We start from the raw sequence: 494,747 nt of genomic DNA, 5'->3' as shown, positions 1-494,747 counted from the left end.
AGAATGCAAGCAGGAGAGGAGCAGAGAGACAGAGAGAGAGAATCCCAAGCAGGCTCCACTCAGTCAGCACAGAGCCCACACGGCTCCATCACAGGAACCATGAGATCATGACCTGCACTGAAGTCAAGAGTTGGATGTTTATCTGACTGAGCCATCCAAGTGCCCCTATTTTCTCTTTTTAATAAAAAACTCATTTTGACAACCAATTGGTCATTTTTTGTGACAACATATTAGTACACCAAAATGCAATATCAATGTTGTTAAAATACTGCTTGTGAATATATCTTAATTGAAATGCAAAACAAAAATAAATAAATAAATACTGCAATTTGGACAAAGATAGAATCTACTCAATCACCCAGTATATTCACAAGCAAGATAAACATGGTTTGGTACATATTCTTTGTATTTAAGATCCCTGCACCAGCAATCTGTGATGATTAAATCTTCCCAACTCTTCTCAATTCAAACTAAAGCAAAAATTTTGCATTAATCATTGTGATGTCAATTGACTCAGTGTGTTCCAATGTAAATGTAAACTCAACAGAAATTGGGCATCCAGATGATCTAGAACTTTTTATGTCAATTACTTCATATCATCAGATAGAAATCTAAACATTCTCCCTTATACTTATGGAGAGCCAAAAATAAATTCTCAAAGATTTAGGTATCTATAGATGAGAAATATTGTACAGAGAAGGGCAATACACAAATATCTGAGGTAGAATACATGGATGCCAAAATATGACAGTATAGTAAATAATCAAATCCTGAAACAGCTCCAGAAAAAACTAAGAATTCACATACTACCAAACATGTATCTCTGAAACAGGAGCAAAAGCTTCCTTCTTCCTGTCTCTCTTGATAATGGTCTACTACAGAATGGGGATTAAGTTATAGGAAGGAGGCTGAAGAAAACAAAGATAGGGACATTTACAAAATCCTTTGTAAAGTCACTGAATCCCTCCAGGGACATCACAGAGTCTAATGGCATACTGTTCATGGGCCATCATGATATCTAGAAGTTTGTTCCCTTTTCTAGAGGATGAACTGGTCTCTTTTTCCTAGAGGTCACTCTGTGACTCTAAAGGACCACAGTTACAACACTGTGATGATAAGAATATAAATTATCTTCATAAATGTTCCAGACCAGAAATCAGAGCTTAACTGCAAATCCTGTCTTCAACTTACCCTGTTAAGAGGCTGCTTAGCAAACAAAATCAGGGCCACAAGAATAGCCCTTTACCATTTTGTGATGAACTCTCTTTCCTTCTCTTAACAAATTGCTAAGTTTTTAAATGTTAAAATGAGCAACCCTAGTATGTGATTTGCTAACCAGGTGATGCAGGCACCAAAAAAAAGAGAATGCTATATACATACTGGGGGAAAAAGAAGAATGAAAAAACTATGAAACGAAGCTTAAATGTTACACCTTAATGCTATTAAACTTTTAATTTCTGTATACAACATTTAATCAACATTGTCACATTTTATCCAATATAATGAAATGTTTTTAAGTAAATGTAATCCCCAACATGTCATCAAACTATATTTCAAAAATGTTTGCAAATCAATTACTTGGAACTTGCAGCCAGATAGCCTCACAGCTGCTTTGAACTTGGATACACTTTCTCATACAAAAAAGACTATAAATCATGTAGTTACAATGATATTATTAGAATTACCATTCAGCTACATATGAATAAAATAGGTTTTTGTGGGTTAGCCTGTACACCTAACCACCATTTATTACAAGAAGGTGGCAAGGAATAAACACTGATTATATGAATTCAAACACTCACAGCTGAACTGAACTCATTTTTAACACTTTCAAAGAGGTTATCGGTGGCTACAATGAGCTACCCTGGAACTTAAATTAATGTTGCCAGCTGAGAATGAAATCTTTGGAAAGAAATCACAAACAACAAAATTAGTTCTCAGTAGGAGTAACCAGTGCAAAAGATATACACCTGAGTCTATTTGGGAACCTCTAAGTCCAAGCAAAATAACTGGTTTGCAAAACCAGGAAAATACATCTAAATACAAAAGAAAGCTCTATGTTAGTCATACGTATTATGTAACCTGCCTGCAAAAAGAGGATATGGCAACAGGGGGGTCTGTGTGACATCTAAAAAATGGAGTGGGGGATCATAGATCAAGAACCTTCAAGTTTTTATACAACATTTTCATGGGCAAAGAAATACTGAGTCTGAAAGGCACAAGTATCTGGTCACTAAAATAACTGACTTCAAATATTTATTTATTTCACAAATATCTCTGAGTGTGGACAATGTTCCCAATGATCTTTAGGCAACAGAGATAGTCTAGCGATTAAAACAGACAAAAGCTATATTCTAGGTGGACAGAAAGAAAATAAACAAAAAAAATTTGATAAAATATTTGGCTATGTTGTATGATAACCAATCACACTGAAAAAAAATAGTAAAAATGGGAAGAATAATGAAGAGGGAAAAGGGTATAATTTTCAATAGTTTGATCAGGGAAGACATAACAAGAAGGTGACTGCTCAAGGTGAGCAAAGCAATGCAAATAGTTGATGCAAAAAACAAAAACAAAAAACAAAGAGAACAGAAATGCTAAGGCCCTGAGGTGGAAACAGGCCTGGTGCATTTGAGACACAGCATTCTGTGTTTGGAACGCATTGCAGGATGAGAAAAGATAAGCAAGTGAGGCTAGTCTATGTAGGGCCTTGCAGGCTATTCTAAGGAAATTGTTTTTACCTTAGGTGAGATGGGAAATCATTACAGAGGATTAATATGATCTGACTTACATTTTAACAGCATTACTTTAGGTACTATGTCAATATTAAACTGGGGGCAGTGGTGTGTGCAGGCTGCAACAGACAAAGCATAGAAAACAGGTAGGAAGCTACAATATTCCAGGCACAAAATAATGGTGCCACACATCCTTTGGTGACAAGCATGGTGGCAATGAAAATGGTGACAAGATGTTGGACTATTCTGATGGCAGAACTGACAGAAGTTCCTGAAAGACTGAGTGGTACGTAAGAAAAGATGACATACCCAGAATGACCCCAAGATGTGTGGCATGACCCACTGGCAAGGCAGGGGGTGCATTTAACTGAGGTGGGGCAACTTGGGAGGAGTATATCTGTGGTACTGACAGTGTTATCGAGACTCTTCTGTGGCTGAGGTGAACCCCTTAAGAAATCTCCATCTCCCTGTACATTGATTCTATGCTCACCAGGTCAGCTGTCAATAAATACTGCAATCTACCCAATGGTTTTAGGGAAAGAGTACCCAGGATAACAAATAGGAGCATTTGAGTCATGGGAAGGTTTCTCTTCTGTCACCTTAAAGAGGTTGTTCCATTTACTGCTGGCTTAAGAAGACTAATTATACCACCTTTGTTTCTCTATAATGTAATGTAAAGTCTTGTTTTCTCTGGCTGCTTTTAAGTAATTATCCTCATCACTAGTTTTTGGTAATTTAATTATTATATAAGTGATTGTTCTTGGGTCTATCCTTGTATATATCTTTTAACTAAGCTGAATTCATTATTAAAATCATAACAACAAAAATTCCAAACCCAGATGGCTTCTCTGAGGAATTCTGTCAAATATTTAAGTAAAATACTGTACCAATGCTACCTAAACTTCTTTAGACATTTGAAGATGAAGGAACTCTTCCCAATGTATTTTATGAGGTCAACATAACCCTCATACCTTAGCCAGACAAAGTAAAGATAAGAAAACTACAAATCAATATCCTTCATGAATATAGATACCAAAAACTCAAGAAATTTTTGGAAATAGAATCCAGCACTGTATAAAAAGGGGTACTACACCAAAACCAAGAAGATTTATCTCAAGAAGAAGAATAAGTTGGTTTCACATTCAAAAATCAATGTAATTTACCACATTAATATAATAAAATACACATTATGTTTTTAATAGATGCCAAAAAAGATTTCCTAATTTAAAAAGTTCTAAAACTCTCATAAAACTAGCAATAGAAGACATGTCTATCAAAAACTCCTTCTAACATCATACTTAATGATGAAAGAATGAATGTTTTTCTCCTAGTATTGGGTAAAAAGGATAAGGATTCCAATCTCACCAGTTATATTCAACACTATAGTAGTAATCCTAGCCATTGAAGGCAAGAAAAGGAAATGAAGGCAAACAGACAAGAAAGAAAGAATAATTTAGAAAAGCAGCTTCTAGAGCAAATAAGTTACTTTAATAAGGTTTCAAGACTTAATGCCAATATGAAAAATTCAAGTTTATTTATACACACTAGCAACAAATAGTTCCTGGAAAATAAATTTTTCAGTACTACTTAAAATGACATCTAAAACCATGAATTATGTATAAATAAACTTAACAATTTATGTGTAGATGTGTACTATGAAAACTACAAAGCATTGTGGACAGAAATTAAAGACCTAACTATACGGAGAAATATACCATTTTAATGGATCCTAAGATCAAAATTGTTCAGATATAAGTTCTTCCCAAATTTATCTACAGAATCAACACAATCCCAATTAAAATCTCAGCAAACTCCTTTGTAGACTCTGACAATATAATTCTAAAACGTATACGGGAATACAAAAAAAAAAACAAAACGCTAGAATAGCAAAAACAATTTTGAAAAAAAATACAAGTAGAGAACTTACACTGTTGGACTGCAAATTTTAACATAAAGCTACTGTACTCAAGACACAAAGAGGGGCACCTGAGTGGCTCAGTTAGTTAAGCATCCTATTCTTGATCTCAGTTAAGGTCATGATCTCACCAACTGTGAGATTGAGCCTACATAGGACGCTGCACTGAGAGCATGGAGGCTGCTTGGGATTCTCTCTCTCCCTCTCTCTCTGTCCCTCCCTCATGCTCATTCTCTCTCTCTCTCTCAAAATAAATAAACAAACTTTAAAAAAAGACACAAGGATAAAACACGTATTAATGGAACAGATCAGACAAGCTAGAAACAGACCAGGCATATGTGATCTATTGATTTTTGACAAAGTGCTCAAGGTAATTCAATGGAAGAAAGAAAGTCCTTTCAACTAATGGTGCCAGAACAACTGAGTGTTCATACAGATTCAGATTCATATCCATATAAGCCTCAATCCTTATCTTACCCTATACAGAAAAATTAATGTGAAATGGATCATATACTTAAATGTAAAAACTATCTAAAACTTATAGAATAAAACAGAGGAAAAAATATTTGCTACCTAGGGAAAGATTTAGTAGATTGGACAGAAAATTACTAACTGCAAAGAAAAACTGTTAATTTAGACTTCATCAAATTTTAAAAGTTCCGCTCTTTGAAACATACCATTAACAAAATGCCAAACAAGACACATACTGGGATAAAATGTTCATAACATATATATCTGACAATGGATAATCCAGAATATATTTATTTACATACATCTATGTATATGTCGTGTGTGTATGTGTGTGCATATATATACAAGGATACCTACACACACTCTTTTAACTTGGTTATAAAAAGACTATCTGGGGCGCCTGGGTGGCTCAGTCGGTTGAGCGGCCGACTTCGGCTCAGGTCATGATCTCGCGGTCCGTGAGTTCGAGCCCCGCGTCGGGCTCTGTGCTGACAGCTCAGAGCCTGGAGCCTGTTTCAGATTCTGTGTCTCCCTCTCTCTGACCCTCCCCCGTTCATGCTCTGTCTCTCTCTGTCTCAAAAATAAATAAACGTTAAAAATAAATAAATAAAAAAAAAAAGACAATCTAATTTTTTTAATGAACAAAATATTTCAACAGACACTTATCAACAAAAGATATTCAAATGGCCAAAAAGAAAAAAAAAAGACTATCACATCATTCACCATCAGAGAAATGTTAATTAAAACCAAAAATATATACCATATCAAATTCACTACAATAGCTAAAAGTGAAAAGACCAAGTGTTAGTGATAGTGTGGAACATCTGAAAAACTCATACATTGCTGACTGCGGGAATGTAAATGGTACAACCACTCTGGAAAAGTTAGCAGTTTCTTATACAGTTAAACATACAGTAGTAACATGTGATTCAATAATTCCACATATATGTATTTACCAAGTGTACCGGTTATCAGCTTATTGACTCTCAGTTCCATATCTACATTTCATTGCGTGCTATATTATAATGGAACTAAATCCTATAAATATTTCTCTTTTGCCAGATGGTACAATGGTAAGCTTCAGAAAGAAAAAAAGGCTTTCTCTTTCTGGTTCTGGTGTCCATCTCCCATCAGGCTCTTCGGGGCACACAGTTTTTTCTTGCAGTACCCAGTGGTCAAAGCATATGGCACCTTCCCGTGGGCAGCTTCAGTTAGATTCCATCTGGTGGCTTTGTAATAGAATGTCCCTGTCAGGGCACCTCACTTGAATAGCTTCTCTCCCAGACTCACAGAGTAATGTCCCCACCAGTGCCACCTGCTAAGCACCTTCCCTTAAACAGCTTTCCCTGGAACCCAGGAAGAAGTATCACTGATAAGTCAACTCCACTTGACTAGCTTCTCTCAGCACTCCCTATGGAGAGCCACTGTGTGCCTCTTCTCCTCTGGGTAAATAATTTCTTCCCTCGGTACCCTGGACAGTAATTTCCCAGTGAGTACGGCCAGCTAGGCACCAGCCCTTGGACAGCTTCCCTGCCCCACTCCAGGTATCTTTGCAGTGAGTTCCAGAGTATAGCACCCCATCTGTGGACACTTCTCTCCCTCTCCAGCACTTGTGAAGGCAGATATTCAGTGAGTCCTGTTGGTTAGGCACCTCATGGAAATTCTCCACTATCCACTGAGGCATGGCCATACCCTTTCAACTGAGTCCTGAACCTCAGCTCAGGAAAGGGAATGGCCTCCTCCTTGGGTATTCTATCTCAGTTCTTGGGGCAGTGGCTCGTCCATATTCTGCCAATCTTGTATTCTTTAGAATTCTCTCTACCTCTTAATAGCCAGTTCCCCATTACCCTATTAATCCTCTAACAATAATCTCCTATTAATAATTACCTTCTATTTAATTGTATTATTAAACTTTTCAGCTAAACTTACTCTGTTCAAATTATTGTGTGGTTTCTCTCTCTTGACTGAGCCCTGACTAATATGCCAAGAGAAATAAAACCTTACATCCCTAAATATTCAGAATAATTTCACTCATAATACCTAAAAGATGGAACCAACTCAAATATTTATCAACAGGTAAGTGGTTGAATGATTTGCAGTATGTCAGTAAAATAAAATCTTGTCAACAACAAAAATGAACAAACTACTGATAGGTGAAACAACATAAATGAATCTCGTAAACATTTTGTTGAACAACAGAAGCCACCTACACAAGAGGATATACTATGATTCCATTTATATGAAGCTTTGAAAGAAAATTTAATCTCTAGTGAGAGAAAGCATATCAGTGGTTGCCTGAGGCTGACAGTAAGGCATGAGAAGTGACTACAACTTTGTACAAGGGACTCTTAGGGAGAATGGAAAGCTCTACATGGTAATTGTGGCTGACGGCTGACAGTTGTACACATTTTTCAAAATTCACCACTCTGTACATTTCAAATGAGTCCATTTTCTTGTTTAAAAGCTAGATCTCAGTTGATTTAAAACTTAATGAATTCATAAAATTGATTAATACATTAGTCCTGGTTCATTAAATTCGGTGAAGTTGTTCCCCTGAACTTACTCAACTCTTATTATATTGACAAAACTGTGTTTCCAGGTATTCAAAGCCAATGACTTGACACTGAATGATGATGTCATACCGAAGAGGTTCCACCTTTTAAACTTTCCTTTGATACTACCTCTTTCTGAGTTCTCAATATGCTACAACCACATGAAGATGGGAATGACTATAAAGAAGGGACAGTGAATGTAATTATGTCACACACCAGCTATTGAGAAGTACAGAAAAGCATGGCAACTGACTACATCCCCACACTTTCGAGATGCCCATTCTGCTATAGTCAGACAGCGATCAAGAGACATCCAGGAAGGAGGGAGGCTAAGAGAAGAACCCATGGTTGACAAAATACGTTTTTTTTTTAACAAAATCATAAGTTTCTTCCTCTCCTAGTTAAAAACATTCAATAGCATCATAACCCTTCCTAAATTAAAATAATCTGAAGCTCTTCAACCTAGCATTCAAGGCCATCCACAAATGTGCCAACTTTTTCTCCTTTCTGCAACTTGGTCATTATCTCCCTATGTTACAACCAAACTAGACTATTTCTTTGTGTCAAACATGTCCTACAATTTTTCACCATCATGTTCAGTTTAGCCCTACAAAATCCCAGTCTTTCCCTATATCCATGTGTTGAAATATGGAATATTTCATATTGCAATGTGAAACCAGTTACTCCACAAGATATCTTTTTCCTTATTCTTTCATTTTGCCCACCCTTCCCCAAACCCAAAGAGCTTAACCTCAAAAGAATAAAATGGAAATGGTATCTCCGAGGCAGCCCATGCCTTGCCCCTTTAATAAAGTCAGGGATATGCCTCTAGCCCATTCTGTAGGGGGAGGAAGCTTTGATTCACATATGACAATGAAGTTTTAAACTAGACTAAACTAAGTTTTAATAACTGAAAATGGCAAGAAAGCTATAGAATCTATCCAAGGTGTTGCTAAAGGATACTAACAGGGGATTCACACAGCAGGGTTAAAATTTTGGACTTGAAAAAACAAAAGCATTTCATATTTATGCTGCAATGAATGTATATCCCTCAACAAACCATTCTGGCAAGCTGTCTTTATAATGTGGAAATAAAGTGTGTCATGTTAGTTCACTTCTGAAAACTGCCAAAGCTGTTTTGATGGATGTTATGTTGGATGCTGGTATATTATCCAGAGGAGAAATTGTCTGAAATAGCAATTAAAAGCAATTTGTCATGACATAGAAACCCAGACCACACACATGCTAGGTAGAGAGTCCTCCCCCTTAGACAGCTGGGGGTGAGTGACGCCACTGTGGTTACAACTCAACAGCTGGGGACTGTCCAGTATTATGGTTATCACTTCATGTGTCAAACTACACCCCACCGAAGTGATACAAACTTCAATAAAATTACTCCTACACAGAACTGCTTTACAAATCACTTTCACCTAAGAATTCCTTAATAATTTTTTAATGAAAACAACTGGACCATTCATCTGCTTATGATTTCTGGAAAGCTGCCCAACAGGTCACAACATCTCACTCATGAGCCAAAAAGCAAAATAAAATTCCTGTGTTTTCCCCCTGCTACTTTTTATCTCCCTCTTGTAGTCGCATCTCTTTCAACTACTCATTAAAGAAAGCAGCCTGGGGGGCACCTAGATGGCTCAATCAGTTAAGCATCTGACTTTGCCTCAGGTCATGATCTCCTGGTTTGTGAGTTTGAGCCCTGCCTCCAGCTCTGCTGACAGTTCAGAGCCTGGAGCCTGCTTCCGATTCTCTGTCTCCCACTCTCTCTGCCCCACCCCTGCTCATGCTTTGTCTCTCTCTCTCTCTCTCTCTCTCTCTCTCACTCAAACGTAAACATTAAAAAAAATTTTTTTTTATTTAAGTAGTCTTGGGACAACACTCTTGTAGTAAAAGAGATTACAAGAAACCCAATTTACTTTTTCTTTTGTTTTGTTTCAAATTTTTTTGAATTTCAAATCCAACACAAAATAAGCTCATCAATCATTTTAGACTGCCAAGTTAATAGTAATGAGTAAACTAGTTTAACTGGAAAGCTTCCACTTGCCTAAGAGGATGCAATGGTCTTAAAGATTCCAGCTCTGAGAACATTTCTTCTACGTTTAGACTTCTCATCAAGGCAATGCCATACATACACTCCCGTGTGTGCTACCTTTATTTCCCTTCAAAAAAAAAAAAGTATTTATATTTGGATCACTTGGCTAAATTGTAGACTACCTGAAAGCAGAGAAAATATTTTCTTTCTCAATTTTGTTATTCCCAACAGCACGCCTACAGCACCAACACAATCATTAGTATCCAATAAACGGTCTCATACTATTGACTGCTTTTGCTGTCTTGCCCACAGGGCTAAGTCCACATGTATAAAGCAATTTACGAATGCCAGATGTCAGGTACTGCAGATGAACTAAGTATTATGATTATATAGTGAAGCCATGTGGATAAGAAATGTTTGAGATAAAAGCAATCAGAAGGCACTTTTTTTCCCCTCAAGATCAAACAGAAGGTAAAAAGCAGGAAAAAATAACCTCAACTACCTGAAACTTAAAAAGAGAATCTAACTAACCATACTTAGTTATACTCCTTATACTCCTATAAGCCTTGTATGGCAACTTGGTTACCAGAATTGTCTATAATTGTCTTATTCCCACTTATGTCACATTCTAGAAACAAGCAAGTCATATTCAATTTCACCAAGCAAGCATATGTAGAGATATGCTATTTTTAGAATAATTATATTTAACTGAAAGAAAATTTTAAGTTATATCTTCAAAAAATATGTATCTTTATCCTTTAAAAAATTGGAAGAATAATGTGTTTGGGTACAAAAGTTCTTATTTGCAAATATAAGGGAAAAAGCAGACTTTGAAAAAATATACCCTGTCTTTCAATATCTATGGATTTAAAAATAATCCAATAAAATGATTAAATGCATGGATTTTCTTATAAACTTTTACTCTTATTTTTCAGGTGAAGAAACTCAGGTTTAGACATACTACCAAACATGCCCCAAGTCAGAGTGTTAGGAAGTGGAAAAGCTGAGAGCCCAAAACATATCTCATGCTTAGCAGTTAACATGGGTGCCTCTCTTGGTCACAAATGGCTTTAGTTGTGGGAAATTTTTACAGGCCCTCTTAATAGCTATACCTTGGGAAGGTAAGGCAAAATTTCCTGTATAGGGATTAGAGTATCTAGCCTCCAAAGAGTAAAAACAAATGATAGAGGAGAAATCAGCAAATGAATCTTGAAATCTTCCCTTGAAAATCCCAAGGGACTTTCTTGAGACCTTCCTAAGGGGTCTGAGTATGTTTCTAGTGTGTAGGAAGCTGGGATTTCTCGTTCTTGCTGGTGACTCTACCTGGCGTCTAAGTCTCATATTGCCTCTTCTCTTCATAATCAATCAGTGTATCTCAGGGACTTCAGAATAAATTCACAGCTCCATAGCATGACAGATAAGGTCCTTTAACAAATGGCCCGATCTAAATCTCCAGTCTCATCTTTCCCTTCTCCCTTAACCACATGCATACTAGAGACCTAATAATTTCCCCAACAATCACGCACTTTCAAATATCCATGCCTATACACATATAATGCTCTCTGTCTGCAACCCTTACTCCATTTCCTTATCTGTCTGGCATAAGTTGCCAAGAAAATTTTGACTGTGAGCTCTTTGAGGGCACATATTTATTCTTCTCTGCTTCTATTCTCAGCATTTTTCACAATGCTTGGCATGGAGTATTCATTTATTCAGCAGATATTTACCGAGCACATACCAAGTGCTAGGCACCACACTAAGCTTAGAATAACATGTCACATAAACTTGACTCCTGACTTTAAGGAATTTACAATCCAGTAAAACTCAATATTTGCTAGATTAAATCATATTCTTTATTATAGTTTGCTTAAAGAGTCCCACTTATAAGCCTCCATGCATGGTGGTCCCTATGCCTGGAATGTCCAACCCCTTCCTTCACATTTACCCAAATTCAATTTGTCCTTCAAAGTCCAGCCCATATTCCATGCTCCAAGCTTTACAAGGCTGGTCCCATCCACACTGACCTCAATAAGAATTAAACTCACTACCATCTTTCCTTCCTCAAACAATTTATCCTTCTAAGTTTCTTATCTCTGCCAACGGCAACAGCCTCCTCCCAATGACCCAGGAGCAAAAACGCTGACTCATTTCTGCCTTCACTCATTCCCACATCTCATCAGCTGTCAAAGTCTGACCCTTCTGCATTTGCAATGCCACAGAAATTTGTTCCCTCCTTTTTGTTCCCAATGCATTTACCTCTGTCTAGCCTCTCATTAATTCTTGCCAGTTTATTGCTATAGCAGGTGCCTTTCTTTGGCCTTCTCCACACTTCAATTCATTCCAGGTTAAGCTTCAGAGAGTATAGTTCCATATATTTTCCCCCTATTCACAAATCCATAATACTTCCCTCACTCCTTCAAGGATAAGGTTCAGACTCTTCCCTTGACCCTGGTTTACATTTCCAACCTTTGTTCTTCCTGCTCCTTTATATATACCCTGTGCTCTGGTAAACTCAAAGATGTGCTATGCTGCAAATATGCCCTTAGCCAACATCTTTACTTCTGCCACTGCCTCTCTGCTCACCTCCTCTATATTAATTCCACGACAATCGGATTTCTACAAAGCCTTTTTTCTACTGTTCCCCATACTCCCCTCCTTTTACATAACAGAAAACTATCCTTCAGAAGCTGCATGGCACTTCATAACAAATTATGATGCAATATGTTTCATCCTATGTTTTAGCTATTTGTACAGTTATTGTACCACTCAATTAGACTTGAAATCACTGAGAGTGACCTTATGAGTCAGCTTAGCATGACTGTTCTGTTTTCCCATGCACCATTTTCATATCTGAATGAAAAAAACTGGATCACAACACTATAATTATTTGTTTCCGTATCTATTTCCTACACTACAATAATCCTTAAGATTGAATGACCATACATTATTTATTAGTGTGTTTTTTTGCTGGCACATGGTCAGTGCTCAATAAATGTGTCTTGCATAAATGAATTAACACAACACGTTGAGAATGTGTCCTTAACATATCAGTTAGAATTAGTAATCTATTTTACTTATAGCCAGGGTCATCTTAAATATAACTTCCCTCTAATTTTCCATGGTGTAAGATTCATCTCCATGACTACACTGAAATGAAAGATTAGGTTGATTTAGTTTTCCTAATTAGATAATGGGTTCTTTGGAGAAAGATATTGCTATACCCTTCATTATTCCCCTTTGTTACAACAGTTCACAATATATAATGGTTCTCTATAAATGTTCATTAGCTGCTTGATGGATTAATGATTTGGTAAGGGTACGAACATAAGAGGGTTTCCCTTATGTAGCAATGAGCTGAAATGTTTATTTCCTAACTTCAATCTACTGAATAAAAATTTTTACATGATACGCTAGACACTATTGTTAAAAGTAAAGCAAACTCTAGAGATAATTTAGACCAGAAATTAAACTCAGTGGGTGAGGGAATATAGATTCCTGAGAATCTATTGAAGTTTGGATCCTCTGCAAGTAAATGTATATTCTCAACATCTACACATCATTTTGCATACCATAGAAAGTCATTCCAGGCTTCCCTTAAGGTCATCTGTGACTTCAAGTTAAAAATCTTTCTTTGGCATTCCTGTTAAAAGATGAAAAATCTCAGGTTCAAAGATGGTAGGCTACATGCCCAACGTCACACAGTTACCCTACCTGCAGACTCCTATTCTCTCCACTATACTAAGTGTTAAAATAAATACAAAATGTCTAGCACCATAAACTCTAAGTGCAATGTTAGTATTTAAATACTGTTAAATAATTTACATCCTAGCAAATCCAAGAGACCCTACACCTGTGTTTTCTTCCAGTGACAAAATTTTGCGAAGCCCAAACATATGTCAACTTAATGATTCCAAGATTTTTAGTTTTTCACTCTTGCCACAAATATTCAGTTCAGATATTGACTACTTTTTATGTGTTGAGCTCTGTGCTAGGTGCTAAAAGTACACAGATAAATAATACGCATACAAGGAACAAAGCTAGCCACTTCAACTGTCCTTGGAAACAAGAAGTTTGTCTAATTCATCCAGTGCCCAGCACTGGAACTGATAACTAATAAGTACTCCTAAGGTATTTGTTTAAAACAATATAGGAGGTAATGCATGCCTTTAAAATGTTCATGTTCTCTGGAAATTATTTTTTACTATTTCTATTTTCCCAGACTGAATCATCAATCTGTTGCTTTGTTTAGTTTTTTTTTAACATTGTTAATGCTTACAATATCAAAATATTCTGAACACAAAACAACTGAACTTTTAAGAGGTTATAATAAAAGTGTAACTATTCATTAAAAAATCAGGGCAATGTTTTAATGTCCTAAGAAAATCTGTCTTTTTAAATCGAATTAATTGGTATTTTTTGCATCAAGCTTAAAAAGTATAACTATGTGTTTTCTTTCTAAACAACCAGTGCTTGTCCTTGTCCTTATATTCTTTTAAATCAATTATTTTAAAGTGTGCTACATTGAATATAGATTCTTGGTCTAATCTACATTTATTTTGAGGAATTTACATTTACTTACTTATACTATAAATTTTCCATCATTCTAATAGTTTTAAATACATATAAATACATATTTATATGTATTTAAATATATACTTACCTGCAAACATATAAATATATTTATATATATTAAATATATATTTTATATATTAAATATATATTTATATATATTAAGTATATATTTATATATATTAAAGATATATTTATATATATAAATATATATTTAAACCAAAACCTGACCATATTTGCTGGGAATAATATAACTAATAATTCTTTTTTATTGAAAATAGGGTTGTTTTTCAGATAATTCATTGTTAGTATATAGAAACTCTACTGTTAGGGGTGCCTGGGAGGCTCAGTCAGTTGAGCATCAGACTTCGGCCAGGGTCATGATTTCACAGTTTGTGAGTTTGAGCCCCTATGGGGCTCTGTGCTGACAGCTCAGAACCTGAAGCCTGCTTTGGATTCTGTGTCTCCCTCCCTCTCTGCTCCTCCCCCACTCACACACTCTCTCTCTCTCTCAAAAATAAACATTTAAAAAAAATTATTAGAAACTCTACTGCTAATTTTGTATCCTGAAACTTCACTGAATTTGTCAGTTAGATCTAACAATTTTCTGGTAGAATATTTAGGACTTTCTATGTATGAAGTCACATCATCTGCAAACAGAGACAATGTTACTTCTTTCTTTTTCAATTCTGACATTTTTTATTTCTTTTTCTTTCCTGATTGTTAGACTTTATTCACAGAGTTTTAAGGATGGATGGATTTCATAGTTTAGCTTTCTATTAACTTCAATAATCATCTCTTTTTTCATTTATTATAATATACACATACATTACCTTCATTTTGCTTAACTGGTTTATTTTTTAGATATAAATCACAGGAAAAAATGTATCCAACAAAAGAACTCGGACCTAATCTTGGAGAAATTGAAGGCTAAAAGTATAGAGATTTTAGTGTAGGGACTTTAATTTCAGCTGTTATTTCCAAATCCTAGAGAATAGAGCACAATTCCATATTCTACATATGCAGACTACACAAGCTTCCAGTTACAACTAGTGTTCAGAAATGAATCACTGCCCCTCATACAACCTTTTTAAGTTCTTCATCCAACACAATGAAATTATACAAAGCATCTGTTAGCTTCAAGGTCTTTTTTGGGTTCCACAAAAACCAGTGCTTGTCCTTGTAATTTTTAAGCAACAGAAAACCAAAAGCTTATCAATCAGTACGGATGATTAACATTAGAGAAGCTTTTCCAAACATGCAAGAAAAATGGGAATTTTTTCCTGCCTTTCTTATTCAAGGAAAAACAAGGAAAAGAAATACAATCAGAGTAAACTCTTTGCTAGATCAATCACTAGCACACTCTGTTCCTGCAAACAAAGAAATGGAAAAGAAAATAATTTGCAATAATCTAGAGGAAGAAGAAAAGAATCTGTGGGACCAAAATGTAAAATGTACGAGCAAAATTATTTCTAAGTGGGACACCTTATTAAATCTTGGAAGTGTATGTTTCTGCTACAGTTTTTATTTCTATATGATCTCGAATGTGATCCTCCACAGCCAGGAGAAGTCAGTAACATCTCTTGTCATTATGCACACTTTTTATGATCTAGAACACAAAATGCAAAAATGTCAGTGAAATACCTTGCCTCTTTTGAAATAACAATGTCAATTCGTAGGCACTTTAAATACAAATTACGTACAGAGGCTTTACTGGCTAGAGATGCATTTCTATTTTGAACAGAAAAATCAAGAGGAAAAATACTCAACTAACTATGCATATCTCATGTAGCAATGAAAAAAAAGGTATTTTATTTTTATGATGATATTTTATTTCCAAAGGGGAGAAAAGACAGCACAAAAACAAACTACATTAGATGCTTCAAACAAAATCATATCTCAGCAAGGTTGCCCATCAGCTTTCCCTTACGGTCTGGGCCCAAGGCTACTGCAACAGCTGGCACATCAGAGAGAGCATCTTTATCCCTATGAACCACATTTGAGAAACACTTGTTCAGAAGCTGCCTATTTGGATGTGATAAGCACTTTGTCCTTTATGTGAATGAATCTTTTATGCAGTCTACAAAGAAAAACGCTAATTGTTTTATTCTTTATGTATTTATATCTAGGATACCTATCATCGGGGCAGCTTAATGACAAAGATCTGGTGCTGGCTGATATATTCATCTTACAAAAGTATACAACGAACATTTTCAGCAATTGACCTCTAATATTATGATCAAATTATACTAAGAAAATATGGTGGGAAAATAAGAGGAAGTATTTTCCCTGAGTTCTGGAATCCTCTTGTAGTATCAGCAGGTTTTTTTTGTTTGTTTGTTTTTGTTTTTTTTTTTTTTACTGCTTTGGGCCCCACAAAGATTGTAAACAAAGCAAACGGTCTTTCTTATAAAAAGAGAGAACAGAGAAAGGATGGTCAAGCATGCTCCTTTACTTCCAGCAAGGCCCACAATCTTTCTCTCTACCACAGACAACCCTTTAGGCATCATGGTCTAAAATATACAGTAAGAGAAAAATAATCTTTTGGATAACCATGGAGATGGAAATGGAGAAAGAGAGCAATAGAGATAGAATATAAAAGAGATGAAAACAAAAATTTGAAGAGAACAGTGGAAGTATTTAGATTATCCAGTGTAAGCATAGAATGGAGAGCAATAAGAAGCTTTAGTGATCATCTGGCCCAACCACTTCCCTTACACCTAAGGAAAATGAGACCCAAGAAGGTTAACTGTCTAGTGGAAGGATTATTGGCTACTAAACAACAGAACTTAGCCCCTGTTAGTGACCCACCCATCAAGTGTTACATATCTTACATGGGGAAAATGTTCAGCAATATCAAAGGAATATAAGAATGAGGCAAATAACCTGACAGATTTGAGCTGAGTCTAAGACATCAGGACGTGATGGGGATGGTGGGGAGCTGGAGAGCATATGACCCACCTAAAGAGGTTAGGACTACTTAACTCAAGAAGATTTCTGCCTTATGGCAATACAGGTCTGCTGTTATTGGATATACTGAAATTTTCAAAAGAAGTCAGAAATCCAGATTTTTAGTGGAAATCCCTTGATATTGTTGGAAACTACTTCAAGTTCTGTAACTCCCACACCAACCTAATATATCTGCAGCCCAGGCACTGCCTACAATTGCTAGCTCATGAACCCTGGTCAATAGCAGTCCAAATATGACTTCAAGATAACCAATAGATTTCGGTCTGGGGAACTTCTCACTGACACCTCTTTAAGATGGCGGGTGTGATTTGCCTTCATTTTCTCTTGCTCAGCCTTCCCTGAGGGCCACCTAACTGGGCAGCCTTCTCTGGACTGACAGACAATTCACTTCACAGTCTTATCTTCTTTGGGTTTGCTGAAATTGAGTTTTGGGGATTAATGTTCTTCTGAGTTACGATCTTATATCTTATCTCTTTGCCCCATAACTCAGCACTCTTGCTTGCAAAAGCACTTGCATCAAACATATCAAGGGAAGAAAACATGTCAGATTTTCTTCAGGAGCTTGTGAATGGCGCAGGGATTGCTTTGGGAAGCTCTCTTTGGAGAACAGGGAGAAATAATTCCTGTTTGCAAACTGAATGCTATTAAATGCTTTCTCCTATGTACTGCCCATATAAAATAGCCAACGCAGGTACAGCAAAAAAAAAAAAACAAAAACAAAAACAAAAACAAAAAAACAGAAAGCAATTTCACTCATGGTTCCCAGTTTCTCTCATCTTGCTTAATTCCTGCTGGCCCTGACATTAGTCAGTCATTAATTAATTCAATAAATAAATATTTATTGAGCACTGACTGACAACAGTGAACATAACAATGTGTGTATCCTGATGGAGCTTAAATTCTAGAGACAGAGAGAGAGATACAGGTGCACACAGTGGCATGCTGGTAAATGTAATAAGCAGCTCTCCAGAGAAAAGAGTCTGACTTGTAATGTTTAATGATTTCTGTGGTATAAATACTCCCACCAAGGATAATTTCAAGCTTCCAACATGACATCACTGAATAGAAAGCTAGGAAAGATGTTCATTAGCACATCATTGCATGTTTCCACCATACAGATATGATAGACGTAAATAACCTAAAGAGCATAGATAGCAGAAAAATGTAGCAAAGTAATCAGGAAGAGACGAATTTGTAATATTATTTCCTTGTCTTTTAATATTTTTAATATTATTTCATTGTAAGTTTATATAATTTAACTTTTAATAATGTCTATTTAACAAGTGTCTCCAAAACTTCCGGAAAATTTAACATTTGGATCTCTTCACCTAGTAGAAGCTGATTCCAGCACACTACTGGGTATAGATAGATTGATAGGGAGACACATTTTTAATATAATGCCAACAAGTGATGAACTAAAGAAAAATAAGGTAGAGAAAGAGATAAAGAATAATAGAAGAGGTTATCCACTGGAAAAAGCCTAAGAATCAAAAACCCGGAGGCTAGAAATGGCCAGCCAATGACAGAACGCCTTCTACCACACACCTGTCTCGTATAATAATCAATCAGTGCTTTAACACTTCCTATGAAGGGAGTGCTCTACTTTGGTATCCCATTCCATCTTTAGATATGTCTGACTGAGAGAAAATACTTCCTTTAATCAAGTTAAAATCTATCTTCCTGTAGTTGTAGTTTTTAAGTTGAGCTTTGTCAAAAGTTAGGAGTTCTACAAATGGGCCCCAAGGATCTCAAAAGCCTCACAGTCTAGTGAGAAGAGGGATGGGACACTGGCTAAAGGGGGCCATTCCAGCTTCTGCTTCTAACAAAGTGGCTGCATAATTTATCTCTTCATACAATGGGACTCACTGTATGTTTGTATCTGAGAAAATATTTTTTATAGTTAAAACCTGGTTGAAACCCGCTTCTATATGTACAGATACTTATTACTTACATATTACTTATTATATATACTTATATATTATATACTTCCACCAATGTATACATTTTCACAATAACGTATATCTTGGTATCAGTTAACAGCAGGCTAGATCATGTAGTAGAAACAAGTGATCCCCAAAGTCTAAGTCATTTGATATGACAAAAGTTTCTCACTTATGCAAATGTACTCCAAGTCTAGCTGACACTGCACATTTTTGCTTGCTTTCATTCATCATAGAAAATCACAAGGCTATATGTAGATTCAAGGAAGAATCAGAAAGGAACATACTTCCTGTGCTAGAAAGGAGTGGAATTGAAAATATTATTGAGTAGCACTAATGTCTACCCTAATCTTCTACTCATCTGGCTATGTACTATTTATACCCACTTAGTAACTTCAACCAGGAATATATACAACTAGATCTTTAAAAGCACCACATACAATGAGAAAGAATGAAATCTGGCCTTTTGTAGCAATGTGGATGGAACTGGAGAGTGTTATGCTAAGTGAAATAAGTCATACAGAGAAAGACAGATACCATATGTTTTCACTCTTATGTGGATCCTGAGAAACTTAACAGAAGACCATGGGGGAGGGGAAGAAAAAAAAAAGAGGTTAGAGAGGGAGGGAGCCAAAACATAAGAGACTCTTAAATACTGAGAACAAACTGAGGGTTGATGGGGGGTTTGGGAGAGGGGAAAGTGGGTGATGGGCATTGAGGAGGGCACCTGTTGGGATGAGCACTGGGTGTTGTATGGAAACCAATTTGACAATAAATTTCATATTTAAAAATAAATAAATAAATAAATAAATAAAGGGAAAAAATAAATAAAAGCACCACATAAAATTCTGATATTTATCACTACCTTCACTCTTTATTCCCTATTGAAAACCACTAATTGAAGACGAAGAAGAGGAAGAAGAAGAAGAAGAAGAAGAAGAAGAAGAAGAAGAAGAAGAAGAAGAAATACCTTTTCACCATTTCTAATTTTGACTTTTAACATTTCCAAAGAGGCTGTCAGTGACTACAGTGAGTGGAAGTTAATGTTGCCATCGAAGAATGAAACTTTCAGAAAGGAAACCACAAATGGCAAAATTAGTTCTCAGTGGAAATAGCCCACTCCAAAATATGTATACCTGAGTCTATTTGTGAACTTCCAACTCCAAGCAAAATAACTAGTGTGCAAAGCCAGGAAAATATGTCTGAATACAAAAGAAAGGAAAAAGCAGTAATGTGCACTTCTTCAGCTTTATTCTTGTTGTAAGGGTGAGAATGATGCTCTTTCTAGGTCTCTGCATTTCCAACCTGAAACCAAAAGTCACCTTCACACTTACTACACAGAGAAAATGCTAGAATGCTAGAATATTTTCATCTTCTTTCTCTCTCTCCCTCTTGATATTTATGTTAAGTACTCTCAGCTGTTTACCTCTATTTTAGGGGTAGCAGAAGCTTCTTAGCCTTATGTTCCAGAATAACGCTATAGAAAAAGGGTTGGTAAACTATAGTCCATGGACAGAATCCAACCTACAACTTGTTTTTGTATGACCCATGAGCTAAGAATGGCTTTTACACTTTATTTAAAGGGGTTATAAAAACAAAGAAAAATATGCAACAGTGACCACGTGTGGCCTGCAAAACCTAAATTATTTACTATCTTGACCTGAATTTTCAGAAACAGTCTGCCTATGCCTGCTCTAGAATTAAAAGCCCCATATTTTCTGGATATCTATGGTTGAAGTTCAATGATCCCATTAAACTTCATCAGGAAGTTAGAAAACATGAACAAAAAAATAACAACTCATACTACCAAGGTTATTTTTCAAGGAAGTATCACAAAAATTTACAGGTAAACCTAACTCATATAAGGAAATTTTTCCAAAGTAAGAATTCTCATGAATTTCTAGGATTTGTAGACTTGGAAGAAAAGTTGTCCTGAAAGTGAAGAATTTGTTAAAACTCCCTAAAGGGGCAAAATTAGCAATTCCTCTGTAACTCAGGCATTCATCCACATAGATGAGAACAGAATATTTTATGGCAGCCCAGATGTAAAATATGATGAAATTTTCATATGAGTCATATTTCCATGAAGATAATAATATCATCACCATAAAAGTATTCACAATCAGAGCCAGAAAGATGTAATGTATAAAAAGAATGAGTAAGAAGTTGTTATCTCAGGGAAAGAAAAGTAAGGGAGAGTCTCTTGAAGCTCATTTCAGGACAGACACCAGAAAAGTCACCAACAGGTTGTTGAAATTATAGACAGAAAGATGGATGGATGGATGGATAGATGATGGATGGATGGATGATAGATAGATAGATAGATGCTTTCAAGAAGATCATACAGAGAATTACACAGGGATGACTCTTTCAATGTGTGATTCTATCAGTTAGGATACATTCAGCTTCAAATTATAGAAAATCCAATCAATAAATGCAACAAATTATTTACTTATGTCTATGTGTGGAGGTGGTGTTTCCAGAGTTCATTTTATTGCTCAACAGGATCATGGACCAGCAGCCTCCTTCCATCCTTATGCTCCTCTACTTCAGTGTGTTGGCTTTTTTTCCTTGTAGCCACAGATGACTACTACAGTTTCATAGATATATAATATCACCTCAGCAATATTCTGAGAGAGAGAGAGAGAGAGAGAGAGAAAGAAAGAAAGGGAAGGGACAATGCCAATAACCTGTCTTCATATGCACATCCTTTTCATTGGTAAACAAATTATCTTTCTCAGAAGGTCCTCAACAGTCTTTCTCTTAAGTCTCTTTGGCCAGAACAGAGTCACATGCAGGTATCTGGCTTTTCAACTTCTAACATAAGCAGACAGGAGATAAAAGGAGAAGGGGGTAAGAAATCTTTTGCAGTCACCAGCCAATCACATCTGCTACAGGTTTAAATAATATTGGGGGATTCCATTAAAGAAAACAGCCACATTCTTCCATTGTCGCTATGAAAGATAGGCTGGGTTTAATGGACCCGTGGTAACAAAGTACCTATCCTGATGATATGAGGTATAACTAAGGAATCTTATTCAACTGGGCTTCCAAAAACTGATCCTTCTTATTGCTTGCATACCAGCCCAACCCAGAGACCTGAGGAAACAGCAACAAAGTCAACATTCAAGATCAATAGAAGGACAATCTACCAAGAAGCATTTACTGTAAAGTAAGACTATAAAAATGACAAACGACAAGAATGGGTTTACACAAGAGGATCTATTGGTGTGTGAAATAAATATATATGCAATATTCTTGTTTTATATATACATAGAGATGGAGATGGAGATGGAGATGGAGATGGAGATGGAGATGGAGATGGAGATGGAGATGGAGATGGAGATGGAGATGGAGATGGAGAGAGAGATATTTCAGTGATGATATCATCTCTAAAAATATTTTTGGAACATTCAGGTGGAAATGACTTTAGGGACAATTTATAAATCACCTAAGACATTTAGTCTTATTCTTTATATTTCTACATCATTACTCTTTCAATCATTTTTGCATACAGAGCCCTGTCAGTATCTTTTGTAAGTAACACTGACCATTTATTTAAAAAGTTTAATCACCAGATTTAATTCCTAGTAAACTTTAACTGCTCTCTTAAGGTAAACTCTCATTAAAGTATTCACTGTTTCCCATCACTAAGAATTTTTTTCAAAGTATCTTTGGTCTTAGAGCTACAGTTTATTGTGTAATCTTAAATACGTCTGCTTAAACAATATCAACAATTAAGCCCATGGTCTTCTTTTATCTCCACATGAAGCACGTGAAAGATACTCTCATTAGTAAAAAGCACACACATAACTCAGAAGACAGTTCACGGCCATGAGGAGTTGACTGGCTTAACAGAAAGAGAAATTAAGACTAAATTCTGAGACTTGGATTCTATCTTCACACCATGGTTTCATTTATTCACAAAATATCACTGTCTTCTCATATATAAAAGACACTGAGATGGAAATGGAAAAGTGAAGGATTGTACCTTCATGGTTCACTGCCTGGTAAAGACAACTATAACACCAGGTAGAAAGTGGTAAGTAGGGGTGCCGGAGTGGCTCAGTCAGTTAAGCGTCCAACTTCAGCTGAGGTCATGATCTCACAGTTCATGAGTTTGAGCCCCACATCAGGCTCTGTGCAGACAGCTCAGAGCCTGGAGCATACTTCAGATTCTGTGTCTCCCTCTCTCTCTGCCCTTCCCTGCTCACTCTCTCTCTCTCTCTCTCAAAAATAAATAAATACTTTAAAAAAAAATTTTTAAGTGGTAAGTAGAAGGGTGCCTGGGTGGCTCAATTAGTTGAGCATCTCTTGATTTCAGGTCAGGTCATGATTTCACGGTTGTGGGATCAAGCCCCACATGGGGCTCTGCACTGAGGATGGAGCCTGCTTAAGATTCTTTCCCTCCCTCTCTCTCTCTCTGCCCTTCCCCCTACTTACTCACCCTCTCTCTCTCTCTCTTTCAAATAAAATAAAATAAAATAAAATAAAATAACATAACATAACATAAAATAAAATAAAATAAAAGTGGTAAGTAGAATAATGGAAATATAAACAATTACCAAAGGTTACAACAGTAGAGTGCATGGGTCATCGGGCATGGAAGGAAGAAACTGTGGTATTCATATTGAGATTAACAAGATACTAGGATGCACAGAAGTAAAAGGTATGTGATAAAACTAGAAGGACTCAACATTAGAGATGTAGGAAGATATTAATCAAAATGGTGTCAAGAGTTCAGACTTTATTTATAGGAATGAGAAGTCAGCCACATTTTTCCCAAGGGAGTTAGATTCTCAGTCAGAACTGGGTTCCAGGAGAAGAACCTGGTCAGATAAACGGACAGTGGAGAGACTGGAGGCTCAGAGACCAGTGAAAAGAGTACTGCAAACAGACGAGCTGTGCCAAAGTGATGGGAGCCTGAACAAGTACAGACACAGTAGGAACAATGAGGAAGAGTTAGCAGGGTGAGACATAAAGGCAGTTACTCTTACCCCTGGCTTCTTTCAGAATTACCTGTGGAATTTTAAAAATTCCAGCAAAAGAGAGGAATAAATTATGCAGAAGAGAAAGCAAAAATGGTAAATATACATAAGAAAAGATGCTTGCCCTCATTAGTTGTCAGGAAAATGCAAATTAAAATCATTGTGAGATGCCACTTTACATCCTTCAGTATGAAAACAAAACACAAAAACAAAAACTTGGACATTAATAAGTGAAGATAGAGACAAAGAACCACACAAATTCTCAAGCACAACTGGGAGTGAATGGATACAACCACCATGGGGAAAAAAACATGGCATTATTTTGAAAAGCTGGAAATGTAAATGTGAAGATAGAATCCAGCAATTCCATTCCTAGGTATATGCCCTAAAGATGTTTAATGTGGACAAGCCACAGCAGTAGGCTAGTAGGTACCAGCATGGATGAATCTCAAATCCATAAAGGAGAATAAAAAAGGCAAGTCACAGAATACATGCAGTATGACAATATTTTCATAAAGTTTAAACAAAATCTGACCATTTACTGTTTAGGATGACACATATCTGTAAGAAAACTATAATGAAATCTAAGAGAAAGAGAAATATAATATTCATAATAGAAAGGAAGAAGAAGGAAACATTACTGACAATGTTTTTTTTTAACTGGTTGTTAACTAAAAGTCATTTTATTATATCTATGCCTTGTTTTTTATATCTTATATTGTATTTATTCTTCAAAATCTATGAAACTTACACAGTACAAAATATGGGTACTGATAGCCTAACATATCCAGGAATAGGTTTCAGGAGTGGTATTTTTCAAAGGTTCACAGGCGACTCTCATGCATGCCAGGAATGAAAACCATTGTGTTAGGATGGAAAAACTAGCAGAAGATCCACAATTTTACGTTATGAGATAGGATTATAAAATGACATTCAATTTTGAGCTTCTGTTCCCAAAAAGAGGAACAGGTACCATTAACCAATATAGAGACTTTCAGAACCAAAATAGAGACTGGATTAGGGAGAAGAACTATGGACAAGATAAATTTAAGGTTCAAGAAAGACCAAGACCTCTTGTTGAGGGTAACTGGATAAAGCAGTTAATCATTCAGTTAATTTTCATTGCATGGAGAACTTTTATCTGTTTGAAGACCAGGACTGGGGAAAGTAGATTTGTTTAGAAGGTAGCTTCTAGCCCCATGAACTATTATATAGAATTTTTGCTACCTTCCAGGAAAATCTGGCAAAAGAACTTGCTAAATTGCTTTAAAATTAAATAATTTGTTAATAAATTATAACAGGATCAGACCCTCCCAAACCTCCGACCTTTCTACCAAGGGGTATCCTTGTGCTTCTCTGCATTGGAAGGGACAGCTCTTGCTATGGCAATTACTCTCCTGCTTCCTTAAGAATAAAAGAGCTGCTGTTCATTTTTTTAACGTTTATTTATTTTTGAGAGAGAGAAAGAGAGAGAGATAGACAGAGTGTGAGCCTGGGAAGGGCAGAGAGAGAGAGGGAGACCCAGAATCCGAAGCAGGCTCCAGGCTCTGAGCTGTCAGCACAGAGCCTGGCTCGAACCCATAAGCTGTGAGATCATGACCCGAGTCAAAGCCGGAAGCTTAACTGACTGAGCCACCCAGGTGCCCCCAAAGAGCTGCTGTTCATAAATGACACACCACTTTACACTTTCCAGGGACAGAATAAGCTGTGTTCCCTGTGCCTGAGCAAGCTGTGGTCGCGTTGGAGTCATCATTAGAGACAGAGTGCTCTGTCTCCAGTTCTACACTCATCTGTCCTCAAAAGATTCACACAAGCAGTAGGATTTGCAAAGTATGGCCAGAGTATTGGAAATTCTCTATTCAGCTTCCAAGTAGCCAAATGGTGTATGGGGCTGTGGGGAAAGAAATTTCCCCTACTGGGGGACCTCCATGCATCACTGTTCACCCTGACTTATCTTACAGGGAAATCAGGAAATTTCCAAAAGTAAATCAGTACTGATCAAATTGACTTTCTAACCACCCTTATCTTGTTCTTTCCTAAGAGCTAAAAGTGGATGAGTGAGTAATTATCACTGTATAACTATTTCAACTAGTGCATCATTGGAGCTACCATTGATTGCCAATATTCCACATGTATTATTATAATAAATGTGTTACATTTATTATAATAAAATGTCAAGGTAAATATTTTTATCCCCAGTTTGCAGAGGAAGAAAGTAGAAATCAAAGAGATTAATTAATTTTCCCATGGCTTCACTGTTATCAAAGAGCAGAGATTGAATTCAAATCTAAATCCAAGGGGTTAAAAAAATTTTTAAGCAACCTAGTTTTACCTTACTTAAAACCTGTGCTCTTCCTCTGCGTTAAGATCTCCTCTTGAGGGACCTCTCAATGCCCACACTGAATGTCTTGTACTAATACACATTTCTGACCACACACAATCTAATCTCATAAGTGAGAAAGCAATGACTCCATGAATCTTTATGATTTCATATTTTACTGCAACCACAAAATGAGTTTACTAAAATTTCAAAAAGTGCCTAACTTAAAATTCCAACACTTTTTTGTGTAGTGGATTATTGAGATTGGTTTTAGTTAGTCAAGGAGATCAACATGGTTATTCAGGATTAGAATCTATTCTTCATTCTTAAAGATGTGTGTATCTGATAAATGGAGAACCAGACCACCTGATCGTCCTGAGGAAAAACTCTCTGTACCTCTAATACAGGATCTTGACATACTCCCACCCGTTGTCTCAATCTCAGAATGCCCTGAAAGATAAATATTGTCACTGTTCTGCCTTTTAAAGTCTAACCAAATCTGAAAATATTCACTTATTTGCTCCTTTGGCTCCACTGAAGTATCTGACATTAAAAACCTTTCTAACCAAATCTTAGTCTTTTTTCCAGTCAGTTCCTTGCTATGTTTGATGCTACCCTTACTCTTTTCCTTCTGAATTTTTTTTTTAAGAGAGAGAGAGTACAAGCAGGGGAGAGGAGCAGAGGGAGGGAGAGAGAGAATCTTAAGCAGGCTCCCCACTCAGTGCAGAGCCCAACATGGGGTGCATTCCCACAACCCTGGGATCATGACCTGAGCCAAAATTGAGAGTCAGACGTTTAAATGACTGAGCCACCCTGTGAATTTTTTTTCTTAACTTGATTTCTCAGAAACTATTCATTTCTGGCCTTGTTCTACTTCTGGGGTCATTCTTTCTCTAACTTCTTTAATTGTGACTGCAAATATACTACTTACAGAATAGTGAAAAACAAAGCAAATGCAAGACAAAGTGAGCAGAGAGATATTAGAGAAAGGGATATTAGTAAGCACCTGGGACTGAGTATTAAAAACGGCAGAGTCATTCAGAATGGGCTCTCAAGTTACACTAATCAGATCACAGGTCTGGCATACCTACTGGCTTTCTGACATTCAATCATTCAGTCACCACATACTGAACTCTACAATGTACCAGCCACAGCAACAGGTGCTGAATAGACAGTGGTAAACAAAAGATTTTTTGGCAGATTATGTTCTCATTTGCCAAATATTTCATTTTTTCTATGTGAGGAGCCATCCTTAGAGGGGGTTTAGGTATACCCATCCTGTTGTACTTAGAGGAGTGGTCACGTGATTTGCTTTGGCCAATGAAACATAGATAGAAGTTCAAAACCCATCACTTGTGGTTCCCTGCCCCTGTTCCTCCTGGTGTGACAAATGGCAGTGTTCCAGATAAAGGCTGTTCTGTCAGCAAATAACAACACAATAAATATCCATCTCTAAGCTTCAATTTCTTTACCTGTATAATAACATCCACCTCATACGAGTGCTACAGAGAACTTAAAAAGACAATGTATATAAAGTTCCTAGCTTTATCCACGTAAATATTAAAACATCTGTTATATAACAAGGTCTTAGCTAGCTGAGGAAAACATTGTTCTGGCCTTTGAGTATTTCCCAATATTTACAGGTAAGACACTCAAATAGCCAAAAACCATTACAGTTCTTTACTGTGGTGCTGGGAACACAGAAAAAAAACTGATTGCTCTGCCAGGTTAAACTGAGCTCATTAAAGGAAAAACAGACATTTTCTCCAAAGAAAGGGACAGTAGCAAGAATCAAAGAGGGAAGAGGAAAAAGCATAAAAAAAAACAAAGCAAAAGCATGAAAAAATGATCATAGTACCCCAGGAAAATTATAAGTAATTTAAGAAAGGTAAAGAACAGGATACAAACAAGGAAAGAAGCAAGACACCAGGAAGGCATTTAGACAGAGTCCTGAAGGGGAACCCCCGAGTGTGCCAGGCCTGGAGCTTGGTTCTATGACACAGGAAGCTACTGAAGAATTTTAAACAGGGAAATAATTACAGCCAGATCTGCATTCTAGAAACATCTCCCAGAGGCAGTGTTGAGGGTGGAAGAGGCTAGAGCACAGAATAGTTAGAAGGCTGCTGAGGCATTCTAAAAGGGATATGATGGGAGCAAAATCCATGGCAGTGACAGTTAAGCAATGAATTCAGCTTTAATTTTCGGTAAATAAAGAAGAGGCTCTATATTTTTACTTAACAAGAGAAATCTTACAAGCTTACCTGGAGAAATATCTTCCTAAAGTATTAATCTTTAAAAACAATAGTGGATCCGGGGCGCCTGGGTGGCTCAGTCGGTTAAGTGTCTGATTTCAGCTCAGGTCATGATCTCATGGTTTGTGGGCCCAAGCCCCACATCCAGCTCTGTGATGACAGCTCAGAGCCTGGAGCCTGCTTCGGATTCTGTCTCCCTCTCTCTACCCCTCCCCAACTCATGCTGTCTCACTCTATCAAAAATAAATAAGTGTTAAAAGAAAATTTTTTTAAAAAACAACAGTGGATCCTTATAAACTGTAAATTAAGTAACACAAGGAATATCATTTTCAATTATGATTTTGCAAAACTCACATTTTGGAGCTCCTAGGTGGCTCAACTAGTTAAGTGTCTAACTCTTGGTTTCAGCTCAGGCCATGATCTCATAGTTCATGAGCTCAAGCTCTGCATCAGGCTCTGTGCTGACAGTAGGGAGCCTGCTTGGGATCTCTCTCTCTCTCTCTCTCTCTCTCTCTCTCTCTCGCTCTCACTCTCTCTCTCTCTGTCTGTCCCTCCTGCTCTCTCCCTCTCTCTCAAAAAAAAATCTTTGCAAAAGCCATATTTTTATAATATATATTATGTGAGATTATAAATTATACTTGTTGAAAATACAAGCAAGACTAAATATGTCACTCTCATACATCACCAACCCCACAACCAAATGATAATTTTTAGTGTATATTAATTTTTAGTGTATATTCTTTTAGCTCTTTTTGCTTGTTCATATATGTATAAAATACAAACACATTTCTATTCTTTAAGCAAAAGTTTATATAGAATCTGGCCACCATGTCAGTAAGAGTTGCAATAATGAAGGGGGGGGGCCTCGGGTTTAACATATCACAATTGGAAAACAATAAAACCAATTCATATGTACACTCCAGTGAGTTAGTAAATCTCAATAAACCAAACACCCACTGATACACACACATAAACTTTCAATTATTAGAACAGTCTCACTTTGATATTTAAGGCTCAGTCCTTTCATCTTAAAATTGCAACCTCAATCTGAACTCAAATCTCTTCTATTCCCCTACCACTAGTGAAAGCTAGATTCATGTTGACTCTTGAAAACTGTGATAATAAGGTGAGGCTTTCTGACACAACAATCCCCTCCTCTAGACGCTAATTCCTCTGAAGGAGGGGAGAGAACAGAGATAAACCTCTCCTAATTTAACTGGGAGATATTGGAATCCTTCTCATGATTGTTCTCCTAGTTATTGTTTCTCTGATTACTAATGACACAGGGCCATAGATGCCTTCCATGTGGCAGGAATCTCAACAACACCCATTTCATTGGGCTTCTCTTCCCAAACACTGCACTCCCCAAAAGACAACCATCTCTGCAGGATACGTAGTAACTTTGGTTCTCAGCTTTGGACCTTAGCTGCACGTCCAGAAAACAAGAATGATCTCACTTGATATCCTGTTTTATGAATATGTTTGTGAATATGCTTGTATTTGTTTTGCTACAACAGTATTTTGCCAATTATAATTTATAAAGGTCTTATATAAAACATCTCATAAAAAAAGGCTGCTTACAAAACCAGGATCATACACCCAGTATTATATCTCACTTTTATCTAATTAACACTATATCATATGCATTTTTCTAATTCACTAAATACTCTTCAGAAAATACTTTTTATGGCTTTACTCATAAGTAGTACAATATTCTCATATTAGACAGTTATGTTGCCTCTCATTTATGCCCCTTATAAATATTGTTGTGATTAACATTTTTGCTTATTAATCATTGAGAAAATCTTTATTACTGCTTTAGTTTTTATCCTAACCATGAAATCAAGTATAAACCTTTCTGGTTATTGACACAACTTGATGATTTTGGAAAACTGTACCAATTTATTTTTTTGCCCACTATTTAAAACATCCTTTCACTATAAATTTTTTAATACTACCTATCTTTCCTTCTGAAACCTTTTCGGAATTATCAATTAGTAACAGAAAACAACAGTACCTTCTTGTTTTAAATTGCATTGGTTTGATTACTATGGACAATTGATGCATTTCCAAGTGTTTGTTAACTATCAAGGTTTTGGATAATTAATTACACCCTCATCCTCCCCATCTACACACACTCACACACTACACACACGGTCTTTGTGTCTCTCTTTCATACACACACACACACATTATATTAAAAACCACTAAAAATTGAAGCAGGAGGCACACTCACAAAAAAAAAAAACTTTCTTAATGTTCAGGCTGATCAGATAAGAACACTTAATTTTCAGTAACAATTAGATGTCCCAAGATTCTTCTAAAATTAAAACATAAGCAGCACAGGTGCATCCATAGAAAAGAGAAAACAGAAAAAGAGCTGAGCCATGCGTGTGTGATATTTTTCCCCCAAATTCTTAAAATTAGGTAAGTCAATGCTCCCTCAGAGTGAGAAATGGGGAAATTAGCCAAGGTGATTCTCTAGCTGAAGTCCTCCTAGGTGGAAACATGAGGCAGGAGAACAGAAAGTCTGTTTCTTACATAAGCCATGTATAGAAATTATTTTACTGATTGCCTTTATGTTCTTGACTCATTTCAGGGGATTAGTATCTTTACTAATGCTAATGCATTTTATTGACTGACTTACAATGCATTTTATTTAATAAGGACATGTCTTTGTCATATACACATCATATGTTTTTCTCACTTCAATGTAATTTTTAGCTTATAATTTTAGTAAACAGAAACTCTTAATTAAATATTTGGTATCTCAATGAACCAAAACTTATTTTCACATAAATTTAGATTTATGGAAAATCTGCAAAGATTATACGGAGTTCCCATATACACTCCACTCATTTTCCCACTAATATCCTTTTACTGTTCCAGGATCCAATCCAGGATGCCATATTGCATTTAATCTCAGTTTGACTTTTAATTTTGGTTGCACTTATTTTTTATTTAATTTATGGAGCCAAGAATATTCAATTTCTTCTCCCAAACTGACCAATCATTTGAGAAATAATCATTGTGTTCTCCAGTGACTTGAAACACCAACTTGATGTTATAAATTACTTTCAAATCGATAGTTTCTTAAATTAAATTCCTACAAAAGCAGAGATGCAATATTTAATTTTGGCTTTCAAAGCATAAAATGTGTTTGCTCAAGAATGTGTGTTGAATGAAGAATGAATGAATACATATATTCTGGGAAATGTGACAATTTCAACATAGCCATGCACGTTCTGATAACATAGAACAGCCAAACTATTCCAAAACTAGGTATTTACCCATAACAAATGAAAACATATGTCCACACAAAGACTTTCTTAAAAATGTTTGTAGCTGGTGTTATTTGTAATAGCCCCTAGCAGGAACAACCTAAATGCCAACAGATAAATGGATAAACAAATTGTGGTATATCCATACAACAGTAAAAAAGGAAAGGCATTAGGTTGAGTGGGGGAGGGGGGAGACAAAAAAGTGAATACTGTATGATTTCATTTGTATAAAATTCTAAACATATAAACTAAGTTATAGTGAAAGAAAGGAGATGGGTGGTTACCATGGGTTGAGGTAGAGGGAAGAATGACCTGCAAAGCAGCATGAGGAAAATATCTTGATTGTTGTGGTGGTTTCACAAGTGAATACATTTGTCAAAAATCACCAAATATTAGACTTTAAATGAATGTAACTTATTGTACCTAAGTAATACCTCAATGAAGTTGTTTTGAAAATGCAAAAGGTGCACAAAACAATCCATCTGTTACAGGAATACATATTACAATTAATATTTTTTTCAATTGATTGCATCTCTATAAATTTCAGTTTGCACACATTCTCTACATCATATACACACATACATACATATTTACACACACAAATATACATAAGATATGATAGTGTGCTTTAAATAAATTTAGTTGTAGAGATAAGGGATATTTAAAGACTACCCATCTAGCAAACTAGGAAAAAAGAGTGATTTGTCTCTTGAGCTGTTTCTGTCAACCAGCAGCTGTCTCAAGCAAGGTTTTGGCAAGCAATGTGCTTTAGCCAATTCACAACTGAATTTTCTGTTAAGTGCCCAGAGTGCCCTAGTCCTTCTGTTCACCTGGCTCTCTACTCTGGGTATTGCCCAGAGCTCAAAACTTGGCCTTCTGCATTGTTCTGTCTTTATTCTAAACCTTTGCTTAGAGCTCAAATACACCCAGGCTTCTAATATCATTGGGATGCTGAAAAACAACAAATCCATACTCTGATCTCTCATCTGTTTCCCTTTGCCACACCCCTGCCACTTGTTGGACACAGTTTTCCGAAGTCCTTTTCCAACTCATATTCAATATTTCTAATCACATATTTTCCCAAACTAATTCCCTTTCATGGTCTTGTACTGCCAAGTAATGTGTGTATATACATATATATGTGTGTGTATATACATATATATGTGTGTATATATACACACATATATATGTATGCATATGTATACGTATACATATATACATACATATGCACATATATACATATACATACATGTATATACAAATATGTGTACATTATACATACATACACATACATAGACACATGCATATATACATATATACGTGTGTATATATATATATGTATATATATATACGTATATATGTATATATGTATATATATATATATATATATACACACACACACTGTGAAGTTATCTTCAATTCATTTTCCTCTTTTACTTTAAGAATGACCATTCCTGCCAATTTGCCTCTCAAGTCTTAAATTACTGTCTGTGGCAATGATTCCTTGAAACTCCAGAGGACCCTCTCCTTAAAAAAAAAATTCAGTACACGACATTTTTCATACAGTTTTGCATATGACTTTCAGGGAGCACCACAACCCCTGCCAACCAAAAACACATAGATCTCTACACTGTTCACTTCTAAAATCTGGTTTCTCTGATGAGGCTCTTTCTTGAGAGTTCTGGAACCACTTTCCAAGTACTTTCCAGATAGCTATTATTTGATGTTGCACAAATATCTCAAACCCTGGATGTTCAAAACCCAATGTGCCATCTCCCCATCCCCAAAGGCAACTTTTTCTTGTTCCTTTTATTAATGACTGGCAATACCATCCCCCAATTAATCAAAACACTCATCTGAATATTATTAACTTTTTCCCCACACCCCACACATCTATATGGTAATCATGATGGCCCGACATAACTGCTTAAGGGTGTGAACATTATTTCATTTGCCAAGGTGGTAAGTGTATTTCTAACATCTGGCCCACATATATACTCAAGTCATTTCTGTATGAATACAAAACAAGTGATTCATTCCTTTTCACTTTGGTAGCCAATACCCCCAATTATCAGTACCTCGTTGTTGGCTTCCTTCAGGAGCCTTAAAACTCTCTCCTTGTTCCTGGTCCCTTTCCAGTGCTACCACCTCCCACCATGTCTTAAAATGGATTTAACTCTTCCCTCACCAGCCCCCTACAGAAACTTCAGTGGCCCTATCTTCACTCTTAAGAGTTTCTACTCCAGGGGCAGCTTTTCCCGGGTCATTGGGGTCTTTAGAAAGCATTTGGTAGTGACACAGAAAATGAAAAGACTGGAGAATACTGTTAAAGATTTTACACTCTCCCACCCCACCCTCAGTCCTGTTATTTGCTTCTCAACCTGTATGCCGCTGTAAATAATTTTGTAAGGAGGCTGCGTTACTCATCCCCTGAATCCCCCCCATGAGAGCCATGCAGGTCCTGGAACCAAGAATAGCATTATCTATGTATCTCAATGTTCCCTACAAATATTAACATTCCCAAAGTATGCCAAAATATGAAGAAAAAAAACTATTTGAAAGACCCTCAAGAGTCCAAAAACAATGACTTTACATCATGACATTCTCCTGCTGATGAAATTCATTGCCACCAATCGATAGTTGAAGCCTAAATGATTATGGCCTATTACATTTGGAAGGGAAAGTTGACTTAGGGCCAGGGGGAGCAGCAGAAGGTGAGAAATGCTACCTCTGAGCAGTCAAAGGGCACAGAGTGTCGTCACCTGAGGAAGAGGTCCAATGGGGAAACTAAATTAAGTCAGTAACTCAGTTGAAAGAAGACCCCGGGGAACCTAGGAAAGGAAACCTCCAAGCAGAAGCTGAAAGCCAGGAGCAGAACCCAAATATGAGTCAGAGGAAATGTGGCAAAAGGTCAGACCTTAGGGAAGGAAACAGAAGATGCCAAACCAGCAGAAGGCCAAGGGCTGAGATCAGGAATGAGTCAATTCAGCTGTTGTTGAGGCCAAAAGAAGGCTCTCCTTTGGGCTACCAAGAGGGTTAATAATTCTTTACTGAAGTGAAACAAGCTAGACTTAATTCTTCATTGAAACCTAAATAATTAGTACATTATTTTAGTCTGTGTAATAGTCCTGTTTTTTTGATTAGCCTTATATTTTCCCTCTACTATCCCCATTTCTTTTCTGAATTTTTTTATTTTATGTAATTTTTTTATTTAATGTGAACGCAACAGCAGCTTTCAAGTTGTTCCAGGTAGACAAAACATTTTTTCTAACTTGATTGAGATGTAAGTACACGTGATGGTCTCATAATAAAGGGAAAAGTGATACCATTTTATTACCATAAATATGATGATTATTTGTATTACTAACAGCTACCATTTACTAAATTTTTTTAACCTTATGCTATGTCCTCTGGTGGGTGACAGTTATTCCTCACAATATCTACAGGAGGAAATGTTAGTTCCAAACAATGAGGAAACCAAACCTAAAAGAGGTCAAAATTTTTCTCAGGCGCCTAGAACTAATAAATGGCAAGGATAAGATTTAAACCTGTGATACATCTGACTCCAAACTCTGTTATTAATTACCACACTAAGCTAAATTTTATTTAAAAGATCCTTATTTAAATATGACTCACATAAAATGGGTCATTTGTTAAATGAACATCTGTCAAAGCACTATGATATTAAGTACTCTTCTCAGTGCCCCTGAGCGAAAGAAAATTAACCATCTGACATAGCCCAAGCCTTCCAGAACTTTCAAGTTAAGGTTGAGGACACAGTCCATGAACTAAAACTAAAATTAGTCCAAAGATATATGTAAGCCTTGAATTTGAGTCCTGGAGAGGCCATTGCCCAGAAATGTGACTCTGAGTGAGTTACTCTTCCTGTGTGAAATGGAGGTCATAAGGGCATGAGCCTTACACGGGGCTCTGTAACAGACCAGCGTTGTCAACCTTAGGTGATTTCTTCCCCGCCAAAGGATATTTGGCAATGCCTAGAGGCATTTTTAGTTGTCACAACTGGGGAGAGGGAAGAGTGCCACTGGAAGAAGGCAAGGATGCTGCTACACATCCTATAATGCATAGGACAAGGCCCCTTCCCAACAACAAGGAATTGTCTGGCCTAAAATGTCAATAATATTGAGGTTGAGAAACCCTAATGAAATAACAACATGTCATAGGCCCTTGATATTAGCCCTTATTACATTTACATGGAAAGGTGGTACTGAAACCAATGGTTGATGGAGGGAGGTGGGTGGGAGATGAGCTAGATGGGTGATGGGGATTACGGAGGGCACTTGTGATGAGCACTGGGTATTGTATGTAAGTGACGAATCACTGGATTCTGCCTCTGAAACCAGTATTGCACTGAATATCAACTAATTTTAAATTAAATTTTAAATTTAAAAAAAGGTGGTACTGTAGGTACTTAAGTTGCAAAATGATTAATTAAAAATAATTGTAAAAAAGTAAGAATTTGAAAATATAACCCTTAAAGACAAAGACTTTCAAGGCCAGGCAGTAGGTAAGAGCATAGGCTTTTAGTGTCAGATGGGCATGGTTTGAATCCCAGTTTTATGTGATGTCGAACAAATTACTCAGACTATGAACCTCTTGGTTTTCTCATCTTGAAAATAAAAATAAATGTACCTACTTCTCATTTATTTTTGATGAAAATTCAATGAGATAATTTATGCACTTGGAGTACAATAAAACTCTCAATAAGTATTTTTAAAATTCTGGCATATCAAGTCTTATTGCAGGACCCAGAAAAAGTATAGACTTTGGACTGGTGAAAAGAAAAAAAAAATCACCTCTTGTTATACAAACCTAAGGAATTACTTAAATCTGGTTGAGACTTATTGGTTTCATCTTCAAATTAAGTATAATAATGCCTTTATCACAAGTTTATAGTAAGAATTAAATGGGAGAGCATTTTAAAGCATTGAGTAAGGTGCTTGACACATGGGGAGTACTCAATAAATATTAGTTACCGGCCCTCACAAAGAGAAAATACAAGGTTTTTATAAAGGTGCCAGTATATATATTTTACTATAAATAGTAAAAATTGCCTTTGTTACAGCAGAAAATCCAGACTGAGGAGGATGGGAATACTCCGTAATTTATAAACACTCCACCTTGGAGCAGCCCTCTAACTGTATCTGAAAGGGAAGTTATATATGCATCTCTCTCTCACCACCCACCAGCTTTCAACAAGCATCCTTCTTTGGGCCTAGGAATGTCACTATGACTTATCGAGGCTGAAAGAGAGTACAGCTCTTGGCTGCAGTTACTGGAAGAATAAAAATTGAATTCTTCAATGACAAATTTAACTGCATTTTCTGAGCTCCAAAAAGATCCACAGGGGTAACTATTCATAAATGAGCTAAGCGCAAGGCATGATGTATTAGGAGATATTTGCCATTCTGCCTCTAAAAAAATGATCACTAATGGGGTTTATGACCATCCCTGAAAATGTCTGCCGTGCAGTAGTAACACCTGAAATGAAATTACTTATTCAGTTATTGACTACCAAGCCAAGGCAGATTATCTAAAAATATAAGAATGCTATTTCAGAAAACAGTTTAAATATCAATGAAAATAAGAAAATAACTATAAACCATCCAATTCCAAGGTATTAATGTTAAGGCCTTTTTAAAATATCTTGTACTATGTGCTTAAGATTATTTCACAATCAAATGAAGGCAGTGTTTAGGTATCATTTACTCCAATATTTCAAGCATGAAAGACATGTCCATATAGAAATTAAATAAAAATATAACACATACAACTTAGCTAGTCTAAAGGGCTTAATGAGTGCATTTTCCACTTGAAATTACACATTTGCTGCCATTTGGCAAAGTTGATTATCTTATGGCAAGTCTACAGGGTGTCTTTGATGCAGTTTCTGAATTCATTTTCCATTTTTATATGCCAAATATCTACCCACATACCACACAACATGTTCGAAAACAAGTTTACTCTCTATTATAACCCATACACTTTCCAATGGCCTGACCTGTCCGAAATTGAGCTACTTCCTCCTTCCCTTTCCAGGAAAAAGCGAGTAACAACAGAATATTGGAAGCATTCACCTGGTTCTATGTCCTTTTAAACATAAATCAGCCACAACTAAAAAGGTTCTCGCTAATATCAACTACAGGACCCGTTATACACACCAGAAATACAAACTTTTGTATTGCTTGCATACATTTCCAATGTCATTCAATGCTATTCCCTTTCCTAAAATATGACATTGGTCAGGTCTCCCCATACCGGTACTCCAAAAATGTCAAGAGGTCCTCCACTGCCCGTAAGATAAAGGATATCCTCCTTAAACTCGCATTCCAGACACCCTCAAAGTTCACAGCGTGTTCTCAGCCCACTTTGCAAACATGTCCTCCCCTCCTCTACTATGTAGACAATTGTCCAGAATTCAACCATTGCCTCACTTTACCTTATTCTGTTTGCCTTCAAATGTTTGTGTTCTTCCACCTCCTTGATGAACCCTCTCTTTGCCCTCCACGGACTCAAAGCCCCCACTTACACCTGCCCTATTTATTGGCCCAAGGCCACCCAGGACTTGGGATCCCAGATGAGGATCATACAGTCTGGAGGGCTGGATGCGCACAGACACCATGATAAAAGTACCAAAACTGTACTGCCTGGAAGGCATCCAGACACTTATGGAAGGCAACGAAAAGGATCTCTGTGAAGGTCAAAAGAGTTGAAGACAGAGTTATCTAGACCTTCTGAGAATCCAGAGCAGTAACTACTCATTCCCTGCCAGAAACCGTCTACTGACGTCAATCAAAAAACTGCCCCAGCTGCCCTTCTCACACTCACCCTACTTGGGCAGCTTCTTTCTGTCTCACAGGAAACCACACCACATTAAAATGAAAACAAATCAAAACGAATCAATTAAAAAGAAAACAAATCAAAAACAACAAAGAAATCATTTTCCCCTCCTCACATTCACAAAAGACCGACAAAACCCAGAATCAGAGGGATGTGAGGAAATGATCACTGATGCATAGTTGTGGAAGTGTAAATTGGGGTATAACCTTTCTGAAAGGCAATTTGATGGCATAAACCCTTTAAAATGTGTATATTCCCTAACTCAACAAATTACAGACATTTATATTTAGATGTTTATTAAAGCATTGTTTAAATGCAAGAATCAAAATGGAAGCAATTTAATGTTCAACATTGGAGAAAGGATTAAATATAGTACAGTGTTATTTATTATGAATGCAGCCATTCATAAAGATACTAGAAATCTATAGTCTTACTCAATTTTGGCCAAATATATTCAGTTATAGAATAGCACTTACAATATGAATGTGAATCTATACAGAGGGACCGATGGAAAAATATTTCCCACTGCTTTTAGGCATGGTTCCCTGATGCACCTGCAAAAGGGTGCCTGAGCATAAACGTGGTACTTCTTATGTTTTGATCACCATCCAGTTCAGGTGAGTCTTCTGGCACATGTGCTACTGTTAGAGGTAAAAGATCTCCAGGGATTCTTACCATTTCCTGTTGAGAAAATTCCAGTCCTTCCTTACTTTACAATTAGGCAGACAGGAGAAGAGCCAGACTGTATCTCTCTATCTGTACTAAAATAAATTGTATAACAATATGTAAGATGTGAAAACTGGATTTAAAAAGATAAGAAATTTTTACAGGATTGATTCAGATGGTTCCATATCTAAATACCATGCACATTTCCACACTCTTATAGCTCTGAAGTCAGATACATCTTACAACTGATAATATCCTAGCCTTGTTCTCAGTGAGGCAGTCATTGTCGTGACCTGAACATTCATGAAAACTTGCAGAATGAGTACTGGTTTGGTTGGAAGAAAACCCAAGAAACAATAATGGAACACTGTTGTAACATCTAGAAATCATATGCTTGTGAGGAAGCGATAAGAACAATGGAGAATCCAGCAATTTTAACCTTTCTCTAGCAGGAATCACAAAGCAGGCTCACTCTACATGATTGCTAAGCATCTTTTCAGGGTCGGCACTATTGCTGGCACACAAAGTGGATGAATACAGACGGTAATGACTTGGAGTTCAAAAGGGATTCAGAAGAGATGAGTAAGTTTTCTGAATAACTTACCCAATTTATTTTAGTGCATATTCTTTTCTTACTTTTTTTTTAAATGTTTATTGATTTTTGAGAGACAGAGACAGAGCGTGAATGTGGGAGGGGCAAAGAGAGAGGGAGACACAGAATCGGAAGCAGGCTCCAGGCTCTGAGCTGTCAGCACAGAGCTACACACAGGGCTCGAACTCGTGAACTGCAAAAATCATGATCTGAGCTGAATTCAGACACTTAACTGCCTGAGCCACCCAGGCGCCCAGTAGGTATTCTTTTTTATGCATTCACAGAATGCCCCATGTCAGGCTCTGTGCTTACAGCTCAGAGCCAGGAGACTGCTTCGGATTCTGTGTCTCCCTCTCTCTCTCTGCCCCTCCCCAGCTCACTTTCTCTCTGTCTCTCTCAAAAATAAATAAACATGAAAATTTTTTTAAAAATTGATAAAATTAATAATACAAGAATAACTTCTAGAAAGTGCCCAGAAAGAAAAATCCATTGAGTTCCCACACACAATTAATTAGATATAACGTACACCATGGCATATCATCTTGAAATTTTAAAGTTCCCAGGATAGTAAGATGATGCTAAAACCTTCAAATTAGAAAAAAAAAAATCACATTTGAAGGATAAAGATCAGAATAGCAGCAGACTTCTCAATGGCTAAAACTATAGCAAAACAATGAAACATGCCATTAAAATGCTGAAGGCTAATGACTACCAACAAGAATTCTACATCCAGATAAACTATCTACCAGGTGTAATACAAAATAAAAACTTTCTCAGATATAAAACATCTCAAAGTTTTTACCTTCAACACACTCTACCTTAGGAAGATATTGGAGGACGTGCTCCACCCATCAAAACAAAAGACTAAATCAAGAAAGAGCAAGAGCTATAGAAATCAGGAAACAAGGGATCCAACATAGGAAAGAGGTACAAAAAAAAAATCTGCAGAATGATGGCACCACAGATACGATTAACTGCCCACCAAAGCCCACTTCTCTGGACACACAGGAAAAACATGATTTCGGCCTCTCCGGCCACTAGGGTTGGCCACAAGACTGAGTTCTCAACTAAGATATGTAAGTGGGAGGGATGTAAGCCGTGCCCAGCACTCCCTCTGTGCTCTGACTGAATGTAGTGGACCATGATAACTTTGGAACTCATGTACTGAAAACAGTACTGCGTCTAACCAGGGTCTATGAGTGACTTCAGGAAGCAGAGCAGCACCCTAACCCACTCACCCGAAACAGCAGGTCAAAGCTCCCACCAACACCCACCCAGCTCACCCAGAACAGCTCAGTAATGTGACACGAAGGAGACATATACTTCTGTTGTGTTTGAAAGGTTATAGACTTGGGGACCACTTGTTAGCTCAGCCTACAGTGGCCCTAATTTAAATGGGAAAGGAAGATTCCAAAATTACAACAGTGAGCAAATGTATGCACAGCTTGAGGCTGCATGCGGCTAGTAAAAGGATGAGATGTATAGGCTGTCTGATTAAATATATTTAGAAAATATTTACAATTTAGATGCAGTGTTTGAGGGTGAAATAGTGACAGACACTTTAAAAACTCTGAAAAATAAAATAATTGAAACAGCTATGAAACAGGAAGAAAATAAAAACATTCATAAGGAAATATAATCATAGGATGCCAAAGGATTCAGCTGTGAGTGATAGTTACTGTCTCAGCAATTTGAAAATAAACTGAGGAAGCAAAGTAGGTGAGTGTGTGTGTGTGTGTGTGTGTGTGTGTGTGTGTGTGTGCATGCACGCGCGCCTGTCAAAATGCATAGCAGGAAACAATTATGCAAAGAATCAAACTAAAAAGCAAGAAATAGCAGCATAGGCATCTTGTTTTCACAAAATGGAGGCAAACATGAAGAAACAGTGAACTATTTAAAAGTAATGCCTCTAGAAAGTAGGAACCAGAGATGAGGAAGGGCGCAACAGACGACCACTGCTTTTAAATGACATATCAAACTGTAAATTTGCAGTTTGATAAATTTGTCAACATGTGTTGCATTCTTGAATGGACAAAAATATCAAATTTGTTTGCTTTGGGCTAAATTGTAACTTCTCAGAATGGTTAACACTTGTTATCTCACATTTAGTTGGAAGCTCTAATTGGCTGTCTTATATGTTTCTGGTTACTTTAAAAAGACATCATTATAGGAATAGTTTGGTAGACAAAATATTTCAAAACAAAGGAGTCAGAGGGGAGAAAATAAAAATGGCTGTGAAACTATGACTTAGTCTGATCTCCTCACTTTCCAGATAAGGAAACTGTAAGTCTTCCAGGAACCTGCCATCTTCTTCAACAAAAGTAAACCCCAAGCTTTTAAGGTGTGCAGTGAGGAAGAGCCTCCATCTCAAAAATGGCAGCTGGACCTCTAGCAGTACTTGGAAGCCACATCTCCTCAGTCCCCACCATGATCCGCATCATATCTCTAAGGAATTTCCTACTCTCCAGTAATTGTTCTCATTATTACTACAGCACAGGTTTGGGCTAGAGGGAACTCTTCCCACCTACAGTTCTTGCTGAAATTTGACCTTCCTCTTTGTTTTCAGAAGACAGCTAAGACACTAAGACTTTCAAAAGACTTGAAGGGAGAGAAATCTGATAATCAGATTTACAAAGTATGGTATGCTTTCCCTAACTGGTCAACTCAGTTCCATTTTAGCTACTGTCTCAGCATAAACACCAGTGAGCTCACACCTAAGCCTTATTTTCAACAAATCACCCAAGAGAATAAGGTGCAAAAAGAAACAAAGCTTCCCTCTTTGTACCCACTTCCAGACCAGCTTTCATATGCCAGATTCATGGCTGAACACCCATCACCATAGGACTGATGTGAAGGAAAGGCAGGACTCTTTCCACAGAGATGTGACTTTTCCCCATAACCTCAACTGGCCAACTTAAGCACCACAAGTCTAGAATGCCTGAAGAGGAGAAAGAAATAGCTCCAAGGATGTTGTTTTGCACAAAGCAACTGAATAACTCTCCCAGTTATACAGATAAATTAGTGGCAAACCTGAGACATGAACCTTGCCCCCTGGCTCAAAGTTAAGGGTTCTTATCACCATATAATGCGATTCGCTTTTATGGTGACTAGCACATAGAAAGCATGTCAGTGAAGTTAGAAAATAAGGAACAACTTTCTGTCTCATATTATCTTTAAGGGAATAAAAACCTGTGGCCAAAGGGATAACAAAAAACCTTTACTGAAGACATCACAAAATTCTTTTTGGAAGATTTATAAGAGTCAAGCAGAACCTCATTATTTTCAAGATATAGCCATTGGAAGCTCAATTCTAGGTTTTAATCAGAGCTCACATTTTAATCAGAGCTTTCTCATTTCCCTAACACTTAAGAGACCCAAAGGACTTTTTGTATTCATGTAAAATCTATGACTGTATTGCATTACTCAATAAATCGCCTCTCTTTGAAACTCTATACATTCTCTCCTCACATTGAAGTTTACCTTTGATATTTTAATGCAAGAACGTAAGAATGTGTTGCTGTATTTCTCTCCTTTGGAAAAAACTGACATTGAGGATCATACTAAAAATGCCTAGTTATGATACTCACTTTTGGAAATGCTCACCCATCATCTTATTTACACATTAACAATACTATTTATAGAATTTATATAACACCTTCTTTCAGAGCAAAAAAAAAATGCACTTCACATCCATTATTTAATTTATCTTTGTACTATCCCTCTGAAATGTGGTGAGAACAGTTGCCTCACCTTATTTTAATGGAAAACATTTAACAGAAAAGATCCATTATCCTTCTTGATGTGGATAAACAGCTTCTAAGTAGAGTGCCTACACCAACTGGAGAATAAACCTTCAATTACAGGATATTTCTGTCAATATCCGAATAAGAACAACAAAGCAGAATTTCTGGAATTCAGCCAATTTTGTCCTTTTTAAAATAAATATCTGCTCTTGGTATTATTCATTTATGTCATTAAAATTTTTAGGACAAAAAACCCCCAAAATATATAAATGCAAATTTAAACAAAAAATAAACCATAGTATTTCATGAATGACTGCAGTAGTATATAATATTGTCACTAATTTCTTAGAATTTCACACTTATAGATGTCATTATTCATTATAGAAAAAAATTAAAACTTTTTGCCCATGGTTAGCTTAATACCAATGACCATTAGGATATACTTTGAATTTAGGATACCTGGGTGGCTCAGTCAGTTAAGCGTCCAACTTCAGCTCAGGTCATGATCTCCCGGTTTGTGATCTCCACATTGGGCTTTGTGCTGACACCTCAGCCTGGAGCCTACTTCAGATCCTATGTCTCCCTCTTTCTCTGCCCCTCCCCCACTCATGCTTTGTCTTTCTCTCTCTCAAAAATAAATAAACTTTAAAAAAGAAAAGATATACTTTGAGTTTTACATGTCAGTCAGCTATCTTGACACAAAGTGGCAACTGATACAAAACTTTAAATGACTGTACCTCCTAGATATTTGAGGCAAATAATAATTAATAACTGTTTTTAAACTGTTACAATTCAATAGATTTCCAGATTGTACTTATTATGATATTATTATATGATTCTACTTATTATGATACAATACTACAAACAGAACTTTTAAAGCTGAGAAATATTCTTCATGTAATGACAATGTTGGTTGCCTACCCAACATCCATTCTCCCCGTCTTCCTTACTATAATAGAATCCTGATGTTTGGAGAGAGGTACCAAGTTTCTCTTATTTCTTTTCAGCAAGATTTAACGTACATTTATTCTTAACATGTGGAACATATAAAGATTTTTATACTGAGTAAATGATATTCATTAAGCCGGAGGAAAAGGAGGAATTCACATCATTTTTAAAACTACATTATTTTGAAATACAAATGTGGATTTTCATCACCGAAAAACCTTTGAAATTGTGTTTCTTCCTTTTAGTTGTATTTTTCTCCTTTTTTTAATCAGTACTGGTAACAATTTTCTAAATCAATCCATACACAACCATTTCCACACCTTGAGTCATGAAGCAAATTGTGATCTCCCAAAATAGAGCATGACTTTATACATACAGAAACTTGTACATTACCTTCTTTTTTTGTTTATTTTTGTTTTTATTTTTTGTATTTTTTCTTTTTTTATGAAAAAAGCCCACTTCTATTTCTTAGACTTCCCTATAGTTGGCGGGGTGAGGGGGGCGGCATTGACACAGTTCTGGCCAATAAGATATTAGTAGAAGTCTACCAGATGCATCTTCCTGGGAGCTATCACTTTCCTTATAAAAAAGGACTGATAGCTGGTGTATGTCTTGTCTTTTTTCTAGCCCCTTCTTCCTGCCTACGATCCAGATGCTGTTCCTGGATGTTCACTAACTGGCTTTCCACCAAGAAAAGGAAAGCTATACACTATTGATAGTAGAGCCAAAAGCAAAAAGGAGCCGAAACCCTTGATAACCCTCTTGTGCAGTTGTCCCAGTCTTAGACTGTCTCCTTCCAGATATCTTATTTCATGTAAAACAAACAAAAAACAAAAACAAAAAACAAAAAACAAAAAAAAACCATCTACACAAAACAAACAACAACAACAAAAACTCCTTACTTGTACTATTACATGTCAAATTTTCAGTTGCTCTCAAGTGAATGCAATTCTAACTGAAAAAACAACACAAATATATTCTAACTGGATCCTCCTTTTTCTCTCATTATATGGCTTATATGCAAAAATTAATTCTCTGCACTCAAAGCAGGTAAATCCAAACGGACAGTGTGCAAATGCTATGTCAGGCAAAAAAAAAAAAAAAAATCCTCCATTTTCTACTTCCACATACTGCAAATGGCCATTCTTCTTTAATCTTTAAAGTCCTTCTTTTAAGGTATTTTTCAGTCATGTGAAAGTGTGAGGTCAGAAGGAATCTGCTAGAAACAACCTTAGACTAAACAGTAAAGCAGGCAACCCACTCTGCTATACATTTTTGTCTATAAACCAAACGAGGAAAACATTTTTTCAAGACTCATTGGTATTCTTCAGCTGTATCCCCATCTTACCAAAGATTACAGCAAAGTGGGAGGTGTGACTCACAGAAATAGTTTTTCTGATATAAACTTCACCCATTGAATAAAATTTGAAATATTCTCTAAGCATACAAGAGACAGAGTCCTATGCTATTCTTCGTGCTATGAACAATAAAATAAAATTTTACGAATTATCCAAAATTTTCACACCCAAGCTTCCTCGGAATGAGAATATTTGTACAAACTAGCTTAAACGTTGCAGTCCGACGTTAGTAATTACAAAGAGCTATAAACACTAATTTTATCCTTCAAAAAATGCAAAATGCAAAGTCATAATAATTACATATTCAGTTGGGAATGTGTTTGGCTCAGAGTAACAGAAAACCTAATAAATATTAGAAGACACGAAGGTTTTATTTTTTCTCATGGAATAATAAGGCTGGAGGTAGGCAGTGCGGACCTGATAGATCTACTCTAACATATCACCAAGGATCCAAGCTACATCTATTTTTCTGCTTCATCATCCTAAGTGTCTGGTTTTATTCCTCATGTTTGTAAGAGGGTGCTCACCTCAGGGCATCCATGCTCTTCCAAGAAAGAAGGGATAAGGGTCAAGGGCAAGAACCTTCCCCTTGAGCAGCTTTCCCAAGAAGGGAAGCATTCCCCAGAAATCTCCATCTAATCTTTGTAATATGGGCCACTCCTAGCTTCAAGGGAGGCTGACCAGTGGAATGATTTGCCTTCCAACTTGTCTAGCATAGGAAGAGAAAAGAGAAAAGGGGTAAGTGATGCTGAAGGAACAAACCACAGTATCACTGCACCTCTAGACCAACTAAATCTAACGTCATCCACACTGGCATCATCACTACTGCCATTGTTACCATCAGCATTAAAGTGTTTATTCCCCCAAATTGCGCTGCAGTGTACCCATATAGTTAAGTAGCCCTAACCCAACCATGACCTCCCTCATACAAATTTCTGATCATATCAAGGTATTATAATAATTTCAAACTTAAAAATTAGTTCCCTGGAAAGCTTTCTTATGACTAATACTTAATTACACAGGCCAATCAAAAAATTCCCCTAATGTGTCAAATAATAACTACTAAAGTTTCACTAAATCATAATGCTGCAAAGACTCTTAGAGATTATTCGATGGCTTATTTTATACCGTAAGGCTCACACAGGGGATGTCATCTACCCACTAAGTGGCACAGCAGAAACGGAACTTAGGACTTGGGGTTCTCAGTCTTCAATTATTCAATTACTAAAGAGCAACCCTGGAAACAAAATTCCTTTCAAATTTTTAAAATATATAAAAGCACAAAAAAATAAAAACTGTCGTATTATTTCTTTTTGTACAATCTCCCCATTTTTATGCACTGAAATTTTTCACTCTAGTTATACAGCATGACACTTCAAATCATTTCAGAATCTTATTTCTTATCTAGGTAGTTGCACTAGTCACAGAGAAGTATATAGGAGCTTCTTTTAAGTATACACATAAACAGTTTCCTCAAAAATAATTTCAGCTTAACAATTTAACAAATTCTGGCCTTACTCGCTCACTGAATGCAGAGACATTTCTCATTCTATGCTCTTAAATTATTTTGATCCATTCTGTAAGAAAAACATGGATGTAGTTTTCTTCTCACCCCCAAAAAGTCCCCCGTAAATACATCAAATGGCACTATAAGCTTTCTTCTTTCAATCCCTAAGATTTCATGTGGGTGAAATTTAGTATACATGACCACTAGAGCAGACTTAGTAGAGAAAAGGAGAAATATCTCCAAAGGGCAATGTTTGTCCATACAGTAAGAGGGTGACAGCAGACAGGAGCAGAGGACAGATCTCTCCCAGAAACCTTGAGGTAAGTGTATGTACATGTAGCAGGGAGGAGAAGGCAAGTATTGTGGGCTGGGTTGACTGTTTGTATTTCCCACTGTCTGTTTTAACACCTGCTGGTCCTGTTATACCCTTCTCACCTACTGGCTCTCTAGAACCTGCAGGAAAACAAATTCCTCAGCACTGTGCCTAGGACAATTGTTAGGATACACAAGCTTTTAAGGGTGAGTCTGACTATAAAATAAGGCATTATCCCTATGTCATTTTCCCCAGCAAAGACCATCCACAGATATCACATGGTACAAACAAGACAAAAAACATAGTATCTAGTGTCTTCCATAGGAGTTCACAAACCTTCAATATTGCATGCAAATTTTTGAGTTTGTTCATTTTTCTGGATAGTTGGTCCATACGTTCATCACATTTTCAAACATGCCTATTTTTTAAAGAGTATCATCATGCCATCACAACTTATTTGAGAGATCTTTCTCTTTATTAGAAAAGGGAATGAGAAATCATGTTTCAATACATAATTTTAATTTTCTTCTTAAGTCTTCTAAAAAGAAAGTGATTCAAATTTCTTAAAGAAAACAAAATTAGGAAAGGCTAAGAATTCAGAATAAATAAGCCCCGCCATTATGGAATTGAAGGAACATAGGTTCCCTTATGGCTTTTGAAGGTATTGGTTTTCTTAAATATAAAACAATACGGTTGGAATAGGTTATCTCTAAGTTCACTTTCAGTTCTGAAAATGACAGTATTCTATGAGTCAGCACTGTGGCATAAAGCAGGACAGCCAAAGACAGAATCCTGGTATCTTGTCCTTAATCCACTCTAAATATCACCAAGTTGCTTGTGCAAATAATGTCATTTATTTTCTCTACGGTTTAAAGCATCCACCTGATAAAGGATCTTTTTAGTATTTCTCAGAGATGGCAAGAGATAAAAGGTGCTAATTTTTTTTCAAATGCGATAAAGCAACTTGGAGAAAAATGTTCAATACAGAAAATATCACATATATAGATTTTTGTCTTAGATCCCACTAACAGCATTGAGTTAACATTTAATTATCCTATTACAGTAACATTAATTAACCTAATGTGACTTTAATTTAAGAAAATTTAAGGGGAGGCTTAGACTATGTCTCCCTCACAAATACATATTACAGGAAAACACAGTCAAATGAGTATTTTCAACTATATTAGCAGATAACATGGCTGATGAGTCAACCCAGTATTTTTAAAAGGCATATACGCCTGATCCACACAAGATGGCAGGTACCTACCTCTCCTGGTCTCCTCCCCCTTAGCACAACTATAAACACTGAAAAATAACACAAAAGGCAATCAAGAGGCAACTCAAAACAGTGAAAAGAGGAGGCGGGCTGGTTAGTGACCCCCGAGCCACGGAACAGCAGAGCAGTAGGATGCCTTAGGACTCTCGACCCCACAGCAGGTTGCTGGGGCCCGAAGTCTCCCAACCCCAACCTGGCAGTGGATGATATAGGTGGGCTCTTTCCTCCCTTGTATGTAACTGGGTCCAGCCAACAGCACCAGATGGCCTCACAGCACTGGCAGGGGGAATCCCGCGGCAACAAGCTCCAGACACAAGTGTGTTTTTTATCCCTGCAGGCCGAAAAATCCCTTCCTTTACCTAGAGGCACCACCAGCAGGCCTGGCCTGGGAGGTTCCTTCCACCACCCTCTGGTGGTATTAGCAGGATTCAGTAGGAGCCCAGAAGCACCTGACAAATCAAACAGACTAAAACAGCCAACAAAGCCCCTAGAAAGCAAATGGTCATTGAAACCACAGCCCACAAAAGTAATCCAGGACCTGTGTGCTAAATCTAAACAGGGTGACTATTAAAATGTAAAATTTAAATAAGACCCAAGCTTCCTAATATGGTAGCCAAAATGTCCAGGATATAATCATAACTTGAATGAGAAAAGTCAATCAACTGACACTAACACTAAAGTGAATCAGCTGTTATAAGTATCTGGTAAGAATTTTAAACTATCAATTATAAAAATACTCCAAGACGTAAATTCAGATCCTCTGGAAATAAATGAAAAAGAAAACAGAAAATTTCAGCAAAAGTGTTATGAGTTCTTAAAAGAACTGGCAATTATAGAACAAAAATACAATAACCAAAATAAGACATTCACTGGCTCAATAGTAGAGGTGACAGAGGATAGAATCAGTGAACTTGAGAACAGCTCAATAGAATTTATCCAATCTGAAGAACAGAGAGAAAGGAAAAAGAGAAGCGAAAGGGGAAAGGGGAAGAGGAGGGAGGGGGGAGGGGGAGAAGAGGGAAGAGGGGGAGGAGAGGGAGGAAAGGGAGAAGGAGGAGAAGGTGGAGAAGGAGGAGAAGAAGGAAGAGGAGGAGGAGGAGAAAGATAGATGAACAGGGTCTCAGAGCCCTGTGGGACAATAAGAAAAGCTACAGCATTCCTAGAGGACGAGAAGGAAATGAGAAAGACATTGGGACTGAAAGAATATTGGGGGTGGGGGGTGCTAGAAAACTTCCCAAATTTGGTGAAAGACAAAAGCAGATCAATTTAAGAGGCTGATCAAATCCTGAACAGAACAAACCCAAAGAAATCCATGCCAAGACACATCACAACTAAACTTCTAAAAACTAAGCATAAAGAAAAAATCATAAAACCAGCCAGAGAAAAATAGCTTATTGCCTTTAGTGGGGCATCAATCCAAATGACAATGATTTTCTTATCAGAAACCAGAGAGGCCTAAAGGTGGGGAACATTTTTCAAGGGCTGAAAGAAAAGAACTGTCAACCACAAATTCTTCCCTAGTATGAGTTGCCTAAATTATTCCATATTCAATGATTGAAACAAAACATATAACACTACCTTATATTCAAAACAACAGCATTTAAAAAGAAGAGTGAGTAAAGAGACCTAAGTATATATATAGGAACAGCCAATGCCACCAGTGGGAAAACTATACAGAGATACATTCAAAAACATTATAAATAAATTAGATTCCTATAAAAAGTTCAAGTAACTCACAGGAAGGCAAGAAAAGAGAAATAAAGGAATAAGAAGCAGAAGAAACAAATAGAAAACATAATAAAATGGCATACAAACTCTAACACAATGCTGAAAACTGGATCACTCATACATTGCTGGTAGGAAGGTAAAACAGTACATCCACTCTGGAAAATAGTTTGGCAATTTCTTATCAAAATGAACATGCAATTATCATAAGGCTCAACATTCACACCCTTGGGCATTTATCCCAGAGAAATGAAAACTTACATTCACACAGAACCCATACACAAACATTCATAGCGGCTTTAGTCATAATAGCCCCAAACTGCAAACAGTGCAAATGTCCTTCCATGGATGAACAGATAAACAGCTGTGGTATATCCATACCATAGAATATTGCTCAGCAATAAAAAGAAATGAATTATTCATAACACAACAACTCAGATGAATCTCTGGGGAATTGTAGTAAATGAGAAAAGAAACAATCTTTAAGGCCATATTATCTATGATTCCATTTATGTACATTTTTGAAATGATAAAATTATAGAGATGGAGAACAGATTGGTGGTTGATAGGGGTTAGAAATGGGGCCAGGGAGTGAGAGGGAGGCAGGTGTAATTTTTTTTTTTTAAGTTTTTTTTAAGTTTATTTATTTATTTTGTGAGGGAATACAAGCAAGGTCGAGGCAGAGAGAGAGGGGAAAGAGAGAATCCCAAGCAGGCTCTGCACTGTCAGCACAAAGCCCAGGGCAGAGCTCAAACTCACGAACCCTGGGATCATGACCTGAGCCAAAATCAAAAGATCGACACTTAACCAACTGAGCCACCCAGGTGCCCTACAGGCATAGTTCTAAAAAGGGCAGCATAAAGGATTTGGTGGTGATGAGAATGTTCTGTGTCTTGACTGTGGTGGTGGATTCATGAACCTCCACACGTGATAAAACTGCAGAGAACTAAACACACACACACACACACACACACACACACACACACACACACACACAAGTATAACACTGGTGAAATCTGAGTAAGATCTGTAGATTCCATGAATGCCAATTTCTTGGTTGTGTTATATCATAGTTTTTCAAAATGCTACTACTGGGAAAAACCTAGTGAAGGACACACAGGATCTCCCTATATTATTTCCTACAACTACATGTAAATCTGTAACTACCTCCAAATTTAAAATTAAATTTTAAAAACAGGGTGGAAGTTGCAGAGAAGCAGGTTTTTCATGTAGTCTCAAAGTAAGAAAAACAAAACAGGAGAAATCTAGTAGATATCTCCTTTCAAGTAATCTTAGTAATGGGACAAACAGGTGATGCAACAGGAAGAACACAGCACCCAAGTAGGAATATTCTTAACAAAAACCTTTAACCTGAATCTAATCAAGTGAGTAAACTGGTAGGCAAATCCAGGCTGTGGGACAGTCTGTAAGACATCTTTTTTGGACAGGGGGGGAATCTGGCTGGCTCAGTCAGCTAAGCATCCTACTCTTAATGTTGGCTCAAGTCATGATGTCAACATTCATGGATTAAGTCCTGTATTAGGCTCTGCACTGACAGTGCGGAGCCTACTTGGGATTCTCTCTCCCTCTCCCTATGCCCCTCCCCCTGTCTCTTTCAAACTGAATAAATAAGCATTAAAAAAAGACATCTTCCTTGGGCTCAACACAAATGTTAATGTTGGAAGGAAGGAAGGAAGGAAGGAAGGAAGGAAGGAAGGAAGGAAGGAAGGAAGGGACTAGTATAATTAAGTTTTTTAAAATAGTGTCAATAGATCGTGGGAAAAAAAGAAATGAGTTGAAGAGTCAATTCTCAAAGTGGATACAGTCACAAACAGATGTCTTATTCCACTAGCATGGCTGGTTGTGTTAATGGAGACCAAATTCCTTTCTGCTACAAACATAGATACTTAGATTTTTTAAAAGACAAGGATAACTTAAATAGGTTAAATAGTTAGACTTGAAGAGACAAAAAAAAAAGGTATTCTTTAGATATCAGAACAGAAACAAATAGCAGAATAGTAAGGTGGCACTACAGCAATCCAAACTGATACAGAACTTAGACACAGGCATTAATGCCAAGAGGCTAGAGATTTCATATGTGTCTAAGGACAGGTAACTTGGTTTGGGGCCCATGAGAGGAAAGTAACTGGAGCGAGACCTTTGCATAAAGAACTCTAAAGACATTGAGTACTTAGTTTGAGGACTAGAAGCCTGGCCTGGGAAGTACGAAGAAAATCTGTCTCTTTCTGGGACTCTGGATAGAAGGGAAAAAAGTATTTTTGGATTAAATCCCTAAACCCACACATACACAGTTTGAATTTACATTACCTGCATGGTATAGGAATCTCAAGCCAGGAAATTAACATAAAAGCTGATGCTATGGATGTTAACTAGACTTAACATGATAATCATTTTGCAATACATACAAATATCGAATCATTATGTTGTACACCTGAAAATATAATGTTATATGTCAATTATACTTCAATAATTTTTTTTTTAAAGTTAACCCTAGGGATGCCTGAGTGGCTCAGTCAGTTAAGCATCCAACTTTGATTTTCGTTCAGGTCATGATCTCACGGTTTATGAGTTGGAGCCCCTCATCAGCCTCTCTGCTGTCAGTGTAGAGTCCACTTAGGATCCTCTGTCCCCCTCTCTCTCTGCCCCTCCTCCATTCACACACAGGCGCACTCCCCCTCTCTCTCAAAAATAAACACTAAAAAATTTTTAATAAAAAAGTTTAAAAAATTAAAACCTGACCCTAGACCAGGAAAACCCCGGGGCTATTCTCTAGAAACAAACACAATATCACTCTACATGAAAACATTCAAAAACTGGGAAAAATAAAACTACTATGGAAACAACCAAAAGTAAAAACCTGCCTGAAAATGAACTCATAATCCCAATAACAAACCATAAAAGGAAAAGATCTATTTATAGTCGATATATAGCTTTGGAAGAACCAGCAGAAGAATTTCAAGTAAGAGAACAATTTGAGACTAAAAAATAGTACAGCTATGACTATTAAACAGATAAAATAAGGACAAAATGCATAATAAAATGATAGAAACCCTAGGGAAAAAAAATCAGGTGGATATGAAAAAGCATCAGTTAGCACTTCTAGAAAAGAAACAATAAATCATAGCTCAATGGAGTTACAACTTAAAAGATAAGGCACTAGTGAAGAATTGGTTGGCTGGAAAACAGTCCTGAATGATTCCCCAAATGCCTCTTAAAAATAGTTCCTAAGTGGAAAAAAAAATACCAAGGTAATAGACATGAGGAATAAACCAAGAAGGTCCAAGATATGTGTAATAAGAATTCCAGAGGAAAGAATAGAGAGAATAGAGGCAAGATACATGATGAGATATGCCACAAATTTATAATAATCTGAGAAATATAAGAATTGTCTGATTAAATAATAAGAAAACCCAAGGAGAAAAAGTAAAACAAACCCACACCTGGGCACATCATGATGAAACTGCAGAACACCAAAGACAAAAAGGAATCTTAAAAGCAACCAAGAAACAATCTCTCATCATTAACAACAGAGGCTGGAAGACGGTATCTTCAAAGTGGTAAGAAAAAGAATTGTCAACTTAGAATTCTGCTCCCAGATAATCTATTATTCAAGTGTTAGGATAAAATACAGTTTCAAACAAACAAAATACATGAAGAGATATTTATCACTTGCACACTTGCCAAAGAACTACTTCCGTAAGAGGACTTTGAATCCAGAAAGAAGGGATGCAAGAAACAACAGTAAGCACAGAAAATGTGGGTAAATTCAAATAAACATGGACTATGAAAACAATCCCACAAAAGAAGAACTAATTACATAAAATGACACAGTGCATGTGAAAAAAATGTGGTGGAAATATGTGCTACAAAATATTATGAAATACAGGGCATGATCAGAATTATAACATTGTAAGGCCCTTATATTAGTCATGAAAAGAGTAGATATTTTAATTAATTTCATCTGCTAACACAAAATCTGAATGTTAAAAACAAAACATACCTACTAAAGGAATAGAAATGAGATATATAATGTTGAAATCAATAGATGGAAAAGAGAATAAAGAAACTGCAAATCCAATAAAAGGAAAGAATGATAAAACAAGGAGGAACAGAAGGGTGACAGGGTCAGAGAAATGTCCTATAATGAGAAGTGGCAGTACCTTTTAAAAGAGAAAAGATTAAAATTGGCAAAATGAATGTGCACACAGACGTTATTACAGGTTGGCTTCCCCAAGGAAGCCCACTCGGCGATACAGTTGAGCATGAAATCTTATTAAGGACTGCCCTGCTATCCACAACTGAGAATGGGGAAGGAAGCAGAAATGGGAAATGTCAACCTGCAAGGCAAGTCCCGTAGGGAGTTCCAGAGCTGGAATGTTCAGAGTTATCTGGACTAGGGCTGAGATGGCCAGGCCTTCTCCCACATGGACCAGCCACTGGGTGTGAGCTGCCCTGGAAAGGGGAGTGAGACGGGACAAAGACACTTTCTACACCACAGGCTATCTCCTTCAAGGGCCCTTGAAGGCCATCTGCTGACAGGAGTCTCAGAAGCTGGGGCAACAAGCTCTTCACTGAAGGAAGATTTGACACATCACAGTATCTGCCATATTACCATAAGGTGACTGCAACAACCAGTGCTCAAAGGAACCCATTTGTCACGTAATCAACATCTTCACACCTTCTACAAACTCTGTTCCTCAGATTTTTATGTCATAATAATAATGAAAGATAAGTCCAAATTACTAACCCCTAAATCTGTCTAACTCAAGACTGCATCCTGTACCTCTTGCTCCCTAACCAAAGTGAGCCACATAAGATATTAAGAGCAACACGGGACTCTTTATTCCTTCATAATTTTAAATCTTCAGCTTATCAACCAAAATGAAAATATCATTTCTGTGTCTAATATTTTTATGAAACATGCATCCTTACTTGTGCCTACCACTATGATTAAATACCTATCCCTAGACAGTCAAAGGACTCCAAGATCAGAAAACCATATATGATTGATTTCTTCAAACCAAAACCAACTCTATTCAAAAGAAATTAGCAGGCCCAGGTGGGTACCCTCTAGAGAAATTTAAGATAATTCATCTTTGTCAAATACGTCAAATCAGATATTAAAGCAGATCAGCTGAGAAAAAAAACTAAAAGAAGACAAAATGCAAAATTGCTTAGTTCACAATTGCAATAAGGAATATAGAGAGATGATACATATATAGATAGCCTCAATGTGTCAATCGTGCCATCTCAACAATTCCAATCTTTAACAATTTTACTTATTTTTTTTTTGTAATTGACATTCTGTTGTTTAAAAAGAAAAAGAACAGGAACAGCCAGCAAGTACATTATTAGCCAAGTCCTACAATATTGATTTGAAGACTTGATCAGACCACTGTGACGCCAAAGGCACATGTTGACATTAAGGGGGTTTCTCAGTTGGGATATCAGAGGATAGATGAGGTACCCTCAGAGGGAAGTGTGGCTGAATTTTCTTTTACCTGAAGTGAAATCATTTGCCCTATCTACCTTCTTGTCAATTCATGGCCAGATATATTCCAGACCTCTCCCTATACCTCAGGTCTAGGTAAAAACACTTTGAAGTCCCCCAATTGTTTTTGTTTTTATAAAAATTACTGGCATAACTACCCGCTTTTAGTGAAAGGAAAGAGGGCTAAGTGGATGATCTAAAAAAAAAAAAAAATCAGTACTTTTTCTTTTAATTTAATGTGCCTTTTACTCTTGCAGTGTAGCCCAGGGTTTTCAAGTAGCTGGAAATCTCTGAATTTAAAAGATGGATGTGATTCAAAGAACAGTTATAGCTCATACAGCTCTAAGACACAGAATGCATAGATTTACCATTTCTGTTTAATAGCACCAAATACATGTGATGTAAACATAATGTAAATGTAATGTAATTTTAGGTGAAAGTCTCAAAGTATTTCTTAAAAATTACCCCAGACGTGTGTATATCATATATGTATATTATACTATATAGAATACATTATATGTTATTTAGATACAAATATTTTCATCTTGAAAATGAACCACAATGTAATTGAGAGCTATTCCTCTGTGCTCTCTTCTTTATACTTGCTTCAAAGCTGTTGGTTACAGTGGGTTTGTATTTTGTTTGAAGTATGGCACATGGAAGCGGGGGTGGTCTGTGAAAAGGGGAAGGAAGGAAGCAAAAGAGGAACATGGAAGAGGAGGGATGGCAGGAAGGAAGGGGAGGAGAGCCCTACACACACACACACACACACACACACACACACACACACACACTTGTAGCTCAGAAAGGGCCAGGCCCTGAACACATCCCAGCACCCCTCCCCAGACAAGAGATAGGGCTTCCCAAAAGTTGCTGACAGAGCCTTCGTTATGCTGTGCCTTAGGCGCGCCCCACCTGGCTCCCCAGACACCAGGACGCACAGGACCATCCTGGGGCCGCAACCCAGCAAACTCTTGGGTACTTCGGTCTCCCTCCCGCGCCCGCCGCCCGCAATCACTGGGCATCGCGCGCCAATCCACCCACTCCTGGGCAAATCCTTCTGCCTTTCTCCTTCCTCCCTTAGCCGCCTCTCCTGCCTAAGGGTTTGCCAAGAGGTTCAAAGGCGGAGGCAGAGGCAGAGAAGAAGGGAGCGAAGAAGAAGGGCCGGTTGGCGGATTTCCTACTAGGGGCACCAACGACGCCGTCAAGGCGACCACCCTGGTGCGGCCCCATACTCCCTCGCCCCCCATCAACCCACAGCACCCCACACTCTCCATTTCGGCTCCTCTGTGTGAGGAAGTAAGAGAAGGAGGAAAATAAACCCGCAGCCTCCTGGGCAGCCCTTACCTCAGGCTGCCCTCTCGGAAGCCGCCCTCCTGCTGGCTGAGGCGCCGCTGGTGCACCGCCGCGGCTCCGCCCGGCTCAGCTCTTGCGTGCAGTGCGCTCCCCGGGGCACGAGAGGCGGCGGGAGACGCTCGCGCGCAGCTCGCGTGCAACCCGGCCGGCGGTGTGGAGCCCGCAGCTGCCGTGGCGAGTCCGGAAGCCCTGGAAAGGGGTGCACCAGCCGAGGACGGCTGCGGAACGCGCGCGCGGAGCCGCCGGGCATGAAGACCCCGGCCGGGGCGGTGCAGACTGCCGCGACGCGCCCCAGCTCCGGTCTCCTCCGCTGGCCCCCCCAAACCCCCTCTCTGTACCCCCACTACCCCCCACCGGGAGACAGCTCGCCGGTGGCACTTGTTCTGCCGCGCTGCGCTCTTCCGCCCGGTGCGGGGAATAACAATGTGATCTTACCGCACGGACTAGATGCTATGTAGTAGGTTGTAACTGCTGCGGCCACCACCTGTCAATTCCAAGGTGCAAGGCACACTGTCCCCAGAGGACTGGCCTCTCCCTGATTCCCTACCCGCTTCTTTTCCTCCTCCACCTACCTCGCCGACCTCCCGCAGTACTCTGCCGCACGATACTAAGGGAGTTTTGCAAAATAACCCTCACTCCCAGCCAGGAGCTCACGGCATCTCTCTTTCCACCAGAGCTGAAGGATTACGCACAGCCCTGCGTGCCTAACCAAAGCCGGATGCCGAAAATCCTGGTTTGAACCCCACACTAGCCACCCCCCCCCCCGCCCCCATTCATAATCCCAGCGGCCGTCTGCCACTACACACCCTCCCCCTGCCGCCCGCGCTCGCTGCGATTCGCCGTCCCTGGAACGTGTCAGTCATTCGCTCTTCATCTGCCATGAATACAGTACTAGAAGCTCCGCAGCCACGGGTTGCACAAAAGGGGATGGGGAGAAGAGCACTCAGCTGGAGGGGCCGGGGGAAGCCAGGGACGAATTACGCGGAAGGAGCCGGTGTGAAGGTGAGAACCCGCTGCTCTCCTGTTGCACAAAGGAGCTCCAGAGTGGATAAGCACAGTGCCACTGAACCAGTGGGTCAGCTTACCTCCAAGGAGGTGCTCTGCAAAGACCCCTGGGAGTGGGTCCCACAACTTGAGCATTTGTAATGGCCAATCAGCAGACCCCCACTTGGAAGCCTGACTTCCCCAGCTTGAAAGAGTGCAGATGGGTGGAGGCCTGCGAGTTGGGTTGGGGCAGGGAGGGGGGGGGGTGCTGGCGGGGGGACAGGGGGTAGGGAGAGCCAGGTGTGAGAAAACATAGATTTGCTTTTCTCCAGTTGTCCAGCTCTTTCAGTCGGAGAAAGAGAGAAGAAAGCTGGTGAGGGAAAGAGAAGGCAGACAGGGATATGGTAACTTTGCACATTGAACTATTATAACTAGCCAGAAACCAGAAGAGACTTTAATGGATAAAATTGGCCTATTTCACAATTTATTCCAAAGAACATTGTGGCACACCCATTTTGCACTAAGCACAATACACTGTGCCAGATGCTGGAGTACAGACATGATCAGGGCCTCAGTCCCTGCACCCAGGGTGCTCACCGCCTAGTGGGAGAAGCTACTAGGAAAGCCCAAAACGGACAATACAAGTACTACACATGGAAGCACACACCAATTACACCAGTGGAAGGAATTTTCTCTAGTTGGAGGGGAAATGGGTCAGGGAATTTGATCCCTTCTGAACTGTATAATAAAAGGCAAATAGGAGTTTGCCAAAGAAGTAACAGTAACCTTCTGTTATTCATACATTAACCCAACCAGCTTCACATACCTACACAAGGAAAGTCATACCTGCGAGCTTGTCAATATAGGAACTTAATGGACTCCTGCCCTGCACTGTTATCCCTGGGTGGTTTTTGGAGGAAACATTTTCAAATACTAGCCCTTGGAGTGTAGAACACCCAGTGCTCACAGCTGAAATGCTGCCTTCTTGGACCTGTTGGTTTATGTTCTATACCATCCACTCATCTGTTAGCTTGAAATTAAGCCCAAAGCCAAAATTAATAATAGTGAGGCAATGAGCATCTGGAGGGAAGCCAATAAATCTTGCAATGCAGTCATGGTTCTTGTCACAGTCTTTGTCTCTAAAACGATGACAATATAATCTCTTTTTCCTGAACTACAGTGAGGATTAATTAGTCAGACTTATTAAATAGAAAGAGACCATTGCCCGAATAGAGTGTGGGATGGGAAACTAAATTGTGATTCAATCTGGGAAAAAAAGAACCAGTTTGAGTGACATGCTCCCCCTGCGAATATTAGAACTTTGAAAGGTATTAATGATTACTAAAGCACCCAATGTTGTTACCTCATCTTCAGAAAAACATGTCCAAAGGGTCCTCATTGCAAATAAGAATTAAATGGACTCCCGTATGAAGATGATGTCATCAATTTAAACATCCTTCCCACTTCTCCCTAGAAATCATGTATAAACTAACAAAGAGAATGGAAAAATTGTTAAATGCCATTTTCAGCAGCCCTATACAGATTTTACTCACAAACTCCAAAGTCCTTGTAGAGGGTGCTAAAAGTAGCTACATTTGAGCAGAAGTCATATGGAAAAGGCCTAGGGAGAGTAAAGGGAACCAAAAGTAAGGACATCAGAAAGTACCAGCAAAAACACGTTTCCTGAAAGTAAGGGGCTCACCATAAAATACAAAAACAGCCACATCTCTTAAACAAGAAAGCAAGAGCAGAACAGGTAAGGCAGAAGAGGCACAAAGAGATGGGGAGAAGAAGCACAAAGGCACCTCCCTGCTAGAGATTCCAGGGAACCCACCAGCATCAAGTCTCAGGGGCAGCAAAACTATAATCCTTGAGGATGACGTAATCACTATGAGATACAGAAGACCTATTCCTTGCCTGTAAGGACTGGGGAGCACAGAGCTGTTGGCAGACAGTCTCCTGAACCAAATTTACTTCAGAGACTTAGAATGGGTGAGTCTACAGAAAAGCCATAATTACTGGAAGCAGACTGCTTTTGAGTAAGCAATAAAAGTGAATCTGTAATCTATTGTTGCATGACAAATCACCCAAAACAATGGTTTAAGAGTTACCAATTCTTTGCCTACAATTGAGTTAAGTGACAAATGGGGATGGGTTGAACTGGATTGGCTTATTTCTGCTTTATTTCCGTCTCACTCAACAAGTCTCACTCACATATTTGGGCCTCAGATGGGATAGACTGGGCACCTGGGGCATCTTTCCAGGGGGCTAGTTCAGGCTTTTTCATGTGGAGTTGGAATAGTTCTCAGCAGTAAGAGAGAGGGCACATTCCAATATTCACACTCCTTTTAAGTTTCTTCCTGTGTCATGTTTGCTAATGTCCCATTGGCTAAAGTAAGTCATCTAGCTAAGTCTAGAGTCAATGTAAGGGGGATTGAAAGTGCGGATCTACGCCGGCCGACTCCATCTTGTTCTGTGTTCTCCACCTTGAGTGACTATGTCTCCGACAGGGCCCCTTTCTGGGAAATTCCAGAAACCTCAGACCATGCCTCCTCCCCTTGAGTAACCTCCCGCTTACCCATTCAAACTTCCCGATCAAAACACACCCCGCGACCTGCCTAAGGGGACCCCGACCCTTCCCCAGCCAATCAGCCGAGGGCACAACCCTTCCCCAGCCAATCGGCTGAGGCCACAGCCATTACTCACCAACTGCCCCTAGACCCCTATAAAACCTTTGTGCTTTTGAAACTCGCTGGCTTTCTCCGGCATCTCACTGCTGCCTCGGTGCAGGTAGGGGATTGAGCTCGAGCTAGCTCAAATAAAGGCTCTTTGCTTTTGCATCGGACTCAGCTCCCTGGTGGTCTTTGGGGATCGCAAATTCTGGGCATAACAGGATTTCATAAGGGCATGTGTGTGGGGAGGTGTCAGACCGTCATTCATATGACAATCTGCCACAGAAAGTAAGCTTTTTGATTGAGAGAACAGGAAAACTACCTTGAGCCCACCATGTCAGGGGCTTTCTACAAAGACTGGCCAGAAAAATATAATTGATTCAGGAGTGAGTAATGATAAAGAAACTGACACAAAGAGAATACAAAGATCCTATAAGAAAGATCCTGAAAAGGAGCATCAAAATTACCAAAAAATGTGGGAAAAAAGTTGCCACAGAGCCATTGAAAATTGTGACTTTTCAATGTATTTTTCATGTATTTTGCAATGAATAAACAAAACTCCATTAAAAATAGATACTTGCATAGTATTTGCTATTGCCAGGCACTATTCTAACTTCATTGCAGATTTGAATTGAATAGATTCTCAAAACAACTCCATGAATGACTCATCATTATTATTCCCATTATCTATATATGAAAAGAACTAAAGTACATAAAAGTTAAATAATTTAAGTGCCTTGGGTGGTTCAGTTGGTTAAGCATCTTACTCTTGATTTCAGCTCAGGTCATGATCTCATGGTTACTGAGATCAAGCCCCATGTGGGGCTCTGAGCTGCTTGGGATTCCCTCTCTTCCTCTCTCTCTACCCTTCCCCTGCTTGCATGTACATGCTTTCTCTCTCCAAATAAATAAATAAACTTTATTTTTTTAATTTTTTAGTGTTTATTTTTGAGAGAGAAAGAGAGACAGAGCATGAGCAGGGAAGGGGCAGAGAGAGAGGGAAACACGGAATCTGAAGGAGGCTCCAGGCTCCACCAAGCTGTCAGCACAGAGCCTGATGTGGGGCTCAAACTCACAAACTGAGATCATGACCTGAGCCGAGTCAGTTGCTTAACCGACTGAGCCACCCAGGTGCCCCTCCAAATAAACAAATAAACTTTAAAAAAAATCACACAGCTACTCAGAGAGGAGCCAGGATTTAAACCCATTCAGTGTTTCTCCAGTGTCTGTCTCTTATTCATGAAGCTATACTGAATCCCTAAATGAAATATATTTACCATTAGGTTAATGAGGCAATGTATTCTATTAGGCAATGTGACAAAGCACAAATGAAGAAACTCAAGAGAGGGATGGGGATGAAGTGAGCCGATATACATCAGGTATGAAAAAGAGAAACGAATCAAACCATGACAGAAACGAAGACAATATTGGAAGAAACACAGAGGGGAATAAGCACTGTGGATGAGTAAGAGACAGCAAAGACCCATATAAGAATAATGGCCAAAATAAAATGAAAACAAAGAGAAATATACTTTTAAGCATTGTGTGAAAATGATAATGATAGATGAAATACAACGCACAGCCAGCATACCTATAGTTGGAGTCTCTGAAGAAGAAAACCTTAACAATGGGACAGAGCAAATACTTGCAAACAAAATTAAGAAAGAACTTCTCTGAAATTAAAACAAAAGTCTTGAATCTCCATACTGAAAGTAAACGCCATGTACCACAGAAAGCTGATTCATAATGTTCAAGCAAAAACATATGCAAACAAATTATTGAAATTTGAATATAAAGAAAATCTTTGATGCCAAAAAGCAAAAAGATCAAGATTTGTGTAAATAAAAATAAGTTCAACTTCACTTCAGTCTTCTCCAAAGCAAAGTCAATGGAAAAAAAACACGACATTCTCAAGGAAATAAAATATGATCTAAATATTTTATATCAACCAAGTCATCCGTCAAGTATAAAGACCATTTAAAGACACTTAAAACTTTAAAAATCAAAGACTATTCTTTCTTTCTGAGGAATCTACTAGAATAAATGTGGGGAAACTTTCTCATGATGAACAATGAATATACTTATGTTCTAAAATTAGACCATTAAAATATGCGTGAATGCTATAGACTTTGAAAATGTAGGGATGATGCAAAACACAAGTATTCAGAAGAGAAAGGAAAAAGTCGGTGGTGATTAGAGCAAGTTCACTGACTGACTCATCTGTAACTGCTGAGGTTGAAAATGTAATTTAAAGCTGACATAGTAGTACACTAAATGTGTATAACAATGCAAAGATAAACACTAGGAAATTTAATTTTTTAAACGAAATATAATAGTGCAGAGTCAAAAGAATAAGATACATGCCATGTTATCATTGCTTGTAACTAATAATGTCTAAAATAATAGAAAATTATGAATATAATATGAAGACTTAATTATAAAGGTAGCCACTAGAAAGTGAATATATACCTTAATGCACACCTTTGTAAAAAGAGGAAGCATAAACACATGCATACACACACACACACACACACGTATCTAAGAATTGACATAAATATTTCCAAATCAATACATACTTCAAGTTATTTTTTAAAAGGATCTTCAAATTGGGGCACCTGGTGACTCCGCTGGTTAAGCAACCAACTTTTAATTTTGGTTCATGATCTTAGGGTTCAGAGATTGAGTCCTGGATTTGGCTCTGCACTGACAGGGTAGAGCCTGCTTGGGATTCTCTCCCCTCTCTCTCTGCCCTCCCCCTGCTCACGCACGAATGTGTGCGCACACTATCACTCAAAATAAGTAAATAAACATTTAAAAAATAAATAAAAGGATCTTCAAATTGCATTAAAAGCAAACCTGATACTGTAGACAGATATGTCAAAAAGAAAGATTCAGAATGGTTCATAACAAAAAGAAAATCAAAGTTTTACCTGAAATAATGCCCCATCCTCCCACACAAACACATAAAGGAATAATAATAATAAAAAAGCAAAAGTCTGACCTTAATTTTAGGCAAGTTGGATTCAGGACAAATAAGTATTGTATGAAACAAGAGTGTCACTTGATAACACAAAAAGTAAAATTCACAATGAAGATGTGGAAGTTATGAATATCTATGATCTAAATGCCTCATAGCAACAACTTATATAAGCAGACATTGCAGGAGATAGAAAAACATATAGAAAGGAGATCATAATATAGAAGAAGTTTACTTATCTCTCTTGATCTAAATATGGATATATCAGGTGTTGTGCCTCAAAAGTGGAGATTGTATGTCTTTCAAAGGTTAAGAGCATATTCACGAAATATGAAATATCAAGCCATGAAGAAAACTTCAATAAAATCTAAAAATAAGGAATCGTGGACAACATTCTGTAATCACAACATAATAAAACTAGAAATTAATAGACAAATCAGAAAAACAAACATCTCTGAACCTGGAAATAAACATAAAACCTCTCTTAAGTACTCTTATGAACAAAAATTGTAGAATTTCTGGAAAATAATGACAAATGAAAATACTACTTATCAGAATTTTGTAACACAGCATTAGCTGAAATAATTAAATAAGCACCAACTCAAAAAGATAGAAAAACACTATTAAATAGAGGGAAAACAAGGGCATCTGGGTGGCTCAGTCAGTTGAGCATCCACCTTTGGCTCAGGTCATGATCTTGTGGTTCGTGAGCTTGAGCCCCACGTCGGGCTCTGCCCTGATAGTGCAGAGCTTGGAGCCTGCTTCACATTCTGTGTCTCTCTCTGCCCCTCCTCTACTTGTGCTCTCTGTCTCTTTCAAAAATAAATAAATAAACATATTTTTAAAAATTTTAAATAGAGGGAAAACAGAAGAAAAAAACCTGTAGTCTAGAAGAAATAAATAAGCTAAGAAAGGAAAGTGAGGAGAATTAATATATAACTCCAAAAGCAGTTTTTGAAATTATGAAAATAAGATATTTAAAATAATCATTAAATTTATCAAGAAAAAATATATAAATCCAAAAAATAAGAAAGGATAAAGGGTTAAAACATACAAATAGAGAATTTTGAAATAATCCTAAAAACTACTTTAACATACTATAATATGCCTCCATCATACTTTCATTTTTGTTCCCCTTAAGAATAAAATTAAATTTTTCCCTGGTAAGAGAAATTAAATTTTAAGGAATATGATCTGTGGAGAGGGTGGAGATTTGGTATTTGTAATATCAAAGATATACTGCTCCATTGTGAATGCATGTTACACATAGAAAAATACATTTGAAAACCTGGGTAAAACGAATAATTTTAGTGGAAAATATAATTAACCTAAACTGTCCCTAGAGGACATAGAAAATCTAAACAGAACCAATTGTGAAAATTGTCAGTCCCCCATCTTCCTCTAATGAATTACCAAGACAATATGATCTTCACAGGGAAATTGTACCAGATATGTGAAGAGTAGATAACCACCATGAGGTTATCACCACATACCAATGAGAATGGCTAGTATCAAAAAGACAGGAAATAACAAGAATTGGTGAGGATGTGGCAAAAAGGGAGGCCTTGTGCACTGTTAGTAGGAATGTAAATTGATATAACCATGATGAAAAATGGTGTACAAATTCCTCAGAAAATTAAAAATAGAAATCACATAAAACTCAGTAATTCCACTTCTGGATATTTCCCAAAAGAAAACAAAAACACTAATTCAAAAAGATAGATGTATGCCTATATTTATTGCAGCATTATTTACAATAGCCAAGACATGGAAGCAACCTCTAAGTATCCATTGATAGAAGAATGGATAAATAAGAAGTGATATATATATATATATATATATATATATATGTATATATATATACACACATACACACACACATATACATATACGTATATGTATACATATACGTATATGTATATGTGTATGTATACATATATGTATATGTATATATAATGTATATATACATATACGTATATGTATATATAATGTATATATACACACACATATGTATGTATTTATATGTATATACATACATACACACAATAAAATATCACTCAACTATAGAAATAAAATCTTACCATTTATAACAACATAGATGGACCTAGAGGATATTAAGCTAAGTGAAATAAATCAGACAATAAAAAACAAATACCATATGGTTTCATTTATATGTAGAATCTAAAAACAAAAAACAAATGAAAAACAACAACAACAACAACAAAAATAGAAGTGGACTCATAAATACAGAGAACAAACTGGTGGTTGCCAGAAGGAAGGTAGGTTGGGGAATGGACGAAACAGGGAAGGGGATTGAGAGCTACATTAACTTCCACTTCTAAAATAAACAAGTCACAAGAATAAAAAGTATAGCATAAGGGATATAGTCAAGTTAAAAAGGAGATAATCATTATGATATCTAAGTTATAAAAAGCATAAAAAGAATGAATATTTCCCATTAAATTTTATAAAGAAAATGACACAAATTAAAATCTAACAAAGTTTGAATATAAAGGAGACATAAAAGTCCATCTTATAAATTCAGAATCCAAGAATGTAAGAATAATTCAACATTAGTAAAATTATTCAGATAAATAATTATATGGAGCAAAAAACATAGGGTTATTTCTAGAGACATTGAAAAGGTATTTGAAAAATTCAATAGCCATTCTTGATTTTTTTTTTAATTCTCAGTTATCTAGGAATATATGAATACTTCTTTAATAGGACAATACATCTATGTCAGCCTGAAAGCCATGTTTAAAGATCAGACATTAAAGGAATTCCTACTAAAGTAAGGGAAAAGATCATGATGCATTACAATCATTTTTAAACATTATCCTAGTGTTATAAGTCAGTGAAAAAAGAAAGAAATTAAAGATATAAACATTGGAATTTAAATAAAACTTTTAAAAAGTTAGAAATAGATTTTTAAAAAATAACCTTGGGATGCAGGACAAAAAAAAAGATTTATGCATTGGAATTAGGCTGTAAAATTGTCACTATTCGTAGAAAATCTAAGAGTATATCTGGAAATACTATACAAACTTATTTGTTGCAACATTGTCTGAAATAATAAGATTGGAAACAACTCAAATGCTTTTTAACATACATACAGCTATACAATGGGATCCTACTATGCAGATATAAAAAATAAGAGAAAGTGTACTACTATGAAAATTTTCCAAGATGTGTCATTAGGTTAAAAAAAAATAGTAGGTTACGTATAAGTAACAAAAGGTTAAAAGTAGGACTATATATTTAAGTAACAAAGGGATAAAAGTGAGAATATATATTTGTCTTAATTGAATACGCATCTTAAAAATCTCTGAAAGGATACTCAACAAACAAATAAAAGTGATTACCTCTGGGAGTGGGATGGGATCTGAGACATGGGTAACCAGCTTTTCACTTTAATACTATTTGATTTGAAAATCATAATTATTAGCTATTTAAGTATTAAATTAAATTAATTTAAAAGTCATTAGGCATAATGTGAATTATGTGTTTTTATCTGCCATCCTCTCTTTAACATTGGAAAAAAATGTGCCATGCCACAGAACAAGAATAGTACTGCACGTACTTTCTTTTTATGAAAAGGTCAAACTAATTTCCACGTGCACGGTATAATCATGTTAGCAGGCATGATTCATGTGGTTATTTCAGGTACATAATCTTCCTTTTTTTATTAATTAATCATATATTCAAGTGTCAAAAGGAATGGCAACTTCTAAGGAAATGTATTTACCCATAGCCCTGTGTAAATACTCTTTTATATTAGACTTTAGGCCAAGCCTGGCTGACTTTGAAAGCATCAAGTTGAACCTAGCTATTTAATGAACCTGCAGCATCTACAAATTCAACCCTGTTGTTTTCTAACCTCAGTCCTTAGGTGGAAACCGAGAATCATCCACTGATCATGTCAGCCTAAGGAAGACATCAACTCATCTCACAGAAGGTCATCTGGCAAAAATTTAAAGTCAGGGTCCTTGTCAGTACTTGAAGAAAAGGGTCATGTGTGGTCGGGGAAATTGCAGACTTGCCCTGGTTTCACCTCTGTGACCCATTGTTTGGAAGAGTGGGTGTAAACAGACAGTGACCTATTTCGAAGTGAATACACAGCTTGAAGGCAATTCAAATCTTCATGTTTCCCTCTACAACCTACCTCATAAATAAACTTCAGTTCTTGTTAGTATTCTAAGGCACTAATATAGATTATGACCTATAAAGTTTGAAAGTCCACTAATTTCATCTACAAGACCCAGAACAGTAGGTGTGTTACTAAAGTTGACAGTCTTTACTACACTGGGATATATAGTAGTTTCCTGGCAGTAGAAGTTGCCAAGTTTTTATACAGCCTTGAATATGTGGTTATTCGTAATATGTACAATAATATGTACTCCAGAGAAATGTTGGAAGATTGAATGGGAAAATACACATAAAGCACTTGGCATAAATTGGAGTCATTCACTTATTTCCAAACTAGTGAACAGAATCAATTTGCTTTGCCATAATGAAACCAACTCAATCCTCCTATCTTTTACATAGCAATTAAGCCATTATTTAAGAATTTGGAGAATTCTGAATATGATTTTAAACCACCAGTCTGACATTGACTTGAAACTTGCATTTTCTTACCCTTTTCATGAGAATTATAGTAATGAATGTTTACCCAATGATTTGAGGTAGTAACTTCTAGTCTGGACACAAGCACTATTAATTCTACAAATGACAAACAGTGGTGTGACAAATATCAATCTGAATGTGGCATAGTTAGCTCCAGTGAACTCATTTACACATCATTGTGTTAACTCTGCAGGCACGAAAGGACAGAAAACATCCTCATTTCTAATGGTAGTATTGAAAAGTAAGCCATAAAAAAAAAGAAAAGCTTATTTAATGATCAATATTATAAAAGAAGACTTTGCTCCATGTTCACTCATTCAATCAACATTCCTCAAGCATAAAATGACTAGTCTCATGTCCCATGAACAATGCTGAGTACCCAGAATCTAGTGTTGAATAGGATGAGCACCAAGACTGCCAGTGACTATCAAGTGTCACAGTTGGCTTCTGACTAGTTCAAAACAGAATCTACCCAGGGACCTTCAGCTGAGCATCTGGATTTTGCTGACGTTTCTAGAGAAAGCAAGCTATAATCTGGCTGTCGTGGCTTAGAGTTAAGATGCCGATGTTCACGTTCAATTGTGAATTAAGACATGGCAAAAAAGAGTCCATCTTTCCGGTTATTGGGCCCTGGTTTTCTGAAGCTACATGGTGACTTTCTCAGTTTGCTTGAGCTGCCATAACAAAATAGTATAGACTGAGTGACCTCAATAACAGGTGTTTATTTCTCACAGTTCTAGAGACTTGAAAGTCCAAGATCAAGATGCCTGCAGGGTTGGTATGTGGTGAGAGCTCTCTCTTGGGTTGTAGGTGGCTGCTTCTGGGTGTGTCATCACTGGGTCCTGAGTGCGTAGGGAGTGGGGATGGAGAGAGAGAGTGAGGGAAGAAGGCTCTCTAGCCTCTTCTGATCAGAGTATTAATCCCTTCGTGACCCCACCCTCATGACCTCATCTAACCCAATTAGTTCTCAAAGCCCTCATCTCAAATACCATCACACTGGGGTCCTATGGCTTCAATACATGAATTTGGGGTAGAGGGCGTCACAGTTCAGTCCATAGCAGTGACCTAGGACAAGAAGCAGGGGAGTAGCTTCCACCAGGCAGAAAGATTAGGCCCATGATACTCCCCAACATATTAACCCATATGCTCAACACACTAACTGCTGCTTCATGAATTTGTAACTCATCAATATATAGCTGGTATATAAAGCCATAATTCTAGATAAATTCACCTATGCAATGAATTTAGATAGCAAAAAGAAAAGGTTTAAGTTCTATGTCCCAGAGAACACCAATACCTAAAATTCATGGAGATGACCAGCAATAAAGCCTGAAAATTGGTGTCCAGAGAGCTAGAGAGAGAACCAAGAGAGGAAGTGATAGTCCTAAAGCAAGGGAATAAATTGTTCAAAGAAAGTGAGCACTCCCAATCAGGTCAAATGCTGGTTTTGTTCAAATAATATAAGAACTGAAAACTGAACACAGTTTTTGTCAATGTGGAGATCACTAATGCCTTTTAGAATAGTCAGAGCTGGGGAGAGGAACTTGAATAAGATGGATTCAAGAAAGGATAGAAGAGGGCAGAAGAAGCAATACAATGATTTTAGGCAGGTCTTCCGAGGACATTTCTGTACACAGGAACTAAAGAATGAGGCAGTAGCCAGAGAGGCAATTTTATTACAACATTTTTGTGTGCTCTCTGGTAATAATCCACTAGCCTGTAAAAACTGATGAAGCACCAGGGGTACACTTATAGGAGCAATATCATGGAGGAGAAAACCAGGAATGAGACACTTTGTATCAGTGGAGGGAGACTTAGCTGGGAGCAAGGACAATTCATCCATTCAACTGGGAGTGAAGTTATAGTCTATGGATAGAGTTACAAGTAGCTAGGAAGATGTAGTGGTGGCATCATGTGGAAGTATTATAAATACGCCCATTTTCTCAATAAAAACAGGGGATCCAGAGGCACCTGGGTAGCTCAGTTGGTTAAATGTCTGACATCAGCTCATGGCTTGTGAGTTCGAGCCCCACATCAGGCTCTCTTCTCTCAGCACAGAGCCCATCTCAGATCCTCTGTCTCCCTCTTTCTCTGTCCCATCCATCCCCACTCTCAAAAATAAATAAACATTAAAAACAAAATAAATAAATAAATAACTCTAAAAACAAACAAAACAGGGGATTCAGGGTCATCAGCACATGGTGAAAAGAAGGCCTAAGTATTGGAGGTTTGGAGCAAGAGAGAGAAAGAAATAGTTATCTAAAAGACTGGAGAGTGAATTAACTAGGAGTAAAAATATAATGGGTCTGTTTCCACAAGGACTGCCTTGACATTAACGGTCATCTATGTAAAGTGAGAACAGTCAGGATCATTGTGCATTTTTCTTCAGGCACATTTCAGCTGCCCAGATGCAGGCACAAAGAGCTGATGTGGGACTAAATCAAAATTCAGTTTTACCAAGTCAATAGAAAGATTGATAGTGTAAATCAGGGAGTAATTCTAACAATTAACAATGGAATCCAAGCTGGCAAAGAGGGAAGGAATAACATAAAGTGTAAAAGATAGCAAATGGTGTGAAATTTAAAAAAAAAAAAACATGTATTGGAGATGAAACATTTCAGAAAAGGAGAAACTGAATCCTAGAAAGGAAACATAACTTGCCAAAATCAATCTGAAATAGAGATTAGGCAAAATATACAATTGGCTCTTGAACAGCATTGTTTGAACTGTGCAGGTCCCACTTACATGTGGATTTTTTTCAGAAACTATTGCCAACATTTTTGCACATTGAAAGAAAAAACATCCTTTTAGTTTGGTGAACACCTTGAAGATAGGAACTGTGTTTATTGGAGGCTGATTAGCATAGTAGAAAACTATTGAAGAGGAAAAGCTTTAAAGTCAGACAGATTTGGGATGAAAACTGTTTTGCCACTTACTAGCTGTGTGAATTTGGAGATTCAATTTCCTTACCTATAAAAGAATGAAAATACTTCCCACATAGACTATGGTGAGAATAATGGGTAATAGAAGCAAAGTCTCTAGAGTATTAAATAGCACACTTTTAACAATTTTACTATTATTGCTATTCTTGCTAGTTGTATCCTTAAAACAATTAGTCAAGTGCCTTAAAAGACCACAGTAAGGGCCCATTCCACTTAGCAATATGACATATTGCTCTACCAGATATCTGTCCATAACTTCTATTATCATTACCAGTGTGAATGTACAGTTTTCAAAAGATTAGAAAAAAATTTGTATTCTCATACAAATATAAAATAAGCACGTGTCAAATATTTTTATTTAATTCCATTAATAAGGGAACTGGTCAAAACAATCTATAAGTTAATCTCTGTTCCTACCAAGTTGCAAAATAGTCTGGTCAAGATAAGGTCGAGCCCAACACTATACTGAACACACACCAAGACATCTCTTCTAGCAGTTTCCAAATCGGGGGTAATTTTTCTAACAGTCTCTCCCCTTTGGGGATTTTAAATAATCTGCAAATAACATCCATGACCACAAAATAGCTGGGCTCATTAACTTTGGTCTAATCACTTACGTAGGCACAATGAGCACGTCCATAACTGCGTGGCCTCTTCAAGTTTACTCTGCCAACCCAGAGCTGCACAGCACTGAACAGCTGCTAACACAAGATACTTCTGACTGGGATTTTGATAAGGAATCTTGGATTGAATTTTTTCAAGTCTTCTATTATTGGCCCTTCTATCCTGAGACTAGGAAACCAAGACCAAGATAATCTCTCTCTCCAAATTTTCTCTGCCATACCTCTAAATTGGGGACAATACATCTTTGTTGGAGGTCTTCAAAATTTGCTAAGGAGTAGCCTGCCTCAGAGTATCCTTTTTTATCACCTATGGGACTGCAATCCTCTCGTCCAAATACCAACCCGGTTTTCTTAAGAGGCCTAGCTACACACTGGATTCACACATAAGATTCATCCTTGTTCCTTATTAGGGGGATTATCATACCTGATAAAATGAGATTTATCAAGCATGGCACTGCACGCATGGCCTAGGTTGCATAATTGATTTGTTCAACCATATGCTGATAGAAAAGAGCACAGGTTATTATTGAATATATAAATAGTACAAAGTAAGAAGACTTAGTAAAAAATTTGATTCTGAATTCCAAGGGGTTAGTGAGAATCAAATGCTATTTTTAAAAGTTTCATTTCTGGGGCATCTGGGTGGCTCAGTCAGTTGGGCATCCAACTCTTGATTTAGGCTTAGGTCATGATCCCAGGGTCATGGGATTGAGCCCCACATTGGGTTCCATGCTCAGCATGGAGCCTGCTTGAGATTCTCTCTCTCTCTCTCTCTCTCTCTCTCTCCATCTGCTCCTCTCCCCACTTGTGCTCTTTCTCTAAAATTAAAAAAAAAATTAATTAAGAATAAATGTTTCATTTCTGTTTATAAAAGCATAGTCAACCTAATGGGTTAGAAACAGACTTCAAGGAGAGAAAAAGGACTTCCTCATATATATACACTAAAAGAATAGAAAGTTAAAGGTAATATCAACAACAATCAAAATAAACACCAATTTCATTTCCCTCTTCAGACCTATAGTATTAATCTGAATGTTGTATCAGCAGTCAGCTTTGGGAAGTAGATCGACTTCCACACTGGAAAAAGTCCTGAAGATGTTGACTCAGTCTGAGAATTATCAAACTAAAATAAGCTTGGGGGCCCACACCCAAGAGCTTATTTTTTGACACACCAATTATTCAGAGTGCCTAACACAATCCTTTCTGCAAGACTCTCAGTCTGTCTATACATGTTGAAGATACATTCTGTAGCCTGATATTTATATAGTAGAATCTTTAAGCAAGTATCAAAAGAAAGCAAAAACCTATTTGAGAAGGAGACTGAGTAATTGTAGTTATTTTAATCCAATGACCAATAATATCAGAATGGAGGAGAGGAAATTTTTCTATTGATGTGCAGTACATTACTATTTCCTAAGAGGCTATCAATGCTTCCCTTAAAAGTAAGAACATATCATGGATCACAAAAGCAATCAAAAATCTTCAGGGCCTTCCCGTAAAGTATACAATTTGTGAAATATCTCTATGGATATCATGTTTTCTGTACAAACAACCTAAGAAAGACTGGGCATGTTTTCTGATTTGACAGTTCTTCCCAGGCAACTCTTACAAAAGCATTAAACTAATTAAGAAATATGGAGCATATCAAAGAAACAATTATTTTAGCACTCTTATTTTTATAAGACACAATAAGAAACTTTTAAAAATTTCCAGGGGCTTTATGAGAAAACCCAAAACTAATTTCAGGTGTAAAAAATATCCTAAAACTTTTCTCATTTTTTTTCTTAACTTAGAATCCAATGTTGAGAAGGAAAAAGCAACACAACAAAACAGTAGAAAGATGTGGTTGTTTGGTTAAGATTGAATCATGAGTGACCAAAATGAGTAAAGGTGGTCAAAAGGTACAAACTTCCAGTTACAAAACAAATAACTCACTCTGGTTTTGTCATTTACTCTGCCTTTCCATGTTCTAAAACAGGATGAACTTTTATGATAGACAAAAGTACTCTCATTAAGCCCTAAAAAACAAAATCATATGCCCAGTTGTATTTCTCCTAAGATACCCTCGACCACCCAAAATTAAGTAAGATAGCCTCAACCACTTAAAAATTAAGTAACTTTTAATGAAAGTAGCAGCTTCTGTTTTACAGAGCCAACCAAAAGGTAGGAATTGGTAACAGTCTATCATTCACAAGGCTCTTAGGTAACAAGCAAATCCCGTGAATACACATAGTTCAATAATTACAGACACACACATCTGTTTTTTGATCCCTTTCATGTCTTCTTAAAGAAACTAAAATGATCATGTTCATTAACATAACTCAAAGATATATCCACTCTATGGAGTATATAAAAATAAGAAGCAAAAGTTTATCAACTTAAAATTATGCTCAGTAATCAATGTTTTAGCATTCCACCTTAATTATGAATTATCCAACTATTCAAAGATTATTCAAAAATAACTCAGTTTGACATTAATACAAGTATTTAAGTTCCTAAAGATCTCGGACATTGCAAGTAAGCTGACGTACTGTAAAACATGATTATTGCTATAAGAATGTTGGAATTATGATTCAATTCGGCTAAGAAAATGTGCATTATTAACAATAGTAAATAAAATGTAGGACTGATGTTAAGTTATTTGATCAAAACCAATAAATGAAGTTTTAAAAATTTAGTTTGACTAGTCTTTTCATGACAAAACAAACCCAAACCTTTCTTTTATTTTAAGCTGTGCTTACTTCATACTCATAATGATTCATTCAAGGAAAAGACAAAAAGTTATTGCTTTTTAAATGAAAATCACTAAATCAGTCTCATTTGTCTAAATAGTCATTATAATTATGTAAACTAAGATTCCTATCCAAAAGTTATTCTAAGCTAGCAGCTTATGTAAGAAGGATTCTTTTTTTCCTTAAGGGTCTAGCATATTTATAATTGTTTAAGTTTGGTTTCTTTTTATTTGCAAATTTGGCAACTGTTCTATTTTATAAGCACTTATCTCATCAAATGAATCAGGACAAAGTTCCTGTAATTTAGGAGACAATAATCTATTAAAACTTTTCACAGTTAGGAAAGTACTTTCCTGCTCACAGGCATACAGAAACATGGAATTTTTGGCTTATTTTACAACTCAGTCACAGGTCAGATGTAAACATAAAAATATAAAAGTTCACTGTTTAGATCTCATGCAACTATTTTTCTTCCTGGTGGGCACGAAATTCTTACTTGATTTGAGCTCACAAAAAGATGCAAACAAAAAAGACTAACAAACTAGATTCTGGTTTCTCTTCCAACAGACAATAGATCTCCATCAGTCCCTTGCAGCAATCACCAAACAGTCAGATCATAAAGCCAAACACAGAGTTTGAAGTGATACCCGCAGGGAATAATTTACCAGCAATGACAGAACTGAAGCGGGGGTAGAGGGGAATGAGAAATGAAACCAGATGGAAAAAAACTAGAGAGTAAGAAAAGCTCAAGTTGTCTTATTACTTGGAATTCACTGAGGGAGCCAAGGAAAAATGTATCTGGGCTTAGTAGCCCATGAGGTATACCCCTCTGGCAACACAATTTACTTCTTTCTGTCAGGTGAGTTTTATTGGACACTTTGGTAGATGAACTGCCAAATTGTTAAAGTCTAATTCTCAAAAGATTAAAAATCATGACATCATACAAGTACACAACACATATGTCAAAGATTTTATTTAACTCATTAAATAATGAGAAAGATATTAAAGATATTAAAACAGACCCAAGAACGTTTTAGGAGCAAGATATAAATGGGGAGTTTAATCAAAGAATGTCAGGATAAGATAGCTGGCTAACATACAAAAGTGTTTAATGTCTTCCAAGGCAATAAGTTGTAAGCTTTGCTGTATCTGTTTTACCAAACTCAATAACTTAACTTCTGCCCCCACTGAGTTGTTCAGTACCTAGACAATATTAAAAAAACAACAATTTCTACCCTGAAGGAACACCCAGTAAGCTCTTTTGCCTATTTCCAAGTTTTAGGTAATTTATAATCCATTTTCTATTTTGATAGTTTCCCCTTTTCCCTTGCCTAAAATTAATAAGCATACTAATTTTTTCTTGATCTAGACTCAGCCTTTGAGTTTTGTGATTTTTCATCTTGGCTCTCTCTCCAGGAACTGGATTTCCATCCCCCAATCCCAGGCCCATACCTTCATGTGAGGTCAGAGGTTTGGGCCAAGCTGGATGAGATCTTTCAGCCCCATTTTTTTTTTTCCTCTTGGTCTTAGCTCCAACTAGGGGGCAGCAATGGCAGTAAATGGAGACTCTTATTTAAGTAAGGAGCTAAAAGTGGGGCAGCGTCCAATATGCACACTAATAATACATCAAGAAGAAAATCAACTGCATATGAGAGGAAGAACGCAGAGAGGGCAGGACTTTTCAATTATTTACAATTTCAGGACTTAGAAACAGGACACCCCACGAGAAAAGTCAGGGTTATCTAACATGAAGCACAAGGCATTTCTATTCTCATGTATCTGGAACCTATCTCCTCAGCTTTTTCTCTGGCCCACACACCAACTTATGGCCTTTCTTCTGGGAAATATCTAAGCTGTCTCTAATGTACTTATGCTTATTTTTTTTTTTTACCCAGTTAATTTTTAAGTATAGTGATTGACTACGCTCAATTCTCCAGGTGTAGATATTCAGAGCTTAATGATGAACACCCTAGAGTATGTCGGGTAGGCACTTGCCCATCTTTTAGTTATTCTGCAAAGTAATGACATCTTGGAGAAATGAGCTGGAACAACTCTGTAAGATTAAAATCTTATTATAATAAACCATTGGGAGCATGAATGTACGGAGGTAATACATTTTCAAATTCCTTGTAACTATTGTCAGAAACAGTTTAGAAATTATTAACATGGAAAGAATATTAAAAATATAATTTGTTTCTCATATCTTATTGCCCTAGTTTATATTCTGTGTTTTGCTAAGCTTGGGTGATCTGTGACTTTTGTTTGCAGTCAGTAAAATACTTCCCTCTCTTGGCGATTAATGCAGTCAAAAAGGCTTTGGAGAAAATGATCTTACCAGCGTTTCCATGAATTTGTTTCAAGGACCTTTATGAAGAGTTATTTAAGAAATGGTCTTGTAAGGTTAGGGTCAGAGCATGATAGGGAAGAGAAAAAAGAAAAGAGAGGTGTATTTTTTAATATTTCCTAGGTGATTCCAATATTTTTTATATGGTTACCTGCTGAGAACAGCCACTGGTAAGTGTTTGAAAGGATGACTGTGGAACAGATGAATTAGGTGTGGAATTTAAGGAGTAGATCTACAAAAACCAATGTAAAAAAAACCCTGGAAACACAGATAGCCAATGGGACAATTGAAGACAGGTAAACGATGATTGGTGGGTTCAGAAATCAAGACTCCTAGTCTCGTCTCTGCTCTCAGGAGAAGATATTGGTAAGGTTTTTTTCTTCCTTTATGATGTATCAGGTTTTTCAGTGGGAAAAGCATGATCATTTTATGATGCCTTTCAGAATTTATTTGTAAGAATTCCTGTTCTAAAAGGAAGTTGAAGCTTCTGATTCCCTTGTGGTTGGGTTTTACAAAGAAGTACACTGCTTTGGTAACAGATGCATTCACACATTTAAGATCCCCATCTTCAGATAATGAGCCACTGCTAAGATACCTTTTAATTTTTCATCAGCTGTTTATCGAGCATTCTTGGTATTTGAAAGCAATTAATTCCCAATGAATGCCTAGATGATTTATGCGTATGCTACCCAACCTTTTTCAGAGTTTCTAAATAGTAATATAGTAATGTCTCCATTTCTGTTTAAAAAGGGTAAGCTTTCACAGCATGATGGCAAGATGATTTTGAGTATGCGGTACTGAATGTTATTGCATGAAATGAAAAAGAAAAAAGTGGCTGAGTGCAAAATGAATGAGACAGAAAGCTACCCAGAATGTAGCTCATAACATGTGTAGCACACGAGCAGATTGCAGTCTGAGTACAAATAACAAGCAAATCAAAAGGGGAAACACTTCGTTAATCCATAGAGCTTCAGATTTTTTGAGGTTAGAGAGTATATATATATATATATATATATATATATATATATATATATTCCTCTATAATAATAATAAATCCTTTTCTGAAGGACGACTTGAGTGGGTTTCCCACTCTGGGAGGAAAGAAAAACCAGCTGATGCCAAGGTGGTGGTGTTTGGGAGGCAGTGTGATGTCATGGAGAGAGTTCAGGGTAGAAATGTAAAGACATAGGCACTGTTATCACTGGGTGTCTTTGGCCCAAATATGTAATTTCTCTTCAGCTTAGTTTCTTCTTCTCTCTGAGGAATAAAATGGTTTCTTGTGTATTTCACATCATTTTTCAGGGCTCAAGAGAGAAAATCCACATGATAACAAGTAAACTGTAAAGCACCACGTTCTAATTTGCTATATAAATATGAGGGACACAAGGAATTGCAAGAAGAAGGGATCAAAAGATTCTCTGATCAAAACACATCTCTCAAAGAGCCCAATTATAACTTTTCAGTGTTATTTTCTTTCCTGAATTGCTTTGAAACTTTGGAACACAACCTATGAGCTCCTGGGATTATCAGTAGTCCTTTCAGGGCATTGTTAAGTGCTTTTGTCAGTTGCCTGTTTGGGAACCATGCTCCACTAAAGATTAATGTTGTTTCCTTTGTGGCAGTCTCTGCTTTAAGGAGCTGGACCACGTGAGAGTCAAGTGTTTCTCTGGCCAGGCTACACGGACAGATCCAGCCGCTGAAAGAGCAGCAAGGTCATGCTCTGGGTGTGTTAACACTTAAAGCAGTGTTCCCAATTGGACAATGAAACAAGATAGTCATTTTCTTGCCAAGATTTAACTGCTCCTTTTAAAATGGACACAGTGATTCACTCAAGTGACTTATGCGTAGGGTTTACAATCCCACCAGTGTTCAAGTCCCAGCCTCATCAAACTTATTACCATGTTTACCTCTATCTGTAAAATGGGGGTAGCAGTCAGGCCACATTGAAAAGACCTGACTGAAGAAAGAGAGCCGGTAGACTCAATGTAAGTGTTGTATAGATAGGGCAGGCTCAGGAGTAAATCACATCACTTCTACCAAGACTTCTGCCACTGCCTCCTGGACTAAGCCACCATCATTCAAGTTCACTTGAACTATTGTAAATAGCCTCCTACATGATCTCCTGGCTTTCAGCCTACTTCTCTGTCTATATTCTTTTCTTCATACAAGTATCTGAATGAGCAGTAAAATATGTCAGATAATATTGTAGCAGGTAATGTCTTAACTGCCAACTATCCATTTAAGAACCTAGTCATTGAAGGCTGTGTAATCAATTAAAGATTGTTGTTCCAGGTGACTCAAACACTCCAATGGCTTCCTCCTCATTCAGAATTAAATCCAGTTTCTTACCTTACTCCTTACCTTACCCCTCCTGGCCATCTCACTCCTTCAAGGAAAACTACCACCTAATTTCTAGCGTCAGAGATTCAACCCTGTTATTTTTTTTCCCCACTGAGTTTCTGATATTTATAAATCAGGAACCCTGCATTTCTTCATCCTTTGAGAAATCAGATTTGGCAACCCTGGGTGAGCGTTCCAGTGACCTGCTGAAGCAGGAGTAGCCGTCCCTTAGGGAGAACTGCCTCAGGCTCCCCTTGTTTTGTCACCTGCCTGCTCCACCTGCTTGCAACACTTACCTTTTGCCATCTCTTGATTTCAATTTCAACGTCTTGTACTTTTGTCCACCCCAAGCCTTTGCATAACAAGGTGATAGTAGATAAACAAGTAAATAAAGAGGAAATAGAAAGTATAAAAAATAGTATTTAAAAAATAATACATATATGCTTGGATAACAAGTAATTCAATGCATGCGTGTTAACAATGTTAACTGTAACAGACACCATTTGGAAATTAAGAGGAACCTTTTTAAGGATTTCAAACAAATTTGACTTTCAGTATAACTGCACCTAATAAGTATTTAAACACAGCTTATCAGAGCCTCTATTTGTCATAAACTTTTGAGTTTATTGTTGGGACCACATAAATCAATAAAGCCCGGATAACCTGTTAGAGATCCCTTAAACATGGCCACAGTTGCATTTAAGCAACCAGAGCTAAAGAAAAACGTCATTAATTCTTTTAAAACAGAAATAAAATGAAATTATCAACTCAGAGGCCATTGCAGACTCTTGTCTCACTATTTATACAGAAAGGAATTTACTACATTTGAGAATCATATCTGTTTATTATGTCTGAGTCTTAGATATAAACACAAAATAGCCCCGAAGTTTATAAAAGTAACCATAATCTGTATGTAGTAAGATAAACAAGACTTGTTTGTGTATTTCCCCAAAATTCTCATGTATATTAGCTTGTAAGGAGTAAATAAATTGCAATAATCAATGGGTTTCTACCTTAGTTGATTGGAAGATCCAGACCTATTAAAGACCAAGAATTAACAAGTCAGGTGTGAATGCTTGAATTCTAGGTTAATGCGTGGGGTGGGAAGAGTTCCCATTTCCTTTCTTTAAGTTTTTACTGTCCTTTTAGACCAGCCTTTTGTCTACGAAGGGTTCAGTCAAAAGACAAAAGCCACACAGTAATTTAAACAGGGAAATCTTAGCATGAAGAATGATTATGCACATGAGAGTAATTAGAATGGTAGAAGGAGAACTCTAAAGGATATTAAATCTGAGAGAGAATACTCAAGGAAGGACAATCTTGGAAGTGTGGCTGAAGAAAATGATGGATGGTGGAGAAGTTCACTGGGTTGCACAGTTCAGTCTCCAGGAAAGCAGAAACAACCTGTTAAAGACTAACAACCAACTAGGATGGGAGGGAGGCAAGCTGAGGTTGGAAGCGGATATGCAGAGGGAGTGAGATCACAGAGGGAAACACTGTGCATGTGAGACACATAGCACATGATGTCTGCTACTGAAGGCCATGGAAAGCAAACCTCCAGTAACAGTCAATCCAAGGCTGATGGACAGGCACACAGAGAAGAGAAGTGCCAATGTGGATGCTTCTGGAACTGGGAGCTGGAAAGGCCTACATCTTTGGGAGCCTAGTGCAGTTTTATGCATGGTTTGGGCTGCAGCAGCTCCAGGCAGCTGCACAGGACAAAAGTCAAGGATGGTCAGCTTGATGGAGCCCTCAGTATACGTTCCCATGAGGTTGAGGAGAAGATACAGGGAGCAGTGATCTGGGATGTGTGAGGCTCCTGGCCTTGCCACTGCTGCCCATCCAGTGCTGTGAGAACAGAAACAACTTACTTGACCATTCTAAGCCTCTACTTCCTTATTTGTCAATCAGCATAATGGTGTCCACCTCATGAGATTATAGTGAGGATTAAATGATTTATCACATATAACAGGCTTAGTATGATAATTATGATAACACATAATTAGTGATCATTATATATTTTCCCATTTCTACCCTTGATTTACCATCAGTATGATATTGAGAAGTTATTCATTCAGTAAATACCACTGTTTCTAAGTACTGTCTGTGGTGTTGAATCCCTCCCCTAGTGACTTCCTCCTTCAAGCCCCAGGTTATCATCCATAAAAGTGATGTGCTATTAAAATAATAATTCCAACTTCAAAGGGTTGTTCTGACAATTTAAATGAATTAATGGGCAGGAAATATCTTTATTACTGGATTACCGATAAAGCCATAAGCACGTACAAGGAAAATGTGTTTTCTTTAGCTTTAGAATAGGAGATTGGTGAAGGCTTTACTTAAGTCCCATTTTCAGCAAAAGAGGTTAAAAATTGGCAGTGAAGGTGGCTCAGTGGGTTAAGTGTCTGACTTCAGCTCAGGTCATGACCTCACAGTTCGTGGGTTCGACCCCGGCGATGGGCTCTGTGCTGACAGCACAGAGCCTGGAGCCTGTTTTGGTTTCTGCTCTGCCGCTCCCCCATTCATGTGTTATCCTTCTCTCTCTCTCTCTCTCTCTCTCTCTCTCTCTCTCTCTCTCTCTAAGATGAATAAATGTTTTAAAAAAATCTTTAAAAATTGGCAGTGAAAACATTCTAACATGGAATTCTACACTTTTTAAATTTTTCTGAAGTGAACCTGATTCAACTTATATAGAACAATTGCATGTTCTTTTACTATAAAGAACAGTAAGATTCACATCACTTTATCACAGAGAAAATAGATTTATATCATTATCTAGCAGTGGCTTTTACATCAAGTACTCCTGTTACCTGATTGCAAGGGAGTATAGTTACAGATTAACAATTCTCAAAATGAAAATTAATTTAATTTTCATTGTTTGGTCTCTGTTTCCTAAAGTTCTATTGAACAGACTCCCCTACTCATTTAACACATTTGCACATTTTATAAAGGTTTGTCCGAAGGATGTAAGGATGTAGGGTTATGCATATTCCAAAATATTTAAAAGAAAAAAAATGGAATAGAACTCATTATTTTTAAAATTCTGACATATACAAAGAAACAAAAGTAAAAGACTATCGTCCCCTATTGAACTGTTGTATTCATCTCATTTCAGTAGATTAAATTAACATCTACTGAGCGCTTACTATGTATGTGTCAGGCATTATGTGAGACTCTGGATTTGTCTCAGGTCTCATGGAGGCTACAATTCCACCAGAGAAAGACTTTAAACAAATAATTAACTAATTGTCCTTATGTTAACTGTGAGAAAAGAGAAATGCCAGTACTGCAAATATGTATAATAGGGAGATCCTAACCAGTCTTGGGGGTCAAGTAAATACTTAAGGTATTAGCTGAGTCTTGGGGACCAATGAAAGCTGGTTAAACATTTGAAAATTTGTTTGGACTATTTTATCTCTTCATTTTTAAATTGCCCGTATTCTTTATACTTTTAACTGAAATTGCATCTGCTTTTAAACAGATATGTATTCATTTTAGATTTTTTTTTTCCCTCATGGCATGTCTTAGCACATTAGTGAAATTCTGTCTTTGCAATGGTTATTTTTACATAGCATTGTACCCTTTTCCTCATCTCCCCACCTCATATTCTAGTAACAGATCCTACCTCCCTGACCCCAGGGATGGGCAGATACCATGAAAAAGGTAATACTGTATCCAACCACTTGGTCCAAAGTTAGGCACATCCTCAGCACAAGTAGAATCCTTGCAATTAGCTGAAGCTGGTTGGGAAAAGTTTGCTTTCTACTCCAGAAATAAATCTGAAAGGATTCTAGCCCAGAGATCCTTATGGCTGTCATTGTATGCTTGTAGGAATAGGTAGCTTGGGGGAACAAAATTAATATGCAGAGTGAAATAGAGAAAAGATATTAAGATGGAAATAGAGGAAAGAGTGCAAGAGTGAGGGCAAAGAAAAGGAAGAGACAAAGAAGATGGCAATCAAGTCCCTACATGCAGTTACCCCTGAGGCCAGGCCAAAGGTCCAGCCAGCCTGGCCCTGTTTTTAAGTGAGCCAGGGGGGTCCAGACAAATCAATCTTATGAGGATTTGAACACCCATTAGCGACTAGCAGAGTGCCTTGTTGAATATATTAGCAACATTTTCTTATTTTAGAACCTAACACATAGTAGGAACGAAATAGCTATTTGTTGAATGAATGATTCAAGGAACAAAATTGTTAAAACGGTATTCAGAAAACACAGAGTTTAATTGTTGTTGATGTTGTTTTGGTTTGGTTTGGGTTTCGCAACACTGAAAGATCCTAAACCGGTGTCTGGATAGCTTCAGGAAAGCTAGACAAGAACTGGCTCAGAAACTGCAAGTGCATCAAAGCTGTGACTTAATTTGATTTTCAAAGATGAGATATGTTTGAACTTACATTTATTTAATAAGTGTCCTACCATAATGTTTCTTCTGGAAGCCTTCTTCCTGGTGTTTTGTTTTTTTTTTTTCCATTCCAGGTATTGATGTAGTAGTAAATTCCATTAGCCCCTCTTCCTGTTGGGTGAGCCGGCTACTAAGGGGCGCCATGAGAAGAAGAAACAGAAGAAGCCGTCATTCCCCTCATGCCTGGGAATGAATTTTTGCTGCTCTCTGCGATCAGTCATCATTATAAATGAAGAATATCCATATAAATGTAAAAGAGGAGGAAGACAAATAATAGGGTGTCCTCTACTACATGGTTAAAAACTGAGGTATAAGGAGTAAGTGGAGTCAATAGAAATGAGTAGGCAGAAATAAAATTTTGCCACTTTTAAATTAGAAGCAGTCAACTTTCACCTGTATTTCTTATTAATGTTCAGCCCGCCAAATTCTATTAGGACATAAAACACTACAAAACAGATGGGAAAACATACCTTTTTACATTGAAATACAAACTTGCACTTAGCTTTACTTCAATGTTAAAATAATAATAAACCAGAGGAACAAAATGTGAAGTTACTCCCTAAGTCTTACAGTCTATGATGCCACCACAAAACGGGTAGTGCAAAGGCAGTTTCCTTTGAGAAACACTTTCCTATGTATTAGCTTACTTTATCTCCATATATAGTTTGATGGGAAAGTCATAATGCCTTGAATCTAAAAGTTTACTGTGCATTTGGACAAGTCACTCAACTTGAAACATGTTTCTTCTCTAAAATGAGGGGAGTAAGGGGTGCCTGGGTGGCTCAGTCGGTTCAGTGTCCCACTTCGGCTCACGTCATGACCTCACTGTCAGTGGTTTTATACCGGCTCTGTGCTGACAGCTCAGAGCCTGGAGCCTGCTTGGGACTCTGTGTCTCCCTCTCTCTCTACCCCTCCCTGCTCATGCTCTGTCTCTCTCTGTCTCTCAAAAATAATAAAAACGTTAAAATGAGGGGAGTAATGCCTGCACATTGGACATGTTAAGAAAACGAGGAGCAATGGGATTAGGTAACTTGCCTAAAGTAATACCAAATGACTGGCAGATGTAGAAGCTAGGACTCAGTTCTTTTGTCTTTTTAGGATTCCTTGAAGGATATGGTAAAACACTGCTACTGTTATATATGTATATAAACAATTTGGGGGAAATTGTTTATATATTCTGTAGAATTTTTTTTATAAATTTTATTGATGTATTTTGAGAGAGAGAGTGAAAGCAAGTGGGGGAGGGGCAGAGAGACGCAAAGAGAGAATCCCAAGCCGGCTCCACACTGTCAGCCTGAGGAGCCAATGCAGGGCTAAATCTCATGAACGGTGAGATCATGACCCGAGCTGCAATCAAGAGTTGGACACTCAACCGACTGAGCCACCCAGGCACCCCTATTCTGTAGAATTTTTTAAAGAAATAATTATTTAATTTTGTAACAATTTTGTTTGGGCTAATTATAAATAATACAGGCAATTTTTTAATGTTTATTCTTTTATTTTTGAGAGAGAGAGAGGCAGAGAGAGAGGGAGACAGAGAATCCCAAGCAGGCTCTGCACTGTCAGCACAGAGCTCGAAGTGGGGCTTGAACTCAGGAACTACGAGATCATGACCTGAGCTGAAACCAAGAGTCAGACGCTTAACCAACTGAGCCACCCAGGCACCCCAGGCAATGTTTTAAAGTGCATAATAACATATCCAGGCCACATGGACCTACTCATTGGGAAGAACATAATAGCCAACATCTTTGGAGCATATGCATAGGAACAGATTAAAGAGAAGAACTTTTGCTTTGTCTATAAGCATGTCGGCCAAAAGCCCAAAGTTGAAAACAATAGACAATGAGTACACCTATATTCTGTAGAAGGAGGGAAACACTGACAGATACTCCTGAAGGTGTCTAGCTTCAACAATCTTTGAGAGATCTTTTAAAACAGTGTCATTCATTCTAGATTGATTTCCCTCATTTATCAATATTCACATTAAATTCTTTAATTTATTTCAGATTTTTTTTCTATTAACTTTTAAGATCTTTCCTGCCTCTTGGAATTTCTACTTCAAAAATGCCAAGTATAATTATGCTTTATCATCTTTTTTAATCTATAATTATCTCTAAAATTGCTTTATACTCATCATCTTTTTTCTCTTCATTCAGTATGATCATTTCAACCCTTTCCTCCACATCAGTGATTTGAATATGAGTCATGCATATTCTGTTCTTAGTGTTTCCCATTTATTCATTACATGATGATGTTATTTTGGTGGCATATTTTTTCTCCTCTCTGCAATTTCCTATGTTGTCTTATCCTATTGACTTATCAGAACTCTCATTTTACCAAATTTGTACTTGTATTAATCCTTATATAGCAAGAAATGACCACAAGCATTTGCCTTCTGACCCTTGAGTAATATTTTTTACACTGTCCATTTCCCATTTTTCTTTTTCACGTTATGTTTCATTCTTTCACACTTTTATAGGTTGTTTGCATAGTTGCCATGCAATTTTTTCATATATATCCAATGTTAATATTGCCTACTCTGAATATCTGTTTTATTTCCTCTGATATCCTATTGAGAAATTCCCTAAAATGGGGAATGGGTTTGGGAAGATACCAACCTAGGTGTACTGCAGTTTCTGTAAGAGGAACTTAGCTATGTTTTCTCTTATGACATTTTGTTAATTCTCTCCTATTATTTACTTGACTGGAAGGGGTGTATTCTATGCGGTGGGTGTATCTTCAGGCCTTTCATTGTTACCACCATTTAACACAGAGCACCTGTCAGAGTCAGTCCATGCTGATAGTAAACTTTGCCCATTTACCCTCTCCTCAAAGCTCCTTCTATTCCATCTGTTCTACGTACACACACAAAAAAAGGAAAATAAAAGACCAGAATTTGATCGACTCATTTTCTTTCTCTAGAACTGATGTTGTGGAGTTAAGCCCGTATCAGGAACCAACAAAACAAGGTTGGGGCTTCTTTCTTTCCATGACTACATAAAGTTTAAAATTTTGTCTTATAGCATTGCCCCCTTTCCCCTGTTAGACTTCTTACGATTATTTTGTTGTTGTTGTTTTTGCTTGTTTTTGTTTGACTACTTTTCTTCTCATTTAGTTAGGTAACAGAGAGGGAAATTATGTGATCCATTCGCACTCCATCATTTTTACCCAGATGTTATTAGTGAAAACTGAAACTATCCTACACTCATGTTTTTATATTTCATTCATTCAAAATCTATTCGTGCAAAATCTATTTATGCAACATCTACTTTGTGCTGAGCATTGCAGCTATCCTCCCACAAGCCAGAGGAGAGAAAGGGTTCCAGGATGCAAAAATTGCTTGCTCTCTTTCTCCAACCTGTCTAAGCTATTTTAGCCAGTACTTTTTGATTTTATCACTTTGGCAACTCATAAACTTTTCAAGCTCCCTAATTATACCTACCCCCAACCTTGCCTACACTACCAACCATGAGTACTTCTCTCTCGCTCTCTCTCTCCCTCTGAAAGCTCTGACAAAAGTGGGAAGATTTCTGTACCAGAAACCAAGGCTGTTGCTACTCAAACAACTGTATGACCAAAACCATAAATAACAACAAAAGTAACTGGTGTAAGCCTCAGAGATACAGACTGATATCCACATGTGGGTTCTAAGAAAACAGGCCACAAAGAAACCCTACTTTACTAACTTAGCAGGTGTAAGGGAACAGAATTTTCCAAATTTTTCTTTTCCAAAATGCATCTTTTTGGTATGTGGATTATTTTAGGCTGATTATTTTTAAGAAACAGAAGGCTCAGGAAGAACTTTTGACCTTCTCCCTCAACTGCCTAAAAGAACTTAGATAGAGGATCTGCTCTGGAAAGGGAGCTATCACCAAAAATAACTACACTAATATGCACTAGTTGTAATATGCACTAGTCATGGTAGACAAGGAGGAACTGAGCAAGGTCTGTTTTTGAAAATTTCTCCCTATGCCCTGTTGTTTCCTTATGGCCCAGCAAACATTTGTTTACCAAATATTTCCTTTTTTTCATCTCCATGTGAATTGTCTTCCTTCCCTTTGAAGTCCCAGACCCCTACCTCCTTCTTCTTAGTTCTGGATGGCATATAAGCTTCAATTGCCTGACTGCCTGTGGGCCTCATATTCTTTTAGAGCACCTGCACATACATAAATTTTATTTTCTTTTGTTAATCAGTCTCATGCCAATTTAATTCTTAGACCAGCCAAAAGAATCTTGAAGAGTAAAGTTTTTCCTCCCTAAAATAGGTACCTGAAATATATTTATCCCCAGGATCTTCAGCTTTGAGAGCAGCCCCTTCAGCCTTTGCAAACATCCAGGGAGAGAAACCAGGAGTGGCTGAGATCATGGACCTTGTTATCCCGTAAAGGCCTAGTCTACCTTGAGTATTTAGTCGGGGAGGGATAATAAGACCATTAGTTTTTTTTTCTGCTTCGGCAAAGGGGATTGTCAAGACTGAGTGTGATTGGCAATTTCTTCAATTGTTACTGAGCAGATCTGGGGATCTTATCAGAGATACAAATATCTGCACAATAATACCCCACTGTTACTAAAGTGTTCCTTTGCAAAAAGTATAGCCTGTTATAAGTCTGATGCCTAAATCACATGTTACGATGAGCCCCACACCCCACATCAAAAGATTGCTTTATAGGTTAAACTTTAGATTGCTTTATATGTGTGTGTAATAGTTTAAATGTATGTTAAACTTCTTGGTTTGACACTTTTGATGGTGTCTTACGTTTTATGGGATTATAACTAAGCAAGTATGGAAACTGGTGTGTTTATGTATCTAATAATGAGCTACAGCAGAGACTCTCCTAGATGCTATAACTTAGGAATAAGTTAATATTATCTTAAGGAATGTGACATGATTTTTTTATTTTTTAAATGTAAGTCAGCCAACTATAATGCCTTTCTTAGATACATTATTAAAATAACCAAGAGAAGATTGTGTAAAGGATCTAGGGTTTCTCAGACTCCATGATCTGAAATTTAGTTCAAGATTCAAAAACTTAACTACAGGTTGGAAATATAAAACTTTGGGCTGTTGACACACTAAATTACTAAAACTTCTATGTATATGATTATGGTAATTATCTATTGTTGTCCAGTATCTATGCTTTCTTCTCCTGGTAAATAAAAAAATCTTGATTTTCCAAAGGAAAAAAAATCTCTTTCCCTGCTTTCTACCCAAGCTCATGGATGAAACATTTAAATACATCCTAAATACAATCAGCATAACACATCTGTTGGACACATTCAGTGCTTGGTTCTTGAAAGATGAAGAGATATTCCCAACTAAGAACATTTATACCAGCTATCTGATCCTTCTTCTACAAGGTCTAGATCTAGGGCCAGCACAGTCAGGGATGTTATAGGAAATTTCTTTTATAGAAATCCATAGGAGTTTGAAGTAGAGGAAAACTTGAGTGGAAAGTTGAGAAAAAGACCAAGACATTAAACTAATGTGTAGAAACTGAAGAGGTTACAAAACATGAAACCCTACCAGACTATTGCAGTTGAAATATATATGTAAGAATCAAAGAGCCAAAAAAATAATAGGTTAAGCAGGTACCAGAAAGAGGGCTGTTTTTTAGGCTAGCTTTTCGATCCTTTTGCAGCATTATGGTTAGACAAGTCAGGTATATTTAAATGCAAACACCAGGTATCCATTGTTATACAATAATACACTGACCATAAAATATCTGTAGGTCTGAAATGTGCATTCACAGATCGTTGTATATCCGATCATAATGCTGTCAGATACTATGATCTTAAGCTTTTTACACAATATAACAGGAATCACAGGAAATGAAGGTCTGGGAACTTGAAAGTTCCTGGAAAGCATCTGTACAATGATTCCCAGAAAGCATTGCAGAGGAGAACTGCAGCGGTTTATGATTTAGTAACATAGACATTCTGTAAAAAATTTGGGAGAAACTAAAATGCTGTTAATTGTAATATTGAGCCCCTATCCCTAATACGACAGCTTCAAACTCAGCCAGGAGCAGAAGGGAAGAATGGGAAACTTCTTTACCAAAAAAAAGGCAACAGCTTCAGAATCACAGCTCTGCTGAATTCCCTCATTTTTAAATTGTATTTTTAATGGCCAGAGGCACAAGGAACATCAGCTGCTTAAGAGCCACTCCTTCTCTTCAGAACTCAGCTGCCAGGGACTGTAATTCCCAGCAGTACCTGAACAGGTATCCCAGCAACGGTACCTCCCCTTGACTAATTACAGGCCAGTAGGGTTTCTCATCCCTTTATTTCCTTCCTTCTTCTCATCAGTTACCTTATTTCTTTTCTCTCTTTAGACGCTCCTCCAACTGGGCCCCCAATTATCTCTCTAAATCTTGAATTTTCTGCATCTTGATTCCTCTTCAGAGGGCTTTCTCACATCCTCTTATATCAGAGTTCATCTTCTTGTACTTCTAATGTGCCGATTGTTGTACAATGAGTTCCATTCTTATCTGTCTTTTGGAATAATCCACGTTTTCTCTTATTCTTTTAACTTTTTGGGGTTTTTTTTCAGTTTTATTGAGAAATAATGTACATATATCACTGTATAGCTTTTAAAAGTACAACATGGTGGTTTGATTGTGTGTGTGTGAAATTATTACCTCAATAGGTTCAGCTAACATCCATCTTCTCATATAAATACAATTTAAAAAAGGAGAAAGAAAGAAAAAGTAAAGAAAAAAATTCTCTTTGCAATGAGAACACTTAGGATTAACTCTCTTAATAATGTTCCTATATATCATACAACAGTATTAGCTATAGTCCTCATGTTGTACATTACATTCCTAGTGCTTAATTATCTTATAACTGGAATTTGTACCTTTTTTTTTAATTTGAAAGAGAGAGAATGTGACAGGGAGAGGGGAAGAGGGGAATACAGAGAGAGAGAGAGAGAGAGAGAGAGAGATAGTCTTAAGCAGGCTCCATGCTAAGCTTGGAGCCTGACACAGGGCTCAGTCCCATGACCCTGGGATCATGACCCAAACAGAAATCAAGAGTCAGTTGCTCAACCAACAGAGTCACCCAGACACCCCAGGAATTTGTACCTGTTGACCACATTCCTCCAATTTCCCCTCCCCCCACCACCCTCTACCTCTGGTATCCACAAGTCTGATCTCTTTGAGTTTAGTGGTGGACTTGGGGTTGTTTTTAGATTCCATATATAAGTGAGATCTTGTCTTTCTCTGACTTATTTCACTTAGCAAAATGGCTTCAAGTTCCATCCATGTTGTCTTATAGCCGAATAATATTCCATTGCAATGGAATATATATGTACCACAATGTTTTTATCCGTTCATCCATCAGCACTTTGGTTATTTCTATGTCTTGGCTATTGTAAGTAATGCTGCTATGAGCATGGGGGTGCAGATATTTCTCAGGTTAGTTTTTTCATTTCCTTTGGCTATATTCCCAGAAGTGGAATTGCTGGATCATATGGTCGTTCTATTTTTAATTTTTTCAGGATCCTCCACACTGTTTTCAATAGTAACTGTACCAATTTACAATCCAACCAGCAGTGCACAAAGGTCCACTTTTCTCCACAATCACACCAGCATGTGCTAAGGTGATATCTCATTTTGCTTTTTTTATTTCCCTAATGACTAGTGATGTTGAGCATCTTTTCACGTACCTGTTGGTCTTTCATATGTTTTTTCTTTTTTTTTTTTTTTTTTTTAACGTTTATTTATTTTTGGGACAGAGAGAGACAGAGCATGAATGGGGGAGGGGCAGAGAGAGAGGGAGACACAGAATCGGAAGCAGGCTCCAGGCTCTGAGCCATCAGCCCAGAGCCCGACGCGGGGCTCGAACTCGCGGACCGCGAGATCATGACCTGAGCCGAAGTCAGCCGCTTAACCGACTGAGCCACCCAGGCGCCCCTCATATGTTTTTTCTGAAGAAAAGGTCCTTTATTCTTTATTCAGGTCTTTTGCCCATTTTTAAATTAGCTCATTTTTTTGCTATTGAGTTTATGAGTTTTTAATATATTTTGGATATTAACCACTGACCAGATATATGGTTTGCAAATATTTTTTCTGTTCCACAGATTGTCTTTTCACTTTGTTGATGATATCTTTCATTGTGCAAAAGCTTTTTAGTTTGATGTGATCCCACTTATTATTTTATTGCTTGTGCTTTAGATATCATATCCAAAAAATCATTGCCAATTCCATGTCAAGGAGCCTTATTCCTATGTGTCCTTCTAGGATTTTCATAGTTTTAGGTCTTACATTTAAGTCTTTACTCTAATTTTTGTGAATTGTGTAAGATATGGGTCCAGCTTCATTCTTTTACATGTGAATATCCAATTATTCCAGCACCATTTTTTCAAGGGACTGTCTTTTCTCCATTGCGTATTCTTGGTTTCCTTGTCAAATATTAGTTGACTGTGTATGCTTGGGTTTATTTCTGGGCTCTTGATTCTGTTCCATCGGTCTGTCTGTTTTTATGCCTGTACTATACTGTTTTGATGACTACAGGTTTATAGTGTAGAAATTAGGATGTATAATGAGTGCTCCCGTTTCATTTTTCTTTCTCAAGATTTCTTTGGCTATTCTGAGTCTTTTGTGGTTCCATTTAAACTCTAGGAGTGCTTTTTCTACTTCTGTAAAACATGCCATTGGAATCTTGTTAGGAATTGCACTGAATCCATGGCTTTTGGTAGTACTGATATTTCAACAATATTAATTCTTCCAACCCCTGAACACAGGGTACCTTTTTATTTCTTTGAGTCTTCTTCAATTTCCTTCATCAAAGTCAGTCATTTGAAGAGCTATGAGGAAAACATTATAAACAAAGTATAGCAAGTGCAAAGACCACAAGGCAGGAATGTTGGGTTCTTGAAGAAAAATAAAGGAGGTCAATGTGGCTGGAGCACAGTGATCTAATGGGAGAGTGGGAGAGATGGGATCATATGAGGAGGCCAAGTGGAAACTTTTAGGGCAAGGTAAGAAAACAAAAGGACCTTGCTTTCATATTCTTTTCCATCTTCAGATCCTATGTGGTTCTCAGACTGTGGAATACCATGGTATTAAAATGCACATAGAGTCAGAGTGTAGTAGAAGGCCCGCATAAGAATGCCAACTTTTTTTTTTCTTTTTATCAAGTAAGCACTTTAAGAAAAAAGAACTACCACCATTCGCTATCATTATCATCTTATTTATTTAAAAGTGCGCTTTAATACTAATGAAGTAAAAACTAGGAAAAACATCATGTCAATTTCTTATCAGATTTTTTTAATGAGTATGACTTAAAAACCCACTGGATTATCCTTTTTCTTATTTCTTAGACCAGTAAATGACACATGTCCTTGGGCCAGAGTTTTGGAAATACCCTTGTACTTCTGTTTATGTTTCTATTTCATTTTCCTCTATAATTATTTTCCATTTTAAATTCTGAAACGTCTTCATTTTCTTTTAAATCTATTTTTTCAATGTACTCATCAAAGAATAGTCTCCCACTTAAACCCCAAGCTTAAGAAAATAATTCTTAAAGTGAAAGAAATCTAACTCTTAGATTATTGGATGAATGTTTCTATTTTAGACAACCATATCTTTGGGAATGGGCTCTGATTTCTTACACATTATACTTTCCTATAATGTTTTATTAGTCAGCATTCTCCCCAAAAAAACAGAACCAATACAACATTAAGATTTATTATAAGGTGTTTGCATGATTACATGGAGGCAAAGAAGTTCTACAAGCAGCCATCTGCCCTTAAAACTGAGGAAAACCAAAGGTAGGGTTTGAAGGTCTGAGAGTCGGAGAGCCAAAAGAATAGATTCTGGTCTGAGGCCTGAGAACCAGGAGCACCGAGGGCAGGAAAAGATCAATGTGCCAACTCAACAGACAGAGAGAGAATTTAACCTTCCTTTGCTTTTTTCTTCTATTCAGGCCTTCAAAGGATGGGAGGGTGCCTACCCACATTGGGGAGGGCAATCTTCTTTATTCATCCCATGGACTCAAATGCTAATTTCTCCCACCCAGATATGATGTTTAACCAGCTACTTGTGCATCTCAAAGCCCAGTCAAGTTGACTTCTAAAATTAACCATCATGAATGCATATGCAGTGGTATGGTAAACATCCCCTACTTTGCCTTCCATAACCCTACTACTGGCTTTTGTGGAAACAAGCTTTAATCCCTTTGTCAGTTAGCTGTGATGGGATACAATCAGTTATGCCTGACCCCAAAAGGGGTCTTCCATGGGATATAGGATGTACCTTGGAGCTTCTCTCAGGTAGAAGATACATTAAATACCAGAAAACGTTCCTTAAAACTTCTATTTTATAAAATGAAACTGTGCTTGACAAAATGCTTGGATTTTTTTTAATGTTTGTTTATTTTTGAGAGAGAGTGTATGAGAGAGCAGCATAGGGGCAGAGAGAGAGGGAGACAGAGGATACAAAACAGGCTCTGCACTGACAGCAGAGAGCCTGATGCAGAGATCGCACTCACAAACCATGAAAGCAGGACCTGATTTCATTAAGTCAGACACTTAATCAGTTGAGCCACCCAGGAGCCCCAAAATACTTGGATTTTTAACACACTTTAGTCTCACAATTTTCTGATTATCTCCTCTTAAACAATAATTTAAATCCCTAATTAGCAATTGACAAATAATCTCATTATTTTTAATGAGAAAAAATCCGTAAAGTAAAAATATCTTAAGTAATAATATTTTGAAAATAATATATAAGCTTTAATTCCTAATTAACTGGAAGTACTAGTATTCAGTGAAGTGTCATAAACTTCATATTTCTTCATTAATGCTTCAGATGCCAAACTAAAATACTGAATATTCATATGAAAAGAAAAACTCATGGCCATTGAAACTCTTGTGATGTCATTCTTGATTGCAAGTCATTATGTGTACTGGGTCATGCTCTACAAACACTGATTTAAAAACTAAACAGCAAAAGAATTTTTAGCTCAGTGATTCAAAGAAAACATGGTAAGAAAGTAAATCCATGTATTCCACATACTCCTTTACTGAAATACTTGAGAATACTATTTTAAGAAAGTTTTAACAAAAGTAATCTTTGAAAAAAGAATGTAGTCATTTAAAATGGCTCCAGATTTAATATAGCATAGGTAATAATTATTATCTAGTACACCCAGAAGACTGGGTTTATGCCTGATTCTGCCACTTCATTTATGTGACCTTAGACAAGCCACTTAAATTCTCGAATCTTCTTTTTAAAGAAATGATCCTAACCAAACTTCTTCATAGTGTTGTTGTAAGGACCCAATGAGATCATTTATAATACACTTTGTAAACTTAATCAAATGTTGTCTTAATTACTATATGAATTATTCTTATCTCTTTTTTTTTTCATGTTAATTAATTTATTTATTTAGAGAGAGAGCATGAGCAGGGGAGGGGCAGAGAGAGAAGGAGAGGATTCCAAGCAGGCTCCGCACTGTCAGCACAGAGCCCACTGGGAGGGCTTGATCCCATGAACCGTGAATCGTGACCCGAGCTGAAATCAAGAGCTGGACACTCAACTGACTGAGCCACTCAGACGCCTCTATTCTTATTTCTTTTATATATCTATAATACAAATTTTCTTTCTTCCTTTTTGTTCCTTTGAAAGATTTAATGCTGGGCAAAGCCATCCATCCCATTCTCCTAGATTGGTCGTCAAACTGGAATGCACATTTCTCTGAGAGCACAGGAACATTCCAAATGTGCATGGTTATTCATGGCTGCAAAGGCATCAGCTTCCAGCTCCTCTCTTTCTATTCGTGCCCTATCCTGGCATCATAGAGTTCTTATTTCCCACGTCCTTTTTCACAGTAGCCTTTCTCTTATTTAAAAAAAAAAAAATTAAGTCTATGCCCCTCATCCATCCAGAATCTTACCATAATATACTGCATCAGAGTGTAAACACTTGGGGGAACTAAATAAAGGAATATTTGAAAATATTACTTTAGGGAAAGATTTCCTTAATGCTTAAATCAAGGCACCATAGGTTTATAAGATGAGATGACATATGTAAGCTGTCTAGCACTAGATTTGGCTCTTTCAGTGTTAATTCTTTTTTCTTAATTCATGTTTCAAAACCCTCCCCACTTAATCGAAACATTGAATAAATGCTTTAGAGGAGTAGGGATTCAGTGGATGACCACACTTAACCATTTGAAAATAAATACATATTACTTATAATAAAGTTACCATCCATTGAGAGCATATTTTGCCTCAGGCTCACTAGTTTTTGTAAATGATCTTTCATCCTGCACAGTTCTGCAAGGTAGGTATTATAATCGCTGGAATTTTAGAAGATACAAGTTCATGTAAATAACAAAAGCAGGATATGAATGCAGTTCTTTTTGGCCCACGGTACATTCATTCATTTTAATTAGAATTTTTTCTTTCTTACATTTAAAAACTCTTTTAAACATGAACATAATTATTAACTAGTATTCTATGAAAAGAAAGGCTTTTATAATATAATTATAAATTTGGGTTATTAATTGCTACATCTAATGTCAATATTTTATTTTATTTTTTTTATTTAAAAAATTTTTTTAATGTTTACTTATTTTTGAGAGACAGAGATAGAACACAAGCAGAGCAGGAGCAGAGAGGGAGACACAGAATCTGAAGCAGGTTCCAGGCTCTGATCTGTCAGCACAGAGCCTGACACGGGGCTCAAACTCACAAACCGCGAGATCATGACCCAAGCTGAAGTCCGACGCTTAACTGACTGAGCCACTCTGATGCCCCTAATGTCTATATTTTAATAACATTTTTAAACTTATCTTAATAATACATAATGTAGACAACTTGGAAAATCAGAAGCAAAAAAGGAACAATAAGTCCTATCACCCAAAATAACTACTGTCAATATTTTCATACGTGTTCTACCAATACTTTTTTACTCAAGCTTATGAGATTTATAAGTGCATTGCAAAGTTGGTATCATATTGCATATACTATTCTGTAGCACATTTAAAAAACTTATCAAGGGGCGCCTAGGTGGCTCCGTCGGTTAAACGTCCGACTTCGGCTCAGGTCATGATCTCACGGTCTGTGAGTTCGAGCCCCGCGTCAGGCTCTGTGCTGACCTCTCAGGGCCTGGAGCCTGTTTCAGATTCTGTGTCTCCCTCTCTCTCTGCCCCTCCCCTGTTCATGCTCTGTCTCTCTCTGTCTCAAAAATAAATAAACGTTTAAAAAAAATTTTTTTAATAAATAAATAAAAATAAAAAATAAAAAATTTATCAATATACAGCAAACAATTTCTCATGCCACTAATACTCTTCTATATGATTTTTAATATCTTTGTATCATACACAAATATATTTTTCTTAATTATCCTACCTAGTTGGACATTTGTTTTTTCCAGTTTTCCTATCATAAATAATACTATGCTAAACATTCATATGTACATATTTTGTCTATTTCTCTGATTGTTTTCTAAGCATGAATGCTTAGAGACGTGTGCCAGCAAAAGGCAAAGCCTTTGTTAACAAGTTGTGAAAGTGCCCACCAGAAAGATGATTAGCTTTATACTGTCCCTAGCAGTGTATGTGAGTTCTTCTTTCCCTTTACCCTTGCTTCTGGAATGTTTGAGACATGCAAGATTCAGAAAAAATGAAGAAGAAAACATCAGTTTAATTACTGATAAAAAATGAATTTGAAGACAATGCTTTAGATTTGCTGTCAAACTGGCTTGTGATCTCTAAGCCAGTCCAACTTATGGGTTCCATCCCTGGCCTAGGTGTACTTCACACGCTTCCCCCTGGGGTCCACCTGCCCAGTAAACAGATCACATGGAAGATTACAGGCAGGCAGACTATGGCAGGCAGGCCTTCTAAGAATTGGAATTGAGAAAGAATTTTGACAAGCATGTTTAGTTTCTTCTCCAGAGCTCTCAGCTCACTCTACCTCCCAGAAGAAGCAATGGAGGGTAAGAGACGGCTGAGAAGAGAGAGGCCAGAGGTATTAGTCTAGCTGCAATCCCTCCATGTGTAAACAGGAGTCAAAACAAATGGAGGCTCTTCCCAAATGTTTGCCAATACTCTGCACCGAACTGTTTAGCCTTAAAAAATAATTTTCTATTTTGATAGGGAAAATAAGAGTCTCATTTTAATACACAACTTTGATGGCTAGAAGACTGAGTTTGTTTATTCTTTTGTGAATTTCCTCTTCATGAGTTTTGAATATGCCTATATTGGAGAGTCATCTTCTGATGTTGATTTATAATACCTGATATGGTATTATATATATATGTATATGTATATATGTATAAATGGTATTTGCTATATCCATTACCAAAAAATTTAATTTGCCTTTTGCCTCTTATTTTTTTATAGAGGGTTTTATTCCTTTAAATATATATTAATATATTTAATATATATTAATATATATAATAAATATGTGTGTATTATGCATATGTATATAAACATATGTGTGTGTGTGTGTACACACACATACACACCATTTTTTAACTTACAAAGTAAAATCTCAGTAACTTCCCAACTTAGAGATAACAACTGGTAAGATGTTGTTGTATATCCTTCCAGTCTTGATAGATGGATAGATAGATGACTGGGTAGAACCGGTTACATAGAAACAAGCATACACATCTCATTTTATGAAAGTTGGATCACATTTGCCATTTTGTAGCCTACACACGTGCCTTACTATTCTTACAGATTCATCCTTATGCATGTGTCCAGTTTCTTTGGTAGGATGTATTTATAGAATGTTTATCTTTTTGATGTAAAGTAGTGAACTCATGTTTATTATAATTTTGAACAGAGTAAACTGTTAATTACATGCGTAGCCACAATAAGGTAAAGTTGAGAGATATTTTCTACAGATGTTAAATTTATACAAGTATAGGCAGCAATAACTGTGGTGCACTTACTCTGTCTGGTGCATGATAGGTATGCTTTGATATCTATCATGATATTCACATTAATTTCAAGACATGAAAAAATATGAGAAAATATGTATTTTGGAAACAAAGAACTTTGGATATTAAGGCTGTTTATTGTGAATTAAAATGTGGAAAGGCACGTACTTTCTCATTGTTCATTTCAATGCATTCTTATCTATTCTTGCCTTTTTTTCTTTCTAGATCAGTGACTGGCAATCATCTTCTGTACATGGTGAATATTTTAGGATTTACAGGCCTTATCATTTCTGTCACATTACTCAACTCTGCCATTGTAGAATAAAAGGCACTCTAGATCATATGTAAACAAATGGATATGGCTGTGTCCCAATAAAACTTTATTTACAAACACAGTATCAGGCTAAATTTGGCCCATGGTCCCCAGCATAGAGACCCTGTTCTTTTGTTTGTTTGTTTATTTGTTTTAATATAATTTATTGTCAAGTTAGCTAACATACAGTGTATACAGTGTGCTCTTGGCTTCAGGAACAGAGTCCCATGATTCATCGCTTACATACAACAACCAGTGCTCATCCCAACAAGTGCCCTCTTCAATGACCATCACCCAACTTCCCCTCTCCCCCCAACCCCTCCCCCATCAACCTTCAGTTTGTTCCCTTTATTTAAGAGTCTCGTATGGTTTGCCTCCCTCTCTGTTTGAAACTATTTTTTCCCCTTCCCTTCCACCGTAGTCTTCTGTTAAGTTTCTCAAATTCCACATGAGTGAAAACATGATATCTGTCTTTCTCTGACTGACTTATTTCACTTAGCATAATACCCCCCAGTTCCAACCATGTTATTGCAAATGGCAAGATTTCATTCTTTCTCATTGCCAAGTAGTATTCCATTGTATATATATAAACCACATCTTCTTTATTCATTCATCAGTCAATGGACATTTGGACTGTTTCCATAATTTGGCTGTTGTTGATAGCACTGCTATAAACACTGGAGTACATGTGCCCCTGTGGATCAGCACTCCTATATCCTTTGGATAAATTCCTAGTAGTGCTATTACAGGGCCATAGGGTAATCCTATTTTTAATTTTTTGAGGAAACTTCACACTGTTTTCCAGAGTGGCTGCACCAGTTTGCATTCCCACCGGCACTGCCAGAGGGTTATTGTTTTTCTATGTCCTCACCAACATCTGTAGTTTCCTGATTTGTTCATTTTAGCGACTCTGACCAGTGTGAGGTGGTATCTCAATGTGGCTTTGATTTGTATTTCTCTGATGATGAGTGACATTGAGCATATTTTCATGTGTCTGTTGGCCATGTGGATGTCTTCTTTGGAAAAGTGTCTATTCATGTCTTCTGCCCATTTCTTCACTGGATTATTTGCTTTCAGGTATTGAGTTTGGTAAGTTCTTTATAGATTTTGGATACTAACCCTTTATCCAATATGTCATTTGCAAATATCTTCTCCCATTCCATTGGTTGCATTTAGTTTTGTTGATTGTTTCCTTTGCAGTGCAGAAACTTTTTATCTTGATGAGGTCCCAATAGTTCATTTTTGCTTTTATTTCCCTTGCCTTCAGAGACATGTCGAGCAAGAAACTGAAGCAGCTGAGGTCAAAGAGGTTGTTGCTTGTATTTTCCTCTAGGGTTTTGATGCTTTCCTGTCTCACATTTAGGTCTTTCATCCATTTGGGGTTTATTTTAGTGTATGGTGTAAGAAAAGTGGTCCAGTTTCATTCTTCTGCATGTTGGTGTCCAGTTCCCCCAGCACCATTTGCTAAAGAGACTTTTTGCCATTGAATATTCTTTCCCGCTTTGTCGAAGATTAGTTGGCCATACATTTGTGGGTCCAATTCTGGGTTCGCTATTCTATTCCATTGGTCTATGTGTCTGTTTTTGTGCCAATACCATACTGTCTTGATGATTACAGCTTTGTAGTAGAGGCTAAAGTCCAGGATTGTGATGCCTCCAGTTTAGTTTTCTTTTTCAGCATTACTTTGGCTATTTGGGGTCTTTTGCGTTTCCATGAAAATTTTAGGATTGTTTGTTCTAGCTCTGAGAAGAATGCCAGTGCAATTTTGATTAGGATTGCATTGAATGTGTAGATTCCTTCGGGGAATATTGACATTTTAACAATATCTGTTCTCCCAATCCATGAGCATGGAATCACATTTCTTTGTGTCTTCTTCAATTTCCTTCATAAGTTTTCTACAGTTTTCAGCATACAGATCTTTTACCTCTTTGGTTAAGTTTATTCCTAGGTATTGTATGGATCTCGGTGCAATTGTAAATGGGATCCATTTCTTGATGTCTCTTTGTATTGCTGCACTATTGGTGTATAGAAATGCACTGATTTCTGTACATTGATTTTATATCCTGCAACTTTGCTGAATTCATGTATTGGTTCTAGCAGCTTTTTGGTGGAGTCTTTTGGGTTTTCCCATGTCATCAAAAAGTGAAAGTTTTACAAACTGAGGGTTGATGGGGGTGGGAGGGAGGGTAGGGTAGGTGATGGGTATTGAAGAGGGCATCTTTTGGGATGAGCACTGGGTGTTGTATGGAAACCAATTTGACAAATTTCATATAGTAAAAAAAAAGTGAAAGTTTTACTTCTTCTTTGCCACTTTGGATACTTTTTATTTCATTTTGTTGTCTTATAGCCTAGGCTAGGACTTGCAACACTATGTTAAACAACAGCGGTGAGAGTGGATATCCCTGTCATGTTCCTGGTCTAAGGGGAAAGCTCTCAGTTTTTCTCCATTAAGGATGATATTAGCTGTGGGCTTTTCATATATGGCTTTTATGATGTTAGGCTATGTTCTTTCTATTCCAACTTTCTTCAGGGTTTTTATTAAGAAAGGATGCTATATTTTGTCAAATGTTTTTTCTGCATCTATTGACAGGATCATATAGTTCTTGTCCTTTCTTCTGTTAACGTGTTGTATCATGTGGATTGATTTGTGAATATTGAACCAGCCCTGCAACTCAAGAATGAGTCCCACTTGATTATGGTGAATAATTCTTTCAATATATTGTTGAATTCGATTTGCTAGTATCTTATTCAGAATTTTTGCATCCGGAATGTTCATCAGGAATATTGGCCTATAATTCTCCTTTTTAGTGGGGGCAGAACTCTGTTCTAGATGAACATTGGAATCATTTTGTTTTGGGGAAATTTTATTGGAATTCCATCAACTGTTAAATTAATCTAGGGTTGACATTTTTATAATAATGCCACTTCCCATCTTGAAGCAAAATATGTCACTAAATTGATTTAAATTTCTTTTATGTCCCTTAGCAAATTTATATATGTATTTTTTTACCATGCAAATTGTTTCTTGAATACTTCATTATAGTGCACATTTCAGGGATCAGGATCTCCATTCTTTAATCTCAGAATACAGCTACAGTTTATTTATCCATTCACCTACTGAAGGACATCTTGGTTACTTCCAAGTCTTAGCAATTATGAATAAAGTAGCCATAAACATCCTTGTGCAGATTTTTGTGTGACATAAGCTTTTAACCATTTGGGCTTATACTGTCCTTTGGGCTAACCCTTTGGAGCATGAATACTGGATTGTATAGTAAGTAGTGTAGTAAGAAAATGCCAACTGTCATCCAAAGTGGCTGTACCATTTTGTACTCCCACCAGCAATGTATGAGAGTTCCTGTTGCTCCACATCCTCCCCAGCATTTGGTGTTTTCAGTGTTCCAGATTTTGACCAGTCTAATAGATATGTACTGGTGTCTCGTTTAATTTGCATTTTCCTGATGATATATGATATGGAGCATCTTTTCAGATACTTATTTGCCTTCTGTATACCTTCCTTGGTAAGTTGTCTATTAAGGTCTTTGACCCATTTCTTAATCTAGTTGTTTTCTCATTGTTGCGTTTTAGGAGTTTTTTGTGTGCTTGGATAACTATCCTTTATTAGATACTTGTTTCCAACATTTTTTCCCAGTCTGTGGCCTGGGACATTCTCATTCTCTTGACACTGTGGATGGTGTCTTTGGCACAATATATAAAAAGGCCTCACCATATCCAAAGTCATCTAGTTTTTCTCCAATGTTATCTTCTAGGAATTTTATAGTTTTGTGTTTTACATTTAGGTCTGTGATCCATTTTGAGTTAATTTTCATGAAAGATGTAAAGTCTGTGTCTAGATTCATTTTTTTTTGCATGTGGATGTCCTACTGTTCCAGCACCATTTGTTGAAGAGACTATCTTTGCTCCATTGTGTTACTTTTGCTCCTTTCTCAAAGATCAGTTGACTATTGTTTATGAGGATCTATTTCTGAGCTCTCTATTCTTTTCCATTGACCTACTTGTCTCTTCTTTTGCCAATACTGCATTGTTTTGACTACTATAGCTTTACAGTGAGTCTGGAAGAAGTAGAGTACTGTCAGTTTTCCAACTTTGTTCTTCTGCTTTAATATTATGCTGGTTATTCTGGGTTAGTTCAAGTATTTTACACACAGAATTTGGGTATTAATAACTGCTCTCTCTTACTGGCTGAGGGTTCAGATCAACTGGAAAAAGAAAGCAAAGAGAGTGAGAGCATAGAGGGAAGAGGGTGACAGATTTGATAAACATATTCTGAGAAGCCAGTTTGGCCTTAATGCATTAGCTCTCTCCCTTGCCCTCTTAACAGAGACTTGCTAATGATTTTCCATTTATTCCTACAAATACTTTCTCCCTTTCATGGTTTATAGCTAAGCGATAATGTGAGCACATTTCTCTTTTTGGCATGCAGAACATAGTAAGGGCATCCCTTTTTATTACTGGTCTCCATCTTGAACAGCAAAGACCAACACATTTCACTGAGCCTGAGACAATCACATTAGTTACTAACGTTGTGTCATTTTCTCCTTTAGATAAAAGATGGTATCTTTGGAGCTTTTCCATTTCCATAAAGTTTCCTTGGAAACATTTGCCTTGTAGAAGAATACATTTGCATTGCAGATGAAAGAGTTTGGCATAGGGGTCATTCTGGAGGGTTTGGCTGAAATTAAATGAAATGAACCTACCATGTGCCCATGTTAATTACACATAACCAATATTTTCTATTGTAGGAGGGAAAGATACAAAAATAAAAGACCAACTTTCTCTAATTCAATTAAAAGAATGTATGATAGGGGCGCCTGGGTGGCTCAGTCAGTTAAGCGGCCGACTTCGGCTCAGGCCATGATCACGCGGTCCGTGAGTTCGAGCCCCGCATTGGGCTCTGTGCTGACAGCTCAGAGCCTGGAGCCCGTTTCGGATTCTGTGTCTCCCTCTCTCTGACCCTCCCCCATTCATGCTCTGTCTCTCTCTGTCTCAAAAATAAACATTTAAAAAAATTTTTTTAAAATAAATAAATAAAAGAACGTATGATAGAATTCAAAATCTATGGGTAGTAGATGAATTATTGGGGACAGATATTTATTCACAGCCTAGGAAACTTAATTGTACTCTTTCACACAAAATATATACTCTGCTGTGTCCTTTTACCTAACCCTCTTGCCTTAAGTATTTTAGGAATTCTCTGCTGCACACACAGAACCATACAATCAACAGGTGATCAATATTCATTGAAAAGAAGATTCTAGTTTTGTTTTTCCATTAGCAGTAAGCTATATTTCTCTCTTATACCCATCTGTATTCAATATCGGGTGGATATATTTTCTCCTTCTTTTTATATTTCTTGCTTCTGGATTATAGAAAACCTCTTCTAATGGCTGTCTTCTTTTTAAATGTTCATATTTATTATGGAAAAATTAGAAAATACATGTAGAAAAAAGGGATGAATCATTCAAAACTCCACTGCTCAGTGATAACCACTTTTAAAATGGTGGTTCTTGGGGCACTTAGGTGGTTCAGTGGGTTAAGCGTCAGACTTTGGCTTAGGTCATGATCTTGCTGTTCTGGAGTTCGAGCCCCATGTCATGCTCTGTGTTGACAGCTCAGAACCTGGAGCCTGTTTTGGATTCTGTGTCTCCCCCTCTCTCTCTGCTTCTCCCCCCTCGCACTCTATCTCTCTCTCTCAAAAATAAACATTAAAACAAATTTTGTAATGGTGGTTCTTCCTGACCTATATATCTTATACATAAATATATAAAATGTAAAACAAACATGGAATTTGATCCTATATATTTCTCTGTATCTGCTTTTCTTTGAACATTTTCTGTATTAATAAATACAAACTCATATCCTAATTTTAAAGGATTCCATAAAATTCCATATGTATACACGATAATTTAGTAAAAGCTCTATTGTTGAACATTAAGATTGCTTAACATATAAAAATGCTTTTGAAAAAATATTCTTGCATGTTGTTTTTCGATTAGAATAGAGTTCTAGAAAAAAATACTGGATTTAAGAGTATGTAATTTTTAAGGCTGTTAATGCATTTTGTCAGGTTATCCTTCAGAAAGGTTGTAAGGATTAAATTTCCACCTGAATTATGTTAAAGCACTTACTTTACCACACCTCATCAAAACCAAGTATTTACATACTTTTGCTAATTTCCTTTTAAAGGGCGTCTTTTTATTTTTGAGTGGTTGATATGGCTTTAAAAAAGACTAAGGAAAGATCATTATCACTTTGAGAATCCCAAAAGGATTATTGGTTATTCCCCAGTTACTAAGGCATCATGGAGCTCCACCTTAAATCTATACCCTTATTACTATAAATCCATGTTCCTAATTATTCTTAGTTAAATGTACTTCATACAAATCGCCTGTTTTCAGCAAAGCCACTATTAAACCTCAGAATGTTATTCATTTCGAATCTTGTAGCTATCAATCTAAAAAGCTTTTAAGTAAGTCCCTAAGGCTGAATATTGGCATCTTTTCCCAGTGGCTTAATAAAGTACGCAACAGAGAAAATAGGCTTAAATTGAGCTGCCAGTTTAAGACTTGGGACTTCTGCCATTTTCTGACTGAGATTTGACCCAGCTATTTTTTTACTTCTAATTGCTTCTATCTAGGTGATTCTTCAAAATAAAGAGATTGCAGGACATTTTTCTTTAGCTGAATACCCAGCTCCTTGATATGGTGGTGGTGATGATAATAATAATAATAATAATAATAATAATAATAATAATAATTTAAAATGAGATCCTTTTTATCTGTTTTGACTAATGTAGCATATAACAAATATCTAACTGCACATACAGCCTATAACAGGGTTGAGAGAGGGGATATAGAGATGGAATGATTTATAAAGAGATTTCTTTGAAAATAGCTTTGCTGTGATACCCCAATCTATACTCCCAAAATGAGAGGATTTACTTCAGTAACCTTTAGCTTATGGAGGGAGCATGCACTGGCTTCTCTGAAAGCTTTAAATTGCTCTCTAAGGCTGGATCACACTAAGGAATGTTGCCTTGACCCTCATGAGAGAAAGCTAAAGCAGTCTGCAGATAAAGGTTAAAAGTTGCTGCATTGCAATGGGTCAACATTTCCAGATTGTCAGAGCAAGGGAAGTGTACCTACTCCTTGTGGTCTCTATATGAGCCAGACAGGAAAGGTGGCCATATTAAGTTAAGTCCTGGATCCCTGTTAAGTCCTGTCTAGAGGAGTATCTAGGAGAGTGAAGAACTCCTATGAGAAAAATCTGCTGGAGAAATAGCTGGAAAACTAGGGGCTGGGGGTGGCAGAGTAGGTTACCGGGTGACAAGACAAAGGCAAAGCATAGCCTGCATCAAGGTTGCTATACTGAAAGGCCACAGAAGCCCCCACAAAAGTGAGTCCACTTGAAATACCAAGCTCTTGAAACCATCTGGTCAAGGTCAGAAATAGAAGCTAGCTCACTGGGGAGGAAATAAACAGAAAGCAGCTTCCCTGGGAGCTGGTGGCTCATCAACTAAGGGAAGTCCAACCTTTCAATTAATATGTAAGGAAAAATTGATGTTTGGGGCTGGACATTTTAAACTTATGAATCCAGATTGATTTGAAACAAAGAGAATTGTCTATTGTGGCCTGACAGAGACAGTTTTATCCAGGAGAAGAACAATATTTCCTCCCTGAAAAAAATATTTAAGGGAACAACAGCAGACAAGGATAGCTAGCTAACACACACATATATATAGGGCTTTGTACAATGGCAGGCACTATTCCAAACACTTTACCACTATTAACTCTTGTGATCCTCACAATATCCAGGAATCAAGCATTATTTTCATCTTTATTTTACATTTTAGGAGCCTGAAGCACAAAGAGTTTAATTTGACAAAAGTCACACAGCTAGTAAGCAGCAGAGACAGGATTAGATAGTTATCAATCTGATTCCAGAGTCTAAGCTCCAAATTTGGATGTATCCATTAAAAATTATAAAGCATAAATATCTGAAAATCTTCATGGATGGATGTGGTAGGGAAAAAATAACTCTGGGCGCTTTAGGAATAATAACCAATCTATCCACTTCTATAGCACATAGCATAACAAGATATCACCAGTTGCCTGGGGGCTCTTACCTTCTAGTAATAATTTGGGTAGCAAAGATCACCTTCCCAGATGAGGCTGAAGTTTTTTTAAGGGTAGAGAAAATGTTGTGATATTTTTTTCCAAAATGTTACATATGCTGGACTATAATAAACATCTGTGAATGATATTACATGAATTTAAGGGAAAAAGACAATCCTTACTTAAATTATTTTGGATATGTACCAGGAGTGGAATTGCTAGATCACATGGTAGTTCTATTTTTAATTTTTTGAGGAACATCCATACTGTTTTGCACAGCAACTGCACCATTTTACATTCCCACCAACAGTGTACAAAGGTTCTAATTCTCTACATCTTTGCCAACACTCACCTTAAAAAAAAAAAAAAATAGCCATCCTAACAGGTGTGAGATGATACCTCATTGTGGCTTTGATTTGCATTTCTGTGATGATTAGTGATGGTGAATACCCTTTCATATGCTTATTGGCCACCTGTATGTCTTCTTTGATATCTGCACTCCCACATTCATTACAGCATTATTCACAGTAGTCAAGATATGGAGAAAACCTAAATGCCCATCAATGGATGAATGAATAAAGAAAATGTAGGGGCGCCTGGGTGGCTCAGTCGGTTGAGCGTCAGACTTCAGCTCAGGTCACGATCTCAGGGTTCATGAGTTCAAGCCCCGCGTCAGGCTCTGGGCTGATGGCTCAGAGCCTGGAGCCTGCTTCCGATTCTGTGTCTCCCTCTCTCTCTGCCCCTCCCCCATTCATGCTCTGTCTCTCTCTGTCTCAAAAATAAATAAACTTTAAAAAAAATTAAAAAAAAAAAGAAAATGTATATATACAGATATAGATGTATGGATATCATATCCATACATCCAAAGATATTAATAAAGATATATGGATACAGATATAGATATATGTATATATGTATATATATTACTCAGCCTTAAAAAAAAAAAAAGAAATCCTGCCATATGCAATATCCTGTTCAAATGGATAAACCTGGAAGACATTATGCTAAGTGAAATAAGCCAGTCACAGAAAGGCAAATACTGCATGATTCCACTTATACAGGTACTTCTAATAGTCAAACTCATAGAAATAGAGAGTACAATGGTGGTTGTCAAAGGCCAGGAGCATGGAGAAATGGGGATTTGTTGTTCAATAGATATAAAGTTTTAGTTACACAAGGTAAGTAAGTTCTAGATATCCGCTATACAACATAGTGCCTAGAGTTGACAATAATGTATTGTTCATTTAAAATTTTTATTAAGAGGGTAGATCTTAGGGGTGTCTGGGGTGTCTGGGTAGCTCAGTCAGTTTCACGCCCACTCTTGGTTGCAGCTCATGTCCTGGTCTCACAGTTTGTGGATTTGAGCCCCGCATTGGGCTTTGCACTGCTTGGGATTCTCTCTCTCCCTCTCTCTCTCTCTGTCCCTCCCCTGCTCATGCTTTTTCTCCCTCTCTCTCTCAAAATAAATAAATAAACATTTTAAAAAAGGGGGGGTAGATCTTACATGTTAAGCATACCTACCACCAGGAAAAAAGGGGAAGAGGAGTGCAAGAGGAATGTTTTGGAGGAGATGGAATGTTTGTTACCTTGACTGTGGTGATGGTTTCACAGGTATGTGCAATGTCCAAACTATCAAATTGTACACATTAAATATGTACAAGTTTTTTGTATATAAATTATACTTTAAGAAAGCTTTTAAGGGGCATCTGGCTAGCTCAGTCGGTAGAGCATGTGACTCTTGGTCCCAGGGTTGTAAGTTCAAGGCCCGTGTTGGGTAAGGAGATTACTTAAAAATAAAATCTTTAAAAAAAAAGAAAGCTGTTAAAAAATTAAAATTAAAATTAAAATAATAAAAATTAACAAGGGGGCACCCGGGAGCTCAGTCAGTTAAGCATCTGACTTCAGCTCAGGTCACAATCTTGCAGTTGTGAGTTTGAGCCCCGTGTCAGGCTCTGTGCTGACAACACAGAACCTGGAGTCTGCTTTGGATTCTGAGTCTCTCTCCCTCTCCACCCCCTCCCTCACTCATGCTCTATCTCTCAAAAATAAACATTACAATTTTTTTGAATAAATAAAATAATAAAAATTTAAAAAAACAAAAACAAAAATGGCAATCCTTTTTCTGCCACTGATTCAAGCTTGTTTCAAGATAGGTTTCCAATGAAGTATGAACGTAGGCTGGATCTGATGCTACTGAAATGTGCCTTGCTTTTTCCATATTTGCTATTGCTACCTGGGAGTTAATATTGACCAGGGTAATGAGAAGAAGTCAACAATTACTAGTATCTATTATACACCAGATAATTTCATTGTAGGTTATCTTATGGAATTCTCATGAGAAAGATAATTAAGAGGTAATTGCCATTACCTCCATTTGGCATCTTTAATAATAACTCTCATTTGTTAAGCACTTCCCCTATACTAAGCACCATTTTAATTCTTAAATTAATTCAGTGATTCCTGCAATAACTTTATAAATTATTATTTATCCCATTTTACAGATGGGAAACTGGAACAGTAAGAAGTTAAAAAACTTTTCTCCCTAATTTCGCCACCAAGGCATGGCAGAATGAACATTTGAACCCAAGCAGTCTACAGCAAAACCCATTCAAGTGTTCAGCCACTCACTTCCTCATAGTGAAGTGAACTGGGAGTCTGGGTGCAATGGACTGAATGTTTATATCCCTCCCCCCATTCATATGTTGAAATCTTATGTCCAAAGTGATGGTGTTAGGTGGAGGGGCCTCTGGGAGGTGCTTAGGTCATGAAAGTGGAGCCCTCAGAAGTGGGATTCCTGTTGTTATCAAACAGACCCATAGAGCTCCCCAGCCCCTTCTGGCACATGAGGGCACAGCAGAAAGACAAGCCATCGAGGAAGTACGTTCCCACCAGACACCAAATCTGCCAGCACCTTGCTCTTGGACTTCTTAGCCTCCAAAACTGTGAGAAATAAATTTCTGTTCTTTATAAGCCACCCAATTTATGGTATTTTGCTATATCAGCCCTAACAGACTAAGACACAAAGTGTTAAAGTGACATCTAAAAATCCCAATAAAGGACAAAGACTAGATTCAAAATCTAGGCTCTTGGACTTGCATGCTTTCCTGCACACTCTCTTCCTGATCTAAAGGAGTCACCCGACTCTCCCCTCCCCCAAAAGGACATATGGCTTTACCCCTAGGTGTCATATTTGGGACTTTCAAAATCTTGGGTATTATAAGCACTCACTCATCTGGTTATCTTCTCCCTGTGCATGTATGACTCAGAGATACTAGAACTTAATTAAAAAAATCTCTACTGTTCCTAATTTTAACTATAAGAGAGAGCTTATTAGTGTTCTGGCAAAGGATATTCAGGAGCAAAATTTCACTTCTAGTTTTAATCACCATCTGCCTAGCAGACTTTTAGAATGTGAACTTTGACCCCTTCTGCTGATTAGCAGTTGTTTCTGCTGATTGCCATGTTAGATTGGGTTGGTTGTTGGACATATAGTGTTTCCAGTCTCTCTTCATTATATTATTGGCTCGACTTTTCCTTCAAGGCTCAGTTCAAGTCCTGCCTCCTTTGTGAGAAGTCTCAGTGATTTCTCCTTCTCTGAATTTCTATATGGCTTTGTCTATTCCTCTTAGCTGGTGTCTTGTGTATAAGCTACCTTGAATCAGACCTATCATTTCATACTTGAGCCTTGCCTTAACAATATCCTCTTCATATCTCCTGAGGCCATGTACCCTTCCTTACCTGTGGGACTAGTCCAGAGGGAAAAGAATCTAGCACTGGGTGGAGTGGCATCATGGAACTCAACTACATAGCAGGTTCTGAGAGATGGCCAAGACTCTCCCTCACAATGCCCAAAGGGAAGAGTTGATATCCAAAATATTTACTCGGCAGAATAGACTTCCAACCAATCAGAATGGATACCAGCTGCTAAAACTTATCAATGTGTAATGACTGAATATTCTCCTTGCCTAAGTGGATACTAGTTATGGCATAGTACTCAGGAATATGAGCTCCAGAATTAGATGGACTGAATTGAATCATGCTGTTTAATTTTAGGAAAATTTTCTTTGTCTATATATACTCCATCTCCCCATCTTTAAAAAGAATATGATAGTACTTTCTTCATAGGGTTGTTATGAAGATTAAATATGCTAGAATAGGTATCTACAATATTTAGAATTATACCAAGCACATAAAAGCTCAGTAACTATTGATTATTAATGTCAATTTCTCTCAGCTACAGGGTCCAATCTATGCAGTCTATTAGGAGGCACCAAGCAGAGATGAAACTTTCAGTCAGACTGTCTGTCTGTCACTATCCATTGGTTGACCACTGTTGAAGCAAAACCCCCACTGGTCAGTAATAGAGAGGCATACTCTCAGGCACAAGAATAAGACTGGGAGATCTAAGCATGAAAGCATCTTGTTCTGAAGTTTCTTTCAAGTACAACAGATGCTGGGGTTACAGCAACAAGATTTATTCCAGGATCCACCCACTGGTGAGGATATGACATGTGGCAAAGCCATCTAACACAAGCTAAGGGACTGGGTAGGGTGCTGATCTACAGGCTGATGGTCATTGGTGTCAACAGCCAGGCAGAGCTAGAGAAACAAGAACCTTCCTGAATCCTCTACAAAACTGGGGCGCTCACAAGGATAGTGTTAACGATAATAATGTTGTTGAAAAACTCATTTAGTTACTCATCCCATTGAAACATTTTCTGAGACCTTACTCTGACTGAAGTACTCTGCTTTACAATGGGAATTCAACAGCAAACAAGAGAGACATGGTCTAACAGGCCCAGATGAATTCCATGCCATATTCCAAATTTATCAACCTTAAAAATTTGTACTGACAATGCAGAAAGGCAAATAGTCTTTACTTTGGTAGGGAGCTTCTAGCTTCCACAGATTTGTTTGGCTGGTATCCTAGAAATCAGGGTGAGAAACATTTCCATCATAAATTTCACAATCTGACCCCAAAGCTCTCAACCCAAAGCAGTACCTAATATTCTAGCACTTCTAAATTCAAATCATAAGAGCAGCTTGTTTAAAAAAATAAAAATGAGGGGCGCCTGGGTGGCGCAGTCGGTTAAGCGTCCGACTTCAGCCAGGTCACGATCTCGCGGTCCGTGAGTTCGAGCCCCGCGTCAGGCTCTGGGCTGACGGCTCGGAGCCTGGAGCCTGTTTCCAATTCTGTGTCTCCCTCTCTCTCTGCCCCTCCCCCGTTCATGCTCTGTCTCTCTCTGTCCCAAAAAAAAAAAAAAAAAAAAAAATGAAAAAGCTCTTACTCCTTGAGAATGCTAGTGATGTGGGACCGATGTGATGTGCAAAGTTTGAACAGAAATACCCATCTTAGCACATTTCATTTTTTCTCTTAGAAGGATAACTGTGTACTGAATCCATTCTTTCCTCTGGGGTGAATGCTTAGAAAATCAACATGCTATGCCCCTAGAAAGAAAAGCTTGGTCCTTTTCTTTGGCTTTTCTTGTCCTTTTTGGTGAGAAAACATGCTTTTTAATAAGGTGGTCGAGGAAGAAGCATATAATCTGCCTCTCTAGATTCTAGTTTTACAAATGGAGCCAGAGGGCTCGGACACAAAGCAGATGAAGGACCCCAGGGCTCCAAGCCAGTGGTAATTTCAAGAGGCAGCACAGCACCCACCATTTCAATTTCATGAAATTGAATTTGCCCACAGTGATAGAGCCTTTGGAAATAGAGAACCCCAGATCCACACTGCTCAACACACACACACACACACACACACACACACACACACACACACACTTTTGCTCTTAACCCTTTGATCAGTGGGTGAAAGACTCACACCTAATTGAAATTTTTCTTCCTCATCTAGGCTCCTAATGAGCTGATCATCTTTCTCACTCGAAGGAGTAAATGTCATCGTTTTCATAGCATTGGGTAGAAAATGGCTTCCCAGCAGGTGTGTGGTAGCTCAGCTTAAAACACAGCTGGTATTACATTCAAGATGATGAAACTGAGAAAAAGAGTTTCATCTCCAGCCTTAATCAGTGGCTCTCTGCAGCACCCAGGTCAGCAGGCAGTCTGTGTTCTGCACTTGTCTTCTCTCCCACTTGAAGGAAAATGGAAGGTGGTAATGAGAAGAGAAGGAAGGCAGCCTGCAGGTGATCAGTGACCCAGCCATTCTGGGACCATCTTTTCCCTTTATCACCTGCTCAACACACATGTGCTTTGCTTTTTCTAATCCTAACTCTGTGAGCTTCCTTAGAGTTGAACCCTGGCAACAGATGTGCTGAAAGTTTAAAAATCCATTCTAAATGTCACAGTGCCCCAAGCAAAATAGTTGTTCTAGAAACATTAGGTGATGATCATAAGGATGGAGATGGGAACATGAGAAAATCCAAGCTCACAATATCCCAGTTGTATTTACATTTGAATATTAAATATCTATTGAGTGACTATAGGACAGACACAGAAGGTCTTCACAAAAGTGAGTAAAGAACAGTCAGAGTCTCTGCCCCGTGGAGCTTACATTTGAATGGAAGAGACAGAAAATAAATCAAATAAACATAATCTTGCAGCAGTAATCAATGCTAACAAGGGGAAGTTCAAGGTGCCATCAGACGGAATTTTGGAAGAATCTGATCTAGACTAATAGGTCCGGGGGATCATTTCTAAGGACAATTGACCTGAGATCTAAGGGATAAAGAGGAATTATTGGGGGTATAGGATGGAGGGAAGAAGAAAGTGAATTTCCAACAAAGGAAACAGCATGAGCAGATTCCTGTGGAGGGAAGGGGCAGGTGAGAACTAAGGAAGCCAGCACAGCTAGAGTGGCTGGACGGCTGAGGGCCAGGTGGCCATGGTGGGAGGTGAGGCGGAAAGGGCTTTTGTATCCTATGTTAAGGATTTGGACTCCATTCTAGAAGCAACAAAAAAAGATTAAAGATTGTTTTAGGAGGATGAAGGGGAAAATGTTTTGCATTTTGAAGTGTTTCTCTAGTTGCTGCAATGAAAAAGGATTAGAAAGGGCCAAGTTATTGAAAGAGGCCAGGCAAAATAGATGGTGGCTTGAATGAGTGCTGGCAATGAAGATGGAGAAAACCAAATAGTGCTTGATGTATTTAAGAAGTAATTGGTACAGTGTTTTGGTTATTCACAACTCAAATCAGATTATCATTTTTCACTCATTAATTAATTACACAAACATATCTGAAATGCCTTCTATGTGCTAGACTGTGGAAGTACAATGAATAAAGATACAGTTCTAACTAGAAAGCATTGCAAGGGTTGATTTAGCAGAGCAGTCATGAGAGTGGGCATTGGGGTCAGATGGAATAGTTTGAATGCTGACCATGCTTCTAACCAGCTCTGTCACCTTGGGCAACTCAAAGACTTTGAGCCACTTTTTTTTCTGAGCCACTTTTATAAATGGATGTAGATGGCACCTACTTTACAGGATCATCTTGAGGATGAAAAGAGATGATGCATGTCTAACTAATACAATGATTGCATTAGAAAGTTTCTAATAAATGGCAGCTATTTTCCTAGTTCACCAAACAACAGAGATATCAAAGATTCATCAAAGTTGGTTTATTTGCAAATGCAACCCTCATTTATTTTATTTTTTTAATGTTTATTTATTTATTTATTTATTTAATATATGAAATTTACTGTCAAATTGGTTTCCATACAACACCCAGTGCTCATCCCAAAATGCAACCCTCATTTAAAGGAAATGTGATCAGAGGGACTTAAGATGGAGGAGGAGCATGGAGACCCTGAGCTTGTCTCATCCCTGAAATGCAGCTAGATCAGCACCAAACCATTTTGAACACCTAGGAAATTGATCTGAGGATTAAGACAACAATCTGCATAACTGGAGCCACAGAACTCTGCAGGTATGCAGTGCAGAGAAGTAAACTGGGGAAGACAAAAGCCACAGAGGGTATGGAGCTATTTTTGTAAAAATAGGACAGAGAAAGAGAAAGGGGGAGACTGGGGTGCATCAGGAGTGCAAGAAAAGCACTCTCCCGAAAGTAGCTGGAGAGAAAGAGTGAAAACACTGGCAGGGTGTTGAACAAGAAATTTGTCCCCTAAAACCACTGATGGGAAGAAAGAGGATGGTTTCAATACCACCAGGATTCTATAAACAAAGGAATAACAACTCTGAAGTTTTGGAGCCCTGTGCCTGGCAGTGCTCTGGTGAGGAAGCAGAGCAAATCCCCAGGAGCAGGCAGCGGGGTCTGAGGAGTCCATGTGCCACATGGGAAGAAGTGGTTCTCCTGCTTGGAGTGCACTGGGTAGAGGCCAGATGGTCTCCCCATAGGCAAAGGTCCCAGCGGACCCCAGAGAGCAGCCACGTTTGCTGGTATTGGGACAAAGATGCCAGAATGCTATAAAACCTGGTACTGGCTGTGTGTGTCTTGTGGTTTGCCATAATCTCTGAACCTCTGCCACTGCATGATCACATGAACGTTTTCTGGGGCAAGCTGGCACCTTGCCATTGGTGAGTGAGACCCTCCTCCAGAGAGTCAGCATGGGTCCAAGCCACAGGGGTCTCTGAAGGGTGGGGTTTTGAAACACAACCCAACTGAGATAAAACTGTGGAGGGAGGTGCCACCTGGCAGGTGGACAGCTTGGGCATGGACAGGGTAGAGGTGGGAGTGGACGGAGGCCTGAGTCAAAGGAGAGGTGTTTGATCGCAGATCAGTGAGAGTGCAAAGTTCCTGTGCCAGAGACTAGGGAACTGGATGAAGCCACTTCCATCACTCCTGCACACGTGCATGCATGCCACACTGATCCACCACAGTAAGCTAAGTAGTGCTACCTAGTGAAGAATGGAGCCACCGTTACACCCAGCTCTGCCCAACTGTGCCTTCCAAGCACATCTCACTCAACCTGCTTAGTGTATGGACAATAGAAGGCTTCATAGTTTCAGTTCTAGGGGAAACTAGATGTAACTTCATTCAGGTTTCATTCTGTTTGCTGGTTCATTTGTTTGTTTTCCTTGCTTCTGTTTTTGCTTAATAGTTTTTTCTTTTATTTTCTTCCTCATTCTTGGATACAGAAAGAGAAATTTTTACTTTTATTTTTACATATCTTTTCTTTATTTTTTATTTAAAAAAATTTTATTCTATTTTATTTTATTCTACTTTATTATATAATTTTTTTAATTTTTAAATTTTATTCTTACCTTTTTTTTCCTTCTTTCCCTTTTTTCTTTATTCTGTCAAGCTTTTTTAACAAGCAGACCAAAACACACCTAGGATCTAGATTTCTTTGAGTTTTTGTTTTGTTTTTAATTTTTTAATTTTAATTTTATTAATTTTTTTCTTCCTCCAAAATGACAAAACAATGGAATTCACCCCAAAAGAAAGACAGGAAGAAATGACAGCCAGGGGCTTAAGCAATATATCTGAACTAAAGCATATGATGAAAAAAGCATAGAATCCCTTTCTGTGTAGATAAAAGAAATAAATCTAGTCAGGATGAAATTAAAAATGCTATAACTAAGATGCAATCTCAAATGGCTGCTACAACAGCAAGGATGGGTGAAGCAGAACAGTGAATCAGCAATTTAGAAGATAAAATTATGGAGAATGATAAAGCAGAAAAGAGAAGGAAACTAAGGCAAAAGATCACCATACAAGACTTAGAGAACTCAATGACTTATTAAAAAGGAATAACATCCAAATTATAGGAGTCCCAGAAGATGAAGAGAGGAAAAAAAGGGGCAGAAGGTTTATGTGAGCAAATTATAGTGGAAAACTTTCTTAATGTCGGGAAAGACACAGATATCAAAATCCAAGAAACACAGAGGAGTCCCATTAGATTCAACAAAAACTGACCATCACCAAGCAATATCATAGACAAATTCACAAAATAGACAAGGAAAGAATTATGAAAGCAGGAAGGGGGGAAAAAAGTCCTTAACCTATAAGGGGAGACAGATCAGGTTCACAGCAGACCTATCCAGAGAAACTTGGCAGGCCAGAAAGGAGTGGCAAGATATATTCAATGTGCTGAGTCAGAAAAATATGCAGCCAAGAATACTTTATCCAGCAAGGCTGGAGAGATAAAGAGTTTCCTAGACAAAACAACAACAACAACAAACTAACTAAAGGAGTTCGTGACCACTAAACCAGCCCTGCAAGAAATTTTAAGGGGACACTTTGTGTGGAGAAAAGACAAAACAAAACAAAAAAAGACCATAAGTAACAAAGACTAGAAAGGACCAGAGAACATCATGAGAAACACCAACAGACAATACAATGGCACTAAATTCATATCTTTCAGTACTCACTATAAATGTCAATGGACTAAATGCTCCAATCTAAAGACATAGGGTATGAGAATGGATGAGAAAACAAGAGCCATCTATATGCTGCATACAAGAGACTCATTTTAGACCTTGAGATGCCTTGATATTGAAAGTAAGGGGATGGAGAACAATCTATCATACTAATGGTTGTCAAAAGAAAGTTGGAGTAGCCATATTTATATCAGACAAACTAGATTTTAAAATAAAGACTGTAATAAGAGATGAATAAGGGCATTATATCATAATTGAGGGGTCTATCCACCAAGAAGATCTAACAATTGTAAACATTTTTGCTCCCAATGTGGAAGAAACCAAATATATAAATCAAATAATCACAAACATAAAGAAACTCATTGAAAATAATACCATAATAGTAAGTGACTTCAACACCCCACTTACAACAATGGGCAGATCATCTAAGCAGAAAATCAACAAGGAAACAATGGCTTTGAATGAAACACTGGACCGGATGGACTTAACATATATTCAAAACATTTCATCCTAAAGCCGCAGAATACACATTCATCTCAAGTGCACATGGACATTCTCCAGAATAGATAACATACTGGGTCATAAATCAGCCCTTAACAAGTACAAAAAGACTGAGATCATACATTGCATATTTTCAGACCACAAAACTATGGTCTGAAAATAAACCACAATAAAATTTGGAAAGACCATGAATACTTGGAGATTAAAGAACATCCTACTAAAGAATGAATGGGTTAACCAAGAAATTAAAGATGAAATTAAAAAGTACATGAAAGCCAAAGAAAATGAAAACATGACAGCCCAAAACCTCTGGAATGCAACAAAGGAGGTGGTCATAAGAGGGAAGTATATAGCAATCCAGGCCTTCCTATAGAAGTAAGAAAGATCTCAAATACACAACCTAACCTTCAGAATAGCAAAGCCCCAAACCAGCAGAAGATAGGAAATAATAAAGATTGGAGCTGAAATCAATGATTTCAAACAAAAAAAACTGAACAGTAGAACAGATCAATGAAATCAGGGGCTGGTTCCTTGAAAGAATTAGCAAAACTGATAACCCCCCAGCCAGAATAATCAAACAGACAAAGGAAAGGACCCAAATAAATAAAATCAAGAATGAAAGAGGAGAGATCACAACCTACACCACAGAAATACAAACAATATTAAGAGAATACTATGACCAATTATATGCCAACAAATTGGGCAACCTGGAAGAAATGGACACATTCCTAGAAACATATAAACTACCAAAACTGAAATAGGAAGAAATAGAAAATTTCAACAGACCCATAACCAGTAACAAAATTGAATCAGTAATCAAAAATCACCCAACAAACAAGTGTCTAGGACCGGATGGCCTTCCAGGAGAATTCTACCAAACATTTAAAGAAGAGTTAACACTTATTCTTTTGAAGCTGTTCCAAAAAAAATAGAAATGGAAGAAAAACTTCCAAACTCATTTTCTGAAGCCAGCATTACCTTGATTCCAAAACCAGACAAAGACTCCACTAAAAAGGAGAACTACAGACCAATTTCCCTGATGAGCATGGATGCAAAAATTCTCAACAAGATACTAGCGAACCAGAGCCAACAATACATTAAAAGAATTATTCACCACGATCAGGTGGGATTTATTCCTGGGACACAGCGCTGGTTCAATATCTGCAAATCAATCAATGTGATACATCACGTTAATAAAAGAAAGGATAAGAACCACATGATCCTCTCAATAGATGCAGAAAAAGCATTTGACAAAATACAGCATCCTGTCTTTATAAAAACCCTCAAGAAAGTAGGGATAGAAGGATCATACCTCAAGATCATAAAGGCCATATGTGAAAGACCTACCACTAATATCATCCTCAATGGGGAAAAACTGAGAGCTTTCCCCCTAAGGTCAGGAACACAACAAGGATGTCCACTCTTACCACTGTTATTCAACATAGTGTTGAAGTCTTAGCCTCAGCAATCAGACAACACAAAGAAATAAAAGGCATCCAATCAGCAAGGAGAAAGTCAAATTTTCACTCTTCGCAGATGAAATGATACTCTACGTGGAAAACCCAAAAGACTCCACCAAAAAACTGCTAGAACTGATCCATGAATTCAGCAAAGTTGAAAGATATAAAATCAATGCACAGAAATTGATTGCATTTCTATACACCAATAATGAAGCAGCGGAAAGAGAAACAAAGAATCGATCCCATTTACAATTGCACCAAAACCCATAAAATACCTAGGAATAAACCTAACCAAAGAGGTGAAAAATCTATACGCTGAAAACTACAGAAAGCTTATGAAAGAAATTGAAGAAGATACAAACAAAACAAACAAACAAACAAACAAACAAAACGGAAAAGCATTCCATGCTCCTGGATTGGAAGAACAAATATTGTTAAAATGTCTATACTACCGAAAGCAATCTACATATTCAATGCAATCCCCATCAAAAGAACACCAGCATTCTTCACAGAGCTAGAACAAACAATCCTAAAATCTGTATGGAACCACAAAAGACCCCAAATAGCCAAAGCAATCCTGAAAAAGAAAACCAAACCTGGAGGCATCACAATCCTGGACTTCAAGTTGTGTCACAAACCTGTAATCATCAAGACAGTATGGTACTGGCACAAAAACAGATACTCAGATCAATGGAATGGAATAGAGAACCCAGAAATGGACCCAGAAATGTATGGTCAACTAATCTTTGACAAAGCAAGAAAGAATATCCAAGTTTGTCTTTCAGCAAAACTCGACAGTGACATGCAGAAGAATGAACCTGGACCACTTTCTTACACCATACACAAAAATAAACTCAAAATGGATGAAAGACCTAAATGTAAGACAGGAAGCCATTAAAATGCTAGAGGAGAAAAAGGCAACAACCCCTTTGATCTCAGCCACAACAACTTCTTACTTGACATGTCTCTGGAGGCAATGGAAATAAAAGCAAAAATGAACTATGGGGACCTCATCAAGATAAAAAGCTTGTGAATGGCAAAGGAAACAATCAGCAAAACTAAAAGGCATCCAACAGAATAGGAGAAGATATTTGCAAATGACATATCAGATAAAAGGTCAGTATCCAAAATCTATAAAGAACTTACCAAACTTAACACCTGAAAAATAATCCAGTGAAGACATGATAGACACTTTTCCAAGGAAGACATCCACATGGCTAACAAACACATGAAAAAATGCTGAACATCACTCATCATCCGTGAACTCCAAATGAAATACCACCTCACAGCTGTCAGAATGGCTAAAATTAACAACTCAGGTAACAACAGATGTTGGCAAGGATGTGGAGAAAGAGGAACCCTTTTGCACTGCTGGTGGGAATGCAAACTTGTGCAGCCACTCTAGAAAACAGTATGAAGATTCCTCAAAAAATTAAAAATAGAACTACCCTACAACCCAGCAATTATACTACTAGGTATTTACCCAAAGGATACAAAACTGCTGATTCAAAGGAGCACATGCACCCCAATGTTTAGAGCGGCACTATAGACAATAGCCAAAGTATGGAAAGAGCCTTAATGCCCATCAACTGATGAGTGGATAAAGAAAGTGTGGTATATATATATACAATAGAATATTACTCAGCAATCAAAAAGAATGAAATCTTGCCATTTGCAACAATGTGGATGCAACTAGAGTGTCTTATCCTAAGAGAAATAAGTCAGTCAGAGAAAGAAAAATATATGATTTCACTCACATGTTGAATTTAAGATACAAAACAGATGAATATAGGGGAAGAGAAGCAAAAATAATACAAAAACAAGGAGGGGGACAAAACATAAGAGACACTTAAATCCAGAGAATAAACTGAGGGTTGCTGGTGGGGTGCTGGGTGGTGGGTGAGAGCTAAAAGGGCGAGGGACAATAAGGAGGACACTTGTGGGGATGAGCACATAGTGTTATATGTAAGTGATAAATCACTAAATTCTATCCTAAAATTATTATTACACTGTATGTTAACTTATGTGGACTTAAATTTTAAAAAATTAAAAATTAATTAATTAAAATAAATTAAAATGTTAAAAAAATCCAGTTGGGATTTTAATAGGGATCATGTAGAATCTGAAGATTAATTTGGGAAATACTGTGATCTTAACAATATTAAACCTTCTAACCCATGGACATGGGTTGACTTTCTACAAATATAGATCTTTCCTATCTTTCAATAAGGATTTGTAATTTTCAGTGTACAAGTGTTGCATTTCTTTTGTTAAATTTGTAACTATTTTAGGGGCTCATGGGTGGCTCAGTCAGTTAAGCATCCAACTTGGGCTTAGGTCATTATCTCGTAGTTCGTGGGTTCAAGCCCCACATCAGGCTCTGTGCTGACAGCATGGAGCCTGGAGCCTTCTTCGGATTCTGTCTCTCTCTCTCTCTCTCTCTCTCTGCCCCTCCCCTGCTCGTGTTCTGTCTCTGTCTCTCAAAAATAAATAGACATTAAAAAATTATAACTATTTCAATTTTTAGGCTATTGTAAATAGAACTGCTTTACATTCATTTTGAGAACGTCATAGCTGGTGTGTAGAACTCAAAATGATTTTTGTACATTGCATTTATGTCTTATGATCTTTTAGAAGTGTTTTATTAGGTTTTTTAGTGGATTTACCCTGGGATTTTCTTTATACATGATCACACCATCTGCAAATAGACACAGGTTTGCTTCTTGCTTTTTAGTTTATATGCCTTATATTTCTTTGCCTTGCCTAATAAATCTGGTTAAAATGTACAGTCCAAAAGTGGTGAAAATAAAATAAAATACAAAAAAAAATAAAGGCTATATGATGGGATGTCTAGGTGGCTCAGTCAACTGAGTGTCTGACTCTTGATTTCAGCTCAGGTATGATCCTAGGATTGTGAGATCAAGCCCCACGTTGGGCTCTGCATAGGGTATTGAGCCTGTTTATGATTCTCTCTCTCTCCCTCTGCCCCTCCCTCCCACTCTCTCTAAAAGAAAAAATATATATATTAAATCTCAGAACAAATAATACTAATTTTGAAAACAGTTTAAGAATTCTTGGAGCAGCGCAACTGCCTATATTTGCTGTAAGAATATTTATCAGGCAAAGAAGTTCTTTGAAGTCGAAAGTTAAAAAAAAAACTCTTTAGCCAGAAACAAAAGCAAAAATAAACTATTGGGACTACACCAAAATAAAAAAGCTTTGCACAGCAAAGAACACCACCAACAAAACAAGAAAGGCAACCTACTGAATTGGAGAAGATATTTGCAAATGATATATCCAATAAGGGACTCATATCCAAAATACATAAAGAACTTCTAAACTCAACACCAAAATATATAAGAATACGAATAACAGTAATGTGATTTAAAAATGGGCAGAGGCCATTTTTGACATTCTTCCAAAGAAGACATATAGATGGCCAACAGACACATGAGAAAATGCTCAACATCACCCATCATCAGGGAAATGCAAATCAAAACCACAATTAGATACCACCTTACACATGTCAGAATGGCTAGAATCAAACATACAAGAAATAACAAATGTTGGCCAAAATGTGGGAAAAAAAGGAACCCTGTGCACTGTTGATAGGAATGCAAATGGGTGAAACCACTGTGGAAAACAGTACGGAGATTCTCAAAAACTAAAACATAGAATTACCTTACGATCAGTAATTCCATTTTTAGATATCTGCCCAAAGAAAACAAAAACAGTAATTTGGGAAGATATATGCACCCTTATGTTTACTGCAGTATTATTTACAATAGCCAAGATATGGACACAGACCAAGTATCCATTGACAGATGAATAAAGATGTGGTGGGGCACCTGGATGGCTCAGTCAGTTAAGCATCTGACTTTGGCTCAGGTCATGATCTCACAGTTTGTGGGCTCAAGCCCTGTGTCGGGCTCTGTGCTGACAGCTCAGAGCCTGGAGCCTGCTTTGGATTCTGGGTCTCCCTCTCTCTGCCCCTCCCCTGCTCATGCTCTGTCTCTCTCAAAAATAAATAAGCATTAAAATTTTTTTTAAAAAAAGGTGATATACATAGACAACGAATGAGATCTTGTCATTTGCAGCAACGTGGCTGGATCTAGAGGGTATATGCTAAGTGAAATAAGTCAGCCAGAGAAAGATACTCATATCATTTCACTCATATGTGGAAGTTAAGAAGCAAAACAAATGAACAAAGGAAAAAAGAGACAAACCAAAAAAAGAGATTCTTCAATACAGAGAATAATTGGTGGTTGTCAGAGGGGAGGTGGGTCAGGGAATGGGTGAAGTTGATAAAGGGGATTAATAGTACATGTGCCATAATAGCACTGAGTAACGTAGAAAATCACTGCATCATTATTTGAAAATAAAACAAAAACCTCTTCAGCCAATAAAACCCACATAGAAGAAAGTCTTCCAAAGGGAACATTTATTATGTAAATTCCATATTATGTAACTTTCGTTTTCCCTTCCCTTATTTTAATGACTGATTTTGGAGTTAGTATGGTATGAAATGGTATCTCAGAAACAGATTGGAAATATTAACATTGATCCTGTAGGAGATAAGGGCTCTACTCACAGAGGCACACTTGTGACCACCATCCAGACATCCAGAAGTGAATTCAGTCAGTGGCTTTCAAACCGTTCTCAGATCCTAATGTTTTTTCAGAGGTGTGTCAGGGCTGCTGCCAGGCTGGAAGAAGCCAGGAATTCCGTGAATGAATACAACAAGCTCGCTTCCATGCCCAGCTGCATCTGTTTTACATGTTAGCCTTCGGTACAAATTTCACTTGATTAAAAAAAAAAAAAAGCCTGCCGCATTTTAAAAAATATGGAGAACAAACTGAGGGCTACTGGAGGGGTTGTGGGAGGGTGGATGGGCTAAATGGATAAGGGGCATTAAGGAATGTATCTACTCCTGAAATCATTGTTTCACTGTATGCTAACTAATTTGGGTGTAAATTTTTAAAACTAAAAAATAAAATTAAAAAAAAAGTTTGAAACTCACCAAACTAGGATTTCTGCCAAACAGCGGAGAGTAGGCTATCATTTGTATGGCCCCAGAGTCTAGACACAGGTATTTTTCCTCTCTAAATCCATTCTCTATTCTTTCCATTATTATTCCTCTGTTTCTTCCCCTTCTTTTTCCTTTCTCCTTCTTCCCCTCCCCTTCCTTCCATTTCTCCTTTATCACAATAAAACATTTAGTTCAACGCTTGGTAAGTTTCACTGGTGATTTTATATATGCAATAAACATTTACCTCTGAAGGTGTTGGATTTAGTTGCTGGTGTCCTCGAGACGCTCACGGTGCAGGACAGCACAGAGTGCACAGAAGCAAACCAGCAATGCAACCCGTTGTGGTAAGAGACGCGTGCAGGCAGAGGGCAGGTGAGCGGGGACGTTTACAGCCTGAGTTCTAGAGTCAGACTGCTTCTTTCCTAACATTCTTATTCAACCATTTGCAGCTGTGTGATCTTGGCAAGCTGCTTCATCCCTTGGCTTCTACTGAGGTTTAAGACAGAAAGAGAACAGGCCTCAAATGGAATCACTTGTGCTAAGCCCACATCACCAAACTGAGATTTTATATCTACCTTAATTACACTTTCAACCTCTCCCAGGAGGGGCATCTTATACCAATCAATCTTGAATTACCTGGTCTGTACTAGTGAGGTCATCTGTGTGCTCCAAAGCAAGGCTGTGGTGGAAAGCAAATGAGTCAATACACACAAAAATCTTCAAATAGTGCTTATTAGCCTGTGGTAAGCGCTAAACGAGTGTGCATTTGTGTCTTTTTAGTCCAAGATATTTTAAATGCAGAGGGGTCTGAGCAAAGAATTTGGGAATCAGTGATATTTAAGCCGAGTTTTTGTTCATTTGTTTTGTTTTTTATTTTAGAGGGGCAGGGGGCGAGGCAGAGGCAGAGGAAGAGGGAGAGAGAATCCGAAGCAGACTCCATGCTCAGCCCAGAGCCCAACCCCAAGACCCTGAGATCACCACCTGAACTGAAATCAAGAGTCGGAAGCTGACTGAGCCCCCACAGGCACCCCAAGCTGAGTTTTAAATAATAACAAAATGTTCCAAAATGGAACGTGCAAGCCTAGCTAAGAGAGTCTCTTTTAAAGTAGGGCTGGGAAGCCACTAAGGCAGGAGCGGTTTCTGAACTTTTGCCAACTGCAAGCCCTCAGCCTAGACTCAACTCCCTTGTCACCAGGACACCTGAATCACTCCCATTGTTCACTTTTTTTTAAAGGAGGCAAAACACAGATGGTAGCTACACTTGCGGTGAGCATAGCGTAATATATAAGCTTTCAACTCTTCTGTTGTACACCTGAAACTGAAGTAACATTGTGGGTCAACTACAGTTTGTTTTTTAAATGGAGCCAACCCTATTTGACAAGTTTCAATCCCTCATTTGCCTCTTAACCCAGTAAACCCCAGTTAACCTAGTCTCAATCCGTGTTTTGCGTAGAGGACCTAAATGAGAACTGCTCTTTATAACTCTACTCCCTGTTTGACTTCCTCGGAAGACAATTCACATTTCTACCTGAATCTGTGTCTCCCAAACTGCAATTCTAATTGTCCAAATAAATGCTTAATTTTTCAGTAAATTCCTGTTTGCTTAATTTTTCAGTAAATTCCTTCTAGGTCAATATAGTGACCAGAAAATTATCTCAGAAAATTAACTGACTGCCCCGGTCGCTCAGTTAAGCGTCCAGCTTCAGCTCAGGTCATGATCTCGAGGCTCATGGGTTCAAGACCTGCATGCGGCTCTGTGTTGACAGCTCAGAGCCCAAAGCCTCCTTCAGATTCTGTGTCTCCCCCTTTCTCTGCCCTTCCCCCACTCGGTCTCTCTCTCTCTCTCTCTCTGTCAAAAATAAACAAACATTAAAAAAATAAACTCATTATGAATATTTCTCCATGTCATTATTCTTCTACAACACATTTGTAATAGCTACATAACATTCCGTTTCAAATTGTAAATAGCATGTTTTTTAATCCATTTTTAGCACATCTTAATTATTTCCTTTGAATAATTTCCCAGAATTGGAGTTCTCAAGTTAAAGAGTATGGCCATTTTAAGGCTGTTGATATGTATGCACAGTCAAGATACGTCTAGGAAAGATAATGTTATAAATAGGGAACTTGCTGAGTGTCCTTTTTCATTATGATAACGCAGGCACTTGCTGGGGGATATGCATCTATCTGACAGGAAGGAAATCTTATGGCTGAGGCCTAAATGCATACCTACCTGTGGACACAGCAATTCATCCCATGTCCAGAGGAAAAGATAAGACAAAAGCCAGGAGGCAAAGAAAATGACACAAATGTTTTGTGTCATTTCTGCTCATAGAATTTTTTAGAAAAGGATATTCCTTCTGTTTAGCAAATTAACCCCCCCAGCCCATCCCCATTAATAAGTACAATACTGTCTGCCTTATTCCTGTCCATTTTTCACTCCCATTGAGATTGTATGTATGAGAGTGAACTTCCACCTTTGCCATCAGGTAAGTCTCAGAACTAAACTTAGCTTTTTCAATACAGACCACTTTAGCAGCATAGGGTGAATATTCAGTGAAGACCCACTGAAGGTTAAAGGGATGGAGAAGATCTGATATGCGTTAAGAATCCACTATGGGCCAGAGATTTCCTGCATAGATCAGTTAATCTCCCAGTTACTATCTAGATCATTATCATAATTATCACCAATTAAAAATAAGGATTAAGTGACTTAAGTGATCCTGCTGCAAATAACTGGCAGAGCAGAGCTCATCCCACACTCTGCTAGACCCCAAGGCCCATCCCGTTAACCCCGCCTGGAGATGAGGCTGGGGGGGGGGGATACCCCAAATGTGAATTCCACACAAGCTTCTAGCACATACTTCAGGGAAATTCAGTCTTTTTCCATTGTTCCTTGGGATAGACAGTCTGAATTGAATGCATCTTCATGGTATCATTTGACATCTTCCTCTATGCTCTGTAATTCTTGGTTACCTGATGTTAAATCTAGAGCAGAAGTCAGCAAAATGTAGCCTTTGGGCCAGCTGCCTATTTTTGTAAATTATCTTTTTTTTTTTTTTTTTTTGGGAATACAGCCAGTCTCATTTGTCTATGTATTACTATGACTGCTACAACAGCAGAATTGAGTAGTTATGACAAAGATCATATTGCCTCTAAAGCTGAAAATATTTACTCTCTGACTCTTCAAGAAAAAATTATCAACCCCTCATCTTAAGGCTTGAACAAATTCAATGAGTTCTCTGAGTTCCAAACATACTCCTTCATATTGCCCATTATTGCATTGCAGCAATACTACCACCTCACAGTCATCAGGGCCCAATATATCAAACAATAAAGCAATTCCTTTATTTGCTGAATAGGTTATATGCATGAGGAGCCCCAAGTGGCCAGGTGGTAGTTTCCAACTCAGAAAACTATGCGGAGGCATGCCTAGGGAGAGGCAATCCTATTCGCATGGGAACCAGGATCCCTAACATAACAGAACTCAAGGTTATGAGGACAGAAAGCATAGACACCCCACCTAAGTCACTGGAAGTGATGAGGTCAAACGTCCTTCTGTCTATTGCTTCCTGGATCCACCTATCATAGCTATTGAGGACAAAGAACTATATTGGTCATTGATTTGCTTAGCACATCCTGAGTGACAATGCACCACTGGTGAATGGTGCTCTCCCAGGACTAGTGCTTTTGCTAAGCCTTCAAAAGCCCATTCCAGTACTACTGGGACACCTGCTTTCAGTGGTAGGGCAACAGTATGAATCTTGTGGTCATGTGCCCACTGTTGCAATTTCTTTGCAGCAATTTGGTCCCTTCGTCTGAAGCAATATCAAATCAGATATTATATCAGCTGTTGTATCAATAGGTCATAAACCCTAAGATGGTGATGCTGACAGAGATACCACAGGTGACATGGTCAAATCTCTACTTGGAGCAGGTATCAATTCTCATAAGGACAAATTGCTCCCCACTCCATGTTAGAAGGTGTCCAATGTAAACACTTCACAAGGTAGATGCCTGGTAAAGGTCACTGAGGCAACACAGAGCCCCATGGTCAGAAGCACCCACACTCCATTTGATGCTCTGCTGTCTTGGAATTCTTAATAATTTCTGAACATGGGATCCTACATTTCCATTTTGCACTGGGCCTCACAAACTATGTAGCCTCTTCTATGGAGAGAAGAAGTCCATGCCATTGGCTTCAAAAATATCAGCTATTCTTGTAAAAATGACCCAAATGTTCATGGTCCCACTGCATAAGCACTGATATGGTTGAGCATAGACGCTGGCTTGACATCCATGAGATGAGTCATTCCATCCTCCTGCTAATTCCAGACCTCTTCTGATAGGTATTAAAACTGGACAGGAACCAGATATCCTTCCACAGAAAGCCCTCTAGCATTCAAAGTCACCTTTCATCAAAGAGTTTCTAATAGCTTTGAATTCAACGGGGAAGAGGTCAACTTCAGTCCTTTTGTTTCCAGGCCATTCAGTGACACCTATTGACCTCCACCCTAGAGACCAGTCATGTGCCTTCTGAGAGGCAGCCGTGGCCAAGTTTCAAAACTCCTATTATGCCTTCCCTCAAGGCCATGGGCACAAGATTACTTACCATTTACGTTAGTAAAAGAGACTACCCAACCCCCCAAGTGACTCTTCCCAAAGCAATATCTGCTCCTAATGATGCCTTCCATTTACACCTTCAGACATTAAACCTGGAAGCTTTTCAATGGCAACTTTTCTTGCTTTAAAAAAACACAGACAAAAACAAGGAAGTGCCCTCACCTGGAGGCATTCCACTTTACCATCTTTACAAGATTATAAAGGGTATGATAAGCTACTTTAGGCAGTTTGTACTTTATTCTAAAGGTGGAATGGTAGGGGTGGGACGGGGGCTGGGTGGCTCAGTAAGTTGAGTGTCCAACTTTTGATTTTGCCTCAGGTCATGACCTCAGAGTTTCTGGGTTCATGGGTTTTCAGCCCGACGTCTGGCTCTGTGCTGACAACAAGAAGCCTGCTTGGGATGCATTCTCTCCCTCTTTTTCTGCCCCTACCCTGTGCTCTCTCTCTCTCTCTCTCTCTCAATAAATAAATAAACTTAAAAAACATAAAAAATAAAGGTAGGATTGAAACTTGAGAATTTTAATTAGAAGAAAGACTCTACTTAGATTTTTTTATGTGGGGGAAAATTATTCTAACTGCTGTGTGGAAATTGGATTTTAAAATAGCATAATTGGAAGCTAAGATGTCTGTAAGAAGGTTGTTGGAAGTTATGGTAGGTAGGACACACAAGAGTAGAGACCAAGATGATAGAAGTAAGTGAATTGAGGAAAGAGATTTAATCTACAGGACTTATTTGTATATGGGACATGAAAGAGAAGCAGGCACCAGAATAGAAATAGACACCCAGGTTTTTGATTTGGATAACTGGACAAACTCAAATTGGCCACTCACGCTAGGAACACGGGGGAGAGAAGGGCTAGTAGGAGAAACAGATAATGATCAATTTAGTTGGGTTTGGGGGATGCAGGAGGGCTTTCTAGCCATGCTCTAGATTGAAACCAGAACCCCACCATCATAATACAGGCTATCTATCGCTAACTGGAGGGACATCCAACTAGACATTCCAGAGAGCAGTTGAATAAATGGGTCTGGAACCCAAGAGCAATGTCTAGGCTGAAGATAGGAATGTGTAAGTTATCAGAAGATAGATACTAACTGAAGCTGTGGCAGACGGATAAGCCATTCCGGGGAAAATGTGTAGATTGAAGAAATAAAATGGCCACTATCAAGGCCTTAGCAAACATCAGGATAAAGGAAGAAGTCTTCATAAAAGGCTGAGAAAGAGTGGCTACAAAGGTGGGAGGCATCCATGAACGTATAACATTACCAAAGACAAGAGGGTATAATGTTTAAAGGAAGGAGAAGTTGTCAACAGAGTTAAATATTACCAACCAATGAAATAAAGTCCGATCTGCACCAAGGAGTAAGTTTCCTGCCTAAAAGCCTTCGAAGACTTACCTTTCCCAACAGAGAAATATTCATAAGCACGGGTAACAGTCGGTATCTGCTCAGGGACACAGAGGACACATTAAATATTTTAAAGAGAGGGCATTTGATGCTGGGGATTGGTAACATAAGTGTGGGAAGGCTTCAGGAGCAAAAAGGGAACGTGGCCACCTCTAGAGAATAAGAACTGCGGGGAGCAAACCTTACTGCCAGGAAGGAGAAACCCAAAGGAAAAAGATGGTATTTCCAGAACTAAAGAGCTGGGAATTCAGGCTTCTTGAAGGAAGCTCTGGAAAGCTGGCACTCAGATCACTGAGGGAGAAGGGTCCAGCAGAGGTTTGGATTATCAAGGGATTTTCAGGCGCATCTGGTGAAGGATCATGGGGTGGCTGGTTCCCTGATTGCCAGCAGAGTTGCCAGCCAGCTGCTGCCGGCAACCAAGGGGCATTGAAAGTGGAGCCAACTACAGAAACATGGACCCGCATAAGGAAACAGGGAGGAAATCCACTTTCTCCTTCTCCCACCTCTCCAGCCTCTTTCTAGTGCCTCCCAATGGCAAAACCTAACAGAAAAGCAGCTGGCAAAGGAGTCCAGGAAATGCAGTTTGCAAAGTCCCGGGCCCAGCACCACAGATCATGTAGAAGAGGCTAGATTTGTTGCGGACAGATAACAGATATTTAAAAAACAGCCCTCATGGCATACAAGACCCTGTATAATCTGCATCCACAAAACAATGTAGCTCGAGCTGGAAAATGCAGATGTACCATTTGCCAGCTATGCAAACAAGAGCCAGTTACATGCATCTAAGCTTCTATTTGCTCTTCCACAAAATGGAAATACAATAGTTCATCTCTCCTGTGGCACTACATAGATGATCCTGAGAAACCTCATGTTCTACCAAAGTCACACACTAAAGATAAAAGGACTGAAGGGAAATTTAAAATTGGGCAGGTCTCTCCAAAGCTGTGAAGCATGGCAACCAGAGAACGAACAAAAACAAATAATTGGAATCTCAGGAGGTAAGTCAGACGCTCAAGGCAGGTCATTCAGTACACGTGAAGGCTGCTTCCGGGGATGTTTTTAAAACATAAAATTACAGAGCGGAGATACTATCCTATAAGAGCGAAGAAAATGGAGACAAAAGTGGAGCTCTGAGCCAGAGGAACTCAGAATGTAGACCGAGAGGGACCTGTACCTGTCATGAGCCAGGAGCCTGTGCAAGCTGGGCTCTCTGGAGAGGGAGCCCAGGGGCAGGCTCTCAGTTTTAATTTTCTTAAAATAGAATAGTAGGGGACCCAGCCTAAGCGATAGTTGAGCTGAAGGCTTTCTCATCTCCTGCTGAAAATTCTAATTTTACTCCTACTCTTCCAATTCCCTTTTCCCGGCATGGAAATCGTGTTTCAACCAACCCAACTTCATTATACTGAAATCATTTCCCTATTTTTCCAATCATGCGTGGGTTAATTGGTGTTACAGTAACCCATATTATAACAAAACAAACTATACCAACATTCAGGGTTTTGCAAAAAAGTAAATAGGACAGCCTGCAGAAAGTGTTGAGCAGAATACAGAGCCCCCAGGATGATGGTAGCATTGGTGCTGTTGTTCTTATGCCCCCAGCATCTCCTTCAACTGCTTTCTCTCAGGCAAACTAAGCTCCAGCCAGCCTAGACTACTTGTAGTAGCACCTGCCAGTTCTGCACATCTGCGTGGCTACATGTCCACCCATCCCCCACTGGCCATCCGCAGCCCAAGTGGGCTGGCTGACTCCCATTTGCTGATGCTCTCTAGCCTGGACTCCTACAGACCTTTGGGCATGGCTCTCTTGTGCACTTACTACACTGCAGGCTGCCTCTTGAACAAGATCTGGAGTGGCTGGAGAACAGGCACCGTGTCTCACACAGCTCTCTAGCCCCAAGAAAACAAGAGGCAAATTTGGCTGATGGCAAATTTTGGCTAGGTTACCAGGAGGGGAGGAGCAGGTGATAAGCCTGGGATGAGATTGTGGGGGGCCTTACATGCCCACCTCTGGAATTCAGATTTTATTTGGTCAATGCTGGATTACTTGTGAATGCTTTTAGCAGGAAGAGCCGAAACTAGCCCTCAGATTGATGAAAAAGGTATCTCTGAGCCAGATGGATGAGCCAAGGGAAGACTAGGGGGTCAAAACAGCTTAGGAGCCTAGTGCTGTGGGATGAGCAGAGGCAACAGACAGAGCAGGGAAGCCACAGGGGGAAGGAGAGAAGGTAGACCAAGAGATAGAATCTTCAGGACTGGACACTTGTTTAGAGGGGAAGAAGAGTCAAAAGCAACTCCCAGGGGGTGCCTGCGTGGCTCACTTGTTAAGCGTCAGACTCTTGGTTTCAGCTCAGGTCGTGATCTTGTGGTTTCATGCGGTCAAGCCCCATGTCAGACTCTGTGCTAGCAGCAGGGAGCCTGCTTGGGATTCTCTGTCTCCCTCTCTCTTTGTCCCTTCCCCACTTGCTTGCTGTCTTGCTCTCTCTCTCTCTCTCTCTCTCTCTCTCAAAATAAATAAATAAACTTAAAAATAGGGGAACTCCCAGATTTTATGCTTAAGTTTCTAGGATGATGTCCCTGTTTTCAAAAAGGGGAGCAGAGAAGTGTCCACTGGGAGTGGGGAGAAGTTGAGTTTGATTTCACTTAGGTGGTGTTTCAGTTGCTAATGGGGAGAGCCTAGATTTTAGCTCCTCTCAGCTCAAGTTAAACTGTACAGGTTAATAAGTCTTAAATGTTGACATCCAGGGGCACCTGGGTGGCTCAGTCAGTGAAGTGTAGGACTCTTGGTTTCTGCACAGGTCATGATCACATGGTTGGTGAGATCCAGCCTTGAGTGGGGCTCTGTGATGACAGTGTGGAGCCTGCTTGGGATTCTGTTTCTCTCCCTCTCTCTCTGCCCCTCCCCTGCTTGTGCACTCTCTCTCTCAAAATAAATAAACTTTAAAAAATGTTGATATACACAAGCCTCTCCAGTGGTAAAAAAAAAAAAAAAGTCCTTGTCCCCCCCCCCCACTTCCCTCCCTTAATACTTGAACAGACACAGGTTTTCCCCACTATCTGAAAGTAGAGAGTTCCTATGAAAACCTTTCTATGGCATAAAGCAAAGAAGCAATTACCATTAATTTTTATGAAAGCAGTTTTGAGCTCTCCCAGACCCGAAAAAAAAACCTCTCATAGGCTTTTCGGATACATCAGGAAACATCTTGCCAAGAAACGCACAGAATCAATGGAGATAAAGCACAAATGCTCACAGACTCAGTTCAAAGCGATGGCGGCTTGACATGGAGATTCCAAGTGTAGTTCTGAGGGAAGGCGCTGGGTGGCGCCACTCTCCCCGCTGTGCACACTGCCTCCATTCAGGCTGGGTGCCAAATACACCCTGAAGGCTATTTTCATTTTTCACTTTTTTTTTTGTTTTTCATAGAAGCAAAAATCCTCTTTGGATTTCCCTCGGCTTTCAAAAACAGATACTAACACTGATCTTTCTTAAAAGTGAAGTGGCATAACACAGACTTTTGAATAGTGGGCGACACCTGTAATGTCTGTTTCTAGCCACTTACTTGAGATAATTTCTCATGGCAATGGAAAAAGAGGTTGGAGTGAGGGCGGGGCAATTACGACGAGGGAGGAGGACTAGGGACAGAGGTAGTGGCAGGAGATCGTGGGTGAGGCCGGAATGAGAACAGGTAGGGACATAAGGACATTGCCAGATCTCTAGACTCCAGAGCCAGCAGCATGCCAGCCCAGCCAAGCTAGCGATGGCATTAGGGAGGCCAAAGAGCTCTGCCCCTGTCTCCAGACTGCTGATGTGAGTTGCGTTACTGAAACACAGCTGCCCTTTTCTGCCCTCCCATCTCCTGCCTGGGACACCCACGTCCATCCTACCCACAGCAAAAAAGTCCCAGGAATGTAGGTCTCTGCTTAGGGAACTTTTTTTAGTTAAAAAAGATTACACCAGTAATAAATATTCCCTATAGAAAAATATTCTCATCACCCTCAGATAAACATTGTTTGATATTTGGTCTTTTACCAGAAATTTTACATTCTTGGCATATGTGTGAATATATGTATTCCCCAGATTCCGGGTGGAAAGACAATGGGCAGTGTTCTAAAGTCGTTAATGGATAGTGTCCATTAACCATTTCCCTAACTGTTCCTTGAACAATATGGAGTCTAAGTCTGAGAACCCTGCTGACTTCGACGACACACCTAGCTGAGGCCCTGGTATAACCAGGTCAGCTGCTTGTAGATTCTCTAGTGGTACACACACCCCAGATGAGGGGGCTTTCTCTTGAGTAAGTCCATGGGCAGAGTTTTAGCCAGTGGAGTCCTAGTTTTAGCCAGTAAGAAGGCCCCAAATCCTTGGGACGATTTCAGGCTCTCAGTGTGTTCCAAATGGGTGGACTGCAGGGAACAAGCATTTTGCAGGGGACTGGGGTGGCTGGGGGTGGTAAGACGGGGCGGGGGGGGGGGGTAGGTTTGGTGAAGGAGAAGAAGGAAAAAAAGTTAAAAAGTCTCATTTGAAAAATGCCCACGGGCGACAGTCAGGCACAGCTGCGCCCCCCATTGAACCATTCACTTCCTTTATTGTTTTTAAAGTTTATTTATTTGGGGGAGGGAGAGAGAGAGAGAGCGCGCGAGCCCACTGTGAACAAGGGAGGGGCAGAGAGAGAGAGAGAGGAGAGAGAGAATTCCAAGCAATCTCTGCCTGCTGTCAGCACAAAGCCAGATGTGGGGCTCGAATCCACTAACAGTGAGATCATGACCCGAGCTGAAATTAAGAGTGGGGCTCTCAGCCGACTGAGCCACCCAGGCGCCTCGTCCATCTCCCTTATATCAGAGGTTTCAAGGACCCAGGGGAGAGGCCTCCCTGCCTGCATCCTGTTGGTGGGCTGGAACTTGAGACTCAGAGGCAGAGGTCCTTTACTCAGAACTTTTCTGAAATACCTGAAGAAACGGACAAGCCAAGGGTCTAAAACAAACTCCTTCAGAAGAACTGCAGGGGACGCTGTAGTCACCCTGCTGGCCTGAGCTGGCAGAGTGAGCTGAGCAACGACAGTGTGAAGCTACTTTTTGCCTTCCCATAGACGACCAGCAGGGGGCAGCAGAGCACAACGCAAATCGGGACCAGCCCAGGACTGTTTCCTAAACCCTTGGAGATTTGGAATCCAAGGATCCTCGGTCCTCACCCACAGCTATTCCAGTTTTCACACCCCAGTTAGGAGAGCTTTCCTATGAGAAGCACACTATTTGATAAGCTGCTTTCGATATTTATATGCCTTTAGGCCCGATTCCTTTCCTTACTCAGCCACTTACTAGTCCTGACTTGTTGGAAAATTTACTAAGCCCCCATTTCCTCGCCGGGGTTATTAACCATTATGAGGATTAAAATAAGAGGACGGTGTTAAGTCACCAGCACAACACTGGCCATAGGAAAGTCCTCAGTAAATGCCAGTGATCTTGCCCCATCCAAGACAACATAAAGTGAGATGAATAAAGAGGTCATCTATTATAAGGAGGTGTGTCATTTCAAATGTTTAAAAGAGAGAATGACTCTCAAGCCAAAGTTTTTTTTGTTGTTAACTTATTTTTAACTCCCAAAGCAGTGTCAACACTTCTTTGTCCTAAACTTTTCACTCAAAAATTTTGTTCAGTGTCATTAAGTGAAAATTTACCAAAGACCTACTAGGTACCAGGCACTATCATAGATACTGGAGGTACAAATATAAGTAAAACACTTGATTTGTTAATATTTCCTTGAAGATTTTGTGTCTCTATTTATGTTTGTGGTTTTCTTTCCTGTAATAGCTTTGTCTGGTTTTGATATTAGGGCGTTTTAGCCTTTTAAGATGAGTTAGGAAGTATTTTCTCCTCTCTTTATTCTGGAAGAGATGGTGCAGAATTGGTACTATCTCTTCCTTTAAGCTTTGTAGAATTCACCAATGAAAACCTCTGGGCCTAGAGGGGTTTTTTTGTGGGAAGATTTTTAAGAACAAATTCAATTTCTTTAATAGATATAGAACTAGTCAGTTAAGTATTTCTTTCTTACTAAACTTTAGCTATTTGTGTCTTTCAAAGAATTGATCAAGTTTATGAAGTCTCCAAATTTTGATTATGTGCTACTCTGAGCTTTTGAACAGACAGCACAGTGGGCAGAAAATAATACCTAGAAATTGGCTGCCTTTGAAATGCACCTGGCTTAAGATGTGGTAAGGAGAATTGTGATTCTGAGATTTTTTTTTCCTTGATAATACTGTTTATTGTCCACTGACCAAGTCATCACTCAAGAATGATACAAAGCATGGGAGACAGACACAGTTGCTTGTCAACGTTCAACAGCTCTTACGTGTTTGCAGCACAGGAAAGTCACAGACTTCATATTCCAGCAAAAACACGTTGCCCAAAAATTAAAACAAAACAACAACAAAACAAAAACAAGCAAAAACAAACACAATCAAACAAAGCTTTAAATTATGGCAGCAAGTCTGATATTTCTTAGTACTTATCAAGCAAAGATTTGGAAATAACTACAATGTAAACTTCATTTTCAATATTTTGAGTTGCATGCATGAAGACAAGAATGGCTTCTGGCAATTCCATATGTATTTGTTTCGGGAGGGAAATGATGGATTTACTTTGTTTCAGGCACTGTCCTAGGCATCAAGGATATATAATTGAGAGAACAATACCATGCCCTCCTAAAGCTTAAAAGCTTATATGGTAGTGAAATATACAAACAAGAAAGTAAGCAAAATAAACATTAATATAACTTTAGTTAGAGAATAGGTTTTTTTTTAATGAAAAGAAAGAAAATGACCTGAAAAGTCACAACTTTAGAATAGTTTGGTCTTGAACGGTCTCTGAGGTGAGGAAATTAATTCAAGCAGAGCCCTGCCTGAAGTAAGTCAGGGACCCATGCAAACATGGGGAGAACAACATTTATAGTTGACAGGTACTAAGTGAAAACCAGACTGCCATGTTCTGAGAATCTGACTTTACCATGTTCTTATCCAGGTTAATGTATTCGACCTCTTGACAAGGATTTTGGTGTGTACTTCTTTGTATATGGGTTTTCTTTAGCTTCGTTCTCTTTTTAGTGCAGCTCATTTTTATATCTACACATTCCTGCCAAGTTGGAAGAAATGTAGTTTTTTTATTTCTACAAAAACACCAAACTTATGAATCTCTACTTTTTTCAGCTGAGAGGAAACTAAAAAAATCTCTCTATGCTTCCTTATCTATTCTTTTCCTCTTTTCCCACACTTCTCTTTGCAGAAAGCTAACCTGTATGGACTGTATCAACAGGGTTCCATGCCTTCTTTCCCTGGTTGGGTTTGACTAACTGAACCTCTGGGAGGAAAGTGGAGGGAGGGGAGGGGAACAACATAGAGGTAGTTTTTCCTTTGGTTCTCTCCCTGTCTAGAGCTGAAAGGCCTCCAGCTTTCTGTGTCCCTCAACTTCAGTTGAGCTCACTGCTTCTCTCAGAGTGGCTCTTTCTTTTATTATGTTCTCTGGCAGGAGCTCAGTGCACTCATCTTTTGGGGCCCAGGGGTGGTAGCAGTTTGGCTGTTACTTCCTTGACATCCTTCTGAAAAAAGAGAGTCCAAAGTCTTAGAGAAATAGGTAAGCTGGAATGGATCTATTATGTGCAACCTGCTCAACCATCCTTGTCATACCTTCCTCTAAAGACCAGAGGATACTCCTTCACCAGTTAAAAAATGTCTACCTGAGGCGGAGGAGCCAAGATGGAGGAACAGCATGGAAGTTTTTTGTGTGTCTCGCATCCATGAAATACAGTGAGACCAACACTAAACCATCCTGCACACCTTGAAAACTGATTTGAGGATTAACACAACAATCTGCACAACCTGAACCACAGAATTCAGCAGGTTAGCGGCACGGAGAGGAGAACTTGGGGAGTGAGAAGCCACAGCAGGTAGGGAGCTGCTTTTGCTGGTAGAGAGAGGACAGAGACAGCGGGGTGGGGAGGGAGGATACGGGAAAAGCACCCCTCCCCAAAAGCAGCTGGAGAGAAAGTGGAAAAATGGAAACAGCCACAGGGACTAAACTAAAAAAGGAGAAAGAAGAAAGGAGAAAGGAGAGGGTTTAAATTCCATTAAGACTATAAACAGGGGGAGCACAGAGTCTGAAACTCCGCAGCTCAGCTCGATACCTGGTGGTGCTCTGGTGGGAAGGGCGAATCCCCAGGAGCAGAGTGGGGTCCTGGAGGTTCTCGGGACACATGGGGAAAAGTGGTTCCACTGGTGGAAGTACATTTGGTAGAGACTGTTGAAGCCACCTGGTCCCAGCAGACCCCATAAAATGGCCACATTTGCTGGTGCTGGAACAAGGTTGTTAAGGGTGAAGCCTGGTGCCAGATGTGTATTGTGATCTTCCATAATCCCTGAAACACTGTTGCTACAGTATCTCGCGAACTTTTTCTGGGGCGGGCTGGCACCTGGCCACAGTCTTGGGACACCAGCAGCAGCAGGGCCCTGTGAACTTTCCTGGGTGCGGCCAGCATTCAGCCATTGCTCAGTGAGACCCTCCGCAGAGGGGCTGTCATTCAAAATGGAAGGAGAGATAAAAAGTTTCCCAGACAAACAAAAATTAAAGGAGTTTGTGACCACTAAACTAGCCCTGCGAGAAATTTTAAGGGGGACTCTCTGAGGGGAGAAAAGATGAAAATATAAATACATACATACATACATACATACCAAAAGAAACAAAGATTAGAAAGGACCAGAGAACACCACCAGAAATTCCAACTCTACAAGCATCATAATGGCAATAAATTCATATCTTTCAGTATTCATTCTAAACGTCAATGGAATCAATGCTCCGATTAAAAGACACAGGGTAACAGAATGGATAAGAAAACAAGACCCATCTATATGCTGTTTACAAGAAACTCACTTTAGACCTAAAGACACCTTCAGATAGAAAGTAAGGGGATGGAGAACCATCTATCATGCTAATGGTCAACAAAAGTAAGCCAGAGTAGCCATACTTATATCAGTCAATCTAGACTTTAAAATAAAGACTGTATCAGGAGATGCAGAAGGGCATTATATCATAATCAAGGGGTCTATCCACCAAGAAGACCTAACAATTGTAAACATTGATGCACCAAATGTGAAAGCACCCAAATATATAAATAAATTAATCACAAACAAAGAAACTCTTCATTAGTAATACCATAATAGTAGGAGACTTCAACACCCCACTCACAACAATGGACAGATCATCTAATCAAAAAATCAACAAGGAAACATGGCTTTGAATGACACACTGGACCAGATGGACTTAACAGATATATTCAGAACATTTCATCCTAAAGCAGCAGAAAATACATTCTTCTCCATTGCACATGGAACGTTCTCCAGAATAGACCATATACTGGGAGACAAATCAGCCTTCAGCAAGTACAAAAAGATCGAGATCATACTGTGCATATTCTCAGACCACAACACTATGAAACTCGAAATCAACCACAAGAAAAAATTTGGAAAGGTAACAAATACTTAGAGACTGAAGAACATCCTACTAAAGAATGAATGGGCTAACCAAGCAGTTAAAGAGGAAATTAAAAAGTATATGGAAGTCAATGAAAATGATAATACCACAACCCAAAACCTCTAGGACGCAGCAAAGGCAGTCCTAAGAGGAAAGTATATAGCAATCCAGGCCTTTCTAAAGAAGGAAGAAAGATCTCAATTACACAACCTAACCTTACACCTTAAAGAGCTGGAAAAAGAACAGCAAATAAAACCCAAACCAGCAGAAGACAGGAAATAATAAATATTAGAGCAGAAATTAGTGCTATTGAAACCAAAAAAAAAAAAAAAAAAAAAACCAAAAACAGTAGAACAGATCAATGAAACCAGAAGCTGGTTCTTTGAAAGAACTAACAAAATTGATAAGCCACTAGCCAGTTTGATCAAAAAGAAAAAGAAAGGACCCAAATAAATAAAGTCAAGAATGAAAGAGGAGAGATCACAACAAACACAGCAGAAATAAAAATAATAAGAGAATAGTATGAGCAATTATATGCCAATAAAATGGGCAATCTGGAAGAAATTAACAAATTCCTAGAAACATACACTACCAAAACTGAAACAGGAAGAAATAGAAAATTTAAACAGACCCATAACCAGTAAGGAAATCGAATTAGTAATCAAAAATCTCCCAAAAACCAAGAGTCCAGGGCCAGATGGCTTTCCAGGGGAATTCTACCAAACATTTAAGGAAGACTTAACACCTATTCTCTTGAAACTGTTCCAAAAAATAGAAATGGAAGGAAAACTTCCAAACTCTTTCTATGAAGCCAGCATTACCTTGATTCCAAAACCAGACAGAGACCCCACTAAAAAGGAGAACTATAGACCAACTTCCCTGATGAACATGGATGCAACAATCTTCAACAAGATATTAGCCAAACAGATCCAACAATACATTAAAAAAATTATTTACCACGACCAAGTGGGATTTGTTCCTGGGATGCAGGGCTGGTTCAATATCCACAAAACAATTAACATGATTCATCACATCAATAAAAGAAAGGACAAGAACCATATGATCCTCTCAATAGATGCAGAGAAAGCATTTGACAAAATACAGCATGTTTTCTTGATAAAAACACTCAAGAAAGTAGTGATAGAAGGATCATACCTCAAGATCATAAAAGCCACACATGAAACACCCAACGCTAATATCATCCTCAATGGGGAAAAACTGAGAGCTTTCCCCCTAAGGTCAGGAACAAGACAGGGATGTCCACTCTCACCACTGTTATTCAACATAGTATTGGAAGTCTTAGCCTCTGCAATCAGACAACACAAAGAAATAAAAGGAATCCAAATCCACCAGGAGAAGGTCAAACTTTCACTCTTCACAGATGACATGATACTCTGTATGGAAAACTCAAAATATTCCACCAAAAAACTGCTAGAATTGATTCATGAATTCAGCAAAGTTGCAGGATATAAAATCAACGCACAGAAATCAGTTGCATTCCAACAATGAAGCAACAGAAAGAGAAATCAAGGAATCGATCCCATTTACAGTTGCACCAAAAACCATAAGACACCTAGAAATAAATATAACCAAAGAGGTGAAAAATCTATACACTGAAAACTATAGAAAGCTTATGAAAGAAATTGAAGAAGACACAAAAAATGGAAAAAGATTCCATGCTCCTGGATAGGAAGAAAAAATATTGTTAAAATGTCAATACTACCCAAAGCAATCTACGTATTCAGTGCAATCTCTATCAAAATAACACCAGCACTCTTCACAGAGCCAGAACAAATAATCCTAAAATTTTTATGGAACCAGAAAAGACCCTGAATAGCCAAAGCAATCTTGAAAAAGAAAACCTAAGCAGGAGGCATCACGATCCTGGACTTCAAGCTGTACGACAAGGCTGTAATCATCAGGACAGTATGGTACTGGCACAAGAACAGACACTCAGATCAATGGAACAGAATAGAGAACCCAGAAATGGACCCACAAACATGGCCAACTAATCTCTGACAAAGCAGGAAAGAATATCCAATGGAATAAAGACAGTCTCTTCAGCAAGTGGTGCTGGGAAAACTGGACAGCGACATGCAGAACAATGAACCTGGACCATTTTCTTACACCATACACAAAAATAAACTCAAAATGGATGAAAGACCTAAATGTAAGACAGGAAGCCATCAAAATCCTTGAGGAGAAAGCAGGCAAAAACCTCTTTGATCTTGCCCGCAGCAACTTCTTACTCAACATGTCTCCAGAGGCAAGGGAAACAAAAGCAAAAATGAACTATTGGGACCTCATCAAAATAAAAAGCTTCTACACAGTGAAGGAAACAATCAGCAAAACTAAAAGGCAAGCAACAGAATGGGAGAAGATTTTACAAACGACGTATCAGATAAAGGGTTAGTATCCAAAATCTATAAAGAACTTATCGAACACAACACCCAAAAACAAATAATTCAGTGAAGAAACGGGCAAAAGACATGAATAGACACTTCTCCAAAGAAGACAGCCAGATGGCCAACTGACACATGAAAAAATGCTCAACATCACTCATCATCAGGGAAATACAAATCAAACCACAATGAGATACCACCTCACACCTCTCAGAATGGCTAACATTAACAACTCAGGCAACAATAGATGTTGGTGAGGATGCAGAGAAAGAGGATCTCTTTTGCATTGTTGGTGGGAATTCAAGCTGGTGCAGCCACTCTGGAAAACAGTATGGAAGTTCCTCAAAAAACTAAAAATAGAACTACCCTACGACCCAGCAATTGCACTGCCAGGCATTTATGCATGGGATACAGGTGTGCTGTTTTGAAGGGACACATGCACCCCCATGTTTATAGCAGCACTATCAACAATAGCCAAAGTATGGAAAGAGCCCAAATGTCCATGGATGGATGAGTGGATAAAGAAGTTGTGGTATATATATATACAATGGAGTATTACTCAGCAATCAAAAAGAATGAAACCTTGCCATTTGCAACTAGATGGATGGAATTGGAGGTATTATGCTAAGTGAAATTAGAGAAAGACAAAAATCATATGCCTTCACTCATATGAGGACTTAAAGAGCCAAAACAGATGAACATAAGGGAAGGGAAACAAAAAGAATATAAAAGCAGGGAGGGGGACAAAAGAGAAGAGACTCATAAATATGGAGAACAAACTGAGGGTTACTGGAAGGGTTGTGGGAGGGGGGATGGGCTAAATGGGTAAGAGGCGCTAAGGAATCTACTCCTGAAATCATTGTTGCACTATATGCTAACTAATTTGGATGTAAGTTATAAAACAAAAACAAAAACAAAAACAAAAAAAAACACTGTCTTCCTGAAGGGGCCCCTGCATCTGGAAGAGTTCTGTGGTGACTGTTTTCTGAGGCTGAGGCTGGAAATGACCATACAGTATGATGCAATGGAATTGGGTTCCTGATTTACCCACATGCTTACTAATTTATTCGATGAAGGATACTGGCGTGGGAGGGGCCAGATGATGGCACTTAAGAATCAGTGATAAGGTGGCACAAATAAGGAAGGTAGGAAAGACAGGAAGTTAATCAGAGTGTTTAAAAGTAGCCTTAAACTAGCAAAAGAAAGAAGATAGATAGGAAAATAAAGAACAAAAGAATAAAGATTAAAGCATGAGAATCAATATCTTTTTTCATTGAATTTGGGAGGAAAGCTGTCTACATTTTGTGCAGTCATCTACTTGGTTTGAAGGACTTGGGTGGGAGCTGTCACCCTTCTGGGAGACCATCAGTTTCTAGAGGATAAGAACCCTCAGCTTGAGATCTGGTAGGAGTACCCACTGCAGCTCCCAGGTGGTTAATGGTGGCATTTATCTTTGCAATTGTCCTTAGATGGTGGAGGAGTTCCAAGGGCTTCCCCTTGGCCTTTCCAACCATAATGGCCCCCACTCCTTGGGACAGAAAACAAACATGGTGATTCTGACCGTTACAAACAAAGTCTATTTTCACTATATAATCTGGGACTGGGTAAAGAAGCACAAGATAAATCTGAGGCTCAGGCCAAGACTCCACCTCTCAGTGATCTCCATAAACTCTATCCTGTGAAACACAGGGGTGTTTCTGATCTCTGGGAATCAGTGAAAATTCAGACCCAGTATATAGTCATCCCTGGAAGAACTGGGAATTTCCCTGTCCCCATTGCACCATTAATTTGATAAATGGCTACAGTCGTTCTCAGTTGGGAGTCTTTGGTTCTGCAAACTGACTTAGTTCTAGGAACTTGGTAAGAAGCTGTGAATCTCTACAGTGGGTCCTCATGTCTTCTCAGCAAACCCCCAATTTTCTTCCTATATATGTCAAGCAACACCTTACGAGGTTGTCCATCTACTTCATTTTTAGAGGCCCTGGGATCAGTTAGCCACGACTGCAGAACACTGTGGTTAGAACAATCTGGCAATTCTATATTCCCTATCAAGTTAGCAGGTATGATACCACAGAAGAGGAAAGAATATTTTTGGTTAAAGATCTGAGGATGAGCTCATTCTTAGGCTAGAACATGAGAAATGCCTGAGGATTATTAGAGGTCCCACTATTTGGGTTTATTGATTTCTAGGGAGAGGTTATGAATTTGTGATAAGGATTAAGGTTTACATTTTAATGTCTATATCAACAAAATATTTACAAAGTTATCCTTTCACAGAGAAATTTCTCCTTGTGAGTTAGTCAACATCTTTATTATTGTCTGATACAGTCAGTTTACCCACATGCTTACTAATTTATTTGATGAATCTCACTCTGTCCTGCGTTCCATTTCTTTCTTATCAGTATCATACGGTGGTTCCTCCAGTGAAGGTCTATGCATGGTAAACGCTAAGTACATTGTTATTTTCTCTCATGACATTACAGATATTATTCTATTCTGGTTTCCCCCCCATCTTGTCTCTGTCATTCAACACAAACCTATAAAAACACCGTCCTGACCTGATTCAAACCAAGTCATCCAAAGCTAAATTTAAGCTTCCACTAACATCTTGCCATTACTACAGAGCCAAAGGCTACATTTTTCAATGTGTACATTCCTTGGCATATGCCTTCGAAAAGATGTTACTCCTTAAGTACATAACATTTCACGGGTAATGATCCTAATTTGTTAGCTATTTTAAACAGGATTAACATTACATATTTATAAGGGATTTTTACTTTAGAAAACAAATTTTCTCATGTGTAATGCATTAGAGTCATATATTTTTCTGGCTTTAGGTGTATATATTTCTGACGACGTTAAGGGTGACACAGCTGACCCGCATCTCTTATACCCCCAGGTACTCTCTGGCATGAATCTCTTCCTTCTAGGCCTGATATTTCTCCCTAAAACTTTTCTCTCTCTTCTACTGTGCTGTAGTCCCCACAGCCATAGCACCTCTGTTAATCTCCTTATTCTCCAGCACTCTTGGCCAATACATCTGGCTGAGCTATTGACTCCAGCTGTAAATCTCAACTGGGAGCAGTTTGTTTGCCAGGACTTTATGACCAGAGAATGCAGCACAGACAGTGTTGTACCAGGCAGTGCTGGACACATTTTGCTGACTTTGCTGCAAGGAAAAACGAGGGAACTGGAAGCTGTTGATTTGCTACAAGAACTCCAGTGGGTCAGTTGCCCTGGAGAAAATAATTAACATTTTTCACCTTGGGTGCCCTCTACTGCAGATGTATCACATCCCAGTTCAGGAAGAATAACCACCTCCCACGAACCTCTCATCCACTCATCCACTTCACCAAGATTTCATTTCCTTACAGCATTTTTCTACTTGAACGGCCTCATTTATGAAATAGGAATCATCCCTTCCTCAGATGTTTTGACAACACTGGGAAGTTTGAAGGCTGTAATGATGTTGTATGTCAGGGATCTGGGGATGCTGTAGAGCACACGGCACTCAGGAGGACCTTCTACCTTAAGTTCCCTCCCACTCCCATCCCAGGGAAGAGGCAACAGGTAATTGTTTCCATGGTGAGAGACAGTGACAAGAACCACAGGCATCTAAGCATAAAGACCGTACAGTAGTAGTGCTGGAAATTACTGAAACTAATTACACTCTCTTCTTCTCTTGTCTAGACTGGGGAATGCAGAGAAGCGCTTGAATCTACACCTATTCAGAAACAGAGATGCCACAAGAGGCAGCCTGAGTGGGGGTTGGGACAGAAATAATGAAGTTACCATCGTCTGGCACTGCCTCAGGCTCCAACTAACACCCAGCTCCAGCTCCAATCTCGAGTGGAAGTACTTATCCAGATAGGTAGGTGCTTGTGGATCATGGAATATGGACTATGAAGAGGGGCTGGAATATGAAGAGGGGCCGACCTGGAGCCCAGCCTCTCAGTCTAAGGCAATTAAGAGTTATTTTTTTTAAGTAAACCTAAAGTATTCTCATTTGTTCTGTGAAATAACATCAGTTCTGCAGAGGTGAAAAATTTCACACTCAGTGGCAACCAACTCAAAGTGGTGAGTAGGGAAGATTCTAGCACATAAAAATTTCTTGAGTTTGGGAGATTTGTGGTAGGTTTGAAATAGTAAGGTTGATAAAGTGTCTCTCTTGCAGCTTCCTTGTTCCCAGAATATTGGGAAACACACCACAGGAAATCTAGCTGGGTAAGGTTATTTTCTGAAAATAAATACTTATTTCCTTAAAATGGCATAAATATTCTTTGAAATCAAAAGAGCTTCTCTTACTCAGAAATATGAAACATATTAAGGTATAAGACGGGGTCTAAGACTGAATAAAGTACAACCCGAAGGTATCTGTATACTTAAAGCAGAAAGTGGGTAGACTAGATATTCTCAGACAGATATCCCACTGCAAAACAGCTACTATCCGATAAAAAATTAATGAAACCTTCAAGGCCAAAAGTCTTGGACATAGATTGAAAAATTCTTGAAACCAGAAAGACATGAAAACCAAAATTTGGATAATAAATTCAGAAAATAAAAATACAGAACACCCAGGTAAATTTGAGTTTCAAGGGAAAAAAATATATATATTGCAGGGGACATGCTCATACTAAAAAAAAAACTTTCATTATTTATCTTAAAATTGAATATAACTAAGTGGTCTGAATTTTATCTGACAATTTTATCCCAGAGCCAAATGGTTAATGCTTATACGGCACTGGGAAATGAGGCTCTGTCATTGCAAACAATGGGAGCTAATCCTGAGAGCTTCAGGAAAAAACTAGGACCCTCTTTCTGTCCAAGGAAACCAACATAAAAATTTGCCTGTCTTTCTTACATCTCTAGGTAAAGGAAAAAAATATGTAGCTCTAATAAGTCTCTTCATGAGAGATATGGAACTAGAATTCGAATTTGTATTTACAGTGTGGTGGATGAAACTGTAAACTGAGAAACTGAAGTTCTAAAAGATTGGTAGTACCCTGATGCCAGGCAGAAGAATATGCAACCCACTCTAAGGAAAGGATCCTTAACTCAGATCTCTTAAAGATTCCAAAAATGAACTACAGCCAACTGATTCCATAATTAAAAACCCACAATTTAAAAAATATATATACAAGAGTAAACAAGTCACTATGAGTTAGAGCTAGCAGAGATAATCAGTTTAGAAGAACTAGGACTTCATTTTTTTTTTCAACTAGGACTTCAAATGTTGGCATTATCAGTTACAGAATATAAGACAATTACTAATAAGTTACATTAAAAATAGATGTTGAGATTTTAAAAAAATTTTTTAATGTTTATTCATTTTTGAAAGAGAGAGACAGACAGAGAGAGAGAGAGAGAGAGAGAGAATGAACAGGGGAGGGGCAGAGAGAGAGGGAGACACAGAATCTGAAGCAGGCTCCAGGCTCTGAGCTGTCAGCACAGAGCCCAAAGCGGGGCTCAAACCCACGAACTGTGAAATCATGACCTGAGTCAAAGTCAGCCGCTTAACCAACTGAACCACCCAGGCGCCTCAATAAAACTCACTAACTAACTAACATTGACAAAATATAATGAAAATGACTAAAAATTAATAACTCAGGCAACAACAGATGTTGGCAAGGATGTGGAGAAAGAGGAACGTTTTTGCACTGCTGGTGGGAATGCAAACTGGTGCAGCCACTCTGGAAAACAGTATGGAAGTTCCTCAAAAAATTAAAAATAGAACTACCCTAGGACACAGCAATTGTATTAATATGTATTTACCCAAAGGATACAAAAATGCTGATTTGAAGGGGCACATGCACCCCAGTGTTTATAACAGAACTATTAATAGCCAAAGTATGAGAGGAGCCCAAATATCCATCAACTGATGAATGGATAAGGAAGATGTGGTATGTATATACAATGGAATATTACTCAGCAATCAAAAAGAATGAAATATTGCCATTTGCAACAACATGGATGGAACTAGAGTGTATTATGTTAAGCAAAATAAGTCAGAGAAAGACAAATATCATATGATTTCACTCATATGTGGAATTTAAGAACAAAACAGATGAACATAGGGGAAGGGAAGCAAAAATAAGATAAAAACAGAGAGAGAGACAAACCACAAGAGACTCTTGAATACAGAGAACAAACTGAGGGTTGCTGCTGGGGTGTTGGGTTGGGGGGGCGGATGGCCTAAATGGGTGATGGCTGATAGGCATTAAGGAGGGTACCTGCTGGGATGAGCATTGGGTGTAATACATAGGTGATGAATCACTAAATTATATTCCTGAAATCATTATTTCACCCTATGTTAACTAACTTGGATTCCAATTTTTAAAAATGACTAGAAGACTTGAAGAAGAATTCCTCAAATTAAAAAATGTCATTGAAATTTGCAACTCAATAACCATTTGGTAAGGCTAGACTGCTCTAACAAAAACACCCAACAATAACTCAGTGTCTTAAAGGAGACATGCTGATTTTCTTCTCACATAATAGTCTAGGGGAACATTTGAGGGACACATTAAACTCCACTTCATTTGGCCATTCAGGGACACAGTTTCCTGCTTCATTATCCTCTACATCTTTATTTTCATCTACATTTTGGGGAGTGGGTGATCATGGGTTCCAGCTAGTCAGAAGGGAGAAGAGAGAACAGAGGAGGTATGACTAGATCTTACATTTCCATCCTGGAAGTGGTATACATCTTATCCAATCATGTTATATGGACCAGAACTTTGACTTAAGTATGCCCCTTTGCAATCTACCCTCTCACCTCTCCCAACCCACCCACTCCAGGCAAACACTGATCTACTTTCTCTAACATTACTTTGAATTTCCTCGAATTTCAAATACAAAAAATCATTTGGTAAGTACTCTTTTCCTTTTTTGGTCTGGCTTTTTTCATTCAGTAAAATTATGCTGAGATTCACCCATGTTACGGTGTATATTACAGATGAAGTATTTTAACTGTATTTCACAAATTTTGATAGGCAGCTCAATGCTGCTTTAAGAACCAAACCTTTTCCATTTTCCCCTCTGCCCTCCCCAGCATATTGGCTTGGTTTTCTCGTCTCTGTGGTTCTGATACTGTCATCTGCTATTCCAGCCGACTTTCGCTAATGGGGTCTGTGTCCTTGTGTAAGTGACTTTGTAAATAGCCATATGTTCCCCGGAATTTTGATGTCCTCTGGGTCTAGGTTGAAGGTGGATTTACCCAGAGACTATTCATATTTGCTTCCATGATGTACCTTAAAGCCTCAACCAATCTGGGGCTCTTGAAAGTAAATATTCTGTTTCTTTTTCTGGACTACAACAATGGTATAGATTCCAGTCCAAATCCAAAATCCATGTGAATGAAAATCTGAGGATAAAAATCTGAGTGGATACAAACTTGAGAGTATGTAGCTTTTTTTTTCCTTTTTATCTTTTCAATTTGGTCAGAATCAATGGCTGAGATAGGAATATAAGCCCTACCATCCTTCTCTGCAGGGCATGATTTTACTTCTGAGGTCTTCTATTTATGAAAAGTCTCCCCACTCTTTTTCTTCTGACATGTTTCCCTCTCAAAACTAGGCTATAGGTCATGGAGATCAGTTGACTCCAATGTTAGCATACTCCTCTGTACTTTACCTATTATTCCTTCAATGCAACCATACATTAAAATGATTTTTTTAATCTAGTGATTTTTTTTGGATATGCTATAATAGGGTAGATTTCTCATCTACTGTATTGCTGGATAAAGAAAGCTTTTAGGTTACTTTTGAGGAATAGACACATATATGCAAATAATAGCTATTTGCTAATAGATAGTTATTTTCAGATGTTATAGTGGGAGAATTAAAGCAGTATCTTCATGTTCTTTAAAGTGTACCATCATTTCCAGATGTTCTATACCTGAACAAATTTGATAACCACTGGTACATTAAAGAGATAAAAGCAACAGTGACAAATATTGTCGGAGGGCTAGTCCTTTATATGATAACCATATATTTTGTTTGTCAAAACTAGGACACTTATAAGAGTGAAAGGGGTCATTTCACTCTTATATGTGTGTGTGTGTGTGTGTGTGTGTGTGTGTATGTGTGTGTAAAGGAAGACTTGGACAGGTACAGTGGGATGCATAATCACCCTACTTATAACCCCACATCTAAAGCATGAAGTTTAGAGCACCTACACATTACTATTCCACAGTATCAAAGGCAGATTCTTGGAAGAATTTAATACTGCAGGTATGATATGAATTATTTCTATTATTTAGGAAGATACAAATAACAGTTTCCTCCCAAAGTTTTTAAATTGACAGGAAATGTTGGGCATCTAAATACCATTGTAATAATACTTTTCAATACTTTTAACTACAGTTGAAATGCCAACAGGATTATTTTTTTACAAAAGCTTAATGACACAAAAATTGCTCAGGAAAGAATATCAATGAAATATAATGAGCAGGGCTGAGGAATCCAGCCCTCCAGATATTAAAACATATTGAGTAGCTGATGGTAATTAATAAACTTGGTACCAGATGAAAACAGATTGAATAGTCAATGAAAAAGAATAGGAAGCCCAGAAATAAACACAAATATACTTGAGAATTAATAAATGATAAATGTGATGGGGCACCTGGGTGGCTCAGTTGGTTAAGCATCCAACTTCGGCTTAGGTTAATATCTTGCAGTTCATAAGTTTGAGCCCCATGTCGGGCTCTGTGCTGACAGTTCAGAGCCTGGAGCCTGCTTTGCATTCTGTGTCTCCCTGTGTCTCTGCCCCTCCCCCACTCATATCAAATAAACGTTGAAAAAAAATTTAAATAATGAATGATAAATGTGACATTTTATGTGTGCGGGGCGGGGGGAGGGCGGGGGGGAAGACTGTTCTCCCAGAACCAAATTGTGTTGTGACAACTGAGTAGCCCCTTGGGAAAAATAAAAGCTAGATAATCATTCCATTCCTTATACCAGAATTAATTCCAAATAAGTTAAAAACATTCATCCCCAAATAACAGCACAGAATACCAGAAAAAGTAGTTATTAAGCAGTCACAGTTGATCCACAGGACAAGAAACTTCTTTAGGATGAAGGGAAATTATCCCAGATGGAAGCACAGAGATGCAAGAAGGAATAGACTGCACTACAAAGGGCAAATTTGAAAGACTATTTACTGCTATAAGCAACAATACAACAACACTTTAGATGTTTATGAAATACATGGAAATAAGATATATGACAAAAATAGCAAAAATGGCAAGAGAGGGATTAGTTAAATATTACTTAAAACCGTCACATATTACAGAAGCACAAACTGAAACCACGAGAAACCGTTAAACAACCATCAGAATGGCTAACATTCAAAGGCTGACACTATCAGTGTTGAAACAGCAGGACCCTTCTACATTACCGATGGCAGTGTAAGTTAGTTCAACCATTACTTTACAGTATCTATTAAAGATAAATTAGGACCTAGCCTGCATTCAGCAATTTTACTCCTGGGTAAATACTCAAGGGGAAATGTGTAAGAAGTCACCAAAGGCTTGTGTACTTTACAGTGTATAAGCTGTATCTCAATTAAGAAAAACTAAGATCACGTATGTAAAAAATAATTACAAGAAATCAACAAAATGATAATAATTCAATAAGGAATAGGCAAATAATATGAAAGTAGAGAAAACCAAATGGCTTATAATGTGAAAATATGCTCAACTTCATTCAAGATGAAATTAACACATCAAAAAGATACTCAGACAATTTGAGTTGATTTCTTACACTTGCAACCAATAGTCCTGACAAGTAGATTTGCAAAACTATGCCAAGGCAATTATATACACAAATGTTCACTTCAGCATTGCACATAAAAAAAATAGTAAAAAACAAAACAAAACACAAATGTTTGCCAATTGTAAACTGTTTACATAAATCATTGTACTTTGATACAGAGGGACAGTATTAAACCACTACAAATAATGAAGTAGGTATATGTGGGTTTATATGGAAATATCACCAAGATATATTAAGGGAAAGGGGTAATTTTATGACAGCAAGCGAAATACAATTGCAACTCTATAAATTTTTCAAAAGATATGTGACTAATAATAACAGGAAATTTGGGGGAATAGGAACTGAGGGTTGGGAGGGGAGACACACTTATATTTTTTATCTTATAGTTCTCTGTACTGTTTGAAATTTTTCCAGTGTGTATTTTGTTCTATTCACATTTTAAAATCAGAAAGCAGGAAATAGAATGTATCTGAATACTAGCCCTCAAAGTGGTTAAAAATTCAAATTGCTTGAAGTCTAAATGACAAATATTCACAGATCACTAAATCAAGATTTCTTAAGGAAATAAAGACTCAAACCAAAGAGCTCTTTATGTTTAAAATGAGTAATTTGTTATCACAAGTGGCTATGATGCCAGGAAAAATCTGGTGTGGGGTGATGTATTGAGTAGATACCAGAGACAGTAACAATAAAGGGAAATACTTGCATCTAAAATGTTTTCAAACCCCTTTCAAAGCCAAGGCATTATATAAGTATTTTGAAGATATAAAGGCTAACAATGTATAAAAATTTTATATTAACTATTGACATAAACTACAAAGATTACTTCTTTATATTTTCTTTTTTTTTTAATTTTAATTTTTTTTTAACGTTTATTTATTTTTGAGACAGAGAGAGACACAGCATGAACGGGGGAGGGGCAGAGAGAGAGGGAGACACAGAATCGGAAGCAGGCTCCAGGCTCTGAGCCATCAGCCCAGAGCCCGACGCGGGGCTCGAACTCGCGAACCACGAGATCGTGACCTGAGCTGAAGTCGGACGCTTAACCGACTGAGCCACCCAGGCGCCCCTACTTCTTTATATTTTCAAATCTTTACTAAAAGCAATCATACAATAGATGAAGTAATTCTAAAATAACTTAAATACACAATAACTCTATTTGGACTTTCCATTTCTTAAAATTCTGACATCGCTCATGACTTATAATGATAAAAAAATGAAAATATTCACAGTCGTAAATTATCTTCCTTCTTTATGACTTTAGGAACATAAAGGAGAATTAGACTAATTACATTTTATAAAATGATTCTCAACACTTATAACATTTATTAAAGTACCAATGGTGACTAAAAGAAAGTAGTAACTGATACCAAATTTAATGACACGTTTTTAAAGTACAATATCTGCAATCTAGGTATTTCACTACAAAATTAGATATTTTCCAAATTCTTTCTCAGTTCCAGGGAATGACCATTATTTAAAATATCCTGTCAAGGGCCTCACAAAATTGAATTTAATGCCAAACATCTGAAGTGTAGTTAATTTTGAAAAATAGACATCTTCAGCAGCTTTCCAAAATAAATACTGATTGATAAACTTTGTATAAAAATAATTTGTTCAATATAAACACCCATGGAAACCATTTTTGATGCTCATACAAGTAACAAGTAACATGACTCAGTTCTAATGAAGACCTTTGTATTCTAAATTGCCCCCCCCAACATTGTGACTGTGTGCAGGCGTGCTTTACTGTTTTAATTTAGTTGTGCAAGATAAGGCAAAACTACTGACTTCTCTAGTTTTCTTTTGTAAATGCTTCTTCACATTTTCTTTGGTGACTATGTTTGCATTCTTTTCCTCAAACGCAGTTTTTCATAGTAGAGTGGACAATTTTGTGTTTTACATCTGACAGTGTGTTTTCTCAATAATAATTACTTTAGAAGAGTCCTTAACTATCAAGATGACCCTCAAAAGATGAACAGTGGAGCACATTTCTTTTTAAAACTACAGGAAGGAATTTGGAAAGAGGTCTTTTTCCATCCACGTCTAGGAGACATATGGTTGCAGCATGTCTTGATCCATTTAGCACGTTGTCCAACCCCACGTGGTCCCCATGGGCACAGCTCTGATGGCCTAGCCTGTATCCCATGCCAACCAAAGTAGTTTTGGAATCTGGCATCAGTTTGTGAAGGAAGTTTCTCTTCTCTCAGCATTTGTGTAGTCAAAGTGAATATTCCTAAGGGAATGTGACCATATGTTTGATATTTGGAAAGAGGGAGTTGGTTTTATTGGAAAGGGAAGAGAGAAGATAAACGCAGCTCATGCTCGGTGCCATAAAACCTTATTATAGGTCCAGAATCACCCACTGGTTTGCAAATTTCATCCAAGTCCTCTTACTACTTGAGACGAGGCTTAAAAATAAAAGAATACCTGTTCCTATTCCTCTTGTCCATATGTAGCCCATCTCCAAATGGGAACACAGGGCTCCGTGGGAGGCCCCTGCTGTTACTGATAACCACACCTTGATTTTTCTTCTTTGTTTTAGGGGGTTTAACAAAGGAAACATATAATCTCATTAACCCTGACAAGTGATTTGTCTTATGTTGAACCTTGAGGCCATATCCCAAATTATTAACTTCTGAATTTCTTTTCATCAAGTTCAGATTTAGAGAGACTGGTAACTTGTGTTGCAATTCAAGGCCTTAAGAGAAATACTCCAAATTCCAGATTTATCCTAAGTTTAAAAGTGCAAATCCATATTTCAGCTCTTCTCTCCCTTAAAAAATTTTTTTAAGGAATCTTTGGAAAGAAATGGAAAATATCAGACCATCCTGAAGTATAAAATGTTCTAAATTTACCTATATTTTTATTAAAACCCACTACTTAATGACAGATAATTTTCATAAAGACCCAATAATGTATAGTGATATATGCAGTGAAACAAACTTTCAAAAGTGAAAATCAGAGCCCTAACACACTGACAACAGATAGGATCTAAATCTATATATACCAATAGGCCAAACTCTACCATTCAGCCCTCTCCAAGAAAACAACTCCCTTGGCATTTCACTACTTGAGATGTTTTCATTTGTTTTTGGAACTGTGCACCGGGATGTCAATGATCTCGTTAATATATTGTTACTAAATTCCTTTAACTCAGACCTGCAGAACTACACTGGTGCTGGGACTTCTAAATTCACTGCCACATACACATAGCATGGTGAAATCATAGGCTGTTTGGAACATCTATCACTTTCTCTTCCCCATAGTCATATAGTCATGGGTCCCAGGCCACAGGAGACTGTTGGGTCTCAGTGGACATGCTCATTGTTTAATCTCTAACTTTATGCAGAATGGAGCAAAATGTAATTCTCCTATACTGCATCCTCAATTAAACTTCTATATTCTATGAGCAGCATTAAAAATAATGGTCAATTTTGCCAGAACTTCCATACATGCAATAATTTCTTTCTGTTTCTGAATATGTAAACCACTTAAAACATCAGTGAAAAAAAAATGTATTCTCTCAATTTATCTTTGTATAGAACTAAGGCTTTCATACCACACTCATAATTCAGTGAGTTGATGTGAGCCCTCTACCATTCTCTTGTGAGTCACCTATCTGTTGATGAGTATGTGAGATCCTGAGATATCTCAACAATCCTTATGGCATGAAACAACTTTATTGATTTCGAATTGGCAAATGATCATGAAGTGTGAAAAAAAATACCTGTTGTTTGGGCCCTGAGATCTTTGTCACTGTCTAGAACTTCTCATTTCATATGGCCACAACTAGAACAGAGATGGAGTGTAGGATTTTATCTAGGGTAACAGTAAAATCAGCAGGATCCTCTCTCAGGCCAAGTATGAAACTGGTGATGCTTAGCAATCTAATAGGCATATTTCTGAGTACTAAAGTATGTATTTTGATTATACTGATCATCTTGAAATTCTGATTTATTGACACTCAACATCTATCTCTGCAGGTTTCTTGATTAGTTTGTTGCTCAAAATGCTGTCTCGGAGCTTTCTTGCCATACCAAAAACTGAAACAAACAAGAAATATTAAAGTCTTTAAAGGCAAAAACAACATCTGTGTAATTCTCACTTCATTTTCACCCAGCATTATATATCCACTTAACAAATTTTATCTGCTTGTGAGTCATTTTTTTAATGGATGGCAATGTAAGGTATAGGTTTAAAACATAATCACTAGCATTAAAAGATCTCGGTTTAAATCTGGATTCTGGTTCCATTATACACTAACTCTGTGTCCTTGGGAAAATTACTTAATCTTCTAATCTTTAATAAGGGTGTTATAGCAGTACATGTCTCATACAATTATTTTAATAATTGATTGAGATAAAATATGGAAATCTTTAACACAGTGGGTGGTTATAAGAAAGAGAAGTGAGAAAAAAAAAGTGTACAAGCAAGTTGGAATCAGGGAAGACAATAATTCCAGAGTGATATACAGTAGCATTTAGTCATCTAACTGTATCAGAAAGCAACCACTGCAACGTCTTTTATAGGGAAGCGTTAAGACACACATTATGTTTTCAAAATGCTTTTGTTGTCATCAAAATACTGTTTGCATTCTAGTACTGCCATTCTGATAGGTAGTATCATTGCATGGTTATATTCGATATATAAAGATCAGCTTACTTGTCAGTCTTCAGAAGTATATCCCCCAGGCCAGATCTAAATCTGCAACATTTAGCGGACTGCCTACCACAGAGTAAGTGCTCAAGGCAAGTTTGTTAAATTGCAAAATCTTAAAATCACACAGTCAAGTGGCACAAATACATCACATACTTCAAAAATGTACGAGGATGCCTCTTATGTATAGACGTGTGTGTGTGTGTGTTTGTGTGTGTGTGTGAATCAGTTGAAAACAAAGACAACTCAAGATAAAACAACCATACCCTTGAAACAAGTTACATCCCACAGTGTCTTTCAAACTTAGGTATAATCGAGAAGATTAGCTCTTTCTACACAGGTCTAATGTTCGCCAAAGATGGTATTTGTTGGGTTCATTTCTAGCTAGAAACAAGCCATTGGAGATCTTCCTAGTGTAGCTTGTTAATGAAATCATTAGAAGAGTCAGTCTACATTGCCGGGCTCTTGAAGACTTTCTCTCATTTTTTGTCAATATTACTGAGCAATGACAGATACCTTTAATTTGGAAACACTCACTTTCAAGTTTGACTCTGACAGTTTTCCTTCCTCTCCCATATCCACAACCATGGTGGACTGTATTACATACACTTCATATGATTCACTGTAACATACATCTGAGATGTTTCTTGAATGAAATTAGACAGTTAGGTCACACATTGTGTTTTCCATTATCTTCCGAGTCTGAGTAGAACAAGTCTGAAACTGAGGCATGTAAGATACAAAAGTCTTCTGACCATTAGTTCCTAAACTGAAATGATTTTCTACAAGTTGTGAGCAAGTGTCCTGGAGGATTCTGATGTCAGTGAATAAACAATGGGCTGGGAACGGACACAACACTTGTGACTCATCAGTCAAAAACACACCACTCTCTCTTTTTTTGATTGAGGTGACCCCTAAATAATAGACAGACCTCTCACCATTATTTTCTTCAGGGAAATTTCCCTCAGGTTTCAAAAATTCATCCAATCCTTCTGAGAACGGAAGGTGTGGTGAAATTATATTGGGATGCTGATCTGATAATATAAAAAATGTCTGGGTTTCTATCTCCCATGAGCTGTTAGAGAAAGAATCCTTGGACAGAGAATTTTTGCTAGAGAAGCATTTGCTGACTGAACTGTGTATAAGCCCTTGCTCTGCATCAATGTCACTTGATTTAGAGCTGCTGAGTAGGGTAGCATATCTAACAGAGGGCTGTCTCCTGTTTTCATCCTCATAGGTTACCACGCTGCTCTCAAGCTCAGAGAAGTCAGCACTGTTGTGCTGGTCACTGATACAAATAGAACCCTTTTCAAGATCCGGAGTTGCCAAAAGTAGAGAGACCATAGTTGTTGGCACCATGTCATCTTTATTTTTCCATGTTGTGTCAACACTGACATCTTCTGAAATGGCTTCAGGCTCCAAAAGAAGAGGACCAAATATCACTGATTCTGTATGCTTGACAAAAAGATGCTCAAACGTTTCTGGCTAAAAGAAAAGACACATTTTAACGCTCAATTGTATTATTAGTAGTAGTATTTTTCTTCACTACGACATCATTGCAGAAACGAAAGTGTAAAAGGTTTACTACCAAAGGACATAAGTCAAGCACACATTAACTAGTTTTGGACTGAAACGGATATGTCAAAAATCATAAGGGAGAGACATATAAATTAGTGTTTAAAGTGGGATGAGATAGACTTTGGTTTGAGTCCTTCCACTTCTATGACCATGGACAAGTACATTAACTTGTGTTTTGGTTTCTTCATCTGTAAAAATGTGTTCTATCAATATTTACTTCCTGGCATAGCAGTGAGGAATAAATTAGAGAGGGTCTGAAAGTGCTTAGGTCTCAATAAAGATTGGTTGCTGCATATCTTCTGAGAATTCCTCATGTTTTACAGCAAATTAGGTTTCCACAAACTGAAAAATTTAAACCTCAAATGAAAAAATAATTGAAATAAAATCAAATGAACAAACCCTCTAGTCCAAAGATATGGACTACGCCATGACATAAGATATGATGTAAAGGAGAACTATTTGTGACTGTTGAGACTAATCTGCCTTACACGATACTGAAAATCTACTTAAGATCACCAGAAGACAAGAACTAACTCCAATTTGTTGAAAACAATGATGGTAAAAGAGATGATCACAGACTCTTAAGTCACCATTCCTTATAGATAACTTCACATAAAAATACATACGGAACATGTGGAATGAAGACAAAGACACAAAACAAATGCACATCGTATCTTTTATAAGAATGCTGGTTACATCACAACAAAAAATCCTGCCAAGCAGCTACAAATCAAGAATCTGTGTGTAAAAAGCTCAACTCATACAATGTAAACATATTGAAAAATAAGTGCAAAATAAAGAACACTGTGGACACATCACATTGAAAAATTAACGCAACTAAAGGAAGTGCTACTGAAAATGTGTTCAATTTGTGAAACATACATATGATTGACCTTTTGAATTTTACAATTATTTTTATTTTTTTTATTTAAAAAATTTTTTTAATGTTTATTTATTTTTGAGGGAGACAGAGACAGAGTGTGAGCAGGGGAGGGGCAGAGAGAGGGAGACACAGAATCCAAAACAGGCTCCAGGCTCTGAGCTGTCAGCGCATAGCCCGATGTGGGGCTTGAACTCACGAACTGTGAGATCATGACCCGAACTAAAGTCGGACGCCCAACCGACTAAGCCACCCAGGTGCCCCTGAATTTTACAATTTTTAAACTACCAGAATGAATTCAAATTTATTCCCTGAAATAACAGTATCCCCAACTATTCTTCATAATGGCAAATATATTTCATATAAAAACATAATTCATTAGCACAGTTCTAAATTCTTAAATGAAATATATTTGTGATTATAACCATAAAGAATAAATATACCAAATGCTAAATATGATAAAAAATGGAATACATTTATATAGATATTAAAATACTACATAATGACAAACATCATGTTAACACAACCTTCTCTGTTATTTATGAACATAATATATGAAAACTGTTCCTATGCCTTTTTTTCTGACAGAAATTTATCATTAGTTTTATGATTTGCTTCAAATATTTATTTTCTCATATTGTTTTTTCTTAAACTTGCTACTCTGTGTGTCTTGAATTTCTTAAAATTTCAATGAACCTAGAAAATAAGATCACCAAATAAAGGAATTACATGCTATCAACATGAAAACAAAAAATACACACAAATAGCCAATAGCACGCAGACTCATATATGTTCTTCAGATGATGGCTCTGGCATATTTCATGTCCTCTAAAACCTTATAACTGGTAACTAATTATTGGTACCAAATAATTATCTTCAAATGCATCCAGATGGAAGATAATTAATAAGAAATCACATACCCATATATTATTGAGGTATATTTCATCAATGGGTCACCAACATTTATTAAAAGTATGTTCATTACAAAATCTTAATCATTATATGCACCTAATATTTAAAGATTTTAGAACAGTCTGGGAACATATTAAGTATGTATTCAGCTGGTAGGAATTAAAAAATATTCTTTCATAATTTCACACTTTGATTTTACATTCCAATGATACCTATTCAAAGTCAATGAAGGGGAAAAGGACACATTGCTCCTCATTTTTAGTGTCTTTTTTGGTAATCAAATAAAACTCTGAGTGAAATCTAAATGCTAGTGATCTGTCTTTACCTAAATTTGAATATTATTTAGGTTCATCAAACAGAGGCTTTGGTTTATTTTGAATGTGAGCAACATAACACACTTAGTATGCTAGCATCATAGAAACAGCAAGGGTCTTTTTTTCAGGGAGAAATGTCCTACCCTTGCCATGAACTTGTTGGAAAAGCTCCCTTTTTGCATCACTGTGTACTTCTATGCCTGCCAGAAGCTTTGGGTGGTTCAGTGTAAATAAATTTAAGAAGGAATTTCCAAAGAGGCTGAATTGGAGACTGATGTGTTTTCTGATCTGGTCAGTCTGACCTGGATATGTCAGGTCATCCTGATACGAACTGTAACTTCCATTGGCCTGTGACCAGCACAAACCCTAACTTCTGGCTTTCTTTGAACTGAAACAGAAGTTAGCACATAAGCCATTTGCAAGGATACCAACGATAGAAATTCCCAGATTGACCAAAGTTAGATAGACATAAAAGCTATAAGACATTCAAAACAACACCCAAGTGGGTCAGTTTATAAGCTCAGATGTCTAGAGAAGAATATAAAATGGAAAATTTGGGATGTGAAAATATTAGCTAAATAGTTTTACTGTATTTTATAATTAGATTCATTGTGTTTGCAAAGTTATGTGTCAGAAGTTGTAGCTTTCATCTAGTTACAGCACTGTCTACTACATATCTGATAATATCTAATAGACCCATGGGAAGAGCAACAGTCATAGTTTTTAACGTTTTATGACCACCATCCAAATGATAAATCAAAAGCCAGACACCATGAATATTACTTGTTAAACTTCATGTGACCTGAAAAGTAAGCATATATTCAAAATGCAGTGGACTGAGACCTACATCTTGACCCCAAATTTACCCTTCTATTTAAGTTCTAAATCAGCATCATCCACTATATGTTAGTTCTCAATAGTTCAACCAAATATTTTTTTAGATTTGTCTCCCCTTCTTCAAAATGTAAAAATCTTCTAATACTCTACAGAATGTTGGGAAGAATTGGGTTCATCAGTTGTGATCATGATTAAGCTTCAAAGAATATCCATTCTCTGTTTAGATAAAATAAAATAAGAAAGCAAAACAAAAAATCAGAAAGCAAAAGATAAAATATTTCAAAAACATTTTCTCTCAGGCATGGCTTCTGGACTATCAATTCTTCTGTGATACTACAGTAATGTACCTTTTGAGGAAAGAGTAAAATTTTGAACTAAGGTAGCCTTTTCTATTTCCGTAAAGCATGCCTTAATATCACACTCTAAGAACAGTCTTGGTGACCCCAGAAAAGGAAAAACTATACAATAATAACAGAATAAGGAGAAAGAACAAAGAGCTGGAAAGATAAATAGGCGGGGGAGAGTGAGGAGCAGGAGAAGTATTAGAGAGCTTGAAACAAGAAAGAGTAAAAGAGTAGAGGAGTAAAAACAAAAGTTCAAAAATTAAGAGAAAGAAGAACTGAAATAGTGGACCATTATCATGATTTTTCTAATCTAGGAAATCTAATCTAATCTAGGGGGGAAAAAAAAATCTAAGAAACCATCTGGTCCATGAGTCTCCCTTTTTTTTTTATAAACAAATTGACTGGGGCTTAAAGTTACAGAGCTAATTAGAGCAGAGTGAGGACCCCAACTTAGTTCTTTATTTTCTTCCAGTCTAACAAACTTTCTATAAAACAATGGAAAGATGAAAAGAGATGCTAACTGCAAACAGGCAGGAAAACATGTTATTTGTTTTGCTTTTTCTACTTGCTGTGTTAGATTTCAGCCGATTAATTCAGTCTCTCCTCTGGCTACTTATAATTCATGGGCATATAACAAATATGAAGAACAGGAAAGTAAAGAAAACTGAAATCATATTTTAGGGGAGTGAAATAGGTATTTCTAAGCCCAGTAACGTGTACTCCTAAATAGAACTTCCAACTCAAAACCACACCAGCTCTACCCACTTCTGCAAGACCAATTTCAGAGTTGCTCTGCCTCAGATCTGTGAGGCTGGCATTCTGGGAAGCTGCAGGTCTTTGAGCTTCTTCTTTGGAGGCCTAGAGCAGACTGAGGAATCTTGGATAGTCTTTGAATCACAAGGGAAAATCTATTTGGCTTTAGCTTTCTCACTTCTAAAGTAAGTCGTTAACTGGAGTACACTCTTGTGAAGAAGACAACAAAGAAGCGGGGTTAGATCCCCCTCCACCCCAAAAAATTACAGATGATTTAGATTTAGAGGAAGAAAATGATAGATTAGGCAACACTGCTAAAGAGAAAGGTAAATAACCAAATTGGTTGCAGTCTTTTAAACACTATGAAATTTGCATTAGAAGAAAAAGCAAGTCTATTGCGTCATTGTATTTTCCTACAAGAATTCAACTTTTGTTTAAGATTCTGATTTATATATTTATTTTTATTTTATTTTTAATTTATTTTTAAGATTCTGACTTTTAAAGTATGAAAAGAAATGGTGTAGCACAGTATTCTGGTTCAAGATGGCAGGTTGAACACATTTCTCTCTCATCTTTGTAGAACTCTGTCACAATAAAAGTACACAAACAACAAATATATACCCACAGCACAGAAGATAACCTGAGAAGGCAAGAGGGAATAAGATTTTGAATTCACTTCTAGAAGATGGAAAACAACCAGAAGAGTATAGACCAACGAGGATGAGCAAAGAAAGCTACAAACCAAAGTATCTCCAGAGCAGGCTGTGGCTGAAGAGAAAGCCAGTTTGCCTAGTTGAATCCAGTTGAGATGGTGAGTGACGAAATGGCAGGTAAAAGCAGGTAAATGAGTGAGTTGAGTGAAGAAATGAGTGAAGAAATGGCAGGTAAAAGAAGATATGAAGGAATGGGGCTCTTCCAGTTCTCTGTTGTATATGGAAGAGCCTTTATATTAGAACTACCTTTCACACCCAAATTGAGGTTTTGTTTTCAAAAGCAACAAAGGAGCTCTCCTGGGAGTTACTAAGCAGCTGTGGGGTATTAGTGACTGTGAGTACATTTTTTCCTCAGCTAGCCAGAGCCCTATCTACCCACCCAGAGCAACAATCCCTGCCTATACACATTGGGCTCCCAATCAGCTCATCTACAGTTTCATTCTAAAACATTAAAGGAAACCAAATAATTACTAGATATTTAGGGAAAGTCTGAGATTAAAAAAAAGAAAAGCCAATATAAACAAGAAGAAAATAGGATCCTGGCAGAAAGGGAATTCAGGGAAAAAGGAAAAAAGAGAATTTTTCAAACAATGATCCTTAAAATGGTCCTTCTAGTAAGATTTAAGAAAATATCATATATAAAACCAGAACAAAATACTCTGAAAAAAAAAGCTTGCAAATTTACAAATGTAATAGTAAATAAAAGTTCAACAGAAACACTAGAAGAACAGGATATGGCAAGGTCTCAATGTAAAACAAAACACAACAAAAGAACATATTAAAGTGATAAGAAATATAGAAGATCTATGCAAAGGGCTCAACATCTAACAAATACATATTCTAGAAAGAGAAAACAAAAGAAACAGGAAGAGAGGAAATCACAAAGAAATAATATAATTTCTTAGATAAGACAGAAGGCATGGAATTGAAAGTATCTTCAAATGGTGACCAAGTTAAATGAAAAAGAACCTCCCAAGATCCATCACTGAAATTTTAGAACACACAAATGGAGAGAATTTTTAAATGCAAGAAAACTGCAAGTAACCAGTGAGGAGTAAAAATTAGAATGGCATCTGAGTTCTCAGAAGCAATGCTGAGTGCTAAATGATGAGACAGGAATTGCTTCAAAGTTGAATTGGAAAGGTTTGTCCCATCTGGAAATGGCTACTCCACCAAACTAATGATCAATGAAGGCACAATGAAAAGAATTTCAGGCATGAAGAGACTCTGACTTAGCACATAACATTTCTTAGGAGGTTACTTAAGGATGTAGTTAATCAAGAAAGAGGAAGGAAACGAACTTAGGAAGCAGCAATCACTAGAAACCAGTTAAGGAAAAATTCTGGGTGACGGCTCGTAGAAATTATAGAAAACACCTTATCCGGATTGAAGTAGGAGGATATAGGGTTTCCTGGGCAGATACAGTGGGAAAAGGTGTCCAGTGAAGAAGTTTGTATAATAGCAGCACACAGACATTCAAAAACACTTTGAAAGAAGCAATTAGCAGGCACCTGGGTGGCTCAGTCGGTTAAGCATCTGACTTTGGCTCAGGTCATGATCTCACCATTCATGAGTTCAAGCCCCGTGCTGGGCTCTGTGCTGACAGCTCAGAGCCTGCACCCTGCTTCAGATTCTGTGTCTCCCTCTCTGTCCCTCCCCTGCTCACCTTCTGTCTCTCTCTCAAAAATAAACATAACATTTTTATAAAGGCAATTAGAAACACTAGAAAAAGCAACAACAACCCCATAAAAACTAAAAACGAAGCCAACTAAAATTTGGCACAATTCTGACCAACAGGTGAAATATTTCTAATTATCTTTTAAAAAAACATTCTCCTGTGACATTGGAACTACCAAGAAATGTCATCACGTCTATTACTTGTTCTTCAAGGAACAGTGTTTACATACCCATAGCCACCTAAATGCAGTTTACTGACTTTGTGTTTTTTACAATGATTATAGGACAAATCATGCTATCAATCCTGACTTAAAGCGAAGAGTTCTATTTACATAGACTGGGAGGTGGAGAGAGAAGGTAAGAGTGCTAATGTCTTTATTTAACAATAAAGCTCCCTAGAAGGGGAGCTCCTACAAGTGGCCTGTATTGATGGAAGTAAATGGAATTTAAAAAGATTCTTCTGAGGTTGCAGAGTAATTACTGAAAAAAATGGGGAAAAAGCAACAACACAGTATGTCGTAGGAGCATGGGAAAAGGAGAACGAAAGGAAAAGTATGTGTATCAATAAATATTCATTATAGCCAGAAACCAATTGATCATGTCTACATTCCGTAGTGGTGTAAGCATATTATTTTTAGAAATATAAAGATGACTTGCCAGAAAAGTTAAAAGCAAACCAGTTTAAAGTAATAGCATTTGGAAAGCAAGACTAAGGGTAGTTAGGGATGGAGGAGGACACTCTACTTTGCAACAAATGCTCTTCCATACTATTTCACTATTAAACCATGCACATTGATCACATGCTCATGCAAAAACTTATCTTTTTAAATAATGGGACATATACATCCCCAGAGAACAAAGAGATATTAACAACCATGTTTACAGCAGCATTGTTTGCAATGAATAGAAAAAGTTTGCAAACAACTTAAATATCCATAGGGGGAATGGACATATGAATTATGATATATTTATAGGATGGAATACAATCGGCCGGTCCACATAGCTGAACTCCGTTAATGGCATCAACATGGAAAGATCTCAAAAAACAATGCTTAGAACAAAAATAATTTTTGAATGACATGGAAGGCATGATAACATTAATTAATGCCAAAAGTATTATTGTTCATTGGTCATGGATACACATATACAGATACAGTAAAGTACAAAAGCACAAACTAGACAAATACATACTATATTCTTGAAAGTCAGTGCCACTAAAAAGGGAAGGAGGGACCAAAACGAATGAGAGGAATAAGCAGGACAAACTTCATCTTAACTTTTATCAATAAAAAAATATGAGGCAAATATGGATTTCTGATTAATTATAAACCAAAGGCAATGAGAATGATAGCTTAAAAAATGGAAGAGATTACTTTTAGGGAGTATTTTAGAAACCAGGTTGGATATCTAAAGAATTACAAGTATAGATTACTTTCATAAAAACCAATGCTCAAAGTAATCTGAATGTGAAGAACAAATTAAGGAAAATATTTCACGTAAAAAATTATCTCCTTAAAAAATACTGTCATTGTTTTTAAGAACAATGGACTACCACAGTATGTTTGCTTTGCAACACATTGTGGGTTTTTTGTTTGTTGTTTCCTTTTGTTTTAGAATTGGATATATCACCCTTTGCTTATCCATTCAGCATTTGATGGATATTAAAAAATATGGCTTGTTGCCACATTTTGGCCATTATAAACAATGTTGTTATGAACATTCATGTATAAATCTCCATGTAAATACATGATTTCATTTCTATTGGATACATACCTAGCAGTGGAATTATTGGGTCATATGGTAATTCTATGTTGAACTGTTAAGACCATTTTCCAAAAGGGCTGCATCATTTTTTTTAAAGTGTATTTATTTACTTCAAGAGAAAGAGAGCATGAGCAGGGGGAGGGGCAGACAGAGAGAGAAAGAGAGAATCCCAAGCAGGCTCTGTGCTGTTAGCACAGAAAGGGCTGCATCAGTTTACTTTCCCACTGGCAGTGTATGAGTTCTAATTTCTCCATGTTCTCACCAACACTTATCATCTTTTGGATTATAGCCATTCTAGCCAGTGTAAAGTGGTATCTTGTGTTTTTGGCTTGTATTTCCCCAATGTTGAACATATATGCATTAGTGCTTATTTTTCACTTATATGTCTTCTTTGCAAAAATATCTATTCAGGGGTTCCTGCGTGGCTCAGTTAAGCGTCCGACTTCGGCTCAGGTCATGATCTCACAGTTTGTGAGTTCGAGCCCTGCATCAGGCTCTGTGCTGACAGCTCAGAGTCTGGAGCCTACTTTGGATTCTGTGTCTACCTCTCTCTCTACCCCTTGTCTCAAAAATAAACATTTAAAAATATTTTTAAATGTCTATTCAGATTTTTACCCATTTTTAGAATTTTGTTAAAATATATATAAGATTTACCATTTCAATTATTTTTAGGTGTACAATTAATGGCACTAGTTAAATTAAGTAATACATTTGTTAATATGGAACTGATGGCAAGGGTAGCAGTTTGAGTCCAATGGACTGGGGTTTAACGAAGGTTTATACAAGTACAGGATAGATGATCAAGACAAGCCACCGAACCACTCTGAGACTCAGTATGGTCATCATAAAATTTAAGACGGTTAGGCCTATGAGAATTAAATAAAATAAAATATGAAAGTGAAGAGCCAATAGTAAATTTGCCTTACCCTTTTTAGAAATTAGTATGAATTACACTATATTATTTTTCTCTATTAGACTAAAAACTATTATTTTTAGTTATTTAGGAGATAAAGTAGAAAATGAGATTTTTCTTAAGTTATTGAATTTTAGAGGATTAAATGTTTACCATTAGTAAAATCCTTTGAAATTATATTCTTCACTCTTCAAATATCGCCATTATATTCCAAAAATTCCTTTATTCCTGATTATGTTTTCTGTGTACCTATTAATCCCTAGAAATAAATTATGCATCTTAAGGACTAGTTGTGCTCAAATAATATCTTATAAGATTATATAAAGTCAAATATCTGCAGAGGGGGGAAAATCGGTCTTACAAATAAGGATATTCACACCCACTTTAAGTATCCTAAAAATTCTTCACACTTCTTTATTTTATCAGAACATAGGAAATTTTAGTGGTATTTCAGTCTCCTTGTATATAATGTCTGTCAGATGATTTGCTGCAGCTTTGTGCTCATTTTCATCATGTCCATGTGAGACAGGGGAGCACATAGTCTACAAATATTTACTGACCCGACTTCTACCCATCAAGTGGTTCCTTTGCACACACCATTTTCTGGAAAGGAAAAAACATTTGGTGCAGGCTCAAAGTGCATTTGCTGAGATGAGCCTGATCATTTCCCTGCCCTGGTAAACACTTAGAAACCATTTTCATGGTGGTGCATAGGGAAAATTTCAGAGCTTCACATGTTGAAGACAGAATATTTTAGCTTCCCCTAAAGAGACAGTGAGATGGTTATTCTCTGCATTCATATATACTTGTATAGTGAAGCTTTAAAATTTTTGCTTATATAGGTAGTTTTTCTGACCAAAAAAAAAAAAAAGCTCATATTAAAAGAAAGAACCCTTCATATTTAAGAAAATTAAATATTACATTGTAATTAAAAACTACACTGTCTTTTAATCTCCCTATTTTCAGTTTGTGAATGTGCTATGATCCTTTCTACCTCAGGGCTTTATATTTGCAGGTGGCTTTGACTGGGCTCTACCCCTCCACCACAAAATCTATTTAATGACTACGCATCTTCCAGAGCTTAGCTCGATTGTCGCTTTCCTATCTTCACCCTCTCGTCCCCATCCATCACACACACTAAGTTCAGCACAATGGATCCTTTTCTTTAACAACATGTTGTTTATAATTATTAGTATATCATATAGATCACATATATTATTATTATTTTCATTATCATTGATTGATGCTTATCTTCCCCACTAGACCATTCGCTCCAGGAATTTCTGTTTTCTGGTCATTACAACCTGAAGATATTGCATAGTGACTAGCACAGAATAGGTATTCAATAAATAGCCCATGAGTGAATGAGTGAAATTAATGAATTTTAAAATGAATCAACTATTTTGGAGATGGTAAAGAAGACAAGTTCTTTCTATCCTGCTTTCCACCCAGCCACTCCTTTATGATCTTATTTCCCAGATACTAAGGAAAATCTCTTAAAAATTTGTTTTCCAAGATCCAAGCAATATCCTAGACTTACATATAAATACTCACTATGTGCTTACTGAATGAATGAATGAACGACAAATAAATATATATGGCTGAAATATCACTATAGCTACAAAAATGTTACTATATGAATTTACAATGGAAGAGAGAGGAGAGGAATAAATATTTTACAAATTAAAAAAATACCATGACTTCTGTTTAATGAAAGGGGAGTAAGGGCTTACAGCAAGTAAGTGCATAGCTGAGAGAGGTATGGGGCTAGATGGACTCAAAACAAAGTGAAGTTTCTATAAAGAGAATGAACATCTTTAAAACTAGTGCTACCTGGTCTGAAGATAAGACAGTGTCATAGACCAATGGAATAGAATAGAGACTCCAGAATTGGACCCACAAATGTATGGCCAACTAATCTTTGACAAAGCAGGAAAGAGTATCCAATGGGAAAAAGACAGTCTCTTTAACAAATGGTGTTGGGAGAACTGGACAGCAACATGTAGAAGAATGAAACTAGACCACTTTCTTACACCGTTCACAAAAATAAACTCAAAATGGATGAAGGACCTGAATGTGAGACAGGAAACCATCACAACCCTAGAGGAGAAAGCAGGAAAAAACCTCTCTGACCTCAGCTGCAGCAATTTCTTTCTCAACACATCTCCAAAGGCAAGGGAATTAAAAGCAAAAATGAACTACTGGGACCTCATCAAGATAAAAGCTTCTACACTGCAAAGGAAACAATCAACAAAACTAAAAGGCAACCAATGGAATGGGAAAAGATATTTGCAAATGACATATCGGACAAAGGGCTAGTATCCAAAATCTATAAAGAACTCACCAAACTCCACACCCAAAAAACAAATAATCCAGTGAAGAAATGGGCAAAAGACATGAATAGACACTTTTCTAAAGAAAACATCCAGATGGCCAACAGGCACATGAAAAGATGTTCAATGTCACTCCTCATCAAGGAAATACAAATCAAAACCACACTGAGATACCACCTCATGCCAGAGAGACTAAAATGAACAAATCAGGAGACTATAGATGCTGGCAAGGATGTGGAGAAACAGGAACCCTCTTGCACTGCTGGTGGGAATGCAAACTGGTGCAGCTGCTCTGGAAAACAGTGTGGAGGTTTCTCAAAAAATTAAAAATAGATCTACCCTATGACCCAGCAATAGCACTGCTAGAAATTTATCCAAGGGATACAGGAGTGCTGATACACAGGGGCACTTGTACCCCAATATTTATAGCAGCACTTTCAACAATAGCCAAATTATGGGAAGAGCCTAAATGTCCATCAACTGAAAAATGGATAAAGAAGATGTGGTTTATATATACAATGGCATACTACTTGGCAATGAGAAAGAATGAAATCTGGCCATTTGCAGCAACGTGAACAGAACAGAGGGTATTATACTAAGTGAAATAAGTCAGGCAGAGAAAGACAAATACCATATGTTTTCACTCATATGTGGATCCTGGGAAACTTAACAGAAGACCATGGGGGAGGGGAAGGGGAAAAAAAATTACAGAGAGGGAGGGAGGCAAACCATAAGAGACTCTTAAACACTGAGAACAAACTGAGGGTTGATGGCGGGTGGGGGAGAGGGGAAAGTGGGTGATGGGCATTGAGGAGGGCATTTGTTGGGATGAGCACTGAGTGTTGTATGGAAACCAATTTGACAATAAATTATATTTAATATAAAAAAGACTAATTTCTGCTGAAAGATTACAATTTAATTGTTTGCACTGTTATATCTACAATATTACATATTTGTTCATTTGTTCATCGATAAGCTGTAGAGCAGTGTTTTTCTAACCTCAAGTCATAGGCCATTAGTATGTGAAATCAACGTACTGGGTTGCAATCAGTATTTTTAAAACAAAATAGAATTTTGAAAATAGCACTGCATATAATAAAATCACTTTGACATCCTTTTTCAGTTTTGCATATCTACATCTATGCGTGTACTGGGCTGCAAGGTAAGGCGTATTTCTTACTGTGGGTCATGGTCAAATAAAAAAAAAAAAAATTGAAAGCCACCGCTAGAGAGAAAAAGAACTAATGGAGCAGGCTCCACTGTGAGACAAACAGGGAAGCCAAGCCAGGTTCTAAAATAAATCACCTAATCACTATGCACTTCAGGTTTTTTCTTCTATAAAATGGAGATAATGATACTTACCCCACAGTGTAACTGAAAGAATAATAATTTAAAACATCTAAATATGTAAAATAATGATAACTAATAGTTATTGAAACTTAACTATGTTACAAGTACCATCTTCTTCAATCCCCAAAACAATCTTATGATGTAAGTTCTATTAAACTTCATTTTACAGGAAATGAAACTGAGATGCTGCAGATTGAAGCATATACGACTATGTCTCAGTGATTTGCACGTATATAAGCAGACACTCTTATGAATTACCAGCAATGCTTTACTGAATCTTCACTTTCATACTTCACATGCAGCAGGAAGTCAGTCAATATTTGTGAGGGGTAAAATACTCCCCAGGAATTCAGAGCACTTTTCACAAAAATTAAACAGTAAAATACTCTGGGAACTTAGAGGGGGAGAAATTCTGAACTACTTTTGTTAAAGGAAGGTTTGGGGAAGAGGGCCTAGAAGGGCAAGGTCTTCACTGACATGGTGGGGCTGTAGAGGTAAAGGGAACAGTAAAGGCATGACCAAGGCCCAGGGACAGAAGAGATAGGATATGTAAATTGATAACAGATTGTAGACAGAAGTCATTGAGTGCTAGCTTAAAGGGACTGTACTTTATCTTGTAGCTAAAAGGAAACCAGTGAAGACTTTTCAACAGTGACTAATAATAAAGATGCAATCATTGAGACTGCTTAATAACCTCCAAATGACTGATATTTAAAACAGCATGTTGATATTTGGACGTGAAAACTGAATTCTATTTTCTCAATTTTATGGGTGGAAAACCAACCTGGCTTCAAGGGAAACTACAAGAACTAATGAAATATTAAACACTAGAGGTTTCTAAGAAATCCTATCATAGATGTAAGTACAAATTATTTTATTGTAGCTAATTCATAAAGTACTTTAGCTTGAAAAAAAACCAATGTACTTAAATGTAAGCTTTATTACGGTAATTATATTTTTCAGGTTGTGGTGTTTGAGGCCAGAATTATTTTTATACTTTTTAATTGATTTAAATAATTATGGTAATAATTACAGGGATTAAAAATATTGATTCCAGCTTTTACCTAAAGACAATCAATTTATACCAAAAAAGTATACCAAATATCTGTTCTTCATCAGATTTAACTCTTAATATTCTAATATTTATTTTATTATATACTGTGATACAGATATATATTTAATGCCCACATGATAAACTACCTACTGAATTTTGTTTCATGCTGGTTTTAAATCTCTACATCTTGCTATTCTTAAAAATATGTAATTAAATTAAATAGAACTCATATTTAAATGAATACAATAAGACCTAAACTGTATCCTTAAAATATTTTAAACCTTAATAATGTTTGAAGCTATATAAGGCATATAGCATTTAAATGCAATCTTATACATTTTGGGTTAAAAAAATTGAAAAAGGGACCTTCTGAAAATTAAGTCCTTGTGCCCAGGAACAGTTCTTGGGGTTTGGAACATCTTCCCAAAACATCTTTTTCATTCTGCAAAGGATAAATAACAAAACATTCATACTGAAAATGTTCACAGTTAATGAGTGCACAAACTAGAAATTAATCAGCCATATCTCAGTAGGGCTTGATTCATTTCAGATACTATCCCATGAAGATTTCCACAACGTTCTGTCTAGATCAAATCTAATAACCAGTATAATAATAAAAATAACCAACACTATTTGAAAGCTCTATGCCAGGCACTGTGCTGAACACTTGGCATGGATTTTTTTTGGAGAAAATAATACATTAAAAGTGGCCATTGATGAGCACTGGGTGTTGTATGGAAACCAATTTGACAATAAATTTCATATATTGGGGAAAAATAAAAAAATAAAAAAATAAAAGTGGCCATCGATTGAATTTCAGAAACAATTCCACTTGATATGGCCTCATCAGCTCACTTGACTGAAAGATATATTCAGATTCTAAAACCCCCTGTCCCTCTTTTCTGCTATAAGACAAAAGTTTCTGTAGAGATTTGGCATATGTGAAATAATATCATTGGTCCGGACCTCTCAGCACACAGTGATGGGGCACCCACAGAACCACAAGAAATTCAAGGTTATTTGCCAAACAAGGCTATTTGCCAAACTGGGGAGCCATGCAATGCTGATTTTTAAAAATGAACTGACCACTCCAGGTAAATCTTCATCACTAAAAGTCCTCAACCCAAAATCTACAACTCTAAAAGTCATTTTTGCCATATCTGAGAACATACTGCTTAGGATATCCTGTTATAAGCCTGTTATTTCCTGAATGTATTTACATTTTAAAAATGAATTTCTGGGGTGCCTGGGTGGCTCAGTCAGTTAAGTGTCCAAATTCAGCTCAGGTCATGATCTCACAGTTTGTAAGTTTGAGCCCTGTATTGGGCTCTTCACTCTCAATGTAGAACCTGCTTCAGATCTTTGATCCTCTATTTCCCTCTCTCTCTGCCCATCCCCTTATCGTGTTCACTCTCCCTCTCTGTCTCTTAAAAATGAAGATTAAAAAATAATAATAAATAAATAGATAGATAGATGGATAAATAAATAAATAAATAAATAAATAAAAATGAATTTCTTCCATGATGTTTATGTGGTACTAGCAAAACAGAATGTGGTTTCCTGAAAACAGGCCTTTTCTTTTTAGGCTATCTTAATTGTATACTGCATACACATAAACATATCTAGCATACTTTAATGTTTCTGATTTGGGGTTTAAATTAAGGTTTAAATATGCTCAAGGGCTTTTTTCATAAAGATTTTTCACATCAAGTACATTACCTTTGGTGTGATATTAATAATGTTCCAAGCAATAAGATTGAAGAGGAAATAATTATTGGCACAATTACATAGAGACCTGCATCATTCTGGCGTTTTTCAATATCATCTGAAAAAGACATACAATTCACATGATTCGGAAGCTTGAGAAAATAATAACATCTTTCTGTATCAATAATTACAATAGACTTTTTTTCTGATTTTATCATAAATCTGCATTACTTTAAAGATATAAAAATAAGAAAAAGATAAACTATAATTATGGTCACATTAATAAAATGATTATTTTGTTCAGAATTATGTTTACTGTAATTTAGCAAAACATTTTTTCAAAATTATTTCTTTGCCAATTCCATTTGATCACCTTAGGTTATATAAGTCAAAGTACCAATTAAAGTTCTGATGACTCTGTCTCAGCATCTGCTTCTAGAGAAGCCTACTTACAACACCTGCCAATGTCTACCTTGTTCACTACACACACATTGACCTTGCTTTTCTTGAGCTACCAAATATACTTGCTCTTCAGAAACTTTGCACTTGCTAACCTTTGCCTGAAATGTCTTCTTTTGTACTTGTAGGTCTTGACTTAAATGTCATCTGCGCAGAGAAAAAGACCAATTCTGGGCATCCTAACTAAAGCAGCACTTTTTTTTTAATGTTTATTTATTTTTGAGAAAGAGAGAGAGAATGTGTGAGCAGGGGAGGGACAGAGAGACAGGGAGACAGAGGATCCGAATTGGGCTCTGCACTGACAGCAGAGAACCCTACACAGAGCGCACACTCACAAGCCATGAGAACATGACCTCAGCTGAAGCCAGACGCTTACCTTACTGAAACCCCCCCCCCCAACAAGGAGCCCCTAAAGAACCACACTTTAACTCATCTTACTTTTATTTTGCTTCATGGCACTTCTTTTTTTTTTTTTAATTTTTTTTTTTTTTAACGTTTATTTATTTTTGAGACAGAGAGAGACAGAGCATGAATGGGGTAGGGTCAGAGAGAGGGAGACAAAGAATCTGAAACAGGCTCCGGTCTCTGAGCTGTCAGCACAGGGGCCCAATGCGGGGCTCGAACTCACGGACCGCGAGATCGTGACCTGAGCCGAAGTCGGCGCTCAACCGACTGAGCCACCCAGGCGCCCCATGGCACTTACTTCTATCTGCTGTTATATTATACATGATTTGTTTACTGTCATTCCCATTAGAGCACTGGGGTTTAAGCTCCATGAGTACAGAGACTGATGTTTACTGTTCAATCCCCAGTTCTTGTGCCCAACATGTATTTGCCAAATAATGAATGGATTTTTATAATTATTTTAATTCTGAAACCAGGAAAAATATTTCTCTCTTCAACTTCATCATTAGGTTGCTTCGATTTGAAGACAATGTGAACAGTAATAGCAAAATCAAAATGTTAATACTCCAACCACAGTAAGATGAATCAGAAATTTAAGAGGAACAGTGAATTTATTTCTATAACTACCTTTCTAGTTTTATTTTTAGGGAACAAAATGTTTCCTTTAAAAGACTGATTAAAATTTAAAGGCTCATAAGTATATACCCCCAAACATATTACTTGGGGTAGATACATTTATATGAATTGTACAGAAAAGTCCTATTTTTCCAAGTAGTCTTTCTGATGATGAATTTTATTGTACAGCTGCATATCTCCCTTTATTTTGTTTCCATTAACTTTTTATCCAATTTGAGACTGAAAAATTTAATTTCCAATACGAGAATACAATACCATGCTTGGCTGTTCTCCTTCTTACTACCACCAGGGAACCATACACCCCTACTGCAATCACTCCCTGACACATCTATGTAAGACTCTGGACTCTTCCATGACTTCATCAAAAAGAATATAATCAGATGGCAATATAACTGCTAACTGAGTAGGAAACCACACATCTGTGTAAAAAGATGGCAATATAACTGCTAACTGAGCAGAAAACCACACATCTGTGTAAAAAGAAACCAAAAGGAAAAAAATTTACCTGGGGTAAAACTATTAATTATCTTCGGTTTCCCCACTCCTTCCATAAATACTGGGTAAAGACTGAATTGATACTTCTCGATGGGAATAAAATGATCTGAGGAGAAAAATTTATTGAAGGGTCATTCCTACTGAATTAATATTAATGACTAAAACTTATATAAAAAAATTTTAGGTGACTCTCCTATATTTCCACACCTAGAAATTTAGTTATTTATGGATCGAAACTGATGACTAAGCAAGTTCCAAAAATAACCTAAGCATTCCAAATTCTCCTAGTAATGACAATACTTAGTAACTAATTTTTGAAAATATGACCCAGAGACAGAAGATTGCAATTTTCAAAGGCACATTCCAATGATTACCAATTTGTTCAAGCTCATAGGATATGAGCTTCCAGTTTCCCTTTCTAGGACAATATGCCCTACCTCCTCTCCCATATCCCCAAAGCTAGCAACATTCCTCTTTCATATGCATTTAGTTTACTTAGTTTCCCTATTCAAGGCAGCTGTGAGACTAAAGTCTTATGAAATGCAAAGTAGGGGCAGGGACCAGGAGTCCCCTTGCTTATCCAGCCCCCCACCCCGCCCCCCATCAAGGGAACAACCATCTGTATAACAAAGCTCAAAACAAATCTATCAGTGATGTATCATTTTTACAAATGTTGATAATATATAAATATTCCACAAGGGATCAATCTCTTTGAAGCCTAAATTATATATTCCCATAATTTAAATAAAAGCACAGAAAATAATCATCTGGACCACAGTGGTAATGAACTGAATTTAGTTCTCTATCAATCGTTTCTATGTGCCCTGATGCTAGGGTCTTTGGAATGCAACTGAAGTATAAGTCTCTGGAGTGATACTGTATTGTCAGATCATGGTAATCATTAGCTTCCCTACTTCAACCTTACTCAGACTTGGAGATACTATATTATGTGGTTTAATCACCTCCTGGGGCAACTGGTCTACTTTGGGGAGTTTATATTGCCTACATCACCAAGTCCTACATTTTTAGGCCTTCAGCCTGGCATTCCCACTCTCCACTAGTGGTATTATATGTTGGTACACATATTTGGGAAAACAATTTGGTGGTAGATAGTAAAAGCCATTAAAAAATAGTCTAGAAAAAAAAAGGTAAAACTAGAAGCAACATAAATGTTCTTAAAAAAATAAATGGTTTAAGTAGACTTTAGAATAAGATGCTATATGATCATTAAAAATACGGTTAAAAGGATTGGGGAGAAAAGAGAAACATGCTTGTGATATATCAAAGGAACAAATCAGAAAAAAAAGTTGATAGATGATATGATTACAACAGTGTAAAATATTTTAAAAGGATCAAATGAAATAGAATTGAATGTTTATGATAAAGGGATAGAATTATATGTAGTAAGATGGCAGTATCATCTATATTTTTTAAGTTTTCATTAACTGGCTATGTTATTTGAACTAATAATCACTCTCCTACTACTCCATAAGAGAAACTTATTAAAGTACAGCAAACTTACCATGAATATAATACTTCTTAACGGATGAAGGGATTCTAAGCCATTTAGTTTCACTGTCTTCATTAAGAATTTTCCACTCAGTAATAAAATACATCAGAGAGTAATCACTGGGTGATAATTTCCAGGAAAGAAACACACAACTGCTGTTTAAAGGATAAGCACTGAGTGACTGCACGGTATTTACTGAGGGGAAAAGAAGGAAATTTGTTTTTAAATTCAAAATTAATGTAAAAAATCAAATACCCTCAAGGCACATATAACCTATTAGACAAAAGGAGAAGGAAGAGAAGGCTGACATTTATATAAATAAATATAATACAATTATTTTTGTACCACAGAGTCATGTATGCAGAAAGATGTGGGAATATATGCTATTGAAGAGAAACCAAAAATGGGATTTTGGATAGAGTCAAGGAAGTTGCTCGCCACTGGAATACTGCCTAAGCTTATTAATCATCCCCTCTACTTCTCTCCAAACTCTTCTCTCCTGCTGATGGAGTTGTGCTTTCAAAGAACAAATCTGATCATTTAACACCCTCCTCACAGAGTCTCACTTAAAAGCCTCCACTGGAGGGGTGCCTGGGTAGCTCAGTGAGTTGAGCATCTGACTCTTGATCTCAGCTCAGGTCTTGATCTCAGGGTTGTGAGTTCAAGCCCCACAATGGACTCTGTGCTGGGCATGAAGCCTACTTTAAAAAAAAAAGCCTCCACTGCCTCCACTGTATTTCCATATGTGAGGATAATAATTCCTTTATGTCCTCTCCTATGCCACAAGGACTTTCGGTCAGACTCTTACTCTCTCAAGAGCCAATGCTCTTTTGGGGAAGTTTCATTCCTATACTGCTTGCTTAAGAAAGCCTCTCTAATCCTCAATACCAAGTCAGGTTCCTATTTTATTTTCTTTTATAAAATTATATTCCTCTCCTGGGAACATTTATCTCAGTTTGTAAATAAGCATCAACTTGTATGATTATTTGATTATTTGTTAATTAAATAATCAAAAAGTTGATTCGGCTCTGTGGATACTGAGACCATTATAGTTTTTCTCACATTGGAGTTCCCACCACCTAACACAGTGCAGCATTCAATAAATATTTCTAGAACATCTTGATGGAAAATATTTTTAGTGTAAAACATTGTGTAGATGCTATGGAACTTAGAAGAAGCTTACACTATACGTACAAAACTAATCATTAATATAAGGCAAGATATAAAATACCTTAAGAAAGGTAGGAAGCACCCCAATTTAGGATATACCTAATCAAAGCATTAAGCAAAGACTTCATGGAAGAGATTAGTAGAGATACAGGAGATTTGAATTTTCCATTAAAAAGTTACACTTTGAAGGGAGGAAAGATGGCGGCGTAGGAGGACGCTGGGCTCACCGCGCGTCCTGCTGATCACTTAGATTCCACCTACACCTGCCTAAAGAACCCAGAAAACTGCCAGAGGATTAGCAGAACGGAGTCTCCAGAGCCAAGCGCAGACGAGAGGCCCACGGAAGAGGGTAGGAAGGGCGGCGAGGCGGTGCGTGCTCCACGGACTGGCGGGAGGGAGCCGGGGTGGAGGGGCGGCTTGCCGGCCAAGCAGAGCCCCCAAGTCTGGCTGGCAAAAGCGGAGGGGCCTGACGGACTGTGTTCCGACAGCAAGCGCGACTTAGCGTCTGGGAGGTCATAAGCTAACAGCTCTGCTCAGAAAGCGGGAAGGCTGGAGGACAAAGGGAGGGAGAGCTACTGAGCCCCCGGATGGCAGAGCTCAGCTTGGCGGGGAACAAAGGCGCTTGCCAGCGCCATCTCCCTCGCCCATCCCCCAGCCAAAATCCCAAAGGGAACCAGTTCCTGCCAGGGAACTTGCTCGCCCCGCGCAAACACCCAATGCTGTGCTTCTGCGGAGCCAAACCTCCGGCAGCGGATCTGACTCCCTCCTGCTGCCACAGGGCCCCTCCTGAAGTGGATCACCTCAGGAGAAGCGAGCTAAGCCTGCCCCTCCTGCCCCCATGCACCTTGCCTACCCACCCCAGCTAATATGCCAGATGCCCAGCACCACAAGCCTGGCAGTGTGCAAGTAGCCCAGACGGTCCACGCCACCCCACAGTGAATCCCACCCCTAGGAGAGGGGAAGAGAAGGCATACACCAGTCTGACTGTGGCCCCAGCGGTGGGCTGGGGGCAGACATCGGGTCGGACGGCGGCCCCGCCCACCAACTCCAGTTATACACCACAGCACAGGGGAAGTGCCCTGCAGGTCCTCACCACTCCAGGGACTATCCAAGATGACCAAATGGAAGAATTCCCCTCAGAAGAATCTCCAGGAAATAACCACAGCTAATGAACTGATCAAAAAGGATTTAAATAATATAAAAGAAAGAGAATTTAGAATAATAGTCATAAAATTAATCGCTGGGCTTGAAAACAGTATAGAGGACAGCAGAGAATCTCTTGCCACAGAGATCAAGGGACTAAGGAACAGTCACGAGGAGCTGAAAAGCACTTTAAACGAAATGCAAAACAAAATGGAAACGACGACAGCTCGGATTGAAGAGGCAGAGGAGAGAATAGGTGAACTAGAAGATAAAGTTATGGAAAAAGAGGAAGCTGAGAGAAAGAGAGACAAAAAAATCCAGGAGTATGAGGGAAAAATTAGAGAACTAAGTGATACACTAAAAAGAAATAATATACGCATAATTGGTATCCCAGAGGAGGAAGAGAGAGGGAAAGGTGCTGAAGGGGTACTTGAAGAAATAATTGCTGAGAACTTCCCTGAACTGGGGAAGGAAAAAGGCATTGAAATCCAAGAGGCACAGAGAACTCCCTTCAGACGTAACTTGAATCGATCTTCTGCACGACATATCATAGTGAAACTGGCAAAATACAAGGATAAAGAGAAAATTCTGAAAGCAGCAAGGGATAAACGTGCCCTCACATATAAAGGGAGACCTATAAGACTCGTGACTGATCTCTCCTTTGAAACTTGGCAGGCCAGAAAGGCTTGGCACGATATCTTCAGTGTGCTAAACAGAAAAAATATGCAGCCGAGAATCCTTTATCCAGCAAGTCTGTCATTTAGAATAGAAGGAGAGATAAAGGTCTTCCCAAACAAACAAAAACTGAAGGAATTTGTCACCACTAAACCAGCCCTACAAGAGATCCTAAGGGGGATCCTGTGAGACAAAGTACCAGAGACATCACTACAAGCATAAAACATACAGACATCACAATGACTCTAAACCCGTATCTTTCTATAACACTGAATGTAAATGGATTAAATGCGCCAACCAAAAGACATAGGGTATCAGAATGGATAAAAAAACAAGACCCATCTATTTGCTGTCTACAAGAGACTCATTTTAGATCTGAGGACACCTTTAGATTGAGAGTGAGGGGATGGAGAACAATTTATCATGCTACTGGAAGCCAAAAGAAAGCTGGAGTAGCCATACTTATATCAGACAAACTAGACTTTAAATTAAAGACTGTAACAAGAGATGAAGAAGGGCATTATATAATAATTACAGGGTCTATCCATCAGGAAGAGCTAACAATTATAAATGTCTATGCGCCGAATACGGGAGCCCCCAGATATATAAAACAATTACTCATAAACATAAGCAACCTTATTGATAAGAATGTGGTAGTTGCAGGGGACTTTAACACCCCACTTACAGAAATGGATAGATCATCTAGACACACAGTCAATAAAGAAACAAGGGCCCTGAATGATACATTGGATCAGATGGACTTGACAGATATATTTAGAACTCTGCATCCCAAAGCAACAGAATATACTTTCTTCTCGAGTGCACATGGAACATTCTCCAAGATAGATCATATACTGGGTCACAAAACAGCCCTTCATAAGTTTACAAGAATTGAAATTATACCATGCATACTTTCAGACCACAATGCTATGAAGCTTGAAATCAACCACAGGAAAAAGTCTGGAAAACCTCCAAAAGCATGGAGGTTAAAGAACACCCTACTGAAGAATGAGTGGGTCAACCAGGCAATTAGAGAAGAAATTAAAAAATATATGGAAACAAACGAAAATGAAAATACAACAATCCAAACGCTTTGGGACACAGCAAAAGCAGTCCTGAGAGGAAAATACATTGCAATCCAGGCCTATCTCAAGAAACAAGAAAAATCCCAAATACAAAATCTAACAGCACACCTAAAGGAAATAGAAGCAGAACAGCAAAGGCAGCCTAAACCCAGCAGAAGAAGAGAAATAATAAAGATCAGAGCAGAAATAAACAATATAGAATCTAAAAAAACTGTAGAGCAGATCAACGAAACCAAGAGTTGGTTTTTTGAAAAAATAAACAAAATTGACAAACCTCTAGCCAGGCTTCTCAAAAAGAAAAGGGAGATGACCCAAATAGATAAAATCATGAATGAAAATGGGATTATTACAACCAATCCCTCAGAGATACAAACAATTATCAGGGAATACTATGAAAAATTATATGCCAACAAATTGGACAACCTGGAAGAAATGGACAAATTCCTAAACACCCACACTCTTCCAAAACTCAATCAGGAGGAAATAGAAAGCTTGAACAGACCCATAACCAGCGAAGAAATTGAATCGGTTATCAAAAATCTCCCAACAAATAAGAGTCCAGGACCAGATGGCTTCCCAGGGGAGTTCTACCAGACGTTTAAAGCAGAGATAATACCTATCCTTCTCAAGCTATTGCAAGAAATAGAAAGGGAAGGAAAACTTCCAGACTCATTCTATGAAGCCAGTATTACTTTGATTCCTAAACCAGACAGAGACCCAGTAAAAAAAAGAGAACTACAGGCCAATATCTCTGATGAATATGGATGCAAAAATTCTCAATAAGATACTAGCAAATCGAATTCAACAGCATATAAAAAGAATTATTCACCATGATCAAGTGGGATTCATTCCTGGGATGCAGGGCTGGTTCAACATTCGCAAATCGATCAACGTGATACATCACATTAACAAAAAAAAAGAGAAGAACCATATGATCCTGTCAATCGATGCAGAAAAGGCCTTTGACAAAATCCAGCACCCTTTCTTAATAAAAACCCTTGAGAAAGTCGGGATAGAAGGAACATACTTAAACATCATAAAAGCCATTTATGAAAAGCCCACAGCTAACATCATCCTCAACGGGGAAAAACTGAGAGCTTTTTCCCTGAGATCAGGAACACGACAGGGATGCCCACTCTCACCGCTGTTGTTTAACATAGTGCTGGAAGTTCTAGCATCAGCAATCAGACAGCAAAAGGAAATCAAAGGCATCAAAATTGGCAAAGATGAAGTCAAGCTTTCGCTTTTTGCAGATGACATGATATTATACATGGAAAATCCGATAGACTCCACCAAAAGTCTGCTAGAACTGATACATGAATTCAGCAAAGTTGCAGGATACAAAATCAATGTACAGAAATCAGTTGCATTCTTATACACTAACAATGAAGCAACAGAAAGACAAATAAAGAAACTGATCCCATTCACAATTGCACCAAGAAGCATAAAATACCTAGGAATAAATCTAACCAAAGATGTAAAAGATCTGTATGCTGAAAACTATAGAAAGCTTATGCAAGTAATTGAAGAAGATATAAAGAAATGGAAAGACATTCCCTGCTCATGGATTGGAAAAATAAATATTGTCAAAATGTCAATACTACCCAAAGCTATCTACACATTCAATGGAATCCCAATCAAAATTGCACCAGCATTCTTCTCGAAACTAGAACAAGCAATCCTAAAATTCATATGGAACCACAAAAGGCCCCGAATAGCCAAAGTAATTTTGAAGAAGAAGACCAAAGCAGGAGGCATCACAATCCCAGACTTTAGCCTCTACTACAAGGCTGTCATCATCAAGACAGCATGGTATTGGCATAAAAACAGACACATAGACCAATGAAATAGAACAGAAACCCCAGAACTAGACCCACAAACGTATGGCCAACTCATCTTTGACAAAGCAGGAAAGAACATCCAATGGAAAAAAGACAGTCTCTTTAACAAATGGTGCTGGGAGAACTGGACAGCAACATGCAGAAGGTTGAAACTAGACCACTTTCTCACACCATTCACAAAAATAAATTCAAAATGGATAAAGGACCTGAATGTGAGACAGGAAACCATCAAAACCTTAGAGGAGAAAGCAGGAAAAGACCTCTCTGACCTCAGCCGTAGCAATCTCTTACTCGGCACATCCCCAAAGGCAAGGGAATTAAAAGCAAAAGTGAATTACTGGGACCTTATGAAGATAAAAAGCTTCTTCACAGCAAAGGAAACAACCAACAAAACTAAAAGGCAACCAACGGAATGGGAAAAGATATTTGCAAATGACACATCGGACAAAGGGCTAGTATCCAAAATAATAAAGAGCTCACCAAACTCCACACCCAAAAAACAAATAACCCAGTGAAGAAATGGGCAGAAAACATGAATAGACACTTCTCTAAAGAAGACATCCGGATGGCCAACAGGCACATGAAAAGATGTTCAACGTCGCTCCTCATCAGGGAAATACAAATCAAAACCACACTCAGATATCACCTCACGCCAGTCAGAGTGGCCAAAATGAACAAATCAGGAGACTATAGATGCTGGAGAGGATGTGGAGAAACAGGAACCCTCTTGCACTGTTGGTGGGAATGCAAATTGGTGCAGCCTCTCTGGAAAGCAGTGTGGAGGTTCCTCAGAAAATTAAAAATAGACCTACCCTATGACCCAGCAATAGCACTGCTAGGAATTTATCCAAGGGATACAGAAGTACTGATGCATAGGGGCACTTGTACCCCAATGTTTATAGCAGCACTCTCAACAATAGCCAAATTATGGAAAGAGCCTAAATGTCCATCAACTGATGAATGGATAAAGAAATTGTGGTTTATATACACAATGGAGTACTACGTGGCAATGAGAAAAAATGAAATATGGCCTTTTGTAGCAACGTGGATGGAACTGGAGAGTGTGATGCTAAGTGAAATAAGCCATACAGAGAAGGACAGATACCATATGGTTTCACTCTTATGTGGATCCTGAGAAACTTAACAGAAACCCATGGGGGAGGGGAAGAAAAAAAAAAAAAAAGAGGTTAGAGTGGGAGAGAGCCAAAGCATAAGAGACTGTTAAAAACTGAGAACAAACTGAGGGTTGATGGGGGGTGGGAGGGAGGGCAGGGTGGGTGATGGGTATTGAGGAGGGCACCTTTTGGGATGAGCACTGGGTGTTGTATGGAAACCAATTTGACAGTAAATTTCATATATTAAAAAATAAAAAAATAAAAAATAAAAAATAAATAAAAAAGTTACACTTTGAATATGTAATGCAGATTGGAAACTCCTATTAAAGGCAGTTCTCAATTCTCTAATCAAATATATCAAAATTAATTAAAGAAGGTTCATCACTTTTTTTAAAAGTGTATTTATTTGTTTTGAGAGAGAGCATGGAAGAGGAGCAGAGAGAGAGGAAGAGAGAGAGAATCCCAGGCCCCATGCTGTCAGAGTGGAGCCTGATATAGGGCTTGAACTCATGAACTGTGAGCCAAAACAAAGAGTTGGATGCTTAACTGACTGAGCCACCACAGAGCCCCAGTTCATCACTTGTATTAAATGAAGAACAGGGGTGCCTGGGTGGCTCAGTCGGTTAAGCGGCCGACTTTGGCTCAGGTCGTGATCTCGCGGTCCGTGAGTTCGAGCCCCGCGTTGGGCTCTGTGCTGACAGCTCAGAGCCTGGAGCCTGTTTCAGATTCTGTGTCTCCCTCTCTCTGACCCCCCCCCCCCATTCATGCTCTGTCTCTCTCTGTCTCAAAAATAAATAAAAATGTTAAAAAAAATTTTTTAATGAAGAACAGATTAATTTTCCAGTCTGAACAATTACTTGCATCCATATGTCATACTATTACATATGTATGTAATAAATATAATACACACATGTACCTGTACTTACTTTTACACACACACACACACACACACACACACACACACACAGGCAGGGAGAGAGAGATTAATTCACGTACAACTTGCATTGATCCAAAAGGTTTAGGTATTAGATTTACTAGAATATTCTCATTTATCATAATATTATTTCAACATGGTTCTACCACATGAAAACCCAAGGACCATATTATATAACCAGGGTACAACCTGCTTTGCTGTTTTTCAGAAAAGAAGAAATTAAAGACAGGAGACAGACTTACAGATTCAGGGAACTGCAGGCTTCTTGGAAGATCATTTAGAATGGGAGGAGTTTGTAAAAAGTAAATATTGAAAGGGGCACAGGTTTACCACCCTGTACCCTTTCTTACCTTTGCTCATAGGCCATGAGAATGTTAAATTAAAATTCACAAAAGAAGCACCAATTGAATTGACGGCCAGAACTGTAACAGAATGTGCTTGCTCTGTCCACAAGAAAGTGAATTGAGTATGATTTCCCACATCTTCTGACCATGTTCCATTGCGGGAAGTATGATGTTTTACCACATATTTTCTTACACTACACAATGAGTCATTTTTCATCAGAGGCTGTAGTAAACATGAAAATTGATTAGTTTAAGGGCTCCCGTGCTTTTTATATCAACCAAGCTCATGAACTCTTCTTATACGTTTCCCACTGGGAGGCAGGGGCAGACCAGGGCAAGCCCTGTTTAGTTCAAGGCTGAAGTATGGGGAGGTGAGGTAGGAGAGGGCTGGTGTCTGACAGAGACACAATGAAGTCATCGGGATGGGTATACAGCACAGGAAACTTATTTTTTTCCTTAAGACTCAGGGAATAAATCATTTAAGTATAATTAATTATGATACAATTAGGACACTTTTCTACTGAGAAGTTTCACACTAATTTTAGAGAAAAGAAAGACCGGCAGAGAGTCAAGAGTTTCCTCATCTGAAAAACCAACAACGACTAACCATCTGGTTCTGTAAAGCAACAAGAAAGAGCTGAAAAGATATTAATCATCATTTATGTTAACCCCAGTGTCATTTGTTATCTCTTCTTCTCTTAATCGTTGCTAATTCAAGTACTGGAGGCTATCAGAACCATGTATACAGCATCCCAGAATTTCTGCCCGATCATTAAAAAAAAAAATCATACCAGATCACTGATGATTCCATGTAAAATACATATCTAGTCCAATTCTGTTCTTCCATTCTACAGAGCATTAACAATATACCCCACTTCCTCCATTACTGCCACCTGTTTCAAATAAGATTCAGTGCTGCCAATGCTTTACAAGCCCATCAAAAACGACTCTATACAGTCGACTGGAAGTGTCTCTGCATATATTTTTTTTTTGTCATCGAGATTCCTCAAAATCAGAAATAACAGAAAAAAAATAAACACAAACACATACACATGTATGCCTGCGGGGTGTGGAACAATCTGGGTAGGTGGGGAGTAGAATTTTATCAGATATCATCTAGTCCAGCTCTACATTTATACAGATGAGAAAATTGAGGCTGAAGCATCTAAGCAACTTTGCCAAAATAATGCTGACCTAGCTGTAATATACTCAGCTGAGAATAGAATGAAGTTCCCTAACTCCATGCCAGTGCATTGTAGCTCTCTGCAATCACATCTCAAAACTGAAATGAAATACTGGACTGCAGAACCTAAAAAATGACAGGATTATGAACAATGAAGTCTTTCATAAGTATAAAAGTAAAATTTAAGAGTAATATAAAAAGCAGGAATACCTTCCAAAGTAAAGTAACATTTCTCTCTTTTTTAGTGGTGTCTTCATTAATTATTCTCCAAACTTCAGGTCCTCTGGTAGGAACTGCAGAAGGACAAGGAGCCCAAGTTGTACATGTGCTCTCAGAAGGAATAGTTTTTAGTCCTATTGGAAATGCACATCCTCATGCATTTTTAAGACACATTTACAAAATCTCTACAGACCTTTTATATCTGTGACAACTGTGTAGGCTGGACTACTCCAATTGCTCCAATATCCCAGCCCATCCAGCCTCTTACAGCGCACCTGAACAGCATAGACAGCACACAGATCTGGCACCAGGACGCTGGCAGAATTGGATTTTGCATCATGCACCTCATACATCTGTAAAATAAACTCAAGCATTAGAGTAATCATTACCAACACCTATGTAGCTAAAGGGCCCTGAAGTGCATTCTATTTAAAACCTTAATACTATTCCAAAATTAACAGAGGGCTGACTTTGTGTTTTCTGGCTATAGAAATATGTGACTTGGATCTTGAGCTCCTTTAAGTGAAGGATTATCTTAGTCATCTGTGGTCTCCTTCTCAGGCCAAGATTTGGACTGACCTACTTGCAACCTCACTCTCAGCTGTTCTCAACTCTATTACTAATCTCTGTCCACTAATCCTCTACCCACAGAAATTCTCAATAATTTTAACTGAGTGGTTACATAATGATATCTCTGATAGTCTCTTCAATAAGATGGTAAACTGTCACATTCCTTTCTGCTAAAATCATGATGATCTAAAGGCATAATTAGGGTTCCTAATATTCCTGGGTCTTTGCCGGCTGCCATCTGAAAACTGACGTGGCCTGTCACCATATGCACACTTGCCACTATGGGTGTGGTTTTAATTGTTTGGTAAAAGCAGCTTCTTCCAAAATGTGTCCCTTTGAACATAAGTGTACTAAAGAATATTAGATGTTAAAGGAAAAAGAGTTCCTTGGTAAATTGAGTTTGAGAAACACAGAATAAAATAAAGTCACAAATATTACTTTGATGCAGGACCTATCTAAACCTTTAATATGTAACCCAGTGCAGTTCTGTACTAGGAACACACAGTGATACAGGGGTTCCTACATTTATTCATCCATGCAATCTTTTTTCAAGGAATAGTTCAATATTCTGTCAAACTCATTTTGGGAAATGATGGGTTACAGGAAATGTCATAACTTTAAAGGGTTAGACCTAGGGGTGCCTGGGTGGTTCAGTCAGTTAAGTGCCCAACTTCAGCTCAGGTCATGATCACATGGTTCATGAGTTTGAGCCCCACATTGGGCTCTCTGCGGCCAGCGCAGAGCCTGCTTCAGATCCTCTGCCCCTTCTCTCTCTCTCTGCCCTTCCCCCACTCATTCTTTCTCTGTCTCTGTCTCTCTATCTCTATCTCTCTCAAAAATAAACATGAAAACAATTCTTTTAAAAAGAATTTAAACCTATAGAAACATCTACTTTATAGAAATATCTTTTTTAAACCTATAGAAATATCTACTTAACAAAAACAGCTACAGAATACAGGAAGATGTACATTTGTGCCAATAAAATAAATCTTATGCAATAAAATCCTTAAACACTTATAAGAAATAACATTTAGTGAGGCAAGCTGAAGACATTTCTAGGTAAAATGTACCTTCCACTGTACTTCTTTCCCACTTAAGCCGTAGCGAATCTGGAATTTAAGATTATTCTCTGGAAAGACTGGCTTTTCCCAAGATATTTTCAATAATCCAATTTTTACAGTAATTTCCACTTTCACACTGGATGGAGGCAGTGGTTTCACTAGAAAATTTAAAAATAGTACTGTATAACAGTAATTTAAACAGTGAGAATATTTTTAAAACATTATCATGATGTTATAATCTTTTATACTCTATAAAGCAGTATCTCCTCAAAGGAGATTAAAAAAAAAAAAATAGTACAAGTCAATGTGCAAACTCAGCATATTTGGGAACTAAAAGTCCCAACATCCCAGCACAGTAGTATGAACTCTGAAGCTCTGCACTTATAATACCTTAAGACTGTTGATGACCAAAACCTCTAAACCTTTTCATTTCTAATGTTTCTCATGCTTATCCAATTCTTCATATATGAAGAAGACATTCTTGACCAACAGTAAGATGACATACATTTCAACTCCTGAAAAGTTAATTCCTCCTCAGAAAAGGAAGTATGAATATGTGAGAGATGCTAAGACATTCAATCTGTGATCTTACTTGACTGAATCATATGGATATCATATGGATATATTCCATGAATATCTAGTTTGCAGAAAGGATACTTTAAAGTACAAGAGTTTGCATGATCCCTACAACATGCACAGTGAGGAGGAAGGAGAAGCTTTCCACATTTTATGGGTGATAAACTAGTCACAGGGCACTTACATGTCTAGCCCATGTTTACAAAGCTAGTAACACATGGAACTGGCATTTGGATCCTAAAGTTGAATCTCCACCTTGTTTTCTAGTACTAAGTAGGCAGTATAAGCCTAACTTAAACTCCTAATTTTAGTACTGAAAAGAATAACATCAAAGGTTGTTCTGATAACATATAGAACTGAATTCATAGTGTCATATATTACATGTGAAGTTATTAATGTGCGTGTTTGTGGGGTAGAGAGTGGTAGGAGGGTTCCATGCTATTCCAAGATACGTAGTACCAGAGAAGTACTCCTTACAGTAAAATCCCTTTAAGTGGAACAAAACTAAATAGTATGTGTGTATGCATGTGCGTGTGTGTGCACATGCACACACGTGGGGGAGGAAATCAATTAATTGGGACTCTATGGTAATACAAAAAACCCTAAATATTATGATTTTATCATACATTTAACAAAATATAGGTTTTAATTCAGATGTGTACTAATTATTTGAAAATATAACGAATCAAATACTGATTTTTGGCATAATTTCCCAACAAAATAGTATATAGGACCAAAGATATTCTTTTACCTCTATTGCATAATCATAAATAGGTCATTTCTCAAAGATTTTGCAGCAATATTGGAGGGATATATTATACTTTTCAATATATTCTTTCAATATATTCTTAATCCTTTGAAATCAGTGGATCTTTTTTAAGCGTATTTAAAAATGTCATGATGGATATCTTCTTTATCTATTTTTTTCTTGTTCAGTGTAGTCATTTTGTATCTCTCGGTAGCCTACACAGCCTCACAAATTAAACTCTCTGGTTATGACTACTCAGATTACAAAATCCATCACAATACCCAAATTAAATTTCTAAATTAAAAACACCAAATGTTTTCATAAGTACATTGGGAGAAAAACAAAGCAGTGCATTATTTACAATAATATTACTGCTACATTTTATTACGAATGACCAATATAATTTATCAAATTATATGCTGAAAGTATTCCTATTACAAAAACATTCTGCTATAAGTAACTTAAAAAAATAAAAACAGTAAAACTTTCTAAGGTTGATTGTCTTTTCAATTCCACTATAAACACACAAAATTTTGTTTAAAAATAGTGTTATCTGAAAATGGTAAAACACAACAATTACCATGAATCAACCTGAATTCAAATCTGCTAATAAAAATGAAGACACACAACACAGTTTGACATACCCACAGAATCAGGAACAACACACGTTGGTGGAGAGTCAAGTGAACCCAAAGAGTGATTGATTCTAATCCACATTGTATAGCCGGACAATAGAAAGATTGGCTGAAATACGCATTCATAAAAACCATCTCTCTGCAAATGGCAATCTTTAGATTCAGATATGGGATGAATAGATGGAACATCAGAGCAGTAAAGGCTGCTCCTTAAAAGATACGAGAACACTCAGTTAATATACAACATTGATGAAAACGGTAAGATATATGCGAGAACGCCATAGATTTTATTCCACTTAAAATAGATGTTCTTATTGGAAATGCATTTTTGATTTCCCCACTGTATCACAATTTTATGTATTTCCATAAAAATGACAACAAACCTTATTAAATATTTTATTAGATACTAAGTGGAAATGCAAATAAAATAATTGGTATTCCTTCTCTACGGATCCAAGTAGAGGTAGAACCTACGACTCTGAAGTTAAGTTAATATTATATTTAAGTGATTATCATTTTAAAAGTATGGATCACAAGTAGTATTGGAGCATTCCTGAGATGGGAAGGAAGATAAATCCCTTACACTTTAAATATGGATTAAATTCCACCAGAAACTGAAGACATAACTTATGATAGTAAATTATAGCTTAATTGACAATGTCCTAGTATTTTCCAGTTCGGAGCATTACAATGAAAACAATACCAATCTTTGATTTATATCTGAATCATATAGTTAAATATATAATGCATTTTCTCGGAGAAGAAAATTAAGAAAGCAATTTTTATAACTGTGTCCCAGTCAACACTCTACCTCAGAACATATGAAGCATTTTTCCTTTTCTTTGAAACAGCCCTTCTGCCACTATTTGCTCTGAACATGGTATTTAAGTGGTGAAATTAGCATTTTCTATTTCCATAAAAATGGAGTAAGGAGGTTACAAGAAAATGAGAAACCTATATTCTTATGTTTCTCGGTCTATTTTTTGTGACATTTTCCTGCCTATCTCCTCAAAATTACAATCATTGGGGTGTCTGTGTGTGAATGAGTGCTAGTGGGGAGAGGGGAGAGATGAGAACAAGGCATGGGGAGTCATCTGTGGTAAAAAGAACCGTGACCATGTACAGAAACACAGTAATGCTCCATTTGGAATGCAAAGGTTATATCTTTGTCATCATGACAGCAATAGCCATTTACTGAGTATCTACCAGGAGAAATTCTATCACTTAACTATAATTAAATGGAATTTATTATTAATTCTCACAGAAACCTTGTAAGTCCTATTATTCACTCCATTTTACAGACAAGGAAATTGAGGCTTAGAGAGATTTAAAAAACTCGCCACAGTACATGCAGGAGTTTCATACTCTTCTGTAAATATTAGCGATTTAATTGAGGTACAGAGCTTATGTGATGATCATCCACAAACACCTTTTTTAATGTGAAAATGTTATGGAAGGAACGTAAAGACAGATTATAAAAGTAAAATGGCATCCCATGAACATTCTATTGATTTTAAAATGCTACTATCAAGTAAGATGAAGCCAGCTATTATTCCCATGTAAGAAATGTAGAAATTGCCCCATTTTTCTACCACTACATAAGAATAGACTGGTCATGGGGTGCCTGGGTGGCTCAGTCGGTTGAGCGCCCGACTTTGGCTCAGGTCATGATCTCCCGGTACATGAGTTTGAGCCCCATGTCTGGCTCTGTGCTGACAGCTCAGAGCCTGGAGCCTGTTTCAGATTCCTTGTCTCCCTGTCTCTCTGCTCCTCCCCTGCTCACGCTCTGTCTCTCTCTCCCAAAAATATAAAACATTACAAAAAAATTTTTTTTAAAGAATAGACTAGTCACTTTAGGGACAGAATTCAGATCACAGTATTTGAGGAAGGGGATTTGTTTTTCTCGTAGAAAATTTAGATTTTAAGAATAAATGAGTGGGGCGCCTGGGTGGCTCAGTTGGCTAAGCGTCTGACTTCAGCTCAGGTCATGATCTCACAGTTCGTGAGTTCAAGCCCCGTGTCAAGCTCTGTGCTGACAGCTCAGAGCCTGGAGCCTGCTTCGGATTCTGTCTCTCACACTCTCACTCTCTCTCTCTCTCTCTCTCTCTCTCTCTCTCTCTGCCCCTCCCCGGCTCATGCTCTCTCTCTGTCTCAAAAATAAAATTAAAAACATTAGAAAAAAAAAGAATAAATGAGGACAAGGGATACAAACTGGAAGGCCCCAGTATGAACACAAATTGAGACAGCGTGTTTGAGAGCAGTATATATCACTGAAAACTACTAAGAGAGATTATAAAAATAAAAATGTATCTACCTCCTCCTAATCAAGAGTTCTATTACTTCAGATGATACTACAGGAAGATGATGTCTTGGAATCATTTCAAAACAGGGAAGCACAAAAATAAACAAGCATAAATTACTCTTTATCATAACACTTCACTCCTTATTAAGCATTTCTTTCCTAATCTTTCCTACTTCTGAAAGCATTCATATTATCTCTTAGAATCTTTGTGCAACAACCTCTGACTTTTTTCCAATATATTTATCTTTAGCAAATGATACTGGACCTCTATAATCATGGATATTCTCCTCTGGCCAGTTCTCTAAGTCAAACTAAAATGTACAGAAGCCAATTCTTCCTGGATTTCATTCAATAATTAAAAGGCAATTATGGAAAATTAATTGATTATCAGAAAAATAATTTAAGGTAAAAACAAGTTATATTTTTTCTATCAATGTAAATTTTTTCAAAAATCACCTAATCCCTCAACAATTTCCTAAGTATATAGTACCTTCCTCTATTAGGAAGAACGTCTACTAGCCTACTGTTCTGATGATATTTCTATAAAAAGTTTTATCTCATCATATCCACAGAATAATAACACAGCAAAAATAATACATACCTATGATACCTCAACTGCAAAGTACTTCCCACGAGTGATTGGATTGCATTGGTTGACCATCTGCAAGTCATTTGAGTTAAGTACCCATCAGTTTCACATGATATATTGATATTGACATCTATTTAAAACACATTAAAATATTAATACAAAGCAAAATCACCACAAATTTTTTAATGAAAATAAAATTTCCTTACATTATCAATGGGACTCTAATATAGGGTCCATAATAAAAATCTGTCTGTGGAAGGAAATGAAGAGAAGTTCAGTATTCTTACCAATCACATATAATTCAGCATAGCGATGGTGGCATTCATGCTCGTTGCAGCAGTATATTGCATCGTAGGTAAACTTCCCACGAGGTTTGGTTGCCTTCAAACTGCGAAAAGTAACTTTGCTAACATGGTCACCCATGACATGATACTGGCTTTGAGGAATTTTCTCAGCTAAATTCATCCACCAAATAATCTTTTTTGAGGAAACAATCTTGTTTTCATTTTTATAAATGCAGTGAAAAGAAACGTTAGACCCGACACTTGTCAGAATTTTAGGTGGAAAGTATATGACATCTGCAATAAGAGAAGAAAGGGAGGATATCAGATGAAGAACAAAAACATCCTGTATGGAATTTATGCTACATAGAGAAGATTCACAATGCAATCAGGATCACACTGCCAAAAATAAAATGAGTGCACTAAGAGACTGTATAACTTGTACTGCCTGCTTACGTAAAATTCTGTAGTATCCAGGCATTCCCATTTCCAAATGACTTGAACTTCCAAAAATGTCTCAGTATTTTCTTTAAAAAATTTTTTTTAATGTTTTATTTATTTTTGACAGAGAGAGAGAGAGAGAGAGAGAGAGAGACAGAGCATGAGTGGGGGAGAGCCAGAGAGACAGGGAGACACAGAATCTGAAGCAGGTTCCAGGCTCTGAGCTGTCAGCACAGAGCCCAACGTGGGGCTTGAACTTATGGACTGTGAGATCTTGACTTGAGCCAAAGTTGGACACTCAACCAACTGAGCCACCCAGGCGCCCCTGTCTCAGTATTTTCTAAACATAGAAACTTATTACAAAGTGTATTTAGTGAGTAATTGCCACTTGCTAATTGACAGGCAGAAAATCAATTTAAATGAAATATAACCTAATTCCACAATGACATGTTTTCATCAGACTGTGACTTATGAATCAGTGAAACCTAGGCTGAGTTCTTGAATCAAATCACTGTAAAGGCAAAATTCTGAAGAATAAATGGTGGTTGCTATTGTCTCATTTGGATATATGAAAATTTCAATCAGCAGGTAAAGCTGAAAAATAAGCTTTAAATAAGAGAGCTGGTTAGGGAGTTCTCTGGGTGGGCACCTGGGTGGCTAAGTTGGTTATGCATCCAGCTTTGGCTCAGGTCATGATCTCATGGTTTGTGAGTTCGGGCCCCACATCTGACTCTATGCTGACAGCTCAGAGCCTGGAGCCTGCTTCAGATTCTGTGTCTCCGTCTTTCTCTCTCTCTCTCTCTCTCTCTCTCTCTCTGCACCTCCCCTGCTCGCTCGCTCTCTGTCTCTCACTCTCAAAAATAAATAAACATTAAAAAATATATAAATAAAGAAAGAAAGAGAACTAGTTAGGGAATGTAAAATCAACAATGCCCCAATGCACCAAAACAGGTAAACCTTAAATACTGGTCTGTAAAGTTTTAAAGTTATTTAATGCCAGTATGCTGTGGTTAAGGATAAGAGGAACCAATATTTTTCTAAAATATTATTTGTTAATGGCTCTACACTATTCCATACTACTTTTTTGGTCCCCTATTGTTGGAAACAATATATTTTTATTTTTAATAAAATAATCTATTGTTTACATAATGTTTATATATTTTTATTTTTAATAAAAGAATCTATTATTTAATAAAACAATCTATATTTTTAATTAGAAACAATAAAAGTGATTGTTTACATAATAAGAAATCATTTCTGCCACAGTGCATTACAAAAACAGTATATTTCAGTTGTACAATTCACAATAAGACATTTTCTTCTGAGAGAATATGAATATGTTTCTATACACATATCATCTGGATTACCCCCCAAAACAAAAACGAAAACCTTCATTGATTTTTATTATTTTATATCATCTGGATTACCCCACAAAAACAAAAATGAAAAACTTCATTGATTTTTATATTTAAGTTTTTTCTTTTTTGCAATAGCAGGCTAAACTCCATGGCCTTTGTATTTAGAATCCATACAAAACATTTGTATTTTGTACGTTTGCAGTCAAGCATAAACAAGAAAAAAATTAGTAGCATGAAATCACTAGACAGAAGACAGTCCATTAGATTTTTAACCCTAGCCTAGGATGGCACTCAAGCTTCGTTAGTACATTACTTACTGCACGCAAGTACCTAGCACAGATCTGAAAAATCATTAACCTATTTTCAATATGCTCCACATGTCATTACTGAATGGCTTCAAAACTTTAAGAGTAATTTATTTTTTTAAAGAGTACACATTAGATTTCAAAAGCTAAGCTGAATCTTTTATGTTTAAAGATAATGAAAAACTCAAAACCATTTCACTTCAAAATTGAATACCTCAGTAAGGCTTAATCAAGAAATGCAGTTAAAGTCATAGTATTTTGGCATGATTAAATACTAAGATATTAGCTTACAAAAAAGAAAAGCAGGTTATTAAAAACCTGATGATGTGTAAAGTTTACACTGAATATACAGAAATTGATATGAAGTAAATGAATGTTTAATTTTTAAAATAATATAAATATATATTTTATTCTCATGTAAGATACTCCACAACATTTAATTTGTAAAACGAGAAAATAATAATTTTCTTCTGATGACCAGGTACCAATACTTTTGTAAGGTCTAAAATAATGAATTTCATTAAAAGAGGAAAATCTTTTGATAAATATTAGTGAATTACCTACATGAACATAAATCATGAATCAAAACATTTTAGTTAAAGTTATTTTACAATGTGTTTATTATAGCTCCAGAAAACAGATTTTTAAATTTTCAAAGCAGACTTCCTATTTTCCTTTGAGGGGAAAATATTTTCTCTAGCACATTATACGCACTGCCAAGTATGAAATGAAGAAATTATGTTTCTCCTCTTCTTCGGCAGCACAAGAATGTAATTAAGAAAGGTACTACAAGAAGTGAGCACTTCTAAACTTGTTTTAAGTGTGTGGCGTAACTCAACTGCAACATTGTTAGCCTCCCTCAAAGTCCAAGGTCTCGCAATAGCTACAAAGAAAGAACCTAGCCAATTCATTTTCAAAAAATCTGTAAGAATTCCTTGATTAGAAATGGTCAATGCTTCATTAACTGTGTACTTGGTAGGTACAGCTTTAATAAATCAATGACTACAAAATAGTAACTATAAAGGTACTGATAATTAGCATTCTGTTTGCTCTGGCAACAATACATCAGACAACCTCTGTTAAAAAAAGAAAAATCAATAAAATTCAAAGTGTTTGGAAATGATAAAGCAGGTATGCTAATTCACTCATGCTAAATAAGTTAATGCCTCAAACTTACAGAATACATCTGTTTGGTGGATGTCATTGTAGCACCTAGCAGTGAGAAACAGAAGATAATCTAATAATATTAAATACCTAGATTTAAGGGAGAAGGATCCAAATCCTTTACATAAGAATAGGAAGCTCCCGAGTTTGGAGAAACATACTTCACTGCTGCACAGCACTCAAGAACAAGCCTCAAGTGCAGTAAGCACTGTGAGGTGTGGAAAGTGCTGTGAAGGTAAACAGCAAAACTAAAACTTGAACAACCTAATCAACACTGAAACCTCGTTTATCAGGAACCATGAAGGAAATGAGAGGTCCCACTAAAATGCTCGATGTAAGTTTACTGCTTATTAGTTCCCAGTATCAATGTTTAGTGACACCAGAAATCTTGCATAAATATACATCATGCACTTAATCACTGTATTAGTGTGTACAAACATGAGCGCTGGGATTGGCCTGCCAGCTCTAGATTGTGCCAACTTTTACAAGTTACTTAACCTCTCTAAATCTCGACTGCTCTGTTTGTAAAAAGGGAGTATCAGGGAGACAGGTGAATACCCTATCTCATAGGGCATCAAAAGGATAAAATGATAATACATGTAAAGCACTTAGAGCAGTGCTTGAAACACAGGAAGTACCCTGTAACTGTCATTACTATGATTATTATTATTATTATTATTCAGTAGGGAAGTATGAACCTAATGGTACCTTTGATTTATGATTCAGCACCCATCATTACATCATTACAGAAGATGATACTGTAACACAGAAATGTGCTTGGGAGCTACTGAAGTGTGTAGGCTTTTCTCCCCACTCTTGGTGTCCCTAGTCTACTTTCTATTTGGCAAGTTTCTATCTTTCCCTTAATATTTACCTGGTACCACTCACTGGCAACTAAGCCATCCAAGTCTGTTAAACTAGTAAGCTACTTTTACACTTATTGCTAAATCAACAAATTCTGCCCATTGGGGAAGCTGTTTACTCACTGTCTGGCTTTATTTTTAACTTATTTTCACACATTTCTGTTTGGGATGTCTAAAGTCACTAGAGGGATACACCTGTGGTGAATAAGTAAAAGGATAGGTGTTAATTGTAATACTGTTAGAGACTGTACAAGCAAATAAATTGGTAAAGTTTCTTCTCAACAAAACATATCTTTATTACTGTCAGGTACACAAAACACTAAATATATGCAGAGGGAAGGGCATATATATGCCTACGTGTGTGTTTTATAATACATATTAATAAATCTTATTTATATTATGCACAAAAGCATAAGAATATGGTCCAACATATTCAGAAACCAAGCAAATTTAATCCTGCACATAATGACCATGAACTAAGAAAGTAATAGTAGTATGAAAGGATTTTGCACAATGTAAAACAGAACTAAGCCTATGTCCATCCAAAGGTCTAAAAAACCTGACCTGAACAATCTAAAACAAAATCTTACATGAAATATAACACAAATAACTATCACATCATAATCGATCAAAATGTTCATCTTAGGGGCGCCTAGGCGGCTCAGTCAGTTAAGCATCTGACTTAGGCTCAGGTCATGATCTGACGGTTCATGGGTTTGACATGAACTGTGCTGACAGTGGGGAGCCTGGAACCTGCTTCAGACTCTGCGTCTCCCTCCCTCTGCCCCTCCCCTGCTCTCACTCTGTCTCTCTTTCTCTCTCATAAATAAATACATACATACATATATACATACATACATACATACATACATAAAATTTTATTTTAAAAAATATGTTTAAAAAAATAAATAAATATTAAAAAAAATTTCATTTTAGTCCCACTAAAAACATAACATTGCTAAGAGCCATTATTCTAAAAAGGCATAAATGTATGAATATTCGAAATGTTGAGTATTAGCAAGCTTTAAAAATAACAATGATTCTTTTAGAATTTCCCTCTTCTTCAGAAAGGGTACATTTTCAGATCTAATTAAGAAGTAAAATCATAGGGGCGCCTGGGTGGCGCAGTCGGTTAAGCGTCCGACTTCAGCCAGGTCACGATCTCACGGTCCGTGAGTTCGAGCCCCGCGTCAGCTCTGGGCTGATGGCTCGGAGCCTGGAGCCTGTTTCCGATTCTGTGTCTCCCTCTCTCTCTGCCCCTCCCCCGTTCATGCTCTGTCTCTCTCTGTCCCAAAAATAAATAAAAAACGTTGAAAAAAAAATTTAAAAAGAAGTAAAATCATAAAGAAGAAAGCCATTTTTTTCTCAAAGAGAAACGTTTCACCAGAAGGTAGTTAAAGGGGCCACAGGGTCACTCAGAGTAGGTTTCCAGACCACTTCTCTCCTCTTCTACCCACTTCACCCCATCCCACTGTTGTAAAAACTTCCATGGGATAGTCTTTAAAATTTGATTTATAATTCATTCCTTGCTACATAACTCACAGCTGGTCATTAAGTCCTGTTAATCAACAATAAATAATTGAGGGTAGAAAAGTTGACCCTCCTTGGAAATAATCCCAAAGCTGAGTTGTCAGCACCATATTACACATTGCTCAATAATTATTTGAGGAAAAGTGATGAGAAATTCATGTTTTCTAAATCTGTTCCCACAAGGTTCCTGACTTTCCTAGAGAGAACCAATCCTTCCCGTTGCCTAGCACTTGGTCAGCTCTTCTGACAACCTTGCTCATGCAGTTAGTTATGTACCATGTCAACCTCTCACCTTTATTAGATGCCGAGATTTTGAATATCGAGTTGTGGTTTATAAACTATGGTTGCATCTACTATTTACTGAGTGCTTACTAAGGGTCAGGACAAGAAAATATTAAGGGCAGCTTTCCAAATCCGTAGCAGTGACCTCACTTATTTGAGCTATGCTCAGTAATACAATGAACGTCAATAGAAGTAATACATTGTGAAACAGGGGCTTTTTTTGTTTGATTTTGTTTTTTGTGGTTTTTTTTTTTTTTTTGCAACTTTGCTGTGTGAGAATCCTCTAATTCAGTGCAGACATTAGGCGAATTGTGCCATTCTATCATATAAAGACATCTCTATTTTGCAGATGAGGAAAGGGGGCATAGAAAGGTTAAGAAACTTTCCAAATAAGTGGTGGGGCCGGGACTTCTATAAACTTGTCGGACTCCAAAGTCAGTGCTCTTAAACCACTAATGCTACAGACTTTTTGACTAAGCAATGCTTTTTAAATAGTAAGCAATCAATACATGAACTTATTTAGTTAAATGTGTTGACTATCTTCTCAGTGATTTACACAGCACTTGTCTCTATATATCCATAATCAACCTGCATGAGTTTCAGTAGGAATAATTTTGGTCTTTTGATGGATCAGACAACTAGGCAAAGGTCCACAAAGTGTCCTCCTATGGTCACAAGTTAGCATGTGACAGGGTTGCACTATTCTAAGGCTCCCGGGCCTCTTTGTAAAACACCACCCCAACTTCACGAGGTAGTTCTGAATAAATCACAGTTTTTCTGATGTTAAGCTTAACTTTCAAAATATGCAAATTAACAGTGAAAACTCTCAAAAGCAAGTATCTAGAGTGGAAAAAATTATTTTATTATGTTATTATTTATTATGTAAAATATAATAATTAAATAAAGTTTGAATATTTGAAATTTATGTCAAATAAACATATCTGACATAAATAAACATATACCTAAATGTAAATTCAAAAAAACATCAATAGAGGTAAGGTTCTGAATTTGTAAATTTGGAACCTTTCTATCTTTTCTATCTTTCTATCTTTTGAGTAAGAAAGAATAATTCAGCAAGACATGACTATGGATGAATGTAAACTTGGGAACCTTTACACAAGTTTTCATTAACAAATTAACCTCTCAAAATTTAAATAAAACATTAATATTGCATTCGTCCTTGACTGCCACAAAGTTTAAGATGCTTATAACAGGCCAAAGAAAAAATCAGGAAGCATATTCTCCTCTCAGTAGGAGCCACTATTAGCAATCCTACCTTGTGTGGTAAAGATCAGAGGGGCGCTCCAGTCACTCCAGAGTCCTGGGCCATCCAGTCTCCTACCCCTCACTTGAACTTCATATGAAGACCCAGGAAGCACACTGTCTACCAGCAGAGATGTAGCTGAGACAATCTCATCAGCCTATTAAATATTATTTGAAAACATCAGAGCATCAAGTTGATGTGCAACCTTTATCAAAATTGATGACAAGCAGTCTTAGCAAATTTCAAAGAATTAAAATCTTACAGAATAGTTAGCAGGCCCCAGTGGAATTCATTTGCACATTTGTCAATAAAAGTTTAAAGAGCCCATGAGTCCAAGAAGAAAATCACAGTGACAGTTAGGAAATATTTTTACCTGAATGATAATGAATATTGACCTTTCAAAATTTGAGAGACACAGCTGAAGTCAGTGGAGAGCTTTAAGCCACCACTGACATCTCTAATAAACACACATGGTAGGAAACAATGAGCAGGGGTGGACAGAGAATAATAAACATTCCTAGAATAAAGCTTCACAGAGAAGGGCACGAATAATTTAAAAACCTGAACTTGATGATAAGCTACAGTGAATCAAAATATAGTTTATACACTAGAGAGCAGAGATCCAAGAGACTTAATTCTGCATAAGACAACCACTACTAAGAACTGTTTAGCAAATAAAGTCAGTTTTCCAATGATGTACTCCAAAGCTACTGAACTCCCTGGCCTCTTAAACTGGGAAAGGGTGAAAAGCGCTAGGAATGTATTACACAATAGCAGATCACTTATATTTCAAACTCTATTGTCTCCGTTTTATAGATGAGAAAGCTGAAGCCCAGAGAAGCCTTAACACTGCTTTTCCCACACGTGGCACTAAGGATTCCTTTTCTGCTCTTCGTGAAAATAAAGTCTTTAAAAAACTGGCCCAGAGTTAAAAAGACAGTTTTTATATCTAAATTATATAACAATTCATTTCATAAGGGAAAATGCCAAACTCCATGCACAGTCCACGCTCCTTATGACCTCCTTCTTCTCCTCTCCTACTCCTCTCTGATTCATCCACTGCTACTCTTGCTCTCACTCACTCCCCTGGCCTCTAGCTTCTCATCCAGCTTATGGCCTCTGAATTGCTGTTTCCTCTATTTGGAAACTAATTCCCCCATATATCTCCATCACGAACCTCCTTCAAATCCTTGCCCAAATGTCACCTTCTCAATGAGGTCTTCCCCACCTCCACTTAATGCTACAACCTACCATCTCCACCAGCACCCTCAAGCTCCCCTCTCCAGTTTGTTCTACCACCAAGTGCATCCTGATGCCCGTAGAACAGTTCCTAGCACCTATTAGGTACTCAATAAACACTGAAACGATGCAAAAGGGATTTGACACACTTTACACTACAAATGTATGCACTGCATGTAAACAAATATGTTGAGCAATAAAAAAAGTAAGTTTGAATTGTAAAATCAGAAAGGATTATGATCATGAATCCAAGTTTCTGTAACTGGACTTTCTATAGCCCTTTAGCCGTGTGTGCGTGCATGCGTGGAGGGAGAGGGAAGAGACGGAGAAAGATGGTAATCTATACATAAACTCTTTTTGGAAGTGGAGCTTTCTCTGGGACTAAATTCTGGGAAGAATTTGTCATACCCCTCAATATATAACATGGATCCATACATAAGAGATACTGTGCAACATCACACAATTTTTCTAAAAGCATTTTACCAAAGATGCAGACATGCTGTTCATATGGTCATTTCCTAGGCTGATCTTAAATGAAAGCAAGTATAATATTAAATTACAGCTGGTTCTGCTCCAGAAGAGCCATGTACATTTGGCAAGCAAAGGGCATTTGAGATGGGACTTGGAAAGCGCTGTATCTTCAGTTGCTTCTCGATGTTCCATTTTGTTTACTAAAATATACTTACTGGGGCACCTGAGTGGCTGCCTCCATTAAGCATCAGACTCTTGATCTCGACTCCGGGCATCTTGGCTCAGGGCATGATCTCATGTTTTCGTGAGTTCAAGCTCTACATCGGGCTCTGTGCTGACAGCGCAGAGCCTGCTTGGGACTCTTTCTCTCCTTCTCTCTCTCCCCTTCCCACATTAGGGTTGTCTCTCTCAAAATAAATAAATAAACATTAAAATTTTTTTCCAATTTAAACTATACTTACTTTTCTCATATTTGTTGAAGAATTCTCTGAATATTTCACTTGATATTGAAGTTGAAATGGTACCAATGTTGGGCTGGACCAAGAAATTTTTAAATTGCCGGTGTCTGTGATTTCCATATGTAAACCTAATGGTGGATCAGGCTTCACTTAAGGAAAAGAGAATATTTTGAAGTCAAGCAATTTTCATGATAATCATAAAATAAAGTCAAAATAAATTTTTAGCAGATCCTAATCTTTTAACTACTTAAAAGGTAACCTTAAGCAAAGGCTAATTACAGAACCAAAATATTAGGTCTCCTCCTTGTATCTTTCCATAACAATCCACACATCTTCCTTTCCTTCTCCCTAAATGGTAAAAACTGTAAATCAGTAAATGAGGTTGTTTTGATAAACGTGAATTCCTGCTGTAAAAAAGTCTGTTAACTTTATTTAACCTGGCATTCCCCAAACTTCTTTGAAGCTTCTCCCTACCACACTCACCCACTGTTTTAGTGGGTGACAAAGAAAAACAGCATTTTGCAGAGCACTACTTGGAAAATGCATACAGAGTTTTCAGGTAAAACTTCACACAAATATGCATGCAAAATTCAGCAAACCTATTAACTTTGAAATACAGTAATCTAGATGCACCAATTCAAATAACCCACAGCATGCATATTTTACATGCAATAAACATAGCATTAGCAGGCCCTGGCTTGTCACCAGAAATGGGCATAGAGTTTCATAGTCTAACAATGTGTTTAGCTTAGTAAATGATTTGAGTTCGTATGTATACGCATGTGTTTATGTATGAATATGCATTTGTGTATAGATTTTGTGTGTGTGTGTGTGTGTGTGTGTGTGTGTGTGTGTGTGTGTGTGTGTGTAGTTTTAAGCACACATAACCTTGGGACACCTGGGTGGCTCACTCAGTTAAGCATCTGACTTCAGTTCAGGTCATGATCTCACAGTTTATGAGTTCTAGTCCTGCATCAGGCTCTGTGCTAACAGCTCAGAACCCATCTCCCCTGTCTCTGTTCCTTGCTTGTGTGCTCTCTCTCTCCCAAAAACAAATAAACATTAAAAAGAAAAATTAAGAACACATAACCTTTAAATTATTTGTAGAAACAATATAAACATCTTACCATAAAAGACTGGCTAAAGAAATAATGGCTCATCCCTATAAGGGGCTCTATATAGCCATTAAAAATGATAATGGAGAAGAATATTGAACATGTTTAATATTGTTAGTATTGTAAGTTTATTGGGGGTGCCTAGGTGGCTCGGTCAGTTAAGCGTCTGACTCCTGACTTCAGCTCAGGTCATAATCTCACGGTTTGTGAGTTCGAGCCCTGCATCGGGCTCTATACTGACAGTGCAGAGCCTGCTTGTGATTCTTTCTCCCTCTCTCTGTCCCTCCCCTATTTGCTATCTCTCTCTCAAAATAAATAAAAATAAATTTTTAAAAAAGTTTATTAAACAACATCTATACTTAGATTCCTGATTTTTCTTGAAATTAACAAATAAAAGAATATTCATAAATATGTATTAAAATTAGAAAAAATGACAAAATGATGGAAAACAGATAATGAATTTGTCCTTTTTGCACATCTCTTGTGTTTTTAAGATTTTAACTAACAGAACTTACATACATAGAAATAGTCATTACATTGAAACACTGATTTGCATTTCATTTTCAAGAACTAAAATGGCACATTACTGTTTTTTAACACACTGTATTTTCTTTTCATTTTTTTAAATGTTTTTATTTATTTTTGAAGGAGAGAGACAGAGACAGAGCATGAGCAGGGGAGGACCAGAGAGAGAGGGAGACACAGAATCCAAAGCAGGCTCCAGGCTCAGAGCTGTCAGCACAGAGCCTGACACGGGGCTTGAACTCACAAACCATGAGATCATGACCTGAGCCAAAGTCAGACACTCAACCAACTGAGCCACCCAGGCGTCCCTTAACACACTGTATTTTCAAGAATTTAGACATAGTTTTTCTCTTTTCCTTGAATCAAAATTAATAAAGTTTTTACTTTATGTGACATATTACAAATTTTAGTTATTTTAAAGCAGGGACAGATAAACACTAAAGTCTAGAAACAATAGGTGAAACTCACTGAGTTCTCATGACCAAAAAGAAAACAAAACAAAGCCATCAAACGAAGAGAAATCAGAAAGTTATAAACTATTGTACACTTCCTGCCTGTATAGATATATTCCTTAGTATTAGAAATCTAAAAATAAATCTTTCCCTGAACCACCTATGTCCCCAGTCTTAGATATACTGCCACCTACCTGCTTCTTTCACAACAATATCTCTTGGAAGCATTGGCACCACTCATTCCGCCCACTTTGTGTCCCATCTTCCTAACCAACCTACTCTGATCAGGTCTACCCCCGTACCAGTCCACTGAAAGCGCTCTCTCTTATCAAGATCACCACCCTTTTCCAAATCCAGTATCAGCTGTCTGATCCATTTCACTCCACCTCTCAGTGGCATTCCACATATCTGCTCACTGTTCCTGCATGGTTCCAGGCCACCATGTTCTTTTACTCCTTCTTTCCCTCTGACTGCCTCAGTCTTTCCCTGGCTGAACTCTAAGTGGCTGATCTTATTCAATCCCATAAACATCTATACACCAAATACTCCTGTATATATCTCCCTTGAACTCTAGGATCATATGCCCAAATGCCTACGCAGCATCTCTTGGGTATCTATAAGCATCTCAAAATTAATGTGTCACACCTGATCCTCCCCAAATCTCCCCATCCCAGTACATGGTACCACTATTCACTGGCATGCTCTGGTCCTAGCCTGAGTGTTATCCTTGGCTCTTCTCTTTCCTTCGTACCAAATCCACTAGAAATCTCAGATAGCACCATCTCCCAAATAAATTCCAACTATGACCACTTCTTTCTTCTCCATTGCTACATCCCTAAACCAACTAGATCATTCCAATAACCTCCTATCTGAGCCCTCTGATTCCACTCTTGCAACTATCCTTCCTCTTTTCCCCATCAACTTTCTTCTCCACATGCAGAGCAAATTTTAAACATGCACACAGACACACATACCTGACCATATCACTCTCCTAGTTCAAAAGCTTCCAGTGCAATTAGGATAAAATCCAACTCTGTAACTCTGGCCTACGATATGAACCCAATAACTCTCCGACCACATCTCCAGATACTCCCTTACCTCATTCAGTCCAAACATAGAGGCCTTTTCTTTGGTTCCTCCAACTGCCAAGCTCATTCCATCTCAGAGGTTTCATGGGTGCTATTTTTCCTGCATGGAGCACCTTTCGCTCTGGATTTTTACAGTTTTTTCTCTTTCATTTAGCCCAACTGCTATCTCCCAAAACAGGTCTTCTTTGATCTCCATAGCTAAAATAATAGTCACTATACCTGACACTCTCCATCTCTTACTTCTTTTATGGAACTTAAAATTTTGGGACATTATCATATATGCCCAAGCATACGGAAAGATTTTTTTTCTCAAAAATCATTACTGAAAAAAAAAACAAAACTCTTTTTAAGTTTCTTATAAAGTCTATCATAGAACTTCATCTTAACTTTTATTTTTTTTTTAAATATGCAATTCAATTCTGGCTCCAGGTGCTTCTAAAAATCACCTGAGAGAATTAGTTTTAAAAAGAGAACATAACAGTATTTTATAAATATTATGTATATTTTTTCCTGTGGTATAATTTCATGATGGAATTGTTCAGGCGTCATCATAATTATGTTGTAGAGACCAAAAATATATCCCTAGAAGACAAATTATTTGAAAGTCCTAATGTTAAAATATGATGTCAATGCATTCATATGTCATATGTCATATGCAAATCTGCATATGCAGATGTCATGCTCAGTAACTTAGAAAGAAATGAAGGTGAGGCTATGTGAAAAACCGTGTGAGATGCCTGGAAAAGTGGCTCTTGTGATGTCAAAAACAATGATGCAATGATGCATGTAAGAAGTTTGTATACAATGCTTTCAAGAAATACAAGTGGAAAATAGTAACACTGTTACATTACATATTATATATAATATACGTACAAACAAAACTGAGTTAATAAACACATTAAGTGAACACTTGCCTATCTTATTCACATTTGTAATTATATGTTCAAGTGGATCAAAAGAAACTTTGGGAATCTCTGCACTAAAAATCTGGGCCATAACCTATTACTTGAGTTTTTCTTATAATCAGATTTGTACAGCAAATTATTTAGTTGTTTACTTTTTTACTATCCCTGTCTGCTTAATATTCTCTCTGGTCTATGAGGCAGAAACTTTGTCTCATTCACCATTGTTTCCCCAGCTCCTAGGTCAGTGGCTGACACATATGAGCCTCTGAGAAATATTTATTGAAGGAAGAAATCCAGGTAAAAAACAAGCTTCTGATTATCTTTGGAAATTATTATCTGATAAGTGAAAACAGGAATAACCAAACGACACGTATCCATTGCACAGATCCAGGATTTAAGAAAAAATGTTTTTAAGAAAGAATTTAACAACTGCAGAGATATCTATATTGTGCTTAAAACATTCTAGAAGCTACTCTTAATAGTTCCTTATACCACATTTAACCATACTTACAGCTCGAAAGCAAGATAAACTATTGAAAAAAAACATTTTGTGAGCAATTTTTAACCTGCTTGTGTGACTGATGTTTAGATCTATTATCTCTTTTATACACAACTTACCAACATTTATGGGCTGAACTGACATCATAGGTGACTGAAAAATTACTGCACCAGACGTGATTTTGAAATACATAAGAAGAGTGTGGTTGAGTTTGGCTGTGGGCACAGGCACATGGCATTCACAGCTGTCACGAACACTGCAGTTACACTGAACAGTCAGAAAACTGCCCTTCTGGGGGACCGGAAGGGACTCTTCTAACACTTCAGGCCTATGTGAAAAAAGAAGAGATAAATATTAGTGTAGATGTGGCATGTATTGGATTTACTTAAAATGTATGACAAAAACTTCTGCGCATCCAGCTTAAAAGGCATCTAGGGAAAAACAAAGGATGCATTATATCAGAGATACAAACATAAGAGTTAAAGCAGGTTAGCCATTAGAAAGAATATCAGCACAGGCGCACCTAGCTGGCTCCATCAGTAGGACATGTGACTCTGGATCTTGGAATTGTAAGTTCGAGCCCCATGTTGGGTATAGAGATGACTTAAAAATAATAAAAAATCTTAAAAGAAATAATACCAGCAACAAGGTACTGAAGCAATAGTGAAGTACCAAAAAGGAAAGAGAAACTGTGATCCTAAAACTCTATATCCAGAGAAAATATCTTTCAAAATAAACATGAAATAAAGGTTTTTTTCAAGCATACCAAAACTGAAAGAATTTGTCACCCATCAGGTGTGTATTATAAAAGCTGCCAAAGAAAATCCATCAGGCAAAAGAAAATGATAGCAGATGGAAGACAGGTTCCACACAAAGAAATGAAAATAACTTTAAAAGGGTATTTACTTGGGAATGCAAGCTGGTGCAGCCGCTCTGGAAAACAGTATGGAGGTTCCTCAAAAAACTAAAAATAGAACTACCCTATGACCCAGCAATTGCACTACTAGGCATCTATCCATGGGATACAGGTGTGCTGTTTCGAAGGGACACATGCACCCCCATGTTTATAGCAGCACTATCAACAATAGCCAAAGTATGGAAAGAGCCCAAATGTCCATCGATGGATGAGTGGATAAAGAAGATGTGGTATATACATACAATGGAGTATTACTCGGCAATCAAAAAGAATGAAATCTTGCCATTTGCAACTACATGGATCGAACTAGAGGGTATTTTGCTAAGCGAAATTAGTCAGAGAAAGACAAGTATCATATGACTTCACTCATATGAGTACTTTAAGAGACAAAACGGATGAACATAAGGGAAGGGAAACAAAAAGAATATAAAAACAGGGAGGGGGACAAAGCATAAGAGACTCATGAATATGGAGAACAAACTGAGGGTTACTGGAGGGATTGTGGGGGGGGGGGTGAGCTAAATGGGTAAGGGGCACGAAGGTAATCTACTCCTGAAATCATTGTTGCACTATATGCTAACTAATTTGGATGTAAATTTTTAAAAATTAAAATTAAAATTAAAAAAATATAAATAATAAATATGGAGAACTGAGGGTTACTGGAGGGGTTGTCAGAGGGGGGATGGGCTAAATGGGTAAGGGGCACTAAGGAATCTACTCCTTAAATCATTGTTTCACTATATGCTAACTAATTTGGATGTAAATTTAAAAAAATAAAAAAATAAAATTCAAAAAAAAAGTAATGTGGAGAAAGTTAAAATGGGATTTTTTAAAAGCCTATACACATTTATTTTTGTTCTGTACTGAAAATAAAGACAAGGAGAATCCTTTCAAGATCAAGTAATGAAAATTCTCTAGTTTTTAGAGCCTCTACTCCTTTACCATAGTTTTCCAAAAAAAATTTAATACTTATTTTAGGATCAATACTTTGTCCAAACTAATATAAGGAGGATTCTGGGGGATGAAGTTTAGAATTAGCAAAAATAAGAAGGGTTTATATTTTTCCAAGAAAATAGAAAAAAAAATCACTGGAAAACAGATTCTTGAATTTTTTCAGTTATTCTAAAATGTCTTGTCTGTGGAAACTATCCAGTTTTCAAAACAACATTATCCTCAGATCTTTGTAACTACAGCGTATTTATTAAATCATGATTTTTTGAAAAAGGGTATTTACTGACTGCTTAAAGCAAAAATAATAACCATGTAGTGTAAGGTTTATAACAGACAGAAGTAAAACATATGACATTGGCTCCAAGCTTGGGAGTGCGGGACATAATGTAAGTATGCAGTTGTAATGTTCTCATGCTACACATGAAGTGGTATAATATTCCTCGGAGGTACATAAGTTAGACCGTGATGAGTTAAAAACCTGTATTACAAATCCTAAAGCAACCACTAAAATAACAAAACAAGAAGTTATAGCTTTGGAATCACAATGGTCAAGTCAATAGAGTATTAGTATAGAGAAAAATAGATGAATGGAACAGAATAGAGACGAAGACCTATATGGACAACCAGCTTTCTAGAGAGGTACAAAAGCAGGTCTGTGGAGAAGGGTGGTGAGCAATGGGACATCTATACGCAAAACAAAACAGATTTCAATCTCTACTCACACCAGATTCAAAAATTAATTCAAAATGGGTCATCAATTCAAATATAAAATCTAAAGCTATAAAACGTCTAGAAGAGAACACGGGAAAAAAAATTTGTGACCTTGGGTAAGGTAACATGTCCTTAGATGCAACACCAAAAGCATGATCCATAAAAGAACAAATTCAGATTGGACTCTTCTCAAGGTTGAAAACTCCTCTGAAAGAGAGACACTATGAAACAACAAAAAGACAAGCCACAGACTGAGAGAATACATTTCCCAATCATCTATCTAATAAAGCACTTGTCTCCAAAAGATATAAAGATCTCTCAAAACTCAATAATAATAATAGGGGCTCCTGGGTGACTCAGTTGGTTAAGCGTCAAACTCTTGGTGTCTGTTCAGGTTATGATCTCATGGTTCGTGGGTTCAAGCACCATGATGGGATCCACCTGCTGGGGATTCTCTCTCTCTCTCTCTCTCTCTCTCTCCTTCTTTCTCTGCCCCTCCCCTGCTCTCACTCTCTGTGCGTCTCTCTGAAAATAAACTTTTTTTAAAAGGTTAAAAAAAACCTTGCAAATGGGGAGAGAGTATTAATATTTAGACATGATCACTGCCTTCAGAAATCTTGCAGCCCTTTTGGAGGGAAAAACTGTAAGTGATAAATATGCAAATTCAGTGCAGGAAAGCAATGCTTTAGAAACTCTGCTAACTAGCACATACCTGAAAATTCAGATATAAACACAACATGAAAGAAATGGGCCCGAATCGTTCGTACATATACCCCTAGTATTAAATGTTGTGAATTATGATAGATTTTCATGTTTCCTGAGATAGACTTTAGTATTACTTTAGACCTAAAAGAAATCAATCAAGAAACAACATTTCCAGGCCTTTTAAGGTGCAAATCAGTCTATTGGGTGCTGTGTAAGGGATAATCTTATTGTGGGAAGCACACTAAATTAAACTGAGACCTAAAATTAAGTCCTGTTTGCTTATGAGCCATAGTCAGAGAGTTCCTTTTGTGAGCTTTGGTTTTCACAATCAGTAAAACAGAGAAAAATGCCTGCACTACTCACCTTTACAAGGCTATTGTAAGTATTAAAGAGGATAACATAAAAGGATTTTTGAAAACTTTAAAGTGCTATATACCCATAAGATACCATTTTGGGTTTTTTTTAATATGAAATTTATTGTCAAATTGGTTTCCATACAACACCCAGTGCTCATCCCAACAGGTGCCCTCCTCAATGCCCATCACCCACTTTCCCCTCCCTCCCACCCCCCATCAACCCTCAGTTTATTCTCAGTTTTTAAGAGACTCTTATTGTTTCCCTCCTTCCCTCTCTGTCCCCCATGGTCTTCTGTCAAGTTTCTCAGGATCTACATAAGAGTAAAAACATATGGTATCTGTCTTTCTCTGTATGACTAATTTCACTTAGCATAACACTCTCCAGTTCCATCTACATTGCTACATAAGGCCATAATTCATTCTTTCTCATTGCCAAGTAGTATTCCATTTTATATATATAAACCACATCTTCTTTCTCCATTCATCCATTGATGGACATTTAGGCCCTTTCCATTATTTGGCTATTGTTGCAGGTGCTACTATAAACATTGGGTTGCAAGTGCCCCTATGCATCAGCACTCCTGTATCCCTTGGGTCAATTCCTAGCAGTGCTATTGCTGGGTCATAGGGTAGATCTATTTTTAATTTTTTGAGAAACCTCTACACTGTTTTCTAGAGTGGCTGTACCAGTTTGCATTCCCACAAGCAGTGCAAGAGGGTTCCCGTTTCTCCACATCCTCGCCAGCATCTATAGTCTCCTGAATTGTTCATTTTAGCCACTCTGACTGGCATGAGGAGATATCTGAGTGTGGTTTTGATTTGTATTTCCCTGATGAGGAGTGACATTGAGCATCTTTTCATGTGCCTGTTGGCCATCTGGATGTCTTCTTTAGAGAAGTGTCTATTCATGTCTTCTGCCCATTTCTTCACTGGATTATTTGTTTTTTGGGTGTGGAGTTTGGTGAGTTCTTTATAGATTTTGGATACTAGCCCTTTGTTCAATATGTCATTTGCAAATATCTTTTCCCATTCCATTGGCTGCCTTTTAGTTTTGTTGATCGTTTCCTTCGCAGTGCAGAAGCTTTTTAATTCATGAGGTCCCAAAAGTCCATTTTTGCTTTTAATTCCCTTGCCTTTGGAGATGTGTCAAGTAAGAAACTGCTATGGCTGAGGTCAGAGAAATTTTTTCCTGCTTTCTCTTCTAGGGTTTTGATGGTTTCCTGCCTCACATTCAGGTCCTTTATCCATTTTGAATTTATTTTTGTGAATGGTGTAAGAGAGTGGTCTAGTTTCATTCTTCTGCATGTTGCTATCCCGTTCTCCCAGCACCATTGGTTACAGAGACTGTCTTTTTCCATTGGATATTCTTTCCTGCTTTGTCAAAGATTAGTTGGCCATGCTTTTGTGAGTCCAATTCTGGAGTCTTTATTCTATTCCATCGGTCTATGTGTCTGTTTTTGTGCCAAAACCATGCTGTCTTGATGACTACAGCTTTGTAGTAGAGGCTCAAGTCTGGGATTGTGATGCCTCCCACTTTGGTTTTCTTCTTCAATATTACTTTGGCTATTCGGGGTCTTCTGTGGTTCCATACAAATTTTAGGATTGCTTGTTCTAGCTTCAAGAAGAATGTTGGTGCAATTTTGATTGGGATTGCATTGAATGTGTAGATAGCTTTGGGTAGTATTGACATTTTAACAATATTTATTCTTCCAATTCATGAGCATGGAATGTTTTTCCATTTCTTCGTATCTTCTCCAATTTCTTCATAAGCTTTCTATAGTTTTCAGCATACAGATCTTTTACATCTTTGGTTAGGTTTATTCCTAGGTATTTTATGCTTCTTGGTGCAATTGTGAATGGGATCAGTTTCTTTATATTCTTTCTGTTGTTTCATTATTAGTGTATAAGAATGCAACTGATTTCTATACATTGATTTTGTATCCTGCAACTTTGCTGAATTCCTGTATCAGTTCTAGCTGATTTTTGGTGGAGTCTATTGGGTTTTCCATGTAGAGTATCATGTCATCTGCAAAAGTGAAAGCTTGACTTCATCTTTGCCAATTTGGATGCCTTTGATTTCCTTTTGTTGTCTGATTGCTGATGCTAAAACTTCCAACACTATGTTAAACAACAGCTGTAAGAGTGGACATCCCTGTTGTGTTCCTGATCTCAGGGGGAAAGCTTTCAGTTTTTCCCCATTGAGGATGATGTTAGCTGTGGGCTTTTCATAAATGGCTTTTATGATCTTTAAGTATGTTCCTTCTATCCTGACTTTCTCGAGGGTTTTTATTAAGAAAGGATGCTGAATTTTGTCAAATGCTTTTTCTGCATCGATTGACAGGATCACATGGTTCTTATCTTTTCTTTTTTTAATGCGATGTATCACATTGATTGATTTGCAAATATTGAACCAGCGCTGCATCCCAGGAATGAATCCCACTTGATCATGGTGAATAATTCTTTTTATATGTTGTTAAATTTGATTTGCTAGTATCTTGTCTAGAATTTTTGCATCCATATTCATCAGGGACATTGGCTTGTAGTTCTCTTTTTTTGCTGGGTCTCTGGTTTAGGAATCAAAGTAATGCTGGCTTCATAGAATGAGTCTGGAAGTTTTCCTTCCCGTTCTATTTTTTGGAACAGCTTGAGACAGATAGGTATTCTATGTCTCATAGAATTCCCCAGGGAAGTCATCTGGTCCTGGACTCTTATTTGTTGGGAGATTTTTGATAACTGATTCAACTTCTTCACTGGTTATGGGTCTGTTCAAATTTTCTATTTCTTCCTGTTTGAGTTTTGGAAGTGTGTGGGTGCTTAGGAATTTGTCCATTTCTTCCAGGTTGTCCAGTTTATTGGCGTATAATTTTTCATAGTATTTCCTGATAATTGCTTGTACTTCTGAGGGATTAGTTATAATAATTCCATTTTCATTCATGATTTTATCTATTTGGGTCCTCTCCCCTTTCTTTTTGAGAAGCCTGACTACAGGTTTATCAATTTTGTTTATTTTTTCAAAAAACCAACTCTTGGTTTCATTGACCTGCTCTACTGGTTTTTTTTAGATTCTATATTGTTTATTTCTGCTCTGATCTTGATTATTTCTCTTCTTCTGCTGGGTTTGGGGTGTCTTTGCTGCTCTGCTTCTATTTCCTTTAGGTGTGCTATTAGATTTTGTATTTGGGATTTTTCTTGTTTCTTGAGATAGGCCTGGATTGCAATGTATTTTCCTCTCAGGACTGCCTTCACTGCATCCCAAAGCATTTGGATTGCTGTATTTTCATTTTTGTTTGTTTCCATATATTTTTTAATTTCTTCTCTAATTGCCTGGTTGACCCATTCATTCTTCAGTAGGGTGTTCTTTAACCTCCATGCTTTTGGAGGTTTTCCAGACTTTTTCCTGTGGTTGATTTCAAGCTTCATAGCATTCTGGTCTGAAAGTATGCATGGTATGATTTCAATTCTTGTATACTTATGAAGGGCTGTTTTGTGACCCAGAATGTGATCTATCTTGGAGAATGTTCCATGTGCACTCGAGAAGAAAGTATATTCTGTTGCTTTGGGATGCAGAGTTCTAAATATATCTGTCAAGTCCATCTGTTCCAATGTATCATTCAGAGCCTTTGTTTCTTTATTGACCATGTGTCTATATGATCTATCCATTTCTGTAAGTGGGGTGTTAAAATCCCCTGCAATTACCACATTCTTATCAATAACGTTGCTTATGTTTGTAATTGTTTTAAATATCTGGGGGCTCCTGTATTCAGTGCATAGACATTTATAATTGTTAGCTCTTCCTGATGGATAGACCCTGTAATTATTATATAATGTCCTTCTTCATCTCTTGTTACAGCCTTTAATTTAAAGTCTAGTTTGTCTGATATAAGTATGGCTACTCCAGCTCTCTTTTGACTTCCAGTGGCATGATAAATAGTTCTCCATCCCCTCACTCTCAATCTAAAGGTGTCCTCAGGTCTAAAATGAGTCTCTTGTAGACAGCAAATAGATGGGTCTTATTTTTTTCTCCATTCTGATACCCTATGTCTTTTGGTTGGCGCATTTAGTCCATTTACATTCAGTGTTATTATAGAAAGATATTAGAGTCATTGTGATGTCTGTAGGTTTCATGCTTGCAGCAATGTCTCTGGTACTTTGTCTCACAGGATCTCCTTCAGGATCTCTTGTAGGGCTGGTTTAGTGGTGATGAATTCCTTCAGTTTTTGTTTGTTTGGGAAGACCTTTATCTCTCCTTCTATTCCAAATGACAGATTTGCTGGGTAAAGGATTCTTGGCTGCATATTTTTTCTGTTCATCACATTGAAGATTTCCTGCCATTCCTTTTTGGCCTGCCAAGTTTCAGTAGAGAGATCCGTCACGAGTCTTATCGGTCTCCCTTTATGTGTTAGAGCACGTTTATCCCTAGCTGCTTTCAGAATTTTCTCTTTATCCTTGTATTTTGCCAGTTTCGTTATGATATGTCATGCAGAAGATCGATTCAAGTTACATCTGAAGGGAGTTCTCTGTGCCTCTTGGATTTCAGTGCCTTTTTCCTTCCCCAGATCAGGGAAGTTGTCAGCTATTATTTCTTCAAGTACACCTTCAACACCTTTCCCTCTCTCTTCCTCCTCTGGAATACCAATTATGCATAGATTATTTCTCTTTAGTGCATCACTTAGTTCTCTGTTTTTCCCCTCATACTCCTGGATTTTTTTATCTCTCTTTTTCTCAGCTTCCTCTTTTTCTCAGCTTCCTCTTTTTCCATAATTTTATCTTCTAGTTCACCTGTTCTCTCCTCTGCCTCTTCAATCCGAGCTGTGGTTGTCTCCATTTTATTTTGCAGCTCATTTATAGCATTTTTTAGCTCCTCCTGGCTGTTCCTTAGTCCCTTGATCTCTGTAGCAATAGATTCTCTGCTGTCCTCTATACTGTTTTCAAGCCCAGGGGTTAATTTTATGACTATTATTCTAAATTCACTTTCTGTTATATTGTTTAAATCCTTTTTGATCCGTTTGTTAGCTGTTGTTATTTTCTGGAGATTCTTTTGAGGGGAATTCTTCCATTTTGTCATTTTGGATAGTCCCTGGAGTGGTGTGAAACTGCGGGGCACTTCCCCTGTGCTGTCTTGAATAACTTGTGTTAGTGGGCGGGGCCACAGTCAGACCTGATGTCTGCCCCCAGCCCACTGCTGGGGCCACAGTCAGGCTGGTGTGTGCCTTCTCTTCCCCTCTCCTAGGGGTGGGATTCACTGTGGGGTGCCGTGGCCTGTCTGGGCTACTTGCACACTGCTAGGCTTGTGGTGCTGGGGATCTGGCGTATTAGCTGGGGTGGATCGGCAAGGTGCACAGCGGCAGGAGGGGCAGGCTCAGCTCACTTTTTCTTCGGTGATCCACTTCAGGAGGGGCTCTGCGGCACCGGGAGTGAGTCAGACCCTCCGCCAGAGGGATGGATCCGCAGAAGCACAGTGTTGGGTGTTTGTGTGGTGCAAGCAAGTTCCCTGGCAGGAACTGGTTCCCTTTGGGATTTTGGCTGGGGGATGGGCGAGGGAGATGGCGCTGGCGAGCGCCTTTGTTCCCTGCCAAGCTGAGCTCTGTTGTCCGGGGCTCAACAACTCTCCCTCCCTTTGTCCTCTAGCCCTCCCGATCTCCGAGCAGAGCTGTTAGCTTATAACCTTCCAGATGTTAAATCCCGCTTGCTGTCTGAACACACTCCATCCGCCCCCTCCGCTTTTGCAAGCCAGACTCAGGGGCTCTGCTTTGCCGGCGGGCTGCCCCTCTGCCCTGGCTCCCTCCCACCAGTCCGTGGAGCGCACACCGCCTCTCCACCCTTCCTACCCTCTTCCGTGGGCCTCTCGTCTACGCTTGGCTCCAGAGAATCTGTTCTGCTAGCCTTCTGGTGGTTTTCTGGGTTATTTAGGCAGGTATGGGTGGAATCTAAGTGATCAGCAGGACACGGTGAGCCCAGCATCCTCCTACACCACCATCTTCCTCCGGCACTTGCTCGCAACAAATTCATTATTTTTTTAAAAAAGCATTTCCATTCAGAAATTTCCCAAACTACCACAACAGATAACCCCATCATGAAACTCTAAAAATCAATCTAAAACTAATTCTCAAAGTGTTCTATACAGGGGTGAGAAAACTACAGCCCACAGGCCAAATAAACTTGTTTTCTGTACAGCTTGTGAACTAAGAATGGTTTCTTACATTTTCAGAAGGTAAAAAAAAAAACAAACAAACAAACAAACAAAGAGGAAGAGTGTCCTGTGATACAAGGAAATTGCATAAAATTCAAATTTCAATGTCCATTAACATTCTCAAGTTTATTCATTTATATATTTACATATGGCTACAAGGTTGTGATAGGGACAGTATGGACCACAAAGTCTAAAATATTTGCTATCTGGGGGTGCTTGGGTGGCTCAGTTGGTTAAGTGTCCAACTTCGGCTCAGGTCATGATCTCACAGTTCGTGAGTTCCAGCCCCATGTTGGGCTCTGTGCTGACAGCTCAGAGCCTGGAGTCTGTTTCAGATTCTGTGTCTCCCTCTCTCCCTGTCCTTCCCCCATTCATGCTCTGTCTGTCTCTGTCTCTGTCTCTCTCTCTCAAAAATAAATAAATATTAAAAAAAATTTTTTTTTAAATATTTGCTATCTGGCCCTTAAAGAAAACATTTTTCAATCCCAGCTATTGGCCAAAAACATTTTGTACTCCTTACTGCTGGGTACTTGAAAGGCAAAGGACACAAAAATAAAGAATCCACATTAAATATATCATCAAATTTCATTATATAGCACATTTACAATTGACATAAAAACAGCTTGAGGATCACGATCTAATTCAACTTCTCAAAGAAAAAGTAAGTAAGAAACTGAGTAAGTAAGAAACTGAGGCTTGGAGACCATACAGACCTGAAACTCATTTGAAGCCTATGCTTACATGCTCACTGCTCACTTCATTATGCCCAACATATCTTATTATCACAGGAGACATTTCACTGCTACTGTTGCCATTTTATTTAGGGGATTCATAGAGACATCGGTAGCCACAACTAAAAACTTATTATAATCTGAATCATCTCAATATTTCTATAGATCAGAACTTTAAAGAATTAGAGAATTATTTCAAATTACTTTTTCCATGAGGAAAACATTAGATAGTTCTCATATGTGTGAGAGCATAAGCTTTTCAAAGTTTGTGTGAAACCTGGAATACATGAGCCTTGTTATTGTCAAAGCCTTTGTTATTTGTCAAAGTCAGCATAAGAACTTCTTTTACCTTCCAAAAGAAGTTTGAAGTTATTTGTGAACACCAAACAACACTCTAAATTTTGATCATTTTAATGTATAAGGATTAAAATGATGATCAAATTTTTAAAGTAAGAAAGAGATACTTTGGCTTAAAATAACCAAAACTTAATAATTTCTGAAATCCTTGAAAACTTTTTATGCAGCAAAATATCTTATATCTTGCCAATACACACATAAATTCAGTGCCACTATTTATTTAATCTCTGTATGTGAGTAAACTTTACTTAGAAGTGAAAATAGTAAAAAAAAAAATTTTTTTCTCAAATTTTACATTTGGCTACTTTGCAAATTTCATCACTTGGGCAATTTTTCTACTCAGAAGTTAGATATACAAATATTTATTACTGAAATTTCATTCTGGTAGTCGCAGTGGTTTACAGAGAACACATTCTGTCCTCTGACCTTCTGGCAAATTATTCATTCCCAGAATTACTTTTCCATGAATATATTAAAACTTCTCTAAGCAATGATCTCCACTAAGTTACTACAGAAATAGCATCAAATGGTGCCATACAAGTTCCTGACTGTGACATAAACTGAGAGCAAACTACACTAGACAAACCAATACATAGGAATTGTTTAAAACAGTATTACTTTTCTATATCATTTGAACAGGTCACTTTAAATCTATACAAATTTTACCAAATCTATACAAATGTTACCCAAAAACTCTACTTTGCCAATCCCCAAAATTTCAAAGACCAGGTTAGTGTTCCAGACTGGTCTCGTCATCATAATCACCTGGACACTTGTTAACACTAGATTCCTAGACCCTCCATGAAGAAGTCAGTAGGTCTGGTGCTAAAGAATCTGTTTTCAAGAAGTCATAGATCAGTGGTTCTCAAAGTTTAGTCCCAAACCAGTAGCATCAGTATCACCTGGAACTTGATAGAAATGCAAATAACTGGTTCCACTTTATATCTTGTGAATCAGCTCCAAGTGAGAAGTAATGGCCTAGATAAATCTCATCAAGGAGACAAGTTTAAGAAGCATTTTGTAAAACATGAAGTATTCTTCAAATGTAAGATAGTGCCAAACAAATGGAAAATCAACAAGGATAAAAGAGACGAAGAAAAAAGAAAAAGAAAAAGAAGACTGAAAACAAAAACAAATGAACCTTAATGTATATCAAATTAACAATACAACCATGTGGGTAGAGGGGGAGGGATATCCTAATTAACTTTGGAACACAGTATTTTGACCTTGTAACCCTTTGCCTTAGCACAGGCAAAATGAGTGTAAACAAATACTAGCAACTCTAGTTAGCATGCTTGTTTTTCACAGTGGTATAGGTTACCAATTCCAAAACTACTTTACATGTATTCCACGACTGAGCAAATGGGTTATATACTGTGGGAAATGGAAGCCAGGTTTCTTACTGGTGGAAGAAAGAGAAGAAAGAAGGGCAAGGAAGGGAGAGGGAAGGGAAGACAAGGAGTGAAGAAAGGAAAAAAGGAAAAAGGAAGACTAGAATGTATCCTATGGTTTGGGGCTAAAATGGGAGATATTAGGGGCACCTGGATGGCTCAGTCAGTTAAGCGTCCAACTCTTAGTTTTGGCTCAGGTCATGATCTCAAGGTTCATGAGTTCAAGCCCCACATCTGGCTCTACGCTGAAGGTGAAAAGTCTGCTTGAGATTCTCTCTCTCCCTCTCTCTCTCCCCCTCCCCTGCTGATACACTCCCACTCTCTAAATAAATAAATAAACAAACTTTAAAAAGTAATAAAATGGGAAATGTTAGTATGAATACCTACTCTTAATATATGTATATACAGATACAGAAATATAGATTTGTGTATATTATATATAAACCTTGCATATATTGTGTACATACATACATGTATCCAGTACATACATACACGTATCTGAGAAGGCCCAGATGTTTCAACAATGCCACTCAAGTAACAAGGAGCATCTAGCTCCCAGATACTGCTTTGTAAATACCATTCTCCAATAAAAAGGAAGCAGGGCTCCTTGGAGAAATGGCTGACTCCAGTGTTACGGCAAGGAAAGTATAAAATCAACCTGAAACATCCTGTAGCACTAAAGAGTAAGGAAGTCCTCAAAAAAAAAAAAAAAAAAAAAAAGGTGGGACACATCAAAATGACACAGGGGCCAGCTTCAATAAGTTCCCAGTGGTCAAATATGGGGCAATTTGACCAATAATATAAAAAATGAAAATAACTGATTATAGCTTATAAAATAAAATGAGAATCCATGAGGGGTGCTGGGATGGTTCAATAGACTGAGCATCTAACTCTTGATTTTCATTCAGGTCATGATCTCATAGTTCATGAGTTCAAGTCCTATGTTGGGCTCTGCACTGACAGGGCAGAACCTGCTTGGGATTCTCTCTCTCCCTCTCTCTCTGCCCCACCCCACTCATGCTTCTCTCTCTCTCTCTCAGAATACATAATAAACTTTTTTAAAAATGTGGGAGTGGCTTTAGAACCAGGTGATGGACAGGGGTTAGAAAAATTTGGAGATGTGTGATAAAGAAAGCCTAAATTGTCTTGAATAGACTGTGAGTGGAAATGTGGAGTTTGATGACAGTGAGGGCACAAGAGGAAGTGAGTAACACAGACTGGAAACTGGAGGAAAGAGAATGTAATGTAAAGGCAGACAGCTAAGTCACACATCCACAGTTACATGGGAAGCACAGTCTACCTACTGAACTGGGTGATCTGCTGCAGGAAATTTCCAAGCAGGTGTTGAAGGTGCCTCTTGGTTTCCTCTTGCCACAAGAGGAGAGGTACACATTGAGTAAAGGGTGGTTAAACAAAAGAAACCAAGACTTGAGAGCTATGAGATGCCTGGTCTTTCCAGAGGGTAAAGATGTTAACACTAGGAAATAGCTTCTAAGCAAAGACCAGGGCTTAGAGATCTGTGGGCTTTTGTCTAATGGGGTGAACCCCAGTGAGAGCCACAGAAGGCTGTATGGTCTTGTGAGAGAACACAGCAGCAGACACACTGCTAGCTTAGACTGAAAGGATACAAAATGAAATGAAGCCATTGGACGTCCAAACTTGTGCTGACAGGAAGCATATGAGAAAACTCCCTGGCTACAGAGATATGCAGCCTTTCATGAAAAAGAACCTCAGAGGACAGAGCCAAGAAACATGGAGAATTAATTATTCCTGAGGTTGAGGTAATAGAGGGAATAAGCCTAAGGTGAGGAGGAGAGGGGATGGTCAAAGAGTGGGATCCTTGAAACTGAACTTATAGACAGAGCATGCTTACCAGTAATGACAAGGTCTACAGTAGGTCCATGAGAATGGGTGAACCAGGTCAGGTGAAAAAACAAGAATAGTGAAAGAAAAGCCTTTAAGAAATTGATGATCATCCATATAGAAGTAGAAATCACCAAGAATGGTGACAGGGTAACAGTAAAGAGACAAGGTAAACTAGGTATTAGCAGTTACAGAAGTCTAAACACCTTGGATGACCCTTACTTATTCTTCCACTTCAATTTCTCACCATCCCCCAGCTTTACAACCCAACCACACTTAACTTTTCTTGTCCACAATGTCCAAATGTGACTGTGGGACTTTGCAAATGCTCTTCATTCTACCTGGTTCATTCTCTGCCCCCTTGTAACCCAGGCAGATAACTTCTAGTACCTGTATATGTTTTCACAAGTCCCTATGTTTATTACATCACAGCACATTGAAATTATTATGTTCTCTGTCTTTACTGTTAGCTCCAGAAGGGTGAGGGCTGTGTCTGAGTTGTTCAACATGGTTCCTCACACTGAACTCAGTGGCTGGTGCACACAGTAGGATTTTTCTCCCAGGTCAAAGGTAAAGCGTCTAAAGAAGTAGCCTATTTCTATGGTATCTCTCCTTTGGATTCTTTGACAAACATTAATATCTGAGCTCAAACAATGCTTTCCCTTAAGGGACATATTTATAGGGCTTTAAATCCCTTATAAATGTTAGGTTTTGGTTCCTTTTAAAAACCATTCTTATTTACACATGGAAGCATTTGAAAGATTTCTCTCATGAACTCTAATGTCTGCAGAAGGGCATTTTGATTAAAAACTCTTCTTACAGTAACCACCTTTATGGGTTTTCTCTTCCATGGAAGTCTTATTCATTAAACTGACCATCTCTTCCTCATGATTTGAGGAGTCTTATTTAAATTATTTAGAGATACAGTGCCCAGAGATGCAGACAACACAGAATTTAAGGCAGAAACAGCATTGACAATTGGTAAAACGGATATATTAACCCAATCATACAAAGGAGAAAACAATTAATATGGCAAAAAGGAGTAAGAAAAAAACCCACAATGTTCCTCCAACTGCATGCAATTATGACAAGTTTTCCTGTACTGATATTTTTAGAAAATTGAGTTCAAAATAAAAGCAGGTCAAAAGAATCTGCTAAATTCATCATGTAAGTTGAAAAATCTAGTTAATTTATCATAATTTTCTCATTTTCTGAGTCTGACCCAGAAAAACCATCATGTAATGAATAGACCAATGGTTACCTGGCTGACTGAAGTGAAGTGAAAATTCTCAACTGTAGCTAAGTTACTATGCAATTTTGTAATGTTCTATATTCATGTATATTTTTTTCTAAAAATGCAGACCTCAAGACTTAACTATAGTCTATACATAATAGTAAGATTTTGATAATAACAAAATGTAAATACTTGCACATGGTCACAGAGCTCTTAAACCAAGCTGCCCTAGCTTGCTGACAATATCTGAAATTCTCTTGAATGGGCACCCAGTGAGTTTTTGATCACCATCCAAAATATTTAGGTCATCGTAGGAATGTGCTACATTGCAAAGTAATTCTTTTCTGTGAACTAAAACCTATTTTGCTCAATAAAGCAGGAAATTTTCTGTTCCAAACTTCAAATATATCTTTATCTACCACAGTGCTTCCTTTCTTTCCTCAGTACTCAAGGTTGAGGTGAGCTTCCTTCATTTTAAGACCAACCTTTCACCTGTGCTCTTTTCCTGGAACTTGTTTATTTAAATATTCACACTCTGTTATAGATCTTCAATAGTCCCCCTTCTACTATATCTTCAAACTTTCCCTCCCTGCTGGGTCATTATCTAGAAGCAAGCTCACTCTCCCCTGTCCTTTAAATGCCCACCCTTGGCTGTGCATTACCCATTATTCCTCTGTCCTTCCCACTTTACGACCTCCACTACTTTGGGGGACTCTAGAGGTTTGTAGCTCAGTCATTTTTATTTTGCACATTTTTCTAGGTTTCCTGTCTGCCCAGAATTTTGTGCCGCTGAAACACTGGCAGCTAGGGCACCTTTTCACCAATCAGATAGTCCCCTTCAGGATCCTCGCCTTAATGTGAATTGCACAAAGAAGCAAAGGCTGGCAGGGCCTTCTACAGTCATCTAGAATTAGAATTCAGCTGCATAAGTTATCCCCACCTAAGGCTTCCACAACAATCTTGTGTTCCCATGGCTTCATGTGCCTCCCAAACAGACAACAGTAACCACTAAAACTGAAGCCCTATACCTATCTGCCCCAACCACCAGCCTGTGATGCCTCAAAGGCAGAAATCATTACTATCTTTTTTTCTCAGCATCTTTAAGTTTCTTTCTTTTCAAATTATTTTTATTGGGGTAAAATATACATAACATAAAATTTATCATTTTGAGTGTACAGTTCAGTGACAGCAGTACATTTACACTGTTGGGTAATATAAATCCAATTCCAGAACTTTTCTCATCTTCCTCAACTGAAACTCTATACTTATTTAAAGGGGAACTCCCATTGCCCCTACCCCTAGTCCCTGGTAACTACTATTCTATTTGACTCATGTTTATATGGACAGTTTCTAGCATGTCGCCCCTCAGTGGTATGATCCCAATAACTGCAGAACTGAAGGAAATGAGTCTCTTTCTCCTTGAGCATCCCACAAAAGGACAAATTAGAAAAAAAATTTAAAGAGCTAAAATTTACAAAGGAATGATATGTATTATCACTGGAATTATTAGAACACTTGAATGATGTGTTAGCTAGAATTCTAAGTGTATGGCTATCTCAAACCACCATCTTGGCTCTCTAGCTAGCACAAATAAATATTGAGCACTTCTATTTTTAAGCGAATAAAATGATCAAATACGAAGAAAAAATCTACCTGAAAAAGAAACGTGTAACAAGTTTTTCCCCTCCACTCAAATATCTAAGACCCCTGAATTGAGTTCATACTTCTTTCAGAATATATTCCCATAGATACAAAAGGAAATGTAGGGATAGGAGAGTTTTAATAATCCACATCTGTGTATGGAAGCTCTTGCATTTAAAAGAAATTATGTCATAGAAATTTCCAAATTAATTTATTTGGTACTTACAGAACATATAAAAGATGGACCTTAAGGTCATAAGCCTTGAAAGGATTCTTAAATAGTGACTCCATATAGCAGATGAATAATTCCAAGTCCTCTTTCGTCCAGCACTGTATGTTCCAGTTTGCACCTGAATTAAAAATAAACTACATTAAATCTGAAAAACATTCTGAACAACTCAGTGAAAGAGAAGAACTAAATTAAATTTACCAGTGTTCTGATACAACTTCCACTGCCTATTCTGAGAGAAAAAGAACCGGCTCTAACCAGTGGTATGTATCTGCCCAAGTGGTCTAATCCCTTAGGCCTTCAGTTTCCTTTCTGGTAAAGTAAGAGACTTAAATTCAATTACTCAAACTCTTTTTATTTTTTTAATCTTGAACTACTTAAGTAGGACAAAAGACCTCAAAAGTCATCTAGTTCAGTTCATGCTTGCTTTCTAAGAGAAAAGAAAATATTCAATATCAAGATACAAGCACATGTGGAGCAGTATTTATGTGTCTGCTTTAGCAATAAAAGCAAAGTGATTCACATGTGAACAGTGATTCATGTCTTAAATTCTTGTTATTGTAAATTACAGGCCCCAGGTATAACTGATGCAGGCATACTTTCAATGTGCACTGAAAAACTCACCTGGCAATAAATTATTGGCGGGTTGTAATTTAAAAAGCAAGAATAGCAACAATCATAAATAATGGCTCACTTAAGACAACACTAACGTATTCCCCAAACTTGAAGGATTTCTAGCTGGTAGGGATTTTACAACAGTGTTGAACCATTATGAAGTAAACAGCATGTGTGGCAGAATAATCAGCTGAAATCCTCAGTAACCACCACTTAACCTACCGATTTCAGTTACAAAAATTTAAAGTGAGAAGTGACTAGTTATGCAAGCTTTATTTATGTGTAAAACTGAAATCTACGGCATCATAGGGACACCTGGGTGGCTCAATCTGTTTGGCTCAGGTCATAATCTCACGGCTTGTGGGCTAGAGGCCCTTGTTGACAGTGAGAAGCCTACTTGGGATTCTCTCTCCCTCCCTCTCTCTCTCTACCCCTCCCTCCCTTGCTTCAACACACACCTGCACGTGCTCCCTCTCTCTCTCTCAAAAATAAATAAAACTTAAAAAAAAATCTATAACATCATAATCATTTCTCTTCAAAAGTGAAGTACTAACATTGTTTGGATCATTTCAAAGCTCATCACAAAGACCCTGCCTTAATAAGTTCATTCTTGGTATATCCATTGAATTGCTGGAATGGCTAGTTAAGTTCCCCTACAAATTAAAAAAAAATGCTTCAATTAAAATTAAGTGAATGTTATGTGGTGCCTGGCTGGTTCAGCCAATTAAGCATCTGACGTTGGCTCAGGTCATGATCTCAAGGCTTGTGGGTTTGAGCCCTGCATTGGGCTCTGTGCTGACAGCTCAGAGTCTGGAGCCTGCTTCGGATTCTGTGTCTCCCCCTCTCTTCCCCTCCCCCACTCGCATTCTGTCTCTCTCTCCCTCAAAAATAAATGAACATTAAAAAAATGTTTGATATTAATAAAAAATTAAGTGAATTTTATTAATCAATGGTTATGGACTCCATTGGAGACACTGGGAGTGATTACTACTAACTTGTTTTAAAACTCTGATTTTATTGCATATTTATACTTTGTTCTTAAGCTGATTTCAATAAACCAGAGTGTTTCTTCCATCTAATCAGTGATGCTCAACCAGTGGCAATTTGGCCCTCAGGGGCATCTGGCAATGTTTGGAGACATGTTTTGATTGTCACAACTGGGGAAGGAGCTACTTGTATCTAGGTAGAAGCCAGGGATGTTGCTAAACATCCTACAATGCACAGAACAGCCTCCCCATACCCAAGAATTGTCAGGCCCAAAATGTTAATAAGGTTGAGGTTGAGAAATTCTGATTAACCCTTAACAGAAGTGCTATATTTATGCTTGCCTTTACTTTCATACTGTAGGTCTCTTTGTATTACTGAGTCAATGGATGCTGTTCTGTTAGCTTTTCCAGAAGGCTTGGAAATAATTTTGTTGTTTAGATTTTCAGATGTAGAATTATTAATTATGCTAACTACATTCAGTGTGCATTATACTTGAACAACAAAACCCCCTTGATTTAAAACATGGACTGGCTGCAGAGAGATTCTTTGCTTGAACAACTATTATTCATAAATGCTTTAAAATTTAACTACTTCTGATGTGCCTGGCTAGCTAAGTCTGTAGCGCATGCAACACTTAATCTCGGGGTTGTGAGTTCAAGCCCCATGTTGGGTGTAGAGATTACTTTAAAAACTTTTTTTAATCTTAAAAATTTTTTTAACTAATTCAACAGTTGAATGTTTTGAATATTTAATATATTTAACAAAATAAGGGGTGATTTTTCTATTTTAAAGCAAATTTAGTGGTGCCTGGGTGGCTTGGTCAGTTGAGCATCCAACTCTTGGTTTTGGCTTAGGTCATGATCCCAGGGTCATGGGATTGCACCCACATTGGACCCTGGGCTGAGTATGGAGCCTGCTTAAGATTCTCTCTCCCTCTTTCTCTCTCTACCCCTTTCCTCTACACATGCTCTCTCTCTAAAATAAAAAATAATAATAATAAAATAAGGCAAACTTAGAAGATTACAAAAACCTGACTTACAGGGTATAGGTAAGAGTTCCCTCATTACATTTTTCTTTTATTTTTATAACATATCAAATAATTTGGGGCTTATTAGTTTGGTCACATAACGAATCATAATTTTATTACTAATATAAAATGATGATATGTGTTAAGAATCCCATCTATAAGACATCTATTTTATACAAGTTTCAGAAAACGAAAACATTTTGTTTAAAACAGTTAAAATAACATCTAATGTTCACAACATTAAAATACTTACCTATTTGTTGGAAAACTAAAGAATTCACTGTTGCAACAAATGCCTTCCCTTCCACGTCATCTGCATGTACATAACAGTTTTTATCTTCCTCGCTCCAAAGGCAACAGTGAAAAGTTGTTTTGGAAGATAAATTAGAAAAGTAGGTACTACTTGAATTAAATTTAGCTTCAACAACTGCCTCATAATGTTCATTCACATTTGAAGTGTTCTTTGAGATTCCAGTAGGCAAGAAAAAGTCATAGGTTGTGTTTGGTGGCATGCATGACAACTTAAATCTCCAGGGAGTAACTGGATATGCCAAGTTAAATGCAGTTATCAAATAAATAAATTCTGTCAGGGTATTAAAAAAGACACATAGAAAAATAATTAATAACTTTGACCAAGACATAAATAGGAAGTATCTAAGATTAAACCATGTAGTGCTCAGTAGTATTTAACTGTCTTAGTGCCCAATCCGTGCCTAATGCCAGCTCTGGGTTTCCATTACACAATGTATTATACATTAGTTCATAGAGATAACTTCACTCTTAGCACCTCTTTTTGGAAATTCATGCTTCATTTTCCTCATGAATCTAGCATTATATATTTATATTTTAATGAAAAAACTATAGCTCAATATTTCAATTACCTTTTCTAAAAAAATATTCTAATGAACTTCCAGTATAAGAGAGAAATATCTGAATATGCAATTATATAAACAAGTATTAAAGTTCTGGTTTAATTTTTTTTTTTAATGTGTATTCATCCATTTGTGAGAGAGACAGAGAACATGAATGGGGGAGGGACAGAGAGAGGGAGACACAGAATCTGAAGCAAGCTCCAGGCTCTGAGCTGTCAGCACAGAGCCCGACGCGGGGCTTGAACTCACAAATCACAAGATCATGACCTGAGTTGAAATCAGATGTTTAATGGACTGAACCACCTAGGCACCCCTGTTTTAATATTTCTTAAAGAGAATAATACCAAAATGTTAGCACTATGAGTGCTTTTCAAAGAGTTTGCTTTCAACATCAGGACAGCTGGATGATCTCTTCTGCCCATGATCCTCAAATACATGACATCGTTGAAGGCATGTCCTTAATGCACTCTCCAAGAATCAATGTACAAAGAAAGGAAAATTCCATTGCTGATTAAAGACAATTCTCACCTTTTTAGACATAAAAAAAATAAGAATAATCATATAATCCCATACTCAAAAACTCTCAAAAGTGGTACTTATTTTTTAGGAATTGTCTGAAAATATAATAATTAATTCTCAATAATACTTTCTTTTACAAGCTACTCAAATAATCCAACAGCTGTGTTGCCTCATATACAAACTAATGCAGAATGAGAATTCTGAGAATTTAGCATGGATTTGCATGGGATGAGAATTTTGAAGAATTAGGGTAAATGTAAAAATGTAAGAAAATAGCAATTTTTAAAAAACGAATTCACAAAAATGATGTTTTAAACTATAAAAGTAAAACATGTAAAAATATTTAAGCAATATGTAGGTAACAACTGTTAAAGTTTGGTTTCTAAACTTTTCCATAAAAATAAATTAACATAAAAATGAATCAGATGCAGGGGCACCTGGGTGGCTCCTCAGTTAAGGATCCAACTCTTGATTTCAGCTCAGGTCACAATCTCATGAGATCCAGTCCCACTGCTCAAGATTCTCATATTCTCTCTCTCTCTCTCTCTCTCTCTCTCTCTGCTCCTCCTCCACACTCGTACACTCATTCTCTCTCTCTCTCTCTCTCTCTCAAAATAAAAAAATTTAAAATGTATCAGATGCAAAAAATAAGATAAAATAAGAATATATCAGATGCCTAAATTAAGCCAAATATGACTAACATGACTAATATTATTTTGCCCACACTGACAACAATTAGGTATCATACATTATCAAAAGTGACCCCTCATTACAATTGTGTTCCTTTGGACTTCAATCTTTCTAATATATGTTTCTGAAATCAGAACATGTCAATAAAAAATAAAATAGGTTATTTCTTTGGTTTTACAAAACCATGACTATTTGTTGGTATTAATTAAAAGCATTATTTTTTAGCTGCATATGGAAGATTCAGTTGGCTGAACTGAAATGAGCCTAAAATCCTCAAAGAAGTCTTTGAAATTTAAAATGTAATAATGAATGTCATAGACATAATGACTACTGAATCAGCTTAATTAAAAGATGATTCTATTTTTGCATGTTTGTTTTGCAAATAATATTTCTTTCCCTCCAGATGAACCCTAAACAACAGAAACCAGAATTTATTTCTGGAGGCATATGTTATCATGGTAACAACATCCCAAGAACTCTTCTGATTCACAAGACTTCATCAAACAACAAACCTTTTGGAAAGCCAATGTGAAACACGTTGAGTGGAGCCTAATAAAAGCTAGAGAATATAAGAGAGAATGAGTATGTTGCTACTTTTAGATAGTCCCTTGTGGCATAGTTGTTTTGTTTTGTTTTGTTTTGTTTTGGTTTGGTTTGGTTTGGTTTGAAATCTGTCCACAGTGGGGTTATCCTGGTTATTTGCTATAAATATACAGATGGCAACAATGAGAAAGAACAGTATGCACAACAAGGAAAACTAGTGGAGAAGCTCATAAGAGCGCCTTCAGTTTGGATTAGCCAAGGAGATGCTCAGAACTCACTGACACATAGCTGGACAGCTTGAGGAGCTCCCAATATGGTTGCCAGATAAAATGTTTTTTTTAAAAAATAGCCTGACTTTAAATTTTAAAATGGAACATAACCTAAATTAGATGATTTGAGGTTTTTTTTTAAGTCAGAATATCTCTAGAGTGCAGTCAGAAACAAGTGAGAATAGTATGCTCAAAATTCATTGGCAATATGAGTGACTAATTTCAAACAGAAGCATACTATTAGTTAAAATCAAGACATTTAAAAAAATCTATAAGCTTTCTCTTGAGGATATTCCTGCAATGGATAGGAGGGAGACTAGTATACATTTAAACTCCGAAAGCATTCTTCTGGTGGTATTCAGGATGGAAATTTTAAAGATATACACCATCCCTTGGTAATATCCCTTTATAACATTATACTTGTCATTGTCTACTGGAGTTCTAATGTGAAATAACATTTAAAATGGCATGTCCCTTCCATTTGAGAATAAATCCATTATTTTGTCATAGTCATATATTTTAAATATTATCACCAAGTTAAACAGCTCCTTGATAGAGAACTAAAGTTTTGACTATCACCTGATATATATACATTTATAATTTAATAATACATTTACTAAATTAAAATTAAAACATTTAAGTGTCACTGTATCTTGTTTCTACACATGCATAAGGGTGTTAGTATGCATACATAAACTTCTGTACCATAAAAAAAACAAAGTTAAAAAGCAAACAATGGGCAGGAAGAAAAATTTGCATAATATTAAATAGTTACAGGCTTGTGATGATTAAGGTTATGTGTCAACTTGTCTAGGTTCATGGGGTGCTCAGTCATTTGGTCAAACATTATTCTGGGTGTATCTGTGAGGATGTCTGGGTGAACTTAACAACTGAATCAGTAAAATGAGTAAAGCAGATTGCCCTCCGTAAGGTAGACAGGCCTCATGATCGATTGGAGACCTGAATAGAGCAAAAAGGCTGAGTTAAAGGGAACTCCTACTGCCTGACTGACATCAGTCTTTGCCTTCCTTTGGACCCAAACTGAAACATCAGCTCTTCTTGCATCTGAAGCCTTCCAGTGTCCAGACTGGAACTTGTATCATCAGTTCTCCTGGGTTTCCAGCCAGTCACGGGACTTCTCAACCTCCACAATCTTGTGAGTCAATCCTTATAATAAATCTCTTTCTCTATATATATAAATCCTACCGGTTCTGTTTCTCTGGAAAACCCTGACTAATACAGTACTAAATATCAATTACATTTTAGAAAATCCTAAAAATCACTAAGACAGAATCCAACCACAAAATGGCCAAAGTGTATGATTTAGAAAATCACATAAGAAATATAAATGGTCCATAAACAGTGCTCAACCTCACAAACAGCCAAATAAATAAAACTGAAACGGGATACTATGTTTTGCTGATCTGACAGAGCAAAAAGACAAAAGAATGACAGTATACATCTTTGACAGAAATGCAATGGGTTGGCGTTCATATATCTGTGGTGGTACCACAAATGCTACAAAGCTTTGTGGAGAAGATTTCACAGTATTCATCAAATTTTAAAATGTGCACACTATGTAATAGAGAATTCCTCCTTAACAACTAATCAGCAGGAATATTCTTCCAAATATACAAAGATATAGATACAGATATATGGATTTCAATGCAGCATTATTTGCTACAGTAAAAGAAATGTCTATCAATGGGGAATTGGTGAAATAAATTAATAATTTAAAGTATATTCATACAGATCATTGTTGTGCAACCATTAAATGAATAAGCATATCAGTAAATACTCGGTAAAAAAAATGTTATCATAATAAATTGAAAACTATTAAGTAGAAAAAAACAAAAAACAATATGTATAGACCAATTCTATTTTTGTAACCATAGATATGGATTGTGTGTGTTTGTATGTGTTATGGTTCTGGAAAGCTACACATCAGGTTATTCCCAGGAGATTGGGAAGTGTTTTTATTTTCACACATATGCTTTTGTTTGGTTTGTATTTTTAATCATAAGCATGAGAATTCCAAACTGTGGACAGGAAATTCTGCTGGCCAATAAAAAAACCAACATCTCCAACAGCAAAATCTCTTATATACGGACACTTAAAAAGCAGATAACTTACCCCAATGTAAGAAAGCCACACAGAATTTTTGACAAATCATCTTACTTCAGAGAGTAGACCTGAAAAACAGTACATCGAAAACAAATACATACACACATATATGCACAAAAACACCTGACATCTATATAAGCTGTCTGGGAAAATATAAAAGGAAAAGGATTATGAATGAGTCTTTAAATTTAATCCTCTATAATACTCTGCATCAATATCAGAAAAGTGTCTCGCATTAAAGTATAGCTACACATTAAAGGTTTACTCCTGTGTACCTGCTATCTTACACAGTTAAAATATAAGCTACATATTCATATACAGCATAATCAAACATTTTTCAATGTTCCTTTATGTCATGACAAACGAGGACAGGCATCAAAGGATAAGACTATATTTTTAACTGAACAAAAGTGTTCATAATGTTAATTAAATATGTACTAACATTAATAGCACAGTCTTTTTTTTATAGCTCAGTTCTTAAATTTCTTATTTTCTAAAGCCTTTATCTTTACTATGATGCTACAAAGTCAAACAGTTATAGCATAGGTAATCACTGTACATTTGTTTCCAAAAAAAGAGGAGGAAATTTTCCAGTATGTTTTTGGAAACTCCCACCATTTATTTGCAGATAAAGTAATATTCACATTGGAGAGTTATTAGAGTAATTCAAGGAAAGGTTGACGGCTTAATATATCCAAATGATAGGGTGACTTCAAGAGATAAGCTTTCCCATGAAGTCTCCTCATTTTTAAATACATCATGAATGAGATTATTCTTACCAGTATATCATGAATGGTAGCATAATTTTAATATATTGGGATTCAATTTGTAATGAAACCATAAAGGCTTTTGTTGTTCCAGGGGTTTTTGTTATCTCAAACTGGGGATTCAGTTCACTACACAAAAGTTAATCTGAGTTAAAAAGTTCTGAATTAGGTGTCAGGAGTCTTGAATGTCAATCTCGTCTTTGACCAGCTGTAGGACTTGGCACTTCAACACTCTAGACCTCAGGTTCCTCATCTACAAATCCACCTGATGGATGAGCTCAACAATCCCTTTCAGAGATGCTCATGATTCTGAGAGATTTTATTTTAAAATAGAAATTACAGCTTTACACAAAGATATTTTCAAATAGCAAGTAAGAAAGATGTCTCATAAGTCATTACTGACAATTGGTACCATGTGATGAGTAAACAGAAAAACGTACTTGTTTAGTTCACAACTTAATAACTCTCAGGAGGAAAATGAATGAGTATAAACATTTTGTAGTCTGGTCAATTTGTTTTTCAGCCTCTTGCTTTTTCATCAGAAGTTTGGTTCTTTATATACTGACATCACAGTGTGTCTTCAGGATTTCTAAAAATCAGTTTAGTGTTTGGAATCCTCATTATCTAATCATATGAATTTTTTTTTTTTTTGCTACCTGTTTCTGGTACAACATTTTCTCATAAAATAAACCCAAGAGCAAGTTTCATAATCAGGATGTGTCATAGATACAACATATCATTTAACTAAGTGTTTTGAATGAACTGACTGGTGACAAGTAACTCAGTCCAACAACAGATTTGACTCACTTTTAACTCAACTGATCTGGTGAGTCAAGTGACCAAACAGACCAGGGTTTTTTTGCTTATATAAGACAAGCATTATTTTCTTTAATGTTCCATGCAAAACACAAACTATTCTGATGGTTTGAATTCTGGTAGTCAGGTTTCACTCTTACATAACAGAGAAATAATCACAGATATGAAAAAGGCATAGATGAAACCTTGAAGAGAGTGTGAAAGGTGGTACCTTACACAGACCCAATGAGACCAATATTTAAATGACCGACACTGTACCAGAAATGAATAATAAGGAGATTTGCAAAAGTACAAATAATACAGAAAAAAGGAACAGAAGTTTTTAAACTGTGAGAAAAAAAATCAAGTAAAGGGAAAACTAATGGTAAGGTGGCCAAAATAAGTATAATACACAAAATGCCATTAATTTGAATTCGGTTTTTAAAGATGAGCTATTGGGGCACTTGGGTGGCTCAGCTGGTTAAGTTTCGGACTTCAGCTCAGGTCATGATCTCACTGCTCATGGGTTCAAGCCCCACATCAGGCCCTGTGCTGACAGCTCACAGCCTGGAGCCTGCTTGATTCTGTCTCTGTCTGTCTGTCTGTCTGTCTCTCTCTCTCTCTCTCTGCCCCTCCCCTGCTTGTGCTCTCTCAAAAATTAAAAAAAAGTTAAAAAAAATTTTAAAGATAAGCTATTGATTTCCCTTATGCTTTCTTATGGTCAAATTGGTCAATTACAAATTCAGAGTACTCAAAATAAAACGTAACCAACAGCTTAGGGGAAATGTTCAAATAATCCTAACAGTAAGAACAGAAAGAAATTTTGCCTGAGTAACTTCAAAACAGGTAACATCCTCATGAACACTCTCACAGTACCAGAGTTTCATGTGAACCTCAAAATCCAATAATTTCTCAGCCCCTCCATTGCCAATACCGTATTCTAGGTCACCATTATCTCTTCCCTGGACAGTCGGAAGGGCCTCCTAACTGGTCTCCCTGCTGTTGCCCTCACTCTCCAGTTCAGTCTATTCTCAATGCTGTAGCCAGAGTGGTCTTGTTAACACGTAGGTCAGATCATGCCTGTCTTACCCCAAACACGGTTGTACTCTCCTTTTCACTCTACGTAAAAGTCCGAGTCCTGCACAGAACTACAAGGTCCTGGATCTCTACTGCCTCTCTGACCTCATCAACCACTGCTCTTCTCTTTGTTCAAGTCACCTTCTCAGAGGAGCCTTTCCTGACTAGCCCATCTACAGTTTCAACCCAGCATGTCATATCTGCTGAATTCTCTTATTATTACTTCGCACTGTCTAATGTGAATATGACTTGTTTTTCTTGTTTATTGTTTAACTCTCCCCACTAGAATATAAACTCCACTAGACCAAGGGATTTTTTTTTTACTATTTCCTTTCATCATTATATCCTTCTCACATAGAAGCCTGCCTCTCACATAGTAGGGGCTCTCTATACACTCACTGAATGAGTGAGTGAATGAATGCATGATACGACTCTTTCTTGATATATTCTTAAAAATAGGCTGGCAGCATCATACCAAGAAAATAACAGCAATCTTTAAAAGAGGTGTTCTGTGGACAGCAAAGATGTGATACACACACACACACACACACACACACACAAATATTATACAACCATAAAAAAGGATGAGACCCTGCATTTGTTACAACATGGATGCTAAGTGTAGTAAGTTAAACTGGGAGAGACAAATACCATATGATTTTACTCATGTGGAATCTAAAAAACAAAACAAATGAATACACAAACCAAAAGTAGAATAATACCTCTAAATACAGAGAACTGATGTTTGCCAGGGAGGAGCTGTGGGTATGGGCAAAATGGGTGAAGGAGAGTGGGAGATATAGGCTTCCAGTTATGGAATGAATATGTCACAGGAATAAAAGTCATAGCATAAGGAATATAGTCAAGGATATCGTAATAATGTTATATGGTGACAGATGGTAGTTACACTTGTGGTGAACATAGCATAATGGATAAACTTATTGAATCACTATGTTGTACATCTAAAACTAATGTAATTTTATGTGTCAACTATACTCAAATTAAAAAAAAATTAAAGAGGCATTCTAATAAAAACCCATCTTTGAGAACCAGATTTAATTCCAGAGAAAATTTCAGAATGGTGATTCTTAACCATTTTTAAATATGCATCTTGTTGAGAAGTTGGTGAGAGCAAGGTACCAACTGCCAGGAAGAGACACATATATACAAAATTACACCTATAATACCAGAGGGTTAACAAATTCTCTGAAATTTATTCAAAGCTCCCATATTAAGTCCTGATGTAGCTAAATGAACAGAGTTCACGCTCCTCCGTCAATCCTCCATAAGTATAGTTCCTATGAATCGAGCCATTGATAGACACCGAATTGTGAGGAGTTTGAGATAATATTGCCTAACATTCCCCCTGGAATGTAGTCATTCTATGTTGACAGTTAAAACACTTAAGTGTTTTATTTGAAATCTCCATAAAGTATACAAAGATTCATCCGCAGTCTGACCTAAATGATCCCTCCATAATACCTGGATGTGCAGTCAGTAATTCAAATTTCACCCTTTTCTATAATTTTTTTAATGTTTATTTTTGAGAGAGAGAGAAATAGAGACAGAGTGCGAGTGGGGGAGGGGCAGAGAGAGAGAAGAAAACACAGAATCTGAAGCAGGCTCCAGGCTCTGAGCTGTCAGCAAAAAGCCTGATGCAGAGCTACAACTCACGAACCACAAGATCATGACCCGAGCCAAAGTTGTACACTTAACTGACTCATAATACAACAGAGTAAGCATATTATATCACTAACTCTTCAGCTATTACTATCATGGAAAATTCTTTGTGTATTTTTATGTATAAAATTCTACTTAAATATAAAGCAGAATAGACTCAATTAATGTTTGAATGAGTGGGAAGAAAAAGAAATTATTTACAACTTGCTCTAATGATCTCACAAAGTCTCTAGTTTGTAGAAAAGTTTATGAGTAAGAAAAGCAATTCTGACAATTCTGTTGTCTTGATGAGTAAACTCAATGAGTTCCATCTGCCACTAATTCTTGCTTTTACTTTCTGCTAGAGAGGCACCCATCTTTCACTTAAAAAACAACATTTAAGTATTTTGTTTAAATAAACAACGAAAAACACTATTTCTTCAAGTGTCAAAATAAATATAGCTTGGTCTAGCTCTACTAACCTTGTTATCTTAGTTCTGTTTACTTTTATTTCTTCACTTAGGACAGAAATTGGTCATGTTATTCCTTCCCATTACGTAGTTGTCAAAGACTTAAATTTTTCTTTAATTTTTATTTATTTATTTGTTCTTATTTTAGAGGGAGAAAGAGAGTATGTGCATGGGGGTAGAGGAACAGAGGGGAAGAGAGAGATAGAATCCCAAACAGGCTCCACACTCAGGATGGAGCTCGATGTGGGGCCCGATCCCACGACCCTGGGATCATGACCTGAGCCAAAACCAAGAGTGAGTCACTGAACCAACTGAGCCACCAGGTGCCCCTGCTCAACTTTTAAAATCAAGCTTAGAAGATCAAAACATAATATAGGAGTGCCTGGGTGGCTCAGTCAGTTAAGCATCCCACTCTTAATTTCAGCTCAGGTCATGACCCCAGGGTCATGGAATTGAGCCCCATGTTGGACTCCTGAGTGTGGAGCCTGCTTGGGATTTTCTCTCTCCTCCTCTGCCCCTCTATCCCCAGCATGCACACGCATGCTCTCTCTCTCTCTGTACCTCTAAAATTAAAAAATTAAAAAAAAAACTTTCATCATCTTGGCATAAGCATTTGTCACTTTGAAAACTTAATTTCAAGTGTTTTAATTTCTAATGACTCTAACTGTGTGATCTTGTTGCAAATTAATTCCTTGAAAATGAAGAGGGATGAGCTATGATTCACAGACTTAAGTGCCATAAAGTCAACAAAGTTCAGTCAGAATAGGCATCTTACCTACAAAGTAATTTAAAAATCTCTATATAAATTAACTCATTTAAATATTAACTAAATATTTGGTAAAATATGTTACCACACAGGGTACTAGAAATATAAAAATAAATAAGAAATCATCATATACTTTAATAAGTAACATTGTTTTATGACCTTTTTACATGTCAAAATTTTATAATACCAATATGAATAAAGTACCATGGGACTTCAGATTCAAGACGATAAACTGAATAAACTGATTTTCTTATTCCTGAGATGCCTTTAGAAATACAGAAAGTAAATCATTATCAACCCACTAGAACAGAGAAAATGAGAGGGGACCAGCAGCAAAAAAGAGATTTAAACACATTTCTGGAAGACAAAGAAAAAGTAGAATGACGGAAGTGACTACCTAGGATTTTGGGGAAAGAGCTGTCATCAATGAAGAAACAAATTTATTTAGAAAACTCTGGAGGTGTTCTGAATTGTAAAGGGCAGGGTGACGTGGGGCTGAAAGAAGAGAAGGCTTTGGTTTGTAGATGTAATATCTGACTTCTTTATCCCCTTATAAACAATTCACAGCAGCCAAATCTAACTCCCCATAATTGTCAGAGGAGTGGTTTATAAACAAGCAGGGTAGTTTAAATAGAATAAAAAATTATTAAAGATTATTGGGTACCTCACTGAGCCTCAGTGAGATCCAGTAAACCTAATAAAGCCCTCAGCCAAGAACTACACCCAAAATCCCACGTAAATTGCTCTAGAAAAGACAGCTCTGCCACCACGCCAAGGCATTGCACGTTATGACTGAAATCTCGATGCCTACTACCTCTGAGTTCCTCTGAGGCCATCTGCTCCTCCATATCCCACACTTCTGATCTAAGATCTGGCATGAACACCTCTTATTGATAAAGAATAGTTCACAGTCTGTGTGTAGACAGCCCGGAAATTTGGGAAAATATGGATTTATAAAGTGAGGAATTCCCCAAACATAGACAAAAAACTCAAAGATGACAAATAGCCAAAGGACAAAAACTTGTTCCGTATACTTCTCTATGTTAAAGAGCTAAAACGTGTAAGTTATTTGAGGAGAACTTGGGCTTTTAGTACAGACTTCACACCAACAGGGTAAAAAACTTACATGTTGTGACATTTAGGGGGACAGGCCTTCAGCACAAAAGGTAGCTCCCCAAGTGCCTAAAAGAAAGCCTAACAGTTGACAAACACTGCCCATATGCACAGAATTCACATTCCTCCTACTTCTCTCCTTAACAGCCATGCTGAATGGAGACAGGAAGACATCAGCATCATGGAAAAATTGTGTAAAAAGAAGGAAAGAAAAAAGAAAACCTACCACAGGGACCTAGATAAATCAGAACAGAAAAAATAGCTTTAACAAATGTTCATGAGTGTCTTCAAGGACATTTCAGAAGACCTTGCATCCACAATTTCAAAGATTGTTCTGACAAAGGAATCATCAGAGGAAGAAAGAGCTTAGCTGTGAAAACATTTTTCAATAGAAATCTTAGAAAACACATTTGCATAATTAATTCTTCCCCCAACAGAAATAAAGAGAACAAAATGTTTTAAAAAAAGAAAAGTTCAAATGATCCATATCCAGTCAGCAGTATTTCTAGAAAAAGAGAATAAAGAGAAAATGATCAATGAAATAACATGAAAAACTTTTCCAGAGATGACAAGAGACACAAGTCTTCAAACTGAAGGCGGGGGGGTCCACCAAGTCCACCAAGTCCAAAGAGAAGGAATAGAAAAATACCCATTGCTAAATATATCACTAAGAAATTGCAAGAGCAAAGAAGATAAGATAGGAAACGTTTCCAGAAAAGAAAAAACCTCTAAAGGTATGAGAAACAGAATGGAAGCAAATGTTTCATACCAAAACAATGAACAGTAGAAGATAATCCAGTAACACCTGATGTAAAATGATTTACAGTGGAAAATGCTATTATTAGCCCGTCAAGCAAGTATCAGAGCACAGCAAATATATTTTCAATAACACAATGACTTAGAAAATTTATATCCTATAAATCTCTTTCTCAGAAATAATTTTATAACATAGTCCAGCAAAATGAGAAGTAACCAAGAAAAAGGGATTCAGGGACTAAAGATTCAGGAAATCATGAGTACAGACTTGACAATGACCAGTACAGATAGCAGATGACTCTCGAAAGTAAACAGCCAGAAGGAAGGCGGGAATTGAGACAACTCAATACATCATATGATTCTGAAGCGGCAAAATTTGATTTAAAAAACAAAACAAAACAAAACAGAGACTCCTGGGTGGCTCTGTCAGTTAAGAATCCAGCTCTTGATTTTGGCTCGGGTCATGATCTGACAGTTCGGGAGTTCAAGCTCCACATCAGGCTCCACGCTACCGGTGTGGAGCCTGCTTGGGGTTTGTTCTTTCTCTCTCTCTCTCCCCCTGCCCCTCCCCTGCTCTCTCTCAAAAAATAAATAGACTTTAAAAAAAAAAACAAACAGAAACACAGAATAGCACAAGGGGAAAAAAGGAAGTCCTATTTCAAAATTGTAGCCACTAGGCCAAATAAGAATATGAGTTCATGGACTTCAAAAAGAAGAACGAAATGGATTCCAAAAAAAATAAAGAGAATGAATAAAAAACTGAAAAATTAAGGATATAATAAACTAGGCCCACCTACCTTGTCCCAATAAGAAAAAAGTTTATTGGAAAAGGCTTACAAAAAGTCCTGATCTAAATATGAACCAAAATAAAATATGGCATAATTTTCCTTTTTAAAGTAAGCTCTACACCCAATGTGGGGCTTGAACTCACGAATATGAGGTCAAGAGTTGCATGCTCTACCTACTGAGCCAGCTAGGTGTCTCCAAATGGCATAATTTTGACTAAGCGCTGGAATTAAAGAGTCCATTTGAAAGAAGGAAGAATGGCTTCAACCTTGATTCTAGGAATATTCGCCTTTGGGTAGCTAAGCAGTCATATTAAAATGAAATGAATCCTGGAACGCTTCTTGATTCTGTAGTGAGTGATATTTACGAGGTCATAATAACATTAATGCTATTTATCAATTTTTCAACTGTTTGGCTCAGCCAATACACAAAAACAAAAGATTTAATTAATTACAATACTAAACATGAAATATAACAATATCCGCACTATACAGTTCCAAAACTTGGGTGGCATATTTATATAAGGAGAGATAGTGGGAAGGCTTATGAAATATGAAATATCCCAACCTCATACTGTAGGAAGTCAACAGAAAATGTCTGTAGTGAATAGAACAGAAATGGTGGAGGGAATTACAAATGTAACCAATTAAAACACTCAGAAAATTAATATAATTATATGTAGGAATGAAGAAAGAAAGAAGGCAAAATTAGTAGGCTAAATTCTCTTCTGTGATGGTGTCTGTTTAAAGTTGATAAATGAAAAGAAATGAAGTCCCTAAAAGAATATTATTTAGCCCAGCATAGGTAGTCAGAGGTCTAAGAACCAAAACCAGAAATGGATCAAGTTCGTTGTTCCCAAGGTCAGCGCTGGCACAGTGAGGGTAGAGGGGCAGGGGGACTAGAACTTTTTTTTTTATTGCAGTAGTTTTTTGTCACCATGTGCATGGATTATTTTCATGTATAATTATTATTTAGTCCTTTTAATTAAATAGAGGGCTATGAGATTTCAGAGAAAATAGCTACTAACAAAGTCCTAGGGGCCAACAAAAGGTTCACAGAAGTAAATTTTAGTTGAACTCCAACAAATACAAAAGAAGACAGGAGTGTTGTATTTCTTCTTATTTTAAGGTTCACAATATTTTAAAACCTCCGACATCAAAATCTTTGTTAAAATCAATGTCATCTCACAACTACCGATAGCCTAGTAGCAGCTGTGATCTAGTTGTCATTGATTGCCTACAGACAAACTGGGGCGCTTTCCTCCTGACAGACTTGACAATTTTAACCCATCAATATTTCGATCAACAAACTATTTAAAGGCCGTTTGAGGAAGGAATAGGAGCCCTGAGCATTGTCTGAAAACCTTATGTTAACATCTTATGGCAAGATCATATAAAGAGCCAGCATAAAATCTGCAAAATGGACCACACTGGTAGAAAATCTAAGAAACAACAGTGAAGCATTGTTTTATAAAGTGCTATATCATAAATACACTTGATAACCCAGAATATGCTACCGTTTAGAAAAATATTGACATCGGGGCGCCTGGGTGGCGCAGTCGGTTAAGCGTCCGACTTCAGCCAGGTCACGATCTCGCGGTCCGTGAGTTCGAGCCCCGCGTCAGGCTCTGGGCTGATGGCTCGGAGCCTGGAGCCTGTTTCCGATTCTGTGTCTCCACTCTCTCTGACCCTCCCCCGTTCATGCTCTGTCTCTCTCTGTCCCAAAAATAAATAAAAAACGTTGAAAAAATTTAAAAAAAAAAAAAAAAAAAGAAAAATATTGACATCAACACCACTGAGTTGAAAAGCAATTTAAAAAACCCCACCAGATTCTGAATATGAAAAAGAATTCCTTAACCAATTTCTTTGATCTGTACTTTTCTTATGAGTGATATGATTTAAACAAAAATCTTTATTTAAATAATTCTAAAAGAGCTCTTCCAGTAGATATAAGACAAAAAGTCTAAAGAAAGAGAAAGCATTGTCAAATATATAGGCAGAGTCTTTTCTTTCTTGGACATACAAAAATGGTAGTATATCTTAAAAATCCATGATGTCTAGATTTACAGAATTACAACTATCTAGACAGAGTGGTAATTAGGAGAAATCAGACAGATTCCTTCTTGTGTGGAGAAATCATAACCAGTGCCACAGAAGAGGGTCAAGTTGACTGCCCCCTTGAAGAACAGGAAGGCATATGAAACATATTTTAAGTATTAGAAGAAAGATACCCACAGGACCTATGGTCCGTAAAAACAAATAAGCCAAAGAATATCAATCACAGACAATAGGAACTCCTATGTGAGAACTGATTTGCATGTTGAGAATCAAAAGACCAAGAAACTGCCTGCCCAGATGACTGTTTCACACAGAAAGAACATTTTTTACATCCTGCTTGTTCCATGCAAAAACCTTCTCTCCCCCCAAATCAAATCTGTGACTAGCAGTGCTGTTATTAGACACTCAGCTCACTAGAGATACAGCCAGCTACCTCCTGTATATGTCTAACATGATAGGTATATGTCATAATTCCAAAAGATAGCATCTTAATAATATAGCAATTACAATTACTGGTTGTGTATTATGTATACGTCAGTATGTTTTCTCTCTCTGCTTAGACAGTGTGTGTGTGTGTGTGTGTGTGTGTATCTATGTGTGCTTATAATTTATTTCCTCTCTCATCTCCTGACCACTGACCAGACTGGTTCAGAAATTTTGTTGGTGCATACAAAAATCTAATTGTTCAATGATCTCATGTTCATAGTTTCTCAATTTTCATAGGTTTAGACACCCAAATAACAGCTGCTAGTTAAAGTAAAATGAGAAAATATAATTCTGAGAAAAACTAAGTTGTCCTATGCCTTCACAAAACAAATATTTGGTAGCAGCTGTTCTTAAACATGAGTTCACATTTTTAAAGCCTATTATAATACCAATATAGAAGCTCCTGAAGCTCTATTTATCTTAAATCTTTAGCCACTATCTAGTAAAAACAGATAAAAATGTTTATGTTCCCATAAACCTTAAAGAAATTATTGGCCCAGGAGTAAAGCCTCTCTCTCTCTACCCCCTACTCCTTCTCTTTCTCTTTCTCATTCACTATTATACCCATATGAATACACATTTATAAGTCTATATTGTTTCTGGATTTCTTCCCATTAATTGGCAAAGACTTTAAGATGAGTAACACGATGCCCCTTAAGAGAGTCTCTAGTTAGGTCATCTTCTTTTGCTAGTCCATAGTACTCCAGTGTGATTCAAATACATGACTCTCATCTTCAGGATCATCCACTCGCCCACCAGGCAGGGGCTTCCCAAGCTCTGTGCTCTCCTGGGCAAGTCTCCATGCTGTGCTAGCCAGGGCCACAGCTCACACCCAGCGGAGCAGATCACTGAGAGACTGCACTAACTGAAAGCAGACTATATTGACTTTGGGGAAGACTTTACTTGGTACCCATAAGCCTACTAAGTTAATAGAAGAATGTGTGACTTGCTGACTTTCATTCAATGAGAATCAATATCCACAAAAATTTCTTATAGTCTACCTTGAACATATTAAGTGTTCACAGTTCTGAAAAAGATTTTAAACTTCCAAGCCCATGAAACTTAAATTTGACAGTAATTTTCACTACATATCCAATATTGCTATGTCTAATGAGCTTGGCATGTTGGCAATGTAGATTCAAGGGTCACACTGCTGGCGGAATACAAAAGGATGAAAGCTGCTCTGGCATACAGTTTGGCAGATCTTTAAGTGTCAAACATAGTGTTGCCATATGACTCAGCAATTCCACTCATAGGTATATACCCAAAAGAGATAAAAACATATATTCACATAACAATGAGCACACATATGTTAATAGCAGCATTATTCATAATAGCCAAAAAGTGGAAACTACCCAAATGTCCACCAACTGATGAATAAACAAAAAGTAGTATACCAATATAATGGAATATTATCTGGCCACAAAAAAGGAATGAAGTCCTGACCCCTGCTACAGAACAGATGAACACCGGAAACATGCTCAGTGAAAGAATTTGGTCACTAAAGGCCCCATGATTTTATTTACGTGAAATATCCAGAATAGACAAATCAGTAAACACGGAAAGCAAATCAGTGATTTTGCGGGATGGGAGGAGGGGGGTTGGAGAGTGAGTGCTAATGGGTACAGAGTTTCTGCAGAGAGTGATAAAAATGTTCCGAAATTAGACAGTGGTGATGGTTGCATAAATCTGTTAATGTATTAAAAACCAGTGAATAGTATCCATAAAAAGATGAACATTATGAATGTGAATGTGAGTCCAATGGAGCTATTATTTTGAAAATCTGTTTAAAGGTCAAGTTTATGTCTATATGGCATCAATAAGCAGACAATGAATTTTTTAAAGATATGGTTTAAAGTAATTTTTTAAATATGCGGTTCCTGTAATAAAGAAGATGTTCAAGAACTCCTAAGGAAAACATCAGACAAAATTTACATTTCTTATATCAGAGAAGACCTATTATACTAGGAGACAGTCATGGATTCTAGGACCAAATATTTAAGAGACATCAATTTTGGAGCACCTGGGTGGCTCAGTTGGTTAAGCCATCCAACTCTTGATTTCAGCTCAGGTCATGATCTCATGGTTCTTTAGAGAAAGGCCTGGGTTGGGCTCCACACTGTCGGCAAGGAGCCTGCTGGGATTCTCTCTCTCTCTGCCCCTCCCCCCCCAAAAGAAATAAACTTAAAAAAACAGCTTTTGCTTTAAAGGGGAATGAAGAAATGGCTTAATCTCACAAAGACATAATGCAAGAGAATCCATGAAAGAATGCCTCTTAAGTGAATACAACATTTTTTTTAAGGTAAAACTAAATTTGTGATCAGGAAGGAACAAGCAAGAAGTTTCTAGATGTTGGCATGTTCTCTCACTCATGATAAGGTATTTGCCTTATCATCTGTTGGAATGATGTGCTATATTATTTGTCAACCAGCACATTTTTATGTACCCCTTCTCTCTATATATGTCATATATATATATATTCAAATGGTTAAAAAATTAAAGATGAATAAGATCACGTGTGTGAAAAGACAACAGATAATATCACCACTGCGTCACAAAAGGTTTAATAAAAAGTATGTGAGAGGAAATATTACAAATTATAACCAGGCCAAATTTGAACTGAACCTCCAAAAGGTTACATGTACTAGGTCTGTCCAATAGGTAAACATTTGTGCCTTTCTGTTTTAATTAAAAGCGGAATTTGTAAATCACATAAAATCTTAAGAATTAGAGGAGACCATAAGCCCTTTTCTTCATTTTCAACTCCACAGGATATGGTTTTGGTTTTTTTTTTTTCTTTTTCATATGTGTGTTTGGTTCTCAGTATGAAAAATGCAATACAGTACCTGCCAAGACAATTCTTCTTTATTTTTTTTCTGGATATTTTAGAGTTTTATTTCCAAGGCCCCCAGAGAGATTGCTTTTCACAAACAAAAACCATTTGATTATATAATAGTGATCTAAGTGTAAAGACATGACTGGTTTTTTTCTTGGTAAATTCATCACAAAAGATGAACAGTGCTTCGGCCAACCATGGGGACGCTCCCAAGCCGTGAATGAATTGGCTGTAGACCTTAAGCAGTCAGATCCATCTACTGTTTTCCAATAAGCGCCTAGAAGGCAGGGTATTTGAGTTCAACTACTCTCTATTCATTCAACAACCAATTCACGTAACTCTTTGAGCATCTCTCTTAAAGGAGATGATCATCTACTTCACCAGAGAATATGAGGGAAGACAAATGCCAGATTGACTGACGATACTTCCAGCCCACAGGGGAAAAAGCAATGAAAATAAGTGGCTGTGTTCATAGAAGAACAGTGTACTTCAAATCCATTCCACTCTCCCAAACTACATGCGCAGCACAGGCTGGGTGGGAACACATTATTTTATTTTACATCAAAGCCGCCAAAAAGAGGCTGAAACACTTTAAATCTATTCTTCTTTTTTAATTTTTTGTTTTTACATTTATTCATTTTTGAGAGACAGGGTGAGACAGAGCACAAGGAGGGCACGGGCAGAGAGAGAAGGAGACACAGAATCTGAAGCAGGCTCCAGGCTCCCAGCTATCAGCATAGAGCCTGACGCGGGGCTCGAACTCACAAACCGTGAGATCATGACCTGAGCCCAAGGCGGATGCACAACCAACTGAGCCACCCAGGCACCCCCACTTTTAAATCTAACTACTGATGACTGCATCTCCAATAATTTGATGTTACAAGTAACAACAAAAGCCCCTCTTTCTCACAGCCTCTGTGCGCTTAAACAGACCAACGGCTGTCTGTCGTTTTTATCAAAAGTAAATAAAAGGCTCACTGACACTGTAGCACACACTTCTCTGACAACTGTATGTGTGCGTGTGTGTGTGTGTCAATTCCTAATTTCTGGTTTATCTATTTAGTTAACCTTTGCTATTTTCTGGGCTTCATTCCAAGACAACTAAAGTGCATTACTAAAATTGGCATCTCTGCTATTGAGTTTAATTTCAGAGAGGTTCTGAAATGGTCTGAAACCATTTTTTTAATATTCTGCACACAACTTTATGCTAAAAAGTAACAAGTGTTGGTCAAGACGAGTAATTGATAGGAAAGGTGCAATTTTGTTTTCCTCCAAAACAATTTTTACTTCCTCCAAATATACTGAAAAGAGAGTAAGTGCAGTGCTAAGGCCACATGTTTCGGTTGCAGTGTCATAAATATTGCCTTCAAGTTGAACATAATTCCTTAGAGTGAGAGATGATCTAAATATTTACATATAAACTATACATTTCTGAACTCTTTTATAAGCCTTTTTCTCTTTTTTTTCAAGTTTATTTTGAGAGAGACAGTGAGCGCTCTCTGAGAGAGGGAGAATCCCAGGCAGGCTGGCAGGCAGATCAGTGGGCAGAGCCTGAGGTGGGGCTTGAAACTCATGAAACCGTGACCTCATGACCTGAGCTGAAATTAAGTCAGGCGCTTAACCAGTTGAGCCACCCAGGCACCCCAAGCGTTTTTCTCTTGATTTGGGGTGGGAAAACCCTAAAAGCACAAGTCATAAATGCATATAAACAAATGCTCATGAAATTATGAATCTACTAACGTTTGTGACATGTTAAAGAGTCACAGAATTATACATTTTTAAGTTGGAAAATACCTGAAGTATTTTAAAAGGCCCCTAGAATATTAACTCAACCCTCTAATTTGACAGATGAGGAAAATGAGGCCCAGAGAGGTGAAGCTAACCACAGCTGTCACGGATAATAAATGGCAAATCTTGTCAAAATCCTGATATTCTGACTCTGAAAGAGTATTTGTTTCAATATACCTTAATACGTACAGAAATACGTGTTAACAGAGGGCATTCCAGGCAGCCCCTCAACAGAAGGAACTCTCAGGCTTAACAGAGCCAGCCTGTTTGCAAACACAAGTTCTAGAAATAGCACCAGCAACAACCGATTTCTCAGACGGCCTCACCGTACCTGGGGTTCCCAAGGATTCCTCAGTTAGGTCTATTTTTCTCACCTCTACGAATCCCTATAAATAAGTGCTTTGGTCGGGATTGGGTTTATTTTGTTTCGTTTTTTACATTTGCTTGGGGAGAGCGGGAGAGGGGGAAAAAGAGAAGCTGGCATTTAAACCACCCCTGAAGCACAAGTTTGTTCTTTGGGCAGCCAAACCAACAAACCCTTCCCCGAGCCCCAGGGCTTACTGGTTTATGTCGCAGTCCTTTCAGTTTCCAAAGTAGGAAGGAGACCTGGAAAAGAAGTTGGCTGGGTGGCGCAGCCTTTCGGTGGCGCCTGGCAGGTGCGCGCCCACGTGCGGCCGGCTGCCGACAGCCGCGCGTCCCTGTCTTCCGCCCGCCCCGGGAGCCTCCCGCTCCCCGGCCGGGGGGGGGGGGGGGGACCCAGAGCCCCTGCCGCCCCTCCCACCGCCCCCGGGCGCAGGCCCCTCCTGGCGCCACCGGGCTGTCCCCTGACTCCCGGCCCCCAAGTGGCCCGCGGGCTCCCCGCCGGCCACGCGGGCCCCAGCGTCCCGCTCCTCCAGTGTCCGAGAGCGGGAAAGGTGGCAGTAAGGGGTGGAGGAGAGAGAAGCGGGTCCCACCTCGTTCCCGGGGTCCAACTCACACAGAAGGCAGAGATGGCGGCGGCGGGGCTTCGGCCCCTGCGTCGCTCGCGCTCTGCGGGCCGCGCGGGCTCTGCGGCGGGGCAGCTCCGAACTCCTCGCCCAAGGTGCCGGACAACTCTCCGGAGGGCGCAGGGCAGCGGAGTGTGGGGAGGAGGGGCCGAGGGGGAGCGCGTGGGGTGGGGAGAAGGGAGGAAAGAGCCCGCGGCCGCCCGCGCGCGCCCCGCGCCCTGGTCCCCAGCTCCGGGTCGGGGGCAGCGGACCCCAGCGCCGAGGGCGGCCGTGCAGGTGACCGGAGCTGCGAAGAGGAACGTTGCTGCGCGTGGCCGTGGCCCTGGGGCTGGAGCAGCGACGAGCTTGAGAAGGAGGACCCCCTGCCTGAGGGAGGCGGAGAGGCGAGGCGATCCCAGCAGGAAGGCGGCGCCGCTGCTACATTCAGCAGTTAGCTGCAGCGCGCCCACCCCAGCCCCAGCTGGGGCTTCTCAGACTCCCGGCTGGGCGTAGGGGTTCCAGCGGGGTTCCTCCCACTCCCAGACTTGCGGGCCTCTGCTGCATCAGGGGCGCAAAATGCTACAGCAAAGATTGCGATAACTGAGAGGGGTGGGAGAGGAAAGCAAATTGGCAAAGGGCAGAGGTAGTGAGTTTCCTGTCACCAAGTCACCAAGGATGTTCCCGCCAAGCATGTTGGTCATGCTTGTCAGGAAGGCTGAAGAGGGCACTTACGCGTCTGTGCGAGGCTGGACTAAATGACCACTTTACTTCTCTTGCAGTCCTGAAATTTAATGGCGTTCGATGTAGCAAGAAAAAAAAACCAAGCAAACAAAATTCGTCCTTGAACAGAATACAGCCCCTAAGTAATAGACATTTCATAAGTCTCCACTCAAAACGTTCACTCCCTAATCTGTCTATTTATTAATACACTTTTACTGAAGGCCTACTATGGGTCAGACAACATGGTACGTGCAATTACGATGTTCATTCAACTTGGACTAATGACAGGCTAGCAAGTGTTCATAACATTACCAGTTATGAGGGGTGATATGAAGGAACCCAACGGGGAGAGAAAGAAAGAATAAAGGGAAGTGGACATACTCTGGATTGGGTGGATGGTTAATTTTCAAAGGTCTCTAGAAATGGACTTGCCTAATACCCTCATAGGAAGATGCATCAGAGACACATCAAGAAAGTAGCCCAGAGATGGGTAGGGCCAGAAGCAACATGTCTTGGCTCCTGGCCCAGCCACTTTATCAACTTGTGAGCTTTGTTAAATGAAACTTGACCCATAGGAATATCCTCTCAGAATCAGTGACACTTTTATGAGGAGCATTTAGATCTCTAGACCACTTGTTGAAGCCACTTCATTCTGAAATTTCCTATTTGTGGGGTGCATGGGTGGCTCAGTCGGTTGGCTCAGGTCATGATCTCACTGTTGGTGAGTTGGACCCCCACACTGGGCTCTGTGCTGACAGCTCAGAGCCTGGAGCCTGCTTCGGATTCTCTGTCTCCCTGTCTCTGCACCTCTCCTGCTCACGTGCTCCCTCTCTCTCTCAAAAGTAAACACTAAAAAAATTTTTTAAAAGAAAAGAAATTTCCTATTTGTGCCCTGAATGGACTTTCTGGGGCACTGTGGTTAGAAGCATTAACCTTTGGGTTTTATCAAACCACAAAAAAGAGACAAATGTCTCCATTAGATAGAGACAATAATTGGAGTAGAGATACTGACTTCCCCAAATTATTGTGAAATGAAACAACACAACAGAATCCTTAATTAGATAATCCCTTATGAACTAGCATATTCATTTCCTAGGACTGCCTTAACGAACGACCAGACTTAATGCTTAAAACAAAGGAAATTTATTCTCTCACTCTTCTGAAGGCCAGAACTCCAAAATCAGGTCCGCACTCCTTCCCAAAAGTCTAGGAGGGAAACTTCCCTTGCCTAGTCCAGCTTCTGGTGGCTCCAGGAATTCATTGGCTTATGGCTGCATCACTCCAATCTCTGCCTCCATCTTTGTATGGCCTTCTCCTCCATGTCTTCTTCTCTTCTGTCTCCTACAAGGACACTTGTCATCAGATTTAGGGACCATTCACATAATCCAGGATGATCTCAGCTCAAGATCCTTATTTAATTACAACTGCAAAGACCCTTTTTCTAAATAAGGTCACATTCACAGGCTCTGAGATTTAGAATGTGGACATACTTTGGGGGGGGAAGCCACCATTCAACACACTAAAGCTAGTAAACTAAGAGGGACCAAATGCATTGTCTGCTGTGGTATCAGGGTGTCATTTCAACACATTATACAAAATCATATTGATACTAAGTATAATCTATCCCTTCATTGCAAGCTACTGAAAATAAGTATCATCAAACCTGAGCATGGAATAACTACCATCAGGAAAAGAAGTACAGAGGCCCAAGCCCGAAATTCATGTTTGAGTCACAGGTGATACTTAAAGGCCAACCGTGGCTCTCAGCAGCTACCATTGTTAAATTACTACAGAAATACACCCCACATCTGTAGGTATGGATTTATGATAATGTGATCCAATACTGAATGTCTGCTAGGCCGCAGGCTCTCCATCAGGGGCTCCTATGGAGCTTATATTCTAGGTTAGGGGGCAACTTTGAGTCTCATTCCCTCTGGCACAAAGCCTGCTGCATATCTGAAGCCTGATAAAGAGCTGTTGAATGAGTAGATGGGTATAAATAAATCACTACCAATCTTTTAGGCAATTATTACCACACTGAAAAACATGTCTATAATAAGATAGGATTTACTAGAGAAAACAGATTAACACTCTGACTCATTCAGCATTTTCTTGAGTGAAGGAAAAGTCCTTAAAGGAAAAATTTTGATTTGAAAAAGAAAATAATGAGATATCTATTTTCTATTTTTTAATCAATAATATGCCTATTTACACAGAAACAGATCCTGCTGGGAACAGTCAATCATGACTGAAGTAGTAGTTACTTAAAATGAATAAAAATATTTTGTCTAAGTATTTGGTTGATAGTTTCAAAAACAAACATTATTCAACTAGTAATTTCATAATATTAATGCATCACTTCTTAAAACTCTTGCAATGATTTCAGTGACTCCACTGTCTCCTGGTTCACCTCTTCCCTTTTTGACTTCCCTTCTCACTTTTCCCCTCTTATAATTTTAGACAATCAACCAGCATATTAATAGGTACCAAATTGAGTCTTATTCTTGGGCTTCCTTGGGTCATAGGCCCATCCCTGCACCAGTCACAGTGGCTAATGAGTTGGAATATGATGGCCATCCAAGTATGAGCCACCTGTGCACTCCTGGAAAACAGGGATTGGGAGGAGAGTTGATCTCACTCACCCTAACCAAATAACTTAGAATGGGGAAAAGTGGTATCCCAAAATAAAACTAGGGTGCCCTTACTGAAGAGGAAGCAGGCAAAAAAGCACAGATACTCAATACAATAGACATTCAAAAAGGTTTGCTGTTAACTGAATGTAGTTTTAATTAAAACAGTACTTCACCCTTTCTACGGTGTGCTAAATGTTTCTATAAAGTTTTTAAAACTGAAGTGACAATCATAACTATTGATTATATGTGTAATTACCACACAAATCTTTAACACTTACATTTATAAAAGACTGTGAAAAATATTTTTGTATGCATCCAGGGCCATATAGCAAGCACATAGACTCTGGAATCTAATTGCCTGAGTTGGTTTTATTTTTTACGCACATTAATTATGAGAATTTGAATAAGTTCTCTACCCTCTTTCTGTCTCAGTTTCCTTTTTTGTAAAATGGAGTTGATCATAATTACCCCCTCTGAAATCTCATGAGATGCAATGAGACAATAACTATGCCTTTATAACGGGACTTGTTACCTAGTACTCTATTATGTTTATTTATTGTTAACCACATTTATCTTTCACAGCATCGCTGGAAACTATTTTGGGTAGTCATACTCTGAGCATTTATTTTTCTCTTAACAAATAATCAGTACCTATTATGTTATCAGGTACAATTACCAAGATAAACAGCATGGGTCCTTTATACCCTCAAGGAGTCAAGGGAGGATTCCCATAGTTCAGCCAGGTTGGTGTAGGGCACTCCATTCAGTGGAACATAGAATGGAAAGAAAGGCACAGAGAAGAAAAGGCATAGCACCTTACACATCACAAGGTACTGCAACCACACCCAGTAGTGTAGCCCTGGGTGTGTTCAGAAAAGTGTACCTGGAAAAGTACACAGAAGTCTAATAGGAAGAACTTTGAAGGCCATGTGGATTTTGAAGTTCATTTGGAATTTAACCTCTATGTATGATGAAATATTGAAAACTTTTAGACTCCAAAATTATTTTCAAATTTGTAGAAGGAAAGCACATCCTGGGTATGTGAAGTGTGACAGAAAAAGGCAAATGTCAGGGGTAATAGTTAAGAAACTAGGCAATTGCAGCAGACCAGTGTTTCTCAAATTTTAACGTGCACCTGAATCAGATGAGGGCTATTTAAAACATATATTCCGATTCAGTAGTGCTGGGGTGGGGCCCTAGAGTCTGCATGTTTAATAAGCTCCCAGGTGATGTCAGTGCTGCTGGTCTCCAGCAAGGCGAGAGACTATTAAAACACTGCCAATGCTGTTTCCAACAAAAGGAAATTTATATCTAATGTACATTGAACTTTTAAGTCCTCATGGAGAAATAATTTGCAGCTCATAAAGCTGTCACCACTAATTGAAGAACTATTGTGTGCCACAAGCCAATAAAATAGAAATATTTTATCTTGATTCTTAAGATATCTCTGAGAAGAAATCCCTTTAAAGCCTGAACGTCCAAGTGAAAATTACTTTGTTGTGTGTATGAGGAGGCAGTTGTGGTGAGTGAAAGAAGTATAATATAGGATACTGTGATGGTATTTTTTTTTAATTTTTTAAAAATGTTTATTTATTTTTAAGAGAGAGAGAAAGAGAGCACAGGCAGGGGAGGGAGAGACAGACAGACAGACAGACAGACAGACATGGAGACCCAGAATCCGAAGCAGGCTCCAGGTTCTGAGCTGTCAGCACAGAGCCAGATGTGGGGCTCAAACTCACAGACAAGGAGATCATGACCTGAGCCGAAGTCAGATGCTTAACCAACTGAGCCACCCAGGTGCCCCTGTGATAGTCTTTTTGATGTTGTTAACTTGACTCAGCTACAGTGTCCAGTTATACAATCAAACACTAAGTGTTGCTATGAAGATATTTTGTAGATGTGATTAAAGTCCATAATCAACTGACTTTAAGCAAGAGAGATTATCCTAAATAATCATGGAGGGCCTGATTTAGTCCATTGGAAGGCTGAAAAAGCAGAGCTGAGGATTCCCTGAAGAAGATATTCCACCTGTGGACAGAAGCCTCAGACCATGACTAGTCCAGCTTGCCTTTCCTGACAGTCTGCTTTCTGGATTTTGGACCTGCCTAGCTAGTCCCTACAACCACATATGCCCTGCAATAAATATCTTACTATGTATCTCCTACTGGTTCTGCTTCTCTAGTTGAACTCCAAAAGATTTTAGTGACTAAAAACAGAGTGCTGCTATAACAAAAACTCAAAAAATGTGGTAATGGTGTTAGAATTGGTCAGTGGGCAGAAACTGGAAGAATTTTGAGAAACATGATGGAAAAAGCCTACCCTGTCTTAGACTATTAGCAGAAAGACAGTTGTTAACAACTCTGATAGTGAGGACTTAAAGGAAGCAGGGAGCGTGTTATTGGAAATTTGAGGAAAGGAGATCCTTGTTATGTAGTGGCAGAAAGCTTAGCAGGATTGTGTCCTGCAGTTTTGTAGAAAGCATAACTTGGATACAATTTAATTGGACATATAGCAGAGGGGATATCCAAGTAAAATGTTGAAGATGTGTCCCGGCTTCTTCCTGCTACCTACAGTAAAATTTAAGAAGAAAAAATAAATTGAAAAAAGAATTCTTAAACAAAAAGGAACCAGGATTTGATGATTGAGAAATTCTTGGCTCATCCAGTCTCTGAAAGGTACAAACATTGAGAGATTTGTGGCCAGGAAGGCCAAAAATATGGCTGGTCAACCTTTTGCTAATACTTCAGAAAGACTAAAAAAATCAGAGTATTCAGTCACACAATGGCTCTTTGAAGAGACTAAGTATGTGACTCATAAATTCCCTCATATCCCCCAAATAGAAATGGTATTATCTAGGGAAGATCTATGGATAAGCCTCTTCTTTTCTGGAGTGAATTCCTTGTAACATACATAGGACACCTATAAGGTTCTTGAGAATTTTATACAGTGGAAATTCTGCCAGCTTGCATGTAAAGAGATAGAAAAAGCTGCTGGACCCCCAAATTCTAGGTACAGAAAACAGGCTGATAAAACTACACAGCTTGTACTACAAAACAGACAAAAATCCTGGGGCCCATCGTAGACCTAATGAACACAAGTCTCTGGGGTAGGGAAAGAGAGCTCTGTGCTTTAACGGGCATGCCAAACGAAATCAGAGATAATTAGCTTTTGGAGAAAGGCAAGAATGATAGTTTACTTCCAACACTGAACAGACAACGATGAAGACGTGATAGATTTTTCTATATAGACCCTGTAAGCCAACTAAAATCAGCAAGTGGAAAGCACAGGTAGCCAGATTTAAACCAAATCAAAGGAATCACTTTCAGCTATCATAGCCATTAGAAGCAGAATGGGCTACCAGTGAGACAATGAGCTCTTCGTCAGTAGGTATTTTTAAATAGAGACTAAAGGATTGTCCATCAGAAATACTGCAGGACGACACTGGGTAGGAAAGACCTTAGATCAGAATGACGGTAATTAGGGCTGCACATATCAAAGAATCTGAGGCTTGGAGCTGCAACTTCAGAGTATTTACATGAAGAGGTTTTGGGCTGTAAAAAAACAAGTTATGTAGTAAAAATGTTACCTACTATCCAGGGAGTTGATTCACCATTCACAGAGCATGAACAATCCCTCCAAAAATGAGGATTGCTTTACCTATTGCATCTGCTATTTTTTAAAAATTTTAAAGTTTATTTCTTTATTTTGAGAGAGAGAGAGAAAGGAATTACATGGAGGGGAGGGGCAGAAAGAGAGAGAGTGAGAGAGAGAGAGAGAGAAGAGAGAGAATCCCAAGCAGGCTCCATGCTGTCAGCACAGAGCCTGACATGGGGCTTGATCGCACAAACCATGAGATCATGACCTGAGCCTAAATCAAGAGTCAGACACTTAATTGACTGAGCCAACCAGGCACCCATGCCTGCATCTGTTTTGTATTGCAATAAACAAGTAAATAGAAAATGTGTGTGTGTGTGTGTGTGTGTGTGTGTGTGTGCGCGCGCGCGGTGTGTGTGTGTGTGTGTGTGTGTGTGTATCTTATTTTCAAGATAATTGGGGTGAATCAGTAAATCTGAAACAGAAAAATTAATTGATGTGGAGTGTTATTTAAACATACATATGCATGTTTGACTTTAATGAGTTCAGTTAAGCAGCCAAAGAACTACTAAGTAATTTGACAGCTTATAATGTATATGCTCTGCTGTAACTTTCACATTAATTGTACATAAATCCTTTAAGTTTGGGGCACCAGTACTCTACAGGAACCATTAGTATCTATGGGTATAGGGGTATTTAGCAAATTTACCTTGATATTGATCAGTTATATATTCCATATCCCATTAGCAATGTCAAAGAGATATGGAATACTCTAGTAGTAAAAAGCAAAAAAGAAAAACACTTTAAACATTTAGAAAGGAGACTGAAGAACAAATAAAGAAAATCTGAGTTTCCAAATATTAATAAACAGGACAATGAATATCAACTAGTGAAGTTTAGCTATTAGAAATGCTAGTAATTTTATCTTGAAAGGAATGATATTCAAAACTCCTCCTACTAAAGTGCTATCTCCAGGACCAGAATTTAGTCCAAATTATCCAGAAGACAGTTTCTATAATCCTCATTATATAATACAATATTCTACTCATAAAGTTGCTCCATAAATGTTTTTTGAGTGAATAAATGATTTTATGAAAGACAAAGGGAACAAATATATACAAAACAAATGAACATTATGTTGTCAAGTTATAAATGATAACAAAACAAATACTCCTAATAAGGAAGTTTAGACATTAAAATACTTCAGTAAATTCTTATGCTCTTCTTCTTTTTTTTTTTTTTACTTCTTTAACAAACTTTTTATTTTAGAATGATTTTAATTTTATAAAAAAAGTTAGAGACAGCACAGAGAGTTCCCATATACACCATAACCAGTCTCCCCTATTGTTGACATCTTGTGTTAGTATGGTACATTTGTCACAACTAAGAAACCCAATATGATGGATTACTGATTCACTGGTCATTACATTATTTAGATTTTTAACATTTTTTACTTAATGTCCCTTTTCTATTCAGGATTCTATCCAGGATACCATGTTAATATAGTCATCTTGTCTCCTTAGCTTTCTTTTAGCTGTGAAAGTTTCTTAGGCTTTTCTTGCTTTTAATGACCTTGACAGTTTTGAAGAGCACTTTTTTAGTCATATATTTTTTGGTCACGTACTTTGTGGACTGTGTCTCACTTTGGATTGGCTGATATTTTTCTCATGATTAAACTGGAGTTGTGGGCTTGAGGTTTAGGAAAAACCACAGAGTTAAAGTGTCATTTTCATCACATTATATGAAAGGTATATGCTATGAACATGATTTTCCACTGTTGGTTTTAAACTTGATCATCTGGCTGTAGGTGTTTTTCAGCTTTCTCCACTGCTAAGTTACTCTTTTCCCCATTTCCATACTGTACTCTTTTTAAGGAAGTCAGTATATTTAGTCCACAGTTACAAACTGAGAGTTACTCTCCACCTTCCTGAGAGGGGTGTGTCTATGTAAATTATTTGGAATTCCACACAAGAGATTTTTCTATTCTCTCCCATTTTAAAATTTATTCAGTTATTTATATCAGTATCAGTTCATGGCATATATTTTATACTTTCAGTTATAATACAATATACTACATTATTTAATATTTTATTCAAATTGTTCTAGTTTGGGCCATTGGGGGCTCTTTCACTTGGCTCCTGTGCCTCTTCCAGGTACACTTATCATTGCGCTTTTGTTACTTTTTTCTTGTTTTTCTCTTTTTTTAAATATAATTTGGGGAGCCTGGGTGGCTCAGTCGGTTGAGCGTCCGACTTCAGCCCAGGTCATGATCTCGCAGTCCGTGAGTTCGAGCCCCGCGTCGGGCTCTGTGCTGACAGCTCGGAGCCCGGAGCCTGTTTCAGATTCTGTGTCTCCCTGTCTCTCTGACCCTCCCCTGTTCATGATCTGTCTCTCTCTGTCTCAAAAATAACTATACATTAAAAAATAATAATAATAAATAAATATATTTATTTATATAGAAATATTATATTAAATATATAAATATATTTATTGACAAATTGGTTTCTATAAATACCCAGTGCTCATCCCAACAAGTGCGCTTTTAATGCCCACCACCCACTTTCCCCTCTCCCCCACCCCCCATCAACCGTCAGTTTGTTCTCAGTATCCAAGAGTCTCTTATGGTTTGCCTCCCTCCCTGTAACTTTTTTTCCCTCTTCTCCTCCCCAATGGTCTTCTGTTAATTTTCTCAAGATTCACCTATGAGTGAAAACATATGATATCTGTCTTTCTCTGACTGACTTATTTCACTTAGTATAATACCTTCCAGTTCCATCCATGTGGCTGCAAATGGCCAGATTTTATTCTTTCTCATTGCCGAGTAGTATTCCATTGCATATATAAACCACATCTTCTTTACCATTCGTCAGTTGATGGACATTTAGGCTCTTTCCATAATTTGGCTGTTGTTGAAAGTGCTTCCATAAACATTGGGGTACATGTGCCCCTAAGCATCAGCACTCTTGTATCCCTTGGGTCAATTCCTAGCACTGCTATAGGGCATGTCATTTCCTTTGAGTCTCCCTGTCCCCATACACTTGGACTCCCAAATGTTCCCCTCTGGCAAGTGAGAGCAGGAAGAAAGATGAATTAATAGTTCCCAGCACACATGACCCTGACCAGCCTGTAGGAAGTACTGGATAGGCTGTCTTTCCACATATACAGTATAGTCCACCTGTGGCCTGCCATTTGATAGCTGTGTGGACATTGTCCCAGGCCTCTCGGAGATGAGAGAAGTTAGGCAGGGGGTGGGGATCTGGCTCAAGATGCTCTGGGGACCCCCACCATTGGGTTTCCCAGGTGGTTGAGTTATAAAATCTTTGCTCTAGGCATGTCAAGTTCCTAACAGAGCTGGTAGACTTCCTGCCCCACTGGGCAAGACAGTTTTTCCCAATAATTGAGCTTTTGTGGAGCCAAACCCCAGTAGTAGGACTGGGGTATTCTGTTCCACTATAAGGTTTGCAGGGAACTAATTCTCTAGCCTCCCAGGGCCATTGATTCTTCGTGTTGGTACCAACGAAGCATCCTATTCACAAAGGGAAGGTGAGTGCTATCAGAAACCTCTCATCACACTCCCAGCTGGCCAGGGTGGCCTCTGCCAATTCTGTGGTGAAAAGTAGAGCAAGAATCACAACAACAGCGAGAGACAAAGGGTGACAGTGCATCACAGTAAGGAAACAGATATAGAAAATATGGACAGTCTATTTGTTCCACCGGACCATCGACTCCTCAGGCTTCTGCCATGCGTGGATTAGTCAGCTTCCGGAGTGACTAAAGCAGGGCTGCAGTCTCCCAGAGCCTCTGGAGTTGCAGATTGCTTCTTCTGTATAGTCAGCTTGCACAGCCTTGATGGACCAGGAATGAACTCCCAGTTCTGAGATGCTGGCTTCACTCTGCTGTGGTGAATTCAGGGACCCACCTGGGCCACCTTTACTGCCATTAGGGAACAGGGATGATGACCTTACTGGCTTCTTCAAGCTGATAAGGGATGGTGTGGGGGTACGGCAGTTAGCGTTTACCCAAGGGTCGGTTGAGTGGCCCACGGTATGGTTCTACAGGAAGGCTTTCTGGTTCAAACAGTGCCTCCAAGGTAACACGTCTGCAAACCACCTTCCATTCCTGGGGTGTCCATTGATTTTTTTCACACTTTCGATGGGAAATACACTCCAGAATTCTGGCAGCTTCCAAGATAGTGAGTGGTAGGAGCTAAGATGGGAAGCCGTGCTCATTCTTTTCCGAGGCCCATCCGTAATTTCCACCCGTGCAGCGCCGAGCTCTTCTCTGCCCGCTAACGCTACTTATCCCGGGAAAGCTCGCGCGGGGCGGGGGAGCAAACCCACAGACTAAAAGGGAAACTTGAGCAGCGCTGGCCCGGCTGCTGGCTGGTGCCTTTCCCCCTCCTGCCTCCCCGCCGTCGCCACCCTTATGCTCTTCTAAGAGCTCTAAACAAGTATTCTTGGGGTGCAGTGAGAAAAACAAAAACATCTCTACAATTTACATTTAAAAAAAAAAGATATTTTTCTAAATATCTAAACACTTTCTAAATTTTCTAAACGGTTACCTGAACACCTACCTACACCCAAATGGCCATATATCATTCCGTGTAGGAATTTTAAGTCTTACATAATATTCTTAACATACAGACTTCATCATTTTATGGACTGCTCAGAAGTATCTGTGGTTCTCCTCTGCCTACAGTTTAAAGATTAAACTCACTCTGGTATTCAAATGCATTCTGAGATTTAATTGACCAATATTTTCTCCCACTATGAAAGACAACTCCTAGTTACCTAAACACACTTTTGCTTTTTTTTTTTCCACTTCTTGCTTTTGTTCATGCTGTTCCATCCTAAATGTTCTTACTCCATTCTTCAACACCCCTCTTTCAACCATCACCCATTACCATCATCCATCTGCTGGGCGAAATCTTAGCCAATATTCCAAGATCCAACTAACTTGACTCTTCCTCATAAGCTCTCCAATTGGAGCTATGGTAGCTATGGTCCATGATCACTTAGAAATTTATTTTGTGTCCATTTTATCATCACCCAGTTAGTTGTGTATATACCTACATAAATGCCTTTGAGGACAAATGATGTATTATTATTAATGTTTGGTTTTCTATCCCCTAAAAGTTTATCACAGTATCTTGGATTGCTCATGAATATGCATTGGACTAAAACAGAAGAGGCTTGGGGTTCCACAGTGGCTCAGTTGGTTACATGTCCAACTCTCAATTTTGGCTCAGGTCATGATCTCATGGTTGTGAGATGGAGCCCCACAGTGGGCTCTGGGCCAACCAGTGGAGACTGCTTAAGAATCCTCTCCCTCTGCCCCTCTCCAGCTCATGGGTGCATGTGCACTCTGTCAAAATAAATAAATAAACCTAAAAACTAAAATGAAATAAATAATAAAATAAAATAGACAAATAGTATATTTTTGATTTGTTTCATTAAAAAGAACAAAAGCAAAAAATGTTTTATTTTATGGATAATTACTGTACAATGATTATTTACCTATAGCACTATTTAAAATTTGCATACCAGAAAGAAATTTTTATTCTAAATTTCTGTAGAATATATATCATAGAAATTATATATGTAATATAATTTCAATGAATTTTAAAATATATATGCACACGAAAAACGAGGAGAAATATGACAACATGTTACCAGGAGGTATCTTTCGATTGAGAAATTGATGAGTTTGTTTAGTCATTAATTTTTACCTTTCCAAGTGATCCAGAATAATCATATGTTACTTTATAGTCCCCCCCCCAAAAAAAAAAAGCCACTTGAAAATATCTGTGTGAGATTACACGTTCTTTGGAAATGACTCCCAGGATCTAGATCCTTTCAGATACACCTTAAGCCCAGGGCAGCCCAGTTACTGTTGGCTGTTACTCACTGGGCAGTTGCCCCAGTTTGTAACTCATTTAGGCTCCTAATCTGTTGGAACACTTATTCTTGTCCTTAGATGCTACTGGCTCCAATGTGGAGGAAATGTTATTATCCTGAATGCCTAAAAAGCTACATAACAGCAAGGAAATTCATAGTAGCTATTTCAGCTGTGATCAAAAAACTGTTTCGAGTTGAAAGGCAAGTTAATTGGATTGTTTGCTTACAATTTAGTACCAAGGATACAAATTACTTAACTCCAAGGTTAAAATTAGTACCAGAGCTTGGACTAAAATAGGACTTTTCTTCAAGGAATTTATTTTTTTGCACTGTCAGTATTTTTGTCAGGATACAAAGTGTTATATTCATATATTTATCATCTATTTACCTCCTTATCAGAAATGGTACCAGGGTGTAAAAGAGATTACAAAATTCTCCAGACTTTATACTTAAGCCAAAGTAATTATTATTTCCTTGCATTTGAAAGAATATAATAAGAACTCAAGTTAAGAAAATAAATGTTGTGGCGCACCTGGCTAGCTCAGTCAGTGAAGCATCTGACTCTTGATCTCAGCTCAGGTCTTGACCTTAGGTTTGTGAATTCAAGCCCCATGTTGGGCTCTGCACTGGGTGTGGAGCCTATTTAGAAAAAAGAAGAAGAAGGACAAGGAGAAAGAGAAGAAATGTAGAGAAATTACTCCTAGACTATTGCCTGAAAAGGCTGCTATGAATAAACAGTTGGCTAGAATCATTTCATAATTATGCAGCAAAATGAAGTTTTCATAGACATGCATTTCAGATTTAAGTCCCTACGGACCTTAAAGAAAAGTGGCCAGTATTTCTGATAATCCTGATGATTGGTACACACATACTATAAACTAATTTTCACATAGCACAAAGCACTTTGTTCTCTGCAGGCATATAATGAGATTTGAGCGCAAAAACCACCAGGCCCATTCATGGCCTATAAGCCAAATCTCATCGTTGAACTGCTACAGAGTTTACACATGTTTACAATGAAAAGGCTAAGTGTTTTTGTTGTCACTGTTGTTTTGTTCTATTCTGTTTCAGAGCCCAGTTTCTAGTTCTGAACCAATGGGTCATAAAAGACACAGTCAGTATCTTATTAATTATTTTACTTACCTTCATCATATCGATGTGATATTAAGAAACCTTAATTTTTTTCTTTTTTAAATTTTAGAGAAGGGGGGAGCAGGGCAGAGAGAGGGAGAGTGAGAATCACAATCAGGCTCCATGCTCAGTGCAGAGCCCAATGCAGGACTCAATCCCATGGCCGGGGATCATGACCTGAGCCAAAATCAAGAGTCGGACACTCAACTGACTGAGCCACCCAGGCATCGCCAGGAAACCTTTATTAGTGTGGTCCTACTAGATAGCTACCCAGTACAGACTGTGGGGGAGACTTACTATTTTACCAGCCAGCTCCCCCTTTTCTCTTCCTCTGGTCACAGTATTTCCTTTGGTGGCAAACTGCTGCCCCTCGGATTCCAAGCACATGGATCTGCTACAGCATCCTGGCTTCAGAGGCCACCTTGCACATGGCTTTGTGCTATGTGAAAATTCATTTATAGTATGTGTGTACCAATCACCGAGGCTATCAGAAATACTGGCCACTTTCCATTAAGGTCCATAGGGACTTAAACCCAAGGTGGATTTGTCATAGTATCTCACAGTTCTATGGGGTGGGAACACCAATAGATGGGTAGTGAACATTGATCTCTGAAGCTTTTCAAACAGAAGCTGGGTCGGGAGGATCAAGGGGTGGGCGTCAAATTCAGCAGCATTTTCCCCTCCTATGGTGGTGAATAAGTGTGGCTGTAAGCGGCAGCTTCCAGCAGCCAGGTTCTCTGCCACATGGAAGATCTCAGCCTGGGGGAGAAGACATAATTTGAAAATCAGGCCACGCAAGCAGGTGTTCAGCAAGTGTGACAATTTTTGTATGCAACTGAACTCCATTTCTCCAGTGATATCCTGTTTTACCAATGGATAGAAACCAAACCTCAATGAGTTCACGTTCCTCTTTTTTCCCCTTAACTTCTCTTCTAACTTCTAAGCAGGAGACAGTAAGAGAAACATCAGCTGGGCCCAATATAAGCAAAAGCTCTGATCCTTGGTCAGGTATTGAATTTCACATGGGACTCCTCATCCTGTCTGTTTTTCAGATGTTGATCTACATGGGTCCATGCCAAAGGTCACTTCAGGATCAATGACTCTCCCTGCTTGCCCCTAGTGCCTTTCTGAAGTGAATCGAGAAATATTTTCCAACCACTACCTGGGCTATGGCCACCTTGGCAAGGCTTTCTAACCCACAAGCACGCCCATGATATTCTCAGGAATGATGCTACTGTCCCTACACCTCAGTGAGTCAAGTTGGAACTCTGCAAGGCTACTTCAGATTTGACTGCCTTCATTGCACAGACATGCTGCCCCATGCTATCCCAAGTTGCCGAGCCATTAGGGTCTTCTCTCCATCCCTAGTTCTATTTAGGATAAAGGGCAACCACTCTTTCTACTCTTCCTCTCCACTCTTAGGTTTCCCCCACACATTGAGAGTGTCTATTGCTCCCCCATCGAGCTCAGTCCTCAGATATAAACTTCACAGGATACTTCAAAAATTTGTTTCAACTATAGATTGGCTGTAATTGATATTACAAAACACATTCAGTTTAAGACACCAAACAACATAGACACTCACAGGGTGTTGATTAGTGAAGGATTCATCTACAGTATGCAGGGCCTCTTTCTCAACGGTGTACCAACTTAGCTCTCTTTGTTTCACCCTTGGCTTTCTTCTTTTCCCCTAATTTAGGATACTTCTCTTAATCTTCAGAGCCTGAGTTCACTCCCAGTCTGTGTTTCTGAGACTCAAGACACAGTCTATTATCACATCTCCTGTGGCAATGGACACAAAAAAATGCCCACGATGAAAGAGTGCTATAGGGAAAATAAACGAGGAGTACTGGGGAAAAACAAAGCAAGTAATATATCAAAACATTCCTCCACAGAGAGCATGATGTCCAGGCAGAAGAGGGGCAGGGGTCACATGAGGGAAAAGTGAATCCTGATGGTACCCACCTCTTGGACCACGGCTCTGAGTCCCTCCCAGAGAGCTTTCTCCCGCCTTCATGAAGCTTAGTTGATCAACTCGGCCTCAAGATCTTTCCTTAATTCCCTCCTTTTGCTTAAGCTAATTCAAGTTATGCATGGCTGACTCAATATAATAGCTTAGCCAAGAATGGGCATTTTTATTTCATGGAATCAGGAAGAGTTGAGCAACTAAACAACCAGAAGAGCAGACACGTAGCTGGTCTTCATGAACTCTAACACTACCATTAGCCTTCTCCATCTCTTCTCTCTGCTGCTCAGTGTGAGTGGGTTTCATTCCTTTTTACTATGTCTCTCCCCGAGGTGGGAAACATGGCTACTGATCGTTCCCCAGTTTTTCATCAGTGGGTTCTACTATCAGATAAAAGAAGAAATAAGTCAGTGTTTAAAGTCTCTATTAATTTGTTTCAGTAGTAGAAATGTAAAGAGAAAGAAAATTATTGGGTTCGCCAATTCTTCTTCCATGAAATATGGATAGTAGCTTCTGTTTGGATTATAACTGCATAAAAAAAATTCTCTCTATGACTAAGCTATCTGGCCCTTTTAAATTCCTTCTTAAAAGTGCATAAAGGAAAGAATGAATTTCAAAAGACTACTTTGTGTCTTTTTCTCAAGCTAAACACAGAGAAAAGAAGTAATGAGAACATAAACAAAAAATATATTTTTGAACAGACGAAAGCTAAAAAAGTCATGTGTTAATGTCTCTGCAGTCAAAATTAAATGTGATATGACACAACAAAAGAGGATATTACATTCCCAACAAAGAAGAATTTTAAAGTCAAGGAGACTGAACTACGATAAATAACGCCCTATGTTCTTCTACCCTGCCCAAACGTTGGGTACTTTGGAAATTTTGTTTCAATTACAAATTGGCTGTACTTGACATTATGAAACACATTGAATTTAAAACACCAACAAATACAAACATCCAAAGCCCGTTGCTTAGTGATGGAGTCATCTATAAATGAGCTTCTGCAATTATTTATAATAAAAAGGACTTGGATTAGTGCAAATACAAACGTTTCTGGATCTGTGAACATAAAAGTTCTTAGTCACTCAAACTTCACGGAAGAGTCCTGTAAACGTCTTGTTTAAACTTCCAGGTGCGCTCTTACCCTCTCCTCTCTTGCTTCCCCCGTTGGAGGGACAGTGAAATGCAATACCGAAACATGCAGAAAACAACCATTTTGGCTTTTAAACCTCCTTCTATTTTTCCCCTGATACTATTTCCCTCTTTACCAGGATTGAGACCCTGTTATGTAAACAACTAAACTTGAGTGCCTGCCTTGACATCGTTCACATTGGCCACTTGCCCCAGATTTGTAAGATTCTTGTGGTAAGATGAAATACAGCTGAATTCCCTTCATGTTTCAAAGTCAAACACTCACTTAGATCAATGGTTCCCAGGCTCTGGATTTCAAAAATGAAATTTCACAAATGAAATTTCAAAAATGTGTGGTGAACCAGCACAGGCTTGCCAACTTTTTCTTTTGCCAAGAAAGGATTTAGGGAAAATAATGCTCTCTACTATCAGTATCATTTTACAAAATAAAGAGCGTTTTTAAGGCCAAAGAAGTAAGCAGTATATTATGTCAAGTTAAAAAAGTGGGGGGAGGCGGTCATCATTCCCAAGAAGAAAGAGTAGACAACAATACACTGATTGAATCACTCAGAATTCTGACAAGAAGCACATGGCACCCTTAGAGGGGTTAAATGAAAAGTACTTCAGTCAAGTGACTATTTACAGAGGTGTGGGCAAAATTTTAAAAATTCCAACAGGGGATATGAGTTACCCAGAAATAGCCACAGCAGGAAGCCATTACTTCTCTGGGGCCTGAAGGGGTGGGAAAAGGGAACAGTGTTTCTGGAGCCAAGTGAGAGCGGGAGACAACAGGAGCTGGATCTGGGACAAAGGCAGCCATGGCCTGCCATGATGAAGAATGGAGAGAGTGAAGCTAAAAAGACCACATCTATCTCCTCCATCCTGCCTGAACTCAACTGGAAATCAAGGGCAAGGGGCCCTGGGTGTTGCAGTCCACAGACAGCCTCTAGGGGCACGGAACAGATCAAAAAGGGTGAAATATGGATGGGGCTGTGGGTCCACTAGAGCATATAGACATTCTCTGGTGGAGGGGCCAGGGACCAGGCAGAGCAAAGTGTGTACATGTGAATGTCATTTTTCATTTCAATTGCAGGAAAATTACAAGAGAAATTTTATTTTAAGATATAATATTACTTGTAATTATATGCTTGATACACTGGTCATTTAGTGGCTCAGTATCTAATAGTGTAACGTCAAGTGGTGTTCAAATGGGCAACTTGTTCTAGTACTTTATTTTTATCACACTCATTAAAAATTCAACTTCACAAAGCTATAAAATAGAAGCAACACTCGACATTTTTATTTAGTTCAGAACATTTTGAGTGAATTAATGCCAAAATATAATAGCCTCCGGCCTCAGAGACTTCTCCTACCAGAGAGTTTCCCAAACTTTTGCCGCACATTGATATCATCTGGGATCTTAAAAAAAAAAAAAAATACTGATGCCTGGCTTACACCCCAGAAATACTGATTTAATTGGTAGAGGTAAAACTTTGCAAAGGATATTTTTTTAAAGTTTTTATTTTAGGAATTTTAGACTTAAAGAAAAGCCGTAAAGATAGAGTTCCCAGGGCATCTGGGTGGCTCATTAGGTTAAGCGTCCAACTTTAGCTCAGGTCATAATCTCAGGGCTCATGAGTCTGAGCCCCACATTAGGCTCCCTGCTGACATTGAGTCTCCCTCTCTCTCTGCGCCTCCCCTGCTCATGTTCTGTCTCTCTCTCTCTCTTTCTCTCAAAAATAAATAAACATTAAACAAATTTTTTAAATAAAAAGATAGTAGAGTTCCCATATATGTCATACTTGATCTCCCCTATAATTAACATCTTACTTTAGTATGGTGTATTGGTCACAGTCAATGACTCAATCTTGAAATACTGATACATAATTTTAAACTAACATCTATACTTTATTCAGATTTCCATTAGTCACCTTATGCTCTTTTTCTGTTCCTGGATCCCATCCAGGATAGCACAATACATTTTAGCATGTCTCCTTGGGCTCTTCTTGGCTGGGATCATTTCCCAGAATTTTCCTGTTTTGGATGGCCTTATAGTACTGAGGAGTACTGGTCAGGTATATTGTACGACATCTCTCAGTTTGGGTCTGTCTAATGTTTTTCTGATGATGAGACTATGCTTCTATGTTATATAGGGAGGAAGACCACAGAGGGAAAGTGTTACTCTCATCACATCATGTCAAGAGTACATACTATCAATATGATTTATCACTGTTAATGTTGACCTTGATCACCTGAGAGACACAGTGTTTATTTACCAGGCTTCTCTGCTGTAAAGGTACTTGTTTGTTTTCCTTTCCACCCTGTATTCTGGGAAAAAATCACATGCACAGCCCACACTTCAGAAGTGGGAAGTAGGCTCCTCCTCCTTGAAAAAAAATTTTTAATGTTTATTTATTTTTGAGAGACAGAGAATGAGCAGGGGAGGAGCAAAGAGGGAGGGAGACACAGAATCCGAAGCAGGCTCAAGGCTCTGAGCTGTTAGCACAGAGCCCGACACAGGGCTCAGACTCATGAACCACAAGATCATGACCTGAACCGCTTAACCGACTGAGTCACCCAGGCACCCCAGGCTCCTCCTCCTTGAGGACAAAGGATTTACATAAATTATTTGGAGTTCTGCATGGGAAATGATCTATTTCTGCCACGATTATTTATTGATTTAAGCATTTATTTGTATCAATATAGATTCATAGATATTTATTTATATTCTGGATTAGAATCCAGTGCTATTTTATTTATTTTGTTTGTTCACATTGCTCCATTTTTGGTCTTTAGGAACTCCTTTCACTGGCTCTTGTTTCCCTTTGGTACACCCCATCACTGGGAACTGTTGTGTGTGTGGTTGTTTTCCTTTGTTTTGTTTTCTTTTTTTTTTTTTTTTTGGAATTTCCATACTTTCTGGCACCATAAGATGCTCCAGGCTCATCTTGTGTATTTCCTCTATAGTCAGCCGTTTATCCAAGGATTCCTGGTTCCTTTCATTGGACAATAGTATTAGAAATAAACATATGGGTATGTATGTGTCCTTGTTTCTAAGCCCTTTCATCTGACAGAGCAAAAAAATATGCGTGCATATACCTAATCCCCATATAGATACATATCTATAAATATTTCTATATATAAACACCTATACCATAGAATTCATACTAATATCTCTAACTCTTATCAAGAACCACGAGGATCATTCCTGCCTCTCCTCTTGCCTACCTGTAGGCTCCTAATATCCATTTACTTAATTGTTTAATTCTGGTATATGTGTATATTGGTTTCAGAACTGCTAGTCCATTCCCCCATGGGAAACTTCATCAACTAGACTAGAGTGCTTATGTACAATTCCTTTTTCCTCTGGACTTCTAGTTGCTGCCACTCATTTCCAAGGCTATTTAGGTCAATATACTTTTCCTCAAATCCTGGCAGTGAGGTTTTGTTCATCCATTTGTAACATATTTAGATTGTTTTGTCATATTCTATATTCCGTCCTGGGATCCCTTGGCCTCCCAAATGATTTTTTTTAATTTACATACATTAAGGTTCACTCTTTGTGTTGCAGAGATCTATGGGTTTTGACAAATGCATAGTATCAGGCACCCAACATTACGGTATCACACAGAAAGTTATCACCACCATTATGCTCATGGATACTTCACCTATTCAACCTTCCCCCTCCCTAAACTTCAATAATGACTAATCCATTCATTGTCTTTATAGTTTTGCCTTTCAAGAATGTGCCATAAACTCATACAGTATATAGCCTTTTTAGACTGCCTACTTTCACATATGCATTTATCATTCATCTGTATCTTGAATGACTTGATAACTTATTCTTTTTTATTACTAAATAGTATTTCACTATATGTATGTGCCACAATTTGTTTATCCATTCACCTACTGGAGGATATCTGGTTGTTTCCAGATTTTGTTGATTATGAGTAAAGCTGCTATAAATTTTACATGGAGGCTTTGTGTGGATATAAGTTTTCAAATCAACAGGGTAAATACTTAGGAATTTCTGGATCATATGATAGATTATATTTAGCTTTATAAGAAACTGCCAAACTTTCTTGCAAAGCAGATGTCTGACTTAGGGATTTTTAAGAGCTTCCCAGATGATTTCAATGTGCAATAAGGTTTAGGGGCTGATGCTCTATTCTGAAAGGTTTGAGAAAAGCGTCAGTTAGGGATAGGATGAGCGTCTACCCATGAGGGCTGCAAAAAGAGAGTTTCAGGGCATTCTCCTCCTCAAGGCTACTCATAACTCAACATACTGATCACACAAAGAGCAGTCAGGAATTTTTGTGGTGGATAAATCACAGGTAAATCTGGTGATAAATCTTGGAACTATACCTTTCCACCTACTTACCTTTGTGAGAGGTCAGATAAATGTCCATACTGCTAAAGATGTCCTCTGAAATGCCACCTCAATAGAAGATGTAAACAAAAGAACCAAAACGGGTAAGAAGGATGGGTTAGTCAGATGCTTTGCATTCAAGTTAACAGAATCCCAAATCAGCATAAGGAGAAAAAGAGTATGGGGAGAAGGGATGGTATCTATTCGCTTATGTAGTTGAAATGTGCAGGGGTAGTCGAATCTCAGCATGACACAAATGATACCAACAAATTGGTCTTTCTTCCATTCTTCTTTCTTCTTTTCCTCTTCTCTCCTTCTCTCCCTCCCCTCCTTATCAAGCCCCACCTTCATCTCTCTAATCTTTTCTGTATTAACATTCTGGGTGGTGTCTCTGAATGTGTATAAATTTCTTCTTATAAGGACACCAGTCAGATTAGATTATGGTCCACCCTAATGGTCTCATTTCAACTTAATCACCTCTTTGAAGGCCCTATCTCCAAACACAATCAAATTCTGAGGTATTGGAGGTTAGGACTTCAACATACAAATGTTGGAGGAGAAAAAAATTCAGTAGTCCGTAACAATTATGCTCCCAGTGGGGAATCATTTCTTGTTTTCTACGTGAAGGAAAAAAAGGTGAGGACCAGTGCATATCTATCTCATATAACTTTCACATTTTCAATGTTGACTTATTAAATTCTCTTCTTCTCTTTTTTAAAAATAACACTCATTGAATTTTTTTAAAGAATCCATCGTAAATGTGCTTTGAAAAGAAAAGCTAAGGGAAAGTAGCTGTAGTCTAGGAAAATACATCAGAAGACTATATCTTGAGCATCCTACTTGGATTCTTGGGTCTTGAGAGTCACCATATTGGGTGCTAAAAACTTCTTTTAGTTTTTGTCATTATTTAAATTACTGCTGAGAGAAGCCTAGGAAATCACTCTGAAGAGCCCTAATACTTTAAAAAGAAGCAAAAGATGGGAACCCCATTGTTATCAGTAAAATTGTTTTTCCCAGAAAGCTATGTCTTAACACCTAATACTTGTACATGTGACCTTATTTGAAAATAGAGTCTTTGCAGATATAATCGAATTAATATGTGGTCATTCTCAACTAGGATAGGCCTTAATCCAGTATGACTGGGGCCCTTATAAGAAGAGAAAGTAGAGACACCAAGAAAAGAATGTTGCAGACAGAGAAGATGTGAAGATTCAGTCCGAGACTGGAGCTATGTTGCTACAAGCCAAGGAAAGGCTGGGGCTCCCAGAAGCTAGAAGAGTCAAGAAAGATCCTCCCCTAAAGACTTCATATGGAACATGGACCTGCCAACATCTTGATTTTGACTTCTAGAAGCCAGAACTGGGAAATAATAAATGTAAGTTGTTTTAAGCCATCCAGTTTGTGGTACATTTTCACGGCAACTTCTAGGAAACTAATACACCCACCGAGAAGACTCAGAAGGGGAAGCCAGAGAGGAAGTAAGAAACCCAGCTTTTGGAAGTCAAAAGAAGAAAATGGATGGGGAGTTGTTTGTATTGTCAACTACTCTAGACAGGTTACATAATATCCAAATTGTAAGTATCTGTTGAGCTTAGCATTATGCAAATGCATAGGCATTTACTATTAATATAAAGAATTGTTAAGCAGTTTCAGTAGAGAGATCACTTCTGGCTAAAGGATTAAGGAAAATTTCATGGATGGTATGGCATTGAAGCTGGAATTTAAAGCATAAATAGGATTCCAATATGTAAAAATGGAAAGTGTTGTAGTTAGAGGGGGAAACGTGAGTAAAATTATGGAGAGAAAAAAATTCAAGACATGCAGAGGAAATGGACAATAGTACACAAGGTCTTTATAAAGGAGATGTTATTTGGAGTCAGATCACGGATGTCCTTAAATGCTATGCTAAGAAGTATGAACTCTACTCTGGAAATTGGGCCATGGCACAATATTAAGTATAAGTTAAAGAAGATTGTATGGAAAATGGTATATAAATACTAGTGAGTAAGCAAAATGGACAAATGAGAGGACTATAGACAAGGAAAACTGGAAGCTACTAGAATGCCCGGAAGAGACATTCCCAAGATCTGAACTAAAGTGACAATGAGAATGGAAATATAGTTCCTATTTTTGAAGCCCTATCATATACCAGGTGCTCAGCTGGCTGCATTATAGAGGTTAATTGCTAAATCTGACAATTCCTCTCTCTGGTAGGACTTACTGTCCTGATTGTACATTTGTGGAAACTATGACTCAGAGACATTAGGTATCTTATCCGAAGTCACACAAAACTAATAAATAGTGGGGCTAATATTTGTACCCAGAAATCTGGTTTATTTTTAGGACTCTTGCCTCATCAACTTACCTATCCTACAGTTCATGTTGCAAATTCTAGATACTATTTGGAAAGTATATTAAATGAAACTCTGCACACTTCAATTTGGCACCACCTCCTTCAAAAAGGGAAGAATAGGGGCCCCTGGGTGGCTCAGTCAGTTAAGCGGCCGACTTCGGCTCAGGTCATGATCTCGCGGTCCGTTAGTTCGAGCCCCATGTCGGGCTCTGTGCTCACATCTCAGAGCCTGGAGCCTGTTTCAGATTCTGTGTCTCCCTCTCTCTGACCCTCCCCCGTTCATGCTCTGTCTCTCTCTGTCTCAAAACTAAATAAACGTTTAAAAAAAAAAAAAAAAGGGAAGAATATTGTGAAAACACAGCCATTCTCTTTGGAAAATCCACTGTGTGGATTGTATATCGTTTGCCATCTATTTTCCCATATTTCCTAGCTCCTAAAACACACTGTTTCACTATCATAAGCATTTAATAGCTTTCCTTTTCCCACCAGTACCTGGGACGCCAGGTGCATTTTGACATAGTACCTTTGAAAAGTACCTTTTTGAACTATCTTTGAAGCACTGCTACTCAGTGCACATTGATTTTCCTTTTAAACTAGAATCACTTAGTGTTTCCCTGTCAGACACTCACTGATGACCATTTATCCCTGAGACATACATGAATGAATCAGACAATGTTCTAATGATACTGAATTGGAAAGAAAATGGTACCTTGATTCCTGTTTATAAGTTTATTGTATCAAAATAAAGATACAAACTTTTAAAGAGGGCATGCTTCAATGCTTGATGAAACAGAACACAAGCTATCCTTTGATGAGCTTTTAAAGAAATCCTTGATTTATTTATTTTTAATAATAAAATATTGGGAAGTCAAGTGTATTCCTGCACATCTCAGGCATTGAAGGAAATGATCAATGTCCTTGCAAGATAACTGGCTACCATCTTTTGAGAATCTAGACTAAAAACAGGAGAACTGGAGGATTAGGAGAGAAAAGCACAGGGACTGAATAATTGCCTTTCCTCCTTCTGTTTATATAATAAATGCACTCATCGTTGCCATGGCAAAGGAGCCAGTCTGTTTTTCCCATTCCTCTGTTTCTACCGGTTATTATATCCAACACCAGCAAATGTCATATTTCACTATCATCTTTCTTGGATCCTTATGTTTATCCATCTACTCTGCATTTACTACTCTATCCGTAGTCTTTTTCATAGTGATACTGAGACAAAAAGTGATTTCAGGTGAGGGAAGTAGCTTCAGATACAGTTAGAGGAACGAAGAAGCAAAGAGTGATGGAAGGGAGAAGGAGAAAAAGACCTCTGCAGTTAGCCTTCCTAACGTTGGAAAGCCCCGCAGGTCCAAAAGGAAAGAACTCTAAAGATGTCATATAAAGCAAATTCCGTCTTGTTGATAAGTTGAATCAACTTTGTAGATGTATATTTTGGCTTTCTAAACCCAAACCACCATAATGATGGCAGTCATAGTCTCTTTTGTCATGATCAGGCTGAGCTCATCTCAGCATCAATTCTAAATTAGGGGAATTAATAATACCACTGCTCTCAAATAGTCGTGCAACATGTGGAGTATTCTGTCCAATCCATGATGCCACATCTTGTCAGAGAAAGTGACACATTAATGTGTTTTGTAAAGATGACAACCAAGGTCTTGCAACCACATTCCCCCACTCATTAATTCGTTTGTGTATTCAAAAATTACTTATTGAAAGCATATTATGTGCTAAGCAGTGATTTAACCTGAAATTAAAAACAAACAAACAAAACACGAGTAAGCCTTCATCCCCTTCTCTCAAAAAGTTTACATTTCAACCCAGCCATGCAAGAGGCAGTTGAACGAACAGGGTGTTTTTAGTTTAGAAAAAAAGAAGACTGAGTTTGAAGAACTATCCCTAAGAAGATAGAAAATTTAGGAAAATGCCACAATCTATAGGAAACAATCAATAAGGGCGAGATAAGTGGTTGCATCCTGTTTATATGCCCTAAGGATTGAATGTATAAACAATCAGCTCAATTGTTCTTTCTTGTTCATTTCCATTCCACAGGCAAAAGGATGAGGTAGCCTGCCTTTGCTTTCATAAATCCTTCAGTTGCAGGCTCTGATATTCTTGTTGAAACAATTCTACAGAACAAAGGGACCATGGGAAAGCTCAGGACAGGAAAGTTTCCAGCCTTGCACAGTTTAGAAAGAGTCCAGCCAACAAACAACCTGGATTCTGCCTCAAAGATTTGAACAGTTCCCATGTGGAATAACTTAGAGACTAGACTCACGTAAAGTTGCGAGAAACTAAATTGAGGCTAATAAGTGGATAGTATAAAACTAAGCTTTCAAATCAATACCAAAAACAAACAAACAAAAAAACTTTAGAGCAATACTTCTCAAACTATAATATGCATATAAATTATTGGGAAAGCCTGTTAAATGTAGATTCTGATTCAGGTCTGGCATACAGCTTGGGATTTTTAATTTTTTTTTTTTTAACGTTTATTTATTTTTGAGACAGAGAGAGACAGAGCATGAACGGGGGAGGGTCAGAGAGAGGGAGACACAGAATCTGAAACAGGCTCCAGGCTCTGAGCCATCAGCCCAGAGCCCAACGCGGGGCTCGAACTCACAGACCGCGAGATTGTGACTTGAGCCGAAGCTGGACGCCTAACCGACTGAGCCACCCAGGCGCCCCTGGGATTTTTAATTTCTAACAAAATCCCAGTTTGGGCTGATGCTACTGATCCTAGGATTAAATTTCATGTATTGCTGCTCTACAGACCTCTAACATCAGGGCTTACGAGGATGTACTGGGTTGCAGGCACTAGAACTACTTAAGCAGAAGCTTATTTGTCAGGCATACAACAGAAAGGAAATCTATGCTGCATGAGAGAGTGGGCTAGATGTTCCTTTTTAAGTCTAAATCATTCGATTCAGGGCTTTTTATAATGGACTTAATTTTACATGTGATTGCTTCTTTTTAAGTATTAAAACATTTTCGCATAGATAATGAAAATAAAGTGAGACTTTTCTTACCACTTCAATAGATGTGGAAACAGAAGATCTTAGACATTGAGTGATTTGCTCAAAATTCACTCTGTCATACAATGAATTTATTAAGCACCTACTCTTAGCCAAGATCTAGCAGAGGGCTGGACAACCAGCAATGAACATAGTAGAACCCTGCCTCCCAAAGATCACAGACTAGCTGAATAGCACATAACACATCTATGTGATCAATTTCATTTGCTATTAGCACACTGAGTTGCCAGACAAAGACTCTGAGATCAGGAAAAACTGATCACTATGACAGTGAGACCAAGGGGAAAAGAATCCATCATTTGAAGTGCCATCATTCAAGTGACAGAGAAGAGCTCCACTGAATTTTCCAGCATGGGATCTATTAGGAAGGACAGCATGACTCTGGCATTTTGACAGGACAGCATTTCACTTAACTTGAAGAAAGTGTGATATAAGCAACAGTTAAGTCATCCTAACCTCTAGCAACAAAACAGAAACTAAAAATCCCATCTACTCACTTCTCCACCAGCTGACCTCCCTCCCCACCCCCACTTTGTAGGATGGGACCGAAATCCTCCCATTAAGACCATCTAGAATCTTTCACACTGCAAAAATAGGCAGACTGAGACCTCACAAGAAATAAAAACCCACCAAGACATTGTGTGCTGATTAGCATTTACACATTTAGTTTAGTGTAAAGTGAACCTGATAATTTCTTTCTTCATCAAGCTCGTCCATACAGCACCTCAGTATTACTCTCTTCCAATCCCCTCAATAATTTCCAGGATGACTTCCATCATACTTTATCTCTTTCTAAGACTCGGAGTACTGCTCAGTCCATTATGAATTATGTCTTCTGACTTCTGTTTCACTCTTACTACAAGGCTCCAATCCTTTCATCTTTTCCCTATGCCATCTTTATTTTCTTTTCTTCAACCCACTATTCCTACCATTTAAGGTTTAAGGTAATATGGTAGAGAGAATGTTGAGACATGCTAAAATAATTTTGTATATCCTCAGGTCTCTTCATTGTGTGTCAGAGGTTGGGTTTCCCAGGAAACAGACTTCCAGATAGAGATTTGCATGCAGGTGGCTTATTGGGAAGTGCTCCACAGAACACCATCTCCAAGGGAGTAAGAGAAGCAGGACTGGACAGCTGGTTAAGAAGAAAAACAATACAGCTGCCACAGGTGCCTAAGACAATTTCACAAGGAATACTGAAGCTGGGATGACCCTTCTGAGATATCCCTAATTGAGGCCAGGGGAGAGGGCTTTGTATCATCTACATTGATTAGTCACGGGATGTGGCTTGCTCCCATGGTGGAGGCATAATCAAGTGAGTTGGTTTTCTTTCTACAATAGTTGGACTCCTCTCCCAGGGCTAACTCAGATGGGAGATGTCAGTGCTCCGGCAGCTGGACAAATGTGAGTCTCAGTTCTCAAAGTACAGTCCTAATAGCAAAACACAGTATCCACTATAATCCACTTCTCACGCTGCCTGAATCCATTTGCTTCACATAATGAATTTACCTCATCTGGGAAGAACTCTTCCAGAATTCTAGCTGGTCTTTCCTCCTTGGAAAAACTTACAAGATGAAGAAAGTTGGTGGAACAAACTATAGCTTCTGCCACTGCTGCTGGTCCTTGAAACATAGCTGATTCTTTTTTTTCTTTTTTAATGTTTATTTCTTTATGAGGAGAGAGAGCACAAGCGGGAGGGGAGCAGAGAGAGAGAGGGAGACAGAGAATCCGAAGCAGGCTCCAGGCTCCAAGCTGGCAGCACAGAGTCCAATGGGGGGCTCCAACCCATGACCTGCAAGAGCATGACCTGAGCCGAAGTTGGACGCTTAACCTACTGAGCCACCCAGGCGCCCTGAAACACAATTGATTCTTATCACTTTCCTCTACTTCCTATTCTTTTATTTATTTGTTTGTTTATTTATTATTTTAATTCCAGTGTAGTTAACATACAGTATTATATTAGTTTCAGGTGTACAGTAGAGTGATTCAACAATTCTATAAGTTGCTCGGTGCTCATCAAGATAACTAACTGTACTCTTGATCCCTTGACCTATTTCACCCATCCCCACCCACCTCTCCTCTGATAACCATCTGTTTGTTCTCTATAGCTAAGTGCCTGTTCTGTTAGTCTCTTTTTTTTCTTGGTTCATTTGTTTTGTTTCTTAAACTCCATATTAGTGAAATCATATGGTATTTGTGTTTCTCTGACTTATTTCACTTAGCATTATACTTTCTAGGTCCTTCCATTCCACTGCAAATGGCAAGATCTCATTCTTTTTTATGGCTCAGAAATACTTTATTGTATATATCTATCTTCTTTATCCATTCATCTATTGATTGACCCTTGGACTCCTTCCATATCTTGGCTATTGTAAATAATGCTACTATAAACATAGGGATGCATATATCCTTTTGAATTAGTGTTTTTGTATTCTTTAGGTATTTACCCAGCAGTAGAATTACTGGACCATACGGTAATTCTATTTTTTACTTTTTGAGAAACCTCCATACTGTTTTCCACAGTGGCTGCACCAGTCTGCATTCCTACCAACAGTGCAAGAGGGCTCCTTTTTTTTCCACATCCTCACCAAGACTTGCTGTTTTTTATTTTTCATTTTAGTCATTCTGACAGTTGTGAGATCATATCTCACTGTGGTTTTGATTTGCATTTCTCTGACAGTAAGTAATAACGAACATCTTTTCATGTGTCTGTAGGCTATCTGGATGTCTCCTTTGGAGAAACGTCTGTTCATGTCTCCTGCCCATTTTTAAATGAATTATTTTTCTTTTGGGTGTTGAATTGTGCAAGTTCTTTATATATTTTGGATACTAATCTTTTATTGGATACATCATTTGCAAATATCTTCCCCTGTTCAGTAAGTTATTTTTCAGTTTTGTTGATTGTTTCCTTTGCTATGCAGAAGCTTTTTATTTTGATTTAGTCCCAGGAGTTTATTTTTGCTTTTATTTCCTTGCCTCAGGAGACATATCTAGAAAAATGAAATATGGCCAACGTCAGAGAAATAACTGGCTGTGCTCTCTTTTAGGGTTTTTATGGTTTTAGGTCTCACATTTAGGTCCTTAATCCATTTTGAGTTTATTTTTCTGTACGGTGTAAGAAGGTTATCCAGGTTCATTCTTTTAGATGTAGCTGTCTAATTTCCCCAACACTGTTTGATGAAGAGACTGTCTTTTTCCCACTGCATATTCTTACCTCCTTTCTCAAAGATTAGTTGACCATATAATCATGGGTTTATTTCTGAGCCCTCTATTCTGTTCCACTGATCTATGTCTCTATTTTTGTGCCAGTGCCATACTATTTTGGTTACTACAGCTTTGTACTATAACTTGAAATCTGGAATTACAATACCTCCATTTTTCCCCTTCATTTTCAAGATTGCTTTGGCTATTTGGGATCTTTTGTGGTTCCATACAAATTTTAGGATTGTTTGTTCTGGTTCTGTGAAAAATTCTACTTCTTATTCTTAATCCCCTTTATTCAGCTAGCATCTCTACTAGTCTAGGTAGCTTAAATGGTGGGTGATTAGGACTCACTTTCTCGAAATATATGACCCCTGATTACCATGCTGTTCTTCTCATGCCATTGCTACTTCACTTGTACATTTATTAGCGATAAGTAGTGATCAAGGTCAACATCAACACTGATAAGCCATATTAATAAAAAATCACTCTTTACTTACATCCGGGGTCTTCCTCCAAAAAATATATGACTCTAGTCTACTGAGGAGAAAAACATCAGACAAATCTCAGCTGAGGACATTCTACAAAATACTCAACCATTACTCGTGAAAACTGTCAAGGTCATCAAAAACAAAGAAAGTCTTAGAAATGGTCACAGCTACGAAGAGTCTAAGGAGACAAGACATTGAAATGTAAAGTGGTATCCTGAATGTCATCCTGGCATTTAGGGGAAAAAAGGACATTAGGAAAATATTAAGGAAATATGAATAAAGTATAGACTTAATAGTCATATGTCAATATTGCTTCATTGATTATGATAAATGAACCATACTGATGTGAGATGTTAATACGAAAACTAGGGGCAAGGTACATGGAAACTCTGTTTTTGCAATTTTTGCAATTATTCTGTAGATATAAAACTGTTCTAAAATAAAAGTTTTGAAAAACTAAATTACTTTTAAGGAGATAAATATCTTTTTTAGTAAAAACGAACAAAAAATGTTTGTCATTATAATTATGGGATGACAGTCCTAGGGCATGATAGAAATTTGGACAAGATAAACAGTGGACTAAATTTGGAGGGAATGTGATATTCTAAGAACTGACTAGCAGAAGGAGACTGAGGAGGAAATGGGAAGTAATCAGTGGTATAGCGGGAGACCATGGATACTGAAGAGTGAAGTCAGTCCCCAAAATACTTCCAGTGGTAGGAATGGCTAATGAAGTTTAAGAACAGTGTTCCAAATATCTAATTTAAAATTTTCTCCACCATTATGATGTAAGTAAGCTCCACCTTTGTGCTACTTCCTTTTTTCCACTTAAGTATTTCTTCTAGACAACACCAGTGGTATTTTTGAGAAATCAAGGAAAATGGGATGCTTTGGGGCACATGTTGGCTAGAGGATAGAGAACAGCCACAAGAGGCAAAATGCAAAGCAAAAAGAAGAATTTCAGAAGTGGAAAATCAGAACAAGATGACCAGAAAAGACATAAGCTGGGGCATATGGGTGGCGCAGTCAGTTGAGCGTCTGACTTCAGCTAAGGTCATGATCTCACGGTTTGTGGGTTCGAGTCCCAGGTCAGGCTCTGTGCTGACAGCTCAAAGCCTAGAGCCTGCTTTGGATTCTCTAATTCTATGTATCCCTCTCTTTCTGCCCCCCCCCAAAAATAAATAAATGTATAAAAACAGTTAAAAGACATAAGCCCTCTGAGAGTCTTCAGAGGTATGAAGGGGAGCGGGAACACAATGGGTCTCCCCTAAATCTGGAGACATTAGTCACATGCACAGTATAATTCTGTGAGGCAATTATGTAATGAAACATATGCCTAGAAGAGTGCTAATTTATAGGCCTTTTTTCAAAAAAGGAATTGTGAAAGTAGCTGTCACTTGGCAATTTCATGAGTGTAAAATGTTCAACTCCAGTTCCTGTCCACCACTTCAAACAAAAGGAAGTTGCAATTTATTTGTTACCACCTTAGTTAGAATAATAATATGCCAGCACAGAAACTTCCTTTCAATTATGTGTTCCTGGCTTTCTGCCTTCTTAAAATAAATAAAACGGCTTCATCCTACCTCTCAGAACAAAGACAACAGCACCCTGTAGCAGTTAAAGCAAAACCTCCTTAGGCCAACTTCTAACTGTGGACGTTCACCTCCCTTGCTTATGTAAGTGGAAATGTTTTCAAATTGTTGTTTCATTGATGGCAGGATCCAGGTCTGTTAGCAGAGTAGGGCTCTTGTGGAAGGCACGTTAGGTGAGAACATAGGGAAAACAGATCAATTCAACTTCATGAAGCAATTATTAATTGATCATACCAGGCAGTTTGATAAGGGATACAAAACTCAGTAACACTGCCCTATCCTCAAGAAACTTTCAGTCTAATAGGCAAGGTAAATAAAGCAAACAAGTAAATAGCTATTTAAAAATATAAAGAAAGACTGCAAGATGAAAAGAGTTTTGGAGATTGGTTGTACAACAATGTGAATATACTTAGTACTACTTAACTATATACTTGAAGATGGTTACAATGGTAAATTTTATGTTACATGTATTTTCACACAACTGAAACTTTTTTTGATTTTAAAAAGGAAAAAAAAAGTGTAAATAAAGATAATTGATTGACCACCTCCCTCTGGCTTGGCCCCGGGCAAGACTGGATTCTGCCTAAGAAAATCCACTTTAGGAAAAAAGGAAAGCACCATTTAGCAAAAAAACTATGATGGAGAATCAATCATCAAATGCTAAGAGAACAAGTAGAAATACCAAAGAGCCAGAATTGGTGTGGAGATGGACAGACAAGAGGACAGAGATGGGCAGAAAACTCACAGGGTCCAAGAATTGGCCGAGTACCAGAGTGTATGCTGGCCAATTCCTGATGACTGCTTTGGGCACCTCTGGCTCCCTTTTTAAGTTGTTAGGGAAGCAATTCAGAATGTGTAGGGGCAGAGACTGGATAGCTATATAGTAAGGGCTAATGCTGGAGAACAAATTCCAAGGACCAGACAAAGAGGAAGGAGGATTAAAATGAGCTTTACCCAAATAAGTCAATCAGAGAAGACAAATACCATATGATTTCACTCATATGTGGAATTTAAGAAACAAAACAGATGAACATATGAAAAGGTGGGGGGAAAAGAGAAGAGAGGAAAACAGACCGTAAGAGACTTGTAACGACAGAGAACAAATTGAGAGTGATGGAGGGAGGTGAGTGGGGGATGGGCTAGATGGGTAATGGGTATAAGGAGGGCTCTTGTGATGAGCACCGGGTGTTGTATGTAAGTGATGAATCACTGAATTATACTCCTGAAACCAATATTGCACTGTATGTCAACTAACTAAAATTTAAATTAAAAAATAATAATAAAGTGAGCTTTACAAGATGAAGACATTTTGTCATATGGGACAATGGGGAAAAAAGCATTTCTGTATGAAATGCACAACATAACCACTGAAGCTGGGAAAGGTCAGGGATTGTGGTCACATATCTAATAGATAAATGTATCCAAAATTTAGAGAATTAAGAAAATTAAGACAGTGGAGTGCCTGGCTGGCTCAGTCAATAGAACACGCAACTTGTAATCTCAGGGTTGTGAGTTCAAGCCCCATGCTGGAGATAGAGTTTACTTGAAAGGAAAGGAAAGGAAAGGAAAGGAAAGGAAAGGAAAGGAAAGGAAAGGAAAAAGAAAGAAAGAAAGAAAGAAAGAAAGAAAGAAAGAAAGAAAGAAAGAAAGAAAGAAAGAAAAAAGAAAATTAAGAGAATTAATGTGAGATAACCCTGGGTGGGGGGGTTGGCGGGGAACTAAGGCCACACTATTAGGGTCTTTCAAACCAGAATGAAGCATTAAACAAAATTAAACTGGCAATAGTGTTTTTAATATAATTTAGAAAGAGAATACATAAAAGACCTATTTAAGGCTTTTGCAGTGACTCAGGTAGTATGAAGATTGCACCCAATATGAAGTTTCATCTTGATTATGGCTGGTATTCCCAGAAGCTAAGGCCTAGTACACACCTGAGCTAAGATCATGACAATGGTGACAGGAAATGGGGAATAAACAGAAAAAATATGAAGACAAAATCAATAGGATTTAATATTAGATTAGAAGTGGGGAAAGAATATATGATCTTGAAATTTGGAGCTTGGGTGCTTTGGGAAAGGGAGAAGAAAATGTATCTTCTACCCCTACCTGTGCATAGAAAAGATTTTTTCATGCAAATCTTTTTCATTAGAAGTATAAACTATGGTTGAGCTTGGTAAATACAGTACAGAAAGGAGCACCAGTAAGTAGATTATAACGGACATGAAACTGAGTTTATAAATTATCTAGCTATACACTTTGAAACAGCCATGAACAGTATTCTCAGCTAAACTAAAAAGGATTCTAAGCAAACTATATGCTTTAATGAATGAACAGCTTAGGTCCTACTCCGTTTTTCTCAACAGCAAATACAAAAAGAAAAAAAAAAAAGCTAAGTAAATAGAAATGCTGCCCTATAGCTCAGCTCACAGTTTTAGAAGCAATCCATTTACCTTAACGACTCCTAACAGATACCTTCTAAAAGGCAAAGATACAGGTAAAAGGAAACTCAATGTTCCCAGCTCACAATGTTTCCATCTCTGCCCGGATGGACGGTAAAATAAGCAAGATGATTTACATACTTCCTACCATAATATCTAGCTATTTGCTAAAAAGGATGTTTGCTTTTTACACCAGAGATATCCTGAGGTTCCCCTGACAGTCAATCAGAGAAGAGAGTGGCTCTCTCCTAGCAGACAATGTTAGAGAGTGAATTACATTAATATACCTGACTACATTTCTCTTTGAAATCTTAAACTACAGCATAAAGATGATGCTTGGTTACTTAATAGTCAGTTACTTAGTGGGATATTCACTAAGAAATCTCATCTTTCTTCAGAGAAACATGAGCATTTGAGATTTTTCTGAAGTTTTACAATCTAACAACAAATAGACACACGAACCTGTTAGCTGGAAATGGAGCCTCTTCTTAAGACTCCCTTAACCGACTTGATATAGTATGTATATATGGGAAAATAAATATATTGTAAATAATATTTACAATAAAGGTATTTTAAGTGGGGCACCTGGGTTGCTCAGTTGTGTCTCACTCTTGATTTTGGCTCAGGTCATGATCTCACAGTTTGTGAGTTGGGATTCTCTCTCTCCCTCTCTCTCTGCCCCTCCTCGGTTCTCTCTCTCTCAAAATAAATAAACATCTAAAAAAAGAGAGAGATTTTAAGTATATCACAAACACCAGCCACTTCACACCTGAACTAGCAACAGCAAATTTCTAAGGCCAACGACAACACTTATTTTAGGTAAGGATATGGAAACACTTTGCACAACCATATGCACAACCGTATATTGCTTAGCCAACAGTGTTGTGTGGGTGTTTTTTAAGATTTTTATTTACTTATTTTTAGAGAGAGGGAAAGCACAACCAGGGAAGGGGCAGAGAGAAAGGCGAGAGCAAGAATCCCAAGCGGGCTCCGACTGTCAGCATGGAGCCCGAAGCGGGGCTCTAAGTCATGAACCATGAGATCATGACCTGAGCTGAAGTTGAATGCTTAACCGACTGAGCCACCCAGGTGCCCCCAGTTTTTATCTTAGAGTCATCACTTTGTGGGTGATCACTTGGTCTATCTAACCCCCTGCTCCCCAAATAGTGTTGCACCTATTATTGAAAATCAATGGGCATCTGATTCCTCAGGCACCCTGCAAGTTTGGCCCAGTGTTCCACAAACCTGATCAATTATTTACACTTTTGGAATCAACTCTCTGCTCACAGTCCTTTCTACTTCTTAGTTGAAGTCTAAGGAAACTCACTCAGGAAGGAGGTTGGAAGGTACTTCCAAGTCATCCAAGAGGGCTGAGGGCAAAATACAAGCACTTCGGCCATGAAGGGCCTGGCAGATGGCTAGTAAGAACTTTTTCCTAGATTCTAGCATTAAACACACACAGGATAGGCCATTTCCCACAAAATGTCTAAGAAGGATGAACAGTTATTCTGGGTCTTAAAACACAGTGTTCACTCTGAAGAACTGTCATTTCTCATGTGCCTTTCCCCGAAATACCATTCTCACCACAGCCCAGATTGAAATTCCCAGGATTGGAAGCGGGAAAGTTGAGAAAACCCATGGTGCATTAGGGAAAACAGAATTTCTCGACCAAGAAAACAGAAATTTAAGAAGCACGAGGGAGTTTGTGCTCACAGAGAAAGAAATCTGGGATAGGACTCATAGGAACACTCATCCTCAGGACAGGCCTTTAAAGAAGTTGTGTTACCACTGACAAATTTTTAAGATTTTTTCAAACTAACATCTGAATTCCCAGAAAATGTACTATGCTCTTAGGAAATGTTTCTCTCGGTCCTCTGCCTTGCACATTGTTTTCTGTATCTCTCTCTGGGGTCGTGGACAGCAGAATCTCACAGTTAATACAAACAACAATAAAAGCTACCATCTATTGAACACTTACTGCGTGACAGGCGCTACATGAGTATTTTATAGACATTGATTGTTTTAACCCTCACGGCAATTCCTGTAAGTTGGTAGTATTAACCTCATTTTAGATATATAGAAACTGAAGTGCAAAGAAATTAAAAGAGCTGTGGGAAAGTATGGCGTGACGTAGCGGAGCCAGGATTCAAATCCCGTAGTTTAGCGCCATACCATTTTTATTCCTCATGAAAACAGAGGATGGACTAAGTATAAACTTGGCTACCACACTGGCATTTGGACTACAGCAAAAAAAATGTGCCTTCTTCCTCATGTCCCTTCTCACCCCTAAAACTGAATCCACAAGGGACGAGGACTAAGGGAAGGCATACACGTTGGAATTGGAGAAAGGCAGCTTAAAAGCACGTGTTTAAAGGTTGGTTAATTTGATTGAAGTAAGAGTGGAATGGAAGGGATGAACTAAGAGCGCCATGAATGGCCATGTCTAATCTCTGGTTTTATTCAAGATGCATAATTAGAGAGACAAAGTCCCAAGTACATCTGCCAGTCTAGAAATCTAACCAATTTTATTTATTTAAATGTCATCGAATCTTCTTCACTGTTGGATTCTGGTAGAAACCTTATTTCATTTTCCCTAGCTATGTACATATATTTAGATAAAAACTTACGTGAGATGTGTGTGTGTATACATATATATATACACACATAACACTCGACTTACCCAATATTTATTTACTACACCTTCAACAACCCAGAATCTAAAAGGAAAACAAAAAGCAGGCAAAATGTTCTCTTTGCAGGCAAAATAGATATAGTAAACATCATGTACTTTGAGCACTGCATCATCCCTGCATGTGCCCACACTAAGAGCTTAAGAACCTTTATTTTGCTGTTACCATTCACAGCTTGGTATTTGGCAACCTGTTTGTTTTTTCATTTCACTGTTGATAAGAGGTAAATAGAAAGGGATGATTATTAGAGGCAACAGTCCTTGTCAGCAGCAAAAAGTGACAACTGACAGGCCAATAGTTAAATGATAGAAAGTATATTCACATATAGTAGTTACTTGATGTACTGTGGTAGAATGAATGGGTGAATGAACACACGTTCTAAAAACCCTATTACACAACAAGTTTGACAGCAGTTCATGGGAAAAGATCTAGGTATTTTAGTTGTCCAAAGGCACAATGTGAGTCAAGAATTAGTGTTATATTAGGTCAAATAAACTGTTCTATGAAATGTGTGTGCATATGTGTGTGTGTCCATCTGTAAAGGTGGAACAGGGATTATGCTAAGGATTCAGAGATCTCACAGAATGAAGGCAGCTGACCCTAGTGGAAAGTGGAGCCAGGCACTGGGAAACCATGTGGTTCACAGGCAGCCAAGGAATGTGTCTCTCCCTCTGTGTTTCTCTCTATGGACCCGCACTATTTCTCTTGCTTCTACTCCATGAGGCTGTGCCTACACATGCCTCTACCTTTAGCCTCAATGCTGGGCCTTTCAACTTCTCTCCCTAGAGACAGAACTTCCAAATTCCCAGGAGAGGAATCTAGTTGGCCCAAATAAAATCATATTATGTACCCTAATCCCAACCATTTGTGGTCAAGCATGGCAGGGTCCAATGTAACACCATAACCACCTGGAGTAGCCTTTAAGCATTTATTCATTCAACCACTCATTTATTTCCTGGGGTTGTTGGGGACCACAACCACGTGAGCTCACAATTGAAAAGAGTCACATTTCATGTTTCATATTCAAAGAAACAGAATCTTCTGTTGCAGTCACTTTATGAAAGATATTAAGAAACTAGACCATGTTCATGGACGGATCACTAAGTCTATGAGAAATTTGGAAGCCCTTCCTCAAGAAGAATTGTTCAGGACTCTGAGGCTGCTAGTGTAGAAAAGAGAAAACTCATTCAGTCATTCATCAAGACATTTCAGGAGTACTTACTTTATTTCCCACACTGTTCTACACGCTGTAGTTGTAATGGAGCACAAAATATGACCCGATTTTCTCACATAGGAAACCTGTCTCACAAAGGAAACTTGATTGTTGTCTTCAAATTTTAACAATTTGTCATGAATAAAATATAGACTTATTCTATGCTGCTTTCAAAGGCAGAACTCATCAGAGAATGAAAGTTATAGAACTGAAGACAGAAGAATGTGCTATCTAACCATTGGTGGGGTCCAGAAATTAAAACTCCCAGGAGATTATGTCTCCATCCCCAACTATGGTACATGGGAGAACTATCAGGAATATTGTCAGTGATTCTGGCAAAAAAGAAAAGATGGAACTAAGGTATTTGCTAAAGTCCCTTGTAAGTCTAAGACTCCAAAATGGAGCTTCAGAGAACAGAGTTCGGAAACATAATACCACATCTGAACCTCCAGTTTAGCTCAGAGAAAGGGCTTCCCACTAGGCTTCATTATGTTATTTTCCACCCTCATTCTTCTCAGATACACTCTGTACAGATGGCATTGCAGGAATGTTCAGAGACACACAGTGGCTCCAAAAGAACATTTTTATAAGTAATGTTGTAGGCTGACTGTATCAATTGGCAATAGAAGCACTATAGGATCTATTGTTACTGATCTGTTTTTATAACAATACTGAAAAATGACACAACTTCTAACCAGAAAGGGAACTAAATAGTCTAGCTTGTGTGCGTGTGTGTGTGTGTGTGTGTGTGTGCGTGTGCGCACCTGCATATGATGGAGATGAAGGATTTACATAAGTGACCTTGAAGCTCATCTATATCTACCTAAGATGCTTTCTGTGGTAACAGTGGGAGACAATGAAGTTGAATTTTACGTGTAAACTTCAGAGCCCACGAGATGTGGGTTTGAGTCCTGGCTCTCTCATCTCTACTTATGCCTGTTTCCTCATTTGTAGAATGAATATAATGACAATGTGTATGATTAAAAGAGATAATAGTACACACAAAGCACTTAGCCCAATGCAGTGCCCCGCCCACAGTGACCATACAACAAACACTAGATATAATATTTACATAACAATGAACATGCAGTGACTATCCTTTTATATGCCAGACAATGTGCTGACTGCTTTACTTGTGTTTTCTCATTACTCTCTCTGTTTTATAGTTCAGGAAAGTAAGACTTAGAGGAGTTAAGCAAATCATTCAAAGTCAAACAGTGCGTGACGGGGCTGGAATTTCAGCCTAAGTTTTAAATAAAGAGTTTAAACCCCAGTGGTTTCTAACTAGTGACTATAGCTCCACTTCAAGTTCATTCTCTCTGCCAGCATCTTGAATATCTGGCTTCTGCCTGAAATGGTATCTCATCGTGGTTTTAATCTGCATTTCCAAGATTGTTCATGAGTCTATGTTAATGGTTTTTTCTTTCTCTTATTGATTTGTATAAATACTGTATATTGTGAATACTAATTATGGAGTTTATTTGCCAGATACACACTCACACAGATATGTGAAACCTTCTCCACTTCTTTTCCTTTCTGCTGTCTTTATGGTGTCTCCTGATGAATGGAAATTCTTAATTAAGGCAATTACATTCATCAATCTTTATGGTTTGTACTCTTTAGATTTTGTTCAAATGGTATCTTCCTATTTCAAGCCATAGACATTTTCTTATACTTTCTTCTAAAAGTTTTATTTAGCTTTGACTTCCACATTTACATTTTTACTAGATATGGAATCAGTATTTGTTTACTGTGAAGTAGAGGTCCAATTCCATTTTTTCTAATAATTTCAATCCATTTGTTGACCATTCCATTTTTCCACTAGTTTCTGTTATATATCAAATTTGTTCTGTTCCAGTGGTATCTCGGTCCCTTAGTTCTTGCACCAATCACACTTCTTATTTAATATAACATCATAATAAGATTTGCTTCTTCTTTTTCAGAACTATTTTGGCCATTCTTGGGCCCTCAGTGTTCCACATAAATTTTAAAACCAGCTTTCAAACTTTGCTCTCTCAAGCCTTCCAGGGCAGCACAAATAATTTTTCGATTTTTACTTTTATTTTTAATTTTTTAAAATGTTTATTCATTTTTTAGAGAGAGAGAGAAACAGAGAGCAAGCAGAGGAAGAGCAGAGAGAGAGAGGGACACCGAATCCAAAGCAGGCTCCAGGCTCTGAGCTGTCAGCACAGAGCCCAATGCAGGGCTCAAACCCATGAATGCAAGATAATGACCTGAGCCAAAGTCAGACGCTTAACTGACTGAGCCACCCAGGTGCCCCTAGATTTTTACTTTAATATCATTGAATATGTTGTTTCATTTGAGTAGATGTTACATCTTCAAGAGAGTCTATTTAATTCACATATATGGTTTACCTTCTATTAATGAATTTTAAAATTTTCTCCACAAAGATGTGGTTTTTTTAGGTTATTCCAGGAGTATGTTTGTGCATGCCTGTGTATGTGTATAAAATTTCTAATGTAAATCAAATTGTATCTTTTTATTTCAACTATTTTCTAAGTTTTTGTTGCTCTTGCACAGACATACAATAGATTTTTGCGTATTACATTTTACCAACAACATATCTAAACCTTTTTTATCAATTTTAGTAATTTTACAATCTCTAGATTGTACAGGTATTCTATGTAAATGATCATATAAATTTCTCATAGCTGTAATTTCCTCTCTGTAATACTTAATACTTTCCATTTTCTTGTTAGTTTTGTTTTGTTTGTAGCATTAACTAATACCAGGGGAGCCTGGGTGGCTCAGTCAGTTAAGCATCTGGCTCTTGGTTTCCACTCAAGTCATAATCTCACAGTTTCTTGAATTTAATACCCACCCCCCCCCACCCGCCATCAGGCTCCATGCTGACAGGGCGGAGTCTGCTTAAGATTCTCTGTCTTCCTCTCTCTCTGCCTCTCCCCCACTTGCACTGTCTCTCTCTCTCTCTCTCTCTCTCTCTCTCTCTCTCAAAAATAAATAAACTTTAAAAAACTTTTTTTAAAAATTAAGAAAAACACACACACAAATACCTGAAAGATCATGTGTTAAAGTTGTACCATTAAGTATGGTTTGCTGTAAGTTTGGGGGAGATACCTTTTCTCAGGTTATGGAAATTCCCTTTATTTCTAATTTTATATGAGGTTTTCTCCTCAATCATGAACAGATACTGAGGGGGTGCCTGGCCAACTCAGTCAATAAAGCATACAATTCTTGATCTTGGGGTCATCAGTTCAAGCCCACATTGGGTGTAGAGATTACTTAAAAAAATAAAAAATAATGATAGCATATGAACAGACACTGAATTTTATCAAATGCTTTTCCTACATACATTGAGATGATAAAATCATTTTTATATTCTAATTGGTTGCTGTGAATGTTATTAACAGACTTTTCCAGAGTCAAAGCATGTTTATATTCTGAAATAAATTGAACTTGATTGATATGCATTAATGTCTTGGGGTGCCTGGGTGGTTCAGTAGGTTAAACATCTGACTTTTGATTTCATCTCAGGTCATGATCTCACCATTCATGAGATTGAGCCCCAAGTCAGGCTCTGCACTGACACCACAGAACCTGCTTGGGATTCTCTCCTCCCCACCCCCCAGATCCCCCTCTCTCTTCGCTCTCAAAAATAAATAATGTTTTTTTTAAAGATGTAATAATGTCTTATTGACATTGCTGGGGTTTTTTTCAAGTATACTGTTTGGGTTTTTTGTAGCTATGTTTTGAACATGAAGCCTATAATTTTTTTATACTTATTTTATCTACATTTAGAATGAAATAAGTTGGTCAACTGCTTCTTATCTTTTTTTTTTTTCTGGGAAAACTACATAATACCAGGATTTTCTGTTTCTTGGTTAATGTGTTTGAGCTCACCTGCAAAACCAACAAGGTTTCAATTCATTGATGAGTGGGGGAGTAAAAGAGGGAGGTTGATAACCATACTGCTATTAATGTATTTAATTTTCTGCTTTACCTTACGCTAGTAGTCCCCCACCCCCACCCAGAAATGTACTTTTCTAGGCTATTATGGGCTGAATCATGTTCCCAGAAAATTCATACATTGACGCTCTAACACCCAGTACCTCAGGATGTGACTCTGTTGGGAGAACAGGGCCTTCAAAGAGGTGATTAAGTCAAAATGAGGCCATTAGGGTAGGTCCTAATCCAATCTGACTGCTGTCCTTATATAAAGAAGAAATTTGGATCCACAGAGAAATATGACAGCACATATGCTCTCACACAGAGAAAACAACACATGAGGATACAGCAAGAAGGCGGACATCTGCAAGCTGAGGACAGAAGCCAAGGGAAACCAAACTGAGAAAGACCTTGACTTTAGACTTCTATTTATTGTCCACAATACAACGGTGAGAAAATTAATGTCTGTCCTTTAAGTCACCCAGACTGTGGTATTTTGTTAGAGCAGCCCTGGAAAATAAATACAAATCTACTGACTTATAAGCTAGCTGTTGAAACTATTTTTTTTCTCTCACCCTTTTTATTGTGTATTTTGCCTCTTCATCTCTTTGCTTTTCTCCTCATCAGGCTTGCTAGAAGTTTTTCTGTCTTCTGAAGAGTAAACCAGACCCTCTGGTTTGGATCCTGGCTCTGCCATTAACTAGTTGTGGAATGTTTGACAAGCCACTCACCGGGCTGTTGTGGTGATTAGGAGCTAACATGAATAAACCACTTAAAACAGTACCAGTCAGTGCTAAGTATTAGCTCTTTTTGTTAATATTGTGATGGTTATTATTCAAAGTATCATATTTCAGTATTGTTCATTTTCTCTATTGCTTTTCTGTTTTGTATTATCTTTATTATTTGTTCTTGTTTTTTGTTGCATGGTGGTGTTTTTTCTTTTAGCTTACTCTTCTTTTTCTAGGTTAAGTTAAAAACCTTTGCTAACTTATTTTTCAGTATTTCTATTTTTTGTTCAGAAAATCTACTCAAACCTATAAATTTCCTCTGCTTTTAGCTACTTTCAGCAAATTTTGATACAAAATGCTTTCATTATCATTTACCTGTAGGCATTTTGTAATTTCCTTTTAATTTTTTTAATGTTTATTTATTATTTTTGAGAGAGAGAGACACACACAGAGTGGGGGGAAAGGCAGAGAGAGGGAGACACAGAATCTGAAGCAGGCTCTGAGCTGTCAGCACAAAGTCCAACATGGGGCTTGAACTCACAGTCCAAGAGATCATGACCTGAGCCGAAGTCAGATGCTTAACCAACTGAGCCACCCAGGCGCCACTGTAATTTCCTTTATTTTTTTAAATTTCTTTTTAATTTTTTAAAATTTACATCCAAATTAGTTAGCATATAGTGCAACAATTATTTCAGAACTAGATTCCTTAGTGCCCCTTACCCATTTAGCCCATACCCCCTCCCACAACCCCTCCAGTAACACTCAGTTTGTTCTCCATATTTATGAGTCTCTTATGCTTTGTCCCCCTCCCTGTTTTTATATTCTTTTTGTTTCCCTTCCCTTATGTTCATCCGTTTTGTCTCTTAAAGTCCTCATATGAGTGAAGTCATATGATTTTTGTCTTTCTCTGACTGACTAATTTCACTTAGCATAATACCCTCCACTTCCATGCACATAGTTGCAAATGGCAAGATTTCATTCTTTTTGATTGCCAAGTAATACTCCATTGTATATACATACCACATCTTCTTTATCCATTCATCCATCGATGGACATTTGGGCTCTTTCCACACTTTGGCTATTGTTGATAGTGCTGCTATAAACATGGGGGTGCATGTGCCCCTTCGAAACAGCACACCTGTATCCCACAGGTAAATGTCTAGTAGTGCAATTGCTGGGTCGTAGAGTAGTTCTATTTTTAGTTTTTTGAGGAACCTCCATGAGGTTGTTGCCTGAGTTGTGAATATTAGCCATTCTGACAGGTGTGAGTCAGAATCTCATTGTGGTTTTGATTTGTATTTCCCTGATGATGAGTGATGTTGAGCATGTTTTCATGTGTCGGTTGGCCATCTGGATGTCTTCTTTGGAGAAGCACTGTAATTTCCTTTTAAACTACCATTTATTGCAAGGCTTCCTCAGAGCCCACTATTCTTTTTTAGTTTGTTTCTAGAAATTTTGAATGTTTTATCCTATTTCCATTATATTTAGCTTTATTGCAGTCCCTCCTTAACACATTCATCTCCATCCAGCTCACTGTCCGAAGTGCTTCTGTTCCTGGCACACAGATACCATATCTCCCTGTATTTTTCTGAGGATGACAAACTATCTCTTAAATAGTCCTCTGGATCCTAGAGTAGCTTGTTGTGAGATGTGTACTCTTTCCTCCAAATCTTCCTGATACTGCTTTTTTTTCTTTGTTTGCACAGTTTTTTCCACCCAAGAAACCATTCTAATTGATTGTCTCTTCTCTACTTCTTCTTGAACAAGACAAGACCTATTCAAGCTCCAGGTTCCAATAGCATAGGCTGGGTGGGTCTCCCCTGGGTCCTACTTGTCATCTCTTGGTATGGATGTTGACCACCTTTCTTACATCTGCAACCAAAGGGCAGATTCACTGCCACTGCTCTCATTCCAAAGTCGAGTTCCTAATCCTAGTCAACTTCCCTCTGTCTGGACTGCCTGTGCTCTACATGGTGAACATAGCCCACTCACACAATTCCACAATCCCACTCTCCTGAGCTTTTATTTATTTTTTTTTTATTTTTTTATCTTTAAGCCATCTGAACTGATTAAGTACCCACCCACTAAGAGTGAGTTTCTTCTTTTCAACTCAAATCTTCAGGACAATATTCCTGGGAGTTAGCTGTTTAGAATACAGTAGTGGCTACTAATTTTCTTTTACTCTCTCCCCAGTTGTTTCAGGGGATTTGTAGTTTCATGTCCATCTGGCATGAAGAAGAGGATGGTTGAGTTTGATGGTGGACACAGGGAAGATCAAGAAACATGTCCTTTAAGCCCATTTTCTGTTTGTCTGAGTGAATGAAGAGGTATGCAGTATTGCCCTTTCATCAGGTGGATGTTTCTGGAAAAAGACCTGGTGTATGCCAGATGTTGCTTTGAAAATTACTTTCTGATGTGTCCTATCTCTGTCACTTACTTACAGGTAACCCTGGGTGCAAATTTATTAGCCCCTCTGTGCTCTGTTCTCCTCTTATTTTAAAAAATGTTTTAATTTTATTTATTTTGAGAGAGACAGCATGCATGGGGGAGGGGCAGAGAGAAAGGGAGAGAGAGAATCCCAAGCAGGCTCCATGCTGCCAGCACAGAGCCCAACGTGGGGCTTGAACTCACAAAACTGTGAGATCATGACCTGAGCCGAAACCAAGAGTCAGACACTTAACCAACTGGGTCACCCAGGCGCCCCTCCTATTATATAAAGGAGATACCTACCTCATTGGGTTATTATGAGGCATAAAAGAAACCATGCACATAAAGTACTTAGAATTATGCCTGGCTGTAATGAACACTTCATCAATGGTAGGCATTATCATTATCACTCTTATTATTTAATAATACAGCTGTTATTAAATGTGTCCTGAACTGTGAGCTCTGAGAGGTAGGTCCATTTCTATCTCTTCCAGCTGAATAATTCTGAGCTTTACTTTCCTTGCTGTGCCTTAATTTTCTCGTTTGTAAAATTGTAGTGTTCAGATACATAATCTTCAAAATCCTGCCTGCTCTGACATACTGAGATTCTGTGGAAACTATAGCAACGCTGCTTCGCACATCCTCTGGGGAAAGAGATCCTTTGTAAGAAGTCTGTATTAAATAAACACAGGTCTTTAAACCTCACCAAGTAGAACGGGGCCTGGGACAAGGACCTTAATACAAAGTTCTACTTGTCCTCAAGTGGCTCTGACCAAATATGTCTGCAGTGCGTCCTTCTTTTTTTCCTTCTTACTTACTCTCTGGGGTTCTTTCCCTCTGTCTTAGCTCAGGGCGCTAAAACAAAATACCATAGACTGGGTGGCTTATGAACAACAGGAATTTATATCTCACAGTTCTGGAGGCTGGGGGTATGAGATCAGGTGCCAGCATAGTCAGGTTCGGCTGAGGGCCCTCATCTGGGTTACAAACCGGCCACTTCTACTTGTGACTTTATGTGGGAGAGGGAGAAAACAGACCCTTTTGTGACACTTATAAGGACACAATCCTATTCATGAGAGTCCCACCCTCATGATCCCATCTAATCCTCATCCCCTCTGAAAGGCCCCACCTCCCAATACCATCACATTGGGGTAACATAGACATTCAACATATAAATTTGGGGGGCACATAAACACTCAGACCCTAACACTCTCCTTTCAAATCACTGGGTCCTTTTCTTTACCAACATTCTGTTCCTCTTCTCCAAATTGAGCTGGAACCTAAATCAGTTGGCTAATTCATTGGCTAATTATACTTTACAACATAATACGATGCTTCATTATTAAATCAAAATCTTCTGCTTCGCTCTATAATGTAGAACGTTGTTTCAACCAGAATTCTAGGCATCATCAAATAGGTGTGAAAGATATTTGGGAATGAAAAGAGGTAAAAATAATCTTACAAATCACATATTTATCATTTCTTTTACCGGGATGTGGCTTTATCTTCTCTATTACCTAAGTCAGGACCATGATGGCAGAGTATTTTTTTTATTTTTACCAGGTTTGTGAACCTATCATGAGAATTCTCAACCAGACCCTACCTGGCCTAATCTGCCAGAGCTCACCTCTTTCCTTTCGCCACTTTAGCACAGGTGGTACCACCATCCACTTCTCAGCAGCATAACTCAACCTTACAGCAAACTACTGTCTACCGCAAGAATTCCAGACACTTAGAAATAGTTCCAGAGCCAAGAGTCAAAGGAAGGTCTATCTGATCCAGAGCTGGTACGCTTGACAATCATTCAAATGCAAACTTGAGAACAGCATTTACCAAAGTGTATTTGGCACAAATCCAGTGTCATGAAACATGAATGGGTTTTGTGAAGTACAGGCAAAAGTTACTACAGTCACATCAATTTGGTTATCACTATGCTAAGCAAAATCAAACGATTTTATTTAGAACAAGAGTCCTCACAACCTTTAATAAGGCATTGTATTTTGGAAACGTCTAAGATATTTCTAAGCTCTTTTAAGCATGTTCCTATTTTTTAAAGACATTTGTGAAAGCTTGGATTAATATGTAGCAAACAGTCATTCCCTCTGCCCCCACTGTAGGTAAAGTATCCTTCCCAACCCCATTGACATTGGACTTGGACATGTGACTTGCTTTGGTCAATGGAACATTAGAGGCCTTAGATGTTCTGGCACTGATTAGTTTCTCTGTTACACTTCTGCCTCAGCCTGGAGAACCTGTCTGGGTTAGCCACTTGTACTAGAATAACGATAGACACATAGAGAAGATCTGAACCCAACCAGTAGCTTGGAATCAAGACACGGTGACCACAACCTTGATGCCTAATATGCAGTGGAGCCCAGCCTAGACCAGCTTCACTGTGGTTGAACTGCAGACAGTGAGCATGAAAATAAATGTGTATGGGAGATAAGCCACTGAGGTACTGAGGTTAGCAGTCATCAAAAGCTGACTAAACACGTCACTGAAGTGATGTTCCATACAAAACAGTTTGGGAAAACAAACTCCAGAATTCTTCAGAATCCCTCTTTCTACTAAACTACCATCATTCTTCGGTATTTAAGATTAGCATGGCCTTTTCAATTGAATAAACATTTACAGTTTTCACTGTGATTCACATATCTATAGTTCCCATAACAGAGTTTGGGAATTAGGATGAACAGCCTCATTTCCCAACTAAGTAGGGCACTAGCAGGGCTAACGATGGGCAGAGAAGCCCATGGGACCCAGATTTCCTGGGCCTTGGCCCTGGTGCCTTGTCACTACACTTCATTGCCCCTCTTAATTTTTATAAAAAGCCCTTCATGCTGTTCTTTGTATTTAGTTCTAAATTTCTATTTTCAAATATACTTTCTGATTTAGAAATTCAGTGATTAAAAAATGACTTCAAAACAATCTCCAGTTGAAGAATATGAGTGTGGGTTGCATATTTTTGAACATTAATAATACCAAAAAGGCTTCCATTTATTCAGGTGCACAAAACCAGTCATCCAATGTCCTGTACCCAAAATGGCCCAAGTAACTTTAAAAGCTGTTCTAAAGGATAGAGAGCTGTGAGAAATGACTAAATAGCACTGAAAGCAGTACTCTGCTCATAAAAAGTTTAAGAATTAGGCCATCTGGATGGTAGAAAGATGTGAACCAAAGGAACCAGGACAAAGTCCTGAACAAGTTCCCAAATTTGTTATGTAGACAAGTTAGGTGCTCAAGTACTGAAACCAATAGCTGCACATGTTTTTAAAAATATTCCTGTTGAGCCTGTTCGAGGGCAGGTGGGATCTTCAACATGGCATTTCCCTTGTGTATGGCATCTGCTGTTGGCCCAGTGGCTCCAGACATCACGCTTTGTTTTCGTGTTGTAAGCTCCTGATTCCCGATACCCTCCACAGATCCTAGGAAACATTCAAGTGGTGCCTCCAAGTCCTACCCATCAAAAATATTTCTCTGACACAGACACTGCCTTACATTTCTTGTAGGAGTGGAAATAGTATAGCATTATTGAAGGGCACTTTGTCAATTTCATTCATTCATTTTCCACATCCTCTCTGTGCCAGGCACACTTCTAGGGCTGTAGATACTGCAATGAACAAAGCAGACAAAACTCTCTGTCCTTTTTAAACTGATATTCGAGAGGGTTGGGGATAGGAGAAGAAGATAGGTTCCTCTGGTGGAGAAAAATAAATGAATTAAGATGTCATGAACAAGTAGAAGGTCAGAAATTCTAGAGAAAACTTAATCATAATGGGGAAAGGAATGGAGTAAGGTGGAAAGAGAAGATCTCAATGATGAGGCTATGTCTACCCCAATATTTTGTTTAAAAGTTTAGAGCCACAAAATAGAAATACCCAATGGAAACACACAAAGTGCTATTTGTGATTATCTTACGAAGGTAGGATTTGGGGTCATTTTTTGTGCTGTGTTTTATATGTGCATGCTTGTGTATTTTTAATTAATTTTAATTTTTGAGAATGATGTACTTAGGCATTTCTATTTTTCAAAAACTCCCCCAGGGGCACCTGGGTGGCTCAATTGGTTAAGCATCCGACTCTTGATTTTGGCTTAGGTCATGATCCCAGGGTCATGGGATCAAGACCCGGGTTGGTTTCTGCTCTAAGCATGGATTCTCTCTCTCTCTACTGGCACAAAAACAGACACTCAGATCAATGGAAAAAAATAGAGAACCCAGAAATGGACCCACAAATGTATGGCTGACTAATCTTTGACAAAGCAGGAAAGAATATCCAATGCAATAAAGACAGTCTCTTCAGCAAAGGATGCTGGGGAAACTGGACAGCAACATGCAGAACAATGAACCTGGACCACTTTCTTACACCATACAAAAATAAACTCAAAATGGATGAAAGACCTAAATGTAAGACAGGAAGCCATCAAAATCCTAGAGGAGAAAGCAGGCAACAACCTCTTTGACCTCAGCCGCAGCAACTTCTTACTCAACACATCTCCAGAGGCAAGGGAAACAAAAGCAAAAATGAACTATTGATACCACATCAAAATAAAAAGCTTCTTCACAGCAAAGGAAACAATCAGCAAAACTAAAAGGCAACCAAAAGAATGGGAGAAGATAATTTGCAAACGACATATCAGATAAATGGTTAGTATCCAAAATCTATAAAGAACTTATTAAATTCAACACCCAAAAAACAAATAATCCAGTGAAGAAGGCAAAAGACGTGAATAGACACTTCTCCAAAGAAGACATCCAGATGGCCAACCAACACATGAAAAAATGCTCATAACCATCACTCATCAACAGGGAAATACAAATCAAAACCACCTCACACCTCTCAGAATGGCTCACATTAACAACTCAGGCAACAACAGATGTTCGCAGGATGTGGAGAAAGAGGATCTCTTACGCACTGCTGGTGGGAATGCAAACTGGTGCAGACACTCTGGAAAACAGTATGGAGGTTACGCAAAATACTAAAAATAGAACTAGAACTACCCTACAGCCCAGCAATTGCACTACTAGGTATTTATCCAAGGGATACAGGTATGCTGTTTCAAAGGGACACATGCACCCCAATGTTTATAGCAGCACTATCAACAATAGCCAAAATACAGAAAGAGCCCAAATGTCCATCAATGGATGAATGGATAAAGAAGATGTGGTACACACACACACACACACACACACACACACACACAGAGTGGAGTATTACTTGGCAATCAAAAAGAATGAAATCTTGCCATTTGCAACTACGTAGATGGAACTAGAGGGTATTGTGTTAAGCGAAATTAGTCAGTCATAGAAAGACAAATATCATATGACATCACTCATATAAGGACTTTAAGAGACAAAACAGATGAACATAAGGGAAGCAAAAAGAATATAAAAACAGGGAGGGGGACAAAACATAAGAAACTCTTAAATATGGAAAACAAACTGAGGGTTACTAGAGAGGTTGTGGGAGGGGGGATTCCTTAAGGAATCTACTCCTGAAATCATTGTTGCCCTATATGCTAACTTGGATGTAAATTATAAAAAATAAATAAATTATAGAAAGAAAAAATAAGATTCTCTCTCTCTCTCTCTCCCTCTGCCCCTCCCCTGCTTGCCTACATGTGTGCTCTTTCTCTCTCTCTCTCTCTTTCTCTCTCTCAAAAAAACCAAACCAAAACAAAACAAAAAAAAAACCTTCCCCACGCAATTCTGATGCACAGCAGATATCAAATTGTTTCCTTCCCACCTAATATTTCAGGTTCTATGGTCAAAAGAATCCCAGTAAACTGAGCACAATGAATTCAATATTTTAATTAATTAATTTGTGTGTATATATATGTGTGTATATATATATGTATATATGTATACACACATATATAATATTAAAATATAATATATACTATAATCATATAATATATATTAAATTTAAATATATGTATATACACATACATATACATATATATATATGTCTTCCTAAAATCCCATCAATTAGATTACTGCGGAGTCATACATAAATATCTCATAGTGCACCATGAGAAATAATGTAGTCCAAATAAAGAGGTTAGCATCCTGCGCAATAAATGTTTAGCTACCATCACTGTTATTGTGTGAGGCTTAACCTTGAAAAAGGAATGGGATGTATGGGGAGAAGATAGGTAAAGAATGTGGATAAAGGTCAGCTATTAGACTTTCTAGGCAGAAGAAATACATGGCCAGAGCCCTGGGCAATGAGCTTGTTTGGAGCAAAGGCCACTCTTCCTTTCATTGTGAATACATTTACTGGGCTATTTGACCACAAGCTCCATGAGCGCTGGGCCTGTGTCCACCTTGCTCACTGCTGTACCCCAGAACGTAGCTGTAGATACTTGTTGAACGTTCAAAGTATTTGAACCACAACTGAAAGTTTTCCATTTAAAGTGTACCCTCAGGCTGTTTTTATGATATCAGTCATCATTTTAATGAGGAGCTAACCAGAGCCATGCTGAGACAAAGAGTTAAGTGAGACATACTCAAACTTAACAATAAAATGCAGTCTTTTCTTGGATTTGTATGCCATTACAACTCATTTATCTGGTGTGGTTAGGAAATGAGAAAATTCTTTAGAATGAAAATGGCCATTTAATGCTAAATAACTTAAAATTTATTTTAACAGAGTCAGATGGAAATATTTTAAATTTTTATTACAAATACCTGGGGCTTTTTAAACACTGCATATGGAACAAAATTGAGCCTTTCCTTTAATGAATCTGTGTCGATCAGAGATCACAAACTGTGAGCAGCGTAAAAGTACCTTTAAGCTAAATATTTTATTGGAATGTTTCAGAGTAGTCCCCAAATTAAAGGAAAATTAGATAACCAATCTTGAAAAGGTCAGGAACCATTGCAGTTCCCAGGGTCTGTGTGGAAGGAAAAATAAAGTATCTATTCAGGGTCCCAGGAGGAAGCACCCCCAAGAGCTATGAGTTACCCTGCTTGACATGCAAATTCCTGTCCCAAAGCTACTGATCTGCTTAGACCAGACACTCAGCCTTGTCCAGGAGAGGAGAGGACACTTTAGGTGATGGGTCTTCTGAGACCCAGTACAACATGAGAAAGGGAGTTTTCCAAAGGCCACAGTGCTGCTTCCAAAAGAGAGCAGAATGAAAGCTGGGCACGTGAAAACAGAGGTCCAACACAGAAATCAGTGATCATGTTGAACTCCACGGACAGTACTAGATTATAATCCAGTGATATTCTTGGAATCTACTCAGCAGCTCAAGGCTGGTTTTCCCCTTTACTTAATGGTCTTGGATTTCTGTACTTCCGAGTTTCTAATTTGTGTAGCTCTTTTGCCTCTCTTTTTCTTTTAAAATGATTATCTGTTTCTTGCTACCTTCAACGTGCCTCCCTTTGAGACTTTCAATTTATCCCCCAGCTATTTTCAATTTACCTACCTCTACTTGACCATGGACTAGGAAATGAAGGAGCCAAGCCTGTCAAACGTATGTGTGTAATGAAGCTTTAAATGAGTCCGGGTCCCCAAGTGAAACGCAGATGACAAACACATAGGCTTGGTGTCATCCACACTAGCTTGCTGCTCAGGGGCTTCTCCTGCCCACAGTTAGTGGTTTAGCTATTTTGATAGTGACTAGATGAGGAATTTATCTGTAAATGGTATGCCACTGCTTTTTGAAGAACGCAATGTTCTTTTACAACTATTTATTTCATCTTCACCATGGCACTGAAAGGAAGGAAAGGGCAAATATTTGCTCAGGTTTATAAGTATAAAAATGGAGCCACAGAGAGCTTAAAGTGCGTAGATGGAAAGGCTAGTACGAACCCCAGGTGTCTGGTTTCCACTCTAGAAGTTAGTTAATAGATTCAGCTATGTCAATATCGGGAGACCTACAGCATCATAGGTCGGAGGCAGCTTAAAACTCAGGGGATCACGAGGGGATATAACAAGTGTATGATTTTTAAAAGGCATGGGGAAAATCCTACATGTAGCTGTTGAACATGTATTAAATCCTGAGAACAGTGGAAGCAAGTAAGTGGGAACAAACATAGAACAGTATAAGTTAACTAAATGGGAACATAAATTTCACCGTGTAATCACTTCTAGCAACAACTTTAATGAAATACTGAAAATATGTTTACCAATTTTCAGGCAACACAAAACTGGAAAGGATTACTAATATATCAAATGACAGAAACAAGATTCAAGCTGGAAATATTGGCCAGAATCTAACCATGATGAAATTCAACATAGATATCTATATCTATATCTATCTATAGATAGATAGATAGATAGATAGATAGATAGATAGATAGATATAGATATATATCTAGATATAGATATAGATATAGATATAGATATAGATATAGATATAGATATATAAGATTCAACTTTACAAACATGGTATAGGGAAAGCCTAGCTTGATAACAGTCATAGGGATTTTGGTTTACTGCAAAGCAAGAAATAATAATAATAATGTTTATCATTTATTGAATATATATAGTGCTGTGAGCCTCAGACTAAGTTTTTTAGCTGCATTATGTCAATTCTCACAACAATTATAAAAAGTAAGCATCATTATCATCATCATCCCCATGATATAGTTGAGAAAACTAATAATCAGGGAAGTAAAATGCCCAGAGTTTAACAGCTTGTCAGTATTAAAGCCAGGGGTTAAACCTACCTCCATCTCTATCTTAACTAATATGCCACTGTTAGTTTTTAAAAACAAATTTAATGTTTATTTATTTTTGAGAGAGAGAGAGAGAGGGAGGGGCAGAAAGAGAGGAAGACAGAATCTGAAGCAGGCTTCAGGCTCTGAGCTGTCAGCACAGAGCCCGATGCAGGGCTCAAACTCTTGAGCCATGAGATCATGACCTGAGCCAAAGTCGGATGCTTAACCAACTGAGCCACCCAGGAGCCCCTACTGTTACTTTTAAAAATAAATGCCATTCTCTGCACTGAGTATGGAGCCTGCTTAAGATTCTCTCTCTCTCCCTCTGCACTTCTTCCCCACTTGCACTCTCTCTAAAAATACATACATACATACATACATACATACATTACATACATACATACATATAAATGCCATTAATAAAAGACTCAATAAAGGAAGTCTCTTTGCAAAACTCACATGTTAACTGGAGTACTGTGTGCAGTTTTCTGGGCATGTATAACTTTTAGATTCATCCATATATACCTTTTATAAAGATCTAGTCATGGTTTATCCTGAGAGCAATGGAAAGCAGCACATGAAGTATGAATAAGGAAGCCAAAAAGAGTTTATGAGATGCCTTCAAATACACCATTCTGAAATGAGAACTACCATGGTGTTGAGGAAGGGGCCTAGGCACTGGATTTAGCCCGACTGGATCCACCTGTCTTGCCCATGTGACCATATGTTTCCCCATCTGTAAAATGCTCAGGAGGATTCTTCCGGCCACTACTGCTGGGAGCACTAGAAACAAGGCATGGGAAGCCTCTTGGCCCAGCTCTGCTATCTAGAAGTGTTCATGAGATAGTATTATTACTGCTCCTCATGGAAGTAAGGAAAATGGACTTTACCTTGATATTAGGGAGAAACTTTTAAAATGGCAGCTTCTGGAAAGAGAATTAGCTACCTCGTGAAATAGTGAACTGAGGGCAGTTAGTCAAATTTATACATGCACTTTAGAAAAATACTGCGCTACATTAGATGAGTTTTGACATTAAATGCTCTCTGAGGTCCCTTTAAAAGTTGAGATACTACATACAAACTTATGTGCTTCCTTTCATCTACAAAATGTGCTGACAAACCAGCCATGGGAGCCATGTGTTGAAATGCAACAGTGGGCGAGTGTGCATGGAGACACCTCAGCATCTTACCCACTCCCCAGCGGGTTCAAGGACATGCCCTTTACAAAAGCCTATCAAAGCAAAGGACAATTTGTAATCCCAGGTTGGCAGGCCCTTCATATTCTTAAGCAGGTGACTTTGGCATCAGTAATCATATATGTTTTATTTTTTTAATGTTTACTTATTTTGAGAGAGAGAGAGAGAGAGAGCAGGGGAGGAGCAGAGAAAGAATCCCAAGCAGGCTCCACGCTGTCAGCACAGAGCCCAATGCAGGGCTTGAACTCACAAACCATGAGATCATGACCTGAGCCGAAATCAAGAGTTGGACACTTAACCGACTGAGCCACCCAGGTGCCCCATACGTGTTTTATTTATAGTCATCACAAAATGATCCAGAAGAGTAGAGTTCATTGAACAGGGGACAATAGAAATGGAAAGAATGAATGACTGACTCTCAATAGATGCAGAGAAAGCATTTTACAAAATACAGCATCCTTTCTTGATAAAAACCCTCAAGAAAGTAGGGATAGAAGGAGCATACCTCAAGATCATAAAAGCCATATATGAACGACCCAACACTAATATCATCCTCAATGGGGAAAAACTGAGAGCCTTCCCCCTAAGATCAGGAACAAGACAGAGATGTCCACTCTCACCACTGTTATTCAACATAGTATTGGAAGTTTTAGCCTCTGCAATCAGACAACACAAAGAAATAAAAGGCATCCAAATCTGCCAGGAGGAGTTCAGACTTTCACTCTTGGCAGATGACATGATACTCTATATGGAAAACCCAAAAGATTCCACCAAAAAACTGCTAGAACTGATTCATTAATTCAGCAAAGTTGGAGGATATAAAATCAACACACAGAAATCGGTTGCATTCCTATACACCAACAATGAAGCAACAGAAAGAGAAATCAAGGAATCGATCCCATTTACAGTTGCACAAAAAACCATAAAATACCTAGGAATAAATCTAACCAAAGAGGTGAAAAATCTATATACTGAAAAGTATAGAAAGCTTATGAAAGAAATTGAAGAAGACACAAAAAATGGAAAAAGCTTCCATGCTCCTGGATAGGAAGAACAAATATTGTTAAAATGTCACTACCCAAAGCAATCTACGTATTCAGTGCAATCTCTATCAAAATAACACCAGCACTCTTCACAGAGCTAGAACAAACAATCCTAAAATTTGTGTGGAACCAGAAAAGACCCTGAATAGCCAAAGCAATCTTGAGAAAGAAAACCAAAGCAGGAGGCATCACAACCCCAGACTTCAAGCTATACTACAAAGCTGTAATCATCAAGATAGCATGGTACTGGCACGAGAACAGACACTTAGATCCATGGAACAGAATAGAGAACCCAGAAATGGACCTACAAACGTATGGCCAACTAATCTTTGACAAAGCAGGAAAGAATATCCAATGCAATAAAGACAGTCTCTTCAGCAAGTGGTGCTAGGAAAACTGGACAGCAACATGCAGAACAATGAACCTGGACCACTTTCTTACACCATACACAAAAATAAACTCAAAATGGATGAAAGACCTAAATATATAGATAGGAAGCCATCAAAATCCTCTAGGAGAAAGCAGGCAAAAACCTCTTTGATCTTGGCCGCAGCAACTTCTTCCTCAATATGTCTCCAGAGGCAAGGGAAACAAAAGCAAAAATGAACTACTGGGACCTCATCAAAATAAAAAGTTTCTGCACAGAGAAGGAAACAATCAGCAAAACTAAAAGGCAACCGACAGAATGGGAGAAGATATTTGCAAATGACATATCAGATAAAGCGTTAGTATCCAAAATCTATAAAGAACTTATCAAACTCAACACCCCCCAAAAAATAATAATCCAGTGAAGAAATGGGCAAAAGACATGAATAGACACTTCTCCAAAGAAGACATCCAGATGGCCAACCAACACATGAAAAAATGCTCATTAACATCACTCATCAACAGGGAAATACAAATCAAAACCACAATGAGATACCACCTCACACCTCTCAGAATGGCTAACATTAACAACTCAAGCAACAACAGAAGTTGGTGAGGGTGCAGAGAAAGAGGATCTCTTTTGCATTATTTGTGGGAATGCAAGCTGGAGCAGCCACTCTGGAAAACAGTATGGAGGTTGCTCAAAAAATTAAAAATAGAACTACCCTATGGCCCAACAATTGCACTAGTAGGTATTTATCCAAGGGATACAGGTATGCTGTTTCAAAGGGGCACATGCACCCCCCATGTTTATAGCAGCACTATCAACAATAGCCAAAGTATGGAAAGAGCCCAAATGTCCATCGATGGATGAATGGATAAAGAAGATGTGGTATGTATATACAATGGAGTATTACTTGGCAATCAAAAAGAATGAAATCTTGCCATTTGCAACTACATGGATGGACCTGGAGGGTATTATGCTAAGTGAAATTAGTCAGAGAAAGACAAAAATCATATGACTTCACTCATATGAGGACTTTAAGAGACAAAACAGATGAACATAAGGGAAGGGAAACAAAAAATATAAAAACAGGGAGGGGGACAAAACAGAAGAGACTCAAATATGGAGAACAAACTGAGGGTTACTGGAGGGGGTGTGGGAGGGGGGATGGGCTACATGGGTAAGGGGCATTAAGGAATCTACTCCTGAAATCATTGTTGCACTGTACGCTAACTAATTTGGATGTAAATTTAAAAAAATAAAATTAAGTTAAAAAAAAAAGAATAATGAGTGACTGATTGTTAATTTCTTTGGCCACGTTGCACCCTTCACCCCTTTTCCCAAATGGCAGCCCTGTTAATGAATCACAGTATCTGGTCTGAGTTGCTTCCTTTTACTTCCTCACAATAGCATGCCATTGGTGAACTGATTATCTTCTTTTTTTTTAATGAATGTCTGATAGTAGCTCAAATTTACATGATGTTTGGAAGACCTGGGTTGCTCTTTGCTTTACCTTTTGAACCAGATTTCACTGTAGCTTATTTATTTACAAAGGCAGGGGAAAAAAAGGTTTTATTATGTTACTAAAGTCTGGAAATTTATCCGGGGTGATGAAAAAGAGTAATTATAAACTAACCTCAAGTGTTGGGAAAGTGTTTTTTAAGCATTTTGTTTACAAGCCAGAAAAATGAAATCCACCTCTGAAGTTTTCTTCCTGACATATTTCTGGCCAGTCTAAAGTAAAGTGACGAGATTTGCTAATATCATGGGATGCTGAATTTCTATTTTGAACTTTGGAAAATTTTCACAATATGAAATGTATTAAAGTCACAATATACTCTGTTCTACATGCAGCTCCTCTTGCTTGGAAATCTCTTCCCCTCACCCTTGACCAGATTATTTTCTACTCATCCAAGGTCTCTGCTTAAAGGCATCACTTCCTCAGAGAGCCTTCCCTGTCTACCCTGCATTAGGTCTCTGTGCTTTCCCAGTTTTCTTCTGTATCTCCTCAAAATTTGTAGTTATGTATTAAACTGTAACATACCAGTTCTACTTTTCTATTGTGTCTCAATATTTAGGATAGTGTTTGGCATACATTAGGTGCTCAATAAATATTTGGTGAATGAATGAGTGTATTCTAACTCTTTTTTTTTTATTTTTTAATGTCTATATATTTTTGAGAGAGAGAGAGAGAGAGAGTGAGCAGGGAAGGGCAGAGAGAGCGAGGGAGAGAGAGACAGAATCCAAAGCAGGCTCCAGGCTCTGGCCTGTCCACACAGAGCCTGATGTGGGGCTTGAACTTACAAACCATGAGATCATGACATGAGCCAAAGTCAGACACTTAATCAAGTGAGCCACCCAGGCGCCCCTAGTGTATGCTAACTTTTTATGACATTAAATCAAAGAAAGATAACTCAATGTTAAATTTTTACTCTGGTAAGTCTCCTCTGAAAGTTAAAAGTTTAACTCAGTCCCTTACTACTGCTTTTTTTTTTTTCAACTTTAGTCCACATTTCGTACTTAAAAATTATGACACTATAGAACTTTGTAGGTAGATCCTTTTTGAAAACATGATTCTCTGTTTGTTCATCAAAGGTTTGATCAAAGGTCTTTTGGAAAAACAGGTCAACCAGATCATTTTTTGACTGGCCACATGGGCAAAAACATTCGTGCACAAAGGTCACAAGAAATGTAAACATTATAAAGGCATAAGACCTACCACAGTCTCATTACTGCACTCCCTAATACTTCCTAGGACTATAATGTTGTCAAGATAATGTTTTGGAGAAAAAGTAAAAATTTAACTGAAAATGTGGGCATGTTTAACTGATAGCAGTGGTTTCCAGTTGGTTTGCCTTGAAGATTTGTTTTTTGTTTTTCCATTCCCTGATCTTAAACCCCATTCTTACCATAGATCCATGAAAGCAGGCACCAAACCCACAGTGTTATTCATCTTACCCTTAGTGCCTGGCATAAAAAAGGTGCTCAATGAGCAGTCACTGAATAAATGAATGGATCCTACCTTAATCATGGTTCTCCTCACACAGAGGCAAATCAAGGGTGACCAAAACAATAAATAAATAGAAACTTTTATATGAACAAAGGAAGCTTGATATAAAATAAATAGTTCATTAATCCAGCATTACTTGATTACCAGTCATCATGAGTATTGTCTTTCTTTACTGCCATTTACAAGAACACCTTTGGAGCTCCCCTGTGTGAATTACCTTCAGAAGTTGTTTTTGAACTTCATTAAGGAAGACTGTCCTGATTGCTACTCAGACCTGTTTACTGCCCCCTCCCCAAATGATTATCACATGTCCCAAACATCCACTTTATTCACCATGCTTGATTTCAAATAGTCCTTGATTGGGACACCTGGTTGGCTCAGTCGCGAGTCCAACTCTTGGTTTCAGCCTGGGTCATCATCTCAAAGTTTGGGCCCCACATTGGGCTCTGTGCTGACAGTGTGAAGCCTGCTTGGGATTCTCTCTCTCCCTCTCTCTCTCTGCCCTTCCCCCATTCATGCTATATGCCTCTCTCAAAATAAATAAACATTAAAAATTTTCAAATAGTCCTTGATAAATGTTGAAAATTACTTATTATAAAACAATTTTGGACATTTTTGAAATAAGGGTAGGACCTTTCCCCATGCTATTGTTTGGATAGAAAAAACACACATTTGGATATCAAAAATGGTCATTGTTTAAGCTTGCACATAAAGTTTCATTCCTACAATACACACATAAAAAAAAGTTTTCATTATAAATCTTAATGGCAAAGTCATAAGCAAATTTCCCTCTATTAGAGGGGAAAGAAATTTCCCTCTGTTTGCTTTGTTGGGAAGGGACCAGGGATTGGACAGGGTCCCAGTAGGGATTTACACTATATAACAACTTTTTCAATGTTGCTGATAGTTTCTGTTATTAGGAAATGCTCTTTCATATAATTATGATTATATTAGAGCTACTCTGATTTGTGTCGTTGTACAGAACTAGAACCAATGGATAGAAGTAACAAAAACACCAACTTTAACTCATTGTTAGAAAGGACCAGCCAACCATTAGCAACATCCTACTTAAAATAAGTAACTGGCAGTTTCTTGAAATCTGGTTCCTGCTTTCACCACAGGGGGCTTATAATAAATCCTAGAAATGATATTTGATCTCCTTGGTGATGGTGGTAAGGTGAGGGTAGTTACTGCAGCCTCTTGTGGGCTATTAAAATGCCAGGATTAGAACAAAAGGAGTTTGAAATATAATGCTATTGTTTAGGGAGGAATGTGTTCATCTAGTGGCCTAGTGGAATTTGAAGCAATTCAAACAGACATTATGGACTATGTTTTGGGGGGGAAAGGATGCCTAGAGGAGAGTGAGAAAGGAGGGTGAGAAAGGACAGCCAGGCAGAGAGGGAAAAACTCCCCCCTAGATAAACCTTTTTCATTTTGCTGGCTGTGTCCCATACCTAAGAAAGCTTACTGGCTGACTCTGATCTAATCTCACATTAAATATCACTGCTGTGTGCTGTGTGCACAGGTCAGACATAGGTTTCTCCATTTCAAAAGCTCTGGATCAGTGTAATAATCCTTGGGGGGGGGGGCAGTGGGTAAAGAGGCACTAAGACAGGAAAGAGAATGAGGATGAATCTAACCCTCCTTATTGGTACAAAGCTGGGGTGCCCATGGGAGCTGTTCTGATGACCCCAAACAGGCCCACCTAGCTCAGTTAGAAAGGTTATGTATGTGTCAAACAACTACACAAGGGTATATGCATAAACACTCTCTGGCTGCTTGTTAGGAATGGTCTCTTTCACCTGAATCCAATTTTTCTAACTAGACTCAGTACACTCATTTACTCTGCCTTTCTCCTGGCTGGGAAGTCCAGGTGTGGATGGCCAATTTCTCATTCTAGTCTCTGATTTCCACCTTGGGCTCTTTCAAGAGAAGCCAGAGATTAGTCACATGTTGCCAATAGCATAGTGTCCAAATGCCCAGGACCACCATAATCTAGCTCCAACCCGACTTTCTAGGCCAACAATTTCCCCTCTTCATGAATCTTCAATCATCCGATCTCCTAGACATACCCTGTGATGTTCTAAGCCTTGACTTTTTGCTCATGCCACTTGCCAGGGATGCCATACAGCTGTTCTCTATATTATCGAAACTTTCAAGAAGGAGAGCAGAGCTCTTCTGAGAGCCCAGGACCCAGACTGGCTTCACACTTTACACAAAGCTCTGGCTCCCCTAGATTGGTCCACCTGGCTCATCAGAGCTCAGGTTATAGACCATGTCCACAGAAATATTTCTTTCAGTATAGTTGGGGTATGCATAATGCTTTACAAAAAAAATTTCTGAAAAAGTAACCAATGTTTTAAAACTAGACTATTACATGTAATGTTTTTTCACCTGGATTCCCAGCTTCATTTGAAATATCAGTAAATAAGGCATCTGAACTGACCTTGCTGCAGAGCAAAAGTTGGCCAGCACTGAGCAGCAGCTGCTCTTTCGTGTAAGGCTTGTCTCTCCTATTTGCTGCATTTCCGGGCCCTCCTACAGTTCTTATACCCAGCTTCCTTTAGTCATTTAAACCACCTAACTGGATGCTATGGGCATTTGAGTTTGCACACCACCACCGCCTGCACCAAGAAACTGTCAAATCTAATCTTCTGGTACACATGGCTCTGTGAAGCTATTTTTCTTCCCAGGAAGAGCCATGAGACAGCAGAGCAGAAACAAGCTGGATATCCCAATTTGGCTTAGCCCTTCTCTCAAACAAATGTCATCTCCTTCCTCCCATAGCAGAGAGGAATACAGGTCCTAGTACTTTGTGAATTTGCTCCAACTCTCTTTTCTCCTGGTTTGCAAGACAAAACTATTACTCTTCCTATGCCATCCACTATTTTAGCAAGCTTTTTACTTTAGAATAATTTTAGATCCACAGAAAGTTTGTTAAGATAATACAGATTGTTTTCATATACCCCAGGCCAAATTTTCTGTTATTAACATCTTACATTATTAGTATGGTTCATTTGTGACAATGTTAAGTCAATGTTAATACATGATTAAAAAAAAATTTTTTTTAAATGTTTATCTTTGAGAGACAGAGCACGGGTTGGGGAGGGGAAGAGAGAGGGGGAGACACAGAATCAGAAGTAGCCTTCAGGCTCCAGGCTTCAGGCTCTGAGCTGTCAGCACAGAGCCCTATGCCCTATGCAGGGCTTGAACCCACAAAATGCGAGATCATGACCTGAGCTGAAGTCGGACACTTAACCGACTGAGCCACCCAGGCACCCCTATTCATACTTGAATATTAACTAAAGCCCATGCTTTATTCATATTTCTTTTTTACCTAATACCTTTTTTCTGTTCTCAAGACCCTAACCAGAATATTATGTTAAATTTAGTCATCATGTCTTCTTAACCTCTTCTTGGTTATAAGATCAAAGATTCAGGGAGCTCAGAGAATACCAAGTATGATAAATACCAAAAAATCTACACATAGGCATATCATATCCAAACTGCAGACAATCAAAGACAAAGAGTAAATCTTGGAAGAAGATAGAAGGGGTGGGGGAACACTTTACCTTTAGAAGAACAAGGATAAGAATTACACTGACTTCATTTAAAATCACATAAACAAGATGAGAGTGCGGTGATATATTTAATTCAAGTGTTGAAAGAAAAATAATCACCATCCTAGAATTCTGTATCTAGCAAAACAGATATACTTTCATCCTTCAAAAGTGAAGGAGACGTAAAGACCTGATCAACAAAAACTGAGGGATTTTGTCAGCAGAAGATCTGCTTTGAAAGAAATGTTTCTTCAGAGAGAAGAAAAATGACAGTGTAGGCCAGAAACTTGGATCTACATAAAGAAAGGAAGAACATTCAAGAAGGAATAAATGAAGGTACAGTTTGCCCTTGAAACATGGTTTTGAAGTACAAAGGTCCACTTATATGTGGATTATTTTCAAAAAATACCATACAGTACTGTAAATGTATTTTTTCTTCCTTATGATTTTCTTAACAACATTTTCCTTTCCCTAGCTTAAACCACAGGCCCAAGTTGATGCCACTTAAGTTAAGGCTTCAAGTCCATAAACCGAGACTAGCCTGGTCCCTACCCTAACTGCAATTTTAACCCCTCAGAAATGTAACCTTTAACCAGTCAACATGGGAACTTCCTGGTTAGCACTAGGAAATTTACTGATATGCCATTCCCCTTGAGAGGGCAACTTTGCCAAATAAAAAACAATGGATCCTTTGCAAATAATTTCCTCTTTTCCACTCCTCTATCTTTAAAAACTTTTCCTTTTCTATAACCCTTTGGAGCTCCCCTCTACTTGCTAGATGGGATGATACCTGATTCATGAATTGATTAATTTGATCTTTAAAATTTATTCAGCAGAATTTTCATTATTTAGCATTACCTTATTATAATAATACAGTATATAATATATATGACATAAAAAATAAGTGTTCATTGGCTGTTTATGTTATTAGTAAGGCTTCTGGTCAAGATCAGGCTACTTAACTACTTAATTAGTAGTTAATTTGGGGGGAGGTCAAAGTTATAAGCAGATTTCCAACTACATGGGGGTCAATGCCCTTAACGCCTGCATTGTTTAAGGGTCAACTCTACTACTATGGTGACTCTGGGAGGTAAGAGAGCTAAAGCACCCTCCAGAAGCTCACAGAAAGACTTTCCCTCCAGTATCATCCTAATGTGTCCCTCAGTGTGGATTAATTTCTTAAATTTTTTCACCTAAATTTGAGATTTAGGGATTATGTACAGTTATCAAAGTTCTCTGCACTGTGCTTTCTTGGATGAAAGAATGTTGTTACTACCACAGTTCCAATCTCATGGATCAGAGCGATCACCATGAAGAATATGTTTGCAGTTATACCTGGCCCTCTGCAGGTAAGCAGTATCACACTGTTGTCCCATTTCAGTTTGTTTGCTATCAAGTTTTATAAGCCCGAATTCTACAGGCATTCATATAATATAGGCTGTATAATACTACACAGCTCTACCCAATGCTGTATCTGTTCTAACCTGTTGATGGTGATGCTCTAGGCTAGGAATGTCTGAGGCAGTCGCCTGGGCCTGTATTACTCCTCGTGAGCCCCACATTTTCCCCAGTGGAGCCAATGTTGTGGCTGGACCAACCCTTGAGATTCTTATGATTGCAAGACACACATCAGCAAAAGCCTTCACGGAACTTTGAGGAAGAAGATTTTGTAGCTACAAGTCCTGGAGGGTACAGCACACCCAAAGGCCAAACCAAGATCATGGGTAGAGAAAGAGAGTATGGATCTGAGGCCTTTATTAGAGTCTGAGTGTAGAATGTCTAGGGTGTCATGGGTTCATTGGCTAATTTAAAGCATTAAGAGCATAAGAGCAGGAATTAGGATGTTGGACAGGAGACTCACAAAGTCAGTTATCTAGGTGAGCCAGGACTTTCTGTAACAGGGAACTTCATGGGTGTGTGGGGCGGGGAGCCCACTCCCTTGTCTGGTTGTTTTGCTGGTAACTGTGTCATACAGCTGACAACATGTTTATTCAAGATGGATATCCTTTGATGCCTCAACAAACAAAAGCTTAATGTCAGGCATTTACACTAGATACTAGCATTTGAGATCTAAAAACTCAAGCTGTGGAGAGTTACTCAGATTGGGTACAAATGTACTATCAACTTCAGTTTTGAAACTATATGAGTAGTTCTTTATCTCTTAATTTGGATCTGTTCTGCTATTCAATACCCAAAAAAAAAAAAAAAAAAAAAGAAAGAAAAAAAGAAAAAAAAAACTTGATTATCTCAAATAGACCAAGATAAATTTATATGGAAGCAAAGGGAAACTCCCTATTAGTTTTATGGAAAAAAAATATAGATAGATAGATAAACCTTAAACAGACTGAACAAAAAGAAAGTGGGAGAAAAGAGGATATCACTCTATACCCTACAGGCATTAAGCAAGTAATAAGGAAATCCAACAAGCAATTCTAGATTCATAAATTTTATAATTTAGATGAAACAAAAAAATTCCTTGAAAAACACAAACTGACAAAGCTCATTCAAGATGAAAGAGATTACTCAAAGAGTCCTCTACTTATTAAAGAAATTATATTTAAATTTTTTAAATACAAAAAACAAAAGAAAACATAATTTGACTTCACCAAAATTAAACACTTTTATGTTTTCAAGGGCATCACCAAGAAAGTAAAAAGACAACACCAGCACACAGAATGCCAACTATTTATCTGAGAGAAGACCTGTATCTAGAATGTATTAAATTTCTACAACTCAATGATAAAATGATAAATAACCCAATTAAAAGTGGACAAAGGATCTCAACAGACATTTCTCCAAAGAAAACATATAAATGTCTGATAAACATATGAAAAGATGCTCAACATCATTAGCTAGTCAAGAATTAACTTTACCTAAAGAAAAATTTGGCTGACCCCTAGGAGGTAACCTCTAAACCTCTGGAATGTTCTGCCTGATAGAAGGGTCTTTGATTACTTGGGGTCATAGGTCAAGCCAGATAGTCTAGGCTAACTCTATGACTTACGGTGAGGGCCTTCTACCACATCAGGTGGTCTGGGCTAACAATGTGATTTTTGGTGGGAGTCTTGAGTCACATGGAATCATCCCCAACTCTAGAAGGGCTGGAGACGACATTAGCCCCACAGGGTTAAGCTGTGTCTATCTGGTCAATCTCCACTAAGAATTCTGGCTTGCGTAAGCATATTATAACAGACTGTGGCTGGAAAAAATAAATGTTGTCCACACAACTCCACTGGGAGAGGATAGCTTGAAACTCTGCACGTCATCTCTCCTGACCCCTGCCCTATAAGCCTTCTCCACTGCTGAATTTAATCTATATCCTTTTGCTGTAATAAACCATAACTGTGACAATACTGCTGAGTTCTGTGAGTCCTTCTAGTGAACTATTAAATTTGAGTGTGGTCTGGAAGACATCTCAAACTCACAAAAGTCAGATTTTTAAAAATCCTATTTCTATATACTAGCAATGAAACATTGGAAATGGAAACTTTAAAAAATTAAAAGCATAAAAAACATGAAATACTTAGGGATAAATATAATATGTACTAGCTTTATACACTGAAAACAAAATACTAGTGAAAGAGATCAAAGAGGACCTAAATAAATGGAGAGACAAACCATGTTCATAGATCAGAAGACTCCACATTGTTAAGATGTCAATTCTACACAAACCAATCTACAGATTCACTGCAATTCCAATAAAAATTCCAGCATGGGGGCACCTGGGTGGCTCAGCTGGCTGAACACCCTGCTTTTGATTTTGGCTCAGGTTCTGATCTTACAGTTCCTGAGTTCAGCCCCTGCACTGACAGCATGGAGCCTGCTTGGGATTCTCTCTCCCACTCTCAAAAATAAATAAACATTTTTTTAAATCCCAGCATGACTTTTTGTGAAACCTAACATACTATCTGATTTTCAGATATATACATAGAAATACATTACATTATACATTTATCATACATAGAAATACATTAGTCAAGACAGTGTGGTATTGATGAAATGGTAGTCATAAAAAAATCAATGGAACAGATTGTAGAGTCCAGAAACAGACTCGCACATATGTTGATCTATTCTTTATAAATACACAAAGGCAATTCAAGGAGAAAGATAGCCTTTTCAACAGATGGTGCTGGAACAACTGGATATCTATATGCAAAAAATAAAAATAAAAAAAGAATCTCGATTCATAAGTCATTCCCTATGCAAAAAGATTAATTCATATAGACCATATACCTAAATCTAAAACTTAAAAGTATAAAACTTCTAAAACATAGGAGAAAATCTCACAGCTTTAGGTTCAGCAAAGCCTTCTGAGATGGTACCAAAAGCATGATCTATCAAAAAAATTGATTAATTAAACTTCATCAAAATCTAAAATTTCTGGTCTTCCAAAGATGCTCTTAAGAAAATGAAAAGACAAGCCCAGGACAAAATTATTTTCAAAATTCAATATTAATGAGTCAAACAACCCAATAAAGAAATGAGCCAAAGGTTTGCTAAACACCTAACTGAAGACACACATATAAGTAAGTCTATAAAAATATTCTCAACATCATTATTCATTAGGGTAAATGCATATTAAATCTACAATGAGATATCACTACATACCTATTAAAAAGGCTAAACTTTAAAAACTAACAATTTCTTGTACTATTAAGCATGCTGAACTGGGACTGTCTTACATTGCTGGTGGGAATGCAAAATGGTATAGCCACTTTGGAAAATAAAATGACAGTTTATTAGAAAGTTAAATGCACATTTACCATTCAACCCAGAAAATCTGCTTCTAAGTATTTAACCAAGTGAAATTACTCATTGGTACTTCAGACAAGAATACAGTCAGCACTTCAGCTAATATCTCTGGTCATTATATATAATCTCATTTGACTAAATAGTATCTTCCCAAATTACTTGAGGTGACGTAATTTTTTTCTTAGTTGGAAATAAACGTTACCCTCAGAAAGATTTAAAATTAAGCATAGAAATGTTGAAGAGAATCAACCACATGATATTAATGTTTTTGTATTAAATCTGCATATTTGATGCTTTATATACTTACAATGTTAAGAGTTTCACCTGTGAGAGAGCTAGCGGGTTACTTTAAAACATGTAATTGAGCAATTGATTCAGCCTTCTATTTTAAGTTGAAATTTTCTTGTTTATTTGCAGAAATGGAGCGTGGTTTTAAAAAAAACTAAGTTCAACATCTTTACAAGTTAGTGACCTCTAACTTAAAATTGCTAATACTATGCATTGAAAGATTTGCAGTTAAAGAAAACCCTCTATTCAGTTAATGCAATCACCAAAAGCTTCACAGGAAAACAAGTATTGACTGTTCCTAGTAATGAGTTTACTCACAGATCCATTCATTATCTTCACATTATTAAAGACTCCAAGAAGAAAGATAAAATTACAGTCAGCTCCCAATGTTAGCTTACTCACACTGTGTTGGACATATGAACAAGAAATGCCATTTGGGGTTAGAGGGCCAAAAGGAAGAATGACACTTAACTTTGCCCCACATGCGGCATATTAACCTCTCCAAGCAGGTGACTTTCCTCTTACAAAAAGCAAACTTTAATTCTAAGCTGCTCTTTATTAAGTTATTTACTATTGACTTGGATCAAAACTCATTAAACGTAGCCAGGGGCAGCATTTACAATCTCCATAACTTGGTAAAGATCTGTTGACCTGTGCTGCCCAGAAGGAGGATTAACTTACACCCAGTTTTCATCCAGTTAGGGTGACTTCCTCTCAAATGTGTCTGGACCATCCTAATTTACACTTGTTGTGCCAGGGCAATGAATGGTGCCTACTTCCACTCTCAAAAGTGTCCCAGTTAGGGCAACAATCCATAACCCACACATGTAACTCACTGTCCATTGAGGCTGGCATTTGTATAGTACTAAGTCACAGCCCCTGAAGTCAGAAAACTTGGATCTGAGTAATAGCCAGGTTATTTCTGATCTAAGACTTAGAGAACCTCCAGATTTCCCAGTGATGATGCTGGTTTTTCACAGTTGCTTTGTGAACTACATGAAAACATGAAATGAAACAGCTTTGTAAACTACAGGTGACTGTACAAACACACATTATCACAGTGAAGCAAGTGGATGTTTGCAAATGTAAAATTGTAATAGAATACAAAGAATTCAAAATGTTTAACTTTTTTGACCCAATTCCACCCTTTCATTTAAAGTTATTCATCCTGGGGCACCTGAGTGGCTCAGTCAGTCAAGCGTCCGACTTCGGCTTAGGTCATGAGCTAACGGTTCATGAGTTCGAGCCCTGCATCAGGCTCTGGGCTGACAGCTCAGAGCCTGGAACCCGCTTCAGATTCAGTGTCTCCCTCTGTCTGCCCCTCCGCTGCTTGCACTCTGTCTCTCGCATTGTCTCAAAAATAAATAAACATTAAAAAAAAAATTTTAAGTTATTCATCCTTTCCTCCTTGCCTCTCTTTCCTTTGTTTTCTTCCTTTCAATAATCTTGAGTCCCTACTGTGTGCCAGGTACTATTCCGGTGCTATGTGAAGAAAAGATACCGAAACAAAGGACTAAGATATGGTCCTTTCCAACATTAATGAACTCATTCAACCACATATCAATATTTACTAAGCGCTTACTCTTTAATCCCTTAATATTTAAACATAGTATATTTTTTTATTCATGTCATGCTTATATGTCCTGCCCAAAATTTTTCACATTTTTCTCTAAGGAGGCATGGCACATTTTTTGGAAAGATTTATTTTCCTATTAGAAAACTGGGGATGCCTGGGTGGCTCAGTCAGGTAAGCACCTGACTTCAGCTCAGGTCATGACCTCAGGGCTTGTGAGTTCGAGCCCCGCGCAGGGCTCTGTGCTGACAGCTCAGAGCCTAAGAGTCAGCTTTGGATTCTGTGTCTCCCTCTCTCTCTGTCCCTTCCCTGCTCATGCTCTCTCTCTCTCTCTCTCTCTCTCTCAAAAATAAACATTAAAAAAATTTTTTTAACAAAAAAAATTTTAGAAACTTGTATTCTAATTAGGTACATAGGAAAGAAATTGCTTTTTCCTCTGTTTGTTTATTTAGAGAAAGAAAGGGAGACAGAGAATCCCAAACAGACTGCGCACTATCAGCACAGAGCTGACATGGGGCTCAATCCCATGAACTGTGAGATCACAACCGGGGCGAAAATGAAGAGTCAGACTTTTAACTGACTGAGCCACCCAGGCACCCAGCAATTGCTTTTTATGTTGATCTGTATAAAATAAGCTTGATAAATATTTTTTCTAATAATCTATAGATTTTCTTGGATTTTCTAAGTAAATAATAGTACAACCTGCAAATAATGACTTGTTTATTCTTTTTCACTCTCTCTAGCCCTTCTGTGTCTAGCAAAATATGGAACAAGTGATAGAAGTTAGCATAATTAACCATGCTGCCAGAATCGGACTATTGCTATTAATGTTTACATGTCTATCCGTCTTATAGTGTGAGGGCCTCAGGATCATGGCTGATGCCTCCTCCCTGTAAGTCAGTGATTCAGAGAGTCCTTGTACATCCATACATCACAGTCTCTAGTACATCGTCTCCCGTGCACGATAATCCCTCAATAGTGTGTGTTGAACTGAGTAGAATGTCCCTTCCATGAAATTTTTCTCAGCTTCCTTGGGCACACTTACTTGATCTTTGCATTCCCAAGGTGTTTGTTTGTTATTTGTTGTGCTTTTTATTGAGGTATATCATTTGGTGAGATAAAAGGAAAAAATAGTATCTTGGTCTCTGTCCCTGGTTCCTGGCACTGAGCTCCTAACACCTTGAAATGTCCTAAGTGGTAAGAGCACTAGCAGCATCTTTTTTTTTTTTTAATGTTTATTTATTGTTGAGAGAGAGAGAGAGAGAGAGAGAGAGAGAGCAAGCGTGAGTTGGGGAGGGGCAGAGAGAGAGAGGGAGACAGAATCCGAAGCAGACTCCAGGCTCTGAGCTGTCAGCACAGAGCCCGATGCGGGGCTCGAACTCACAAACTGTGCGATCATGACCTGAGTGGAAGTTGGACGCTTAACCGACTGAGCCACCCACGAGCTCCAAGCAGCATCTTTTATTCTAATCTTTGGCCTTTGACCCCAGTTCCTGACATGGAGCTCCTAAATCCCTTGAAATTTCCAGGGTGATAAGTGTCTTTTGTTCTAATGAGGTGACTTTTGATGGGTTCCAGGAGGGCTCCCAGGTGGGCACTGGTCACCAAAAAGATCAAGCCATGATAAGAAGCGTGGCATTTTCAGTCTCACTCCCCACCCTCATTCTCCAGAGAGGGAAGGGGCTGCAAGTGGAGTTAATGATCCATCACGCCTACGTGATGAAGCTTCCATAAAAATTCCAGAAGTACGGGGTTTGGAGAGTTTCCAGGTTGGTGAACACATGGAGGTGCGTGGAGAGTGGCACTCAGACAAGGCACTGAAGCTCCACGTTCCTTCCCACACGCCCTGCCCCCACACACCTCTTCCATCTTATCCTTTGTTGAATCGTTTTAGAATAAATTGATAATATATGCTTTTCCTGAGTTCTGTGACCTCCTCTAGCAAATGAACTGAACCCAAAGAAGAGATCAAGGGAACCTCTGATTTTTAGCCAATCTGCCAGAAGCTCAAGTAATAACCTGGACCTGAGATTAACATCTGAAGGGGGTGGGACAATCTTATGGGACTGAGCCCTTACCCTGTGGGATCTGATGTTATCTCGGGTAGACAGTGTCTGAATTGACTTAAACTGGAGGACACCCAGCTGGTGTTGGCAGAAGTGGTTGGTGTGGGAAGTATTCAGAGTGTGGTGTCCCGTGAGAGTAGAGGAGGAGCACAGGAGGAACAAAATTGCCTTTACACATACACACAGAAAAGTGTACATATTGTCAATGTATAACTTCATAAACTTACACAAATTTAAAACTGCTCTGTCTCCACCACTAGATCAAGAAACAGAACATTTCAGTATTCCCAGAGCCCCCTTCCCAGTCTCCTGCTGTTACCATAGCCCCATAGCCCCCAGAGTAAACAGCAAGGGTTAGTTTGCCTGTTTTTGTGCTGTCCCTAAAGGAAATCATTCAATATGTACCCATTTGGATCTGGTTTCTTTCACTCCACGTTATGTTTGTGAGATTCATTCAGAGCTTCACATGTGGCTAGAGACCATTCATTCTTATTGCTGTGCAGCATTCTACCACATGAGAATTCTACAATTTACATATCAATTCTACCACTGATGGGTATTTGATTATTTCCAGGTTTGAGTTCTTATAAATAAGGCTGCTAAGAATTTCACTACATTTTTAAGCTATATGTTTCATATAACAATTTTCAAGGCAGAGTCCCAAATCTTTGCAGGTAGCAAAGCGCTAGCTAATAATACACCCATATAACCAAAAGATCATCACCTCAGTGTCCCAAAGTCTATAAAATTTGGGGAATTATCTTTCCATGTTATAACTTTAAAATTTATCATTATAATCATAATTTAAAAGAAAACGAGACAAAATTGGCTTGATTCTCAGCCCACAAATAGCAGGGTCCTCCCCCAACAAACATTTCTGAAGCATTTGGGGTGGCTTACATTTCTCCCACTCACCTCTTGGTCATTTTGTTCTGAATTCTTTATCTTACCCAGTGACTCACACAGTGATGGCTGTCCTCTCTCTTAGCTCACATTGGCCACAACATTCATTCTCCTTTTCTTAAATACCCCCTCTCCTCTATATCCCAAAACACCAGTGTCAACAACAGTGTGCATCCCAGGCTTGGGAGTCTGGGTAAGGGAGAGGGTCGTGGTGAAGCAGGGAAGGCTTCACCGCTGCCCGGCAAAAAAAACTGAAAGGTTATTATGGAGCCTTGGTTCTCAAAAGTCCTTGGGCTGGGGCAGGTGGGTGGCTCAGTGGGTTAAGCGTCTGACTTTGCTCAGGTCGTGATCCCTCAGTTCCTGATCCCTCAGTTCATGGGTTCAAGCCCCACATTGGGCTCTGTGCTCACGGCTCAGAGCCTGGAGCCTGCTGTGTTTGTGATTCTGTGTCTCCCTCTCTCTCTGCCCCTCACCCGCTCAAGCTCTGTCTCTCTCTCTCACTCTCTCAAAACTAAATAAACATTAAAGATTTTTAAAAATAAAATAAAAATTAACTAACTAAATAAATCAGGCAGGCAGCCTTTGGACTGTCAGCCTCAAAGAAACGCCTCCTGGGCACTGTTTCAGCCTCAGGTCCCAGCCCTTCTAGCTGGATTTTTCTGTCCCCCGCACCCCCCCCCCCCCGCACTTCTTCCGCATATTTCCCTACTCGCCACAACCACAGGCCCTTCCACATTCTGAGGCAAAGCCCAAATTCCTCCTGCTTTATTATGCAAAACATTTCAACCCCTCTCCGCAGCCGTGGGCCAAGGCTCCTGACACTCAAACGGCTCCTCTGAGTTTAAGTAAACAAAAACTAATCGTTGTGCTGCTGGCCTACAAAATGGCAACTTTCCCCCAGCTCATTTAATTAATTAAATGAATGCAATCCAAGGGGTAATACTGAGAAATCACTTTTTCTTTTTTTGACCGTTTAAACTTAACCAAATATAGGAGTCCTGGCGGCAAATGACTAAATTACACCAAAGTCAATTCCTGGAGTCGCCACGAGAGGGCGATAGCACCGAAGCGTCGGTATGCCTCAGGGTTTTTCCAACCCTCTCCCACCGCTGTATCCCTGCCCCTTCGGCTACATCAAATGTTAACATCTTCAGTCTTAGCGCCTCAGGAACCAACAAGCCAAGTGGTCACTGCTGGGGATGTAGCTCACCAAAGGCAACACTATTAGGTTACAGTTTGGGTTATTTTGGTTTTACACAACATTCTTTGCCAACCTCATTGGAAACATGTTTTCAGGAGAACTCATCTCATTCCACCTACTGCCTGCTAAATTTATCTCCACAGAGGTTAACAACGTGGATCTAATTAGGGAGGAAGCCATTTCCTGAGTACTTTGGACATAACTGATTCTATGCCTCTGATTCACCAGTCATTGCTTTAGCCCTCTGTCCCTGAACAAAATGCATTTATTTATGTTTTCTGTGGTTTGTTGGTCTCTTTTTTCCTTCTTTCAAAGACAGACACAGTTAATTTGTAAAAGCAAATTGGGTTTTGTTTTCTCTCTCTCCTTCTTTATAAAATAGTTCTAATTGAAACACAGGAATCCCATTGAGACTTAAGTCATAGCATGCTACTCCTGCTCAAATCCTTCTCTTGGCTTGTCATCTCTAGGTAAAAGTCAAAGTTGCAATAATCTGTAGGCTCTATCTTAACCCCGATGCACCCTTCACTCCTCCCCTGAGTGCTCCTTGCTAGCCAACAATGAGAGCCCCACCCTAGGACCTTTGCACTTTGTTTGTTCCTCTTCTTGGGTCATCTTTCCCCACTGCCACCCCATAACTATATGTCTTCTCCACTTCCTTCAAATGTCTTGTCCAAAGTAAGCCTTCCCTGGGCACTGTGTCTTAAATGAGCACCACCAGGGCACACCCACAGGCATACTCACACACATCATCTTTATACTTCCTTTATATTTTTGCTCTAGCATTTCCACTACATATCATATATTTGATTTGCTTGTATAGTTTATTCTTTGCTTCCCCTACAAAAAAGTAAACTGCATGGAGGCGGAGGTTTTGCCTATTTTATTCACTAGTATATCCCCAGCACCTAGAATAACATCTGGCACATGCTCAGCAAAAAAGTATTGAAAGAATGAGTCAACAACAAAACAACAGAATTGTGCCCTAAAGATAGGCCATATCATGTTTGTTCCTTATTATTCCTGTCTCTGCTCAACAGTCCTCTGTCCACCCTATTTAAGTAGCCCGTCCTGCAAGTCATTTTCTATGCCTTTATCCTGATTTTTTTCTTCATAGCATTCACCGTTTATTACTCAAATATCTGGTAGCTTTAAAAATTTAGTTATTTGTCTTGCCCATTGGAAGGTAAGCTCCATGAGGAAGAAGAATTTGTCCTGTTCACTGCTGTGTCTTCTCAGCCTAGAATTTTTTAATAAAAAATCATTTTACCATATATGTGTGGACCTATTTCTGAATCCTTGATGCTGTCCCATTGATCTATATGAACGTCTCTTTTCCAATATCACACTGTCTTAACTAACTTTTACAGGCCTGGCAGTCAGGATGTATATTAATTTCAATCCCTTTAAGTCAATCCCTTAAGCAACAAGGACTCATGCCCTAATCCCTGGAAGTACCCTGTGAAGGTGGAAAGACCTGAAAGGGAAAGGAGCTTTCTGGTTTAAAGCCTCATTAGAGATGCCCTTGCACCAATGGTGGCCCCAAAGATGCAGAAACCACTGATCCTAAAAAGATCATGTAACTGGAGGCAATGAGTATCTCAGCAGTGACTCATGATGGATAAGGATCAATGACTGGAGAGGTAGAAAACTTGCTCCTTGCTTTAAGAGGAAGAGAGAGAATTCCAAGCAGGCTCCACACTGTCATCATAGAGCCCGATGTGGGGCCTAATCCCATCAACTGTGAGATCATGACCTGAGCTGAAATCAAGAGCCAGATGCCAACTGAGCCAATTATATCTCAATTTTTTTTTAAATAAAAAATAGGCACACCTGAGGTTTTCTCTCTCCCCATCCTTCTGCCCACTCCTTAGCCCTCTCTAAAAAAAATGAAAATCAAAAATAGAATTACCATATGAACTAGTGATCCCACTTTTATACATATATAATACTTTTGTATCGTATATATCCAGAGGAAATATACACTCTCATGTTTATTGCAGTATTATTCAGAATTGCCAAGATATGAAAACCATCTGAATGTCCATCCATGGATGACTAGATAAAGAAGATATAATGTGTATGTGTGTGTATGTATGTGTGTGTGTGTGTGTGTGTGTGTGTGTGTATATATATATATATATATATATGTGTGTGTGTGTATATATGTTCTATTACGAGATGAGTACGTTCAGGAGACCTAATGTACGGTGTGGTGACTATAGTTAACAATAATGCATTGTATATTAAAATTCAGGTATGGAATAAATCTCAAGTGTTCTCTCCACATGCACACACAAAAATTATAACTACAGGAGGTGGTGGATGTGTTCATTAGTTTGTGGTCATCAGTTCACAATTCATACGTTTATCAAAACATTGTGTTGTTTGCCTTATCTGATAATTATTTGTCAAAAATAAGTGGTTTCAATAAATTATTTGTCAATTTGACAATTTTTTGTCAAAAATAAATGAATAAAAAATATTTAAAAAAAGAAAATGCCAACTATATTTTAATAATAACATAGAATAAAAAGAAGGAAAACATGCTGAGTGACAGCAGCCAGTCACAAAAGACCATAAATTACATGATTCCATTTATGTGAAATGTCCAGAATAGACGACTCCATAGAGACAGAAAGTGGCAGGTGAGTGGTTTTTTAGGGCTGAGACATGAGGGAGTTGGGGAATGGGTGACTGCTCTCGGGTACAGATTTCATCTGGAATGATGAAAATGTTCTAAAATTGATGGTGATGATGGTTGCACAACTCTGTGTATATACTAAAAACTGTTGCCCTACGCACTTTGAATGGATAAATTGTGTGGTATTATGACTACCTGTGAGTTAATTTAATTACCAGTTCAGACACTATTCCCATGTTGCTAAGAGTCGTGTCAAACCCAAACAAACTGAAAAGGACGAACTTGAGAATTTCCCAATGGGTTGAGAGAGGCAAACTTGAAAATCAGTGAAACACACCTTTAATAAGACACCACATAGTCCTAAATTACCAAGGACTGAAAAGCAGAGGCTAACATATAGGTCATAATCTAATCTCCTAAACCTATGTTTAGCTAAAGCTATCTAAAATAATCTTACTACATGACTCCTTCTCTAAGAAACTCCCTATCAATTAAATTGCTATTTCATGTTCAGAGTTCCTATTATGTGCTACCTGTATTTGTGCTGATTAACATATTTCTCAGTCCAAATACAGAAAGCCAAAGCAAAATCAATGTCACCTGATAAAACATGTTCATTTAAGTTCCTCTAATTGCTAATGCCGCCCAGAAATACAAGAGATTCGGCACCTACAGAATCACCTGGGTTATGTCAGACACAATGGGGGTTGTAATAGGATTGATCTGGTGTAGAATTAAAAAGCCCCTAACAATTAACTGTTTTCAGCGGTTTCCAACTTGCATCAGGATAATTTCTCATAAAGAAAAAAATGTATTAAGAGTAGAAAAATAAAGAAGAGAGAACACAGAAAAGCCTTCCTGACATTGCCTTCATTAAGTCTTCAAAATTCAGTCACTACAGTTCAGGTACAAACTGCTACTGCCTCAACCATCTAAGAGGGACGCTTACTCCCTTCCTTAGCAATGGCCGTGACCTGGTCAGAATCCCAACTAACACATCCCTTCCTAGATAGATCAAGAGCTATTTCATTGGTACTTCTTCGTTCTCCACCTACAAATGCCAAAGGTAGCTGGAATTTTGTTTTAATGAAAAGAAAAATCACTGCAGACTTATTCTACCAAATTTAAAAACATATTATGAAGCTATACATTTTTATCAAATGTGGTACCGGTTCAGCTCGGGAATACATAGAAGTCAAAGAAGAACAGAAGAGAAAATCTAGAAATAAGCTAGGTGGAAATAAATTTTTATTCTATGTGAAAGGTGGTATTTGAAGTTGAACACATTACCTAGCCAACTTGTTAACCAATTAAGATACCTGGTAAAGAGATACCAGTCTTGCATCCTATAATTTACTAAAGTAAATTCTAGGCGAGTTAAAGATAAATGTATCTTCTTTAATGAACCCATAAATGCTTTAGGGGAATGTATTTTTCTTCTCTTGAAATAGACAAGAACTTTCTTAGAACACACACAAATTCAGATCTTTAGGGAAAGAAATTAATGTATTTGGCTACACAAAACTCAAAAGGTTCTGTGGGTAAAAAAATTACATAAAGTTTAAAGTCACAGAACTACCTTTTTAAAAAATGTTTATTTATTTACTTACTTATTTAGAGAGAGAGAGAGAGAGAGAGTGAGCAGGGAAGGGGCAGAGAGAGATGGAGACAGAAGATCCCCAGTGGGTTCTGTGGGACAGCACAGAGCCCAATGTGGGGCTTGAACTCACGAACCAAACTCACAAACCGTGACATCACGACCTGAGCCAAAGTGGGCTGCTCAGCCAAATGAGCCACCCAGGCACCCCAGGACTACATTTTGCTAGATGATTATGTCATTTAAAAAATGCATTTGCAGAATAGAAGAAAAACAATACTTTGATTCTAAATATGTGTAGAATTCTTACAAATCCATAAAAAAGAGAAATTCCCTGGGGCATCTGGGTGACTCAGTCGGTGGAGCATCCCACTCTTGATTTCATTCAGCTCAGGTCATGATCTCATGGGTGTGGGATCAGATTGGGCTCTGCACTGAACGTGGAGCCTGTTTGGGATTCTCTCCCTCTCCCTCGGCCCCTCTCCCCTTCTCTCCCAATCACACCCTCGCTCTCTCTCTAAACAAAAATTAAAACATAAAAAGATAAACGCCCTAAAACACATGTAAGTGATTCACAAAAGAAAGAGGAAAATAAGTATGAAAAACAATTCACTATCACCAGTTTTTAAATGTATGTTCCATTTAAAAGCCAACATTGAAGTTGGCTTTTTTCTGAATAAATTAGTAATTCTTTTAAAATATGAAAACACATATTTTGGCAGGGGAGAATATTCTCAAGAACTGCTAAACAAAAGGGATGCCTGGATGGCTCAGTCGGTTGAGCATCCGACTTCAGCTCAGGTCATGATCTCACTGGTCGGCTCATGAGTTTGAGCCCCACGTCAGGCTCTGTGCTGACAGCTCAGAGTCTGGAGCCTGCTTCAGATTCTGTCTCCCTCTCTCTCTGCTCCTTCCCTGCTTGCGCTGTTTTCTCTCTCCCTCTCAAAAATAAGTAAACATTACAAAAGATTTAAAAAAAAAAGAACTGCTGAACAAGAAGATGATTTGGTACCACCAAAAAATGCGTATACTCTTCAACCCACCTTAGGGTTTCTGGAAAAGCATCTTAAAGAACTAATTAAGGATGTGTACAAAGATTGACTTGCCCTCTGAACCCTTATTGCTCTCTTTCTCATCTCTTTTGGGTCTGAACTACAATGGCTTCACACCACCCTATCTAAAGCCACAAGGCCCCACATACTATTTATCTGCCCTTCCTACTATATTTTCCCCACCATAGCACCTGTAGATTCATGACCCTCTCAGGAGTTTTCCTGGTGTAATCTGAAACCAGCCCCCCTAATGCAGAGGGCAGGGAGAGACCAAAGAAAGAGGCAGCCACTTCAGGTCAGTAGGTGGCAATTTTAATAATAGCAAAGGGAACTTCCATAAAGGGTTGTCTTGGGCAGTAGCCAGAGAAATGGATCCCTGTACCCAACCTTCAAATCTTAAAAGCTTATAAAGAGGCCCTAACTGGGCTTGGTCATGTATACTGTGTAGGTGTTTTCAACATCACATCACCATCTCAAGGCTATGTCCTTGGAGCAGCCACTGGGAGCAAGGAAGGCAAGTGGAACCCACATCCCAAGGGAAGGGGAGGGAGTAAGGAGCCTCCAAGAATCCGGGTCCAGCTTATGGGTCAGTTGTGGTCATGTCTTTTTTGATCATGTTCCCCAACAGCACCTACCATATATTTCATTTATTTATCTAGTTTTAATTCTTCTTCCCCTGAAATATAAGTTCTATATGGGAAATATTTTTGTCTGTTTTGATCACTATTATGATCAGGGAGTGTCCTAAGGTTGGTGGGGTCTGACACACAATTTTGGGTCCTCCTTTAAAAAAAAAAAGAAGTGTTTTAAAAATAAAAATACATTTTAAAATTTCAAATTTAAAACAATCTGAGAAACGAGACAAATTCTACAAAATCTAGAAAAGTGACAACGCAGGTTTAAATTAAACCCCCTCATAAATTGAATTATTCTGGTGTTGGCTGGATTCCTGAAGATCTTTCCCCACAAAGCCAGGGAATAACAGAATAATACTGTTTTTGTATTTCAGAGAGTTCATTCATTCATTATATTTTGCAACTTTATTGAGATATATTTCACATACCACAAAATTCACCTAAAGTATACAATTCATTTTTATTTTTTCCCTCTATTTATTTAATATAATTTATTGTCAAATTGGCCTACATACAACACCCGTGCTCATCCCAACAACTTCCCTCCTCAATGCCCATCACCCATTTTCCCCTACCCCCCCCCACCCCACCCATCCTTAGTTAGTTCTCTGTATTTAAGAATCTCTTGTGGTTTGCCTCCCTCCCTCTCTGTTTATAACTATTTTTTCACCTTCCCTTCCCCCATGGTCTTCTGTTAAGTTTCTCAAGATCCACATATGAATGAAAACATTGATATCTGTCGTTCTCTGACTTATTTCACTTGGCATAATACTTTCCAGTTCCATCCATGTTGCTGCAAATGGCATGATTTCATTCTTTTTCATTGCCAACTAGTATTCCATTGTATGTATAAACAACATCTTCTTTATCCATTCATCAGTTGATGGACATTTAGGCTCTTTCCATAACTTGGCTATTGTTGAAAGCACTGCTATAAACATTGGGGTGCATGTGCCCCTATGCATTAACACTCCTGTATCCTTAGGTAAATTCCTAGTAGTGCTATTGCTGGGTTGTAGGGTAGTTCTATTTTTAATTTTTTGAGACACCTCCACACTATTTTCCAGAGCGGCTGCACCAGTTTGCTTTCCCACCAGCAGTGCAAGAGGGTTTCCCTTTCTTCACATCCTCGCCAGCATCTGTAGTTTCCTGATTTGTTCATTTTAGCCACTCTGACCAGTGTGAGGTGGTATCTCATTGTGGTTTTGATTTGTATTTCCCTGATGACAAGTGATGAGCATCTTTTCATGTGTCAGTTGGCCATCTGGATGTATTCTTTGGAAAAGTGTCTATTCATGTCTTCTGCCCATTTCTTCACTGGATTATTTGGTTTTCAGGTGTTGACTTTGGTAAGTTCTTTATAGATTTTGGATACTAACCCTTCATCCAATATGTCATTTGCAAATATCTTTTCCCATTCCGTCAGTTGCCTTTTAGTTTTATTGATTGTTTCATTTGCAGTGCAGAAGCTTTTAATCTTGGTGAGGTCCCAATAGTTCATTTTTGCTTTTAGTTTCCTTGCCTTTGTAGATGTGTCAAGCAAGAAATTGCTGCGGCTGAGGTCAAAGAGGTTGCTGCCCGCTTTCTCCTCTAGAGTTTTGATGGTTTCCCGTCTCACCAATTCAACAGTTTTTAATAGAGTTGTGCAAATATCACCACAATCCATTTAGAACCACTTCATCACCCATGAAAAGTTTGTACCACACCTAACAGTTGATGAGACATTTAGGTTGTTCCTACCTTTTATTCTTTGTTTGACTGTTTTTTATGATTTTTGTAAATTGAGATGAAATTCAAGTACCATGCAATTCACCATTTCAAAGTACACAGTCCAGGGCCGCCTGGGTGGCTCAGTCAGTTGAGTCTTCAACTCTTGATTTCGGCTCAGGTCATGATCCTAGGGTCTGGGATTGAGTCCCCACATCAAGCTCCATGCTGAGCGGGAAGCCTGCTTAAGATTCTCTCTCTCCCTCCCTCTCTTTCTCTCTCTCTCTCTCCCTCCCTCTACCCCTCTCCTCTGCTTATGTTAATTTTAAAATAAAATTTAAAAAACTAAAAAATATATACATTCTAATGACTTTTAGTATATTCAAAGAGCTGTGCATCCATCACCACTAATTCCAGATGATTTTCATCACCTCCAGAAAACTCTGTGACCATTAGAGTCATTCCTCATTTTCCCTTCCCTCAGTCGCTGGCAACGACATGCCTATAATTTATTTCTATGTATTTGTTTATTCTGGACATGTCAGGTAAATGGAATTATACAATATGCGGGCTTTTGTAACTGCCTTTTTCCACTTAACATAATGTTTTCAAGGCTCATCCATGTTGTAGGATGTATTGGTATTTCATCTCTTTTTATGGCTGAAAATATTCCACTGTATGGATATACCACTTTATCCACTCATCAGTTGAGGAACATCTGGATTGTTTCCACTTTTTGACTCTTACCAATAATGCTGCTATGAACATTTGTGTACAGTCTTTTGTATGATGTATGTTTTCATCTCTCTTGGCAATATACCCAGGAAAATGGAATTTCTGGGTCCTATTGTAACTCAATATTTAACATTTTAAAGAACTGCCAAAATCTTCTACAGTAGTTACACAATTTTGCATTCTCACCAGCAATTTATGAGGGCTCCAATTTTTCTGTATCTTCACCAATGCTTGTTATTGTCTGTCTTTTTTATTTTAGCCATCCTAGGGAAGTGTGAAGTGATATCACACAGTGGTTTTGATTTGCATCTCCCTGATGACTCACGATGTTGAGCATTTTTTTTCATGTATCTATTCGTCACTTGCCTATCTTTGGAGAAATGCCTATTCAGATCCTTTGTTCATTTTTTTTTAACTGGATTATGTGTCTTTTTATTATTAAAGTGAGATGGGAGGACACTGGGGCAGAAGAGTGACATCTGCTTTACATTTTACAGGCTCACTCTGACTGCGGTGTTGAGACTAGTCTGAAGGAGAAATCAGGCAAAAAGCAGGGGACCCGGCAGTCGGGAGACTAGTGCAATAAGCCAGGCAAGATATGATAGTGTCCTTGAACCACAGTACTAGCAGTGATGGTGTAAGAAATGCTTTGATTGTGAACACATTCTGAAGCTAGAAGTGACAAGATTTCCTGATGGACTGCATGTGGGATGTGCAATATGTTCTGAAACGCTTCCAAGCCTTTTGTTCTGAGACACTGAACCAGGGTGTCTATAGTTTGATTTTGGACATGCTGGGTTTGAGATGCCTGCTAGGCATCCGAGTGGAGAGATTGTGTTGGCAGTTGGTTATACAACTCTGGGGTTTAGAGAAGTCTGGGCTGGAGATTAAAATGTGTGCCAGTTGCCTACAAAAGGTATTTAAAACCACGAGACAGCATGAGCTCACCAAGTCAGTGAGTACAGATACAGAGGATGGGTTTTTGTTGCATAAATGATTAATGTATTTTATACATAGATAAATTAAACTTCCAAATTAAATTTGTGGGAAGTGTGTTAATCCTGTTGCTTCCCATGCCACTAATTAGCCCTCAAAAATATGTTTTATGTGACATCCTGCATATATCTCTGATGTGTCTTAGGGCCCCACCTTCAAAGAGCCTGTGTATTTGCCCCAGAACCTTCAATGTCCCCTTACTGTTAAGCTATAGAAAAAATAGGAGATAAATGTTGATAGAGAATATGGTGATAAAATGTGTTTCTTAACTGCGAGGACATACTACTGAAGCAGAAACATAGATGCATTTATGCTTTAAATTATTAAGTAAAATAGTTATCCAGCTCAGGTTGAGTTGATGGTTTAAAGCTATTCCGAGGATTGAAAAAAAAAAAAATGAAGGCACAACTTTTGATATAATAATATCTAATAATTAATTTGAGTGTGTGACACATCTATAATTACCCAAATTTTGATAAAGAGATCAGCAACAATTAAGATACTGTGCAGCCTCAAGATTAGGACCACTTTGGCTACATGGACAATATTGAACAGGGATAATTATTTCAAAATGATCATCTATTAATTTTGCACTATGCCTGATGACTACAGAGAAAAGGAATTGGAATTCATTCTCTACAAAGTTACACGTTTTAAAAAATGTGGGGTAAGTCTTGAAATTTAAATTCTTCACCAACTTTAGTTCTTTTTTTTTAAACAGACATTTGTTTTCTACTTCTTTTTGCAAAAACTGATAACTTCAGCGGAAATTTTTAAGAGCCATTTTAGGAAGTACGAAGGAGAAGATAACTTTCCAATCACAATTACCGGACAAGACCTTTTTATTCACATTTAGCTAACAAAAAACAAATAGGAAAGTGTGCTGTTTTTTGTTGTTTTTTTTAATCTCAAAACAGGAGATGCTGATAAATACCAGGTGCGTGATTTCTCCAGGCACCCATTCCCAGCCCCAGAGGAATCTCCATGCATCCAGTGTGCTTTCTAAATGAAAATGCATATGTACAAACCCTTGGACCAGAGAAGTTTCCTTGGGAACTGTTTTTCTTTTTACCGGCATTTTATAGGTATGTTGGTATTATTAAATTTCTACTAAAACTTTAGCTTTACACTTAGTTGGGCAACACGAAGAAATAACCAGCTCCGTTTGTCACCTAGCTGCCTAACCGCCACCCCCCCCCCCCCCCCCCCCCCGTGAGAAAGACACCAGCTCTTCCCCAAACGTTCGGTGCAAAAGGATACATTACTCCTTAAGCAGTATTTTACATCAGTTCATTCTTTTTTTGTAGTGCACAAAAAAAGACTCTTCAGGGTATGTACAGCGTGTTTTTAAAGTATCAAGTGCTCTCTCTTTTCCAATACAGCGAATTATTAAGCACGCCCCGACAGCCACGTCTCCTCACAGGATTGTGAGCCACAACACAGGTGTAATTAGGACCTGGGTTCTTTCCAGTTTGTGCATATGCCTGGACGGCTTCTCTTCAACCCCAGTGAGTACAGGCTCAACACTAGTCACATGCACGTTAAGATTATCCAAACAAAAACACTGGGGAAATCAATCTGCTAAAAATTAAACATTTTAATTTAATAATGTACATAGAAGTCTTTGTGAAAGTATAAATAACAAGTTTTATTTAAAAAATAATCGTCCTCGTCATACATATATAATGCAATCTAAAGCAGTCCTGGAGATCGTTCACATCATGTTTGGGGTTACACGTATCACTGCTCTATTCCGGTAGCATGGCCACTACAAAGCACCTTGTGATTGTAACAGCATAATGAGCTATTATGCACTGGGATTTTTGCAAATAAGGTATTTCATGAGGCAGAATGGGGAAAAACAATTAAAACACACAAGTTACATCCATTTACAGAAATAACAATTTCTAGTTGTGAACTAATTACTATGCTTGGAAAATGCTAGCATCCGTATAAAATTTGGTCAAATTATGGTGCAAAATCTGGATTTTTTGCAAACTTGTCATATTTTTGTGACATCTCCTAAGCATTTCCCTGAGAGCATAAGGAATGGTATTAACTTAATGAAACGTTGTGGCCTCTAGAAGAGTCTTCATGAAGGGAATACCTCAGAAGTAAAGATCTTGAGGACTGTAAGAAAAATCTGTGAGTCCACAAGTGGAGGAACAGGAACAACCATGAAAAGTACAACCAGCTGAGAACCCACCCAGAGGAAGGGATGAGGAATGAGAGGTTTGCCCCTAACCCATATATTACCCTTCTATAAACTACTGGGATGCTTTTTCACTGTACTTGGAAACACTACCATTTTCTGTGAATGAGCCGTTGGGTTCCAAGGCATTCCCCTGCAAAACTGCAGCCGCCGCAGGCGTGGTCACTACACATTGGGGGCACTGGTAAGGGCCCCAGATGAGGGGGAGATGAGTCCTCCTTTCTCCTCCTTTCTTTCTGGGAAAGAGGTAGACCAGACTGCTTTCTTCCTCACACTGCACTGTATCAGCTATAATAAGAAAATGGACTGGGTAGAAGTAGAGAGGTGGGTGATCTGGGAAAATGAGGAGCCCCAGGAGGTAGGGCAGGCTGGGAGGAAGGCCCCTTGTCAGGAGAGGAGGCCAACAAAACTCAGGGGAATGTACTTGGACCCCAAGGGCATTAGGGGATGGAAAGTGCTGCAAAACTTGAAGACCTTTGTTCTTAGGAAAAGAGGTGGAAACTTCCGCTTTCCTTTCTCCACCCTGTCCACGCTACCCTGTTTCCAAGACCCAAAACTCAGGCAGGTACCTTGAGCATTGTAAGTCAACTACATCAGGGTTTAGCCTCCCTCAGAAGGCTTGGCCTGGGCACTCAATCACCAACCTCCCACTTGCTGTGTGAAAGTGTTTCAAAGTCTGCCTGTAAACCAGTTGTTTGGAACATGATAAAGAACTTCCTCATAAGATTACTTACTTGTCAGCAATTCTTTATGTGTATTCTTAGTTTTAGAATGTAAGCAATGTGCTTTGAATCTCCAAAATATTTTCTATGGCATACAGGAAAAAAAAAAAATGAACTTTTTATAAGGAAAAAGAAATGCCCAACATGTGTGTCATCAAAAGGAAACTTCTGTATTGTACATTCATAGCAATACTTCCCACTGGCATTTATAATGACACTTAAGCACTAAAAATAAATGTTTGTTTTCAGACACAGAGCAAATCCAACAATCTATCACTTCAATAAACCATTCCATTATTAGGGAATGGCTACAAATATTCTCTATGTGTACTTTATATCATTCTGGAAGTACAATCAAGAGGCAATGTTTTATTTAAGGCTACATATTAAGGCTACCTTGGTTATCTGAAATATGAAATATGTATAAGCAACAAAGATACTTTTGTTAAAGGGAGTATAAATTAAACACTATTTCCGTTTTAGGAAAAGAAATGCTATTACAAGCCAACTAGACATTCAAAATGGTATCTTAAAATGTATTGCTATTCCTGTATTGCTCAAACTACCCATTTCAGAACACCAGGAGATTCTTACTTTATTTTTTTTATCTTTTAAGCAAGGCTACATCAGAATAAAGACTTTTGAAATTAAACTTTCTTTTGTGTTAAAAGAGAAATTTATTACAATAAAGTAAGTGCAAGTGTTATTAAAAACGCTGGCTAAAATTATAAAGTGTCTATATAATTTTTCTAATTATAAATATTGGAAATAACATCAGCAATTCTATATGTACAAAGAACTTTGAAAACATAAAATCAGGTGATGGGTATTGAAGAGGGCATCTTTTGGGATGAGGACTGGGTTTTGTATGGAAACCAATTTGACAATAAATTTCATATATTAAAAAAAAAAGAAAACATAAAATTATGCACAAGGCCACAATATAACTGCACATTATCCTTTTAGGTTTCACTTTTATCTTCTCCTAGTCCCAGATCATTCCAGAATACGAAAAGATATGCTAATTCCTCAGATTCCCAACTTCAAAATTTTAGTGTTTTCAATGCGTGTCAGTTATCACACATTAATGATCCTTTAAAATCATTGTATTCTCATCAAGTGGTTCTAGTTCCCATATTTTTCTTTATAGATCTTGGACCAAAAGTTGAGCTAGAAAAACTGACTACAGGATCTAGCGTGGCACGTACTCACAATGATTCACTTAAAAGTGGCAGAGGGGTTTTATACATATATATAAAAAGATCTACAAGGCATGAAAGACAGTAAGTAGCGTCTTTGGGCACCCTCTGTTTGCCTACTTGGCTCCTGTTCCTGTAGGAAGGAAAAGTCAGAGCCGTGAGGAAGTAAAGGCAAATCAGAACTACTGGGAGTGTGTTGGCTTGGAGGGGGGATGGAGGTGGAAAGCAGTACAGAGAAGGAGCTGGGGAGAAGTGTGTGATTACAAAGGGAAGTTAGAAAGTATTACCTATCTGCTCTTGCCCCCCTGTTAAAGCAGGGACTGGTTCCAGCCTGGCCTCCTTCGGTACAGCCCAGTTACTCTGTTACTTTGCAGTTATTCTGTTTCCCCAGCTCTGTGAAAAGAGCTATTGCCTTTCAGACAGTGAAGACATAACTGTTCCCTACTGAGAACAATTCCGCAAATGTGAGGAACAATACAGGTTTGGACATTTCACAAATACCAGAGAGACTCTGAAGTAGGCCTCAACATGAAGGCAGGTGAAACAATTTTTACAAACGAGCAGCTAATACCCAGAGAGGTTAAGAGGTTCAGCCAAAGGGAAGACAAGGACACTAGAGGTGATACTTATTCCCCTATGACAGCACTTGTCAAACTTTAAGGTGCATGTAATTCACCTGGGAGCTCATCTAAAATGCACTGGATCGGTGGGGGGGGGGGACCTCTGATTCTGTATGAACTGGCTCCTAAGAGATGCCAGGTGCTCTATGGACCACACTTCGAGAGGCAAGGGTCTACAACACAAAGAGGGAGCCGCTCTCTCTGGGCCACAAGTATATCTTGGAAGTCCTGAGTAGAACAGACTTGCTCCAGTGCTGTCTGCTTACCCACACTCATCCCCAGGCAAAATATGTAAATGCATCACACAAGTGAACGGCTGTGTACAAGACTGTGTTAATATATCTTCTGAGAGCACCATGACTATATGAAGAGCCAAACAAATAAAAGAATTCAACTTGAGTACATGGAGAGGTCTATTAGCTGGAAACAAAACTGAGCTTTCTCTCCTGTAGTCCTTCTTACAGTGAACATGATATAAAGGTATAAAAAAATAGCATAGGAAATTTCATAGTAAAAGGCCACATGTGCACACAAATACATATAGCATGACTTCTAAGAAATAAAATGCAATTTATCAGAATAAAGTGCTACCACTGCTCCCAGCTAAAATCATCTCCTCTTCCAAACACAAGGAAAAAACCTTGAATTGTCAGGAAAATGACTGCATTGCCTGCCAGCACAAGGCCACAGGCTCCCCATTTGATCTGAAACACAAGGAAAGAGGATTAAATCTTTACTTTCTTCATATCATACTCTTTGAAAATCTCTGTTATTTTCTGCATTAGAATCATCCAATGAAATATTACATAAAACTGCTAAAAGGCTTAATAACCTAACAGGCAGGAGACAGTGAACTATTCAGTAATTAGCCTAATTACTTCGTGATGCTTGATAATTAAGTCTGTATCATCCTTATCATTTTCCCCATTAGACATATTTCTCAACATGTTTTCAGTAGACAATGATTGCCTTAAGTAAAATAAAAGCACCCAGAATATAAAGGGTCTAATTATAATACCGGGTACTAAAAGATCTATACCCATTGCCTCCTTTCAGGAAAACAGGAGTTGCAGAGAATTATGGATTGGTCTGTTTCTTTTCTAGGCAAGAACAGACTTTAAATAATAATCTGCATACAAATGAAAACAGCTTCCCAGCGTGGCAGATGGTTCTACAGAGGCGCAGTAGGGGATGAGAGTACCCTCTAGTGGGCATTTTGTTTTAATTTAAGCAATAGAAAGAAAACATCAATGAAAGTTTCTTCATAAAACAGAAATCCTTACAGCCAAACTTAAATATTAGTCTACAGCACAAGGAGAGTAAGGTCTTGAAGATTTTGCATTCAAAAAGCTCCAATGCTTCTCATCTAAATAGAGTTCAAACTGGCATAGCATTCAAGAGCCTGCGCAAGTGGGCTTCCCCAACCTTTCTAGCCTCCTTCTCAATCACGTCCTTTTGACTCCGCCATATTGAACTGCTATTTATTCCACATATTGCATTTTCACACTTGGGTGCCATTCCATAGAACAGCCTTCCCTACTTGAATCAAAACCTTATTTAGCCTTTGAGGCCTACATCAAATGCCAGTTGGAATTTCTGTCTTCCTGGTGCTCCTATGGTGGTGTGATCATGTTTCAATTATCACACATAATACATTCATAGTGTACTTACCCATCAGGCTAGTTTCTGTGCCTCTGGGACACAGACAATGTCTGGCTCTTATTCCTGGTATCTTACAAATAGCAGATGTCCCCAAGATCCAATGCCCCAAATAAGAGTTTCATGAAATTGAAACAGTATGTAGTTAGGGGGAATAAAAGCAAGTAGCATGAAAAGCAGTGAACGTTAAAAAAGAAAGAAGTGAATAAATTATACCCACAATGTGTGTTTTGGAGACAAAAAGAAAACAATTATACTGGATATGAAGATGGCATCTTATTCACTGTATCTTCTTGTAACCATGTAGGTGTCCCTTAAAAGATGCCTATAGTATTGAGTTGGAAACTGTGTTCACGATCCTATATGCAGAAGAATTTGATGTGATGTTCATTTTGGAACCAGAAAAGCATTGCTATTACATTCTCTGTGGATCGCCCTAAGAGGCAAGGATTTGATAAGCACAATTCCAGAAAACAGTTTAAAGAGCAAGAAATCACATGCCCCGGCTAAAAGTTGTGAGAGAGACAAAGAAAGCATTCTGAAAACATAGCCAAGGCACTGATAGGGAGATCTAAAATGGAAAAGAGAAACTACAAACACATCTGGATTTGAGAATTAAGCCTAAGCAATGGCAGTGAAACTGATGTTCTGAAGTAAACTCAGCAACAACCGAGCAAAACAAGAGAAAACAAAACTTACCACAGACACACGGGCAAGAATAACAGGAAATCCAAAGGCAGAAACAACAATTCCAGTAGTGAAAAAATATGCCAGCTCCCGACAGGCACTACTTGTGGCATCAGAGTCATACGTTGCTCTTTTGGCAATGAAATGGGGGATGGGAGAGATGGCGTGAAATATCAGGACAAACAAGGGCCAGTAAACGCTGTCGGATGGACCCAGAAGAAACCCAAAAAGAAAAGTTACGGTTACATTGTAAAGACATGCTGCCATTTCAAAGTTAGAATTATCTTCAGTGTCTAGGTCAAACAATTATTAATTTAATGGTCAATGCTCGTACATGAGATGATTTATACCAGGAACAGGTAAGGTGCAATGATTAAAAATTACTAGTCCAGGGATACCTGGGTGGCTCAGTCAGTAAAGCATCCGACTCGCGGTTTCGGCTCAGGTCATGGTCTCACAGTTTCGTGGGTTCAGGCCCTACATCAGGCTCTGTGCTGGTAGCGTGAAGCCTGCTTGGAATTCTCTCCCTCTCTCCCTCTCTCCCTGCCCCTCCCCTGCCCGTGCTGTGTCTGTTTTTCTCAAAATAAATAAATTTTTAAAAAATTTTTAAAAATTACTAGTCCATTAGTATGTCGATACCATACCCTGTGTTAAAAAAAAAAAACTACACAATGTGTAATCAAGAATCTTTATTGTTTTCTGTTATTCCTGAGCTGTAATTTCTTGAAGGCAGAATCTTCACTCAGTCACCTTTGCTTTCCCTATAGAACGCAAGACAGTGCACCCACTTTGCACCCACTAACTCAACAGAGATCTTCTGAGAGTATACACGTTGGAAACCCTTCAATGGCTTAGTAAAACCCAGATTCCTTTCCCTGGCCTACAAAGCCTTCCATGATCTGGCCAACTTCTCCCATTTGCATTGTGCCATCTTCTCTTTATACACTCAGTCAGTAGCCACGCCAGCCTTTTTTCTGTTCCTGAAACACTCTGAGCTCATCCCCATCTTAGGGCCTCTGCACTAGCAAAAACCCTCTGCCTGGAATGCTCTCCTCCCTGTCTTCTCGTTGGCTGGCTCCTTCTTGTGCAATCTAAGCTGAGAGGCCTCCTAAAAGTGGCTTTCCCTAATCATTCAATTTTATTTATTTTTTATTGGAGTATAGTTGATGCTTTAGTTTTTGGGGTACAACACAGTGATGCCGACAACTCTATGCAATATGCAATATTCACAAGTGTAGCTGCCATCTGTCCCCATACATTGCTATTATGATACCACTGACTATATTCCCTATGCTGTGCCTTTTATCCCTGTGACTTAGTCATTCCATGACTGGAAGCCTGCATCTCCCACTGCCCTCACATTCTGCCCAACCCCAATTTGTTCTCTTCAATAAATGCTAGTAGGAAAACTGAATAGCTACATGCAAAAGAACGAAGCTGGACCACTTTCTTACAACGTACACAAAAATAAACTCAAAATGGATTAAAGACCTAAATGTGAGACCTGAAATCATAAAACTCCTAGAAGAAAACACAGGCAGTAATCTCTTTAACATCAGCCTTAGAAACATTTTCCTAGATATGTCTCCTCAGGCAAGGGAAACAAAAGCAAAATCAAACTACTGGGAATACATTAAAATAAAAAGCTTTTGCACAGCGAAGGAAACCATCAATAAAATGAAAAGGCAACCTACTGAATGGGAGAAGAGATTTACAAATGATACATCCAAAAAGGGGCTAATATCCAAAATATAGAAAGAACTTTCACAACTCAACACCAAAAAACACCTACATAATCCAATTAAAAAAGGGCATAGGACCTGAATAGAATTTTTCCAAAGAAGACATCCAGATGGCCAACAGACACATGAAAAGATGCTCAACGTCACTCATCATCAGGGAAATGCAAATCAAAACTACAGTGAGATATCACCTCACACCTGTCAGAATGGCTAGTATCAAAAAGACAACATGGGGGCGAGGCGCCTGGGTGGCTCAGTCATTTGGGTGTCCAACTTCAGCTCAGGTCATGATCTCACGTTCGTGGGTTCAAGCCCCACATCGGGCTCTGTGCTGGTATCTCAGAGCCTGGAGCCTGCTTTGGATTCTGTGTCTCCTTCTCTCTCTGCCCCTCCTCCACTTACTCTCTCTCTCTCTCTCTCTCTCAAAAATAAACATTTAAAAAAAAAATTTTAAAAAAAAAAAGACAACATGGGGGCACCTGGGTGGCTCTGTCAGTTAAGCATCTAACTTTTGACTTCGGCTCAAGTCATGATATCACAGTTCATGAGTTTGAGCCCATGCTGGGCTCTACACTGACAGTGCAGAGGGTGCTTGGGATTCTCTCTCTCCCTCCCTCTGCCCCTCCCCTGCTCATTCTTTTCCTCTCTCTCTCTCTCAAAAATAAATAAATAAACTTAAAAAAAAAAAAAAAGACAAGATATAACAAGTGTTGGCAAGGATGTGGAGAAAAAGGAACCTTTATTCACTGTTGGTGGGAACGTAAATTGGTGCAACCACTGTGGAAAATAGTATGGAGGCTCCTCACAAAATGAGAGTTACCATATGATCCAGGAATTCCTCTACTGCATATTTACCCAAAGAAAACAAAAAAGCACTATTTCAAAAAGATATATGCACATCTATGTTCACTACAGCACTATTTACAATAGCCAAAATATGGAAGTAACCCAAGAATCCATCAACAGATGAATGGATAAGGAAGATATACATGGAATACAGAGTATTACTCAGTCATAAAAAAGAACAAGATCTTGAGACAACATGGATGGACATAGAGGATATTATGTTAAGTGAAATAAGACTGACCATCCATTTTAAATACTTCAAGTTACCCTTGAGCACATCACCCTCTTGACTTTTTGCCAGCATTTATCCCTATTTGATATTTCCTTGTTTATGAGACCAAGAATCTAATTTGTCTCAATCAATCACCATTTATCCCCAGGGCTGAGATGAGGTATTCCATTACCACTTACTGAATGAACAAAATGAATTTTAAGTATGGAAATCATAAAACTAAATATGCTTACCAGTACAAACTTTAGATATACTCTAATCTTTATTGTAAGACATAATAATACCATAATGCAAAAAAGTTTTCTTCCCAAATTTTAATGTTTTGTATTTATTAAAAATTGTCATCGGCTTTTCAATTACATTTGCTCTATAAATACTTCAAAAATATTTTTCTCCATCAGTCAGATGTTTATTATGCTTCATTCCTTGAGAGAAAAAAAAAAAGGAAAGTCTCTATTCACTTTAAAATATCCACATCACAGTAATACACGGAGGTCCACCCCGACAGTCAGCACCTCTAAGCAGAAGTTGTGACAAAGCTAGACTGTAATGAAAGCTTATTTCAGCCACAGATCTAGGAGTACGGGACAGCAACCAAAAAGCAAGAAGGGGAAATGCCCTTCATCAAGAGGACTCAAGATGTACACACTGAATTCTAACTCCTAATTCTAAACTATAGGGATTATAGTGGGTTTCAAGAATCACCAAATAATATTGTTGAAGGGGCTGTTAGAGATTATCTAGTTCAAAGCCTTTATTTTACCAGTGAGGAAACACAGATACAGAGACAAGAAGAGGTCTGGAAGAGACCCAGCTATGACCTGACATGCCGACAGCCAGGAGCTCTTAATTATTAACTTCCTAGAATATAGTGAGAGTTTTCTGTACAACAATCTAAGGCACTGTGTTCCCATTCATAGTAAGCGATCAATATTCAACTATGAGAACTATTAATGTAGAAGCAACCTTGTTTACATACAAAATTTGGGTATTAAATATACACTATTCAGAAAACGTGTAGGCCAGAGATTGGCAAACTTTTTCTGCAAAGGCCAAACAGTAAATATTTTAGACTTTGCATGTCACGGGGTCTCTGCCTCAACTATACAACTCTGCCCCTGTGGTGCAGAAGTGGCCAGAGATGGTACATAAATGAGTGTGGCTGTATTCTGATAAAACATTTAATTTCAAAAACAGGCATCAGGCCATGTTTGGCCTGTGGGCCAGTTTGCTGACTCCTGATGTACAGGATAATCCTGGGTCACCATCATTAAATATAAAACTAATTTCTTTGTAGTAGCAGTAAATGGCTCGTTTTTGTTTAAAACCTTATAGAGATCGTAGAGAATTAGAACACCTGGATTCAGAGTTGGTTGTAGAATAATGGTCAAGAGAGTGAGAACATGAGTCCAATCTCTGCCACTTAATGCTGTGCGACTTGGGTTAAGTCTTTGACCACGCTGGGCTTTTGTTTCCCAGCTAGAAATGAGGATAATACCTTATATCCTTAAAAACCAGACTCTGGTAACAGCTGCAAACACTCTGGACAAATAGAAGTTATTGCTTACAACCGGCTCCCTCTTGTGTTTAGACAATCTCTGGCCAGGACTGGGGTGAGAGATCTGAACTCATCAAATGTCCCAACAACTAGCTCCAGCTGGTTTAAGTTAGTCCCAGCATCTCCTGTGCAGTTAGATGCTCAACCAATCACCTGGGAGGCATCCCAGAACCCCCTCCCCCTGCTGAATCCTGACATCAGTTAACAAAACCTGTTAGTTCTGCCACCTAGATCTCTCTCTTTCCTTTCATTTCATTCCTACTGCCACGGCCTGACATTTTGCTTGCTTTATGACAGTAGTGCCCTACTGCGTGTCCTGACGGCAGTCTCAGCACCTTGCTATCCACTCTTACATTTTGGCCAGACTGACTTTTTTCAAACAGAAACCCCTTCACCCTCCAAACCTATTCTCAGGATATTTTTCCAGCTCCTATGGCTTGAAGTGTAAAATCTGACCTCTTTTACATGGCATACAGTGCCCTAAAGACTGATTGACTCTACATCCTTGACCAACCCTTCTATTGCTCATCCCAGCTACACTCTATGCTCTACCATAATGAACCACATGTGGTTTCCTGGAGAGTCTCTATGCCCTAATGTCTGTGGGCCTGAGCATATGACTTTCCTACTGCCTGAAGTCCTCCTTCCCCAGTTTCCGGCATGGCCTGCTTCCTTATTTTCTTTGCATTTCTGCTCACAAGTCACCCTCTCAGAGTGGCCTTCCCTGACCACCGTCTCCCCAGTCTCTGTGCCCTTTATCATTTATTCTTCATAACATTTCTACCTCTGATAGAATGGACATTTTTAAATCTGTTTAGTGTCCATCTCCCCCATTGCAACACAGACTCTAAGAGAGTAGGACCTTTGTTCTTATTTCTTAATCTCCAGTTCCCATAACAGTGGCTGGCATGTGGTAAGCACTCAACCAAGAGTTGCTGAATAAACACATTTTGGTGAATGTTCCCACTGCCTGGAATGCCCTCCCCTAACTCATCAGCCCCACAAACTCTTATTTAGACACAAAGTCTCAGCTTAAAGACAACAGCTTCTCTGCAGCCCTGCCTGACTCTCCCAAAGAAACTCAGATACACCTTCTCAAAGCTCTCCGTGTACTGTGCACATGTCTCCACTACAGCTGTCATCTTATGGACTAGACCGACGCCTGTCTGCCTCTCAGGCACAACTCAGATTGCAAGCTCCTTGAGGACAGGACTGTATCTCTTCCTTTTTATATCCCCAGCGGGTCCAGAGTAGGTGTTCAAGAAATGCTTACTAAATGAATACATCAAGTCTAAAAAGAGCTTTTCTCTGCACAAATATAACTGACCCACGAATGGACCTGGACTTCACTAACTCATTGGTTAGAGCCTGGCGCTAAATTCACTAAACTTGCTAACACTCACAGGAACAGTGACAAACGCACAAAAACAAGAATAGTTCTTTTTGAAATGAACACTTACCCATAATCTTCTAAGGCACATCCCAGCATAAGAAAAGTCAGCCCAATAGCCCCACTGAAGGATAATGCCACAAGAGCTGTGAAAAATAAAACCAAGAGTTAAAAGGTCCCAATCAGTGGTTGCCAGGGACCTGGGGGAAGAGGGGAGGAATGGGAGTGCCTACTAATGGGTATGGAGTTTCTTCTGGGGCGTGGGGGGGGGGGGGGGGGGTGTGTGTGTGAAATGTTCTGGAATTAAATGGTAGCAACGGTTGCACAAACTTGTGAATAAACTAAAAACCATAGAATGTTCCACTTTTAAAAGGTTAATTTTATGGTATGTGAGTTATATCTTAAACAAAAACATTCACTTAAAGAAGTAAAAGGTTCCCAATTTACACAAATGTAGTTATTTCATTAGTTGACATCACATTTGACTAGCAAATGACTGCCTGTGTCCACCACTTTAAAATCACTAGGTGAGAAAGGTCTCAAGCATTTTCCAACCCCTATCTAATATATAAATTCCCTCTATTTGTCACAAGAGGCCAACCAGCTTGTCTGCACAACTCCAGTGAAGAGAACTCACTACTGCCTGAGGCGTATCATTTCCTTCTGATAGTATCTAAATGCTGAAAATCCTTTCTTCAAATTATATCCAAAACTGCCTCACTGTAATATATATATATATGCCCTTTGATCATTCTGTCTCTCCCAATCCCAGTACTTCAAGTATTTGAAGACTACTTTCATGTTTTCATACAAAATGACTCCCAAGTAGTATCCACCAAATAAAATATTTATTCCCTGCATCTGTTCAACACTAATCGCTGAGGGGGTAGGAACGTTATTTGTCCTTGTCATGCTGCTGAGTGGGAGACAGAGTATCAAGGTTGTTAAAAAAAATCCTGAGCTCTGAGTCACCAACATGGGTTCAAATCTCAACATTGCCACCAACTGGCTGTGTGACCTTGGAGAGAAACTGAACCTCTTTCAATCAAATTTCTCACCTATAAAATGGGAATAATGGTGCCACCTTATCACGCAGCTTATGAGAAGTAAAGGGGATAATCCATGTGAAGTGTTTGGCAAAAAGAAGGTGTTCCATAAATAAATGCTGACTGATGAAGGTACTTGCTCATTTTAGCAATATTCTTTGTTAAAGGTATAAATTCAAAGCACCAGACACAATTTAGCCAAATTTTCTTCTGAAAAAAATCCATAATACTCACAATTAGTCATTCACTAAGTTAATTAACATTTTGATTGCTTCCTTTTACTTTAAGAGATTTAGGGAGACTGTTTTATAGGAAGATGCGAAGGTGCTTTTTAAAAACATCTGGAAGTATATAGACGTTAGGGCACAAGACAAGACTGCCAATTTTAATTTTTGTACTCTTCCATGTCGTACATGTCACTTTTTAAAGAAAAACGTACAAAAGGAACTTTTCGCATATTGTTTCATTACAGATGGTCTTTTCTTGGTTGGCACTATCCCTTCCCTGTGCCTGACCTTTTGTATCACTCCCTTCTTCAAAGCTAGGAACCAGAGACCTCTTCTTTCCGGTCTGTGACACCCATCTCTCAAGGTTCACAAATGTATCTTCAGTTGATTGATTCTTTTTTCTTTTTGGGGGGAATCAACATCCTCTGCCATATTTTAAAGTTGGAGCTAACAAGGAATCCAACTTCATTTCTTTAGACTGTCCTTCTGCTGAGACATTGCATTTGACCCAAAGTTCCCTAGTATCACGAGGGCCCAGCCACATCTGATGCTGCAGCCCAGAACAGGTCCTGGGACCTAGGCCTGCACCTCCAACTCCAATCTGGACTTCTCTGCCCAGGTAGCCAACAAGGACCTCAAAGTCGACATGTATAAAACCCAAACATCCCGCCCTCTCCTTCCAAACACATTCTTCCCTTTAAGTTCTATCCTGAAAGACCAACGAACACTATCATCACCTTCTGTCTTACAGAAGATCACCAAGTTAAGGTGACTCAACCTCCCAGGTGTCACTCAAAACCACCTCTATACACTGAATGAGCGTGTTCCCTCCCCAAATTCATGTTAAATCCTCCTGCCAATGTGATGGTACTTAAAGCTTCTGGGAGGTGATTAGGTCATGAAGGTGGGACCCTCATGGATGGGATTAGTGCCTTCATAAATGATACTCCAGAGCTCCCTTGCCCTGTCTGCCATGTGAGGACACAGTGAGATGTCTATGAACCAGGAAGCAGACATTCACCAGACCCTGCATCTGTTGGCACCTTGATCTTGGACTTCTCGGTCTCCAGAATTGAGAAACAAATGTTTGCTCCGTAAGCCATCCAGTTTCCGGTATTTTTGTTAGAGCGGCCCTAAAGGACTAAGATACCCACCCTCCTCTCTTGAACCCTCTACTACTGCCCTGGTGCATGCCCTCACCATCTCATGCCTGCCTCCAACCTTGATTCTTCCGATCCATCTTCCACACAGCAGCAGCAGACAGCAATCTCTCAAATACACAACGCTGGTGTCACCCCTTCACAGCCACTTTCACAGCCTACGAGTTGATCTGGCACAATTCTCCCCACTTGGAAAAACTGTCCTTGCTCCCTCCTTAGCCAGGTGACGCCTTACTGATTTTTTTAGATTCAATTCAAGAACTGCCTTTTTCTCCCCAGAGCAGGGTTAAGTTATCCCATCTGTGTTAGTTTCCTGGGGCTGCCATTAACAACATACTACAAACTGGACCATTAGAACCACAGAAGTTTATTTTCTCACACTTCTGGGGGCTTGACGTCTCTAATCAAGGTATTGGCAGGACCATGCTTCTTCTGAAGGATCTAAGGAAGAATCTTTCCTTGCTTTTTCCTAATTCGTGGTGGTTGCTGGCAATCTTTGATGTTTCCTGGCTTCTAGCTGCCTCAGTCCAATTTTTGCCTCTGTCTCCATACAGTGTTCTCCCTGTGATTCCATGTGTAAATTCTGACCCCCCCCCCTTTTTATAAAGACCCTAGTCATTGGATTAGGGCACACTCTAATCCAGTATCATCATCAAGTTAATGATAACATCTGCCAAGACTCTATTCCCAAATAAGGTCACATTCACAGATACCGGAGAGTTAGAACTTGAACATACCTTTTGAGGGATACAATTTAATCCATAACACCATCTTTGTGCTCCTCCTGTTATCTAAGGACACCTTGGACACTTCAACAGTAATATAATCATTTCCAGTTCTGTCACCCAAAAATAACTTTTATCTTTTTATCCCAAGTCACAGGCATACAATGGTCCCTCAATCTGTAAGATAGTTCACCCGTTAGTGAACTATCTGTAGCTTCCTTCCCTTAGTCCTTTTCCATTTCATGGTCTTCCTTTTCACTACATCACAATTTCTAACACATTCACACATAAACAGTATCATTACTTGATAGTTTCTGGGCATGACTAAGCACAGCGCAGTCCAGTACTGGGATACTATCGGTCACCCCTTTTCTGCATTGTCTTCAAATGGACACGTTACACACTGGACACTGTCCAAGTAAATCACATTTACTAAACTGATGGTGAATATAAAAGTCAGCCAGAAATAATGATACAATGTGTCTGCTAATAGCTCACATACTCAGATAAATTTCAGAGTGCACACACATGCATGCAAATATATCGTTGTTTATAACAGATGTTGATTAACTAGGAAGATCTTTGGTTACCAATTCCAAAGATGGAAGTTAACTCCAACATAGAAACAAGTTACACTACTCTATTCAAACATCAGAAATCGAATGGTTTCCTACCAAAATAACAGGAAGCCTTCCAATAGCCTCTCCTACCGCTGCCATCCCCCACTTCTCTAAAGTCATACAGATAAGGGAAGCGGCGTTCTTGGTACCTCCTTTTTCAACTGCCCCTGTAGTTGAACACTCTCTGTACAAACACTACTTTCTTGTCTGTCCATAGACGAATAAACACTAAAGAAAGCAGCGATAACATTCCACCCAATCTATTCTCCACAATTATGAGAAATACAGCATTTCCGTGGGCTTTCTGTTGCCTGCAGTCAACTCTGCCCAACTAGGAAAACTCATCAGTACCGAAAGAATTAAGAACCCCGGGGCCGAGAAGACTGGAGACAATGGCTGCTCTAGAAGAAACTGGAAACTGCGGAGCGGCAGGAAGAGGGAGGAGAGGCGTCAGGGTGGACATGTCGGGAAATGGAAACCCAGTCCGTTTAAAACTGAGCAGAGATGGGGGCGGGGGTACTGAGGAGCCTAGAGGTGATGCTCCTGGTCTACCCGGGTCTCCAAGAAGGGTACTGCTCCTGGCTCGCCTGGAGGGTCCCGGAGAGACCGGCAGGAGCGTGCAGACCAGTGAGGTTCCACCCGCATCCTGCGGGGCGAAGGAAGAGGGTGAGCGCCTCCTCCGCCCCCGGAGAGAAGGGGAGAGCGGCAGGCTTGGGGGAGGCCGTTCCCCGCCCACACGCTGAGAGCGCAACTCCAGGCTTAGCCCGGGACGGCGGCGACACCCCACCGCAGGACCAGCTACCTTTAACGCCCGCCATGTCTCCCGAGCTGGGGCCGCGGCTGCTTCCGGCTTCCTGCCACGGCCCGCCGGCCGCCCAGACCCGGCCCGGGGTCGCACCACGGGCCCCGGGCCCGCCCCTCCACGCAGAACCCCGCCCCTCCCGCAGAACCCCGCCCCTCCACGCAGAACCCCGCCCCTGCCGTTTCCGATCCTTCCCGCCCCGCCATACAGAGCACGCCCCTGCGGGTTCCGGCTCCTCCAGCCCCGCCCCCATAGCCCCGCCCCTGCTGGTCTCATCTCCGCCTGCCACGCGATGTAGAGCCCCGTCCCCTGCTCGTCCGAGACCCAATTGGCAGAGCCCCGCCCCTGCCTGTCCCATCTCGGCCAGCCCTGCCACGCAGAGCCCCGCCCCTTGCCTGTCGCGATTCCTACCTACCCAGCCACATAGAGCCCCGCCCCTGCTTGTCCAAGCCAGCCACGCAGAGCCGGGCCCTTGCGGGTCCCTGTGGGCTCCAAGTTTACTCCAACCACGCACAGCCCCGCCACTGCCAGTCCCGATTACTCCCTGACACGCCACTCAGAACCCCGCCCTGAGGGTCCCGATCGCCTTTTCCCCTCCACTCAGAGCCCCGTCCCTCTAGGTCCTAAGCCCACTCCGGCCACGCAGAGCTCCGCCCTTGCCACGCAAAGCCCCGCCCAGATCGTCCACAACTCCACCCCCGGCTCGCAGAGCTCCGCCTACCCCGTGATCCTGGTCCTGGGCTTGCCCCGGAAATGCACTCTCAGCCTGTAAACCGGGTCTTGTTCCCGGAGCTTTTCTCCCAGATCCTGAGCCTTACGCATAATCTCTTAACCTGCCCTACACCCATCCTTTTCAATCCGTCGGCTGGGGCCTCGGCTCCTCTGGGACCGCTGGGTGCGCGGGCCAAGACGCTCCAAGGCAGCCAAACCAGTGCAGGTCCTGAGCTACAGAGGCCCAGCAATCGCGGTTCCTGGCTGCAAGGAATTTCGGCCTTAGGGTGGAGACCGAGAAAATGGGGAGAGGGAAGGGGGGAAATTACAACCGGTAGCGAAGGGAAGGACACTCATTTACTGAGCAGCACTTTTCTCTGAGCCCCAAGATGCTTGTGTGCGTGTGTGTGTGCGCGCGCGCGCCTGCCTGTCTGCGTTTACATGGCTGTGGCTGCAGCCGGTTTAGTTGGGGGTGGGAGCACCAGAGAACAAGTCCGTAGGAGACCTTTCTCCGAAGATGGACTTGCCTTGCTTAATATGAACTTTAGCACTTTTCAAACACTCGTTTTCTCTCTTACACCGTGGTTTATTTAGAGACACAAAGACCAATAACCTCTTTTGCTCCTGAAGCTTTCATGAACCTTTAAATAGTTATTCTTACACCTTGGGACCTCAAAGTCTGCAGGTAACTAAGACCAATTTAAACCTCAGAGGGCCATTTTGTATTTACTCTTCCTCACGGGAATAGAGAGTTTCTGTCTTGGTGGGGACAATCTGGAGGAGATCTTAAAAGCCATTTGATCCAAGTGCTTTATTTTACCTTAATGGAAAGAGGCTCAGAAAAGGTAGGGCTTGCCAGCTTTTTGGAAGAGGTTGGGTTACAGGCCACTTACGCCTCATTGTAGCCAGGAACTACTGCCCCCTTTCTATTGCTTTTTCTTAATTTTCAAAGAGACTGAAAGATAAAGGGGTTCCTTTGGCTGCTTGAGAAGTACATATTCTCATCACCGCCGCCTTTCAGGATCCCCATTAAGTTTACTTTTTCAAAACTGTACAGTCAAGTATTATTGTCTCAACCTGTTTACCTATGAGTTCATTTTTCTAGCCCCTCCCATATCTCCTCATAGATGGAAGGTAGTTATTAAAAACATTGTGTTGCTAATACCTGGCTCATTGCAGACCCTTGCAGATCCAGAATTACATTGTACTCTACTTTGTAGCCTGCAATCTACTCAAGATCCTTCAGAATGTCTTTTTCCCGCTTTTGAGTATTACTCCTTTCTAACAGCAGTGAAAGTATTCAGGGGGAACTGCCTGTCAGCCATATGTTCCTTCACTATAATGCCAAGCCTGTGAGGTGTTCTAGCAAACCAACCAAACATGAGGAGGAGGTCCTGGGAACCTCTGATGTATAGCCAGTCCATCAGAAGTACAGGTAATAGCTTACCAGAGGGCAAGGTGTGGGGAGAGGGCACTGAGCTTCCAAGCCCTCTCTAGGTGTGTCCCCTCTACCCACATTCCCAGGTGTTCGCCAACTGGAAGCTCTCTGAACGCTGTCCTTTTGGGTTTTCATGGAGGCTTCATTACATAGGTACAATGGATTAAATCATTGGACATTGGCGATTGAGCCAACCGCCAGTCCCTCTCTCCTCCCCAGAGTTCATGAGGTAGGACTGAAAGTACCAATCCTCTAAAAATGTGGTTGGCTCAACTGGCAACCAGCCCTGATCCTTAGGCGATTTCCAAACATAATGAAATCTTTATCACTCTCTACATTTATGGAAATTCTAAGGGTTTGGGGAGCTATAAGCCAGGAACTGTGAAGACCAAATATATATACTTTGGTCATCTGAGTGATCACATACATAAATCACAGTATCACAGTTCTCAACAAGGTTTCTGCCTACACCATCTGTCCTTTCCAGTTTACTAAACACTATGAAGAGAAAACATCTTTCCAGAAGCTCTAACCATCTCCTGAGAACATCTGCTTTCCTTTTGCCAGATGTTGCACTGAAAAATTGTTCTTCCACTTACCCATTCCATGTTTCATCAAGAATAAAAGAGTCCCCAAAAAAGTACATAAAACCTTAGAAGCTGAAACGTACCCCTGATTTGGATGTATAAGATCCATGTCCTCTGCCGTGCTGCCTAGCACTTCTTTAAATCGTCATATTCTCTCAGAACTACTTTAAATCGTCATATTCTCTCCTTGCATTCGTTCTCTCACCCTGTAGGTTATATTATCTCCACTTTACAGATGGGAAAACTGAGGCTCAAATAGGAACTAGTAAGTAAAGAAGCTGAGATAAAACTCAAAACTGTTCAACTCTAAAGTCAGACAGTGCGTATACTACTCCATATAAATCTGTTGTAGTAATTAGAAAAACAACAACATCTTATGTTTAACAGGGAAATCAAATCCATTTGTTAATTTTGATTTTCCCTTACATTTCTATTAGTATCTTGCATACAATTTACACAAAATATTGGTTGAATTAACAGGTAAGTTCACCATCCATAGTACCATCTCTCCCTATCCTAACATCTAGCCTCAAACCCCAGCTCTGGATAAATGTTTCCATGCTTCCGTTTCCTGAGGTGGGATTTACAAAACATGCCTCCCAGAATTTTTTGAGAATTAAATGAGAAAACAAATCTATATAACAGCACCTAGGGCAGTGCCTGCCAGATAGATGCAGTGGCATTATATCTATACTGGGGTAGGCTCCCTTTTTCACACAGCCATTCCCTTTACAAAACCTACAATTCAAATCTCTGCCATTTTAGGGAAACAGAACTCTTATCATTCCAAGGATATAGAAATAAGGGCCAAGGCTCAAGTTTCTTTTGATGCTTTTTTCTATTTGTGTTACTCCCTACAGCCAACTGGAGGTTTCGATATAATTCCAGCCCCAATACTGATCTCCAAGGATATACTTTGTTCTACAGATCATTAACAATATCTACTATTTAATGAGTACTCGATAATAGTTTATATATAGTTCCTAATGCCTCCATTGTAGGGCTACTACCAATATCCCTATTATACAGGTGATAGGATTAAGTCTTAGTTTAACAAAGTTGTTGAATATGACAGCCCTGAAGTAAAAAACCAGGATTTAAATGTAGTTTTCTGGTCTCAAACCAATACCATACCATTATGCCAAATCATGGTTTATTTTAGAACAACCACAACCTATTTACTTGACCTAAACTTCCCCATAGATGTTTCCAGTAGGGAAACTGTCCTGTTGCTGTGATAACTGTTTATGGAATTTAGTGTTCGTGTTCAGTCCTTATACAATGGTGTCTCATCAGTGGCATTAGGATCCGACTTGAACATTCTTCCAGACAGAGACAGTAAAAGAATGATTCAAATGCTTTTCATTTGCAGCATGTGCTCCCAAATGAACATGCTGCTTCTATCCTTAAGAACTGAAATACAGTTGACCCTCGAACAACACAGGTTTGTACCATACAGGTCCATTTATACGTGGATGTTTTTCAGTAAATACAGTACAGTACGGTAAATGTATTTTCTCTTCCTTATGATTTTCTTAACATTTTCTTTTCTCTAGGTTATCTTACTGTAAGAATACAATATTCTCGAATACAGAACATTATACTGTATACAGTATATATATGTATACATGTATATGTGTCAATTAACTTTATGTTATCATTTATATGAAGTCACTCAACTTTATGTTATCATTGAGGCTCCTGGTCAACAGTAGGCTATTACTAACTAAGCTTTGGAGGAATCAAAAGTTATACATGGATTTTTGACTACATGTGGGGTCAGAAACCCTAATCCCTGCATTTTTCAAGGGTCAGTCCTGTTTACTATGACAAAGTCCTAGACTTCCAAGATCAATTTCTTTGCCTCAGCATACAAATGCAGCTTTGAAAATTCATTCATATTCTATCCAGGAGACCAGGATTTCTATGCCAATTCTTTTTGAAACATAGTGTTTATGTAGCATGATCGTGTGTGTGTGTGTGTGTGTGTGTGTGTGTGTGTGTGTGTGTGTAGGGGAAAGGGTGGTAGTGGAGGTGGTTAATGTATAAATCCAGAAATCCAGAAATCCAGCAAATGTATTAAATGTTTTCAAGCTCTTTTCCCGTTAATTTTCTAAAAAGCGAATCATGTCAGAAGGTATAACTCAAACCTGTCATTATATTCCCAAATATAACTTAGGTTATATTTAGTGCAAAAATAACTTAGGTTTCTACAAATATTTTTGAGCCTTTTAATATACATTACAAATATTTTAGACCAATCACATTTTGTTGTGTGTAACTTATTTACAAAACAAAAAATATATTACAATAACATGAATGAAACAGTGAATCTGATCAACAACAAGCTTTGTCACAACCAGATATTTAAAAGGAATGCAAAAATCTGTTGGTCTGCATATGTTAAGAGTTTTGAGATAAATAGGGGTCCAGAATTATAATGTATCTGGAAAAGAGATGAGGGAAATCCCAAATTTATTAAGTTAGGTAAGATTCTTTCTCATTGCTAATTACATAATGTTTAATGATGTTTTAAACTGTGAATATTGATGAATTATCCAAACATGATACAAAGCTAATAGAGTTCTATCATTTCAAAATGTACGTGACATTCACATAATATCCTTTTAATTATTATCATTATATACTGTAGTTCACACAATATCTACAAATGTGAATGAGAAAAAAAAAACCAGGTCACAGCAACATGTCTCACATTCCAATTTTAAATAAGACAAGCACATACTGGTTCAAACATTATTTCATAATACGTTAATAAATAACACCTAGTTTGTTATGGTTACCTTGATGGTTTACAGCTGTATATTTAAAAGGAGAACATTTTCTGTGAGTTTCACATTGTCAGTAAAGGGTAAAATAAATAATAAATATTTATAACAAAAAAAAAAGGAAAGGGAGGAAGAGAAAGAAAGCAAGCAAGCAAGAAAAAAAGAGAGAGAGATTTCTATACAGAACATGAAGTATTTTTGACATGCTGCTTTTCTGGTACAGTTTGCCACAAGAAAATTAAAATAGGAACAAAAAATGATTGTCTTTTAAAAACAACTTTTGAAAGCTTTTCACCATATTGAGCATGAACCTTTTAAGATTAGCATGGAAATCTTTTTGCCCATCTGCTTTGCATATATATACTATGCACATCATGGATGTGCACACCAAAAGAGATCCCCCTCAAGTCACGGGATGGCAACTGCTGATCCCTCAAAATGAGGAACAGCCAAAACACTGAAGTGCAACCCAACCAGTGTGAAGTCTGCAAAGGTTTCATTCTTACTTTGCTTTCACAGATGTCCCTGCATGAATGTTGTTCCTGTAGACCCCCGACTACTTTTAAAACACTAACCCCCACTGTAATAATCCAAGGGATCCAGTGTCAACAGGTGGGGAGGAGAACATGGTCCCTCCAAGCAAATCCTGACCAGCCATCTGACTCGGTCCGGTCCGAAGGTGAGCACAGCTCTCCCACTCCAACTGCACCTGTCTCGTCACTGGTGTTGTGTTGTTTTCTACTCTCTTACCACAACCACTCACAAAACTAGAGGACAGGGACTCCTTACTAGACACTGGTCCTGATACGTTGTGGTGTGCCAAACTGCTTTACAACCTGTTTCCAGCTAAAAATATTTTCTTGGCTAAGCAAAAGGAAGAGCATGAAGCCTTATGACAAAATGATAAGTTTCTTCCAAATCATGTTTAGAGTTGAAGTTACGTCCTTAAGACATTTTCTTTAAGCAACTACAGTTTTCTAGGGAGAGGAAGGTAGCAGCCCAACTTTCTGACCAGGAACAAATATTTCTCTCTCCACAGAGTCCCTGTTTTCTTCAGTCAGCATTTGCACTAATTTTTAGCTTATCCAGGGTTGGCAATCACTGGATTGTAATACAATCACTTCCCACAATTTACATTGTCCTCTTGACCCAAAGACGTATACAGTATTATGCTAAAGACCATTGTAAATTTCCACAAAAATAAAATACTTGGTGGTTGTGTTCCTAAAGTCAATGTAAAGCCATGGCTTTAATGACATCTTTCCAAGAAAATCTAAAAACCATTAGTTAAAATCCACCATGTACTTCTATTATCATAGCTTTTGCTCATTAATCCTATTCTCAGACAATGAGATGGGTGTTATGCCTTTGGTGGCCTCTGGTTTCCATTTCCCCACAAAATGCTGAGTCTGCCCCCCAAAGGGCAGGCTGGAATGTAGGAACTCCACAAGGTCCTCTCACTAAAAGTTCCTTCCCTGCTCTGGACCTTTTATGGTGGGGACTTGAGGAAATAAACATCCACATTCCTTATCAATGAGTAATTAATTCACGAGTAATTTAACAGTTTAGTACTGGATACATGTTACTGGAGTTTTTGGTTCACCTGTGAAAACTTCAGAACTGTGACACACACTAAGCATTAGCACAGGTCTGCAGCAGAAATGGAAAAGCTCAAAAACTAATACAAGGGCTTTTGACCTTGGTTTTCAAACTCAGACCAGGCATCATTGAGCTCCATAAAAATCATCTTTGCATATTGTTCATAGGGTTGCCCAGTAGCCTGTAGAAAAAAGAAAAAAGAACAGCAAAACACATTAGATACTACAGACTGAAATTTTATTTGTATTAAAATTTTCACTGCTAATATGTGGGCTCTAAGTAATTGAAATGTTTTTCTATTAGGCCATTTCTTATTTTATAGCTCACTCTATGTGATCCTAATTATTATAACCTCCCCAAAACTCTCTCCCCTTAGAAATTCACATATGGTGGCTCAGTCTGTTAAGCGTCTGACTCTTGATTTCAGCTCAGGTCATGACCTCATCGTTCGTGAGATCAAGCTCTGCATTGAGCTCTATGCTGACAGTGTGGAGCTTGCTGGGGATTCGCTCTCTCTCTCCCTCTCTGCCACTCCCTCGCTCGTGTGTGTGCATTCTCTCTTTCTCTCTCTCTCTCTCTCTCTCTCTCTCAAAAATAAATAAATAAACTTTATTTAAAAACTGGAAAAAAAAAACTAGTCAGTGATAAATCATATACCTAGGGAAAGCCCTCCCATTCCGTTATTGTAATATATAGTTTAATTTCTTCTCTTGCTTCATAAAGTATAACTATTTGTTTAAATACTTGATGTTAGCCCATGGACTTTATCATTTAAATGGCCTAATAACCAGAAAATTGAGAGTATAATGTTTTAATACATGGTCATAAGCTAATGAAATAAGGAGCAGAGAAGTGCTCTTCCAGGGCAGATCATACTCACTTTATCTGGGTGCACCACCAGCACAGCCTTCCTGTATATCTTTTTCACCTGCTCAGGTGTTACCAGGTCAGCCATGCCAACTGGTTTCCACTTGGTCTCCCCAGCCCACAACACAGTGTGCATCGTGGACAGAAGTGCTCTGATATTTCTCTCTTTACCTTCAATCCATTCCAGAATCTGTAAACGCAGAGGGAATTAGGAAATAGAAATGTTTTCAAGTCCCTAAGGTCTCCACTTAGTCTCTGGAAATGGCTTCTGCCCCAACAACATTAACCACATGGGGCACTGTGCATGCTCCAAGCTGTTTTCTCTACCTAGGATAATTTTTCACCTCCTACCTTGGCTTTCCTGTTAACCCTTCATCATCCTTTAAAAGCCTGCTCAGGAATTTCATACCATTTGCCTTTGAGAGCTTGAATCCCTTCCTCTCTACCCCACCCCAGAGTTAATCTCACTCCTAAAGCATGAACTCCGTGGGGGCACAGACCATGTCCATTTTGGTCTCTGCTATCTGCCTCTGTCTAGTATAGTATCTGGAACACACACACTAAATAAATATCCCGGGGGGGGGTGGAATTTCTCTGTGCTAATCCCTTAAACATGTTTCTATCTTAATATGTGCTATATTTTATCATAATCACCCATGTGTGTGTTTTTCCTTGCCATTAGGCAGAGCTGTTTGAGAAGAGGTACTGTTTCTTACCAAGACTATAACTCAGGAGACAAATAACATGACTGCTTCAAAATACAGCTTTAAAAGAAAACTCGAAAACTGTTAAATGAATTAATCCAAGTAGTAATATGAATGTTCACAGTTTGAGTCTTCTCAGGTTGCACAAATGAGGTGATTAAGTTGAAGGGTTTATAAGAACACACCAGCATTTAGCACATAGTAGGAGCTCAGTGTGTACGTTGGTGAATGAATGGTTTAGCCAAGGTTAATAATGCCTACTCTCCCAAGCAACTAAATACCATGTACCAACTAAACAACCGAGCATCATTTAAAAGACATAAACTATTTTCTTCCATAGAAAAAACTGTCAGAGTTTGCCTAGTGAACAAATGTTGTCAAGATGGAGCACAGAGCTTTGGAAGAAATAGAAAGTCTCGGTAGTGTTACATGAAGCAAAAAGTAAATGCAAACCAAGGATCCTATATTGTATTCAAAAGAGAATCTAAGAATCTATGTATCCTTCACAAATGTTCAAATCTGTCTGGAAATATGTTACATTTTTTCAAAATGTGTAAGATGGACTGGCTGTGCTAGTCCTGGTTTTGGAAACCCTTTAATGCGGTAACAGATTAGAGCCCCATCTCCCAGTTCATTCTGGCATCAGCATACTTAGTACTTTGTCACATAGGAATTCAACCTCTCCGTCTGTCACGAACATTCCAATTCTCTTGATCTTTACAAAAACTCTTCCACTACCTCACATAATACATCCACATAATGAAACCACTCTTTTCTTTCCAAGCTAAACTGGGAGTAGCTGGTTGGCAAATCTTTTTTAATGGGGAAATATTCTTTTTTCCGCAAATCCAATCTTAACCTAGACTTCTAGAATCAAAACAGATAAAAGTAGAACTGCTCTGGCTGAAAGTGGATGGAGGGAAGCAGTGAGGAAGCTGGGAACCAGGAACACTGAAGGCTCCATACCCATAGCCTTGTCACAGGACTTTTTCACACAGAATAATCACCCTGGGGCAGGAGCTCACATACCTTTAATTTCTCAGGATCCATTTCCTTAGCCATTTCTTCCTTTCTCATCTCAGCTATTGTTCGAGGCCCCTTTTTGTCTTTGTGTGCATTGAAACCTTGACCAGAAAGTAGGTCTTCAAAGTCAGCTGCTTTTTGTTTCCCTTCTGCAATATAAGTTTTAAAAATAAATCATTATAGTCTCTACTCTTAAACATAAAATCATATCACCTCATAATACTTAAGAGTCTTCAAGGTGCTTTCACATATATTAATCTTCTTATACTTAACCCAATGAGTAGGGTATGAGACTGTCATGCCCATTTGGCAGATGAGGAAAATGAGGCTTGAAGAACCTCAGAGATTTTCCCAGAATCATATGCCATATCCACAGCAAAGCTAGAACTCAAGGCTGGATTGTTACAGTAAATCCAACTCCATAACACCATTTCCACCATATCATCTTTTTATAGCTGAAAATACTCATGATGCACCCCCACCCCACCCACCCCAGTTATACAACTAGTTAGTATCAGTGATGGGACTAACACTGGGTTTTGGTACTTGAAGTCCACGGATGCCACCACTTTCCTGACCATGCCCAGTTCTACCCACTGACAGCTCTAGCCCATCATACCGCTCTTTTCCTCCAAGTCTGGCTGTGGCCTCACAGTCTTTCTCAATGTTTGGAGAGGCAGCCTAGCTTGATGGCAAAGAGCAAAGTCTCTATAGCTGGACTCCCCAGGCTTGAATTACAAGCCTGGACTCCCCAGGCTTGAATTACACTTATCAGCAGTGGGACCTTGGGGCAAGTTACTTATTATCCTCCGGCCTCAATTTCCTCATCTGTAAAACAGGGATGGTGTTAACAATACTACTTACCTCACAGGGTTGTTGTAAGAATTGAGAAGTTAACATTTTCAGGAGTTTAGAATAGTGCCTGGTTATTTAAATGTTTATTAAATTAAAACAAAACAGAACCGAAGCACAGCAGTCCATGCTTGTCAATGCCCATCAACCAAAGTTGACATCTGGATTGAAAGCCATTTGCCATCTCTATACCGTAAGACGTTCTGGACACACACCCACACATGCACACACTAAATCCAAGTGCTCTGAGATGAGGGAATCTGCCTGTCTTGTTCACTTCCATAATTCCCAAAGTTTTCTACACTTAAGATGCTACATAAATATCTGCCGACTGCTGACAATTACCCTACATCTACTCAAAATAAAAATAGAGGGGGAGCCACAAGACTCTATGGAACTGTGCAAGCAATACCCATCGTGAACCAAAGAACAAATGTGATGTTACATATTCCCGGCAAAAGAGTCCCTGTCATGTTATTATTTTGAGAAGGTATCTGTGTCGAATCAAGTAGAGTGTGGCAGTTAAGAGGAGGGGTTCTGGAGCTGAATTGCCTGGGTTCAAATCTTGGTTCTGTCACTTACAAGCTGTATGGGTTTAAGAAATTACTTCATTTATCTCTGTCACAGATTCTTCATCTACAACGTGGAGCTGGTTTTGAAGATTATATGAAATAATGCGTGAAACTACTTAGAACAGCACCTGACATACAGCAAGCACTCAACGTTAGCTACAGTTACTAGAAAAAGTAGAATTTCCTTTTCCATGTTCTACAAAGAGAAAGGCCTGTTTCTTCACCACGCCCCTAAAGACTCAGCTCTTGAGTATGACCAAATCAATTGAGATGGGAAATATAACAGGACTTTTGACAAACTCAAATTTAACCATCGCTGCTATGCAAAATACAGTATTTTTTTACTTGTTACCAAGAATCCCATTCAACAAAAAAAAAGAAAAAAGAAGAGACTGAATCCTATCCAGAGTACTCTCTAGCCTTAGCTGTTGGCCCATTTTGTGTTCTTTTAACTTTCTTCTCAGAAGAGAGGAAAAAAACATGTAGGAAACTCAGTGATGTGAAACATCTGCCAACCAGAGCATAAGCAAGATAAATGTCCCAAGACATACACCCTCCTCTGATGAGGATCCAAGGGCAAATGTGAACACAGAGCTTACAAGGCTCCCAACCTTTCTCCTCTCCCCGCTCTTCCAAAGGAATAACAGCTTCAAGATCCAGCCGCTCCACCGCTCACATCCATTCAGTATTCGTTTAGTGCTTATTGCACGCCAAGCCCTCAGCTAGGTGCTAATGATCACATGACACCACACCTGCTCTCCATCAGGGGTCAGTGTGGAAAGAGACAGACAAGTGCACTAGCCTAAGTCACAAAATGATGTGATGGGTGTCAAGAGCATGGTAAACCCAGGTGCTTCAAGCACAGAGTGGGAGGGAGGGATCCTGTTGTATCTCTACAACGAAAGATGGACTCAGAAAATACTGGAATTGTTTTCTGTCTCCTTCTTCAGGCATATATACAGGTAACATGACAACACAGGCTACCCTATAGTCAGGCTACACGCCATCACCCTTACCCAAATTAGCTGATCCTTTCCCACGTTCATTCTGCCCCCCAGGCACGGCCGAGAAGCTCACATTGTAGTTGGGTCGGTTCTGGGGAGAGGAGTGGGGCATGCTGGGCTGTGGCTTGGACTGTGTCTGCTGCCAGTTGTAGCCACCTCCCTGCTGCCACCCTCCACCCATAGGCTGCGGAGATGCCTTCTGCGGTGAGCTGAGAGGCGCAAATCCTCCACCCAGTCCAGTTGGTGTGGTGGGTTTGCTGGCAAAGGAAGAACTACCTATGGAAACAGAGAGAGAGAGAGAGAGAGGAATGCTGTTTTGAGTAACCTCTAGTTCTATGTCCCAAGTTTTTGTTTTCAGTGACTTTAGTGGAAATTACCTTGACTGATGGCACAATTAACCTTCCTAATAATTAAAGGAATTGCAGGCATATATTTCCTTTAATCCCCACTGTGATGTTTCTAGGTGTATATTAATAGCCCCATCTTTTTCTTCAGATATACAAACCGCAGTTCAGAGCAGCTGAGTGATTTTCTCTAAGTCACACAGCCAGCAGTGGCAGAACTGGGACTTGAATCCAAGTCTTGGACTCCAAGACAGAAAAGCCCTGTCTTTTCCCACACTGCCATGTCTCCTCTCCTTCCCACCTTATAAGCACATTCTATTTCTCACTGGGAAAAAAAAAATAACAACTACCGAATTGACAAGAAGAGAGAATAAAAGAAAATACATTCATTCATCAAGGTACTACTTAAACTTCAATGATCACGATTAATCATTGTTTGTTGTAAGTACAAACATGGTTAGTGCCCGTGAGTAAACAAAGATGTCTTGAAAATTCACAAGTAGGTTTCAATTTCACACTTCTTGCATTTCATTGCAGGAGTATAAACACAGCCAGCACTATGGCAACTTTGAACTGGGTAAAGGATCTTACTCAAGCTTTAAAAAAATGATTATTACTTTGTGCCAGGAATTTAAGTAGAATTCTGATTCCACAGTCTCCTAACTTTTAAGTACTCACTGCATTCGTGCTGGGCTGTTTCCAAAATACAAAGACCAACAGTGTCTTGTGTTTAAAGAGGTAAAATGAGAAACTGAAATGTGGTGATCTCTAGGAAGACTTTCGTGCACCAAACCCAAAGTAACAGTGATAATAAAATAACTAATATGCATGTACAAAATACTTTTGTGTCTATTACTTCCTTCAGTCTATACAACACTCTTAGGGAGGTAGGTAGTACTACTGACCCCACTCTAAAAATGAGGAAATCCAAAGTTCAGAGAAGTTTCCTGACTTGCTCATGATCTAGTTAACGGAGCTGAGTCTTGACTATAGGCATCCTTCCTCCAAATGTCATGCTCATTTGCTGCACCCATAATCCCTAATTCCTCCCCAAATCTCTGAGACTGTCACTACAATTTATCCCTTACCATCTCTTCTTTCTAGAGATCTCTCCCTTTACTTTGATCTGGGGCTCCTCCTCCTTTCCCCAGTGGGAATGCTGTATAATGGACCCTGGAACTTGGAGTCAATCTGAGTTTGAGTCTCAGCTTTATCACCCATTCATGCACATACTTATTCATCCATTCGTACATTCACTCATCAGTATTTACAGAGCATCTGTGTGCCATATAAAGTACTGGGCATTGGGAATATGGTCTATGGAGAATCCCTGCTCTTCCGAAGCTCAGTGAAAAAACTTCACCTCCTTGAGTCTCAGTTTCATTTGTAAAACCAGAACTACATCTATGTTACAGGTATACCATAAAGACACAAAGGCTATATGAATATATTTCACAAACCATGAATTAAGCAAATTAAGAGACATTATACATTATAATATAATGCAAGTTCATATGCCCAGAATACACTGAAACATCATAAGGGCTTAATAAATACTTGGTAACAGGAAAAGGTGACGACAGAAGCTCTGAGGCTTGGCATTGCCCCCTGTCAGTGCATAACTTAGCATGAAGCGTCTCTTCATGAGGACCTGGGCCCTCCTGCCAACAGCACATCAACATACACCTTAGGCTGGGTATTCATTCTGCACTGGAATTTCATTTTACAGTCTAAGGATGCTTACTATCTTCCTTCTGATATATATACATTATTTAATTAAATAAATATGGAAACTCCTAAACACTAAAAAAAAAGCTTCCTTATTCCCATTACACTGCCATTTATTCATTCATTTATAAAACACTATCGAACATCCTTCACACGCTAGGCTGCAGACACGGTGGTGAAAAGACAAATGCAGATCCTGTTCTCGAGGGGTGTCAACATTGTAGGACTTTCGGATGCCCACTCTTCCAGAATCTTCTCTTCCCATGTTCAGAAATTTAATTTTTAATGCTACCGGAGCAGGGAACTGACAAAAATGCAAAGCAGCTGCTAAACCCAGAGGCCACTGCTATCCTCATTAAAAGCTACAGCAGTTGGTTATCAGCTGTGGTTGGGCATTACCATCACCTGGGGAGCTTTTAAAACTCCCTATATTCAGGCCACCGCCAGACCAATTAGATCAGAATGTCTATGGGAGGAACTAAGGCACTGCTGTATGGAACAGAATTGTTCAATGTGAAAACACCTTTAGGAGAAGGACACTGTCTTTTGTCTTTTCTGAACTGCAGCTATGTAATTTGGAAGTTTGATTTTAATCTTCAAAGCAACTGCCTAGGTGTCAAAAATTCTGGCTTGTAGCCCTGCTTATACACCTGTTCACTGTGTGGCTTTAGGAAACTCACTTAAGTTTCCTAAGTTACGTGACTTGAAACATGCAGGAATTTAGGAAACTAGTTTTCCCAGCGACTGTAAGAATTAATTACATTTCAAAAATGACAAAGAATTCCTGAACTCCTCCCAACAAGTTGGTTGTTGTAGTGATATGGGTGTCGCTATTCTGAAATTTTTGTCGTGTGGCAATTAATGTTGTTGAGATCCAGGGAAATGGAAAATACATATGTGGAAAAGGGCAAGGCAAAGGAGAGCCCTGTGTATTGGATAGGATTATATATGTAGCTATATCCACGCATCTCCTATCTCTATCTAGCTCCTGAAAGGCAGAGCAATGACTCCCACCCCAGTACCAATGAACACACTTAGTGCACAGATCCTGGTTTCCAAATATCATTCTCCACAAAAAGGAATAAGGATTCCTTGGGGAATGACTGATTCTAGGACTGGGGAGAAAACATTTCACAACAAGCCTAGAACATCTTGTGCCGTTAAGAAAGAAAGTTTTCAAAAAATGATGAACTTGAGTGAAAAGAACACAGAATCCAGAAAAAAGGAGGGGATTTCACAAACCAAACCAAATATTAGACATGAACATTAGAGAAAATAATGACAGTAATGAATCAAAAAAGAATCTATTAGGCCATTCTGATGAGAGAGAGAGAAAGAAAAGGAAATTTTTTTTTACAGTGTCAATTAATATATGTAGAAAGAAGGGAAGAATCAGAAAAATCACAATTCTGCAACCATTGTAGTAATAACTGCTTCAGGCAAGAATCATTAATGACTGCTAAAACCAGTAGCTAAATCAGATAGAGAATAGAATATTCTCATATAGGGTAGTCGCAAATTATCTCCTCCACCTAACTCATCAATTACAAAGGGAAAAAATAATAACATTATGATAAAGAAGCCTGGCAGATACCCTTTTAGGGAAGTGATCAAAGTTAATACCAAACCTAAATTGAGACTTTCTCAACTGGCCTCTATCCTTCAAGGATCAATGTCATGAAAGGCAAAAAAAAAAAAAAAAAAAAAGGCAAAGGAATGATTCCGGATTAAAGTTGCCTAAAATGACATGATGTCTAAATGCAAGATGTGATGCTGGATTTTTAAAAGGAACTTCCTATAAAGATCATCTCTTCAGAGAGGCCTTTCCTAACCACCTGATACCTGAAATAACACCCCAGGCCATCTATCACTCACCATCCCTCTCTGCTTTTTTTCTTTTATAGCACTTAGCACAGGGCTTAGGAGTGTGAGCTCCAGACCCAGACATCATGGTGCTGAAAACCCATGACTCGGGAGTGTGACCTAATCGTTTGTGCCCCAGTTTCCTCATCATCTGCAAAGTGAGGATAACAGTCTCTACTTCAAAAGATTATTGGGGGGTGGTGCCTGCGTGGCTCAGCTCGTTAAGCATCCAACTCTTGATTTTGGCTCAGGACATGATCTCACAGTTCATGAGTTCGAGCCCCACATCAGGCTTTGTGCTGACAGCATGGAGCCTGCTTGGGATTCTCTCTCTCCCTCTCTCTCTGCCCCTCCCCCTGCCTTGCTCTCATGCGTGTGCTTTCTCTCTCTCTCCTCTCTCTCTCAAAATAAACTTAAAACAATTGTTTTAAAGATTATTCAGGATAGGGGCACCTGGGTGGCTCAGTTGGTTAGGTGTCTAACTTCAGCTCAGGTCATGATCTCATAGTTCATGAGTTCGAGCCCTGCAAGGGGCTCTATGTTGTCAACGCAGAGCCTGCTTCAGACCCTCTGTCCCCCTCTCTCTTTGCCCCTCCCCAACTTGTGCTTGCTCGCTCACTCTCTCTCTCTCTCAAAATAAACAAACATTAAAAAAAAGATTATTGGGGAGACTAAATGAAACGTAAAACACTTAAAATAGTGTCTGGCACACAGTAAAGCCCCAATAAACATTAATTGTTATTTTTATTTGACATTATATCACATATTTATTCATTTACTATTTCATTCCTTTTCTAGAATATAAGCTTTAGGAAAGCAGGAATGTTGTTTTGGTTTTTCTTGTTTGGTTGGTTTTTATTAAGACAATGTTAACACACAGAAGGCACTTAGTAAATAATTGTGGAATGAATAAAAAAATGAACAGTGAATAAGATTTTATTTGAAGTAGAATTTCACCTGTTATTATTTTAAAATTTGAAACTTACATTAAGAAGGAAGAGAAAGGAAAAGGAGAGAAAGGAAAATGATTTTAAGAGTTATTAAAAGAAAAAACAATTCTAAAGAGGGCATGATGGAAGGTTAAGATTCCAATACAATTACTGGCAAAAATGGAGTCACGTTCTTATTCCCTTAAGACAATTTAGCTCTAAATGCCTCATAAGGGCTCTCTTGAGAATCTAAACTATCAATATGGCCAATTCAAAACTGTGTGTGAGGGCTATCTCCACTCCCTTATTTAACTCTGCACTGCACGGAGAAGAAAGGAAAAAGGACGAAGAAAAGGTTTCATAATATGCTAGTCCAACAAGCTGTTCCTTGAAAAAAGGTTCCTTGGTGAGATAGAGGAGAACCCTGCAAACTGTATCCTTTTGGGGAACCTCACCAAGAACAGGTACGCTCAGAAGTTTTTGCAATAATCCAAGTCCACAGAACTTAGCAACTTAGCGCTTCCAAAATCACTTGCTCATGGAACACTTATCCCTCAAAAATGATCAACATATGGTGAAAAACGCTTTGAGAATTCTATACAGAGTCTATTTTCTGTATGGAATTTTACAAACGAAGCAGAGCGCACTGCAGTCAGTGGAGAGAAGAGGGATGCCAGTGTGAGGATCTCAGGGGGAACATCACAGGAAGGCCTGTGCATGGCTGGCCCTATACATCACAAATCTATACGACTGGCCTCTTCTCTCAGCATTTCTGTACACATTCGTTACCTTTGCTGTAGCCAAACTGTGTTGTGAGGTACTCCTGGAAGTTCTGACTGTACTCATGCTACTAAACCAAAATTAGGCACTGGAGAAACGATTTAATAGGGGTTAGTTCCAACCCAGTACTTGGGGCCCGTTTCCTTTCTTTAAAAAGCCAGTCTCAGATTTTAGAGCATTGCTTAAGAATACGTACTATTCTGGGTCCCAGGTAACAATACCAGCTTGTTGTAACACCAAAGATTTAGATGTGAGGCTTTGAGCCATAAGTAAATGTTACTTATATCTTAACCTGCTGAGTTCATACCTAGAGTCCCAAGGTCAGCAAAAGGATCCAGAGTCTGCGGTTTGTTTTGATGCGTGGGCGTGCCATGCGAGGATCCTGTTGGGCTGGTGGCAGCTGACTTGCTTCCCATTCCAAAGCTTCCTGAAAAGGAAATAAAATCATTGAAAATGAGTTAGTTGTCGGAGGCTGAATTCTGGAATTCAGAAATCCAGGGCTACTGCTCATTTTACCTCTTAGGGGAAATTAGGACAGGGTTTTGCAAAGATGTTACAAGTTGCTAGTGAGTAGTGGCCTGGAGCAGGGACAGGGAACAGAGGAGGCATATGTCATTTCCTAGCCATCCCTGCAAACTACTACATCCAATGTTTACCTCTCATCTCACCTGACTCCATTCTTTTCTCTGGGATTTGGAGTCAGGCCTGGCTCTGAATGCCACTTCCTAGCTGAGTAACTTTTGGCATGTTGCTTAACTTCTCTGAGCTTCAACATTTTCTCCTTGGTTAAATAAAGAAACAGCAACCACTTCAAAAAATTGCTGTGATAAGCATATAGTGTGTGTGTGTGTGTGTGTGTGTGTGTGTGTGTGTGTGTGTTAACCCGCACAGCATTGGAAATGCAATCACATGAAGATGGCTCTCAAGAAATACCATACTAGCCATGAGAAAGAGAATTTATTTATTACAGACAAATTCAGCCCTACAACAAACCCTCTGTTGAGAAAGACTATTCAGGGGCACCTAGGTGGCTCAGTTGGTTGAGCGCCGACTTTGGCTCAGGTCATGATCTTGCGGTTCATGGGTTCGAGTCCTGCATCAGGCTCTGTGCTGACAGCTCGGAGCCTGGAACCTGCTTTGGATTCTGTGTCTCCCTCTCTCCCTGCACCTCCCCCACTCACGCTCTGTCTGTGTGCCTCTCTCTCTCTCTCACTCAAAAATAAAATAAACATAAAATTTTTTTAAAAAAAGAAAGAAGACTATTCAGATTATTCAGTACCTACTCTATGCCAGAAAATTTCATATGAACTATTTCACTTATACAGGGGTGCCTGGGTGGCTCAGTTGGTTGCGCATCCGATTCTCAATTTTGGCTAGGTCATGATCCCAGGATTGTTGGATTGACCCCACATCGGGCTCCGCACTGAGCATGGAGCCTGCTTAAGATTCTCTCTCTTTCTCCCTCTGACCCCCCAGCCTCTCTCTTTCTCTCTCTTTAAAATAAAAAAAAATGTATATTAGAAAAAACATGTAGCTGTGTGGGACAAGAATTATAAACCCTATTTTATGGATTTAAAAAACAGAGGTTCAGGCTTATAAAAAAATCCAAGTGTCACTAAGTGGTTGAGTTAGCTGTATACCCAGATTTGTCTAATTCTATTGTCAAGACAGACATTCAGCAAATGAAACTGAGAATAGTTATAAATAATGTATAAAACACACTATTGTCATGCCATAAAGGCAGTGTGAAAACCTCCATGAGAATGTGAGTCTTTAGGAAATTACATAGGTGAGCTATATGATACTCTATAAGTACTCATTATAGCCTCAGTGAAGGATTATGCTTTAGCAGTTGACTAAATACGCACAAAAATAACCTGTTGACTTTTACCTGGTTTGGTATGCCAATCCCAGCCTCCTGAAACATCTGGCTGAATGTTCACAGCAGGTGTACTAGACGCTGCAGAAGAAATGGGGAGAAGAGTAAGAATCGCAACAAAATAACTGAGAACCCACTTTTCTGAGTTCACACAAATAAATACTGTCCCTTCCATGAAGCCTGCGTGACCTGCCATGGTCCCACATGATTCATCTCCTTCTGGGCTCTCCAAACATTTTGCAATATTGATATCTTTGTGTCTCCATGTATGGTTACTTATGCGACAGTTTGTAGAACCCATATACTCTTTGTTACTCTTCCTTCTTTGGGTTACCTATATTTTACTTCCATCCACACTTCGAATTATAACTGCGCATATGTCTGTCTCCATTAAATTGTTAGCTCCTTGAAGGCAAGAACTATCTTATTCACTTTGTGTGTCCCACCTCTACATTTAACACAAAGTCAGTGGCCAATAAGAAAAGATGAAAAGAAACTTAAGCTCAATTTGTCTTAAGCTGGTATTAATAAGTGTAGGAGAGCCATGATCAGCTTAGAACTGAAATTTTGTTTTCTCCTCTGCTGTGACTGAACAAAGAATGATGAGTCAGTCAGAACATGTATTGAGCAGCTATACATCATCCACCATGCTGGTGTCAGAGAGAGTCTACTGTCACTCAAAACAAATTTACTGCAGCTTCAAAAGAAATCATGCTGGCCCCTCTCAAAATTCCAAATGCAGGAATTAAAAGAAATGTTCAGCTACAAAGAATCAGGTATATTAGAGGAATACACATTGGTAGAGTAAGTTTTTTCTGAACCTATAAAATCCAAATAAGAAACAAGGTCCCATAAGAAAGAATTTATTTCTAAGGCATCTGTAGGTTCTGTCCATAAAATCAGTGGGTAAAATGCAAACATTAAACTTACGTGGCAAATAGTATTAAACACACACACACACACACACACACACACACACCACACACACACACACACATGCACACACACACCCCACCACCACCAGAGCACCAAAATTAGCATTACCAAGTCTTGTATTTGTCTGTACAAGACTTCTTGTACTTTCCCATCATTAAGTTGAAAAGAACATGTCCTTATCAGCCATAAGAGTTCTTTCCTTTCTATTCCTCTTCTACCATAGTAACCCACAAAAAATGTGATAGAAATCAAACAATTTCACTAACACTTGCTATTTAATTTCTTTAACTTCTGATCATAGTCTTATATTCAACTAGGATGTAGAAATAGGTGTTAGAACTCCAACTTTGTTACTAATCAAGCCCACAAATCTTTATGACCATCTACCATATGCAAGGCACCATACAAGGGAACAGAGAACTAAAAGACATTGTCCTCAAGAAATTTAAAATCTGTTGAAGATATAGGAATACACAAATGGAAAGGTAATTACCTAACACTTTCAATCTCTATTTTGCTTTTAATTATGGTTATTTACTTTCTATTCCACACTATGCCCCAAGTGATTGTTCTCTTCAGAGTAGATGTTCAATAAATATCTGTAGAACTCAAAGGCAGGAAGTATTTAAGGTGGGCAATTTGACCTCCTAATCTGACATCTGAGTCTGACCTATATGTTATCCTGTATGAAGATAATGCAACTGACCCGTTAACAGTGGAATAATTGTTTTTTTCAGGAAGGATAGTGGAAAATTCTTTTCAGTCTGGCATGACACAGGACAAAACAAGAAATATAGCAGCAAAACAAAGAGGTGCTAACTGGCTTCGAGTGGGTGACAAACATCTTCTAACCAATTAACAAAAAACAGAGAACTGAGTCCAGAATTGTCATACTGAACTATGAACATCCATACCTATGGGACACAAAAGATAGTATCCTTATGAAAATAATAAGTTCAAAGTATTAAAGTCAGGAAAATACATAACCTTATTAACACTATCACTAACTATGTTTCAAAGAGACTTAGGAAAAAAATGAGTTAATTCATTTTATATTTACATATTATATGGTAAGATAGATAACATCTACTATGTACCAATAATTCTTCTAGGCACTAGTGAAGCATTAATGAACAAAACAAACTAAACTCCTTGCCTTTATGAGCTCATATTCTAGTGGGGAGAGATGGGAAACAAAAAAAGAAACAAAACATGTAAGTAAATTATTGAGGATTTTGGAAGTTGATCAATACAGCAGAAAGGAAAATCTAGAGTCCGGGCACAGGGATGAGTTGTGATATGAAATGGAGCAGTCTGAGTAGACCCCACTGAGAAGGTGCCAGGTGAGAAAGATCAAAGGAGGTGAAGAAGTTCATCACACCAATGCCTGGGGAAGAGGGGACAGCCGGTACAACAGCAAGAGGACAGTATGGCTGGAATGGAGAGGGCAAGAGGGAGGGGATATGGGTCACACCACTCAGGTCAAAAGCACATAGGGCCATAAAGCCCATCTAAGGACTCTAACTTTCATGCTAAGTGGCATAAAGATGCATTTTCAGCACAGCAATGACATGACTTACATTTTAAATAAGTGATCAAAAACAATAGGTTTAACCTCTATCCCTGCATCTTTCATTCCAAAGTAACCAGCTTCCAATCAGGAGATTCTCTTCAGTGGGAACTATTCAAGGGTGAGAGGTGAATTTCTTGTATGTTGTCCGGTGGACCCACTTCAAATAGTTTGAGATTTAAGACCAATTGGAAATCACCCACAAAAGTTACTCCTGGAATGAGTTCTCATGTTTAGTGACGTTAGAGTTTGACCAAAGTTGTACAATTCATCTTCTGTTTGTGTTTGCATGGCTTCCAAGAAGTCAAGCTGATGACTAGACTGAATTCACCAGGCAAGCTCCTTCCACAAGATGCCTTCCACAGGACCTCACCTTCCAGGTTGAGGCCAGTACTGTTCCATAGCCTTCAACATCAGGTATAAGCTACAATTCTCTAGCTCAAAGTCATTTGTCCTCCACTTAAAGAGCTCCAGTTTTAATCAGAGTTACCTAAATGATACCCTTTTGCACTTACAAGTAGATATCAGAGAAATATAAAGTGGGCTTCACATGGGATTCAAAATTTTCTAGTGGTCACATCAAAAAAGATTTAAAAAAAACACTGATGGAATTAATTTTAATACATTTTATTTAACCCAATGTAGTCAAAATATTATCTTCTGTGATCAATATGAAAATATTAATGATATTTTACATTCTTTTTTTGTACTAAGTTTTGAAACCTGGTGTGTATTTTATACCTAGAGAGCATTTAAAATCAGACTAGCCACATTTCATGTGCTCAAGATATCCCAGAGCTTTTAAAATATTAATGTAACTACTTTATGGGGGAAGGGAAGGGGAAAAAAATAGTTACAAACAAGAGGGAGGGAGGCAAACCATAAGAGACTCTTAAATACAGAGAACAAACTGAGGGTTGATGGGGGGTCAGGAGAGAGGGGAAATGGGTTATGGACACTGAGGAGGGCACTTGTTGGGATAAGCACTGGGTGTTGTATGTAAGCGATGAATCACAGGAATCTACCCCTAAAACCAAGAGCACACTGTATGTTAGCCAACTTGACAATAAATTATATTTTTAAAAAATAAAATAAAATAATAAACTTTTATCCATGGTAAAAAAAATGATTAAATTCTAATTGTTCAAATCCAGTGTCTACAATATGTTCTGCAACCATTCGAAGGCTATTAAAACTAACCTGTTTATTGATACTACTTTGGACTTCAATGTCCATATGGATTTAATTTAAGCAGGAGCTGTTGGTATTTTGCATGGGCACAGAGTGAGGCAGCAGAGTTGAGAAAAATATATATCACCCTGGGAATTAAGAGATAAAAGTTCTGGTATATTTTCTATTTTTAACTAGATACTTCATCTTAAGGAAGTCAATAGTTATCTGTCTCAGTATCTTTCTCTAAAATGAATAAAAATACTTGACCTACTTAGTTCAGAGGGTTGTGAGTTTTCTTTGTAAAGGTATCTAAAGATACCAATAATATTTCCCTCCCAAACATACCATCTTTTGACAGCCTGCTTTAAACAAATGTGTTTTCTCTCCTTTCTTTTGCAAAAATTATAGGCCTACACATTTCATTTTGAATTTAAATAGAATGACTGTATTCTGAAAAATAAAATAAAATGTTAACTTAATTGTTAATTTCCAAAAGACAGGGGCGCCTGGGTGCCTCAGCTGGGTAAGTGTCTGACTTGGGCTCAGGTCATGATCTTGTGGTTCGTGGGTTCAAGCCCCATGTTGGGCTCTGTGCTGACAGCTCAGAGCCTGGAGCCTGCTTCAGATTCTGTGTCTCCTTCTCTCTGCCCCTCCCCCACTTGTTGCGTTCTCTCTCTCTCTCTCTCTCTCTCTCAAAAATAAAGAAACATTACAAAAATTTTTTAAAGAAAAAAAAAAAGAGAGATGCATTATATAGGCTTCCCCAAACAAAATAAAACAAACACCTACTGGATGCTTTTACATCTGAGAACCTATTGTTATTTTGTGGAAAACTATGTTCCACTGAACACAATATAAAATATGTTCTTACCATGTACTGTAGGTGAAGGACTTCTTGTAGGCTGAAGAAAGGGGTCACTGGAAGCACTAGATGTGGTCAGAAAAGAACCCAGCAAATCCTGACCTGATGGTTTAGAAGGTGCTCCAAATGGGTCAAAGGTGGCACCTAGAAAAAAAAAAAGGAAAAATGTGTTTCTTTGTCCTGTGAGTTCATTCATTCAATAAATATTCAAGAGCTGCCACTATTGCCAGGCCTTAGGCCAAATATTTGAAAAACTGGGATGAAGCTTGCATTCTGGGCTGCTCCACAGGCCCATCTTATCCTTAAAACTTCCTCCAGGGCCAACAATGGAACCTGAGGATTTTTGACCTCAGGAAGAATCCCATCTTTGTGGACAAAGGAGGACTGTAGATTTATCCATTGGAAGATCCGTCAACACTATAAATGAGGGCTTCTTGGGCCCTCCATAAGTGGCAAAACCATGTTTGGACCAAAGGAGATGCCCAATGAATAAACTGTGCTTGTATTCAATAAATTAATGGACAAATACCAGGCAGGAGGGGTTTGCTATTAAGGTGAACATTAGAAAACCTCACTGACCAGGCTTTGCTTAGTTTTATGTTTTTAGTGGTCTTTGGCTCGCTTGAAAGTGAAAGAGAGGAGAAAATGAGTGTTGCTATGTAACTCAAATGCTGTTCCCAAAACACTGCCTCTCAATAACTTGCTAGAAACTAGATGCAGATTTAGTGAAGTGAGGACAAGTTTGTGAATATACTAAGAAGACTAGAACAAAGCCAGCAGCTGAGATCTCTGGCAACAACACAATAAAACTAATATTGTATCATTTCTTAGGGTTTACATTGCCTTTCATAAAAAATACTTCAGCTGATTCTCAGTCTCTCCCTATCACACAGTAGTATTATCTTCATTCTATAGACAGTGAAACTGAGGTTCAGAAAGCCAAGTCAATCAATATATCCAGCTTTAATTTCATTATCTACAACCTGAGGCACAGATTTAACTAACGTCTCTCAAAGATCCCTTCTAGCTCTGACACCAGAACATAACTATCTTCATGGGACTGTGATGAATTAAATAAAGTCACACAAGGTACATGGTCTTGAAACATGACTGAGTACTATGATAGTCTGGATCTTGCAGATTTTTCTTCCCTGACACCTTTAATTCACTGTGGTGAGTAAGAACTGGGTAAAACGAAGCCAAATATAGAAGAAACAGCCTGGGATTCAGGGCACCAGGGTACCACCGTGGCTCCATCAATAACTAATGTAGGAGTTTGAGCCTCAGCAACCACATTCCAGGATTTTAAGACTCACTCTTACAAAGAATGCTTCCAACTGAACTACTTACTACAAATCAAGACCACCCAGAGCCTTCTGAGAACTGAAGGATTAGCTTGGGAAAGGAAGTCCCCGCAGATTACCATATGAGTGAAGAGTTGAGACATTTCTCTTTACTCTTCCTAATATGATGTCATCTTGGTTAATAGTGATATCAGGTAAGAAGGGGCAGCTAAAATGCTTAGTCATCTACTGTGTCTTGCAAATTTCAAAAAAAATTGCAGATGATTAGTCACAGGAAAGGTCAAGTCTGCAGCAATGAGCAGAATGAAGCTGAACCACGTGGGCACCAACTGGCAAGGGCTCATCTGCTACAGTCAGCTGTGCGGCTGGCATGAGTCCCTTAAATATATCTTGAGGTAACCAAGTACTCCCTTGCATAACCAAAGTGGATTTAGAAAATTACAGTTCCAGGAAGACATTACAGAAGAACTAAGAGCGAGCTCTCAAGTCAAATAGCCCAGTTTTGGACCCTGGCCTCACCAATGATTAGCCTTATAAATGTATGCTACTAATTTGACCCTAAACCTCCATTTCCTCAACTATAAATATAGGGATGGGGTGCCTGGTGGCTCAGAGGTTAAGTGTCTGGCTCTTGACTTCAGCTCACATCATGATCTCACAGTTCATGAGTTCAGCTCCACGCTGGGCTCGCAACTGACAGCACAGAACCTGCTTGGGATTCTCTCTCTCTGCCCCTCCCCCAGCTTGTGTGCTCTGTTTCTCTCTCTCTCAAAATAAATAAACAAACTTTAAAAAATAGGGATAATAAAAGCACCTAACTGCCAGATTTTTATAATAACTGAATCCATGTTTAGTGTTAAATTCCACGTTTGGCAAATAGTAAGTAGCCCACAAATATTAGCTGTTATTATTAGTAATAATTCATCAATCTACATCTCCAAGAAGAAGTAACTAAAGCAGCTCAGAGATTGAAGCTTTGGAGGAAAACAAACAAACAAACAAACAAAAAAAACAAAGAAAGGGCGAAGAGCTCAAATATTCACTCTTACACTGTCCTACCAAAATGGACATTTCCCCATTAACTGAAAACAGAGACCTCTAAGGGACTTTCAGGGAGACCAGAAAAGTCTAGCTTATTAGGAAAGTTCAATTCTACCTGCTTCACCCAAAGGTTCCAATTCAAAATTGAGAGGTTTAGTGTAACATGGAAAAAATTACCTTCTCCCACTCTTAGGGTTGGAGATGCAGAGGTGGAGGGGGCAGAGCGGCGTGGTGTCGACTGGGTAGACGCAGGTCCACTCGGATGAAACATGTCTTCCACCCCTGACTGTCCAGCCTGGGCAGCCCCCGCCGCACCTCCACCTCCAAACAGGTCACTCAGCAGTTCAGAATTAGTGGGAGGAGCCACTGGCGGAGAGAAGTTCTTACTCACTGCAGATCCTTCTAAACCCAGAAGGTCCACATCTTCAGGGGGTGGAGGGGCAGCTGGCTCCTGCTGCTTTTTGCTGGGCTTTTTAGCTCCATGCTGTTTGTCACCACTAGCATTGCCATGTGGACTGGAAAGGGTCAGCAGTTCATCATCCGATTGCTCACTTTCTGGATTCACTAGGGCAGCATGGTCCTCCTCACAGAATGATTTTTCCGATTTCTGATCTAAGGAAGGCCAATATGCCAATAAATAGTTAGTTACTGGCCCCAGCATTACTGATTTTTGTGAGTTAGAGTTGGTACATAACTCTGAAAGAGAGAGGCAGCAGCCCTGAGCAAACGATGCTCTCAGACCCTTACCAATAGAAAACTGCTGGATGTATTTCCCATCATCCAATCACCTTTTGTTGAGCAGCTGAGAGGCAGTATCGTGGAGCAGGGAAAAGCAGGAAGTCTGGAGCCAGACAGGCTGGGTTTGAATCCCAGCTCTAATTACTGGCTCTGTGACACTGAGAAAGTTACTTTACTTCTCTGTGCCTTGGTTTCCTCCTCAGCAAAATGGGGGTAACCAATAGTACCTAACTCCAATGGCTATGGTGAGAACTACATGAGATGATAAACAGAAAGTGTTCAGATCAATATTAAGTAGTACCTAAGTGTTTATGATTATGATTATCATCTTCCGGGTACTCTTCTAGATGCTTTGAAAAAAAGTCCCATAATTTCTTAATCCTTTGCTGATTCCTCTTTTTTTTTTTTTTTTTCATGTGGCCTGCAGCCAAAAGCAAGGCCTTCCTCCCACAGTCAGGAGTAGAAGCCAACCACACACCTAACCAGTGAATAGCCACAGAGATTCCGCTCAGGATGGTCCCTATACCATCCTGGACGGCGATACATTCAGCATAAAGTGGGCAGCAGGGAAGAGGTCTCTTCTGGGGAAGGGATGGAGAGGCTGATGGGTGACTTTCCAGGCCCTCCTTGAGACAGATCCTTCAAGGAAACTTGGTTATTTAATGTTAGGTAGACCCACATTCTAAATCAAGGGCAGATCCACATCCCTAATTCCCGATTCTGAAATGCAAAAAGCTATGAAAAGGGAAAGGTTTCCCTAAGTCTGGAACAAATTTGGCTGGTGGAAAAATCTGACCAGAACTGATACGTACATATGTATACTCTTCATTTATCTCACCCAAAGTGATTATTTTTACATGTTTCACTGCGGAAACATTAATACGCTCCATTACAAGTTGTCTGAGATGCCACTGGGGATGCTGAGTAATATACCATTTATATCCCATATCGCCTAAAATTAAAAAACTTTTGCATTCCTGAAATACTTCTGTGAAGTTCAGATAAGAAATTGTGCATTTCTGCTAAAACCTATTTCAGAGCCTACTAACAGGAATGACTTCTAAATTACTACAATGTCAGTGGAGAGGAAAAAGTGAAGTTTAATTAAAAGCCCTTATGTGAGGAAGGGAAGATGTAGGGGACTTGTTACTGGGGGAAACTGGGGAGTCAACCTGTTATCTAGATTTCACTGGGTTTTCCAATTTTTTTATGTTATTGGTCCCATTTCCCAGGAGGTAATTCCCTGAGCTCTTGAATGTCTACCCCTACCCTGACTCCCACAACTCCCACCTATCACCCTGGCTTCAGCCATCCCTCTGAGTTCCCATTTCCCAGGAGGAAATTCTGAAAGTAAGGCTTTTAATTCAAAGGAATTCTGTGAACTTTTTTTTTTCACGAAACATGGAAAATTCCATAGGCAACAGGAATACTGTCTCATGTTCACACAGTGAAGAAAGGTCAACCAAGAAAACTAACCACAGCGTTGTCAAAGCTATTTTCCTACCCCTTTCTTACAGAAAGTCCTTACGATTCAATTCTACATTCAATCTTGCAGTTAACCTCAGCAAACTCTATAGCAAGGAGGCGAATGTGTATGGATAGAATGCCATTGCCAGTCTACTGATGGCAGCAATCTGAAGTGTTATGTTGGAGAGATTCTAAAAACATGTCCAGGTTTGGTGGAAAAGGATACTATGATTGAGACCAATTTTTGCCATGGCTGTTAAAGCATGTAGCAGAGACATATGGGCAAAGTATTTGCCTTTTCTGCACCAGAGGAAGCTTAGATCTGCCCTCCTAGTGGCGAGATCCCTCTGGGGGAAATGCCAGATCTTATATTTTCAGAATATGTACTCAAGGGCAGGAGATAGAGTCTTTTGTTAATTTGTGTGTCGGCAGCATAAAGGGAAATCCTAGAAAATATCACATTGATTCATAAGTCCAGGAAAGATGTAATGCAAAAGACAGCATAGAAAGAAAAGGTAGAATTCAGCTTTAAATGGCCTTTTACATCAGGCTAAGAGTATCCATGAAGTTCAAAGTAGAGAGGTAATTTCAAACTGCCTGATTTGAAAAAAGAATGAGCAGGGACGGTGTGAAGTAAGGAAGAACAGGGATGACTTCTAAATGCTTCTTTTTTTGAAGCTGCTTTGAGAACAAACCATGTTTACAGAATCACCACATGACTTAAGTATCTAACCACGTAACTTAGAGAAATGCACAGAAGTACCTTGCCAACAGAGAGAGGAAAAGAAGCCACCTTGCCCAAAATGCCTGGGGTTGTCCGGAGGGATATCTATTGGAGCCTGTCCTGCAAGAGAAAAGGCCATGCAGCATCAATGAAATAGGAAATAAGTCAAAGTGATAATAACACAGAGGTTTTATCCTGAAAACAAAACCACCAGGTGACTCATACCTCCTAAGACCAGAGTTTCTTGATGCTCCTGGTGAGAAGAGAAGAGGATGCTGGGATTGACATCTTTCGTGCAGTAATGTTCCCATGGTGGGGTTAAGTCTATCACTTTGTCGTGGGGCTGTAGTTCTATATCTAGAGTCACCTGAAATAGCTGAGGATATTTTTCTGGTACATCACATGCGTCCAATTCAGGTCTAAATAGCAATTTAAAAGAAGATCAGTGAAAAACAATGGATCCAGCATGATGTTCAGCACAGACACCATTGTAGGTTGACTCAGGTTAACCCTAAGACTCATTTCTAGGGAAAAATCAATCACTAACCAGATAAGGTACTTTACTCTTCTGGCCTCACTAGAGGAAAGGGGAGAATAATAAGTACAACTAAAGAATTTGGATATTACTGCATATAAAAGCATGTTAGGAAGTAGGGCAATAGATCCAGCCAGTATGCCCAGGCAAGGCTAAATTAGTTGTTAACATAGTGAGATAGTCCCCAGCTGCCACCCTGAGCTCTTGAATGTCTACCCTTACCCTGACTCCCACAACTCCCACCTATCACCCTGGCTTTAGCCATCCCTCTGAGTTCCCTAAACCACATTATAATAAAGAAACTAAGGTTCATTCTCTGGTACAGAAGGGTACCCTGCTTTAGTGCTATAGCCTGGCATCCTGTCTCAAGGGTCATTGCTCATATCATGCCATTGATTAAACTGCCATCACTGTTGAAAAACACAAAGGGATACACGGATGCAAAGGGCCACAGTATTGATACTTTGTTTCCTCTTTGTTCAGTCTTGTTCTCTCACATGGAATTTTAGACCTTTCTATTTGAAGTCTTTGATCCATTTGCACTCAAGACAAATTATACCCAACTGCAAGCTGTGAAATGCAACCAGGCTCTCTGTGTTGTTAAGCTACACTCAACAGTCCTGCAGCACAGGATTCCAGGGCTTGCTGCAGCACAGAGCAAAGGAACCTTGGGTATTTGGCTTCCAGCATTTCCCAGCTGCTTATATTGAAAAGGCATTTCGGTCCAAGTAGCACTCACTTGGTGAACTTTAAAACTGTGGTTTCCAGTGGTATGAATCCAGTATGAAACTGAAGCTGGAATATCTGGGTGTTGGTCACCTACAAATACATGAGAGAAGCACGTGACAATCAACCAGGGAAAGGGGACTAACTGCATCAAGAAATTATACTTTGGGGAGCCATGCACCTTCAACTGTTTCTACATTGGAGCTTCTGTTTATTATGAACACTAAGTGACCTTCCCATTTGGAAATGGCCCAGCGTCATTTCTAGCCTCTCATCTCCATGAACTCTGCTTTGGCAAGCCATTGCCTCTTCCACTAATGTCCCATGTTCTTGCATACTGCCATACTTTGGCTCATTCCATTCCTTCTGTCCAGGATGCCCCTGCTGCAACCTAATGCACTCATCCTTCAACGGCCACCTTGAAAGTTCATATCCTCTCTGTAGCCACCAATGACTAAAGCGGACCACTCCCATTATAGTATCTCATCCTATCTCTACTATGTGAGTGGATATTCGTACATGTGGTGAATTTCTCCTGCTAGGCTGAGCTCTCTGAGGGCAGGAACAGTCTTATTCTTGTCAATCCTATACCCCTAAGGCAATGGCTGGCACAGAGCATGCACTTGGCAAATATTTGATGAATTAAAATACAATTACTTATAACATTATTCATAATATCCCAAAAGAGGCAATGACCAAAATGCCCATCAACTGATGAAGAGATTAATAAAAAGTGATATAGCCACAATGGAATATTATTTGGCCATACAAAGGAATGAAGTACAGAGATACATGATACGACATGGATGAATTTCAGAAATATTATGCTAAGTGAAAGAAACCAGCCACAAAGAACCACATATTGTATGAGATTCCATTTACATGAATGTCCAAAAGAGGCAAACCCTTAGAGACAGGGAGTAGATCAGTGGTTGCCCAGGGGATGGAAGAGGGGAGGGGCAATGGCCGATAATAGGTATAGGGTTTCTTTTGAGGATGATGATGTTCTGGAATGATATGGTGGTGCTGTATAACCTTTTGAAAATACTAAACATAACTGTATTGTACACATTGAAAGGGTGAATTTTATGTTATGTGAATGTTATTCTAATAAAACATTGAAAAACTATAATTACTTAATCCTACATCCTCAATAGAAATATCTCCTCTCACACTGATCCAAATGGGACACTATACAAAAGGGCATGAGCTTCTAAATCTCAAGGTTTGGTACAAGTTCTAGAGCTGTCAGTTTCTGACAAAGTCATCATGCCAAGGCCTTTGGGCAAATCACATTCTCTCTGAGTCTCGTTCCCTATGAAATGAAGGAAACAGACATAAATAATCTTTAAAGGTTCTTTCTAATTCTAAAACCACAAGTCACTCAAGCCCAAAGTGATACAGAGAATATACTCTAAAATCCTCCTCATATTAAGGGATGCCCAGCTGGCTCAGTCAGTAGAGCATGGAACTCTGTTGTTTTTAACTTTTATTTATTTATTTTGAGAGAGACTGAGTGTGAGCAGGGGAGGGGCAAAGAGAGAGGGAGACAGAGAATCCCAAGCAGGATCGATGCTGTCAGCGCAGAGCCTATCGCAGGGCTCCATCCCATGAACCAAAATCAAGAGTCAGATGCTTAACTGACTGAGCCACCCAGGTGCTTCGAGCATGTAACTCTTGGTCTTGAGGTCATGAGCTCAAACTCCATGCTGGGCTTATGAGCTTATTTTTAAAATAAAATAAATAAAATAAAATAAAATAAAATAAAATAAAATACCCTATTGAAGGCTCAGAAGAGTTTATCCCATGATTCTTCCTGAAACCATACCTTAGCCTGTAGTCGGCTCCCAATGGTTGACCTCAAGTGATACATGGAAACAACCACATCTCCTTGCACAGTGATGCTCAAGGGAATAAAGATTTTTCCATCTTGGACACGGTATTCTCTACAAACAGAGACAAAAATATACATTGAAAGAGTCCAATCTTGTATGATCACATAGGTATAGTCGTCTGTGGCTCAAGCCAAAGGACCTATTGCCCAAGACTGGGCCCAAGAACCATTTCCTATCTTAAGCAGAGTCAGGAGCACAGCCATGAGTGCAAACTGGTTCTGCCATAGGATGGTGTTGGTCTAATGGTAAACCCCGCCCCCCCTCTGTCCCATCTGGACTTCAGATAAATTGACTGCCCATCCCTACTCTGCAGATCTCATAATCCTCAAATACACTTAGCCCTGATATACTTGTTGTTTCCTAACTTTAAATTAATAGTAAAAGCAGAGACAGAGGGAACAAAAATGTCCAACCAAGATCAGCATAGAAACTGGAAAGCCATGCTCTGTGAGGGTCTTAGATACCAATTCCCAAATTCAACCTATTCCAAACTAACTTCATTTTATGTCATCATCTACTCCCTTCTCTCCATCCCCCTACCACCTCCTACTGGCACCTGCTTTTTATTTTGGATTCTGTAACTTCTTTCATTATATCACCATCTGCCTAGCTGCTCACCTAGAAACTAAGCATGCAGGTCCTCTGTCCCCACCACTGTCTTAACCCTCATAATTCATGTTAGTCCCTTAGCTTGTATTTCCATTTGAGAGGGAGCCATAGCATCCCTTGGTTTACTTATGCTTTTCTAGGATTGAACCTACATAGAACTTTTTTTTTTAATATCAGCCTTTTCACAATGATGTATTCCTCACAGGAAGAATATAATTCAACCTAGATAAGAAATGAGCAATTCCTAAGAAGAAGTGAAGAAAAGTATCATGACCTACTTCATTCGTTCAAAATCTGCACAGGTCGTGTATATTTTGGTTTCTCCAATCAGTACATCACAGTAAGGACGACATCCATTTCTCTGTTTGTTAAAAAAAGGGACTGGACTGACAGTGATGGACTTAATCGTGAGAGGCTTGAAGTGAGGGCGGTAGGGCTTGTCTGCTAGGAGGTCACACATATAGCCCAGGTATCTGAAACAGAAGATTGACATTCTGTGGGTACCCAGCACACCAGACCAAAGAAGCAATCAATCTTGGCTATGAAGTCTGTTCTTGTAAATTACTAACTTATAATAACAATTTACTGTGTTAAATTCTTAAACGTTAACTACCAAAAGAGAATGCAACCAACAATTTATGAAAGCTTTTATCTAGTGACATGACTGTATTTCCCCCCCAAAGAACTGGTAAAGGGGTAATTTATTAAATGAAAAAGGCTTATGGGAGCTTTATACTAACTTCACATTGGCATATCTGTTCCTATTTGATCTGCCAGGTTAAGTTTATCAGCTAAAAGCCGGCTTTGGAAAAATTTTAGAATTTATCATCAGAAGCACTTTTAACTCAAAAAAAGTAAGAAGGAGAAATTATATAAGAGAAAAGAAGGGGTGCCTGGGTGACTCAGTCAGTTAAGCGTCTGACTCTTGATTTTGGTTCAGGTCATGATCTCATGGTTCTTGGGATCAAGCCCCACGTCGGGCTCTGTGCTGATAGCACAGAGCCTGCTTGGGATTGTCTCTCTCCCTCTTTCTCTGTCCATCCCCCACTCACACTTTCTCTCAAAATAAATAAACATTGTTTTAAATAAATAAATAAGAAAAAAGAAGAAACTGCAAGTAACGGAAATATAATAAGTCAATTACCTAAAAAGGGTTTCCCTTTTCTTAAGTGCACAATACCAGTTAGAAATTGTGCCTACCCTGCATCTAGCTTACTTTACCTCCTGTGGGATGGCGACAGTCCGATTCCGGGTCGCTTTGCATATAACAATCGAACGGCTGGGCCAGGAGTAGAGTAGAGATTACAGAAAATGAACATAGCACCAACCAGAATTGACGATGCTGCCCGTCCATCCTGCCAAGGAAGATACATAAACCTGTCACAAACGTGGCCCAGTCAGCCACTCACCACAGAGAACGGCTGTACTTGCAGTTAAAAGAGGGAAGAGAGAATGGGGAGAATTCTTCTTAACAGAATGATTTTCAGTTCAAAATTATTCACCTGAGGGTGCCTGGGTGGCTCAGTCACTTAGGTGTCGACTCCTGATTTCAGCTCAGGTCATGATCTCGCAGTTCGTGGGATCAAGCCCTGCACTGGGCTCTGCCCTGACAACACAGAGCCTCCTTGGGATTCTCTCTCTCTCCCTCACTCTCTCTCAAAATAAATAAATAAACTTAAAATAAAATGTGTTCACTTGAAAACCAAACTCTGTCCCAAGCTCTTCAAATCACAAAGCAGCAAGGAAGGCTTATTCTTAGGGTAAAACTGACTCTCTACTAACCTAAGAAACCAAGCAACATAAATTTGATCTGCATATATTTATGGGAAAATAGTCTAATCTTCAAAGTAACTTTGGACTCATAGGATCAGAACTAGTAGTTGAGGTCTCTTGGTTGCAAGCCGGAGGTAGAGTTCACAGATTACGCAAATACTGCTCTTTGGAATATGCTATGTATATATTTTACCCAAAGTATGTTTCTAGATTCATACAAAATAAAGAAGCTTCACATGATTCAACCACATTCAGTGGAGAAATGCATGTAACATTCCTAACAGATGGTGGCCCAGGCTCTTCTAGAACACTCTGAGTGAGGCTTGTTGCTACTTTGAAGAAACCAAGCCCAGCCCAGCTTACAAAGTTCTTCTTTATCCTGAATTATGTTGAGTTGAAGTCTATTCCACTCAATGATCCTCGTTTTTTCTTCTGTCAGGAAGGAGTAAACCTACTTCTTTCTTCCTGGGGTAGCCTTTCACATATCTGAAATACCCTCCCCTTCCACCAACTCTTTTATTTTCCAGGTTAAAGGTACACCCAATCTGTGACGGTTAATTTTATGTGTCAACTTGACTGGGCTGAGCGATGCTCAGACAGTTGGTAAAACATTACTTCTAGAATTGTCTATGAGAGTGTTTCGAAAAGAGATCAGCATTCAGGGTGCCTGGGTGGCTCAATCAGTTAAGTGTCTGACTTCAGCTTGGATCACGATCTTGAAGTTTGTGGGTTCGAGCCCCACACAAGCTCTGTGCTGGCAGTGTGGAGCCTCCATGGGATTCTCTCTCTCTGCCCCTCCCCTGCTCATTCTCACTCTCTCACTCAAAAATAAAATAAACATTAAAAAAATTTTTTTAAGAGATCAGCGTTTGACTCTGAGTAGAAAAAGATGTACTCTCACCAATGTTCATGGGCATCACCTAATCTGTTGAGGGTCTGAATAGAACCAAAAAGCAGAGAAAGGGTGAATTTTCTATCTTCTTGAACTGAGATGTCTACCTTCTTCCCTGGGACATCAGAGCCCCTGTTCTCAGGCCTTGGGCTCAGACTGAATTACATCACCAGCTTTTCTGGTTCTCTAGTTTGCAGACAGCAAATTGTGGGACTTCTCAGCTTCTGTAACTGTGTGAACCAATTCCTATAATAAATGCATTATATATTGGTTCTGTTTCTCTAAAGGACCCCAACTAATATATAATTTCTTTGATTCTTCCTCACTTGATATTCCATTTTAAGAAACATCATTTGGTGAAGTTTCTCTGAACAGACCCATTTTAAAACAACAACCTTAAATGTGCTACCCAGATGTGAAATGTAAAATATGAGGTGCACTCCAACCAACTAGAGAGGAAATACCATCTCCTTTATTCTGGACACCATGCTTTTACTAACATAATCCTAGGCCAAACTAGTTTATATGCAGGCTAAGTCACACCCTAAGCTCTTATTGATTTTCCTATCTACTAAAACCCCTAGTTCTTTTTCAAATGATGTGTTAAGCTAAGAGACAAATATATTTAATCTTTTACAACAAGATTCAGGACTTCACATTTATCCTGTGTTTAATTTCACATTCTTAGTTTCCGTTAAACAACCAACCTGCAAAGGCTTTTAAAATCCAGATTCATTATATGACCCTCCCATTTCTGAGAAATATTGGAAGCTTGATCTTCACATCCTCATCACTGTTTTTAATTAAAAGGGCAACCAAACGCAACCTTCTCCTGGGAAGATGCTGATCCATTAATCACCTACCTTTGGAAGCAAGTACTGAGCCACAATCCAACTAGATGTATAATAACCTAGCCCAAATTTCTCTATCTTCATTATAGGAAATTGGGAAATACCTTGCAGGAATACAATAAGCTATCCCTACTAGTCTATTGGTCTTGTAAAAGTTCAGCTGTTTTAAAAAAAAAAAGAGGTTAGAGTGGGAGAGAGCCAAAGCATAAGAGACTGTTAAAAACTGAGAACAAACTGAGGGTTGATGGGGGGTGGGAGGGAGGGCAGGGTGGGTGATGGGTATTGAGGAGGGCACCTTTTGGGATGAGCACTGGGTGTTGTATGGAAACCAATTTGACAGTAAATTTCATATATTAAAAAATAAATAAATAAATAAATAAATAAATAAAAAATTAAAAAAATAAAAATAAATTAAAAAAAAAAAAGTTCAGCTGTTTTGATATGCACATTCATAATGAACCAATGAAGACTCCTTTTTCCTAAGAGTTTAAAATCATCTGTGCAAAGATTTATATTAGACTTTTGCCTTAAAGTGCCATCAGGTTCACCAGCCTGTAACTTTCCAGGATCAACCTCCTCCGTATTTTGGAAAAACTCTCCTGTCTTTGTTTGCCTGGCACCTCTTCTTCCTGTTTCCTCATATTACATAAGGAATCCATGATTGCTTTTCCAAGTGCTCTCAGCATTCTGAGACATAATTTAAGTCTAGAGAGTGGATTATTTTTAAAGTACTGTGAGGCTCTTTTACTATCTCACTACCTATCAGCTCTGTCTTAATGATCATTGTTACTCCTGTCCTAGCCTGACATTTGCTCCCCTGACAAAGAAAACAGAATAAAAGAGTTAAGATTATATCATGTGCCTCAAGCATTTATTATTGTCCTTATTTCAAGGACAGGTTTTTCCTTTTTTTTAAGACATTTTTCTTAATCTTAATTCTTTTGGATTTAGCCTTCCTGATACTCTTAACTGATTCATGGTTCTTGGATGTGTCCCCCTCCTTTTATCTACCATGCAAATCTTTTTAACAGTTTAATTAGTTTTTTACTAAAAGATGAGTATATGCTTATTATTTTTAATAAAACAGAAATATATATGACAAAAGTAAAAGCTCCCATTTCCAGCTTCAATTCCATTTCCCAAAGACTTGGTGCAGATGTCTGACTCATGCGTACCCTTTTCCAGTGAGCTAGAGAGCAGCAATGGTGTCATAATCCTTTGCTTCTTTTTCTTCTTCATTGGCTTTTTATTCTTCAAGATTGTATCATAAGAACTGGAAGCCTCTTCTCTCTCTTGAGCCATCTTCCCTTACAAAGCTGTCAGACTTTGGCTCTCTGAACTTTTAGAAATTTCTTGCGTGAAGAGAAAATCACCAAAGTGCCTAAAGTTGCTTAGTCCCTGAAAGGAATCTGTTCTGTTGCACAATCTGTTGTGCCTCCGACAGGAAAACCCTTTGGCCGTTCGTGGACACGAAATTTTTCCTTTGTTGCCAAGAGTTTGGGGATGTGAGATGGAAAGAAGAAAATATGTTCTTTCACTTTCCTCCTCTTTTAGCCAACTGGCTCTCAAGAAGGAGGGAGAAGATCATCAAGTAATCACATAGCAAAAAAAAAAAAAATATATACACCCTGAAGTTTACAGAAGAATGAGTAGGGGCGCCTGGGTGGCTCAGTTGGTTAAGCGTCTGACTTCCGCTCAGGTCATGATCTTGCAATCTGTGTGTTCGAGCCCCGCGTCGGGCTCTGTGCTGACGGCTCAGAGACTGGAGCCTGTTTCAGATTCTGTGTCTCCCTCTCTCTATGACCCTCCCTCCATTCACATTCTGTCTCTCTCTGTCTCAAAAATAAACGTTTAAAAAAAACCTTTTTTTTAAATAAAAAAAAAAAAGAACGAGTAATTCCAGTATTTATGCTCAGATTCCACTTGTTGTGTTCACTTGATCATGTATTCAATCATTTATTCAAGCCTCTCAGACCTGGGGTGTAAAGGTAAAGGAGACACAGTTCTTGCCTGTGAGATGCTCACAGTCTAGTAGGAAAACAGGCACACCACCAGATCATGATGATGCAGTATATTAGATGCCACAGAAGACATTCAGATATACAATGGGAATGTCCATACAGTGAAAATACTCAAGAGTCAGAAAGAGTTTTACCAGATGTTGACTTTTAAACAACAGGTAAGAGGCCACCAGAGAAGAGTTGGGGGAAGAGACTCTAAGAAGTCAGTGGTCGGAAAATTCATCAGTTCCACTAGAAATTTCTGTAAAATACAATCAATCTATGTGACTACTTACAAAGGCATAGGGGTCTTCTTCATTTTCACTCAAAAACAAAAAGATAAATATTCCAATGTGTTTATCAATTTCATTCACACAGAACTCAATGGTATTTTTGCCTGTGTACCCACAGTCCTCGTTTCTACCTCTTTTATAATACTTAGCACATTGTAGAGGCCCTGTATTACGTGTATGTATCTGCCTCTCTCACTATTACTCAAGCTTTAAGACAAGAAGAATAAATTCTTCCCTCATTTTTATATCCCTCACATCCCCTAATTCCTAAGTAGGGATTCAAAAAGGTTATTCAGCTTAAATGTTACCTGTTCACCAGCCTCTATAGAGCCAGCTGTATTTGGCCAAACCAAACCCAACTACCACAAATGACAACAACAAAGGTTACTCACCAAGCAGTGGACAACACAGACGTTTTTGGGATTCTGTAGTAGCCAATTATACATATTCCGACACACAGCAAAAAGGTTGTGCAGACTGGGGGCCTGCCTAATGGGCCAACTGCATTCTGAGACCTAAGGGAACAGAGCAAAAGGAAATGAATTCCCCAAGTGACTCCTCTCCATACGCAGCTATCACACTAAACAACTTCTGGAATATGATACCACATTCTCTTTTAATATAGCCAGGAAGAGGTGTGAACAGGGTTCAAACACAGAAAGAAGAGTTGTTTAATATAGCAATTTCTTAGTTAAAAGATTCCATTCCAGTAAAGGTATAAAAACAAATTTTGAGGTATATTTTAAATTAAAAATAGACCATTTAAACTACATATTTGGATTTTTTTTTAATCCTGTAGGGTTACAATACATTTAACTTCTATTAAGAATACAATGTTTTGACCTGCCTATTGGATACTTAATTACAGTATTATCTTATAAATCCTGCACTATCCCTAATTTTATTCCAGCTCTCATGAGAACATGAAAAGAGCTGCAGAGTGAGCCAAACTACACTTGCTCAGAGCTCTTATTTCTTTCTGTCTTACTGAAGGAATCCACAACATCATGGGGCAACCTTCAGTATTTTCACTCATCTAACACACGTGTTCATTTAACCCATTACAGAGCATCGGCAATGTTCCTGGAATTCTGTTTGGCTCTGAGCAGTATCACAATCGTACAAGACTGGTATTAACATGATGTCCATTCTGCAGATAAGAAAACAGACTCTCAAGTCTGTCTTGTCTAGAGTCATGCTGCCAGTCAGGACTAGCAGAGCAACCCAGGTCTTCTGAGTATAAATCATTGCGGGACAAGACTATACTGGTAGAGATTATCATTTGCCTCAAAATACTAGGTATGAGTCCCAAATGATTAGATATTTACTAATTTAGATAATAAAAAATGAGAAGTTTAGACTTGGACAAATTCTGTGACCTCTTTTAACCTTTTTTTTTTTTTTTTTCAAAAATGTGGTGAGTGGCACCTACCTACCCACTTCATAGGGTGTGGTTAGTACATGAGGATGTATTTCAAGGGCTCAGCCCAGTACCTGACATGCACAAAGTGATTAAGGAATATTAGCTATTATCATCACTATCGAATCCGGTAACTGCCAGTACAAAGCCCTGAGTTCAGATAAAGCCAGCTATGTTTGAATAAAATGAATAAAATCCCATATGGCAAAAAAGCAGACTGAAGGGCCAGATCATACAAGGTTCTGTTAGCAGCTGGGAGAATATTTAAGAAGGAGTGACTCTCATCTGTATTATCCAAAGACCTCTTTTTTTTTTTTTTTAATATATGAAATTTATTGTCAAATTGGTTTCCATACAACACCCAGTGCTCATCCCAAAAGGTGCCCTCCTCAATACCCATCCCCCACCCTCCCTTCCCTCCCACCCCCATCAACCCTCAGTTTGTTCTCAGTTTTTAACAGTCTCTTATGCTTTGGCTCTCTCCCACTCTAACCTCTTTTTTTTTTTTTCTTTCTTTTTTTTTTCCTTTTTTCCTTCCTCTTAAGCCAGTACGGAGAATGGATGCAGATGACATGAGAGTAGCCGGGGGGGAGCAGTCAGGAGGCTGCTGAGGAGCCCAAGTCAGGAATGATGGCGGCTTAGGCTGGTTGCTAATGTAGGGAATTCTGAAAAAAGACTAGATTTTATATGGATGGTGTCATCAGAAAGTACTCTGCAACACTACTGGCCTAAACAACAACAACAACAACAACAACAACAACAACAACGAATATCTCAAATCCCTAATGTTTAACAGTGGGCAAAGGGAGGGAGGAGCAATCTATTGGTTCACCCTTTTCTGGTAACCAGATAATCGCTAGTCAAGTTTCTCTCTCTGGGGATGCCAAGAAGGCCCATTTTTTTGGTTAATTTGTACCTTTTTCTACAAGATGATTGTAGGGTAATGGCAGGGGTGCTTCCAGGTACTCACTTACCTATACCTTTGGCAATGACAGGTATGGTTTATTAAACAAAGTAGTTGAAATGCTTGACACAGCTACTAAACAATCTAGGGTGACCCACTACTAGGCCTCCCAGTTTAAACTCCGGAACAGCTTGCCCCTTCTACCCAACATGAATTAAGACTGTTTCTGGCCCATTCTTTACCACCAAATGGATTCCCTGCTGCTGTGTTCTCAAGGAACAGAAATGATATATTGGTTTAAAAAAAAAAAAAAAAAAAAAGAAGAGTTGGTAAGATAAATTCTGCCATCAGGGAAATTACAAAATGTACACTTGTACAAGCTGCTTCTTGTCTGCAGTGCTTTTCTTCCCTTAGTAAATTCATATTCATCCTTTAAAACCCAAGTTCAAGTGTTCTTTTGTTACTGACAGTTTCTCTAACACCCAGAGGCAGAAATTAGTTACCTTAGTTCTCCGTACCCATGCCCTTGTCCATTTTCATCTATTACAGCTTTTATCAGTAGAGCACCATGGTTAAACCCACAGGCCAGGTTTTCACCTTTGCTTTACCACTTATGATCTGATTAACTGTAGTCAAGTTTCTGATCTCTTGGAGCCCCAATCTCTTGTGTGTAAAGTGAAAATGGGCATTACAAGAGTAATGAGAATTAAGTAGAGCAACATAAGCGCAGTAAGTGCCAGCGTATTGTCAAACTGTATTCAAATTAATTGTTTACCTCTGTCGCCCCCTCTAGACACTCGGCCTCACCAGAAGACACACCATAACTTACTTGTTTTGTAACTGCAGAGTTGTTGTGTTAGTTGAATGGAAGATGCTCAGTATTTGCTGAGTGAACGAATGATTGAAAGAACAAAGGGATGAACCCCATTTGGCAATCGCTTCTCATACTAAGATTTGTCTACAGGTACAATTTCTCAAGGAAGGGGCAGATGAATCAAGTTTGCTGTTGTTGTAAGTTGGAATCATGGAATAGTATGAAAAAATTGCTTTTCCAGACAGTATTTTTAAACCTTTTAGAAACTGTATGTCAACCATACAAACACTAAATGTCAATATCTGTAATGAGTCTCAGCTAAAAGTTGGCTAAATTGTTCTCAGCACAAAAGGCTAAAAGCTCCAGAATCATTAAATCAATCAAGTAAATAATATTAATTTAAAGTACTCCATAATTACATATTTACTTGATCTATAATTATACACCATTAAGCAAACACACAATTAGAATTTTTTAAAAGCATGTACTCTGTCTAAAAGGGAAAAAAACACTAAAGCATAAACAAAACCCAAAAAAAATTTTAAGGAATTCAATCACTGTAAGCTATTTTTGTGTCTCCCTGGGGTTCACAGGTTCAGGCAATAAGCAGCACAATCCTTGGGCATGTGACACTTCATGATGCCATCTCCAGTCTCTCTAAACACCTCCCAGAGCTGCCAAGCATCAGAAAATGCCATATGGATTACAGGCTGCCATGATACCACCCAGTTGGGAAAGAAGCCAAAACAGCACCACAGCCGGATGCCATTTGATTTTTCTCTCTCCATTGCCACAAGCATGGGCTCATCGATGGCAGAAGCATCCCACCTGCCAAGCACAAGAGCAAAAGGTACTACAGAGAATCAGACTCAAGAGCCATACCACATTTTAAGAATCTACACCATTTTTGGAAAACAGGGGGATTTTAGTCAATCATTTACTGTGGCATTTTAGTATTACTAACATCAATCATAACTACCACTTACCGAATGCTTACTATAGGGTAGACACTGCTATCAAGTTTATTCGTTATGGCAAAACTACAGAAAAGAATTTCTAAGTATTTGCAAGGTAGGTATTCGTATTGTCATCCCCATTGCATACAGGATAAAATGGTATCTCGGGTGAAGTGAAGAGATTTAACCAGGAAGAGGAACAGCTGAGATGTGAACCTAGGGTAATTTTTAAAGCTTAAAATTGTCATCTCAATAAAAATTACTGATAAGACTCATGTACTTTCTATTATATCACACTGTCTGATGGTGATTATTAACTGCAATTCCACCTCACATTTGTGGGTGGTTATGGCTTCAAGTGATGGCCATATTTTCAGTTTCCTTAAAACTGAAGCCTGGTGGCAGAGGGAGAGATGAAGTATAACCTGTAAAGTCACCTCTCACCAACCAGCAAACCAAAGCAGAAACAACTGGGAGCTCTGGTGACCTCTGGTGAGCTCTGGAAGGAAAAGGAAAGGAAACAAACAAAAGATGGACCTTTAAGTAAGTTCAAATTGATAGCATATTTCCCAAAAATCAATTTGTTCTCAAAAGGGAAGAAATCCTGCAAGATTATGTAGTTTAGAAACAATCAAAATGAAGGAAAAGTCTAAAGGAATCAGCTGGGTTTATTTTTTTATGCTACTAACAGAGCTCCTTCAGCATACTTTTCTTCCTGGTTGAGAGGAGGAGGAAGGACACTCCAAGTGGTGCTGGAGTGCGATCAGAACGTAAGAACTTTAGGACCAGGCAACATGCAGTGGCCATTCACCTGGTTTTCTACTTCTTACCAACATCAATACCAAGAAATGTGTAAAGCAGTGGTTCCTGATATTCTGAGCAGAGCTCAAAACCTGTGCAGAAAGTGAACCAGTTTACATGCACCTACAGAGTGGATGGGTACAGTGTTTATTTGGGAGATGATGGAAAAGGTTTGGGTATAGACAGTGGTGATGGTTACACAACATTGTGAATGTATTCAATGTCATTGAACTGTACTCTTATAGGTTGTCAAAATGGTTAAGTTTGTGTCATGTATACTTTACCATCAAAAAAAAAGTGGGGTGCTAGAAGAAATGGTTAAACTCTCTGAAGCCCATCCATGGATCTAAATACACAGGTGGACCCATATTTCTTTAACTCAGATCAAGAATACCTGTTTTAGATAATGCATCTCATTGGTCTCCAGGACTTTACTGTCAACATTGGTAATTTTTATTTCCTCAAGGTGGAAACTGGCTAAGAAGACTAAAAAACCAAACAAACAAACAAACAAAAAACTAATGTTCAATACCTCTTGTGCAGTTCTGAATAGGCACTCTAGCACATTGCTTTGAAAGCAGGGCAATCTGGCATATATTGAGTTGGGGTCTCTGCTAAAAATGGAGACTAAATATGAATCCTATTCTAACATTCCGTTACACATGCAAATCCTAAGAAAGCTGCTATTTGATTATTTCATCCAATTCCTGTCAAACCATGTGGCTTCTAAGCATAAAAGCTAATCAAAATATAGAATGACTCCCCTCAGCAAAGTGAAATCTTCCTGGAAACAGCCTGTCTCTGCCACCACCACCGTATTCCCAAACACATATCACACAATAAAATGTAAAGTGACTTAGTTCAGGGTCCAAGACACAGGGATATAGACAGAGCTGGACTCCTGTGAGTCTACAAATAAAACCAGTCTCATGTTTGGTCTTTTCCAACACTGGTATTTATGGAAGAGTCTGCCACCTACATTAATTTTTTAACTTTTTTAAAAAAGATTTAAGTAATCTCTACATCCAACGTGGGCCTTGAACTTACAACCCTGAGATCAAGAGGTGTATCTTCTACTGATTGAGCCAGCCAGGCACCCCATGCCATCTACATTTATTAAAATAAGATTTGGAAAACTTCCAAACTCTTTCTATGAAGCCAGCATTATCTTGATTCCAAAGCCGGACAGAGACCCCACTAAAAAGGAGAACTATAGACCAATTTCCCTGATGAACATGGATGCAAAAATCCTCAATAAGATATAAGCCAACCGGCTCCAACAATACATTGAAAACATTATTCACCACGACCAAGTGGGATTTATACCTGGGATGCAGGGCTGGTTCAATATCCGCAAAACAATTAATGTGATTCATCACATCAATAAAAGAAAGGACAAGAACCATATGATCCTCTCAATAGATGCAGAGAAAGCATCTGACAAAATACAGCATGCTTTCTTGATAAAAACTCTCAAGAAAGTAGGGATAGAAGGAGCATACCTCAAGATCATAAAAGCCATACATGAATGACCCAACGCTAATATCATCCTCAATGGGGAAAAACTGAGAGCTTTCCCCCTAAGGTCATGAACAAGACAGGGATGTCCATTCTTGCCACTGTTATTCAACATAGTATTGGAAGTCTTAGCCTCTGCAATCAGACAACACAAAGAAATAAAAGGCATCCATATTGGCCAGGAGGAGGTCAAACTTTCACTCTTCACAGATGACATGATACTCTATATGGAAAACCCAAAAGATTCCACCAAAAAAACTGCTAGAACTGATTCATTAATTCAGCAAAGTTGGAGGATATAAAATCAACGCACAGAAATTGGTTGCATTCCTATACACCAACAATGAAGCAACAGAAAGAGAAATCAAGGAATCGATCCCATTTACAGTTGCACAAAAAACCATAAAATACCTAGGAATAAATCTAGCCAAAGAGGTGAAAAATCTATACACTGAAAACTATAGAAAGCTTATGAAAGAAATTGAAGAAGACACAAAAAAATGGAAAAAGATTCCATGCTCCTGGATAGGAAGAACAAATATTGTTAAAATGTCAATACTACCCAAAGCAATCTACATATTCAATGCAATCCCTATCAAAATAACACCAGCATTCTTCACAGAGCTAAAACAAATAATCCTAAAATTTGTATGGAACCAGAAAAGACCTTGAATAGCCAAAGCAATCTTGAAAAAGAAAACCTAAGCAGGAAGCATCACAATCCCAGACTTCAAGCTATACTACAAAGCTGTAATCATCAAGACAGTATGGTACTGGCACAAAAACAGACACTCAGATCAATGGAACACAATAGAAAACCCAGAAATGGACCCACAAACGTATGGCTGACTAATCTTTGACAAAGCAGGAAAGAATATCCAATGGAATAAAGACAGTCTCTTCAGCAAGTGATGCTGGGAAAACTGGACAGCGACATGCAGAACAATGAACCTGGACCACTTTCTTACACCATACACAAAAACAAACTCAAAACAGATGAAAGACCTCAATGTAAGACAGGAAGCCATCAAGATCCTTGAGGAGAAAGCAGACAAAAACCTCTTTGATCTTGGCCGCAACAACTTCTTACTCAACACGTCTCTGGAGGCAAGGGAAACAAAAGCAAAAATGAACTATGGGGACCTCATCAAAATAAAAAGCTTCTACACAGCGAAGGAAACAACCAGCAAAAGTAAAAGGCAACCGACAGAATGGGAGAAGATATTTGCAAATGACGTATCAGATAAAGGGTTAGTATCCAAAATCTATAGAGCTTATCAAACTCAACACCCAAAAAACAAATAATCCAGTGAAGAAATGGGCAAAAGACATGAATAGACACTTCTCCAAAGAAGACAGCCAGATGGCCAACCGACACATGAAAAAATGCTCAACATCACTCATCATCAGGGAAATACAAATCCAAACCACGAGATACCACCTCACACCTGTCAGAATGGCTAACATTAAGAACTCAGGCAACAACAGATGTTGGCAAGGATGTGGAGAAAGAGGATCTCTTTTGCATTGTTGGTGGGAATGCAAGCTGCTGCAGCCACTCTAGAAAACAGTATGGAGGTTCCTCAAAAAACTAAAAAGAACTACCCTACGACCCAGCAATTACACTACTAGGCATTTACCCGTGGGATACAGGTGTGCTGTTTCAAAGGGACACATGCACCCCCATGTTTATAGCAGCACTATCAACAATAGCCAAAGTATGGAAAGAGCCCAAATGTCCATCGATGGATGAATGGATAAAGAAGATGTGATATATATACACAATGGAGTATTACTCGGCAATCAAAAAGAATGAAATCTTGCCATTTGCAACTACGTGGATAGAACTGGAGGGTATTATGCTAAGTGAAATTAGTCAGAGAAAGACAAAAATCATATGACTTCACTCATATGAGGACTTTAAGACACAAACAGATGAACATAAGGGAAGGGAAACAAAAAGAATATAAAAACAGAGAGGGGGACAAAAGAGAAGAGACTCATAAATATAGAGAACAAACTGAGGGTTACTGGGGGGTGTGGGAGGGGGGACGGGCTAAATGGGTAAGGGGCACTAAGGAATCTACTCCTGAAATCATTGTTGCACTATATGCTAACTAATTTGGATGTAAATTTAAAAATAAAATAAAATAAAAAATAAAATAAAATAAAATAAAATAAAATAAAATAAAATAAAATAAAATAAAATAAAATAATATTTGGTTTATTTGGTTAAGGGTCCGACTCTTGATTTTGGCTCAGGTCATGATCTCATAGTTTGTAGGATCGAGCCCCATGTTGGGCTCCGTGCTGACACTGTGGAGCCTGCTTGGGACATTGGGACATCTCTCTCTCTGACACTCCACTACTCACACTTTCTCTCTCTCAAAATAAATACACATTTAAAAAAATATTTTAAAAATAAAATAAGATTCAATTGCAGACCTAGAACTCCATTATCCTGGAAGGAGGAAGAAATGGTTCTAGCCCTCATGCACTGGAAGATGAGAACCTAATGCAATAATGAGATGCAAATCAATTCACAGCATTAGTGCTGGGGAGAGAAAGGACTGTGGCCTGGAAAAGAGATGTAGCCAAATCCAAAACAGAGCTCAGATGAAAATACTAAGGTTTGGGGGCTGTCTTCCTGAGATACAACTGAGGGCTGAGAGAACCAGTTAGGTTGGAGGGTCCAGTTGCATTCTGCCAAGTTCTAGGACTATCTGAGGAGGCTAAAGAGGTAGTGCAAGCCTGTGTTTCTGAGAAAAGAATTGGAAAAGACTTGTGGTATACTGAAACCCTCCCCTTAGCAAAGTTAGGCTTAGGATGGGTGAGGGGTGTCGCATGGGGGCCTCTTAGGAAGAGGGAGCAGCTCATGCAAGGAGACAGCATGTGTCTTCCCTGGTTGGAGTATAGAGTTTTTTAGGCCATGGAGAACAGTGGAAAAGAAGCTGGAGAGGCAGGGCTAAGACAAGATCATGAAGAGCTATGTAAGACACATTCTACGGTTTGCACAGAGAGGAAATAACCCTATTCCTTTCACTTACACTCATAAGTAAGCAAGACTTATTCATGCTTTAAGGTCCAGCTCTCACTGCTGTCTCCTTTCCCCAAACTCTCTCAGTATGGATTGTAAATATTATTTGCATTTGTCTTTAGCATGTCTTGGCTTCTTTTTCAGCTAGGCTTAAGTGTCTTGAGAACAAGAACCAAATATTTATTTTATATCTATATGTTTAACAATTCTTGGCACATTCATTCTTCTGAGAAACCTGTATTAGCCATGCCAGGCATGCTCCTAGGTAGCAAATAAAATAAACATCCCTCCTGCTCTTCTAGAGCAAATGAGGGCAGCCCAGGACAGATGTTCAATATGTAAGTCCTGGTCTTTTGGTAAGACTGGTAAGACTGGTCACAAAATATGCAGTTGCACTAATAGATGCCTTGCTTTAAATATCTTTATAGAGATTGCTTTTACAAATACTACACAAAGGGCCACCTGGGTGGCTCAGTCGGTTAAGCATCCGACTTCAGCTCAGGTCATGATTTCACGGCTCATGGGTTTGAGCCCTGCATCAGGCACTGTGCCAGCAGTGCTGAGCCTGCGTGAGATATTCTCTCTCTCTCTCTCTCTCTCTCTCTCTCTCTCTCTCTCTCTCTCTCTCTCATTCTCTTTCCCTACCCCTCCCCAACTTGAACTTTTTCTCTCAAAAATAAATAAACTTAAAAAGAAAAAACAAATACTACACAAAGAGACATCTTCATACATATGAATGTTTCTACAATGATAATTATATCTTTATTTACTTTCAGAGGGAAATTTTTCCAGATTATCAGAGATCTTCCATGATTAAATAAAATTTCTATGGAATATTGTGAAGGGTGTTCCACAGTTCTTCAGTTATGAAAATGATGACATTGACTCTCAAACAATAAAAATCAATCCAAAAGATTTGCATCTGAGTTAGAAACGGAATATCTACCCACATTCTGTTTGATGTTAATTCACTTGTTCTGAATCAGGTAATAGATGGGATAAGAGTGGGAAAGGCAGTTAATTATAGGGAATTTAAAAGAGCTGCATTTAAAATCTCCATTATACAGCAGCAATTTAGACCAAACTGCTTCAGAATGGTTTTATCAGTGCTTCTCGAGAGTGGTCCCCAGGGCAGCAGTTGGAGCGGCGCCCAGGAAGTTGTTAGCAGGTGCAGATTCCCACCACTCTTCTATGCTGCTAAAGCAGAAACTCTGGGCCTGGGTGTCTGCCCAACCCTCCAGGTGGTTTGTTGCTCACTAACATTTGAGAACCACCAGGTTTCCTCTTGCCTATTCTGGGAACCTTCACGGAAAAGAGAGTCCTTAGCAAAACTGTCCCTTATGTCATTGAACATTAGGGCAGGTGAGGCTTTAGAGAACATACAGACCAACCTTCCTGTGTTTTTTACAGATCTGGAAGCTGAAACCCAAAGATTATCAATGGCAACTAAAATTGGAGCAAAATGTGTTCTAGCATCAAAGCTGAGATACACAGGATGGACAGGCAGCTATAATTTTGCTTATTTAAAATAAATTTTCACTTTTCAAGGGTCCATTGTGTGGCAAACCCTTTATATTTAGGAATAGACCCAGATGTAGTTGCAAAACCAATCACATCTAAGGCTAAATCAAAATATTTGAAAATGTTCTGGAAAGAGAAAAAGCCTTAATTCAGTGAATAAATCAAGAACTCCCTGGCCAGAAGGATCAGACTTCACATCAGATTCAAACCTAAGCCAACACTCATGGCTTCTCAACCAGTCAGAAACTAGGAATATTTCCCTGCCTTATTCAAAAAGTTCCTTAGGAGGATAAGCCAGCTTTCCCAAGTAATATGTCGGCCCAGAGCAATGGTTAAGAACACAAGCAAGCCTTAGACCACCTGCTAGTGGTAATGGTCTTGGGCAAGTCACCTTAATTCTCTGTGCCCCAGGTCTCCATCCACCTCAGGGGACAGTGTAAAAGCTCCAAATATTAGTAATAGTATTACCAAACCCACAGTGTGGACTGTTTGTGTGCTATTTTCTACTTATGAAAAAAGCACCTTTACTGAATGTCAGAGAGCTATTTCCATTATACTGAGTGGTGTCTATATTGGTCTAGCGACACTGATGCATCATGACGCCTAAGTAGCAATAAGGGAAGGTTAAGGGCAGTATAAGGCTCACCAATTGCCCTCCATAGCAGCTCTATCTCCAACTGAGCCTCAGAGCAATGTGCCCTAACAACTAAGCAAACAGCCACAAGTGATTTGAGACCCCAAATTATATGGTATCTCATTGACAGATAAACTTTTCCTGCAAATGTCCTCACCCAAGGAAAATCTTCAAAATATTTTGTAGCAGCCTAATAAATACTTCATGACTAGAAGTGTCCAGAGTGTATAGTTTATCAGCTTTGTGTGTCTGAGGACAAAGGCTTTGAGGATATCTCTTAAAGGGAAAAATACCCTGTTACATCTTCAACCATGGCATCCCAGTGCTAAAACTCCTTACCCTGCTGTGAAACTTGGCAGTTCGATAAGACTTGGGTGACAGATTGTACACCGTGTAGTGGTCAAGATGTCTGGAATCCAAAAAGCTTCGGATGTCATCCACCTGATTCCTGAATCCTATGTCAACGTTGTCCAGAGGAAAGGACATCACTAGGAGGGATCACAGAGAGAGAATATCGGTTAAATGGGTATGCTGTTGCAATGAGCAGCAACTGAAAGCTGAGCTGTTAATAAACATGAGAAACTTACCAATAATTCTGGAGGTAACATAAGTAAAGTCTAAATCTCCCTTCGTGTAGCTAAAAGCAAGACAGGAAAGGGTGCTCATTAAAGTGATCCAAATATGCCAGGATATCCCCCTCTCGATCACTTGCCCATCATGACTTGGACACTTCATCCAGTAGGCGTTTTTCTTAGCTCAAGGCCTTCTCTCTAACAAAGGATAATTGTTGAGAGAAGCAACCCATACCCTCAGGAGCGTAAATCTACCACTCCAACTGATGTACCCCAATACCCTTTGTAGGTGACACTTCCTGAACAGAATCAATCTCAGAATAGAAAACAGTGCTTATTCATTAACACTGATTATTCCAGCCTCTTTGCCTGCTTGAACATCTCCTGTAAGTGTGAACAGTGAGAGGGTAGGTAAGGAAGTGATGGAGAAACAACAAGGGATATCTTTTCTCTGTCCACCAGGCCCTGGTTGGCAATTGCTGGTAAGGGATAAATTTTGCCTTTGAACAAAGATTAAAATCTTGATTAATCTTTTGGGCTTGACATTTGAATTTATGATTCAAAACTGCATATTACAACCTAAAGTGATCTTAGAATTTTCTAATACCTAAGAATAAAATAGAATTCATATGGCCTGCTTGTAAGAATTTTCATACACCAGAAGGGTAGAAAATGTCTTCCACTAAACAAGATTCAAAGAGCTACTAAGATACAAAAAATAAATGTTTCCATTATGATCCAATGAGTATTTTTCAGATTGCATGTGCATTATTATCTCATTTAACTTCTCATTTAATTCTCAAATCAACCAAAGACATGAATCCTACCAGAGTATAAAAGTCAAGCTCAGAGAGGTTAATTAAATTGCCTAGATCACATGGTTAATAAGGGCAGATAATGCATTAGAACCCAGGATGCTAGATTCAAAAGACAGGGATGGCAACCAGTATATTTTAATATAAAAATGCACTGAGTCCTCCTGGCCTGTGCTTGTAGCTTCCGAAGGCCTCAACTTTATGGCTTCAATGACACTGCTTGGTTGATCAGATTCCATGCAATTATATCACATAATTGACAGTCCTTGAGCCAGAAAATCAGTTGGCTGGTAACCAGGTAACCAGATCCTTTGGAGGCACGGAGGTCCATTAACTTAACTGGGAAGAATGCACATACCTGGTAACAGATTGTATAACTCTGGAAGATGTGTCTTTGAGGGTGTCTTTCAAGTTGTCCTTTAAGTTACTGAAGAGCCTCCCTGCACCTCCTTTCACCATGTCGAAGAGACCTCCCCCATAGCTGGGCTCCATGTCTGGGGATGAGGCACCTGCCAATGAAAAACAGAAATGGAGCTGATACACAGACTACACGATCTCTCTTCATTCCCATAACATACGCAGACCAGGAAAGATATTCCTGTAAGTTATGCTCGCTCTCAGAACTTACTGACTCTGGGTTACTGCAGTGCTGCTGGGCCTGCCTGGGAGACCAAGAGAAGCACTTTGCTAAGTCTCACATTTTTTAACATGAATATTAGAAAAAATGTAATTGTCCATGTGGCCTTCATTATACTTCTCTGAGACAATGCCCACATCAGAGGAAGAGCAGCTTAGCTTAGAAGTGTGTGCAGGGGCCTCCTCTGCCCTGCGAGGGAGCTGAATATGTTAGAAGATTCATCTCATGCCTCTCCCGCTAAGTCATTCTTCACGTCCATCATGGAAAATAACCTCTCAGGGGCCTTTTAACAGTTTTTAGGATGCATGGTGATCATCAGTATTATTTATCAAGTACTTCAGTTTTTCATTCCTTACAGCTTCACAAAATTGTACCTTCTGGTCCCTTGTGGTTAGCTCAACCTTGGCACCATTGACATTTAGAGCCAAATACCTCTTTGCTATGGGGGTGGGGATGCCCAGTACATTGTAGAGTATTTAGCAGCATCCCTGGCTCCTAGTCACTAGAGAGCACCAGTAGCATCCCACTGCCACCAGCTGGGACAACCCAAATTGTCTCCAGACATTGGCACATATCCCCTGGAAGGCAAAACTACCCCTGGTTGAAAACCACCACTCTAGTCTATGATATGTCAGTGAAGGTAGGTACTGTGTGTCACTCAGGATACAGCACTTAACTGTGAGTGTGAAACTCCCCATAGTTCTCATTCCCTCTCTGTGTTTTTGTCCCCGTCTCTCTCTTTCTTTGCCCTAGCGACTGGCAAGGTTTGAGATCATGGCTGCTCTGTCCAGGACTCCCAGGTCCTGGAATAGGAAACTGTGTGGCAGAGCTCCCAGCTGACCTTCAATGAACATGCAGGATGAGTGATGACCAACCCTTTATTATTAGAAGCACCCCCATTCCATTTTGGGAATGTTCCTCATCATAACACAACTTAGCTTACAAAGGCTGATACAGGAAGAAAGAAGGAACCTGTGTAGAGGAGGCTAATGTAAACAATGGCCAGATAGCCTCTTCAGCCTAGCAGTCAAGAGCAGGAGTCATTCTCAGCTGGGTTCTGGCTCAGCCTTGCTACTCCTGTGTGACCTTGGGAAGGAAGTAACAGTCTTTTTTTTTTTAAGTTTATTTATTTATTTGGAGAGAGAGAGCAGGGGAGGGACAGAGAGAGAGAGAGAGAGAGAGAGAAAACAGAGAATCCCCAGTAGGCTCTGCACTGCCAGGGCTTGAACTCACAAACTGTGAGATCATGACCTCAGCTGAAATCAAGGGTCAGAGGCTTAACTGACTGAGCCACCCAGACACCCTGGAAGTAACAGTCTTTATAAGCCTCTTTCTTCCTGACTTTAAAATTGGGATAAAAATAGTGCCTTCTTCATAGGGAAAGGTTAAATAAGTGCATATAAAACTATTAGCATAGAACCTAATATATTTAGGGGCCAACAGACTGCAGCTAACTATTATTATGTCACACCCTGAAATTCTTATGTTATTTTTAATCATTATTCACTTTTCAACTATATGATGACATCTCTTCTTTTTTAAAAATTGTAATATTTATTTACTTTATTTTAAACTGTAATATTTATAATGGACTTTAAAATATGTTAAGGAGGGGGGTGGTGCCTGGGTGGCTCAGTCAGTTAAGCCTCTGATTCTTGATTTCAGCTCAGGTCATGATCCCAGGGTCACAGGACCAAGCCCCACCTCAGGCTCTGCACTGGGCATGGAGCCTGCTTGAGAGTCTCTCTCCTCCTCTCCCTTGCCCCTCCCCCACTTACATTCATGCTCTCTCTCTCCCTCTCAAATAAAAAATAAATAAAATATTTCAAGAAGACAGATTTCATGTTAAGTATTCATATAAAAAAATACTTCACAAGGAGATTTTTGGAGATTGTGGTAATAGTATCGTAAGTATACACACATATTTTTTTTTCAATATATGAAATTTATTGTCAAATTGGTTTCCATACAACACCCAGTGCTCATCCCAAAAGGTGCCCTCCTCAATACCCATCACCCACCCTCCCCTCCCTCCCACCCCCCATCAACCCTCAGTTTGTTCTCAGGTTTTAAGAGTCTCTTATGCTTTGGCTCTCTCCCACTCTAACCTCTTTTTTTTTTTTTCCTTCCCCTCCCCCATGGGTTTCTGTTAAGTTTCTCAGGATCCACATAAGAGTGAAAACATATGGTATCTGTCTTTCTCTGTATGGCTAATTTCACTTAGCATCACACTCTCCAGTTCCATCCACGTTGCTACAAAGGGCCATATTTTGTTCTTTCTCATTGCCATGTAGTACTCCATTGTGTATATAAACCACAATTTCTTTATCCATTCATCAGTTGATGGACATTTAGGCTCTTTCCATAATTTGGCTATTGTTGGGAGTGCTGCTATAAACAATGGGGTACAAGTGCCCCTATGCATCAGTACTCCTGTAGCCCTTGGGTAAATTCCTAGCAGTGCTATTGCTGGGTCATAGGGTAGGTCTATTTTTAATTTTCTGAGGAACCTCCACACTGTTTTCCAGAGAGGCTGCACCAATTTGCATTCCCACCAACAGTGCAAGAGGGTTCCCGTTTCTCCACATCCTCTCCAGCATCTATAATCTCCTGATTTGTTCATTTTGGCCACTCTGACTGGTGTGAGGTGATATCTGAGTGTGGTTTTGATTTGTATTTCCCTGATAAGGAGCGACGTTGATCATCTTTTCATGTGCCTGTTGGCCATCTGGATGTCTTCTTTAGAGAAGTGTCTATTCATGTTTTCTGCCCATTTCTTCACTGGGTTATTTGTTTTTCGGGTATACACACATATTTAAAGTCATCAAAATGTATACATTAAATGTGTGTAATTTTTATATATCAACTATACCTCAATAAAGCTAGAAAAAAATAAATTGGAAGAAAAAGGAAAGTTGGAGGAGGAATATATAGATCAAAATATATTAAGAGACAAATCAGCCAATGGGGCACCTGGGTGGCTCAGTTGGTTGGTTGAGCATCCAACTTCAGCTCAGGTCGTGATCTCACTGTCGGTGTGTTCGAGCCCCGCGTTGGGCTCTGTGCTGATAGCTCAGAGCCTGAAGCCTGTTTCAGATTCTGTGTCTCCCTCTCTCTCTGCCCCTCCCCCACTCATGCTCACGCTCTCTCTCTCTCTCTCTCTGTCAAAAATAAATAAACATTAGAAAAAAATTTTTAAAAAGACAGATCAGCTCTTGCTTGGAACTTAATCCAAACAAACTATAAAAAATTAATCACATTTATGGGGCGACTGGAATTTGAGCACTTTCTGAGTATTTGATTTTAAAGGTTTATTGTTGGGGCGCCTGGGTGGCTCAGTCGGTTGAGCGTCCGACTTCGGCTCAGGTCACGATCTTGCAGTCCGTGAGTTCGAGCCCCGCATCAGGCTCTGGGCTGATGGCCCAGAGCCTGGAGCCTGCTTCTGATTCTGTGTCTCCCTCTCTCTCTGACCCTCCCCCGTTCATGCTCTGTCTCTCTCTGTCTCAAAAATAAATAAATGTTAAAAAAAAAAAATTAAAAAAAAAAAGGTTTATTGTTACTTTTTTAGGGGTAATAATACTATAGTTATGTTCAACAACAGTCCTCACTTACCAGAATAAATACTGAAACATTTATAAATGAAAAATTGCAATATTTAAGTTTTTTTTAATAAATAAAAGATAAAAGATTCGTGTAATGAGAACCATAATTATGAACGCTCATGTAACACTGAACTATCTGCTAGGTATTATTCTAAGCATTTTACCAATATTTATTCATTTAATCCTCAAAGCATACTTGTGAAGAAGATATTATTATTATTTTCTTTCACAGATCAGAAAACTGAGGCAGAGAGCTTAAGAAACTTGTTCAAGGGTGCACAGCTAGTGAGTAAACGGTAGGGTTTGGATTTGAGCCTTAGGCAACCCTTCCAATCACATCCCTCTTTCTTTCCCTAATACTATTCTGATTTTGATATGTATCATTCCAAATTTCTTTAAACATTTATTATATATGTAGTTATCCATAAGCAATATATTAATATTGTTTATTAATTAACAATTAATATATTGTTAATATATTAATATTGTTTATAAATGGTTTTGTGTTTGCAATTTTCTTTCTTTCCTCACTATGATTTAAAATTATTCTATGATGGTGCTACCTGTAACTTTATCTCACTTAAAGTATGATCCATTACCCCACTGATGGACGGTCGGGTCATTTACTATAACAAACAATGTGGTTATGAACACATTGCCTTGATTATATACAGGAGATTCTCTCTAGGTTATATGCAGGAGTAGAATTTACTAGCAAGAAGGATATGCACATTTTCAGATTTCTAGATATTGACCATTCATTTCCCAGAGTAGTCATATCAGTTTAAACTCCTACTAGTAGTGCTGTACAACACTTGGTTATTGTTTGACTTTATAATTTTACCAACCTGGTGAGTGTGAAGCAATATCTCATTTTGGTCTTGTTTTACGATTTTTCCCCAGTTAGCGAGTTGTGTATCTTTCACTGTGTTTATTGGCCAGGCAGCCGTTCTTTATATTTTTTTAAGCTCATTTACTTATTTTGAGAGAGAGTGTGAGTTGGGGAGGGGCAGAAAGATAGGGAGAGAGAGAATCCCAAGCAGGCTCCACACTGCCAGCATGGAGCCCAACACAGCGCTCGATCTCATGGACGGTGAGATCGTGACCTAAGCTGAAACCAAGAGTCAGATTTAACCAACTGAGCCACCCAGGCAGCCCCAGGCAGCTGTTCTTTAAATCATACTTCAGGTTCCCACTAAACTCTTATGTGCCATCTGAATGGCAATACATATACCTATAAATACTTGCTGACTATTGTGTACTTTCATCCTCATCACAAAAGCCATTAATGCCTAAGTCACCATTAGGCATCTGCTTGAAAATACGGCTCTATTAGAAATTGCAAAGAACAATCGATGCTGGTGAATAAACAAACAAGTGGACACATGGACAAATATGAATGATGTCTACCACTAACTGAGTTTCCCTATGTACAGGAACTCTGGACTTTTTTGTTAGTACAATTTCACATAGTGGGAAAGAGGTAGAATGTTTATTATCCCCATTTTATAGATGAATAAATGAACTCTCAAAGAAAGGAAGCAACTTTCCTAAAATCTCAGCTGACTAGTGGCAGAGCCAGGGATTCAAAGCCAGATCTGCACAATCCAAAGCCCAGGCTACTTCTACTATCTCCCACTATTTTACAGCTCCATAGCAGCTCCGTTCTAACAGCTGTACTTGGGGTGGTCTTTACCTGCCTTACACACAACCACCCCTCCCCTGTTCCTTGCCCTCCTCCACCTCCCGCCTGTGTGCCTTTCATCTGGCTGCCCTCGGCAGCAGATGTCCCCACAATAAACACTCCCATAAATCACGGCATCTGTCAGACCAACCAAACCAATCTCATTATTTAGGCAGACAGCATATGTCGCCCCCACTGCCTCACGGCCCTAAATAAAATGCCAGCAATTGATCTGATGGGCAGCCCCACAGATTAGGACTATAACTACAGATCTGAGAATGTCCTCCTGGGTTCTGTTTCTCTATGACATAGAGCATATTATTTCCCTTTAAACACATCCTCACATAAAAAATCTGTACTGTGTTTTCATTTTAAATATATTGAGGATAGAGTGGTATAAAATGTTTGTAATTCCCCCATTTCCATCGAAAGTTTCTACTCCAGCCTGAATACCCTTGTTATATACCATTGTTCTAAGAGATGACACCAAATTGATTGTTCAGACCTCTCTTGGACTCTTTTTTTCTTTTTAAATATAATTTATTGTTTTGTGCTGGAACAGAACTCCATGGTACCAACCCATTAAAAGATATAAATATCCTTGATCATCTAAAAATCAGACTCTCACCATCTCTAAGGCTGCACCCACTGTTGATTAGAACCTTAGAGCCCTGCAGAAATCAGACCCACTTGGCAGAATCTACCTGTAGCCTTTATATACCCATATTATATGTCAAATTAGTCAGGACACAAAAAAGAGAAGAAGAACGTTATCTGAATTTGCCCTAATGGTTCTTTTAGGTAGGTATTCTGGCTTTCCCTGATGAGCTACATGAGGGCCAGAAGAATAGATTCTCCAAAGGCTATGTAAGTCTCAGCTGAGAGAAAGCACAGAGGGGCTTCAAAAAAAATGACACAGTAGAGGGAAATGGTGAAATCAGAAAGTAATACACAGAAGGCAGAAGAAAAATAACGGCTGTTGCAGATCAGGGGTTGACCAACTATAGCTCATGGGTCAAATCCAGTCTGCTGCCTATTTTTGTACAGTCTGTGAAATAAGAATGGCTTTTACATTTTTATATGGTTGGAAAAAGTCAAAGGAGAAAATGTTTAATAAGGTGAATATTATTTGAAGGTCAAATCTCAGTATCGATAAGTAAAGTTTTATTACACTCATACATACAACCACACTCATTCCTTTACATACTGTCTGTGGCTGTTTTCATGATACTATGGCAGAGTTGAGTCACTGTCACAGAGACCTCATGGTCCACAAAGTTAAAGTATTTATTATCTGGCACTTTTTAGAAAAAGTTCTCTAATCCCTGCACTAGCTGGTTGAAAATACTTGGCATTCTGAGGAACCCAAACCTTGCCACCTCCAACATACTTCTAAATGCTATGACTAAATGGCAACTAGTGGGAAAACACCGTGAGTTTACTAAAGGTTCCTCAGGGATTTGTGGGTCTTAGAGGGTGGGAGGTGACGAGGTTAGAGCTGATAGGGCATGAGACTGCCATCCAAAGAGAAAGATCCAGGTCTGTGCCTGGAAGGCTCCAAGTAGATTCTTATTCTATGCTGTCTTGTCATTTTAAAATGTAAACCCACCAAAGACCAGCGCTAAAAAAACTGCACCCTGTCCCCGTGTCATTTCTAAGGATACACAAGTTTTTCCTAGGATTCCTAATTTAGGAGACAAGACACAGCATCCCAACGGCTCCCAAGTCATGGGAACTCACCACAGGTAGAATCTGAGTGGTTCTCCCTTGGAGAGTGAGTGACACAAAGCTTGTATCTCTTGGGAGAGAATCTCTGCTTCCCACTGGACTGTGAGTTAGCTATTTGTCTGTATTTATATCATGCTTCATTCCAAAAAATATTTGAGCTGGTTTAATACTTATTTGGAATAGAATATATTTTTAAGAAGACTAGCACAAGGTTAAGGCTGGTCTTAACTGACTTTATGAAATAGGATAAGTAGGCGTGGCTACTTTTCATTAACATCTTAATGATTTGTCAGCCGTAAAAAAATACTATTATGAGAAGTATTATGAACTTCTTTATTCTATGTAACTTTTTTTTGTTGTTGTAAAACTTATTAATATAAATTACAGAAAATTTAGACCTGTATTATGTGCTAGAACAGAGCTAGCTCCATGGTACCAACCTATTAAAAGATACAAATATTTGATCATCTAAAAATCAGACTCTCACCATCTCCAAGGCTGCACGCACTGTTTGTTAGAACCCTGGAACATTCTCCATGTATGCTCCTACTGCTCACATAAATATGTATCCATGGCACCCTACGCTGCATACAACTTTGCTTAGTGACCCCCAAGAAAGGAGGCTCCCCCATAAAGTACTGCCATCAAAAGAAAAGGATGGTATGCAAAGATTTAGCAAACCAGATATTCACTGAGGCATTGTTAATAAAGGCGAAAGACTATAAATAATGTACCTCTCCCACAGTAAGAGAAGTGGGTGAGCACCTCTAACAATGCCACAAAATTAGCTATTGAACCCACTTTGTAGAAGAGTACAAAGGCTCATGACAAAGAATTAAGTCAAAAACAAGCAAGATACAAAACACACAAAGTAAAATCTCATTTTTGCAAAAGAAGATTATTTGAGTTTAGAGAAAGAATTTAGACAATTCAATGAACATAAAATAAAAATAACAAGTCAAGCTTACTGAATGCCTACTAGGTATCAGGCACTAATCGAAATTCTTTATATTCACAACCACCCTATGAAGGAGATACCATTGCTGTCCCTATGTTCCACATGAGGAAACTGAAGCAAAGACACATCAGTGACCCACCCCAGGTCCCAGAGATAGTAAAGCCAGAATCTGTACCCAGGCAGGCTGCTCCATAGTCTAGGCTCTTAGCTGCTACATTTTCAAAATAATTACAGCAATGATATCTAAGTAAGAGAATGATAAGTGATGTTTTGTTGTTGTTGAACTAGAATGTCTAAATTTTCTATAATTCACATTAATAAGTTTTACAGCAAAAAACAAGCTACATAAAATAAAGACAACAGCCAAATGCTATGCTGTCAAGCTTCAGTATGTCAGTTCTCAGTGGCTGTGGAGACCTCCATCGTCTGTGTACAATTCATCAGAGTTCATGGCCACAAAACGGTTTCCCAGCCCCGCCTGTAAGATGGAGGCCAACACTGTCCACAAGCCCTCGAAGAGCCCTGTGTGGAGCCTTCACTCCAAGTGGGATGGAAACTTTCCAGGAGTATCCTTCAGTACCTGATTTTTTTTCTAAGACCCAAGACCCTGCTTCATCAGGGTAGTAACTGTCTCAGCTCTGGTGAGAACACTCAAGCTAATCCAATACATCAGGACAGGAAAGAGATGGCAAAGGACCCTTGGCAAAATTGAAGTTTTTGGGCTATCAGCCTTTCTCATTAGGTCCTCTGAGCCTCCACAAAGACAATCCTGTAGAGCATCACCTTCTCAATTCTGGAACACCTTTGTCATCCAGGTCTAGTAATGTTGTGTTGTCATAGCGTTCAGCCCATTTGAGGGGTGACTGATAACCTGAATTTTGACATGATGATCTATCTGTTCGTGTTCATGCTCCTCTTCACCAAGGGGACATGATTTTCTGTACTTATTTGTTATAATGCCACAAATGTCCTTTCCTACCTTCTACAAAGTTGGGACCTTGCAGAGATGCACTATTAGCTCCTATCCTAGGAAAACACTATTCCTTCTCCAGGACACTCAGCAAGAAGCAGAGAACCAGTGTCATCATCACAGAAGGCTTCATCCTTCCTTGTTTATAGCAGACTTTTCAGCTCTTGGCTTCCTGCAATTAGAGAAATGGATCACATAGGGGATAATAACTAGATCTACCATGAAAAAGCCCACTGCCCTGGCTTCCAGAATCAAAGGCTGCTTACACCTTATTCCTCTTACACCCTAGTTCAGGACAGCTTAGAAAAAAGCCTGACACTGGGGAGGCAGGTCTTGACTGAACACTTCACTTTTCTACCTAAAAACTCTGTGGCCTTAAGCATGATATTGTACTCCTCTCAGACCTCTTCTCCCTCTGTAAATGGGAACAAATTGAGAACAAAAACTTTCCTACATGTCTCATGGCATCAAAAGGATCAAGTGAGACCATGCATGTCAACATGATTTTTTTAAGTTTATTTATTTAATCTCTACACCCAACATGGGGCTCGAACTCATGACCCTAAGATCAAGAGGCACATTATCTACTGACTGAGCCAGCCAGGCACCCCCAATGTGATTTTTAAATAGTGAGAATTTCTAAAACAACCAGGAATTTTCATTTTAATTCTTAGAAATTCAGCTCTCATGTAAATGAGTCATTGGATTGCCTGCCACAAAATACCCAAGAATCCAATTAAATATAGCAATTTCACAGAAAAATAAATAAATTTAAGCAAAAACAAACAAAAAAACAATATTCCTTGTGCCAACAAGAGTCTAGGAATGGAACAAAGCCACCACAGTCAAATATGGGCTTTAAGCAGCTAGACCTGGTTTGGATTCGACTTCTGCTACAGCTGGCTATATAGCCTGCAGAAGTTAAGCAACTAATAAAAGTCTTGGTTTCCTTATCTGTAAACGGAAAGCATTAAGAGAATATCACATAGGATTGTGGTGAGGATCATACAAGAAAGTTCTATAAGCCCTTAGCATAGTGCCTGCTGTGTTGTATGCCCTTAGTGAATGATAGCTACCAGGCGGGTCTGGAGAATGGAAAGAATTAAGCGGTGAAAAAGGCTGTCTCCAGCAAAATTTCACAGGCTCAGCAAAAAAAAGATCATGCCGTTCAGTGTCAGGGTTGATAAAGCCAGACTGGACAACAAGAACAGAACCTCTTTCCAGAGCTTCAGCTACAGCACATGTAAACTCCTCACTCGCAGTAGTTCGGTATCCTGAATGTTTAACAGAGGTGAACTTCTTCGTAGTTCTGGGGTTTCCTCGTCTCATCTTGAAGTGATCTGGTGGCTGGTATGGGAAACTATTATGTGCTATTTGCATGGCTAATATCCAGGTTCACACAGATTCAGTGGTACTGGTTTTTGAAATACTGAAATACTTCCACACTATTTGGCACACAGTGTGAACTATTAAAACTGTAAGTCACTTAGAAAACTACAAGTCACTGCACGGCAGCCATCCTAGACATGGACAGATCTGGCAGCTGCTTTAATGAATGCGGGCAGAGGCCTGGGCATGTGCAGCACCTACTAGCAGTTCCAGAGAGCTCAGCACTGGCAGGCACAGGCCACAAAACAGGTGGTGCCAACAATTCGGGCTTTGAGGACCCAGACCGTGTAGGAAGCCCTAGTATCCACCTGCATCACGGCCCTGACAAATCAATGGTACACCCAGCCCTTCTTTGACCGGAATAAGGTCCTGGGGCTCCTACGACAATCAAATTAATTGGGAAGCCGCTGGAAGGATCTGATGCCATTCCCTATATCAAACAGAAACTCAGCAATGGTGAACATTTAGCTAGCGACAGGGACACTCTAGAGAATGTCCAAAATCAACAACAAAGAAATGAAAATTAGAATAATTTGTGTTATAAATATTATCACCTGCTAAATAGCTATATGTGCACGTGTGTATTTGTTTAGAAAATAAAAGGGAGCTATACTTCCCCCACCCAATTCTAAAACTCTAACACTATCATCATTTAAAAAACATTTTTTGAGAGAGAGAGAGCATGTGCATGTGCACACATGCATGTGGGGAGATGTGCAGAGAGAGAGGGACAGAGAATCTTAAGCAGGCTCCATGCTCAGCACAGAGCCCAACACAGGGCTTGTTCTCATGACTATGAGATCATGACCTGAGCCTAAATCAAGAGTCAGACGTTTGACTGAGCCACCCAGACAGCCCAGACACTATCATCATTTTTAAAAGGTCAGGTATTAGAAAAAGGAACCTTCCTTCACTGTTGGTAGGAATGTAAACTGGTGCAGCCACTGTGGAAAAAGGTTTGAAGGGCCTCCCAAAAAATAGAACTACCATATGACACAGTAATTCCACTGATATTTACCCAAAGAATGTGAAAACACTAATTCAAAAGGATACATGCACCTCTATGTTTATTGCAGCATTATCTGCAATAGCCAAATTATGGAAGCAGCCCAAGTGTCCACTGATAAATGAATGGATAAGGAAGATGTGGTATACAGACACAGTAGAATCTTAGCCATAAAAAAGAATGGAATCTTGCCACCTGCAACAACATACATGGATCTAGAGAGTAGTGCTAAATTAAATGTCAGTTAGAGAAAGACCATATAGTTTCACTTATATGTGGAATTTAAGAAACAGAACAAAGAACAAAAGAGACAAAACCAAAAAACAGACTCTTAACTATAGAGAACAAACTGATGGTTACTAGAGTGGAGGGGGGGGGGGGAGAATGGGTAAAACAGGTGAAGACCTATTAAGAGCACATTTATCTTGATGAGCACTGAATAATGTAGAGAAGTGTTGAATCACTATAACGTACACCTGAAACTAATATAACGCTATATGCTAACTAGACTGAAATTTTTTTAAAAGGCCGTCTATTAAACACATACTCCAGGCACTCTGCTGAGCAGTTTCCATAAACTATGGAGTTAGACCTTCACACTAAGCACAGTGGCAGGTAGGAGTCCCACTGAGGAAACTGAGGCTTTGGTGAAGTTTAGTCCCAGCTATGGCAGAATGAAATGGAACCCAAGTTTGGCTGGATCCAAACAAAGCCTCTGCTCTTATATACCTCCCATCCTGACATCTTTTAAAAGAACTTTGTCTCTCATGGCCCCGTTCTCCCACCTCACTTTGGACACCCCCATCCTAGAATTTAGGCAGTCTGACTTAAATAAGAATTATTTACGAGTGGGTCTGACCCACCACACTCAATCCCAGTGATTCTGAGTCTTCAATAACACGGACAGTATTTCACTTCTTTACAGCCCCCCCAAAATCTTGGCACAATACCTGATACACAGAAGGTGCTCAATAAATGTATATGAAACCGGGCTTCTGTGGAATACAGGAATAAGAAAGAAGAAGGAAGGGGTGGCAAGAAAGACCAAGCAGCTCAACTTGGCAGAGACTTGGCCTTTGACTAAATGTAGACAGCAAATAAAACCAAATGCTTTTACTGTCCCCTCACACTTCTCTGAATTTCTGATTGCAGTACTGTATCTTCAAGCACCCACTGAGCATTCTTGCCTGAGAGATGGGAATTTCATGAAACTCAACAAGAGCTTTACTGTATGGAAGGCTAATACTTTAAAAAAATTTTTTTAAAAAGACCAAGGAGAAATTTTTATCTTCAGATAGATCAGGGGAGATAATTAAATAATCATCACTAGCTACTCTTTACCGAAAAAATCCAACATATAAAAGAAAGAATGATGAGAGAAGAAAGAATGAGAAATGCAATCAAAATGAAGACTACCATGAAACCAAAATTGACTTTGTGTAGAATAAAAGCAAGGCACAGGGTTGATGCTGGGGAAATTCCGGCTAAATGGATGTAACACATTTTGTTCCACATGGATCACTGGAATCAGGCTACAGCTGTCAGTCCAAATTCTACATACTCTCATATAAAACAACGGATACGTGGATATTGCTTAATTTGATTCAACAAATATTTTAATTATGGTGTGCCAGAAAAAGAGATCTATGTGAAAGATTTTGTTTTATTACTCTCAAACACTTACTTGAACCAAATAAAGAGGTTCACCATTATGAAATAGTAACGATCAAATCTATTTAGCAAGATCAGAACCTCTAAAAGAACTCTGAAGAAATAGAAAGGGTTCTGCTTACCACATGGCCTCTCAACTCCAGGAAGTAAGGGGTTATCAATTTTTTTTCTCCCTTCTCTAACCAAAAGGTCAGAGCTAAAATTGCATTAAATGGACTATGACATTTCCCTTAATGACTAGCCTTCTTGTTGAGACAGAGAAAACATCCTCACTGTCACCTGACCCTGTCTGTGAGGGAGGACAGAGATAGCAAAGGACTGATGGCCTGCTTGAAGAATACTGCAAAGCAAAAGTCAAACAACACTGAAATCAACATTTCAGTTCTCCTTTTGGAAAGAAGGAAGACAACAGAAATCTCAAAAGTTGGCTAAGAGAATTCTAACAGTCCTCCCAAATAACCCCCAGATATTCACAGAATCTTAGAAAAGCATTGTTTGCTGTTCAAATGCAGCTATAAGATGAGTTTCTCAACCCCTTTCCTTCCCATGAGGCTGTCTCATCTTAGCCCCTCCTGGATGGAGATCCTGGAGTTCCCACTGCAAGTGGACTTCTTAAACAAAGATCCAACTATTGTTCTCCAGAGGTACAGCAACTATCGTAGATGGATATTGTCTGTTGTTTACAAAATCAGGATCGATGTGTATACACTACACACTACACAAAACACACACATATGTCACATATAGCCAAAGGAACCTTACTACAATCTAAGCGCTAGGCTAGGAACGTACACTCTCCCACGCAATACTGAGAGATATTTTTGCTCTTGTTTTTCAGATAAGAAAATGTGTCTCAAAGAGGCATTTTCATTCACAGAGGGTTACTCAGCTAGGGTATACAAATGTTTATCTAATGACAATACCCATGTTTTTTTTCATTTCATCAGAACATAAGTGGAAGTCCTGCTTGGGCCATGAAAGGAAGCAAGTTACACTCATAATATTTCAGTACTCAGTGGGATATTAGCAATGTATTCCCATGCCTCAAATAGATATATCAGAAAGATGAAATGATTTTCTCCAAACACCATTACAATTAACTTAAAAAAACCCAGCTTTATTGACATATATAAAATTGAAATACAATGAACTTCACATATTTAAAATGTAAACATTCAATAAGTTTTGATGTATATGTGTGTGGATATACACACACGCACACACACGCACACACACACACACACCACACCACACTCCCCTTTAGCTCTAAAGTTTATGTCCCCATTGCCATATACTTGAATAGCATCCAGACTGTCTGGAAAAAGATAAGGAATCACCACAAAATACTATCCTTGGTCCCATAGGATTATCTGCCTTGCCATGGCCATTCTCTTCTCAAGTGCAGTGCTGTAGTAAGAAGTAGGGAGGGAAGCATGCTCAATTATTCAGGACAAGTCAGAGTGAGAACTCTATGCCTAACCATGTAGCACAGAGCTCAAGGGAGGGATCAACTAATATGCAGGATAAAGAATCCTGGGGTTTTAGAGCTGGAAGTACAACTGCTCAAGAAATTTTCTTTTGCATGTGTGTACGTGATGGTGAGGTTGAAAGAAAGGGAGGGAAAGGGGGAAAAAGGTATGAGACAGAGGATGTGAATTTCAGTTTCTGAAGGTTTTCATTCAGATTTAAATATATATATCATATATATGTTATATATATAACTTTTTGTTATATTGCATTTTCTTATATAGCATATAAAATACATGTTATATTGTATTTTGTTATATAACATACAAAATATACATATATAATTACATAATAACGTAAGACATATGTAATACAGAGGTCAGTCATATTCAACATGGAAAATTTAGGTACACACAAGGACACATATCCAGAGCATTAGAAAAAGAACAGATGGCTAAAAAATGAGGATAGGATGGGGAAGAAAAAAAAAGAAATCTAGAATCTAGAATCAAACCAGAGAGGCATCCGTGCAGTTTAAAGACCACAAAGCAGTATGATTAATTCACTTCTCTGCACCCGAGGTCCACTAAAACAAAAACAAAAACAAACAAACAAACAAAAAAATAACCAAACAAACAGAATTAAAGCAGAGGGGAAAATAAGAAAACAAATAAGGGTAACCACTGTTAACATTTTGGAGAACCGTGTATCCTTACATTTTTAGTTCTACATTTTTATGTACATGCACACATACATATTGTATGTTCTGTATACACGTACACAGAAGTAAGCTCATACTATCTACATTTTGGGACCACCATTTTTTCCACTTAACACTGAAACATAGTCTTGATGTCATTAATGTGTTTTTCTCTAATATCTCTCATAGAGCTGCACCAGAATTGTTAACTGCTTGTCTCTTGTTCAGACTCACCAAATATTATTTATATATATACATATAAAGTGGACAGGAGTTCAGAAGTGTTTATGCCCAGCTTGAAGAGAGGGATGCTCGTCACTGGAAGTAGGAAAGAAGAAGGCTTTATGGAAGATGTGGTATTTGATTTGCAGTTTGGGTGGAAACGGGCTAAAGGGACATAGATAAAAAGGAAGCGGATCTTAACTGGGCACCAATTATAACAGACCTGGGGATCCACACTAAAAGCACAAAGACACAGGTATCCCAGGGTCCACCAAACAGGTGAGGAAGCAAGGGGCACTGTGAGATGGTGAGTAACGTATCTGAGGCAAGTCCTGGAATGGGGACATCCTGCAGGGAGCTGGGAAGATGTGGAGGGTGTGCAGAGGCAGAGGGAGGAGAGACTGGGAAGGGGGGTGGGAGGTGGTGCTGAGATCCCAGAATACTTGAAGGTCAAGCTAAAGAGCAAGAATTTTACCTGCTCTCTCTATAGCTGCTTATGGAATCTGGTCCTCACACTTACATAACAAATGATAAAAAATGGTTATCAGCAGATGGCCAAGAAGCTGTTCCCAGAGCAGATTAATATTGCCTCAGACAAGTGGAATCCCCCAGGGATAGCACATCCTTTAGGACATATTTCCAAAGCCATAATTCTGTCTGAGGGCACCTGAAGGAAATTTCAGAGCAGTACCTCCGGCACCTAATTATCAAATAAATGTGTTAGTGGGAACCTCTGTAGTTAAGTCGTGCCAAGCATAAAGACGCTCAATGAGGCTAATGTGAACTCAGAGTAAGGACACATCTAAATGCTAACTAAATAGAGAATGCAGAAACATTCTGAAGGTGAATCCTGGGACAAACAAAAGACAAAACAAAACAAAGCAAAAAAAAAAAAAAAAAGGCAAAGAAACAAAACCAAACCACAGCAAGCATTGGGAAGAACATCTGTTACCTAAGGGCAAAGAAAACCCACAACCCTTCTGTCTCACTACTGTCAAGGACAAAGCACCTGGCATGGAATTGGCTTGTGGAGACCTTCTCATAAAGGTCTGACCACTCCCCTCTCATGTAGGAAAACCAAACACTGCAAATTCAATCAAAGGCAATGACAGGGCTTGGCTTCCAGTACTTGGACAGACCTAGGTCTGGACTTGGCACACAGCAGATGTGGGCTAAATCTCAAGAGCACACGCTTACCTATTAGACAGTAGGTTGGTTCCAAACCTCTCTTTGGACCTTCTGCTTTCACAAAATGGCCCTCTATGTGCTACTTATCCCAAAGAGTGTCAACCCAACAATAAGCACTCCTAGAGAACAAGGAAAAAGGAAGAAGCATTTGGTACAAATGATGCTACCGAGAGGAGCTAAGCTTTTGCAAATCTGGATTCATGACACTGACCTTCCTTACTTCCTGTGTAACAATAGGCAGACTAATTAATCTCTCTAAACCCCAGTTTCCTCAACTGTAAAAGGGAGCAGATAATATCTTCCTTCAATTTGTGTTATGAGGTTTAAATGAGATAATGACATTATGTCATTAAAGCATCTGTCACTTGGAAAGCAATCATAAGTAGTATTTGCCCATGCATGCCTATCTTCTTTTTCCCATAGGGGAAAGTGGGCAAGATCCTATTGGGCAAACAACCATGAGAAAAAGAGAGACACAGGCACTTAGGAATGGTCTGCATGTAGGAACTACCAAGTTCTTCCACCAATTTAGTGGAAAGGCCATTTACTATCTGTATAAACTTTAGGCAAAGAAAAAGCCTATGACACCTTCCTCATAGAATCATCACAAAGATTAAAGCCACCATTTGTAAAAGCCTACTGTTCATTACACTTAAATGGTAACTTAAGGTGGAAGTATATATGGTGGCATTAAATTAACTAGAACACTGCTCACAATGGATCACCAACTGGGACAGTGGAATCGTTTCCCTGTCTGAAGATTTTACCACATGGGGATTTGAACTAAACAAAGATCAGAAATCCAGGAAATGGTTGGAAATCCAGTTGGAAATCCATGCTGCCCGAGACAGGCTTACCAAGCAAAGGAAGGGGTCCCTCCTGGCTCTCGTGTTAACTATTAACTAGCTGTTCTGGCTGTCTTTCTGGCTTAATTATGCTCCTATAACCCTGACAAGACTGGCTGAACTTCACTATAAATCATGACAGTGGAAAGCCTAAGATAAAAGCAAGATTAATGATATGACCTCAATCTTGGCATAAAGGCCCATTAATTGGAAATTATGGACTTAATTGAATTCTAGGCATAGCACTGGCAGCTAGATTAAATTTTCCAAGACCTGTTTCTCTACCCACAGGAAGACAATTGAAATACACCAGTGAAAACTAAGCCAAACATTGGCTGTTGCTTAGAAGACAGACATAAAATTGGTATTTCCCTAGCATACTAGCTACCCAACCATGAAAAGAGTCTCAAGTCAGGTTTGGAGGAACCACAGGCATCATTTCAGCTACCTTCCCTGTCTTCTACATGCTCAAGGGTGCTATGTAACCTCTCTGAACCTTAATTTTGAGATAGTAATTTTAACTGCTACACACACACACACACACACACACACACACACACACACACACACGAAATGCTCAGTAAGTACCACCACCATCATCCCATCTTTGCCACCATCCACTACTATAAGGAGCCTGGAGGGGACAGGAAAGAACCATGTGCTTCTCTTCTGCTGGCTGCAGAAAAGGCACCACAAACAGCACAGACAAGTCACTATACACCCAGGACCTTACTGAGTTCAAAGTAGCTTCTGTCTCTGCTTGGCATTTGGCAGCTGCGGATTCTTGTATGTCTCTTTCCTGCAGTCTGGTCTATGTGAGTCCATCTGCTCTTAGGACAAAGATTTACAGGCATGAATCCTTACCCAACACTGAGAGATGAGCATTACAGTCTCCTCTATAGAAGAGAAGGAGGGGACTCTCAGATGGTGACTAACTAAGGCACCAACTGTGGTATGTGTTGGAACCAGGATATCATGCTGTTTCCTTGGGGAAGTGGGAGGATGTGGAGGGTGTGTTAGAGGGTGGGAGGTGAGACTTGGAAGGTGAGTGGTCCTCAAGTCCCCAAAGGCTTGAAGGTCAAATTAACCTTCAAAGGAGCAGACAAAGTTGCTCAGAATTACTGGGAGGGGTGGGGGAATGCCTTTGTTGAAGCTGCAACAAGACAAATTAATTGAGAATCAGCAAGAAAAGCCTAGTGAAAACACAGACAGTGCTTAGCTTGTATCTCTGTACCAAGCACCCAGTAAGACACCTACCAGGGTAAACAGTGCAAAACAGGCCAGTGAATCAAACTGAATTAAGTCTATCAAGAAATCAAGAGCTCCACTTCACTCTTAAACCTGCAGCAATTGTTCTGAAGCTCTGCAAGGTAAAAAAAATGGCAGTAGCTATCATTTATTAATCACCTTCTGATTGCTGGGAATTGGTCCTACAAGCGTTATATCCATTATCTCATTTATTGCTCACATCACGTTGCCAGGTAAACCTTACTATCCCCCTTTTACAGATGTGCAAACTGAGGACTCAAGACAGAAATACGGTCACACAGCCACAGCTCTTCCCCAAGTCTTTCTTCCTCCAAAGCCCATGTTCATCTCATGTATTTTGTTAAAAGCATATGACACAAAAGGAAATGGTCAAACCGGAAAACACTGTTGGAGAATAGAGAAGCCAGATCCAGGCCTGATGTGTGCTCTGGTATAATCGAAGGATATCTTTTAACACCAGATACTCAGGAGGGAAAAACTGAGAAAGATCAGGTGCTGAAAAGGCACAAATAAATGAAAACTGCCTTCTGAGACTTTGATAGGAGAGGAAAGCCAACGTCTAGCTGTGCTTATGGTCTCTCATGCGACCTTGGTGGTCATATAAAGGGATGCTGGCAGTGGCTTAAGATGTTCTTTTCTTGAACACCTGGGTGGCTCAGTTGGTTAAGTGCCTGACTTGGCTCAGGTCATGATCTCACGTTTGTGAGTTCAAGCCCTACATCGGGCTCTGCACTGACAACACGGAGCCTGCTTGGGATTCCCTCTCTTCCTCTCTCTCTGCCTCTGTCTTGCTCTCTCTCTCAAAATAAATAAATAAATAAACTTTAAAAAAAAAAGATGTTCTTATATGTGGAATCTAAAAAAAGCCATACTCATAAAAACAGAAAGTAAAATGGTGTTACCAGGGGCTGGAAGGTAGAGAAGGTAGAGAAATGCTTCCGTTTGTTGTTTAAAAGATACAAACGTGCAACAAGTAGTAGGTGGGTCCTAGAGATCTAATGCACAGCATGGTGAATATAGACAATGACACTATTATAATCAAACTTGCTAAGGGACTAGAACTTAATTATTTCAGTCACAAAAAAGAAATGATGATTATGTGACATGATACAAGGGCTATGGCTATAATGGCAATCATATTACAATATATAAATGTATCAAGTCAACATACTATATACCTTAAATTTACATAATGTTATATGTCAAATATATTTCAATTTTAAAAAATGCCCTTTCTTAAATAGCCCCTTCTAGCTGCCTAATGCTACTCACCCTACAGGCACACACAGTGTTCAGGGTCAAAAGCTACTCAGACTTTGCTTCTTGTGTTCACCAACCACATGCACAAGCGTTCCAGAAATGGCAGCCAGGGCACCCAGAAAGGGAAAGAGTAAGAGCTCAGAGAGCTAACCTGCAAACATGCTCTCTATCTTCCCCAGAGAACCATTCTACAGACTTTGTCAAGGTGCTTTGAGGTATAAAAGCACATTAGCACTAGCAAACCCATGGTCACAGCCTTCTTTGAGAAGGCTATGGCTGAGAGAGAGGATAAATCATTAGCGGTGCCTGGTCTCCCTTGGTGCCTTTTAGATCCCAGATAACATAATCAGAGTTCACAGGCTCTGAGATTTCAAAGATGGGCACTGACAACCACAAAAAAAAAGAGTCTTGGTCAAAGAGGGACAACATGAGAGGCTGAAAGCAGGTGGCCTTCCATCATGAATAATATGTCCTCCGCAAAACCCAAAGAATGGTAAAAGAGTGGGTTAGTGGATGCATTTGAAAGGTTTGGTTTCCTTCTTTCCAAGGAGGAAATGAGATTACAGCCAGCTTAAACAAAACCTTTATACATGTTGGAAAAGGGTGATAACAGCTTTTTGTTATCTGATCTCAGTCCCCACCTGACCACTGGAAAAAGCCTGTATATAGCACAGTGGTACATGCAAATGTGGCAACCCTGGGGGAAACTAATCTTCACTGGGCTCCCCCTATGTCCCAGATCTAAGCCACATGCTTCACACACACCGATTCATTTCACCCTTACAGGGACCCTACAAAAAAGGCTAAGTTGATCCCACTTTACAGGTATTGAGATGAGGCTCACAGAAGTTACATAACCTGCCCAACATAAGAAGCCTAGTATGCCAAACTTCCTCACTGAGGATAAGCAGCTTTAAATGAAGGTGGGTTGGGGGAGACGGAGGCAGGAAGGGAGGCAGGAAGAGAGGGGGAGAGAAAGTGAGACACAGAGAGAGAGAGAGAGAGAGAGAGAGAGAAGGAGAAGGAGGGGGGAGGGAAGGAGGAGAGAAGGGAAAAGAGGGAGAAATGGAGAGGGGAGAGAAGAAGGAGCTATCATTTACTGAGCATTTTTTATCTGCCAGGTGCTTCAAATAGGCTACCATATGTGAAACCTTACAGCAACCTGCTGAAGGGGATATTATTATACCCATTTCAAAAAGGAGAAAATAGGGGCGCCTGGGTGGCTCAGTCGGTTAAGCGTCCGACTTCAGCTCAGGTCACGATCTTGCGGTCCGTGAGTTCGAGCCCCGCGTCGGGCTCTGGGCTGATGGCTCAGAGCCTGGAGCCTGCTTCCGATTCTGTGTCTCCCTCTGTCTCTGCCCCTCCCCCGTTCATGCTCTGTCTCTCTCTGTCTCAAAAATGAATAAACGTTAAAAAAATTTAAAAAAACAAACAAAAAGGAGAAAATCGAGGCTCACTGAAGTTAAATAATTGGATAAAAGTCACACATCGAACAAACAGCAGCATAAGAACACACATCAGGTCTACCTGGCTCTAAATCCCACGTCCTTTTACTAGCACATTTTTCATTTCCCCTGTTCGACACAAGAGTAGAAGTCTCAGTGCCATCACCAACAGTGCTTGGGGGAGGTACATCTGAAAGGGCCCCAGGAAGACCTTGTCCAACACAAACCAGGCACCAGAGATGGCTACACCCTAGGGCTTCCTGACCGTTCCCTCAGCAGCCACTGTCACTGGGCTCGTCACAGGGGTGGAAGCCTGGACTGGCCAAGGACAGGATGATGGGCACAGCACAGGGGTGGAGCCAACACTCTCCCACGCACGTCCACATCAGGGTCCACTCCCTCACTGGCCTGAACCCAGGCATTTGGGAATCTGTATTTTCTGGCTCAGGAGGAGAAACAAAGGAGTTCAAGTCCCAAATACCAGTGTGCCCTGAAGCAGACAGCGCACTCCCTCTGGGCAAAATCTCTTCCTCTGTAAAACAAGGAGATGGGATCAGCTGCTCCACAAGGTCTCGTAACACTAGTGACTCCATAATTCACAGACTCTATACAACATGAGTGTGCAATTCGCAACCAGGCAAGGAATCAGTAGGGCACTACCAAATTGGACAGGGAGTTGAAATGTAACTGCCACCAGGGGCAGCACTGGTCAAACAAAAGCATTCAAATCTGGATCCTGGCTCCTGTTTTCTATTTCTGTCTGGGAGGCCCTGCTGGGGGCTGTTATGTAACAGACTGGCCAGCTGCTAGCTCCTTCTGTCCTCTTTCCCTGCACTTGGCACTAATCCCAAACTGACCATTCCCTTGGTGCCCTTTTTTGTAACTTTTAAACATCTGCATCTCACTTTTTTAAGTAACTGTAAGCTCCTAGAAGTCCAGCTGGGTGGGTTAGACAAGACTGCATACACACTGCAGAGAATATTCTAGCATCCTGCTAGTAAAAATACACAGTAACAAAATCAGCTAACATTTGAGTGCCTACTATGTGCCAGGGATTATTCTAAAAGCTTTACAACCCTATGAGGTACATAATATTACCATCTTGTGTTCTGTAGATGTGGAAACAGAAAGAGGCTGTCTTCCTTGCTGAGGTCACACAGTTAATAAAGGCAAAGTGCTGACAGTGTCTCACAATGATTTCTTGAATGAATACACCTAGATCCAGACCTAGACAACAGGTGGGGCTGCGTGCCTCTGGCATCAGACAGACCTGGGTCCAAACTCCAGCTCAGCAATTTATTAGCTATTCCTTTAGATAAGCTGCTTGAACCTTTCTGTGCCTCAGTTTCTTCATCTGTAAAAGGGGATAACAACATCTACCCTGTGGAGTTATTCTGAAAATCAGACACAAAACCCGTAAAAGAACCTAGTGTCGCACCCAGTCTACTCATTTACTTGCGTATTTATTAAGTTGCTACTTAGGGAAAGGCTTTGTGTTGGGTGGTGGGAAAACAGAAGAAAGCATGGTCCCTCTGCCTTCAAGCTGCTGCCAGTCTACCGATCACATAAACATAAACAAAAAGAGTATATACCACATGGGAAGGCCAATGTTATACACAGGAGATACGTAGATATGTATGTAGATATATCTATATATCTATATATTTATATATAGATGTATAATGAATACATGCACACACACACACACGCCTCATATTTGCAAAGGAAAAGATAAAATTACCTATGGAGCGGAAAACAGGGTATAAGGAGCAAGGATAGAAGCTGGAGTTCTTTGAATACAACTTTCTTGATAGATTTGAATTTGAAACTAAGTAAATATATAATTACAAACATGAATTTAAAAGCAACCCCTAAAAAGTGAGAGCAAAGTGAGGCAAATGAGCCCAATAACCACACAGAAACTACCTCAAATGACTTGAAGACACAAAGTAACTGTCTCAAAGTGAAATATATCCAGACCAAAACACGAGACAAAACAACCAAACAACCTTTTACAACCTTAAACTGGTTTGGTGGTAGTGTTGGTATTGTTATTCTGTGACTGTAAATTATGGCAAAAGGCAAAATAGGTAATTATATTGGTATAACTGAGAACCAGGATTTTTGAACGGGAGAAAAGAGATACAGACGTAAGACATAATGATGTAAAAAACTGATTGAATTAAGTAAAAATTCCACAATCCTGAATTTGAGTTGGAAATATCATAAGTAATCCATGATGTGTTTTATCTTTTTAAAAAATCTGTTTCTAACTCTGTCCACTGAAGAAGGCTAGACACGACGACTAACTAGGTAGCAGTGAGCACCCATTACAAGAATGTGGTCTTGAAACATCATTTCCCTCTATATAGAACTAGACCCTTTGCACTTGTTGGATGAGCACTGGGTGTTATATGTAAGTAATGAATCACTAAATTCTACTCCTGAAAAAAAATTTTTAATAATAAATTTTTTAAAAAGGAAATCCTACTGAAAAAAAAGGAACTAGAGCCCTTTGAAAAATGTCTGATTCAAAGATTGGAGCCAAAAACAAAAAACGAGGATTGGAGCAGAAAATGTACACAATGAGCCTGATTTGTGATATCAGAAAGAAAGGAAAGAGGGGATGACTACCACAGTGTGTCAAAAAGACTCAGACACCAACATAAGAGGCTGGCTTTGGCCAAAGATGGGTCTACTTGAGCATCAGTAAGAATAGTAACTGTAATGGATGGAAACATCATAGGTTTACAAACAGGAGTTCATAACAGTAAGATAAAGAGGAAAAGAGAGAGAAAAACTTCATTCATCACCCTTGGAGAAGGCTAGGGAACCAGTTCTTTATTTTTGAAAAATAAAGGGAAAGAATTGAACCTTTTCCTGCCTTTGCTGAATGAACTGTATTTCAGGGTCACCAAATATCTGATGAGGGGAGTTTCTTTTCATAGAAATATTCCAGCTAACAAATAGAGAAGAAATGATAGAATTCACTCTTCACAACTCCTAGAAAATGGAACTAGACAGTGATCAGGAAAACAGAAACAACCACGCATTATGTACCCCCAATGGAAATACAAAACACAACCTGTGAGACAGTCTTGCAAGAATCTAATCTGAATCTCAATCTGATCAAACCTCTAGATCTAACTACCAGGGAACACAGGGACAGAGGAATAGGTTGTATACCACACGGATGCAGCCAGTAAAATCAGGGTGTTGAAACAAATCTATAGTGCAGATAACCTGGTTTTTTCAACAAAGACATTACAAAAAAAGAGATGGAGAAGAAATTTCAGAAGGTAAAGAACACCAAGAGCTCTGTCAACCAACTTCAATGCGTGGACATTATTTGGGTCCTTATTCAAGTGTAGAAAGGAAAAAATAAGACTCCTACTTAAAGGAGTTAGGAAAATTTGAACACAATGGGCAGTTGATGATATTAAGGAATTACCATTAACATTCCAGATTTGAGGAGGACACTGTGATACTGTTTTTAAAGGAAGACCTTATATTTTAGAGACACACTGAAATGTTTAAAGATGAAATGACATTACAGCTGGGATTTACATCATAATAATCCAGAGAAGCAGGTACAGGTAGAGAAGAATGAGATTGATCATGAGTCAATAACTGTTGAAGCTAAGTGACAAGGACATGCGTTTCCCTTTCTACTTTTGTTGTTTCCCCTTCCTACTTTTATATATATTTGCAGTTAGGAAGCTGTATGTATTTACGTATTATATACATTACATGCCATAATTATAATGCAGTATTTTATAGACACACATGAATATAGAAAAGGGGCTGCTGGGGACCTCAGTCAGTTAAGTGGCTGACTTCGGCTCAGGTCGTGATCTCAATTTGTGAGTTTGAGCCCCAGGTAGGGCTCTATGCTGACAGCTCAGAGCCTGGAGCCTGCTTTAGATTCTGTGTCTCCCTCTCTGCCCCTCCCCCGCTCACATTCTGTGTGTGTCTCTCTCAAAAAAAAAAAAAAAAAAACATTAAAAAAAGAAAAAGAAATAATCCATCTTTCTTCACTACCTATGTAGCTACCAACCATAGACCTAAGTCAACATCAATTGTCACCTGAATTATTACAGTGGCCTCTTAACTGGTGTCTTTGCCTCCATCCTTGCCTCCCTGCAGTCTGCTAAACTAAGAGCGCAAGTTTCTAAGGAATAAGGCAAATTATGTTGCTCTTCTGCTTAAAATCTTTCATTGGTTTCCCACCCCACTTAGAGTAAAAATCAAAGTTCTTGCAATGGCCTGCATGGCTCTGTAAGTGGAGTTCTGCACACCCTCCGGCTTTATCTCCAACGTCTCTTTCCCTGTCTCTTCGCTGCAGCCACACTGCACCTCTGTTCAACATAGAGCTGTCTCAGGGCCTGGGCACTTACTATGCCACTCTTCCCCCAGATATGCACCTGGTGTGCTTCCTCACTTCCTACACGTCTCTGCTTAAATGTTCTTTTGTTTCAGAGAGACTTTCTAGATCACCCTAAATAAAGTAGCACCCCCAATCTCCATATTCTAATTTTTATATATATATATATATTTTTTTTTTTTTTTTCTGTCTCTGCCTACTAGAAAAGGAGCTCCATAAAAGGATAGACATAGTTTTTGGGGACACCGTTATTTCCCAAAGTATCTGGCTTAATGAACATGTTAATTTTGTTTTTAATTTCTGAACTATCAACTAGTCAGCAATATTTCACTGAGTGTTGAGCACAGGGTAGTGAGGTAGGTAGGAAACACGCTACGGAATGCTTATATGCCCCTTTAAGACACTTGAATTTTGTCTTGTAGGTGATGGGGAGCCTCAAATTATATATAACAGGCCTTCAAATTTTAGTGATAGACCTCCTTACCACTTTTGTTATTATCTTTAAAGAAATACATGTGATTTGGCGTTTCTATGGTATATACATTAGAAGGTCTATCACCTTCTAAAGCTGAACCACTATACTTCTAGTTAGTCACTTAAGATAGATGTTTCCTCCTGGATTAGAATAAAATGTCCCTGCATAAAGAGATATGGACATACACAAATAAGGCCATCATTTGCCCACAAGGTTCTTTGAATTAAAAAAGCCCCAAGGGCATTAGCAGCTTGGGGTGGGAGTAGTTATTTGGAAAGACTGTTCAAGAATCAACAAAACTCTGTTGATTGACTGCAAAAGCCCCAGTGGCAACAAAGGTTTTATGTCAAAAATGGGTGAATACAAAGAGATCTGAGTGGAACCTTGTCTCCTCCTCCTGTTCCTACAGGCAAACACCAAATCCATCCCATCTTGTACAAACCCACAGCTGGCTAGCGCCTTAGTTGAGGCCACCTCCATCCCCAGCCTGTGTCCTACTAAGCAGTCTCCCTACTGCCAGTCTGGAACCCTTTCAGTCCTCTCCAGAGAGACGACATTAAAACACAAACTTAATCTTATCACAGCCCTTCTTAGAAACTTGTAGGTGCTCCAGGAAACAGCAGCTCGAATGACCTGGGAGCTTCATACAGTCTCACCTCCTACATTCCTCCCTAATTCTCCAGCTCCTTGCTCCAGTCCCAGGAATCCACATGCGGTTCTCCAAATAGCCCATTCTCTGGCTTTCTTCTGAACACTGTACATGCTTTTAGAGATTCCCTGTGCTGTCACGAGAGTATTTTGCTGTCTTCTCTCCGGCAACAACTCTGCATATTTTACATTTTGTGTTTTATCCCAAAAAAAGCCATTCTAAGAGACCTCACATGATTTACCACCTTGCCAGAGGCTGTCAGGCTTAAGGGTTTTGTAGTCTATGTTCTCCTAGTTCTAGCGTCAAACATGATTGCACCTTACACTTGCAGTCTTCCTGTCTGCCTAGAAAATTTTGCAAGTATGATCTCATCTGGGAGTCTTCTTTTAGGTCATGCAGTTCCCGTCTCTTCCTCAGTGCTGCCTGCACAAGTGGCAGCCTTGTCTTACCCGGCATCATGGCCACCCTCAGACCTCTGGTGAAGCCCAAGAGGATCAAGAAGTTCATCTGGCACCAGTCAGACCCATATCTCAAAATTAAGTGCAACTATGGAAACCCTGAGGCACTGGCGATAGGGTGAGCAGAAGATTCAAAGGCTGGATCTTGATGCCCAACATTGGTTATGGGAGCCAGAAGAAGAAAAAGCACATGCTGCCCAGTGGCTTCCAGAAGTTCCTAGTCCACAACATCAAGGACTTGAAGTGCTGCTGATGTGCAACAAATCTTACAGTACAGAGACTGCTCACAATGTTTCCTCCAAGAACCGCAAAGCCACTGTGGAAAGAGCAGCCCAGCTGGCCATCAGAGTCACCAACCCCAATGCCAGGCTGCACAGCAAATAAAATGAATAGACAGCTTATGTGCACATCGTATTTATATTAATAAAACCACAGGGGCACCTGGGTGGCTCAGTCGGTTAAGTGCCTGACTTCGCTTAGGTCATGATCTCGCGCCTGGTGTCAGGCTCTGTGCTGGCAGCTCGGAGCCTGGAGCCTGCTTCAGATTCTGTGTCTCCCTTTCTCTGCCCCTCACCCACTCACATTCTGTCTCTCTCTCTCTCTCACTCAAAAATAAGTAAACATTAAAAAAACTGTATTAATAAAACCATAAAACTACCAAAAAATAAAATAAAATAAAAAATAAAATGCCATGTAAACAATCAACAAATCTATAATAATGATTCTCCAGGCTCTGCCTTTAATGTGGTATCAATATTAAAGACCGAAGCTTTGGAAAAATCATATAGTCCTGAGGAATTCTAGACCCAGGAACATTACAGAAAGTGTTATCAAGGTTAGTGTGGAACAGAATTTGCAGTTATTTCCTTAAAACATTTGAAGCAATATTCATGGAGAAAAGAAATCCTTAAGCCATTGTTCTAAAAGTGGCACTGATGTTTTTTAAGATTTTAAAGCTAGAATTTTTTTAGAAGTTGTGCCTATAAACACAACAACTGGTTTGTAGTCCTGATTCTGTCACCTGCTAGCTATGCTGTGACTTTGGGCAAGTCACTTACCCCTTTGAGCCTCATTCTCCCCAGCCACAAAATGAAGATAATTATACTCAGCTCACAAGGCAGTTGTAAAAATAAAGTAAAATGATGTCTGTGGAAGCCCTTCATCAACCAAAAATAAGGCATTGATGGTTTATACTCATGGACAATGCCAAAGAGCAATGCGATTAGAAGATAGAGCTCTTCCCAGAACATCAGTTCTCCACCTAAGAGTCCATTTATTTCATCAAGCTGTTATTTTTATTGTTATTGGAAGTACATCAAAAGGATTTCTGCTGAGCCCAGGCAAACAATAAGTCTAGAATGTACTATCAAATTCCCACAATTAATTACTGGGATTGTGGAGGGTTTTTGCTCGCTTTTTTGTTTAAGAACTCTTTGGTATGTTACAAACCTTAATACGAATGACTGAATTAACATTACGTTAAGAACCTAAGTGCCCAAACTGGAACCATGTGCAAATCTGCTAGCAATGGATGGACTGCTGCCAGTTGATGCACATCTGTGAGGCTCTAGTCACTGTAAATAAAAGAATCTGCCATTGTTTTCAGAGCAGCTCAGCACCTCTGCCAATAGAACACCCTTTGAGTACGCTCCACTTTTCTATAAGTCACAAGTTTAAGGCTCTGGTGTAATCATCTGATTTTCCATCCTTTACAGGCTTGAGTGGATTTTTAAAGCAAAGGGCGATCCAAGTATTTTTATGAACCACTGCTAATATCAAAAACATCACTGCTTTCTATGTTCAAAGCCCCTGGAAGATCCCTAAAGAATTCAGAAAGGAACACTGCCAATGTAACTACCTCCAAAGGTGAGTTCAATGAAGCAAAAATGAACAACACTTCAGCAAGGAAACTGCTGATCACTCTTCCGAAGATACCTAAGGAAAGTAAAATTTGACAAGCACGATCGCATTTACCCCAACATCACTGAGGATACTCTCCAAAATAGCCATTGACTCTCCCCTGGGGGTGGGTTGGGGGTACCACTGAAAATGAGCTTCTATCTCCCCTTCTGTAACAAACTCTAAAATATATAAGGCTCAAACAAGATCCCAGTTTATTTCTTGCCTCCGTCTCACTCAGGGCATTTGCTTTTGCTATTCCTCCTTCAGGAACCTCTTCCTGGCTCCTTAAATGATTGTAAGGAATAAATGATTGGTCCTCTCAGACCAACGTGGAGTCAAATCCCAGCCCTACCATAGGTAATAAATCCTGTAATCTCTGCACCTCAGTTTCCTCATGCAAAAGAAAATATCCCAAGGAACACTACTGACATCAAGATGGAGCACAGGAACAACAGCCTTTGCCAATTTGGTCACCAATTTTTTTTTTTCTTTACTGAGCTCAGACTCAGCAAAAGGATGTAAGACCCATCCCTTCAACATGAGGCTCATAACCTATTTAAAACAACAGTTCCTGCTCAGGTTATAATTAGAAGTACCTGATTATTATGAAGAACATGAGAGGACTTTATGAAGTGTTAATGAGCAACTCTGCTTTGCTGGGCATCAAAGTGGAGAGGGCAATGACCTTGGGCCACCAGCACACCACCAGAGGTGGCAGTTTTACCACATATTTGTTATGCAAGCTTGGGGAAGTTACTTCATCTCTCTGAAAATGTGATCTGTAAATTAGGGATTAATAACAGTACTTGTCTCCCAAAATTCCTCTGAGAATTGAATAAGATAATGCATGTTAAGCATTGACACAAGCATAGCAAATAACTAGCAAGTTCGAATAATAATAGCCATTTTTACCATTGTGACCTCCTCACCAAAGACTCTGAATTTCAATCTTTCATGAAATCCTGAGAATTTCTCTTAATTCCACTGGGGGAGTCCTGCTTTGTCATCTTTCCTAGAAATGGAACTTCAAAAGCCTGGAAGGGTAGTGGCTTTGGAGTACCAACCTGGGGCCTGTTTTCCTGGAGCTGAAACATGAGGAAAGGGGTGGCAGAGACTGCTATCTGCTAAACCAATATCTATTTCCCCTTCCCCTTCCTTAGTAATATATTTTAGCTGGTCATGGGGCCTCCCAAAATAAGACTACATTTCCCATGCTTCCCTTTAGCAAGGCATGACCATGTGATTAAGTTCCACCCAACAGGATGTGAATGGAAGTGAGATTGTAACTTCCAGAGTGTTTCTTAGAGGGAAGACGTAGGCTGGAAAACAAACGTGTTGGTTGGCCATCTTGGAGAAGGAGGAAAAGAGTAATATCCTAAAAAACATAAAGCAGTAAGACAGACAAGCCTGTGACCCTCATTATTTCATAGAGTAGAGCTGCCATTCCAGATCAGGCTTTTATATGGGCAAGAAATAAGCTTCCATCAGTTTTAGCCATAGTTATGATGGCCTTTGTTACATGCAGCCAAAGCTCTGTCGCCTCATAAATATTGTAGAGAGGAAGAAGAATGGCAGAATGTGGTGGAGAGTTATGAAATGTGCCTGGCACAAAGTATATGCATGATATTTGCACCATAAGCATTTTTGCCATAGATTTCTTTGTCTCAAGCACTTTTGCTGCAAACATTTTCATCATACAACTAATTGGCCATAAAGCAATTCTGCTGTAAAATATAAAATCATGAAAAATAAAAGACATTCACTTAAAATTACATAATGAAATATGAAAAACAAAAAGACTTCATTGTAAAATACAAAAGAATTGAATGAATTTAAGATGTGTGTAGATTCATGTCAATACTGCGCAAGTAACTGATTTTATTTCGTGGATTATACCTAAGCACTTGCTTTTGAAGTTGTTCATTCATCATTTATACATTTTTTTTGCTTGTTCACTCATCTCTTCATTTGACATCACACTGTTTTCTTTTTTTGCTAAAATTTCTTCATTAAGAGAGGTACCCATTTCCAAATATTAGGATGCTTATTTGTAACCAAGCTTTTTATTGCATTGTGAAAGCCTTCTATACTGTTGTTTGTTTTGGGATACTGTCACAAATCTATTTATAGACATTCTAGAACTCTATGGGAAATGTAGGACCAAAATTCTATGCCACTATATAGACTATTATAAGAGCTAAGAATTATATGATATGAAAATGGGAGTGATGTGTCAATAGAGAAATGAATCCAAACTGTCAACCAGTTTGATGAAAAAGCCAAACTGTCAAACCAAACTGTCAGCCAGTAATTTTTTTGTCTTTTATGGAAAAATTGCCTTATAGCCAATTAGTTATGTGGCAAAAATGTTTGCGGCAGAGATCTCAGTGGCAAATGTAAAAGCAACCCACAGAATAGGTTCTCATAATTACTTGCAGAATTAATCTTTAGGGTTTTAGGCAATCAACTCAAATTTAGAATATTGAGGTCAGTTCCAGAAACAAGAGGACAGTGGTCAGCTGAGGAGTGTCCACAAGACAATGACTAGGGCAATGAAAGGTCAGAAAAACCCATCTCAAGAGGAAAGAGTGTAAGATCAAGAAGGAGAAAGGTAAGCCAGAGCAACAGAATTAGATTTCAAGTAACTCAAGTGTAGTAAGTTGAACAGGGCTCCTCTCTTTGCACTCTAGTTTCCTCATCTGTAACAGATAAGACCAGAAAATCATGAAAATGCCTTCTGGCCATCCCACAAGGGATCTACAGAGTCAAAGGAATTTACATTGTACCACAGGACAGAACTACAACCCACCTGGACACAACACTGTGAAAGTGAAGGACAGATTTCCACTGAACATCAAAAGACAACTTCCTAGGGGTGCCTGGGTGGCTCAATCAGCTAAGTGTCTGACTTGGGCTCGGGTCATGATCTCATGGTTCATGAGTTCGAGACTCACATCGGGGTCTGTACGGTTAGTGCAGAGCCTGCTTGGGATTCTCTCTCTCTCCCAGTCTCTATGCCCCTCCCCCCCAAAAAATTTAAAAAAAAAAAACTTTAAAAATTAAATAAAGGGTATTTAACAAGAAAAAAAAGACAACTTTCTAGCAATGCTTCTCATCTAGAAATAGAATGGCTGCCTTCCAAAGTCCAAAGTTACCTGACTAGAAGGATTCAACCAGAGAGTTGATAGGTTTCCAGAGGAAGTGCTGAGTTTGGGGAGGACCATGGAGTTAAAACAGACTCAGCTCCTTCTTACAGATTGGTCAGGCCAGCAGGCTTTATAGTAGACGGTCCTGTATCTCAATCCAATTCTGTCACTTACTTGGTTATATGATCCTGGACAAGTTATTTGCCTGTTTTCAAAGTTTATTTATTTTGAGAGAGAGACCGGGGGGGGGGGGGTGTGCACGAGCAAGTGGGGGAGGGTTAGAGAGAAGTGTGGAGCCCTATGAGCAGCTCAGTCTCCTGACAGCGAGATCGTGACCTGAGCAAGTATCAAAAGTTGGCCGCTTAAGCGACTGAGCCACCCAGGTGCCCTAAGTCACCTTTTTTTTTTGAGTCTCAGTTTCCTCATTTTAAAAAATGGGAATAGTAAAACATAACTTAAAGTATACTATAGGAAAAGAGATAATACATGGCAAGCACAGAGCACTGTGTTAGGCCCACAGCTCTTTATAGCAGTTATCATCAGTATCACATTAGCTTTAGAAACGGAGGAAGAAAAGAGAAAAATGTGAGGAGTACAGAAGATGGGAGTCAGTCATCCTGGTGGAAGCACCAGTAGGTAGAGGGCTGGAATTTGTGGACAGGGTGCATAGTTGCGCAGCCCAAATTAGCCAGGACTTGGTGTGACATGATGTGTCATGCAAGCAGGATCAAACGCAATGCAAAGAGTAGAAGAGGAAGGGCAGCTGGCAGTTGGAGACTCATCAGAAACGGAAAAAGAACTCTTATCCAAGCCTCATCCATCCATCCAAAATTTCTTGGTTATCTACAAGCAATTATAAGATGGTAAGAGTATCACAAGATGTTAAACACAGAGTATAATCGGGGCATGGAGGAGAACCATCTGACCCAGAGGTCAGATAAGGGTTCCACAGAAAATTATAGCTAACTTAAGACGGACATTACTGAGGAAAAGGTGTTTGGGGCAAAGGGTAGAAAGAATTCAGGTTGATAATATATTTGAAGAAGGGTGGAGAATCATGAAACCTTTCAAACCTACAAAGCTCCCACATTCTGAGTGACTACAGGACTGCTAATTGTCCTAGTCTAAGGTTCCACAATTATGGCTTCAGATGAAAAAGCAAAATAAAATACATGCTCTGCACACATTTTTAAGAGACTAGTAGTGGAGTGAGTGTGATGTGGTTACAAAAGGCAACAGGAGGGCTCCCTGTGCTGTTGGAACTGTTCAGTATCTTGACTGTGGTAATGGATTCATGAGTTCACACAACTGATAAATAACACAGAATGTGCATGCATGCGCGCGCACACACACACGCACATGCGTGCCCCAAGGAAATATGAGATGGAATGTATCAGCGTCAATATCTTAGCTGTGATATTATGTTACAGTTTTATAAAATATTACCGTTGGGAGAAATAGGCAAAGTTTGCAAGGCTCTCTTTGTATTGTTTCTTACAGCTACATGTGAATCTATAATTATTTCAATTCAAATTTCAGTTATGAAAGTAGCAACAGAAAAGAATATAGTTATATAAAATTGCAGTTACGAAATATCAATTTACTATTGAAACTTTAGCAAAATGCATAAAAAATAAAATGTTGGAATTACTGGTACCCTATGACCCAAATATCCTTTTGTAATATTTTGATCTCGTTCTTTCATTTTTAGACTAGTATACACCCTTACAATGATTTTCCTGTATGTATATGTGTATATATATATACACATATATATGTGTATATATATATATATATATATATATATGTGGTTTTATAGCTTAATTAACATAGTTTGCTCCTTGTTAATCCACATATTTTATATTTAAAAGATCTTCCCATTATAGTAAAAATTCCTTAAGCAATTTTGTTTTTAAATTTTTTTATATATTTATTTTTGAGGGGTGGGAAGGGGCAGAAAGAGAGGGAGACAGAGAATCCAAAGCAGGCTCCATGCTGTCAGTGCAATGCCCAACGTGGAGTTTGAACCCACGAACCATGAGATCATGACCTGAGCCAAAGTCAGATGCTCAACTGACTGAGCCGCCTAGGCACCCCTAACAATTATGTTTTGATGGTTACTTAGTAATACCATATAGGCATATCATAATTATCTGAACCAATTCCCTTATTTGGAACATTTTAGGCTGTTTTTAGATTTCTCCTATTATAAGTAATTCTACAATAAATTAAATCTGACTGGTTGCTGACATTACTGAGATGAATGAGAACAAGTCCTTAAATACCAAAATGTTGGAATCAGCAAGCATTTTCGAAATCATCTACCCAAACAGTCCTCCTAAAACAAACACACAGTCACATATAAATCATTTTATAATTATGAAAACTATGTGCCTATTCTCACTTTAGGAAGCAAGGACACAGTACAATTTCAAAAGCTGCTTAGAAAAAAAAAATGAGCCACCAATCTTGCTCTAAATCATTTTTGACCTTGAAGAATAAAGTAGAAAAAGCATAAATGAAGAAATTATAGAGGAAAAAAGTTTCTAAGACTTTGGTACATTCTAGGGGCACCTTGGTGGCTCAATCAGTTAAGCATCCAGCTCTTGATTTCGGCTCAGATCATGATCTCACAGTTTGTGAGATATAGCCCCATGCTGGGCTTAGTGCTGAGTGTGGAGCCTGCTTAGGATTCTCTCTCTCTCTCTCTCTCTCTCTCTCCCTCTGCCCCTTCCCAGTGCATGCACACTCTTGCTCTCTCTTGCTCATACTTAGTTATAGTTGCCTAGATGCCTGTCTGCACTGATGTTAAAGGAACAACGCGAGGGTCAGTTCTGTTCCTTTTTCACCCTTGAGTAGGGCTTCGCCAACCATGTTGATATGACAAGACAGGTTCCTCACATCCCCTACTGTGGCTACAACTACTGGATGAGAGGTACATAAGTAACACCTGCTAAGCCAACTGGATTCTCGCTCTTGGAATTTAGAGCTTGAGATTCAGAGACAGATGGTCCATAGAGACTGATTGTTTGAATTAGTGATGTATAAACTTGTCATGTTTGGGTATCCATGTACACAAAGAAGACAGGAAAACTGGTCTACAGAGAGAGAAAGAAGAATGAAGCAAATGTACAGGTGAGGGTAAAACAAGAACCATGAAGCACAAGAAAGAGAGAAGCTGTCAGAATGCTCTCAGCAAGTAAAGCTGAGTTCCACATCCTGGTCCTGGGACCCAGAAGGTACCCTGTGAATTTTCAACAGCCCCCTTTCTTTGGTTTTCAATTTAGATGTTTTGAAATAAGCTTTTATTACTTGCAACCAAAGACAATTTACTAAGATATGGGTAAGAACTCCAATGCTTTTTCTTCCATCCCTTTATCACTCTATTTTTCCCCTGAAACCCTATTTCGCCCCTTATCTAAAATTTAAAAATCCTACCCAATCTTTACACTGACTCTAAATACAACCTAACCAAGGATCCTGTCTCTGCCCTCTCTGAACTCCCTCTTAGAACATTGTTTCTGTGCTTGACACATGTACATGAAAGTTATTCGTATATTTGCCTCATGCTTCATTTAAATCACTTCTTCTCTCCATTCTTCAGGTACCTCACTCTTAAAATGAGTGAACTGTTTGGGGCACCTGGGTGGCTCAGTTGGTTAAGCGTCCAACTTTGGCTCAGGTCATGATCTTGCAATTTGTGAGTTCAAGTCCCGTGTCGGGCTCTGTGCTGACAGCTCAGAGCCTGGAGCCTGCTTTGGATTCTGTGTCTCCCTCTCTCTCTGCCCTCCCTTATTCACGCTCTGTCTCTTAATAATAAATAAATGTTAAAAAAAATTTAAATAAAAATTTTTAAAAATGAGTTAACTGTTTGAGACTGGTGGTTGTCAAAGTGGAATCTCCACAGCCTCAGCTTTGGCAGTTATGAGAGAGAGGAGAGTGGTCCCAAGAAAGCAGTGTCCCAGCCTCCCATCCTTACTTTAAAAAGAGTTGCTCTGTTTTCACATATTTCATATATTGGTAGTCTGGGTAATGCTTTATTGAGAAAAGGAATCTAGTACTAATCAAATTTGAAAATCCTAAACTAGATAATCCATAAAGCTCCAAGATTCCAGTAGTAGTAGTAAAATAAATATAACAAAACCAACTAAAATTTTATTGAGCTAGACACTGTTCTGAATACTCAGTTTGCATGATGAGATACCACAACACACCTGTCAGAATGGCTAAAATTAACAACACAAGAAACAACAGGTGTTGGCAAGGATGTGGAAAAAAGGGAACCTTCTTGCACTGTTGGTGGGAATGCAAACTGGTGCAGCCACTCTGGAGAACAGTACGGAGGTTCCTTAAAAAGTTAAAAAGAGAATTACCCTAAAATCCAGCAACTGCACTACTAGGTAATTACCCAAAGGATACAAAAATACAGATTCAAATGGGTGCATGCATCCCAATGTTTATAGCAGCATTATCAACAATAGCCAAGCTATGGAGACAGCCCAAATGTCCACTGATTGATGAATGGATAAAGAAGATGTGGTATATATGCAATGGAATATTACTCAGCCACCAAAAAGAATGAAATCTTGCCATTTGCAATGACATGGATGGAGCTAGAATGTATTATGCTAAGTGAAATTAAGTCAATCAGAAAAAGACAAATACCATATGAGTTCACCTACATGTTGAATTTAAGAAATGAAACAGATAAACATATGGGAGGGGGGAAGAAGAGAAGAGAAGGAAACAAACCATGAGAGACTCTTAAAGATAGAGAATAAACTGAGGGTTGATGGAGGGAGTTGGGCATGGGCATGGGCATGGGCTAGATGGGTGATGGGTACTAAGGAGGGCACTTGTTGTAATGAGCACTAGGTGCTGTATGTAACTGATGAATCACTGAATTCTACTCCTGAAACCAGTACTGCACTGTATGTTAACTAACCAGAATTTAAATAAAAATTTGAGGAAAAAAAATACCCAGTTTATCAACATTTTAATCATCACAACAATAAAATGAAGTAGATATTCTTAACCTCATCCTAAAATGAGGACTCAAATCACGTAGATTGCAGATGGCAGAAGCAGGAACCTAGGAATCACAGATCCAGATCTGAGTTCTTAAACACAATAATGCCTTCTAAGCTCCTTTAGGGGAGATACTATGGCTTTTGTTTCTTTTTCTTTTTATCTCAGAGCACACTACTTGGGCTAATAGTTATTTGAATAGTGTCTTCTGAATGAATAAATGCTTGAATGAACAAAGGAACTGTATCTTGGATTCTGAAAAAACTGAGACAGGAACTTGAACTCTCTAGGACTTCAGGGGTTTTTAGGGAATAGCCCTAGGCAAAGAACTATTTCACAGCTTAGACCTTTTCCACACCATCTCTCTGAAAAGTGAAGGATCTCCCTGAAGCCAGGAAGAATTCCTTCTAGATACAGTTTAATATGTAGTGCTGAACAGTACCTGATGGGTCCATGGACACATACTTCACCAAGTTCACCATCTTCAACTCATAATCAATATATTCATTTCTTTTGTATGAGGGTTTCTCAGTCATTGCACTATTGGCATTTTGAGCCAGACAATTTTTTGCTATGGGGAGCTGTCCTGCTCATTGTATGATGTTTAGCAGCCTCTCTACCCACTAGATGCCAGTAACAACCCATCACCCACCCCTGCAAGTGTGAAAACTAAAAGTGTCTCTATGCATTGTCAAATGTCCCATGTTGGGGGAGGTATAAACTAGCCCCTCACTGGGAACCATGTCTTTACATGAATTAGCTTTTGTGGAAACACTGGGGAGAAAAAAATAAAGATAAAAATAAGCAACGCCTAGTTATACTTAGAACATAAGTGGTAATTTCCTTTCATCCTTAGAAAGTTCCTCATTTCATCCTTACCCCCCCCCCACCAACAAAAAAATTCTCCTTAAACTGGGCTATTCTGAGCACCCCATCATGTATCAAGCCTGTGAACTGCCTCAACCAAGAGTTGTAGTAAGAAATATGCTACACATTTATGAGGACTATATGGTGACCACAAATTGACTCAAAGCTTATATCCCAATATGAATATAATGAGGAAAATGCTCAGAACCTTGTAGAATGAAGACAGAAACACGATCTAACTTGGAGAAACCCCAGGATAATAAAATACTGCCAACATGGTCTTACTTTCTTACTTCACGCCAACATCTTGACACAGCCAACATTTATGAATCATCTACTATAGGGCAGGGAATACACTAGGTACTTTTCTACTCCTTACCCCATCTGATTTTCCTACCAATCTGATAAGAAAGACATTATCTGTTTTGCAGAGGGGCTCAGAGGAGTAAAATGCCTTGCCCAAGGTCACAAAGCTCATCAGTGATGTCAAAACTTGAGTCTGAACAAGCACTAGCTCCAAACCCAGCGCTGTATTGCAATATTTCACAAGAAAACAAGTAGCCACAGTCAGTGAAGAACAAAGAAGGTAACACCATCGTTTCATTTATACTTTATGCACAGATAAGAGACAAAAGGATATATTTCAAAATGTCAACAGTGGTCACCTACAGAAAACAAGCTTACCAGTTATTTTTTCCTTGGTGCTCTTCTGCATTTTTCAAATTGTTTCACTCTAAATATGTATTACCTATGTAATAAAAAGTAATTAAAACCCAATTCCAATGACAAAAATAACTCAAGGAAGTATCAAAATGTAATGCCAGTTTCAATGAACCACTACCACAATTTCTCACTTATGAGACTGCCAATGATTAAGAAGTTTCATGACAACATTCGGTTTTAACAAGGTTCTGGGAAAACAAGTAGTTGTATATACTTTTACTAGAAATTTAAGTTAGTAGAATTTTAAGTTAGTACAAAGCTCTTCAGACAGTAACCTGGCAAGATCCATCATAATGTGATGTGTGTGCGTGCTCTTTTTCTTAGCAGCTCCACCTCTAAGAATTTATCCCATGGGTGTACCACAGATACCATATACATAAATATATACTCAAAAGATATTTGCTTCCCACCAATAGAATTGGGACAGTGGATTCAAAGCAGTCATTAGAGAAAATGAGGTATATCCCTAGATACTATTGCACAAAGTTATCCAATACATAGTGTTAAGTAAACATCAAGTTCTATAATAGCATGTATAGAAGGGTTCAAGAATATACAGGTATTTATTATGTATGAATGTGTATGCAAACATGTGTCAGTGTGCAGGAATCTGCATGTGTCTATGTGGTTGTGTATAAGCTTAAAATGCATAGAAAATTCTGTAAGTACATGGAAGAAACCATTAATATTAATTATACCTGGAGAGTAAAACTAAAAGGTGGGAAGGAAGGAAATGAACTTTTATTTTCATTTTTATACAACTTACTAAATTGTTTTATAATTTTTCTTCATAAATATGTATCTTGCTATAAACAAAAATAGAGCTTTTGTTTGGGTTTGGTTTTGCTTTTTAAGAGACAAGAAGCCCAGCTCTCATGCAATGGCCTGAAAACAAAGCAACATATGAAATAGAACTGTCCTCTGTTACAACAGCAAATGATCACAAAACAAGACAGTGTGTGAAAGCCTCCCAGGCTCTGTGTGCCAATGAGGCATAATGGAGACAGTTCTCTCCTGGCACACTGAGAGACAAAGCCAGGCTCCTACCCCATTAGGGGATTTAGTGGCTGGATTTTAAGGCCAATAATTAAAGTGAAATGCTACTACACATTTCTCTTTTTTTAAGTTCATTTATTTCTTTTGAGAGAGAGAGAGAGAGAGAGAGAGAGAGAGAGAGCATGTGCAAGTGGGGAAGGGGCAAAGAGAGAGGGAGAGAAAGAATCCCAAGCAGGCTCCACACTACCAGTGCAGAGCCTGATGCAGGGCTCCAACTCACGAACGGTGGGATCATGACCTGAGCCAAAGTCAGATGCTTAACCAATGGAGCCACCCAGGTGCCCCACTGCTATCCATTTCAAGGCAACCTAAGCCAATTTTCTTAGCAGTTAAAATCCAGTTTTTACCGTTATATTCCTCCAACTTGTCTCCGTTTAAAGTAGCTGATAGATCTTGGCCACAGGGTGCCCAAGACCTCAACTCTCTTCCTCTGCAAATGTGTCACTCTTCAGTATGTTAGAAGACCTGGAGCCTGCTGCTGGTTTAGATGCACATCAGCTCACTGACCTCTACAGAGCTTCCCATCTCTAAAATCTTGTTAATGCCACCGATTTCACTGGGACATTCAACATTCTAAGAACTAAGTAGGATAGAGTATAGAAAAACATGTTGTCAACACTAAGATGCTATGAGAACATTAGTTCATTTGAATTTTAAAAAGTTGACCATCAATGTTGAACAGTAATAGTCACTGATATCATCTCTGGTATATAAATCCTGTCTACAGTCTCGAATACCTATGAAGCTATGAAGGAACCTCAAATCCTTTCTTGATGCAAGCACACAAAATGGTCTCTTACAAATACAACTCACACTTCACTTGTCCCCCTTCCCTCCCAGCTCACTAAGTGCTGGTTTTAACAGTCACATACCCTTTTGCAGGCCTTGGCCCCTCTTCCAGGTCTTTGCTGAACCTAGTACTTGAAATGCTCTACATACAGCTCTCGCTCTCTCTCTCTCTCTCTCTCTCTCTCTCACTCTGTCTCTTTTTCCTGTTTGTGTCTGTTTCTTCAGATGTCACCTCAAATACTACCTCCTCAGAAAGGCCTTACTGGATCGTGCTCTGTAAATTAGGCTTCCCTCCTCCCCACCACCACCTTGAGTTCTTCTCTCCCTCACTCTAGCCCCTCCGTGGCATTTAGCATACCTTATAATCCTTTATCTTGGTTTACTGGTTTATGGTATGTCTTGTGCTCTACAATATAAGCTCATAAGCACCAAAGTCTTATCTGTCTCGTCCTCCACTGTATCCCCATGGCTAGAACAGTGCTGGCATATAACAGGCGGTCAGGAAACATTTATGAAATGAATGAATGCAGAATTACCCACCACAAAGTGTTTTCCTCCACATTCCCACATGAAACTGGCAGGGTCAGTCTGATTTTTCTCATTTGAATTACCTGCCCAACGTCACAGCTTATAAATGACAAAGCCAGAGCTTACATCTAGGGTTTCTAACTCATGGTTCCCTAATATCCCACTGTTCAATAGCATCCACAAATTTGGACTTGAAAGGGTTGAAAATACAGCCATTTATCTAGGCTTTAGCAAGAGGGGAAGGGAAGAGAAAGATCTGCTTTCCTGCAGGGGTGAGGTAGGAGAGACAGGGAGGGGGAAATGGTGTGTTATTATCTTGCACTCCCTAGCTGCAAATTAGTAAGTAAAATTCTTTCCTTCATCTGAATGAAACGCAGCTACCTCTGGGATGGAGGCTTATGAAACCTCTCATCACCAAGTCACAGTGCAGAACACTTGGCTAATTGAAACAGCAAGTGAAATTTTAGGTAGGTCAGATGCAATTACCCAATTTGGAAAGTGACACCAGTGTTCACACTCATTGGATCACAAGCAGCAAGCAGCCTGGGATCTAAGTCACACATGTACACCCCCACACAAATACCCCCCAAACTACAGTCATCCACACACCTTCCTACAGCATGGGGTTCCAAGTCTCCCCAATATGCTGACTCACTTACTGGGGAAAAGGGGAGGACATGCAAATAGGAGAGGGGAAGAAGAGAGAGGGGGACAAGGAAGCTGAAGATGCAGGAGAAGGAGGAAGAGAAGGCAGAAGGAAGAGAATATTGGGAAGAAGGATCACAGAAGAGAGAGACAACGAAGGGAGAATAAGCAGCAAAGAGAAATGTCAGCCTGCTGATTTTTGCTGTGATGCTCAAGTGACCAAAGGCTGACACAAGGCAGTCCTTGAGAATTTCTGGGGGTCAGGGTGTTGTTGTTTTTTTCAGACATTTGTCTGTTTCCAAGAATTCCTGCTTCAATAATCATCCTGCAAGTTTCTCTGGTGTTTGAGCTTTCTTCCCGTGCCTCCATCACCAAGAAAGGGCCCAGAGCCTGGGGCTTGCCCCTGAGAATGGGCATAAGGGCAGGCTGGCTACTTTACACCATCCTGGCCTCCGGCCACTGGCCTGGAGTCAGCCCAGTGCCGCAGAATTTCAGTTCTAGCATTTCCACCGATTACCTTACTCCTCCGCTAGGCAAACACAGGCCCTCCTCCTGCCTCCTACCTCCTCCACAGCACTCCCATGGAGATCTGCACAGCCTAATGGGCAGCCTACCAAAAAGCTGAAAGCCTGGTGAAACCTTGTGCCAACCTGACAGCATATCCAGCCCTCTCTCTAGTATGCTCACGATGCATAGAAAACCCCTGGTCACATTTTCCACTTCCACTTTTTAGCTGTCAGTCTGTCCATTCTTTTGTGCAATGCTTTCCAGACCTACTTCTTTCTTTTTTTCACTGGGCTGTCCTTATTTCTCAGGTCATCAACCTAATGGGCATTTACTTATTCTCCCTGTCCCCCAGGTACATGCACCCCCTCTGTCAGTATGCCCCCTCCCTAAATCATAAATCCCTGGGGCCCAGGAACCTGTGTTTTCAACCAGCATCTCAGGAAAATCTGATGCAGGCAGGACACACTTGGGAACCACAGATGGGGTCCATCTTTTATGCAGCTGCAGAATGTCTCCAGTGCTCACTTATTACAGTCTTCTCTCTGGAACTGCAGCAAGACCTTTGTGGGCCCTAGGCACTTCTGCCCCCGTGTGCTCATTCCTCCATTTAAAAAATAAATAAATATATATATATATATATATATATATATATATATATATATACATATGTTTATATAAAAATAAATATATATATTTATGTTTATATATATTTAAATATATACATTAATGTTCATTTATTTTTGAGAGAGAGACAGACATACAACATGGTGGGGGAGGGGCAGAAAGAGAAGGAGGCACAGAATTCAAAGCAGGTTCCAGGTTCTGAGCTGTCAGCACAGACCCCAACACAGGGCTCAAACTCACAAACCATGAAACCATGACCTGAGCCGAAGTGAGATGCTTAACCAACTGAGACACCCAGGCACCACTCACTGCACTGGTATGAAAACGAATTCCTTAATTCCCTACAGTTATACTCATTTATTTTATTCTGCTTTGTAAAAGAAATTAAAATTAAAACATTTTTCTTGGCCTTAAAATTATTCTGATCCCTAGGTGCTATGCCTGTGGATAACTCAGCCCTGCCTCAGCCCCTCTCCCAAATCTGCAGGATCCTCCCATTGCCTACAGAATAAAGTCCAACCTTCTCAGCTGGCTCACCCTGATCTAGGTTCAATCTGTATTCCCAACGCCATCCACTGTAGCTCTTCCAACCCATATAGGCTCCAGCTTCCAGGCCTAAATGTAGTTCTTTCAACACACCATGCATGTATGATGATACCACTATGCCCTAGCTCTCAGCCCAAATCAATTTTCCTTTCCTTCTCTACCTACTGACCTCCCGCTCAAACAGCACTTTCTACTCTGGCCTTCCCTAGTCGCACTGGTTGAAATTAAGCATCATTCTTCTGCACTCCATAGCACTATATGTGTCTATTATTATACCACTTATTCGCCCTGCCTTTTGCCAAATATACCCAATTCTGAAATGCACTTCTTTTACAGTATAACGTGTCTTTCTTTTTTTTAATTTAGTTATTTATTTTTGAGAGGAAGAGAGAGTGGAGGAGAGTCAGAGAGAGAGAGAATCCCAAGCAGGCTCTGCACTGACAGTGCAGAGCCCAGTGTGGGGCTAGAACTCACAAACTGTGACATCATGAGCTGAGCCAATCAACAGTCGGACGCTTAACTGACCAAGCCACCCAGGCTACAGCATAACATTTCTAAAGTCAGAAAGTGGCTGTAACATGTGCCAAACTCACCAGCCACCAGGTATAGTACTACACTTGAACATGTCAACAGTAATTTTCTGCATGTGCAAACCCAACCTGCGTAGCAAGCACTGAATCATCTGATTGCTTCCTTGTGGGGTTATTTGCATTGTTAACATCACACACAGCTGAATTTTAATTTTTTATCCTTAGTACCTTTTTAAATTATGCTTTGATGTATTACTGAAATAAAAAGCTATTTTGGACTAGGCTATGGCCTGTAGATGTCAAGTAAAGCCAATAAACGAAGCAGAAATTGCCAGATCTCTTGGCACATGTCATGAAATTTCCTAATTCCTTGGACCATGAAGAACTTATTATTCAGACACTGAACTGCTCTGTCAAAAGCTTCTAAGTAATTTCAAGAGATGTTGTTTAGTATACAATAACTATAATTTAGTTTTCTCCTGAGCCAATGAGGAAATGTACAATTTAAACTCCAGAATTCTTGCACGCCTGGGTGCCTCAGTCGGTTAAGCATCTGACTTTAGCTCAGGTCATGATCTCACGGCTCATGGGTTTGTGAGTTCAAGTCCTGCATTGGGCTCTGTCTCCCTCTCTCTCTGCCCTTTGTGCTCTCTCTCTCAAAAATAAAATAAACATTAAAAAAATAAACCCCAGGATTCTTTAATTCACCTCAAAATTATAGACTCTTTCCAAAAGGAGTTCAAAATGGTGAGTACAGGTTATAAAAGGTTACCATAATGCTTACCTACAACTGCAGATGACCAAAGGTGAAACAAAGAATTTTTACTTTGAGAGAGAAAGTGAGAGGGTAAGCAGGGGAGGGGTAGAAGTAAAGGGAGGGAGAGAATCTTAAGGAGGCTCTGCAGTCAGCATAGAGCCCGACACAAGGCTCCATCTCATGATGGTGAGATAATGACCTGAGCCAAAACCAAGAGTCAGACACTTACTGACTGAGCAACCTAGATACCCCAAAAATTTTTAATAAAAAACCTGAAAATAGTGAAGATTCCAAACTTGTGATACTGATGAAGAAACACACAAATCTACAGATAAAAATCATCTATTGTTAGTTCATTAAAAAAAATTATACACATTTAGTTTTGTTTTTTTTCTGCTAAAAAAAATTATCTTAATGATGAATGGCATAATACAATGCATTTTTTTTTTGGTCAAAAAAGCAGTCTTTTGGTAAGCTTATTATTTCTTTACATTTCCACATTAGAAATCTCTTGGGGGTCTGGGACTATGTATTAATTATCTTTCTCTCCCCTCTAGTGTCCTTGCATATGAAAAATGCTCATTACTGAGTTGGTCTAGCTTTCTGCCAACAGTTTCATTTCTATTAAGTCTGGCCTCATTTCTATTAACATCTAGCTGTATGCTTATTTTTTGAGTTGGATGGGTACATTTCATTAAAAATGCCCTTTTTGAAAATTCAAAATCAGTTCATGCTTTTATTCATTCGAGTATTTATCAGTGCCACGCAGTGACAAGAAGACAAAGGTGAGTAAGACACAGCCCTGTTCTGAACTTTACTTACAGTCTAGAGGGAAAGAGAGGCCAAGCAACATATCACAAACCAGTGTGATGAGAGGTATGGCAGGGACATACAAGCTGCTGGAGGCGCAGGGAGAATGGTCATCCCATGCAGCCTCCAGGGTAAAGGAGCTGAAGAATGAGTAGAAAATAACCTGGAAAAGTGGACATCTAGGTGGCTATGGGACAAGCTGGCCTAACCTGAGAGAACAGTGTACATGAAAGCATAGAGATGGGGGTGGGAGGACCCACCAGGGGAGAAAGGACAAGAAGTTCTACTGGGCTGGCTTGCAGAGGTACCATGATGGGCTTCCGAGGTCCAGTTAAGATAAAGTCCAGTTCTGGGCTTTATCCTGAGAGCAGTGGGGATATATTTTCATTGGCAAGATATTATTCCATGAAGTCATAAAGTGGTACCAATTATATTGTTCTCCAATCTCTATATTGGTGTCATATAAGGATGTAATCAGTCTTAGTCAATACTGCTTTTTTTTTCCTGCCTTCCTTTATTTCTAGAATTTTAAAATTCTTTATGTTATATGTAAGTCAAGAGAGATACCTTATTTATAAGATTCAAAGTGAAAAACAACTATATTCATTTCAGTTACCTCAGACACCCCTATTTCTCCTTACTGCAGAGAAAGAAGCAAACAGAAACATTCACCACTAAATTCTTCATTTGCAATCCTATGGATATTTATTTTTATTTTTTTAAATTTTTTTAATGTTTATTTTTTTTGAGAGAGAGAGACAGAGCACGAGTGGGGAAGGAACAGAGAGAGAGACAGACAGACAGACAGAATCTGAAGCAGGCTCCAGGCTCTGAGCTGTCAGCACAGAGCCTGATGCAGGGCTCAAACCCACGAACTGCAAGATCATGACCCGAGCCGAAGTCAGACACTTAACCAACTGACCCACCCAGGTGCCCCTATTTTTATATTTTCCATTGCATTCTTTTCTGTAACCCTTAATTCTTTTTTTAACAAGAGCATGGAAAACCTACATAATAAAAACTTTTATAATAAAAATTGACTAAAAAACCTTGCTAAAGTTAAAAAAATTATATATTATATATACACACGTTTATATATATATATGTATGTGTATATATGTATGCATGTATATGTATGCATGTATGTATATATGTATATGTGTATGTATGTATATGTGTATATGTGTGTATGTATGTGTGTATGTGTGTGTATGCATGTATATATGTATGTGTATATATGTATGCATACATATATACACATACATATACACACACATATATATGTATATATATACATATATATATATGTACAATTAGAAATAAACTGGACTAAGAAGAGAAACAGGATATGTTCTCTAATTTTCTAAGGGTGGCCATGTGGGTAAGGGATTGGATTTATTTTGTATCTAGAGAGCAAAAAGTCCAATTTTGCTTAAATAAAAGGATGAGAACAGTGGAAACGTATAGCCTCAAAGGCAGTGATAGCTCCATCACAGAAGGTGCATATCATAGACTATATGGTCATCTTTCTAAAACTCGATTCAAAAGATTCCCCTTTTAAGTCTATGAAACCTGGCAGTCTCCAAGCAAATTTGAACTTTGACACAGATGCATCCTTAAATGGCTATCCAGAAACATTCAAACTTTAGCCACACATTAAATAAATTAGTAAATCACTTCCCCTTCACCTTACAAGACCCTTAAATGCACAGGTATTCCTAAGAAAGGAATATTAGCACATATATGCTTATATTACTTCAACGAAGGATGAAGTTATCCAAATAAATACTTCATAATGTTAAAGCCTGATTTTTTTTAACGTTTATTTATTTTTGAGACAGAGAGAGACAGAGCATGAACAGGGGAGGGGCAGAGAGAGAGGGAGACACAGAATCAGAAGCAGGCTCCAGGCTCTGAGCCATCAGCTCAGAGCCCAACGCAGGGCTTGAACTCACGGACCGCAAGATTGTGACCTGAGCTGAAGTCGGCCACTTAACTGACTGAGCCACCCAGGCGCCCTGAAAGCCTGATTTAAAATGTAGATGCTGTGTTTAAACACTACATCCTACAGAATAGGATTTTTTAAAGGTAATTTTTGCTTTCAATCAGATTTATACTAAACAGGAAAGTATTTTATTTTAGCATTCTTCATTATCTTTATACTCTTAAGTCCCATTAAAATCTGGAAACAGTTTTTAATTGGACTTCTGTTTTATGGCTTGTCATTACAAACTTGGTAAGTAAAGCCTAATGTTGGAACAATTGAGTGACTCAAGACTGGGCGTTCTACATTTGTGGATTCTGCTTTCCATGGTAGGTGAAATGTGCCCAAAAGAAATACGGGGTTTCTGAGCTAATGAACTGGGAAAGCTGCAGTGCCATCTGGGAAATGAGAGGATGACCTTTGAATGACAATCTTTTCTAAAGAATAATTCAAATGAAGAGAAAGTGAGCCAGGGCAGGCAGACAGCTCTAGAAACAGTTCTGGCTTAGGGGCTGCTCTGGAATCCACCACTTGAGAGTCTGTTGACTTAGAAAGTCATTATACTTCTCTGAACATCTGTCACTCTTTCATCTAAAAACAGAAGGGAAATCCAAGGAGATAATATTGTTTCCATTTCAATAATTAGTTGATATTATTACCTACACAGGAAAACAGTTCCGTTCAATGGAGAAAAACTTAGAGCTCAGAGTCAGAAAACCTGAATCTTGCTGTCAACTAAGTAGCTATTTTACCTTGAACAAGTCTCCTACCATCTCTAAGAATAAGCTTCCTCATCTAATTGGAAAGACACAGACAGCAACATGAAGAAAAACTGCAAATGTATCCTAATGTTGTTTTAAGCTTCAAACTAAAAGCACTATTTTAAGAACAACTATTATGATTATTTTATAAATGGGGAAGAGGCTTAAAATTTTTCTAGGTTCTACAGCTAGTAACAATAGTGCAGATGTTTGATATCTAATCTCTAAGACTAGACATATGCCACTTACCCTACCTAATAGATTTCTGGGGAAACGAAATAAGATAAGTGTCCAAAATGAACTACTGGGATCTCATCAAGATAAAAAGCTTCCACACAGAGAAGGAAACAATCAATAAAACTAACCAGCAATCAACAGAATGGGAGATGATATCCGCAAATGACATATCAGATAAAGGGTTAGTATCCAAAATCTGTAAAGAACTTATCCAACTCGTCGACACCCAAAAAACAATCCAGTGAAGAAATGGGCAAAAGACATGAACAGACCTTTTCTAAATAAGACATCCAGATGGCTAACAGACACATGAAAAGATGTTTGATGTCACTCATTATCAGGGAAATACAGGTCAAAACCACCATGAGGTACCACCCCACACCTGTCAAAATGGATAAAATTAACAACTCAGCAACAAGAGATGTTGGCAAGGATGTGGAGAAAGGGGGACACTTTTGCAGTGTTGGTGAGAATGCAAACTGGTGCACCCATTCTGGAGAACAGCATGGAAGTTCCTCAAAAAATTAAAAATAGAGCTGCCCTACAACCCAGTAATTGCACTACTAGGTATTTATCCAAAAGATACAAAAATGCTGATTCAAAGGGGCACATCCACTTCAACGTTTATAGCAGCACTATCGACAATGGCCAAAGTATGGAAAGAGCCCAAATGTGCATCAACTGATGAATGGATAAAGAAGATGTGGTGTGTGTGTGTGTGTGTGTGTGTGTGTGTGTGTGTGTGTGTGTGAATATATATATGGAATATTACTCGGTGGTCAAAAATAATGAAATCTTGCCATTTGCGACAATGTGGATGGAACTAGAATGTATTATGCTAAGCGAAATAAGTCAGGCAGAGAAAGACAAATATATTATTTCACTCATATGTGAAATTTAAGACACATGGGGCACCTGGGTGGATCAGTCAGTTAAGTGTCAGACTCTTGATTTCAGCTTGGGTCATGATCTTATGGTTTGTGCGTTCAAGCCCCATGTCAGGCTCTACACAGAGCCTTCTTGGGATTCTCTCTCTCCTCCTCCACTCCGTCATGTGCTCATACTCTCTCTCTCAAAAATAAATAAACTTCAAATAAATTTAAAAAAAAGAAACAAAACAGATGAACATAGGTCTGAGAAGGGAAGGAAAAATAAGGTTAAAACAGAGAGAAAGGCAAACCATAAGAAACTCTTAAATACAGAAAACAAACCGAGGGTTGCTGGAGGGGTGTTGGGTGGAGGATTGTGCTAAATGGGTGACAGCCATTAAGGAAGGCACTTGTTGGGATGAGCACTGGGTGTTACATGTAAGTGATGAATCACTAAATTCTACTCTGGAAAGTATCTTTACACTATATGCCAACTAACTTGGATATAAATAGATGGATAGATAGAAAGATAAAGATAAAATGTTCTACCTATTATAAATAGTTATACAAGCATAGGGTATTATTAAAACTAAGCTTTAAGTCCTCTAGATTTATTTTTAAATCCTCTAGACATACTTTTTCCACTCATAAACATTTCTATTAGACCAAAAGCCCCATGAACCACCTATTCTATCCAGCATGTCACAGTACAATGAGTTGAATAAATGGGTAGATCACTGCTGCTTTAGAAATGATCCATGAGTTTAATTAAATGTCTTAAACAAATGGATACATTTACACTGCACAAGGCCACTCTTTGAGGATCTGAGAAGAAAGAACTATAATTAGACAAGATAGATATAGTTGCACTAGTCAATGAAACTTGCTACCCACTAAAAGAAAGCCCACTCTCAGGGCCCAATCGTTCATCCAAACCGAACAAAGAGCATCCTCCCAGACTTCGCTCGATTGCAATTATGCATCAAACTAGTCAGAAGATAAACAGTACTGCCCTAAGGCAGCCACAACATTCCCCTAACCAGAAAGAGGAGTGGGGAAAGGGAGGAATCCCTGCAACCTCTTCATACAAGGCTAGTTTGATCAAATTGAAGAATCAACTCCTACCAAAGTGCTTTAGAGATAACAATATTCTTAATAAAATGTTTTCCCATTATAAAAGTTTATCAATTCATTTTTATTCTCTAAACCTATTGAAAAAGTGATTTGGTAAAAAAGACAATCCTCAAAAATCCAGAACTTACTATATAGGCTGCTGTGTGTTTGAGCTACTACTACTATTATATGAGCCCCCTAAAGGCCAGAAGTGTCCTTAGCACAGTACCTGGCATATAACAGACTCAGGAAATAGGTGTTAAATTTATTCTAGGATGTAACAAACTTTAAAAACAAATTCCAATTCTTAAAACAAAAATCCCTATGAAAAGTGAAAACTACACAAAATTTCATATTTCTTTCATTTTCCAGAAGTGGGGCTCTCCCTCACTCATTTGAAAACTGTTCATTCCATTTCAGTCATGTGTGTACTTGTCCACTATGTTCCAGAAAGGATTATGATGGCATCATTTGGAATGCATGAATCTTTTTTTAAGATTTAAAAGAGATCACATCCAGGCAAAAGATGCTCTGGACTTTATCAAAGATTTCAAAATCATAAATCAAATACCCGTGTACAACATCAACACCAAAGCTGTTAGAACCATTAGTCCCTTCGGGTAACTTTAGCTTTAATTTAAAATGGTCCTGAGAAAACACTGCACCAACACCTTATTTAACTTCAGTAAGAGCTTGTATGGGTAAAATATGTTTTCAGGCCAGGACACTTGAACATATGTAAACAATATTTTATCCCACTTATGGGATGAGGAAAATAGAAAATGGTAGTCCAGGGAGAGCCATTACACGATTAAAAGAAACAAGCATTTATTTCCAAAGTGCAGGAATTAAATTCAGTTTCTTTTCATTACTTCCCAAAAAACCCAACATGAATCTTTCCTCTGGATTCCTCAGTTGTCCAATATATTAAAGTTACCTATGTAGAACAAAACACTGAGCACTTCAATTATAAATTATCTCTATGTAAACAATCCTCTGATCCTGGTTCCTTGAAAAGGTGAGCAAACAGCTATAATAATACCCCTGGTCCAACATACGTATATTAAATGACAGTTTTGCTATGGAAATCACTAAAAGAGCATTTCCAACAGAGAGAAATCCAACTTGTCAAAATGCTTTATAAACGAAGGTTGCAAGCCCAGATACAAAGTTTAGAGGCATTTTCATTTTCCTTACATGTAAAGTTTATGATATATTAGTACACTCAATGCAAAAAAGATAAGATCAAAGTCAATAGCCGATGAAATAAATTTCATCGTACAAAGCCTAAAGCTGTGTAAAAAATCTCTAGATAAAAATTTGCTCAAGGTAAAAATTGCTCAAGAAAGGTAACAACATTAACCCTAGCAGACAGCAAAACTGAGAAGAGGCACAGCTTTACAGAATTGCAAATGACATCAGCATTACGAGAATAATAATTGGAATAAATACCGTCTGCAGGCTGCAAAAACATTCAACGCACTTGCTCCTTCACCTCTCCCCCTCATCCAGCTGGGTAGTGAAGGCAGCTGCCTTTCCCTGCCCTCCTTCCCAGTGGCTCCTCGCGCCACCCTCTCCCTTCTCGCCTCCACCCCTTCCCTCCCCTTTCCCCTCCTCTCCCCGCCTCCAGCTGGTGTATTCAGCAGCCTAGCGAGATTAAGAGGCGCTCGCTACAGTCACTGGGCCTCAAGACAGATCTAACGTTTCCTAGCTCCAGGAACTAGAGAAATTAGAGACGCGACACCCTGGTGGTATTAGATGCCTTCGCTCCATCCCGGCCCCTCCCAGGCCAAGGCTGAGGTGGGAGCCTTGGGCTAGCGGAGTGGGCCGCCTCTTGGAGGACCCAGTGGAGTTCAGCGGGGCGCACCCCGCCGCCAGCGCTACCTGAGCTGTCCATGGTGCTGGCGCGTTCCTGAGGCTGCTGGGCGGGACTCCGCGCCGCCGCCGCCCCGGCGTTCACTCTCTGCTTGCCGCCACCCGCGCCGCTTCCCGCACTTAAGTCCCGGTTACTGTCCACCAGCTGCAAGGATTCGTAACCATCGTTGCTGGTCTTTTTCCGGTAGCTCCCGAGGAGACTCATGGGCAAGCCCAGAGAAGAGGGGGGAAAAAATCAACCTGGGAAACGAAGGGGAGGTGGAAGGTGGAAAGGGCTCGAAGGAGGAATTTAAAAAAAAAAAAAAAAAAAAAAAAAAAAAAAAAAAGAAGAAGGAAAAAAAGAAAGAAAGAAAGAAAAAGAAAAAAAAACCATCAAGTGTCCGACATGACGCATAGATGAGTGAAAGAGGGAGCGGCCACCAGAGAGGAGCTTGGCGGGGCGCGCGGCAAAGCCACCGCCCTGGGCAAAGAGAGGCTCTGGGCGCCCGGCGCGACCGAGGTTGAAAAAGAGGGCGCGGGCGGGAGGGCTAGTGGGTGCGCGCGTCCTCGGCGCCGCCGCGGAGCCGCCGGCCCTGCCGAGCTCCGGGACCCGGGCCAGCCACCCTCTGGCTGGGGAGTGCCCGGAAGCAATCCTATAGGTGTCGCCGCGTCGCCCCGCCGCGCAGCAGGGCAGCTCCAAGCGCGGCTGGCCCACGGGGAGGGAAGAAAAGAGACAGAGTAAGGGAGGGGAGACTCTGAAGAAGGGGGGCTGAGGGCTGAAAATGGGGCGTGGTGGAAGGGGGAGGGAACTACTACGACCCGGGTAGTGGGTGTTCTCGCGCGCGAGGTAAAGAAGAAAGAGGCTGGGTGTCTGTGTTTGGTAAGCTTTGGGGACGAGGGGGTCTCTTGGTAAAATCCAGACACGCCCATTTTGTATAACTTAGCCTATATTTGCTGGAAGATTCGGCATATCAAAGGTTATCGTCCTGGAGGACTGACTTGTAACTTAATTGAACAGAAAGAGAACGCATGTTAAATGCCAGTTATATGTATGCTAACACAGAAAGAAACAGCAGTATTTTGCACATTTAGGATAATGGGAATGATCCCTAAGTGAGATTTCAAAAAGCTGGCTATTCTAAGTACGAGACAGGGTCCATTCCACCTTGGGAGTAGATGTGACTGTTTCAGGAACTATTTGTTGAACGAATAATTGGGGGAGGAGGGGAGGTCGAATCAGGTGCAATTTCAGTTCTGACATCATTTACCTTGGGACCTGGAGAAAGGACTATACCACTCAGTTGGCTTGAGGGGATGGTTAGGAAGCAAGCTAGACAAGGATTTTCTTTCCATTCTCTAGCCCCTCCCCCTTTTTCTTTCATAATTTTCAGAAAACAAAGAAAGCAGTCACTCATTATCAGTGCAGAATTAATCACAAAGTTAATCAAGCTGAAGGGTCAGAGCCCCTTTCTTGCAGAAGTCCTTTGCAAGGCTATGCACCTAATTTTATATTTGTGATTTTATATTCCTTATTCTTAAAGAGAACCCCAGCATTATATGTTTCATGGCTTGCAAAACCTGGACATAACTCTAAGTCTCAAATGTTCATTTTCACCTGAATTACTAATACTGCAGAAGTATCTCTCATTTTTATCATTTCAAGTAAAATCCTGGTTTAAAATGATACTTTTCCCTGTTAGGACTTGCAATGACTAAGTAAAGAGCTTTTCAAAAGTCATTTGGCAGAGTTTCATCACGGATCAGCAAGAAAAAAGTGCATGTATATAAAATTTGCTTAAGCCCACACAAAGGCATTTTTGCCTTCTCACCTTTCGTGGCTTTCTCTTGCTGTTATTTTGATCACTTAAGGATATGAAATCAAACAACGTCTAAGAGGCTTGGGTCCTAATATCTTGGGACCCTAAGTTTCCAAGAAACTCTAGCTCTACATAGATCTACATAAAATAAATTAATTGGATTGAAAGACATTTGCCTATTCAAGGACCACCCAAACACAAAGTCTTAGAAGAATAGGACGAATCAGTAGAGGCCAAGAATGCTGCAGATTCCTCCAGTCCCTCTGGGAAGACCTCAATTCCCTGACCAGTTGCTTTCCAAAGTGCAGTATCTGAAAAAGGTCTGGTGTGACCCAAATCACAAATTGCAGTTAGTGCTCATTTACAAGATCAAACAACTTGAGTGAGAGCAGTTAAAACTGTAATAAAATTTTAAACACAGATTTCATACTTTTAATTTTCCAAATCTGTCAGATTGAGCTATTTTATGTACTTGACTAAAGTAATACTCTATGAAGTCTAGTAAATACATATTTTCCAATAACATTTTAAATCATCTTTTTCTGCACTTTTCCTTCTCTCTTAATTCATTACTGAGACACAGGGAGAGTAAATACCTAGTATCCATCATATGCCTTGGCAAATTCTGGATTTATAATCACTGGATTAAGAGAATTTAGACATGACCACTTTTCAAAAGTGAAAAATAATTATTTTCAAAAAGAGCTCTCTCAGTTCTTTTTGTTCAACTGTTTTGAGAGTTCCAGACATACTGCTGGAAGAAATTTAGATGAAACATATGCCTTTGTATTTTTGGATATCTATCCCCCAGTTTGCAAATTTAAAAAAAAACATGAATGGGCTAAAGGGACCACTGAATTTTTTTCTTGACGTTAATTTAACATAAATAAAATTAATCAGAATAACTGTTGGGGCACCTGGGTTGCTCAGTCAGTTAAGTATCCCAACTCTTGATTTGGGCTCAGGTCATGACCTCATGGTTTGTGAGATGAGCCCCACGTCAGGCTCCATGCTGTCAGCATGGAACCTGCTTGGGATTCTCTCTCTCCCTCTCACTGCCCCCCCCCCAAACCCTTGATCTCTTTTTCTCTCTCTCTCTGCCCCTCTGCTGCTGCTCTCTCTCTCAAAATAAATAAATAAATAATTTTTTTAAAGGAGTAACTATTAATGACCCTACAAAATTAAGGATATAAAGAACATACAAAGGCAGGAAAATACAATAACTATGTTAATTTACAACAGTCTAAAAACTAGTTTGGGGCTTAAATTGGAATACGCACCAATTTTGACACTAAAATTGTCTTTACTATCCTAAAGATCAAATTCATAAAGAGTTCACTTGTGCATGAGGAGCTTACTTTTCTACTCCATAAAATACAGCATAGTATAAACAGCATCACTGTATAGTTGAAGTAAGAAATTAGTACGTAACACATAGAGAGTAAATACTTAAATATTCACTATTATCACTATTATTGGGCTGGCTTGGGCATGGCTGTGTCCTCAGTGCACAATAGTCCTAGTTCTTCCCTGGGGGGATGCTCAGTAAAGGACAGTATTATTTTTTCCAGGATTATACTAATGGAAATATGTCTGTGTTATTCTGAATGAGGACCTGTGCTTAAGGAAGGGAGATGGCACTGGTAAAATCCAAGGTGAACATTTAGAGCCAAACTCTCCTGCTTTTCCAAAAGCAAGATTGCTCCACAATTTATTTTATCTCGACAATACGACCTCACATATGGAACAGAGCCAAAGAATTAGATGCCCTCTTCAGGGATCTGGGGGTAGCATTCTTTCCCTTTGCCTTTTCTACTGCTGACTTAGTAAGTCACTTTTACTAACTTGGTAAAGGTTATCCACACTGAGGAATGTTCAGGCCCTATTCCTGCCCATCACGTCCACCCCCTCAAAATACTCTCCCATCACAACAGATGTCACAATATTTTGTGGTGGGAGTAGAAGATGATATATGCCATGACCCATCTGGGAATATGATCCGTGCTTTTAAATTTCCAGGTATAACATACCGGTTAAAATTGAGGTTCTAGAACCATATTTCCTAGGATTGAACCCTATTTCTACAGACTCTTTTAGCTGTATCTCCTAAAGTACTTAACCTCTCTGCCTCACTTTCCTCCTTTGTAAAATGAGCATAAGAATAGTACTATCAGAATAAGGCTGTAGTGAAAATTAAATCAGTACCTAACATATAGCTAGTGCATAACAAATGTTATCTGCTATCACTATCATTCTACTGTTTTTATAAGGATAAGTAACTTTTTTATTTTTTTTAATTTTTTTTAACGTTTATTTATTTTTGAGAGACAGAGTGTGAACGGGGGAGGGGCAGAGACAGAGGGAGACACAGAATTCAAAACAGGCTCCAGACTCTGAGCTGTCAGCACAGAGCCCGACACGGGGCTCGAACTCATGAATCGTGAGATCATGACCTGAGCCGAAGTCTAATGCTCAACCAACTGAGCCACCCAGGCACCCCAAGGATAAGTAACTTTTTTTAAAAAAATTGTAATTTCCTATCTGTAAAATTAGGCTAATATAAAAACATTATGTATAATGTAGAAATTGTTCTGCCTTGACATTTTAGATATTTTTATGCATCTCTTTCCTATTAGATTTCAGACTCCTTGAGGACAAAATCCATGTTTTCTCATGTCTGTATCCCTCATGATGTCTAAAGGAGCACCTCACACTCACTAGAGATTGAGTAAATATCTACTGAATAAAGTAGTGAATAAATTAACAAATAAAATGCATTTGTGTCACCTAGTCTAGTGATTTTTTAAAAACTGTACGTTGTGGTTTACTAGGTTATAAAATAAACTTAGCAATTCATTACCATTATTAAATGAAACAGGTCAGAAAACATCGGTTTTTGGCATATGGTAAGGTATGGTTTCTTGAACTACTGTTTTGAGTTTGTGTGGTGAAAGTATGTTTGTGTTTCTCCTCAATAATGACATAAATGTATTTTTCACTATGGGTTCTAATTATAAATGTTTGAATGTCTATGTATAGCAGTAGTAAGGGGTCCTAGGGTCCCAACTGTAAATGTCCTACCCACTGTGACATCTGAATGCACTTGCCTACATAACTGGACAACAAAGAGTTCTGTCTCTGTTCTCTCTGTGGCAAAATGCAAAAATTATTATGTATGATCAGGTTTCTAAAATGCATTTCTTGCAATCCTTATCAAAATAACACCAGCAGTCTGCACAGAACTAAAACAAACAATCCTAAAATTTCTATGGAACCAGAAAAGACCCTGAATAGCCAAAGCAATCTTGAGAAAGAAGAACAAAGCCGGAGGCATCAAAATCCCAGACTTCAAGCTGTATTACAAAGCTGTAATCATCAAGACAGTATGGTACTGACACAAGAACAGACACTCAGATCAATGGAACAGAAAAGAAAACCCAGAAATGGACCCACAAACATATGGCCAACTAATCTTTGATAAAGCAGGAAAGAATATACAATGAATTAAAGACAGTCTCTTCAGCAAGTGGTGCTGGGAAAACTGGACAGCAACATGCAGAAAAATGAACCTGGACCACTTTCTTACACCACACACAAAAATAAACTCAAAATGGATGAAAGACCTAAATGTAAGACAGGAAGCTATCAAAATCCTCCAGGGGAAAGCAGGCAAAAACCTCTTTGACCTCAGCCACAGAAATTTCTTACTCAACACATCTCCAGACGCAAGGGAAACAAAAGCAAAAAGGAACTACTGGGACCTCATCAAAATAAAAATCTTCTGCACAGTGAAGGAAACAATCAGCAAATCAGAAGGCAACCGACAGAATGGGAGAAGATACTTGCAAATGATGTATCAGATAAAGAGTTAGTATCCCAAATCTATAGAGAACGTATCAAACTCAACACCCAAAAAACAAATAATCCAGTGAAGAAATGGGCAAAAGACATGAATAGACACTTCTCCAAAGAAAACATCCAGGTGGCCAACAGACACATGAAAAAATGTTCAACATCACTCATCATCAGGGAAATACAAATCAAAACCACAATGAGATACCACCTCACACCTGACAGAATGGCTAACATTAACAACTCATGCAACAACAGATGTTGGTGAGGATGCAGAGAAAGAGGATCTCTTTTGCACTGCCAGCGGGAATGCAAGCCGGTGCAGCCACTCTGGAAAACAGTATGGAGGTTCCTCAAAAAATTAAAAATAGAAATAGAACTACCCTATAGCCCAACAATTGCACTAGTAGGTATTTATCCAAGGGATACAGGTATGCTGTTTCAAAGGGGCACTTTCCCCCCCCATGTTTATAGCAGCACTATCAACAATAGCCTAAGTATGGAAAGAGCCCAAATGTCCATCGATGGATGAATGGATAAAGAAGATGTGGTGTATATATATATATATATACACACACACACACACACACACACACACACACACACACACACACACACAATGGAGTATTACTCGGCAATCAAAAAGAATGAAATCTTGCCATTTGCAACTACATGGATGGAACCAGAGGGTATTATGGTAAGCAAAATTAGCCAGAGAAAGACAAATATCATATGAATTCACTCATGAGAAATTTAAGATACAAAACAGATGAACATAAGGGAAGGGAAGCAAAAATTATATAAAAACAGGAAAGGGGACAAAACATAAGAGACTCTTAAATATGGAGAACAAACAGGGCTGCTGGAGGGGTTGTGGGAGAAGGGATGGGCTAAATGGGTAAGGGGCATTAAGGAATCTACTCCTGAAATCATTGTTGCACTATATGCTAACTAACTTGGATGTAAATTAAAAAATAAATTAATTAATTGAAATAAATAAAATAAATTTAAAAATAAAATAAAATGCATTTCTTCAATTTAATGCTTTAATATAAATCAATGAATAGCATTGAAACTCTCTTTGGCAACATGCCTCAGGTATATAATTCAGATTCTGTCCTTATTGAATAAAGGTCTATGGATATAAACAATGCAAAGTGCTCAAACTGAGGACCAACAGGCCATGTCTGGCCCCCAAACATGTTTTGTTTGTCTTTTTTTTCATTGTAAACTTACATGCCTTCACAGAAGGTTCATAGGCTCCAGCTTGAGTGCCATAGTTCACCACCACTTCCCCACGTGAAATACCCAGCCTGCCCCACTCATTCTTACCATCAGTCAGCCCTTGAAGGCATTTGAATTTGAGACTTCTACAGTAGTGGCCAGAACTACAGGAGTAACAGCACCAAGACAGATGCCAAAAGCCACATCTTTAGGCCACAGTCCAGAAGAAAGAGCAATGGGCTGGAATCCTCTCCTGACTCTATTATTAATCAGCAGAGTAGCCTTGATAATCATTCTCCTCTTAGCAGTAAAACTGAAGGTGTTGATTACAGGATTCTTGCTAGTTCTCAAATTTTCCTATCCTTCTCAAAACTTTAGCTGTCATTTCCTTCCTTCTCCAAATGAAGCCCAGAGGGAAAAACCATGACCGTTTAAGTGTTCCAGTTTTAAGTCCCAGTTAATCAAGGTTTTACTACAGAACACATGCTTAAATAGTGGCAGCTGTCAAGAGTTACACATAGAGCAATACACAAGAGAGATGAGGAAATATGCTGGAAAAACTGAGTGAGCTGGTAATATTTAATAGAAGAAAACCTCAACTATTCCTACAATAGTTCCTTGGAAATGAGGTTGTCTGTTCCTGATGCCTGATGGAATGCTGGGTCTCCTACAAGACAGGACAAATTTTCCAGCCAGGGCATTTTTTTTTAAGATAACTCAATACCCCCAAACCTGTGCCTCCTTGAATCTCTAACAGTAATAAAAATAACTGTCACTAGTTACTTTCCATTTGCCAGGTACCTTATCTACCATAATTTCCACCCAACCACCTGCAAAGGTGTTACCCTTTTTTTTAAGGCAAACTTGGAGAGGTTAAGTTACTCGCCCAAGCTCATACAGCTAGCGATCAGTATTCAAAATCCAGTCTTTCTGATTATGCTTTGGCCACTGCACCAGTCTGAGGGGACAATTCCAGTGGTCAAAGTGAATGCTGGATGGCTCTTTGGGTCATTTCTTGGATCTGACCTAAGGGTGGCCAGTGAAAAATGGTTGGGACACCTTACCAGAACTCCCCTTGCTTTACTATCCACAGGGTAGGTTCTGCTCAGTGAAACCTGCAAGTTTTCAATGTGTGTGGCTTCCCAATAGGCAATCTTGTTTTGTAACTATCTGGCTTAGAGGACTTGATATATTGTGCTCCTGAAAATTGATACTTGGCTACTCTTTGGCCTAGTTTTAATCACTAGAAGGAAAAATAATCTTCATATTCATTAAAAGAAAGCTCCTCACTTTGAAAGAAGGTTATCCCCCCCGTTGTGTTTGCACATGTGTACATGTATAAATATATGTGTATGCAGATTAAAAAGACATTTTTTCTTTGGGAAGAAAAATACAACTATGAGTTCAGGACTCTCCACATGTAGGTGTTCTATAATCTAATTTCCCACTCAAAGCCACATTCCCTTTCCATGAAGTTGAAGAGACTACTTGTCCTCCCTCACAGAAAGAATCAAATGAAATAAGGTCTATGAAAGCACATAATTAACACTAAAGCCCTACTCAAATGCTGCATTTCATCAAATCTAAGAAATCGTCCATTTTGAAAAGCATTAAGAAAAATACACGACTTATGATATACATGATATCTTTAAAAGGTTCCAAGATTGCACAAGTGTTAATATATTAAAAGCTGTTTTAGAACTGATGCAACAAATTTTACTATTATTTGACTATCTGTTAACCTGAGAATATTATTTGTCTATTTATAATTCAGGTATTTTGAGCACCTCTGGTAGCTAAAGACAACATTCATCACATTTTACCAGGCCTAACTTGGTAATTGCCAAGTAATTGGTGTTCAGTATCCGCTAACCGAATGAAAATGCAAAAAAAAAAAAAGAAAGTTTGAAAGGCCATCTTTAACTTACAGAAAAATTCACCATGGGTTTCTTAGTAAGCTCACTTAAAACGCAGCTCCACTTGCTAAGATTCAATTTACCCTTGACTTTTCAAGGACACGCTCATGGTTTAACAATGTAACACCTACATTACCATTTCAAGAGTAACTCATAGAAGCACCTGTTTCTTTCATTTGTCATTTTATGAGCAAGGAAATCAGCATCTTAAATGGACAGACACTGACAGACTACCGTAAACTGGCCCTGTGTTCAATTGCTCTCAGTCTAAGGAATAACAAACTGAAAATTTTCATGTGGTAAACAGCTCCTCAAAGCAAGTACAAACCTACATTGAAGTAAAAGTTTCCCTAAATCTTAGATATCCCCATGTTTGACCCTGAGTTCATTATATAAGATTTTATGTTCAAGATCCTTAACATGTAGGTGCTTATTCTCTGTAACCACCCTTTGGTGCCTAAAGGTTGAGCCCTAGTGCATGTGACAAATCCTATATGATGGTGATAAGGAAAACTATGATCACCTCAGATGTGGGTAGAATCCATTCCTTGAGTGCTGAGTGTCCAGGGCACCAAACCACTGCTACCCACTTAATCATATTTCACTGAAGGGGGAAAAAACTAGCATTTCCTGGGCACAAAATTGCCTGGGGTTTTATTATTATTATTTTAATCTATTTACCCATTTAAACCTGAAAGGTCTTTTGAGAAGGATTACCATAACCATGGAGACCAGAGCTCTACACACAGCTGAGCGTGAGCTAAATAGTGATTATCAGTGGTCCTCAATATTCTTTTCCATCTTCTTCTATGCTAACCTTGATCTTTGGGTGGGCACATAGCCATCTATTACAACAAATATATTTCTCAGTCATCTTTCATGTCTTGGACCTGCCAGAAGCAAGTTTTCTATAATCTGCTAGGTATACACATGAGACTAAGTTGTGGTATAATAATAATAATTTTGTGATATAAGTATAAATGATATGTGCAATTTTTAGTATGCATCCTTGAAAAGGAGGTGGGTTTCATGTTCTTCTTCCATTCCTTTCCCTTTCTTCTGGTTGGAATATGACGCTCCAGCACACATCTTGGACCATGAAGTAAACTTGAGGTTGGAAGACTTCCACATGAAGCAATAGAAGGAACCTGATTCCCAGAGGACCATGACAACCCTGGACTGATTATCTCTGGACTTCATAAAGATAAAACTATTTTGTTCTAAGCCACTGTTACTTGCTTTTTTCTGTGAGGTGCACCCAAAGCTAATCTTCACTGTGATACAAAATGCAACCTAACCATTGGATTTCAGCTGTTTTTTTTGCCACAACATTTACCGGCAATTATTTAGTCTATGTGACTATGGACAAATAAGTTCTCTATGCCTCACCTTCCTCATCTGTAAAATAGTAGCATCTAACTCATAGAGCAGTCATTATAATCAAATGATATAAAGTACATAAAGAGCTTAGCACAATACAATGAACGTTATCTATTTTGTTATTTCTTGTCACTATCCTTCAACTGACACATAGCGGAGTCTCTTATGCCTGACTCCAAAGCCAGTGATTTCTCCACCTCACCTTGTTATCCAGAGACTGCCTTCTTAGACAGACCCAGCCCGGAGCTACAGAGCTCTATGTCATCAATGAAATCCCTAAAAGAAGTGCTCCTTCTGTGGGGTGTAATTCTCTTTCTTTGATCTGCCCACATAATCTCAATGCAGTCTGTAACATTTTAAGGCATTAAAGTTGATACAAAACTTAAAGCAAAGTGTCAGTGCTATGATATAGTAGTCCTGAGTCTATTTCAATATGAACAAGTGAGAGAGAGTCTGATTCTTTCTCCATTCATGCTAAAAATAATAAAGAATTTGGATAATAAGTCAGAGCATCTTTATTTTATTATTTTATCTTTTACTATTATGGAAAATTTCAAACATATACAAATTATGAATTTATATAATTGATCCCTTTGTACCCATCATTCAGCATCAACAATTACCAAGTCACAGCCAATCATGTTTTATACGTATAAATCCCTAACTACCTTTAAGCAAATTCCAGACTTTCTGTTATTTCATCAGTAAATATCTCAGTATGAAGCACTTTAATTTTTGGAATATCATATTTCATTATATTGTAATGGGGCAAGGTGCCCTTCCACTGTGTACTGAGAAATTAAAATCACCCACCAGTTCCCTTTCAGGAGACTTCAGAGGAACCTGCCTAACCTTTCTGTCTCCTTATTTCCCAGTGGAAATAATATATCATCCATTCAGCTTCCTGTCCCTACTCTCATTCACCCCTATCCCCACATAACTCACCTCTTCAAGTACTAATCATAATCTTAGTAAGGCCTTGCTGCCCAAAAGATGTGGAAATCAGCATGGAATTAAGTTTTTCCAGGATAGCAGAAATTTATGGAATATTAAAGTTGGATGGAGCTATAAAGGGCAGGATATTCCTTTCAATTTATTTTTTTTTTTAATTTTTTTTTCAACGTTTTTTATTTATTTTTGGGACAGAGAGAGACAGAGCATGAACGGGGGAGGGGCAGAGAGAGAGGGAGACACAGAATCGGAAACAGGCTCCAGGCTCCGAGCCATCAGCCCAGAGCCTGACGCGGGGCTCGAACTCACGGACCGCGAGATCGTGACCTGGCTGAAGTCGGACGCTTAACCGACTGCGCCACCCAGGCGCCCCTCCTTTCAATTTAAAGATAAGAATATTGAGACCGGGAAGTGAACAAATTGATTCACTTTTGGCTTTCTGAAATGCAAATCCAATTATGTGACTCAGCTGCTTAAAACCATTTGAGGGCTTCCAGCTGCCCTCTGTCTAAGGTATTTAACATCATGAACTCCTCACATTTTAAGATAAGCTACTCAGCCCTCACCACTTGCCCCTCTCTCCATTCTAAGTCTAAACATAAAGCTTCTTTATGATCCCCTGTCTGGCCAATTCCTGCTTGCCCTTCAGATCCCTGCATAGATAGCACTTCCCCAAGGAAACCAACGAAGTTCTCAAAACCAGAGTTCTCAGAACACTGTACATCTAACATAGCACTTACAACACACTAATTTGTGTTGAAATTTCCTATTAGATGTATGACTTCCCACATCAGATTATAAGCTTCATGATGGCACAGCCATGTTTGCTCTAACTCCATGCCTGACACAATGCAGACACGGATATATACATGTTAAATAGAAGAATGGTCACTGCCACCGAGAAGAGTCCACGAAAGATATAAGGGAAAGTTGCTCTGTATACTGCCTAGCATCCAATGAAGATTAGTCACTGCATTTGTTACTACGTCACACCTCAGAACTACATATAAGGGACTGGCTGGCTTTCTGACCAGCACAGGTCAGAGCTCTTAGCTTTCTACCGCACTGCTTAATATGGATTCTGCCAGTACTGTCACTTATTGCTAGTTTCCTATGTAAATAAAACCATTTCTACTGAGTAATGGAAAGTGCCTAGATTTATAGTATTTTGAAATATTTTTGTTTGGGGGCAGCTGGGTGGCTAAGTAGGTTAAGTGCCCAATTCTTGATTTCTGCTCACGTCATGATGTCATGGTTCGTGAGTTCTAGCCCTGCCATTGGGCTCTGCACTGATAGTACAGAATCTGCTTGAGATTCTTGGTCTCCCTCTCTTTCCACTCATGATCTCTCTCTCTCTCTCTCTCTCTCTCTCTCTCTGTCTCAAAAATAAATAAACATGCAAAAAAAAATCATTTTTGTTTGAAATGTACTTTTTAACCTGACTAGGAGATTCACATACTCCAGATCATCTTCTTGCAAGACTTATGGATCATCATTTTTATTTTTTATTTTATTAAATTTATTTATTTTGAAAGAGAGTGCATGCATGTGAGAAGGAGAGGAGCAGAGAGGGAGAGAGAGAATCCCAAGCAGCTGCTGCAATGTCAGCCAGCACATAGCCCAACAGCAGGGCTCAATATCATGAACTGTGAGATCACAACCTGAACTGAAATCAAGAATCAGATGCTTAATCAACTGAGTCACCCAGGGGCCCCTGGATCATCATTTTTAAAGAGTATTTCCTTTGGGCCAGGTATTGTTTATAAATAACAGAAGATGGCCCTTTCATCTTTGCCTCTGAAATCACTATGCCCATATTGTATAGACTGTAGGAAATCACGTGTTGGTGAAAAATGAGATGGAAAAGTTCTCAAAAGAAAGTATGTGATTGGCTGCACAACTCTGGTATCAAAGACCACTGAATGATACACTTCCTTTAAAGTTTATTTATTTATTTTGAGAGAGAGAGAGAGCAGCGGAAGGACAGGAAGAGAGAGAATCCCAAGCAGGCTCTGCACTGTCAGCACAGAGAGGGGCTCAATCCCACAGACCGTGAGATAATGACCTGAGCCAAGATCAGGAGTCAGACACTTAGCTGACTGAGCCACCCAGGAGCCCTGAATGATACAACTTAAATGGGTTAATTATATGGTGCATAAATCAGGTCTCAATAAAGCTGTTGCAAAAAATAATAATGATATTAGAAATGTTATAAGGTATAATTGGATATGATTTTTAACAATACAGTAGCTAATATGTATTAATGTAATCAACATAATAGCTAACATTTATTAATGTAAATATAATAGCTAACATTTGCTAGTATGGTAAATACAGTAGCTAATATTTATTGCCAACTATGTGACAGGCACCAAAAAAAAAGAAAAAAGTGTATGATCAAAAATTACAAAAGCAAATGCCCAAGTGGTGATAAATATGTTTTAAACTCATTACTACAAAGATAATTATGGTAGACCTTTTTTGTGACCTTTAAAGCTTTGGATACAAGATTGGAGAGCACAGGAGTATAGGTTTCAATTCAGGAAAGATTTACTGCACGTTACTGTGGGGCCAGTTGCCTTACCTTCATTCCTATCACAAATTTCAGTGGAAAACAGTTTGGTCGGGGAGAAAATAGCAAATTGCTAATTCAGTAAAACTTAAGTCAACACAACCCAACTTTCTCAAATTCTGTCAGTGTAGTGGTTAAGAACATGGGCTTTGGTGACAGATCTGAGATTCCTGCCTGGATGTTTAAACTTGGACAAAATATATAACATCATTGAGCCTTAGTTTCCTCATTTATAAATTGAGGTATTACCCCACAGAATAGCTGTACTTATTAAATTACCTAAGGTAGGTACAGTATACACACTCAATCTCTTATTAACCAAGTCTTTCACTGGGAAATCTTCTTCATCTGGCATTGGAATTAGAGCCATGGCCCAGGGATAGCTAACTGAAACCAAGCTAGGTCAACCTGGCCTTTTCACAGGACTTTTCAATTTAAAACCAGGGAGAATAGGTCTGAGTCCTCTCCTAGAATAAGGATGACGGTCAGGAGTAGTAAGAGCCACACCTTGTGAAATGTGGAGGGAGATAAGTCAACTGAGAGAACACTGTTGTCAAGAAGGAAGAAGTAAATTTGAGAGGAAGAGAGAAGGAAAAAAAAAAACAGCAGTTATATCCTAAGAATTCAAGAGGCCCACACGTACCAAAGGAATCCCACCTAAGACAATACTTAGCACAATGCCTGCATCATCTTAATGTACTGGCATTACTGTTTGCTTACATAGCTGGATTATCACTCCTCTCTTTTCCCTGCTACACTTTAAGAGGAAAAATTAAGATGCCTAAATAAAGCTTGCGTTAGAAATTTAGTAAAATAATAATCTTATGCTATCACTTAGAATCCCTACCCATTCAAACCTTCCATACTTTTTGTGGCTATAGCTCACACTTATTCTGTACACTATGTTCTACGGGGAATTTCCAGGCAGTGTAGTGCTGACCAGTAGAAATATAATGCAAGCCACAAATGAGTTCTATTTGAAATTTTTTAAATGTTTATTTATTTTTGAGAGAGACAGAGCAGGAGCAGGAGAGGGGCAGAGAGAGAGGGAGACACAGAATCTGAAGCAGGCTCTAGGCTCTGAGCTGTCAGCACAGAGCCCGACACGGGGCTTGAACTCATAGAGTGTGAGATCATGACCTGAGCCCAAATCGGATGCTTAACCAACTGAGCCACCCAGGCACCCCCATATATATAATTTTTAAATCTTTAGTAGCCACATTTAAAATTTTTTTTAATGTTTATTTATTTATTTTGAGACAAAGAGAAAGAGCAGGAAAGGAGCAGAGAGACAGGGAGAGAGAAAAGAGGGGGAAAAAATCCCAAGCAGGCCCTGTGCTATCAGTGCAAAGCCTGATGTGGGGCTTGATTTCACAAACCATGAGATCATGACCTGAAATGAAATCAAGAGCCAGGTGCTTAACTGACTGAGCCAGGCGCTTAACTGACTGAGCCACCCAGGTGCCCATAGCCACAAAGAAGAAGAAAGAAGAAAGAAGAAAGAAGAAAGAAGAAAGAAGAAGAAGAAGAAGAAGAAGAAGAAGAAGAAGAAGAAGAAGAAACAAGTGGATTGATTTTAATATATTTTATTTACTTCAAGGAACACAATATATCACCATTTCAATATGTAGTCTACATGTTGGAATCAGTAATCAGCGAGATACTTTATATTTTTTCAAGCAAGGCTTCAAAACCCAGTGTGCATTTTACACTTACAACACGTCTAGATTTGGATGAGCCACACTTTCAAGTGCTCAAAGGCCACTGGGAGCTGGTGGCTACTGTATTAGTGCAGATATAAATTGTCTCAATCTCCACAGTAACTCTAAGAAGACTGAAGCTTTTATAACTATAGATGAGACAACAGAAATTAAGTAATTTGCTCATAGTTGACAGCTAGAAAATAGAAAGCCGAGGCTTGAATCTTGGTCTTTGGCCTCCAAATTTTATGCTCCTTATCACATTATGCTAACTGTACAGTAAGAACCGATGCTCAACATGACTCTGAAATACAGCCAGATCAAATAACTTAATAATGATGTGGCCTCACCTATAAAATGAAAGGGTTGGACAGGTGGCCTTGGAGCATGGGTGCTATATTTTCTGATTGATAACTCAGGACATAGAGCCTGCCAATGGGACAGAGGTGCTCATATGGGAACAATCCCAACTTCTCTGTATCTATTGATTCATGAGCATCATGAATCTCTTACTATCACAAATGGAAATGTTCCCTCCACTACACCTTTTTGTCTAACTAGCTATCACTCTGTTCGCAGAATCAAAATCAAAATTTTGCAAATAAAATTGTTCACCAAAACAGTCTTCAACGGCCAACAATGTAACTTTAACACCTGAACTAGTCCAGCAAACTGGTGTCTTTAAGCATCAGCGAGAAATGCAGAGCACAAACTTTCATCTGTTGTCAGCGTCCCAATCTTCCCACCATTTACAAGGGGGAGACTGCCCTTTCCTCAGCAGTTATAGTTGACAGGCTAAGCTTTCACAGGAAAAATGGGAATTGCTGATAATATCTTAACTATTATAATTTTCTCTGGATCATTTCATCACATAAAATGCATTGTTTTTTCACTGAAGCAGCAGATTATAAATCCTGGAAATTAACAGGAAACTTGCTTCTAATCAAGATAACTGTGAAAGTGCTTAACAAAGTGCCTAGAACACAGAAATTTATTGTTGGCTTCCTATGCATCATAGATTAAACCACATTGTCAAGAAATATTTAATGCCTGGGAAATACCTAGAATATAATGTTAAGGGAAATTATCAGAACACAAATCAGATTCTAGATATGAATCATATTCTTTTTTAAAAGAGAAAAAGGTCGGTCTCTATATGTGCATAGACAAAACAATGGAAGGAAATACACCAATATATTAACAGTAATTATACTTTCATAGTAGTATTTAGAATTATTTAAAAGATGCTTGCTTTTGTATGTTTTGGAAGATTGTTTGCAAAAATGGCTGCATTCACCCCCCACCTCCCACTGCCACTCCTTGCCATCTATACCACTTTGCAACATTCCTTCACATTTCCTCTTATCAAGAGGTAGAGTTTACTTCCTCACTCCTTGAATCTGTACTGGCCTTAAAACTTCCTTTGAACAATAGAGGGTGTTATGGACTAAATGTCTGTGTCCCCCCCAAATTCATCTATTGTAGCCCCAAATGGTATGTGGAGGTAGGGGCTTTGGGAGGTAATTAGGTATTGGTGAGGTCATGAGCATGGGACCCCAGTGATGGGACTCATTTCCTTATAAAAAGAAGAGAGATGAGAGCTTTTTCTCTCTCCATCATGTGAGGACACAGCAAGAAGGTGGACTTCTGCAAGCCAGGAAGAAGGCTCTTACCAGGAATCTTATCTCCTGGCACCTTGGACTTCCCAGCCTAACAACTGTGAGTAATAAATGTCTGTTGTTTAGACTACCCAGTCTATTGGAAGGGACTAAGAGAGGAAGTGGCATTGTACCAGTTCTAAGCCTAGACCCAACCAACAGGCCTGGTATACTCGTGTCTGCTCTCTTGGACTCCCCTCCCCTTCCCTAGGAGAATGACCTCAAACTAGTCTGCCATTGGTTGGGAGGCTTCCTGGAAGAACTGGCCCAGTCATCCCACACATGACAGCAAGCAAGCCTCACTGACAACAGCCAAGACGGGCCCAGATCAGAACTGCCCAGCAGAGCCCACCTCTTGGCCAAAAGAACTGTGAGCTGAATAAATATAGTCTTAAGCCACTAAGTTTTGAGTGGTTTGTTATGCAGGAAGCCTAAATGATTAATATGTGTTTTATAGAGCTTCTACAATGAAAAGCATAGCATGCATTTAAAAACAAAACAAGGGGCGCCTGGGTGGTTCAGTCAGTTAAGCGTCCAACTTCAGCTCACGTAATGATTTGGCGGTTCATGAGTTCGAGTCCCACGTTGGGCTCTGTGCTGTGCTGACATCTCAGAGCCTGAAGCCTGCTTCGGATCCTGTGTCTCCCTCTCTCTCTGCCCCTCCCCTGCTCGTGCTCTGTCTCTCTCTTAAAAATAAACATTAAAAAAAAATAAAAAACAAAACAGAACAATACAATCTTCATCATAAACAAGAAAGGGAGGGAGAGAGGAAAGGAAAAAGACAAAACACAGATCTAGGTTCAAATCCTAGATTCCACCATCCAGTAGCTGTGTTAGCCAAATTATTCAAAACATGTTGAACATTTCTAATATTACCTACATCAAAGAGTTGCTTTTTTAAATTAAAGGTGATATTTATAGCACCTAGAAGAGTAGTTTAATGGGCACTAAGTACATCCTAGATCCTTTCCTAACCCTCTCCTTCCTTATAGTCCCAGCAATGCCTTTATTTTATGAAAATAGCTCAGCTTTATCCCACTCAAGGTGGCAATACTTGAATTCACATTTATTCTTAATACATTTTCATCTCCTTTCTAAGAGAACAAAGTCAATTACTTAAAATCCACTTAACTATGTCCTTATGTACTTTTAGCTTTGGGGAAAAAATGTTAAATAATAGAATGCTACAACTTTTTTTTTGAGAGAGAGACAGAGAGTGAGAGAGAGAGCATGAGCAGGAGAGAGGGGTAGAGGGAGGAGAAAGAGAGAGAATCTTAAGCAGACTCTATGCTCAACACACAGGCCAACATGAGGCTCAATCCCATGACCCTGGGATCATGACCTGAGCCAAAATCAAGAGTCAGATGTTCAACTGACTGAGCCACCCAGGTACCCCTGCCATAACTTCACTAATAACTAACTTTTTCCCTGATCATTTTATTATGAAATTTTCACACATACTACAAAGTTGAAAGAATTTCACAATACCCACATATCTAATACCTAGATTCAACAACTGAAAACATTTTACCAGTTTGCTTTATCTAGATATTTGAGGGTTTTTTCTTTTTGTTGAAATTACTGCAAATGAATTGAGACATCTTATTACTTTATCTCTCAATTCTTCATCATGCATCTCTGAATAAGGACATTCTCCTACACAACCACAAAATTAATAATAATTCCCCCATGTATCTAATACCTAATATTTATTCAAATGTCCTAAATTGTCCCCAAAATGTCTCTTATAACAGCTGAATTTTTGTTAATACTTTACATATAGATGTATACATATACATGTGATGCTCACAACAGTACTTTTAGGTAGATACTATTAATCCCATTTATAGTTGAGGATAAGTTCAGAATGCTAATCTACCTTGCCACAGATCATACAGGTAGGGAGTTTGTGGCAAAGTCATTATCTAAATTTATTTAATGCTTTTTAAACATCATCTATTTAGTGATTTTAATAGATCAGGCTGACATACGAACAAATGAATTTTAAAAGTTTTTAGATAAAAACACTCTAAAATAATAAAGCCTCTAGAAAAAAGCATAAAACAATATCTTTATGATGTTAAGACAAGCAAAGATTTCTTTTTTTTTTTAATTTTTTTTTTAATGTTTATTTATTTTTGAGACAGAGAGAGACAGAGTATGAACGGGGGAGGGTCAGAGAGAGGGAGACAAAGAATCCGAAACAGGCTCCAGGCTCTGAGCTGTCAGCACAGAGCCCGACGCGGGGCTTGAACTCACTGACTGTGAGATCATGACCTGAGCCAAAGTTGGCCGCTTAACCGACTGAGCCACCCAGGCGCCCAGACAAGCAAAGATTTCTTAAACAAGACCCCAAAAGTATTAACTATAGCAAAAATTAATAAAGTATACATTAAAGAATTTGTTTGTCAAAAGACATTATTAATTTATCCAAGGATACAGGTGTGCTGTTTCAAAGGAACACATGCACCCCCATGTTTATAGCAGCACTATCAACAATAGTCTAAGTATGGAAAGAGCCCAAATGTCCCCTGAGGGATAAATGGATAAAGAAGATGTGGTGTATACACACACACACACACTGGAGTATTACTCAGCAATCAAAAAGAATGAAATCTTGCCATTTGCAACTATGTGGATGGAACTGGAAGGTATTATGCTAAGTGAAATTAGTCGGTCAGAGAAAGACAAAAATCATATGACTTCACTCATATGAGGACTTTAAGAGACAAAACAGATGAACATAAGGGAAGAGAAACAAAAAGAATATAAAAACAGGGAGGGGGACAAAACAGAAGAGACTCATAAATATGGAGAACAAACTAAGAGTTACAGGAGGGGTTGTGGGGGGGGGATGGGCTAAATGGGTAAGGGGCATTAAGTAATCTACTCCTGAAATCATTGTTGCACTATATGCTAACTAATTTGGATATAAATTTTAAAAAATAAAAAAGAAAATTTTTTAAAAAAGACATTATTAAGAGAGAGAAAAGGCAAGCCGCATGTGCAAGAAACTTTTGCAACACATATATCCAAAGGATTCACTTCCAGAATATGTAAATCAATAAGAAATTTTCAAATCAATAAGAAAATGGCAGACAACCCAGCAGAAAATTTGGCAAAAGTCATAATCAGGCCTTTCACAAAAAACTATACACAAATGTCCAATCAACTACTGGAAAGATATTTAATCTCAGATTCATCATGGAAATTCCAATTAAAATCACAGTGATAGGGCGCCTGGGTGGCGCAGTCGGTTAGGCGTCCGACTTCAGCCAGGTCACCATCTCGCGGTCCGTGAGTTTGAGCCCCGCGTCAGGCTCTGGGCTGATGGCTAGGAGCCTGGAGCCTGTTTCCGATTCTGTGTCTTCCTTTCTCTCTGCCCCTCCCCTGTTCATGCTCTGTCTCTCTCTGTCCCAAAAATAAATAAAAAACGTTGAAAAAAAAAATTTTTAAATCACAGTGATAGACCACTACACACCCACCAGAATCACTAAAATAAAACTAAAAATAAAACAAGTAATATCAAATGTTGGGAAGATGTTGAGCAACTAGAAATCTCACACACTGATGATGGAAGTAAAACTTGGTGCAATCACTTTGTAAAACTGTTTGGTGGTATTTACCAAAGCTTAATGTGCATGTCCATTATGATCTAGCAATTTCACTCTTAGCACACAGCCAGCAGAAATAAGTGCACCAAAGGACACAAAGAGAAAGTTTATAGCAGTACTTTTTGTACTACGCCAAAACCACAAATTACCTAAATTTCTGTCTGTCAAAATTAAAATGAAAAAAGTAAAGTGGTGTATTTACTCTCTGGAATACTGTATAGTAATGCGAATGTACTACAATCACCACACAGCACGGATGATCTCACAAATACAACACTGGGGAAAAAGAAGCCAGAACAAAAGATTCGGTACTGAATGATTCCATCCGCATAAAATTCAAAAACAAGCAAAAGTAATCTATAGTGGTAGACCTCACATTAGTAGTTACTCTTCGAAATGGGTCTTCAAAAGGAGTAGATCCCTGGGCACCTGGGTGGCTCAGTTGGTTAAGCGACTGACTTCAGCTCAGGTCATGATCTCACTGCTTGTGGGTTTGAGGCCCGTGTCAGGGCTGTGTGCTGACAGCTTGGAGCCTGGAGCCTGCTTCAAATTCTCAGTCTCTCTCTCTCTCTCTCTCTCTCTCTCTCTCTCTCTCTCTCTCTCTCTCTCTCTCTCTCTGCCCCTACCCCACTAATGCTCTATCTCTCTCTCTCTCAAAAATAAACAAAATTTTTAAAAATTCAGAAAGAGTACATTTAATTGACCAACTGAATTGGAAAGAATCACTTCATACATTCTCAGCAATAAAAGACTCCCCCAGACCCAGAGAAGGAAAACAAAACTGACCAATCAGTATATCTATTTCGTGGCTTTAAGGAATGTTGGGGTGGGGACGGGGGGGGGGGGGGGGGGGGGGGGGGGGGAGTGGAGAGCTGAAATGGTTTTTCACATGCACTAAATAGAGCCTTCTACTTAAAAGCCTGAAATACTGAAATTGGTTTACCTCTCAACAAACAGTACAGATAAAGAAATCTACTATTATGGGACTTCCTCTAGTAGTCTGATCAACTTTTCTTCCAAGCCTGGGGGAAAAAAAATTCCTAAAATGCTTGACCAGAAAGGAATGAAGTACTTATCCATATGAATAAACCTTGAAAATACTATATACCAAGTGAAAGAAGCCAGACACAAAAGACCACATGTTGTATTATTCCATTTATATGAGAAGTCAAAGAAAGGCAAATCCATAGAGACAGAAAGTGAACTAGCAGTGGCCAGGGATTGCAGAAAAGGGGAAAAGAGGGAAGAGCATGAATGGGTACCAGGTTTCTTTGCAGGCAATGAAAATGTTATGGAATTAGCAGTGATTGGTTGCACAACTTTGGGAATATACTAAAAAACCTCTTTATTGTATAGTACTGTAAAAAGGCAAATTTTAGGGTATGTGAATTATATCGCAGTAAAAAAAGAAAAAAGAAAAGAGCTCATTGGAATTTTATTAGAAATGTTCAACTTAAGTTTTTTGGTGTTTATTTCTTTGTTTGTTTTAAGCCGTGCAATTCTTTCCTCAGAGGAAATCTTACCCCATATGAAAAAAAAATCTCCACAGAACTCTAGCACTCGAGAAAGCCCAGTTTGAAAATCTCTATATCAAAACCCACTCTCTCATTTACGTAGATGGGGAAAACAAGACCCAAATGTGAAGTCACTGAGTCAAGCTGCGTTGGGAACTGGACTGTAAGTAGGAAAAAATTCAGGCCTCTGAACCTCCAGGTCAATGGAGTTTTCATTCTCCCTGGCCTCCTCATTTATTGAAACATCTCAAAAAATCCTCCAATTCACCAAAATAAATAAGAAAGGTTATGTAAACAAATATATATATTTTTGTACCCTATCCCATATATGATTTGTCTACCCTGCCATTTGGATTATTCTCCTAAATTAAACATGGTTCTGTTAAAAGGAGAGTCTGAAAGGTGAAAGTGCCAGTTTCTACATATTCTTTTTTTTCTTTTGTTTTTAAAGTTTATTTATTTTTGAGAGAGAGAGCAAGCGGGGGAGAGGCAGAGAGAGAGGGAGAGAGAGAGAATCCCAAACAGGCTCTGCACGGCCACAGCAGAGCCTGATACAGAGCTCGAACTCACAGACTCATGAGATCATGACCTGAGCTGAAATCAGGAGTTGGATGCTTAACCAACTGAGCCACCCAGGCGCCCCCTAAATCTTCTTATAACAACTGAAGGCCTATTTATTATTGTGAAATATTTTGAATGTTGCAGTATTTTGCAGATACTAAAAAGTGGAAGATGTATGAGCAGTCATGTAGGAAAAAAGTAAATATGACCTCAACAAGATAAAGCACATATATGGAAATATAAAGATATGCACAGAAAAGGGATACATCCAAATTTTTATAGTGGTCTCTAAAGTATGGATTAATAGATGGTTTTACAGCTTTCTCTGTGCTTTTCTGAATTTTCATACTTTCTTTTGAGAACATATATACATTTTAATTACACTGAATGGAGTCAGTCCTGTGTCCGACTATGTGTCAGGCACAGTCCTAGGTGCTTTTTATGTATTATTTCTAATTTCACAACAACCCTATAAGTTGGGTATTACTATTTCAGTTTTAAAATGAGGTAACTAAGGCTCAGAAGTTAAGGAACTTGCCCACTTTGTTAGTCTAAGAGCAGGGACAAAACATGGCTTTCTTTTTTCTTTTGTTTTGTTTTCCTGCCCCTCTCTCCCTCCCTCCTTCCCTTCTTCCCTTTTCTTTCCTTCCTTCCATTTTACAGTATGTGCGGAGGGCTGATGGTGTGCCAGAACTTAATCTAGTAACTAAAACTATGAGAAGTGACATGAAAGGGAAAACACAGGATGCTCTGGAAGTATGCTATAAGGCAGGGCATGTGGAGGGGATGTGGAGTTAAAGAAAGCCTCACAGAGTAAGCTATTATCTGAAAGAGTAGAGCTAAGCCTGGAAAGAAGAGGGTAAATACATTCCAGACAGAAGGAACAGCATGCTGGGAACTGAAAACTCTAGTCTTTGAGAAAGTAAGATGAATCCAGGATGATTTAATGATCCACTATCAATTCCAAGGGCTATGTGTCTATGTATGTGTGTGTGCCTGTGCGTGCGTGTGTGTGTGTGTGTGTGTGTAAATAAAACGTCCTCACCACATCTTCAGTAGGCCAAATCTTGCAAGAGTAGGAAGGAAAGAGGAGATACTAACCACTGTTCCTTCCCCTCCTTTATCCCAATTAAGGCAATTTCCCTCCCTTGCAGCCCCTTCTTTTGAAATCCTCTCCTTTTAACACTGGTTCCCATATTTTCCCATTTATTCCAAGCAGCAAGAGTCACAGCTGGGTTCAATCTCTGCACCCCCACCCCCAGTTTGGAAGAAGTATTCTAAATTTAAACCACAGGCACCAAACTAAAAATGGCTTAAAAGGGAAACAAAGTACCTTGTGCTGGGATCCTGTTAGATTTCACAGACACAAATTACCTTTTTCTAAGCATATGTAATCAAGTGATTCTTAGGTAATAACCATCTTCAAGGTCACATGAAATAAAAGTGTCTGTTTTTTAATGACCAGGGAAGAGGTTGAAGAGGGCAGGAAAAGGGTGGGGAGTTAAGTGTTGACTCATGTGAGGCACATTTGGGGTTCTGAGAATGTCATCCAGCTCCAGTGCAGGCTGGATCTTTCCTTGTCCTCTTTCTGAATCAACCCCCTAGAAAAGCAAGACAGAACCAGGAGTGAGAAACCTAGCTGACAGTCCCTGCACACCCCAAGCAGCTTCCCCTTTCCAAGCTTTGGTTCCCTCCTTCCTAATCATTTTAGGGATTTGGAGGACAACCTTGATCAGTGATTCTTAAGCTCTTTTGTCCTTGACACTTCCTTTTTTGTTATTTAACATGAAAAACGTTAGTTCTTTCAAAAATTTTTATTCAAGTACAGCAGACATACTGAAAAGTGATCCAATCATGTTCAGCTTTATGAATTTTCACAAACTGAATGGACCTAAAAAAACAGTAGCCAAAATAAGGAATAGAACATTACCAGTACTGGAGTAGGGAAACACATCTGAAAAGACTGAAAAATGTGTGCTATGTGCTAGCTTGTTTGATTTTAACAGGAAATTTGAGGAAACGTGAAAAACATTTCCACAAATGGGTAATGCACCAATCACTCAGTCACCCTTCAGTTTTATGCCACATTTGAGGAGAGCTATTTATTGCCCTGACCTATTTCCTAGAACTATAAAAATGTGTATTTGAGAAGGAAGGAGTCTAGTGCACAAGTGTTCAAAAAATATGAGTGAGTGAATGAACTGAACTTGAATTCGAGAAACTGAGGACACGGGCAGCAAGATGAAGCTCATGGGTGTGGCCAGCATTGTGCATGACCCTGCATCTGGACAAGGACTTTGAAAAAAACACCTACTCAGCTATAGTAAAATATTTGAATCAGGTTTTCTAAAACTTATGGTAATGTAAGCATTCAAATTATTTTGTGAATTTTAGAATCACAGAGAACTTGGAAGGTAAGAGTTAACAATTCCAAATCATAAAATCACAAAAATATTAAACATTTGGATGGAGGACCAGACTCGGGAAAATGAAAAAGTCTTTTAGTTACACATATTCTCTGGAACAAGGCACACAAATGTATATACATTTCAGAGAAAATATGGGGAAAGAAGATACTGACACGCTTTTAAAAAGCAAGAAACTGTAACTATCAATTGCACCCACCCTTTATTATTTACAGGTGTTTAGAATATCATTGATATCTCGGGGGTTTTTTGCTCCATTGTTTTTAGTTTTTAATAGAGCCCACATTAAAATTAAACAGAACATCACCTCACGCCAGAGTGGCCAAAATGAACAAATCAGGAGACTATAGATGCTGGAGAGGATGTGGAGAAACGGGAACCCTCTTGCACTGTTGGTGGGAATGCAAACTGGTACAGCCACTCTGGAAAACAGTGTGGAGGTTCCTCAGAAAATTAAAAATAGACCTACCCTATGACCCAGCAATAGCACTGCTAGGAATTTACCCAAGGGATACGGGAGTGCTGATGCATAGGGGCATTTGTACCCCAATGTTTATAGCAGCACTCTCAACAATAGCCAAATTATGGAAAGAGCCTAAATGTCCATCAACCGATGAATGGATAAAGAAATTGTGGTTTATATATACAATGGAGTACTACGTGGCAATGAGAAAGAATGAAATATGGCCCTTTGTAGCAACGTGGATGGAACTGGAGAGTGTGATGCTAAGTGAAATAAGCCATACAGAGAAAGGCAGATACCATATGTTTTCACTCTTATGTGGATCCTGAGAAACTTAACAGAAACCCATGGGGGAGGGGAAGGGAAAAAAAAAGAGGTTAGAGTGGGAGAGAGAGCCAAAGCATAAGAGACTCTTAAAAACTGAGAACAAACTGAGGGTTGATGGGGGGTGGGAGGGAGGCGAGGGTGGGTGATGGGTATTGAGGAGGGCACCTTTTGGGATGAGCACTGGGTGTTGTATGGAAACCAATTTGACAATAAATTTCATATATTGAAAAAAAATTAAAAAATTAAAAAAATTAAAAATTAAAAAAATAAAATAAAATAAAACAGAACAGGGGCACCTGGGTGGCTCAGTTGGTTAGGCATCCAACTTCAGCTCAGGTCATGATCTCACAGTTAATGGATTTGAGCCCCGAGTCGGGCTCTGTGCTAACTGTTCGGAGCCTGGAGTCTGCTTCAGATTCTGTGTGTGTGTCTCTCTCTCTGACCCTCCCTGGTTCATGCTCTCTCTCTGTCTCAAAAATAAATAAACATTTTTTTAAAATAATAAATAAATAAAAAATAAATGAAACAGAACAAATGGTCTGGTTCAACTTTCAGCTATAACAGAGTGGAATATAGCAGACCAATAGTTCTGTTGAGGGCAATCAGAAAGCCAGATAAAATCCAAAAACATCTGTTTGAAGCAAAGGTAGAGCTACTGATCAGTCAAGATTTGAGGATCCAGATCCTGGGGAGACATGAGGCACACTGAGGTAAGCCCAGCTTTCTGAAAGCCCATTTTTCTCTGTAGGGTATTTGCCAGTTCTTGGCATGGGGCAAGAAGTTGAGAAGCCAGGCAGAGGGCAGCTGCTAAAAGGCAGAGAAGCCTGCAGAACTTTTGACATTCTTATGGGGCTGCAGCAACAAAAAAGCGGAGTTCAGGACTGAAAAGGCATATCCTCGAGAGGCTCAAAGAAGTGAACCTGACATGAGCTTTCTCCTTGAAGTATTGTTAACTGAGCTGCACAGGATAAGAGGCTCAGAAGCCAAGGAAATCAAAGGCAGAACGAGCACTTTGGGTCGTGGAGAGTATTCGGTGGACTCACAGTATCAGGAAGACAAAAAATTGAGTTTAGGACCTGCTGAGGGAAATATCTCAGGCTCTCAATCAGTACTCCCGGGGGCCTAGGAAACCCAGAAGTAGATCAAATCTTAAAAGTCTGCAAAACACACTTAGACTGAGTGCTTGATTAGATTGAGGTGATCTTTCTACTGTGGGCAAAGAATAGGGTAAACGCTCTCATAAAGGAGATGACATCATCCAGAACATCTTCATACACAATATTAGACATTTAACAAAAAATTGCAGGGGCGCCTGGGTGTCTTACTCGGCTAAGCGTCTGACCTCAGCTCTGGTCATGATCTCACAGTTCACAGGTTCCTCACAGTTTGTGGGTTCGTGACCCACGTCAAACTCCGTGCTGACAGCTCAGAGCCTGGAGCCTGCTTCGGATTCTGTGTCTCCTTTTTTTGTCCCTTCTCTACTCTCACTCTGTCTCCCCCTCTCTCTCTCTCTCAAAATGAATAAATTTTTTTTTTAAAAATTGCCAGGCATATGAAGAAAGAAAACCAAGAAAAAAACCCAGAAAATATAAACAGACTCACAAGTGACCCAAATATAGGAGTTAATAAGCATGGTCTTTACAGGGCACCTGTGTGGCTCAGTTGGTTAAGCGTCCACCTCTTGATTTTGGCTCAGGTCATGATCTCACAGTCGTGGGATAGAGCCCCAAAATAGAACAAAGAAATGAAGAATAGGAGTATAGGTAATAGAATCGGACACATATGGAAGAGAGTAAAAAGTTCTAGCATAAAAGTAATTAGAGTCCCAAAATGGGAGAAGAGAACAAAGCAGAAACAATATTTGAAAAGATAATGGCAGAGAATCATGAGAATTACAAAAAACATCAAGCACATAGATTCAAGAAGGGCTGAAGGCCCCAAGCAGGATAAACAGAAGGAAAATCATACCTAGGACAACTGCTGAAAACCAAATATATGAAGAAAAGTCTTTAAAAATTGCCAAGGAAAAATGATGCAACATCAACAGCAACAATAAAACTAATATCCAGGGCTCCCTGGGTGGCTCAGTTGGTTAAGCGTCCAAATCCTGATTTCACCTCAGGTCATGATCTTGCAGTTTCATGAGTTGGGGCTCTGCTCAATGACCATGTAGAACCTGCTTGGGATGCTCCCTCTCCCTCTCCCTCTCTCTCTGCCCTTTCCCCACTTGTGAGCGTGCTCTGTCTCTCAAAATAAATAAACTTAAAAAAAAAAAAAAAGCTAATTTTCCAATAAAGAAAGCCAGCAACAATGGAATGGCATCTTTAAAAAATTTTTCTTTAACGTTTTTTTTTTTTTTCATTTTTGAGAGACAGAGAGAGACAGAGTATGAATGGGGGAAGGGCAGAGAGACAGGCAGACAGAATCTGAAGCAGGCTCCAGGCTCCGAGCTGTCAGCCCGATGTGGGGCTCGAACTCACAAATTGCGAGATCATGACCTGAAGTTGGACACTTAACAGACTGAGCCACCCAGGCGCCCTGGAATGGAATCTTTAAAGTGCTGGGGATGAAGGGGAGGATCTTTTTCCCCAGAATTCTATACATCCATTGAAATTATCTTCAAAAGTAAAGGCAAAACTAATCATTTCCAGACCAAAAAACTAAGAATATTCTTTTATTCCAGATATGCATTACAAGGAATACTAAAAGAAATGTTTTTTATTTGTTTGTTTGTTTGTTTGTTATACAGAGGAAAAAGATACCAGAGGAAAAATACTGCACTAATGAAAAGCAATGGCTAGGGTAAATATGTGAGTAAATCTCAATGGAGAGTGACTAAAAAACAATATGCCTCATGGAGGATTAAATATATATATGTATATATGTATATATGTATATAAATATACATACATAAATATATATAATTAAAATTGATTATAATAAAGACACAAGAGGCAGAAGGGGAGGGGGTATTGAGAAGGGAAGACAGGGTAAATAGAGTTAAAGTATCCTCAGAGCCTACCTTTGTCTGGAATGTGATTAAGTAAAAGTGGGATTGGACTAATCACATATACGCAAAAAGTAAAATAGAAATAAATGGGTAACATGCTAGCAGAGGGGAAAAAGGGAAAGTTAAAATAAGGCTTGATCAATCCAAAAGAAAGCAAAAGGAAAAAAAATGGTACATAAAAACAGATGGGACACAAATAGAAACAAATAGTGACACAGTAGCCATATAAACCTTAATATATCAATAATTACATTAGATGGTTTAAATAATTGAACTAAACTGTCAGACTGGAGTTTTAAAAATTCATTTATACGCTGCTTACAAAAGATGCAGATTAAACACAAATGCAAATAAATTGAAGTGTAAAGATGAAAAAAGATCTACAAAGTCGCCTGGGTGGCTCAGTCGGTTAAGCATTTGACTCTTGATTTCGGCTCAGGTCATGATCACAGGGACATGGGATCAAGCCTCACATTGGGCTCCACGCTGAGCATGGAGTCTGCTTAAGATTCTCTCTCTCTCCCTCTCTCTCTGTCCCTCCCCTGTGTATGCATGTGCGCACATGTGCGCATGCTCTTTCTCTCAAAAGAAAGAAAAAAAGAAAACAAAAAACATATACCATATTATATATATATGTATATATAGCCCAAAAAAACTGGATGGCTCCATTAATATTAGAAAGATACACTTTAACATAGGAAGCATTACTAGATATGAGAGACATTTCACAATAAATATACAACAATTCTAAATGTATATGGTACACACTTAAAATCACAGCCTCAAAGTTACATAAAGCAAAAGTGAGCAAATATAAAAAGAGAAACAGGCAAATCCAAAGTCATAATGGGACAGTTTAATCTCTCTCAACAAACAGAATGAGAGAAAAAAAAAGGATACATAAGATCTGTGCTATAAGATTTTAAAATTGACACAATTGACATATACAGAACATGGAACCAAATAACCTCAATGTGCACATTTTTTTAAAGTAGACATGTAACATACATATATAAAGTTGACAATATACAGGGCCCAAAGCAAGTTGCAACAGATTTCAAAGGACTAACATCATCCAAAGTATGTTCTCTGACCACAGGTAAACTAAGGTAGAAACAAATAGCAAAGAAAAAAAAAAAAAAAACAAAAAAACTAGAAACTCCACAAGTGCTTGGTAATGAAGAAGTACATTTCTAGGTGGGTGGGGGATGCATGAAATAGGTGACGGGGATTAAGGAAGGCACTTCTGATGAGCACTGGGTGATGTATAGAATTGTTGAATCACTATATTGTACACCTGAAACCAATATAGCACTGTATGTTAACTAACTGGAATTAAGATAAATAAATAATTTTTTAAAAAAAGAAGTACATTTATACATGACCCTGTGTGTCAAAAAAAAAAAAAAACACAATGGAAATTAGAAAATATTTTAAACTTAAACAATATAAATTTAAATAATACAAAAATTATAAAATATTTTAAACTAAATGACAATAAAAACATGATATAACAAAACTAACAGCATGCAGCTAAAGCTATTTAGAGAAAAAACAAAACACTTAAATGAAAATATTTTTTAGAAGAAAACTGATAATCAGAGATGTAAAACTCTATCTTAAGAAACTGGAAAAAATTTCAGAAAATTGGAATCAAAGAGTGTAAAAGTAAATAATAATGGTACAAGTAAGAAATGAGATAGAAAACAAATGTATAATATAAAAGAACAACCAAATTAAAAATACTAGCTTTTTGCCAAGATAAATAAAATTCACAAAACGTTGGCCATATGCATCAAAAAAAATGAGAACTACAAGTATAAAGAACAGAGAGATGGGAATGCAAGCTGGTGCAGCCACTCTGGAAAACAGTATGGAGGTTCCTCAAAAAACTAGAATAGAACTACCCTACGACCCAGAAATTGCACTACTAGGCATTTATCCAAGGGATACAGGTGTGCTGTTTCGAAGGGACACATGCACCTCCATGTTTACAGCAGCACTATCAACAACAGCCTAAGTATGGAAAGAGCCCATTACTCGGCAATCAAAAAGAATGAGATCTTGCCATTTGCAACTACGTGGATGGAACTGGAGGGTATTATCCTAAGTGAAATTAGTCAGAGAAAGACAAAAATCATATGACTTCACTCATATGAGGACTTTAAGACACAAAACAGATGAACATAAGGGAAGGGAAACAAAAAGAATATAAAAACAGGGAGGGGGACAAAACAGAAGAGACTCATAAATATGGAGAACAAACTGAGGGTTACAGGAGGGGTTGTGAGAGGGGGGGTGGGATAAATGGGTAAGGGACACTAAGGAATCTACTCCTGAAATCATTGTTCCACTATATGCTAACTAATTTGGATGTAAATTTAAAAAAATAAAAAATAAAAATAAAAAAGAACAGAGAGAAATACTGACATCAACCAAAAAATAGGAATAAACCACATAACCTACAAATATTAAGATCTTAAGAGGATATAAAGAAAGCCTTTTACCAATAAATTTGAAAATTCAGATAAAATGGACAAATTCCTAGAAAAACACAACTTACACAAAAAGAAATAGAAAATCTGAATAAATATATATCTATTAAAATAAATGAATCCATATTTTAAAACCTTCCTACAACAAAATTTCCAGCCCCATATGGTTTCACCAGTAAATTCTTCCAGACATGTAAATAATAATGCCATCTTACAAAACCATTCCAGACAACAGAATAAAGAGGAAACATCTCCCAACTTGTTTTATAAGGTCAGCAAAATCTTGATGTCCAAACCTGGCAAGGGGCCACAACAATAGAAAACTGCAGATTAATCTCTCTTGTGAACAAAAATATTCCTCAATAAAATATTAGCAAGTCAAATCCAGCAATATGAACAAAGGATAACATATCACAACTAAGCTGAGCAAAGTCAATTTAATACTCAAAAAAGAAATCAACATAGGGGCACCTGGGTGGCTCAGTCCATTGAGCATTAACTCTTGATTTTGGCTCAGGTCATGATCTCGAGGTTTGTGAGATAGAGCCCCAAGTCAGGCTCTGTGCTGATATCCTAGAGCCTGCTTGGGATTCTCTCTCTCCCTCTTTCTCTCTGCCCCTCCCCCCATTCATGCTCGCTCTCTCTCTCTCTCTCTCTCTTCCTCTCTCTCTCTCTCTCTCAAAATAAATAAACAAAAAACAGGTAATTCATACTAACAAAATAGGACAATCATATGATATCACAACACAAAAAACTTTTGATAAAATTCATGATAAAAATTTAGCATACTAAGAATAGAAGATAACTTTCCTAATCTGAATTTTAAAAATGCCCAAGTGGGACACCTGGGTGGCTCAGTCAGTTAAGCATCTGCCTTTGGCTCAAGTCACGATCTCGCAGTTGGTGAGTTCGAGCCCCGCATTGGGCTCTGTGCTGACAGCTCAGAGCCTGGAGCCTGCTTTGGAATCTGTGTCTCCCTCTCTCTCTCTGCCACCACCCCCCCCCCAAAAATAAACAAACAGAAAAAAAAAAGTTCCTAGGTAAATCCTGCATCAAATATTGTATTTAAGTAATGGTCAAATATTGATAGCTTTTCCTCTGAGATGAGGAACAAAATAAGGATAATCACCATCACCACTTCTATTCAATATAGTGAGAGAGACCCTAGCTAGTGCAATAATGCAAGTGATGAAAAGTCTAAGGATTGGAAAGGAAGAAATGAAATTGTCATTATTCACAGAAATACAACTGCCTGTAAAAATCTAAAAACTATTAAAATTAATACGTGAATTAGGCAAGGCCACTGAAATAAGGTCAACAAATAAAAATCAGCTATATTTCTCAACAACAAGCAATAGAGAATAAAATTTTAAATTTTTTTTTTTCAACGTTTTTTTATTTATTTTTGGGACAGAGAGAGACAGAGCATGAACGGGGGAGGGGCAGAGAGAGAGGGAGACACAGAATCGGAAACAGGCTCCAGGCTCCGAGCCATCAACCCAGAGCCTGACGCGGGGCTCGAACTCACAGACCGCGAGATCGTGACCTGGCTGAAGTCGGACGCTTAACCGACTGCGCCACCCAGGCGCCCCGAGAATAAAATTTTAAAATACCAGTTACAGTAGCATAAATAAAAGCAATTACCAGTGACATCATTTCTAAGAAGACTTATGACATCTATATCCCAGTATTTCTGCCATAAAGAGGGAAGTTTATGCTCAGCTCAATCCCATTGTGGTAGATTGTTCTAATTTTTTTAAGGAACCAGAAATATAGAATTGAATATATAATCTTCAAAAGTTGTAATGTTGGCTCAAATTCTTTAAAATCATTGAGGTCAAAATAAAGTCATTTTATATAGTCTGAATAACACAAATATATGTAGATATAAAAATATTTTGTATTTCCCTGTGTAGTATCTCAAAATGAAACTGAAATTAAACAAAATTAAACAAAAATATATATAATACACAAAATTAAAAATATATATAATATGCCAACTATAATGTAAGAGAAGTAAAAGAAACGTTATTTATAATAAAACAGGGGTGTCTGGGTGGCTCAGTCGGTTAAGCGTCCAACTCTTAGTTCCAGCTCTGGTCATGTGAGCCCCACATCAGACTCTGCGCTGATAGTGCGGAGCCTGCTTGGGAGTCTCTCAGTCTCTCTCTGTCTCTCTCTGTCTGTCCCTTGCTCTCTGCCCCTCTGCCCCTCCCCCACTTGTGCACTCTCTCAAAAATAAATAAACTCAAAAAAAAAAAAAACGCCAAATGGATTTCAATATGCAAATGCTCAAGCAGTACTATATTAGAATATATAATAACGTAGTCACATACGTGTACTTCTATGTAGACTGAACGAGACAGGTGCGTTCTACTGGTTTCTCAAATACAAGCAGCATTGCTTTGGGTAAGTAGTTTTTCTGAACAAAATTAAGCATAATCTCTCCTCAATTTACACAGCATTTGTAATCCTGGAAATTTCAGTGTATATATATTTCAGAGTAAAACCAGTGCATGTTCTAGGCTTAGAAAAGTATAGAGGGTTTTCACTTACCTGTTCAGCAAAACATTCGAAAGTCGCACAGGACACAGGATAATTGGTCACTGAATGCAACAGTCCGGAGCATTGCAGGACATCTACCACATTTCTGGTTTCTTCCCAATGAATGCTTCTAGAGCCCCTATTTACTTCCAGTGTGTCCCCCAGAAAGCAGTACTGTGCCCATTTGAAAACCACTGGTAGAGACCAGCCTTAAAACCCAGTTTTATCACATGCTAGCCCTGAAAACCAAGAAATCAGTCAACCATTTACAAATCATCCCAGCCAACATATCATTTCTCCAACCTACCCAAGTCACAAGCAGCAATGACAAAAATCCCTGAAGGAATCTGAGTTTCCTCTAAAAGTATCAACAGAGTCATAGTGGTTAAGAAAAGTCACAACATTTTTTGATTTCCTTACACTTACTGTATTTGGATTATAGACTGAGGGGATGTACACCACAGTCTTCTTAATATTTAGCACCCAGAAGTCTAGGTCTGTCCATATTCAAACACTCAATCAGATTTTATAATAACTTTCACTGAAAAATCAGATTCTTTCAAGAACTGCCCGCATAGACAATGCTCTAGACAATGCTGTACACCTGGTTTTACCACATTAAAATGTTATATATAACTTCATTTGCTCCAAAAATGCCATGCTTGTTATTCTGAGATAAAATATGGAAAAATAACAAAGTTTAAAAGAACTTTTTGCCCTAAACTCTTGGAGAAAAAAAAATTTTCCCAACCAAATTTTCAAACTCTCCCCTCCTATTCCTTCATATCACTACTTTTAAAACCTTGTTGCATAAAATACTCAGAGAACTGACTAAAAATAAAAGGGAAATTTCAAGCTGACTTGGAACGCCTATTTTCCAAATAAACACAATCCAGAAAATTAGTCAAAAGCCATCATTTTTCACGGCTCTCCTATGCCTTTTTATAGTAAGTAAGTTAATTCTAATAATAGACGACGTTGAAAATGTTATTAGTAAGTATGCAATTTCACCATGTGACTTATGCTCAAGCCCTTGACTACCACGTGAATGATTCGGGAGGTAAAATTATCTGGGTTTGAATCCTAAGTCTGCTACTTACTATGTGTTCCTCTACAAAATTCTTAATCCATTTCTTTACATGTACAATACCCCCTGCCTTACAGCGTTGTGACAATAAAGCACCTCACAGAGAGCTTTTCACATACTAGTTGTTCATCAAATAGCAGCTATGGTTATTATTATTAACTGTCAAGTTTGCCAATATCTACTTATTAATGCATTCAACTATTTTCTTCTTAGGTGCCTCGTACATAATATTTTCTTTTGGCTTACAAACCATTTTGAGATATGCAGGGCAAATGTTATACAATACCTTTTGTATTTAAAAGCCTCACTGAACCGTCTTAAGACAAGATGTCCCAAAAGAGAAGAAAGAAAGGCATTTGTTAAATCCCAACTCCGCATTTACTGAACATTAGTCATGTGAGGATAGCTTATAAAAATTCAGTTTCTGCCTACCAATATCTGGATAATTTATTTTCCCCTGACAATCTCTTCAGATTTTATCTGATTCTTTGTTTTCAGTCTTCCGAAACAATTCACAACATTGTAATAGTTTTTCTGCGGTATTTTCAGCATAAACACTAATTTTTAGATATTTACGTTTCATATTCAGGTCACCAACTGGTACTCTGGAACCTACAAATAGCTCTCATGGTCTGGTTACCATGGTCACACCTTTTCCTCACGACCCGGCACAGATGCCACGCACACGCACACACACGCACGCACACGCACACGCACGCATGCGCATGGCCACCTCTCGCTGTATACTCAGCTGGTGTCTGTCAACACACACCTATTTCCCGGCCCTGGAAAGATTCTATGATCATTAATAAATTGGCTTGGAAGGGTCTTGGGAGACCTTAAAAAAACAATCATTCTGAACCTGTTGGACTTTCTGAAAATCTGAGGAGAACTCTTGACGTTCTCCTCAAACATAAACAAAATGGGCATGCATATAAGACTGCATTTCACAGACTCCCGGAAAACCACGTTAATACGCTGTGCTGTATTTCAGCGTTTCTCAAACTCTCGGCTGGGATTCACAGTAAGAAACAGACCTGATATCAAGGCAGCCCATACCTACATACATAAACAAGCACAGAATCTAAAACAAGTTTCAGAAAACAGTGTTTACCCTCACTGGGTGCAGTGGTGTCTGATACCTTCTGTGCTACGTCATCTTTCTAAAATGCTGCTGGAGACTCACTAGATTCTTTTCTTACCACCCACAATCGTAAGAGCAGTGATCCAGTCTAACATTTCTTCATTTTAGAAATAAGGAAACTAAGATCCAAAGAAACAAAGGGTCTTGTTTTGGTCACTAATGTGTTTGGTCACTAGTGTTTGGTCACTAATAAGTTAGGTGGTACAAGCCCGAACCTAACTATCCTCAAAGCTCTTTCCAAAACAAAGGGAAACAAAAATTCTAAATACCACCTCCCCTCAAAAAGCAGCGAGAGACGTGAACCTTAAAACACGTTGACACGCTGAGAAACTGAGTGTTAAAATTCCAAACCATGCTGAATATTAGCCTCATCCTGAGCGTCCAATTGAGGCAGTCTTAACTTTTCTAAAACATGAGCATGGCCTAGCATGACATGGCATATAAGCAATTTTTTTTTTCTTTCCAAAAACCCTTTCTCTGGCCACTGACTGAAATCAACACAGGGGAAGCCAACACTCTCAAGTTCATTTGAAATACTTTAATTACATAGGCACAGGTTTTATTTGTTCACCAGAGGCTGGCTTAGGAAACGGCAGTGGAGAGGCCCTCTTTCCACTGGCCAGGCCCATGCTTACATAGCTCTTTTCCCTCACCTACAGCTGCTTAATTAAAATTTGAACATCAAAACCACACAGATCAATACATGGATGTAAATGATCCAGAGCCTATTAGATGTTGATAACTACCAACACCAGCTACTCCTGGCTCTTTTAAAGCTTCACTACAGAAAGTAGCATTGCTTGGAGACTTCATTACAGTTTAGTGGATTAAAATGCCAGTCTCCTCACTGGCCTCAGGCTGTTTATGGCTTTTTTTTTTTTCCTTTTCATTTTTTGGTGTGTAATAAACATCACTGGCCACCACACGGTAAGAATCTTGTAACAAGCCAGAGAGCAGCTGGGAACTGGTCTGGGGAAGCCCAAGCCGGGCGGCCCTGCGTACAGGAAGGAAAAGGCTGGGGGCATGTGTCGTCTCCCCCGTCACCCAAACAACTTCGCGTGGGAGAGAGACCCAGTGGAAGCAAGTAACCTCCCCGGGGCGCGGCATGCCAGACTCCACCTGCGCACCCCAGCCCGGGTGCCCAAGGGCAAAATGCTGGGGCCTCCTTAACGCAGAGCGCACAGGGAAAACAGAGTAGGGTGCTAACTGCTGCGCAGTGGCTCCGGTGCGAAAAAACCGACAGCCCGCGGGGGGGGGGGGGGGTGGCAAAGGGAGGACGGCAAACCCTAAAATTAGCGCTCGGGAAGCAGGGGTTGGGTACGGTGGCGCGGAGATGGCGTCCTCTGCTGCGGCGGCTTCCCAGGAGCTTTCCTGGAAGGGAGGCGGGGGGAAGGGGGGTGTGCTTCCCCAGGAGCCTGGCCCCTCTGCGCCTTCCACCGGCACCCGGACAAGGAGCAGGAGCAACGCAGCATGAAGGAAGGGCTCCCTCCGGGAACAGGGTCTGGGAACACGTGGAGCCTCCGGAGACCTTGGGGTCTATCGCTCCTCCCCCAACTGCGGCAGAAAATTTAAGGAGCCTCGGAATTTAAAACATCAGAATCCTCCAGAATCCCTGTTGTTGAACTAAAAAATTGGTTGGCTCATTTTAGTGAGCCCTGCCCTTCCCTGAGTTTTCATTTAAATCCTTTTCTCTCTCCCTCCATGGCTCAGACAGAATTAGAGTGAAGGGCTGGAGGGTAGGGGGTAAGGTACCAGGGACGTCTCTAGGCTGGAGGCTGGAGGGGTGGGGGTAGTTTGCATCCGAATATCTCTGCAAGATAAACAGTTCTGAAGGTCAATGATGGCTCTCCGTTGGGTCCTCCCTAAAGGATTGACGTTAAGGAATTATCTGTCAACGTTTTTCTTGTGAACCCAAACTGCAGAAGTCCGAAGTATTTCAGATATTCCAATTGCAATAATGCATCGAAAGCCTACATATTAATTAACTATTGTGAACTCTCCCAAAATAAAATTGTCAAAATCCTGGGAGCTATTATAAGAAAATCTGTGAAATGGAAGTATCTGTAACTCAGCCAGGATTAAATGAAGAATGCAAAAATATTGTTCTATTTGGTAGCACAAATATGGAAAACTGAATGACACAATATTTGGAAACTAAAAGCCAGTCATTAAAAAAAAAAAAGTCATGTTTATTATATAACTAGAATTTTAAACTAACATATACACAGTAATTTATAGTCAGCCATTAATACAAACTAAATATATCTGTGGAGTGACATCTCATCCCTAGCATCTTTTAGCCTCCCCTCTGCAGTTGACCCCTTACC

The 494,747-nt window shown here is 38.7% G+C and overlaps 3 protein-coding genes, 2 long non-coding RNA genes and 1 pseudogene across 17 annotated transcripts; 3 read left to right on the top strand and 3 right to left on the bottom strand.

The window, feature by feature from the left end:
- Window positions 1-135,350: 135,350 nt before the first annotated feature.
- LOC122241420 lies at window positions 135,351-158,863 on the top strand. The gene is made up of 3 exons (XR_006221554.1): window positions 135,351-135,425; window positions 146,800-146,980; window positions 158,779-158,863. It is a non-coding gene; the product is annotated as an uncharacterized LOC122241420 (long non-coding RNA).
- LEPR (leptin receptor) lies at window positions 157,009-346,382 on the bottom strand. 8 transcript variants are annotated; one of them, XM_042997489.1, is made up of 22 exons: window positions 251,723-251,826; window positions 250,580-250,628; window positions 249,859-250,447; window positions 249,444-249,488; window positions 233,536-233,594; window positions 228,763-229,092; window positions 225,878-226,001; window positions 208,725-208,933; window positions 204,025-204,170; window positions 201,866-202,010; window positions 194,653-194,943; window positions 194,378-194,495; window positions 191,484-191,683; window positions 189,525-189,673; window positions 188,078-188,237; window positions 187,876-187,958; window positions 186,489-186,705; window positions 178,188-178,370; window positions 176,676-176,771; window positions 174,683-174,788; window positions 173,330-173,405; window positions 157,009-159,026 (listed from the first exon to the last, which is right to left on the bottom strand). In XM_042997489.1, exons 5-22 carry the CDS (start codon window positions 233,573-233,575, stop codon window positions 158,199-158,201), a joined length of 3,501 nt encoding a protein of 1,166 aa, XP_042853423.1. In that variant the 5' UTR covers window positions 233,576-233,594; window positions 249,444-249,488; window positions 249,859-250,447; window positions 250,580-250,628; window positions 251,723-251,826; the 3' UTR covers window positions 157,009-158,198. The 8 variants fall into 8 exon arrangements, with proteins under 8 accessions (XP_042853423.1, XP_042853424.1, XP_042853425.1 ...); XM_042997496.1 differs by lacking the exon at window positions 157,009-159,026 and adding an exon at window positions 160,214-162,278; XM_042997490.1 differs by lacking the exon at window positions 249,444-249,488.
- Window positions 223,244-231,150, top strand: LOC122241419. The gene is made up of 3 exons (XR_006221553.1): window positions 223,244-223,346; window positions 225,980-226,143; window positions 230,994-231,150. It is a non-coding gene; the product is annotated as an uncharacterized LOC122241419 (long non-coding RNA).
- On the bottom strand, window positions 334,965-350,940 carry LEPROT. Its single transcript, XM_007089844.3, has 4 exons — window positions 350,833-350,940; window positions 346,323-346,398; window positions 340,497-340,683; window positions 334,965-338,842 (listed from the first exon to the last, which is right to left on the bottom strand). The coding sequence occupies exons 1-4, from the start codon at window positions 350,846-350,848 to the stop codon at window positions 338,726-338,728; spliced, it is 396 nt and encodes a 131-aa protein (XP_007089906.2). The 5' UTR covers window positions 350,849-350,940; the 3' UTR covers window positions 334,965-338,725.
- A 4,864-nt stretch (window positions 350,941-355,804) lies between these two features.
- Window positions 355,805-456,457, bottom strand: DNAJC6 (DnaJ heat shock protein family (Hsp40) member C6). Of its 6 annotated transcripts, none has more exons than XM_042997485.1 (20): window positions 443,959-444,173; window positions 442,517-442,580; window positions 403,241-403,391; window positions 402,083-402,132; window positions 401,835-401,983; window positions 390,283-390,405; window positions 385,303-385,436; window positions 384,360-384,554; window positions 383,406-383,523; window positions 381,591-381,670; window positions 380,542-380,735; window positions 380,356-380,436; window positions 377,565-377,999; window positions 375,052-375,186; window positions 370,514-370,582; window positions 368,930-369,049; window positions 362,991-363,254; window positions 360,557-360,699; window positions 358,837-359,013; window positions 355,809-358,137 (listed from the first exon to the last, which is right to left on the bottom strand). In XM_042997485.1, exons 2-20 carry the CDS (start codon window positions 442,545-442,547, stop codon window positions 358,036-358,038), a joined length of 2,751 nt encoding a protein of 916 aa, XP_042853419.1. In that variant the 5' UTR covers window positions 442,548-442,580; window positions 443,959-444,173; the 3' UTR covers window positions 355,809-358,035. The 6 variants fall into 6 exon arrangements, with proteins under 6 accessions (XP_042853422.1, XP_042853418.1, XP_042853421.1 ...); XM_007089845.3 differs by lacking the exon at window positions 443,959-444,173 and adding an exon at window positions 412,471-412,633 and having other exon boundaries at window positions 442,517-442,537; XM_042997484.1 differs by lacking the exons at window positions 442,517-442,580; window positions 443,959-444,173 and adding an exon at window positions 456,196-456,457 and having other exon boundaries at window positions 355,808-358,137.
- Window positions 430,889-431,282, top strand: LOC107180335 (annotated as a pseudogene).
- Window positions 456,458-494,747: the final 38,290 nt, after the last annotated feature.

The sequence above is a fragment of the Panthera tigris genome, chromosome C1 (genome assembly GCF_018350195.1).
Source record: "Panthera tigris isolate Pti1 chromosome C1, P.tigris_Pti1_mat1.1, whole genome shotgun sequence".
Classification (NCBI taxonomy): Eukaryota; Metazoa; Chordata; class Mammalia; order Carnivora; family Felidae; genus Panthera; species Panthera tigris.
This window is presented reverse-complemented; position numbering and strand designations above follow the sequence as displayed.

What these genes read in the sequence shown, in the direction of transcription:
- LEPR (XM_042997492.1), bottom strand. Translation starts at nt 233,575, where the DNA reads ATGATTTGTCAAAAATTCTGTGTGGCTTTCTTACATTGGG. An exon ending in TGCTGAATTATATGTGATTG is followed by an intron (nt 194,496 to 194,652) that starts GTAAGAATACTG and finishes TGTTTTAAATAG; the next exon opens with ATGTCAATATCAATATATCA. An exon ending in TTGCAGTTGAGGTATCATAG is followed by an intron (nt 191,684 to 194,377) that starts GTATGTATTATT and finishes GTATCTTTTAAG; the next exon opens with GAGCAGCCTTTACTGCTCTG.
- LEPROT (XM_007089844.3), bottom strand. An exon ending in TGTGCCTTAGAAGATTATGG is followed by an intron (nt 340,684 to 346,322) that starts GTAAGTGTTCAT and finishes TCCATCCGACAG; the next exon opens with CGTTTACTGGCCCTTGTTTG. An exon ending in TTCTTGCCCGTGTGTCTGTG is followed by an intron (nt 338,843 to 340,496) that starts GTAAGTTTTGTT and finishes CTTGTGTTTCAG; the next exon opens with ATCAAATGGGGAGCCTGTGG.
- DNAJC6 (XM_042997484.1), bottom strand. Translation starts at nt 456,391, where the DNA reads ATGAGTCTCCTCGGGAGCTACCGGAAAAAGACCAGCAACGATGGTTAC. An exon ending in ACAGTTTTAAAGTTCACCAA is followed by an intron (nt 380,736 to 381,590) that starts GTGAGTGCTACT and finishes ATTGCTATTTAG; the next exon opens with ACCTGAATTGGACGCATGTG. An exon ending in AACCCTAAGAGTGGGAGAAG is followed by an intron (nt 375,187 to 377,564) that starts GTAATTTTTTCC and finishes TTTTTTTTCTAG; the next exon opens with GTGCCACCTTTGACCCATTT.